Here is a 441786-nt window from a genome sequence, read left to right as displayed (position 1 = left end):
AAGACCGGCGACCATTCCTCCTGCTGCATCCAGCCGTAGTTTGTAACAGACAGAGGACTGTACCTTCATCAGCTCTAGTTACAGGTTATGAAAGACAGGGGACCGCAGCACCCCGCACTGACCCTTTCTCCTCCATTGCTACAAGAGGCCCACTGGTGCTTGCCATCTGGACTCTACCTCCTACTTCACCAGTCACACGCTCTGGGATACTTGGGAAGAAGTTGTGAACGACAGCTGCAGGATGCTATTCCTCCTCTAAGGCACAAGTTGGGAAACACAGGGGACTATAATTGTTACTACGACATATACCAATAAGCCACGAGTTGGGAAAGATAGGGGACTATTACTCCTACTACACTAGCCGATTGTTGTGACAGACAGGAGACTATAGTATGCCTCAGGTTGTGAAAGACTGGGGTTTATACCTGCTTCATCAGCCACAGGTTGTGAGAGACAGTGAACTGATCCTCACGGCAGCTCGAGGTCCACAGTCACTGTTTGCAGATAGAGCTGGTGGTTGCCACTGGGGTCCACCGATTCTGCCCCGTAGCCTTCAGTAGGCCACCCGTTTGTGCTGTCTCTGATCTGCGATCTCATGCATTTCACAACCAGCAGCTGGTGTAGCATGAGCAAGTAGTTCCACTTTGCAGCAGGAGGATTGTCCCGGTCATTCACAACTCGCGACAGATGTAGTAGGAAGAATGGTCCCTGTCTTTCACAACTATGTCTGGCGTAACTGGAGAAATAGTTTCCTGTCTATCTGAACTCGTGGCTGATGATGAAGCAGGAGGTATAAACCTCAGTCTTTCACAAACAGTGGCATAGTCATTTGTCCTTTCACAACATGCGACTGGTGTAGCAGGAGGAATTGTCCCTGCATTGAGCGACTTTTCTGATCCCTGTCCAACCGGTAACAGAGGACTGTAACGTCAGTAGGTCCGCTGGTGTGTGCAACAGGTGACCCGATCTGTGCCTTGTTAGCCTCCGGTTACTTCAAGCTGTCTGGGCCATAGGTTCAGCGACACGGTGGGTGCCAGGGCCAGGTCTGTATCTGTCTCACTTCAGTATGCGGCAAGACGATATGGATATGCCAGGCTCAGTACCGTTATACAGGATGTAGTTGTCTTGTGTCTCTCACCATGTCGAGAAGACGGTAGAGATGCCAGCTCCGATTCGGTCTGGTTGCCGCCATCTCATGTCTCTCACCGTGTCAGCAAGACGGTGGAGGTACCAGGTTCAATTCGGTCTGTCTGTTAATGCGCAATCTCCCTCACTATGGCCTGGCGGCAAGACGGTTTAGATGCCAGGCCCGAATCGGTCTTTTGGCCATGGTGTCTGTTATCTCTCTCACCTTGTCGGGACAGGTTGGAGCAGCCGGGTCCAATTTGGTCTGGTCATGGCTGGGTAATCTCCCTCACTGTATCGCAACCACAGTGGAGATGCCAGGTCCGACTCTTTCTGGTTGTGACTGTCTACTTCCTCTCTGTGTACTGGGAACAGGGTGGATCTCCAAGGCCCATTTCAGTCCGGTTGTGACTCTCTCATTGTGTAGGCAACTAGGTGGAGATGCCAGGACCGATTCGGTCTGGGGGTTACTGTTTCATCTCTCTCACCATTTTGGCAACACTGTGGAGCAGCCAGTTTTTATTCTGTGATCCCTCGTGTGTTACAAAGACGGCGGACATATCATGTATGAATAGATTTGTTGTCTCGAAGTGACTGTGTCATCGGTGGTTGTGCCCAGGCCTTCTTCGACTTTGGCAAGACGTTAGAGGCGCTTTGTCTGATGTGGCTGTCTCATTCCTCTCACCTTGTAGGCTACAGGGTGCAGTGGAGCTGCCCTGTCCATTTCGGTTGGATTGTGACAGTAGTCTCATCTTCATGACCATTTCGGCAACATGGTGGAGCCAACAGATCTGTTTAGGTCTGGTTGTGGGAGTCTGATGTCTCTTAAATGGTCAGTGGCGGCACCAGTCCGGTTGTGACTGCCTCATTCTTTGAACTTTTTGGAGACATGATGGGCAGCCAGGCCCAACTACTTTGCTTGGCAGGGTCTTCTCCCAATGGTTTTTCTGTAGTCATCTCTACTACTGCATGCTGCATGCTGTTGCCATCACCATTCCTGACAGGGTGAGGGAGAGCAATGACCTGACCAAATTGAGCCTGGCATCTCCAGTGAGTCTGGTGACCTTAACAGTCAGACCTGGTAAAGAGATACTCATCTCACTCACCCTGTCAGCATGACATCAGAGGGACTCCGTCCTTTTGCTGAGGTTTTGGAGACCCTCTAACATTTAGAGTGAAAGACACTGAGAAGTCCCTGTGTTGTAGGATCATTCAAGTACTATGAAATTTACATAATTTTCATCGGTTTATTTAGATATAGCTACAGAAATAAAGTGTGCCATCTTGATTTCATTACTTGTCATGTCTCATTGAAATTTTCTTCACTAACTCCCAAAATCCCTTCCCTTCCATGTTTAAGTTGGCACTGTTCATCAGCACACGTATGTTTGGAAATATACACACAATATTGTTTACAAATGCACATGATTATCTTAATATGCATAGTTGGATGATCTGAATAGCTCTATTTTCATTATGACAAGTGACATAAACTGAGACACTATTTACAATATTCTACAGACGCGAAAATCAGAATCTGTATTGCCACAGAATTATCAACTAACACTGGGTCAACATGTTTAAGCCGGTCTTGGGCACCTGTACTCACAGTCTACTTTACCTGTAATATTAGGCCTATGTATAACAGGTGCCCCTCGAATGGCTTAAACAAGTAAACACAGTATATAGCAACTGTACAAATATACAATTTTTCCCCGGCTTCTGTATCCTATCCCCACATCATCATGTCAGTAGACTCATCTATTCTCCAAACGCAGTGAAGAAACAATGAGGGACCCCCCCTCGCAGTTGCCTGAATGCAGGGGCCAATTCCATAATTTTCTGTAGCATAAGAATGTCTCACGAGCGTTTCCAATCTCTGCAAAACATTTTCCCTTTTTTTAAGCAAATCCCACATCCACCTAACTTCCTAATGAAGATATCCTGTCCCTCAGTAATGCACTGAATTCGCAACTCGGCCAACATTTTTTCAGTATCATCAGCGAGTCCTACACAAAGTCACACTCTCCATCGTGAAGCAGCCGAGTTTGCCGGTCAACCTGTCAAGAACACTGCATGTGCTGCTCTGATAACACAAAGTCACAGCAGTTGGTCATACACCGACAAAGACAATACATTCTTTGGCACAGTATTGTTCAGACTCGTTGTCTGACGTTCATATCGAGAATGCAGCTGTCTCCGAGAAGGCACTCAGGTTTCCCATCTGACTGAGACCACTCTGGATATGGTTCACATGGATCTCGACGTTATTTTGGAACACACTGTAACAATAAAGAAGGATGCGATTAGAACAATCTATCACCAAGAACAGGGTCAAATTAGTAGTCTGTAGGTGACCAGTATGAACAGTTAGAGGCCTGGGCTGTGTTTGATTCAGCTCGTACAGGCATAATAGCTTTGATGTACTGTCGGATAGGAGACAAACCCTATTGGCAACATGTGTGACTTAATCTGAACTATCTCCGGAACACCCATTCACGCTACCTACCTGATATTCCCAGGCTCCAAAGTGTCCTTAATCTCACTCAACGAATCTTGTAACGACTTGAATTCAAACGAGTTCAAGTCATTCTCCGCAAAGTTCTGAAAGGAAACGTAAGATAATATACTACACAGAGCTAACATTTTGGATGTCCTATTTCGACGGCTAGTACACTATTCAGTAGTTTTCTTCCTTATATCAGCCTTTGCTCCGTGAGCAAGCAAATAGTGTATCATAATTCCAACTGAAGTATTTTAGCAAATCACCTTCCAAAATATATCAAAGCATGTTGTACTGTAGTACAAACTCTGAAACCGTAAAATACTCGGGTACTTTTTCTCACAAGATGGAAGCAAAGATATCTAGATACCTTGATCTGATACAGCAGTGATGTAAGCTTGGCAACTAGCTTGAGAGACTTGTCATTCTTGACACATCGTTTGCCCTGCGCGGCGTTATTCCGTGCGACAGTGTCGTCTGCTTCACGCTCACATTTCTTCTTCAATTCATTGGGTTGTTCTAACGCCCGGATGCCATGGTCCGGTGCAATCTGCATCAGAGGAAAAGAATTACATGAAACGTATTGATGGAATCACGCTGAGGATGATAGCCTGAGATAAATACTTAAACACTTCTTTATTGCCTTTTATGAAAATTTTCTGACATACCAGCTCTGGGCAAGAAATTACTCACCTCTGAACAATACTGCTGCACCCCAGACAAATATTCATTGAGATCTCTATTGAGAGTTTCTAATTCTAACACGACGCTGGCATACTTCTTCTGAAAGTCCATATCGATGGGCTCCTCGAACGATTTCTGAAAATACATGGCCATATAAGATAAAGGATACTTATAATACCAATGCCACCACATACAATAGTTACAAAATCAGATCTTCAGACTCGTGCATTTCCCAGTCGAAAGCTAAGTCGAATGTTCTGCTGACTCAGCACACCCACTTGGAATGTTCAAGTCATTCCAATGACGTTTCAATAGTTGACACGACCCCTATGATCAGGACAGTTAAAGTTTGGGTACTTATCAGTGTTCTCCTTCGAATTTTTGATAACAGGTTGGGAAAAGAAGATTTTTTTTCAATCTTTTGGAGAACATGGATTCATGAAAAATTCATAATTTCTGTATGGAAGCTAAAATAATGTGTCATGTTAGAATGAGGAAAAACTAGTGTCATGCTTGAGATCATCAGGGAGTGTTCACTAGTGGAGGTTGGTGTGGAGGAGGGAGTTTATGGTCACCTTGCAAATAGAAATTATAGAAGCAAGGACAAGATATTGATAGGACATGCACACCAATGCCCACACAAGCACAATGGAAAAGCAAAAATGAGACGGATCCATTTGTTCAGACACAAATTCACAGTAACGCACCACCACTCACTACAGAAGGACAGGACAGTTCTCTCTCAACCCCGGAAAGCACATTAAAGATGTTAGTACATTGTAGAAGTTTATGCGTGAGTACTTTTCAGGATTGAGTCAACAAAAGTAAGATGCCTCCCCAGTCAAAATAAGGGGCTGTTCATTTAGTAATATGTATAATTTTCAAACTTTTAGTACTCCTTCCCCTTGTAATATACGTACCCATCTGCATATGCAGGTAAAATGACCCCCCCTTCAAAGCGTTCTTACTGAGACTTTTGGTGGCAGAAGCTTTACAGTTTATGCCAGCAAATTATGGAACTCACTGGACACTAACACCCGCAACAGCTCCACCGTCAGCGAGTTCAAAAGAAGATTAAAAACCAAACTATTTGAACAGTGTTTTTGCTAAGCGCAGCTGAGCAATTTTTCTAATTGGATTTTGCGCTATATAAATGCTATTTGTATGTATGTATGTATGTAATGAACGGCCCCTTAGTTTGAATTGACAGTGGGTTTCGTACAATGCAGGTGTCATTCTCTTTGGAGGTGAGATAGGCAAGGGTGAGGGTTAGTCACTACACTAAGGCAGGCTGGACCAACTACGGAAAACTTGAAAGACCATCAGCATAGATAAATATGGCTTTATCATTATGGATAGAATATGATGATGATGATGAATGAGTCCCCAATATTACTGTTGTAAGACGGAGAAAACAAAACTGCCCCATTGACAGAATTACAAAGTCCAAAAGAACACTAAATTACTTTGGTCGAAATAAAGTTAAGCATAACCAACTTGCATGGCTAACAGTGTTGGGCAATTTCAACTAAATGACCAATCTGACATGCTATATATTATATATTAAAGATCCGATTGTGTTTTGCTACATCAGAGAGATAAGTTTTCATGCTAGTCTCAACTTCTAGAATAACCCCTCAGCTGCAAGATATTGCTGAGGACTGGCATCAGTAAATAATTCAGACTAAAAAAACCAATTTCTTATAATGTGACATATAATTGATTTCATCATATATTGCTAAATTTGAGGAGGGATGTTTGTGGTTTTAGTTTGAAAATCGTATCTAATTTCTGAAAACCAGACTTCTGAAAAATAAACAAAGTGCACCCACCCCCTAAAGCATATTCTACCGCAGGTGTACGTCATAAGGCAATTAGGGGAAGGGTCCAGCTAACTTCACTCAATGAGGGGACACACGCCTGGGGAAAACCCTGCAGTTGTTTTATCGAATGGTATTTCAAGTATTCCGACCTGGCTTTATTTTGAATAGGATCGTATACTCACTCCATACAGTTCATTAAACATTTCGGGACACCACATATCTCGACACATCTGCAGAAAAAATCTTGGAAATGTGGCACCCAATATGCTGTTGCAACAATTAGAGGAGGCTTGGTGTGAATTTTTCTCTTCAATCACCTATTTCTGTTGCAAGCACTGGCCCACTGAGTGCCATTTTAGTTGGTGGCAAGTGGACAGGAGCACACATAAAGGATTACCACTTTTCTAACATATTGAGTTATTTTGTGCAACTTCAAAGCAGCTTTTGTTTGAGCACTTTATCTGCACACCAAGTCAAATTTTGCACAATTCAGTCAAGGAACAAATTAACATACTCCTGTGACCACATCATCGAATATAAACAAACATAGGTACACACCCATGCCAGTTTAAGTATTATGACAAAGGTTTATCGCAACAGAAAATAGCTACTTATCAGCTACACTGTCACTGCAAGACCTTCAGGACACAGGGTTCTCCCCAGGCATTCAAAATGGAAACAACTCCTTCAATCTCATAGCGAACCACAGCTGCCAATCCTAAAATATCTCAAATAATGAAATGAACCAAATGTCACCGAAAACAGTAACTTTCAAGAGAAATTCATTATCTCGAATAGTAATACTTATCCTAGTAATAGTAATGCTAACACATTTTAAAGGCAAATATTTTGAACCTAATACCGGAGTAGTAGTTATCTGACAATAGGTTTTGATATCCTCATTTTTCAATCCATACACTAACTGGAATTAAAAATTTACAAGCTGAAGAGATCAGTTGCTCACCTTTTTTTCCGCCTCTGTATTCATGTTCTTGAGCTTGTTGATCCAATCTTTTTTAATTGAAAGAATTTTTGAAAGTCGTGTCTGAAAAGAATTAATCATCAATGAATCTTTTCCTGTCCCCACTCCTACAAGTCATATTGAAGAGAGGGGTGATCTTGGCAAAAAAACTAGGAAAATGTTGTACAAAAGACTCAAAACTTACTCAAGACATGGCCAACTCAAACTGGAGATCATTTTGAAATCTCTTCAAAACGCACTGGCCTTCTAATGGTTAGTGAACAAGGTGCATTTTGCTTACCACAAGAACTAAAAATTTGATAGGGAATCCTCCATACGTGCCGCCTTCCATTGACAACACATGTCCTCGCGCCGGTGATCCACCTAATAATGGGTCATTTTCCTGAAGAGGAACATGAAAACTGGTTAGAACAGCACAGGTGTTGGCTATGGTATCAATTAGACCGCACCTTTGACATAGATTTATTGCCATGTTGTCGAGCCGTCAGTGTCCATGACACTAATTTACTGCTCACTCCCCCAGTCGGAGACAACCATACTTTAAAACATTGCATATGTCTGCCGTTATCTGCAATTGCAGACCCCAAACCTGTAGAAACGAGTGCTTTGGGAGAATTTCGTCATAAAATGATGGGGAAATTTCTCGATCAAGACGAAACTCTTACCAGCTGTGGCGACTGTAATCCTGGTATGAACCGCGGCGGCGTAAATATGTTTTGTCTTGGCCGGTGTTTTTGTTGGAATGATGACAGCGGCATAGTTTCTTGTGGCTCATTACTCTGCAAGAGAAAATGGTCAATGGTATCATTCATTGATACAACCCCGAGGGGATCAGCCTTAATGATATTGTGGTCACTATTTGCGATTTAAACTAATATTACAGAGAGGAACAACAGAACTTTCTAAAAAAATTCCACTGAACAGAAATTCTGATAACCTTATACATGCTTCCTGAAATTGGTGGCTTGCATTGGAACTAACTTTTTCCCCCTTGTCCGTCATTAAAGGCATTCAAGTGTGTTGGTCAACCATGACTATCTCCTTTGTCACTCCACCATAAGGCCTAGTTTCCCCTTATGACATCACTATTTCGGACACTCAGGGCCCCATTTCTGGAAAGGTGTATAGGCAGGAGTCATACGATCAAAACCATATCAGGTTTCTTTCATTTGATTCATACTTACTAATACTTCATAATCTGGTATCGAGTGTGTTCCTAGTCCTGCCCTTTCAAACGTTACTCTGTAAGTATTGTTCACCGTATCTAAAGCATCTATCGAACCTGTGAATAGGCCATCCTGGGGCTTCCTCAAACGAGCTGAAAAGATAATCATGCCAACTGAGTACAAACTGCAGTTATGAACATTCGCATGTATTTTTTGGAGGCAACCATTAAAAAAGCTAAAAAATATAATTTTGGGGTACCTCAGTTTTGCATAACTGAATGTCATCATGAAGTTCCGATATATTATTTTGAGATTTCAGAAATAAAGGACCCAATGTCAGGATATCAGGTCTCTTTCACTTACCTGTCACTTTTGTTCCAATGACTAGAGGCATAGGGACTTCTTCTGGTAAATCTTTCAAATTTTTTAGTTCCGTCACTTTCCTCTGCTGTAATAACCTGATTCTTTCTCGTTTTGCATTCAAGGCCTGTCGCTCCTCCAAGAAGAAAGACGGCGAACATCTACAAGAGAAAAGAATCAGACCTTTCAATTGCATGCTTTGCACAGTTTGACAGTGTAAAGAGGGCGCCACATGTCACAGGGATAACAGATTACCCTGAAGCATAATCTGCAAGAATTGATAAAGTCTTTATTCTTGATATTGGGTATGCATTGGGACATAGACGACGTTATAGTATATCAGGCAGAAAGCACTTATAAAGCCATCTTTTAAAATATCTACAAACCTTCTGGGTTTTCCCATGAGTCTTCTGAGAATGGACCACTCAGCTCGTCGCATTTTACTCAACTTGAGTTGAGGGAACGATTCTTTCAAGCATATGCAGAAGTCATTCTCTCCAATAAACAGAGGGCTGAAAAAGAATCAGGTGACATGTATATTTCATGATTATCAAGTCAAGTAGGAGTTTGGACATTTACAGCTCTATAAACAATTTTGGGCCATTTGTAAATATAATGTAGGAGGAAACTGGCATGACCAAGGAGGAAATCTACATTGTCTCTTTATTCCATAGGCCGTGCCTAGACTAGGAGTCAAACATGAAATCACTTTTGACCAAGAGCAGCATAAACCAACTTACATGTCAAGATTTGAGAAGAACCATTCGTAACAAACCCATTTGTGAGCTTTGGGTAACTTGAGGAGGTTTCTTAATCGTACACCAGTCGCCTGAGCTGCCTTCTTGTCTGGTGTGCTGAGCGAACCTTTCATCTGGAGACGGAACAAGAACTAAGTTGATAATGTTTATGTGCCTTATAGAGCCTCTGGTGGAAGATTTGATGAACAGTTTCCCCTCTGACAGATTCATACTTCAGTTTTGTCAAATTCTCTCTCCAACAGACACTACCAGCAGTAGTGTCACCAGGAGTTGAAAAGCAACTACTGCTATCACTAGCAGTATTCTTCGCGATAAGTCCCTTGATATTTTTGAAGAAGTCTGTTGTCAAGTGATGCAGCTTACCCTAATCCGACTTACCGGCGACGATAATTTGGATTGTTTCCGTGGCGACCGCATATTCGCTAGTTCAGTTTCCTCGTCATCGTTAAAGATCAATCGGTTTTTCTTCTTCATGCGTGGTGGCTGCAGGCGAATTTTTAAAAAGTCCTGATGAACAAAATTATCAAAGATAATACATAATACAGGCATTATTATGACCTCAGTTCTTTTCATTTCTTATTTCATGAGAGCTATACTTGAGCTCCAAAACCCAAAACCCAAACAGTGGTAATCTGTCCCACTCACTGACTCAGAACAATGAAAATAGGTAGTTCTGACACCCCTGGGGTGAAGAGTCAACGAGAATCAAAATGCCCATGCAAATCTTCAAGTATTGAAGTCAAACTTCTCTTCCAAACAAAGCAGATAAACCCCAAGGAACTGGTCTCATAACATTCTCTCTTACATGAATGTATAGCACCCTACTTACATTTGCCCGTCGAGGCGGTGTAAAACTATTCCCTTTGCCTGGAAAATAAGATCACATTCTCTGTGTTAATGGAGTAATATAACCTGGTTGGTAGTGCCGTGGTACCGGTACATGATATGATTTTTCTGCACTTGATAAAAATAATAAGATAATTTGAGTTTTCCAAATATTTTTTACCGGTAGGCTAGGCCTATAGCCATAGCTGTTTTATTCTGAATTTGAAATCTGTCTCGGTGCCATCAATCAGATCACCTGGCCCAAGAATAAGCCCCTTGGGCAATATTACGTACCTTCCTTGAGGCTGACAAGGGCTTCCGCTGAAGAATCTGAAAGATCAAGTAATACAATCTGAATCAGAGACGAGTTAGCCACCAGTCGCAGATCTGAGAAAAGACCGACTCCCCTGACAGTATAACTTGGACTTGGTGATCATGCTAAGGGTTAGTGTAAAATTGGTGAATATGTGTCAAGCAAAACAACACAACAAATCATCATCACTAGGCCTACATACACTGCATGCTGAATGCGTTGTTTTTGTTGCATTATTACTATTACTTATTAGGCCTACGGTCGTGCGCACATTTCATCTGTACACACATAAGATCTAGGGTATCTATCTCAGTTATCGGGGCATTGTGTGACTTCATTTTGATATCTATAAATGAGATATACTGTGTAAATTCGATAAAGTGGGTTCTTTTTTTCATTTAACGAACGGTTTTGCTTGAAATAATCGAGTTATGAACAAAAACTGCGTACTTTCGAGCGCTTCATCCGCCATTTTGATCGCGCCTCTATTTCAAAGCAATGAATTGTGGGTAAATAGTGGGCTCCGCTCTTCTATCAATTGTTATGTTATAAGAACAAAACGATCATACCAATTGGTATTTTAGTACAGTGATGAAATAAAGAGCAAATTCAGTTCCATCCATCCAGAGATTGTCTTGACTAATTTGAATTCATTATGGAATATATTTATAGTTTAAACACGAAAATTCATGTATGAATTAAGATTTTGGGTGAGTTTGCAGAAATCAAGAGCCAATTAGCAATAACCGGCTGGAAGAGTCAACCAGCAGGAAGAGAAAATATAACCGGTTGGAAGAGTAAAACAAGTCTTCTTCTTCTTTAACTGTTTGAACTGTTTCCTAAAAAATAAAACTAATGGGACCAGTGGCAAAGTGGCTAGACCGCCAGGGTCATAATCAGGCAATCGTGAGTTCAACCCTCGGAAGGATCACCGCTGTTTCGGGCAGTATCTAGAACCACATAACACATACCACATATACCCACATACCCACATGCCAATTTGTTCCAGGTGGGGCAATCCAATGACGGTTGGAGCTTTTTCTTCACAACTATATGTCGATCTTTGGATCTTAGAAGGCGCCACCGCCAGTAACTTATGTTAAAGGGGAAATATGTTGTTAAAGGGGAAATTTGTCTATATTTCCACCGGAAAATGGGAATATCTGTCGATAAAGGGGATATGGTGATATTTGAATCCTAGAGGGCGCCACCGTCACTTCCTAGTGTTAAAGGGAAATCTGTCGATATTTCAATCTTAGAGGTCGCAACCGGATGTCACTGTTAAAGGTGAATCAAAACGACATTTTGAACTTATAGGTCAGGAAAATCTGTCGATCTTTCGAACTTAGAGGGCGCTGCTGTCAGTAACTTCTGTCAAATGGGAGGTCTTCCGCTAAAAGTGACCCGACCGAATCGACCGAATCAAGTTTGATATCATGCTATCAAAGTTGGCAATTGTATTCTGTTTCGAATGTTTGCAGGTTTCGACACTGAGCGCCCTACGAACTACGAGTGTCTGTCGAGCCATCAAGTCCTCTATCTGCTAATTGATTTACGCGACACTGAACCATCTTTTATACGTGGTTGTAGGAGGAATTGGGGAAATGATAAAAAAATCGTTGATAAAAAAATGCATTTACATCGTCCTATGGCTTACGGAACCTGCCCTATGCATTTCCACAGCTCGGCAAACGTACATGTACAAGTATGTATGCTAAAGCAAAGCCCACATTTTAACAATGTCTGTCATATTTTTGACAATGCCTCTCATATTAATCCATTGACAGAACAAAAGTCTCTCGTGAGCAGGTAACTGCTAGCCGGCCTGATTTAAGGGGGTACCCGGATGCGGTGACTTCGAATGTATTGTCTTTGGTCATGATCGGTCGCGGTTGATTTGAACGCCATTCGGTTGGTGTGTGAGCTGCGGAGAACATCGCGGGAACACTTTCTCCGATTTCAAACTTCGATTTCTGCCTTCAAATTTTCCGAAACAATTCAAAACGGCTGCAGCAGAAGGTAAGGCACAGTGTTTATTGCGGGTAAAAGTATGGATTGGTTTCAAAGTGTTTTTATTGTCGAAATAGTCATACTATCAAGCCGGGATTGAACTGCGCAGTTTGAAATTTCAGGTCAGACATACATTGTATGTGAATTATGTACATCACTGTACTTCATGTGCATGTTCAACTACAATTCTAATTGCTATCCCTAATCAAATACCATTTGCTCAAAGAAACTAAAGGCGCACGTCCAAGTCATGATGATGGTAAGGATGGAAGTGATCATGTTAAATCTGCGTGATGCCATCACTTCATTTCTATCCTGTGATGTGGAAATCTCCATTGAATTCATGAAGGTTTGTCTAATTATATGTAAGTTGACGTGAACAGTTAACAGTTTTAAATTCAACAACCATTCATTTGGCGGCCACTATCCCGACTGTGGTGTAGCACCCGACTGTAACTGGCATGAAAAGGGGATACGCTGGTTATGGATGTCAGATCGTGGTTCCCTGACCTTTGCAAACAATTTCACTGGACGTAACCCACGCGGCGACACCAAGGACCGCTGGCTGATCTATTGATATGTTCGCAGAAGGGTGTCAAAGTCGGAGAGAAGAAGAGCCACTCGTCTCTCGTAGGGGGTTCACTTGGAAGTGTTTGCATTTGTTAGCCTATAAACACAAGATTTTAATCCTTCAGTCTTGGGTTTGGCGGAGAGAACTAATCTTACATAAGTCCCAGAACAATATCATATGTCTTTATGGCAATATTTATTACTGGGACCCAGTGCAGTGCCGTTCTATATCCAATATTACTGTGGCTGTTGGAGAGGCTTCTTGTCTAAACAGTACCATTCTGCCCCCTCTAAGGCATACATTGGTAACTAATGAATTTGCTGCAAAATTAACGCAGTTGAATACAATGTGAATAATTCGGTCTCGGTTTCACCGAAAAGAAGGCGACATGTCATTATTTTATAATGTATAATGATCATGATGACTAGGAGACCCTGTGTGAGTGTTTGATCCAACATACGTTGATGTGATTGGAGATGGAAGTTTGCCATAGTGCCTTTAAAGGTATGATAAAGACAGCATTAGTATGCTACCTGGTGCTATTCTGATGGACCATATTGCGAGGAAACCTTAAGTGGCAGGTCTCTATAGTCTTAATTCACGTTGCGATTGTCCAAGTGAAAGGTAAGTCTTGCTGATTATTTATTTAAGGAAAGACACTACCGCGTTCAAAGACAGCTAATTAGAAAACTTCTTCCATGAATACTGGATATCCAGCTCAGGTTGTTGTGACTGTCAAAAGGATCCCTGGAAAACTTAGCAGGTAAGTTAAGTCATTTAACAGATAGTCTTTCACGATGAATAGCAAGGAATCATTTTGGTTTGTAGTCAATGGTGGTGGGTAGCAGTGAAATTGTAATATGAATGTACATGTGGTACTTACATTTTATAGCGAAGTCTGAAAGTCTTAGCCAACAACTCTGCCATTCTGACCTGACATCCTGACATCCTGTTTTTAATTAGAATTCTCCATCTTTCCAGAGCCAAAAACAAAGACCTTCACTTGCCGAAGTATCATACTCTAGTCCAGATTAAGCACACCCATAACCACATGATAGAGAGTGCAGATGGGGAGACGATGCTGATCGATTTGGAAGCAGCGATCGCTAGCAATCGGATACTAAAGGATCAGATATTTGAATGTGTCCGTGCCTACAATGTGGTCCAGCTGTCAGACTTCCTGGAGACACGACTCCCGGGATACTATGAGCGCCGCCTCACTGACCTTGCTAATGGATAGGAAAGCTCCTCACTCTCTCAGTCGATTTGTCATGAACAATGAAGGGATTGGTCGAAACAAATCTTCGAAGTGGTAGTTACTTACCATCATTGTAAGACTACATGTATTTTGATAGGTTGCGAGAACATATATTTTGCCAACTTTGGTTGCGTTTTATGATTTTGAAACCAGTATTATCATCAATGAGAATCAGATGCTACATGTAGTGATACATGTTGTTAATTTGTTTGCAGGTTTTACTAAACCTAATGCATACTGTAGTTTGGGTACAGGATTACTACCGGTATGAAGTTCAGCTGTAATTCCAATGGTTTTTGCATTGAAAGTGACATCTTTATTACACAATGTACATTAATTGTGATAAGATTTTGCGTGTTTGCAATGCAGATTTGCATTGAAACAGCTTGGTGTACTGTAAGCTTTCTATTATACCTTAGTTATCTCTCCTTACCTTGTAATGAGTTTTGCATGAATGTTCTGACATGATTGATGCAAAAAAGTTATTTCTAAAGCTATTTCCATGACTTGAGTCATTCTTATATACTGTCAAGGATGCTGGTCCCAGGAGCAGAACCAGATATGTTGATATGATGCCACCCGCTGCTCTCTGTGAACTGTTTGATGACTGACACCTTTCTGATTGCATAATATTATGTTTAGAAATACACATAGGCCTATAATTACACTAACAGACTTGTTAAAATCATGAAAAAAACCAATAATTTTATCCCTTTTCTGAGAATAAAAGTTTTCTAAATATTTCATTTTAAAGGAAAAAAGTAAAGAAAAAAGTAAAAAAGGATTTAAAAAAATTCCCAGGTGGGATTCGAACCTGCGCCGAATAACACTGCTGTCTTGAAGGCCAGTCAGTGTCTTGGCACGCGCGCCAACTTTCTGTGACGTCACGTCGAATTTGATTGGTTCAAAAGTTTCTAATAGTAAACCTGTTTGGGAAAAAAAATTCGTGTATGCATGTGTACCTGTCGCCATTTGGAGGGTGGTGACTGCTATGCCCCATGCACATAGTGTGGTCAAGCACTCTGGGTTTTTTTTAGATATTCTAATAAACAATTTGAACAATTGGCTGTCTCCTGTGACCGCTAGCTCCAAAAGTTTGGAAGGGGATGGATATTCATAGCTTAGTGCTGGCCAGGGTTTGGACTAATCCATCCTCTTCCATCAGTTCAAGAAGAACAATATCAAGAGGCTTCTTCCTCAAATAATCATCCTGAGATTCAGGTTTTTGATACTCCAACCTCCGACACAAAATATCTGGAGGCGGAGTATATTGAAAACCACTGGTGCCAGGATGTCAAATTATGTGTAAGGGAAATAGGTCTCCGAACTTGTTTGGAGGGGGCTGTGGGTATGTGTTAGCGCGTATAGCTTATCGCAAGGGATAATAACTCAATAATAATAAAGATGACCTGATAGTATATCGTGATTTATTGCAGCTTTCCAAACCATAATATGGAACTTCATATCCACTCATGAGCACACACAATAACTGCACTGAAACACATTTCTTTGTAACGATGGATTTTCATTTCAACTGAGAAAACCGTGAGATTACGCTATCACTGTTCGCATTTTAAATCTCCAGTCTCTAACAGGAATGTCGAGATTCCCTATTTCCCTAATTTTTTCGACTATAATGAGTATCTCTCAGAACAATGTTGGTAGGCACAAACTAAACCATTCTTAGTTATCACAAGAATCAGCAGCATTCACTTCAAAATATATACCCTCATCTTCGAGATTTTTTTCCAATCCACATATTTGTTGTCAGATTTTAACATAAACTTTTGAAATACAACATTTACCAGGTAACATTTTAACATAAAACAATAATTTATTTGTCAAATGACCAACGACACAAGAATTCCAGATTTCTGAAAAAGTATGTAATTTCCCACCTTTTCACTTTTTCGACTCCTTTCACCATTATATAGGCCGGGTCCAATTTTCATTATTTTCCAAGGGGTTTAGTTGAATCATTCCATTTCATGACTTCAGCTACATACATAGTAGGCCTGTCCATCAAAGTCAAGCCGCTCAACAATATTTCACAAATAACATATTTTATAAAACTTTACACAAACAATAACACATCAATATATCATCTACATGAATACTTTTCATAAATATATGTATTATACAAAATGCACTTTCCCTATAACAAATCCACTTCGGAACCTTGTCTAATCTACAGGTATAACGTTAGAAAAGGCCGAATTGTTTTAACTTACATGCGAACTATTTCAACTCTGGACTAAGAACAAACAAGGATTGGCCCTTTAACAAGAAACCATTGTCGCACAAGAGACGTCTTTTGACGTCCATTACCTGGGTGGCTAAGAAACAGTATTCTGGTCATATCACATATTACAGCAATTAATTACGCTTTAATTATGCTTTCATAATCACGAATCACATCTACATCAGCTTCTTTCAAAATCATTATTTTTACACAGTTTATAAAAAGAAGCAGTTGATCTGCCCAAGGCCTGTTCATTATGATTGAATACTACATGTATTATTTTCAGCACATATCATGTTCATAATATCGAAATAACAAAGGCTGCGTCGCTACTGCTACATCGAAATCCTAACAAATTCAGCGGGAGATTTTTAAACTAGACACAACTCGTATCATAGATAACTGCGGTTCCTCACCAAGAATACCCCATTTGATACAATGTACATTTATAAACATATAAAACATCATTTCATTATTACACATTATTTTCTTTTATGAACACAACAATTTGTCTCTTACAAGACCGACATGAACAGGTCAGGATCGCAACGACTGAGCAATTGATTAGGAACATCCCAACCCATTTTATTATAAATGATACAATAGCGACGAATGGCGTATAGGATGTAACAATCCACAGCCTTATCACATCTATTTAGTGTTTTCAGATAGATCTGGCCAAAGGTATAGCTTTGCTGATCTCTATTGTCACTAAACCGCAAATAGTAATGTTAGCCCTTTGCAGCCGCTTTAGTTAACACCGTGAAAGAACTGGGTTAGGCCTACCCAAATAATAATCTAGTGTTGTACAAAACCAGTATTTTGTGGTATATATAATAAATGTGATCTGGTCATATCCCTGAGTTTAACTGAGTACCTTTGGCCAGAACGAAACAGGAAGAACTTTATACAACAGTTTCCTCCGAGTTAAATCCACTCTCTGCACTCATACTGAAAGGAAATCGCCTCTGACTGCCATCGTCGAGCAATGGGGCGTGACTACCGGCCAATGGGACTGAGCTTTGCTCAACCTGCTGCACAGGAAGGAAGGCGTCTGTCTCTTTCGTATCGCCATTTACGTGGTGATAGTCCCCACCGGAATCTAAACTCACCGTCGTCAAATTTGACGCATTGGTCGAGCAGCTTCCCCGACTGTTGGCGCTACTTGACGAATCTCGAATACTCTCGTAGTATGTGTCACATGCAGAATCCTGATGATTCAATCGGCTGTTAGAGCTAAGACCACCACGAGGGCTGTTAATACTAGTACTGGACGTCATCACATCTGGACTGTGCAGTTCTATACACTGAGACTTTGACGTCGCAATTGGAGAACTGAATGAAAGTTTATGATTTGTAAGCGTTGGACTAGAGTTTGAGGGAATGTGTTGAGGTCGAGCATTGTGGCAAGGACAGTTTCCTTCCCCGCAGGATGATGCACCATCCATATAAAAGTTTGTGTCGTCCGATTTTTGACAAGTCGGAGGTGGCCTTGTTATTGTCGGTATATTATGAAGGGATGCTGGGCTAGTTTCAGGGGTAGGCTTTCGTGGACGCTGCTCTTGAGTACGTCCTCTTTCTTTGGAATGATGTGAACAACCTGACGTCAGTGCAACCATTGGGACATATTCAAATGAAGGACTACTCATTTGCATATAACTCTGGTTTTCTTGCTTCTGCTCGGGGCTAATTGCCGCGGGATGAAGCGGCGGATCAAATACTACATAATTACATGCCTCCATTTCCTCATCTGACTTCCGCTCTGAAGTCACCTCACACATCTGTAAATAGTTACCATGGTTACCCAACTCTGCAGATGGGTTTCCATCTGGTAAGTTTGGGCGTGAATTTGAAACATCACGTAAATGCGAAATCATCTCCTCCGTAATATTTACATATTCATGATTATTATTATCAGAAGAACTCTGGCTAGAACTTGGCAACGGGCTGGAAATTTCACAAGATGTCCCGCTTGTCGTATGACTCAGACGTGACGACCTACATTTCTTTGCCCGCAACGACGCGTTTGACTGATTCGTCTTCTTCCCTCCAGAGCCGAAAGAACCTTGGAATCGCCGAGACCAACAACCAGGACTACTCTTCGATGAGCGCTTCCTCTTGTCATCGTTATGAAAGTGCGGGAATCTGTTCCGATCCCGATGTCGTCCTCGACCAGTCATCTTGGCCTCAGTTCGCAAATCTCCCTCGGAATCCGTATTACTTGGTTCCGACTGTGTCTGCGTGAGCTGATTCTGCAAAATACTCAAGAGCAATGAGCTGGCACTTGTATTCGACATCTCCAGGGAGGATTCCATCTTGTAATTCGGGACTGGAGCTGTGTACGAGTTTCGGCGTTCTTTATTATTTTGCTTCTTCAGTCGTTTTGTCCGCGACTTTTTCGGTCCGCGTAGAGTGAGGCGAAGTTTTCTCGGAAATGATCCACCGCTCTTGCTTGATTCGCTCGACTCCTCCCGACTTGCACCAGCTAGGTCATTATGGACCACAATACAAGCCTGTGATGGGATGCCATCATCACTGTTCGAGTTGGCAACGCCGCTGTGACTGTTCGAATAGTTGTAGCTGTGACGCTGGACCTCCATAAAGCTGTTCATGGCCGACGGACGGTGAGAAGACCCCCAGGAGTTCCCGGCACTGCTCCGTTGATTCATTCGAGTGAAATGCCGCGCGACTGAGGACTCCTCGATCCTGTTGCAGATGATGACGCAATCCTTCTTGAATTGCTTCGTGAAGATGGCGTACAGGAACGGGTTGGCGCAGCTGTTTAACGGCAGAATGAAGATGGTGAATATCTTTGCGTCATTCAACGAAATCAGATTCAACCCGAATGCAGATGCTATGGCAAAGAACGATATTGGTGCCCAGCAGGCGAAGTCTGTGAAGACCAGGAGTGCCATCCGTTTTGCCACTCGGGAATCGTTAGAGTTCCATGCCTGGGATCCTCGTACGGAGCAGTACATCTTCATATAACACGAGACAATGATGATGAAAGCGATCATGTTGCAAAACATGATGAAGCAGACGTAACCTGGAGAGAGAAATACAAAAGATTGAAAGAATGACAACCCGAGGGGAAACTTACTGGTACACAGTGATAATAAGACATCATACAGAGTGAAACATGGGTAGCCTTGGTATGAAGTTACCAAGGCTAATGAAGGCTACCTCTTAGTACATGTACTGGTCTTGCTATAAAGGCCTCTTCAAAGCTGTGCATGATGCCGGTTTCACAGAGGATATAGTTGAAATTGAGTTGCATTTCATAGACATTTTCCCAAGACATCCACTTACCTAGTGAAACATTATCACCGACCTCGAAAGGTAGGCAGACGGCAAACGTTCTGTAATCACTCACGCCGAACAGCGGCATACTGGCAATCAGCAGGGCAAAGCACCAGCCACACATCATGATGTAACCTGAGGTAGAAAAGACATCAATATTAACACATCAGACACCACATTACGCTTGTGGTGGTCATCGCAGGTACCTATAGGCCTATGATTGTGACCTGCGTCTACTTTCCAACGTGCATGGTATGTGCCTACTTACCAGCATGGCGGATGGAGAGTCTCTTGTTGAGATGCATAGCATGAGTGATGGCATAAAATCTCTCCAACGTTATCACAGTGAGGGTGAAGACGGAGAGCTCACTGGACAGCACGCCAAGGAATCCGGCGACAAGACAACCAGGGCTCATCTGCCATCGGATGGCATGCTTCTTGAACTCCCCTGAAATGCGAGGCAGAAAATAGTAAAAAATCATTATAGCAGCATAACTACACACTCTGAAATTTACTTAAACAAAAAATATTTGTGAAATTTGATGGCTACAATGTACTGACAATAGCAGGGATAGAAGCCTCAAAAACTCAAAGCCTTATGACAGCTTACCCAATGTACTTGCATCAACAACCGCCAGGAAACCCAAGTATATCCCCATTAGGAAATCAGCGACGGCCAAGTTGCAAATTAGGAATCGTGGCACATCCATCTTGGTACGGCTTGAGATCAGGACGAAGAGAACGCAGCCGTTGCCGAGAAGCGCAAAGAGGAACACGATCCAGACACCGCAGCGGAGCGCCCACCAACCCATCAAATCATCACATGGCATGAATGGACCTGGAGAAGAGACGAGGCGATACATTATACAAAGATCGCCACTAGGAAAACATCATGCCAAAATCCTTTGTCAAAATACTCTTAAAGAGACAACTTGGGCGTAGGATTTAGATGCCCAGGAGGAGAATACCCTCCTTGCCACAATGCACCACCACATGTCGAACACCTGTTTTGGTTGCACTGACCAGGAGGCTGCCTCACGTGTACGGGAAGAAAGAGTAAAAATAAGAGAACATACATGGAGAAGGAGTATTGACAGAAAGGATGTGCATTGAAAGGGAGGAGTACGGGGAAAAGGGCCCAGGAAATTCAAGCCACATTAGTAATTGATATATCAAAGTCAGGTGAAAGGCCACCCCTTACCTGGCATAGGTTTACACTTTACTGCTGGTTTGGATACAATCAGATCATGAGTGTCACTGTAAGGCTTCTGGTATTCCTGGAGAAAGTCGGACGTATACGTCGGTATCTCGCCACCATCCACACCGGGTAACTTTATCTCCTTTCCTGTTGCAAAGTTATCCCAAATATGCTGCTGGATTTCGTGGTAGTTTGCGTGAGACAGGTTGGCTGTAATAAAGAGAAGAGAAAATTTGACCTGCTCCGTCAAAAGTGGACTCTTGCGTCAGAATCTGACATTAGGTTGTCGGCATGAGTAGACAGTTCGCAGGACGCCACCCTTCGTCCCAAATAGATCGAAAACACTATTTGGGGCAAGGGAGTGTTGGCCGGGGAGGGGAGAAGTCTCCCAGATGTCTCTGAAAAACATGTTGCCCACTCCCCTCGCTAAATACGGCCCTGATCTGAATGTTACTTACCGAGAGGGTCCCATATCTCCTGAGTGTCATTGTGGAAGAGACTTGGATCATAACCGCTATTCAGCCAGATCACCTCTTCAATAATGCCCAGATTATTATTCTCAGCCTGAAAGAAGGACATTAAACTGGTTACACTATTTGCCTCCCACTAGGCGATTATCAGGAAAAGTAATTGTGAAAAATTGTGAATTATTTTTAGCAAATCATTTCGCGCGCTGAAACAGAACTTATTTTTAACTTTTGACACAAGATTTCTCTCACCTCTGGATCTACGTCTGAGAGGAAGTCACAGCAATGGTAAGCATACGATAAAGTCAGCCACTGGATCTTAGGGAATGTTTCCGGCGGAGGGATCTCCCTTAGTTCTTTGTTGTTGTAGGTCTTTAGGTTGGTCAGTTTGCCGAGGCCCTCTGTTGGCAGTGTCGGGAACAGATTGTCTCCAAGATTCCTATAGGATACGAAAGGCGATTGACATGAGAGTTTAACTCGTCAGCTACTAATGCCTGATTTTGCCCTATTTATTTGATTTGTCAATATCCCTAAATATGAAGCAATCCTGAACTCATACACGTAAAAGCAGACTGTATATGAATGAATTGAGCTCGCAAAACGCTTGTGTTCACATGCTAGTTACAAGATCTGCCAATCCAAAGCGTGTGAAAACCTGGATCACCGGTGGTACCCGCTGTAACGGAAACCAAGCTACTTACAAGTCTTCCAAAGCGGAGCAGGGAGCAAATGCCTTCTCATCAATATGACTGATTTTGTTGTTGGACAAATCTCTGAAAAGTGTACAATAGTCCAATCAATCTACGGTATAGAAAATGAATAACAGATCAGTCCAGCTGATCTATGGGAAAAAAACAACTACAAACAAATTGCAAGGAAAGGTTTACAGCTGAAGTTGTTCTGAAGACTCCAAGGAGCCTTCCAAACAGTTAGTGATTTTACCTCGGTAGTGATCCTGTTTGGAGAGTCCAGATCCTGCAGCAAACCATTTTTGCATGAAAAAGCAACCCATCTTATGCCCAAGTTGTCCTGCTTTTACAGTTACTACATCGATTTCATTCTGAAGTAAGACTTACAAGTACTGTAGACTCTTCAGGCCCTTAAACGCATCAGCTGGAAGGAGGGATATATCGTTATGGGTCAGGATTAAATCCTGCATGTAATGTAGCCCAGAGAATGGCTCGCTGGCCAGATTGTTGATATGATTGTTGCCAAGGTTACTGAAAAGAGACAATGCAGAGACAGAAATATAAGAACAACACGCGAGATCAAAGCAAAGGTCGGCTAGACAAGCAAAATGCCCTTTGGGGACACGTAAAAGGGAGTGCAGCCACCAGGGACGCCAACAACAATGTTTACAGGCGGTTCTAAAAAAAGGCTACAGGCGGTTTATCATGAATTGGAAGACACAGGAGGTACTAACTCGTTCACGTTTTAAGATCGATCCCTGGAGGCCCCTCTATAAGAAAATGCTGTAATCATCACAAGCACCAGCATGCATCATCACATGTCCGACCAGAACATACCAGTCTACCGCATTGAAAATGTTGATATTGCTAGTTACAGCAGTGGAAGGCCTACACTGTGGGGACCAGACCATACCAGTCTACCGCATTGAAATTGTTGATATTGCCAGTTACAGCAGTGGAAGGCCTACACTGTGGGGACCAGACCATACCAGTCTATCGCATTGAAATGTTGATATTGCTAGTTACAGCAGTGGAAGGCCTACACTGTGGGGACCAGAACATACCAGTCTACCGCATTGAAATTGTTGATATTGCTAGTTACAGCAGTGGAAGGCCTACACTGTGGGGACCAGAACATACCAGTCTACCGCATTGAAATTGTTGATATTGCTAGTTACAGCAGTGGAAGGCCTACACTGTGGGGACCAGAACATACCAGTCTACCGCATTGAAATTGTTGATATTGCTAGTTACAGCAGTGGAAGGCCTACACTGTGGGGACCAGAACATACCAGTCTATCGCATTGAAATTGTTGATATTGCTAGTTACAGCACTGGAAGGCCTACACTGTGGGGACCAGAACATACCAGTCTACCGCATTGCAATTGTTGATATTGCTAGTTACAGCAGTGGAAGGCCTACACTGTGGGGACCAGAACATACCAGTCTACCGCATTGCAATTGTTGATATTGCTAGTTACAGCACTGGAAGGCCTACACTGTGGCGGTACTTACAGTTGTGTGAGATGTGTACAGCCGGACAAATCAGGAATCTTTGACACTTGGTTCGAGTGCACATCGCTGAAAATCAGAGAAATTGAGACATTTCATTGCAATTCTGCCTTGAGAAGTCATATGACAATGAAAAACGGTATCAACTAAATATGGGGCTCTTAAGGGTACAAAGTTCAGACAGCTCCCAACTGAGCCCTAGAGTGCCTTGCCTGGTGTTCTAATGTTTACTTACAGAACTTTCAGCATCGGGACATTGTCACAGAGATCGTATGGGATGGATCGAATGTTGGCTCGGTCGAAAATGATTGTATGGAGATTGCCACAGCCCGTTAGGTCAGGGAATGTCATCTGATCACGCGCCTCATGGATTTTTCTGAAATTAAAAACAACATTTCATAGACAAATTTATATTGGTTATTTATTCCTGTCCCTTCAAAACCAGCAAAAAATTACTACTGCCATATTCACCAAGTTCGCTACTTAGTTTGTTTTGAACAACTGAGCCCATGTACAATTATAGCCACTGTGTGCATTGATGTGATCTGCCAGCTGTTTCTACACCGTAGGGGCTAAAATTGTACCACTTTCTTTACAACTACTTGACTTACATTTCCTCAAGGTTTGGCAGATTTGTAAAGGCCATCTTTCCAAAGCTCAGAATCGGATTTTCACCGAATAAGATGGTTGTCAGCTTTCTATTGCCAGCAAAGGCGTTGTCTTGGATGTACTCTATCCTGTTGTTGTCAAATGTGCTGAAAAGGACAAATAAAGAAACATCAACAACAGAGAAACATCAACAACAGAGAAACATCAACAACATCTCTCAACTGCAAATATGGCTGCAAATATTACAAGGTTCATCTTTTGATCAAGAACTGTCCATTCTGAACCTATCGGTGACTGACAGATTGAGCCCACCAATCGTAAGGGATCGATAAATCAATTTTAAAAAGATCCTAAATTGATGTGTGAATATCTCATCTCTATTCAGATGGCAAATTACTTAACTGTCAAGAATGCAGTAAACATATAGAATTATCGTCTCGTTGATAAAATTGGTCCCAGCTTAGAACTCACATCTATTAAGATGATGATAACATGTTTTAATTCATAATGCGATTACTGTGAAAACATTGCCATTAACAATGCATGTAATCGCCATCCGTAACACACATCCAGTTCTATTGACAACTTCAAAAATGTCATAGACCACATTTGTTTTGATGAAATGTCACTGAAGATGAGATAATGTCCGCACTGAACTCAGATTTGACTGACAAGTCGAAATCCGCATATCAAGACATCAAGAAGGGATAAAATTGATTAATGAAGTTATTACAAGCAACTTTTATCTTAATGCTGTTGTTTTGCACTCAATGCAAACAAATGACACCATTTAATCCTTTTAGTGTAAGTCCTCGTTCTATAAACTGGAAGTCATTCAACTCTCATTCGACTCCGTGTTACAGCAGTTCTGGTTGTGCTATCTTTGCCAGGTTAAAGCAAGTTTTTCTTCAATTTTTTTTCACAGGGGCACCCTCAAGCTGGGCAGCAAAAGGTTTACCTCTCCAGTACTTACAGTTCCTTGAGTTGAGGCATACTGTACAAGGCGTACGGAATCTTGGTCAGGCGGTTCATATTCAGATCCCTGAAACAGACCAACATAATGGCAGTTTTCGACTTTCTCTTTGTCACTCACTCTTCACTCTTCCTGGACAACCACATTATCTGCGGACTTGACAACAACCGGAGTGCAGTTTTGAGCTTTTTGAGAAAAATGTACCCACTTTTCGCTATTTTGCCCCTCACCTCGTAGTTAAAAGAATCTAGGCCATGCCCAATGCACGGTCTATTGTCTTCAAACAAAGCCGGCTCGCACCTTGACCTGAATACCCATTGTGGTGCAGACTTATCAATGGGTCACCAGGGCAAATCTTTATAACATTGGCCCCCACGAAACGTCTTTCGGGGTAGCGGATAGGCCAAAACCGGCAGTGGCAAATAGACGTTGCGTTGGCTGTATCTACCTAAAAGGTAGTTCATCGAACTTTCCTAACGTTACAAAAGAGCATAACTATAAAGCTAGCGGCACTGACGACTACTTACAGCAATTCTAGGCTCTTCAGACCTTCAAAGGCACCATCCTCTATCTTTTCCAGGGAGTTGTTGTACATCGATCTGAAAAGGACAGTGATAACATATTGCATCTTCTCAGAATAACATTAAATCTGTTTGGCCGCTGTGACAAGCAATCTACCCCACGGACAAGCGATCTTTCAATTTCCCTTCCCAATTATCACAAGTTGCTGCAATAAAGAAGTTTTGACTGTGTTGTGCTTTACAGAGAGCTTTGATGGTGTAGTAAATCAACAATCTCCTTGGGGACTTTTGGCAAGGAATAGGAGGTCGGTCAAATTCGTATCTTTGGGTGACTTATAGGCACAGATAGGAGCATGAATAACCACTGCCCCAAAGAGGAGTCTTTTGTTGCAGTCTAATCAAAAAGTCATACTTACAAAATGTTTAACCGTGTTAAATTCTTGAAGGCGTAATTATGCAATACTTTTATCTGATTTGAATCCAGATCTCTGAAATTGTAAATGATAGTATTGTAAACAACATCATACTTCATATTCACTTCTGAGTGTTCTGAAGAAAAAAAGTCTGGGATCCGAATCTGAAGTGACAAAAATATACCAAAGGAATTTATACTTACAATACTCGTAACGTCTTTATCCGGCTCAAACTGGCCGTTGGACATTCCGTAAACAGGTTGGCGTTCAACCACAAGCGGACCAGTGACACCATTTTATCGAAACTATCAGGTGGTACCTCCGATAGGTAATTGTTGTCAAGGTATCTGCAAATAGAGAGCAATACTGGAGGTATACGTGGACATGTACAAATACAGCGAATTCATACTGCAGTATTTAGCCAAAACTTTGTCAAAATGTTGACAAATTTCTGGTTCAAATTACAGAAAAATGTCTCGAACATCCTCATTCTTCGAACCGCGTTTGCCCTTCAGTTAAGAGATGATGTTCTCCAGGGAGTATTCCTCCTCCAAGGCGGGATGAGTTTTTTTGTGAGCCACTATAGTCAGGTGTCAATTGTCACAAACTGTTAGCATAGAGAAATAGTCATTCCTACTTACAAATGCTGGAGCTTTGTCAAAGTTTTAAAGGCAGCCACCGGTATCTTTTTGAACATATTGTTCCTCAGATCCCTGAAAAGGACAGAAAACAAGAAATAAAGACTAGCAAGGATATATTTTCAAGAATTCGATCATCTAATATATTATGTTAACCTTAAACTTAAAGAAACGGCTCACCATTCTTGAGAAAATTAATCCATGAGCCCGTGCAGTACGAGCTTTAGCCCTTTTCAACTTACCCACAAAACGGTTTCTTTGCCAATTCCTGTAAATAACTCCAAGATGGCAGTGTGTACTATACTACAGCTAAAAAATAAGCGATACCGCCTCGAACAATAACAGTAACATTAGCAGAGTGTACGCTGGTGGCAGAAGTAGGTGGTTGGGTTTTTCCCTTTTGGAAGCATTGTTGAAATTGACAGAAAATTCCTTGAGTTGACTCACATTTTCGAAATTCAAATAAAAAGAATTAACCCCTCCGGCCTCTTTGACCACTTTTTTTCTTTGATGAATTTTTAATGGCTGTTGATACTTTAACGACCAGTTAGTTATGTTGACCAACAAATATTCTTCTCTGGCTCGATCATATTTGAAATTAATGCCCATCTTATTTTAATATTGACTGATTTTTCCGGAAGGCACTTACAGGCGGTGTCTATAAACATGGAACAGTCATAATCAGGTAGTGATACGTCATCCTTATTAACAATTAGTAGCAATTCGTTAGCGCGTATTATCATATAAAGGTACTTCTTAACGACAACGGAAATGCAAACGTTCTTGAGTAGGCACAGCGTCTTCCTAATGAAATGATTCATGTGAGGAGGTATGATATATCGAGTATGACAAATCAGCCATGTCACTCCAGCAAGGCCAGTACACACTTCGTTCTAATGTACAGTTTTTCGATAGTAATACATTCGTTTATTGGGTCTTTCTGACATGGAATAGGTCATATCAGCACAGGATCAAACGCAATCATGTAATGGATGTAATAATTATACTAAGTACTCTGCCTTTTCGCCTTTTATTGAACTATTATCTTAAGGTAAGAGCAACCTTCTGCCTGGCCAATTTTTGCCAACTTCAAACGGGGCGATAAGGAGAGTTAAATATGGAACTATAATTGCACCACTACAACTCCCTCGCTTCCAGCTAGTGATTTCAACCTGTTGATTGCTGTGTCGATCCTGTGTCCCGTTCGTCCTGGGACCTCACCAAAATTTATAAAATATGCTTTTTTCCTTTTCCAACACTCATTATTATTTTTTAATTGACCTGATTTCCACTTTATCCCAATGAAAACGGATTCTGACGACCATTTTACCCTCATCAGCAATTCCATTGCTTTAGTCATGATGTTTTCCTGAGAAAACGCCGTTTGAAATCCATACACATGGATGTCAACATCCGTTCTCTAATATTCCGATCAGCGGCCTATAGCAAGCAACGGAAGACGACTGCCTTATGAATCGGAAGTCAGTCGGTAATTACGAGGTCCATAATTGATGATAATATGGGCTACATACCTGGCGACACCCGGAGATTCCTATACAAGTGTGATAGCCCGGTGACAGTCGTCTTAAACCCTTTGAGGCCTGCCATCATTTTGAGAGAAGGTATAATCACCCAAATAGGGGTGAACTAGGCTTCTCTTTCTTTGCTCTAATGTATAATTTTTGTCATCACTGCTATAAGTCATTGTATGGCCAAGCTACGGTATATAAAAAGGCAACTTGAGTGTTTTCCCGAGACTCATGATTTTTATACTCCCCCAAAGGAGCAGCAGACGTCAATTCCTGCCAAGATGCCAAGAGGACAAAGCAGGATATCATGCGAATCCCCTTGGGTTGTTGAAAACTGAGAAGACATGGCGTATAGCCTTCAGATGAAATGAAAAAGTCGTCCGGTATGAGGCTTGAAGGAAACAAGAGAACAAATAGATTAAGAGATGTAATCCTCACTTGGGTTGAATTGTCTTGTAGAGTCCTACACGAGGTAAAAGGAGTCTGGCCATGTTACATGTAGTTTCGGTGAAGGACATGAAGACACCAGCAACTAGTTGTTAAATCCTTCAGTCGCAAACGACAACAATGCCAAGCGGCTGATCAGTCTTTTTTTATCCATCCTGATGAGGCTCATCAAGAGAGTGGGAGTCTTGATCTTTTGTCATCAGCTGTTTCTCAGGATATGAAGTATACCATCTCATATCATCTTATATGTCCTTAATGATAACGAAGAATATCGAGTGCACCTTCTTTTTTGTGAACATGGTGGATCAAACAGTTTGCCCACTGACGAGAAGGCCTTTGTTGGATCAGAGCAGATACGTGGAGTTTAGACGCTTGCCCTCCCTTGCTTATCAGAGGCAGTGGTAGAGAGAATATGCTTGAATATTATATCTGCTTGGAGAATGCCTTGGCCATTATACATTCTCGATTGTACTGTAAACACTACACTCGAAAACAATCCGATTGCAGCGTAGTGCTCGACAATATCCAGACTAAAATGGGATTACTTCAGTCTTGCTAATGGAAATGTTCTCAACAAAACTTCAGATAAAATAAAAGGTTTCATCTCATAAGCCCCATCTAAATGGTGACTAAGCAAGAAAAGAATTCGCTAGCAGAATTCCCAATAGATTGACCAAGCACTTTTAGAAAATTGGTAGAAAGGTTTGAGCCTGGTCGTTACTCCCTATACACCCTAGCTCAGCAAATTGGGGCTACATCCAAGGCAATTTCAAATTTTTATTAAAAATGACAAATAAGAATTATGAAAGATAGTAATTCAAAACTTGTCAACTTACAAAATCTTTAACGTTTTGATTCCTTTGAACACGTTTGGTGGGAATGTCTTGAGCTGATTGTGGGCAAGGCGTCTGGAAAAAGAGCAGAAATTGGTTATCAAATAAAACTAAACCAATGCCAGTGGCAAGACCATCGCAAATCTCCCCGCTTCTGAAAGGCAGTTTCAAGTGTGTCGAACGGTCTCGGAGGAGATATCACTTTCAGACGGCCTGGACTGAGGGCAAAGAGTGATACCATTTGTTATCCACCCAAACTTGTTATCATCAAATTTTGTTTTTGCTTAAAAACCGCAGAAAATAAGAAGGGCGCAAAATTAGACGGTTAACAGTAAGGATAATCATGATGGCTAACTTCTCGTTGGTGAGTGTCATCACTTACTGGGGTGCTTCAAGTTATGGCACAAGGGGTTAAACATATACCAGCGTGAGAGCGACTACAAAGACGCAGGCAATAAGACGTCTCCAGGATCCCGATTAGATTGGTGAAGATGGCTGGTGTCCCCTGGGAGATAATGTGTTCACATTATCTCTCAAACGAAAGTGGCCTACCCGAACTGATGGGTTCGGGCAAAAATGCCAATGTCACTCATTTGGCAAACAGAACGGTTTGGGGAAAATGAGTAAAACAGGTGGTAGTGTAAACCACCAATTTCTTTGCGGGTGTTTTATATTTATGCGGATGTGCAAAGAACATTACGGCGCAGTAATCTGTGAAAATTGTTTTGATTTGAAAAATTGACATAAGAATGAATAGGTTAACAGTATTTTTGATAGAAACAGGATGGTAAATGAATTACGCCTCCAGTTATCAAATACATTCTGGAAAGCATTAAAACAATGAATATATCGCTCAATACCAAAACAAAATAATTTTTTTTTAAATTCATAAATATCGGAGTAAAAGCAACTTGGGGTATTCTACATAAAATAATATGTTTCTTTTAGATGTCGTTAGAATTCGTTAGATGTTCTTTTACCATATTCATATCTACGATGGATCGATAAAAACACGGCGAGAAATCTCGTCAATTTTCCAAATGAGCAACTCCTCATCGGTTTGAAATCTGCACACATGTACCTCACCAGAATTAATTTGATTGGTTCTGAGCAAATTCTGATTGAAGAACAAATTCAACTGCATGTCAGATAGCGGGTCTTATTACAAGATGTGCCAAGGTGCCACACGTTCAGGCTAACACAGGCTGTATATCAAAACAAATAGGCATGCGGCGGGATTGAGATGTCTCTGTAAACATACAACTTTACTGTTAACCACTTACGTTTCACAAGGCTGTGAATTCTTTAAGAGGGGGCAACACACAGTTTGATGTCTATACCACATTGCAACCAATTTGTTTTGGGATGGACAGAATTTTGAAGAGTACTAAGTACATCGAGGTTACTTACAATTCCACTAAGTCCTCAAACCGACTGAAGGCATAGTCTTGAAGCTTGTAAATGCCGTTCATCGCCATGTCTCTACAACGAGAAAGAAAGAGAAATATTAAACACTTTCGATCCCAATGACCTGGAACATCAAAGTACTGGTTGAATGGGTTAATAGGCCGCTGAAAGTCAACGCGTGGCGATAATGTATCGGGAATATCATTAGAAACTCCAGAGAAAGGCAAACTAACCAAATTTAACGGCAATATCATCCTTACTAGATATTTTTCCTTTCTGCCTTGCAAAACCGAAAGAGAAATAAACTTGTTTTTACAGATGCTTTGCCAACTTCGTTAACTTTGATCTTTCGATTCTCACTATAAGAGTCGTCGGTGGTGCACTCAAAATTGAATCTGTCTCGCATTGTCAAAGCACCACAAATAGGTAATTAGCTTATGTTGCACTAAATATGATCAGAAATATAGATCGAATCAAATTTGTCTTGTTGGAGGGAGAATTTATACCTTGTTTTGTCACGAAATCAGAATTTGACACTTGCCAGGTGGTGATCTGTAATGAAATGGGTTAATGAGCCTCCGGGACTGGTGGTGTAAAGGTTATAATGACATGCAATAGTTATTGCAGGACAGGCAGCGGCTCAAAAGCTACATTTTTCGCATGCACGTCTCAGCAGTATGTCCACGACATTTGTCATCTTAATGAATTATTACTTCAGATGTGGATTGCCAACTGCTGATGTGGAGAACGGAAGTGACTCTGACCAAACTTGAATAGCGTTATAGCAAACCATATAGCATTTCTAGCATTGTGAGCATTTCTAGCAAACCACGACCAAACAGATCTTCTCACAGTGATGGACGCAGGTATCATTATACTGATTCTGATGCCCCGACCACAACAAAAATAAGGCGTCTTTCACATGCTCCGATAGACATTGCCAAAGGCAACCGATAAGATGAAGACAAAGTCGTGACGAAATGCTCTCTGATGGTGTGTTGATGATATGCCGTAATTGGCGTTCCTTGTCTCATGTGGAACGGAAAGGACAGCTAACTATTTAGTAGCCTTTAGGCAGTTGTGTAGAAGGGGAAACGTAGCAATGAAAGTAATCCGCAACTAAGAGATTTTTTTGTTCTCTGGGGACCGTCGCAGGAAGAAGATGCCAGAAGACAGACATCAGTCGATTTTGCGGGCAATATCCCGATTCTCTCCATAACTTGATCAATGGGTATGACGGAGATAGCCTGATCGAGCTGAGCCGACACTTAGCCAAATATTCAATATGTACAGCATTTTACACGACTGATAATTCCGAGCTGAGCCGACACTTAGCCAAATATTCAATATGTACAGCATTTTACACGACTGCTAATTCCGAGCTGAGCCGACACTTAGCCAAATATTCAATATGTACAGCATTTTACACGACTGATAATTGTTTCTCCAGAAAAGACAGAGCTAAATCTCGTAGCCCTGGGTTTTGTACCTTATGTATTGTCTATTTTTCTCTTAAGACATCAAATTATGTCTGAAAAAACCCAGACCAACACAATCAACCTTAATGGCACCATTTAACGGGCCCATTACACAACCATTTCTCCATTATCTAGAGCAAATATTACATTGATGCGACATTACTCATCGGTGATAAGGCAATCTTATGTTTTTCTGATATATCTGATCTAACTCTATGATAGACGTGGCCGTAACTAGCGGAACACATCTGGTATGACATTTAAAGACAGCCCGAATTCTTCAAAGCAACAACAGATATAAAGCAGCACCCAAACCATCAACGTTGATACAAGGCTTTTTATATCTGACCTTATTTCTGCCCCAGTTATACCCTAGACATGTCTGCCTAATAGTCTTAATGGAGCATCCGCTGTGGAGTAATTAGAAGGTCTTTCCTCGTGTCACGATCGTGACAGACTGAAAGAATAGCCCCTGGGTCTTCGCCATTCTCTTCCGTCTACAATGGCAGCTCAACAAATGGCAGAGTAGCTCACAGAACTCACTCTATGTAACTGGGGGCTAGGGAAACAAAACATTTCTTGTTGTTGTCTTGGAAAGGTGATCCACCGAAAATAACATGGCCAATCGCTACTTCGCAACAATTTCACTGAAGAGACTCGCATGTTAAATGGATTCTGCTCGTCGGTTGTGGGTGATAGAACACAACACTCAGTACGTGGGTCATGTCAGGCGTTTTTTATGTTACGATCTTTTGTTGTGTTTTCATTGCGGAAGTTTGATCATCATATTTCTAGGCAGTGCACAGCGGTTCAGAAGAATTGTGCTTCCATTGACTACTTTGCCGGGTTATTTCATTCAATTCTGTCCGTGACAAAATATCACTGACCCAAAGTATCTAAATAATTGTGATTATTCAAATGAAAACAAAATGCCCTGAAGATAATTCTACCATCTTACACACCATGGCTTTGATGGCGATAACACACTCTCGTTCAGAGCTCCGGGATAAAGTGATGGCAGCTTTATAAAGACCAGCACCCCTTTGTCTGAAGCAAATGAGATGACTTTGTGACTAAGAAGCCATGATAGTGTGATTACCACAGGATAAAGAGACTATTGAACAAGATACATTCCTGATAACAGCGCAGAGGCTAACTGACGAGGAAGATAACAGATCGTGATCATCCACTAATTCTTCCACTGGGAATTAACAATGCAGTGAAGGCCACTAAATTGGTAAATGAAGCTAATTTCTATCCTAAAATAGCCTTCTCCCAAGTTTTTCACCACAACTGCACTAAAATGTTTTACCAACGTCTTAATTTCGCTGCCTCAGTCAATATATGGCCAAATTGTCCCTGGGGACAATCATAAAATGGTACCGTATCACCAGCATCACCAAAATGGATATAGATGGCCAGGTCTCGCTGATAAATCAACCGAAGAAATCCCGGACAGAGACACTATTCATTAATATTAATCTAATGGCTGTGACTCGTCAAGGAAAGTATTTCTTATCGGCAATCGTGTAATAACTCGTCAATCCTTTGACAGTTGGGGTGCCGTACAGCAAACAGGTGGTTTTCAGAGATCCTTTTTAAACAGACAGAGTACTCTGCAGCAAGCATTTGGTTCTCAGAGATCCTTTAACAGTCGGGGCACTCTGCAAGCAGGTGGTTCTCAAAGATCCAACTCGTAGTCTGGTAAAATCGGTGGCTCAGAAGGCTGCTTCAGGCTTCATTGGAGTCCGAATTCAAACCAGTTAGATATCGAGCTGCCAGTCACCGCACACCTTTTCTGGCGTCCCGGCACTGGCGGGGAAAGAAATCCGCTCTAAAACGCCGGCATTGGCGGCCAGTATGCTGCAAGCTTATACCCATTTGTATTAATGGAAGTCAGTGATAAGGCTGAAGACGTATACGACGTATCCTCGCTTAAGATGATGATTATACTTGTTTTTATTGATGGAAGTCAGCGACACAGCTATTATCTCAAAAATGATGGTAATCATGGTGAGGACTGAGCAAGAAGCGCCCGCTTCGCCTTTGATGTTTGAATGAGTTTGTAGTTATCAGCGAATGGTTCAGAAGTGTCATGGCCGTGTCTTGCTGAGAGAGGTGGCAGCCAAAGGTCTTTTTCAGTGAGAACTTTCACTGAAAGCATGCTGTAGAAGTTAGGATTCAGGAGAAACATGGAAAGTAGTCTGAACAGGGCTGGGGACAGTAGTCACTTGCTATAACTCCGGCCTTATGATGAAAACACGACGTGAGGGTGAAAGGTGAGATCGTGAATTCTATGTAGCCCGCTCTTTGGAAATGACTTGTTCGTTCTTCATGTTATACTCTATAGAATCGTGGCCAAAGACAATACTTGGAAAGCCATCTCACAGAAACAACACAAGTCCCTGACATCTCATTGCCCTCGATCAAGAGACGTCAACAACCCTTTTAATGCTAGAAAAAAAGACCTTCAACAGAGCGGATAAAGACTAAGATGCGTCAAAAAATATCATCGCTGCTTAAATTATTCAGCCTGTTAGAAGAGGATCGCATTTGTTACTTCCTGACGTTAGTCAATGGAGTAATTAGAGGAAATGTACAATTGATTATGTTCATTCATCGGGAAAGTTAATGGCGGAAGTTATGTGATTTTGGTAGGGGGATAGCGCCGGGCTGATAGTTCAAGCGACTATCGAATTTTATCATCATAGCCAATTTCGAACGCGATAAACAATAAGCCTGTCTGTTAACGTCATCATAGGTGCTTGTTCCAGGAAGTCGTAACTGCTCAAAAATAGTGCAAAACACAGGTGTCAAACCAGAGAATATTGACTCTTCACGTGAAAAAATATTGTGGATGATAAGTACATTTGAGTAGTCGACCAGAGTTCGCTTTCTAGGTATAAATGTGAAGCTGGTTAACGCAGTTCTAGGTCTAGAATGCATGAGGGTATATGAGACACGGACACTGCGGAGGGGAGGGGGCGAATTTTCATTTTTATTACATGTCCATCTATACTACCAAATCTTTTGTTCGTACAGACCTACCTAAACCAATTTCTTTCAAATAGAGATAAAAGTAGGTCACCCATTTCTGCCATTCTGTCACGATATTTCGATTACTGGTATATTTGCTATAAGTGAGGTTTAATATAGTCTCCCTGATTAACAATTCCATCGAACTACTTAAACCTCCTCTTCTACCCTGATTCATTTCGACCTTGTGCCTCCCCGGGGAACCCTAAATCTACACTGTCATAGGAATTATTTCGCTCTAGTGCTAGCAGATAACGAGCGACACGGGCGTTACGAACGTCACTGATGGATCACTACCAGTCAAGGAGTTAGTGCCAGCAGCGGTGACAACCTATCGTAATCATTGATTAGTTAGCACTGTCTCCTACTATTTAGTACAAATATTGATTAGTTAGGTTTGGCGTTTTCACATCAAGGTGTCATTCTGTGGCTGGTTTCTCCTTAAAGGTCTTACCAAGGGAAAACAACTCATTTCATTGAAGGAAATCAAATTGAAGGCCTTTGCCATTCGTGTTCCAAGACCCTTGAGTTTCCTCTTAGCCTATGCCATTCATGTTTCCTAGGCCCTCGAGTTTCCCGTTGGCCTGTCCCATTCGTCCTGCCAATGCCCCATTAATTCCCACAGGAACTTGTTGTCATTGTAACAGAATCCCATTAAATCGAAATTTATGTAAAATCTCCATTCTAAAATCCATCAACAAAGTACGGAAGTCGTTCCCGTCATTCTTTATAGCGCTACGATCAGCAGTTATTAGCTTATGCTACAAGTAAATCTGTTGGGCGTGATGCAGCAGCACCTTAAGGAATGATCTACGCGCCTAACAAAGCAACATAACAAATGGGCCTAATTTTTTAAAAGCCACCAGGAGAGGTATACTGTTGGCAGCTCTGATTCCAAACAACACAGGCATCTTAGAATTTTCGAATGCAGAGCGTTGAGTGGAAAATATTTTTCTCCGCTGAGCAGTGCGATGGTTGGAACGTGATGAGTCGTGCCCAGTTAGCTTGGCCAATGCGGGAGAGATCAAGGCACAAGTGTTTGGATGCACGTGCAGGCTCTGTAGCAAGGGATTTTAGTATTAATACTTAGGAAAGTGACTTAAAACCTCACTGCCATTTACCGAAGTTTTGATTAACGAAATAAGAGCCATTTATCATTGAAGCAATAAGTAGCGTTGCATCCTTTAGTCAGTCGGCCTAACTTTTAGAATCGTTGGTCAATTTTTTTTCGCCCGACCACGAAACCAATCTGCCTAGCGAGGAAAACCCAGTATAACACCCCGACTTGTTTGCGGAAATTCCCAGGCGATCTATCAATTGCTCTAATCTGTCTGGCAATGCAGGAAGCAACAACGTCATGATATATTGCCAATAGATTAGATCTACATCTAATATTGCCAATACATATTGCTGTTATGTTTTGATCAGATTCACAATGAATGTACTTTCATATACATTGTAATAATCTGGTAATGAATAAGACGCAGCCCTTTTTTTACATTTTTATATATTTGAAGAAAACAAATGTAAAGGTTGGAACAGTATCAGAATATGACAACATCAAATTTGTTCGGACTTCAATTAAGAATCAAGAATTATTTGTCGTAATTGTTTTGACTGCAATCTAGAGAATTGAACTAGCTACCAGATGCAACTAATTTGATTTCATGTGACATGATATATTTGCATAAAGTGCCTTTTTTCAACTCTTCCGGCGCTTTGTTGGTGTTCGCGTAAATTGAATCGTTATCTTCGCATAAAGACGGCATCCGGTAATGCAACATTGATTTGCAGGATACTTAACGGGAATTTAATGATAACTTTGCAGTGATCAGCTTAATCGTAACACAAAGGCTATAAAACAGGTTGCTTTCCGGAACATTCTTCCGAATATCGAGTAACACGCCAATTCGGACGGGGGAAATTACGAGTTACTGGTCTATCAATCAGTCGAAATCTTCCGTCCATAAAGGAAGAAACATTGCAATGAATATTCACCACTGAAGTTAATGTTACTGAGGATTTAGGGACGCAAGGCGAATTCAAAGCTACTTGGTTTTTTTTATGGCCTGCCAAGGTGGTGATTCACTGTGGATAACCAATTCTTCTAGGTTATTTGAGAAAATAAAACGCCTCTGAAAACTTGGCGGCTTACTCTTTTAGATTAGCTAGAAATCACATTACCAAAAACAAACATCAATTTGGCAAACGAAGAACATGAATTCCAAACTAAATCTCTTGACCACCTGATATATCTCTTATAGTCCCAGTTTGAACTTATACGATAGAAACTGGTAGCCTACTCTGAAAGCAACAGACAGCCATCAGGTTGACCATCAACCAATGAACCCTTGGCCTTGAGCGTTCCTAACAATGATATCTTCAAACAAGATTTAGCCATCATGGCATTGGCAAAGCAACGACCACAGCAATACCACTGATCTCTCAATCGTTCTTTGAATAATACGACAATCTCCACTTCCAATCCGTTTACCAACAACATGATGCTGTCAGCCACTTTCGCTTACTACAAACGTGATTGCCAGTACACTACGCCTCATGTCAACAGACTTCATGGCGAGTTACAGGAACAACAATTTATCAATTATCGAAGGAGGGTGGGGGACAAACGCAATGTCAAGGATAGATGGCTGCCTCTGACACTTTCATCAAGGGAGCTGCCAAGGTTAACTCGAAATTGTGGTGGGTAATAGGTTTTGCCGACAGAGGAGAATGTTTTCTTCATTTCTTGGAGGAAAGTTGGATGCAAAGTTTCTTGTCAAGAAACCTGTCGGGGACAAACGCATTGCCAAGTATCGCTGACAGTGTTTGCTCCAGTCGGAGGAAAACACAGCACCAACTCTTCCTTTCAGTATTTTTGATCCCGTAAGGTAATGCTTTAAGTTGAGCTCGATTGCTCATGGTATAACAAACACATCAATATGTTGCCAATACCATGATCTTCGACTATAAATACGCCCGGCCACAACACGAAGCATCCTGTCAACAATCTTCAAAGCGTATCATATTACTGCCATTTATCAATAACCAGGGGACAGACACATTGTCGAGGAGAGCTAGCTACCTCTGGCATTTTCATCAGTGGAAATCTGTCGAGCAGAGATCCACATTTGATTTGTTACCTGCCAGAGTAAAAAGTCATGAAGTAAATTTCGCGTGACCAGACTTCTTGTCTACTTTAACATTTTCATCGCATTTTTGATCTGTCTTTTGTCAAAGTCACAAATTGTTATGCAATAGGAAATTTTCAAATTCAATTACAAAATTCAATTTTCGAATCCCCTCATTCAAGACTCAATACATTATCATCATTTCAGCGTACAGAATTTGATCTTCCCATTTGCCATAAACCTTCACCGCTTCTTACATAGACGGCATGTTATTGGTTGAAGTTGGTGCAAATAGCATTTAATCAATGTTACAGGGATGAAAGTTTTGGCAGTGATGTATGGCTTTACGGCGCCTTCCAAGATTGTTTCACTTCTAAGTTTAACTTAATCACCGGTCTTGAATTACACCGATACATCAATTGCAACAATCTTTCCTTCCAAGTCATCTAAGCAATTGCGTCTACCACAATGTGCTCGAATGCAAACGACCTAAATTAAGGAAGAGGAGAATGGTGTTTTCAGGACGCCGGTGTAAAAGTTTTAGATATCCTTATAGGTCAGAAAATCCTTGGAACATAAGATTCTATTATGCGCTTCAATCTCTGATATGACGGTAATGGCGTCTATAGAGCCATCCCTGAAGGTCACAGACTTTCAGTCATGTGTCAAACTAAATAGGATGAAGACCTTAAGTAAACGGAATGCACTTTTTGTGTTAAGAAGATTATTTTCCGGAGATCTGAAGCCAATCTACAGCCTTCACCGCACTACCAAAAACCTAAAGTCGACTTTAAAGGAATTTACCGTGAAATCGCGAAAGAAATGGGATGTCATGAAGAAGATTGTTAAAAAAAGAAGTGGGTTTATTTTGTTGGCATAAGATCGATAATGTGTCAGGAAGGAGGTAAAGATTGGCGGGGACCTGGAAAGAATGTGGGACGTCATCACATGTCACTAAAATGCTTAGCAATATAGATGTTATAGATGTACATTTCACACACAGCATACTATAGCCTACTCAACGAGGTTTTATAACTAGCATTATTTTGAGTCTCTCTAATTGGTATGAAGAGGGAGTTCTCTACTTGGGTGCCTCTGACATGTTTATTTGCGAAATAGCAGCCATTTAATCCTCTATCCAACTCGATCATCACACCAAAACTTCATTATCCAATGAAAGATACAGCGAAAAATATCACTGGCAATTTTCCAAACAAATGGCATCAGGATAACCCAATCAACTTTCCTCTCATATCTTATTTCTGGTCCACTCTGACGTGCAGACTTCCAAGAAACAGCAATCTTTCTCTCCCTTAGATAAAAACACTTTGATGTCTGCTTTTCGTGAAATATTTTATGATCCAATATAGGAAAATAATGCCTATTTCTCAATTTATTGTGAACACAATGTCTGCGTGTGTCCATTGGAAAAACAAAGCAGCTCTACCGAGGGATGCACAGTCACAGAAACACATTTATTTACGAAGGGAGACAGCGGCACCCGAGAAGGAAATCGGAAGATAGCCCCGTCTGTCTGACTCCTGTATGTTTACTCATGTTATCAGCTTTTTGTGGACTTGCTTTCACTCAATCATTGTCTTTGTCAGAGTCTTCAATCTCATTAAGATATTATGGGCATCTGTCCTGAAAAACCCGACCATTTTTGGTTTTCTTGTGTCCCCAGAAAGACCATTCCCCGAGGAATAAATCTCTAAGACCTCTTCTCTGGCGTCTATATTTAATGGGGGCTGTCAGATCGCAGGACAAGCTTCAGTTCACCCTAAACCCCCCTGTCACCTATATTCACGAAACCATACATCAAATCGTCGACCTTCCGCAATCACGTACCCACTTTATCGGATTAATATAGTCATCGCCGCTAAAGGTGCCAACAGCCGCCAAAAGTTCGTGGGTAGCATACGATATTAGCCGCCTTAATGACAACTGGTGGCCATATCTCACTGGTACATTGCATCTTAATCGAGTAATTGCACTGACCTACTACAATAGGGATGTGGATGAATAACGTATCATGATGAAAATCACTTTTGGAGATTTAACAGTTGCGAGAGGAAGGGGAAACCTAACAGGTGTTTCTACAGAGGGACAGAAAATGGCGTCGGGATTTAGCAACATTGCCTGTCGGGATTCGGGGTGTCACAGGCCGTCGGTACAGGTACTCCTTTCCTCCTTCTTAAGTGAAGCAGGTAGCAATCTCCCCTCATTGCTCTCAACCTATTCTATGGGTAGATGGTCCATGGCTGGCCCATCAGGCAAGAAGAGAAAACAAATATGCCGACAACATCAGCTTCAGACAACACGGCAGAATGTAAACGTTATTAGATAACAGCAGCATGTTGTTATCTTGCTTGGTAATGATTTTGACCTTTCAATGAGGCACAGCACGCTTTGCCAAATAAGCGGGACTTCCACACATGCCATGGGCCATGTCATGTCAGCATGTAGAAAAGTGCTCCGGATGATATCGGGCTGGCACTTACACGGTATTTTTGTAGTAGGAGGCTTTTCCGACTTCTTAACGGTTTCTCTATAACTTTTTGTTGATTTATCCGACAAAAGTCCGACACAGTCCGACTTTTCCCTGAAAGGTCGAATTTCTAGAAAACCTGTGAAAAATACCAGTGCTTCCCAAGATCAGAGGCCTTTGTTGAATGGCCTAATTGAGTGAGCATAATAGTACTCACACTCTGAGTGTTTGGCACATACCTCATTCACCCGATTTAACAAAGGCCTTTGATCTTTATTGCCCTAATTTGGGAAGCCCTGGTATTTTTCATAGGTTTTTTTTTTAATCCGACCTTTCAGGGAAAAGTCGGACAATGTCGGACTTTTGTGGGATAAATCGTGAAGAAACCATTAGGAAGTCGGAAAAAAACTCCTGCCAGTGAAACATGTTGGAGCATTCTTGTGTAAAGGGTTGGGGCCCAACAAAAATGTTTAAGGAATTACTGTTAAACTGAACTCCTGTTATAGTTATTGAAGAGCACTCTTGACTGGGCTCATGTCCCCGAACCCCCACCCCCGAGATGCAGTCTCGGGTTTCCTGGCCAAAGACCTATCACTGGTGTGTTCTGATCACTCTGAAATCACTTTCGCGAAATTTTGCTATGAAATCACTCTCAACAAACCCGGGTCTCATGTGCATTTTCCGTAACTGCATGAACAACTTGCAAATTTTAGATCAAGTCAATTTGCAACCACTTGACTGAAACTTCATCTGTGAAGCAAAAAATTATTCAAATTGAACCAATTTTCCTGTCATTCTTCGAAATAATGTGTTGTGATTATCCCTATCTTGGTTAACAGTATTGTGCTAGATGTCTATTTGCTTCCCTTATTTATTGCACAAAACATCTCACCCATTTCTTGAAAAAAAACCGGCGAAAGAACAATTTTGCTGGGAAATTGAATGCACGGCCAGTTTCAGTTCATATCAGTTCAAAAATATAACGACTTCACTTTATATTATTCCTATTTACTAAGCAGAACATTTCTTGCTTAGTTTTAGGAAACATTACTACCAACTACCTAGAAAAAATCTTTGAAAAAATTAATTCTGTCACGGAAGAAGTGCACAAAACCTTCAGCTCAACTTAGGTTATGCTTTAAAGAATATAGTGATTTAACTTTTAGCATTTAATGAGATATCTGAGCTTCGCCATATCCTTCACTGACGGGGGCTTCCTTCATTCTTTTTAATGGGGAGCTTCCTCTCCATTAACAATCCTTCCTTCCATTTTAACCCTCGGATACAGGTTTTTAATCAGAACTTCAAACCGGGTAAACCTTAGAATCATTTTGGCTTTCTAGAAGCGTTTCAGTTGCCATGGAGTTCTAAAACAGCCATCTTGTAACTTTCAGCCACGCAATGTTGTCTGTTCACATGATCTGCCCCGGCTGAATGGAAATTAATTCTGAACCCAACGGATCAAAAACACCACTAAAGCAGCAAGTTAAGACATCATCTCCTCTTTGCCTGTATTTCTTCCTTTCTTCTGCTAACGGTACATGACGCTAACGTAAAAATTAGTCACGTCAAATGAATTAATGGGCATATTTTTCCGGCGAATATCAATAGATCTATCTAGAAGTGACAGAAGCAGCAGGGTAAAAACCAATCGGCTGCCGCTTTATCTGTCTTTACCTATCAGGTTCTCATCCGTCACTTGTCTGATGAAGGTATCCGGCAACCATTTAGGGTATCTGGGTTTCTCTATCGCGAAGGTTTAGCTAGCAAAATACAGAGCACATCGATGAAAAACCATAACAACATCGCCCGGAGGTAATTCAGGCTATAAAAACATCAACACATTGCTTTCTTGTCCTTTAATCCTCAGCCTTTTCGGTGGAGGGAGTTAAGTCGTTAAAGTGATGCCTAGCAGTTTTTCAGTATGGTAAGTACGCCTCGGGTGATAAAGAATCGACAGCCTCAAGTGAATTGCGGTCGTTTCGCTCGATGACCTTTTTGCCCCCAGTCGTTTCGCTCCAAATCGAAGTCGTTTCGCTCATTGGGACTAAGGCAGAGGAACAAGGACAGGCCTAAGTCCAACGGACGTTAAAATCGTCTCTTGGCTTCAAAAGCATCCAATGGATGCTAAAGCGTCAGTGAAGACTTGAAGACGGAGAAGATGACGTCACATGGACTGATGTTAGCAACCTCCAGTCTGATGAATAAGGTACAAAGAAGACCCACAAGGATGAAATCCAGATGACAAATAAAAGTGAAAGCCTTACAAATACTTGTTTTTGCGTGGCCACATGCGACAAAGAACGGAGACAAAAACAAACGAGGCAGGCATCTAATTCGAGGGTTAGGTTTCTCAACATACATAGAGCCTTCGCTTTAGGCGCAATTCCTTAAATCAAGGACCCTTAGCACAGTAATTCAATGATGAACAAACCACAGCAGGCTATAAACCTTGCCCTGTCAATTACAGGATCCAAAAGCAAACTACCATACGCAATAACTAACTGACAGATGTCAATACAAACAATGACAAATGCGGAGCAAATGCGCACAATGCAATTGCTTTTTGCTCCAAATGTGGCTTCGTCAGCATCAAAGTGAATGATAAGTGTTTGTTGTCAGATTTGGCTCCAGCAAGTGAAAAACACCTTATATGGTACAGATTGCTTGGCAAATGAGTACGTGATAAAAATAAGCTTGCAAACAACGTAACCAACATGTCCAATAACAGTAGATTTGTGCTTTTATTCGGGAACTAAATACAAGGCTTATCATTACATAAACAACTTAAAGTTAACAATGCTGATGGAATTTCAGCCAACAATTTCATTGAACACCAGAAAAGGCCGACACGGTAATTAGTCACGTGCGACGATTGACAAATAAGCGCGCCGCATTGGTATATGCTTTAAATAGGCCATTCATGTGTGATCCCTCTGAATAGGCTGTGACTCTGTATACACACAATGTTTTAATCCTTTGTATAGTGGTCTGACATTCTTTGTTGGAATTGTGATGTAATTGGGTGGCGGTCTGGTGTATGGTATAACAAGTGTGAATGCAGTTTGGGTTTTGTGGCTGAGCTGGCAGTATGTTGAGAACTGTGGGGCAGATCACAGCCGTATGGGATCTAACTCTTGATCTTGGCTGCGTTCCTGGCCGTTACTTGTTCTCTTTTTCTTGTACATGTAGTTTATTATCTGTATAAAGTTAACCAAATAAAATACATATGAAACCCAAATGTCAGTGCTGTTGGTTTTTTGGTTTGGATTTTGTTTACAAAGAAAGCTTCTGAAATAACATTGTGTCGAGTTGAGACTGAAACGTTATTCATACGGGCACAATCGGTACATGAATCATAATCTGAAATGAATGTCTTGAGGCTTTATGACACTCTACTGTCAGTTCTGTCACCGCTGGGGAGCGATCGAAAATCTTTCTTTTTGAAATTCTGACAGACATACATTTGGTCCATTAGGCGGCTACCTGTAGAACTTTTAGGTACCGTGTTTTGTATTTTCATCTTTTAACTTGGTCACTTATGGTTTTTCTCAATTTTACAATTTTGTTGTCACTTACTGAAGTCTTAGATAAGGCTTGCATGCTGCACCGGTCAGTAACGTCAGGACTCTACGCCTATCTTACTGCTAACATTGCCTGAGTAATCGGACCTGTTACCGTATTATCAACAATAGAAGTGATGATTGTCGCTATAGTTGACAAAGTTAAATGAATAATGAAGCTGTTGTCACTGCCATTGGGTCATCAACACCATGTTCCGACACCCACAAAAGCATATTGTATTGAAAATATAACAGAAAACAGCGCATGAACAGCTACAACAACGTCAGATTTCCATACCCGGACATGACCTTTTTTCCAACGACAATTCCAGACCCCGAATCGTGTCTTCATCACCATTAAGCTGTAGCGAACCGTAAGCTTTGATTGTTACTGTCATGCTATCGGTGATGCTATTGCCTACCTTACCATTACCCACATCCGAATCATGATTATATTTTTTATGCCCTTTGACTAGCGGACATTTGATGTTCGAGTCGCCAACAGTGATTGGAACTCTGTCAGGCTACTCCAACAGGTTTGACTGTAGTGTACTGTCGTTCATCAAAACCTATGGACGTCTCCATCACAAAAGAACTGCACTATCACATGTCCTTGATCAAAATCATGGACGTTCTCATCCTAAAAGAACCAAAACCAAGGTCATCCCTATATAGCTTTCCACTCTCAGTTCCCTAAGCCTCACAACAGCTCATCCAGCCACAACATGATGGAAAGTAGAACCCGCATCAAAAGTATTTTTACACATCCCACCTAATCAAACCTCTATTAACAACCGCTGAATGATTTCTTTCTACGGAGAACAAATCCCCCACGAGCGTGTACGATTCCCCGCCTCATCAAAGAATAAACCCGTAAGAAGATTTACGGAGTGTTTGTTGGTCGGGTCTGTGATGACGAAGTACTACTCATTTGATGGCTAATGGAAAAGCTTGAAAATAAATGGTAATAATTTTCTAGCAATTTTAACCCCTCCTGACATTGGCTGTGCCATGCCCTTCCAGATACACCAATATGGATGGAAACTCTTCTGTATGGATGGTGTCCATTGGGAAAGTTCGTTTTTTTGCCACTGAATTATACCAGCTGTAAACGTTTGCTACTTGTAGATAGTCTCCTTTGTCTATTCCATGTCATCTCAGTCATGCAAAAACTGAAATCCTGCCTCGCCCCTCCCTCCTCGAAAAAAACACTCTTGGGGAATGCTTTTACCATTGTTGACACAAATTAGACTAAACAGTATTCATTCAACTTCCTCACACAACTGTCGACATACTGTATTGTCATTTCTTTACCAACCACCCCCTCAGTTATCAACAACTCAATCAATTTAATGACCTAATCAATCTTAAGCAATTGGAGAGACTGTGTTGGAGAAGGTGATAAAGATAGGAATAGGTACTTTACAGGGCTGGCCTTGACGCTAATTGTGTTTAAACTTGCCAAGTATCGTTATCTCTGAGATGAAGTCAGAGCATCAGGCAAAAAAGCTTTAACGCGGCTACGTCGGTAAAATAAGAGGTTCCTGCAGGGAGTGTTTTATGTGGGGCAATTACTTTCTTACCATCCATAGTTAAAAGCTGTTGCATCAGGATTCCTTGACAAACCTTGATATGAATGCAACCACGAACAGATGAAAGCTGCCAGAGACAACGACTACTTCCGCACATAGCAATGAGCTAAAATAGTATTTCTTAAATCTTTTGCAGAGTGGGCAAAGGTTCCCAATGACAGTCCCAGCTTAAAAATAGTGTGCATAAAAAAGATCCCGAAAGCCATTTTTGGTTTTTCAATCAGTAAATCTTCAAAAAATATCAAAGACGGTAGGCTATTCTATCCTATAAGCCTACAAGATTCATTTGTCTTTTGTCTAAGCGATAACTTCAAGGGATCACTCTACTCGCCCGGCAATAGCAAATACACTTTTGATGATCTACTACACGAACATTACTATAGATTTATCGCAGATATTCTCACCTTTCACTTAATAAATCCGTGATTAATAACCATACAACTATTACACACAAGATTTTGTAATTTCAAAAGCCAGCTTCATCAAATCAGGACAAATAACTTCCGAGTTAATTTTAAGATGTCTTAAACACGTCCGTTGCCAATGGCAGCGTTATTTAGAATAGATTGCCCGTGGTGAAATTATTTATCGATTAATGAAAATGTACAGGGATTTCAGTGATTTTAAGGCTGCTTTGGCTACCAGAAGTAGATAATATGGTTCTCATCACCGCTTCACCTCATTTAAGGCCTGCATCATCAAGTTAACTGTTTGACAAATTGAACGTTTTTCACCAATAGACAATGGTAGGTCTAGAGAATTAGAACTACACAATTGAATGTACAGGGGACGAGGTTTACCCTCTGACGATGACAATTTTCCAATGCCTCACCAATTGATCAATTTTCTGCCTTCGACGAAATATCTAATGTCAACCTTAATGACATTAGACAAGTCTGCAATTAAAAACGCCATCCATCTTGCTGAAATATCTCTTTTTTCACAGTGTCATTTTTCTGTGTTCAAATAATTCGCTTACGTCATAACTCACGTTCTCTCTTCGAATATTAGATAAAGTGAAAGCTATTCCTTCAAGTGGTTTTCAATGCTGCTCAATTCGTGTTTACGCTAAATTGAAGGTTTGCCATATCAGATACTTGTTAATCTTCATTAGTGCACTGTCAGTGCTACTCCTTCATGTCATACACTTCACAGTGCATAGTAACATTTGTAAGAGATATCTTAACACTACTGGTGTGACTTGAACTTTTCAGTTCTGGAATAAGATATAATTCATAGACATTATAGTTATGTCTCACGTCCATCGCCATTTCTGATACTCTCCTTTAAAAAGCCTGACTGATACTGGGTAACTGTACTCAATGTTTTGAGCAGAATATGACCGGGGACTACAATGATACAAGTTTGCAACAAATTCTCTTGAGTTCAGCAATGTTATGTACGAAATTATACTTCTGTTTAAGCTTTCCTTGAAGTTGTCTCACTATCATATCCGACAAACATCACAGGACATTTGTGACAGCCATTAACAAATTCGTTTATGTCTCTTTATGTTGTTTACGAGGAAGGTGGAATAAACCTCATTAATACAACAACTTTTCCCGCTGGGTGCAATGATAACAACTACAAATGCTGTAGCACGTTCCTGTATACTGGTCCCATTGTGCAGACCTTGCCCTCCCAACAAGGATTGCCGGAATAATAACAAATACGTGCCGAAAAAACTCAATAAGTTTGAAAGTGATAAGTACTATTGGCTGTGTTTCGAATAAACTTGACTACTTCCATCTTCTCCCTTGAGGCAAATTTCTATGCCCATTCACGGGAGAATTTGAGACGATGGAACACACACGCAACAAATTGTCCCTCAGCTTCTGTAATGATAAATACTAATGCGTGCCCTGAGTAATAAACACCGTCTAAAATCAAACAGACTATCCTCCTCGCCCATCTAATTCCTTACGACGTTGTTCGGTCCCTGCTCGAATTTGCTGGAATTGCCTCCGAATGTTTGAAACTTGGCCATTTCATATGCCAGTAGGAGCATTTTTTCCGATTTCTTAACGGTTTCTCCAACTTTTTCATGAGTTATCTGACAAAAGTCCGACATAGTCCGATTTTTCCCTGAAAGGTCGGATTTCTAGAAAACTTGTGAAATATACTTTGGCTTCCCAAAATAGGGCATTAAAGATCAAAGGTCTTTGTTGAATGGGGTTAATGAGGTGACCTAATTGAGTGAGCTAATAAGTGTTCACACTTAGGGTCACTCTGAGTGTTTGGCTCACACTTCATTAACCCCATTCAACAAAAGCCTTTGATCTTTATTGCCCTATTTGGGAAGCCCTGATATTTCAAAGGGTTTTTCTAGAAATCCGACCTTTCAGGGAAAATTAGGACAGAGTCGGACTTTTGTCGGATAAATCAGAAAAAAGTTAGAGAAAAAGCCCCCTACTAGTGATACAAACAGTCAAATGTTCTTCTTGGTAATGAGAAGTACGGATTTTATATGTTCGTACAAGAGCATTTCTCCTCATAGGTAAACTTGCCAAAAAGTTACTGTGGCTGCTGCTGTCTTCTTGAAATATTAGAAATTATATAAGTTATCCATCCCCGACAAAAAACTGGTCATACAGATCAAGGTAGTGCCGCGTTTGAGGTTTGAATGGCCAGCTTGTTAAGGAAAATCAAAGAATGCCTTCCACGCAAATTACTCCCGACCATCTCTACAGGATCAAGGAAAGGTATAAGTGCTTTTTTCATAGTGGAACGAGAAGAAAATGTCTTCTGTGGTTAGATTTTGGACACAAGGGAACTGATTTCTAAAACGTCCAATGATAACTAATGATAAGGATTTATGTTAGAAAGCTCTCAATATATACTGAAAGCTGCGATTTGTCATTATTTTCATTAAATCATTTCTTGATTTTATCAAGGGAAAATTTCCCATTCAATGCACAAAATTTATTAATGACATTGTTTTATCATCCGACAGATCCATCCATTCAGAGTCATATTCCGAAGCAAATTTCTAAATCATGTTCGCCTTGTCAATTATGGGTGTACTTCAGAGGAGCCGCAACACCATCAATTTAAGCATTTTTTCATCATCACTATAACTTCTCACAGACTGCTCCAAAATGGCATTCAATTCTGTCATTTTGAACCAATAATAATGACAAGTTTTCTTCCAGTTTTGAAAGTTCATTGCCATTCAGTGCTGTGTGATAAAGCAACAGGGAGCTCAACTGCCATAGCCGTCTTTGAAATGGTGACACATTGGAAGACTGATGGCTGTCACATCTTATTGGATTCATGACTTTGAACGTGTTGATCCAAAATAAAATTATCGGAATGACCGAATCACTAAACATATAGCAAATGGACGACCTTGCACTAAAAGGCAATCTCACAAACGAAAATCAATCAAACATGTTTATGGTATGTGGCGATCCCGTGTAACACACTCAAGCAGACTGGATGCTATTTTTGTTGACACCACTAAGGCATGGTAAAATGCATCTGGATCTCAATGGTTTTTGCATCTTTTTAACCCTAGAGAATGAGACCATGAGGTTCAGGATGGGTAACATGAAAACGTTTAAGCCTTCATACCACAGAATCATGGTAACATTTGTGACTTGACACAAAAAAATCATGATAAAAGGTACAGTTGTGACTCCATTGCACAATTCAAACACGCTGCACGTTCAATTCAAGGAATTTTTTCAAAGCTTGATTCTTTTGATGCGAATGTTCCCTCCAGCCTCTACTAGCAGGTGTATACAGTGACAACAACAGGTGGTAATAAGAAGGAGTGTCTACTTGTTTGCCAAGCAATACGTCAGCATCAGAGTGTCTTTAATTTGGAATGCTAAAATAGGGAATGGGATAGGAGAGTAGAGGGGGAGGAGGGTTGTAAGCTTATTGATAGCAAGGTAGGGGGGCCACTACCGGCCATGTGCTGGTCACTGGAACTGATTAAAGGGAGTCAACCACATGATCGGAAGTTTAATGGGAATGAAAGTGTTATTTTGTCGGCACTGCGAGTACTGTTGTCGGACCTCAAATGAAATCGACCAGTCATGTATTGCTCCAAATCATAAATCTTGTGTCCAGCTTATGAGCACCTCGCCAGCCATGATATAAGTGTTCCACAACATTTCGGGATGGATAACCAATTAACTTCCAGTCACCAAGGGTTCAGTTTTCCCGAATAGACGTCACAGACGGTTAGTTGATTTATTTTACAAATGGGGCTCATTCAGAAATCGCAACACAACCATACATGTAGGTCGCCATTATTGTTTCGACAATGTATTTGTTTGGTCAAATGAATTGGAGTCATTGGCTTAACTCTTATCCTCATTCTTATGGTGGGATGGGACCTACTACCTCGTTATTCTGTAGTCTCATACAGTTATCTTGTACTTCATCACTTCACCAGTATTGATGCAAGTGTTCCATTACAGGAAGATCCTGACCAACAAGCAGTCACGGAGCATAACTGTCCTCTAAGGTTATCGTCATATATGTCAGATACCAAGGTGCACCTGGATGGCTGCATCATACAAGAGATGAGCAGCATCCCCATCACGCATGTCAAATTAGCCAAATCTTACATATTCATGAAAGGGCATCCCTCGTTTATCGCGTTTCCAATACAATGGCGGAATCTGAAGACCACTGATACGTGTTCATCTAATGTACCATTCATATCAAATGAACTACCTTTGTCCTGCCTACACATACGTTAATAGAACGTCCTGTTGATAATACTGCATCTAACAACCTGGATGAGATGATAGCTAAAGTTTTCTTCCTAAAAACTATTTGTACTGTAGAACTTTCCTAATGTAGGTCATGCGCGAGGATTTTAAAAAATGGGGTTAGTAAAGAGTGTGAGATGATGCAATATTTCTTACAAAATTGTTTCATATTCTCAGAGTAGGCCCAATGTGTGATAATTTTATTTACCGCCTTATTTATAGCACAGGAGGTCCTACTAGAACATTCTCAGAACCTCACCCAATGCATTCGTTTCCAACAAGGTGTTAACCGTTCACAAGATACACACGAAGGTGCTATTAATCAATATGAAGTATTTTGGTACAACACAACCTCCAGAATTCTGGACTAATGAGTGTTGATTCTAGACTTCAACGGAAGAAAACACACTATTTGAAGAAAAGGTATTTCGACAGGTCTTCTATCTCTCTTATGTTTTTTGCTTTTTGGACAAACTCCTGTCAATGTGTTACCATTTTTTACAAAAATAACCCTCGGGTTCAGGTGAAGAATTCTTAGATAGCGTTTCTGTCATTGAAAACTGGCCCTTTTTCACCAAGGTTATATGAGGATTGTCCATTTCGATATGTCTGATGCCGAATATCACTTCCAGAACCCACTACAGGAATGTATTGATCTTGTCAATGAACTCGGTACTCGTGCAGCCAAAGTCTGTGACTCTGGACAATAATACACCACTGAGTCCCAGACCATTACTTGGTAATAGTCGATTCTAATAAGAGAAGTGACTTCCGAACCTCGCTTCCTGTTGCTGCTGACATTTCATCTGTTCGGGTTCCTTCTCAACGTGACTGGATATAAATGCTGTCAGTGGCAGTGACCGCGTAGAAGCGAGCAACGATTTTCTAACATAGCCAATGCCACTGACTTCAAGTTAAGTCAATGACTGCTGACTATAACTGACCGCTGAGAACCCCGACCAACTCATTGGTGTTTGATCTATTTACAGAAGTGACTTCCTTGCCTTGCTTTCTGTTGTTGCTGACATTTTATCAATAAATACTGTTCCGTGCACTGACCAGAAACAAGGGGTAAGAGTGAGTAGCTCCTGCCTGGCTCCTTCTCACACGCAGGAGAACTACATGTAGGTCAAAGTATCATCACAATTTGGCCGAGAAACGTAGTGGCATGAAGGGAACGCTGACATTTAGAGTCATGTAGAAAAGGGTATGACTCATGACCAGAGCGAATGCAAAAAGAAAACAAGAAGAATATATACTCCTGACGAGAACAAATGACAGGAAGAAGGATAGGATTCCTGACAAGAACGAACGTAAAGATAAAAAAATATAACTCAAACTATAATTTCCTAATAGAGAACTCTGCACACGAGTTTTTAACAATTTACAGCAACTAAAGCTGACCTCAGCTGTCCAGCAAGACAGACGACCAGTGACCAATGACCAAGAATACCGAAAGAGGATCACATTAATCCAAAATATTGATTCTCAGTTGACATCACTGTTTGCCTCGAATTAGCAATGGTATCATGTGAGCTCAGCTTAAATGGCCATCCCCAGCCTTTAAAGCTGCCCTGTATGTTTGTGCCCGATGATCATGCCGCTGAAGGGTAAGCAATAATATTCACTTACGCTAAAAGGTGATAGGATTATAACTGACCCACGATCGGTATTGGGTCCAGTGGTTGTCTGAAGAATGATAATGATGATCATATCAGTAGCGGATCTAGAGATTATTGCAGCCGAACCTACAGAACTCCGATGGTGAGATCTTGAACGCGAGAAGGTGATAGTTTGGGGTTCTCCCCTGATCAGTCTTTCACAAGAAGACAGAAGGACACTCTTTGGAGACTGATGCACATTCGTAATCAATATTCGCTATTAGCGTGAACCTGTATTTGGTATTCTGGATGTAATCTGGTCTTTTGTCTGTCTTTGTCCGATGCCTGACCCCTTAATGGCAAATATGTCATTCATAAGCTGAGCAGGATGTTCGTCAGCAGTGGATAATTGCACAGCCTTTGAACTTAAGGCACTGGCCACTGGCGTGAGGGTCACTGTGAGGTTTGCTTTGTTTTTTCCATCTGACTGAAAGGACATAATTCAGATGTCACGATCTCTATAATTCGATGGATGGGCTCAAATTGCATTTCAACAAGTAACGGAACAATTGGGACGCATGAAGCTAGATAGAGCTAAATACGTTCTAAATACATCATCGGAGAGAAACAAAGCTTATCATTGCTGCATTCAAGACTCGGTTACATCTTAACAGCAAATACATTCCTGGTTGTACGTTAGTTATCGCCAAAGAAACCAGATCTGCCAATGACACCCCTGCCTGTCCTTGATAATGACAGGTCTACACTGCTAATAGAAGACAGGCTATAATTACGTTCCAAGGAGAGGGAAACTAGAAGGTCTCATTACCATCACATATAGACTCAACCATATGATTAGAATTTGATTGGCGTGTCAGCTATCACAGAAAGAAGCAGCTGAAGACAGTATCGCGAATCTTACTAAGACACACACTATGCACCTTTGTTTCGTTCCTTCAAATCATCAAACTCTCGTCCACTGTATTTATTTCTTCACCAGTGACGGCCCAAGTCCCACGTGTCCTTAACTGAGTATATGTAGACATATCCGCTAAATTCAGCCTGATATGTACTTTAACCACACATCTGCTTAGCAAGAATCTGAAATGTATTTCACCCAGCCAACAGATAGTTTATTGGTACTCCAATACCTAATAGGTTTCTGATGTAGCAGGAAGCATGCTCCAGACACTAAACACCTATAGAATATGAATAAGTTCAAAAGAGGAGGAATGAATACGTCAATGAATCTTCCATGGCGACCTCAATACAACATAAAGCACCATACACCTTGCCCAGATATCGGCAAAGCTGATGACAGAGTGCAAAACTTGGAGTAAGATGACTGGTGTTGGAAGAAACGAGTCTCCGAAAATACTGAATGGTCGATGTTGGTGTCATCACCTAGATTCAAGCTTTCGTCCTAATCTACACCAAAATCCGAATTACATCGCCAGCATCATCAATTCAGTAATCTCACAATGCACGCCTCTAAATGAAATTAAGAAGAATGTTTTCAAACCCTGCTTATGTCCTACTGCTTGTACTTTCACGTTTGTCAGTGAGAGTAAATTACCATGACATTATTTTGTGAGGTGACTTCCTGAAGTTGGTGAAAATAGCAAATCAAGGAAATGGGATTTTGTGTTGTTGCGATGCATGGGGGGGGGGGGGGGGGGTCGGGTCGGGTCAGAGAGGTAAATCATGCTTACTGTACTGTAGCCTATATATGTCGTTAATGCTATCAGTTTTTTTCCTTAGCAGTTTCACTATAAGAAATAGACATCAAAAGACCCTAATTTCCCCTGGGTGCAAGCTCAGATAATCGGATAGCGCACTCGTGGTTGAGGAAGGTTTTTCAAACATGTACTAGTATACAGGTCAACTCAGAAATCAAGCAAGTTCTCAATAATTGCTGAGTAAGCATTACAAGGGATTCCCTAATCTATTGGTATGGCAGTAAACACCAGCCAGACTTGTTCTAAAGTGTAGTGTACCTATTAGTGGAGTTGTTGTGACTCGCTACTGAAAGACTGTAAACCCTTTAACCTCCACTAGGGAATGCATTTCTGAAACTTGCCATTGAACAGCGACTTATCTGCGAATTTGAAATATATGTCTTCCGAGGGTGGGCTTCGCAATGCATTGAAGAATGAGTTAATAAAAACAATGATGTTTGGACAATTTTTTTGACACAAATCGTTCTTCAAAAGACAATGCCATGAACTCAAAATGTGAAAATTAGCATGATATCATTTTGTTGCGAAACCCAATGACCCATCTTTTGAAGCTTTCATACATTACCTAAAGGGTTACTGCTGGTACGGTTTCTCATGGCTAAGAAGATTAATCAATGCGATGAGAAAAGCCCCAGGATGAAATGTCAAACGAGGATTTAACCTCCTCGGATCATCTTCCTATCTCTATCACGCTCGAGAGTGACTCCTCAAAAGGAATCACGTAGTGCTGATTAACTGAGCTCTGTCATCTCGAAAATCCAAAGTCAGTGGTATCCTCCTCCCCTCGCACACGTTACGTAAGCTCGGTGTTGGCCTGAGCTTCAGGATGTATAAAAAGTGTCTCGGTTAACAAATCCTTGGCCAAATTAGCACTTGGTCCAAGCCAAGAGTTCGACCGTACCTGATGGGGAGGAGGAAAGGGCTTAGTCATCTGCCGGACTGTCTGTCCAGGAGAACACTATAAGCTTGACCCCCTGAGCCTCCCATGGGCTTATGCTTCGGTTGGGGTTGTGGGGTGTTTAGCTCACAAAAACTGTGATCACTAAGTAACTCTGCATAACCAAACACCCCACCCGAAGCATGTTACCAAGGGGACATCATGAAACTGCCTGTGGGGCAACATGGTGGTCTCTCCTGGGTGGACCATCCCGGGCAGCCATAAAATGAATCATCACCAGTCTGCTCCTAGATTTACAGTGACATTAGCTGGGCCCCAAAGTTTTGTTACTAAGATTCTATAGACAGCCCCAGACAGAACCTTTCAAACCTTCTTCTTGCGGTCTCTACCAGTTTCAATCTTTCCGCATCCCCCAAATGACACTGTCACTATTTGAAAAGTATGAGTACCAAGTTAACTGATTGTATTTCTGCACTCTGGTATTGGTGTTTTATCTCCCGGTCTCCAATCTTTTGCAAACAGGGCTACAACACGACTCCTCATTACGCATGTTTCATGAGGGAGTAAGTATGTATCGAGTGAAATGGCCGGGAAGCCGCATGGTCTGCTGAATAAAATAACGTCTATTTGAATCTGATTAGATTGCGACACTAGCGTGACCAATTAGGGGACGCCCCGAGGCACTAATGGATGAGGAGAATCTGACTAGGCTAAGCAATCAACAGCTAAACAAGCTATCATGAAATTTCAATTGAATACTGAGATCCAGAGTGAAAGTTTTCTGCACGACAACAACGTTTCGGATTGAAAAAGTTATCACTGGTTCCCCAGTCACAATGAACATTTTTAGAATAAATTCTCGCAAAAACTTTCGATCGTTCTTCCTCGTTTGCATGTAAAGTGTTTGTTAATCGTTTCCCTATCCTTCTGTACAGAAGGAAGTGATTACTAAACACTGACTTATTTACTTGATCCGCATCCCGACAAATATTTTTGGCCATAATCGACACAACTTCTTGCCCTTCCTTCCAAATCTGATAGAAAATGCAATCCACCCAAGCCAGAAAATACAATTGAACCAAGCTTTCCCTTTTAACAAAATTCTCACAAATGTTTAAAAAAAACAATGTTTTTTAAACCGCGAATGATCATGAGAAAGCGCTGCATCTTATCACTCTCAATCAAATTGAGTGGTTTATAAATATCATACATTCGCCGATGAATATTATATTTTGAGTAACACGTCAGCCAGATGTTATAAGCAACTTTTAGATTTATCGGAGAGTCATCTATTTTACATTGTATCAGCAGTGTACGGCTGATTGTATTAACAAGAAGACGCACTTTGGAACATTGGAAAGCTACATGTAGTACAGTGTATAGCTCATCAATACCAACTTCATGTAATATCTCAATGCGACATCATTTATTCAATGAGGTTTTCCGCATATTGTCAGAAGTTAGGTTTGCTAATTTGAAAACAAAATTCAAGATGGCTGTCGTGGCGGCCATATTGAATATTCGCTGGCATGGTCAAATACGAAATACAAAGAACGCTAGTATGTGTATGTGTATGCATAATTTGCCAAGACGCAGTTGAGGGTTGGCGCGTATTTGATGACGGGGAAACAATACGTTTTTGAATTCCCTGTGAGCTCTTTTAGATGAAAAAACAGCGTTTTCTTCGCATGCGGTTATAATGGTGCCAATTTGAATGTGGATTATCATTGAAAGTGCAATTTGTGATTTAAAAAAGAAAAATTTCTTGGGGCCGGAGATGTTCTGTATGGTCGGCCGGGTACGATCAACAAGGTCTTTTTATTTGGCCTAAGAATCAAATTTTGAACCAGTTGCATGATAGTTCCGACCACACCAAGAACAGACCAATCACGTCCGTGTTTACGACGTCTACAACCATTACACGACTTGTACAACGTCAACATAAATAGAGGATGATCACACTATCCTTGACAGCAATGCTGTGGTATAATTTGTTTTTAAGCACCTTGGCCCCCATAGTGAGTGGGCAAACGTTAAGTAACAAGGTATCTTAAGTGTTGATTAAGGTGTCAAAAACATAGGGTTTGGAGAATAGGGGTATAATGAGGCTGTCACAAACACAAATATAACTGATAGAATATCAGTGATACCTAAATTTGGTAGTAAATTGCTGTTTTGAAACGGGCCGTTAAGGCATTCGACTTGTGGGATTTGAGACAACTCATCTCCGTTACGTAATAGTGCAATGAGGAGGTGAAGCATATGCATTAATGACTTTAAAAACTTGAAGATTAGGCCTACATTCGTTGGTTTTTCATGAAAATGGTTTCCAGCAGGACCGTGTCTTTTTCAAACAGATTCACTGAAACATCAGTAAACCGCCTAAACTGCGATAAACACTGTACTACAACGGATGAAAACAGGGGCATACCTGAAATTTGGCTCTGAACACAAGTGAAACGAAAAATAAATTTAGAGATCAAGATTAGTGTAATGCTACATGTGGCGGTGAATGGTGACCAGTAGGCACATTATCCCCCTGGGCACCCAAATCCCACGCCGGAGTTGTCCCTTAAATGAAGAGTTAGAATTCACCAACGCCCACCTTATCTCTTTAATGTAGAGTTAGAGTTCTTGGATTAAATACAGAATGCATCACTGGTAGGAACACATTTTAACATTTTATCAACATGTACTAGACTGTGCTTTACTTTGTTTTGAGTCTTGGGTAAGATACCTGTCCGTCGACAATGCAAATGCCCTAAATTGCTGCCGGAAATATGAACATGATAAGACCCACGACGTGGCTTACTTACAGATGCGTCGTGCCGTTGCTAAAACTGGCGGGAATTTTCGTGAGATTTTGTCCAGCGCAGTCCACTTTTGGGGCATACTCCGACCCCCGGCACGAACAGGACGCAGGGCAGTATCCAGGGTAAGCAGTTTCCGTGATAGCCTGAATTTTGATCGGTAAAAGCTCCAAAATAAGACAAAGCGAAAGAACCCACATGTTTGAGCGATGCGCCATCGTTAACTTTTCCTGTTGTTCGAAATGCCGTTTGGTAACTGCGCTTCATAGCGGCAGAGCGCAGAACCAGTGATAGCCAGCAAAGATTCTCTCTCACTGGCCAACACAGACGAGGACATGGATGTGTCACAGGCACGTGACGATAGTGCCAGTGACTCCGACTTCGGCTTTGGCCAGGGGCCAAGGGAAGAACGAGTCCATGGCACGCTACCGGGGCTTCTTCCTATGCTTGGGGTGATATGCACGCCCATAGTTGCATTGGTTTTACGTCTCTCATTCTCGTAGGACGAAGTAGTTGTTTTGCTCAAGGACAATACACCGGGCCCAAGGTCATAAAACGAAATAAAAGAACAATGATAAACCACGAAACGACACTGAAAGTTTATTATCGAGTTTGCAATGAATGTATTAGTGGAGGTATAGGTGTGACAGAGGATGTCTGTCTTGGTTGCATTTAGGAGAATTTGTGTTCATTACATAAATACCATCGCTAACGCACAAAGGGTGCATCGAGGCCCGCATAATACATGTGATGAGAAGATTCTTGTTTTGCATTCAGTCACTAAATGAGCGGATTGTTGTCTTGTATTTCAATAGTTACTCGATGAGCAGATTCTTGTTTTGCATTCAGTCACTATGAGCGGATTGTTGTCTTGTATTTCAATAGTTACTCGATGAGAAGATTCTTGTTTTGCATTCAGTCACTTAATGAGCGGATTGTTGTCTTGTATTTCAATAGTTACTCGATGAGAAGATTCTTGTTGTGCATTCAGTCACTTAATGAGCGGATTGTTGTCTTGTATTTCAATAGTTACTCGATGAGCAGATTCTTGTTGTGCATTCAGTCACTTAATGAGCGGATTGTTGTCTTGTATTTCAATAGTTACTCGATGAGCAGATTCTTGTTGTGCATTCAGTCACTTAATGAGCGGATTGTTGTCTTGTATTTCAATAGTTACTCGATGAGCAGATTCTTGTTGTGCATTCAGTCACTTAATGAGCGGATTGTTGTCTTGTATTTCAATAGTTACTCGATGAGCAGATTCTTGTTGTGCATTCAGTCACTTAATGAGCGGATTGTTGTCTTGTATTTCAATAGTTACTCGATGAGCAGATTCTTGTTGTGCATTCAGTCACTTAATGAGCGGATTGTTGTCTTGTATTTCAATAGTTACTCGATGAGCAGATTCTTGTTGTGCATTCAGTCACTTAATGAGCGGATTGTTGTCTTGTATTTCAATAGTTACTCGATGAGCAGATTCTTGTTGTGCATTCAGTCACTTAATGAGCGGATTGTTGTCTTGTATTTCAATAGTTACTCGATGAGCAGATTCTTGTTGTGCATTCAGTCACTTAATGAGCGGATTGTTGTCTTGTATTTCAATAGTTACTCGATGAGCAGATTCTTGTTGTGCATTCAGTCACTTAATGAGCGGATTGTTGTCTTGTATTTCAATAGTTACTCGATGAGCAGATTCTTGTTGTGCATTCAGTCACTTAATGAGCGGATTGTTGTCTTGTATTTCAATAGTTACTCGATGAGCAGATTCTTGTTGTGCATTCAGTCACTTAATGAGCGGATTGTTGTCTTGTATTTCAATAGTTACTCGATGAGCAGACTGTTGTTTTGTATTCAGTCACTTGATAAGCAGACTGTTGTCTCGAATTCAGTCACGTATTATGATGAGCAGGCACTTATTATAATAGTCGATTGCTGTTTTGCATCCAAGCACAAGCAGATTGTTGGACGAGTCGATCTTGAAACATCCCGCCGAATTTCTGGTCTATTTTGTTGTGTACGTAGCCCGCTACTTGAAAAGGACAACGCGTTACGCTGGCTGAGGTGGAATCTGAAATGAAATCAACAGATTTAAACTATCTGAAAGACACGTGAAAGCATGCAACTGGAGACATACATGTACGTATAGGCCTATGTCATATACTTAAAGGGGGTAAATAAATGTGTTTCAACCTCGACCGGTTGAGAATCAGAGGCGATCAAAGGAACTGAACCGGATCTAGAAGAACACATAAGACGCGTAATATATAGTTCTGAATTAGGATAGTATAACTGTATCACCTGTATATAGGGGTATTCGCATGGAACATTTTCAAGTGAGACTTTGAACACCGAATATTACACAAGATGACGAAGTTGGGAGATGAACTCCGACCATTCATGGGAAAACAATCCATGAAAGCGATTTCAGCAGACTGAGACAAAATTCACAACGCACCTTAGCACCTCCCTTTCCTCACCTAATATTTATAAGATTCGGTACCACCGTGGCCGAATCCTCCGGGGCCAAAGAGCGCTGCGTAGCACGGCTGGTTGCAATATGGCTTTCCCTCATGCTGCAGTAAAGGGAAGCATGGATTAATTATGGGTCACGAAGAATGGATCACGCAGCTGGGTCCACCAGGAAGGCAGGCCGAGATCAATCAATATCTCGCAAATAAGCCGAATAGAGACTTTTCATTACGGACATAACGTCTACCTTATTTCAGAAATGTAAATCTTGTGAAGCAGTCATATACGCTTAGAAAGTTTTTTAGCTTTTGAAAATCCTTCAAAAGGGTTTTCGGCCTTCACATCAACGAGCTCAGAAACTTGGACAGAGGTCGGGAGGATGACCGGTACCGTAGGATTTTGCATTTGCACTTGCTTTGCTATTATGTGTTTGCCATCAACGCATTTTTCAGTTCACCCGAAGCACTAGAAGGCTTAGTAAAACTTTGGACATGGACTGGCAATTTTCAGTCCGATAGTACTACGCGATCCCAATTTATACATGTATTTACAATGTAGCCCACTGTGACTGAACAACATGGAAGTTGCATGTACTGGGAGAGAATAGCTGATATTATGTTTGCCGAGGAGCATGAGTCTACTCGTCAAGGTAGCCCTCATGGAGAAACCATGTTGGTTTTCCAGCTAAACATTACAGTCTAAACCTACCTCACTATGGCCGCCTGGAGATAGAGTCTTGCCACATTTTGCACATTTAAGGCAAGGTCTGTGCCAGTCTTTTCCCAGAGAGGACACCTTCTCCGCTGAAACATAACAATAAGCCTAACGTAAGCGTAATAAAAAACAAATGCATATAGGTGGTGATAATACCATCGTAACATTAAAGGAGCCGTCTACTTGTGGCGCAGCGCGATCGAGGGTCAGGCTGAAACAGAAATCCCCTTTACTCACCAAAGTATACTTCCTTTTGACAGTTAGGACACTTCGGCATGTTAAGTTTGCTTCGCGGACAGTTGAGTTAAACGTCTGAATCGTCTGCTCCCAATATCGGTATGAATTGTGAAATGGACGGCTGGTTCAACCCCGGATTACACCCAGGTTTTGCACACGTTACTTCAATCATGCAGGCTTTGGCATGTTCGGGGGCATGTTCCGGACGCTAGGTTTGTTGTTATGTTCAATGACGCGAGACAGTGGCTCTCGAGCCATAATAATAATAATAATTTATTGTAAAAAAAAAACTCCAAATAAGGAGCAGACAACACAAATATGCAATAAAAATCATACACAGAGAACGAATAAAAAAAAGCGATCAAAAGGGTGAAGTAAAAGCTTCAATAGTTTATGGTTTTTCCGGTTTTGATTGGCACATAAGGTTCTTACCGAATCGACAATTCCATTCTCCTCCCTGGTGATACATCTAGGCCAACATGTTGGATTTACAAACAAGACATTGGCGGCAGAGAGGCCCGATGAACTATTATACCGTGAAGATCTATTTTACAGATGTTCCCCCCCCCCCCCCGACTCTAGGTGGTAAAGGCGTATATCTGGCAAAGGGCCTATTGCAGAGCACTGGAGATGTTAAGAAGTGCTACGATGAACTTACCAAGAACGCAGACGCTATTGTCATTGATTGTGAGTCACAAGCCAAAGAATGGTATGGTAGGCCTACTGATCAAGGTCTGCTGGTGTATTATGTCATTGCCCTTGGCCTTCGATAATCATTTTTATATAACGACACAGGATCTTGTGGATGCAAAAGCAACGATGGTGGATCGGCATGTGGCTTAGTTACGTGAGATCCTCTCTTTTGTGTGAGAGTTGAGTTTAGACTGTATTTTATTCGGTAAATAAGTTTCATTGATTCTGACTTCGCTGAGGACCCAAGTTGTCCTTTCACGGGGTTAGATGATGAAGAAGATTATTTATTTATTAACAAGAAAACACCTAGTCTTAATTAGAAATAAGTAATCAGTTGGGGTGATTTAAGTTATTCTAAAGTTGTACCAACGTAAAACTTTCTCACAAAAATACTCATATAATTCCCCAGATATTGACTTTTCGATTTCTTCGATGCCGATTTTGATTCTACCTGGACGGGCCCTTTGTGACCTTCCATCGGCACACTGCAGGTCAAGATCTACGGCCTCGTGGGAAGGCTCCCTCATCACCGAAGGTTGGTATTCGTGGATGATCCAAATCGAACGAATTCTTATTCGGTTCATGACCGATATCAGTGTAAGGTGACACTATTACAGAATAAAAGATTTTGCGCTGTGGGGCAAGATAGCGGTGATGACACATCGCCAGGTGGCAACATGCCGACGTCAATAAGGTTACCGTCAGCGTTTATAGTAGGACTTATTAACCTCTCTATTATCTTGCATACGATTCCCTGCAGCTGATTTTTTGTGTGACGGTACCCTGGAAGAGAGAGTGAAGAGAAGTCCAAAATACGTTAGCCGCCGTCGCTACGCAATCTCCTAGCCTCCGCCATTGGTAACGGTTGCTAAGTGATGGCTTAGCCCTAAGTGATACCGTGTACTAGTACCGCGTACATTTGGTCTCTTCCGGTTTCAGAGGTAACTGACTGAATCGCAATCCTATTGGGAGATTGCTTCGCGGCCCCGGAACTATCGATGAAGTCATGCATTCCGTCTTTCATTCAATCGCACTGATAACTAAACAAAACGATGGTTGAAATTTTTAATTTTTTTATTTGTTGATACATGGATACGTACATTATGGGAGTTCTTAGTGAATGACGATGCAATGCAATTCGGAACGCCTTGTAATTTACAGAGAATGATTGATTTCGTGTCAAGGTTTGCAAATTGAATTGGTCTTCGCCGTGGCTCTGTTAGTTTTTGCATGATATCAGATTGCTCATGACATCATGCTGCACGGCTCGCGTCAATGGAATGTATGAAATTTTAATCAAATGAATTATCACTAATATATTAATAAAAAGATGAAAAAAGATTCTCGGTCGAACATACACGTTCCCGAAATACATCAAGTTTGAGGTGTTATCGACCTCACTGTCCGTATTGGTTGTCTCACCGCTGTCATCGTCGTCATTGTAACGCATGGACATTGCGCCCTCTATTCTGCAGTTCTTAGACCACGGATTCGCCGCCAGAATGGTCAAATGTGATATGCTATTGTGGTTTTGTTTTATTGGTGAGACAGCCAATACCTCATTTCGGGGAAAGACCCTAGTGGCCATTTTGAAGCTAATATTGCAATTGTTTATTGTCTATTGTCTATAAGTTTGTATAAAATCCTACATGTAACTCTAAACAACTGTTTTCTTGTGACCCATTAATAGACCTACAGGGTGTATCAACCTGAGAGATCGAGAAAATAAGAGGCAGATGATTATGATTTCGCTTTATAGTATAACAGTACAGACGTAAAAATCTCGGCATTATTTTGGTACATTTACGTATTTTGATACTTTCTGGCATTTAGCGTCATGCATGGTATTGACCGCTGGATTCAGTGGTGACAGCAAGCCAGTGTTGTGTTTTTATTGATACACCCTCTAACTAGTGGTGGATATAAGCCTTCTTTCTGCGTTTTAACGACTTGCCGATAGCGTCCTAACGAAACTAGTCCCTTGAACTTGAAAACTGTTGTTGATCACCCTGGTTCCTCCATTTGTTGAGTAAGATATAAACGAGTTCACTAACTTCAGAGATCTGAAATAATAGGATTGTTAAGTATTAGCTTAAAGGTGGCCTTTTAGGTGTTAGGGTTCGAAATGTCCTTGGGAGAGAATGTCCGGGGAACAAAGGAATCTTATAATGAAATGCACTTTTAATCTGTGAGGTATTGGCAGTCATGGTCGAATTCCTAGTATATAGATCTTTTTAGTTCAAATGTAAAGAGGGTTCGGAAATCTTGAAAAAGTTTGAGGTGTTGTTTGTTTGTAATGTCTGCCACCGGAATCTCAATAGAACTTCCGTGGTAGAGTCCTTTGAAGACACCTATACTATCACCGTCATCAAAACCCAGGAGATACTACGAACTAAAGATGTCGAAGAGAGAAACACATACACACCTAATATTTATGAGATTCGGTACCACCGTGGCCGAATCCTCCGGGGCCAAAGAGCGCTGCGTAGCACGGCTTGTTGCAATACGGCTTTCCCTCATGCTGCAGTGAAAAATAATGTTATGTTGATCATTATGATCAAACCCTTTGTGTTATTACATTCAATACAGACTATTAAAGATCGGCGTCTGAGAAAAAAAGTGACTCATCGGATGAGGAAAAGGTACCTCCACGTGGCTATCCGATACATTTTTCAATAGAATATTTGGGATGAGTAGAAGACATTCCGCGCCTCCGACAAGATTTCCTAAAAGTTATGGCACCAAAAGAACTCCTGAACTCAGAGTACTACGAGGCAAGTCTGGGTTCCAATAAAGTTGGCCTTACTGCAGAGTGCTGCGTCCTTGGGTCATCTCTAAATCCTCAAAAAGCGCTTTCTCCGAGCCTTTTGAGTTGAGCCAGCAACTTGCCGGGTCTGCAAACTGAAGACATGCAGGCGATTGAGAGGCTCGGTACAGGATGACAAAATGCTCGCAGAGCTCAAAGTTCGAATATCACAGCGCCTCCGGGGTGAATGTGCGCTGGTGGGGTGGTCAGATCACCTGTACCTACCTCCGCATGGCTGCCTGGAGTTAGAGTCTTACTGCATTTTTCACATTTTAGGCAAGGTCTGTGCCAGTCTTTTCCGAGGGAAGTCACCTTCTCGGCTGAAACATAAACCAAAATGCGACTTAAGAAGAACTGCCAATTCATGCAAAAGATACAAATGACTCTTATTCTGAGAATAACAAAATCATATAGTGTTAATTACAACAGAATTGGCAGACAGAAGCAGAGGGGATGGGGGGGGGTCAACGCGCGCGATTAGCGTTTTATTATATTGCATGATGAGTCATCTAAGAGGCATTAGGTTTCTCCAGCCATGAACCTGGAATAAGTCATCAAACAATAATGGGTGGGGTAACTGGCCAGGAGGACAAGGCGACAATGACATCTAATGTAATGGTACTGTCGTATGAACACGAACTGTCTTCCAAATTTGCGATCCCTGAGGACGTTCTGCTGTTCAGTCCACATGCTGCCCGCTGCTAGACTCCCGGGCCAGTCCATTTCGTCATCATATTCATATTGTTAGGGTGAGAGACGAGACCGGTCCACTGCGTCCGGAGTGCCTCTTGGTCCAAGTACCTTGCCGTGCCTCGTAACCAGAATATAACGACTGTTATCATTAACCAGACTGTTCAAAACATGCCATTCTTTAATTATGTACGAAATCGATATTTCACCTGACAGTTAAATATAGATCGTCTGATACATTAGTAAAAGTCCTGAATTTTTATTAGTTTTTCATCATTAGTGTTTGAATGTGTACAGCGAGTGTTCTTCAGGACCAGTCCATAGTTTAAAGGAGGGACAGCCTTCGCCCAGTATGTCCACTGGCAGTGTCACATGAATGTGTCAGAAAGTGCATAGTTCACGATAGAAAATCTTGCCCTCACGTATCCCACCTGGGAATATCGGTCGGCGTGACAATTTTGGCCACAGTGATTTTGGAATACTCAGTGACAGCAAAGAAGGGTTTTTATGTGTGTCGTGGTCTTTAATTGCACTGCATGTTTCGCCTGCTCAGGGAAAACTGACACACAGGTTTATATTCCCGTTTCAATGTTGTTTTAAACTAGTGAACTGGAGGTCAAAACATTAGGCTAAAAAACATACATCTTTTTAATAAATTATTGCTCTAAGTTAACTAGCCAGTTTGGTATTTTGAACATGCAAAAAGACGTTACATCCTATCGCATTGGCCATGTTTTTATGGGTGAAGGATCAAGCGGAATCGTTATCCAAACTTCTCGCACGTACTTCATACTATATCAGGCCTCATATTTCAATATTTGTACAAGTAATGAAGGACACTCAATCACCTCTAAACTAACTTGAAAACCTCTGGACATTTACTACAGGTTCCTTTAACATGTCAAGAACACCCATGAAAAAATAGGAGACTTTTGAGCAGCATAGACTGAAACCGGGTTCCAACTGTCGTGTCAACGTCTCCGCCTTCTCACGATACTCGCAGATGGCATCTTGGTCCATATATGAACCTTTTTTGGTACAATGTACACGCTGGACGCAGAGGATGGGTCTGGTCCTTCTCCCTCAGTCAGTGCCTCAGTAGACTATGTTAAGGAAAACTAATAGACTGCCTCAGGATTCTATTGATGTATTGGTACAGTGTCGATGGAAGTAGAAGTATGTTCATAGAGGTATACTGGAACGGATCTTCAACTTACAATTGAGATATCCGCAAGTGATATGTACAAAATATTAAAGGACAACGATCTATGTCAAGGGTGTCCTTGAAAACGATCAGCTGAGCAAGTTGAGTATTAGTTGTGGCCAAACATATTGTGAGATGAGGACACCATGCGTCTTTTGGGGTCTTATTTCATTAGCATTAAAAGGGCCGGGTCTATTTGGCAAGCCGCTCGCCGAACAGGCATCTTTCTTTGTCCTGTTTGGAGAGCCGCTTGCCAAACAGCACTAAAAGCCACCCAGTTCGGCCAGCCGGGCTTGCCAAACAGGTGAAAAATCTACCCTGTTTGGCGAGCTGGAGACTTTACTTTAATATTAATGAGTTCGGCTCTCCATTCAGGACAAAAAGTCGCTGTTTGGTAAGCCGGTGTGGCGGGGATAGTAGTCCTAGGGCTGATAGTCCGTGTAACAATAGCCCGCATTGCTAAATGTTTTGGTTCGGGTTAGCGGTACAATAGATCATGCTGCTTAATTGGTCAAATACAATGCTACCGGACTATGACTCCAGGGGGACTATATCCGCTGTCACACCGGGCTTGCCAAATAGTCACTTCCTTAAAAAGTAATGGTGTTCACCTGTATATTGTATCGTATGTTTGGATAGACCGGCATACAGTGCAATTTCTCTCCGCAGACATCTCTCAATTAAGGACACCATCGCATGGCCATAAATTGGTTCGACCATTCACTTTATTTCACTCTCTAATCTGGAAACCTCTCTATTAGGGACAGTACTGGTCAGTTCCTTAGTCCTTGATAGAGAGGTACCATGATGTATGTTTTCAACCAGGACAACCAGGGCCTCCAATAACGACATGTTTAATACCCAGTGGCGGCGCTCTGTCCCGCCTGAAACTTTCCCCATTCAGCAAGTTCATGTGGGGTCATGTCCTGTTCATAATAAACGATTTAATAAAAATGATAAGCAATGTGACGTGGAATTAGGTCGAAGAATAATAACAAGTTAGACAGGTTTTATATGCACGCATACCAAATACACGTAACTCCATCAATTCATATCTCATAATGTCCATATCGATAAAAAATATTACTATGAATAGCTTTACACATACGAACGAGAATGCACGGACGGTTTTATATAGGAATGACAGCTGTAGATTTTCGTTTATCACGTACACACTCTGCCAATGATATTTTATACTTTTAGAAAATCAATGGCCCATGCAGCCCTTATTTGTCACGGCTGTTCGACCAAATTGGCCCGAGGAAAGCGGTGTGAAAGTGTCTCTCCGTTTTGATGGTCGTATCCTCCTGTTCACTTATTATTTTGGGATTGACAGCAAAGAGACATCAGCCCTTATATTAAGATCGTTCAATAGAATGCCTAAGGGCCTATTTTTTGGTCCAAACTAACTGGGTCTTATATTTAGAGTCCATGTTACACCGGTAGAGATGCGTACGGAAAGACGGACTGTGGAATACAACTGGTCTGTCCACTTGAATCTTGGTGCGAGTCCGGCCAAGGTGCGTCCTTATCAACGTTAAATGCCTCGATATACTACTAGCTAGAATATTCAGATCTACTAATTAAAACACTCACCGAAATATACTTCCTTCTGACAACTAGGACACTTGGGCATGTTGAGTTGTTTTGCGGACGGCTGAGTGAAACGTCTAAATCGTTCGATCGTCTGCTCCCAATGAATTGTTCAATGGACGGCTGGTTACTACGCCCAGGTTTTGCACTCGTTACCAGTATTGACGACTTGCGAATTTTCATTCTCCAAAGGCAGACCCATGATGATATTCAAGCCTATTATTGCAATAGGACCGCCTCATGCCACCACACTACTACCACTGCGCCGGAGTACGGCATATTTCTTGCGCGGGTGGTGTGCAAATACGGCGTCGAATAGAACCGTTAGCCCATGTGCCTGAGAAATAAGCCCACGTGCCCGAGCAAAAGCCCATGATGGGTAGTAGTATCTGACTGAGGAGATTTTCATCACTATCTGAGGTGAGAATAAAAAGTGACTCTCGTATTGATATTGGGATTCTGGATAAATAGACAAGTCGGCGGGAAACCCGGGGATGAAGGCCCCGTCGCCAGAAAATGGGATTGGACAAATTCGATTTGATCACAGGCCCTTGAAACCTAGTAAGCGGGATTATCGGGCTAAACAATGGGATAAGCCAGGAAAGTACTATAAGAAAGCCCGATAATCCCACTTACTGGGCTTCAGGGGCCTGTGATTTGATTGACGGAGCGTACGAGAATATTCGGGCACCACCCCGATTTTTCGTTGAATGCCGAGCTGGTTAGCTGAGAAGTGTTGGAGGGAAGTAAATTTAGTTCCTCTGGAAAACCAGTTCTTCTCTACTTTCCACTGATTGACCAATGATGGATTGGGGTTTTATGGCGAGAAAGACCATGGTTTTCGATCACATATAGCACATCCCGGACTACTGGAGTGCAATGCCGTACACCATTTTGGTGATGTCCTTTTGACATAGTTTCAACGTTAAAACAACACAACCGCCATCTTCAGGGGAATGAAGGAACTGACTCAGTTAATGCCCAGAAGCGAGTGGTGCGGGGTCGGCGCGTGCTGGAGAGTGTGTGGAGGCCGCCAATCGGACCACACATCCAGCTCCTGCGCAGAGTCATCCTTAATCTAACACTTCTCCACAGGAAGTCCAAATATCATTTCATACCCATATACAATACCTCAGAGAAGCTTCTACAGTACCAGGGGTATAACAAAACAAGAAGAAATATGTTTTAGCGTTCGTTTTATTTCAATATGAATTATTTCAATACGAAAACTGAACTTTAAATATCACCATACTTATTTCCAAGTATAGAACCTAAATTGTTATTACCCATGAGAAGGCTACTACCCAGTAGATATATACACAGTTGGAAAAGGGAGGTATATGTATTCAAAATAAAGCTTGATGGGCAGGTAAGGGTAGCTTTTCAGATGCAACTTATCGAGAAAGGTTATGATGGCACACATTCTGTTCTGGGTGCAGACATATCATATGGGTGGCCCTTGCACATTAAACCAAGAAGGCAAAGAAAAGAGCTTAGACAAAGATGACATGAGTTTGATGTTTTAAAAGAATTAGACACGAACTCAAATGTTGTCAGTCCTTCACTACTTTAACTCCATGACAGTTCTTCACCAATGTTTCTCATCCCTGGTGTGTCAATCACAAAACCAATCCAAGAACAAACTCGCTCCATAGTCTCTGAATGTTTACTTTAGTCTCTGTACCACAACTGCATTAATTAAGTTAGCTTCCTGTAACGTCTGGCTCTCATCGGTCAGTTCCTTGTTTGGGAACGTCGTCATTAGTACGAACGTCTGCTCAGCATACTCAGGGTGAGAACTACTGGGAGTCAAGGAAAAGAATATTGTAGGGCCAAAGCAGGCTTCCTGCTATAGAATGAACTTTCACTTGAGTGAACTTTTTGGGGTGAAAACAATGAATTTGAACACTGCCTTTTTTATTATTGAAAAGGATACTTGATAATATGACTTCTGATGTCTTGTACCGTGTGGGTGTGGTTCAATTCAGCTACCAATCTGCAATGAAATGATCACACAAAGGTTATCACAGGTGTGGAACCTGTTTGATACAAAATTTTCCATCTTCCACCAATGGGTTGAAAGGTACATTTGTTTTGTTCCTTACCTAGATCCATTAGATAATCTTATTTGTAGCCGCGTAACTGGTTGAGAGCTATCCACATCCACAGCCTTCGTGGCAGGTGCTGAACTTGGCCCACCAGGAGCTTGGGTGACAACTTTTGGGGCAGGACTGAAAGGCAAACAATCCCCTTGTAATGTCATCGAAAACTGATGCATCAATCATGCACTTTTAAACACTATACTTCCAAATCATATATTTCAATTACCTAATTACTTATATATCACTAATACGATGTCACAACAGCAGCATGTCAGGCTTGAGATAATCTGGACCGAAGTATCAGTCCATCGGAGGAAAGAGGTTAAACAAACTAACTTCATCACACGTACCTGCCCAGCATTTGGCCGGCACCAGCAAATGCATGAACCTTAGGTTTAGGTTGCACAAACTCCTCTGTATGCTTGTCTACCATATTCACATCGACCTTACTTCCTTTGGCTAGTTTCAACAATTCATCAGGAATTTCTCTGGAAAGGAGTCAAGAAGAAACTGCTCTTAATCAAGAAGGTCAAGCAACGGTCATAGCAAACTCTGTGCTCCCCTGGTTAGACATTTGACACCTATTTCACGCTTGGCAAAAAAACTGAGGGCAAGGCTTTGACACTTTTCACCAATAACCGGATATCTTTTGCTCAGATGATGTACTAGGACAACATAAAAGTATTTTCAATTTCATAAAGTTAGAGACTTAAAATAGTCTCACCCTTTCTGTATAGAAGAAAGGAATGGTTTATTGGCAGGATCTTGAAAGTCTCGGAGAGGTCCATCGTCTAAACTGAAGCCATCTTTCCAGAATGTGAGAGTGACATCCATCTGCAACGAAACCAAAATCACTTATCAGATGAAGCGAAGTGAGGAGTCTTTTACGCGAAATGACACAATTTTGAATCATGGAATGCAAATCTATGTCATACTATCTTTAAGTTAGGTGCTCATAAGGATGCAGTGATAGGCTAGATGAATCCTGCCACTAATTAACTGCAGAGACCAGTTATATTTTTGTTCACACAGCTTATCTCCTTACATTGGTTTTATATCTCACCTCCTTCTGTCTGGTTGGACCAGACGGACCAGCGACCACCTCTGACGTTCCTTCCTCCTCCCCAAGTCTGTATCCACTCCCTCGGAATACTGGAGCACCTCGTCTGCTACTGGGCTCATCAAGGCTCACTTCTTTTGCACCATGGCTGAAACGAACAAACAATTTGTAATGTTATCACGTAATTTCCTTTGTATGTTACATGCCATTACCTCAGATTGTTATTTACATCTTACTTACTCTTTTGCAGACTTGAATAAACCTTCGACAAATTCGTGACTGGAACCTTTCTTCTTCGGTGGACCAAGAATCATCTCCCCACTGGAATGGAACAAAATTCAAACAGATGAGGCAAAATACAATACAAGAAGGAAAATCTACAATTTGATCCTTATTCATAATCAACCCGACAAAAGACTTAGAGGAATCTCTCAGAGTACTGGTGATGTCATATTAACTACTGTGCACGCACTGGGGTGTGCGGGGATAAGATGATCAGCACTGCCTATGAGATTCATGGCATCTCCTCACTACACCCTGTGGCAGACCCAGTTGTAACATTTAGACCCATTACCTTTCTTCTGATCCACCAGCATAATATGCTTGACCCTCTTCTTCCGAGTCAGACTTCTCGTTTTGTTTCATGGATCCAATTGTGGCAAACCTAGAAGTACAACAGAATATTGATGTCATTACTGGGCTAATTTCTCGAACAGGATACTGTATGAAAGTAGGCCAGCCAGGCTGCAGATACTTCTTAAAATCTAATAAAACAAGTAAAATTTCCTTGCACACCAAGTGAACTGCTGTGAACGTCTGTGACACAACAAACTGTCAAACCATGGCCATCTTTTACTCAATGACAAACGATTTCCCATGAATGATGTCAATACCAAATTCAGTGTCACCAGCTACACTACAGTGTAAGTTCATCTCAGCATCTTAATAATACATCCATGATCTGCACTTACCGACTTGACTTCTTTGTCTTTGAACCAGTGGAGCGGGAAGGACCCGACGAGGCACCAGTGAATGTCCGTAGTGGTTGAGGAGGTGGGCTTGGTTCACTTGGCATACTTGGTTCCTCGTCCATTTCTGCACCATCATCATCCCCTTCATAGAAGTTGGACACAGCAACCTGAAGTCAAATCTTAAAGGTCAAGTTATCCCAAGATGCTTTTTGTCTTTTGTAGACATGAAGTTATCTCATCTCTGGCTCTGTACTATCACTGACGGATAATGCTGCCCTCGACATACAAATTTCATGAATGCAAAGATCAGTGCTTTACAGAGAGGGACGCATATATAGACAGTTGCACTCGGTCATCAGGTTATTCTGTTTTCATTTTCATTTTCACGATTTTCGTTATTTTGGTTTTCAGCTCCAACATTCAAAGCAACCAAATGTATTTTTCGAGAAATATTTTACAAATATCTGACTGTTAGAATGTTGAACATACATCTAACTGCCATGCAGCAGATTCTAGATAAAATTTGGCCCTTTCTTCATTGACACCAGTGAGGTTTTTGAACGCCTCAATTTGATCTTGTTTCGCTGCGTCAGCCATGTTTTCTCTTTGGGGTATAACGCTCCTGGTGTAATCTTCGTGCAACCTATTCTCCAACGTAGACGTGTCAGTCAATCATAATCTCTCTGCCAGTTTAATCGTCCATGTTTGAAAGTCAATGTACATTATACACCGCGCCATAGATTCGTACTCACTTTTGGGATGAATTTTTTAATAAATGTGTTATTGAAAGTTTAACAATTTCAACTAAAAAGTTTGAATGAACTATTTCATTCATAACTCAAAGTCTTGCATCAAGATATGCATCGAACGTCTTGTAATAATGAAGTGAGTGAATCCAGCACATTCGGCAATAATGGCGGCCAATTCAAGCAGGACCTAAACAACGTCGCCGAGAAATAGAGTTCTGGTCTGGGGAAAGAGAATGAGTGCAACCATTCAATGCAACTGTAATAACTTTCAGATGAAACGGCGATGAAGCAGCAATGATAACATTTTTAAAACACGGCGAGATTTCGAAATACAAATTATTTAAGAATTGTGAGCAGAGAATTAACAATTGCTGTTATTTATAAAAAAAACTAATATTAGAGAGGTTACGATCACCAGCGATAATGTATACGAGAATGACGTCATTCATTTTCACAGAGTAGATGGCAACCGGGCCCAACTCGCTGGGGCCGTGGGGAATTGTTCTCCTCGCTTGCCGAAAGATGGCTGTCGCCTCAGCGGGACATTCTAGTGGAACTGAACATAAACAGGAAGCAATATCCCTCTGACAAAAGAGTCATACCAGAAACCAATACTTCGATTTTTACTGTACTACTGTCCGAGAACGCAAATTGTCGGCTTTGGCGTTGTATGTTCATTCTTTATCCATTTGCGACAATTGTATGACCCAACTCGGTGTGATTTTCACAATATTTCATGTCGCCTTTTCTACTGGTTGTGCCAAGGATCCATGTTTCCACAGGAAGATCTAGAAAACATTTCTGTCCGACTCGTGTTCATACGACCGTGAGCTCATTATTTGACCGGTTAGGTTTATTTGACCCGTCACCTTTAAATCGTGAGCATTTTCGTGAATGGTTCTATTTAAATTTGATTGCAAATCACAATTCAACTTGATTGAAAATCACAATTTGAATAGATGTGTGGTTTGGTCATTTCTCTGACGTAACCTACTCAATTGGGGGAATCACAATTTGAATAGATGTGTGGTTTGGTCATTTCTCTGACGTAACGTACTCAATTAAGGGCGTTGAATTTGGCTGTGCTGCTGGTACGACAGACCGGGTTTGGGAACACCAGCGTTCAGTTGTGTCGACGCAAGCCACATGTTCCTTGGTCGAAGCGCTGGTTCGGTATTGGTAAGTTCAGCCTATCATTTCTCCACAATGTTTTCTCCCCAACTTTTGCGACTATTGTTTGATACTGTGTACAATCTTATCATGTCATTTTCATTCCTTGCAGATAGCAGGTATAGTGTCCTTAATGCTGCTCAACTACCGCTGCCAAACCGGTTTATCACGAGATACGACGTCGACACCATCCTGGTGAGTTATTTTTCTCAATCGAAAAAACCATCTCAAGACTTCCTTGACCGCACATGCATGTATTCTTATGAAATGTTTCATCTCTGCAGCAGTGGCGGAGCCAGAAATTTGGGAAAGAAGTGGGGGGGGGGGGGCGTTGCCCCACCAATGAGAACTCGTGGTAGAACCGAAGGTGGAATCCTGAAAACGAGGGGGGGGGGCTTGTAATTATCTTTACTTCTTGGGGAGAGGTGTCCTGAAAACCAATTTCTCTGACAAAAAAGGATGACTGATGCGGGACCCCTTAATCCACTACTACTGTCCTGAATATTTCTTCCACACTCTGCTCAGCTGACATTTGAAATGAGGGCACTTTCCACCCATACCCTTGGCTATGACTATCGTTCTGGCAGCAAGGAAATGAGACGATCGGTTATGTCGGCCATGTTTTCTGACGTCACACGCCACGTGCTTGGCGCAATGTGTCACGTGCTCATAACACATTCTTTCTCTGAACCAATCAGCCTTTGATACTGTGACTTGTGATATGTATGATGAGGACCTTGACCGTCTCAGAAAGATAAGGTCTAAAATCGAAATAGTTCAAAGACATTTACATAAAGACATGGCAGAAATTACCAATCGTCTCATTTGACCTCTGTGCTGCCATCTGTGCAACGATCGAGTATCAATCTATCCTATCCCATAGGAGATCAGTGTCCCAAAGCTTTGATAAACCCTGCCAGTTGTTCCCACACTTTTGTGATGAAATTACCATAGTTTAGTGATACCCCCTCTTCTATTCAGTGGTATTAAAGGGACAACTTTGGCATGAGATATGTTGGTTTTTCCTACAAAAATGGCTTCCAGCAGGACCGTGACTTCTCCGAACAGGAAAATTGAAAATGTCATTGAACTGCAATAAACACCACTGCACGAAAACTGGGTTTAACCTCTAGTTAAAAAAGGGTTGGGTTGGGGACACTTGCAGGCCATGGATGGATATGTGACCTTGTTGCGTGAAACTATAACACTCAACACGCCTGATTACCCTTTTCAGATGGCGAATTAGCCCTTCTGTCACTTCGATCTATCTACCGTAGCTGTCATGCCAATACTTTTTCTTTCAGAAGCCCCAGCGCCCCCTTGAACTTTCAAGAAATGGTTGGGTTTGGTCAAGGAACTGGTATTGGATCTGATATATTATCATTATTGTCACACCTTTTCGCTAAATATGAGGTCTTGAAAAAAGTTTGGCATTAATACTCCTTGTGAGGTCTTACCCAACATTAATGACGCCTGTCTGTATAAGTGGTACATACTTGAAACCTATGGCGAAGGATGAGCCAGTTATTTTCGAGCTTGTACTTTGGGTGCATCTCGTTCCTCGGGTTGCATTGCGCCCGCGACCCCACAGGAGTTCCTGGTCTTGTCACTTCGCCCCCAACCCCGATAAACTCCATGTACCGTGAACGAATGCTCATCAGGTCGACAGAAATTTGACGACGTAAATCCATCCATACTTGGCGCTGCGGCTGCGCTCAATAGATTCCGTTGGGGAGTCTGAGCCTGATAGGGTGTACCAGTCCAGCCGGTTATGTACGGTTGGTATGCTCTATGATATGGATCTCCAGCCACCTGTCAGCTAGGGGCAGACCCCAGTGTCTCAACCCTGGGTCTCAGAGGCGGTAACTTCTAGTCAGGCAGCGCGCTATGTCTGGTTAGGCGACATGGGTTACCAGGGCATCCACAGCCAAATGGTTTGCACATGGAGGTCATCGCGACCGACTTGTGAGGGGGAAGAAGTGATGTCCATGGCGGTTTCAAATTGATCTGACGACCCCCGCGTCTTCTGGACAAGGAGGGGTTCATGTGGCCAAATCCTGTCAGCTAAATCCTATCGTTAGCATCGTCCGCTGTACATGGAAACCCAGGGCATGGAACCCTTTTTGGCTTCAAGTTGGTTTAATTTCCATGAGGATTTCAATTATGATATATATATTCAGATCCACAGGTATAGTCAGTACAGGTGGTGACTCGCCACATGTACATTTTTAAAGTTTTTTTCGAACATTGTAAAAAATTATGAGAATAAATTTACTCTTTGGACGTGTTTTTCTTTACCAGAATGACAACAAAAAGTTTGTCACTGGAGAATTTCCCCGTCCACACCCCAGCCCTAAAATAATATACAGACTAAACGAAAAATATAGTATAATTGGACTGTTCTGGTAATATAGGTCAGTCACGAAAAATAAAAAATATATATATTGGACTGTACTGGTAATATAGGTCAGTCACGAAGAATAGAATATATATTGGACTGTACTGGTAATATAGGTCAGTCACGAAAAAATAAAATATACATTGGACTGTACTGGTAATATAGGTCAGTCATGAAAAAAATGAAATATATATTGGACTGCACTGGTAATATAGGTCAGTCACGAAAATATCTGGAAGTCTGTGCCCCATTGTTGACGAATATAATATCGTGAGGACTTTATCAATAGTCACGGTCCCTGGCCCCTCCCACATAAAAATCATAAGCAAGGTCACTGCAGGCAATAGCTTCAGTATTGTCATTGTATAAACATGTCTTAAACATTATAAACACGGGCCCTATTTTATGGGGTTACATTGGGTTCTTGCTGGGGCAATGATGTCCGATTCTGCGTTTTGTGGATTTGTAAATCAGTCCAGCAGTGACACTGTGTTTCGTGGACATGCAAGTCTGTCCAGCAGTACCAAGTTTCACCCCAGCAATTACCAATAAGACCTGCACGTGACCTTAAAGTAAATTTATGACAAGCAAACAATAATGCGGACTGCTTATATGACTATGCAAGTGTTGTCGAGACAAAACTTGATGGATGCATTGCAAGAAGGAAATCTGCAGAGAGCAACTGGAACTGTCTGTCCAGCACTCGTTTATGAAACAATGGACGATCCTGAACAGATCGCCCATTGTTGACTGAAGCAGCATTCAAATTGTCTCCAATTTTTTCAGGTGAATAATTGCTCTATCTCGTGTGGTTTCGCTGATCCGTCCCAAGAATCGAGCCAACACGACAGAGACCACTTCTGCTGTGGAAGTTATCAGTTTGGGGACAAGTTTCCTGGTGGATCGCAAAGGCAGGCCTTGGCTCCCAGTTGCACATCTCGCATGAGTTGGAGATAAATATTCAGGATGCCAGATTTGTGCAACACAATTGAGGTAAATGAGAGAAAACTCGATAAGCTGGCTACAGTTGATGAAATGAGGCTCCAGATCCGTCATCATGTGACTGATATTGGGACAAACCAGAGGCAGGTTGACCACCATTGCCTGACAATTCAATTCAATTTAATTTATTCATCTTATTAGTGCCAATGAGGCGGTCACATACATAAACATGTGTGTAGACAGACATATTATACATGATATGCTATAATCGAAGATTTAAAAACAAAAAAACGACATGAAAAAACTCACTTTCATTTCTTAAATTGTATATTTCAATGTTACTTCCCTTTCTATTCCAGGCCAGAAGTCAATGGTCCTGATCAGGGAACACCAGTTCCCAACGGAATTTACCATTTTCTTGTTGTAATTTATGATGTTGGGTTGACTTTCATGAAAATTCAATCAAACATTGCTACTTTTTATTTCAAGTGAACCTTTGCAAAAAATGTGCTTATTTCCCATTTGGCTGAAATCAATAGCACTTTATGTATGTACTCGCTGATCCAGAATATTGCAATTTCTTGTTCCGTTTTCAATGTGGCATTTAATTTGCCGTTTGGTGATGGTTGTGACGTGATAACGACTGATCTATTACACAGCACGAGGTGCAACAGCAATGGAGTTATTTTTCTGGGTAGTTGACTCGGTCACAGCAAAAAAGTGTTTCTACTTTGCATTTTTGTGCCACATTTAATTACTCGAAATGATGCACGGATGCGCCTTATTGACATATTACTTGTTTTCAAGAGGAATTTGTTGTAGATCAGTATCATTTTTCTAAAGGCTTAGTTTTCTCAAAATATCTGCATTAGTTTTTCTTTCTATTTTCTTAAGGCAGGCCTAATTTGACAGAAGGCCCAGAGAATTTTTAGTTAGGATAGTATTGATATTTTAGGCCCATATCAATTTTAAGAACAATTTCCTCTTGGTGACAATAAACGTCAATATTAGGTCTCTGCACCATTTTGATTGAGCGGTTTTGGGATAAAATATAAGAGAATGCTTGGTCAGCAATCGGTTCTTGCCACTTTGAAAGCGACATTTACATTGTTCAATTGTTATTATCATTGCCTTTACCTTTGAAATAAACTAAACTTTAATTTGTTAATAGAAATATATTAACTTGTTCGGATATGCTGCTCGGCGGCCCACGTAAATAAAGAATTCACGTGTATCTATAGCCAATCATCCTGAACCTCATGGTCTAACCTCTGTTGCCGAGATTACCAGATAAAAAACTTCGGTGGTCCAGATGATCTTAATATCGCCACAGCGTTGCGATGACAGGCACGTGTCGAGCAATTGTCGTTGAAAAGATTAATAATTTGGACGAAAATACGAAGTTAAATTTTGGTAGTTTCTGAATCTGCATTATTGTGACTCCTCCACAATGCCTTGTTCCTCGTCTGATCTCAGTCTTTGATTGTTCGTAGAAAGTACAACTGACCGTGTCTTTCGCTGCTTGTGCCGATGTTTCTGTCGCGAATACAGTGACCTCGTGGCGGTTTTGAACTCCTTCGACACTGTACAATAAATGAACAGTTTAAAGAAAGAGTTTACCGCCTGTAATGTGATAAAGGAAACGGAGCAGTAATGAATAATGTCGAGGAACATTCGTTTATCCATTTTTGTTTGTGCAAGAACTAAACTTGCCTGTAAGATTCGCGGCGTTTCGCAGAGAATGAGGAGAACGCCGAAGATTACCACAGCAACTGTAGCAAAGCCCCCTTTGTCCACTTTAGTATGGCTGTTCTCCCCTTGAGCATACGTGTACTCTCCTTGCCTTCCTTTTTTACTGTACAAAATAATGATCATGTGTGAAGTCATTAAGAATCCTATCCCTAACGGTATGAAAATGTTTAAGATGCAATCCAGCGTATAATACGAATACCCGACGTTGTCCATGGTTGATAGACCTTCTGGAACAACCACGACGGAGCTACCGTTCTCTGAAACTGTTTTACTGATGATGCGGTAGGTCGCAATGGCTGGAATGTTGAAAGTGGTTGCAAGGAGAAATGACAAGGCAACGACAACGACACCGCCTCTCTGGCCGTGCCTCACACAGTATTTATCATCCATGATGAAATATGTCATGGAAACGTATCGTTCAATAAGTAACATTACAAACACCCACACCACAATATCGCAAATAGTTTCGTAGAAACCGATGAGGAAGGGAATAGCCAACGTGAAGTTCTCCATGTACGTGCACAACTCTCCCAATGCTTCGTACCAGCTCCAACCAATCCAAGTGACAACTGTCGAAGTGAGATACATAAAGTCCGACACCGCGACAGCATTTAGGAGAATCGCCGTCGCGGACTTTGTGTTCATTTTGCACAGTATCCGTATGACGAGTAGGTTGTTTACACACCCGAACAAGACGAGAACAGGCAAGATGCACCCGTGGAAGAGGAATGTCACGTGATTTACCGGCTCTTCCGGAAGGTCACACGTGTGTTTGTCGTGTTGGTCGAAAAACGTATCCATTTTGAAAACAATTACAATTCAAATAGCCTATCAGAAGATGAAACGTCTCCTCCCGATCCTCCCTCGTTTGTATCGTATATCTATTTGTAAATCTCCTCCACGACTTATATTACCGGGGCAGATGATCTAAATGATTTGTGTACCATCGGACAGAATAAATAGAACTAGGATGTTCCCCTTGGTGCTGTCTACCGATTAAAGTTATCTATACAGAAATATAAGCAATTTGTTACGACAACACCGCAGTTGAACTACGACTCGACGCTTCCTGACGCTGAATAAATTATATCAAGGATCCGTAAAGACTTGGAGGGCGCAAAATGCTATGCATTCTGAGTGAGTTTTTAACCCGTCACCAATTTCTCCACTTAAGCAAGTCACACGTTTTTTTCCACCTAGGATGATGAGACTTCTGTTCTAAGAGACGAATCTGGTTCCTGTAAAGTGCGAATGCAATGCAGTCCAAGTACCTCATTATACATTGCCAATTTATCAGCTAAAGCTTCCACGTCTCCCATGGTCGGTGGTTTATGTGATATACTGTCGTAACATAGACAGTACGGACATTCGTAACCGGACCACTAATCTGTTACTGAAGGGATGGGGATTGCTATGAATTCCAAGTACCTCGTTAATATGATTACGCTTGTGACGAACTCCCGACGATGGGCCCTCAGACAAACAGTCCTCAGCAGGCAATACTTAGTTGTACCAGTCGTATGTACGTATGGATCATTGACTTGGATGTCTTCTGCAATTGGTGGTAAATATCGAAGACGGAAACTGGGCTTACCAATTCAGGAGACGCCAGCATCTGAATTAGAAAAGAAAGAAATCTATAATTTGGCGATGCTGTTGATGAAGGCATGATGGTAGACTTCAGTTACGAATACTTCAGGACCCTTGGCGAGAACTCTTACTGACATAGTGCCATTGACTTCAAAGTATTTAACAGACAGTTGATAGTTTTCATCTCTTTGGAGGTACTAAGTGGATGCATTATGTATATATAATTGGAAAATCAACTATATTTCGAAACACTCAGTAGTACATGTATATCTAGCATGTTTAATTGATTGCGGACAGCCGCTCGAATAATCAGCCGTGTAGAATAGGAAGACGATTTGCAGCTTGTAATAACCAGATAAGTGGGCCTCTCTATCAACTTGGAGTATGGAAGGTCAAGGTCAGGTTTGAATCTCCTTGGTATCTGGGTCAAGGTCACTGAGCCGATGGTCTCCTATTGATGCTTTCTATGTTACGTATTCATGTGTGGTATTGATGATTGAAGGTTGTGCGTCTGTGAATCTGCCATCTGAAAAGACAAAAGTTAATGCCTGCAGTAAGTGTAGTGTTAATAAGTGTTCTGGAAGGCAAATGAACCTTTCGATATTTACTTGGTGCAGGTCAGAATGTGATTATCATAAAAATGTCTTGATTGTCTGCATTCGCAGCTCTCCTTTCATACATACTTGATGTTTTATCACTGAAAGAATGCATACATTTGAAGCATCAACGCGTGGTGGAATTGGCGTTACTTCTCATCAAAGTGTACAAAGCAAAAACAACAATTATCAGAAAAAAATTGCATAGGATAGGCACAAAAGCCCCAATCAACAGCACGATACAATCGTCCTCCACCCAAGCACCCATGCGAACATGATGATGGGTTTTAAATGAAGGTAATGGTGCCATGAGCGAGCGCATCTGATCGGTATTGATCAAAGCACACACAGTGCGGCCAGATTGGGTTTTCTCGTCAACACTTTGTAACAGAATCTCGACCACAATCTTTCTGGAGGTCATGCAACGGATAGCAGCAATGAAAGCGACATTTCTTTGAACAAATGCATTATATATATAGTTACCATTATACCAAGCTACTAATCATTTTGCCAACATTAGCAGAATCGACGGTGCTACAACCTTTCTGCACTGACATCCCGCGTCAATAATATCTGAAGGCGATGTTGGGCATCACGGTGAAATCAATGAATACGTGGCCACATTGGCGGCACTACTTATCACCACATTATAATGCACATCATGGATCATTTTCTATGAGTACATGCATTGGATACTTTGGAATCAGTGAAAGCAATGTGAATAGAGAGAAGCACCAATAAGTCATCATGTTCCTGCTTGGCCGAATCCAATTCTTTCTGCACTGACGTGAATAGCGTACTTCATGTTGCTCTTGGTGCATTCAATATTTAAACGAGAGGCCCCGAAGCACTAACGACGGGCTCTGACACGTTCTTCTCTCGCCTGACTCTCTCGAGGTACTGCCTTAGTGATTGCAATACTCCTTCGTGGAATTTAAATCAACGCCGCGACCGGCTAAACTGTCTCGATTTTGTACCCGGTAACGCATTTGCATGAATGCTGCCGGTCGTGATGCTGATCGATGTCCTCAAATGAGTACTGAGGGATCAAAGAGCGAAAAACGCGGCCAAATCCATTGTCATTACTTGACGAATATTGAAACACCGTACTCTGTTGAAGAGTTTGATTGGCAATACATGCACATGTACACATCCTCTGATGTAAACCACGCTACAAAGCCTTCTTCATCTTCACATGGAACGTCAGGAAACCCTCACTAGTCTAATAAGAACCCAATCGCTTTGATCTCCAGCAATTATAGAAGAGGTTCAATACGATCTGCCTCATGGTTTGATTAAGTAACCTATACACGATACGTAGTTGACATTGGAGAGTGCAGTGCGCGTATTTCATTGATCTGATAGCAAGCAGCCGATTATCGCAGAGCTTATCGGAATATCGCTTATTGGATCCGTTAAGAGTGAAGAAGAAGACACAACACATTCGTCATGGTATTTCGTCGCAGGCGAAATATTTTTCATTGCTTTTCATTGCAAACCTTTGGGGGAGATATTTTAGAACTGGTAGTAATAAATTATGCCGCGCATCATGGAATGCATTTGGTTTGTTCTAATACAAGGATGCAGAGTTTATCTAGAACATCTGAGGTCACTCAACACGGGTATGGGCGAACACAAACGGGTTGAAACAATTTCCCCAGATCTAAGGGAGCTAGTGTTTCCCCCTGTTCAAGTTGAACATCGCTTGTTCGTGTACACTCCTGCTGCTGAATATTGGATATCGGGTGGATGTGAGCGCTGGGAATTGCTTTTGTCAGTTGGATGGAAGACTTTCTATCAGTATCAACGAATGCCTAATGGATTGCGCCACTAATTCAGAACAATACCGCAAACTAATTCAATAGGATTATTGATGGCCATACTCAGGATAAAAATCACCAGCTTTTAACAGCTGCTGGTAATGTGTTCACAGGGCAGATCCATCATAGCATTACATATACATGTAAATGATGTCAAGCACGCTTTTGCTGTTGAATTAAACATGTTTCTTCAAAATATCTCAGTAAGATCACTCACCGAAACACAATAACTGAAGACAGAGTACAGCTGAGTACAGCTAAGTAATCATTGGACGTATATGTAAAGAGTCCACAAAACACTCACCTTTACTTTGGTTACATGTAAGAACAAGTACACCGATAATAAAAGGGGATAAGACAGTCACATTTGAAACGCATTGTAACCTCAGCGCACGAGTTGCTCATCGCATGAGTATCCTCAGCCATCCCTTCTGGGTACATCATCATACCATCATCATCGATGTTTTTGCAGCTGAACCCGTTAAACCAGTTTGCATTTCGTACATTCCCTGAGCCAATTCCTGAAGTACCTTTTCCGAATACATGTACATTGCGATAGATGTGGTTTTAGTGTTAGAAAGTAGATTAATGTAAACAAAAACTGCAACTGAAGAGATCTCACTCATCGCGGAATCACATCGAGGAAAAAGATATAAGATGAAGGGGTGTAAGTTGTGATAGTGTCAAGGAACGATGATGTGGTTAATATACCTTCATGTGTCGAACAACTGAATCTAAATCATAAATCTAAGTACAGACTCTGGTTTGAGCTACGAATCATTTAACCTCCAGCTAATCCTTGAACCCCATCTACAGTTACTGACCTTAGATGTGCGGACATTGAGCATCTTCAGCCAAACGAATGCCTGATATTTGCTTCTCTAAGAACAACAAAATGCTTTACAAACTCGGCCAATACAGTTACAATATACAGTAATAATAGTACACGACGGAAATTCCAATCCTTTGAAGTGAACTCGAATCGAAATATCCAGGTGTCTAAGTTTCAAGTGTTATTTCAAATCATTGATCCAAAACCAGCTGCTACCATAGTTTAAAGGCAAGTTTGGTTCGTGTGCATTGTTTATATGTGTCACGCCATCGTCTCCCCAGTGTGCGTATACCGCTGACACGTGTTTGACGAGTCCAGGGGAAAATGATGCTGTATTTGAATTTGAGGCCTTGTTCAGCGACACATATCACTCAACACTCCCTTACAAGATATCCGATTTATAATCGTAGTGACTTTCACTGGGGCACGCGGTATACTCTCAGACAGAGCCTCACACCTTCTCCATTCACGTTCTCTTTCAGTTACTTTCTGAGGTCATTGGAACCAACGACTTCTTCTTTTGACCTCGATTCTATGAAAACTAGGTAAATAGGGTGACTCTCCCTTCGACAGTGTAAGTTTCCCTCAGGTCATTCACTCCGCTTATCTCCTGCAATACATTACAAATCTCCTAATGTTGTCGATAGAGCTAGTTATGTTTTTATGTTGAGGCTATTGGTACAGCAAACCGTACGCGGATTACTATCGTTTGGCTAGAAACACGCTATCGGATTTATACCCCTGCCAAGGGGTCTTAGCTTGTATCTGCTCTATCAGAAATAGCGTGCAGCTGATGTATCAGTCTAAGGACATGTATACCTGGCAACGTGCTCCAGGTACCTATGATCGATTATTCAGTGACAATTGGAACGATAATAGACTGCGAGTTAGTAACTGCACCATGTATTCGACGATTTCCTGAAGCAGAATTCGATTTGGAAATTTACAAACTGGCCTGCGCAAATTCATATACGCGAAACGGCACAGTCAGACTTAACCTTCTATGAAACCTAAAACATCTGTTCACAAAAAAGGACGACTGGAGTGGGTTGACTGGATTCTGTCGTGACTCCCCATCGCCACAGCTCCATCGCCATAGTGATATGACAATTTCCCAGGTGGCATGTAATCTTTTTCCTCGGGAATATCAAATGATCGCTACTATGGGGAGGCAGTGTGAGTTGATTTTAAATACCTTTGGCGTATAGCTGGCAAATGGCTTGTGACAGTACAGAGCAGCTTCTTCACAACAAGAACACGTTTGATCGGAGTGAAGGGAAGGGGTTGATCAGAATATTACCCCAGAGTGTAATCTGTTTATCTCCAGAATGTCAAATGATCGATTCTGATATTTACAAATATAAAGAAGACAGTGCCCAGGTGCATTCTTATGCGCCAGATTTTAATTACGCCCATAAGAATGCACTTGCAGTTGAATGGCTTGAGATAGAAACACTTTCGATCTGAACACAGAAGGAATGTGAGAGATGTTGATGTTGTATAAGATAGAGAGTGATAATATGGAAGGAGGGTAAAAGAGCATACATTTCTGCCGACAGCATGCATTGTCAAAGCAATTGAATGGCTTGTGATCGAGTTGTAGCAGAAGCACTTTCAATCGGAGCAAACAGAAGGATTGTGAGATGAGGATGTTCTTTTAGGTCGAGAGTGATCGGAAGAACACATTATTACATATCACACGCGAGTACTCAATTCCATACTTACCACAAACAGTTCGTGAATGTCATCATGGCGAAAACATAATAGCAAGTAGTCAGTCTTGTTTCACATGTAGTCCGACTGGTAATGAACAAAAACATTACTTTTGTCCACATGATATGCATATCAATGATGAACATATCACATAATGACATTGGCCACACATTGGCGACACAAATGCTGAAACCTACCTTCGTGTTGTGTTATCCATCCGTCAAATGAAGATGGTTAATTCCTGGCGAAGAATAATGACCAAAATTAACAACATTGCACGTGTACGAGAGGTGAGATACGATAAATCACCAGCGTCACTCTGCAGAAGTTGCGCCAGTGATTCTAGCAAGAGCTGCATCACGCACTCCCCTCATCAGCTGCTGCGAGGAAATCAACGAAGACAACAGAACGAATCACTCGTACATGTATGCCTAATGCTCGTCCCCGCCTCGACTGAGCGGCGAATCATGATCTACCAGCGGCGGGAGGCTGCAGAAATCCGATGACATGCAGTCGGTGAGTAAACTAACCAGGTTGCCAAATTTCTTCACATGTGAGACTGATTGGCTTAATGAATACCCATATCGTCGTCGTCGCCTTAATCTACATGAACGCCATGAGCCGAATCTCGCATGTTCCGCCTCCGCTGCCGGCCCTAATAATCGACGCATCATGTCAGAAGCGAGACCACATCAGTTTCGACAAAATCCCAATGATATGTGTGCTACCATATGATGCCAATCGATTGCTGATCAGTCAGTTGCGGCTATGGATTTTACCGAAAATATCCTTCCAGTTAATCAAGTTGTCATTGCCAAATTGACCTGAAATCGTATGAAGAATTAAGAATAGGTTAATCAAACGGTATCTAAAATAGGAGAATCTGCAGTTTGGATGAGTTTGATAGTCAGACCACACAAACCATAAACGAGGGGAAATTGCATTGTTGTGACATGGGCACCCGGCAATTAGGATAAATCAAACGGAGGGCAATGCTTGCTAAAGCTCATTAGTGATAATGTCCGCTCCATGCGTCTTCTATAAATTGTCTTGTTTCTGACATATAATTGCGCCACGCGCAGATTCTCGACATCCTGTTACCTGACTTGCAGTTTTATTTTGAAAGGTTGACTGGGAGCGGTTTGATAACTGGGTTCTTGTGTTCGGTATGGTACGGAGTGCAGCCAGTCCATTGCGTTCATGCATCGCAAGTCTGTCGCATATAAATCAATTCTGTCTCTTGTTTTGACCTTTTCTTTGGAAGGACCCAATAGCGGCTTGAAAACTGAACAGTTTGGTAATAGACACCTGGCAGCCACCATTGTGTTCAGGCATCGCAAGTCTGTCGCTTGTTTTGAAATTTTCTTTGGAAAGACCCGACTTGAAATAGTGTTTGGTAATAGACACATGACTGTAGCGAGTCATCGGGCCAAGGTATATAATCATATCGCATGTCTGTTGCATGTTCACCAAGAATTTGTGAATCTAGAGATCGCCAATTCGAACACACTGTGACCAATTTCCGTGATCCATCCATCTGATCCATCTCTCTCTGACCTCTATAAAATCACAAGGTTGATGAAGGCGTGGTGTGGCATCCAAGTGCCTCCACGAGTTGACATCGATAAGCCTGCGTTAATACACAGCGATCATTCTCTCGAATCTCTGACAAGTCATCACGGTCATTTGGCAATAAATCAGGGGAAAGCCTTATTAGGTTTCTGTTGTTCTCAGGATGGGAAATTCCTTGGTCAACTCACGGACACAAGATTACACTGGTGTCCGTGCTCAACTTGGGTCACTGGGAAATCACTAGAAGTCTGTGGGCTGGGATACATGTATTTACTTGTGTGGGCCATGGACACTAGATCCATGTGAGCAAAGACGTTTTTAACATCCCATTCTCAAGACAATGGTGCCCATCCAGGAAGTAGCGAATAAGTTATAAAAAAAGGAATAATGTGTCCACTGCACGCACGCACGCAGTCAACAACACTTGTCAACAACACCGTTATACACATCCATTTTCTCTTCGGGATGCTGCCATAAATCCATAAATGAGGTTGGTATTGGCAGAAAAACAACGTTATTCCTCCTGGTATTGGTGAATTGATGTTTATGATGATGTTGGTGATTTTTACGGGGTTGCCCCAAAAATGTTTCGTCTGTTTCACAATGACGATCGATATGGCTAAACAGGGTTTTTATGTTTATTGGCATATGTTGATAAAAGGCAGGTTTCGCAAGCCTTACGAAGGGCTACTGAGTAGGAACTATGTAAAGCGCTTTATCGACGTTTTTAAAAATCCTCTAGATTCCTTCTACAACCAAGTATATAAGTTGAATTACGAGTGTCGCGTTAATGAATTGGCACAGGACTTGATGCCACCACGGACCTTCTTATTTTGTGCTTCGTCGTTCGTTCGGATGTTGAAACTCGCCAATTTACAAGAATTAGCTTTAAAACATACATGTATATATGAATTCATAGTTTAATGTCATGAAGTCACTACCAAAAGCTTACCGTAGTGTCGAGAAGTACATTGTATTCGATTTGCCCTAGTCTTAGTTAATACCAAATTTGAAATTTACAAGCTGGGAGAAACCCATCTAACTGTATTTAGCCCTCGGAATAAGATCCTACAAATACCAAAATGCCAAAATTTCATCATCCATAGCATACGTATTATACGCGACACAGACAATTCTATAGCTTCCCCACCTCGCATCGTATCCTTTCAAGTCCGCGGGTGTAGCTTGGTCCATGTTCTTGATAGTCAGCGTCCCTTTTGCCTGACCATTCTCAGCTGTGGTATAGACAACCTTAAAGAATTTGGAGTTGACGATTTCGTAACCCTTGTTGTTCTCGAAGTAGTCTTCGGGCATGGTCCATGAAATTTTCGGAGGTGACCCGTAGAACCTGATGGCTGGTTTTGGATCCCCCGAAGTGGTCTCGCAGCTCAGTGTCATGGTCTGGAAATACAACATAATGATGTTAAATACAAAACAAGAAGGATGCGAAAATTCGTCATACGACAAAAAGGCCACGCCTGAATGACGTCATGACCATCGGACGGTACAACTTTGTCCCACCTATTGACTATCCAAATTAGACATGATACCATTTACAGAGTAATATTTCGAAATACTTGAATATTCGGAAACAAATTTTGGCCTGGGAAATCTAAGTTGTTTATACGTTTGGTTCTTACGCTGGCTGGCTGTCTGTCCTGATCAAATCGATCGTTGTCGTGGTACGTCTACGTACGCACCATAAAGTGCGTTAGGGGACCAAGACAGCGCAGCAATCGAAGCTGTACTTCCGTAGTCGCCTCAGACAACACGCTGAAGCAGAATATGATTACCGGTAGAAGCAGAACCACGGCAGGTAGAGGGTATGAAAATAAAACTCACATCAGAATCAGCGTATAAGGAGTTCGTTACCACCATCTGCTCCTCCTTCAGCTTGACAGCTCCATATCTGATCACCTTGATTTCCTGGATGATGGCCTCATTTCCGCCTCTTGCTATGCACTCGTAATCCGCTTCTTCGTTGGTTTCTTTGGGGCTTTCGAATCTAAACAGCGCGTATCGATGGAATTCATTGATTTGCAACTTGTCAGGATGTGGTTTCAAGAGTCTAAAAGTTCCGATTGTATAATTGATACTCTGTGCAGTTACAGCTGGGGTTTTCGTTGCATCCGCCATGCATTTTAGCTGTGTCATATTCTTTGAAGCTGTAACCACAATCACGCCCTTCCTAGAGATGACCCTATCGCCTCCAGTCACGGTTAAAGCCACGCCTTGGACATTAGGGCGACGAAACTCAACGTCAAAGTAGAGCCTAAAATCAAAGTAATCTGGCTCACCGTAGCTCCCGCGTTTGACCCGCAATGAAAAAGGCATTAGGAGACTTTCGACAGAATCACTGAGGGTGACGGTGCAGCCGCGGCCAATGTTTTCATCTTGCCTCGCCTGGACGACAGATTCGAAAACATTACCCTTCCTTTCATAACCATTCCTTTGCGTGAATTCAAGCTTTCCGTTGGTACGTACGTAGGTCTCATAGCAAAACGCAGCGTAATCAAATTCACTAGGATTTTCTGTGATCGGAGATAGAACCGTCATCAACTCGTTCGGCGCATTGTCGTCAACAATATAGTGAGTCCGCGGCATCTGAAGAACAGTCGGGAATTGAATTCCAGCTTGGTGCATTTTCTTCATTCTTGACCACCACATGACGATAGTATATACATTGCAATTTTCCCTTCCGCCGACGTCCAAGTAAATCATAAGTTCGGCCAAGACTTTGGTGATGTTGTTGTCGTTACCGCTCAGTTTATCCAGTACTTTGAAAGTGTACAGGTCCCCTGACTCTTCCACTGTCGAGATGAAGTCTTGGGAATCTGTTGAGAGTGTGAAAAACGAGAATTCTATAAAATCCGATAAAAAAACACGTGGTGGCGCTGGAATTACGAGGTCTATGTCCATCGCATCTTACTCACATTTCTTTTTACTGCCACATTTTTTGAATTCGCTACATGAGCTGGTAGAAGACATGGCAAGACAGGATAGGTCTACGGCGAATTTAAAGAATGAGATAAAACCCGCTTGACCGGTTTCCCATCCCACTTACCCTGCGAAGCAAACCTTCCACCATGATGCATCTCTCCAAAAGATGCCCATCTACACTGCACTGGGACGCTCGATTTCAACTGAACGGTAGTTTCAAGCTCAACAAGGCGGTTCATGGCGTTCAGGGTCGGGGTTGCGCTGAGCTTGATGATTTCTGGTGCCGGCATGGGATCATCGCAAAGCTTGAGTCCACTCACCTTGGAAAAGTAAGAGGACGTTTAAACTGAATGCGATTTTACGCGATTTCGAATCAATTTGCCATATCCTTGTGCAGTGTATGTTGTATAAAATCTACACTGAAAATCAGTCCCAACATGGCTCCGAGGCCCGACAATGAAAACGTCCCCAGCTTTGATAACCAGCCCCCACGCTGTGCAATCTAAACCAAAACCATACAATACCATACTGTAAACCAGTCCCGACACACCCACGACCTTCACCATATACATTGTATATTTATTTTCTATACACTAACTAGTGAATTAAACAAATTTGTATATAAAATCAACTTACCATGCTTGACACCCCCAACAAAACCAAAAGCGAAGTATTAAGAATCATTCTCGAATTTTCCAGTGAATATACCAGTTTCTGTTGTAGCGAGAAATCTTCGTCGTTTTCAGCAGGAATTTGGCGTCCCAACTGTAATGAATATGGGCGCGAGATAAGAGGATGTGCAAACAATGCCACAACGCGACAAGGATTGTAGCTCTCTAGACACGGTGCCCAATCGAATGCCCATGCATCGATTACGGGTCACAATAAGCTCGCCCGACTTTTTTCTCAAGCGAATTTCAGAGGGATGTGATTCACCCCTAACACCCCTCACTTTCACAAATCACAAAAGGTCGGGCCGGTCTATTGTTATCAGGAATCTATTTCCCGCTGCAGTACCGTCGATCATGGATTGGGCAACAAGGTAGGTCAGTAGTCCAGACAGCACCTATATTGTTTTCGAAATGCAATTTCACAAGCGTTGTTTATCTACACATCCATTATGTAATGACCTTATCAAGCGGTTGAAACAATTGGGATGAAATCGCTGCATGATTACTTGAAATTGGCACAAAATTACCGGCGATTTTCGCAGGAAATTACTGCTTGTATCAATTTTAACATGGTTTTTAGGCTCATTATATAGACTCATTGGGCCGGTCATGTAAAGGACGCTCGTCATCAAAAAAAGCTTTGTATTTAACGTAGCTTTCCACCTAAAAAGCTTTGTATTTAACGCAGCTTTCCACGTGACAGGCGAATTTCGCGGACGTCATCCCATCATCAAACAGACAAACTATTATTAACGGAACGGAACTTTACCTTGATCTCGGACAATGGGATTTATCCTTGTTATGAAACAACATTGCGTGATCTTTGTGCTGACACCTTTATCAGGCTGTTCAGGGGCACCCTACCTCTTCTTAGATATCTTCTACGTGCTGGCCTTGCAGTCGATCGTCTATTCTATGATCTTGTCCTTTTACGACGGACGGAATGAAGCGAATGAACATGTACGTTCAAGTATGAAAAAAAGTTTATTTTTGCTAAATGTACAATATGTGAAATATATTTTATCAATCATGTCATTGTCAATCAAAGTACTAGTATGTACAGTCGTAAAATATACACGGTAAAATCACTACTCGGATCAATTTATGCATAATATCACAGTCCGTTTAGTATCAACTGGTTCACTATACGATTATATCGTTGAAGATCAAGTAAGTATTAGCTAGTTTGGAAGCACATATGCTTTACCACCTGCTTGGACTGCGGCAGTACCATTGACAGTACTTGAAAATAGATAGAGACAGTAAAACGCCTTAAATGGGGTTGGAGCCATATTCTACTCGACAGCGGGAACATCCGCAAACGCCCTGAGTTCTCCAGCAGACAGTATCCTGGTTCCCTGGGTGCTCATATGAGGCGTCGATAAGGTCCTGGCGCTCTCTGCCCGAAAGTCGGTTTCAGAGCTGTCGTCCTCGCTCGGCTGAACCTTGGCGGTCAAGCCGTTCAAAGTCCGTCTCAGGCTGCTAGTGGTCCCGGGTCGGCTGCTGGGACTCCTTGGGGTGGACAAGCGGCTGTCATAATCACCATCACCCTCCAAAGCAGGATTGTCCCAGCCCATTGCCATGTAATTGAGAGGCGTCGCCTTCTTTTCAGTCGGTACGGCGACCATGGGCTCATCCATTGCCGCTCCTCTACCATAAGCATCATTCACAATGATGGTATTCTCCATTTTCGTGGATTTCGTCACAGCGAACTTCTGTGGTGGTGTTCCCAGGCGCCACTGCAGGTAGATCTGTTCCTTCTCGATGGACGAGAATCTGTCGTTCAAGTGCTCTACCGGTGTGGCATTCCTATCAAAATCATTATTTTCTGCAAGTACACAAAGCAAAAAGTGAGTCAAGGAAAACATCGTACATGCAACCAAGAGGATCAGCACCGAATATTTTTGTCTTGGGACTCGCATTGGAAATCGTTATGTGACAATCATACAAATTTCCCTTACTGACGGTAAAATTAGTTAATGAGGCCGCTTGGCTTTAAAGCGATAGTCCATCTGCTTCTTTTCCCTACATGTATATCTCTTTACATTGTTTTATATAAAAATAAATAATGTGCTGGAATCGTGACTTACTCTTGTTTTTGCTCTTGACATAGTAGATGACTAGGACAGTGATAAGGATGGCGATTATGACCACTGAGCAGACGACAGAAATGATGATGATTTCCGTTGTGGACAGCCCGCCGCTAGTCTGGAAGCAGAGAGGTATGGAGAACGAATTAAGATCTGAGGCGTGTACTTCTATCATTTTAATAAACCCCAGATAGCCACCCTGCGACAACGAATAGAGAACGCTAACTCAAAACATGCAACCCCTTGGATCCCATTCGTTACATTTCAAAACCAAATCCTGGGGTTTGTGATGTTTACTTACATCAGAAGTAACTCCATAGGTCACTCCGTCGATTTCAAGCGTTCCGTCCGCATTGAGGGTATAGCCATTGAAGATGACGGTGTAACCGGCGTCAAGTGCGGCGTAGATGGCAGCAATGGTGTCATCAGTGTCTGCTGAGCTCCCTTCCACGTTGAAGGTCACTATCACACTACCTGAAATATTTGAAGGGACAAGCAAGGCCTGAGATACATGTATGTTGATTTCCAGCAAGACCATGACTCAACCATTGAAATGATTTAACTGCAATGAATCAAAGCAGTAAAGAATGAAATGTGACAGTGACTTCATACAGTATGACGTATGCGGACGATCCACTGGCACCGTCAACGCTTCCCACACGCCGTAGAATGTCAGTAGCGAATTGGGGAGGAAACTTTGACGGTAGCGTATCTCTGGCTGATCCACCAGCACAGACCGTTGTCAGCATCATGTGAGTGGCGTGTCAGTAGTCTGTTGGTGGCGTGTGGAATACATCATGGACCTTTGAAGACAGAGCTACTTCACAAAAGCTGAACTTTATCTCTTACCTTCTGAAGATGCAAAGCTATCAAAGCTAACAGTTGTGTATTTCGTTGCCAACTCGTTGTACATGGTCATCTCAAAAGCCGCTTCATTTCCGCTAACTATACTGTAGTCTTCCGCAAACCGCATCCTACATCCCTTCTTCGATTCCTTTGACGGTGTCTTGAATCCTTGCGGCTTGACGTCAATTGTGCTCGAGACTATCTTGTAGGAGTAACCAGTAGGTGAAGACTCCATGACCACGTCCAGAATGTACTTGCTCATCTTGGTAAAGGAGAGTCCAGAGAAGTCGATCTCATTATTCGCCACGTCGACTATACCCGTCGTATTGCCCACCAGCTTGCCCTGGTATTTGCCAGGAGTGTGTAGCTTGACAGTCGCGGTCCAGTTGTGTCCCTGAAAGAAAAAAAACACCTTTCGAACATCGTATGCGAACATTCATTGCATTCTTAACAGAAATTAGGGAGTAACAACGGACTTGCAGAACAGTAGTCAGCCTTATAGTAAATATTTTTTCAAGTTATTTCGGTTATAAATCCAAAACCTGCTGCAAATGGGTCATCATCTTACTCACCCTCCATGTGATATCAACTTTTGATAGCGACTTCCTGTCTGAAATCTTGACTTTCAAGCCAAAGTTTTTGCCCTCCTTTAGGTCTGTAGGCGGTAAGTGGAGCGCCAGCATCAACTCTCGCTTTGGCACAGTCTTCGGGTTTGATGCGACCGCCTTCAACACCGCAAGGCTTGGAGATGTCAGGTTGAAGTCGAGGATGTACCCCTTGCCGTGGTGAGTGATGGAGAGGTCGGTGAACTTGGCGATGCCATCGACGAATGTGGCGGTGGTTGTTCCTGTCAGGACTGCGTCGGCGTGACCGCTGCCCTCACGGATGGATGCGCTGACAACCCATGGTGTGCTGTCCGTACCCACGGTGCTCAACATGTTGCCCTGAAAGAAACGGACAGGTGGATATAGTTCTGGTAAGCATCTTTGTAATCTACTGTTGCCATTTCAAGGATTTCATCTGATGCCATGCAACTTCATTGATACAACGATCAACTTGCCATTGGGCCTATGAGGGCTAAACGAACTGAATTGCATCGTCAGTGATGTTCATTCGATAATGAGGGATGAAATTAGGGTACTTTAAAGTCTAACCAAAAACTCACATTTGAATCTCTGAACTGCAGCCAAGGCTGTTGCTTAAATACGAGGCCTTCAGAGGTTATCATTGCATCCTGACTGATAACCAAAGTCGAGGGAACATCAATCAGTGTGGTACCACTGGCATCGTCAGAGGTCTGGTTGGCGAAGGCTCCCCATTCGTTTGAGTCGCTGGATGGGGCTGCTTTAGCAACGGCAGTATTGGACACATTAGTCCCGAGCGCATCGCCAAGCGTCTCTTGCTGAGCAGCATCCGTAATTTTTTCTGCCAATGCATCTAGTACCGATTTCGGTGTAGGATCCGACACAGTGTCATTGACGCCAGATGTGGGACCATCTCCAACCTCAAAGGTGACAGTCATTGAATCATCAACAGCTCGGCGTCGCCGACTGCCTGTCTTCGCGTTGACCGCACTGACGAATTTGATCTTCGACTTTGGAACCCCGAGGAATACGGCAAGGTTGTTGACGATTTCTGTTCCGAAGAAATCGTCGACTGACATGGCTGGCATATCGAAAGACAAGACGAGAACTGCGGACATCTTGATATCAATGTGGGTCGTGCCGTTCATGATGAAAAACAAAAGCTTGTAGTCTCTGTCGAAATAGTTTGCCCCCGGGCCATCACTAAAGGAGGGCGTTGGATCAACACCTGGGGCTATCGGGAGGAGTGCAGTGTCACCATTTGAGTTGAGTCCTTCGTTCAGAGGTGGGACTCTGGCATCCTGGTAGAACAAATCGAATCTTTGTGGGAGTCGGTAATAGACGGCCAGCTTGACTGAGTCGGTGGTATCTACGTTGAGGAGCCGAAGCCGGAGATGCTCTGGGCTGGTGCTTGTGAAATAGATGCGGTATTCCCTCTCTGAAAAATCAAATAGTTGTTGTTACAGTAATATGTTTGATATTTCATCATTAATGTTATATCAAGAGCTACTGCATGGACTGTGACGAAATACCCATTACCAATGGGGAACGCAATGAGTTATGACATTATCTGTAAGTGGTATGTCCAAATCAATCGCGCCTCTTCCATATGCTCCAAACAAAGTGGAACCTTTACTCTTTCTTTACGATTGGCTACAGGCCTGGTACTCACCCATAGCTAACATTGCCCAGAATGTGGACAGCCTCTTCTGGCAGGTATAACCATTGCACCATCCGTGGTCTTGCGGCCCGTTCAGCAGGTTCACGTACTTCTCGTTGGGGCTGAACAGCGCCACAGGCGACAGCCGCCTCTCCTCAGTATCATGGTCCATGTTCTCAATGACGAGCTGGGCGTACTTGACAGAGTTCTGACACTTGTAGGCTTGCCATGTGGACATGTAGGTGCACGTATTGGTGCCAACAATACCTAAAGATAAGATCAATCATTATTTTCAAGAACGAATGGAGCTATCTACCCCTTGCAAGCCTGTTGTTGTTACAGTACAGTACAGTTGTTATAGGTCTTTCTGTGTCTACGATTTATATGTGCAAAGCATGTGATTGTAATGCATCCTTGAGCTAGATTTTTAAGGGATAAGTAAAATGACTAAGGCCAAAGATTATTAGAGAGTACGAAGGACAAAATGCGAAGTATGTTGTACATATAGATAAATGTATCATGTAGAACCCGAGAAATGACACTTTTGAATAGCTTGTGGGGATTTTTCAGCAAATAAGAGGAAGTGGTACATTCGGAATACCTTTTAAGTATTACTTTTAAAAGGAGACAAGTGCTCAGGAATCTGACAGAACTGTCGAAACATACCTTTATTTGGGCAAACGTCTCCTGCATTTAGTTTAATTCCCTGCGGTGAGGTCAGCGCGGCCGTTGGGATCCTGTAGTCACCGACACCCCTGGTGGCATCACCATCCCACTCATATTCGGCCTGTGACACGATCGTTCCGGGGGAACCGCCCAGAAAGGAACCATCAGTGTCGTCAATGAAGCAATTCTGTTTGGCATCGCATACCATGTCAACGCAATCGGAGGGGTTTACCTTACTGAAATCACATGATTATGGGAACTGAACTAAACGCAGAAAAAAGGAATCACTAGAACCACAGTAACTGTCAACAATTTTCTATGCTACGGACGAAAGAGTGATGCTGAATATACGCTCAAGTTTCAGGACGAAAATTGTCATTGGTCAATTTCACAGTTTAACTCGTGGATACTTGGAAAGAATGTTACACCATTATCGAAATAAAAGACTTACCCAACGTCTGCACGATGAAAGTAAGCTCTGCTCTCCTCATCAACTTCAGCTACCTGCAATCTCTCTAGATATATAGGGTGCAGATTATCCTCAAACTTTGGATTAGTGCTGAAGACGTAGTTTCGGCGGCTGCAACGGTTTGCGTTGAACCCATGGAACAGGGTGTCTTTGACAGTCATTTTTCCGCAAAGTGCGGGATAGGATAGCTCATCAAGGAACGCCTTTATTGGCGCGGCATTGTCGGCAGATGACCTTCCGAACCAAGTGATACCGGTCGCACCGTTGTTTATTCTATAGGATCGCGACGTTACCTTTGGGTCGCCACTGATCTTGAAGTTATTTGTCGTCCTATCCACGTCATCACTGCAACTGAAAGTTCCACTGTCACCAATAAACGTGGAATTCTGCACAGTTACAGTCTTGTCTTCGCATATATGCGTTAAGGACGCGGGGCCAATAACGTAGTTCCATATACCAACGCCGTTGTCAGCCATCGTAAGGTCATTCATAAGAATGCTGCTCTCTGTTTGAGAATAGATACCGTAATCAAACGCCCGCCAGATTCTGAATCCTGACAGCTTCGAGCAACCAGGTTGTTCGTCCCCAGGCAACTGGAACGTTCCTGAAAGTCGAGGGAAGGTAACGATTATAAACCTGCAGTAGCGGATTAAGAGGATGGTGCATGAGGCAACCCCCCCGACCTCTTTTCGTCGGGGAGCAATGATTTCTCAGAGCACCTCCCTACTCGAGGCATCTCTCAACCGCTTCGAATTTTAGCTCACGAATGCTCGGAGAAACGCTTCTTTGGTACACTTTTTTTCTGGTTTCCCGGTGTGCAAGGGATAGTAGTCCTAGGGCTGATAGTCCGTGTAACAATAGCCCGCATTGCTAAATGTTTTGGTTAGGGTTAGCGGTACAATAAATCATGAGGCTTAATTGGTCAAATACAATGCTACCGGACTATGACTCCAGGGGGACTATATCCGCTGTCACACCGGCCTTAATTGCACTATGACTGGGAGTGCTTTAAATGTCCAAGCCAGACGACCGCCACCTTCCACTAGCATTCAATAATCTATGTATCACCGAGTACACGAACGGAAAGGTAAATTGGTACAACTACAGCTCCTACTGTGTAAAAATACAACTGGTCATACACAGTAAGGTTATCACTGTACCGGGACAAATGTACCACCTTAATACACAACATATGCTTACCCATATAGACAGAATGCGCCTCATTATTTTTCCAGCCAACCGTATCATCACAGACCTCCCCCTTGATGGAATAACCAACTCTTTCCGATCCCGCCACCACGTTATCCTCCATGACGACATCAACAACATTGTTTACCTTGATCCCAGCATCATACATGATATTCCAAAGTTCGTATCTACCATTGTAATGGCCGTTCCAGACCACGTGGGTGACGAGGTTATGACGAATTTCATTGCCTGATCCTTCAACGATGATTCCTGCAAAGCAAATCACGTGCTACACTTTAGTTCTTTCAGGTGATATAAGCCAGGTTTGACAATCCGTACAAGGATCTGTGGTATCAGCAAGCCCTACGCTTATTCATTTACGTGACACTCGAAAATCATCTTTTCTGCTTTTAAGAGAAAATAGTAAATGAAACACACTTGCGTACTTTGTTTTACCATGTTTATGGAGCACATCGTGAGGCTTGCGAAACCTCCGGTGAATTAAATTGATGACATACTGAAGTAATTGGTTGTCTAACCAAACACCCGGAGCTTGGAGCTAATTCTGTCGGCCAAGACCGAGGTGCATCGCAGAGGTTGTAGGCTCCAGGCGGGCAGTGCTTGATAAGATGATTCTCCATGATACTACATGATGCTATAGGTCTAAAAACAAGCTTAAAAGGTGGACTAAGCATACCTGATCCAACTGGGTGATGAATGACGTTATTTTCAATCGGAATTTTATTGGAACCGAACACACCAATAGCTGGAGCAAGTCCATTATGAAAAGCACAGTCCCGGACGTACGATGGTCTTGCGGGGATAACCTCCCCTGTATCAAGCCAAACAAGGGCATAGCGTGGGTCATACGAGTCAGTCCATCCAAGTTGTCCGCCCCTGTAGAACTCAACATTGCTGATTCTGGCCCAACCTAACAGGATGTAAAACAGAAGGCATCAGTTCGAATCTAGGAAAGGAAAGAGCTCGTTTTGATAGGAAAGCCATTGCTGAAAGACCTTGGTGTCAGGAAAACCGCACTAATTTCTGTAAACGACGCTCAATAAACAATGGAAATATCATGCAGGAGGAAAATATGTTAGAAGTTTACGGTGTTTCCTCTCGGTCACAGCAGGGGATAGTTTAACCGTAACCACAAACTAAAGGGGACACGAGCTGTAAGCCGTTAACCATCTTTTTAACTGCACGCTACTCAGCGATACCTAGTTCTGGCTAATCTATTCCAAAACTCTTTTCTAATTTATAGCATAGAAGTTTGTAGCAGATGGTTTGCAATTACCCCTGTATATCTGGTCAAACATGGAGTAGGTCCCCATGATGACTCTAGCTCCGAATGCATCCTGTTTGATCGTGCGGTAGTCTTCACCAACCACCTTGACGTTCCTACTCAGAAGGCCGACCTCTGCAGCCATGGTAAAGTTCTTATTCCTGGCCACTAACTCGGGAGAAGTGATTTCATTCACTGGAAAACAATAATGGAAAGGATGAAGAACTCATACCAAGGAAAGCTATTGGTGGTACGTTTTTAATAAAGGATGTTATCAAACTCTGAAAAAGCAATACTGAACGATTTAACGAAAAGATGGCATCTGCACCAGACACTTTTTTTGTACTTTTGTCTATGAAAATGGAACGTTTGTAAAATATTTAGAAACCCCTGGTCCCAACTGAACTTACCCATATGGGTATGAGCCAGACTCATATTCAGTGTGATAGTCTGACCAGACACTGCAGTGATCCGCGCAGTCTCGCATTCACTCGCCTCGAATCCCGTCGGCGCGATTACAATATCTTCTCCCACCTGCCAGTCATGCGCATCAGCTATTTGGATCTGACTGTCGCCCTGATTGGCTGTGACCGCAAGTCTCGTCCAAACGAGACTGCGTGGTTTGCCGTGAAGGTCAAGGCCGCCAAAAATACCTAAAAACAGTGAAACGAATGTAGTTAAAGAGTTGACGAATGATAAAACGAAGAATTATACTCCATAAACACATATATACGGAATGATGATCAAATCACACAATACTGAAACACTAAAAAGTTTAAACTACTTTTGGAAGAATGTGCAGAATTAATTTCGCAAACTTATCAAAATTAATAAACCTTGCGATTCAACATGGTGAAGACCACTACTACTGGTGGTGTGGTGGGCTGCGTGTGAGTCCCACAGTCGGCATATCTGAGCAACTCACCGAGAGCCTTTGCACCCATGTTCGGCCCGGCAGGCAATGGCATGTCTTCTGTTTTATGATCTCCCATAAGTTTGATGGTGACCTGTCCTTGCATATGATCGCCTGATGTGGAGAACCCAGCAATAAGTCGGCCTCCACTCACAAAGATGTGGGTGGCGCTCAGCTCTACGTTCAGCTCTGGGTTGGTGTTGTTGAATTCGAGTACTCCGTAGACGTAGACTTTGGTAAACTTTGGTAACGGCTCATTAATTACAACCCATTGGCCTGAAATAAGATGCGCGAACACTGGTGGTAAAATCAGTAGCCTTTCTTAACAAATGTACGAAAGATCGAGCACTGACGGCATGATGATTATATACAACATCTGAACATCCCTGATGAAAAACTTAGGAGAGATAGGTGTTAGCATGAATACCATTGATACTGTACATATTCTTTTAACTTCAACAAAGCGACGTCCTTCCTGAAAGCTATCTAAAGCCACATGGAGGCATTTTAGGCTGTTTTTGGCTTGTTTGGTATTTAGAATCGGCTGTTTTAGTCTTTACAGAATTTCTGAAATATCTGGCAGGAGTATCTGTCTGTTCGGTGTTCTCACCTTCACGAATCTTAACATTATCACCTTCCTGAGGCAAACAGGTCACATTAGCGCAGTTGCCGCCATAACCTTCCTCCGTGCCTTCCCAAGTGGCCAGGTCTGTCCACATGGTGAAGTTACCAGGCCTGGTGTCCGGTGGCGGCACGGTGCTTGGGTCCGGTGGTGCGATACAGTCGTTGTACCAGCAGCGATACACATGGAGATCCACGTCCCTGGTGGTCGTGGTCGGACCAAAGATATCCCGCTTCTTTCTTGTAGAGTTTGCAGGATTATCTCGTCCGCTTACTGTAAAACGAAGTCAAATATAAACAGGTAATCCCCTCGAAAACATTCTTGGAATATTTTGCATTAATTTGCTACCGTAATGACGGCATTCACTGTCATGATTTCTGCTTGGGACAGCAACGTGATACTGTTAAATCTTAGTTCTCACGTTAGAGACCAATGCACCAACATTCTTGAAAGATGCTAGAATGATCATCAGTCTGTGGAACGTTCCGCAAAAGCTAATCCTACTTATTCCCGTAAAAGGGACATCCAATTCAGCTACTCACTCAGATAGTAAAGATCTTTGCTGTTCTGGTTGAAGTAGTAATCGTAGTTATAGTTGCTGGCACAAGTGACCATGGTTGCAGTGCTATTGGCATTTTGAGTGGGGACAATCCCAAACCGATCAGGTTTCTGGGTGAAATTGTGGTTTATGATGAGGCAATCATTTTCCTGCAAAAAGAGCAACTTTATGACAATAACCAAGTCGAAAAAGTCATGAGAATAAAGATCATGACTAAAACTTGGTCAACCCATGCATATACTCCCGGCCACTGATTTGTTGTTTCATGCTTTGGTTTCCCGATGACGTCCGATCAGGCCAAAGCAGGGAGCAACTTCAGAAGAAACAAAAGGACTGAACTCTCCATCGTTCAAATCCAAGCTATTGTATTATGTATATATTGTATATCTTTGAAAAGGGAGGCGTCAACGGCAGTTGGGTACGTTTATTGGGTACTTTCAATCCAAAACCACCATGACCGTATTTCGATTTCCTTACCTCTAAAGTGTAAAATGTTCCCGTGTAAGAGATATTGGTGACATGGTCCACGTTTTCAAAGTGCATTGTGTTGTTGGTGCCACTGACTAAGACCACCATCCAGCCGAGTTTATGGGTCAGACGTTTCTTCGCGAATGGGACGCTGCTGGACCCGTATTGGTTCTCAAAAATTGCGTTCTTTGCTTCCAATGACTGCGGCGAAGGATTGTTGAAGGCGAACCTATGGAGCTTGACGCTTGCATCACATAAGCTGGCAGCGATGCCTTTACTATAGTCCGCTGCATGTGTACAGCTGGGAGGAAGGAGTCCACTGGTGGGAAGGATACTCTGCCCAGCAACACCGGTGAGAGTTCCATCCATGTCTTTCAAAATGCCCTCGTGTTCCCAATCGTATGAGCACTTATTCGGGGAGTTCACCCACGTGGTGTCATAGAAGTCGTATTTCCAACCACCGCAGAATTCGATACATGTTCCATCGATTCTAGTAACAGACAAGGCGTGACATCTGCTTTGATCAAAGTTCGAAAAAGTATTACCCCTTAAAATGAGACCTTCATCAAAGGGCAAAATGATGCCGGCTACTGTGCAGTCCGTGGTTTCGGTTAGGTATCCATTGATATGGGAGTTTTCAATGATAGCACCACCTTCGTCAAATCTGGGAACATTAGAGCCACGTATCATTTTCATTTCGATGCCAGCCTTTTCGTTGTTGAACATGACGAAATTTTTGAATTGCATGGCACCACAATTGACCCATTCGGCCCCTTTCTCATTGTTCCAAGCATATAGACCGTCGAAGACTGCAGCCTTTGCCACTGGGTCATCGCAAGCACCAGTTTCAGTCGGAAAATACTCTTGGAAGATCCACAATCCGAACCAGCCTTGTGAATGACAAGTGTTGTTCTTAAACTCCAATAGCGGAACCTTCTGGGGGCAGATGTTAACATCATAAGAAGGCCCGCCGGGGTGTTCATGCATCCTGTACCAGAACCCAAAGTGAGTGCCTCCGGCCGCGGCGTTGTGTCTGATTGTATTGTTAGGGTTGGTCACCCAGAACGCAGCAGGTGTGATGTCATCGTTAAGAAGACTTGTACTCGATTTTACAAACACTGCCAGATTGTATTGGATGATATTCCCAGTCTCTATACCATCTTCCAAGAAGAAGGCGCCACCCATGATATTATAGCCGACAGTGCGTTCGATGAGGACGTTGTGTGTCCCGTGGATGTTGACTGCACGGTTGAAGGTCTCGTGGATAGCACACCCCTTAACGTAGGAGCCGGTCATGTCGCCGTTGAGATGGAAATGAATGGGGTACCTCCCGAGTCTGAATGCCTGGCCCACGTAGTTCAGCTCAACATGCTCTATACGACCGACGACCAAATCTTTGTTTGGTTCTGGTGCATGCATCATGATGTGTCCGCCAAACTGGTCACTGCCCATCTCCTCTCCATGTCGCCCTTGGAAGCAAGTCTGCGTAGCGAATTCACCTGAAATCACAATGCAATAACGATAATGAGAATAAATCAAATTAAAATATGCAATTCGTGAGTAAATTTGATGTTAACAAGTAGCGAAGAACGTGTCTCCAACATGCCAAGTTTGTGATGAAACTTGTACTTTCTTTTATTTGACAGGAACCTCAAAAATGTATGAGAGAGACCTACAAAGCACATTCACAACGGACTCTACCACTTCCACTCAACTTACCTGTATCAAATCCATCAGGGCATGGTTCAATAACAACATTATACTGAGGATCATTTGAACCCTGGAACAAAATGTTGTGAGTGAGCAAGCCGACTTCTGCACGCATCTCCAAGGGCTTCCCGCCGACTGTGACCGTAACACCTAAATGCTCATACTGAAGATTCTCCACCAAAGTGATGGTCTTTCCGTCTCCTGAGATGGCCGCTATGGTTAACTCCTCATTCTCCCTCTGGCTGTGTCTGTGGCCTGTGGATGCTAGGATTAGCTTTGAGCCGACCTCCCAGTCCGTGATATCGTGATCAACAGTTAGGGTGTTCGTGCCTGCCGCTGCTGTGGTTGTGAGCTTGGTCCATGTGTTGGCAATTGGCTTGCCTGTAAAGAGGAGGGAATACTCTAAGTAACTTTCTCATTTTTTGTTCTGGATCTTACATGTATGCACACGGTTGTTTCATGACATGTTTACATGTTCAATTAAGATTGACGACAGTTGGGCGACACCAAGTTGACCGAGGGTCATGCCGTTATGCCGTTGGTTAGAGGTGGTATGCCTCAAAATAATGTAACTGTCTGAGATCCATGAGACTAGAGCATATGCATATGTATCAAAACCGTAAGATTAACCTACCATGTAGATCAAGGGTGCCATTCCTGACGGCCAGGGCTTTGGCTCCATAGATTGGTAGCTCGATGGCCCTTAGGTTACCGTGCATAGTGATGGTCGCCTTGTGCAGGTGGGGCACGGCCTCTGTACCGATCTGGAAGGTACCTCCATCCGTGATGAGGATGTTCTCGCAGTTCAGCTCAGCGTCCTTTTCGTCGAAGATGACAGTTCCGCCTTGAGGAAGAAATAAGACGGTCAAATGAGGTGAGGCTCAAAACTGCCAACGACCTCCTTTTTATTCTTGGATCTGCTCTATTGGTCTGCCAGAGAATTGTCTATTGGTCTCACTTGGCATGTTTCGCAACCATTTACGAACAAGGAGTACGAGAGACACACAGGTCTGCTGTGCCACCTATGCCTCGGCGAATCAATTTGAACCGTTCCACCTGATTGCCCATACAGAGCGCCTTCAGTACCTGATGATCAAGGTGGGGGTGACACTTTCTGTCAGATTTTGATAAACGACCGGCTTCAGTGACTAACCTTGGATGAGAAGCATCTTTACGATGGCGGTGTCAGTGTCCACCATGAGTGTCTGACCAGGACCCACCACAATCATGTCTCCATCGACAGGCAGGCTCAGGTTAGCGCCCCAGGTATAAGGAGATGACCACACATCAATGTAATGGAAATCAGCATTTTCCTGCAAAATAATCAGTAGAGAAAATCTTCATAAAATAAAAATAATTTACACAATCGCTTCAAAAGGTAAAAAGTGCTTGTAATAAGTCGTCAAGATTATGATTAAATTGTTTTCCTGACCTCCTTCAAATGTTTGTTAGAGGTGGGCAACATCAACGTAAAAATTTACTAACCTCGGTCGTCTGACCATTGGCTCCTACACTAACGGCCACCTTGGCCCTGATTGAGGGACTCCGGGCCGATGTAATGCATGTGATGGCGGTGTCGCTGACGGTCTGCACGGCGCAGTCGGAACCAGCTATGTCGACAGTCACGTCCGCACTCGATGTACTGAAAGATAGGACAGTTATAATTAGAACTGGTTACTCAAACAGTCTGCCAGATCCCAAGTTCAATTTGTACAACACCATCATCTACTAATTGATGTATGTTATACTCGTCCTCTAGTTATGGACACAGCAAGTAGAGGTCAGGCAGATGAGGGATGGGGGATCGATATACTTACCCAAAACCAGATCCAGTAATGGTGAGAGTGGTTCCTCCGCCAGTGCCGCCCCTTGCTGGCGAGACAGATGAGATGGAAGGTGTCAGGGCGGCCTGGTAGGTATACTGTGTGCCGTGAGTTAGCGTGGATTCTCCAGAGGAGACGATCAGGTCACACAGCTTGGTCCCAGAGCCGGTATCTGCAAGGAGATGAACAGATTCTTGAACTCTTAACTGGAGACGTTGTTTGTTGCCGATAGTTGGGCTATCACGTTTGTGCCTAAATTCAAGAAAGCCATAACCGATTGATGTGACCATCCGTTGAAAAGCTCTCGTTGAGCAATTTCTTAAGGAAATGAGGCCATTCTATCCAGAATGAATTCGTAGCAGATATTCACAAGAACCACACCTGACAGTAGCTCAGGCTGAGCCAGGCCTCCAGCGTCCCAAATCTAACAGATTTCTGAGGTGACAGTCTTACCTAATGCAGCGGGTACAGTGCATTGAACCGCCGTTGGTGAGTTTGGTGCAGTAAGCACGGTTGGACATGGCTCCCCGCAGAGTGTAATGGTGGTGTCATTGTCGTTGAAGCCTTCACCAGCAATTGAGAGGATCTGGCCACCACCGAAACTACCTGCAATTTGAATAAATATGGAATGAAAAAATGCATTATCATCGAAATAGAAAGTGCTTTTTCACACGTCGGACATAATGAAATGTAGATGTCCAATCGGTTTCAAATCAGCTTCAGTGGAGAGGATATGTGTCAGACCCATGTCTATGCCGTAGAAGGGGACAAGTAGATGAGAGTAAGTCTTGGATGATGATGGTCCTCTTCAATAATTTGGATAACATCTGCTCTGTAGCTCTGATTAGTTGTAGCAAAGTGATTATTTTTTCATTGATTGGCTAGCAAGAGTTGTCTATAAAGACAATAAGCAAAGCTGACCGTTCCTGCCAACCCCTCCATCATTCTCTCTATGAAAATACTGCTAGAAGATGATGTTTCTTACCTGCGACTGGTGACATTGAGCTAACCGTCAAAGGGAAGGTAAACTGGGCAGAGGACGTGGCAATTCCTTTCCCCTCGACAAAGGCGCGGACAGTGTAGTCTCCTGCTGGGCAGGATGGGAGAGTAACGGTTAGCGAGGTTGATGAGCATGCAGTGACTTCACTCCCCTGTCCGCAGATGGTCACAGAATTCATGTTGCAAGCGGCGTCGATGTTCGACCCAGAGATAGTCAAAGAGCTTCCTCCACTACCTGAGCTTGGGGATAAGCTGTTCACGACTGGTGTCGACCCACTGGAAAAGCTGAAGCTCTGTGCAGGATATATTTCTCCATTCGAAGTGATGATAACGTCCACGCTGCCAGCAGCATGGGCTGGGGTCACAAACTCGATGAAGGTAGACGAGACATTGGTTGGAGTTACAGAGGCACCGTCGACTGTTATGGTGGTGGAGCCATCAACAAACCCAGCGCCATCTGCTCGAAGAAGTAAACCACCATTGGTGCTGCCAGAGGAGTAGGAGAGTCCAGTGAGAAGTGGGATCACCGTGATCGACACTGAGCCAGTTGAGTTGCCTTCTGGGTTTCTAACCACTACGACGTCTTGGGTCCCTGGGATTGTGTATGGGAGATTACAAGTAATGCTACTGCTTGAACAAGTTGCCACAGTGCAAGGGACTGTTCCAACGTAAACAGCTACATTGGCTTTTGTGACGCCGAAGCCCGAACCGGTGATGGCGAGTGTGTCTGTGCCGTCAGTAGATGTGGGACTTACGGCGGTGACCTCTGGAGTAGCCGCTGAGCCACAAGTGAAGGTCACATTTACACCAGTAGCTTCAATTGTCTCGTAGGGAGTTGTCACCAAGATGGACACCAAGTATTCGACCCCATCCGTGAGAGAAGGAGTAAAGCACGTCAACGTGTTGTGTGTCTCCTCGGTTATTTCACAGACGCCAACTCCAGGAAAGTTGATGCTGACAGACGAGCCTCCATCAGAGAAGTGCATACCAGTCAATGCTAACCTAGCACCACCAGCACATGATCCGACATTCGGGGTGGCCGCAGACACGACAGGTTTAAAGATGTAGCTCGTACTATTACTGATCTGGACTGCGGCAGAGCCGGCACCAGAAACAAAGAGACTGATGACGGAGTTCAAGTCGTAGGCGACTCCGATTGCAAGAGCAGCATGTGGGGTGAAGGTAGCGACCACACGGTTTGCACTTGCACTCGTAATGGTCAGGGGTTCATCCATGAAATAGGCAGTGTGCTGGCAGAGGTCCGTTCCGAATCCTTCACCAGTCATCTCAATGGTGTAGTCATTGCTGTTCTGGGTCACTGTGAAGGCGGTAATGTTGGGAGTGGCGCAACTGGTGAAGAAGAAGGTTACACTTCCTCCATTGTTCTCACAGCCTGCGGGCAGGGTCACTGGGCTGCATCCATCTATAACGGCACGAGTATGCCCTGAAAAGAAAGATAAGGATAATAAAACAATGATTTAGGTTTCGGCTAGTTATTTTGACCGACTACCGAAATTTAACGAGACCTCGCAGAGATGTACATGGTAGTTACAGGCTACCTGCGAAATGTTAAGTTCGATCGTACCTCTGCCCCAATCTCCTTAATGTTGCTGTGAATTCACGTAATGTACAAGTATAGCAAAGAAACCAAAGGTAACAAAATGTCAACGAACTTTTTGAAACAGGCGCTATTTTCGCTGCCACACCCTTGACTTGCATTGACACACTTGAGGTCTGCGAATTTCTCTTTGCTACTCTCACTGTACCGCGGAAGGATATGGTAGTGCCTTCATCGACGTAGTCGCTCCAGTAGAAGTACTCGCCAGCCGTCAGGAACTGATGCACAGAGGCACCTATTGGATAAAAGAACATAAACTAAGTAGTACGTTACAAATACGTACCATCGTAGGTATACAGGTAAGACAGGTTCTATCTCAAGATCAAATTGTGTCGCCATGTTGGCCAAGTCTTTATTTGGTACCGGTAATTAGAATTGCAGGACTGGCGTCTTTCAATGACCCGCTTTCCACCAATCCGCTGGGGACGTTGATTACCGACAGAGGTCGAGACGTGATTGCCTTACCAGTTGAGGTTTTCGCCCCGCTACTGAACCCATTTGGATCGCAGGCCAGAGACGAAGCATTGGCTGTCTGGCAGACCCTATAGTTCATCCCCGAGACGTATTGTGGTGGACTCCAGTTCCATTGGATCTTGTCGCCTTCGTTGATGTCAATAGAGACAGGGTTCCAGCTGTAACCGCTACCGTAGGCTGAAAGCAAAGGAGTAATACATATATATCGTAGGGGCAAAGTGAAAGAAACTAGCATGAAGAGGCAATGACATTGATTGACCAAGAGCTGACACAACTAGAAGATCTACAATGCGCTCCATTGTCCCAGGAGATGCCAAGTGATTTCAAGGCATCTGTATGCTCATTGACATGCCTTGGAGGCAATAAAGGATTCTATCATTGCGAAATATAGAATATAACAACTTACTTGCATGCGTTCCAGAGTTGTCAACATTGTGTGTTGGATGGTACTCCTCCAGCTGTCCTACGACAGAGGTTGACGTGGCATTTAGCACGGTGCAGCTGACATCACCTACTGCGATATCGTAGAGGGTGATGTCCTCGGGGAAGCCGGTACCCGTGAAGGTCAAGACGGTACCTCCGAAGAGGGAACCTTCTTTCGGCGAGAGCTGATGTAGCTCGAAGTCGTAGGTGATGTCAGGGATGTTGTTGGTGCTGCGAGTGTAAGAAATACACATCAGGAATCAGCATTATTCTACTATGTCTTCACCGTAAGGTCGTGTTTTGGCTGGTCCATTGAAAAAAATCTCTGATTCAAGCAATTTCCATCTTAACGTGGTTAACGAATGGTGTATGGATACTTACGTTGTGTCTGCGTAGTCGTTGGTTGCAACTCGGAGTCGGATTGGGTAGGAGCCCGAGGCCAAAGAGGGAAGGATGGCCACAATGGATGTGCTTGTCCATGACTCAGTCCCCGCCTGTGCACCACCTACAGTCAGGAGACTCACGGATGAATCATAGCTGCCGAAACCGGTGCCTTGGATTTCGATGACCGTTGACCCTGAAATGCAGGGATTGGAAAGCACATTTAATATGGATGGTCAAGTATCTGAAAAGAAGGAATGGCCAACAGCAATTGTTCAAAGCAGTGGTATTAATATTGAACAAATCGTTGCACTTTGACTTACCATCGACACTTGCCGAGGTGGCATTGACAGAGGTCACTGTGCCAGATGGACTGTTGTATGTAAACGTACTCGTGTATGTAGCAACTCCGTTGTTATCAACAACGAAAGAAACGGAGCTAGCAGATGCCTGTAATCCGAATGAAATGGGAATTAGAAAATGAAGAAATGAGGATTAACATGACCACAATATGGATGCTTACACTATATATCGGCGCCGCCGCCTTTTTTTTTGCACTTGTTCATATTGATATTTTTGCCTTGTCTAACTTCGGTAGTAACCCACATAAGGAATATGCCGCCGTTTAAACTGAGGAGTCATTAACAATACCGTGTATGAGAGAAACAAGAAAATGTAACACTTTTTAAAATTCTTATTGCAGAACCTGACTCACCCCTTGAGGGACCTCGCACTGCATCTGAGTGAAGTTGAAAGAGAGTTTGGTACATTCGTTACCGTCAATTAGAACAGTCTCATCAATAGTCAGACCAGTTCCTACGATTGTTAAGATCGCTCCACCTGGTAACGAAATGAATACGTTTTACTTATATATTTTAAGGTGAATTACGAGCAGACTTTAGTCAATCAAGATGTAGCAAGCAAAACCTCTTAAAAAGGTAATCGATTATGAGACAACAAAGGTTAAACATCTTGCCAGTGACTTACCGCCCTTGGTAGCTGAGGTTGGGGTCACACTGGTCACACTGGCGGTATAGCTGAACGAGTGCGAGCCAGTCGCCTTGCCTTTACCGGACACGCTGACGAGTACGGAGTGTGTCCCCGAAGCCCCAGAGCCCAGGAGGCATGTCAGGTGTTTGGAAGTAGCAGACTGAGTCACACACGAGCTATCGCCTACTCGGATTTCGTTGTTGGAGGTCGTGCTATCAAAGCCGGTCCCTTGAATGGTCAGCACTTCGTTCTCAGTGCCTGAAAGTAAATTCACTCTCAACTTTCTGTGTCTGGATGTGAGACTTGTAGGACCACAAAGGCAGGATCCTCAAAACTGAAGACCTTCGTCAGCTGGTGGTTGGGATACATGTACATCTTAAACATCGCTGAGAAGACGGAATCACCAACAGTGACATTTGGGAGAGAAGAAATTAGGAGAAGATACAATTGCAAGTTCTACAAACAAAACCGAGCAGGCTCAGCCACACGCTGAAAAATTGTTGAAATAGTTTGGTGGGTGGTACGAACATTTTCCGAGAGACCGGTTCTGTGTGGGCATTACGGAAACAGTTCAGCTATAAGTGAATGTATAGGTAAGTTACTTGTACAAACCTGACGACGGGGAGACGGACGTGACGGTTGCAGCAGCACTCGCAGACCATTCAAAATCACAGGCGTCTTCACCACATGATGTCGGGATGTTATTGATGACCACGGAGACTTGAGGTGTGGTGTGCGGTGTCCGTAGCATGTCTCCGGGGATGGGGTCCAGGAGTAAACAGCCATCGCTCAGAGTCGTCACGTTGGCTGAGGGGTTTATGCCAGAGAGCGAGGTAGAGGATTCGTCAATCTGAAACCACCATCATAGTAAACATGGCCATAGTGCAGTAACTGATGTGCATTTTACATAATTTACATAATCTCAAATTCTCAAATTGTATAATACTAGTGATGCCTCGTTTATCTTACCTCCATCTGTGGCTGATCTCCCGTAGAGGTGACGAAGTTGACTAACCATTCATGCCCAGCGCATGTCCCACCTCGAGTCACGTCAACAGCTCCAACAAGCCCAGACGCCTCTAAGATGTCCTTGAATTCAGAAGCCGTGGACTGGGCCGAGATGCCTTTGATCGAATGGCCCTTGTAGGCTATGGCGATGGAGCCAGTCACAGGCGGAGAGGCGGTGCTGGTTCGGACAGTGTTAATCCCAATACCACTTGCCCAGGATGACTGACGGTAGACACCTCCCGATTCCTATAAAAGAAATGACCAGCATAAATTGATCTTTCTATCGATCTGCTGCAGGGCTTTACATGTCCAAACATGATTATGGCCCTTTTCAAGCTTCTGACCACCATGGGGCGAACTCTGTTATAAACAGAAGTAATCAAGTTTACCAAGCGCGTTGCTTCCTTCGCTCTTCGCTGTCTTACCTGTGAGTAGTACGGCTGAAGGAGCGGGTAGTTATGGCTGCACTCGGCAGCTACCAACTCAACAGTGAAGCTATCCACAGAGGGGTCGGGTCTCGTGACGATGACGTTGGAGACGCTGAGGCTCTCGGAGAGGGCCAGGCGCATCGTGTCCAAGGCTAGAGAGGAAGAGAAGTAGAGGAGTTATAACAAGTGGAAAAGGGGGATTTGTCCACATGAAATGGGGTTAGTGCGGGCGCCACGGTACCTGGCAGTACTGATGCTTGCTCAAGAAGATCTTTAAGATACATTTTTGTATCGTTTATTTCGCAAATTATTGAATGAGTGACTCGTAAGTCTCAAGGACTGGAGCTTTGTTGGTAACTGGTTAGACAGGTTTGACTAGCTGATGAACAAGACCTTTTCTAGAAGCCTTTTCCGACTGCAAGCAATTTGATAGATCGGTTTAGCTCAAGAGCCAGAGGAGCATCGGTGGCTTCCCTTGTTACCTGGTATATCTAGGACCGATATGGGTGCCGCCGCCGCCAGCAGGACGTTATCCACGTACAGGTCGACATTGGGATCAGTGCTAGAGATGGACAGTTGCTTGATCGAAAGCTGCGCAAGTGTACCAACTGGAAGTTCATTACTTAGATCAGTGCATTTGTATTTCCATCTGAAAAGACAACGTGTAGCGAATCACAGACGAGAGCCAGTTCTCGCTAGAGGCTATTTGATCCAGTTATACTTTATAAAAGGGTCATATAAAACTGAAATTGGTTAATATGTGTTTTGCTGCAGTAGTAACTAATAAGGATAGTCTACACATTTCTGCAGTCATTACTCACGTGGTTTCATCTGATTCAAAGGTGATGGCCACATTCTGACTCTCCTCTTCAATCTCGAGGTTATCATTGATGAACTGGTAAGACACACTCACGGAGTCCGATAACGCCCCTTTGTAGGCTAGGCAAAGCTGGAAAGTGCGCGAAAATGGAGGTAAGATGAACCCATTATTGTATAGCAATCGTCGCCAGTTCACCGTTGTTACTACAGCGCATGACCAGCCTCGTGCTCTACTGATTTCTAACAACGCCACTCTTCGACAAGAATATGAAAATATCTCAAATTAAGGCAAAGCATTCTCCTCATATCAATGCACTTAAAAGGAAAAGGTATCCTATTTTCAAACGTGTACATCCTGTTTACATGTATAGGAGACACAATGATGTGAAGAAAAAAATCACTTTGAAAAAAGATTGAAGAACTCACGTATTTATGACGTGAAGCCTTGACTTCCTTTCCCTCCTCTGCCGTGAAGATGGTAGTGGGGTTCTTGAGACTTCTCCTGCCGCAGAAGGCGGAGGCGCTGTCCACGGTTCCCGAAGGTGCGACCACATCGTCCGCCTCGTAGTCCACATTGACGCTAAAGTCGCTCGGAGTGGTCAAACCAGTGGGACACTTTACACTGAAAATGCTGTAGATGGCTGCTTCGATCTGAAATAACAAAATCAATTACTATTCTGCTTCGTCTTGACTCCTAATTTGATGACGAAATCCGGAGCTGTTGATCGTCTTTATGTGGCTGGTCATGCAGGCATGTTCTGTGAAGCTGAGAGCACACCAAGGGAGCACACAGAGAGGTTGACTGCGAGATCATGCTGCACAGTTTATTGAAATTGTATATATAGAAAAGCGAACTCCCTGTTTTGTTGGCGTCAGTGTCATTATCTCATAGAGGTCTTAGACGACACGTTGCCAAAAACGAAACGTTCGAGTTTCTACGAAGACCTTCGCGACTCAATCTCGGAGTCCTTTAACTCGATGTGCTCCTGGCTTAGGCCACATTAACCAATTTGCTGCATGAAGCTTTCGCTCTCTCAAAACCAAAGGTTGGCCGGTTGGCGCCGGAGAGATGGTACTTGCTACTGCACTGGCCCCAGAGTGCGTAAAAACTCATCAAGTGAGGGAGCAGGGCCCAATGTGATGGGGCCTTTGCCTTCTCGTCTTTAAAGCTAGTTACAAAGAATGGAATACACACCGTTGCAGCATCAGCATCTCGTGCGATGGGCACTGACGGAACACCATCGATTTCGAGCTGGAAGGTCTCCATGGAGGCGACTCCTTGAGTATTTTCTGTTACTGAGCCTGTCAGGTCTCCGTTAGCCACAGCCACTTCTATCGGTCTTCTGTCACCTGTAAAGGAACAATAGTATGTGTTCAAAAGCGGCTGGTACTAAAGTCTGATTCTACTACAGCGGTAATGGGAACCGACGCGGTATCTGCTTCCATGGGCTTGCTGCCTATCCAATAGGGTCGACCAAAATATCTTCAAAGGTCATACGTACCTCCCGAGACGAATGTCACGGTGAATGCCACCGAGTTTCCCGTAGTTGACTCCGAGACTGTCACCTCTCTCGGGCTGATTGTAGGGAGGCTGTTCAGCGCACTTTCGACTAGCGTAGCTGATGCGGGAAAGGTTAGAACACCTACGGATGAGAAAAAAGAAAAGTTGAAAATTTCCCGGGTTAGCGCCAATCGCTGTCGAAACGCTGACGTATGGGCTCGTTAAATCAAATAAGTCAAATGTGTTCATTTGAACAATGGCATAATTTCAAATAATTTTGGCAGAATCTTACATTCGTCTCGATCATCGAGGGACACCGCACATAAACTGACCTGTTGAAATGCCATCGACTCTCAGCTGGAATCCTCCGCTGGTTCCCCCAATAGAAAGAGTCTGAACCTCATCCACCACAGATCTGGTCGCCCAGTTGATGAGGGTGATATTTTGAACTTCATTAACAATGGTGGATTGAACTTTGACCTCTTGCATCTCATTAACCGCGTCCCCAGTTTGTTTGTTGTTAAATGTACTGTGGTAGATCTTCGCGCCCAAGTAGAAACTTCCACTGCCGTATCCTTGTCTGTGATACGCTTCAAAGTAATAGCTGAAATGATAGTAACTACAGTAAGAGTGACTTCTTAAGCATCAATGAGAATTATACAGGATTACCCATGATAATATCGACGAGCATATTTCAACTGCCGTCAGTCTCGAAGCACCAGTACGTCCAGTGGATGGAGAACATTTCTTGAGGACAGCCTTCCTATAGATATCTCAGAGCACTTCAACTTACGCTTTTCCGGCAGTTAGATTCAAAACTTTTAGGACTTGGGTAGGGTTGTCGAATGACTGCGTATGTGTCTCTGCATAGGAAACCAGCTCCTGCAATGTAACATCATTGTCGTTATACAGAGTGAACAAAAAATGGCTGGAGCTATTGGCAGCAGTAAAGTCAGAAGTAAGCAGTAAAGGCGAATTCCGAGAGGGGTTGCATTACTCATTAGATAAGAGTAATCAGCCTACCTTATCTTCAGGAGTTTCGGTGCCACTGACGTACAACTTGATAGAATCGTCTCCTTTCACCATCAACGAATACTGCCCTGTTGAAGGCGCCATGAAGAAGCCTGACCACCTCGTCACGTAGTTATTGCCGTTGTCGACGTATTCTGCTTGATCCATGACGAAGGAGCCATAGTTCGGGTCTGAGGATGATAGATTGGCGATGGTGTCGATGTCAGCGTACGAAACTGAAGTATCATTCCAAAACTCCGACTTCACACCTCGGTTACCTGAAAAGATATTGAGTGTCTCGGATCATAAGACTTCTTCAAACCTACTTGACATTTTATATAAATTGTGGGTTATGGAAGGAGATCGAGTGATGGCCACAGGAGAGTTTGTTTTGTTTAAACAACCTGAATCTGTGCAAGATGTAGGGGAATGCTTGGTGTTGCTGTGAGGTAAAATACTCAGTCAATTATTGTAATAGCATGGACTTACCAGGATAGAATGACTTGATAGCTTGCTGGCTCGGAGTCACACATGTTATTTCGGTATCAGAGAGCGACTCGATCTTGCAGTCTTCTCCGCCGACGGTCACCGTAGCTGGGGCCGTGGTTTCATCAAAGTTCTGCCCAGTTATAGTCAGAAGGGTCCCACCTTCTGTGCTTCCGACTGCGGGGCTAACGCTGTCCACTTCTGTAAGGTTGAAAAATAAGATTGTCTAAAGATTGAAATGCTTGAAATGATTCCAAGAAACTACATCTAATGATTACGTGGATATATCGCACGACTTTCGCAACGCATACGATGTTTGCTATGTTTGAGTACCAAGCAGTGCGGCTTGAAATTTCAAAGCACTGCCACATACGTTATCGCGTTGATGGTAAATTCAATACAATACAGTACTACACTGGAGGTTGCTTGAATAAGATGGAAGAAGCAAGACCCACTTACCGGCGTATGTTTGGAACATGGCGATCTTGTTTTGGGCGGAGACGTGAAGGATACTCAAGTCCGCCAGTGATCGTCCGTATGGTCCCTCAATGAGAAAACTTCCATTGATGTTTCCTGAAACGAAATGATACTTAGGAAATGAACACTCGTCTTCTTGCATCGCCCATACAAAGGGGAAGTAGTACTGAAAAATCGCCCCCCAAAGGTTTTCACCACACTATCAGAAAAAAAGATCATCTTGTTGTTACCCATACAGAATGTACAGCACAAATCCGTGTTACTGATGAATTCAATGTGACAGCAAAGCAGTCATCATCTTTGGCTACATTTACTCGTTAAACTGCCACAGAAAGATCATATCAAAACTTGTAATGTTCTCGTACTTCTGATTCCACTCGACTTACCTATAAAAGTTCCTTGAAGCTTACAAGTCATGCAGCCGTACCTGCTGGTCCCATCACCATTCAAGGAAATACCATATCTAAAATAAAATATGCGACCATATATCATCCGGAGACATTCGAAGGGGGTAGTTGCTGAAGAACATGGCCCCATCTGTACCTCTTGCAGTACATTTTAACAACAATAGATGACGATGGGTAAATAATGACAACATGTATAGACGATTCGTGCTCTTAACACCGTTCCTTCACGGGCATGAAGAGCAATCCCTTTCAGGAACTCCAACTCTGCTTGTCAACCCTAGCTTGTATTGGCAACTAGAAATCAAGTGGGGATTGACCCTCTGATACTGGCTAACGGGGTCTGCACGGCATGGGTGCGTCATAAACACAAATAAACTCACAATTCATCTGTATCACCAACTCTAAGCTGACACTTCTGCCCTCCGAAGTAGACCCTAGTGATTCTCTCCGTGACTCCATTGGTACTCGCTTCTTCGTTACTCTGGGTACGATTAGTGATGATCCTTCCGCACATTGTCACCACCGTGCCTGCAGCATGAAACACATTGTGACGGGGTTGTGTGCAGCCAATACACTTACATTATCAGAATATCGTTGGAAAGATTTTGGTACAGAGCGGATCGGAGCCTATTCCGATGGGCGGGAGGTGCCACGGCGTTGGTCTTTGTCACTGACTAATATAAAAGTCCGTGATTTTCTTCAACATTTTTACAGTAATAAATATAAAGTGAAGTTTTTCGATTTTGCTTGACTGTTGTCAGAATAATGGCATCGTTGATAACTTACCCGGTGGCCCAGAGCGAGGGCTTACGGAGGTGATGGTGGGGGTTACACCTGCTTTGGGCTGAAAACGTGAAATGTAGAATGTTTTTATGTGATTTTCACTTCTTCCTCGCATCATGAAACAATAATTCATGTAACTAACTTATGGTACAAATAATACCAAAAATGATAATACTCTTTTACATGACTTTTAACAGTCCCGTTATTTCTGGCTTTTAAAAAAATTCTATTATAATAATTTAACCCAGATACTTACTGTGAAAACGCATAACTTTGAATTGGATGGGCAGAGGTTATCATCGGGGACCTCGACACCGTCAACTTTGACCTTGACCGTGTATTCTACATCAGCGGCGGGGAATTTGCTGAAAAAAGGGAGTAAGAATCCAATAAGCTTTAGCGCAACTGAGCCATTGCAATAGCTATCCTGGAAAATGATCTGTGTGGATACTGTTAGGCGGGGACTTGGTAAAAAATGATGTCTCAGACTTACGGTGTGTAGCACATGATCATCGTTTCGGTGCAGCCATCTTTGTGAATCCGGCATGAAATGGATGACATATCTGACACCAACGTTACCTCAGCTCCCTTTCCTTCTTCGAAATGATCCTTGGCAAAACCTAAAACAAATCAGTTATATATCTTCTTTATTCTTATAAATGAGTACAACTAACAGTGCGAGTGCAAATACATTATAAGTAAGTACATGTATCAATGTGCATTGCAACTATATCATTTTCTTCTTCACACGTGCAGGAATTTGCAAATTCTCTTCCCTCTCTTAAGCGGATCATATACCAAAATACCCTGGCATTATCCTTTACAACACCTTTAAAATCATTTAATCACTTAAATCGCTAAAACCGTTTAATGATTTAAAATCCATAGGCCCTGTAAAAACTGAAATAAAGGTGTTAAGAAGTTTTTCTGCACATCGCCCATCGACTTACCAGTGCCATGAAGAGTTATACGAGTTTCACCGTTGATACTGCCAAGGCCAGGAGTGAGGTAGTACACCGTGGCGCCGTGGATACCTGAAAGAACAATGAAGAGACGTTTCTATACATTGATTCATTCTGAGGGATGGATTACTTTCAGGACGATTACATCCTCATCGTCATCATCATCATCTCATTGATATTCCCGGTTTCGTAACCCTATTGGATTTCATTCGTCAGAGTAATGGAGTCCACTTTTATAAACATGTTTTTGCATTTTATAATTTTTTTTATATTACAAATTAATGATCATAATATTCATTAATTTCAGATTTGACGGACTAGAAGTAGGACCCCTTTATTTTGGCCCTCTATTGTTTGGTACACTGTAGTGTATGTTTTTCATGCTGCTAAGTGTAAAATACAAAATATTGTACCAGAGGGAGCAGAGAACTAGTAACACAAACCATGTAATACATACTCATTAATATTTCACTTTCTATACGTTGCAAATTTATTAGGATTACTTTCTAGAGTAATCGATAGACTTACAACTTAGTATTATAAATGTCTACATAGCCGTTACCATTTTTTTCTTTTGTTGTCACGGATTGAGTTTGAATGTACTTGTACATGTACAGTATATAAATACATGTACATGCAGGTACATTTTAATTGAACACTTATATAGCCTAATATAGCCTAATATAGCATACATAGAGCCCTTCATATAGCATATTTTTGCTGAATGTACTGAACATCATCATAGTATTTCTTTAAAGTTCGGTTAGTTATATTCAACTTTGAAAAATCTCACGAGGACATGCATGGCACAAGATACATAAGGCATGTTAAATAATGATTTTGCTCATAGGGAAGAAAAAAAGGTTATGGCCTGATTTTATGACTTCATTGCGGTTTCGGGACCCAGCGTTTTGTTTCTAAATATGGCCAACCTAGTAATACACACGTGTTTATCATAGTACATGTTGTGTTTCAAAGCCTAAAACCGTTTAAAACAAGTATTTATTCAGTATGGTGCTGGCTCCCCAACGCTTTCGAATAGGTCTAAAAATTAAAGTCGCTGAAAGAACGCCAAATATCAATTTTTTGCTGATTATAGACGAACAATTCCAATTCATTGAAATAACAATGAGTAACACGACCATTACAATATTTTGCCCCTTACGTCGCAGTTAAAAGAATTCAGGTCTATATAACCCAATATACGGCCTATTGTCCTCATACAAAGCCATTTCCCACCTTAAATTCTTAAGCTTAATTTCCCATTGTTCCACTATTTTATCATATCACGACAGATCTTGATAACATCGACCCCCATGAACAGATTTCGTGTAAGAAATAAAACAACATCTTTGCTGAAAGAAAAAATTGGCAAACTCACCGACGAGGCAGAGAGCGAAAACCAGAGAGACTAGCTGGAGTCCCATCTTAAGAACTTGATTCCGAAAGTTTGTCCTCTATCTACAGCTGCATTTTCTTCACTTTTAGTACGAACGTTTTTAGCTGAAAAAAACACCTTAAACTTATACATGACAGAAGGCCAGAGTCCTCTATTAAAACCTGTGTACATTACGTGTACATTGGTGTGCATAAGTTTTGGTAAAAAAGTACTCATTGGACCAATCAATCTGCACAAAATTTTATATGTGTCAAGAAGAACCCTTTGCCAATAGCATAATAAATGTGTTTGTTTCGTTCACTGCTTGGTATCATCCATAAAAAATCTTGGAAGAATAAGAATTTCACAAATAGATATCGTTATGAAATATACGGTCGGTATATACGTGTACCTATCCACATCACAAACCTACCTCTTCGTTTCTATTATTTGATGACAAGTTACCACCAACAATCCTGCGTACGTCAAGCGAAGGTCTCCAGTTCCGAGTTATTTTGTTTAAAGTATTAAGTGACCCGTTTGACCAGGCTGTTGCTGCTAAGTTCCTGTCGGTGCCAGTAGCTTGGCCTTTTCATAGGGCCTACGCGCCAGCAAAAAGGGTCAAAGCTATGATTATGTCAGTGGATCACCGCAAAGACCCGAGCCTGATCGCCACGCCGATCGATCGGAGAGTTTATACCGTATAAGCTCCCTGGGTCGATAAACTTCGACCGCATGGTGTGTAAAACGGGCTGTTTAGGGCATTTTATGTAAGTTTTTTTTTCTTTGATTTGATGATGTTCACACCCGGATCATGAGTCGTGTGCATGACCCATTTTTTGATCAAAAGTTTATAATTTTGTCTAGATACTGGCAAGTTTACATACTATACCACATGTAACAGGCACGGATCCCATGTAGGGTCACGTATCCAGAGGGGGTCGGAATCCCTAGTTTTGAGAAGAAATACTATTAGATGCATACAGTTTTCATCGTACGGTTTCTGAACTTTTTAAATTATCTAAAATATTTGGCATTTTTACATTACGGCCCACTCGGCCCTTTCCAAACCTTGCTATATATAAACATCACTGGAAATGCCTTCTATTCGTAAATTCTTATCCTGAAACTGGGGCCTATAGGGTCACATATTAGGCCACATTTGGACATGCTCTTTGGAGTATTCCAGACAAATTGCTGTTAATCTTGAAATTCATTATTTTAAGTAGCTGTTGGTTCGAAAATTCCTTTGTTGGGTTGTAATAATGCCAGATTTTAAATGCCGGAAAATTTGACATCCCTCATTATGATCTAACGGGATCACCTAGTCTAACAGTAGGAGTGACAAATAGTTCCGACCACCGAAAGACTGTTGACTAAGTATCCAAGATACGGGGCCAACAAACTCCTGCGAACTCGACCACAGCACGTGCCTCGATCACTGAGACAAGTTCATGAACTTGCTTCACATAACTACATGTACCAATGCCGACTGTTGACCACTATTCATGTCGTTCCCATCACCAAGGACATCGGCTAATTTAGGTCAGTACCATCCGAGCGAGACCCGATACTTAATGACCAGCCACCGTTGTGCTGAGTGTAAGAGTGTACATGTATATGTGATGTAAAATGTTGTACATTGTGGATGTTCAGCCACCTGCATACTGGTGATCAGCTGTCTCCTGGCTGAGTCGAATAGCATTCCGCGAAGTTACTATTTATAGCTCACAAGGTCATTTGCATAAGATATTGATGACGTTTTAGTCACGTGACAGTCGGACATCGACACTTATTTCTACGCATTTGAGCTTATTTCAAAGTCAATGATCTTTGACCCTGCATTGTTTTTAGCATGAATGATACCATAGAGTCAGAGAGAGAAATATTCAGAACAATTATGTAGTATTTCCAACACTCGGACATGTGCCAGATTGAATCTAACTGCCCTAGTTAGAAAGCCTGAATCCATTACGAAACCGCATGTTTGTCCGACATTGCCTGTAATTCAGCGATGGGGAAATAGAGGGCAGCAGCTGCAGTGACGTCATCTTCGCGGAATGCTATTGGCGAGGAGGCAGTTTCTAGTTCTAAGCGTTGTCGACCGATTTTGCGTGTAGCAAAGGTCACCAGACCTTTACACCAAATACAATCTGCGCTGAACGGGACATAACATGGCCGACGGAGAAGTCTGAACCTTACATAAAACAAATATCCACACTTTGGACTTAATGTGATAAGTGGATAAGGGTAAGGAAAATGAAATAACTCACTGATTGAACATAATTATTTGATTCTTAGCAATAACACAAATAATGATTTTTAGGCATTATATATACGCACTTGGGAGAGTATCAGACGCGAAAGGCTCTCACATAAGCCGCTTTTAGCAAGTCATTACCAGGTCAGAATGCTTGAAATCGATGGCTTGTGAACTCGGGACCAGCACCATGAACCTAGTGCGGGCTTTAGTACAGCTAAAGTTGAGAAGATGGCAGGCATGGCAGGTACAGGATGCAGCTAAGCGAAACCAACTGCCTCGGAGGCGGAAAGACATCTTTAATATTTCTCAACTCGTAGCCTCTTTCTTTCTTCCCTTGCAAAAAATGGTTTCTGGCACGACACACGAACCTTTCATCCTGAGCGAAGCACCAGACATTTCACGAGAGCGCCCAGTTTTCGGGTTTTAGAAACATCCATCGCTTTGCTGCGCCAGATTCACCATTCCATATGTAAGAAGAGCAGTTGGTTAATTCGATTGCGATTATTTTCAGCATTGTTGTTCTATCAGACTCAATTAATGTACGAAAACAAGCAAACTGTCAATGCTAAATGGGGTCCTCTCCACCGAAACCTGGGGTTGTTAGCAGAGGAGTGTTTATTCATACGGTGTACAGCTGACTCGGGGCTAGAATACATCAATCCTACCACTTGATACCACGATAAACAGCCACGGGAAAATAAACTTCAATTACACGTGACAACATGTCAAATGCCTGCTGTAGCAGGGGATTTTGAACCTGTAAATTATATGCGTGTGCCCAGTACGTATACTTACAGTGCCCGTGCGAATCCCCTGATCAACCACATGCCTGAGACTGTTATAGAATATAGTTTTAAATAACTTATATGGCTAGCGTCACGCAGACGACTCGAGGTTTCATATCGAACAAAAGGTAAGATGGAAAGACCGAAGGTGTCGCCACTGAGCGTTTCCGGTGCCCTCATCCATACCTAATATCTCCTGCAATGGCCCAGGGAAGACGAGGAATACTCAGAAAGAAGTGACGTCTTTAAAACACAGGACACATCCTCCTCTCGAATGGCCTTTACTGAAATCAAATGTTGACGTCGACGTTCAGAATTTGCCTGAATATCATGTCTGTCATGTCTGTGTGGAGAATGCACAAGATCTTCTCAGGCAATCATGAGCAGCAGATATGTTGATTTTAATCAACAATTAAAGGAGAAAAACAAATTCAAAGCTACGCCACAGCAGGCTGTGTGTATGGACCCCAGGTTTTCTCTAGACATCCTCGCCAAAAACCAGTTGGTTGCCCACCATAGCAAATCTGACTCTGGCTAATTATGATGCGAATACAAACAACTAGTTCCGTGTAAATTTCTGGTAACAAGAACAAGATTTGTTGTCTCTAAACATTAGGTAGTATTTCAGTTTGAATTGGTAGACAAACCCAATAAACAGAACAGAAAGGCCGGATTTTGTATCCAGAGGTAGAATCAAATGTTTATTTATCGGTATCAGTCAACATAAAAAGTTCCCATCGAAGTTTATTTGAAAAGTTCAAGCGATGATTTCGCATGGTTTTAAGCGATCGTCCATGGAAAGGTTTCACGGGAATAGGTCCGCTGATCAACGGGGGAAGCAGGCACGCATATACCGGTCGGACACCATAGGTTTTTCTTCTAATTGGTTAAAGTACCCTGGTATGGTCCTACCTTGAACATTTTGTAAAGTCTATTGGGAGACAGAATGCCACAGATTTTATTGACTTTGCGTCATGTCTTCACGGCTGTTGCCTGGAGGAGGAAAAAGCTCTAAAAGCACAGGGATGAAATTTCAAACTCCGTGGCTTACTGAGCCGTCAGGTAGAAAACAGGTGTGCGTGTAGCTAAGATTAGTGTCCATCCCTCACTATTGCGCTCTTGGGACGCTTCAGGCTCGAGCGGCATCGCTGCGACCTGCGACGTAGCCATGACAACATAATGATTGCAATTGTTAATCGGTCTTCTGTGCAGAAAAGCTAGGTTTTCAAATATTCCTTCACGTGTCCTCGGACTTGATTTCCTGAAGAGTTATTGGAAGTCTATTCCATGGCTTGGCTGCTGCGGTCGCTTAACCTTGTTGGCTTGGTTCTTTCCGATGCGCCTGGCCAAGTCGGACGTGCTTGGCAGAGAATGCACGACACATGTCGATTCGAAAGAGTGTGCCAAGGTGTGGGTTTCACCTCGGCGTAAGCACCGTAGAATTGATTTTCGTTTTGAACGTGTTGGCCTCGAAAGGGGTAAACGAAATAGCGAAAACAAAACCGGTATCATAGGATCACAAATCAGCTCAATATAATCAAATTATGATTAATGTACACTGTTTACTAAGTGGGGTAATGTAATTACGGGGATGAAAGGATTGTAACCCTAGTGCGCATCTCAAAATGCCTATCAGTGAAGGAGCCTCGGGTCGCGCTGAGGTTGGCTCCACACCCGCTGTCTTAGACGCGGAGCGAGGAATTCTCCGGTTCTCCAGTCTTTCTTGAATGCCAATTATCTCAGCTCAACCTTCTTTGTTGAGTTTGTCGGCCGAGGCAAGTGGCTTTCTCATTTCTTGTTCGTGGTTTGGCAAGTTTGACTTGATATCCCGTGCTGTTTTCATTAGCACTGGCCTTCAAAATCAAACACGATAAATATGTCAACGATTTCGGATAGCGTACCCTCGTCTCCACTGCAGATGCCAGGTCGTAGTCAGACATGCCAGATTCATCGAAACAATAATGAATAAATATATCAACAAACTCTTTGAAGATATTTCAATTGAATATCAAAACCGGTTTTACTAATTGGAAAGTATTAGCCATACAGGCACCCAGCTAGCTCGGTCATGAGGGAGTTGACAAAACACCTGTAACCTTTGTCCTCCACCAGTCTTAAAATTGGCCAAATTCTCCACGTTTTCGGTGGGTTTTTTGGGGGGGATTTGCCCCCTTACACCGCCACATTCAGTTACGGCACTGCTTTATAACGAGGACGCGGTGATCATTCTTTCGAAACATTGTAAACAATGACCTTAAATGTCCGCAAACCTGGCTGTGTCGCCCAGGCACGCGCCCTCATCCGTCTGCAGACCATCACTCAACCGATGAAACAGACAACTCGGGTTAGCTACAGACCATAATGTCACCAGATGTTACACTCAGAATGAAACAAACAAAAAAACTCGACCTGACAAAAAACTTGCTAATTGTTTTCACATCGGTTCAGTCACCCGGCAACGTTGAGAAGCACACTGTCCCAATTAATGCTAAACATTTAACAAAAAGGTCTCATGTTGTAGGGTGACCTTTGGGTAGTTCACAATGATTGAAAGGCTGTGAAGTCTGGTGCGTGCGTCTCAAACGTCGCATCAGTCATCTTCTTCATAAAGGGACCATAAATTTTTTCGCTTTATTCCGGCAATTGTGTCAGAAAGAATCTAAAACAAACGTGTTGGTAAAAGTGGCTAAAAGTGAATATCAAGTAATTCGGTTTGGACAGTGGAGTCAGTATCAACAACAAACTGGACCAGCCATGCCTGAACAAACGATAAGGCTAACTGGCCCAAACGAAATTCCACACTCATTCTCTGAAGGCCGATATGCCATATTTGTAAATAAACTTTGAAAATTCTCGATTCATGATATGTATATCAACAACATATGGAAGTACATGCATTGACCCTCGAATGATTTCTTTCATTTAAGGTTTGAAGTTGTCGGGGTTTTTTATAGCGCGAGATTCTATCTTGAATGTTTGGAGACAGATGCAGCTTTGACATAGTCAGGTTAGCGAACAACAGGTAAACGCATTGTAGCTATGGTAATGGGGCACATTGGACTACGGTCCATCCCATCCTACTTTTACCATATTCAACTGTACATATTTTACATATTAATCTGTGCGTAACTGATGCGGAATGGGTGAAGCTAACTGTACATAAACAATGTACTCAATGTGGCAGATGCGTCATGGCGCAGAAAGTTGCAGAGTTGCGAAATTCTTCAAATTCTTTACGAGTGAAGTAGGCCTAACTAGTGGCGGAATTGACTAATTGCTTATTCATGTGATTCATCGGGGATTAGTACAAGTTTGAAGTAAGAACGTTGTGAGAAAATGTTCATTCTTTAAAAAGTTTTTTCGACGTTGCAAGAGAAACGAAGAGATCAGCCCTCGATGCGCACTGAATATAAATCTAGCAATGCCGGTGTGGCGGGGATAGTAGTCCTAGGGCTGATAGTCCGTGTAACAATAGCCCGCATTGCTAAATGTTTTGGTTAGGGTTAGCGGTACAATAGATCATGCTGCTTAATTGGTCAAATACAATGCTACCGGACTATGACTCCAGGGGGACTATATCCGCTGTCACACCGGTGTGAGTCAGATATAAAATACTATAAATACGTGTAACAAGTTTTAACCAATATGAATACCATACATAATAACTTCACTACGACTGATTTCATATTTCGATTTCGAACAACGTACTTGGCCGCGATTTATATATAAAGTTCACGTTTTACATGTAACGTGTCATTGTTCCCTGCGTGACATGATAAACGAACAAGTCATTTCCGAAGAGCGGGCTACATACGATTCACGATGTCACCTTTCATCCACACGCCACGTTTTTAACTCGTGGCAAGTCAACGTGAATCCCATACAACTCCAGCCCTCGGACTGTGCTATCACGGAACCCTGCCTGTCATCACGAGTCAAAAGGGCAGGATTCCTGTACATTTATACCGTCTGCAGGCCTACACATTCGTTGCCAAACGCTGGGATATTCTGGATGTTCTGTTGTTAAAAGTAAATCACCACATGCAATGAGCGAAACAGAACAATCGGTGCTTGTCTTAACCGTCAAGAAGCCTGCATCAGCGAATCTTTTTCCAAAGTGTTCCGAATTAACGCCAAATTCTGTTTGACAGACAAAATTATTAAATTGAATTTCAGTAATCGGCATCTAATTGACTTAACAATGCAGTCTGCCGACATTTCTTGCAACAAATCGCGAGAGACGGGCCTACCTTTCGGGAGGCATTAAACAACGTACTTTAAACCTTATTGCCATTTGTTGTTCTTTACATTTGTTACAAGAGGATTCCTTTCAGCGGATCTGCAACTGGATACCGACTCCTTCGTTTGAGCAAATTTACAAAATTAGGGGATTACTCACTCTTCTACAGAATGTAAGCAGTATTGCTCTCCGGGAAAAGTTACAAGTTTATGCGCCATGTACTTATTTCGGTGTTGTCTTACCCGCATATCTTAATTAAGTAAGTAACATAATCAGTTTGCCTGTCTAGAAAGAGCAACGTGTAGCCATATATCAGGGATACTGACAGGAGTATGCTACGTCATCCATCTTGTTTTCAGTCCTGCCTGACAGTCGTAGACAAAAAAATATGGGGTCGTCTGCAGTGTTACTTTCTCCGCCATCTAATTCTGACTTTTTTCCAGCTTAGACCAATTTCTAACGGTCAACCCTCAAATAAACCAGTTCATTATTTTTTTTCTGAAGCCGAATAATTTTCAGCAAACACCCGTTGTTCTGAAAATATTTAGAAAAAGCATGCATTTTTCGTGATCATCAAAATATGCATATAATTAGAATTCGTGAAAAAAAAATAATGGAATTAAAAAGTCATTGGCCTATAACTGAAACTGAAAAAAAATTAACAGAAGCACATGATGCGGTATACATGTACAATGTAGTTGTTATAACAGCATTGTTCAAAAAGACTTTTCATGAGTTTGTTGTTAGTATTAGTGGCGAATCAGCAGACTTCACTTTTTCTACCATTTCATATAAGGTGAGCTGTCAGTTAAGACAGAGGAAACTCGCATACATTATTCCTGTTGTTGATGCGGAGAAACAATTGGCTGGTGAAAATGCGATACCCTGTTACCGGAGCGGTGAGGAGTCGAATTTGCTGGCGGAGGAACCCGAGATTTGCTACGCATTAGTGGGAAATTAACTGGTACCATGTTCAATGTAAGTTGGCAAGAGTGCCGGGAAGTATCAGAGACTGGCGAGTAAATGTTGCATAGGTGACAGATCTGTTCTGAGAGGTGCTGACAGGACACACGTGGGACGTCAATAGCATCTGGGCGACTGATCAGAAGGCCAATCGCGACCCGGGGAGACCGCAGGTCCATATTCCAACCTGGTTTACCTTGCCGGTACGGCAGAATCTCTGCGTAGCAGCACTACCTATCCGGAATAAAAACCTCTGCTGGCAATTTCAGAGGTCATTATCCAATCGCACAATCTCCCGAACAGTAATCGAAGGACAGAGCATTCAATTAAAGCATTCGATCTGTTTATCTGTTGCTTCACCCAATAGAATCATAGGAAGCTGCGAAACTCTTACCCGAATTGATAACCTATCTGTGCCTACCATCCACTACTGGAGCAGACCTTTATTAAATTTACCAATTTGCCGTAATCGGATTATCATCAGGGAAAAAATTAAGTAAACATAGTCGGTTTCGATTTTCTCTTCACGCTTGCTGTAATCGCTGGTACGGAATACGGTCGAGTGAAGAAAACAGAGCGAAAGTGGAAATAACTTTAATTCACAGATCAAACTTTAATTCGTAATGTCATCGCCAACGGAACAAATCTGCTACTGCTGAGGACTTTGAATCCTAACTTTTCTCAATTTCTTCAGAATTTTATAATTTTTCATATACATGGATACTTACTGCTAATCCCTATGCAAGTTGAACTATTACTGATATTAACGATATTTGACAATTTTAGAGCCAGCATACTTTTGATCAATTTCTGCAGCCATTTATAATTTCGACAGACTGCAACTGGATTTTATACTGCTGAAAACCCATGCATTAAAGCTGAAGTTAGCTTTTCGTGATTTTGAAGATTTTGACAATTTTCCAGACTTTTACATACTTTGTCGTCATGACTACGGCAGGGCCATTTTATATCAAACAGGAGAAGGAGTTTGCGCAAGACCCGCGGAGTGCGGACCCACTCCGAGGTTGCCTGGACAACGGACTCATGGTTGGTAACTCTCGAGCTCCCCAGCCACCCATCAGCCAACATTCTATCGATGAAATTCTCGGCCGAAAAACGTCGTTAATGCAAAATGGACAGGGTAAGTAAATTCTGTTTTCCCTCTCTTTTTTAGAATAAATCACAGTCAATTTTAGAGGCCATGATAAATTGAGGCAATTTTTGGCATGCCCTCCCTCGACCGCCATACATTGTACGCTTCATTCAGATTGGTAGCCGATATAAGTTGTGGACGACATAAGTTAATTTCATTTTAAAATCCGGGCAACGGTTACATTACTCAATGATTCCCCCAAATCGTGGAATAAAAAATTATCGTGGTCATATTTTCTAATCCTTTGCCGCACGCCCTCACGAGATGACGATTCTATCAAAGTTTATACGGTAGTTGTAATACGCCGATTCCATAAAACAAATATTGCTGTAGCAAAGTCCGAATATATTCCTAGTCGAGTTGATTCTACAACCCAAACAACAAACATTTATCGGGAGGCAAGGTGCAAACAATTACGAATTTCACACCCGCGGATGTAAGTTTACAAATATTTGTCACGGTGAAGACCTTGTTGAGCTATTAGTAATACCAATAACACGACCAAAGGTGTTGTAGGGGATCAATCATTGCGGCCTTTCCTCCATCAGACAGAAGACTCAATGAGAATATGCTGCAGATTGCATTCATGAGAGCTTTATGCCCAGAAAATCTGCCGACATACATACATACATTGACAAAATACGGACGACCGATTTGCTAAAATTCGCCGCAAAGTTAAGCTTGGTGTCTCAAAGCTGTCGAAGTCAAACTGCTTATCCAATAATTTATCTTCAGATTCCTTGAGGAGTTCCTAATTGAAATGGACAAGTGTCAGATAAGCGGTTTGGGTCTGGCTTGACCGGCGGTGACTTCTTGCCTTGTCAACACCAATTAGGCCGGAGTTAGATAGGATTCACGTTGTCACTTGTCATGTTTCATTTGTCACGAGTTACATGTAACTGACTTAGGCTTGAAAACACGACGTGAAGGTGAAAAGTGACATAGTGAATCATATGTAGCCCGCTCTTTGGAAATGACATGTTCATTCTTCATGTCACGCTTGAAAAGTGAAGAGTGACACATTACATGTGCATGTGAATAATCGCGGCCTTATATTCGGGTTCGATAAAACTGAAGTCCATTTTCTGAAACTGGCCTCGCGGAGACTGTGTTTGCGTTTTGGAGTTTTCTATCTCCTATAATGGATTTCGACTGATTTGAATTCTTCCCATCTCTTGATGACTTGACTGAGGTATCCTTCACTCATGTCAGTGGACGTCTGCTATATTTCTCACGAGATAATGTCACCTTTGAGTAAAAAAGGTGACGGCCAGTGGGTACAGTTGGTACATGTCACTTTTTAGTGGCAGATCGAATGACCAGTCGAAGGCAGGTGATCGGGGAATGTCCCAGTTAAGCCGGTTTGTCAGGTGAAACAACACTGCAAAGAAAAAATGTCATGGGATCGAAGCTAGAATGATGTTCCAGTCATTCGCCGTCCTCAGTTCACAGACCGTCCTGCAAACATCAGACAAGTGAGGGTTGTTTTAAGCAGTATTATCCCGGTATCCTGGTCGTGACTTTATCCTCAGAAGACCAGGTTTGGATGAATGGAAATTGAAACATTACGACGGAATCTCTGTTCGTCGGTCGATTTTTGGATGGCTAAAAAATATTTTTAATTGTCTTCTTCGGGATGTTTAGAAACTATCCTTTATCTATAAAGTGAATATAATTTCCCTCGGCAAAGATGACGGTGTTGACGATGGTGTTAGTGTCCGAAGGATTTTGCCCAAGTATGATATTCACTCGTCTGCCTGCGTTGTCGCTGTTTCACTCCTGTCACCTTGTTACGAAGTGACATCAATGGACAGTCTATCGGTACCCGAAACCGCAACAAAAATTCTGGACTTTGGTGTATAGCGCAGCAAACACAGTTGGATAGCGTTGGACTCGACACCTCAAATTAGAAAATAACATAGTTATGATACGACACGAGTTTCTGTGTTGGTAAGGAAGTTAGAAGTGTATATTCACCTGGTAATTATAATTAATGAAATCAATTAATACTATTACAGGTCTGTAATAACATTAACAGTGATAGCGGATCCCATTCCAGGTCATTTTCCGTCAACTTACGAACAGAAGCTAGCGATCGCCATGATTGTACCGAAACATGTTTATTTTTCATCAGAAGTACATGTCAATTTTGATAACAAATAAATAGTATATTACGATTAACCTGCATGACATGATTATTTAATCAGCTGTTCCTGGAAACTGGATACTTTTGAAGATTATGCAGGCACTGACTCGGATCAGTTATTTCTTAGGACAAACACATATTTTACAGGTTTCTTTGAAATACGTTTATGTGTAACGTACTACTCTAATTCTTATCCAACGCAATGTAAGGTGTTTGACTTGGTAGAACTGCTAATGTAGTTGGTAGTTTCATCGAACTTTTAAATCATGAAATTTAGTTTAACGACTGAGAGAAAATATTGTACTAGTGAAGCTTCTTTTCAACCAAGATTTTTCAGTCCAATGCAACTCTGTTTCCACTTCATTAGTGTTTTCCGTATGCATTCGTATAGCCTTTGTACAAATCTCTGTTGCTCCCTCGCATTAAGTGCAAAAATAGTGTAAATTACTTACTTATTTTTTGATACAAAATAAGATACGCTTTCACCTTTTCACTCACGCGGTTAAAATCTACCAAACCCGGAGCGAATATAATTAGAAAATATACAATCTCGACGTGGGGAGAAATCGAACCCAGGAGCACTGCGGGGTTCGCCGAGATCGGCGCATGGTCGTGGCAAATGCACTTTGTACGCTTGGTTACCGTGCGTAACGTCCTGCCGAGACGGGCAATATGACTCGTACAGCGGTGTCTGTATCTTTCATGCGGGTTTTTCGGCGACAGTGACTAAATCCCTCGGTGTATCTTGTTCGGAAACCCCATATCACGCCACGCCAGTCCCCCAGACCATCTGCACGCTCCACTGTCATTCGTGCATCAGGCTGACCGCCGTTTCTCGGGAGCAAAGTGACAGAGTAATGTTTTTCCACTGATGGCAGATCTTAAAGGTTTCCTCTGAGGTCAAATGCATGACAGCAGAAATGGCTGAATGAAATGAAAATCCCAGATCGCCGTTGTTGAGTTGTGACCTTAACTTTCTTGAAGTGTGTAGGTAGTCTGGGGACAAGAACGTAGTCATTCACAGTAAGTGAATACCATATCATATCATGAAAGATCGGCCTTAAGGCTACATTGGATTTTGCCCCCTCCCCTCGGAATCACAATCTCGACAATACTCGGCTTAAACATATAATATGTGGGCCAATTAAGCTAAATAAAAAATTCCATAATATTGTAAAATTTTGCCCAAACTTTGAAAGGTCAATCGATTTCTCAACCCCAGTACCTAAATCCAATACCCCTGAGAAGCTGTTCTCCTACAGAAAAGCAACAAATGGCAACCATTTACCAGCCCGCTAAATAGTATCCTAAATTTCAGAGATATTTTCAAGTAAAGGAAGTAAAAAATGTAAACTTCCGTGCACCTGGCCTCTCTGCAGCCGTTACGCTGGTCCGCCGCGGTGTAGTTACCTGATTTCGAGGGTCGGATTCCCCATTTCCTCTCCAGATTCACACCGTTATATCGCCCCTGTGTCCTAATTAACAGTCGAACTGTATAGTTTCTGTTTTGGGAAAGTTTAGTGTTGTGTAGTTAAGTTTTGTTTAGTTAATAAATAAAAGCATTTTAGGAGCTTGACCTTCACCATCCCCGATTGTGTGTTCTTGTGCGTGTGCTGTATGTCATGTATGTGGCTTAATACTGGTGTTGTACGAGACATACTTACCGTCAGTCACGTCCGTGTATGTGGCTTTCTGGTGTTGTTCTATACATACTTACCGTCAGTCATTTCCGTTGTCATGTGTAAGGAACACTAATCACTTACCAGACATAGATATTGTGTAGGATACATTTATAATCATACAGTGGCTTTTTATAGGACTTGGCAATAGGATCGTATACTGAACACATATGTTCTTCAAGTTTCACCTCCTTCAAAAAGCCACTATACGTATCATACACATTTGATCATGGTCACTGCACCAAATGTGTATGATACGTACAGAGCTTTTCAAAGCAGGAGAGACTCGAAGAACACATGCGTCCAGTACAAAATACTATGGCCAAGTCAGTCCTGTAAAGGGTTCGTTCATTGACATGTAAAGTAGTCTTAATACTTGGTCACACAAAGGGCTCAGTTCACATTGTTGTAAACATTCAATGGCGCAAAAAATTGATTACTATTGCGTATTCACTACGGAGAAGTAATTACTGCGTATACAATGCATTGATCAAGAGCGTTACGTATCGTCTGCTAACTGGCCCGAAGATCATGAGGTGTCTTAATAAACTTATTAGAAAATACACCGGTGGTAAAGCTAAAATAATTGGAAGAAGTTTCAATAATTTGATAATATGGTTAAGGTAACGAACAGCATCGCCACCCTTAACTTAATCATGGGTACACGGAATAACTTTACTTTGCAGGTGGCTTTATAGGATTTGAGAGAACCTAGTAGGCGAAAGTCAGTTTTATCAAATATTTTTATTATTGAAAGACAAAAACCTTCTGAAAGCAACGAAACGATTCGTGCTTTTTATGACACAAAAAGAAACAATTTGCCTGCAGCAATTATATACGTTAGCAACTAAACTTGCACATTTTCCCATGTTGCCACTTAAAACATTAATTAAAAGTTCAAAAAACAAATAAAATGCGAAGCAAACATGACTTTTTTATAGGAAACAACAGATTAGTAAATTTCCTGCTCATTCTTTGTTTAATTGTCTTTTGTTCAGCAATTCGTCTTACCATCCGCAGCGAATTAGGTAAATGTGTTCGGCGTTAGAATTAAACAGCGGACTCATAATTGAAGAAAAGGTGACTTTGCCTGGAGTAATTGACAACAGTGGATGACCTCAGTTATGTCATGGGAAATTTGTAAACATTGTCAGAATGAAAAAATGAAATGTTCGAACAGCAGATTCTTCGTTCAGCCATCCGGTGTGTGAGTCAATGGTCCGGATATGTAAATCTTCACTGGATAATGTTGATGGAAAGGTTCAGATGGATGATAAGTTTTTGATTTTGTGTTTTGAAATTATTTTTGGTGTTTGGAGTCATCAGTCTTTGATGGGCGGGAACTTTGACTTTAAAACTGTTGAGATGAACTCTCTTCGAATCGGTCAGTCAATGTACTATGTTCTTTTATTGTACATGTACATACAATGCACTAATTCTTAGTGCAATGCCTCAGTCATAACAGAATCTTTCAAGAGATAGACATTAGTCATAGCGATAAATTTTAGTTTCATCAAAATAATAGCTCCACAAAGAGCCGTTACACGCGCCAGGTGGAAAGGTACACAAACTAAGGGGTGCTTAGATTTTTCCTTGTGACGACGCCTGTTGTCATCAGATAAAAAGTGGTGGGGCAAAAATACACTGTTACATTTCTGTTTTTAATGTAATCTTTTCTGATTTTTTTCTTTGATTGTATTTCGTGATGTCCTGTCATAGGGTCTCCATCACTATCTTCAACGCCCAACTAATTATACAAAACAATCCACAAAGAAAACCAGTATTATTTACAAATCAAAATTCCGCCTCTAAAGGTAGATCAGATAAACTAAGCAACTCTTGGACATCAAGCTTCTCAGTTATCATGATCGACTACAAAAGAAACACGAAGTATTTTATATATTTTATATATCAGTAAAAATAGTTTTTGATATCAGTGATATTCGTAAACAGATAGAAATTCGGTTAAACAATTGTGTCCACGTCGCCTTTAATAAAGATCAACCTGATTTGAATCACGTACCAGGCCTATCTGAATGTGACTCGCCATTTTCTATGTAGGAATTTTCTCGTGCAACATAAGTTTGTATCTTCGTTTGGTCGAGTTGGTTTTGATGACTTTATAAGGCAAAGATGGGGGATATTGCGGATGCGGTTATGAAAGCTTGTTTAAGCATGAACCAAGATGATATTATGGGATTCTTCTATGGTAAGTTCTTATTTTACTCTTTTAGGTGAATAGAACACAGTTTTGTACACTCCGCCAACTGATTCCTCTGACTCTGACGTGGTTCCATATATATTTGAATGACCAAGAACGTGAATCAAAAAATAAAATGCCAAGAACTATAGGACACGTAGAACCATTTGAGTTGCTGATCTGAACTTGCCAAGCCTAAAGTGACTTAAAATTCAAACATAAAAAGAAATTTGAAACAATGTTGCCGCGCTATCACAATCAAAAAGTGCTTTCTATCAATTCCTTGGCAGTTCTTAGCATCTATTCTTTGCTTGAGACCTAATGAATTTTTTAAATCAAGACATGATAAAACTTTAACTACAGTATATTATACTGATAGTTCATCGCACTTTACAAGAATATCGTCATAGAGCATATCCAACTTCTTGCGGCAGCGCGTATTGCATGCGACAGTCTCTGCCTTTTCGTAAACCTTTTGAGGTGTTACCACGCGCCACCCTTATATAGGGGACTCATAATCGACTAAAAGAATAATAACTAATAAATCGGATGTTAATGATAATATACCGGTAATGAATTTCCGATTTATCTGTTATTATTCATTATTCGTATTATGAGAATTAGTTTAATAATTTGATTTTTATTGATGTAGGTCTATTATTTAATGATGTTTTCATAAGATAGTCGTTGAACAAGATAAAAGGCGTTGATTTTATTAGATTGCAAAATGCAACATATTAAGATAGCCAGTGTGAAATAAGTTATGTCTGATGGAAGATACTCACTGGTCCAAAAATAAATAATTTTCTTACAAGAAAGTTCCAATGTATAACCACAGTCAAGTAAATTTGGCGATTAATGCCATGAATTTAAACCTTGCATCGTTTCATCGTTTCGTGGGAATTTTTATTTTTGGGATTGCACTAAAAGCTTTTTATGACTTAACAGAAAATTGAGATAAGGAGGTTAAATACTTCGATATGAACGTGCTTATGTTTTCTTCATCTTCAGAATGGCAACACAAAGATCTACTTTTGACAGTTTTGAAATCCGACGATCAGATATTCGCCAGCTAGCGTCCGATTCAAAGACAAGATCTTTTTTTCATCGTCTCTTTGGAGAAGCAACAGATTTAGGGTGTGGAAGCCCGATATTTTATGTTTAATAATGTGTCGTGATTTTCATGTCATTGCAGGCACTGAAAACCAAACGCCACGTCATATGTCCGAAAAATCCGAATGCGAAAGCCCACTGTCTAACGAAACTTCCTCAACAGCTGAACTATCGGACAGCGGGAATAAACAAGACGCGGATGATGATAAAGTCAGTGAAAGTGACAAGTGTACAGACTGTGTAATACAACGAAAGAAAAGGCGTAACCGGACTACTTTCACTAGTTTTCAACTTGAGGAAATGGAACGTGTTTTTCAGAAGACGCACTACCCGGATGTGTATACGCGCGAACAATTAGCACTCAGATGTGACCTTACAGAAGCGAGGGTTCAGGTAAGAATGACATTCGTAAAATCAGGCCCTTTGCAGAGAAAAAGTGAAGAAAAAACGAGGGCCAACATCAAAATCCGTTGAGAAAAGACGTATTTTACTGCTTGTTTCCCGCCTTTGAATGTGGCAATCGAAGGAAGTTGACTCACGAAGCATAAATGATTTACACCTGTCATGGATCCAGATGTTGGTTCCGCTTTGGGCGTCATCACCACAGCTTAACATGACGCATGGTGAAAAATTCGTGGTTCCCCGCCAGGTGTACTGACACCATAAAATGTCAAATTGGTAAGGAACAAATCGTAAATCACTTAATCATTTTAATTCTTATAGAGACGCAAAACCTCCTTCATTCTTGTCCTCGGTGTATTCCCGGGCTGTATCAGTCCTTTATACAACACGAGAAAGCCACTTGGCGTTTTTATGTCCTTAATTGGCCCAAACTTGTTAGTTTGACGAATTGATCCACTGAAATTCTCTAGCTTTCAAGTAGACTTCAAAAGCGAGATTCCAACACGAATAGGAAAATACTAGTATGCTCATCATACACGATTTGCGAAAGCCAACCAGCCTTAGCATTTCAAAGTGGCTTTTTATGAATTCCTCAATGAAATTTTGTAGAAAAACATGGCCGACACCACCAGCGATCACAACGATGGTGGCGCCCCTGCTGTCCGCATTAAACGCCGCATTGGCTCCATCTGCAACAAGCATGGCCGCCTGAATCTGACAACATAAATCTAATCAAAGCGTACTAACGAGAAAACAAATCTTGGTAACTAATCCTATTCGTTTTCCACTTGGCCATTTTAAAAACCATTCGCACCTGGTTGTTCCTGTTTAACTGTAGCACAGCCATTGACGTGATGTATTCGCTGAAACCTTAGAATCTGGGAATTTCTTCAAATGATGTGGCGGGGATGGCAAAGTAAACCTTCGCCGTCCGTCAGCGCTAGCATTGCAATGATAGATTGCCCGTGGTTTGTGTTGAAAACTAAAGCCTAGAGACTTCATTTTACTTAACTTAAAGTTATTTTGGTCACCATAAAAAGCTTCTTATGCTTCTATTTTGTGCACAGGGAGATTTAACTTTGATACAACGAACATATACCGGTGTTTCTAGCCATTATCAAAATGTCAAGTTGTGGTAAATACATGGCTGGGATGGACCAAAGTGGAATTAATTCTCAATCTGTGGTTGATTCTTAATCTACAGAGTCAGGCCATCACAGAAATATGCTTTTTGATAATATATTTAAGAAAATGTGGTCTCACTGGTCAGTTTAGAACTTATACTTTGACAGGGCCATATCAATGCGCCAGTGACGTTTTGATGGATATGGTGTACGGAAATCTCTTTTTCTGAGGCAATCGGTATTGGAATGTTTTTAAACTTTATTATGCTATTGGCAAAGGGTTCTTCTTGACACATATAAAATTTTGTGCAGATTGATTGGTCTAATGAGTACTTTTTTTACCAAAACTTATGCACAACAATGTACACGTAATGTACACATGTTTTAATAGAGGACTCTGGCCATATACCTTCAAGGTGTAACAATCTATAGCCAAAGAACGAAATTCAAGTCCATCTATTCTGAACAGATATTAGATACTAGACAATGGTAGACAATCTGGTTCGAAAAAGGGAACTCACATGACACCATCATAAAGACCACTTGCAACTCTAACTCGATTTACCAAAGGTGCCACTTGCAGCTCTAACTTGATTTACCAAAGGTACTTCGGCGCTTAATCTAAAATCACTACAAACTGATTACGCGGACTAATTCGATTTTCTCGACCCGATAACTGATTTTGAGTGGCTTCAATTAAAGCAGCCGTTTTCTACTTTTGGTTGTACTGAGAGGAGTCTGTCGCTTATTAGAAGTCTATTGCTGCCCGCTAGTCCTCGGGGTTGGAGCTGCATTTTGCAACCTGCTGCATTCCGCATTCTTTCTACTGCAAGTTACTTAGCTTCTGAAAGACACGGTAAAAACAAGTTTTTCGGTCATTAAATATGCAGATTTAGACAGCCCGAGGAGAGAAGTATTATATGCTGCCATGTTGGGCTTGAACTTAGGGTCCTTTCAACAATGCCATGTGGGCAGAATAATATTTCTCATCCCCCTTTGGATTTTGGTAGTAACTTCACGTATGAAGGAATTTCCTTGGGCTACAAACCGTGATTTACAACATGCAATACAAACACATTTTCCAGAACTAAAAGCTTCGTCTTCGTGAAATCGGAATGTTTTGTTTCCATTGACCTTCCAATTAACTTTATGTTACAAGAGTAACGCATCCCGGGGTCCCGTCTTAGCGCTCCATCCTCCCATCAATGACCCAGCTGGAGTCAACACGGGCCGAATCCCTCGGCTTTCGGAAGATACCGGGGAAGGTATCTTCCCGTTGGCTTCAGAGCCTCAGTGCTGACTTTGCAATGCCTTTCCTTTCATCAGCCACTTGCCATTGCCAGCACAGTTAGCGCCTTCTTATCAAAAACACGTGCGTTGCCTTATCCTGAGATGAAAGCTGATAAGATACCTCATCCCTCAGAGGAAAGGTTCTGGCTCCATACCCAGATAGGGCGGAGCTTTATCGTGCTACGCTGACAGTTCTCGAGATACCTCTGACCGAGTTCGGTAATTGAAAACTCGAGTTTGCAGAATGCAATTTATTGAAAGGCATTCCTAAACAAATGTGCGATTTTAAATGGTAAGGTGTTCATGTAGATGTTAAATAACGTAGGAAATTACCATGTCTTAGACCCTGACAGATCAAAGCAGGTCCGATTGGCTTCTGTATGTTTTATTCCTAAATACATCAGCATCTGACTCACCTAAAGAGGAAAGGATCGGACTTCTACACGCATCTATATAAGTCCGTGAGAGGCAAACAAAAAACCTTCACATCCTTTGGATTGGGAAGTACATACAATAACATTTTATATCTGTCTCCTTCAAGGGGTGTAGTGGCACTGTGTAGTCATCCCAGAGCCGTAAAGGCAATGCGATATGTGTATAGAGTATGAAGCTATGCTCCTGGCGCTACACATCGAAAATAACTTGAAGCAACCTATATTTTTGAAATGGCAAATCATTAACATGAAAAACCAGCACTTTCCGCGCATTTTCCGAGTTTTTACGACCATGTTTAGTTAACGGATTTTTCCGAATTAACGTTTGAATACAAAGGTGCCATCGATTAACTAATCAACTTTGTTCCCCGAATTAGCGAAGGGTAACCTAAACGACTCCTCCTAATCAGACTTGCTTTGTTAATTAACAAAATTCATTAGATAATTAACTCAAAGAAAGATGCCAATTCTGCTGTAATTAACTTTGAAACTGATACCACAGCAAAAGTAGCAGTAGCATCAATATGTTAGTTACACATACAGTGCGTTGGCCTTCCAAACTAACTCGATCAAAGAACGCAGCGTCTCGGATGGGCTATGTATCCTCTTTTCTGTTTCTTTCACAATAATTAGATTTCTCGGGCAAATTAGCAATTTGTCCTATGTCGAACCAAGCTGGAAAACACGGGTGCATCCCTCGGACACCTAGAGTGTTCAATCTCAAATTAGTTCGGAACATCCGAGCTAGCAGCTAGCGGTAGGGTGTCCAAGGCGAACAAATGGAGCAGAAAGCAACCTCCACCCATGTGTTCACAAGTTTAATTAGCGATGGAACTAAAAACCTTAGGAAAACTTTCAGCTTTGACTGGGTTGTCCGATCAGACTGCAGTAGGTCCACGGATACATTACTTTCTTGAACTCCAGAAGTTCTCCTGCTATGCTACAACTTGTGTCTGGTGATGTGATGTTGATAGAAGGGCTGAAGACGATCGCTAGTCAGCAGAGTTTTGTTCGTCCACCCCGTATGCCCAGTTCCTGACTTCATACTTCATCATCCCGTAGCAAGGGGACTTGACATCGTCTAGCCGAGGGAACACGCCAAATGGGTTTGCCAGATTTAGGAAAATACCAGTCAGAAAACAGTGTAATTTTTAAACATAGTTGAAGAAGATAACAATGGGGGACTAGACATTGCCTTTAGGGACTGCGTGTCCCCCACATTGCTTTAATATTTATCGGACTCCTGTAAACCAGCCATTGAACCAAAATGCAACCCTGAATGACAAGACGCAGCACTTGGTCAGCAAACATTGTCACCGCGAAGTTGACATCAAAACGAGCACTTCGCTTCTGTATCAGTACGTAATTTCATTAAAATTGTTATCTCAGACGCTCAGCGCATGAGCTCCAGCCAGCCTCCCGCGGATACAATGAAATATACGAATGCGCACCCGGCGTGAGGGGGCAATTCTAGCCAATTATGTTCGCATGATTAGGCAAGAAACTTCCTAGCAAATGTTTACCCAAGAAGCTAATGTTACCGATCTTTGTTTTCCTCACGCTGATTAAAGAATCCAAGCATGGCCAACAATTCCAAGTTGGATTTTAAAGCCCGGGTAGCCAAACTGATAGGACGAGAGATGAATCGTATGATGGCGAATGAAGCCTGGCCGAGCGCGCCGTGAGCGCTGCTTGAAAACATGTTATTGGCCCGATCCCGTATCCGTTGGCGTGACTTTTTAAATGTGGTTGATCCCGTTGTCTCTTCGTCAATATTTCGTTACCGTCGTTACTCGAGGAGACAGACTAGTTTTTGCAACAGATGGCACTGATGAAAAGAGAGGCTAACTCCTCCATGTGTATGAGAAATTTTTGAAAGAAAGAAGCATTCGTCTTCTTCCGTCTTCTTCGCTACTTCCAAATCGTGCGGCTTGCATTCGTAAACCAATCAAAAAAGTTGACTGTAACTGTTATCAGCATATATGCGACCAAAGCTTCGCCACTCGCGAAACAGTAGTAGGACCAAAAGGTGCTTTTTCTGTCCGGACGTCAAGATATTTTCCAGTGACTGATTCTTGGGACCAATCAGAGTTAATTTTATTGTCAACGATATCACAGAAGCTGGACTGGGGCGTCCAATGTTATTTTTCCCAAGCACGCCTGTGCAAACTTCAGTTTTCGAAAAACGTCACTCCACCATCTTGCTTTCAACACTCAAAACGAATCTGGGTTTTTTTCAGGTATGGTTTCAAAACAGACGAGCGAAGTGGCGCAAGAGGGAACGGTTCGGCCAACTCCAGTCGATGAGGCACATGTCAAGTTCTCCAGGATATGAGATCCCGATCACACCCCGACCTGGTTCGTATTCTCAGGTATCAACATTTCTTTGCCGATTTTATTTGGCATAGACCCCAGTAGGTATGGACCTATCCCGTGGCAGGTTCTTTGACTCCTTGCTGCACTCACGGGCTCTTCGAAAATTCATAACTTTTGTTACCGGTCGCCACCATCCTGATCCCCATGCAAAGCCTTTATATTGACACTAATCTTCCAGTAGGCATACTAACCGATTTTGTGCAATCGTTCCTTTTGATAGACCCCCGTCCTGCCTATTAGGCTGTTATCGTCAAAAGGTGTCCATCACCCCTGTCCTCATCATGAATACCGCGGGAGAACTGTATTTTAGGAATTGGCGCCGTTGGATAGTGATGCTCTGTGTATCACCAACCTTTCCAATCGCTATTTGAACTCTTTATCATCAGCCAATCATGTACTGTAATCTCTCTTTGTTCCGTGTCAGAATTAGTTGGTATTTCAAATGTTTCTGGCAATATTCTGGCCAAAATATATTCGTAAACGCTTCCGATTATATCAATAGCCTGTCGGCCCAACCTTCCACAAGGCGGCATCAAACCATTCATCATCAAGCGTAGAGCTAACATACGCCTGTTTCTCTTTTTTCAGATCCAATCTCCATGGGGCCACAAGTCCACCGTCCCTTACACTACCTCACAGTCCTGCATGGCGCCACATTCGAACGTCCCAACTTTCATGGGCCTAGCCCAAATTGGCCAAATCACAGCCAACATGGCCAACATGGCCAACATGGCCAACATGGCCAACATGGCCAACATGGCGGCAGCCAATGGAATGACCTCCGGAATGACCTCCAGTATGATCCCTCCCAATCCGCCAACGCAGCCGCCGCCGCCGCTGCCGCAGCCTACTTTTAGCTACAGACCCGGAAATCCGGCGCCAACTTACGCCGCCGAGCCATGCGTGGTTGAGGACACTGATAGGCGGAGCTCGAGTATAGCATCGCTGCGTATGAAAGCTAGAGAACATAGTGCCGCCATAGGGGTTTTGAGCCCGCAATTTCGATGACTTGTGTATAGAAACAAATAGACTTGGTGAACATAATGAAAACTTCGTTTTTTGAGGAAATTTGGGGAATAGGATATCTTCAAATGGAAATTTAGATGTGCAAACGCAGATGAATTATTTTTATGTGTCGCACCCATATAGACTTGGGTTGATATGAAATATCAATCTGTAGCAAATGACATCCCACTTCAATCTAATTTGAGGTGTAATAAGAGTAGAAATTATTTTGATACCTGACTGTCCGTATTGGGTGTGCGTTTTGGTAATGCAGGTTATGATTTTACAAACATCAGTTGGCCTTTAGAAATACCAGTGTCTTCCAGATAGATGGCCTGCTTTGGTTCTGGCAGCTTCAGACTTTTAGAATGGTGCTTTCACTTTGTTTTGACCTACCGCACTACCAGTGGTACACACGGCATGCGCACGCATGCAGCCCAGCATTTGGGCCAAATCTGTGTGGTGACCGAATATTCATGTCTGAAATTGATCCCGCAATTTGTCAATCAAATCAAAATTGAACTATTCACGAATTTGCTCATGATTTAATCTACTGCATGTACACTGTACATGAATAACTATAATACAATGTGTTGTGTGAAAACAATAGAAGGTCCTCTATGCAGCGTTTTCACGGCCATCCAGGTTGGAGTGTAGAACAATGATCTGTCATGCCTGACGTAACTGAATCAAATGTTGTCACGGTCATTCGGGCTTGATTTCCTTTGTCTGTTCAACGAGCATGGCCCACAGGATATCAATAGTAAGTTCTGGAACAACTCACAAAATCCGGATATAATGTATCACTCAAAATAGTATTTTTATCATAACCATGTCCAAAAGAGGTAGGCTTAAGACGAACGGAATAGTTTATAATATGTTTTACAAATGTATGTATTTTGATAGGTGGTAATAATAAATGTACAGTGTAACTGATGCTATATATAAAATCTATTACTTGTGTTTGTTTTTCGTAAGTGCCCCACAATCGTCTTGTTCTTGTCCTTGTATACGTTAGAAGAGTAATGGCTCCGGCGGGTGTATAGTCATACCGAATCTCTTACACGCGTCCAAATCTCCAACACATTAGTGGCCCGTCGTCAGAATCTTCGCATCTCCAAGATGGCAGACATAGCAGCCATCTTGGATAGGAGTTTGTAACCATTACATTTCGAGGTGTATTATAGGTTAGTTAACAAGCTTCATAATGGATGGCAGCACCAGACCAAAGCGTGTTTGAGATCGATTTGTCAAGAATGACGTGTAATCCGTGAGAAATCGTTACCTACAAGGAAGCACTCCAAACCGACAATTATGACCTCCGTGGCTAAATATAGACCTGGTCACACAGTATATCAAGGCTTGCAATGGTCGGTAATGCTTATTTCAATTAGCTCCATGGGCATTCGATAGCTACGAAAAAGAAGGCCACTTCTTGACCAAAGACGAACTGTATATACTTTATACAACAGACTAGCTAACGGGAATAACGAGGTCATATCGATATTTAGCTGAATATCATTTGAATGGGTAAGTGGAAGATCAGACATTACAGTACATGCAAGGCTAGGCCTTTTTAGATCTTTTCAAAAAATATCTTGGATTGATGACATGTCAAACGTGACATTCGGCTGAAGAGAGATATTGGTAAACACGGCGGGGGGTCCAATGATGGTGGCCTCAATGTGACTTCGGGAGAGTGTCTGATTCGAGTGAGTGCCAAGGCATGTGCATTGAATGTCAATTTGCTGTCAGTGAGATAGCAGGCTACAGAGACGCCTATTGGCATTTTGGTGAAACTCAATCAAGCCAACCTGACTCCTGCATGGATTCCCCATTCTTCTGGACCTAGCTTCGCTCAAGTCCAAGTGAGCGTAATTCGACAGTGTAGCGATCGCAAAAGATGGCTATCCGACATTCCTATAGTAGAGCTCCAAACTAGCCTCTCTATGTTACAACGGAGTAGTTGACCAGATGTACTAAAGTTTGCCGAGGTTCACCTTTCAGATTTTGTGAGGAACGTCTTTCAATCTCTCAGGGGAAGCAAGGAAGAAAACATGTCATCTGACGACGGTGCCATAAGGAAGGTTGACCTCAAGCATGAGAATATCATAGGCGACAAGCTGGCATTTGTATTGCATAATGTGTTCACGAAAGAGGTAGGTGTATTCATATCTATTCAGTTTCTCTTGAGCCGAATGATTCTGCTTTGAAAACCGACTGGTATCAAGTCAAGTGTTAAAATATGGAAACTCCTCCCCCGATTCCCGACTACACTCCCGGAAAGAGGGGTGGGTCAGTCAGATAGCCTCGACAATCAGTACTGCACTTGAAAAAAAATGATGATTGGGGTAAATTGATATTCTTTTTGCAGGAATGCGATGAAATTATAGCGATTACGGAGGAGAAGGGCTACGAACCGGCCATGGTAAATGTCGGGGGAGGAAGGTACGTAAATATGGAGGTTAAGCAACACCTGAGGTTACCTCTACGTTGGCCGTATTTGGTGATACAACCATCAGTGGGACATCATTATTTTGACCCATGATTGTCTAGGCATAAAATAAACCCAGGAAATGTCGGAAATGACAGTTGGAGAAAAATGCGGCATATTATTTGAATGATATTTATGGGTAGGAGAGCTTTTTTTCATGAGAGTCATTGAGCAATCATTTACTTGGTCAAAAACTGTTCCTCGGATATTTGGTCCAGCCACACACATTCTTTTAAGCGTTATCATAAATCTATAAAGATTTACGACATTGTGCATGTTGATAAAAACATATCCTGACATTTTACGATAATTTCAGACAGAAGTTGATGACAGATATCAGAAATAGCTACCGCTGCATCTGGGACACGACCGAACAGGCTGAGCGGATATGGCAGCGGATAAAGAAGTTTGTGCCGGAGTACTGGGAAGGACACAGAGCATTAGGGTTGAATGAGAGGTACATCTATACTAATTTTCTATCATCACCCCCAAACGGCTCACATCGGAACGTCCTCCGTCGGCGTTATAAAGCTTCAGCCTGAACAGTATGACACAATGCCCTATTGGTCTCTTTTGACGAAGGTGACCGTCCCATACTTTTCAAGAAATCCTCGCGGGTAACCCCCCCCCCCCCCCCGCCCCGTAACCCCCCCCCCCTCGAAACGAAACCACAATGGCAGAAATGTTGTTGTCACTCTGTATCTTTTTATTGTGATGTCTTTGCACGAGATGGCAGTCAAGTTTAAAATACGATTTTTGTCGTGTCACGCGCTCTCGTCCCTTGATAAAATTTTTATGCGTCTGAGCAACTTACTTTGTAAGTGTATATAACACTTTCAGGTTGCGCATCCTCCGATACGACCCCGGCCAGAAATTTGCGCCCCATTTTGACGGCGAATACCGCAGAGATAACGGCGAAAGAAGTTACATCACCATGCAGCTATATCTAAATGAGGTAACTTTGTATATCGGCCTTTTGAACCTTCTAGCTCCAACCATCCGCGCTTATCAGAGCCAAAAAAACTTGGTAACTTCCTGCTTCTTCATCCTCCCCCACGTTTCATTTGCATCGGCGTCACTGGGGCAATACATGTATGTCAAATAGGCGCCTAAACGTAGTGGCACGAAAACTGTTATTTCCCCGGGAGAATATAACATCTCCAAGTGCAGATCAAAACTATAAACGAAGAAGAGCAAAATTAAACTTTATGATTCGTTCTTCTTCCGCAGGGCTTCAAAGGAGGTTCGACCACATTTCTGGAAAAATGGGACCCAAGTAGTGGTGACTCTGTTCCTGTAGTTCCAAAAACCGGTTGGTATTTCGATGCTTCTGTTTTCTTCGAGTCAGTCAGTGCCGTCTTGAATGTGATCTGAGCTGAGCAGATATTGTAGGTTTGTTAGTTAGAAATGAGCGAATCAGAAGGTCCTGTCGTTGGGTTAATTTACTTTCAGAAATTTGTGTATTCCTGACTTCCATTTAGAATTCATCATTTTCAGGTTCCATACTGGTGTTCCAACACGATATCCTGCACGAAGGTTCCGAGTTAAAGGATGGACGCAAATATACGATAAGGTCTGATGTTATGTTTACAAAGGATAGGTACGACAGATCGGAAGACTGTAAATAAGCGCTGTCTATGGGTTTCATCATGTTTAAGTCTGTGATATCGAAGGTGCAATATACTAATCTTGTAGGGAGCTGAAACGATAACCCCACCATTTTCACGAAGGACGCTGGTATCAAAGTAATCACGCCGCGCCAACTTATCGGCGGGGTACGTTTCACTGATTCAGGTCAATAAAAAAACATGTTTTTCTATGCCGTTGTTGTGTGTTTTTAAATTGATGGGTAGATAATGTCGTTGATTTGGCAATCACAACAGTCACTCTGAACATTAGAGAGTCCTCTTTAGACGAAATTTGAGGTCGTATTCGGTCTAGAATAGTCCAGCAAATCGTCACAAAATCAGGCCAAAACTCTTACAGCAGAAGTAAACAGTTGGTACGTTGCTGAATCACTAGTCAGACGAATGACCAAATATGTTATCGACATCGAAGTCAACATCATTATTTTAGTAGGACAGTCGCCCAGTTAATGAATTTCTCATTTCCGATGGATGCGACCCGGGTCACATGTGACAGAAAATACGGAAGTCGGCTGATGTTGAACAAAGGCAAGATGACATCTTTTGGGGACACTAGGAACGTTTCGCAAGTCATGTTCGACGAATTTCGATTATACTCCATCTCGAGTTCGCAGCAAATGCATGCAGACATGCCGGCCAGAGGAGGTTGCCCAGATATAACCCTTACTCATCGACAACGGCCCTCCGACATTTAGCCATTGTAATGGAAAGGACCCTAACCACCAGATATACACGGGTCTTTTCTTCGTTGACAGATCAAATAGGCGTAAACCTATTGAACGATGACAAACCCGTCATTTTCGTTGCCTCTGTTACCAGTGACAGGATGAATCGTCCTTAATAGAAGTCTATAATTATCGACCAGCCAGCCACAACCAGTTCTTTGTCCGATAATCATCTATGTTTAACGACCCAGTTGGCATCTGTCCCTTTTCACGGCTGAACGAGGCATCCTGAACTGATGATCGAACAAGTAAGCAAGATCCCTTGCTTACTGACCCTTCGTTAATTGTAGGCCTACTCTGGCAGGCAGGCCGGGAATCGGTCGGCCAGAGAACAACAAGTTTTCGGAATAAACATCCTGAGGTCAGCTTCGGAGCTTGTCTTGACCTTTTCAACTGCCAATGTTTGTGACCCTTTGCAACATCGATACAAACTACATGGTGTATCGATAAAAACGCAACACTCCCCGAATCCAACGATAATACTCATTGATGCAAAATGTTCGCCAGAAAAATCTGCCGGGGAGATCCATACGACAGCTTCGTCTATTGTCAGCAATTTCTCATATCTTATAATTTTTGTTGTGATCTAAAAAATGCGTTGACACAGATCCCCCCTGTGTACGAGGCAACACCCCTATCCCGATTGTTTCAACCGGAATTGTTTTTTTTGTTCATAGTATCTGCCATGGTCATACCATCAGTCACGGTTTCTAAAGAACATTTCCGACGTAATCCGACTATGCTTAATTAAATCCGTGTTCACCCGCAAGGTTTTTAAAATCCTAGAAAATATTTAGAATTTCTGGGCCTACGTATAGGCCTGCAACACAGGAAAGGAATTTCATTAGGGAATAATCAGGATAATGATGTGTTATATTATCCAACATACATTCATCGTATAACTGGCATTTATGACATGTCTCGTTTGACCGTGCGACGAAATAAAGTATAATATGACGTAAAGAAATGTTTTTGAAATTATGCATTCGCTTTATTATGGAGATTTTAGAAATGAAAATCGTGTCTAGCATGGCCTAAATTCTAAACATCCTGCTGCCTGATTGACCCGATGAATCACCATTATACACACAAGCATAACTCATTTTCCGATCATTATGTTAATTTACCGACTGTGGTCTCGAACGTGAGCGGCGACACTGTCAGTTTAAACTTGGGCGTTGGTTGTAACACGACGTGCGATTTCATTGGATTCATCTTGCTGTAACTCAAACACCAGGTAAGCTATCGCTTCCGAATTTGAAACAGCTATTCCTGACAGTCATCACCATTGCTGATGGAAGTGTCATTAATTTTGCTTGCACAGTTTTTGCGGAATAGTGATTTATCTATGTCTTAATAAGTCTTCGATATACTGGAGTCGACCACTCATTCATCGTTCCATTAATGCACACCCCTCTATATGAAGGTATGTCAGCTCTGAACAGCTACAGGTATGACCAAACTTGCGATCGATATTTGGCCGGTATAGACGAATTGTTCAAATATTTTCTATTGTTATACGTTTGAGACGGGCAATAAATGCTGGTTGTTTGCCAAGGGAACCAAATAGGATACTGACTCATCTCACGACTGATCACAGATCTTCCTGCTGGCTGGAGTGGTTGGGATGACGGCCGTCTGGCAGGTGGCTGATCAATATTCAAGGACTGTTTAGTTATAGGGGGCTACTGGCGGGATATTCTACTTTGACTATGTTCAGGGTTGCCAGGCTTGACAAAGCCTGCGAAATCACTCACTGCAGTCAATATTGGTGCTTCTCAGTGCGCCCTAAGGTGAAACTATAGTGACTCCCCATTTGGCAATCTAAGAAGCACCACAACTCTTCAAAAATCCTCAAAATGGTAAAATTATTCCCCAAAGGAGGGTGCCCTGCATGGCCTCCGAACAATATATTGTCCGATTTTTGGTGTAGTTAGTAGAGTTCTGGTATTCGCAAGTTTGGCAAAATTAAGTCACTGTATAGTTTCACCTTAAACCGAGGGCCTATCTCGACAACCATGGACAGCTGACAGGTGGCTGATCAATATTCAAGGACTGTTCAGGTATAGGGGGCTACTGGCGGGATATTCTAATGTGACTGTAGTACAGGGTGGCCTGACAAAATATTGCACAGCCTGCGAAATCACCGAGTCGTACGGATCAACCTGTAGATTGCCCTAATATAATATAAAATCGCCTGTTGACAATCTTACCTCTGCAACTGTGAACAACATGCGTGTAGTGCTGACCGGTCGAACTATGATATTTAATATCTAGGACACGAATCTATTGAAATTGCAATGATGCGTTTCAACACGAGATGTTTGAATGCTGCACGTTTGGAATGTTGTTCTTCTTTGAACTAGACACACGGTACACCGTTGCTATGGCCCTGCCGGTCGATTTAAATGATTTGGCAAACCTTGGCAGCACGCACATTTTTGGGGGGTCGATTAAAACTCTGACACTGGCTGTATTGCTCTGCCGCCATTGGCCGATCGTTGAGGCTCGTGACCCGAGGATGCATCCTGAATTCTGACTGCAAAACCTGCATCCTGAGATCGGATTCAGGGTTGTCCCTCCTCCGTCACATACGAGTCGAGAGGCGGAGTGTATTGAAAGCCACTTGTTACCAGGATCGTTGCAGCATTTTGCGGAGTTGCCCTGTTTTTAATCCTTGGTTGAACCTCAGGGGTGCATAGTTTTAAGCAATATGTTTTCGTAATGGGTTAATGCTTGGAGGTACATGTATTCTTAATACCTCCATGGTTAATTCAAGAAGGCGCAGATACAAAGAGATGTTCGGGCAATTATGATAATCAAACAATGCTTGATCATCCAATTTTCTCTCACTTATAGTTCATCTTGAATCATACTGACAATAGCAGGGCCCCTGTATGCGTACTTGATAGTGATTAAACTCCCATTATGTGCAGAAGTCAATCGATGTTTGAATTGTTCGGCTTATTATCATCCCACGAAGGACGCATGGGCCACTTAATTATAGACAGAAATCGTGTTCAGATATTGACAGTGTTGTTAACAGTGCAGGCCCGGGCAGCATATGTTAGGCCTATGAATCAATCAAATATAATGCTTTGTCTGCATTCATGGCATGATAGAAAGCCTATTCTTCCTGTACTGGATGGACTGTTCAAATTTACCATCGTCAATCAAATGAAATAAGGTTGTGATTTTAGCTTCAATGTATTCAATACTGAGCTTTGGCCTTGATGGAAATATACAGCGAAAATTCAAAACAAACACTCGAACCAGGCTGAATATGAATATTTCTCAGTTTCTGAAGTATTCGAAACATAAGAGCTAATTTACTACAAATACCATTGTGGACGTCATTACCCGCCGTATCATTAGTGAACACGATAGGCTACTGATAAACTGTTGCCTAAATGTGAGGATTGGAAAGGGGTCTACAAAGATATAATAAACTAACCTACAGATGATATAATGCCAACTATGTTCGCCCAGGAAAGTATACGTGATGTTATAATGTTCAGAATTTCTAAGCCATTGATATGCATCCAGGTCACACATATACATGTAGGCCTGGTCACTGACCTAGTAGAAAGTATTTTAGGAAGAATTTATTCAGAGAGCAGTAATGAACACGTTTTGACTACCTTCTGCCAAGATGTTGCTTGTCTTTTTTTAACACGAATATAAGGTTTGAACAGCAATAATTGTCATACCTTTTTTTCAGAGGTTGCAATCTTTGACTGCCCCAGGTCATGCCATAAATTTACCTATTTAATTCAAATTGCCCATAGAATTTAAGGCCTGACTTGAACTATGGCTGACCCTTCCTCCGGTCAAACATACACACATGCATAACACTTAATTGGTAAATAAACATTATATCTATAAAATTTATAAACGGTCGACCTCTGACTAAGTTTAAATATGGCAAATGCTTGATATCATATGCCATAGTACAATATGTCACGTACATTTAAATGTTACAGAATGTGCGACACCGATTGTACAGGAAACCTGGGCTTGCGGTTAAATTTAACCTGCGCGTTACTCTCAGCAATGGTACCATTCATAGCTGTCAAAGTGTTGCTAACAAGGAGCCAATGCACCGTTTCATGTCAGACCTTTACGTAAAATATTATATGATTCTTGAAATATGTCTTATATGTATTGCTAATTACAACCTGATCACCTAATATTGAGGGGTATAATTGGTGTTTGGACCTAAAGGGAGGACGATATTATGGCGAAATCTCCTCACCGACGCACAACGCCAATTATACATCGGCATGTAATGTGGAAAGAAGTATATGCTCGCCTTTACTATGCGGCAAAAATCACTCATTTCACTAGAAAATCAATCAGTCGTTTGAAATGTCATATTGTTATCATTGGATATTGATAGCCAGGTGGGAGTGAATCGATAACCAATAGTGACTACAGCCTCTTGAAAGTATACTTGGTACATCACGGCTGTTTATTCCGTTTTCTCGTGTACATTAGTAGTGTCTCGCTGCTACCATGTACATCAATGAAATATACATCATCGTGTACATGAAATGTACATGAAATGTACATAAGCTCCTCCGCGAAAAGGTGCGTGAGTCATGGAATCAAATCATATCAAACTCGCTTACAACATTGGTACTTATATACTACCCTTCAGTCTGTGTGATCTTTTTATCGTAAATTCAAGGTTAATTTACTGCCCGCTGATAAACACCGATGACCCCATTTGAATGATTATACATCAACTGATATTTGGGCCATTAATTCTGGCCAATTTGCTTTGACAGTAAATTCTTTCTGCATAGTTCGAAAGAGTCACGTCTCCAGCCTCTCGTGTGCGTCACTTCGCCTCTGATAAATTCGAGTTGCACTGGCCATTCGTTATAAACACAGGTTGGTTCAATAACCACCGTCACAAAGGGAACCTTGAAGGAACACCGCGGTGGCCCAAACACTTAATCTATGTTTGGAAAGCATATACAATGCAAGTATATCAGCGCTATTCTGACACTGAGCCTTGATAGTTTACCCTGCCCCATATGCATCCAGTTTTGATACGAGGTCAATCAAAAGCAATGTGTTTTGTTGTCAATGTACTGAACATGTTTTCCTTCTGGGTCTGGTCATGTCATGCATGCTGGTCGTGCATGACTGGTGTATACCAGCTCTATAAGTAGGATGTTTCTATTGAATGTGCTGTCAAAGGCAAACATTCAAGCAAAATATCACTCGATACGGTAGAGTTCAGTTTTTCACGAAATAGTCTGCAGAACTGACACGTTTTGAATAAGCAAATATCAAAACTATAATGGCGAGCACTTACATATACAGTATCTAAGTGAATATGTATTAGGTCATATTCGGTAAGCAAACTCACAGTATATTCTCCGTATGACTCGTTCTCATTTTTCGCCTATTTTCGCAATATATTATTTGGCGTCATTGTTTGTAACTTGTAAGAATATATGTTTTTGTGTCGTTTAGTTCACGAAAAAGAAAGAGTAAAGAACACATGAGATTTCCGGCGAATTTCCTCTGTTGTGTTCAGCGTCCTATCCCTTTTTTACGCCAATCAACAATATTTTCTTAAAAGGTCAACGAATGTATTGACCAACTGTCAAGTCTACAGCCTGTTAATCCGGCGAAATCCACCTGTCTCCAAATATTTATAGATCGCTTAAATAACAATCGACGACAGGACGAGACTCTTGCAATATGTCTGGCGAAATCACTGCAATCATGCAATACAAAACAAGGATTATCAACTGGAACAAATATTGATTTTGGGTCAAGGTAGTATATAAAGTCAAGAAAATGCGAGAGTCTAATAACACTGCATACAAGATAGACAGACAGTGCTCATTCGAAGACTCGACTCGATTCCAAGAGAATCGACTCGAACTTCAGTGCAAATCAGACATTAATAACGCCAAAAACTAAAAAACTGCTTCTTTTAACCTCGACTCTAAAAAGGTTTTCAGAAATGCTTTTATCGTAGCTACAAATCTTCTTTATTAAATTACTGTGCTACATCAATAAAAGCAAGTATAGATTTTTTAAACCATACTTGAAAAACATAAATGAAAAAACTCACAAAAATATCGAAATGTGTGATTTTTAGGAGACCTATTTTGAACAATCTGCATCTGCGCGGCCTCGTCACTGACAATCGTCATGTCAGTGGGGGCGACGAATGACATAAGACTAAGAGGGACTACCTTCCCAAATCTCGTCACCGGTTAGGTCGAGTCAGGGGTGTCAAATCTTTTGTTGTATTAGAAGTGCCTCCGGACCATTTTTAACATTCTTCGCAGACTCAATCGGCAAGTACCATTGATATTTTGTCAAACATATATACTTCCTTCTTTGTATCTCCAGATAAAAAATGGCTAACCGACCAACAGGATATGGTATGACTGCTGAGCTTGCAGCAAAGGTGAGTCCGAGTTCATTGAGTCGATCGGGACATACCTGGAGTGATCACCGGCGTGTGCTGATGGCCCCCTCTATCAGACAAATAAGGCTGTTGTAGAGAAAAAATGTGGCTTGGATTTTAGACTTTCAGCTCACCATCAAAGCTGCTCAGAGTATTGGCGTGCTAACCCAATGCAAAACAGATAAATTATTGATAGAAATCTAGCCAAAATAGCCAGAAAAAGTATTTGAATCATCGGAACTGACGCGGCGATGAACTAATGAATACATTAATGTCTTAATATTCCAGAAAGACGCAAAATGGGACTCTCAACTAGCTAATGATGCCATCGAGTGGATGAGGATGAAACTTGGAGGTGGCGAGGTAGGTGGATGAATTGAACGCATTGGAATAGGGTACAAACTCCGATTACCGGTATACACATATTCGACGTCCATTGACACTATGGTACGAAATCACATGACTTCGCGTCATCACGTTATCCTCTTCTGCATTGCACTACTCAAGGTTTTGGAAAGGGGAATAGATCCTGAAGCGGGTCCAGTTGGTCGTCTCCTGGTGACATATCAGTTCAGTTGATTTGACGAACGTGACATTCTGGCCTCAATGTTGGTTTCTCTCTAAGTTTACTGTTTGTAAATGATCTTGCATCTTAATCAAAAGCATCCAATTGTTCTTGCAGCTTCCTGATATAGATACGAAGACAGACAAAGAGTTACACGAGGCATTAAAGAGCGGCGTGGTTCTGTGCCAGTAAGTTATTTTTATTTCATCAAGTCCGTACGCGGCAAGCGGAGTGTGAAAATGTGCATCAAAATGTTTTTCTATACGAGACTTCTTTAGTTAATAGAACGGTGACTCTGTTGTGGGTTTTGCCAATCGTGGACTGCGACGGGGCATCCAGTTTTCTCACACCTTTGACCAGACCTTGAACAATAGAATTCCCCGCCAGAATCGGATGACATAAGCAACACGAAGTATACAAAGGTTCTGAAGAACAGTTTCTAACTCTGCTTGTGTTAATGGAATCTTGTCGGACTGTTAACTGAGAATGTCTTCAGCTAGTTGGCATAAACCCAACCGTAAGATTCTGAGGAAAATTGCGATTACCAAATAGCTCATGTTATGTATCACCCCTCAAAAAAATCCGCTTGGTATCATTATCGAAATCCCATTATCTTCATTGATCTGATATTTTTTCTAATGTTTTTCTTTCATAAGATTTGATCATTTTCCAGCTTAATCAATGTCCTGTTACCCGGCGCAGTGAAGAAAATTAACGAGAGTAAAATGGCGTTTAAACAGATGGAGAATATTGGTCACTTCTTAGATGGGTGTGAGACACTAGGATGTAATAAGGTCGACCTTTTCCAGACTGTGGATTTGTACGAGAGCCAGAATATGCCCCAGGTTTTGAATGGTATCTTGGCACTGGGAAGAAAGGTAGGCTGTGTAACTGCTCCCGTGACAGCGTTCTCGTATACCAGGGTCAGTTGCATACTCCTCCCCTGAAACCACCTTCTTGATCCATTTGTCATGTTTTCAAGATTACCAGTCGCATTCACCCCTGTATAACCACTGCTGCAGAGGTACTCTGGGTTCAGAAAATCCGTTGGTTTTAGATCTTAGTCAAGGGCCATATTTGTGCCTGAAACTTTAAATTATTTTAATTCAGTCGTCATTTTGGCCGATGGACATTAACTTTTTGTGTTTAACTCGTTAGAAGTTGTTCAGGCACATTTAAGGGATAAACGAATAGATGCACTAACATCCAGTACGTCCAATTCGTCCAACCAAGTTAGTATAGATGAATCCATACTTGGTACATCGAATGGATGTACTAACGTCCAAGAAAAATAGGTCCGGGTTTTAATGACAACTTCGGTTTTTTTAGAAATACTTTGGTTGATATGATTTTATACGAGATTTAATCTGGCAGTTGGCCTACACCATGATCTTGTTCAATCATGTATGCCACGATCTCACTCCCTTTCTCTATATAATTACAGGATGGAACTCTAGGACCAAAGGAATCCGAGCAGAATAAGAGAGAATTTACAGATGCGCAGATGAGGGCAGGTGATGGAGTGATCGGTCTCCAGGCGGGGTCCAACAAGGGGGCAAACCAATCCGGCCAGAATTTTGGCAAATCTCGAATGATTATAGACTAAATGATCTGCTCGACATTGATCTTCTTTATTACAAGGATCATGTATAATTTTGTATCAATTACTTTTTATAGGGCCCCGGGGTATCGCCTTGGACACAACGCAACGTAATATCTGAACACAGAATTTGATAATTCGCATTGCATCTTGGCCCAACCCAAGCTTCAAACACTTTAAATTCAGACTGTACGGCCATGCACGGGTGGAATTCGAACCATCCTCCGGAGTAGCCCACCTCCATTGCTGGAATCAGTCCATCAATTTTGTCACGAAGTCAGTAGACCCTGTACAGTTTAGATTGCCACACTTATGCACTTTAGTCTTTAAGTTTAATTCACTTACTTTTTCAATTAAGGATTTTTGCAATGTGTTGAAACTCACGAACTTTATGGTGCTTCCCCGTGGGTACCGTATGAATACCATGCGTAAATAAAACAATTTTGGGCACTTTTAGGATGGGGCATAATTGTTATATTTTGACTTAATAGTAAAGAATGCCGGGACAGTGCCGAGTACGCCTCCGGAGTACGTCTACCAAGTTAATCGGTGTGGAGGTTCGGGTGATAGTAAATGAGCATTGAAGTCGTCATCTTGACCAACAATGTATTGACATTGCTAAGCTTAAAGACAACGCGCGTAAATATGGGCGGAGGCTACGGCGGCAATACCGCTGGAAGTCTTGGTTCTTCTTCATTGGAGCACAGTGGAACTGGGCCGTGTTACGTGGCGACGACCGGAAGGCGCCGTTTCCATTGTGCTCAACAATCCATAGTCTCGTGAACCGCCACAACACGGGCGAACATTAAAGCCAAGGCGTTCATTAATAGTAGTTCATTAAGGGGTTCATTAATATGAGACTCTCAATCTGGTGCCTTAGACCAGTGAAAATATTTGCCAATTCATCAAGAAAACTATGATTTAAAAAATAAGCATTCCATTTTCATTCACTGAAGAATACATGAACATTTTATCCTCGCTTCGCAATAAATACTTTAAAACATTCATAGATTTGTTTCTTTTGTTTTTACTTCAAAATGTTTACGCGAGGCCCGATTCACGTTACGAATCTACACAATACACGTGCCATAATGATAACAGATGCACTAATATATATAAAACATTGAACAAAGAGATACTTGGAAGATTGATAAGCCTAAACGAGCATCCTATTCCGGAGTTGACAATATCATGAGATCCAGCCATTCGCGTTGAGGGCATTTTGAACGTCGTGACACGTCAGGTCATTTACATGTATTGCCAAAACGTTCAGTGGACCAGCCAAGTTATTCCGTTCACGTCAATCAGCCATTTACTACATTGTAATTATAATTAGAACGGGATCGCCGTCTATCATGCAAAAACGAAAATGGCAGTCCGATGATACGGACAACTGTGAACGGACTATCACGACAGACTTGGGAGTCCACGAATAAATAAGAAAGCAGAAAGGAGATGTCGTATTGATATTGTTTGATTTTATTTACAATTACTCGTATAATGCTTCATGAGATAAGTCTATATACATTTATAAAGAGCACATGAACTGCATGTATCTAACATAATAACGCACTATTCATTATTAAACATCTTGAGGAGCCTACATCAACATTTCATTGTAACTCCATTTGGTTTCCCACCCCAATCCCATACCCTGCAATTTTTTTCTGATCTTTGATTTTAAAACCACAAATACAAATACATCTTTTTTTATCAGAAGTGACTTGATCAGTCCAAGAGCAATGCAACAGGGCAAAACTTCCAACTCCCTGGAGAACCAAAATGAGACCTTAACATTTACCAAACCCTATCATTGTTGTAGAACAAAAAGTCTTTGATATTCGTCCAGATCGTACTATCATCGTAAAGATATGTCATAGAGGAAGTGAGAGAGTTCTGGAGGGTGTCGCGTTCGTATTCAAACAGCCATAAGACCACACCCCACACTATAGCACCAAACAGTGGAAAGGGTGCATTCTTTGGCTGAGGTATGTACCCGTTTTTTACTGCAAGTTTTGCCAGTGCATAGAGTATTCTTGAAAGTAAGTACAAGTTGATCTGGAAGCGAAAAGAAGACCTTATTTAATAGCACATTCATTTGATGACAAAGAACAATACATACCTTTATGTTACTGTCAGTGACTTCAAATTATTAATGGACTGACTTTTCCTGTCGCCCAATAAGAAATTGATTTTGGAGTGAATGAATTGTCTTTATTTTTCGTCTTAATATTCAATACATACATGTACATGTATACTATATCCCCCCTCTCCCAACCACGGACTACTCGCCATCATTGACATTGTGTGCTGGCCAACTGCTTCTTCGGTCAACTGCCATGATGGCATCATCCTAACTATATACCCCCCCCCCCCCCCACCACCACCACCACCACCCGAGTCTTCTTGCTCACCAGCCCTATTAACAAAGAGCTCCCTATCAAGGCTCGAGCCTTCCTCATATTATTCAATACATACATGTACATGTATATGATCTCATTTAAACACACCTGTTCATTGACTTTATTATACTGCCCAAATACCAGCCATCCACCAATAAATGCAGCGATAAATGCATGTATCTGTGACTTCTCACGCTGCAACCATTGCATCAATAATGACAACGTTTTGTAAGTAAACACAAAACTGGCAAGATTTTTGGAATGAGTGAATGTTGCTTCGGCGATTGATTTGAACTTCTGTTGGAAACTAAAAAGAAAAGAAGAATCTTTCATGGATAATTTTTTGGTTTCAAAAGTCTCACCTTTCAGTAAAGAAAATGTCAGCGCTAAACTTTCATAAGAGATTGTGTATCGCAAAGCTTATTTCTATCTGCAAGATTAGGACTGGGAGCGACAGAAGTAGCATTCTTACCTTCCAGATCTAAATAAGAATGTCATAACAAAGGCATGTGGTGCCCGAACCTTTGCCCCATACCTGAAAAAGACTTAACTGTTTTATTCTTGTGGTGTGACCACAGCATGTCGATCAATATGACTTGATTAACATCGCACTGCTGATGTCACGTACATACAGTAGGCCTACCCATCGATTTCGGTGACCTAAGTCCAAAGACACAACTACACAGCGTGACTTAACGGCAACGCAACGGCAAAACTTGGCTTCGATATTTTGCAAGCACGATTAAAATTAGTTATTCGAAACGGAAATATCTAGATCTACAATGCTTACACTGCTCCATTTCGAAATCCCTTCAGAAGTGAGAGAAAAGGGCGATATTGTTCGTTTTTTAGAAGCCCGTTTATCGCTACCATGGCGGCTGCCATTTTGATTGGTCACATGATCTTCCGATGGTTGCGACAAAATAATTCGCTCAGCGATTGGCAAATAGCGTATGTTGGCGTTTGGCATTTGGCATTATTAGGCGTTTGGCCTTTTGAGCTGACAGATGTATGGCCTTGGTCTGTAATTGCTTGGGCTGTAGGTAGATATCCAGAGAGACACTGTTGCATGGGTCATCACAATATGGGGTCTCTAGCTTTGGCCTTGGGGCAAGTTGCTATTCGCGAAATATCATCAGTATATATCCTCTATTGACATTTCACTGCATGCTCTCGTGTAATTAATCAATCAAAACGTGACAGGCGCAGAGGTGGTGTATGATTTGACTGATGGCAATTGTGGCATTTTGAAGGCTAATTCAAAACTTTGTAACCAGGATGAAGCAGTTTATTTAAAAGCAATATTCTCATGTGGATACCAAATTGCCAATGAAATTACCATTATAACTGTTCAAGGCAGCAGGATGCTTAGTCATTGACATAGCATTGATGATGTCGGACGTCTAAGACGGTGTGAGCATTTCTGAAATGGCGATCGCCCGAAAATTTATTCATATTATCACAACTTTTCTTCTATTAGACATATCCTCTGAACACAGGGTAGTCGATACGTTTGGCTCGAAGTTTTTCCAACTACCTGGGTGTTCAGTTGACAAAGCGAGGCCTGCACTTAACACCAAACAGTTTCGAGTTGATAGCGATTTTGATTGTGCAAGGACGTGTTTGTGGCTCTTTGAAGACAACTGTAGATGGATGAACTACATTGAGCCAGAAAAAGTTGCTGGGGAAAACTGTGAACTTGGAACAGCTCCGGTCACTGCCACGTGTTCAGATTTGGTCCTTCGAACTGGATACCACTATCACGAAAAGGTAGGGATGCTTTTCTAATACATATATTATAATTTTCGATGACGGCCGAGAAAATGAAATGTCCTTTTTGATGAAAATGATACCAATATCAGCCATAATAAAAAAGCGTGAATGCTTGCGCCTCTGCATTCTAACTGTAAGGATCTAATCTTTCCTTACATTCCTGGCAGAAGTAAGCGTTCTACTACCTGTTGATGAGCTATTCAGAACATATTTCTTCCAGGGTGACTTCTGTTTAAATGGCAGTACCCTCGACAAAAAGACGCTACAATGCACCTGCAACCCTGGATGGACCGGTCAAAGATGCAGCCATCGAGCATATGGTAAGTGCTTTTCAACGCCCTTCAAGGAAGAACAACACCACTGGCCGCACATATGGCCGCATGGCTCCGGGCCACGACGCTGATGATCTTTGTATGTATTCCACAATTACACTCTTAGTTATACCAGAATCACAAAAATATCGACAGAAATGATAGCATATGGACAAGAAATTGTATTGCAAACCCTTATTTCAAGTATATATCATTTTCTTTCAGACTGCTCCGATCATTACTACGCCCATATGTGGAGCTTGACGAGTAATTTGGTCCTAGACATTCAACCGAGAGACTCCGCTTCGACCTTCAAGGTCAATTGTGACCTGACCAAATCATACAACCAAGGTCGTCCAGGCGGCTACACCTGCATCCAGAGGCAGGGTTGGGTCATGAATGGGATAAATTTCGACCGGACTTGGGCTGAGTACCGTGACGGCTTCGGTGATCTCTGGTGGGATTTCTGGGCAGGCAACACAAAAATCCATGAAATCACGATGAAGAACTCCCCACGCAAATATAGGCTGAGGGTGAACTTAAGGGGAAATTCAAATAATTCCGTTTGGGCATTTTACAATGATTTCAAAGTCAATAGCGAGGCGGAGAAATATCGCGTGACCTTGACACCAGATAGCTACAACAGTCTAAGATGGCACGGCGACGCCATCATGCCTGGCCAAGCAGATGTTGACATGACCAACAATGAGTTCTCAACACCCGACAATGATAATGATGGGAATCCGACAGAGAACTGCGCTCTCGGCCGTAAAGCTGGCTGGTGGTATGGTTCAGGGTGTACAAACGCCAACCTGAACGCTCCATTCTACAACAAAACGGCTTGGAATGGTCTTAGCTGGCCGCAGATCACTTGGGGGACGGTTACAAACATCAGTCAAGGTTTTCGTTTGGTCAGAATGTGCTTGCAACCTTACGATGTTGAATTATATGATAAGATACTTTTGATTTACTAGCTACGTCATGAAAGAGGTGTCGAATTGTTCAAGATTAGTAAAAAGAAGTATAATATGAATTTAGCACGGTACTGAAGCACACTTGTTCAGCTTTATCGCAGGTGGCAGCGACAAAAATCGTTCTTTTGCAGGCTGGTGGCACTAAGTATTTTATCTAACTTTTGATTTAAAAGATATGCCTATAAAAGATACAAGGACATTCATTTTTTGACACACAAATATCTTGATTTTTCCATGACTAGCGAAGACAATGGGTTATACATGCTTCCCGAAATTGGTGGCTTGCATTGGAACTAACTTTTTCCCCCTTGTCCGTCATTAAAGGCATTCAAGTGTGTTGGTCAACCATGACTATCCCCATTGTCCCTCCACCATAAGGCCTACTTTTCCCTTATGACATCACTATTTCGGACACTCAGCGCCCCATTTCTGGAAAGGTGTACAGGAGTCGTACCATGTTGTTACGGCATATTAGATGATATAAATAAAGGAATTGCCGTATATTTTTAGTTTTGTTAAAGTATACTTTGCCAAGCGAGCACCTGATGTTCCATCAATTTAGAATTCAGATCACATTGCAAATTCGCTGGTATACGCAAATGAAACATAACGCCATAGAAAGGTCACGAAATTATCAACAAAGAAACATGACGGGCTTTACATGTAACAGGAGCCATTTAAAGACGGAGAAAGAAATTGCCGCCTACGTGGTTCGAATTAAGGAGCAAGCACAAATAAAGGAAACAACGAATCCTATTTCGTATAGGTTCTACGAGCTAACCTCGTGGTCTTCGCTCTCATTACCAGTGAGTGAGCGCTTCGAGGTGGCCGCCGGGACGCCGCTGTAACGTTTTAGGGTGTTTCCGTTTCTGAGTGTTCCCATCATTGTTTGGTCGCTGCCAGACAGACTAACACTGACAGACAGACTCCTTGAGAAACAGAACGGTCTAGCATCTCAGAACTCGCCCCACCAGTTCTGTAGGTGAAGGTGAAGGGAAGAAGGATCAGATGGCGCGGGCAATACGGGTGTCGTTCTCGTTAGAGTGATATGAAGTTTGGACCATATTGCCTTACAGTGCGGCACTCATAATGAACGTGTTCATTTCAGAATTAATTAATGATTTTACCCACTACCGAAAAGTCGAACCTTTCCACATTCCATGTGTTCAAACCCGCTGCTTGCTCAAAAGAAATTGCAAGTGCTGTGACGAGATAATTTCACCAACAGCTGATTGGCTGTCGACGAAATGACGTCACGATACCTAATGCTTTGTGTTCAAAACGTTTTTTGTCTCGTATTCTCATATTAACGGCCAGATCTTATGTCTCTTCCATTTTTGTTCAGCCACTCTATGCAACAGGGGGATATCGCGCAGCTGTCCTTAAATTCGTCTTCGGATGCAAGATGGCTCTCACCACAGACCGGCCAAAGGCCTGCTGCACTGAACAATATTAACTAACCGAGTGAGATACTAGTAGTTCTCCATTTAATCGATATAGCAAATAAAACAACATAATTCAAATTTCTCGTCCAGTGTACATTTAGGCCTTAAACAGAGCTCGGGTACAGATCGATTTTTATTATTTGCTCTTGCTCAACTGTGCTTAACCTCATTCCGTGGGGATTGGTCACATGTGTTTCCTTATTAAAAGGGTAAGCTGATATCTATGGTGTGACGAGGTTGGTTTTGTGTTCGGCGTTGTTTCATCCTGCTGCATCTACCTCGGTATAGCCCAACGAGGACATCTGGTTAACCGATAAGCAGTATTTCAAATTTGGATACGGGCAACACAAGCGGGGTAACCTTGATCATCTCCAGTTTTGAATGTGACTTAAGGATAAACGTGACAACCCCTTTCAAGACTCGATACGATAGTGTAGGTGGTGTTGCCAATCTTTAAGCCGTCGGGACACTGTCAACGACTTTTTCAAGGGTATTCAACGGGGAGAGGTGTCTTCTGGACAGGGAGCGAGTGTCGAGATTTCCAGGTAAGCTTATTTAGAACATTACAATGTTTTTTTCTGAATCTCAAGGTCGAGACACTTGGCCGCCTCATTTTCGTATAGGGCTCTGATTGCCACGTCCCTTCACCTGTCTCTAGACGGTCTGCGTATATACTTACTTCAGCATTTTCTTTAAGTATTCTTAAGGTTATTGTTAGTTCTGCAAATGCATTCTGACCATCTTATACACGCCATGTTGGTGGCTATTCGAAATAGATGGATAACATCAAAGTATAGCCATCGATACTTTATTTTAAGTCTGTGTAACTTTTTATACCAAGAAATAAAGGGTATGGTGTTCTGCTTAACATAACAACTATCGCACATTATGTACTTTCCAGTACTTGCATACATTCTATGATTGTCATAAAAATCCATTATAGACCTATATTAGTTGTTATTTCCAATTCGTTGTTATCCCGGCGAGCTCAATGAGAGAAAATGACCTAATTTCATATATATCGCTATCATTACAACTTATCTCTGTCCAGTTTTAACCATAATGCAAGTTTTTAAAAAGATACAAATGCACCTGGCGTGTATGTCCATGGATGGATGATGTTCTCTTCGAATTGTGTTTACGTAACCTACGATGCTGCATGATTGAAATAGTCACATCAGGTTTGAGTCAATAATTACCATCATTGTCATTAATGAAGTGGGCTCTTTCTCTTGAAATTGATTTTGATGTGTCTCGAATAAGACATGTAAGCGGTCGAACGAGACCAATGGTCCTTGTCTGGGTAAACTGTAAAGTTGCTTAGGTCACCGTAAAGTTCGATGTCGAAATCTTCTTGAATCATTATATATTTCAAGCCCAGAGTAGAGTAGACTTATAGTTGTTTTATCCACTTTTGTAGCTTTCATGTTTTCAATGTCTCCAAGACCACATGGTGCTCGGTCGATTCTCCTTATGAATGCCCATATCACAGAATCACGGCCAACCTAGTGATTCGCTTCGCCCTGGTGACAGCATGGCGGCTATCAGATTCTGGATTCTCCTTATGAATGCCCATATCGCCATATCATCTGATTCACCCGGTGACAGCTTGGCGACTATCAGATTCTGATAGCTGTGTCGACAATGTGGCATCGATCGCTCGGCCAGGCCTAGAGCACGATGCCAGTATAGGTCTCACTATTGCCGCATTGAGACTAAGGTAACCTCCCGATCACTCACTTTAATTACTATCATTTTGTGTCTTATTTCTGTTGGGATAAGAGGTTGGTTTTTGGACCTTGTACTCTTAGAAATAAATTTGTTTGAAGTTTTGAAAAATTATAGGAATTGTTAGCCAATTAAGGAGAAATTGTCCAATACAAGCCAGTTGCATTGTGTTGAAGATGTCTTGTAGAGTGTGTGATAAAGTTTCCAAGCGCCTAAAGGTTGACAGTCGGATCGATGAAAAACACCTGGTCTTTCGCAGGGGTATTAGACATGAACTGTAATTAATTATTCAATAAATACAGCTAGATTTATTGGAGACAGTACCGTGATTATTTTTGGTCTAACATCGTAAATGCTTAGGGTTAAATGGGTTAAGTTGAATCTTCGAATCGATTGTAAACATTCAGTTCGTAGCATACATCAACTTGTATGCACATAGAGGACTGGAAAAGTGCAATTGACATTGTATCTCGAGTACAGAGATGATATATTTTTGTGTCATTGCATCAACACATATATATAAACTGATCTAGACATAATGTTTCTCGATAAACTGCGCTTAATGATGGGAATCAGACGATAAAATTAACAGAACGAGTACGCACGGGGTGTGTTTTTTTCTCCTAAATTGGCCGGGGATGCATTGTTTTAGTTGGGCGCTATGACTATGTAACTGTCCAGGTCGTCGCAGACAATTGAAAATTACTGTTGATGGTACATAAATAAGGCTTCGCCTGGCGCAAAACTTCAGTTATGTCAGTGGTAACATGTCCCATGATGTCTGTGTTAATGAAGGAGGATGGTTTCCACTGAATGCGATTTGAAGCGATATTGCTTTCCAGCGCTTTGGCTACGGGGTCTGTCGCCTAGATACGAACAAGCGATAAAACGACGACTCCATGGGAACCGAGGGTGTGGACGAAGTGTTTAGTTGCAATGTCACGTTTGGTGTAGTACTCCCGCGGCTTTACCCCAGAAAACAAGCTTCTTTTCTATAATAAGGTCGCCTGTTTTCAGGTATTTTCAGGTGGTGTTCTATCCGATCCATATTCGTGCACACATTTTTCTCTATATTAGGCCTACTGTTTATTAATACCACTACGTGCAGAGTGTAACAGTAATGTATATCGGCATTTTTTATATTCTGTCAGCCCAATGAAGAAATTTACACTGTAAATATAGGCCTATGGTCTATTCAATTTTTTGCACATTAAAATGGAATCAATATAAAACAGCTGATGAAGCTTTCACGTTCAAATATTAGGTGTTTTCATTGATAACCAAATGGACGCCATAAAGCTTTGCTCTGACCACGCCCCGGGCTTCAGCCAGTAGTCCCTACATCATGTACACAGTCTGTAGCCACAACCATATTGTGCAATTTCCGAACTTCTACAAGGATTGTCGTTTCGAGTGTGATGCGTGCCATATGGTATGAGTATTATAGAAAGTCCTCCAGAATACATCATCTTCTCAAACGCCTCTCCACACTCCACAGTTAATTACCGATAACTAAATCGTAAACATGCATGTATGCATTTCTATGACTTTACAGGAAAGACTCAGAATTCGGGTAATTTACCACATGAATATGAAATTTATATGCAAGATCCTATAGCATTTGGCTACGTAGTCATACTAGAATCATGTCAGCAATGTATAACATACGCGAACATTTGAATACTCAGTCTCATCTTGAAAATTTGTTTTTGAAATGGAGGGACAAGTAATGTAGACCATCGACAGCGTGGTGAGCATGCTTTAAACCAGATGCCGAGTCGTGGCAAATATCACATCTCGACAGCTTCCTCTTTTGATAACCACACCATCTTCTCACCAACCATGCCAGGACATTTTTGCAGTAGTAGGACATAGGCCTATATCCAGCGCAGTGATAATGCAATAGAGTAATATCTTCAGCAGAAACTTCCTGTATGATGTCAAACTGTGCATGCTTCACGTTCAAACGACTCGAAGAAATTGTGAATCTATCACGATGTCGGTGAAAACATTGTTAGTGGGGCCGGCCTATTTAACTTGTTAACAACTGTACTTCACCCCCAGTTAATCATTTTCGCTATCTCTCCTTTCATTTCCAGGTAAAATTTGGTTGCCATCTGCAGTGCCGGACCACTTAAGAATTCTGTTTACCTGATAGAATCGAGGATGACGTGAATGGAGGCCGTAAATGGTGAGGTAGTGGAATACAGGGACAAGCCACACAGTGCCTAAGAATTGATTTTGAACGTATATGGTAAGTCATTCTCCAAGCAGATATCTTATTCAAGCCAGTATTACCTTTCATGCTGTAAAGGTCCCTGTTCATCATGCATTGCTTTCTCACAAAAGTAGCCACGCCTATAGATTCGAATAATGAACGCACTTTAACGCCCTTTTTATGTACATGTAGAACTGTTTCAAGTAAAAAGTTTTAACCATGGCTTGAAGTTTCGCATCAAGATTTGCATTGAAAGTCTTGAAATGGCTGATTCTCCGCCATTCGGAGTCAGTGGCGGCCAATTGACGGCATCAATGTCATGCGCGAGGGGGATGATGCCAAGGATTACTTCAATATCAACGCTGTAAACAAGCATAGAGTGGGAATTTTAATTGACTATACTCACATCGCAGGTGCAACTTTTGAAGGCGAAAGTGCCACATGTAACCCATTCTAATCCAAAATGAACCATCACTTGAAGTGGTTTACATAAATTACTTGAAATATATCATTGATTCACCCGGCCCGAACCGTGCGACAAGTTTAAAATGAAAGTATTTTCATTCGAATGGTAGCCTACAAGTATAAACATTCTGTACAAACCACACGCGTTGGATGGATTTTTAATTAGCCGCCATTTTGGTACTTGAGCGTCAAATGTTTTCCGGTTCTAAAACATCGCTGTCTTCACCGATTCTTGTGATATTTCGAGTTTGTAGCTGCATAATGACCTGCCAAAATCAGAAAATTACCCATTCGCTGCTTTCTTCACGAATAGGACGTCTCATCTTACACAGACATAATCACACCTTTGCGATTAGTTTTATTCTGAAGACTGCACCGGTGAAGCAAGATTTGGGGTTTCTAGCGAACATAACGATAGGAATAACTTTTTGAAGAAAGCAGTGAAAGCAAACTTGGATAAGACAAAACTCTAATGAGACGTCGAACTTGCGCTTATAATTGTAATAATCATAACGCTTCTCATTCATAGGAGGCAAGATTACCTGGGTTGAGGGATCGAAGGATATGATCTCACAAAGGACGGACTATAGAAAAACTATTTCATCACTGTAATATTTCTCATTCGTCATGACTGCTGAAAAATCCGAACAACCCAAGAAGTCCGAGAAGTCTGAGAGTGAGGCGGCAAACTTGATCAAGAGGAACCGACAAGAATGCGCCTGCCCGTGTTACTGTTTGCCAAAGCGCTACATCATCGTAGCGTTGTGTTTCTTTGGTATGTTCGTGATCCATGCCATGAGAGTCAATGTGGCCGTTGCCGTGGTCACCATCTTGGATGCTGAGGCACATCTAAAAGTGGGATCGAAAAAGGCTCAGTTGACGGTACGGAGATTTTTAATTTCCTTTTTTCCCTCTCGATCCGTGTCCCTTCTTGATCACTGGTCAGCTAATTCTATTCTTTCCTGTCTCTACTAGCATAAAAATGACTCATATTTCCGATAAATTGTAACTAGTGCTCAATCTTCAGTGGTGCAAGTCCCCTTCACTCATTTTTAAAAGTCTCTCGATCTCATTTATTCTGGCTGAATCATTCATATCACATGTCAACACGGCTTTCTATTCTACATTCTGAAAACGTTCTATATCTAGCCAACCAATACAACAAATTCAACTGTAAGTGATCCTCTCCTTGCTAGCCGTTCCTCTTATCCTCTTCGTATAGCTTGATTGTGTCACTGTTCTTGGGGTTTAACTCCTCCTAATTTTTATCACACCATCTCGTCTCCCTTCTCCAACTCCTCGCCTGTTCCCAAATCACCCTTCCAGTATCAGGTCAGCTGGTCAACTCCTCCCCAATTTTGGTGTGGCTACCTGTTGCCCTTTTTACCTGAGCTGACTCAGCTGATGAAATAAACAGGCGAGAGGAAGGCAGGTTAAGGTTCTAATAATTATTTACATTATATATTTCTCTAACCTGTGCATTACTCTTACATTTCCTTGGTATTCCTTTTTTCTCATATGATCATATTCAGTTTTCTTCCAAACAATCAGCAAAAATATATTTTTGGCCGGCCAAATGTAGAGCCTGGCTTTTAAGGCATATATACAAACACCAGCAACGTTTTTCTGAGCGCGGTTTAACTGCAGTTTAAGTTAAATATCATCAAAATATATAAGGCGAGCTTATTTATTTTTGCTATCACCTCCAATATCAAAGGGAGTGTTTGTCGCAAAGGCCTACACAATGTATTATCCATACAGCAGCTGATTCAAAAAGATGTAATGGAAGATATGGCACAGTGATAAATCAATGCAATGCATATTGTCAATCAAGCGGAAGCAGCATCTGTGACGAGCGAACTAAAACTCACCGAGTATCTTACTAGGAAAACGCTTTGTTGGCTATTGTTCGATATTGCTGAGAATGCTTTGTTAGTGCATATTTAGCCATTATCATTTGACTTAAAAAGTATATACTATGTCATTGTACATGTATATGTATTCCAAGAAATTGATAACTATTATTTGATCAATTTATGGTTGAAAGGCGTAAGTTTTGCCCAACTCTTCTCTTCCTCAGGCATGTCTATATGTATTGCACACCTTTGCTTTGAAATCAATCAGATAGGCATAGAATAGAAAAAAAATGTTTGAAAATTAATACCTCTGATGTCAATTATGTGACAGCTGCCATGGCTGCGGCGGATGGTCTACGACACAGACACATGGCCTTGGTACGGCCTATCAAACCTACACTCCGGACACAGTGGGCCTCCTTCCTCCCCACAGAAGGAAGGAGGCCCCCATCTTCCACACAAAGAGTGAAAAATTAACATGGTTTTCCATTTTTTTCAGCTACCTCAAGTCAACTGGGACTCCCGGATGGTCGGTTTCCTCCATAGCATTTTCTACATTGGCTTTCTGATCACCCAAATCCCGGGAGGATTCCTTGCAACAAAATGTCCAGGTCACAAGTAAATATACCCGCCGGTGAGAAGGTGGATGAAAATCCATCCGATCCCTTTCGGATGAAGTTTCATCCACTATCTTCCGTTGAGACATCTTCGACATTTCGTGTCTTTTTGAAATCGTCTTGTAAACCGATCGAGCTTGCTGCTTCTGTTGCCGAGAGTTTGGGTGTAGTTGGTATTCTAAATAGGCCCGTAGACGTTCAGGTAAACTGGGTACAAACATCCTTTAGGCGCCCATAGATTTGTACCGATCTGGCTATTGCCATCAAAATGCCGTGAAAGTTTAGCTTTTCTTCTTCTAATTTCTAGGATCTACGGGGCGTGCATCCTGACCTCCGCGTCACTGAATCTCTTGCTTCCGGTTGGAATATCCGAGGTCGGGTATGAGTTCACTTGCGCTGTTAGGTTTCTACAAGGCCTCAGTGAGGTAAGTATAAGGACGGAAGAAGAGCAACGAATGCAGAAAGCAGTGAGTTAACCATGATCATGATTAAGTGTAACGGGCTTCCCTAACACAAGCTTTTTCCCGAAAATGTATGAAGTCATGGAACTCCCCGCCAACGCTTTTTCGCGATTCTGCACCGGAAATATATACTTTGAGTCAGCGCCTCGATTTTGTATCCGGTCACGCATGCGCTGACAAGATTCTGCAACGGTAATCATTCATGCACATGCACAACCTGATACTTCCAACTTTCACCAATCACTCAAAGTCATCAAAAGAGTAGGCCTACATGCAACATTGATCAAGTTATCTGAATATCTGATGGACCTATTGTTTCAGGGCTTTGCTTTTCCGTCCCTTTACTGTATATTGCGACACTGGACCGTCCCACACGAAAAGAGTCAAATGGGTGGCTTGGTCATCACAGGTGACAAACTCTGGGATGGCTTCTCAAAGGAATAGGGGTTGTTTTTATTCCCGCTTGCTGGTGGTCGATGGGAAAAGTTTATTAGCAAGCTTCTGGAAGTATTTCATTTCATGATGTCTGGTGCAAAGTTTTTGGATGTTTCCGTTTCCAACTGATGCCGAGTTTATCCCAACTACTTACCTGATGTAGTCAATTCCTTCCCTAACTGGTGCAAAGTTTCTCTCGCGTTTAATCGGTGTTCGGCCATTTTGCTTGCTTGCCTCTTCTCTCCACTCCCGATTTTTCATCGCAGGGTTTTAGCTTCCCAGCTCTCTACTGTATACTACGTCACTGGATCACGCCCTCTGGGCTGAGCAGTATGGCCTCAATGACCGTGACTGGTAAGTTATTGCGACAGAAGCAATACTGGATGCAATAGAAACACAACGCAGCACAATTTGGACTTTTCACTAATACATGGAGTGACTCACATGCATAAGAGTTGAAGCCACACTGCTGAATAACATGCATGAAATATCATATCCATCAAAGGAATTAGAATTGAAACTTGCCACTATTAGTTATGATGCGAAGTTCAGTTACCAACGCCATGCCAAAGAAACATACCTGCCAAATGTGGTACCATCTTAGAGTGCCCATCAAGAGCTTTCCAGCGAATTGCCATGTCACTAGGTTTGAATACTCATGTAAAACGGTTCGATTGGAAGACTCTTGATGATGAGTGGTCAGCAAAGATAAGTTAATGGACAAAACTGCTGTTAATTTCGTTCTAGGGGTATACGCTGGCGCCATCTTCGGGTTTCCCATATCAGGGTTCATCACACATTACACGGGATGGCAATACGTCTTCTATATATTTGGTGAGTTGTCTTCTTTCTAACGGAACCTCCTCAAGGAAGTAAGGCAATAAGAAAATGGCAAGACGTCGTTGGTGCCAATGGTGTGGTCTCTCAGATTCTTTCAAGCAAACTTTGCCTCGCCTCATACGAAGCAAGATATAGTTCAAGATAATTCAGTATCCTGATTGAGGTATATAATGATATCCGAAAGCGATAGTAATTAAAAGCGAGAAATCGATACCAGTATCCTTTGAACAAGCATCCTGACTCATCGATTGAGGAGAATTCAGTTCGGTTAAAATTAATTTAAAAATGAACTATTGAACAGGCGATTGATATGGAACCTTCAAGTCTAATGAATGTGTTGTCGCCAATGACATCGTTTGATGAATGGCCTCGTAAGCATCGGGCAACCTTAAGTAATACACAAGGGCTTCGAGAAACCTTTGCTCGAACGATCTTTTCGTTCTTTCTAGGTGGAATCGGAATCGTATGGTTTCTATTCTGGCTGATGCTGGCGTATGAGAGGCCAGCATATCATCCTTATATAACTCCAGAAGAACTGAGCTACATTGAGACGAGTCAGGGCGAGACCGCGATTGTATATCAGGTAGTCTAGACATTTTCTATAGCCTCAGTCGAATCGGCGCTAAGTAGAAGGTCCTGTACGTCTTGGCGTTTTATAGATCCATGTCTTTCCAGATGTTAAAAATGCACATGATGTATATAAACTAGGGGACAGCTAAGTTAGGAAAACATCAAACTTTATTTCTTGTTAGCTCCGAATATCAAACCTGTACATAGCTTAGAAATCTCCTACTAACAGGAGAAGACCCGCGAGCCACTTAGAATGAGCTTATTTGTTTCGATCAGATATGTTGCGCTGACGATATACACGTACAGTGATATCTGTGAGGTCCGGAAAGCAATGATGTCGTTGTTAGCCAATGTGGAGGAGCAGCCTCTATATAAAAGGTATGCGCATCTTGCGCAATCGGCAACCTCTCTGCTGACCTCTGATCAACGATAACAACCCCAGCCTTGAAGATATACAATCTTTTGCAATAAATTCAAGTGACTATTGTCTATTCCAATGACTATTGGCTTGCAGGACGAGAAGATTCCATGGCGTGCCATCCTCACCTCAGTGCCGGTCTTCGCTCTCTGCGTCGCCCACTTCGCTCGAAGTTGGATGTTCTTCCTTCTTCTCACAAACGAGCCAACCTATTTAAACGTTTTCGGTTACAGCATAGCACAGGCAAGTCAGAATGCTTGGTATTTCCCGTATTCTTAACAGCTTTTTGACTGCCAAGAGCCAAGATAGAGCTTACCCATCAGTCAGGTCTCATTGACCATTAGTTATCCGTGTCGAGTCAGCTCTTTTCGAGAGAGCGCAGTCCAACCACGGGAGTACAGTGGACAGAACGACTTCCAGTAGCAGGATGATTAGTACCTACTTAATTACCTTACTAACAAAAAATGATCAAAAGTTACTGCTGGTTTTGAATTACAAGGTGCGTGTGTCAACAACGGGGCGTCTACGTCGTCTTACATGTACTCTCGTTGCACAACAAATGTTCGTCAACTTTGATTTGGACTAAATTTCTTAAAATTTCAGAACGGTGTCTTATCCGCCATACCTCATGTCATCATGGTGATCATGTCCGGCATGAGTGGTCACATTGCTGATTGGTTAATACGAAATCCAATGTTGTCTACCACTCAAGTTAGAAGGCTGCTCACGTGCGTGGGTAAGCAAGAAACGTTGTTCTGTTGGAATTTGAGATTTGGACGATCGATGAGATCCTAATAAAGCAATGATGCCGTTGTAAGCTAATGTAGAGAAGTAACCTCTGTAAGAAAGGATACGTGCATCTTCCGCACTCGACAATGACTCCTGTGACCACTGATCAACGACACTGGCAATATTCCCGGGCAGCCAAGCAAGCACGGAGTCGGTGTTACCGAAACTCGGTGATCTGTTAGAACAGGCGAAGGTTGCCGAATGTCGGTGATCTGTGAAGAGTAAAGTGTTGTTGGTGTCGATCCCCAGTTCGTGAACCATTTGCTTCATGAGCTTAATGTTTGCCTGATTCTCTCTTACATTTCTCACCACTTTTGTCTTCCAGGTTTCGGTGTTGAGGGGTCGTGCTGTTTATTCCTTTCATTTATAGAGAATGGAAACTTAGCCATGATCTTCTTATCAGTCGGTGTGGGATTCAGTGGGATCTGCACATCAGGTAAACTTGAGAGAAACCGGTGGTGATCATTGCGACAATCACTACAAACACCAGCAATTACCCCTCCCAATATTTCTTCGATTTAATGAATTCAGATCGAGCTATATTAACACTGAAACCGGCGCTTAGCGGGAACCACCCTTATATGCGTCCGTTTCACCAACGCATGCAATAGAAGCTATGTTTGGAAGCAGTGCTGGGGGAAATAAGGTATTTACTCGAAATGACGCAGTACCTCAAGTAGACCTGGATGTAGATGTTGCGGATGTTTAGTGACGATGTTCTTTCTTGCTTGTTTCATCAGCATTATTGTGTTTTGAAGGTTGGCAGATCAACCACTTGGACATCGCCCCACGGTATGCCAGTGTCTTAATTGGGTTGTCTACGGCATTCGGGACAATAGGGGGTATCATGGCTCCGCTTATTGTCGGCCTTATTACTTATAAGCAGGTGAGTTGATTAATAACTGAGTCAGTATCGAGCCAACTTATACTAAAATTGACCAGTTTTACGACTGATGGCCCAATATTTCGGTGAAACATTTTAAACTTAAACGACCATGAACTGCAAAATAGGACCGCGACTTCCACGAATGAGTAGCTAACAAAGCAGAAAAAAGGAAATACAAAAAACCTCTCTAACACTGTCATTTTCTTCTTGGCATCTCTTCACCTTTCTAACACGCTCTATCATTTACGAGGTCATCATCTTCACTTTTCTGAGACTGTCATTTTCGTCTTGCCATATCTCTTCGCCTTTCTAACACTAATGTTCGTCCTGTCATCTCTTCACTATTCTATCTTTTGTCTTGTCATCTCTTCACCACCTCTTTAGGGAGAACTTTTTAAGTTAATGCCGAATGACCCCGACGTCCGCCGCGGGGTAAGAATAGTTTCGGTTTATGACCTTTTCCATCTTTACATTCATCGGCTTCAGATCAAGTTAAGAGTGGAGTGTCACTTGAAACAGCTTTTTGGAAACTGGTGGAATCCAGGACCAACGCTTTTTTGCGCGCTGGGGCGGATCAAATGTTGACATTGTTTGAAAAATGTAATCGGTTTCCCGAAGAGAATGGGTATCAAAGAAGTTCCTAATCACGACGAACACCCTGGATATCAAACTTGGAAGCTTCAGCCAACTTTAATATTCGACACTATGGCAGCAGCATCCTGGTTGTTGCCCGCTTCAATAACCTTTATACGGCGTCCTTTTTCACTGCAGTACATGTAGTAATCGCGCAGTTACATTGAATAAGGATGTTGAGAGCAAAAAGCTGATTTCTAACGAAAATGGTGTCAATCTGAATCAACCTTTTGTCGACTTTAGGAAAATCCCGTTCTACTCTTCAGCGTAGTCAACAGCGCAGTTTCATCACTGACGAACTTTCCCGTTATGTTTTCAGACGATCTTTACGTGGCAGATGTCCTGGCTCCTGACTGGTCTAGTCTTATTTCTGGGAGCGATATTTTATGGGCTCTTTGGATCAGGTACGTCAGTGGGAAGTTAGTCATGTCAAAAAAGGTCGTCCGATGTGGGTTATAAATGCCATAAACTGAAAACCTTTTTTATCTCCAGGCGAAAAACAGAGCTGGGCTGTGCCATCTCCGGGTTCGGTAAAGATAGCTTCACCAGTGAATCCAGTGGCCACTCCTCCTTACTCTACGGTTAAGGCCCAAGTTGGAGAGGACGACCCGAAGGCGGAGAGCTCGGGAGACGAGAAGACACCCATTGCAAATGGCGTTGAGGCTGACGGGTCGAGGAAACGCTACGGATCAAATAAGACCGAATAAAGTGGCATGTTGTATTTCACACCAAGTCGAATCGTGTTGGATTCCCCCCCAAAATGCCGTTACTTAGAAATGGACAGATATCGGTCTATCCAGTGGTTTCAATAATGCTCCCACCGTCATATGACGGAGGTCTGGAGTAAAGAAAGCCTAAATCTCAAGATGTCATGACTGTCGGGGTCGGCGTAATGCAGTAGCCTCATGTAGTAATCATCGTAATGTATTTTGTCCTTGATTGGTCATCCCAGATTTCAGGGAGCTGTGACAAAGATGCGCCAGGACTTTGGTTGTGGTGATTGTTGTCACATGTCAGAGGGGAACGTGCAATCCAGCCCTGTGGTTCTCAAAAAGCTTAGTATCAAATGAATGTGTAATAGTGTGCTACTCAATTTGTCGTTCGTAAGGGTTGCAAAACCTTCTTGGTCTCTCTGTGATGGTAGCGTGGTGTACAATATCGTTTATGTATCGGGATCTGATTGTACACAGCGTCTTGACATTCAGGATGCCGAAATAATTTCGGGTTGAGGACGTATGGACGCCAATAAACAGCGGAGGAGAGATCTACCTAACGCAAGTGTTCATAAAACACTTTTGTAGCGATCCCCGGATGACCGGTGAAGAGAAAATCACAAGTGGTAAGAATAGCATTCCGCGACGTTACTATTTATAGCTCACAAGGTCATTTGAATAAGATATTGATGACGTTTTAGTCACGTGACAGTCGGACATCGACACTTATTTCTACGCATTTGAGCTTATTTCAAAGTCAATTATCTTTGACCCTGCATTGTTTTTAGCATGAATGATACCATAGAGTCAGAGAGAGAAATATTTAGAACAATTATGTAGTATTTACAACACTCGGACATGTGGCAGATTGAATCTAACTGCCCCAGTTAGAAAGCCTGAATCCATTACGAAACCGCATATTGCCTGTAATTCAGCGATGGGGAAATAGAGGGCAGCAGCTGCAGTGACGTCATCTTCGCGGAATGCTATTGGCCCAAATCACCCCCATATATATCCATAGCGAAAGGGGTGTTTGGGATATGAGGCAACACAGAGGGTCACTTTGCACATCATTTTGAGGTCTTTGACAACCTTTATCAATTGCAAAGCGAGGGGGAGGCAACTGTTATGTAGATTGCAGACAGATATATTTTCATACAAAACTTTTAAAATGAATAAAAAAATGTGTAACTCTTTTGGTGTGTTATAGGCTGTACAGTGTTTGCTTTTCGTCTTGTGCCAAATAAAAATGATATGCCAAAACATTGAGGCGTTCCTTCGCAGTCATTAGGAAAATTTCGTGCATGTCTTCAATTCAGTTTTAAAGTAGCATGCTGTGACAAAAAACATCAAAGACATCTTTTTTCACAGAATAGGGACATTTATTCATTTGTCATATGCTTTATACAAGTTTACATGCAGAAAATAATTTGGAGAATGATATCATAGACATTGCTTTAATACTTTGAGCACAGTGGAGAAAGGATTTCATTGGGCCAATTCGTGGTAATGGAATTATATTTCAGAAATATTTCTAAGAGACATCTTTTCTTTCCAAATGACAATAGCAAGTCACAATCACCTCAGACATATATTTCCATCAACAAAGAAGAGTTGCCCTTCAAGTAACATGATAGAAAGCAAAGTCAAATGTCCCTGAATCAGCTTTAAGAAACTCCCCTCCCTCCAATCAATGCAAATATCAAGCCCATCAATTAGCAGAAATAGTTTGAGCAAATACAGAGATGCTTGGCATTTAAAGAAATTATGTATGGGTGGTTTTAATGGTTGTGGCGCCACCAATAGGTGTAATGCAATATATTTAAAGTCTGCACTCTTTTGTACACTGGTTACCACTGGCACACCTAGTGGCGGCAAGGCAAACCACTTGTTGCCACTGTTTGTGGAGAGATAAGAGTTCCTTTAAACAACTTTTGATTCAAAGAGTTTAAGCCATTACAAACCAGAGCAAGAAGCAGCAAACATACAAAATACCAAAAGATATTCTATATCAAAATCTCAAAAGGATTTATCAAAGGACCCTGATTTACACATTTGATTCGGGTCAGAGTGACTTTGGTCATGGCAGCCTACAAGGTAGCCATGACAACATGACAATCAATTGAAATTCAACCAACCAGTGGCCATTTATCATGGCTTAGGTCGCAGATCACAATGTCAAACATTGCTCATCAAATCAATGAGAGGAGGCAATATCGTTTTTAAACGATTATAACTTATGTGCATGTTGAATGATGACACTACCTTACAAATGAGATCCTGTTGTGTATAATAGGTGGCAGGAGCAGATCTAGACTTGTCTAAAACTCTATTTAGAAACCTTGAGGCCAGAAATGTTTACTTCTTTTCGTGTGTGAAATAATTGGAAATGAAACAGGTAAGGTCAATTCAATCCAGATGCACATTTTGCGGTTCACGCAAGATTAGTCATCGAATTATCCAGATGCTTCCACCTAATGCTTCCACCTAATGCCCATAGCTGAGGATTGGAATGGTAAGAGTCAAGGAGATTCCACACACAAATAGGCCTGTACCTCTAGGGTTCCTATCAACACCAAGGTGAAAAAATGTATTATTCATTACATTTGTGTTCAACCTCCTATTCCTGTCTATCATACATGAGCATGCAATAATGAATTGTTTATAGAATATACAAGAGAATACAATGAAAGATAAAATTATAATCTATGGAAAACTATTCAATTCTATTATGTGCACTGCTCGAAAGTCCAATGTTTCCATGCGTGGCAACATGACCTACATGTATCCTACAAAAAACAATTCAAGCATCACTATAACGTGATGCTTTTATGAAAACTTCAACAGAACAAGTAATTACCTTCAACTTTGAATCAGCAACACGATTAACAGAAGCCGTTTCAGATTTGATATCCAGTGACGCTGGCACATGCATAAGTTTATAGGAATTCACATTCATGCATAGGCATAACCAGATATCTTGAAATCTTGAAATTCGGTTCCAACTTCGGATGATCGTGGTGCAGATACAAAGTCAGCAAAGGAATATCAACTGGATCTTTCAAGCCCAAAAACAACAGCTTTTGCACTCTCTTAAAGCATTTACCACTTACCAGAGGCTAGATTTTAAAATCTTAACCAAATTTCTTTGGACAATCTATAAAAAAAACCTCATTAAAGCACATAAATTCTACTAATAGCAAAAAACACTGCAAACCAGCTTGAAGACCATATCATAATGTTTATACTTGTACATGTATATATGCGCATACACAGCCACAGTCAAGCACTTCGGGTGTGTTTGGTAGTATTTACAGTGGCACAAGAAGCATATTACATTTTGATAATTCATAGTTCAAAATATCCCTAAGTTTTTATGTGTACATGTAGGCCTATGTCCCATAAATACACCAGCAGTTAATGAAATAATGACAGCTGCAATTATCAATACTACCAAGAATTAAAAAAAGCCAATCTTTATCAATTCTTGATACCATATGATGGGATCATGCATAGTTTTCCAAGTTTAATAGACCAATCCAGAAGCGACAAATTCTAGCATGATGTATGAATTGATCGATTTTCTGCCATAATGCTACAACACTTCATCATGTTCACCAACTCAACATTGGGCCATTATACCTTTGGGTGTCAACACTGATCAGGGTTGGCTCTGTGAATTTTTTCCTCCTTGACACTTTTTAGCCAAGTGGCTGTCACGTTTAGCCATATTGAGTCAGCTCCAGCCATTGCCGATCGTTTGTCCATTTTGGGGCCGACCCAGCCCGCAGTAACATGTGCGAGAATGGCAGCCCGCCAGTACTGAGACTAGCAAATCAACGAACGATTCGAGGAACACGTGACCGGAGACTCCATGGCAACGAAGCGAGCAGGCAACTAGCCGATAATGTATGCGTAAGGCGACCAGCAGCGCCACCAAAATCACGGTAGCGGCAATGGGTAGAACTACAATGCAGACGATAGCAACCACGTGTGATAGCGCGGCCGCCCGCAAATAATATTTGATATATGATAAAGCTTGACGGACTAACGATCGTTCCTTGGTGCATTTGGTGTGGAAGTGGATCTTTATGATAGACTTTGATCAATTTTCGCACAACACTATTACTCTCTCGCCAAATCATGGCAATTCAAATAGAATTCGCAAATTTTTTAGCCAGACATTGTTTTACATTCGCCAGTCGACACGCATGTGCAGCATTCGGAAGTGGCGAAAATGCGAAGGGGCGCGCCAACCCTGCTGATCTTTTAGGACACTGAACACCACTGTTAACACCAATTTCAAAATACAATGTACGTCATGCAGACTTTCTTAGAACTAGATATTAGCACAAAATCTGATGTCATGATCTTTCTGATAAGGCTGCCTAAAGGTGAGAAAACAGGGTTGATAACACTTATTAACAGCACAGACTGACTTGGTATTTTGAAACGAAAAGTCATAATCACTTGGACTTTTCATCAAATCTCATCAAAATCACAAAATTATCACAGACAACAAGCTAACCTATATAGGGGGCCATACTTTTAGTATGTATGCTTTAGAGGGGGATCCAAATTTAGGCCAATTAAGTGCAGGAGTGGGTATGATGGAGGGGGAACTGAGCGTATATAAAAGGTATGGCCCCCAAGATAGTAATGGGAGGGAATAGCATAAACACTTGCAGAGCAGGTTGATTAAAAAACCTCTGCACTAATGTGAGAGTGAACTGACTATCAATTACAATGATTTGTCCAAGGAAAAGAATCCCCTTTTGATATATCGTCAATGTGCAGGATCTAGGACAGAAGCAGATACTTATTTCAAATCAGATAATACGTGGAGCATTCTCATACATTTTGCCATTAACGAACTAAAATTGAAAGTATAGATATTTTGTATAGAAAGACGTGAGTATAATTTGATGACAGACCTGACTTTCCCATTGATACAAAGTGTGCCTAAACTTCCCAAGCACAGAAACACCCCAGTCTCAGAAACCACAGCACAAGTCAGAATGAAAGCACAAAGAAAACTCCCTCGAAGACGAGAGGTTGTCCGTTTCCTGTTGATACAGATGACACGTGTGGCTTCTGATGCAAACTACAGAGGTCAGCCAGCGACCTGAGGTGTATTGCCAAGTTTGCCTCAGTTATCAGACTGAACACGATAATACCAGTAAATATTAACCTTCTATCTATGATGGCGGATTTATTTTGATCACCCCGTATATGATACTTGTCTGCGAGGGTTTTTCAATACAAAGCATGCTACACCACACAAACGTGGTAAAGTGGATTGAAATAATATCAACATTGGCACCGTCTGCTAGTGCTATGCACTCTCATACAAATGTAGACTGTCTTCTAACTTGCTAGTAATCTGAAAAATAAATCAAATTGGTATTAGAATGCAAAAACGATAAAAAGATTGTCACATGCACGGAGGAACTTTGCTCCATGACCAATGCCTGTAACGTCAAAAAACTGGCACGAATGGTCACCACCTGGGGGAACTAAATGTGTAAATGGCAAAAGAAAACATCAAAACAGAACTATTCAACTTTACCTTTTTATAAAATTCTATCTGTTGCCTTAGATAAATCTGCATCATGAGTTTGAAATCTCGGACTCTTTCTTCCTGGAAGTAATTCTGCTCGCTCATTATTGCATAGGAGACGGTATCGGAGCGATTGATGACTGATTGCACCTCGGATTCACTCATCTTCCCCTCATCTTGTGACTTTTGGCACTCTTTCACTTTCGCCAAGGAACCCTGGAGGCAAGAACACAGAAATGAGATGATTTCTTCATTTTCACGTATGAGTATAGTCTTTAACAAGAGTCTCACAGACCTGGCCCTCAGCTGCAATATTGTCCAATGTGTAAGCAGCAGGGAGCTTACATAGCACCAGAGAGGTGCCCAGCTCACGCAAAGCGGTGGGTGTCAATTGTGACGGGGACTGTTAGTGACGTACCTTGTGAATCTGTATCATTTCTGGCCAACAGGAGAGAATGCCCTTGTATTCGCTTAGTGTTTCCATTGTTGGATAAAGATCGTGGACAGGCTGGGCAGCAAATAGTTGACCAATCTCATCATATGTCTTCCCAGTGTGTTTCATTGCCGTAGTTAACTTTTGTGAGTCTGGAAATAAAATGAGCAAATCACTGTTTGAACTGAAGAAACTAAAAGGAAATCGAATTGAAGCAGACCTTTACCCTAGTTTTGGGGTCTTGAAGATTACAGCTTACCTCAAACTCATTTGTCTCTGAATGTACTTTCTTAATGGGAAGTCTTGCAGTATAGTATTGACCTGACTTCAGTTTTTGGATTATACAGATTTATTGAGAACTGTTCATGTTAACGGCTGATAACCATTTTGATCAGCCAACGACATGGCCCCAGCCTCAAATAATACTTACAGACACCAGTATCGATGTCGAACGTAGCAGCAAGAGACTCAATGGAATGACCAATCTTCTGAAACTCTCTCTTAAATGCTGAAAAAGATAGTAGAAATTTCCGGTTTATCAAAAATGTTCTTCAAAGGTGTCCCTTCATCAATAACAAAGTTCACACATGATTTACATAGAAATGAAAACAAACTATTGACTTTACATCAGGCTAATTAACACCATCACATGACTATAATCAACCAGAGAGCATAGTAATTTCTATTCCAGTCAGCAGCAGGACATCTCCTGACTGAGTTCGCAGTACTTACGTCCTTGGTGTTTTTTCATGTTGTTTTCTGTAACTCCCAAAAGATGTCTCACACCATCATCCATGGACTTGGTAAACCGGGTGAATGTTTCTATGTTGTTTTCCCTAAAGGGAGAGAAATGAGACAAATAAAGTAAGAACAAGGATATATTAGGCTGTTGACATCACCAATCTAAACCCCAATGACAGGTCAGCAGGAACTATTGGTGGTGATAACTGCAGGGCCTGAGATAACATAGTTACTCAGTCATTGGCCATTTTGCTTTGTAACGTCAAAGTATTCTTCCCTGTTTTCTATTACAGCAAACGGGCTCCAAAATGGGCGGAAATGAAATAGTTTAAAGTTATTCCCAGTGCTCTCTTTGAAGATGGCGTCCAACCCTCAAATTTCAAATTGAACAGCACTTGTCTAAACTTACACCATGTTCAAATCCAATGGAGTAGCAGGCGTATGCACTGCAAGAAAAAATTTGGCCCCCTGAAACTCATCCTTCTCTGCCGCTCGTTTGCCAACTTTCCAGCGCTGAAAAAGAAACAAAAACCTATGGAAATATGACAATTATGAAGTTGAAACAGTTCTTTATAGATCTGTACAGTCGCTGCTTTGAGCTAAATATCATTGCATAGTGGACGGTGCACATTTTTTCAAATGTCATCAAGAACTTACTCGCACAAACCTACCTTTTCATCAGTACAAGTCAGGAAGTGCAAGAGCACCGCACTATTAGCAATCACAGGATGTCGCACCATTCGATTCAACCACAACTGCAGCAACCGCATCCGTTCTGAGATGAACTCATCCTCGTAGCGACCGGTAACTTGTTTATCAGGTATAGGGGGCGTTGCTACACAGGGAAACTTCTCACAGAGAATTTTGTGCAGCCAGTCAAAATGTTTGTAGCGTCGACTAACTTGGATGTTACTAAACTGAAAAGATGAATTAAACCAACTTTTTTTTACATTTCTGATGCTGTTACATAGGAAGCCTATTCAAACTTCTCCAAACTGCCAGCTACTTGAAGGTGTCAGGCTGGCGTAATAGTGCTTCAAGCACAAAACTTGTATTCAGCATATCATACATGTATGCATGCCAAAATACATCTTCAAAGGACTAATGAAATATATAGCAAATATTCCATATGGTATCATTAAATTCATAGCAGATGCACCTGACATGACTTAATGTATGCATATCTGGGCTGTAATTCAGACAGGTATGCCTGGAATGATTCACTTGGCACAGATGTGGAAATTCTGTATATACATATAACGAAGGAAAAGATGTTGAGTTGTAGCTGTGTCTATTCAATGTTCAACATGATGTTCTAGGCACACAACAAAATAGCAACTTTTTCCGAAATTTGGCAAAAACTGATAGAATTTTCAGCAAAGTTTACTTACTGACGGAGTTAACTGGTAGCAAATGAAGCTTTTCAGGCCCTTGTATTTATTTTCTTTCTTTGGCGATGCGACTACGCAGGTGAATGGGTTCTGTCCGCTCTCCCAACAAGGGCCATGGGAACCATCCTGAAAAAAGAAAATATGACAGAATAAGTGCAATGTACTATAATTTAAGTGAAATGTACAGAGGAATCCCTCTCAAAGCTCTGCAGGGTAAGAACGACATTTTCTCATCAGGAAACTAAAATGTTGCTGTATACACTTTAAGTGGGTCACCCGAGTGAAGGGTCAATATTCAAGATAAGACCAGAGTAATGCAATACAAGCCCCTATAAATGCAGTGTAATGAGGAAGATGACTAATTGCAATATTGACATTATTGACCGGCTAACCATAACTGTAGAGCACACAGTGCAAAGTTGTCTCCATTTCCCATACTACATGGTGAAAGAGGAAAGAACAACATATTCAGGGGAAAAACACACAATAACCGCCACCAGGGCTCCTGATAAGACATCAAAGGTTTTTTTCGAGGTACATTTCGACCTACTACTTGTCCTAGTATTGTATTGTGAAGAGAAGTATACTTACAACCACTCTGACTTTTTCTGCATCAGAAGGTGCCCCAGTACTTGTACCAAGAAGGTATGCCTCCCCACCACTTTTGGCAAATGTAGAGAATCGGCTAGAACAGACCAAATGGCAAAATTAGCTGATGGCTATCAAGGAATATAGTTGGCTAATTTGGAAGATGAGGTCTATCTTTGGATAAATGTAAAAAATTTCTTTTTAAATCCACTAATTCTTTTACACAACTAACCTGAAACCTTTTCCCCTCGCAGTGCCAAACCTATTGCCATCTGCCTTGGAGCCTGTATCTCTAATTTGGACACCTTTATTCCCAGCCGAATAGCTTGAACCACCACTCTCCTATATAGAGAAAGAAAATATAAGATGTATCAACACAACAGGTTTTTTAAGAAAATGATTTGATCACATTTCAAAACTGCTACGATTCAGGTAGTGCGAAACTTCACATACCCTATATTAGACATCAGGGTCAACTTACTTGGTCAGGTATTGTGCTGTCATCATCATCATCATCCCAGTCATCATCCCAATCATCCGAGGGCTGAGACTGCAGTTGCGGCTGCTGGCTAGGGGGCACATATGCCGGGGCTATTGGTTGCGAGTTGTACTCAGGAGCGTCCCAACTTGTCACCATTGGTGCTGGAGGGGGCGGCATCGTTGGCTCTGGTAGACTGGTGACAATCTGGAAATAAAGCATTGCATTTTATCAGCTGAATCCTATGCCTGGTGCAGCAGCTGTTGGGAGGGGGAGCGGGATCAAATACTAGGGCTATCGACTATGAGTTGGTCAGTTCTTGAAAGTTGCTGGTCAGGGGCGGCGTCACAATCGGGTAACAATCTGGAAATAGACGGGACTGGGTCACCTAATACCAGAGCCTGGGCTCTTCAGTGGGGGCTGGGACAAGCAAGTATGTTGAGGCTATAGTATTTGCTGTGAGCTGGTCTGGTCAGGACTGGTTGGGTGGCATTGTGGGTTCTTGGAGACTACAGACTACCTGGAAATATAGCATCGATTTGATGGTATTTCAAAATGACACCATATCATCTTACCCGTGTCTCAGCATCTGGGGTGTTGTAAACATGATCAGTGTCATCAACCGAGGGGGGCATCTAGATATAAACAAAAACAATCAAATGGAAGAAACTAAAGAGTAAGTTGAGGGCATAGTGCGGATATCATCTGCGGGTGATCTTAAGATGATTTTATAGAAGTGGCACTGCTCCCAAAGAGCTCACCAGTGCTTTTTGTCTCCTGTAATATGCAGCTAACTCCTGTATTCAGGAAATCTTCATAAATTCAAATTTCAGACTCACCTCCACATAGGCCATAGGGATGAGTCCATGGTTTCCAGAGGCATCCTCAGCATCCCACCATCCATCCCCAATATCCTAAAAGTGTTCATGAAAGAATACAGGGTGGAAAAACCTTTGAAGACAAAGTCAAAATGAGGTCTTCTGTCACACGACATGAAGTACCCTTTTTTGTTAGATTGCCAAGGACAATCAATATCTGAATATGCGATTACTCAGTTACATTCAAATGAGGCTACAGTCAAAACACTTCTCAGCTTATAATTTTTTCAGCTAACCTTGCTCAGAGCAGATAACAACAAGCTCTCATCTTACCTGTCTTAGAACTGTCAGATAGTCGTCTGCTATGATTGACAGCTCTCCATTTGCTGTGTCACCAACAAAGTCATACAGGACACGCGCCTGCAATCAGGAAAATTCAGAGATGCTAAAACACAGCCTATCGTTTGAATAGACGAATTCAAAGAAGTTTGTTTTGTCTTGAGAGTGACATCATAGTGACGGACGAATGTCATGACAAAATCCTGAAAAAGTCAGGGCAGCAAGATAGATGAAGACTGAAGTAGGCCTACTTAATTGGCCTACAACAGAAGACTAGAAGTCAGTATAGCCTAAGTTAGATAGAACTAAAATAAGTAGGCCTAAAGTCAGACAGAAATAAACAATTGAATAAAATGACCTGCAACAGCAACAATCAGGCAGAAAAAGTGCCGATATATAAATATATCATTAGGCTATGTAAATAGTTTGTTCAAATAAACAACAAAATCTTAAATTAAAAGAAGGGGAGGTCCCAAAATTAGGTCATTTAAAACCTGATAATAATTTCCTGGTACCTGAATGCTCGCCATTTTGCTATTTTACGTCAGTAGAGACTTTTGCGCCATGCATTCATTCAAGTGGTACTGGTATTTGTGAAGAAGTCAGTGAAGAGCACTGCGCGAGATTGGATTTAAAGTGCGCGCCATCTGTGAATATTATGCTGAACCAAACGAAATATGAAGACCATTCTGTGAACAAGGTTGTGACTCATATGGGCGGATATCCGATTAGCGCTCAAATGATTAAAGCCAATGAGGTGATGTTCTATATCATCAGAGAGTCACAGCCTGGCCGAATCAGTCCTGGCTGGCCCACCGTGTTGACAGCATGATGAGAGAGATGAGACGGTCACAGCCAGGCCGAACCAGTCCTGGCTGCTCCACCGTGTTGACAACATGATGCAGTGAACTTGCCCAAGTTGAACATGGTCTACTTCCACCAATCATGCCTCTACAAATCAAAAATTTTGTCAGGGCAGAATTACAAAATGAGATCTTCTTAAACCGGGACAGGTTAGATTTTAAAAAGAATAAGCAAAACAACAGATTTACATTTGATAGAGCCAGCTTTATTTGATAATTATCTAAGTATCCACTTAATTAAAATTTATATAATCTGACTGCAACCAGCGACAGCCAAAATCTAGAAGATACAAAGCTTCAGCCATCCAGTACTGAGTGTGTGCACAGACCACTAACACAATTTTACTGTGAGGAATTGCAGAGTTTGGAGACATACCAGGGTCGGTTGACTGAAGTCAATATTATGGTACACCCCAATATCTTTCTGTAGCATCATTTCATACTTCTGGAGATCCAAACATTGGAGTCAGTTAAACAGTCCTAATGAAATTGAAGGCACAATTCTGGGGCTTGCAGAAGGGGCCTACTTGAGAGTCAGTACCCTCGCATATAAACTGTTATGTGGTCAACAAGAACTTTAGTTCTCTCTACACAAAGTAGGTGGCACATTTGCCACAACATACACACACTTTACACATTATTCTATCACAAGAATCCATGTCCCAAGGGTTAGTTGAACACTTCTCTACCATTCAATGGCATCTGTAAGACAATCCTTGGGACAAGGTTGCTGATTTTGTACAGATCGAGGCACACGGATTTCGACCTAATGTACTTACAGTAGAAAATCGAAAATGACAATAATAACAAATGTTTTTATTGGCATCCAGGGCAACATCTATTTTGAAATTCTTTTAAACATTGAATTCATATGTGCTGATGCTAAAAAATACAAACACCAAATTGCCACATCCCTCTAGCTTTGATACAATCAGACACCAAAAACAGCTCGGTTACAGTGTTTCATAATGTTATGATGGATTATGTTTTAGAGCTTCATTTGACCAGAAATTTGGTGAGACAGATTTGTCAAAAGCCGACTCTGTGGATTACATCCAAAATAAGAGGTATATTCCAGAATCAAAAGTTGACACCTCATTGTTGGTATTGGTTGTCTTATCAAACACACTCAGGCGGACTGGTCATTTTACTGAATGCTTCGGCTGGCGCCCTGGCTTTGGTCTTAATTTTACCTCCACCCTTGCAGTGTTTTGAAAGACAAACAATACCTCAACACCAACAGCTCAGTATCGATTTCTCAATCCAAAAATCTCTACAGAGGACAGGACAATGAAAAGGGAACAACAGAGGAGCAAATCCAAATTTTCTTCACCCATAACCAGTGAGAGACCTTTATTCCCTCTCATTATGTTCTCCTGCTCAACAAGCTACTAACTCATGCTGGACTGGTTGGTACCTATGTACACTATCACCTACAGCAAAACAAAAATTAACTCATTAACTTTTAATTAGTTAAGCAATCACACTCAAACTCATCAAACTAATACTGAAGAATTCAGACATGAAGTCGCTGTCATCTTTAAAAGACATTCAATAACCAAATACACATGAAATAACTTAACAACAAAGTAATAGAAATTCTAAAATTTAAACAAGTCTCAGAGCAGAATATCATATCACATTAAGTACGGTCCTTTTTTACGTGAGCAAGTAATCAAACTGTAAACCGCATAATGTGAGATTTTCTAAAAATTTGTCGCAGTTTTTTTTAACGTATTGCAAAATATCTTTCAGTCTTTCCAATCAAAAGTGTTTTTTTTGTGACTTTTGTTTGGGCGAATTGAGGGCAATGGCAAAATCTGCAAAATTAAAAGACCTAGGAAAATTTAGTGGTTTAGAGTAGATGTTCAGCATGGCTCTATACTCTAGCTACAAAGGAATTGGAGGTGAGGTTCACAAAGCTTGAGAAAGTTGCTTCTCTTCAAAGACAATCCAAACTGAAATTGAATATTACAGAGATAGGCTTATAGTAGAGGCAGTTAATATGTACATCACTCCCCAGGAAAATGCAGCTAAGTATCTTAAAAAAACAAAATAGAACAAAGTAAAGATAAATATCAAACACCATGCAGGCTGTTTGAAAGATCACAGACTTTTAAAAGAAGAGATAGATTTATCAGAGGCAACACATTGGAAGAGAATATTACAATTACAGTATTAAGTTAGCAAATGAACACATACTTTTGTCAATGAACTAAGGATGCATTGAGAGCTCTTCTCCTTTTATAATGGACGTGCAATGGTTACTATTGAATTATCAATGGCGTAGTTTCATGGTTTTATGGTCGTCATAGTTTGAAATGGCAAAATAAACTGTATTGTTTTTACACAGCATGTCTCTTGAGACTATAGAAGTTGCGAAAGAAGGTGAGGAACAGAGGGGTGGGTTCATTCTTTTAAATCTTAAAGAAACCGACCACAAACTTGGTCAATTGGCTGATAAAACCATAAGGGTTCTCTCTTTTCAGCAAGGACACTCTTCTTTTCTCTGAGTCTGTCCAGGGTCATCTTTTCATCCTAAATTCATCACAATTTTAATCAAACTCATTCTCTCAGTAGGGGGCATGATAAATATTGTAAAACACATTCAAACAATGATTGCACTGGAAGACCAAGTGACTTGTTTCCACGTTGAGAGGTGTCCAGATTATGGGGGTCAATTGAACGTACTCCTGCATCACTTCCAACATAAGTAAAACACTCCATCCAAACAGATACAAAGAGGTTCGCCATCTTGATTATCCATAAGGGGTAAAGTGTTATTTTATCACAAGCAAACAGGCCATCAAGTTTTGAACAGGACCAGTATAAAGCAAAAACTAGTCTATGAAATAGCTACCGTAGCTTATAACAACTGAAAAGGCTCCAATACAATAACAGTGATATACTGTACATATATTAGAATATCTTTTGATTTAAGTAAAAATGACCAATTCTGGAGATATCTCAACATACATAATAACAATACATCACTGACAACACAGATATAGACCTTTAAACGACACAGCTTCTCGACTCTTCTTTATAGCTATTTATAGCTCATCTGCTTACATGTACATGATATTTACATGACACCCACACATAAGCTGCCCAAAAACGGCAGCAGGCTTTGAACATGAATTCTTTGCATAATCTTTTTTACAGCGTTTAACACGTAACAGTCAGGTTTAAATGATACACATTTCTATACAATTATTTAATTTAAGATTTCTCATACTATACATGTATATATGGTGTGGTTTCCACATTAGTACAGTATAAACATCCCTATTTATAAGCAGTGCAGACACTAGAGGATTGCCCAAAGATAATGCTAGACTGACACTATTGATAGATACAGAGCCACAGTAATAAGGCGAGGCCAAAATTCAAGGTCGACTATCCAATATACCAAGAAACGAAAAGATGTGGCATAATCGCCGTTCTTGGACGACTCAGAAAATGTACATTAACAAAATGTACTACCAACTGTTTGCGTACAATTCGAGATGTACACCTACAGCCCTTCAACACAAGCCCTCTGCATCTATCGTTAGTGCTGGCCTAGCATTATCTCGCTCAAGGCATTCTTCCGAGGCCTCTGTAAAACAAGTTAAAGGTCACCTCTCCTCAACAAAGAAGAATATAATCCTCAAGCATTAAAATTCGGACAAATTGGTTTTGAGACATGGTAAGTAAGAAGAGACCGTCCCTGTCAAATAAAAGTAACTTTCAGATAAACCTCACTAAAGTCTAGCGACCGCGCATGACTTCCCAGTTTAAGCATGAAATATTACCTAAGCCTAAAATAGCTCCATTCCCTGTATAAACAACATATAGAAAATATCAGATAAAAACTGGAAATGTACATCATTTAAATATATATCTATCCTATATACATCAATATTAAAGTGAGTCGACATGGACAACAGTCAGAAGAATATGTGATCCACACAATATTTGGTATTCTTATTTTTTACATTCAATCATAATTCATCACCCCCCCCCCCCCCCCCCCTCCAAACTACGTCCTCATAAGCGAACTCAAGGGGACTGAACAAACTCCCTTTGGGAAAAATCGTTCAAATTGACCAAGAATTGCCCTTTAGGTAAATTTCTTCAAATTTGACCTGGTATTTTGTGAAACGACCCCCCGTCTCCTGGGAATCCTGGCAGCACCTATGCCCCTAGATCTTTTATGAGGTGGTCCAGTTATGCCCTCAACATTAAAAACCCACTACTTCAAACTTCGAAGTTGTGGGTCTTTGTTAATATGCAACAAGAATGCATTTGGCCTATGCAGTTATGACTAGAACAAGCAGCAGAAATAAACTGAAATCCCCCACCCCAATTTTAAAATGTTATCACCACAGTACGTGAACTCCAATCAGATGTACAATTCATGTAAAGGAGGCCTATAATCATACAAATGTAACAACTTCTTCTAGCTCAATGAGTATTTTTTCTTTATCTATGAGTATTTGTCATCTTGTGCAAAGAACTTCACTGGGTGATCCAATAGATAATAATTTAATTCATCAAAATGTACAAACAGTTTTTCAATGCCTTACTTGCATTTCTACATAAATGGCAGTGCATTTCCTACGTACTCAGATTCATCGCACTTCAATTATTTGTCAGAAGATATGTTTGGAAAACTTTTGCAACTCTTTAAACCCTGCACATAGTTGAAACATGGAAATAATTGGCTGAAGTAGTCTTTGCTTTATAGTTTTCTCATCATAATCAATATGTTTTTTAGATTGCACTATATACACAGAGACTCATCTGGAAGCACAGCAAAATGAATACAGTGGCCACTATCAGGCTATGGGACCAGCGACTAAGCTGCACCATGCTTAAGCAGGGTGCTAAGGCATAATCAAGATCATATCAATATCCGTGTCTCTTTCCTCTAAAGCTAATCTGCGTCACAAAATGGACTCTTCCTCTATTGTTGGCCATTTCATGTTGATGAGCAAGCACCATCCAGAATTGTCCATAGCCAACAATAGTTGAACCATGGTCAGTCCGGTCACTGAGCCGTCACAATCCAGAAACAAGGAAAGCAGAACCGATGCCACATAACTGAACTGACACAATCCAGCATCATCGTCGGCCCAACTAAGGCTGAGCTGATGACACCGCGTTGATGGTAGTTTTGGCAGTTACTCATCTAGTTGATCTAGAATGTCGAATGCTAAAGTGTAGCAGTCTTTTGAGACGTCCGTATGAGTCCAAGAGAATGAGCTGCTTCCTGGACCTGTTGTATATATTCGTGGCATTCCTTCTTGGCTTGTCGGAGCAGATCAGCTTGTCCCTTCAACACACGGATATTCCAAGCAAAGTTTTCTGTTGCCTGCAGAAAAAGAAAAGGATGAATCAGTAAATACAATAAATGCAAATTTACTGAAAAGTCTCATCAAGAACATTCCAGTGAATGATCATGCCTTCTTCTCACCTTTACAAGCTTCTTTCCCTTGAGTCCAGCCTGCTGACAGAGGTTATGCAGTTCCTCATACCACTCCAATCCCCGCTGCTGACATTGGATGATCTTCTCATACACGGATTCAGCCTCATTGATCAGATGCTTGCATTCGCTGATCAGCTGGAAAGCATATGCATTACAGGAGTTAAGTTTTTAGTTGGGAAGAGAGGCAGTGGGAGTAGTTCAAAAAGCCAATTCAAGGGTCAACAAAGACGCGGGGTGCCACCAGTTACCTCAAATATAGGACAATGTCATGAAGTCATATTGTAAGCTTGCTGAGCATTGGCAACACTGAGAAAGCCTATTGGATTATGCATGAAAGGTTTCACTTTGTGTAAGCTATCAAAAGTGTACATTACAAAGTTTTGAACTGGACAAATGCAGAACCACTGGTTAACTCACATCATCGAACAATACCAGTGCTTTCCTGTATATCTCTGGCACAGTACCTGTCGCCTCTAAGTTTGGATACTGAAACGAAACAGAGTTGTATAAATATTTACATGCAACAATCAACACATTAAGTATTCCAAGAAATAGATCTTCTTTGTGAATACTGCAGAGAGACATGGAGATGTCATGCTAATGACTAGAAGATCAGTATATCAAGGGTGAATGTCAGGTTTGGGGCATAAATAACTGCTTATCTGGTGTAAAAATACTTCTTACCCCAGCCCTCATGATCAGAACCAACTTGACGTTATCACCCGTGGTGGTTATCCTAGATGCCAGCATCCGTATGCACTGTTTAATGTTTGAGATGGGAGAGAGGCCGCACGCTTCCTTGAAAGCTGATAAGGTCACCATCACGTTGTCACGGAGGTCGGTACCCTCTCGTAAAGGGGACATGGCAAGCTGTAAGAAGGATGTGCAAACCATCAGACTTGATTTATCAGATTTCTTCACAAAGCGAACAGTAAGTCAATAAAGACAACATTCAATAGACTGAACACACTATACATGTAGCCTCCAAGCCAAAGAGCAATATAGGGGCCTACATGTATATATAATAGTCAGTATAGTGTCAACAGTGACGACTGTCAATAAGGTCTGAAGTCAATTATCAGTAAATTGGATATGGCTGCCAACAGTGTTTTCTATATCGTCAACAGTTATTAGACAGCAGAGTTCATAGTCCATTAACAAAATAGTCAGAGGAGGAGCTTACTTTGAATGTATCATCAATTTGTTTTGCACCGATGTTCTTCATGACAGTGTACTCCCGGGTCTTCTTGCCCTTCTTCACGGACATCCCTCGCCGCTGAGGCTTCTGCAAGAGCAAACGATCAGATGTTAGTATGAGAAGACCAATCAGAGTCATCGAGAAGGAACAGCCATGACAAGAATAAACATGGTTGCCCAAAGATACAGGGGAGAAGAAAGCATTTGTGATACCCAAGCCTTCATTTCAAATACGGTCATCCTAAATGGTTTAGCAGGCAGAAATAAAGAAGTAAGAAACCATTCTTATTTGATGAAGAGGAATGAGTTGTTATTTTAAAGTGAAGCCAATGATAAGATTGCAAGTCAGAGAGAAGACTTGAAGAATGTGAGAGTGAAAAATTGTGAAAATTAAGGCAAATGTGATGGACCGGTGCTGCTCTGTGACTGTCCTTCACCTGAATGAGAATTAAGTCCAGTTACGTAAAGTCAGTACCACAAACAGCTGCAAGCAGAGGAGCGCATGCGCAATAAATATACACGGGGTGATCTATACTGGTGACACTGACATCTGGGGCTACATGGGTCAGGGGGAAACTAGCACAGTTCTAAACTCCAGGATAATACTTTTGATAATCATGCATCAAATCCCCCCTTTTTATCGGTTTTGTAAAATTTGCGAAATTTTTTTGGGAAAGGGAAACTACTGACATCCAGAGGGTTAACTACTGTAAACCGTAAAATTTTCATGGGGTGTTGATTATCACAGATTTTGAAGTCTTGATTTGCAAAAATGAAAATCACAAAAAAAACAATTTTTATGAAAATCACAAAAAACAATTTTTATGAAAAGTGGAAAGAAATTCAGTAATTTACCACAAACCGTGAAATTTGTGGAAGTTTTTCCCCCAAAAATTTTTGAAAATTTTTCAGTTTACAGAATGGATTATCACCAACATGGGGTACTAATATACCGTATCTAACAACCAGTGAAACTACCGATAATGAGGAATTCTCTTCAAGACAAGGTGAACACCATACAAGCAATCCACCAGGGTAGTCTTTAACCATCACCAGCACACACTCTGGAGAATCACCACGAGTTGTCAGCCCGAACAGCGACTGGACGGCAAAGGCAGCCCATCAAATAACTCACTAGTTCTTATCATTCTATGTTTTGTCTGACCGGCTATCATTCTGGAATATAATTCTCCAGGTGCTAGAGAGGGATTGCAGGCAAAACAAAGGGCACATCATTTCCTTTGTTTTGTTCATGACAAAAATCAAAAGTAGTACAGTGGAACCTCCTTTAGCGGACGATTCTCTATTAAGGACACCCTCTCTATTAAGGACACTAGTTTTGATCCCAAATTGGTTGTTTCCATTCAATTTTAACCTCTCTAATCAGGACACCTCTCTATTAAGGACAGAACTTTTCAGTCCTGAGGATGTCCATTAAAGAGAGGTTCTACTGTACATGTATGTTCTGATTGCCCTATTTTCTTCAAAACAAGTCTTCATCAAAAACTACATCCAAGACAGAAAACTTTGAAATGATTTGCGTCCGTTATTTCATCCTGATGTAGTGCCCACAATCCCCGTCGAGGGCTGACAAATGGAGACTAATTGTCGTTTTAGGTTTCATGGTTTAGGCATTATTACCTTGCGCCTGAATCTCCTGAGGAAACATGTCTAAAAATAACAATAACGGAAAAGGGGAAATGAGGATCGTATCCCTTGGGCTACAGAAATGTGCTGTCTATACATGAGGGATAGGTGCATAGAAACGGGACAAAGAATTTCAACCCAAGTAGGCCAGTGAGAAGTCTTGCGCAAGTTTGATAAGGGCGCTCTTGTTTTGACATCTTGTTTCTACTACCACTGAGGTGCAAGTCACCAATTCTAATGTTAAAAACTGGCAAGTTGTTCGCTCGTAGTGCTAAAAACACTCAATGAGCAACCATCAGTAGCTAAAATGAGTGGACGATGTAATAGGATGAAACGAAATATTCGAATTGGTGGAAATTAAGAGAAAAAAGTAATTCTGTGGATTTCCTAACTGAGAGTGGCTACAATACTGCAGGGCGCACTAAATGGTAGCAGCTAATAAACAGAGAAGGTTGACACAAGCTACGAACAGATTGACATATTTTATACACAACTATTGTTTAAAAACATTATTTTCAAGAGGGAGTGAACAGTGATTTCAAAACTGATTCCCTACTGGTATAAAATATGTCAACACAATTACAATGCCAATACTTACTTTATACAATGTCTGCATTCAAATGAAAGTCAAAGTTTTCATATGACAGAGTTTTTTACATGCTAAGGAGTCAAGTGAAACTAATTAATGGTTTGTAAAACCTTATAGCAAATAAAGTGCTACTAAACTAGTGCAGGATTAGTGAGCTCACCTTTGTGTAACAGGTGAAAAAGGCCATTCCTTTATCATTGAGATTAATGATCATAATCGTGCAAAGATGGTGCAGTACTTGAACAGGCAAGCAAGAAATCTCTTCTCGCACACAAGTAACCAATCTGCCGCCACAAATAGCCTCAAACTTACCCCGCCTCCTCGCTTGTTTGTGATTGCTATGTGAACAAACAGTGTACAGTTCTCAAGCAGGTCACCAGTGTTGGAGTACATGCATACATGGCGGTATCCTGAAAACAAATCAAAGGATATGGTAGCACATTCCTAGAGAACTTTTCAATATGGTCTTACACTTAACGTGTGGCACTTCAAAATCCGAAAACATTGTTGGTTTGATACTTGACATGCAAACATCGCTTGTGCCCTTTGATGCTGCATTTCTTGAATGGGTGAAAAAAACTGGTTCTTGTGCCTGGTAGCCTTTGCCAGTGAGGAAAGACAAGAGACTTGTTTAAGATTGAAACATGATCAGCTTAGCCTAGACAGAGTCTGTCGTCCAATAAATCCAACTGCTGCCAAACCATATCGTCACTTACAAAACCCAGTCAACAGTGAGTGTGATGGAGGAATAGGCGGCAAAATTAGATTACATGGAAACTAATCTGTTTACCTGTTTGCATACATTCAAACGGAATGGTATGCTGCCCAATGAACTCATCACCAATAAACTCATCATCCAAGACGGCAAAGCGGACAAGTGCTAACTCAGGCAGGTTGATCTGGAACTCGAAGCTCTCGTCAAAGATAGGGTTAAGGCCTGGAATCAGAGGCAAGATGTATGTAGGATAAGCATGAAGATTGGGCTGAAAGGCTTGACCTATAAGGTTGTTATGATTGTAGTGTTCACTCTTTGGACTGGTGCATATCCATGAGGCCTTAAGTGACCATATGGCACCAGGCTCACAAGCCTGATATTTGGGATTCAACTACTGGTATGACTATGTGACGGGTGATGGTGTGCGGTCTTCATCAGTATGTGCTCCTGTGCACCCATACTAGAAGAGATCCCATGCCAATTGCAGCGACATACCAGGACTAACTCATCAATATCTCTCATGGAAAAAGCTTAACAATCATATTATTTACCAACCATTGTGTGGTACAGTTTTCGTTCTCTCCTCAGCGCAATCAGCAGGAATCCCAAAGATCTCCACCATCACATATGGGTCGGTTGTGTCACCCTTGGCCCCAGAACCCTTCGGTTTGGGGAAGTTGTAGCCACTAATGATCTGCAAGGTAAAAAGACACCATCATTTCTATTATAGGTACAGCTTTAGTGTCATGACAAGAGAGTTTACTTATTCCTTAAATAGTCAGCCTGATCCTGATTTGGCATTTGTCAATCTTCTCACCAATGGCCAAGCTTAGCCTGTCTTTTTTTGTCATAGCTCAATAAGTCGAAGTCCATCACACAGCCCATCTGACAATATCACTCCACCCACTTTTATGTGTAGAATCTGCGGTGACACCCCAGGTATGACATCTCTGGTGTTGGCACTAAAGAATGCAATCTCGTCTCTCATGATGGCGGGCTTTAGAACATAGCCGCATCCTCCGTTCTTGAGAAAGTGTCCATCATTCAGATCCATCATCAACCCTGGCGTCTGGTAATTCATCGTTACTGAAAAATAAAACAACAACAGATATAATCATGCATATATGCAATAGCAAAATGTCTTTCAATGCAAATTAGGGCATTCTGTTAGAAATGGTCAAGCTCACTTTGGCAGCATGCAGATTGGCTTATTCGTCGAGCTAAATGGGACAGATATTCAAAGAATCATGAGTTAAATGCCTTACCTATCTGGCAACCACAGTTCCACACATCCTGTGGGTTGAAATTACTCGAGTCGACCCTCATACCGTTGGGGTAAACTCGTGAGAGGAACTTCTTGTTGTGCTGAACGAAGTCTTCAGGGCAGGCGTTGGCAAGTTTCAAGGCGGAGGACTCGGAGAATGAGCACACTTCGGAGAAATGTTCTGCAAAAGATACAGTTATCAATATCATTTCATTGTGAAAGGAGATGTCGTAATGTGCTCACACATTGTTGAAATTAGAAACATTTAGAAATTTGGATATCATACTCACGTTGTGTGGCAGAGTTGTGGAAATCTTCAAACCTGACTGATTTACAGTAGATCACAAGGTCTGAAAGCTCACTGGCAAGTTTGTGCTTCTTGACGGATCCCTCCTGCGAGAAAACATGAGAAGGGATGATTACAGATACTGGTAGACGTTCATATTGAGTGTCAGGTCAAACTGCAATTGTAACTCATCTCAAAGGTTTCCTCCCTTGGGGACCATACGTCTTCTCAGACCACAATCAGCTTGCTGAATGAGTTGCCATCAAGGCATCGTTTAATCCCAAGTTAATACTGCAGAGCAGCCTACTTGCACTCAGTTGCATGACACATTTTTTCAGCCAAAAGACAGGATTCTCTAATGACCATTCAAATTGATCAGCAGGGAGTAGCCCCAACCTGAACTCATATGACATATTCTTTCAGCCATCGGGCCAGATTCCCTTATGACCATTCCTCCTGCTCACCCGTTTGTTGTTTTTCTTCTTCTCCACATCTGTGTTCTCTTCCTCATCAGTCACGTAGCCCTCCGTGTTGTCATTGTCATGAAGCTTCTTACCCTGCAAAAGGGGACAAAATCAAGGCACTGAAACAACTGAAACAAACCATGGGCCAACGTTATCAGCCACTGTCTAGTCACGGCATCTTCAATACCCTCGTGACAGTTGGTGCCATGTAGTAGCTGCTGTAGTGTTTCATGGTGGAACAAGACCACATGGCCATTCAGTTGAGCCACTGACTGAGGCAAATAGGTCAAGTGCAGGCTACCAACCTTTATTATGATTCTGTGTTTGAGAGCCTCGGGCGATGGCAGGAATTGGCAGTCTTTCTCAACAGGCACTCTGACCAGCTTATCACCGAATATCGTGATCAGGTAGTGAGCCATGAGTTGCTGTTGTTTGATACTGCAATGGTTTTCTATGTACACTATCACAGGGTATCTGAAAGACAAGATTTTTAATTTAGTATGAAATTGCACACTTGTCATGTTTATCCAGCTATTGGGTTCGTCGTCACCAAGTGGTCTGTTTATATCGACTGGATTAATTGTCAGTCTGTGGATCGAGGTGTCACGCAAGTCTGCTATGTTCAGTCTGAGTAATGGTTTTTCATCATTCAGTCTGAACTGGCCTTATGTGAACCAAACAGTAAGTGTGTATGGCACCACTTCAGAGAGTGGAATGTGTATATGTCTGATAAGAGAAGTATTATTTTTAGCAAATTTATCTCTGGCTTGGCGTTTTTCTAATGTTTACTTACTCAGATACAGCAAAGGCATGTTCATTGATGGCTTCAATGACAGACCTGAAGGAGATTTTCGAGGTGAGCGTGTGACCGTGATATATAATCGGGTCGTCGGTAGGACCATCCCAGCAGTCCACTGAAAGAGAGTTGAGATTGAAGTGAGCTTATCAGAGATGTGTCCATAATGTAGAGGCATAATTGAGTGGAAATTTATACATCTGCTTAATAGAAGATATCGCCTGAATAAGTTTGTACAGTATAAGCAGTTTTTTGTCCAATGCTTGCAACGCAATAGCACCTACTGTCACGCGTCATTGGCTTCCACGGTCCATTTACCATCCGGCAGCTGAGTGGGTGCACATGGGATATTTTCACGCTCCAATCATCGCCTGGTAAGAAATCAATAGGGGTAGCCAACAGAATCATTATAGCTGAATACTAGCTGGTGAAATGTATAGGGCTGGTCATGGTTATGGTAAACTTACATGCTACAAAGCGACATCCTTTACGTAAGGCCCTGATGTAACCGTCAACACTCGATGGACCTTTTAGCTGATCCTCCATTAGATATCTGCAACAAAAAACATGTTGGTGAGGTCTTGGAATGTTCCCAAGCCTGAGTTCTCCTGAGTACTTCATGCCAAAACTTCCAAAGCAAAAGCAAGTACTATTTGGTGATGACTTCCAACTCCTTTCACTCTGACCAGACGCTCTCAGAGAAGCCACGATAAAGTGTATGACTGGACCCTCTACACTCACCCAATCCCCACCAGAACACGACAAACCCCTATATCTCCCCAACAATCCCCAATAACTGAGAATGGATTTCTCCCGGTGCCTTGAGCGTACACGCCAGAATCCATCACCTCTAATCTGATAGGAATGTAGTGTCTGATGGCATTCTCATTGGCCAGATGCCACATGATGATTCGTGACGGCTGGTCAATCTTCATCATCATCTGTTGTAATTGTTGTCAGGAGTGATCGGTTTATGATGAGTGGGGATGGTGAGGAGAGGAGCAGGGTTATACGGACCCCAAGTTGAGAAAACTTAGATCGGCGGCTCACATTGCCCACAAGGCCACTCTCCCGTGCACTCTCCTCGAACCCTTTCATGTGATGACTTACGTGTTATACGAGGATGCAATAAAGTAGTGCGACAGTGGTAATCTCATGTCGTGGCAGACAGCTTGATGCTCCACATCAAAAATATCACATTCTTCAGACAGTAAATAGGCAGTGAATCCTGAAAAGAGATGCGAGAAGGGTACAGGCAGCTATACCAAATGGTCAACTACACTGAAAGCTATCCTGGAGAGGCAAAATCATGTTCGACATGACTGCAAGGGTTCATGCAATAATACCAAAGGGTTAACATGTCAAGAGTACACCATATCACAACACACGCCCCAACACTAAAAGCTTCTAAGGATTATACTGCTGAGGCAAAAACCATGTTCGACATGATTCTTAAGTCCCAATCACAAAGCCAATTTTTTAAATAGATCCTTTCAGGCAGAGCAGCAGACTGCTTCACGACACATAGCTTGGAGTCACCTACACATGCAAGACGTACACCTAATACGCCAACCATAATGGAATTTGTAATCCGTAGGATCCTCTCCTGTTCTCAATGTCTTCAGCATAAAAAAACAACTTTTAACCCACTGCAGGGGAAATTTCTCCTACATTAAAGGAGGAGAATAAGGCAAAGGTTTATCATGTCTGATATAAAGGACATCAGGAAGTGCTAGGAATGTTTTCATCCTCGGGCAGCCTGATATACTTCAGAGACTTTTCTCATCTGGACAGCAGTTTATCATCTAGTAAACTGCTGATCTTTACTTGGGGTGATCACAACTAAGCAAAGCACGAGGCCATACTCATTATGTTACTTGGATTCACCCAAAAAAAACATGTGGGGATTTTATTTTTGTTCTGTTCTTTCATAAACTAAAGGGGACAATTTTGTAATCAAATAACAAAATGTGCCCTAACAGGTTGAAACATTAGCCAACAAACACCCTTTCCCTGTCTCAGAATCTAGGCGATAAAGGATGCGAGAGAGAAAGAGAGATATGTTTGAGAGATATCCCAGATGGTTAATAGATGAGTGGTCTAGATGCTTCAGAGGACACGCGAGTGCCCATGAGTAGCCGCTTTGAAAGCTTGTGGACACAGAGTGATAACATCGTTACTTTGAAGCAGCCAGGAGCTCAGACAACAGGCAAGCAGCTCACATTTGCTCCAGGGCAAACAAAGACCGTTTCTGCAGATTCAGTGGTTAGGTTTCTGGATGATGTTCCAGGCACTTTCATGGATCTTTCCATTTCAAGTAATGTCATTATCTCTCTACCAAAATATGTTGTGGGTCTATCTATCTGTTTGGTCGGTTGGGCATGTTGGTTGATGCTAGAGGAGTAATGACTAATGACACTCGCTGGTACACTGGTCCCCTCCCTCACATTGTGAGTCTCAGCGCTGCACTCTCACTGCAGGCCCTAGTGGGGCTTCTGGTCAAGGCCAGACCTGAGACGAAATGATAAAAGTTGTGTTACCTACCATCAATTCCTATGACTCCTTTCGTCCGTCCCTCTTTGGAAGGTTCAAAAGTGTTAATAATCTCAAGACATTTATCTTTTGTTACCTTGGCCATCTGAAAAACATCAAAGCAATGACAAAACAGTTAATCGTGAACAATCATGGACACAGGTCACATAAAGAATTCCCTGTACTCATCATATGGTGTTACTGGTGATCAGAATTTTAGGACATCAGTAACAGCACTGAAGAAAAAGCTGAGACAGTGTCAGACTTACCCCTTGTTCAGCCTCTAAAAATAACAACAGATCATCCACAGACATATAATCAGCATTACTGGAGTATCTGTAACGAGATGAGAGAGCAAATTAAGGGACAATTATAAATCATTTTGAGAATTAAGGAAACGGCACAACCAATTCTCTTCAATCTTCTATGTGACTTTTTGATCCAAAGTCAGACACTCTACTGCATGACCTAACCTTTGACCTGCGTGGGTTAATGACAAAGTGCTCTCCATCTAATTGTCTGGGTTAATCTTACAACTCTGTCATCTCATAAATCTTCTGATAAAGCACTGAATAATGACTATTGATAAGTTCTCACAAAAGCTGAAATAAATTGGGTTTATCTCAGGAGTAGAGCTGCGCATATAAATAGATTTTAAGCAGAATGGGCGAGCTGACCCTGTTTCCATGTCAGGAATTCAAACGTTTTGACATTGGATGAAGAGCTACCTAAACGATTTCGGGACTGATTCTCCAGCATGATGTAGAAAAAGAAACATCACTAACACTCCCATCTGGGAGATACTGATGTATCAATCTGAAAGCCAAACGTCAACTTCAATAATTAAAAGTCGAGGTCTTTTCAAAACAAGCGACTATCCTTGCCATCAGAGTTGAGACCTTGTCAACCATGTCTCCGATAACGTCAAACTCATCAAAATCCAAAATCGCAAAGGTTTGCCAATCAAAACAGCCTCAAAGCCTTCCACTAGGATTCAATCATGTTTTTATAATCATTCCATAAATTTCCATTCAAGTGATTTCGGATTGATGGGGGTCATCATAGTCTTGTAGTTCAGGGACGTTTGGATGTGTGTATGTAACTATTGAGCTGAGCGAGACATGGTTTCCTATGACGATAACTGTGAACTGATAAACTTTGGCGAGTTGTGGATTTTGCGAAATTTTGTGGTATACAGTCCTAAACCAAAGGTACACCAAATACGCCAATATATGTTGAAATCCACACCAAACAGTCCATTTCCCCATACACAAAACAGCATGTGCATCAAAGTGCACAATTCTCTGAAAATACACACGCAATCTTCTCCAATTGAGGGTGGACTTCATACCCAAGTCCATTTCAACCACAGAAAAGAACGCAATTCTATGGAATACACAGGGCAACTTCACCACCCTAGCATGAAATCACACAACGTGTAATGATGCCGTCTTGTCACCCTTCATTAGCCCCATTCGCAATCGTGCACGGAGTCGAGCGCAAACTCGCTCAGAAGATATCGAGATATGGATTGAGACGATCAGCAGCGTGTTGTCAACAAAGATAGCATCTTGTGTTATCGCCGCTTTTGAGATAACTGCCCTGATTCGAACACGCCAGACAAACTGCTGTTTTTAACCATTTAGGTACCGAGGGCAATGTAGAATGTAACGCTTCAACTTAAACTCTATTTGCTCCCTTAACCCAAAGGATTCTTTACTGTGTCAACTGGGCATAACACTTATGAGACAATCAAGCAAACAGCTCGAGGAAGGACCTTCTTGGCAGATTCCATTGGCAACACCTCTCTTCCTTTTTCAAATTCCCCTCAGCGACCAAGAGTCAAACAGGAATCCCTAGTCGTTCTACCTCCGACCACATCTCTCACGATGGGCGTTGCCATGGCTGGCAAGAGCAGCCAGAAGGATCCGGACAGATCTGGTTCCCTACCTCAGGAAGATCAGGAAAACTTCTACACATCTCCTATTCTATGGAGAATATCATATATCATAACAATGTCATCCCCATGGTAATGAAGAATGTTGTCATATTTATCCCAGAGGAACGTGCCGTGGCAGTGGTGAATGAGACCATTACTTCTTCTTCTTCAGCATTAAGAATGCTTGATATGACTCCCCTTGCTCAACAAGCTCTTTCCTTAACCTCAAAGAAACCAAAATCTTTGATACTGTCATTTTGTTCCTCCTAGCTCAGAATGGTGGCTGATCAATACTCTTTGACAGTCTCAGTGCCGCACGCCGTAGACTACCTAATCCTACTAGACCGAATAAATCAGTGTCAAAGCTAAAAAATCAGAGGCAGCAGTTATGGCATTTCACAAAATTGCTTTTTCCATAATATTCAATCTATCAGTATGCATACAGAATGCGCTTTCTGATAAATGAGTATGGCTTTTAGATATTAGGCGGCCTATTACGGAGTGACAGGAGAGCTGGAATTATTAACTCTTAATGTCTTGCCCAGTCTGTCTCAATGGTATCAAAGCTGGGAGGAAAATCCTTATTGATCGACTGTATTCATCTGTTAGAGGGCAGCACTCGGGGTGTAAATCACATCGTAGCTCCTTAATATTTCATGATAACTGACCCGCTTATCACATAAAAAGTACTAAAAGCCATCCATTTTCACTTCATCATGAACTCAACACGCCTTGATTAACCTTACATCATCCTTTATAACCAATACATCGCATTCATGTGCTGGAGAAAGTAGGCCAAGTCATACCAGTCCAGGGACCACTTCCTGAAACCTGGCCACGCCAAGAGGCAGACTTTTCGTAGGACTCCCCTTGAAAACACCTTTTCAAATGAAGGCCAGAAGCCCCTTGTGTAGCTCCTTAATATTTCATGATAACTGACCCGCTTATCACATAAAAAGTACTAAAAGCCATCCATTTTCACTTCATCATGAACTCAACACGCCTTGATTAACCTTACATCATCCTTTATAACCAATACATCGCATTCATGTGCTGGAGAAAGTAGGCCAAGTCATACCAGTCCAGGGACCACTTCCTGAAACCTGGCCACGCCAAGAGGCAGACTTTTCGTAGGACTCCCCTTGAAAACACCTTTTCAAATGAAGGCCAGAAGCCCCTTACATTCATCAGATCATTACCCAAGACTAATGGCCACTAAGCATTGATCTGCCACCGCAGCAGAAAATTGATGGTCCCCTCACCGGCCAACGCACCTTGATAAATTGGAAGCAAATCAATGGCTTTGATAACAGTTTATTTACCTGACTGAGCAAGCTAATGAATACTTTACTAGAATAATAATTGGATTTCAAGATGTTAGAAGTCGAATGAACATTGCATAGGAAAATGCACGATGGTGTGTGCAAGTTTTGGGGTCAAGGACATTGCTAATTTACCTTGACCTCGAAATCTCACAGACACGAAGACCTGTTTGATACCTAAAAAGATACCTAGTCCTGCCCTGAAGATCTCAATACTATTGTTGGCATTGCCAGGGACAAACAAGTTAAGACAGGCCACTTTATGACCACCAATGGACTGAAGACAAGATTAGAACTGTCTTTACCAAGAAAATAAAACAATGAAGCAAGGGATGAACACCATAAAGAAACGCCACAGGAGAGCCCAATGACAAACTACCATCGAGAGAACAAACAAATCTGCCAAGCCCGACATACAGAAACCAGACCAACTTGAATTGATCATGTGGTTCAGTTTTTGTTCTCTTGTTTACAACATCACAGGGTGATTCATGTAATCCCCCATTGTGTCACAGATCTAGTCTGTTCTGCACAACGGAAACCACAACTACTTGAAGTGATGCAGGATCGTACATTCTTCTCTCGTTTACAACATCCCAGATCGATTCACCATCGCGTAATCCCCCATTGTCTTACAGACAGAATGAGGCTATTGCCCTTTGAGTAGCTTGCAGACACAACAACTGGTTTTCAGATACAGGCAGATTATGATATCATGTTGAAATTACGAGGGAGATTATGCTTGTAAGCGAAAAGATCAGAGTATACTTAGCAAAAGGCTGCAACATTTTCATGCTATATGGGGTAATATGGGGGTGCTGATATCAAAAGGAATTTTTTCAGTATGTGAAGTAGATGATTATCTCAGACACAAGACCAGTTAACAGGGCCTTATGGTTCCAAGGTGGGGGTCAAAAAGTTGATGCCATCAAATGTCGTATCAATCACCTTTGAAGATTCTTAACAAAAATACGAATGAGGCCAATATAAGTCCAATCCCAGTTACCTGTACGCAACATAGCAACTCAGACACTTTCTTCTCCTGGATGTGACTCCAGCCTCGTGAGAGAGAATCCTTTTAGTGACAGGCTCCCAGCGGTCACCACAGAAAAGCAGGATCATTTCACATCATTATCACAGGATAATTACAAATCTTGGCCAGGTCACTCGGGAAGTTCTATCACCGAGAGTCCGGATGCAGTCGTCTAATCGTATTACTCAAGAAGGGCGGGGTACTCAACCTCAATACTGCAGGGAGACATCTGTCATCAACAGAATAACTCATACTGTAAATGTCATTTTGCAACAATATGCAGATGGACCTAACCTTTAAAGATTGAGTAGTTCAGATAATCAATGATGGCCGACCAACTGTACACGGAGATGTTTAGGGGTTAAAACTACTAGGATATGCTGATTACGCCATAACTCCCTTGGCATTATTCTGTGATTGAAACACGTCCAGCATGTCGCCAAGACGTTCCCCTCAGAGATCCGTCCACAAGTTCCAATTACCCTGCAATCAGAGCTGTGAGGCACTAGTGCAGCTTTGATCAGGTTCCTGAGGAGGATGTTGGAATGGACTGTTTTTGATTCCTGATGTCAGCAGCTGGGGCATACTGGTTCCTTCAGTTACCATATCTGGCAACTGTATTTCTCCCAGGACCAACTCACATGTGAGTTGTTCATGAAATGAGATCACCATTGTTGACAAGCAACATCTGCTCAGACTGACTTGTCCCCTAAAACTGGTGTTGTAACTCGTACGTGCATATATCACTAAAGCTAACAAAAACATCTCTGGCACAAGTGGTTTAACTGAGTAGTTGGCCATCATCTCTTGCCCTGCGGAGAAATCTCACTGCCTGATATTGGATTCAAATATCATAAATTCTCTTCAGTTGGTATCAGCTCAGCCTGTTATCTTTTCACGTGTTACCTGGAATCCAAGATGCCAAGATCAAAGCCTAGACCACTTGGGAATTCTCAAGCTGGTGCTTTCTCTTGAACCTGGCTCAATTGTCCACTTGTGTCTCACCGCTCCTTCAGTCTTGGAGTCATTTTAAAACAGAGACCTGGCAGTGACGTGTTAACCTTGCCATACACGGCAATGCTCTGTTTAAACAAAGGGAGAGCAAGACATGAATAACAATTTACCATGTTCCAATCAAGTACGTGCAAAAAAAACAAAACGAGGTAAGTACTCAAAGGGTCACTTGGAGAGTGAGATATTACTCCCTGAATACAACAATGATATCGTCAAGCAGGCAATCTAACACGTATCAATCTTCAAAAGTGACCAGACAACATTACACTTCCCAGCGGTCATTTGTACATAACTTCCCATTCGCTTAGTCGGCATTGGTTCTGTATGATGAATGGTGGTCTACTGCCAAGAGACAAGCTAGTTCAGGCAAATATGGGTATTTACCACCAGATCAGGCACGTCTATAAATGGACGAATTACAGTCTGATCTCTTCATATCCAGCCACTACCAAGGCTGTTCATCATTCACGCAGTCTCAATTTAGTTTGACAGGAACAGTAAGAGGGAGGTCATAAACTTTGTTGTGATCATCAGGTCAGTTTGTTGGGTCGGGAGTGTAGCAACTGACAGCTATTCTGTCTCAATGATACCAAACTGTGAGGTCAGCATCAAAAGGGACAAAGCTGACTCAGAAGTTTCTCTTTGCGATGGGCGTTGAAGAAATCGGTTTTTGTAGAGCATATCAGTCAGCTCCGCCAAACCAGCTCAGAAATGATTACAACTGTCATGCTGTCATGGCCTGCGTCACAGGTCGCAGTGATAGAAATTGCTTGTCTGTGCAGCACAACAGTCAACCAGGCCACAAGGGCTCAGAAAAGAACACAGACTCGGGCACATGAGTAAATGAATCAGGTCGACGGGTGACATGCCAGTCCCAGGGCTCCGATCGCGCCGACTACCTGACTGCTAATGACAACCCCTAACCTGATTACCAGCACAAGTTAACCCAATCCAAAGATCTCACTTTGTTAAAGGTTATCCCTAAATGCTGACCCTGTGAAAGGTAATGGTGTTACCATTACATGGGACTGCTTTGATTTCGCAGAACATCATCATCGCAGGGCTATTATCTGTTGTTAGAGATATTCATGTCTCCTCACATGCTTCTCATTTGCTCCTTTTGATCCTGGGTATATCTATAAATCTCCACCTGTTATGCTCCCAATACCCTTTCCAAACGAACTAAGATGCTCATAGCCACGGAATAAACCACCGTTCCTCATGGATGGTGACACCTGAGGCAATTCCACGCGCCATGAAAAGTAACAATGACACCATTCGCATTCAAATCACAGCCAGTCTGAATTCAAAACTACATCATTCAAATAAGCCTGTCGCTTTCTCTGAATAATGGAAGTTTCATCTCCGAGACATTTCCCAATGGACATCCAATCTAGGGAGCACTTCCCCAGGAAGAGAGATATTAGTCATTGGAAGCCTGGTCAGAGTAAGAAATGAACGCTGACAAAAGTTGAGGACAAAAAGGTCAGCATCTTTACCATGGGATATCACCTGAGAATTCCTGCATAAAATGATAAGTTGGTACACCATACAGGGGACATGCATCATACTTGATACTCTATCATGGAATCCACCCGAAAGAACTGTGAAATGAATCAGCCGGCCAAAAAGAAGAAGACAATGAAACTTATCCTCAAACCTACTCAAAACATGTAGCCTGGAGTCTCCAAAGAGTTAAAATTGCATGAGAAAAGAAAAAAATCACCAACTAAAACATGGCCCTCAGCCCTGAAGCTAATTGGCATTAAAGCTTAGCTTGATTGTCATGGTAATATCATGCCCATACACCACATTCCTGACTGTATCCCATCATCAACTACAGCCACGAGCTGAGCCATTACCATTCAGAAAAACATTCCTGGGAAATTTTCATCACTCTTGTCATCACATTTTTCATCACTCTTTTCATCACACTTGATGTGTGAAAATACAGCCCAAGAATGCAGACCTCACATTACGATTAAAGGGATCAAATTGCAGGAAAGTCAGATAAGGAAAATGAAAGCTAGCACTGGTCCTGGGCAATAGTCTTGAAGGCTTAGCCCCAACAAGATCAGATCCAAGTCCAAATGGTCTCTAAAGCTCTGATCAAGTCTTGCCGAGTATAACTGCTGGGAGACCTAAGGAACAGGGCAAAGATCCCTTCTGACAATTATATGATGAAAATCTTTCCTCACTCCATCAGGAAGGCAATGATGTATAGCGGGGCTCACCTACTGCGCTGTACAAGGGTGATATTTTAACACCGTGAGGGGAAGCTAGGGACACCTGATGGTCTTGGGCTCACACAATGCCGTGCTGATGATCAGATGATGGGAGAGATCCTTGCGCGATAATGCAAACATGATGGAGAAACACGACTCACCTTACAAGTAGAAAATAGATTTCAGGTCTTGTCGTGATATCTTTAAATATACTAGCGAAGTCATCACTGTCTAAACGCCCCCGATTATTTTCATTGTTCTGTGTGCGGTCAAGTTGTAATTCCTGAAAATACAATTAGAAAGGTTTTTTAAAAAGAACACATGGGCTTAATTGCTTTTTTTGGTCCTAACACCTATCACTGAAGCGAATTCTAGCGAAGCGCCACACAAATCCTTGATGCTGACTTTGAGTTTTGGTCCACAGTACAGGAGACCCCCTGTGCTGGATATTTAGCATGTCCTGGCATAGCTGACACTCGGTTACAGAGAATATTGGTTTGAGGAATCTTGTCTCTTGATGGAATGAGACAAGGGCTCCTTGGTAAAAAGCATTTTGGAAAGATGGCACAAGGAATGGATACAACTGCCAGGGATATTCTTCAAGGCCAACATACCTTCATTTTTTGTTGTATCTGCCGAGTTGTAATGTTTTTATTTAATTTCTTCATTAATTCTATCACTTCATACTCGTCTAATACTCCACATTTGTCCTGATCAGCAGATTTGAATACTTCTAATAACCACTGGTCCCGCATTTGCTGCGATAACCGCTCTTCCACCGCATCTGGAGCTGAAACGATCAAAATGTAATTGAACACCTACGCGGATTTCAAAGCAGCTAAGATTACTGAAAGTATCCCAACAGAACCATACCTCATTCCCTCATTTCTGGAACTTCGACCAAGATTTAGTATCTCGGAAGAAGAATTTGTGTTTCCCGAGGTTCTATAGACTGTATTACTTGAATCATCACTATCAACAAATCTCCCCTTGGCCATGGGAACAGTTTGTTTGCTCTTTTGACAAAAAACTGGAAAGAAGTTTACAGATAGCAAAGATATTTCCTGAAGATGTCTACTGACAAAGGGAAATCTTTAAAAACAAGTCACTGATACTTTCCCCACTGTTTTTTTAGTTACCATGGTAATGATTTTTTGTGTGGAGATGACAGAAACTGTAATTATTCTTAAAGAATAGGAGACAAGGTGCAATTCAAAATGTGGAGATCACTGCTATAGTATCGATTCTAAATTACAAGGTATTCTAAAATACAAGGTATTTTCAAACACAAGGTATTCTCAAATACAAGCAAAATGGTACCAGCAACTTCATTTTAACAGTTAATGTGGGTTACCGGGGCCGCTGCTAATAAACTAATGACTTGTCCGCGATGATTATCATAGATTATCAAAGTATCATGAGACCACTTTGCCAAATTATTTCTCTTCATCAAGTTAGGTATTTGGTGCACTCAATAACTCACTCGTATCGACTCAATATCCAACCAACTTCAGATAAGCATTCTTGATCTATATTAGACCCAACCCAATGTTATCAATTCTCGCACAGTATAACACAGTGTACATAATTGGTCACGGTAACACTACTGCTTCACTATCCAATCCCCTGACAATCAGACTATCCAAAACTGAGTTAATATAATAAGATATTTACAATGTAAGCACGAATATGAACACACTGAGGTTATATAACCGATCAAATTATCATTAGCGCATGCTCCTGAAACAAATCACAAATGGTCAGGCCAGCAACTGATTGTCCTTTTTGTGTCATTTACCTGGGAACGGGGGGGGGGGGGGGGGGGGGGGGGTGACAACCAGAACATATTTTGTCCCTGTGAGGTAATCCTGGATAAGGATAAGGTCAGGATAACACAGCGGGGCTGGCTGTGAGTTGATTACTATTCCACCCTAAACCAAACGGATAACAGCTCTACTTACACGTATTGTCCTTGCCCATAGAGAGAAGCCACGTTAGTCCAGTCACCCATATGTTAGCTTCATCCGGCGTATTAGCTATGAGATCCAATGAATCAAAACTATCTCCGTATATAATTGAAAATGCACATTCATCCGGATATATCCCGGCTACTTCCTGATTTCTTAAAACGTCCGTATTTTTTCCAACACGTACTTCTTTTACTGTTTCTATGGGAACTGAAAGATAGAAGAAACACCAATATTTTATAATATGGCAGTTTATTTACTTCCGGAATGAAGTCAAATGTTACAGTGAATTTGCAATATACAATAATATTAAAATGATATTTGAGATAGACAGTGGAATTTGACCAACAGTCAAGATATTCCAACTGACACACAGCACAAATTGATGGTCACTTTTCAGTCATTCCTGACCTCAACTCATAATACCAAAGGCATCTTTTATCACTGAACTGTTCGAAAGGCCAAAAGTGAGACAGACTCAGACGTAGTAGTTGTATTGGTATTGTAGCTCTCATTGAGATCGAAACAAGTGCCTGCAAGCATGCGAGCAATCTCAGAATTACTGAGTGCTTTTGAAAGTGACACATGTCACCACCGAAACATCACTGAAGCACATCATCAGTCTCAAGCACTGATCAATAAATGATAGCTCCAACCACTCAGGGTAAAAACCCAAAGTTAGTGTGACGTGGTTTCATACATCATTCATCCCTGTTCAGTCATTTTGGAACAATGGAGTCAGATGGGCGGTCGATTCGGATTGATGGTCTCCCAATACTAGTTGCACTATGAGTCAGCAGCCTTCCAGGGCAGGATTGCTGGGGACTGAAACACCAGGGTTGGCTTCAATGTTTGCATGAGCTGCCGCCCATTTCAAGTGATGTATGCAATTACACTCAACAAGTGTCAACATGATTCAAGTAGGTGGCCTCAAACACTTTACCAGCAATCACTTCTTTGGCAAGCACACTTGAAAGTGACACGTGCCACAAGCAAGAACTACTTTTGATCAGAGTGAAAGACGACCTTCATCGGAAACAGATCGATAAGGAACGATCACAGCAACATATTTTCTACCAGAAGGATCAACAAGGCTTATAATGAGGAAGCTTTAGTCCTCAAGTTCAAAATAAACCACAAACCTTGATATCTGTGCAGAAGACAAAAGTGATTGGAAACCGTCAGAGATAATATACTTCTTGCCCCCTCCAATGGACATAAGTCTGTTAGAGTAAAAGCCTTATTAGTGGAAAACCGGTCATTAGAATAAGATGCCAATAGCACGAATCTCCAGATATAGCTCCAATGTCTGTGATAGTTTCATGCTCGATCAAACTGCCAAGAAAAACCCCTCAGGTCAGCATGCAAGAGTCACTTCTGTCATCAGACATAAGTACAATACAGTTCATTCCACTTGAGACAATCATTGTAACCTGAGGAGGGAAACCTGCCGCACTTGTGCTTCCTGGGATCCAACTGAAACCAAAGTACTGCTCTGGTTTAAAAAGCTGATACCAAACTGGAGAGTGTCTATAAACATAGAATGTCTACCAACAAGAACTCCCACCCATGGCTGAATGTTGCCTGGTATTACTGCAAATGGCAAAGGCGGTGGTTTCTGTTCTAAAGTTGAAACAGGCAGTTAAATTCTTGCTTTTACCAATCCACCCTCAAGACCATCTCAACAGCTGTGTAAAGCTGGGGATAGAGGCATTCTGCATCACTACATATGAAGCTGCAGTAACACATTTTTGGCCAGAGGGAGAGAAACGTAAAGTCCACAAGTGGTCTCTTTAACTACAGTATATCAGCACAAGCAGAACGCCTGCAGTGTCCGAATTGACGCTCAGCGCGCAACTCAGTAACTTTTTGAAAAAACTCTCTTGATCAGGTTCTCTCTGATTCATTTGCTTCAGTAAATTAAAGTTGTTGTCTCCTTCGTTACAAGCATAGGTAATTGTGGGCTTAATTTGCAGCTAAAACACCTGCCTTGTTTGCAGAATGCTGATAGCTTCTACGAATTGAAAAATACTTGAGGGGAAATTAGGAGTGGTTGGGAGATTTGTGTTGGCTCATCTGTCTTGGTGATAATTATTGTTGACAGTGGATGATTACACATGTTGTGACAGGGTTTCGGATGGAAGTTTGGACGGTACAATTTGTGTCATTCTTTAGGTGACAGCTGACCAAAGAAAATCCACACAGTCAGACAGAGTCACCCTCTCTATTTTATCAAAAGAAGACAAACACTTGACTGGGAGTCCACCCCGCCTCGATGGTAAGTATAGACTCTGACAGTCATCTTACTGTTTATCATTTGTATTTCTACAGCATTTGTCCATCACAAGGGTGTCCTTAATAGAGAGGTTCTACCGTACATGACATTGACTTCCTGATCTGTGTAGCGAGGAGGTTCCGCTTCTCCCTGGCTCGGAGACCCATCCATCACGCAAGCCAATCAATCATATCCGTGAGATGTCTATATCCAAGCATATCAAGCAGCAGGCAGGCATGTCATGCATGTCAGTTAGTTTTATATGATAGTTAGAAATATGACAGGCAGTATTCAGGCAAACAGTGCTACTCAAGCAGATCTGCAGTTATAGGGAGACAAATACTAACAGAGGTCTTGTTTATACTGTTATTGTTGCTGCCAAAGTGCCATTCATAAGATGCCACATCCTTCATTTCAACTTGAGAGACAATGTGAAAAAGAGATCTTTGGTCATTTATGAACATGGCAACTTTAACACTCAGACAAGTTTTTTTAAGCAATTGGGTATACTTCAATTGGGTCACTTCACAGTTGGGCATTCATGTAGATATGCAGACAAATGCCACTGTTGACACCAATTCTGTTCAACAGAGCAGTTAACTGAAATGAAGTCCAACAAGTTCCAACCAAATATCGCTTCTTATTCACTGCCTTTCTTCAACTGAGTTCGAAAGGTTCAAATGTACTATAAATCAACTGCTGCAGTTGTGAGGAATCAAAGGTAGTAGGGGATTCAAGCCTCTTCACTCACATGCCGGCTTTGCTCAAAAGTGCATTCATAAACCAAATATCTTCATAGCATATCTCCTGAAGTCAATAGTTATCAAGCGGTTTTTAGATGTGTTTCAGATGTCAAGTTCAGTTCTGTCAAAAAGACCAAAGATCAGAAGCTGGTAGGTTCAGGCAATTCCCCTATATTAATGGCCTGGCAACAACAAGACAATTAGGGTGTAAGATTTCTGTCGACATATCAGAGCATTTACAAAGCAATCATTTTTCAAGTTCTTCATGGCTAATGCACCATTTCGCCCCAAGGTTTACAGAAACAATACAAGATAATGCAGAATATATTAGTGGCCTAAAATCACCATTTGTTCTGGTGAATTAATTGATAAGGATAAAAGCTTGTGCGATGACAAACAGAGGCAATTTGATGACTGCACCATGGAGACGGCGCTTTGTTGCTGTGACTGTGTTTTTTTACAGGTTTTCTGGCAAAAGTTTTTTACTTTGCGCTTACATGCCAGTTCCTGTCTTCAGGGGTAGTAGCACTTTGCTGGCAGCAAACATACAGAATCGACACCGAGCAGGTTCAGGAATGGCCTAGAGGATGTGGAGTCATGATCATCCTTGGCCAAAGAAGTGGGCAAAGTTTTATCACCGATATGACTATGTTGGTAGAGTTTCAGGTCCATGCAGGCATTTGTTTAGCACTTTCCAAGAATGAAGATATCTGGTAAGACAATACCTGCAGCTTACAAACAAGTCACCTACCAGCTACCAGTCAAGCAATACATGTACTTGTGCAAAAAAGTCTCAGTGTACAGTTACAATCATGCTGCTTTCACTAAGACTGATTAATATGAACACAAAGCAACACGCTAGCTTATGAATCCTGTCACGTATGATGAATCAACTTTTAATCACATCACCAGACGAGGAAATGTTTGCAACTTATACATGACTGACTTTGTTTAATTCATACAGCCTTCCGGCATTAGCAACATGTTTTTTTATGTTCAATATTGGAGACAAGCTAAAAACATTGTCTACAGCAGCTTACATGCCGTTTTATAGATGACTTCTTCAGCAGGCCTTGGGCCTTATTTTAAGGCACTGATGACAGTCACTGAGTCACTGATCTGTGTGGCATTTTGTTTGAAATTGGCCAAAATTGTGTCCTTGATGTCATCCAGTTAAGGTTATTTAAAACCCGGCAAAGAGGGTCATTGCTTTTTCATGATGGAGAATAAACCTGACCAAGTTCTTTGAACCTTCTCATGCAGTTAGAATATTGGCTGTATAAGCAAGGACCTACACTTATTCAAACTATTTGACTCGCCAGATTTAATATCATTTTAGAATTCACCTTCAATTCCTACGAAACCACCACAGGGCTCAGAGAAAAGTAAACCATTAGTTGGGTTGATCACATTAATAGCTGTCTTCAGGCAGCGACTGCAGAGCTTTAGTTGAAGAAGAAGATGAAAAACTTCAATTTTTCAGCATCAGATTGGTTCGGTGCCGTGGGCAGAACCAGGGTCTCATTATCAGATTAAATCGAATGTCTGAAAGGGGACTTAAAGTAAATCAATCCGTATTAGAAACTCCTTGGTTGAACCGGGACAGACCAGCATCCCTAGATCACTCATCTTTTCATGCAGAAGTGATATGTGGTGGCAACATATGACTCATCCAGGCAGCTTAATAATGTATAGTACATAATCCATAACTTCAGATGCATTAAGAGAGCCTTCACCTGTGATGCTCAATGAGGGAATGAAAGGGGATGTTCAGTTACCTTTTACATGCTGCGATTATAGTCTTTAAGCATAGGAAAGAAGATGCAACTTACATCTTGAAAGTAAATATCAACCAAAACATTTAGCTATCCTCAGGCTTGGACTCGGTTTCCCTTTAATTAAAGCGACGGGTGAAACTTGATATGATAAGGTATCAGATTGACTTCTCCCCTGGGCAAGACAGCGTGTATGTTTCATATATGGCGCAAGATATTCTAACACAGTAGAAGGATGTCTAGTGATGTAACTTTGATACAGCAGAACAAAGTGATCTGAGGCAAGACTCGCCAACCCATCCTACCATAGCAGGACTTTGGGTTGTTTCGAATACACTCACAAGCCTATATTTCATGGCAGTAATAATGGTCGCAGCCTGTAGAAGCCAGAAGTATGTAACTGGGAGAAATTAGAGAGAAAACATGAAAACATTCTCTGTCTTCAGGCATCAGTGTTTACTTCTAATCAAAGACGAGATAAAAAATTAATCTGCAGCATCGCATTAGGCTGTTACAAGATTGGCGTGTCAGCCTCAGGCTGGTGTGAGCAGGATCTTGTTCGAGTAAAACGGTTGAGAGGAGAATCACAAATGAAGAAATCGACCTCTGGATGAAAAACATTGCTTGGTCACATCCACAATGTCAATTGTGATTCAAACAGCCGACGGAAACTGAGACACCTTGTCACTGTTTCTATATGCTGTATCATACACAAATCATAATCATCGAACCCAGCCATGCAATTTCTGTCAATAATGCAGAAATATTTTCAATCAGTTTTGTCTGATTGAATTTTATGAACAAGTGGGATTCTGTCTAACTCAATTTTATGGTCAGGTTATCATCCTAATGCAACAACATATGGGGGAAATTTGGAAAGACGCGTTTAACCCTAAAGCGTTGGATGCGATCTACTGTATATGATAAGTCTTGCACACTGCGCAAATCTGGGGTATGGCTTTAAACGTGTGAAGCAATTGAGGAGGTTTGCATGAGGTTACAACAACTACAACCATTACATACCACACAACCTGAAGCCTGTTCAACATTCCTGATGCTAAGTTGAGGTTTTTACCTCACAAAGCGATATATCACTTGCAGGCAACTCAAAGCTACATGTATCCCTTGCACACTTCAAACAAGCTAAAATACTCTTTGTAGGAGTACGTATTTTTTCTGCATCTTTGTCTCAAAGCGAGAGAAAGTGTGCAGACTGATGATACAGCTTCATCAAAGGCATATGAAAGTAGAAATAAGTAGTAGACATAAAAACAACATTTTCTCGATGGATTACGCTCCTAACTTAACAACTTCGTTTTTTGCACGAAAGGCATCACGAGCAGAGAGAGATAGGGCTGACAAGACAAGACAACCTCGTTAATGATGTCCTAGCCATCTGTTGAATCATTAAGGAACAAGTCTCGTGCTGCGACATCCTAATTGTAATCAGACAGTTCTAACACAGCCTGAGAGGTCTGCAATTAGGTTGATTATTCTTACAAACCCTGTCTGAAACATGGAATCCATGTTTCCAGCGGTTATTGGCTGTGGCAGGTGTTATCGCCATAGTCGCCAGTGGACTGGAAGTGAACACAAAAAGGCCTTTACCACAAAAGCAATGCTATTTTCAGTCAGGCGATTGTTCTCTCACAGGTACCAAACCCACTCGCTCAAACTCAAGATAAAGCAGATTCGAGGCCATGTTGCGATCACACAAACGATTAAGAAAATTGGGAAATAACAACCAACCAACGTTCCAAACCTCCCCTACGACCAGCTCAGTTTTTGCTCATGTCCTACAGCTAATCCAGAAGACACTTGATGACAACCTCCCTTGCTAAGTAAGCCTGGGTTAATATAATAATAACCTCTTCCTTCGATCAAAGCTGAGCTCTGGACAGATGCAGAGTCCATTAGGCTCAACCTACTTAGAGCATATCCACAGTGTCCTTGAAACAAATAAAGAAATGGTAATACGGACGTCGATATCCGGAGATTATGAGTCAATTATAAATCACTAGTATGTAGCAATTAGTCTCTTATTATCCGAAACTGGGCATTTCTAGCTCGGCATTTTTCTCAACCACTTTTTATCTCAATACAAACATAGTTATCTTCATGATCCTCGCCATGTCAATGAGCTGATGATACTGAAACGAATGACAAGGATGTCCCTTGGAGGTAACCTTAGGATGTAACAGTGGCCTCTTTGACCACAGCCATGATCAAGGAGAGACACGTGGTCAGATCATTAGGCTGGTGATGCCAACCCGGTGTCCTTGAAGTAATGACGGATACCATCCAAGAGCTGAGGCCAGGTCATTGACATCAAGCATTATCTTTAGCTGCTTACTACATCCAGCATTCTCCAAAAGGCCATTTGTCAGGGTAGACCATCCTACCTTGGCAGCTCACCACTCACCTTACTCTAGCGTTTTGTAAAGGGTATCTATAGGGCCATCCTACCTTGAATTGCTGGCCACCCTACCCTTTGTTACACTGTGAGTCAAAAGTGACATGGGCATCGAAGGTAACACAGCAATCTACAACAACTCACACCTCCCCGACTCCACTAACCTACCAAAGACAGCCCATCATTTTTCCAAATTCACTTATACCAGACAGTCCCACTGATGAACAGAAACAGTTCAGGAATAATGCTATTACCACAAAAATATTGCCCATAATAACAACATTTCCAACAATAACAGAAAATTAGTCTTGCGATTTTATCCTGTATATGCCGTTCTGGCAAACATTTATAATGATATCTTTTGAATAGTTGCGGTGCCATAAAGTAGACATTATGATTTGAAAGACATTACAAGATATCAAACCATAGCTGATTGTTGAAATATCTATTTCTGGGAGATGCTTGTAGCAAATTGTGTTACATTTTTCTCAAGCATTTGGTGGACAAAAGGACTGGGTTACCTTCAGATTCTGATGCTGCTACCACACCAGACAATGCCGCCTACCATCTTAACTACAACATCAAGGGTATTGTCTGTGACTGTTGGCAAAACACAAACTAGCACTTGTAGCGCTGCTGTAACCAGCACAAAATTAAAACATGTTTATCATCAAAAACACGATTTATCCTCCGCCTCCTTTGAAGGTTTGCTACTTACTTCTAGCTTTGTGGGGTTTCTTTGAAGTGGGCTGCCATCGTATTTCCGTGAGGTTTTTATCCAATGTAAAAAGTCTATGATATTGGCGACTATTTGAGCGGACTTTTATACACTCGATACCTTGTTGCATATAGTTGAGGCAGTCAGGTGCTGGAAAATATAACAAGGAGAAACCATGAATATTTTTGCTGAGATAGTTAAAATTCACAAATAGAGAATGTGGGCACAAGTGGCTTTGCAGATCAGGTCTGAAATGAATGAAGAGAAGTATACATGTAAAAACATGATTAGGCCTGACAAATACCATTCATTGCAAGTAGCAGTCCCCATTATTGATGAGAAAATGGTGCTACAACTGAGTCAGAGCTATACATAGACACGCTGAAGGATATTACGAGTTTGGGCTTTTTGGGGGAAATGCAAGATAGCTTTTGTTGTGAAGAATGATTAGGACTGACAACATCTATTCATTTGCAAGTCTCCTTCTCACCAAGAATGAACACAAATGCAAAAAGATGTAAATGCATTTAGCTAATGGGTGATATGAATAAAGACTAGCAAATGCTTTTATCTAAAACTCCATGTACATTTACACCAGACCTTTCTGTACAAAATTGAAGTACCGGTAAAAGCATTTGCTAGACTTTATTCATATCAGCCAATGTTTATGGATTCACCACCTCAGACAGACTCTGCGTCTGACTGATGTGGTATCAAAGAAGTTATGCCATGGCATTATGGCCACTTAATCTTGTCAGCAACAGACACGCTTTAAGAGATGCTGAGATAACTCAACAACTGAAGCTACCGAGAAGTTCACTACTTTGTCATTCGATTTCAAAATCACATTTTTTGTTAATGCATAGCTCATCCACTTGCTTAAAGCTGATGCCTTGAGAAACACAGATTGGACTGGAAGTGGGTGAGACCCAATAGTTCTCAAAAGTATCAGGCAATTTGCATGAAAAAGCCTCCTCCAGTAGGTGGCTTTGCCAAAACCAGCAAGTATGACCCAACTGACTCAGATTGTAAATCTTGCCACTGCACCTGCCATTTTCATATTACAAACCACCGAAGGTGAGAACTGTTTGTCTTGATTAAGATAGTGAAAATATTGACATATCAACAGAAGACGACAGGTGTCCGTTAACATTAAGGAAGCACTAAAGCAATTAGGGACCCAGCAGGAATGATTTGTATTCATTTGACACAATGCGAATTGATGATGATTGTGGGGGTGGTGGTGGTGGTGGCTTTGATGTGAGGTCACAGGAGCTGGGAGTTCTTGATGAAGGCCACTTTGAAAGAGAGGCCTTCCCAGTCGTTTTTACTCCAGACCTGGAAAGATGCTTGCGGAAACAACTTTATTTTTCACATCACAGTATAGTAGAATGCTTCCGATCCAAGACAGTGAGAATCAAATCAACCGCAGCTAGATATACCAATGAACACATATCGACACTTCATCCACATTCTATACCTCATGGATCTCCAATATCACTCAAGTCCATCCCACGGGCAGACATACAAGGTCGACCTATCTTGGTAGATCAACGCCCCTGGCAGAGCAGATATACCCCATCAATTCAAGTCGATACCAGCTCGTCAGCAGACTACTCATCTTCCATATGTGTCCATTTCTAGGTAGATAATGCCAGAACAGGCGATCCAAAGCTTTCTTCTGACAAACCAGCGGCCACAACATCTTATTTGTTTCTGGTGCACTCTGGGTGTCAGGAACCCTAACATCAACGGCATGAACCAAAGCGCATCCTCAGCTCTGTAGACACCTGTGGACGTAAAAGTTTAGCTGTTGAAACACTGGCTGAGTGCTGGTCTTCCATGAAGCCAGAACAGGCAAAGCTGACAAGTCAGTGAGGCATTGTGTATGGCAGTTCAGAAGGTTAAACCCCGATAAGGACACCAGCCTTTTAAACTGCTTCTAGTTCCTGGCACAGTTCATATCGAGTACTGCATACCGGGTAATCCGGATGTAATCGCAAGATGAAGAGAACTGTCCTTGGCACAACTGATCAAGGATGGAGTTTGCCAAAGCCAATTCCAGATACTGAACAGAACTTATAACCATCTCAAAGGAGAGCGAAGGCTCATCTCAGATTCGATACCTGGGGTATCTGACTTGTCTGAGCTGTGGTTCAGGGGTAATATAGCATTGAACACCTCACAGCATGGGGTTCTCAACTGAAATTTCTTCTCAATGTTCTTTGTTGCCGTGGCTTAGCGTTAGCGGAATCACTCTGCCACAGAGAGATTTCCACATCAACCCTCTACGGACGCCCCATATGCAATGACTCTGGCATTAATATTCAAGCAATGATGAACTTCATAAGGTTTATTTGTACACCCACTGCATTCAAATCTATCAGCTTATCTGATTACTGTTTTCACAAGGTGAAAAAAGCTTGTTGCTTATAACTTACAACCTGTATTCCTTCGTAAAGGTTCTCCAGTTATCTCTTGTATCAAGTATGGATTAACGATCTAAAAAACTTTCCGAAACTTTGTCTCTCACAAAATTGACAACAAATCTCAATTTAAATCTCATTAAAGTGCTTAATGCATTTAGATTTTTTACACTTAAATCCCTGTAATAATGGGTAACATGAACTCGTAGACAATTTTCACTTCTTTATCACTTCCACGTCAGGCGTTACTCAATGCTTTAATAACATGTCATCAAGGAAGAGCTAGTCTCCACCATTAGAGAGTGAAAGTTGAGAAATTTGTTTGCTCCATTGATGACACTCGACAACAACTTGAACAAGCATGTTTCTTTTACCTAAGCGTTGAGGAGAGTCATCCTCTATATCACATGAGTATACCGAACTGATCTGGAATCCAACCTGGGACCTCAGAGGTGACGGAACTTCCATTGTGCAACTCCGCCATCTCTCTCATAAACGAAACTCTATCATATCTGGAAACAAGGCAACATGACAATTTCTGAGATCAATCAGACCAAAGCTGATACCAAATTCAAGACACCTCTCGAAGTTTTTTATCTTGTTGTTTTTGTACAATGCCCATTAGCTAGTGCAGGTTGATGAAAGCTGAGCTGACGGTGCCACACCCCCAGGAGTATCATTGTTCGAAAAGATGGGAAAGAAATAACAGAAAAGTGAGACACTTTTTCATGACCTTATGCAAGACACGTTTATAACATCTAGAGGTATGATACTTAGAGATTTCTTTTTCTATTCTATGTATGTATTACCGCAAAGGTTAACACTGCATGGTTTTGCGCATAATTCATGACTCCAGGGCTGACATTTTTCTTCCCAGTGACATGCTGTAGCCTCTCTAGGGAGACAATCAACATTAGAAAGGTTTTACTTCCTCCAACTTTCGAATAATTCCAAGTCGATAATAGCCTACAGTAATACGGCACCTTCAATAGGATTCTACTCCTGGATTAACCCACAACATATCCCAACTCACCAAGAAAAATCACAGCCTCATTTTCCCAACACTTGGCAGAACCCATCATCTCCATGGTGACAAAGATGCAAACAGAATTGCTACGGCAAAGTCAAGATAAGAGGAGGATAAACCACGATGCACCAGAAATAAGGATATACAGAATACGGAAACTGAATTTTTCATTTTCTGTACTTGTATTCTTTAAAAAGTATGTACTAATGTATAGTACCCCCAGGTATATGGCACGGCTTAACCCGCCAACCACAAGGGAACTCCTTTATGGCCCAGTGGTTGGCGCGTTGGCCCCAGAGTGGAAGTTAAGCAATGTTGAGGGCGGTCAACCTTTGGATCGGTGACCGGCATGTACAATACATGTACTCTTGGACTATTGTTGTTTTGTTCCCAGGGCTACTAACGCTTTGTGATGATGAGACATCTCAGCACCTGAACTATTTTATTAAAGAAAACTTCACCACAACAAGTTGCAGGTGTAAATCATCACCAGTAAGTCTGTAGTAAACATTAGCTGCATCTCTGAAGACACTATTTGCATGAAAGACACCTGCGCTTGAGCTTTTGAACCTGACATCAAAACAAGCAGGATCAAGAAGCTTCTCTCTAACGCTTCTTTATATCAGCTGTGGCTGAAGGTTGGAGAACTGCACATAAACACTGAGAGTGTGGCATGCCAAGATACATTGCCATTAAGGTAAAACATTCCTTGAGGCAACTGGGGGGAATTATCTCTTTCATTCAGAAGCACTACTGAGATCAAATCCTATCGCTTCTTGAAGAATATAACATCATTGGAACCTTCCTCAGCAAACACGTCTGCAAGGATAACAGTCCGTACACCATTCTCCCCACCATCATCTCATTTGTGGATCTGCTGCAAAGTTAACCAACTCAACATTTGTATCCCAATGAAGTAAAGCATGGCGCTGAAAACGATGCAATCAGTAGCAGCATGGGAGCAATTCTCCATCATGAATAAATCATGTGGAACGTGCAGATACAGAAATCATTCGTTCTGTCGCATTTGCTCGAGGCGATGACAAGCAAACTCTGTGAGAGACATGTGCCATATCCTATCAGTAACCAACCTCGACATATCATGTGTGACATTCAGCGATGATAAGTCATCCTCTAACTTTGTGGGACAATTTCTTTGTCAACTATCCAGATCACCTCAGACCTACCGAGGGTTAAAACGGCAGATGCTCCTTTCCCTGAGCGCTTAAAAGGGAAGATCAATATCTACATATTTGACATCAGCCCTTGAATTAGACAGCGACACACTATTGATAACACCCACTGTCAACAGTATCAAAGCATTCTGTCTCTTGCTGGCATCAGAAGGTCAATATTACCAATAAAACTCTTCCAATTTGAATAGACGTCTCAGATAATGTGGACAGGTGATGCACTGCGTGGGATGGCTGTCAATTCATATAATACGCAACCTTAGCTCGAATAGGATTAATCTGATAGTTTTTAGCAAGTTTTGTTGTAGCAAAACTACTCAGATAAATCCACTGGACAGGAAGAGATTTGACCTCATGCTGAGGGCAGACTGTTGTGTTCCTGAATTCGTCCTGAGATGATAATATTATGACAATAACTTTTCATTTGTAACATGTCAGCCTTGCCCATGTGACCTTACCAGTGCATCCTGGAAGTACCATATTTCTGCAACCGACACTATGAAACAACCATTACTTATTTACCGTAACAGCCTTCCACAGCGGCACCTATCAAGAGACACTAACGAAAATGAACAGCAAGATCACCTCCAATTACAAGTCATAGACATCCAAATGGAATCGGTGATGGATTGAATTACGATTCCCAGGGAAGGAAAGTACATACCCAGCAGACTGAATATGATTGGAATAGATTTGGTTGTAACGAGGGTTTTCTTCAGTTTGGCAATATCGCTTACCCTAAAAGAAGTTATTGCCCTTGCTTGTATTCTGTACGGATGAGCCCAGAGTAAATGTTCTTATAACCAGTTATGGATAGTTAGATTCTTTCCAATAGACTTGTACATTGCAATAAAATCAGTAGCTGAGCAATCACGTCGTGAATGTCTGCCATTCGACCGCAAAAGCTTTAATTTCTGATTTCATTGCCGAGTCCGCTCCAGGGCTGTTCAATGTCGTGCTTTCCTTGTGCAGCTGTGATATTGAAAGCTTTGAACCTTGTCAATTACAGACATGGTCGTCGCTAAAACTTTGATCACAATTCTCTCGCTTGGCGCCTCAATGATTAGCTCTGAAGTGATCAAAGATTCGAGGATTGAAAATGTTTTTCATAAATTTTGTTCTTAGAAATTTTCTCACCATGACTTGTTGGTAAATGTAAGAAGAGTAGGAATTTTAATTCGCTGGTCAGAAACACCTCTACTCTGCAAAAGACTGTTCAGAAAATCTTTTATACCAGAAAAGCACTGCTTGTTGGGTTTAAAATTCCTATTTCATGAAACTTGAATTTAACACTTGTTCACTAAACCTTACATATCATTAACTAGTCACTTTTGACATTCAATTCTTTCAACAGTCCTGAAAACCAAGGAAAAGATATTGATTACGAAGAGTGGAATCATTAGCTCGAAAAAAACACTTTTCACATTAGGGTGTCATGAATCACATTCTGCCATCTCAGCTAAATCAATCCATTAAATGCAATCCTTTTGGGTGAGATTTATCTCAGCTTAAGATTAGCATTTCTTAAGAAAAATAATTGAAAAAGGACTGAAGTTTTGAAAACTTAACTGCTCAGAGCTTTATGACGGTTGTGACTTAACCAGTCTGTGCTTGCCTTCCAATCTGAATCATCATCTTATCATGGCGACATCGCTGGTCGCAGAGACAGAAATTGTTCGTCTGCAGAGAGCTTTAGATGATCAAGACGTTCTAGAGAAATCCCTGGCCGTGACTGGGGAAGATCTAGGCAGGACCTAGGAATGGCCACCAGGGCCAAGTTGTTGTCGTTCAATTATAAGCAATAGGGGGCAGCAAGCAAGCACCTTCAAACCTCCCTCCAATCACTGCACTTTCTGAAAAACCCCAACACACTTTTATCAAGCAATTCAGAAACATACAGAGTTGGTACCACCAGGTTTTAGATTGACCAATTTCACACCAAGTTTCTGAGATTTTTTGTCACGCGAAGGTATGCAGCATCTGTCAAGTGGTGGAGTCGGTCAGAGCATATAGAGCTCTCAGCGGGTAAATTATACTCTGTCTTCATTGGCTTGTTATTATTCATTTATACGCAGTGGGATGGCCGTAGGCGTCCTTGCTACCTTTGGTCTACGTGAGGTGATCAATTATCTTTATTTGGCCATGGTCTCCATCAGGCTCATCGAAAAAAGTCAGTAGTGCATTGCAAAAACCCCAAATGCAGCCTATCATAGCAGAAAAATGGTCGATAAAATGGTCTGTAGCAGAGTGTTTCAAGGCAAGTGACAATATACTATAAGAGTTTGCTCAGACACATGAATATGTCCAGGTGAATAGCCTGTGACTTCTCGCGTCTCAACCACGCTGAAATCAAAGGTGCTCAAAAGTGATTTTATGGCGGCACTCCCTACTTCCTGTAATTTAATGTTGCTATCAGGGAAGGGGAAAATTGCTATCATTCCACGCCTAGGCTAATTAATGGACCATTCAAATGACAGAGAATGTTCAAAATTAATTCAATTAAATTGAAATGCACGGTGCGGGTGAAATGCTCCTTATAATGGGATGGATGTTTGAAAGGAAGGAATTTGAATATTTTAGAATATTCATCAAAATTTCATCAAGATGGGTCCTGTATAAATAATTCAGCCATTGCAATTTACCTTGCAGATCAACGGTATTCTCAAGGTATGTATTACTCTGATCATCCTAGAAGTGCCGTGCGGAAATCAATATTATAGTGGTAAGAATAAGTCCACCACACCAAAATGTCCAACCATGCATAAAAGCGAACTTAATGACAAGGCAACTCAAGCATCGGCAGAATGGTCGAGGGAAATCTCGCTGTGGAAGTGCTAACACTAAAGGTTATCATGGCCGATTGTTGAAGATGGCTGATCGTTGACCATGGCTGACCAATGCTATTGGTTATCATCGCCGATCATTGACCATTAACACTGAATGATTTATAGTGGCAGAAGACAGATTCATGAGGACTTGAAGACCGCCATACAAATAGTGGATGTTTAGTAGTCAGCCACAGACTTTTGATCAACAAAGAAATGTCACGGGCATGGCGGTCGAAGCATTACATCCATCTTGCATCTGAATTATGCAAAAAGCCCAGTATTGGCTCACTATCCCAGATTCATTGTAAGCTTGATTTGAATTAGACTTAAACTTTTAAGGATCTGTTACATTTTGTCAGGCCCTTTCAATGTGGCCAGTTTCAACGTAGCTCACCCAGCACTGACTTCTCTGCACTGACCAAGCAAAGTTCTGTTCAACTCAGTTTCCACATAACATCCGCTCCGCAGTAACAGATACTCTATTAGTTTCCTGCACTCTAATGAACACTGCGTACGCTCAAATCACAGTCAGGTAATCAGAACAGATTTGATTGGCTGCCGTTATTGGAGCCGAGATTAATATCAATCAAATACAGGATTACAGGATGGTTTTATTGCACATTGAGAGTTTATAGTCGATATTTTCTAATGACAATTTTTTGATGCAGAGCTTGTTGTGGTTTCAGCAAATTTGAATTTCATAAGGTGATGATGTTGTGTTTGGCCTAGCGAAAGCGATCACATACATTATCATGGAAATACTGTAGTAACAGGTGTCAGCAACATCAAACACATCGTGACACGTCTGCAACAGCCATCACCATGGAGGCGTCAACTCACTGACAGAAACCCTGAGACATGGCCCTCCAACATGTCTGATTAGATATAGAAATGTCATCGCTCCTCCTAAATGAATTCAATATTCAGTAACGAGATTCTAATGATGGTTGTCACATAGCCTCAAAGTCGTAATTATACCTACCCCTCTAATCAGTGCTCTGATTAAGGTGTATAAGTTGGTTAGGTGAGGGTTGCTTATTGCAAAGTGTCTGTATTCGAATCTCGCCTGTTTCGCATTGGGTCAGATGCATCTTCAAGATTGTTCGGAATCTGGGGAAGGAGCATTTGCTACTTTCCTAAAGGAATCATTTGGTACTTCTGCCCAGGAATTGGCCCAGACAACTGTAAAAGATCCACTGCAGGCTGTCTGAGCCAATCAGAAGTCCTGTAGTGTAAGCGCCATGGCCATGCGGTCTGAGCTGAACAAGCATGATTGATAGGGTCATCTCGCCATTTGGTTCTGATTCCTGCCACAGATTCAAAGTCGTCAAATCCACTAAAATTAGTATTGGGCATAGCCATAAGATGTATGGCAGGGTGCAAGAATAAATTTCAATAAGTGCATAATAAAAAGAGAAAGCAGAATAATCATTGACCAAGTCAGGAAGTTACGACGTAAATAACATTTACATAAATTTATAAATGCAGCAGCATGTTGTTGATTTAAGACGAGTATCCTGGGGATAGAAAAAGACATTGCCGTCTATAGATCATGCAGTTCCAGCAGCCAGACACATAAAGTAGCTTTAGATATATCAGCATTACCAGAGACCGAGGGAAGATGTGGAATAGAGAAAGAATTTTTTTGTCAGCAGTTTTGCATTTTATCATGAAACAGTGATTGTTTTTCCCCAGCGTTTTAATTGAATGCATCAGTATTATATTGTACTTTTGTGTACTCTAAATAATGATTTTTGCAAGGAAAAAAAAGAAGTTTTAATGTGTCAGGCCATGATGGTGCTGTTTTACAGTCATTGAAGACACTGCAAAAAGTGCCAAGCACCAAGAGATGACAGTATTTTTCATATACATAATTTCTCAGTCCCATCCTATTACAAAACAGCTGGTCCAGATTTCTCTTGTCCTTTTGTCATAGCATGCAGGCGTGATGACATCATGATATTACAACCTAAGGTCAGATTAGTATATCATGACCCGTTCAATAACATGTAGTTTGTTGTCATTGACATGAGCACTTTTGCCCTTTTGCCTAATTGCATCTATTGTGTTTCTGCACGAGCATTAATCAAGCAACAAAAGAAACAACAAAAGCATGACTGTTGGAAACCGACATACAACCAATGATACGAGATTATCGTGGAAAACAGCAATTAGCACTATAAACTTGTATGTAACATGGGCAACAACAGAGCCTCACAGGTAACATAGCTTCCACTATATACCATAAATTCCTTTCTAAGAGGTCAATGATCAGGCTTATGACTTGCTTGCATATATACAACAGGCGTCTTCAATAGAGAGGTATTTTTGACCAACTGTTTAAAAATTTTACTCATAAACTTAAGTAGTGTTGTATGTTGTTTTCGAGCTCCAACGTGGTGGATCCGTGTGGTTGATCCATGATTCAGGCGGGATATTCAGGATTCGTTTAAAAATAGTTCTCAAGTGGATAAAAGAGGGCGTTTCAATCAGCTCAGCAGGAAATTCATATTTTGGAGTGACAACAGCCCATACTACTACAAGCTTGCATCGATTGATCTCTTTTTAAATATTTGGGGTGGCCTTTAGAAAGGCCTTTTTGGTCCTTAGAAGGACCTTTTTTGGTCCTTAGAAGGGCCTTTTTTTCTTTTCTTTGGAAGGGTAGTCCTTCATGGGAACTTTGGCAGACGATCTTTGTGTAGCAGGTAACTTTGGAAGATGGTCTTGGTGAAGCAGATACCAGGTTGTCTCATCGGCCGCTTCGAAGAATCGACTTCTGCATGTCTGTAGCAGGAACCAAACATCGGGAGTAACCTCTAACATGGTGATGTTGAAGCTGTCTCTTCGCACCTAGTTGTGAAATTGTGAAGAAAATGTGAGAATTGAGAACCAAAGTTGTGAAATTGTAAAGCACATTGTGAAGTAAATGTGCAAAATATAAAATAAATTAATAAATAATATAAAATTAATTTAAAAAAAAAAAAAAAAATTTTTTATACGAATCCTGAATTTCCCGCCTAAATCATGGATCCACCACACGGATCCACCACTTTTGAGCTCGAAAACAACATACTATGCTACTAACTTACAATAAAGATGCAAATATTTCAATGAACTTTTCAACTTCTGCAGGTAATAAAGCCAAAGATAGTCTTCGAAAATCAAACAAGCTAATGTACGTGAGAACATTTGCATGACAAAACAGCAAATTTCTTCAATTTCCTACTGAGTTTTCACAACAACATCAAATCATCAATGTCACTTTTTTTTCTCACTTATCAAACTCTGACAGGAAGATTCACTCAAGGGTCTAATGAGGCAATACAATTGCAATCAAACAGTTATAAAAAAACATTAAATCTGTCACTCAAATGTGTGATCATGTTCACCTGGTTGACTGTTACACACTGCATGGATGACAAGACGCTTCATTTGCTCAGTATTACAAGGTGGATTCTCAAAGAAGATGTTTAAAATTTGGAACTTGCTGCTTTGGTCCCCAGCCCGATAACATTATGGATTACCGGTACATCAGACACGTCACAATCAAGGCATCTGTGCCGATATCAGCAGAGGATGTGAGAAGCTCAATGACCCATCCTAGCATGACCACACCTACTGAGTATAGTAACGATTTCGGTAATACCATCAGAGATGATCATAATCAAGAGGATTAGGTGGCTAATGCCACACCCAGCGTACTCAATATCGTACCCTGTGACATTCCTCACTTGCCCATTGATTCTAGGACATGACTGAGTGTCTTGTTTCTTGTTCGATTTCAATTACCTCCTAATTTTGTAAAGACCATGGTTCATGAGCTGTTTTAACCTGATTTAGATGCATGATTCCCACTGATTTCCAACCATGAACATCAAAGGGGTGAAGTGAGAAGTGACCAAGGGTCAGAAAAGAGATGGTTACGGTTACGATTGGCAGTTTACAGTAAAACTCTCTCAATGAAAAAGAGAGCATCTTCTCCGACTCAGAAATTCCACGAGTCTCAACAATCCAGCCGTTATTGATTCAACTGTTGATTCAACTGTTTGTCTCAGGCAAACTGCACAAGAGAGCTGACTTCTTTCCAATAAATCAAACTGAAATCAATTTCAGGCGATCCGTTCTCATTAATTTTTCATTGACTGCTAACTGTTTACCTCCCGATAATCTACGGCTTTGTGCCGGCAACAGCTCATTGGTTTACCCTAATCAATGTGGTGACATATAAAGTCCAAGAGTGCCGTGGTCTCATGGTTATAAGGTCATGCATGGCCTTATGGTCTCAGGAGAGACAAAACCCAATTGATTAATTTCAATAATAAACAGACAGTCGATTTCAAACTTGCTTAACTTTCAACTGTTCAGGAACCAGTGTCTATTTGAGAACTGAAACTGATGGACCATTTTCCACCAACTCTAATGCTATTTTCTATGCTCGAGCATTTCTTACCTTTTCCATCAAGCATCGATTTTTGTCATCGCCACGCAAAATTATAATCAGTCAACCAGGAGTTGAAATGAAAAATACGAGAAACGAGACACACTAATTAGCAAGACTGCTAAGGTTGGGATCTGCTCGCTATCAAGAGGTGGCACTCTGGCATGGTATCAGTGCACTGCAGACTTGCATGTGGACTGGCGAAGGGGTCTGAAAAATTTTGATTAGCAATGCAAGGTGGTCATTTCTCGAAAATGAATAGAAGTCTCCCTTGAAATATTCACCATCACTGGCTGAACTCCACAAACCAATAAGAGTCTTTCCTATATCTCAGCAATATCTGAACTAAGTGAAGTTTTTTATGCTGTGAATAAGGAGCTCAAGAACAAAAGAAAGCCACAGAAAAAGCAATACATTGATGCCTGACTGATTGAAGTTTTTAAGCATCACAGAGAGTTGCAATGCAAGTGCTGGAGCAGAAAAAATATTGGCACTTGATCTCAAGAAGGTGAGATTGAAAGCAAAGCCGAAAAACCAAGGCAAAGACTTGATCAAGGCATTGCACATGTCCCAAAAGAAACAGATGACATTCTGTAAATTAAAAGGTAAGAAGGTCTCATAACGAACAAAGAAGTGGAATTATACCGTTATCTCTCTCCAACATGACAAAGGTGGAGATGAAAAATTGTGATGTTGTTGGAGTTTTTTGGCACCTTTGAGAGAGATGAATGTGTGCGCAGGATTGACGTTTGTCTTATTTCCCTTTTTAGAGGAGTCAATTAGCTCACTTGGTTAGAGAAGGAAGAAGAAATGGCTGCTGGAAATTGGACCATAATTGGCTATTCTCATTCGTCAGTGTCACCATCTATCCCCGTATGGCTTTGGCACATTTAGAGAGGGTACGACCTGAAGGGCATGATGTGCTATGCACGTCACCCGCACCTCATGGGACCATGACGTGATATCACGTCACCTGGAGAGAAAGGACTAATAATTGCTCAAAATCAATATTGATGTAGCACGTACTGGCTGACATCCAAATAAACATTGTTTACCCCATTTATTGGTTTGGACCAATTAGCCGATGGGCGGCTAACATGATTGTGTTGTCATGTTTGGATTAGGGGTAAATATTGAGATGATTGTTTATTGTACCAGCAGTTAATGACTGGTAAAACTGCTGTACAGAATAGATATCAGTTAACAGAGCCACTGAGTTCAATATCATCAATATTTATGTGGTACTTGTATCACATATACATCAAGGAATTGGACTAGGGGTACATGACTATGTTATACAAGGAGCTGAAATTAACCAATTGATCGATTGATTGCCACTGAAATTGCTAACCTAATAGGCCTTTTGTGGGTTTATTTTTCTTATTGAGTGTCTGAATCAACAATTGGTTGGGTCAAAAATGACTGTGGCTGTGAACAGTCTGAAACAGTGGACAGCCATTAAGCCATTTACTTCTGGAAGAGCCAATGGACAGCTCCAGTAAGAGACCAAAGACGACAGATGGACTCCTGAAACAAGGACAACATTAGACGATTCAACAAGTCCAAGTGCTAGCAAACAAGAGCTACTTTACTACATCTTGAAGCCATGTCAGACCAAGTCCCCCAATTTCGGGTGAAGCACTGACTCTTTCGAACACGGTTTACCTTTCCTGATATTTGATCATGATTATCTTCTTGTCGGTAATAATGCAGGGTTGAATCTTTTTATCAAAATCTGACCATTTGGAGTATGAGGTTTTTGGTATCTCATTGTATCTGTATGTCATTTTTCACCATACATATATATATATATCATAGTTTTCTGATCAAATAACACAAAGATACATATTATTTCTGGCATATGAGTAAGTGCCACTGCGGGGAGTTGATAAATATAGCATCCCTCACAATTATTTACGACACAATCAAGCCTTGCTTACCAGCTATTAGTGGCAATGAAACACACCAGCAGTGCTATAGGGTTCAAACATGCTTGGTATGATTTCCCACCCACTAATTCACACCCAGCCTTGAGCTAAACTTTGGATATATATATCCGACATGTTATCTGCTTAAAATAATTCAAAATCAATCAGACGTCATCTTTCCATTGATTTTCGATTTGTTGAAAGATTTTTCTCACAACTGTACTTGGCAGAAGTACCAATCCCATTATAGGAACTAGTCTAAAAAACGTCATTGAGGACTATGCATTGGCACCAAGATCAGCAAGAGTAAGTAGTAAAAAAATTCCCAACTTTGTATCACCGTTTACTTGAGTATACGTGATGGCCAATGTGAGGTGCAAGCGACAAAAACCTTGGTTATATCCAAACACGTTTTTGAGATCCCACGGCCAGCGCCGAAGAGCGTCTAAATGGCCATCCGCCAGAAATTGTTACCATGGTAACCATACATAAATAACCTTACATAACCTCAACAGAGCTGATTTGTCATTACTTAAATCCATCCTGTTCGCTGATGTGTCGAGCTTTCTTCATCCATACTTATGGCAGCGCCAAGATGAAACTGACATGACCATGTTTAGGCGTAAATTCACAAGAAATGACAAAATAGTGTCCAGAACATAAAGATCAGCGTCATTTTGGGCGATGAGAGAACAAGCTGCTGTATGGTCTGAGTTCTTCCACTACTGCATTCCTGATGTTTATTCCGTGTCCTGAGCATAATAAGAACTGACTTCCATGAGTATTCCGTCTGGCTTTTTCCAGACAACAAAATAAAGTTTGTTTCTAATTCTATTTCTACACATTTAGCATCGGAGGCAATCGCTCAAGGACTTTTAATCAGACACCATTAGCAAGTGGAAACAATTCCATTACCGGAAGACCAGGTGGCTAGGTGGTTGACCCACGTAATGCGCCAGACAATTGGTTTACTCGAGATAGATTTTCCATCAAACTTCATATTCCGATCAATTCGCTATCCATCTATAACAATTTACGTCCAATGGATTGCCACTACTGATTTCATTTCGAACCCATGTTGTTTGCATTAGGAAGCTGAATAATCCATGAAAATTTGCCGTGGATGGCGTGATCTTGGCAGATGCTTGGAATGGAGGCGGATGCCCACATATCAGAAAGTATGGGTACCTAACCACCAAGACCTTGGACAAGTCCGTAGCAGAGACATGTGGGCATCCAAAAGTCAAGGATCCCAATCTTGTCGGTGCTGATTTGATTCCGAATTGATGTTGCTTGCTAAATAATCCATATGGAAGGATTTGCTGTGGACTGTGTTGTCGTGTTACACTTGTGGTGTGGCCTGTGACCAGGATCTGAACATATGTGGGGTACAATGCTGGTAAGGGGCCACTGGCAAGACATTGACTCCTCAATACACGAAAGATACAATTTCAAGTCAAACACAGGATGCCAGTAGTAGCTTCAGTCATTACAGCAAAAGCTAAGAAGAAGCTTCAAACATTTCCAAGGTCAGTTTCATCCATCTCAATTAAGACGTCATTTCGACAGCTTTACACATTACAACCAAGATTGATCATTTTCCAATGATACAACCTCCATACATTAACACCCCACATGAAAATCAATGCTCATCAAAAATTTATTGAGCTTTCACAAAATCTGATAATAAGCCAGACACAAACATCCATCACTGAGGTATTCCTGTGGCATGACCTAGCATGGCTGAGTATGTGACAGAATTTTTAACTTATTAGCCTCACCAGACGTACTTTAAGTCGGTCCCAAAAGTTTGAGTACCGAGACGCAAATAGATGTATGTACATCCAACTTTTAACAGATATCGATCCTTTGTGGATTTGAACTCAAAACCTGTTGGAGTGGTACTCCAGTGGTTAACCAGCTAAACTATTTCAAGTCCGCTGATCTAAACCGATAGTACTTCAACTAGCAATAGCCTCGGGCTATCAGTAATATACCACTGAAAGTGTCAATGGAGACATTGATTGGATTTTCAAAAGCAATAATGCTATCGATTTTTAAGCATATTAAAACCAATGGAGTTTCTATTTCTGGCTCTGAAACATTTTCCTTTCCCCAACCACTTGCACTTGACAGAGGTGGCAATTTCACTCACTCGCGAAGGAGGAGAGACAACACAAGTTGATACTCTGCTCCGTATCCCTAGAGTATTTGCTGACTGCACCATAACATAGGATGTCAGGATGGCTGCACCTCTGGACAGGGTAGCATCCCCAACCAAGTAATTCTAAACCCTCAACCATGTGTGAAGCTCCTGTCATACACTGCTGCCACCATCCATAGCCTTATCAATAGTTCATTCTTCCTGCTCCTCCTACATGACTTTCTTCAATGGTAAATTCTTTTTTCCTCTAACATCCCAGCGATGCTAATGCTTTTAGTTGATGAGAATTCAACCCTGCAACACGCACATGTTCCCTGTAACCTGTGGGTATCCTTTTATACGGAGTCATACACCCGTTGAGAAATCAAAAGAGGCTGCAAATTCTACATCCTAGTTGGTAATATCATTACCTGTCATGTGTTTCATAGGGTAGGTATAGAGCTTTCGTACCAGGGTCTTGGAAATCAAGCAGAAAATGTGTAAGTATTTTTGCCTGGCTAACAGGATTGAAAATCTATGTAAGTTGGACAGTCTTCCAGTGTGCCAATACACGATTTCCCTCCGGTGAGGATCACTTCTTTCATTGATTTTATGTTACAGTGGAAACTCTCTTAGCGGATACCCCTCTCATAAGTACAACCTCCCTATCAAGGACTCTACTTTTGGTTCCAAATTGGTTGTTTTCATTCAATTTGACCTCTCTAATCAGGACACCCCTCTATTAAGGACCAGCACTTGTAAGTGCCAAGTGTGTCCTACATAGAGGTTCTACGGTATTGCAGTCATGACCTTGGAGCCAATCCGCCACACCCATTGATGTGTGATAGAGGACTGACCTTCACAATGCTACATATAATCTGTGATCTGATCCAAAATGAGACAGTAACATTAGAATTTTATGACTAGCGTGATATCATTGAGGTTAAAGGGACTGATTATTACTTCATACAAATTAGCCACACCTAGTATATAATTCCTTGGATACAGAAATTGAAGGGAAAGATCAATTGTCTATTCTGATTGATTCTGTGAACAACAATCGTACAACCACTGCTTCAATCATGATACGCTATAAAAAGGTTACATTGGATCTAAATATGACCGATTATGGCCATCTTGGATTTCAAAGGTTAAGGCTTTCCTGAAAAGAAATCAGCAAAATGGACCATGTCTATGGATCTTCATCTGGCTGACACTCCATTTTGGTCCAGTGATTACATTTTATTTCCTTATAATATAGTGCTGAAGTTACAGTAAAGGAAGAACCGATCACTTAGCAGAGTCGCAAATGGTAAGCAGTAGTAGTAGCCCTACACTGAATCAATCACTATGTATTGATTTGGTCTCACAGCCACGCCTTGAATGAGGAGGTGACCACGTATTAGTGACACTTACATGGACTTCATTGGAGAATCAATGTACATGCACCTCCACACCCTAGTTGGTGAACCATAGGCAAATCCAGGGGGCACGCCACTCCCCCTTGGATCCATCCCTGTCAGCAGAAAAACGACCGATCCTCAGATCATTTTTTGTTGTGGTGTCTTTCTGAGAATGTCACCTGTCTATACTGACAGGAACCTTGCTTCGAAAATGGTAAACATTTGAGGGATTTGATACAATTTGCACTGTATAACTTATTGGTCACAGAACATTTGTGACCCGCTCTACCAAAACTAGGCGCTTGTCGCATCTGAACTTGACAGGTTGATACGGACTTGTTGTTCATTTCCCTATTGTAGACCTTTTGTGAAATGTGACCAAATGAGTTTGTAATAGATTTCACAAAAGGTCTACAATAGGGAAATGAACAACAAGTCCGTATCAACCTGTCGAGTTCAGATGCGACAAGCGCCTAGTTTTGGTAGAGCGAGTCACATTTGTACTTTCAAGTCCGTAGTAACTTTCCCAAACCAACTCATGGACCGTACTATGTCTACATTGTCCATCGAACTGACAATGTTGGTTCAACCACATCCTGAATCTATCAATGTATGCATAAAGTTAGTGTTTGTCAACATTGATTTTATCATTGAAAAACAACACCTGACTTTGTAGTACAACATATATGTCTGTAACATTTGGTAGGTCAAGAGCTCTCAAACACCTCTTGCAGGACACGTGACTATAATGACCTATCGTTGAGTTCAGTAAACTAACAGCCACAGCTTAAATGGGATCAATAGTCTGAGCCAGTTTATAACCGTAAATAATGCAGAAAATATCCCCACAGACTAATATCATGTGTTTAGTTAGCATGCTTAGCAAGGCCAAGGTATTCAGTAATTTGCCTGTTGGACATGTTAGCAAAGGTCTGTGTAATGATTCCCACCGCAGCCCAGGCAGTGTTTGCTACATGACACTGCCAACAGGGTCACCCTGTTGTTTGCTACATGACACTGCCAACAGGGTCACCCTGTTGTTTGCTACATGACACTGCCAACAGGGTCACCCTGTTGTTTGCTACATGACACTGCCAACAGGGTCACCCTGTTGTTTGCTACATGACACTGCCAACAGGGTCACCCTGTTGTTTGCTACATGACACTGCCAACAGGGTCACCCTGTTGTTTGCTACATGACACTGCCAACAGGGTCACCCTGTTGTTTGCTACATGACACTGCCAACAGGGTCACCCTGTTGTTTGCTACATGACACTGCCAACAAAATCACCCTGTTGTTTGCTACATTATGACACTGCCAGGGCTGCATTTAACAATAACATCTATAGACTTTTTTTTTAAAGAAATTGTTAGACAGCTTGTTTCTGTTGCGTCGCATGGAAACGAGTCTGATTCTAATAACCTACTGATGCGTTTCATTATGAAATGGATTTATTGTTGGAAAAAAGTTTCTTTCATGTTGCACGCAATGGTAAATTGATTCCCACTTACGCCCCAATCAATTTGCCAGCCATCACATAAGCATGGAACAGTCTTGAGTTAGATTCAAGACAAGCAGTAATGAGAGGGGGTCGACCATATGGCTTTATCACCACGACCACAGAGACACCTCCTCCCCCCCCCATATCAGATTAGACTGCTCGTTGCCCACTCTGAAATGCAATGCCGCGCAGAACATACAACAAGATGGTCCAATCGCGATTACTCCCACGCCACAATCTTGTACAAGGTTGTTTCGTTTTGTTCTGCTAATGGATCTAGCTGCACTTATTCCACTCTGCAGAGCAATTCTTTTAAACCGGCAGAAAAATTAGGGGATTCAAAACTAGCTTAGAGTGCGATGTGATGTTTATGCCTTGTCATTTTGAGCGGTGAGATGTGGAGAGAGCACTTTGAGTTGATGGAAATAGTTAATTGGAGGAGTTTTAGACTTAGAACTCATGCAATGTACTTTAAAGCTACCCATACACTACATATGTAGTACAGGACTGAGCTTTTGGCAGAGCTGTTCTGGTTTACCAAGAGAAAACACAGCATATTATCAAAGATAATATTTACATTATGCAACTTGATTCCAGATCGAGTCTGACAGGATAGCAAATTTTGCTTCAAGCCAGAAACCAACTTTTCCGCTCCCCAATACCTGCACCACAGCTTTCCACCAAAGTCAATAGGCTATCCTAACAGGTGGACCCATGTATTACCTACAGTATCCCTTTAGACTAAATACCGCTGACTGATTTACAAGATTCAATTCGAACCATGAACGCTAGTTGACACTGAATACCCTGTAGCATCGGCTCACCGCGCTCTTCCTTATTATCTCTGTCTCCTCATTTGACTACAAATTGGCTCGTACCTAGTTGTGCACTCCGTAACAGTACACCCTACGGAGAGAGTATTATTACATTTCTTGTTCACCCCTGGTAATCTAATTCCATTGCTGCTTCCAGCGGAAAGATGTCAGAGCAGCAGTGGAAATCATACACTTTTTTGTTGTGACTTGAAAGTCAGTGGAAATGTTAGGGGAATCTTCGCTCGTCTGGATGCAAGACAAGTGACAATGGAGAACATTCACCAAGATGACTGTTAGTCTCACCGATTCTTGTCACAGTTCATTGCAGTTACTTGTAATGACCATCGCAAACGAGCAATTATCATCACATATGCGATTTAAATCACAGGCATGAAAGGCAGCAGCGATTTAAACTGGGGGTACTTTAGCCATGCAGAACCTCATTGTGTACATTCAAGGTAGAATACTTTGAAATGCACAAGCATGTGTCAGAAAAATCACCCAATCACAAAATCAGGCAAAAGCTTTCAACAGATTTCCAATTACATAGTTTTGCAATCTTTTTTAATTAAAAACTTGAAATCCCTGTTGTTAACCCCCTGGCACTCAGAAGCTTAAAGCTACAATGACAATGATTTCTATTGGCATATTCCTCTTGCTTTAGTCTCCAGGGCAATGATCAATTTTCGAAGCTGACAAGCCCAGTGAGTCAGAGAGCGGAATAATCACGACATCTTGACTTGAATTATGCATCAAAGATGGGTTTGAATGTCATTCAAAGCAGTTGGTTGAAATGCCATGGGGAGAAATAAGAAAACTTGTGACCGAAGGAAGTATTTTAAGAATATAACAAAAGATTCCTTTTAGCGAGTATAAAAAAGAAATTATTTACAATTAGGACTCTTATCTCCAATTTGTTTCAGGGCAGGAATTTTTCTGGTGGCGAGGGCAGGCCCTAAAAGACCTGCAAATGGCCTGATTTTAGCCCTGCATGATCAAAGTTCAGTTTATAGAAATCAGTTCCCTATACCTCAATTGGCTTTGACTTTGATGTTTGAAAATGTGCCTTCCCATGCCATAGCCATACGGTGATTGCAGTATGTCACAACTCAACTGATAAATATAAAAAGACCAGCAACATGACGAAATGTCATCAAGGTTGAGCTAGCACACAATGACATTTTCCCCACTGTTCTTATGTTATGTGGACTCGGTTGGTTGTGTAACCAATTTGGAATCAATCTGAAATCAAACCAACACAATAGCGCCAAAAGCATTCAGCTTGGTAAATATAGCATAACTGCATATAGAAAATGTTACAGTCTGGACGAAAATATCAGGATCTGACGTCCATGTCATTATTTTCTTTTGGAGAGAACTGGTATGCTAAAAGATCATGGTCTGCGAGGGTATGTATACCCGGTAGTACCCCCAGGTATATCATGTATATGGCACGGCTTAACCCACCTACCATGAGGGAATTCCTTTAAGGCCCAGTGGTTGGTGCGTTGGCCCCAGAGTGGAAGTTAAGCAATGTTGAGCGCGGTCAACCTTTGGATCGGTGACCGGCGCGTAAAATACAGAAGGGTTTTATAGATTTTGCAGCAATTTTTTTGTGAAAATATTTCTTAAATGATATGTGAAGCAGCACTTGCATTGAAATATTGTATTCAAATTGGAAATTAATTAAGAGATGTTGAAACCACCTGGTGCACTTTGATGCTTAAAAAGACATCAAAGAACTTGTATATTGTACATTATGTATGGCAACACATTGAGTTCTTTGCAATATTGATTTTTTTCTAATTCTATTCTAATCTAAAACTGTAATGTGGTGGGTTTGACATTTGGCTTGACTGCAGACACTAAGAAGAGTCAAATATTATCGAGTCTTCATGAAGGATTTTTCCATTTATTGGCAAGTCATATATATAGGCCAATCACTGACCTCATACAAAGGATTTTACGGTATGCCCAATCCTTCTAAAAGCCTCTAGTAAGTAAAGGTACATTTATATGGCGCTATTTGCACCCTACATATTCCCACAAGCTCTTTGTCTACATCTGAAATTGATTTTATGTCCAAACAGGTGAAATTGGGACAACATTGTTCCACACTTGTTCAATAAACAGATATTGACCAGCGCAATATCACACAAAACACAAGAGACAATGCAATACTGTCAATTACTCATTATTGGCAGGTATTTACAAGCAGATACATTTATCTGTAATCAATGTCTGATTTGGCAGTCTGCATGAAGATTTGCTCCACTCAAAATAAAGGCTCTCCACTCAAAATAAAGGTGCCTACACACCAGGAAGTGCAGTAAATCATGACTACCACCCTTTAATTCAAGACTGTGAGTGTCATGATGGTAAAGTGCAAAGTGCCTTGCTCATGCTACTCCTAGGTAACATCTATGATCTAGGCCTATCTGGATCCCCTTTGCCCAGGCCCCAGGCCAATGTGCTATTAATAAATCGGTGGGGAAATAGGGGCCTAGTAATTACCACAAAGCACAAGGTAATAAAAAACATGTTCAGGTAATAAATCAAACAAACTCTTTGTGTACAATGAAATAGGCCTACATGTATTATTGTATAGTGTATCAGTCTACAAGGTCTCTGCTTTTTTTCTTTTTTTTTTACTTTTATTTATTCTGGAAATATAATAGAGCCTACATATTAATAATCTCCCGGCCTCTGGAGGCATCTGCTTACATCACACAACGGTAGATGGCGCCAGTGCAGCAGGCCAGACAGATTATTAACAGATCTGACAGCCCGAATAAAAACGCTGCATAAAAGAATACCTCAAGCTTAATTCATGTAAAATTTGCATAGATCAGCAGAAAACTACATGCAGAAGCGAACTTGACCAAGCAGAACATTCTCAGTCGTGTCGAGCAGGAGAAAACAGGAATAAAACTCAGCCTACCGTTTGCAATTTTCTTCTCCGTCGGCATACTACTAAATGAAACCGTTTTCTTATTTCGACATGCACGGTGTGATGCATCTTTGACAAGGCTGCTTCGGCGGGGTATTCCCCCTTCCGATTGAGTATTATCCTCAGGATGCAACAGATTGTTATCCCTTTGATTCTGTTCTTCACCATTTAGGAATATCTCGTCGTCCTCTGCCTGGCTATCCATGTCAGGGCTTTTTCCGACCTCACCTTCGTCAGCCATGTTAGAATGTGGACTGGTTCAACTTGACGTAAATAAATTGTGGGAGGGGTGTCAGGCTATGTGTGGTTTCTCTTTCATCATTGGGTGCATCATTACATATCCAATGTGTTCAAAACTCATCTCGAATCCGAAATGATATCAAATGAGCCTGTTTATAATGATGTAACCTTGATAAAAATCTTGAATATGTGACAAGTGTTCAACTTTGTAAGGGGTAACGGGGACGACTTATTCCATGAACCCCGATTACAGCCTATCTTTACTTCAATACTAGAGACTATCTCGCGGCATTACTCCCGTGGGTTTGACCCCATACGTTTCAGGTGCGTTGGAGGTCAAATCTTTATGCTGCCACCTATTAGTGAGGATAAAGTTTTCAATGTTGCTGGGTCCCACCAAGGGGTCCCACGTTTAGACCAGAAGAAGCTATCATCGATGTGATTATGTATGTGTTTGGTCCGTTTCAGTACACTTGGGCAGCCAGTTGTAGAAATTTTGGTAAAAACGGTGTGGGCTAGATTTTTCAGTGTTTCCCTGAGCTTAACCTTCAACAGTCCATGTATTTTCAGAATTGCCCGAAGAATATCAGCGCTTTTGTCTTTGTTTCAGTTTGTTTGCCATGGTTGTGCTTATGTCATGATCTGGTGTGAACAAAGCCTTCAGTAATCCACCTAATACATAGGCAGGAAACTTCTGAGGTATACATTGGTCCAGCGGGGTTAACAACTGGTAAACAATGGGGGGAAAGGGGGCGGGTGCAAGCAATCCCCCGATATCATACTGAACCATCAGAGTTAATCGGTCCATTACCTCCCCTACGGAGTCGGGGTCGACGGAGTGGATCCAAGGCTTGAGGTCTCATGAGGGAGTATTTTGTATTCATGCGCGGCCAACTCGTAGTTCCTAAAAAAATCATTAATATCTTGGTTCTCACAGTATACCAGCGTTGATTTAGCAGTCGTTTGGGCAAAGACATGTTTTATGGAGTTTCTGAAACCTAGAGCGCTACTTAATAGGCGGCTAACAAGAAACTACGCATTTTGCTGTTGTTGCCGACGTATGTGTACACTGAACTTTTGATGTGCGTCGGCCTGTGTTGAAATGCTGTCCAGTGCCAGGCAGGTAGGCCTCGCCTCCTCACCGGCTGGTGAGACCGTAGTCTCCTCCATTGACATAAACTCGCCCACGCAAAGGGGTGAAAGGTGTCAGCCCAGCTGACCTCGACCTCATACAGCATTGTGGGATAGAATTTAAGATGGCGCTCTCCGTGAAGCCAGAATCTTTCCCAGCGAGGTGTAAGTTCTTTGTTGAAATTTAACCCCTTGCCAACAGTCAGTGTCATCGCTTTTGTTGCAGGAAAGCAGCTAAAATCGAGTAGAATCTACCCGTGTCAACCTTTTGAAGATCGGGCCTATCGCAAATCCGTGTGAGTCGAGTAAACTTTGTGGTCGCAAGAGAGGGCCACCCCAAATTTTTGGCATTCACACCGATTTTTGTGTATTGATGTGTACTATAGGCCTGCATACATGTACGTTGTGCACACAAATGTACTGCTGTCACGTCGCGGTTGTCATGCTTTATCATGATGCATTTTTTATTGTGAAATTTTGTAGTAGTTACTACTATAGATGTCATCAGTCTTATGTCATCCAATACTTTGTTTGGGATTTTGATTCTGTATTGTAACTTTAAGTTTAATGTAACCTTTTGTTTTCAGTTTTGGGCTGCTGACCGTTTTGGCAAAAGGGGGGGGGGGGGGTCAGGTGATGTCTGAAGCTAGTATTGCCAGTCCAGGCTGAGGTCTCTTTTGCTCAGCTCTCACTTACAGGTACAATAACGAGACCAAGCAGGCTTACCTTGTTTCCTTTTTGCCAAAGTGAACTGAAAGTACACAAGACAGTGCATTCACTGATTCAGCAATCAATCATTATTCACAAAAAAAACATTTCTTCTATGGCACACTTCTTCAGACCTGCTTTGTTCATTTTTGTCCTTCATTGTGAGTTTTGATTGGGGGCCCTTCGCTATGTTTGGAGCCAGCCCTTGATGAGAGGATCTCTGTCTGGAATGCCAAGACCGATGATTCATCACTTCCATTTACTCAGAAGTGCAGACAATCCTTTGGGACTTGACACCTTTGTTGGGTGGGCCTGCATAATGAACAGGATGTAACTCCTGGAGTCTATTCATCAGACACCAAGTTTCTTGCTTACCTGATCTTTTGTTTTGTATGGTAATCTATCAGGGGTTGTTGAGATGTTGATTAGTTGTTGATTTTCTCTCTTTCTATGGTTTTGGCCCAAGGGTTGAGTCCGTTTTCCCTTTGATTTCTTTTATGCCTTGAGGGAGTAAGGTCTAAAAAATGGTTTCTTGTCACTATCAACATGTCTTAAGGCCGTGTTCTGAATCCGACCTGTATTGTTTGTGCTGAACAATGACAAATCTTTCCAGTTTCCATAGTTCCCACCCCATAGTCTAATGGGTTCACGAGGATATTTTATTTGTCTTCCAGGTGAAGATGTAGATTAAAACACAACCAAGATGGTTGACAATTGTAAACATGTGATAAAGGTCAACCCTGCCAGGGACCACTCAATCTTGAACCCTCAGAAATGGCTTTGTAATGTCTGTGGTACCACTGAAAGTGTTTGGGTAAGTCGAACCAGTCCTCTTCGAATGAGCATGCAGAAAAGAGGGAAATGTTGTTATGTTCAGATGTATTTTATGTAGATTTACTCATTTGGTGTGAAGGGAAAAAGTGGTTTAATATTTCAGAGAAAAAGTTATTGTATTGGACCACCATGTTGGGAATTTTGTGCTTGTTTTTTGTACTGGACAGTATGAAACCTAATGAGCTGAGCCTGTCTCCATCAAGATGGACACTTTGCCTCTGGTTTGAATTATTTTAAAGCTGTTGTTGTAAAAAAGTCATTACATTTATTTCAGGCTTGCTTGAGCTGTCCCCATGTTGCTTGTGGACGCTACAATGAGGAGCATGCTTTAAACCATTTCCTTGATTCAAAAGTGAGTAGTCTGTATGTTGAAGAAACTGATTTTGTCATTTCCCTCTCAACAATATGCTACAGTTGTCTCCCCAGATGGCTGGACATTTCTAAGGTTTCTTTAACATGACACGTCTTTGCCAAACGAACCATATCAGGCTTAGTATCATGATCCTCTCTTATTTCACTATTTCAGCATCCTCTTGCTCTGGAAGTGAATGACAAATATGTCTTCTGGTAAGTGGTACTGGTAAACTCAAACTATGTTTATTGTTAAATGCTAGTTAGTATGTATGTCAAGTTGATTTGCAATCATGAGAATTTTCATTTTCGCAATGATTGGGCTGTTGAAAACAAGTGTTGAAGTGGTTGTGTTTAACATGGCGATTGTTAATCTTATCTTCCATAAGTGGTTAGACTGACCTGGGCTCTACAAGTATTTATGTCAAAGGTTGGACATGGGACTCCAAATGCCCCAATAAGTGTCAATAGAGACGGTAATATCTTGTAAGAAGAGACTGATTAGAATTCCACCTTCAACATGCTGTCATGAAATCTTGACTCGTTCTGCTTTCACTTTCAGCTATGAATGTGATGAATATGTGCTCAATGACAATGCGGCTGGAGACATTCGTCTTCTCCGGAGTGCGCTTAGTGCAATAGCAACACAGACGTTCACAGATTTAGAATCACGAGGGAAGCGCATTCTGAGGTCTCGGACATTCTCAGGGTTCCCCAGTAGGTCTGCTAGTGCTAATCATCTGATCAATCAAGATAAGAGTTATACTGCTCTGTTGCACAGAAGGTGAGATGTGTTCTATTATAAGGTTTTTCTAAATTCTTTGTACCTCCTCTTGGTTTGAAATCTGTAAATGTGCCCCATCCAGAGCTGTCAGGTAACTGGCGTAAGACGTTTGCCCAGAGCACGGAGATGTCTTTAGAAAAATATGACGAGTATTGCGATGCCATGAAACTCCACAACTGATAAAGGAGACATTTCAGATAGGGCATCCGGGTTTTCATCACTTCTTGCCTCTTAGCATTTGTACACAAAAGAAAGTGTCAAGATTGACCTCCTTTTTTCAGGCTTCGTTTGCTTGGCCGAGCATTCTACACCTGGCGCGACAATGTGTGGAAGAATCGCCCCCCGCCGCTACCAAAACCCAAGCCTCCACCGCAGGCACCTCCACCACCCAAGCCCACCCCGCCGCCCAAAATGTCGACGCCAAGTGCAACCATCAGCAGAAAGAAAAAGACCATGATACCAGGCGTTGTTGGTTTGAGGAATCTAGGAAATACATGCTACATGAATGCAATTTTACAAGTATTAAGGTAAATTCCCTGTGGCATTGGCCAAATGAGTACGATGTGATGTTCTAAACCCAATCTCTTTTGTCACATGGGAAGCTTAGATCTCTTCTGTGGTTGTAGGTTTTCCTCCACTTACGTCTGCTGCAAGACTTTTTTGATCTGGTGCTTCTATCATTTTAGTCTGGTGCTGTTATCATTTTGCTTTGGTGGCCCACCAGAACAAAATGGGCAGCATAGAACACTGTGATTGCTCTAGCAAACTTGGCTTTCTTCAGCTGTTCATAGCTTATTGCACTTACCCTAATCCTAGGCTTTCTGCCAATCAAGGGTAACGGTGTGTTCTGCCCGGTTTTGAGATCTGAGTTTCCTCTCTCCCATGTATTGCCATAGTGTGGCTAAGAGGATTCATCTAACCAGAGGTTTAACTATTAATTCCTTGTAGATAAACACTTTCCTGCTTTGCTTTTTTGACCAAGTTGCGTTTCATTGCTTCTCTTGACTAACCCAGTGACTAATCAACTCCATGTTGTATCAGTTTTTCTTTCAGTTCGATGGACGAATTCCGCCAACATTTTCTCAACTCTGAGTCTCCTGTGCCCATATCTAGTCGCCGAAGTTCGTCAGCATCTGCTACACCTACAAGTCCAACCACCGTACGACAGTCGCCACGACTTCTGCAGAGACAGACAACAATGGAATGCTTTGATGTGAGTTTTCATGTGCTGAGTGAGAAATAAGATAAAGGTTTGAAACTACATTAATAGGATCAATCATTGTGCCACAATATTATGGTGGTGGAATATGGGGAACCAAGCTTCAAACAGGCAATGTGGTTGGACATGCAGCGCCCTCTTCAAGCACCCTGTAGATACACTCATGTATATACATCTGAAATAGCTCAGTAAACCCTCCCATAGGAGTCACTAGTGGAGTCAAACAAGAAATATTAGGTGGAATATATCAGTATGAAACACCTATACACTGCCAGGTAATAGTCATACTCGAGTCCTCTTCTTCTTACAGCAAGTTATTTCCCCGCTGGAAGGCTGCATACACAAGAAGGGAGGCTTGAATGGTGGTGGCTCTGGTCAGAGTAAAGCGGTGCAGTTGGCCAAGTTACGTCAAGGTGGAGTGCAGTAAGTATCGCAAATAAGCTGAAAATCTTTGCTTCGTTACCCAACACTGTTCCAACTTTACCGAACGTGGCTCTGTTTCAAAAGAGTATTGAGTATTGAAGTTCAATTTCCAGCAATTTTCCTTTTCCTTCCAGGTCGCTGAGTCATGAACTCCACGCCTTGTTCAGAGTGATGTGGTCAGGCAAGTGGGGCATTGTCAGTCCACATTCAATGCTGCATGCAGTATGGAACATCATACCTTTCTTCAAGGGATATTCACAGCAGGATGCACAAGAGTTTTTAACGTAAGGAGAAAGTAAACTCACGATATGTCACAGTTTGCAATTATGAGTTGTGTCCAATTGTGCTGATTGTGCTAGCCTGTCCAGGTGATGTTATATCAGAAAATCTGCCATCTCGACAGAAAGTGATCGGCCTACGTGGGGTACTGTGTTTTAACGATGAGGGGCAGTGGGGTATTGTCGTCAGCACTGACATCAGGACATCAACTATTGGTCAAAAGTGCCACCACAATCTTTCAAACTGTATAGATTGGACAAGGAGTGAAATCATTCATCGAAGTCTTCTTTTACCAATCCTACATTATAGTATCAACTATCAGTAGTGCAGGTATGACCCCAAAAAAGATAAATATTTCATTTGTGTATGACTTATCATTTCAGAGAACTGCTAGACAAAGTTGAAAATGAGATGCAGAATGCGAAATCTGCACAGAGCCGGCGGCTACTTAAACTAGCCAACAACCTCGTGACATCGACCTTCCAGGGACAACTTGTGAGCCAGGTAACGACTTTTCAAAAGCATATGAAATTAGAGATATGTTCAGAAGTTTTGAACCGTCGTCGTTCATGATCCGTACACACTTTCCATTCGAGTAAGATCCCATTTTGAGTAGAAGGATGATCAGGAAACACTTAAGACAGGAATAAATATACAATAAAAACCTCTTTATGAATTTCAGGTGAAGTGCCTAGCATGCAAAAACCTCAGTAATACTTATGAGCCGTTTTGTGATCTGTCGCTGGAGTTTCCTGATCGCTACCAGATTTCAGGGACGTACAAGATCGTATCACAGGAAAGTTGCAATTTGACTGAAATGTTGGCCAAGTTTACTGAAGTTGAAAAGCTTGAAGGAAGAATCTATGCATGTGAGAACTGCAACAGTAAGTAGCCTTCTTCTGCATTGGTTATTGTTAGAGTTTTCCTCGTAATGTGGTCCAGGCTTGGTATGAGGAATGATGATCTCAATGCTACTCAACCATTTCACTCGACATCTCTAACAATCAATGTCCTTTTCCCCTGCAGGCAAGAGAAGACGAGCATCCCACAAACCAGTCGTACGAACTGAAGCGGAGAAGACATTCATGATAAACAAACTCCCAAAGGTTTTGCGATTGCATCTCAAGCGGTTCAGGTATGTGCAATTTGGGTTGCATCTTCCCACCCGGTCCAGAAGGTATGTCTGTTTAACACTTTGAGAGCAGTATGTCATCCTTACACCCTGGAGCACGTGGCTTTTACAAAAAATCATTTGAATAAGACTTAAGAATAGTGTTTGGGACATGATGAGATCTACACATCTGACGGAGTAGGTTTCCAGAGTGATTCTTTGTTCGTATGCACAATACCTGTGACCTGCGATCAGTACCAAATCTGGCAAGAGATCTTTTTGTTGCACATTGCAGTGATTATATTCTCGGGCTGCAGCTGGCCCTGTTCTTTGCATTTATACACCAAGGAGACTCACTTAACGACAGTATTTATTGCCCTTTTCTCACTCGGTCAGTCACTAACTTTTGCTATCTTTGCGGACTGGGCTAGCTTCCGTCTATCGGCTATTTTTTTGCCCAGGGTGCCCTGATGAATGACTTGCCCATTAGTCCTTGTTGCATGTGGCCCTAGCCTGTGTTTGTGATGTCCTTGTTGTAGTTGTATTATTTTATTTGTTATTTGCAAAACTTTGACCTCTTTGCTAGGTGACGTTCCTAGGACATTCCGAGGCATTGACATAAGGCCATGCAATGCATCATAGCATTTTCTACCATAGTGAACAGTTTTCTTCTCTAGCTATTCCCATGAAAAAGTTGTGCAGCAACCATTGAGCCCTTATTACTCTTAGGTCTTCCAGTAAACAAGATGTGTAGCCTCAAGCTGTTATGTGGGAAATCATGTTTGTATGCTAGTGAGTGGAGAGCTATTTCATTTCATATCTTTTCAGGTGGTCGGGAAGAAACCACAGAGAGAAAATTAACACCCATGTTGACTTCGGCGAGGAGCTTGATCTAAGTCCTTTCTGTTCGGCTGCAGAGGAAGGGCCGTTTCTCTACCAACTGTCTGCCGTGGTGATCCACCATGGGAGAGGGTTCAGCTCGGGGCACTATACTGCATTCTGCTGGAATGATGAAGCTGGTGAGTAAAACCATAATCAGCCTCAAAGTTGATGCAAGTGGGAGTCATAACTGATACGCAACCTTGGTAGTCTTGAGTCAATTACAAGTCTGTTTCCTCCTTTCCAGGTTCCTGGGTCCATTGTAATGATGCACGAGTGGAGTCGTGTAAAATCAAGGAAGTGACGAAGAGCCAAGCATACATCCTACTCTACACGAGAAAGAACGAGTCGGTCCAGTTCGAGGAGATCGCACAGGCACTGAATGCTGCCCCAGCTGACGATTCAGGTGACGAGATCATTCTCAATATCAAAAGTGAGGAGAATGAACAAACTGAGGTCGTCCAGAACGTCTTGTCAAAGATGTGTAGCGTGAATGAGGACAGTGTCAACAGTGGAGCATCAGGGCTTCAGCGTTGTATTTCTTTGGCAACTGATGGCGTTATGACGACTGGCGAGATGCTGGGGAGACTGATCGAAAACTCTGATGAGTTTGTCAAGTCTAGCAACAGTGAAGTTGATATGGTCGGTGACCGGGAACCATTCGCTGTGAATATGTTAATGAACCCAGGGAAAACTATTCCAGATTTTGTGGAAGACAGGCCTGTTCTTTTGGTTGGGGGCATAGGAAGCGTTGAAACCCCAGACAAAGTGGCTGTCTCAGACTTTTCTGCAGCCACCCCAGAGAAGTTAGAAAGAATGGAGACTAGAAACTCCTCCCCTGCCCAGGGTCTTGGAGAGAAAGAGCTCTTGGCAACCCCTCAGGAGGAAGACGCGTCACCGTCAAAGACTAATCCGACTTCTGACCAAGTTTTGAAAACAGTTCATGTTGAATCAGTCAGTTTGTCTGAAACTTCAGGAGATTTATCATGTGAGATGCCTAGCTCAGCCATGTCTGAGAAAACGGTGAATTCACCAGAAATACTTGTGAAGTCACCTGAAAAACATGTTAACTTGGCTGACATATATGTGAGATCACCAGAAAAACTTGTGGTAACATCAGAAAGACCTGTCGAATCACTGGTTACCGCTGTAGTTATGAATAATGAACCTCTAACGCCACCACTAGAAAACTGTTCAGTCACACAAGAAAACATTGTAAACTCACCTGAAAAATTGTTAGAGTCACCATGTAATGTTTTAGTAGCACATCAAGTATTCGTTAAACCACCAAACGCACCGGAAAACATGGTAAAATCACCAGAAAAGTTTAAAAAGGCAGTAGAAAAGACTATTTCACCATTGAAACTATCAGAGACACCAGAAAAATTGTCTGAAAAGATTACACGATCTCCCACCAAGGCCACAAAGCTAAATGAAACAACTGTGATGTATCCAGAATGTTCCACCAGGACAAGAAAACGGACCAGTAGTCAAAGTGATTCAGAGTGTGATGGGCATGTTCCGTCATCGCCGAGGTCTCGGGTGGGACGTCTTCCATCTTCCTGGCTCCGAAAACGTTCTGCCGAGGCAGAGGATTTGCCAGAAAGACCTTACAAGCGTTGTAGGACAACAACTTTGTAGCACCAACGATTAGCTGTCACTTCTGTGGCTCTATTTTTATAGTGAATGCTATCAACAGCGTTCAGAATCAAAGATGCCACATCCATTGTACCACAAGGGAGCTCAGTGTTCAGATGGGGGATTTTCAAGGTTTTGCTGGCTACTTAAACTTGCAAAGCCAAACCCACTGTGTTTGTCTTGAGTGTGGGAGATGGGAACATCTTGGTACTACTGGGAAAATACTGATTAACTTTGATACATCCTGTACATGTGGCAGGTTTCTAATGTGCTACAAATTGTATGAAGATTGCTGTATTTTTGGCCACTTATGAGAGTGCACTAAAAACTTGCAGGCGCTAGATATTTGTGTAGTTGACATATTTTTGTTGCTGAGTGGATGATTTTAGTGTCGATGGTTTGTGTATTGGAGTGAGTTTGATTAAGACTTACTTGAAATCGCGGCTTTCAGAGGGGATGAATTCGATTGGCAGAACTAGAACATTTCGCACTCTACCAATTGTAAAACTGTCTACTCTTGTGTGTGTTTGTGCGGGGGTCTCGAAAAATCTTTCTTTACATATTGGGAATGTCTGATCAAATCTTGGTTATTTAAAAGATGTGCAAACTTTGTAGATAGTTGCAACAAGAAGGGGTTTGTGATCCCCCTATCACATGCTGCTATCTGCTCTCTTAGTCATTGGCAATAGAATGTGTGTCTATACGCCGCAGAATTTTGTGTGTATCTCTGAACATTTCAAGGAGTTCAAGTGGCCTGGCTTGCATAATTGAGGTGACTGCTTGAAATCTATTTGGACCATTAGCATGGATTATGTTTTTGATGATAGATGTCATTTCTAATAATTTGCAGCAAAGATTTCACAAATTCAAGTTGGTTTCAAATTGGTTTGGATAAAAATTGTAGCTCCCATTGTACTTAGTTACTTTGTTATCATTAGATGACCCTTATTTTGTGTGACCTCTATTTATTATTGTCGACTGTAAACCTATTGACCAGGTGGCTTTGGGAACCACCAAGCTTGTCTTTACTTAAGTGGGTACAGCAAAAACAGACATTGTGTGTGTGAATCCCCCTGTGCTGATTTGGATGTCATGTAGTGTCATTAATTAATTTGGAAGTCGTTTGGAGTTGATACACAAGTGTTGATTTCAAGTCACTCAAATCGGCTTCAAGCATGTAACTTGTACAATAAAAACATTTTTGTAACCTAAAAACTTGGTTGTTGATGTGTCATGCTGCTTTAATATAAGTTCCTTGTTGCTATAAGGAACCTTGTTTGTGATGTCTTCCTTTTGATGGACAACCATAGCAATGAGCTAGTGATGCTGAAACGCCCAGGTTCATAGAACCAGACATTCAACCATAGAGGTTAATTGGAGAAACAGCAGCCAGTTTTACATCTCCTCCTGATGACCAGCCATTAAAAAGGCTATAAGCAGACACAATGGTGTCTTGTTCTAATGACCTACTATCTCTGCACTCATGATGATGTCTCATTAAGATAACTGGACATCCAGGTCTTGCGGATGGAGAAATGTATGCTTTGTTGTGACGTCTTAACACCTTCAGTGCCGGTGTTTCACCCCCAACACCCCCTTTTCAGACCCCCAGAAGAAAACATTATAAGAGATGGCTGCATAAAGTCTTTTGCAGTAACTTCTCCAAGACAAGGTCTTCTTGAATCAATAGAGTTATGTTTGCTACACTCATTTACTATATCTTATTTTTTGCTTGAAAAATGACCAAAAAAAAAAGGACCCCTTTTCCAACACCCCCGACCCCCTAAAAATTCCCAGTGTCGGAACAGCTTTATTTTGTTATTCAGTGGTTTGGGTCTTTTCAGTTCCTCCCGTGCCCTGAAGATGGCGATGGCGTAGTTCAGAACTTCAAATGACTCCATGAAAGAACTACGCTATCGCCATCTTCAGGGCAAGAGAGGAACCTAAAAGACCTTTTCAGTTCTTATCTTACCCTGAAGATGGCGATGGCGTAGTTCTTTCATGAAGTCCATGAGACTCCGATAACCAGCTCCAGGAGGGGGGTTTGGGCCACGTAGAGCGACGTGGTTTGGCGCTGAAGGTGTTAAATGGACTACTTAACTATCGAGATCTCTGGTCATACAGGTTGTACAGATGCCTACTTGCTGTGAGCGGACGTATTTGTGAGGATTCGTCCTGAAAAAGCCTGCCATCAGAGTTTCTCTGGATGAGGACGAGTTAGTCAGCCATGTAGACAACATCCACTTGCTGGCAGGTTGTGTCATTTCCTCTTCACTGTCACCAACTGTGTACAACCTGGCAGTGACGACACAGAGAATAAGAACAATGCACTGAGCATATGTTTCTTATTGTGATATGTTGGTGAAGTGCACCTTTTCTTCTTCTGTGATGTGTTGACACAAGAACCATCCAGAGTGCTATTTACCACCCTGGGTTACAAAGAATATGATTAGTGGACTTTTCTCCAAGAGCATGTAGCAAAATGATTTAATAACAGTTTGTGACAGACAGATGAAAAAGATAAGCAAACAAACTTTTTCGAAAAAATAATTAATATTTTGTCTTTCTCTGTTTTTTAACATTTCATGACAAGTGGATATCAATTATACATCGATGATAAATTTTGTGAAAATTGTTAAGATTAAGAACTGTCTTGCCTTCATCAATGATGTTAAGAAATGACTAAATGCATGTAAATTAATTTTACCTTAATCTAGATTAACCTTGCTTACAGCCCCCCCCCCTCACCCCCTGGACCTGCTTCCCTCATTATTTGAACTGCCACCTGAAAGGTCACAGGTTCAAGCAGGAGGGGCAAATTTCACAGGTAGTTCTGTCACTATGTTACTTTCGTTACCGACATTCATATCAACAAAAGTAAAGCACATCACAGTTCAGCACAGCCTGTATGGTGCTCCATAGCTGTGTATAATGATCAATGGCCATCAACATCTATTGTTTCAACAGTATAAAACCATGCAACTACGCCTATTTTGGTTTTTTAATTGTTCCTATTGCGGAAATAACCGTTGTCTTGTTCCCTGTAACACTGGCCGATACAGATATGACGGCAGGATTTGAGCCTGACGTTGAGATTACTGGAGGCCGCTGACCAGGCAGCACCTGTGGCTGGGCATCCCATTTAGACTTCCGTTTCCCATCACTGTCTGTAAATATAAAGCGAAAAGGAGACTATGATTTAATGTAGAAATGTATTGTGTTCATCATGGGGTAACATGACCAAAACCAAGGCCAACATTGATATGCATCGGTGCAGCTTACTGAAAGGAGTCCACTTCCTGTTGCATCCGATCCTCAACCCTCCACCCTCCACTTCAAATATTTCTATTTGACCAATAAAAGAAAACCTCTCAAGGTAGTTGTAATGACTGAAACCATTGTTGCAAATTTCCACCACCCACCTGATTGCTGTAATGATGCCGTGGAGGAAGATTTCTTTATCGTGCCACTCACAAATTCAACCTGGCAGAGAAAAGAGCAAGGATACTATCAGTATCTGGCTTCAAAAATAAACTTTGCTCTCCCAAGCAGGAGAAAAGAACCATGAGAGAAGAAACTCCATCTTCAAATCAAATCAATGGGGCAACTTCTTCGGCATTCACTCTGCATTGTTTCTAAAGCATTTCTTAATTACATGTATGTGCCCTTCTGTCTTGCAAAACAAATCTTTTACGGACCAGAGATAAGTAATTTGTATACATACATTCCCTACCTTAGTACGATCTTTCTTCTCTTTGTCTCGTTTGTCCATTTCCTGTTTTTGTGCTCTGGCTAAAATATCAAAAGGAGAATATAAGATACATGTATGGTAGAAAGAAAATGAAAAGTTTTTCAGGCATGTAGCTGCAAAGGCCTGAACTCTAATGCCTTCACCACATTCAAAAGTGTCAAATTCATTGAAATATTTGATGATCTTTGGCCAGGGCAGGAGTTCCATCAACTTTCAAGTTAGTTAAAGGTTCTACCTTTATACCACCTAAACGACAATAATCTCAAGCATTACATAAAGCTGATTATCAGATGGAATACCCTTCATGTCTGTTCTTAGCAAACAAGATCCTCCTTACCCAATTCATCATAAAATGACTCCTTTCCCCATATCGATGGATCATATAGCTCTGGTGGGTAGTTCGTCCCTTTTTCATTAATATGGCAATATTCTATTAACTTTTCGTATATGCTGAAAAAGAAGCGAAAAGAGATTAGAATGATGGACACGCTAAAATAGGAACTTCGTTTTCTGTCTTTCAAGACTCATCATTTGCATTTTTCATTGCGTTTTCCTAAAGAAGGTGGAGAAACTGAATCAATCGCATTGAACAAACCTTGGATTTCTAAAATCTTTTCTTCTCTGTATTGTTTTATTCAGATTCTGTCCCTTGTGCATCTTTTCATAAAAGGAATTGATTTTCTTTTGTAAATGGGTTGAACATCGTCCTGGTGGTTCTGGCGGCAGCTGGATTTCGTCTGTGCTTCTGTGATGAACACTGCGTGAGGCTGCCATCATTTCTGATGTGCTGGAGGACTGTAACTCAACTCCCTGAAAAGAAGAGGAAATACTCATTTCTTGATTCTTGAGCTGCCTTGAATGCCAACTTACCACATTACATACAATCAATGTTCTACCAAAAAGCATTACATCTCAGCATGGCAGACGAATTCCATTCTTTTAGATGGTGGTTGAAGATATGGCTCCTGGAGAGGGCACCTTGATCAGGTTTGAATATTGTGGAACAGCGAATTCTTTGTGTTATGTTATGTTAAGTTATATCATACCTGAATGTCTTTACTTATATCCTCACCACTTCCTTCCTCACTTTTCTCATCCTCATCCAACTCATCAGCAGCGTAGGAAACTAGGCGGGAAACTGAAAGTGCAATCATCATAATGCATTTGGTAAGGCATTAAATCTAGTGTATTCGACTTTCAACTTAGTATAACACTTCATCAATCAGACAAAGAGTGTATGCAGGGGCCATAACATTAAAAGTAATAAGGTGGGTAGGTAATTTGGGTATCATATCTAATGAGCAGAAATAGTGAGCAGTTTCATTTGGAGCTTTTTGCTACTAATTCATCTCGAAGCATGATCATTCACATTTGTCAAGTACCTCCAAAACAATTCCAATTTTAAAACAAGCTCAAATCATAGTTTTAAAAGACATAAAAGCAAGTAAGTCATGTAGACAACAACTTAATTTAAAATAATCTGTAGCTACCTTTGTTAGGTTTACCCATTCTCTCAAATCTTGCACCAGTACTATGGCGACTACTATCCTGACTACTCTCATCAGTATCAAGCCGCATCCTCTTTGGAGGGGACTGTGCATCATCAGATCCAGATATCGGCATGTCATCATTGTCATCATCACCGCCAGAATCACCAGCGTACATTGTCAATGACCTAATGGCAGCAGTACTGTCAATTCTTGGCAAGCTCATCTTGAAATTCGCAAATGTGTCTATCTGTACAGGTTCGTATCGACGTGGGAAGAATTTCTCAGACAATCTGAAGAGAAAACATTGTACTATCAGAAATGATGTAGGCCTAGTTTGATCACATTCCCATTGAACAGTGGCACTTCCTAATCCTTAGTCAACCGATGACCTTTTTGGGGCTGTGAACAGGGATTGTAACTCATTCCTTTGTTTTTTATTGATCCTTGCCTCAAAACCAAACATGATCTTTTCATTTTATCAACCGTGGTAACGAAACAATTTTAATGCTTTGTTAATGTGGAAGTGGACAAGGCTACAGTGGCTCATGCAGTGCAATGCATGCATTGCATGTATCAGAATCTATAGGGGGCCTACAAGAAACATTTAGGACATAATACAAACAACGTTACTTTCGATCCCGAGTTACCTTTTACTTCTACTTAATGTATATATATTGAAATTTTCATAAAAGCTATTAACAAACCGTACCTGTCACTGAAATAAGACTTTTCAGACCATTTTGAAAGAAAACTGAGAAAATTTCGATGCCTACCATGGAGCGAAAGGACTGGGGGCGAAAAGGTTAGGGAGCGAAAGAACCGCAATTCCCACCTAACGGAGAAGCGTTGAACTACTGCAGAGTAAATATTTCAGAAAACCGTTTTGTTTTCATGTAGAAAACTTCAATTTTCACGATATATGGTAAAATGATGAAATTGTCACTGGTATATTTTATATATCTTAATGATGAAGACTTTAATAATGGCCATTATTTGGTAGAATTGCGTAGGTTTTCTCAGATAATGGCCAATTTATTGGACTCTATCTAATGATAATGTCAGTCTGTTAGTGTTAGGCTGTAAAAATCGGGTCATACTAAACAGCGTCCTGTATCCTTTTGAGCCAGCCTGGCATGGTGATAATGGATATTGAACTTTTTCAGATGAATTAAATTGATTTCCATACTCCATTGTTGATGTGCCTTTTACCCTGTGATCATGGATGAGGTCAACGTCAAAGTAGCTGTTCGGGTAAGTGAGACACAGGGGGCCTACCCGATGCATCGGTTTGACCACGTTAGGCCTTATTGTTATAGTCAAATCCAGAACCATGGTTATTCAAAGGAATCCTTGCTGAGAGTGTCTTGACTCAAGTCTTATTCTAAAGCATGTTTAGTGTCTACAGACTCTTGTAAAGCCTGAGAGGAATGATGTTCTCTCAATGTTTTTTGTTTCCAGGTCCGTCCACTTTTGCAACGTGAGAAATTATCGTCCGAAACATCCTGTGTGAAAATTATTCCTGCCAACAACCAAATCATCCTTGGGAAGGATAGAGCGTTCACTTTTGACCATGTGCTTGGGCCAAAGAATACCCAAGAAGAGCTTTATGAAAACTGCTTTAAACCTCTAATTGCTGGCTGTTTTGAGGGCTACAATTGTACTGTGTTTGCTTATGGACAGACCGTAAGTTATTTCTACTTCTTTTAGAAATTACAAGCGACTGGTTGAACTTACGCAAATCTATGGAAAAAATTGTGTTTTTGGAACACAGTCTGTGGGATTGAAAACTCAACAACTGTGATACTCAAAGAATTAGGTGTTATAAACCTAATTTGCATGTCTGATCTTGTTTTGTAATTTTTCAGGGTTCTGGTAAAACCTACACAATTGGTGGAGGAAACATTGCGGATTTGACCGAGGATGAATTTGGAATTCTGCCAAGGGCGATCAAGCATATCTTTGCTCGTATGGAGGAGCACAAACATATTGATTATAAAGTGAAGGTGTCTTATTTTGAGGTGTATAAAGAGGAACTTGCTGATTTATTGGACCCAGACCCATCCAGTAAAAAGGACTTGCATATCAGAGAAGATGACAAGGGAATTACAGGTGGGCAAATAGAATATAATGATCAGAAAAAATACAAAATAAATTTGCCTTTTCAAAAGAAAAATTTAGAAATAAAGCAAATGCCTTTTTTCGAAAAACGATTTGAATATTTTACGAAAAATCAAGAATCATCACTTTTTCTGAAAAGTCCTTGTAATATCAGCCTTTGTTGTGTTTCTAGTTATCATTGGTGCGCGGGAAGTGGAGTGCGAATCAATGGAGGAGGTCATGTCTTGTCTGGAGGCTGGATCATCCGTCCGTCACACCGGTTCAACCCAGATGAACGAGCAGTCCAGTCGTTCACATTCCATATTTACCATGCTTATAGGTAAGCTTCTTTTGACCTTGGGCAAGTCACTTGAATGTGATTGCCTTGTCCTTTCACAAACCATTCCACTGGAGCCATTCCATTACATTATTGACGTCTTTTTGCAGAACAATCCTGGTGTGAACCAGAAACCCCCGTCCGTGACCAGAGTGATGATGAAGAGCTTGATGGCGACATGACCCATTATATCAGCAGCAAGTTCCATTTTGTTGATTTAGCTGGGTCTGAGAGAGCACACAAGACAGGAAACACTGGAGACAGGTTCAAAGGTATAAAAAACTAAGTTTAGGAAAAGAGAGAAGCTAAAACCCCTCCTGGGTTATTCATACATTCCTGATAAGAAAGTGGACTTGAGTTGGTTCATTAAGAAGAAGGCCATTCTTTGATAACCTATAAACTCTTGTGAAGACCATAACTTAATTCATCGACATGTCCTCTTTCAGAATCCGTCCATATCAATACAGGGTTACTTTCCCTGGGCAATGTGATCAGCGCCCTCGGTGACCCGAAGAAGAAATCCACCCATATTCCATACCGAGATGCTAAGATTACGAGAATACTTAAAGATTCCCTCGGTGGCAACGCCCAGACCCTTATGGTGTGTTGTATTAGTCCGTCCAGCGCCAGTTTTGATGAGTCTCTCAATTCACTGAAATATGCAAATAGAGTAAGTAACCTCGGACAGATCACTTTACTTTGATAAGTACACAAAACCAAATGCTATTGGGGTTGCAGTTTTCCTTGTACTTGTTTGATGTGTGCAATTCTCTTCAAATTTCAGGCTAAAAATATCAAAAATAAACCTATTATCAACCGTGATCCTCAGTCCATCCGATTCGAAGAGATGCAAAGTGAAATTAGAGTAAGTATTTCCCAATACCGCTCCAGAGTGATATTTCAAAAGAAATCTTGTGTCTGTTTAGTTTTAGTTTCTCCACACTTGGAGAGAATTTGTTGGTTTGTCAGTTCTTGTCATTGAACCAAGTGGTAAAGGTGAACTTGAATTGGATAATCCCCCTGGCCTACATGTATGGCATTATAGTAGGTCAACACATATTGATATTTTTGTCATTCAGGCCCTTCGAGAAGAACTATCCCGCCAACGATCATCGCTAATTACAGCTGACATGGATTCCGTTACATCAGCCCGAGCTGTTGAAGATGCCAGTGCTATCAGGTCACTTGAGGAAAAAATTGTGAGGTAGGTATCAGATTCTGTATTAGAACATCTTATACTATCATTTCTGAGAGTTGGGATGTTGGCAGACCTGGATGATTTCTTTATAACCCCACTTATGCAAGTTCTACTGATCTTCAGTTTTTAAACACTGATAGTTTGATGAAAATATCAAATTTCTTGTGTTCCTTCCCTAGATTGCAAACAGAGTGTTCCCACTATCGCATGATCACCGAGGAGGCCTATAAACAGATTACAGACATCCAACAACAGGAGATCCTCTCGTCAAGTCAGAATGCACGCCTAAGGGAGTGGCTCGACTTGATGGAAGAGCTCCAGAGCAAAGTTCCTGCCACTCTGAATCGCGACGGATGGGATAACCAGACGATCAACAGACTACATGACGAGTTAAAGAAGTGTCGGGAAGATCTCAAGAGCGACGAGAGGATATTTGCTGAGAAGAGTATTGAGATCAACAGTCTGAAGGAAAGGTTGGCTGATTTGGTGAGTACGAGTTTGATACTGATACTGCTGCCTGAATTAGGAGAGGATGCTTGGTAGATCATGCAAGGTTCCTCAACCTGGAAAGCTATGCTGGCTGGAGTCCAAGGCTCCTGCAAGGTTCAAAGATGTTTGTTTTAAGTCAAAGAGTAGAAGCTCACATAACTCAGCATCATTCGAAGCATTTTGCGAATGATTGTGTCCGACCACTGCACCAATTGGATACATGTGTGTGAGTGATTAAGAGGAAGTGTTTCAAGTCCTGAAGTGTGTTTCCTTTCCCTGTTTTCAGGAGGAAAGTCACCAGAGTAGTTCGCTCAGTGCTGAAGAGTTATTAGATAAAACCAAGAAACAAGAACAGAAGCTTGTGGAACAACAGCTGAAGATTGAAGAGTTGGAACGTAGACTCAAGGTAAGAACTCAAACATTTGAATTCAGTAAAGTATTTTCAGCAACTAATGTAACTCTGTAATAAAATGGATCTTTCTACTTCATGATAGTTTCTATTGCCTTTCCTTCTGTCATTCCTCAGGAGCAAGACCGGTTGCTAAGCATTGGATCAAGCCATGACAGCCAACTTCCAATGGTTGACGACCTCCCACCGATCTCATCCAGAAGGGCTAAGTCCGTCCCCGCCAATATGATCAAGAGGCAGAGTAGTGTGAGTGTTACTTTATATACAGCCGTACCTTGAAAGTAATGTAAAAATATCATGTAAGTCTGAGTCCCTGTTGCTGAATATCTCTTTTTATCACATGCAGAAGCAAATTGAACGACCATTGATCCTTTTTTCAGACTGATACTGCTGATCCTTTGGCAACTCGTAAAATCCACACCAGTCCTGCGTTGATTTCACTTGAACGTGTAATGCAGGGTTTCAGGGCTCGAAGCCAGCTCCTGGCTAATCAACTCGAAGACGAGGATGAAGTTCGACAGCCAAGCTTTGATAATGGGAAGATAGAGGAGGAAGAGGGGTAAGGGATACCGATATATGTTTTTGCAATCGAGTCACTTTTTCCAGTTTCCAAAGTCCATTTTCTTCATTCCTGCCTTCTCTTTCAGTCCGAAACCTTTCACTCGAAAGAATACTTATAAGATTAAGAAGAAGAAAGGTCAAGAGGTCAAGTCTGCTGGTTCAGACAGGACAAAATCTGGAATCCCTCAACCAAGTTCAGAGAGGGCTAGCAGTGCTAAGAGTAAATCTAGAAAAGGTAGGTCAGAGTTGTCCTTGCAAAAGCTATCAACAGCTTTATTTTTGAGTTCAAATGAAATGATGTGTTGTCAATTTCAGTTCTATGTTGGATGTGTTTTACTTTGTAGTGTCTTTACGATTCTGTAAATGAGAGAACCTTTTCAGTGTTGAACAAGAAGCCTATATCCTGCTTTCTGCTGACGGTACTTCTCTCAACTACAACTCTTTATAGCTATGCTGGTTTATAGGGATGTTCGTAGTGTGCTGGATAATATTTCCGGACCAAAGAGCGGCCGACTAGTTCAAGTTAACCAGGCTAATGATTGCTTCAAATTCCACAAGGAAAACAGGCTGACCAATAAGTCTCTGATATTCCTCTCTTCGCAGACAATTCCAAGAGTGGAGACTCAGTCTTTGGCAGCCAAGTCACAGATGGAGATGTTAAGCAGTTACAGGACAACACTTTGCTACAGAAGAGGAAGATCAAAGAATCTCAACTCAAGTTACAGAATGCTAATCAGAAGATGAGGGACCTGTCTATCAACATCAGGCTCAAAGAACAGCTGATACGCGATCTTGTCAAGTCGAGCAAGGAGTCGGAGTCATTGAATAAGCAGTATGCTGATAAAATAAAGGCTCTTGAAAAGGTTAGTTTGGCTTTGTACAGGCCATGTTAAGCCTGAGGGCCTCCAGCAATGTTCTTGTGGGTCTATTGCTGGCTTCATCATGCCTTACTCAAAAAGTTGGTCAACAGAATCCATCCCATATGGGTAAACTAGGCAACAAAGAACCGAGCCTGAACTATAGTTCAGAGTGTCTAGAAAAGATGATCTGGTTAGAAACTTTAACGTATCAATACATGTATTTCAGGAGCGTGTATCTGGTTAGTAACTTTAACGTTTCAATACATGTATTTCAGGAGCGTGTATCTGGTTAGTAACTTTAACGTTTCAATACATGTATTTCAGGAGCGTGTATCTGGTTAGTACCTTTAACGTATCAATACATGTATTTCAGGAGCGTGTAGCAGCCAAAGCTGATGTGGCAGAAACACAGAAAGCTCTTCAGGAGTTAGGAGCCAAGGAACAACAAGAGACAAATGAGAAGAAAAGGCTACAGACGTAGGTTGCAGATATTCCCGCCAGGACACTGCTCCACTTTCTCACCAGCGGCAGTTTGGTTGAAATGTCTAAATTTATCAGAGAGAGGCATCAGTGATTTGGTAATGGGTTTAGATTGTATCTGACGACCCATCTGTCACCCTGTAATGTACCTAACTTTAGCTCTTTCTTCATACTTTCCAGGGAATTCCAAAAGAAGATCGAAGCTGCAAAATCAAGGATGAAAACCCTGCAGAGGAAACAAATGGAAACCGAAAAGATGGCCAACATCACCGGCCAGAATGACAAACGGATCGGAGAGTTAGAGTTTGCTATCGATAAAATGAGACAGCAGCAGCAGAATCTGAATAAAAAACTGAAAGATGAAGCAGATAATAAAGAAAAGATGGAGGTGGGATTTTGTCGTAATTGTTGGTTCTGATAACAAATTGACATAAATTGATCAATTTCTGTGCCATGCTCTGCTCATGAGGTTTTCATTTCTAGCCACCCGCACTGGTTCTATGGATTTAACACAACTGTAACCTGCCAATCTGTTTGGCAGTTTCGTGTGGGAGATACTGCAGTTATAAGCGACATGGCTAGAAGCATTTCACTCTTATAAGCAGTCCTTCCTTCCTGAATTGTAGCCCTTCTTTTAATTCGTTTCAGCGTGAGATGTTCCGTGACCAGCACAAAATCAAAGAGCTTGAAATGAGGAATGAACAGCAGTCGAAAGTGTTACGAATTAAAACAGAGGAAACTGCTGCCCTTCACCGAAAACTTAGACATGGTTCTGCTACTGTTTCACAGAAGTAAGTAACTATTTGTATCTTCTTTACTGACAATGGTTATGAGTATTTCATGATCATTCGTTTCTTCTCAGTTGAGGCGATTCGCATGTTTTTTCATTTGTGTTCCAGGCACAAAGACACCACTTTTAGTCTTAGATGGTCTCAATCATAAATTTCATTAGAAGGGCTGAATCTGCTCCGATTTTCATATATGAAGTTCAAATATCTCTCATCTGTAGCCTTTCAATATTGCAGAGGAATAAGCACACGTTTCCAAGCTGTTCAAAATACCCTTTGGTTGGTAAAACATGAGACTGGTAACATCCCCTAGAACCTCATAACATCCCCTAGATGCATTTCCTCTGACTAATCCATATTATCTCTCCCTAGACGCTGGGCAGCATTCGGTAGAGAAAAACATTGGCGGTATGTGAGACTGTAATAGTCTCAATGGCTTGGCTTCACAGGGTTCCATGAAAAAGCACATATGAACAGGTGTTTCATTCTAGAGTTAAAATTGAATGGTGTTTTTAGCGAAGAACTGTATGAAAAAACAATCCACTGAGAAATTTTCTATCTGAATACACATACGACAGAGTACACTAGCTGAGCTTCTTTTCATGGAACCCAATGTCTCTAGTTTTTCTTGGTATAGTTCATTGTTGATTTTCAGCTTCATGTGTATGTGGTTAGCTTCTGCAACTAAAAATGTTGGGGCGGCAAATGTCAAAAGTCAGTGCGCTAATTCACTGCATGTTCCATTTGTGATAAAAAAAGCCGGGCTGATATCGTTAAGACAATTATTCTGTGTCTTAAATAAGATGAAGTGATCAGCAAAGCTAATGTTTTACAGTTGCAAAGGCTTTGTTTATTGCATCGCTTAACCATCTTTCTCGTAGTTTTGCCAGTTTTGACAATGCCAGTTCCTGCTTCATTCACCCTCTGAGGACCCGGTTATGGGCAAATATGACTCTTTTGTGAAGGGTGGTGATGGTTAAATGTGCTGTCGGTCAATCACCAGCGGTCACCTCACCACTATTTTGGATTTCACATCACCTCTAACCAAACCTCACATAGGGTGCATTGCATTGTGAAACACTCAACTCCAGAATTGCATCACTGGAGTCAAAGAGGGCATGCTATTGCTGTAAAGAAATGTTCAACACAATAAGCCAGCAGCAGTGAGTTTATTATGCATGATTGAATTGTATCACATTAACCCTAATTGAGACCTGTTGATTGTTCAAGGATTGTGGAGCTTTTATCAAGACCTGTTGATTCATGATCAGGCCTAGGGAGCTTTTATCATTGATTTTAAATTCTCATCTTCAAATATATTTGTTTTATATGTGTTTGAGCTGTTTACTTAAGATCATCATTTGACCAATGAATAAGCTTAGAACATTATGCTTGTGTTTCTCTTGTAGCGGTGAGCAAGAGAAGGTGGAAGAACAGCGGCGATGGTTGGACAGCGAGATTGAAAAGGTGCTGAATCAGCGTAAAAAGATGGAAGAGTTACAAGAGGAGCTGAAGAAAAGAGAAGAGATCATTGCCAAGAAGGAGGGGATACTTGCAGAAAAAAGTGAATTGGAGATTAAGAAGTTACGGTCCAGTCAACATGTGAATAAGGTAAAAGTCCATTTCAGTTTCATCAAGTCTTGCATGTTGTGATTTTGAAAAGAAGTTCAGCCACTGGACCTGATTTGTTTGCTTTATCAACTTAAGTTTTAGATTTCTCACTGGGGCCTTGAAATCATATGCTCTCTGTTAGTCTCAGACTATAGATCATGACAGTGAGTGACTTCTGAATGTGACCCTATTTCTTCCCCTTTCAGGACATTTTAAGTGTTGCAAACAAACTGGAAGCCGTTGAGAAAAAATTACAAGAAAAGACACGCGAGATGGCTCAGACGCCTGAGGAGGAGCGTGCAGAACTTCAGAAGGAGGTCCAGAACCTTGAACATGGCCGAGAGGTGTTGATGAGGCAGAGGAACGTGTTGGATGAGAAACTCCACGGCGGGAATCTGCTGTCGGCTGATGAGGAAAGGAGGTAAGAACGAACAAATCCTTCTCCTTTCTTCAGAGCACTTGATGCCTAAGGCCAGCGTTATATAGGATTCACGTTCTCATGTTTTATCATCATCAATGTTGTAATGTCATTGTTCATTTCAGGTTGATAGAGTTAGAGGAGGCCATAGAAGCTCTGGAAGCTGCCATTGAATATAAAACAGATGCCATATCAAGTCGTCAAGAGGAAATCAGGCGATCGCATCTCAGTTTAATGGATGATAACCATCTGTTGGCCAAGCTTAGCTCGCTCAGTGGGAACGACTCCAAGGCACTTCTGACAAAATACTTTGAGAAGGTGATCACGCTACGCGAGCAGGAGAGGACTGTTGAATACAAGAATAGCGAATTAGAGGTGAGCAAGTACAAGGTAGCTTAAAAAAGGTTATTGCTGAATTATATTTGGAGTTTGCATAAGAACTGCTCATGTTTAGAGAAGTATTTCGCAAGTTTTCTTCCCAGGAGGAGGAGGAGTGTGAGCATGTGAAATCAATCTTCTAATCAACAACTCATAGTTTGCTACCCCTTTTGTAAATTTCAGACTAAAGTAGACGAACAAACGCACCTGATAAGAGAATTAGAACTGACCCTGGACCGCACAAGTGCAGACACGGACCGCCGACTGACTCAGCAGCAACAAGCCCATGAGAAGAAGATTCAATTGCTGATGCACCAACTTGCTGAGCTTGAGAGGGGAGGGGATGCCGAGTCGAGTGTGAAGTAAGCAGTTATTACCAACTCTTAAGAATATGTCCCTGTTCAACTCTAAGGACTACTGACTACAGCTTTGGTAAAGCGTCGGTCAAAACTGGGGACAGATCCTGTAGCTTAGGCAGTTCGCATGCCCAATGAAACGTTTTGTTTAGACACCAAAATGATTGTTTCAATCATGATATGAGACTCTGATTAACGGTGTGACATGGAAGTAGAACCAACAACTGGGTACTGTATGTACTCAAATTACCGACACGCATGATGAACAAAGCAAATTGTTTCTAATCTTGCTACTTGTCCATTTCCAGGGTCCTGCAGCTGGAGAAAGATCTGTTCTATTACAAGAAAACAAGCCGTGATCTGAAGCGGCGGATACGTGAGTTGATGGCCAAGGGCGGCATGATGCAGGAGGGGGACGAGATTGATGCCAGTTTACGATCCGTTGGGACGCCAAGAGATCATGGGGAGGGAGGTCCAAGAGGATCGTCAAGGCCCTCTAGTGTCAGGTATGTAAATCAAATGTTAATTTGTAAAGGCCAGCCGATTCACTTAGTTCCAAAGGTAGTTTGGTCAAATCCTGATGAAACAGCACTCTTATTAAGGTCAGTTATTGAGATAAAGTGGTAATGACTTGCAACTGCAGTGATTTGAAATCATAGATTGGAAATCTGGTCAAAGGCAGGCAGAGTCGGTAGACCAGTAAATCCAGCTGAACAGTAGTGGGTTGTGTGAAGAAACTCAATAATGGTCAAGTTACATGTATCTTTTAAGGGAAAATCGAGAGCCAACTCCAAGATCTTCCCGTTCTGTTGCCGCTAAAAAAGTTGAAGGGAATGGTGAGCGTGTGGTGACGCCAGTGAAAATATCACGGAAAGAATTACGCCAGATGACAGAGGAGGAAATATCATTGAGGAAATCCAATGCGAGTCAGGCTTCCATAACAGGTGAGGAGGATTTCAGTTTTACCTCTGTATGTTATTCCACTCCAAATCGTCAGTTTTTGATATTTCTGTTTTCTTTTTCAGACTCCTTGGAGGTCCAAAACGACGACCAGTGGTGATAGTTACTTCAATTCCTTCCAGGTGTCATGTAACGGTGCAGAGCATGAAGTTGTCCAACTTGTGTTCACTTTGAAAACATTCCAATTTCCGGTGGGCTGAACAGCATCGGAATAAGTTCTTTGTCCACCCAGAGCTTTAGTTGTCAGTACAATACTGTTGTATAAGAGTGTCAGGGTTATGTAGATTTGAGTGTATTGAGATTAAGTTATTCTGAATGTAGAGAGAAAGGTCTACTGCTCTTAGTTAGATGATATTGCACATACATGTTGGAAAAATCAAAAACACCAACCTCTAGACTGTGAATTCTCACCAAGTAGGGGCTGTGCTGAATGTCAACATTGAAAAGAACTACGTCGGAGTTGAATTTGATTTTGTGTTTGTAACACATGTATCAACGAATGATGACATTGGTGAGAAATTTTGTACAGATTCTGTATTTTGGGTTGATAAATGCAAAGGAATCAAGTTGAATAAGCCAGGATGTTGTAGGTGCACTAAACAACTTGCGAGTAATCCATCCACCCATGACTTTAAGAATTACGAATTACCATGACTGTTTTATACTTTTTTCACCTTTGACACAATATATGCTGGTGAGCTTCTTACTGACTCTTCAAATAATGTGCTGCTATTCTTGCAGTGTGTCTTGTATTGCTATGTTTACCATATGAAATCTTCTTGGCGTATAAAGACAGTGTCGCATTGTTAGTTCTATGAATGTGACTCAGTCTCCGTCCTCGGAGTTTGGAATGGGTGTCTCAATCCCCTTGGCTGGTACCAAAAGAAATGAAATCTTTACATTATTGTGGCCCACTCCAAAGATGCTGACTCATTTCGTAAAACAATGATTTTGAGGAGTTGATCTCATTTCGCTGTTTAAAGTGTTTGAAACTTGAGGTCATTTTGATATGTGACCCGTCACAGCAAAACCAGGCGCATGTCGCACAGAAGATGAGCCAAAGTGACACCAGGAGATAATGGAAGAAATTGATGTGCTCATATTTCACAAAAGGCAGACAATAGAGAATTGATCAAACAGTCCGTCTCAAGCTGCCAAGCTCAGAGCGACATGCGCCTGGTTTTGCTGTGACGGGTCACATATGACTCATTATCGTAAAATACTTGTGGCTGAAACAGTAACTACTGGTATTACCGTCCTGCTGTAGATAAAAGCATAGTAACTTATTGAAAATGTCGGTTATGATTTTTTTCACATGACTTACAAATTTGGCTAATGTAGAAGACAAATGTATAAATTATATGGGGAAGACTCAAATTCTGCCCGGCATTTTTTGTCCAATAGATTTTTGTATGTGTATTGGCAAGCTTAAAATTTAATGTATGAATTGTACATGTACAAGTTTTAGGCATATTTTTGTTGATTTGAATAAATTTTACCTTCTACCAAAAGTCAAAGTACTCTGTGTTCGTTTCTACCCCATTGGTGGTAAATTATCTGAATGTCGACCGCCTCAATCAACCATATAACTTTTTTCTTTTGAGAAATTGAAACAGTGTTGAATCTTCTAGGGCCACAAGAGGATCATTCCCTCTGAACAAAAAGATTAAAATCAATTTTCATCTTCGAGAACCATTGAGGAACGAGTCTTCTTTTCAAAAGACCTAATCACTCCGATGAAGACAAAGTCACAACCCTCTTGAGATGAAGACTTCGTCAGCTGGCTCCGACGCCGCCGCCTGTCGCCTCGTCGTGTAACTATGTGAGGTGCTCCACTTGATTGCTTTTTATACATGCCCACCGCATGGCCTTGACCTAGAAAGAGGCCAGCCCCAAAATTGTTTGTGTCCAAATTTTCCTCTCTCAAAACAAACATGTCTTCTAAACGAGGATGGATAGTAAAGTAGGAATAGATGGAAGGGTTAGGCGATGAGCAAGTACTGCAGGCCTTGAATGGCCTAATTGGTGAGTTTCTTACTTCTAAAACAAGTGGTTTTTATCCGAAAGTTTTCTTTTTTTCGTAGTTGTCTTTATGTACGCATAAGCGTATACATTGTACACGTACATTTTTACTGCTTGTGCATTTCTGTTGATCCCTTGTTAATCCTTTCAGTGACTCGACGTAGGTATTGTCAGTTCCACGTGCTTTTCTGCATGTTTGTGTTCTGTTTCCCAGCGTGCTATACTATACTGTACTGGCTGCCCCTGGCCCTGGCAGTGGCCCAGTGGCAGTGTAGATCCAGTTGTGAGTCGACCAGTGCCAGTGGTTGATAGTGTGGTCCCCTGGCTCGGCATATCCAGTGTGGAACTCTAGTGCTTTGTTAAGATACCACTGGTTCCACTCTTGGTAACGCCAGATCGGGATCAATTGGAAAACAGTGGATGAGTGGTGCTTTTGCACAGTATTGATCCAGTGGTCCCCAGTACGGAAACTGGTGCCATAGCTCTTATAATATAGTATAGGTGATAGGTCCAGGTTTGCCTGAGTGTGGAAACTGGTGCCATAGCTGTTAGCTGTCCAGTGGTTCCCAATATGGAAACTGGTGCCATAGCTGTTAGCTGTCCAGTGGTTCCCAATATGGAAACTGGTGCCATAGCTTTTATAGTATAGATCCAGTGTTGCCCAGTATAGAAACTGCTGCCCTGGCTGTTACCAGTGTAGATCCAATGTTGCCCATGGGCAATAATTACGGTTTGGGACTAGCAGTTACACAGAAGTTAGAGACCTTTGATTCAAAGAATGGTAACCAGGAAGATGAAAAGAAAACGTTTTTGGCAGAAAAGGCACATGCCCTGAATTTGCACTTTGACCTGTCAAATGGTTTTGTAGTCTGTCACTGGTCTTTGGTCAAGGCTTTTTTTACGTAGCTTTAAAAAAAGCCTATTGAAGTATTTTAAATTGTTTGCGGTTTTGGTATTTTGAAGACACTCTCCCACCAGAATGGCTTGCTTGTACAAAGTTATTGTGAAGGGACTGTTAAAAATAGCCAAGTGACGAAGATTGACCGATCTGTTCAAATACAAACAAAATCACTCCCGGCACACCATTATTGGTGTACTTCGTCAGACAAGGGCCTATTTTCAAAGAGCCTAAAGGAAGTGTGTTTTCGTACCGACATGAAAGAAGTCTCTGAACCATCACACTGACGTCTTTTCATGGATGGTTGACTCTGAATTGTGTCGAGAACTTAAATATTTAGTACAGTGTTGACTGCTGTTGCCATCTTGGGACGCAATTAAGAACTGAAACTGAACTACCAACAGTAGCGGTGTCATCATGATCATTTATGATAATTAGCATATTTGATTATTTCCATATGCCCCTCTAGACCAGGTCCAGGTTAGGTCTGTTTTCTGGACGAAGCCATGAGAAAGTGCTCTGACTGATCCGTCCAAAAAGCTCCATTTCTTGGATTTGTTTTACAGAATTTGATCTCATTTGGACAAAGGACTTCTTCGACCAATCAGTGTTTTCAATGCTACAGAAGGCCTATTTGAAATCAAAGTTTCTTTCAGTTTCAGTCTTGTTTCAAAATCTGAATCAAGTAAATTATCCTTGCAGGTTCCAGCAATGGAAATTGCTCATTGGTGGAGCGCTTTAAGAATGAAAAGCTAACAATCACTGTACGGCATTTGTGTAGGCCTATATAAGGCCTATGGGATAATGTCAATGTATTGTTAGTTACATATATGGCATAAAGTCCATACAATATGCCAGAGTAGGGACTTCAGTACTTGTCAGTGCCGTCCACCAAATCCAGGCAGTGTAGTCAATGGTGTCACTCATAGTATCAGTTGAGGAGGAAAAAAATCATCAATCAGTCGAGCTTGTAGTGTTTTCATAATAACCATATTTTAATCGTGTAACATTTTGTTGTAGTTCGAAAGTACATTTTCTTAAAAGTTATCTATAACATTATAGGTGCCAGGCAGTACTGGTCTACCATGTATATCTCCAACGGCATTCCAAGTGTGTGTTCTTTGCAGGTTAGAGGAGATTTCTCTGTCTCGTGATTTCTTGGAATCATCTGGATTCATATTTCAACATTTTCATGATTGTCCTGCAACTTGCAACTTGTTCTTGACGGGATGTTGTGTTGAAATTGTTGGCTGGAGGTTTGGCTCGTCCAATGTCTGCACATCTTATTTCATCAATGTAGCACAGAATGTGCGCTCTTCGTCATGCTGGGTGTGTGGAAACTTGGTTATTGCGCAATTAGGATATGATGTACGAGGTGTCTTGCCTATCATATTCCTCAGGACATTTCAAAAAGGGGAAGATTTGCTATCAACACTTACATCGAATAAGGGCTTTGGATAGGTCGAGGGATGCTTTATGAAATTAACATCTGTTCCACTATTTGCAGCCATGCCTGAGTTTACATGTTTTGCAAAAGGATGGCTAAGTGACTTGCCAAAGGTCACAGGTGAACTGTTCAGACCAGCTAGATATTCTGCTCTGAATGTAGAGTGTCTTGAGATGTAAACACTTGTGGATACTTATCTCGTTATTGCCTATCTATCTATGAAGGACTAACAGTTCTCAGCCCCCAAAATCACCAGCTCTGATGGTGCCTTGCGGAGATGTAGTATCAAGTCTTTAGAGAAGGAAGTTGTCTTGGAAATGTCGGGGTCATGATTGTTTCTTTGGCTGAAGAGTGATTTTGTTGATGGTGAAGGAGTTGTATCCAGTTACGGTCTGTTACATACTCATGAGACCCTTCCTGTTTGCGTTTGGTGGTCATGTTGTCAAAAAGTAGAGCTCGGTAATCAGATTGTTCCTGTGAGAGGTTTCTGGGAAGAAATTCCTGAGTTTGATTGAGTTAAAGGAAGAGCTGTAGAAGAAAATGTTTGTGGTGGCTGTTGGAAATTCTAATAGTGCAGTTGTTTTCTCCACAAATCACAGTTGTTTGACCAAGTAATCAGGTCAGATTGATCAGTTCATCCACCTGGCCTTACATCTGTACACTCTAACGCGGATTCTGTTGCTGAGAATTTCTGACCGCCATCACTCAGAAGATATCACTATTTCACTATTAGAGAACTGACCCTTTAAGTCATAATTGTCCTAAAACAGAATGTTGACGTTGTGTCTTCTAAATATGGCTTATTCCTGGTAATAGAGATGAATCAGCTTTCATGATGAAGAGGTTTTGGGAACAGTAACGTGATTGGATAAGCTTAAACAATGGACTTTGACTTACTCTATGATATTGAGCCAATATATAGCGATGATGCAAAATTCTCATCAGCTATAAGTTTGGCCCTGGAGGAAGAAGCAGTGGATCGTAAGTAACTGGAACTGATTGGCGACCTGCCCTCCGACCATAAGGATGAAATAGGTGCTAAACCTACCAAGTTTTGCATTGGAAGCAATGTTTCTTTTGACAGAACTGTACTTGGACGTCAGTGATCTGGCTGTGCTGCAGGCCTTGTGTTTAGTGAATCAACAGCATGCAAGTTGTGCTGCAAAGTTTTAAAAAGCAGCATTTGTTTCTTTTACATGTTTTAGCAATAGTTTCTAATCTAATCTATATTGTTTTTGTCTCATTATTACAGAGGGTGGTGTCGACAATGGAGCCCTTGAGTTATTTGCTGAGTATATGAACACACAGGATCCCAACTCATTGTAAGTTGGACTGTAAAAAAGTTTATCACCATTACAGGCATTAGATCACCTTGAGATTACCATTAGATATGTCCAGAAGATTCCACTGTCAGAGCTATATGAGTATGAATCAGTTCATTTTTGAGTGCTGCAGTATCATTTGGTGCGAGGAATAAAAAGTGTGACTGTGAAATTTCTTTCAAAGTCTTTAGAAATCCTCCTTCAGGTTATTCCCAGATGATGTGATCTCCTCTGGCTTAGGTAGTTCACCAGCCAGCCACAAGGTAGCGCCGCCAGACTATCCCACCAGTGTATTCCAACAACATGGAGATAGCGACATAAACAACCGTGGAAGTCATGCCATGCAATATAGAAACCAAGCGTTTATTTCTCCGTAAGTCTAACACGAAAACCGCGAACAATGCCAGCCAAATTTGATTCTTTTCTACCCCAACATTTGCCCTTGAGGATCTGTGCCGATCGCTCAGTCATTCATCGTATTTTGTAGAGATTGTGTAATTGATATGTTATGCTTGTTTGCAGGTCCTTGCCTGATAGTCCACCGGATACAGACTCCTCCTCAGAACCGTATTCTCCTCCATCAGACCACTCCAAGTCAGGTAAGAAAGTGAGATTGGCGGCATTTTTGGAGGTCTGGAATGAGTTGCATACTCTCAGTATCTTACGCGCTATACCTCAGCAGTCACTGGTGTGGATTTTCAGGGCTCTTGAGGAAGTTGATTTGAATACCAGAAAAATGACAAACAAGGTGAAAAGACCACAGCAAAACCAATCACATCTCGCGAGATCCACTGTTAATTTCGATGTCTCATGACACTCAACACCAACAGTGTTTGAACCAAGTTAGTCTGTTTCAATGAAGGCAGTTGCAGAGAACGATTGCAACACAGATTTGTTTTAATAGTCGTGTGATGAAAGGAATCATATTAAGTTAGGTCAGGAAACAAGCACTCTGGGTTAAGTGGTTGGTATACAACTGAAGTGAGTGTCATTGGGGAAATAGCTACCGGTACTAGAGGTTCTACTCGAGCTGGAATTGTCCATTAGAGGGCTTTAAGTATGATATCGAGAGTAATCATTGGCACTAATCAAATTGCTATATATTTTAATATGTTTGGTGTCATCTGATCATATCATTTCAATTTCTCTACGGTAATTGAGTTGATATTTGACCATGTTATCTCATGACTAATATGGGGAATATTATTGGCCTGTGGTGGAAATGTATTGCTAGCGATGATGTAATGTTTAACGAGGTCAAGTGATTAAGTGTTATATCGAGGTCACACTGTTGGCCAGACCTTCAGCTAAAAATTACAGGCACATTGATCAGTGGGTTGAGTGTGTGGAGCCAATTTGCAAACGGGGTGAACTTCTTAGAAAAGTTGTCAATTGTTCAAATATCATCTCAAGTGAAAGATAACTTTTTAAAAACAATTTCTCTGCGTGCGACTACTGTTTCAATACAATATTTTGCACTAAATAACTTGTGCTCTTTGATTTATTTCATCAATGACGTCAAATGCCTCCAATTGACCCAGATCACCTATCAAAATCTGAAATAAGAAAATCATTTGAAAGTTCACAATCATAAATAAAGTGTCTGTTTACAAACCATGATTCTGATTGTGTGACTGACTATCGCTTCGTGCCCAAAACAAACTATGGTATTTGCTTGTCTGGAGTTGGTAGAATTTTGGACATGTTTCTGCTGAAAAATCTTTGATGAGTCTTCATCAGCCATGTCATTCATGCATGCTCTACTTTCATGATCATTTTCGATAAGTGAACAATAAGGAAACATGACTTGCTGAAGTTTCAGCCAAATTAAATGATAAGTCCTGAAAGTTGCTGACATCATAGCCTTTTAAGTGGGTGATTAAGTATTGTCCTCCTAAAATACTGCACGAGGTGACGCCTTTCATATCAGAATTGCATAGTTGATGCTGAGCCAATGAAATCCTGCATCAGAATTGTATAAAGTTTCAAGTGGTTTGGTTAGAGTCAGTTTGGAGTAGGAAGTCGAGATCTTCCGAGTTTGACATCTTTACTCATTGAGATTTATCTTGATTTCCTCGAAATTTAGTTTTGTGATGCTTCCGATGTTTTTTTTGCAGAATGGGACCACTCAAGGTGAAGTGTTCTGCTTTTGAGACTTCTGTTTCATGGTCTCCTACTTCATCTCCTGTAATCGCTTTCTTCCTTTCATGCGAATGTGTGTGTTGAAGTTTGACTTTTGGGATGATGTAGCATTCCAGACCAGCCAACGTGGTCACTTCTTGGTGGCAGAAATGCCCTGGTTTTTCAGGTTCGCCAGGCTTGACTCAGTGCCCCTTTTCAAGGGATGCACTTTTAGTTCAATGTATCCTGTCATCAGATATCGTTTACATGTTCATATGAAGTCCTACGTTTGCAGTCACTGCTGCAGTGCTCTGTGTTTACCTAGTCCTGTCTTCTCTGCTTCAGGACTTATCAAAGCCTCTTACCACTCTGCCAATGCCGCCTCTTACTTTCGAAACTTCTTCTAGTTCCAGACACAGGCCAGATGAATGGTCACGGAAACCTCCCCTCTGTGGTGACGAACATCAACAATGGTTTCCATGACGACTACATGCCCAACCAACAACAACATGGAAATCACTTGGCCAAGCAGATCTTGACCGCCAGTCAGAGTCTGCCCCCAGGTTACGGCAGTAGCGAGATGTTTCCACTGCAAGCCCCTTCACCTCATGAGATTCCGTCACCACAACAAACACCGATGCGAGTTTCACCAAACTCTAGCCAGATGTCACCACATCCGTCACAGAGTCGACGCAATAAGACGAAGGCACCGCAACCAGGACAGGCACCTCAGATAAATACTCGAATGTTGCCAGGGGCAACAGCACACTCAGGGGAGTAAGTATACAGGTTTGATGATGTTTTCATTGTATTGTATCCTCTTGTTAAAGAACGCTGCTGCCTCTGTTGATTGATGAAGCCCATCATTAAGCTGTATTAGTTGAAGTCACAGTATAGGCCAGTTGAGAGTACACTGAGAGTCACGGGCCGAGGCCGCAAACCCACGACCTTCGGATCTCGAAACAGTCCCCCAAACTATTGAGCCACTGTCGGACACCTTTACTGTTATATCGAGTTTCTACAATTTTTGATTTTCCACTGCAGATCATTCAAAAACAGCCATCTGCACAAAAAACGCAAACATTCAATATCACCACAAGCATCGGTCAATCCGGCTTCACTGAATGTGACGAATTTGGCGGACCTTTTGAAGAAAGAGCCTATCAAACAGGAGCCTGGGACACTCCCGTCGTGTGGCGATGAGACACTGGCACTGCAGGAGATGTTAGATCTTCAGAGCGAGTTGGGACATCTCGATGTGAACTATCAATTGATCAAATTCCAGCCGTTTCATCATATGAAGTATATGACACTTCTGGATGGAAATCTGTCAGAATTGTAAGTGTTTCTATCAGAACTATCTGTCACGACTAGCTTTCTACCAGAAGTTTAAGTATCAAGAAGTGTGAGTGTTCCTGTCAGAATTTTTAGTGTTCCAATCAGAATAATGAGTCTTTCTATTAGAATTGTATTTCTTTTGAAGTCGATTACTGTAAAGTTCCTTCAACTTATACTTTCCAGGCCAGCACCAGTGTACCATGTGTCCGCTGACAAAGGATTTAACTTCTCCACAGTGGATGAATCGTTTGTCTGCCAGAAGAAGAATCATTTCCAAGTGACTGTCAGCATTCAGGTCTCCGGTGAACCACAGTTTGTGCAGACGCCAGACGGTTGCATGAAAATTGATAATTTCTACGTCCATTTTCACGGAATCAAAGCTGACTCGCCATCTTCAAAAATAAAAGTAGAACAGTCGCAAGCCGACCGAAGTAAGAAGCCATTTTATCCCGTCCTGGTGGACCTACCTGCTGACCAGGTCACAAAAGTAACTGTTGGACGGTTACACTTCAGTGAGACGACGACAAACAATATGCGGAAGAAAGGTAAACCGAATCCTGATCAACGGTACTTCATGCTGGCCGTGGAGCTACGTGCGCACTGTGGCGACACCAATCATCTTATATCATCAATGGTTTCGGAGAAGATAATCGTCAGGGCGTCGAACCCGGGACAGTTTGACAGCGATATGGAGTACCCATGGCAGAAGGGCCAGAATGGAGATGTCGTCTATCGTATGGTACGTTGTGCCTTTACCCCAAGGTCCCCAATAAGTTTAGGAGTTAACTTAAACATTTTCACCAACAGACTTCATTAACTCAAGCAGTCGAGAGTACCCACAGCTGTTTTTATCTTATTGTAAGAAGCTTGGTTTTCTCCATACTGTAAAAATGAGTACCTTATCAGGCATCTCCCTCTCTTTCATTAGCCAAGTTGCTCGGACCCATACTAATACTGCCCTGGAAAGTCTGGTTGGCCAAACCACCTGTATCTCCTCTTTTGTAGTAGCAGGGAGACAGGTGGTTGTCCGGTCCTTGATTGGAAAACTCTCAAAGTGTCTAATGTTGGTATTCTCTTCCAGGGCCGTGTTGGCATCAACACAGACAACCCAGAAGAAGCATTGGCTGTCCATGGAAATATCAAAATGACGGGACATCTCGTGCAGCCATCAGATATCAGAGCAAAGGAAAATATCACTGAGATGGACTCAAGGGAGCAGTTGGAGCATGTTCAGAGAATGAAGATATACAAGTATTTATATAACAGGGATTATGCTGAACAAGCAGGTTAGTAAAGAACTATTTGTTTAAAGCTGACATTCATTCATAAAACCATGCAGCCATGTCAGAATACTAGAGTGCCTGACCATCAAACGTCCAACTGCACTTGAAACAAATAAGTCACCCAGCGACTGGTCTTTTTTGAGTAATAGTGAGGCCCCCTGTAGGGAGAGGCACCTACACTGAAGGCTTATATAAAGTGTAACAGGCCTGAAAGAGAAGCACCAAAATTTGCCATAAAGGGTCAACACTGTATGTATTTCTATGTTCAGGTCTGTCAGAGGATGAGTTGGAAGACACTGGTGTTCTTGCCCAGGAGTTGAGAGAGGTTCTCCCTGATGCTGTGACAGAAACAGGAGATGTCATACTCTCAAACGGAGACACGATTGAAAAATTCTTAGTGGTGAATAAGGTAAGTTCATTTCGCTGGCAGGGAATTTCAATCCCATACTTGAAAATCAGTCATTCAGTTGACTTTTCTCCTATTGTGTGGTTGTAACAGTTTGTTAGCACCAGAGGGTATTTTCTGATCATGCTCCGATGGAAGTTGACTTCAGTCGTTCGGGCAAAAACACGACACTCCTAATAAGTGCTGACTCTTCTGTTTTAGGATCGAATCTACATGGAAAACGTTGGTGCAGTGAAGGAGTTGTGTAAACTGACCGACAACCTTGAGAATAGGATTGACGAGTTGGAACGGGTCAATAAGAAGTTGTCCAAGCTGAAGAGGTTAGATAGCTTGAAGTCAACTGGTAGTGGGAAGTCATTCTCTAGTAGTATAACTATGGGGTAAGAGTTATATAGCATCACTATTAGTCTCAATGTACAACCTATCATTGATCTTATGCTGTGCTGTATTTTAGAGTTCGAGTACCAGTGTGATAAGATATAACGTCCTAACAAATAAGTGTGTGAAGAACAAAATAATGATTATTCTGTTTGTAAGATCTAACTCAATGATCATCTGTTTGCGTAGCCATGTATGGTATACATCATTGAACAATAGAGATGGGTTTTTTCCAAAAAGGGGCAACAATTCCCAGATACAACGGATTGTGAGATGCGAATAAAAGCTCATACGCATATTTTTGTTGTTGCAGAAGTCGCTACCTACCATCAAAAGAGTCTGTGAAGCAACGTCACCGACCCACACCCCCACCACCAGAAGATGGTATCTGCAGTAACCGGTTCATACAGATTGCCATTATCGTCCTTGTTCTTGTCATGGCATTTTGGTAAGTTTATCAAATCCAAAAGATCAAGTGCAGAAGAACAGGAGTGGTGTCTGTTAAAGGAGGTTCCACTGTACTGTTTTGTTCCTTTTTGATACAGAGTCACCCTTTGCTTATTATAAGGTGTGCACATTCATGTTGTGGTGAAAAAAAATCAAGCACTATCAAAATCAGAAGCTGAGTAATTCGCATGTCCATCGGTAAATTTGCTTTTCACGAAATTTTGAAGAAGTTTGGTATATCCACCAATCGTATCTATTGAACTGCTGTTTTGTTTTTCAGTCTCATTGCCATGGTAACCCTTTACATCCTTGAGAAAAATGAGGGAAGTGGTTCAATGGCTACCATTTCTGCCACCTCCGGACCTGTGATAATCGGGTAAGCACCGTCTTCATTAGAAAAATTTTAGTTATTCGGAAAGATTTTGCAAGGAGAGTTGCAATATTTACAGACGATCACAAACTCTGTGGTAGATTTTGTAATGTTGTTATTTAGGTTAAAGTAAACTCGAAGCCTCTCTACGTTATTAACACAACGACATTTGTTTTCAGGACGACACCTCGAGTTTCAGCCGTACCCTCGACAACCACCAAAACAGCTGGAGTTGCTACAGCTGCCGATGGCAAGCCATTCATAACTCAACAAACTGGTATGTATATTGATAGTACAGTGTTCTGACTCACTTACTCAGGGGTCTGGGAACATCATCAAGTCATGGCTATGATACATTTGTATCAACACTCAATTTTTGGCTTCAGTTGTATGAATTATGATTTCATGGATTTTAATTTGTTCCCTTTTTCTTTGCAGCTCCAACTGAATATATTCCGGTGCCTGCGTCCAAGGCAACCACTTCAGCACCTACGATACCATCCCTTGTGCCAGTCACAGCCAGACCGGTGCCAGTCGAGCTCACCCCTAAACGTTGCCTTACTAATGAGTGCGAAAAAATGTGCTGCAGAAGCATTGGAAACACTGAAGGAAAAATGCCTTATTGTGAGTACTCATTTCAGCGTTTTCCCATTTACCAATCTTTTTGGCTCACCGTAGGGGAGTCTATACAATACCGCAGTGTCCGTCGTCCGTCGTCGTCCGTCGTCGTCGTCATCGTCGTCGTCGTCCGTCGTATCCTAGTTAAAAAACAGTGGCACGTTTCTTAACCGCTAGGCCTATGAACTTAAAACTTTGTACACATGACCCCCTAGGTCAGATGACCCGTGACACTAAATTTCTGTCCGATCTGATTCTCTACTTGGCCACCAGGGGGCCAAATGTGGATATCTAAAAAGTGTGATATCTCGCTTATTAGTGACTTGTTTTCGATGAAACTTTTGTTGTAGGTACTCATAGCAAATATACATCTTATATCATACGGGTTTTTAATTTGACCTACTTTTCAAGGTCACAGAGGTCATATGGCGTAAATTGGCCGTTAGAGTGTAAACTATGGCACGTTTCTTAACCACTAAAGCTATGAACTTGAAACTTGGTACATATAACCCCCTATATCACATAGCCTCTGGTGCTGAATTTCAGTTTGATCTGATTCTCAACTTTGCCACCAGGGGGCCAAAAGTGGAAATCTAAAAAGTGTGATATCTCGCTCATAAGTGACTTGTTTTCGATAAAATTTTTATGGTAGGTACCCTTAGGAAGAATACATCACATATCTTACGGGTTTTCAATTTGACCTACTTTTCAAGGTCACAGAGGTCATATGGCGTAAATTGGCCGTTAGAGTGTAAACTATGGCACGTTTCTTAACCACTAAAGCTATGAACTTGAAACTTGGTACATATAACCCCCTATATCACATAGCCTCTGGTGCTGAATTTCAGTTTGATCTGATTCTCAACTTTGCCACCAGGGGGCCAAAAGTGGAAATCTAAAAAGTGTGATATCTCGCTTATAAGTGACTTGTTTTCGATAAAATTTTTATGGTAGGTACCTTAGGAAGAATACATCACATATCTTACGAGTTTTCAATTTGACCTACTTTTCAAGGTCACAGAGGTCATATGGCGTAAATTGGCCGTTAGAGTGTAAACTATGGCACGTTTCTTAACCAGTAAAGCTATGAACTTGAAACTTGGTGCATATAACCCCCTACATCAGATAACCTCTGATGCCAAATTTTGGCTCGATCTGATTCTTTATTCGGCCACCAGGGGGCCATAATGGAAAAAGTAAGAAGTGCAATATCTTGCTTATTTTTAGTGATTCGTTTTCAATAACATTTTTATGGTAGGTTCTCCTAGCAAGGATACATCACATATCATATGAGTTTTTGATCTGACCTGCTTTTCAAGGTCACAGAGGTCAAATGGCGTAAATTTGTTGTTTGATTGTAACTATGGCACGTTTCTTAACCACTAAAGCTTTGAACTTGAAATTTGATACACATGACTCCCTACGTCATGTAACCTCGGACACCGAATTTCGATCTGATCTGGTACTCAACTCGGCCACCAGGAGGCCAAAACTAAAATAGGTAAAAAGTGCAATATCTCGTTTATTATTGACTTGTTTTTGATGATATTCTTATGGTACTTACTCCAAGCAACGATACATCACATGTCATACCGACTTTGGTTTGACCTATATACTATACATGTACAATGTTTCTTAATCTGGATGAATTACAAAGCACCAAATATCTATACGGTGAGCACAATGGCCCCTGGCCGTTTCATTAAATATACCACAGAAAAGCACTTTATAACTAAATATTATTATCATTGTTCTATACAGACTATCCGACGAGTGCAGATAGGAAAAACAATACTTTTATGCCAGAAATTGTACATGGTGAAGATGCAATGCGTGTCCGAATTGATAATTACGAACAGCCAATTCAGTTTGAAAATCCAGCAAGAAAGAAAAAGCCTCCAAGACCACCTCGACTTCCTAGCAGTTTGGTAAGTGTCCGCTATATGCGTTTTAAAAACATGAGCATATTTATGTGGTGTCCTTGGTGTTCAATTGTAGACTATATCACAGTAAAGATCGGTCATAACAGGTGTCCCTCAAGCTAGAGACAAATCTTGCAATCAATCTGTCACATCAAGATCAAGACAAGTCACGGGATCAGATGAAAGTGGAATTCCACAACAGGATAATCATGATAAACGTCTCTATATACCAAGTGCTGCTGTTCTTGTCTTAGGATTCGTTGTATGTGTGAATCTCGGGGCTTGATTGCCCCTGAATTCCAGTGAGCCTTAGATTCCACTATAACACTATTAACCTTTGCAGTGCAGAGCATTTCAGTGAATCTAATTTGGTACTTTCCATTTCCAGACAAAACCTCCACCGCATCCATTGATTAACAACAATGGCCATTTGAATGTTCCACCTGGCAATAATCATAGCAACATCAGCATAAAACATAACGTGATATTCAGAAGAAAACGGAGGCGCAGGGGAGCTAAAGGTAAAAAACCGAACGAAATCACGTCAGGCCATCTATCTCGGTTGAATTTCTGACTTGGTGATGTTATATTTTGGTTTGGATCAGACACTTGCGCTGCCCAGATGACAAGCTTGTTGAGGAGCTTTGTGATGACTGTTTTTATTGAGGTTGTGTCTCACTCCGTTGTCTTTTCTTCATTTGCAGAAGGGGAATATGACATTAAAACTATCACAATCAAAGGAAACAATCAATGGGATGATTTTCCGATCGATAGAAAATATTGCACAGACAAATGCAATAACGGAAACTACTCCTATTCCGTCAGAGTTAGCCAGTATGTACCAGTTGAGAAACTCGAGGTCGAATTCACGTGAGTACTGCTTGTATAAAACCATTCAAACGCTATACTCCGACCGTTTACTGACTTCAGCTTTGATCAATACTCCTTGTAATGGCTCTCATTTGGTGACCCCAAAATGAGTGGACCGAAGAAATTTGGAGAATGCTGAAAGTGTGATTACGAGATGGCCACCAACAGTACTAGTATCTCTTGTTGCCTCATATTCACTCCGATTTGCTTTCAATATCAATAAGATGGGCTGTGACCCATCCCCCTCCTAGTTTGGCTAATGATGCTCAAGCAAGATTTCAATATTTTCAGGACGCCGCTGGCGCTGATGATAACTTTCTGCGGGCATGGATCTGGCAAGCAGATTGATTGTAGTTCAACTGAGCCTGCTCCTGATGTGGAAGAAACGGCCACGATGGTAAGAATTGTGTGTGCTTTGTTGATTTTACATGTATATACCAGTCATGGTTAGGGCTTTGAAACCTAACATATCAGGCTGCATCTGTGTCATTGATTTATAGGTTGTGTCATTCTTGGAAAATCTATCTTCGCACTTTGTATTTGACACTTTTTACTGGATGTTGTCTCCAAGCAAACATAAGTTTTCAGCTATCAATTTGTGAGATGTTCTCTCTGAGATGTACACTTCTCCTGCTTCCAGGGCCCTATTCATAAATGGAATCTTCCCATAGGTTATGCATTCCATATTTGGTTCAAATTCCGTGTCGCTGATAAAAATGCGGTAAGTATAAAATATTTTATTTGAAGTATGGAAACTGCAGATGCCCGGTCAGCTTCCAATTTCAATTAGCCTGCTGGTCTGATCGATAGGGTCAGTGGGCCTACATGGCAAAGGCTGCCAGTGATGTTGACGATTATGATGAGAAGAGGGGGCTTTACCTGTGTGGGTCGGGGTGATGAAAGTAGGAATACAATTACTCCACAGGTGCATTGACCGAGGCACACCCTCCGCACTACTTCTAATCTAGTCACTTTGCACACACCAAGAGAAGTGCCATTACCTTGTTAATGTGACCCTCTTTTTACTTTCAGCAAGATGATGTATGCTCCAAGCCTGTGAGTGAGGTGGGAGTCACATACACTGAATATACATTTAAGTTCTTCCGGGACGATTGCAAAGTAAAACCCCAGAGCTGAGAGAGTTCTAAAGATTTCTAAGTTTCCGTATGGGTGTATATAAACTTTCATGAAAACATATAAATGGATATGTTGGTTTTACTGCTGTAAATTGCTGGTTTGTCTGTGTAGGTGATGTGTATCACTGCAGCTGGCTGCTGATGCCAATTATGACTTTACAATTTTGTATTAGTGAACACAATGCAGATTATTTCTTGACTGAAAGCTGTGCATGCTGACACAGTTTTTGCTTTTGAGCAATTTGATGGTAAGACTATGGATCGGAGAGAAGTGAAACCGGAGCTGGTTCCATTGGGCTGGCCAACTTTGTGATGACTGTATGGACGATACATTTGTGCAGTCCGTTTAAAACTCCTGTCGTCAGTGACCAGTACAGAGTAGTGGATGACTTGACAGAGGTGTAGATATTCTGTTAGATGGGCCTAAACCGCTGTCAAAGTTTACTGCATGAATTCAGAAATATGATAAAGATTTCATGTTGGTTATTGATCTAAAGACGTTTATATGGAGAAATGTGGGACATCTCTTGTGGTATTATGGATGAATATAGTATTTTGAGGTGGATCATGAGCATGTTGACTGATATTCAAAGTGCTTTAAATCTCCTGAAAATTGAGTGAACTAATGGTGACTTCTATTTGAATAAGACGGAGAGCAATATTGGAAAGGTCACTTTGTAATTATATTAGGCAGCTCGAACAAAACAATATCATGTAGATAGATCATTAATGGTTAATTTGCTATAATAAAGATAAGGTACAGATGTGCATTGAGACTGTGTAATGTATAATGTATAGAAGTAACATGTTTTGTATTGGGTTTTTTTATGGACATATCTTTTTCGACGAGCCTCATTGTATATAAAATTTCATTGTCTTTGCTCTTTAACATTTCTGATAATCCTGAAAGGAATTTACACCAGAAACACTCATATCACTTTAACAAGTTTATGACATGGTCACAAAGTTCCTAGCAGGAGTCCAAGGCCAGGTTGTTTAAGGGGTGTATTCAAATACTGGTCAACTCTTTCGTACAATTTTGATTGTACTCCTTCATCTATGCATGTTTGAATGATTTTTCTTAAACTCTTGACAACGAGCTATTGTGATTCGGCAATAATCAGCTGTTTTAAAATTTTGTATAAAAAGTTACATTTTCAAATTATTTTTACCGTAACTGTGGTATTACATTTTAGCTATGTTATGTATCTTTGTAGCTATAATGGAACAATAAAACAATGGATAAATATGAAATGACACAGTCAATAAGGGTGAAATTTGACTTTGAGATATTTCTAATGTCGATGTTTTCTATATTTGTTGGATTCATCCAACTGGGGAATGTAAAATAACCAATAGAAGCCTTGCAGTGACGTCATTTGGACATCCATATCTGACATCAGTCAGTGTCCTTGACCTTGCTGGCAAAAAAGTGCACCACCCGGAAGAATGAAGGACATTTTACGTTAAAAAAGGTATCTATCTCTGTGATGACGTCATTTGCAAGGCCTCTGTTGGAAAAATATTCAGGTGACAGAATGAATGGGACCAATGCTAATTCCAGTGAATGTGCTTTTAAGCAATATTTTCATCATGTCTATTTTTAGATTTGTTTTGATGTGCATGTTAGATTATATGAACATATTTTAAGATTTTATATGAAATACTGAGGACCAAAACACTTAACAGAATTCAAGCAATTTTAGTGTTTAGATTCTATTGCCAATTTGATAAAGAATATTTGATATAGTTTTCTGCTCACATTGCATGTTAATAAAGACTACAGGAATTTTACTCATATGTTTTTAGTTAAGTTTGTTCATTTCATTTATTTGATCTGTGAGTGTCACAGTCGGCAGTCAGACAAGGATCCCCTAACGGGGCCTTGTCACTGATAAGAGCTCCTTCACATACACTTGTTACCAAAATTACTGAGCTCCCAGCCAGCGACTGAGAAAGAGGATGATCATCTCGTACATTATCAGAGTTCTGAGAAACATGACATTTCCCCCTGGGTCAGTGTTACCCTTATTGAACATTGATTCATCTTGAAGAATGTTCCCTGTTGATCAGTGTTTCCAAGTGACCAGCATTGAAAATTGTCAAGGTATTGATCAGTGTTTCATGATGACTGAGGTTTCTAACTCAATATTATTTCCCAATGATCAGTGCTTCCCATGACAACCGCCTCCTCTGAAAAGTGCTTCCTCTAGTCAGTTTTGTGGTGGGATCTCTTAACACCTTTATTATACAGACCATTATATTGAAATATCTCGTGCTCAGACAGGTTCATGTTGCATTTCTTAACCTCCCTATTAACTCCCTTGGCCCGGCAGTGGATTAGCAAGTGTTTACTAATCTGCTAATGCTATACAAGTTCTTGAGCTCTATTATTGGGTTTTTATGACTGGAGGTTGTTATCTTTGGATTAGAGTGGTTTTGAGGTCATTTTAAATTAGGAATCAAAAGCACCAGAATAACAACTTGAATAAATAAAAGTTTAGAATTGCTCTGTATTTGCTTGGATATTTAACACCTTCAGCGCCGAACGACGTAGATCTGCGTGGCCCAAATCCCCCCTCTTTGAGCTGGTTATCGGAGTCTCATAGACTTCAGTTCCTATCTTGCCCTGAAGATGGCGATGGCGTAGTTCTTTCATGAAGTCATTCGAAGTTCTGAACTACGCCATCTTCAGGGCACGGTAGGAACTGAAAAGACCGTTTGGTCTTTTCAGTTCCTATCTTGCCCTGAAGATGGCGATGGCTTAGTTCTTCCATGAAGTCCATGAGACTCCGAGAACCAGCTCAAATAGGGGGGATTTGGGCCACGTAGAGCTACGTGGTTCGGCGCTGAAGGTGTTAAAGGTAAGTGGAAAATTGGTCCAAACTATCAATTCCTGAGTAAAAGTATAGGCCTCTCAGAGACCTGCATGGTTTAGTTCCCCTTTAATTATGATGACAATGGGATTTATACTAGGGTATTAGGGGTCACAGAATTGAACAGGCCTCCATATACAAGGGATTTCAAAGCAGAAGAAATCGCATGTGGATCTTTTAGGATCGTCAAAGACATGGTAAAGACGCACCCTCCAGGGAGACAATGTTTACATCTCGCCATGGATACGCATGTGATTTAGCATAGGCATGCCCTGGACTCTAAGTTCAATTCAGTTGAAAAGGACAAAACCCGAGCAAAGAGTTAGTTTTAAAGTGGAGGTGGACAGTTTCTAAGAGACAAAATTTGGGGTGTTGGTTCAACACAGATGGTCTTCTTGCCAGGTAAGCAATCTGTTTCCGTGATGTGAGCTTATGTCAGTAATGCAAGTACAAGTCACAGGTATAATTAGAATATGTGATTCGATACACTTATATACACATACATATGGATTTATTAGTGACTGAGGGCCATCATACTTGCTCATTATGATCCAGTTTTACCAAAATCTCCTATTCTCTGGTCCTATTTAGTAAGTAGAAATTATACTTTTTCAGCCAGGGTTTTTCAGATGAATCCTCAGCAATGGCACCAAGAAAGGAGAAGAAAACGCGGATTCTCAAGTCCAGACAGAGAAAACAGGTGATCAAATCAAAAGTGTGAAGTTCCCCAAACTGACAGATAACAACTTGGGAGAAATTCCAAATGTTGTATTTCAATAAGGGGAACAGTCAAATGGGGCGAAACAGTTATCGGGCGACACGTGGATTCTGGGCGCGGTCGCAGAGATGAACAATTAAATTTGCCGCCGCCCCAGTTGCGCGTCAAACACCGGATACGGAACTAATCAATTACGCCAATCTCCCGGGCGCCGGGCCAAATGTCCAATTTACATGCACCCGCTGAAATTGTCACATAGGGAGTTTTTTCCCGAATGTACGCAATGATGACGGGGCCCCGTTAACAGGAAGTACCATCTATTTTAAAATGCGTTTCCAATGTGATTGCATGAGGACAACCCACTTGTGTCGTATATCACTGGAAACGCCCGATTCCCCTGATTCTGCATGATGTTAAATCGGGCATTTTATTTCTTTAAATAAATCATAAGCGTCGCATTTGCTCCTAGCTCTGTTCACCATCCCAAATGGAAATACAATGTATTGCCAATTGGGCCGGACAATCACGGAAAACCCCAAATATTATACATTTCTTCCTGAATAATTCTTACAGGAACCACTCTTCCGTGAAAGACAGTTGCTTACGCTACACAAAAATCAAAAAAAATTGAGGGTCAACCATTGAACTTTTGAGATATGTTGAATTTTGCACAAATCAGCGAAAAACGCACCAACTGGCACTGGACGGCATTTTAACACGGGCCCGGCGCACATTCCAAGTTCAGTGTACACATACGTCGGCAACAACAGTAAAATACGTAGTTTCTTGTTAGCTGCCTATTGAGTAGCGCTCTAGGTTTCAGAAACTCCAAATAACATGTCTTTGCCAAAACAACTGCTAAATCAACACGGACATACTGTGAGAACAAAGAAATCAATGATTTTTTTAGAAACTACGGTCAGGGCTTGGCCGCGCATGAATACAAAAAACACCCTAATGAGACCAAAGGCCAACTGTGGCAGAGACAATAGGTTGAGTGAGACAAGCTTGTCGATAATGATCACCATTGACGACGCTTGGAGAATGCAATAACGCGCGAATTGTTGGTTGGTCGACTCGGTTGATAATGAATGGATTTAATTTCCAAGTACATGCTTTTGTGCAGGTATATGTTAAATTTTGATTTATGGACCTTGATTTTGTAAAACAATTTGGCTATTTACAGAGCATAAAAGTAGATTTGTTCAGAAATATTGGACATTAGAAAAAGCATCAATCTTTTCAGGCCAGTCTACATGCCAACAGCTAAACAACATGGCGGACCTTGACAAGCTTGGGCAGTTTTGACCCTGGGAATTTTCACAATAAAAGACTCCTGTGTTAGTAATCGCAATGATATAGTTGGCAAATAATACTCTAGAGATTATAGCCACTAAGTTTATAACCTGAGAAAGTGTACATAACCTCGTATAAGCGAAGTTTTTGCCCATTTTCTTTGACTCTTCTGCCTGAAAAATGCAGCTTTTTGCACACTGCTAATTGGCTTAATTGGACTAATTGGATGATTGACAGCCGTAATTGACCATTCCAAAGTTTCACTTTTGTGTCATTCCCTTGAAAGTTCGTCCTGATTAGACTCAACACCACGCACCCTCCAGAATTATAGTGTAGGCAAGCTACTTCACATCATACATCATACCTGTTTAATATTGTTTTTAGCAACAGCACCTCACCCTGCCGCCAGACAGAATGGATGAACCACCAAGTCAATACTTGATGTCTCCTGTTGACCCACTTGATACCCCAAGGACTAAACAACTTAAAGACCTGAGACAGAAAAGACTCGCCTATTACAATACTCCTGTGAGCAGTACACAAAATGCGACTCCAGAACAGAAGAAAAGCTCTGCAAAGTAAGTCTACTATGACCAAGTTGTATTACCTATTTCGTGTTAAATGTTATCAGCGAACCTCACCAAATTCCTCCATTTGCTTTATATCGGGAAGAGATTACACTGAAATTAGATTTTTAGAGCAGCAGAAGATCAGTCAATTTATTTTTGTTCTCACACTTTCAGAACCCAAGAGAGGTTATCTGCTGTCCTCCCAAAACAGCAATCAAGATCACCAAGACTTTCATCCACATTGATTGGACAAAGAGCTCCCGGGCCTGGCAACAGAAGCAAAGAACTTAAACAATCGGTCTCAGCATCGAACAACGCTCGCCAAAGCTTACAGAAAAACAACTCTGAAAAAGCTTCGTTAACAATGTCTAATGTATTCATTGAAGATGACAGTTCAGTGCTTGACGCCGACTCAAGTTTGTTCACAGAGCCAACTGTCACTGACTATACAAACTTTGATGATGGGAATTGCAGGAGTCATCATCAGAATGGAAGGACTTCCGATTCAAATGATCTCAGGCTTTCTCTTGGTTCAACTATTCTTGACACAAAGAATCGAGCTGGGGTACAGAAAGGAGTAAGCGGCCCCAATGATATGGATCTGAGGCTTTCATTAGGGTCTTCCATTACGGGAACCAAGGCGAAGAAGAAGAACTCGGACCCTGAAGATCTTCACCTGTCTCTTGACTCAACAGTTGTCCAACAAAATCCTTGGAAAAAGAACGGTTCTGCGAAGTATGATCTTAGATCGTCAATCGGATCATCGACTGCTGTCGAAGAGACAGGGAATATCTTTTTGAAGGGCGGCCAGAATGTTGATTTTGGTTCGTCGTTTGATTCTACGCTAGTGGACACCACGCCATCTGGTGTTGCAGACTATCCCCAGAGGCTTATCATGCAGGAACAACCAACTCGGAATGTTGCACAACTTTCTCTGGATTCAGAGGTGGAATCTGATAATACTCATCCATTTGCTTTCAATAAGTTTCTCATGAACAGTGACCAGTCGGATCTGCGTTCATCAATAGAATCTGGTACGACTGCTGCGAATACTTATTTCAATTCAATCTTGAAACATGATACATTTGAAACAAGTGATACTCAAAATGCAGAGGAAGGCAAGGTTGCTGTCAACAAAAGCGTGACATTTTTTCTCGAAGAAGGTGAAGACGAAAATGGGAATGGGGAACCTGCTGCTGCTAGGGAAAACCAGCCTGATCTAGTTCACCAGCTGATGAAAGATCACCAACAAAAATTTGAGCCAAATCAGTTTGGATTGACTGATTCAATGCAGTCAAGTTTAGTTACAGGGGTGGATAATCATTCTGACGTCAACTTCGTGAAAATAAGCAAACATTTTGTGAATTTGGATGACTCTTCCATTGTCACGGGAACTGAATCGGAAATTCAGTCGAGCATTGCTCCACCATCCTATGACCAGATTCACCAGCAAGGAGTACGTGTTTCCGGGAAGTCACAGCCTCTGTTTGCCTCACAGACTAAAAATGTGATTCCCAAGACGTCCAGTGCATCCCAACCTATCCTGAATTCTCAAAACCTAAAGCAAAATGGAAGTAGTACTCAAGTGGCTGTGGGGTCTTCCCAAAAAGAAATGGATGGACATTCAAGTGTTCTTGACACAGACATTTCTTCAGTGGTTGGGTTAGACAACCAGTACAAAGAGGGGTACATCAAGGGCCTACGCATTGCTCTTGGCGAGGAGAAATTCCAGGAGATGCTTGACAACTCATCCGAGTTGCAAGAAATCTTGAGCACTTTGGACAAAGTCGCCCAAGTAGATGGTAAGCCTGGACAAAAAAAGACCACTGTTGAGAAGCAAATTCCACATAAGTCCTCAGCTACTCAGATGTGTGAAGACCAAGGGACAGTGATATCTGATGTCCTGACTGATGTAACACAGGATTTTAGAATGCGGAACCAAGTTCCAGTCAATCAGGGTCAAGAGCAGGTCCAGTTTGGCAACTTTGATGCTAGAATCAACCTGCCAAGTGACAAGACTATCCACAGGGCCCCTCCAGAAATGAATAATAATGTGGCATGGTTCAAAGGACAGCATTCTGCACAGATTGCACAGCCAAAACCACTGAGAAAATCCACACAAGGTTCCCGGAGCAGGGATGTTGATGTTCCAGACAAAACACATGTTGGTTTGAATTCCCAAGTCCACCCTGACATGAGACTCAATATAATGGAAGAATTTGAGCATATTGATCCGTCTGTATTGAGCCCAACATTGAGCTCCCCCTATAGTTACCGTGCCGAGGACAGAAGTAAATCAAGAACTGGTGTCCTTACAATGAAAGCTCCACCAGTCCAAGATGGTGGACAACGGACACCGAGGATCAAGAAATGCGCATTCTCTGCTGAAGAAATCTATAAACAGGCTTTCGCTGAAGCGGAGAATTTCTTGAACGACGCAAAAAAGACTCCAGAGCCCCCTGCTCCTGCACCGAACACGAAACATTACCCGTATGGATTCCGTGAACCAACCCCACCAAGGAAGTCGAGAGAAACGCCGACACATTCTCATTTTCATTCGCGGCCAGTTGGACCAGTGCCACAGAAGTCGGGCTCAGAAACTGGCAGGTCATCAGGTCCATCGGAGATCATTGGGACTGGTCCACCTAAAGTGCTGAGTCAGAGTGACTTTGAGAGTCGATCGTCAGATACTGGGCTGTCGCAGGAGGACCACATGAAGGCTGTGAGGGACCATCATCAATATCAGTAAGTTCTCTTGAGGTTGAGTAACAGATGTTTTGCTTTGCTGGATAATTTGAGTGAGACATTTTTAGATACTGTCTCTTTTATGTTGACGGGAGTGAAGTACATGTAAGGCAGAATTGATCTTGTTAGATCTTGTTATACTTTGTGTTTGATATTGAAAAGGTCGTAAGTTCCACTTTGTATTCCACTTCCAGGAGAGATGCAATCATTCGCCAAGTAACAGAACAGCAGAAGAAACCTGGTTACACCAGCAGCTCATTGGATCGTTACTTCTCATCTCTCCGTGATGTCAATAAGGATGTCGCCTTCGATCCCATCCCGGAGTGGAGCGATGTTGCGCCAAATCGTGGTGGGAGAAGTAACCGTGCCACAGAGGATGTTCGACTGTCTCACAAAGTTTTCAGTGCAATAAGGGAGTCTACTCCACAGTCTTCTTTAGAAGATGAGGTCTCCGGTGATTATGAGAACTATTTCCTCCAGGTCGTCAGGAAGAGTTTGCAGGACTCATCGGTGTTTTTAGACGATAGGTCGATGGACCAGTTCCTAAGTAACATCAGGGGCAAGTCTGATAATGTTGATGACTTCATGAGGAATCTTCAGCAAAGCTTAGACTCCGATCGATTTCAAGAATTGGTGATGAAAAGTGGTGAGTTTGAAAGTGAATCTGATGGAACCAAGATGGCTGCTTCCTCTGAATCGGACGTTAGCAAGGTCAATAAGATGCGCCAGAGTCAGAAAAGTCTTGGGAAATCCACAGATTATGATGGTGAGACGTTATATACGTCTGTGAGCGGTGTCACTGATAAGTTTGACAGGTTGCATCTCGATAGGATGCTCGTACGCGATGAGTTAATCGGTGATCAAAGTAAACTCAATGTGTTACAGCCTGTCAGGCAAGGAAACTCCGAAACAGAACAGATGGCATTTGATGGTGAAAATGGTCAGAGGATGGTCGTAGTGTGTCCAGACTGCGCAACTTTGAACAAACAGTATGTTACATGGTGTCTTGACTGTGGGTGTGTTCTCATTGGTGTTGACCCTGTTCCGCTGAAACCTAAAAGACAATCGAAGAGAAGTAAGGAGAAATCTCAGAAACCAAACAGCCGTCCTGGTAGTGGTACTCGTTCAACTAACGCTGCACGACCTGGTAGTGCCAAAGCAAATTCTCGACCTGCCAGTGCAAAAGATGTTAAAAGTTCTCGACCAGGTAGTGCTAAAAAGTCAACCAGAAGAGAACCAGAACAGTTGAAATCACGAAAAGTTTCGAAAAGTCTTGGAAAGTCGTCAGATGATAATAGTAATGATAGCAGCAGTGGAAGTGGTCAAGATAAGAAGAAAAAAGTGGTTGAAAAATCATCAATTTCTCCTTCGCCGCTTCGTAAGAGTAAAGAATTGTACCGTAGTAATTCTAAAGAGGCGACATCTAAAGTTGGTCACTCGGGGTCCATTCAAAATGGTATTTTAAAACCTGTGCCGCAGCATAAACCTGTTTTGCACGACCAAGTTCAACAAGCGATTGAAATATTGCACCATGGGATGGAGTCACCAAAAGCTCGCCATTCAAATTTGAAAAATGAACTCTCCTTACAGTTATCCATGAGCAGTTCCATGGACACAGGATTGAATGGTGAAAACGGGAAAGTTCACGGCTTGAAGAAAGGAAATCCGTTGGGTGCGAGTATCAGCAGTGACTTTCAGGAGGTTGAAATATTTGAACGGAAAATGGACATTGATCTAAGGCGACAAAGCCGGCAAGATGCAGAAGTCCCGACGATTAATTTGGCGAACTTGAGTGACGAGGAGAAGCCAGTTGGTGACGCTAATGTTGGAGGTAATATCCCGAATTTTATTGCATTGGATGATGATTCGACAATCGTCGACGAAGAAGACATGTCAACTCTTGCAGACGTTTCAACAGTGACTGATCGCATTGAAGACCAGCGCCACCTGGATCAAAACGTACCTGACGAGGAACTAAGCCATCAAGAATTTCTCGCACGGATACAGCGGGATGGTCGTGTGAAAAAAGTGCCAGTGCCCACCCCCAGCAGCAGTAATGCTAACAACAGTCGGCCAAAATCTGCAGGGAAATATCGGACTGCGGCTAGTATGGTTGATCCACCAAAAGGACGCCCTGTCTCTGCAAGTAAAGTGAGGACTTCCATTGAAGTTGATCCTTACAAAAGACACTGGGACAGGTCAAGCACAGCTTGGGGATCGTTTGCTGCTAATGAGCTAAACACTTGGTAAGTATTGTCTTTTAGTTCACTCGAGTCACATACAATTTTAAAAGATATTTCTGGACCTGGTCACGGAGATTCCATTCAGTCTACCAACCCCTAAATAGCCTTTTGGTTGATCACAAAAAAGAATGAAATGAAGAGGGACTGCTTGTCTGTAGGTAAAACCAGTTATTGACCGGTTAGATATTTATCGCAGGTTGCAACGATGACCAATATTAGTTGCACTTGCAGGCACCTGCGACAATCCCGCAGACAAGAGATGCCGGTCAATGCTACAAAAATCTCATGCTTGCTCTTGTCTTTCTAGGTCGAGCACGAACGCGTCAAATCTACCACCAAAGAAAAGACCAATTAGTGCAAAGACGAGAAAGCCTGGTGTTGGGGACAAAACACTTGCAGATGAGCACAGGAAAACAACAAGACCAGCGAGTGCTGGGCAAAGAGCGAGGTAGGAATGAAAGTAATGTTATTGGTTCATATTGTCTGGTCTACTCTTTGCATCGTAGCCCTCAACTTCAGGTCCTGGGGTGTTGATGACATCAACACTGTATTGAAGAAAAAGTCGGTAAAGAATCCTATCCTCTGACTGCTCGGTAAGGGATCTGGTGCTCCTGACTGTATTGAATAGACTATAATTCCGAACAAGTTGAGACGTGTAACCTCTATTTTCTTTCAGACCAACCTTAGCTGGTGACCAAAGAAACACCAGACCTAGCTCTGGTCCATCCCAGAAGATCATGTCTCGCATGGCAGAGAGATTGGCAGAGCTCAACTCCGACCCGTTGACACGACCTCAGGTTGTTGAAGCATGGACAGCTGCGGAACAACCGGTTGTTGTGAAGCCGAAGGTCCCGCATGTGTACCATAATGCTGAACCCATGACATCAGAGACTTATGTACATCACATTGCAATGGTGAGTTTTCTCTTCACGTTGTGATTTTCTTCATCCCGAAATGATCTAAAACCTGTAGAACTCATGATGGAGACCTGCCCATGCAAGTGGTCACGGAGAGGTAGCCTAGTACCTGTGAAAGCTATGGGGGACAGATGCGAAGCTTTGAGGCTAGTAGCCTATAATTCAAGTAAATCTTAACCTCTTTTTAAAGTCTCTCACTCAAATCTCCATTTCAGAGTCCCAGAGTAGCCAGAGGCATGGTATCTTTCCTCCTCTGCCTCCCAGATGAACTCCTCCTTCATATACTCTCCTACCTCAACCATCAAGATCTCACCCGCGTTGCTCGCACTTGCTCTCAGATGTACAGGATTACTCAAGATGAAACACTTTGTAAGTATGGATGTACCTCTGTTTTTCTCCTACAGCATGCTCTCAGACCTCAACAATGTGGCCCAAAAGCAGGGATAGACCCTTCAATAACACCAGATGTGTACATCAAGCTCAACCAGCAAAATCTTTCATTGAAAACTTTCATATTGCATGGTATTCTTATTCAGGGAAGCACATCATGATTCGTAACAAGTCCAATCTGCATGATGACCATCTCGATGAGATTGGAAGCCGCTCTCCTCTGTCCATATGTCTCATCCAGTGCTTGGGAGATAACATCACGAGTCGTGGCCTACGGAACTTATTCCGGCATTGTGCTGATACCCTGCAGGTTTGTGTGACATCAGTTTCGTGGGAGGAATTCTCCTGGCTTACAATCCTTTGAACAGGGCTTAGGAGTCCCTTGTACCAGGTTTGGCGAAAGATCTTACACTAAAGGATATATGTGTAGCCCTGTCATGGATTGAGTCCTTTCTGAGAGCAGGCTGAAGAACTGATAAATTTGGGCTACAGAAATGTTCTTGGAGAATACCTAAAAAAAGTAACCTGTAAGTTCTCATTGTGATATCAATAAGAGTATTTGAATCCATTTTCAGGAGCTGAACATCATGGGCTGCTCTCGCGGTGAACTCACCGGTGACAACATCATCTTCCACGCTGCTGCAAAGTGTCAAAATCTGACTCATGTCGATATGAGTTGGACCAACGTCAACGATACTGTCCTCATCTCGATGGCTAATTGTAGCAGGAGGCTGGTTTCTCTCAATATCTCTGGCTGTCAGGCGATCACCGATGACGGCTTAATTGGTGTTGTGAAGAAGCACGGGGACAGGTGAGTGATTTCCTGATCTATTGAGGTTCTCAGGGAATGTATGTACAGAAACATACCCAAGGGATTAGAAATACATGTATGTCTTCCCAGTCAAGATCGTCTCTAACTGTGAAGAAGTGCTCCTATCTGGTACATGAACGTCAGCTCTTTGTATTCTCATTTCAGCTTGCGTTCCATTGAAGCATTTGGCTGTTTCAATATTACTCCTAAAGGCATCAAAGCACTGGGACAGTACTGTAGAAAACTTGTAACTCTCAACATTGGACAGTGTTACAAAGTGACTGATGCCAGCGTGTCACAACTGGCCTCATCATTGGAAAAGGTGAAACACCTTGACTTCAGGGGTTGTAAGCAGGTAAGTAATCTCCAATCTTCTTTTTCAGCTTTCACTCTGCACCTGGATGTAGAGCATAGTGGAGCATAGATCGCCAACAAGATTCCTCTACTTCCTCCTATCCTGGATAGTTCTCTCAACTTCAAGTTCATCCCTATCGTTCTAGCCTCCTGGTATGTTGATCATCGCCAAGTGGTCCTTGGGCCCTGGGTGGTTCTGTGACCTCACAGGGTCCACAGCTCTTGTCTCTTGCTCCTGATAACCCTCATTCATTTCGTCTTCAATTCTTTGCAGGTGAAGGATAGCTGCATGAGAAAGATTGTGCGAAGTTGTAAGAATCTTGAGTCCATAACTCTTGCCAACTGTCCAGGTGCCACAGACTTGTCACTTGTAGAAATAGCCACATACTTGCCTAGCATCAGGTCAGTTGAACATGAACCAAATCCTCTTGCCTGTCTCAGAGTTCTTTATGAAAAACTGCTCTTAAAGCACTCGTGTCAATTCGACCTTGATAAGACAAAATGAGGTACTTTGTTTGGTTTTTGTCGATTTCTATGAAGTAAAAATGATTGCTTCCAATTTCAGATATGTTGATATGAGTGGATGTAAACTCGTCACCGATGTTGGCATGCGATCCATCGCCCACAACTGCTACTTGGTGGAGCATCTTGATCTCAGTTCGACTGGCGTCACAAACAAAAGGTAAGATTCAAGAATAAGTAAAATGAGAAGTGATTTCCCTCAAAAAAGTTGTTTCACTTTAAATACGAGACCCAATGAGCATGTCTGTCTCGGAGTAGCTCATCATGTTTTAGCAATTGTCTCAAACTGTTTTTGTTCTGGAATGTTCCATTTCTGGACTGCATGGAAGACAAATATTTGAGAATCTTCAATAATTTCTTTATATTTCCTCTTGCAGTGTGTCACTTCTTGCAAGCTACTGCAGCCAAAGACTTCAAGTACTGAAACTGAACTTCTGCAAAGACATCACTGAACAGGGTCTTGTCAAACTCGCAAGAAACTGCAAAAGGTAAGAATGTAGTTGCGTACATCGTTCAAACCCTATGCTCTGCAATATCCCCCCAAGCAACATGGTGACACAAAATCCAGCTCAATGTTTTATCACAAAACCCCACACCTACTAGCTGAGTGGTGCTTGGCAGAGATATCATCTTTGAAGAACATTAGTCCTTATTGATAGATGTCACATGTTTATACATCTCCAAAAGAAACTTATAACTTACATCTTTTTTTCTTTCAGATTGAAACTGATGCATTTGTACGGCTGTAAGAATATTCGCAACCTGGATAGGATCTTGATGGAGAATAAGGATCTGATCATTGAACGTGACGCAACGGAATGAAATTTTTTCTCACATACTCAGTCTATCGTGTTGTGTAGAGAGGACAAACCATCCAGGATGCCGCCCGTGATGCATAATACTGAGAAATGATAAACACTGGTCTTTGTTCATTATTTATAGTACTATAGACGCACAACCTCAGTTTTACTGGATTGAGACATTCAGTGCATCGGAACTGAGGGAAACGATGATCTCAAGTGGATGAAGAGGGAGACGCTTATTAACAAATTCCGTCCTTAACAACACTGCTGCTGATCTCTTGAAACAGATGTTTCCATCTAGTTTTTACCGATGCATAAATTCTTCACCTGTGGTGACACCAGGAGAAGTACCGTCCATAATCATGTTAATGTTGCTAACTGTGTTTGCTTTTTGAAGAGTATATTTTTCTAACAGTTTATCTTTTTTGATGTAAAAGGGCTGTTTCAGTTGTTAATATTTCCTGAAGGCTCGACACCCCATTTAAGTTTTGACATTCCTCAAAATTTCTCTCAGCACTCTTGAACCACCCTTTGTAATTTGTCATCACGCATGTAATCATGTTATTATGTTGTGATAGTTTTAAAATGTACCGGCTGATATTTTATTGTACTCTGATTGTACATGTACACTATAAATTATAGCCCATGAACTCTAAATTGATGCATGAACAAAATTTGTATAGAGATTCTTGATAGAAACCTGTGATATATTTATCGTGCTTCCTATCATATCTGTTTGTTATCCTATAATATCTGTTTGTTATTTACACCTTTCAGAATTCTAACGGACCATTTATTTAGATGTAGAATAGATTTCCTCATGATTTTGAATATGATAACGTATATCCATTAGTCATATTTGGCGTGTGATGGGGGGGGGGGGGGGGGAGGGGTATATGATGTTGTTTGATGTTGTCTGGGCAAAAGTTGTTTCCTTTCTGTTTTCGGTCAGGATCTCTGAAAATGTGTATCTGTGAGGTTTATAGAGGGAAACACGACCTGTCTGAGTTATAGTCATGACTTGTGTGGTGTGCAATATCTAGAGAAAAAAACATCTTCAGAAAACTTTGTTGTTAACCAGATATTGTACAAGTGACAATGGACTATTGATGAGATTGTTCTATTGGTATTGCTAAATGTCTGCGTGGGTTGAAATAATGACATCGGCCAACGGGAACTTAATTCCTGCCTAGGCTTCGAGATCTTGCTTGCATTTAGTGGCAAAACAATAATGCACTGGTTTACTCGTAATAAAAATACTATTTTCTTTGAGAACCTTTTTGTTGCTTCAACTTCGTTGGTTAAATGTGCCGCCACATTCAGGGATTTAAAAAGTGTCCAAGCAGAAATGAAGAATTCTGCATCGCTGGAGTGCTCATCAGAAATCCCAAGCCAATCAGATGGCTCGATTGTGGGTTTATATACACTTGAAATGATGTCAAGGTCCAACATTCCTCACTTAGTAGGAAGATATACCAAGATTCCAGCTCATTGATACACCCTGTATGGTACAAATTTTACTTAGATAGCGCCTCATATAATTGGATGCGCAGAACGAGGCGCAGTCGCCCAGTTCTATTTTTAGCGGATTCGCCTTGATATAGGCCCACACGAAAACAAGTGTTGGTCTTCCCTTTTTTTGGCCCCAAGTTTTTAGGGGAACGGATTGAGGATTTCGCCTGAAATTTGGCAAGGATTATCTTGGATATATCATCTATCTTCTGAGGTGGACATTTTAACAAACAGCCATGCCGGTGTTCCACACGAAGACCATAGAAGGGATCCTTCTACCCGTGGCCCAGCAGGTAAAAACCCTCAACTTTCTGAACATCTCTCATTTCGCGATGGGGCACACCTCTTCAAAACTTATTTTGTTTGTTTTTTGTGTGAATTTAAAACAATTCTGTATACACATGATAATCATACTTAGATACATCTACGCCATTTTTTGGTCCAAAAAGCAAGCCATTTATCATTGTATTGGATTTGAGGAAAGGCCAAATTGGTAGTTAATTGATATTTATGGGGCGCCGAGCTTGAATTAATCTAATATCATTTTGGCAGAATAAGTATGCACTTATCAACACCGGCTTGTGCTGGTGTTTAAAAGGCATATGGCTTTTTGACTTTGGTGGTCATTCCCCCAAAAAATTATGCATGGCACGGTCATGTGGTGTATGCCTAATAATTTGTTACAGCGAACAATAATGTAATGTTACCTCCCTTAGTGGACACCTTTGTCAGCAGGACATCCACTCCAAAAGTACACTGATTTTGGTCCCAAATTGGTGAATTCCAATCAAGTTGACCTGTGTAATCAGGACACCTCTCCATTAATGACAGCGTCCTTCATAGAGAGGTTCTATTGTAAAAGGACAAGTGGGGCAACATTCCTTGTTCAACTATTCATGTTTAAGTGTGAAACACCAACATGGTAATCCGATTTTAAGGCCTTGCAAATTGTTATAGAAATTGAACTCAGCGACTACCAGTAACTCTGCCATGTATATCGTAAGAAGCTACGGAATGCTGATATCCAATATTGCAATGGTACACTGCCACTACCGATACTAGGTATTGGCAGGTATCGAACACAAGATGAAACTCCTCATCTGAGCTACATGAATCATGAAACAGGTAGCAAGAGGATGGTTCAGTTGCAAGTGAGAGTGATTAACATGTTCCTTTCTTTGACTGGTTCATAGCAACAGGATTTCTTCAGTAACCTGTCTGCCTGTATGATTGTAACCTCAATTCAGTATGTCACATCACAACATGAATTGTCATTGACTGTTCTCAGATATGGACCTGGCAGAGATTTTTTTTTCATGTTTTGTTTTCTTGTGCCTTCTGTGTTCCCCACGCTCAAATGAGATAGTATCTCCATGGAAGTGGAGTCTCTTAAGTGAATTTTGATGCTTTCTAGGTTTTTGAATTTGTCATAAAACATGTAAAAGCGTGCCGCCTTTGCTAGACTATAGGTTTTATTACTAAGTGGAGCTAAGTGCAAGCCTTGACCCTTGGGTGTATTTCCTAATTTACCCAATTAAGCTTGAAGTTAGCTCTAATTGGCTTTAGCCTGTGTGCTTGGTCATTTTCCCCATTAGTCAATCTGAATAGGGCACCCACTTCAATGCTATGAATTCAAAATAATAGCGTGGAATGTTTGCTTTGAATTACACTGGTTGAAAGGCCATTGCAATTTACGTTGACTTCGAAACTTTTACAATGAAAATACTCTGTAATTTGACATTATGTTGGGGCACTACATACAGCTAATGGGTAAAAAGTAGTTTTCTTCAAAAACTTCGAAGTCCCACATTTTAAAATACATGTACCTGGTTGTAGGTCTACAGTTGGTCTACATGTACCATGGCGTTCCCCCTTAAAAAGCAAAAAGAGATCGATGTCTTGTAAGTTGTCCCCCCCCAAGAAGTCACTTGAATAAGAGGGATTGGGAAACTGAAGTGAGAAGATACATGTAGAAGCGAAGCCATCCCAGTGCACCGCCTAATGTAAAGTTTATCTCTACTGTACAGGAACTGGTCTATTTTTATCACAAACATGGGATATCAGCTCTATGGTTCAATGAATCATCAGATACATGTAGCCGCTGTTTTCATGAACACCTATCTTTTAACAGAAGGTACAGGTATTAACCCTTTTCATGCCGTACCAGCCAAAGTAAGCAAATATCTTTAAATCTGAGATGAGGAATCTGGGGAATGCTATAAGTTTACCAACTTCATCAAGGTAATCTTTCTCCTGGTTGGTCTGATGCAATGTTTAGTTGTCGGAAAGTGAAAGTCACAAGCCCCTTGCTTTGGATGAGGATGAAGTTGAGCACGGATGGTTTTGGTTGGAAAGATCTCCATGACTTTCAGCCCACCTTTTGCTTAGAGTCGGTGTTGTTCAGAAGAAGAAGCAGACTTGGTAAATGTTCTAATGACTTTCATGCTGAGTACTGTGGCAGCTTCTCTCTTTGGCACTGAAATGGTTGAAACCTGTAGACAACTGTTACTTACATTGTAGCTTTCTAGAATGCAGGTCGAAAGGACAAATTAGTTAAATACTGGTTTGAAGAAACATACCTTCATGACATCACTTCATGGAAACAAGAACTCTTTAGGGTTACGACAGGAGTAACTCCCACTGCTCCTTCTAGTATTTTTAAAATAGATGACCTTGTGGGCTTCTGTTATATTTGGTTAGAAAACTATGGCTGCATTCTTCCCTGGGTGAGGAGTCTTGTATTGGTACTGTAAAAGCAGATTGTTGCCTTCAATGCACGATTGTCAAGTCCTCTCAAAGACAATTCAGAGTGACTCAACCTTTCTTGTATCTTGTCGAGACCCATTAGCCGATTTCCATCAAGAAGGAGAGATGTTGAGATAATCTCTCACAATCAATGTATTTCCATGAGTAATCTGTTGCATGATATTTCAAGTTGAACCCTTTCTGTTGCGATTTCTAAAGGTTAGACTTGGCTTGGTATCTTTACCCCAAACAACACCCCCATGCTTATAACTATACATCAACGCTTTGAGAGGTGCCAATTCTGAGAGGGTGACTTGTGGTGAATTATTGTTGTTGAAAAAACTATATTTCTGCTTTGGATGAATCATCGTTTGAAGTGGTACCTCAGCAGATTTCAGTGTGTGAAGTGGACCCCTGATAGCATACTAAATGGATAAATGAGTGGCTGCGCTCATCAGCATTCATGTAAAACTCTCATGATATTCATTTTGTGATTTTGGAGTATTTGATTTCTACATATTGAAGTATCTACCCAGTTCTGCATGAAGAAGTCGTGGGAAGGAGCAGGTTGCCAATTGGCTGTGTTGATGGAGCTTGTGCAGAGTTTGAAATGGGCTGACGGTCCTTTTTTGTGTCTTAAACTTTTCGTCCAACTGTGGGTTTGCGGGAGGTGAATATGTCCTGTCTGTCTGTTCCTGCCCACTACCATTCCTCCCATCGACAAGCAAACAAGTGGCAAATCATCTCGTGCAGGAAATGATAATCTACAAGAGCAAAAAAAAGATGTCCCAATCAGACGTCGATCTCCAATTGGCTCTATCCCAGAAATTATTCACTACTGGTGTTCTTGCTCTGAATGTCTGATCCTCAGAAGTGCTGAAGAAAATGTCAGCAACCATTTGATATATTATGTGGCTTCAAAAATTGCCGTGCTAGTAGAATGATTCATTGATTGAGTGTGGACTAATGGGTCCCAATAGAGTTGTGATGTGCTGGATTTTATTTATTTCTCCACTTCCTGTGGATAGATGTGGAACAACTTGACATCATGAATTCACTCTTGCTCATGTTTTAGCGCTTTACTTGGCTGATCATGAGAACTTATGGCTAAGGACAAGTCAGTCAACTCATCACTTGCTATTCTAGTTCCTCCTTAAAAAGGGTAAAGGCTCATTCTGCAGTGGACACGTTCCTTTAGACCACGGGGGGGGGGGGGGGAGTTGTATATTCTAGCAAAACATTTTACACTAGCACCACCTGTGGAGTTGGATGTGAATTATCATTCTGGGCTGACATTCTGTCCACATTAGAGCAGACTCCTCACATCTACATGTCAAAATGTAATCCTCGAAATGTCATGTCAATAATTAGGTTGTCTAGCAACACAACTGGTTGCTAATTAGCCTTCCTTCAGAGCTTGGGAAAATGTTCCTGTTTTTGTTCATAATGAAGTGACCTAATGATGCGATTGGTAATATTGTGTATGGGAGATAGGAGCACGGAAATAATGGAACAATGGGGAGCATTAAAAAGTGTATACTGTGATAGAGACAATTAACCCTTTAAACAAGTCCAGAGTGTTCAAGGTAACCTGCTGTGTAATTGTTTAAAAATTAAAATCATCCAATCGAATTTGTCATGGTTCGAAAATGACGCTGAGACTGCTAGAATACCTAGCCGGGTTCATTACAAAAGATGTTGTGTCCATGCATAATGGATCCATCGTTGGCCATAACTGTCTCCCAGTGTCTTGTAAGTTCCAGTGACATTCCAGTGTTGTCAATTACACGGGTGAGGTCTTCATTTAAAGGGATTTGGAGACGGGTCAATGAACTTTCAGAAGTTGTGTTGGGCAGAGAAAAGAGCGGACCGTAGATCATGGAACGAAGTCACACTAAAGATGATGCTGGACCCAATGGATGGAAGCTGCAGTTAAAGATAATGGCGCAAATTGGGCTTATCCGCTATGCTCAGCATAGTCCAGGGTATGGGCTCAGGCAAACAGCAGTGACATACATTTACTTGTCAACCCCCTCTTGAATCTTTCGTCACAATTTTGCCTTGCAGGTGTCGAAGCTTGTGATCCTTCATCAGGAGGCTGAAGATGGCAACGCCATGCCAGATCTCACCAAGCCGGTCGGAGGGGTTGCTGATGCGGTCAACAATCTCGTCATTGTAAGTATTACAGATACGAATAAAACATCCTGGATGCATGCCGACTCTGTATTGCCATCCTCTCAAAACAGGTTCACTTCCATGTTTCTACTCTCGCTTGCTTTGCTGGGATAACTAGGCCTACCAAGTGGAAATCACTTGAAGCTCAGGATGCATTTAGTCAAACCATAAAACATTGTATGATTTGGATGGATCATTTAATAGTTGCATCCGGATGCATTTAGGAGAACTCTGGCTTCCTCATTCATCATTACTTATATCAGTATGAATAACTATCGGGTTTTGATGACAGCACATAGGCAGCAGCATGTAGGCCTACTACTCTACTGTAAAGCAGGCCCAAGTGATATTTAAATGATACTGTAAACTACAATTTGTTCTGTAAACTTTGTGTGAAACTGGTTTGATGAAGTCATGATCTCCCTTGATTTTGAAACAAAACGTTTCCGTTTGTAGATTGGAAAAGAGACAACAATTTCGACCACTGATGAGGTACTGAAGAAGGACATGCCGATTGCCTTGAACCGAGTCCAGGATGCATCACAGTTCCTCAAGGAGGCAGCTTACATGCTGAAGGATGACCCATTCTCTCAGCCAGCTAGGGCAAAACTTATCGAAGGATCCAGAGGTCAGTGTGGCAGTGATTTGAAGATTTTACGTCTTGTTTGTTCTTCTAGAATGGGCAGTGCTGTCCCTAATAGAGAGGCATCCTGATTAGAGAGGTTGAATTGAATCAAAATGACCAGTTTGGTTTCAAGCTAGTGTCCTTAATAGAGAGGGTGTCATTAATGGAGAGGTGTCCTCTAGGGGAGGTTGTGCTGTGATTTGTTCGCTCTTGATTTGTGCCTTAGCATCTTGTCTGCTCTCTTTCAGGTATTCTCCAGGGTACTTCAGCGTTACTGCTTGCCCTTGACCAGAGCGAGGTCAGGAGGATCCTGCGAAGATGCAAAAATGTTCAGGCGTATCTTGCTATCACAGAGGTGGTGGAAACCATGGACGATTTACTCGGCTTTGTTCAGGTGAGGCTGTGATGAAGATCTGCAGTCATTAGAAAGTGAATTGGATGACTGTCCAGTGACTCTTGCTGTTGCTGTCAAGGAGAAGAGGATCTGTGGCTAGGTCTTCGGCCCGTTGGCAAGGTGGTCCAGTAACAAACTATCTAAGCACGTTTCTTACCCCAGATATCTGCACAAATCAAGTTTTAGCAATCGGCTTGCTCTGCATTGCTGGTATCTTTCAGTGTAAACAGAGGTACCTGCCCATATCGTCTGCTTACATGACTTTCAAGCTGATGATTACTTCCTCATGTTCTAATCAAAGGATGTAAATGTTACCATGCATCTTGCTACGTACTAAGGTGTTTGCAGCTTCTTATAGAGAAATGCTACCCAGTAAACGTAACTGGTTTATTGATGTAATGTAGTTTATGAAACTTCAAGTTGTACAGTATGATTATTGTAAAGTAATCATATAACTATCAAGAAAGTATCGGGTTGCAGAAATGATGGCCTCAGGCTAGACCCACTTCAGAAGAAGAAGTGCGTCATATTCCAGGAAATTTGACTCTTGATGCTTGGTGAATCATGCTTAGGCAGAGTTGTGACTCTGAAGAAGCTATCAAAGAAAAAAAGGAACATTTCGTGGTTGTTCTGTCCGACTGTGGCATCTGTGGCCTGGTACAAGACACTTAAATTGTCCCCAAAAGTCAAGAGTTGTCAAAACCTATTGAATTGATCATTCCTTGTAAAGCTCATTATCAGGAATTTCCAAAAATTTCAGAATCTCACCCCTCTCCTGACATCCTTGACGAAAGAAGTGGACACAAGACAGCAGGAGTTGACACACCAGGTTCATCGTGACATGTTGTTGCACTCCCTTGACGAGGTCAAATCACTGACACCTATTGTTATCAGCAGTATTAAAACATGCGTTAACACATTTGAAAGTGGTAAGTGAAAAATTAGGCCAAGTTCATTTGCTAATCTGTCGGGGGTTGCACTGTCTGCAATTTAATGCAAAGTTGGATGGAACCTACCCTCTGTAGTCGTGAAACTTAGTCTGAAGGAGGCAGGATGGTCCATGGAATTTTGGTAGAGTTGGGGTACTCACCCTTACAAGGTTTTGACCTTTTGGGGCTGCTGTCCAAAAGGAATGGTTTATTCCTCATCTCAGGTGTAAGGATAGTTCACCCATATTCTTCTCTTCTCAATACAGGTGGCATTGGCCTTCAAGAAGCCCAGGAAAATAGAAACTACGTTGTGAATAAGATGATGCTGGAAATTGGAGAAATTGAGCGAGTTCTACAGCTGACGACCTACGATGAGGACGAGTGGGACTCTGATGACATCACAATCATGAAGAGGGCTACAGTAAGTTGGTAGTAGAGAAATCAGTTGATGTCACTGTTCCATTCCCCAGCTATGTTGAGAAGTCATTTAGTTCGTTATCATAATTATTTCTCAATTTCCTTTTAGACACGATTGGAAACAAACACTGTGTCTGCCAATGAGTGGTTGGCCAATCCTGCCTTAGACGAAGCCAATATCGGTGCCTTGGCGCTCCGTCAGATTATAGATGATGCGAGGAAAGTCGCCGATCGGTGCGTCGACCCTGTGATGAGGGATACGATGTTGCGGAATATCGCGAATATTGAGACGATGACTAAGCAACTTTGTGAACTGCGAAAGAGAGGGCAGGTAAGGGCAAGGTGAAGTTAATGGGAAATGTTGCAACGACCTCTCAGCTTGATGGAGAAAACACAAAAGAGGACAGATGTTTGAAACTGTTTGGTCTTTTTTTGACGAAAATTTTCCTTCAAAGAAAGCATTTTTTGAAAGACTCTGTCTTCTGTTTCAGGGTAATTCACCAGCAGCGAGGGAGTTAGCCCAGAACCTTGGCATGGCCTTGGAACGGTTGAATGCCGATTGTGTTGGCATCGTGGACAAGGCAGAGAAGCTTGGTGTCATCCGACCAGCTCACACGATCGCTGGGAAAATCGATCAGGCGCAGCGTTGGATCAGCTCCCCGCAGGTTGATGACAAGGGAGTAGGTCAGTAATGCTGCCCATAGATGGCGTTGATATAATAACTAAATGCTCCTTGGGAAGGGGTTAGAAGCATTGATTTTTGGCTTCCTAATCAAACTGTAGAAAATATTAGAACCTATTTCAGTTTATTTTGATTCCTGAAGCACTTGTCCTTTTGTAGACTAGATTTATTTATTTCACTCCTTGTTTTACTACCGGTAAAGCCTTAGTCTTCTCGCTCAACCTGGTGAGCATTGATATCAGGTGGTGAGAGTCGCCTGTATTTCTGCCATAAGAGTTAGGCACCCAAGACTTGAAATACATTTACCTTTCAGTAAAATTTGGTGGTCTCAGTTTGGCCATAGGGGGCTAAAATCAGAACCAAAACACTTTTAGGTTTGAAGTGCTCATGTACCGATGACCTCATATCAGATTTCTTGCCCTGATTGGTCAATCATTTTCAGACAGCGCCGAACGCATCGCACAGCAGTACCATCTGATGCAGACTGTTGATGCGTGTTCTGCCGACCTACTCTCGCTAGCGGGACTGAAACTAGGTGCAGTATTGCATGACACCAGTAGGTGGCGACGCACATGCATGAACCGAGTTCAGAATCCTTGTTCACATTTTCAAGCAAGTACATTCGAAATATTTATCATGAATTTCCTTCTTCTTGTCCAAAACTGGTCTCCAGACTTCCCCTCATGATCGGTCCTTGGTCAAGTCAAATCCACACCATGATCTACTTTATTAAAACCAAGAACTGTTCCAAAGTACAGCATCTGAAGCCTCTTTAAATCCTCAGGACCAGTTGCTTATTTTTGCAGATAAATTTTTCTCACTAATCTTGCTTTTCTCAATTTCAAGCTTACATACTAATACTTGGTTCAAATTGTTAAATTTTGCCCCCAAACACCTCATTCACCCTTGCTCTACAAAAAAATTCCCCTTATCTCCGATTTTGAGATTTGGACATTTTTTTTCCCTTTATGTGACCCATCCTTTTCAATGCAATAAATCCTCTTTTTAAATGATTTTGAAATTGGTGTTGCTACAGTGCATCCTGAGTTCAGTCAAGCATTGGTTGGAAGGTTACCCAGTGTGTTTCTCATTGATCTATATGAAATCATGATCAAATCATTGCTCGTTGGCTATTTGTCAGAAACCATCTCTTAAAGAGGTTTGGCCTTAATGCATCTGACGTTTGGCTCAGATTAGGTTATCATTTGGAAAGTTACACAATGTATCTCTTGAATAAGGCCAGAGATGATAATACAGCATCTAATGCATTCAGGTGTATGAAGAAATCGGTATCGGTGCTGATGTACTTGAAATTATCATCAAGAGTGATATCCAATCAGTGGTTGGAATGTCTGATAATAGTGTCAAATTCATTTCACTTTGAGTCGAATCTGTTTACGTTTACTGAACCAGTGTGCAGGAAATGTTACCAAGCTTGAGTCGACAAAGTTCATCAACTTATGGAGTAAGCAGGTTTTAAACGTAATCTTTTTCTGCCATTTCAAGCCAACCATTCACAAATTCACGTTGAATGCGCCGAGAAATCACGAATGGCTGAAGGTATAGTTATGCCTTTTACCACTAGGTGTCGCTCAAAAATCTATTTTGATTCAAACCTCGGTTTTACAAACACGGCACTAAGCAGTCTGAATTGCTGAAATTTTTTTGAGTGAACATTGCTATTCATCCTTTAACACTTTCAGCGCCCAGCCATATTTAGCGTACTTCCCCCAGGGGCCAAGGTTACGCCCCTTTTTACCCTTTTTCAAAATTATGAAAACAATAGAAGGAATAAAGATAATTACATGAAATTTTCTGTGTTGGTTCTTCTTTGTTAGATCTCTTTACAATGCTAATTTGGAATGATAGTCAGCAAAGCACTTGATTTTGCACAATGGTACCCCACACATAGAACAGTAATATCTGGTGTCTTTCCGAATACCCACTTTTTGGCATACTCTCGGCTACATCTGCCCCCGTCATCAATCTTCGACCCGCCATTGCGCCTATTCGAATGCAGACAATCTTGGCTATAAATAGCACATTGGCTGAACATCATACTATCACTTCAAGCGCTGTATAGTTAAATTGTTTTCCCCTATACTGCGCTGCTAGTCGCCTCGAAGACAAAGCGGGAAATTTAAAAATGCGACGTAATATTACGTCGGATGGCTCAACCGTGTGAACTTGCAAGACGTAAAATTACGTCAGATGGCGCTGAAAGTGTTAATTAGCAACCAGGTGGTTGCTGACAGATTTGAAAAATTTGGTGTAGGTGCTGGAAATGTACTTCCTAGCAGCTAAACATTCTATCATCTTGTATGATTCAGTGAGGTGAGAATTTGGGATTGGATAGGAATTCCCACATCACCATGATTTTGGAAGGCGTCAAAGTTGATTTTACATGTGGCACTAAATAGTGGAGGTTTTAACTTTACTGTGTTCTATTTTGTAAAACATTTTGTCATTTGTAACTTTGTTGTTCAATTTCCAGCTGCTGGCTTTATTCACACTAATTTGTTGTTTCATTTCCAGCAAGCTTATGTAACACACCAATGTTATATGCTTTGTTTGTTACCTTGCATTACTTGGGGGATATCCATGAAGTCTGTCAACCTTGTATAAATATGTAGTTAATTTACTCTAAAATCTGAAACAAATTGGGAAAAGGTACAGTCAACCTGGCTGGGATGGTCATGTGCAAACGTTTTATGGATGACTTTCTCAACAGTCTTCATGGACATCCCCTTACCTCCCTCTCTGTATTCAGTTCTCTACTTAGATAATTTTGGACGCAAGTGGTACTGGTTGGGCCATATCCCAGGTACTCTCTAGTGATGTCGGCACCGAAAGTCTTCTTAGCTCATGCAGCAAACCATACGCATTGTGGTATTGATATTGTGAGCCAGTTTTCTTCATAAGTTTGTTTTTTATGCGCTGCTATTTCATTACTGTGCATGTTGATGTCAATCATACACCATCAGGAATGCAATCGTTTCTTTTTCATCTGGAACTTTTGTATATTTTAATCTTGCCTTGATTTTATCCGTTTTATCAGCTGTATGTCAACATCTGTTGTTTCTGCCATGTATGAAGTCACAGAAGAAAAAGGCAAAGTTTTAATTGTCATGAGTACTTGTCTTTTCAAAATATTTATATCTGAATGCATTTTCATCTGCTGTTGTGCTTATTTTTGTCGTAAATATCGATGTTGTACTGGATTTTATCCATTTCTATAGATTACTTTCTGCATGAAGATCGATGACATCGGATCTTTTTTATTAGATTTACAGACAGTTTTATCTTTTCATTGAAATTTTTTAGTTTCATAGCTATAAATTGACCTCATTTTCAATTAAAAGTTGGTTGCTGACTTCAACTGTTCAACTATTCTCGTCCAATTTCAGGAGAGCAAGCTGCGCGTATGGTGGTCACTGAAGGTCGTAAGGTCGCTGACACCCTCCCTGAACCAATGAGGACAAACCTCACGAAACTATGTGACAACGTCGAATCGTTGACTGGGAGGCTTGCAGACTTCTGCCGAAGGGGTCAGGGCAATTCTCCCGAGGCCCGCCAGGTCGCCCAGGCCCTGTCTCAAAAGCTCCACGCATTGAAGGACTTGATCCAGGATGGACTCGTCGGGCAGGTTGTCGAGGAGTTTGCCGACATTGAGATGCCCATCCGCAGGTTACAGAAGGCTGCTTTTGCTCCACTTGGTAAGATGGCTTTGGTGTCTAGATCATTGGTTTGAACTGTTGTCTTGTTCCCACTTTGTTCACCCCAGGTGAATCTGTCGTTACTATGAGATCTCTATCCTTTCCATTTCTCTTCAAGGCACACCAAACAGGGATTTTGAATTTGAAGACAACGCCATCAAGTTTATCAACCACTCCAAGAACCTGGCAACAATCGGCCGAATGGTCGCCGCAGCAGGATGTAATAACAAGAAGCTGTGGGAAACGATCATGACTCATACTCAGCAAGCAACCGATCTGACCCCACAGGTCGTCCATGCGGCCAAGATCTGCTTGGCACGGCCAGAGAGCCAGGCTGTGAGAGAACATTTCGAATTGCTGAAGAAGGTTTGGGTATCAAACATGGAGCATCTTCGGAGTCTTGTGGATGAGGCGATTGATACGGCTTCTTTCATCAAGGCTTCAGGCAAGTAAAAGAATTAGGAGGCTGCATTTAACTGTTATGAGAAGATAAAGAGAGTTCGTATCGGACAGTTTGTTTAGAGATAGTCCTGTGTGTCTTTTACCGGAATTTAAAATGTCTTGATTTTTTCAGAGGAGGGCATAATCCGTCATTCTGAGAAATGCGAACATGCCATTACTGATATGAATGGTCCTGCTTTTGTTGATAATACGTCGAGGATCGCACGATGTGCTAATCGTTGTGTTCAAGTTGCCGCTCATGAGGCGACCAGTAACGAGGATCCGAAGTTTGTGGAGAGAGTCAATGATGCGGTCACTATGCTGAAATCAAGTGAGTGCCATTTAATTTTGTGATTGGATGAACTCAAAAGACTTTAATGTAAGCACCTTTCTCTCTTACGCAGCAGGATCCGACCCATCCTTGCACACCTAGGGTTATCCAATGCCTGTTCAAACTTAAGCCAAATCATTGCTGTTACCTATTTAGACTGTCACTCCTGTATTGCGGATACACTTCACCAGCCAATGTGGTCTGAATCTTTACAAACATTTCACCACTGATACTTCCTCTTCTTACCATGTCATCTCTCTTTCAGCCATCCCCCCGATGCTGATGGATTCTAAAGCAGTAGCAACAAACCCCGGCGAACAGATGGCTGTAGGAAGGTGGAAAAACTCTAATCAAGCTGTAAGTTTGAAAACTTGTCATAACAGTGGTTCAGTATGTGCACAAGACTCCCCTACAGTGTAGACTCCACTATGTCGTACTCTACAAGTGTGGCCATGAACATATGTAGTTTGGTATGTCTTGTGTAGTTACACCTCCAGTCCTGCTACGGTAGCCATTTTGGACCTAACTTGTTCATTCCCACCTCGAGCAACTGAGCAAGTTACTTTCAGATATCAAGATTTGTTTTGAAATTAATTGGATATTAAGGCAGTGTCTATCCTGACAGTATCTCACCTTTGGTGTCAAATCATGTTCACCTCTGTTCTTTATTTCAGTTGATCACTGCTGTAGGCAAAGTTCACCATGCTGTTGTCGTCTACCCTCCTGGTTACTCCTCTCAGCATGATGGCTACCAGGGCCATGGGGGCTACCAAGGCCATGGCAACGTACCCAATGCCCCTGATATCGGCGGCTTAAACATCTCAGGTAAGGCCCTCATCGCTTGGCAAGAACTTCAAGATTTGGTAACAACTCAATTGCACTTACATTCTATTTGGAGTTGAGTCGTTTGCCTGATTTTAGCTTCTCATAATCACGTGTTCTGGAAATAATTCATAGGATCAGTAATGCTCTATGCTCTAGTAGTGTTTCCGTTGCACCCTTCTGTGTAGCTGCAACACCAGTTTTATATATTCATCTCCGACTTCATTGAAATATATCTGGTATGGATGACTTTCATGACATGATGACAGATGGTGTAAGGAAAGGCACAGATCAACGTCTGCTGTGAGCACTGTGTTGTTTTCAGAGTCGTCTGCCGTTACATCATCTGAGTCTTCTATACGTGTGGCAGTTTTACTCTTCAGAATGATCCAAATTTTCATAAAAAATTATTTCTTCTCCCAAAAATATTTCAGAAGAAAATGGTGGTCAGTAGTCCTTTTGAAATTTCTTCATAATAGAATTTTTTTTTTTTTCTTGATTTTATTCTTCGTGATACTTTTTGTGTAAATAGTTTCCCTTGAAATTTAGATGTTAGGAAAATGATTTCTTGAAAACTTCATATTTCTATTAGTCATATTCTCGTAGAAAATGCTATGCAAGTCAGTGTTTATTTGTTGTCTTTTTGCACCGCTAGATCTGCCAGATTTTGACGAGATAGCTCGCCACATGGAACCACTGGTGGAAGGTAGCTACCTTATAGATTTGATATGCAACACCCCCCCTTGTACATTGACGTTCATTTCCATGCCGATATTTGTGTTCTTTCCTCATTGCCATATTTACGTTCATTTTCCAATCCAATTTTGTTCGTTTCATATACCATTATTTTGCCTACAATGCACTCTCAAGAATACAGCATTGACAGCCATCTTCCCTTCCCACTAGATTAGATACTCACTACTCACTACTACTAGTCTGATGCTGCTGTACTTTTTGGTTCGAGAGCTGTTATAACTTCCTCACATTGCTCATACCATACCATTCACAAACTCCACCCACCATTTGTCCTTGTATCAGTAACTAGATCATTAAAAGTTGAACTGGTTCTTCTGTTTTGAGAACTTGTCTATAAGGTGGTAACTCCTACATTAAGTTTGCAGACATGAGTTAACAAAAGCAGTTTTAAGGACAAAGGTCAGACATGGTGATGCCGCCTCGTTCTGATTCTTCTCTCTGACTTGAAATTCTAAATGTACAGTTACAAACTTCAGAACTTCTCTGGTAAAGGTTTGTATATTGCACGCTCAGATCAGTGTCAGTAATTCATATGTTTCTTCTTCCAGCTTCCCCACAACAGTCGAGCCAGCTCCATGCATCGCCCTCTGGATATGGCAGTATGGGACGTGGGGGACCGGAATACTCTGACTTCCGTTACACACCAGGTGGCGATAGCCATGGTGCTGCGACGTCCCCAGGGGCCTATGACCCGTCAGGTTACACATCTGACGGCTCCTTGCAGAGGCAGAAGGCGCAAGGGACGTATGGTGCTCCTGGGGTGAGGATTCCTGTCCAACACGCCTCCCCTGCCACAAGTCCATCCCCGAGGAGTCATGGTCATCTGGACTCCTCCTTCAGTCCCTCTGGTGCTAGCTCTAGCAGCAATGATCCATTAATGGCCGAGCACCTGGAGAGCTCCCTCTATGGTGGCAACCAGAACTACCAGTATGGCCGAGGTTTTTAACTTATCGTCATTGGCACGCGATGTTATGATATGAATGCCTGTGCCCTGTTTGATAGTCATTTGCTGCCGTTGTGAATATTCTGCTTTGACTCACATCTTGGCCCACAGTTCTGTACAGTGGCATGTAATTCACTGCATGTTTTCATTTAGCTACTGAGCTGTCTTTCTTGTAAACTAAGAGCAGTAATCATATCAATTACATACATTAATTACTTTTTAGTAGATCTGAAAAATACTGATGAAGAGTTTATGGATACCAATACTACTTATACAACTTTTAGAGATTAATGTAAGATCAGTTTTTCCGAGTTCAGTTGAAGTTCATGCATTATATTTCATTAAATAATGCTTTTTGCTTTAGTACGCATGATGTTCATTGCACTAACACACTAACAATATTTATGTTGTGACACTGCAAGATACAAGTATAATTTTATACGATCATGCAAAAACAGATGAAACATTTCACATGCTTTTGGACATTTCTGAATTGTGTTCGTGCTTGATTACTTGTAGTCTTTTACCAGTGCCACAACAAGGATGCAGGCTTTTAACTTGAATCTCTTTTTCAGAAAGCAGTGCTTAGCTTAGAATTAGTCTCTTGACCTAACAAGGCATCCGATGCTTCAATTCTTATTTCAGGATGACTGACTATACTTTGCTTCCTTGGCTGCCCTTCTGTTCTCTATCTGCAGTTAGGAATTTGGTATAACATTTCTTGATTCTTTTAAGAAATAACTAACCAGAATGTGATTTTTGCATATCTGCATGGTTCAATTTCTTCCTGGCCTCTGTGCTGATTGTCACGCCATCTATTGCAGAATCTGGTCCACCGCGTCCACCACTACCACGGGAGGATGCCGCACCACCGCGCCCGCCACCACCAGAGACGGATGATGAGGATGACTTCACGATGCCTATTCCCCAGTCTAATCAACCTATTATGGTATGTAGTATACTCTACAGACTCGTGAAGAGGACAATACCTCAAGAAGTCTTCCCTGGCGGGTTTCAACTAGGAACTAGGAATCAACTTGAAATCTGAGTCTGTTGTTAACTTAAGGTGTTAGATATTTGTTTTTCGGTAACATCTAGTGTTCCTTCATCTGCAGATGGCAGCTCATGCCCTTCACATGGAGGCAAAGCAGTGGTCCAGCAAGGACAACGACCTGATTGCAGCAGCCAAGAAGATGGCTCGTTTGATGGCCAGGCTTAGTGAGCTGGTGAGGTACGTATAGAAACAGATTGTCACCTTGCATTGTTGCGCTCTTGTTCTTACCATTTCAACCTAGTATTCGAATTGAATTGAAAGCTTGTGGACCCTATTTCGAGACCAATCCATTCGCCACTCTTGGTGGATAAAGCGGTTCGAAAACACCAACCTACAGGGATAGGACAAGAATTTGTGATGTTCGGCTACTGTGAGCCACTGGCAGTATTGCTATGACAGACTCACAATACATGTTAATTTTGTAAAGGTTCCAAAGTATCTGAATAGATCATGTTAGGTTCAAGTTTTTGAAACACCCTGTGTATTTCATACTTTCAGAGGTGAAGGAGGCGTGAACAACAAGAAGGAACTCATCTTGACTGCGAAGGCCATTGCCGAGGCATCGGTTGAGGTAACAAGACTCGCCAAGGAGGTCGGGGTTGAGTGTACTGACAGGAGGATGAGACTGGTAAGTTAGCAGAGACTTCACGAATAGATTTATGGTTTAGGTCATGTTAGCTGTTCATCTCAGCATTGTCGCATTGAGGTAACCTGTATCTTTGTGCTCCTGCAGAGCGGAGTGATATATTACTGTGTCTATTTTGCAGGCCCTCCTCCAAGTGTGTGAGAGAATCCCCACGATAGGAACACAGCTCAATATCTTGTCAACAGTAAAGGCCACCATGCTCGGTGCTCAGGGTAGGTCTATTTTACTAAGTAAAGATGATCTTAAGCATAGAATGTTTTAAGCAAAGTCTTGCTCTACACTTACTTTCGAAATAATGGAAAACGATTTCTGATATTCATTCCTGCTATGGAGCTGTTTGTTACAGTATTTGAGGGATCACAACTCAGGGTCTGAACTAAGCCTAAGCCAGCCTTGCTCTATGCTGGCATTTGAAACTTCAGGATTGTGAAACTTCAGGGCTTTGGCTGTTTATATGTTTTGTGGCCTCCTTTGAAGTAAATGATGCATAAAATACTCTTAACTCTTTGTCAATCATATGTGTTTTGGGCATGCCTGTTATTCTTATGTCATATGCTAGTTTGACATTTAAAGATAGTTGTCAACATCAATCTTTTGGCATAAAGTTTATCTTTGGACAAAACAGTGTTCTGAAACAAATACTTCACTTTCATGGCTAATCAATCCAGATTTGATCATTTTCAAATAAGTTCATTCAGTTCTTATGTATGTTGTGTTGTTTTTGATCAGATTTTTCCAATGTTTCCTTTTGTCTGTTATTGGCATGAAAACCCATATTTTTGTCATTTTTGGAAAACCCTGTTTACTCATTCCACTTGTGCATCTATACATGTAGAACCTATCCCAACCCCTGATGGAAGCGAAATAAATTGCGGTAAATATTATTGCATGGTGTTGAAAAGTTGTGAATACGCCAAAAAACCCACAAGGGCATGAAATAATCATCCGAATTTACCATTAATACATTTCATGTGCATGCTACACTGTGTACAAAGGTTGAAACCAATCCAAGACTCTTGGCCAGGGGACTTTGGTCCCATTGGAAATGACATTTGTTTGGTATTGGAACGCAACATAAATTATCTTCATTTGGCACAAAATATCAGCTTGAAGTTATATCAGTGTTGTATTGCTCATAAATATTGGACACAGCTAGTAAAATATTTGCAGTTTTCATAGCTTTGCTCTCATAAATGTGTCCGCCAAGCAGCATGAAAACTATTCTGCTGCCAGCTTTAGCAATATTGTACATTTCAGTTAACGTGCATGCAATATAATTTCGAGAAAGTTTTTGAGATGTTGATACAATTGAATTTCTCATATGATTAAGATGATGAATATGATTTTCACCTGTTTGTTCTTTGTTAGAGTTTGAATTTTGCCCTCAAAGTAGGATCATTTTAAAACTAGTTCGAAGTTAATTTTCATTTTCATTTTGCTTGAAAAGTTCAACCTTCAACCCAATTAGATTTAAATCTGGCATTTGTGATAGAACCTCCTTTTGAAAATGCCCTATGTCCCATATCATTCCCTTTCAACAAGAGTAAATTCCCCAGCATCTTTGTTCAACAGACGGCTCATGGGATTTTCTCCTGCCCCTTTCTCTTTATATGTATAATCTAGGTCGGTAATCTTAGCTCAAAACTAGTTCAAACACCTTTTCACTGATACCCATGAGATTGTAGCAATTAGAAGATGCAAGTCAAGTTTCGCATGGTTTAGTAAATAACTTAGACGAGATCTATCAATATGGACATATAGTTTATGGCAGGCTCACGATCATTTAGGAAGTTGTTTATTTGCATGTTAGCATTGATCTTATCAACTACGCAAATGTTGTAAAAGCCTTTCCCTTATCTTTCAAATTACATGTAATTAGATGCTTCATTATGGGAAATCAACAATAATCATTCACTATGCATTCTTTAGCTTATTGGACAAAGGCATTGTCATAGTAGTAGATGTGACCTATATCCTGTGAGTTAATTGGGGCCTCACAGGATTTGAATTGACATTATTTTACAAGGCCAGGGAGGTCATATGACATAAATTGGCCATTTGGATCATGTAACTATGGCTCATATCTGAACCACAGTTCGAATGGTGAGCATAATGGTCTGTGGCTGTTTTATCAAAAAATAAGAGTGACAAGTCTGCCACTGCATCAGCCAGCGTGTCAATGTCTTTGTCAATTCGTCTTGTATGTGCGCTCGTGTTGCATCATGGTCACTCATGTTTATGCTTTTTTCTTCCCGCCAATCACATTTACAGAATCTAGTAAGTCATGTTCATTTTGCACATTGCACTATCTCTGTTCAGTCATCTCCTGACGTTCCTACCTTCGGTTCGGTATGGTGTTGTTCTGTAGAGGTTCTTCACTGATATCACAGTTGACGGGGGACACATGATAACCAAGTATCCGCCTTACTGGCTATCAAATTGGATGACTGGCACTGCGATAATCACCTTCTCATTTCTGATTATGCTTGACCTTATGACAGCTAATATGGCATAACGTGGCATCATGTCAAGTGTGAATGTCTCATGAAGAACCTCTATATCTTCATAAAGTGAAAGTGTTAACCGAAAAGCTTTTATCAAAATTTATGGGTCAATACCATATTGGCTCTATCGAAATGAATCATAACACACCTATAAGAGAATCATATTGACAAAAGGTCGGAATGACCTGAACCATTTTTTGGCAATTTTCGGATGTCTTTTTCCACATCTTTCATGAACAAGGTAAGACGATTGTTCTCAGTGCAACACTTTACATCGTGGATGTATCATCTTTTAACCAGGTGGAGGAAACTTTTTCATGCAATCCTCTTCCAGTTAACATCTAAACCTACTGCCAGACCTGCTGCAAACAACTAACTAACTCAAGGAAAACTCACAAATCACTGACAACGCCCAGTTCTGGTGAAAATCGGCATCAATGATGAGCCCAACCAGTTGTTTTGAATATGAGTAGCTCTTGAGTTAGTCACAGCGTGCAGCAGAAAAAATTTTGTTACTCTCAAAAGTGGAATCTTGGGATTAACTTTACCCCTTGGCAGTATCATCCCCACTGCTGCCAAACCATTAGTATCTCTTCCACCAGTAGCTTTATCCAGATTGCACCTAGTTGTCACTGTACATCGGGATCTGAATCCAAAGAATTGAAGCGATACACCCCGTAGTTGATGAGTTTGAATGGTTTCTTCGCATTGTCGCATCCACGGGTTTGGACATGCCAGGACTGTTTTGGAAATTGTTGTGAATAGAAACTTAGGGATGATGTTGTATGTGTAGAGTAGTTTCCTGAGAAAGTGATGTTGTTGCATTGACATGATTGTTTAATTCATGCTGTTGTATGAAAAGATGAAAATACGCATGAATTATTTCACAACCAAATTGGTGTGAAATGTAATGACTACATGGACTAACTAAAAAGTTTTGCATCATTGTTGACTCTCGATTTGTGAATCTTTGACTGTATTTTATAATCTCTGTCTTGGTTTGGTTGTATTCTGGTCTAAGATCCATCTACCTAACCCCTATTTGGTGTTGGTCTAACTATTTTAAACATATCCTCATTAACCTAGGTACCCCGGTAGTTACTGTATTGCTCTCGTTATAACTGTACATATATTTGCTATGAGCGTTGAATCCATGCCGCTCCAGTTACAACACATGTACATTACATGTACAATGTACTGTCATTTTGTTGTTCTATACCCCCTGGTAATTGTCCGTTATATTCCTCTTAGGAGGCCTTAGTCACGACTGCCCTTCCCAGCCTCAATCTGGTACCATCATCTATATCCCATATAATTCAATGTACATGAATTTTCTTTACTCAGTAAATCAGTCATCACTACCCTAGCAGTATTTTGTTGAGTCAATAGTTACCGTTTTTGAAGAGCAGGACAACTTAACAGAAGTAGAAACATGACCTATTTTTAGCCTCCAGTAGAAAGACTAGTCTACATTCAGTCAGAATTATTGGTCAACATTATTCACCCGAGTACAAATGCGAGTTTCTTCACCTAAACTGAAAAATTGCCCATTCTTTTGAATATGTCTTATAACCCAATTTGTCTCCATTCCATCTGCAGGTTCAGAGGAAGATCAAGAGGCAACAGACATGCTGGTCGGCAATGCTCAGAATCTCATGCAGTCAGTGAGAGAGACTGTGAGAGCTGCAGAGGCTGCTTCAATCCGTATCCGTGTGGATAGTGGATACACCATTCGCTGGATACGCAAGAGGCCGTGGTATACATAAACTCTTCAAAATCGGTGCTCTCTGGTTGCTATAGAGTGAAGGCTGTTGCTAGGCAACTGGGACAAGATAACCACGGTGACCAATTGTTACATATTGGTTGCTATGCTAGATATCTAGTAACTGGTTCTAGTAAATTGAACCTCGGTTAGTTTGCCAGGAAACCAGTTGCCATGGAAACCAACTGTAGTAGTTGCTATGGTTATAGGGTCTTCTGGCAATCTTTGCTGGTGCCAAAATAAGTAGAATATGGTTTCTATAACGGTTAAGTAATATAATGTATGGGTACAATAGGAATTGAATAGAACAGAGATGTTTTTGGTTCTCCAGCATTTCTTTGAGTGATGCATCTTTGAATCGAATATGATAGTAGGAGCCACAACCCTACTCCGTATGCTTGGTAACGGATGAGAGACAGCTTCAGTTTCTCTGAAAAGGAAACATGGAAAGCTCCTGAAAACACTCTGCTTAGAACAGGAAAACTGTCTCCAATCAAGTTTACCAAGTAGCATTCACTCATCTAGCCACAACCCATGGTTGGGTTGCTGCAGGTTGCTTGCATTTTTATTCAGATTTGGATTTCTGGTCTTCCCTAACCTGCAAATTTGTAGGTCTCTACCTCTTAGTTTAGCCTTTCCATACTTTAATCATGAATCAAAACTAGAACAATGTGTGTTCTAAAATTGTATTATTATTGTAGTAATATTTTGTACATACAAAAAGTAGTCAATTTGATGTACCTGGGTTCTCTCTCGAGCAGAATGCTCCCCACAGCCTTATGTGATGTGTGTCTTTGTTGGCAGAATTCATAGGCCCTGTGTTAATTCTTAGTGATCAAGTTTGTTTCGAAATATGGCTCGTAATTTCTTTGAGGCCTAAAGTGGCCGTATACAGTATAAAGTATAGATTAGATTCTCTAATCCATACTTGGTACAGTATGTAATGAAATCCAGTAGCTATAATATTGTTGGTGTTCATGTGCATGTCATGTTATGGTCTGTTATAGTCCCGGTTAAAGTTGATGAAGAAATTTGTGTATAGCGTATTCAGCCAATTGCATGTACATGTAGTCTACATATATGTTGTTAGGATTTAGTTATTAATGGAAACATGAGTTTCTTCCAGTATAGAGTCTGGACATACTTTGGTCACAAGTGGTTGGATGGCCTGTCCTAATAAATTATTTCACAGGTTAGGATCTTCTCAATGTGGTATGGGCCATCATTCACCAAGATAGACTAGATATGCTCACTGAAGAAGGTCTTCCTTCTTCTGGTCTACTTGCCTGACGGGTACCAGGTCACTTACATAGGTGGACAAGCTGCTAAATCATGTCCTCATTGGACAGGCCCGAGTGGTACAAGGCCACCTGGAGTGACCTTTTCCTCTTATTAATCCTTATTTGAAAATATACAGATGGTATGACATATGGCCTGAAAAGTATGAGGGTTGGAAAATATCAGATATTCTTTAAATTCTTTAGGACTTTACCTGTGATTTAGAATTTCAAGCCTCTCCCATGGGCCAGAGACGAAATTTCAAATCAGAGGTGTATTTCTCCTTTGTCTACTAGACCTTGCATGTACATTTTCTAACCCATATACAATTAACAATAGTGGAAATGATAATTTACTACTTTATACACTATAATAGATATTATGCCTTATTACTGTTCTTAATATATTAGAGGTTGACTTTTTGTTCCAAACATGACAGATGTGGACACATTTTACAAGAACTGAGAAATAAAGAAAAAAATTTTATTCACTGAGTAAGGTTTGGTTGTTGTTATTTTATTGGGATAATGTCGTTCAAAAAGGACGAGGAGAATGGGGGTGGTGGATGATCACTGATTGATTGTGACCAGAAGTCTGAGCAAGATTGATAGCCTTGCATAGAAATGGATGATGACAAGGCAATGTTCCTAGAATAAAAATGAATGGATACAGACGTGAATATTTTACATTTGAATATTTTATTGGCATTCTAGATGCTCCACGGGAAAATAATTCATCATATACAAGAATGAGACCCCACACTTGAGGCGGCCATTTCTGCTATTATTGTCTCTCGAAGTTCGCCATTCTATTTGAGCTAGCTATCAAAGTCCTCTTCATCATGATCGAATATTTCCTTAATCTTTCCTAGTATCGTCACACCAGATACCTGCTGCCCCACCTGACTGCATGAAGCACAACAGGCACTCATTACACCGTCCTGGCTACATTTATGCCTTTCAGCTGCTGTGATGTCCTTGCATGTAAAATTGGTCCCATCAAGGTCATCAGTGAAGGTCTCATCTTCATCGTGGTCACCATATTCGCATCCTGTAATGCAAATATAGAGACATAGAGAACATAGAGACATTGGTACCACCAGGGACAATGAAAACATAAAGACATTGGTACAACCAGGGACAATGAAAACATAAAGACATTGATACAACCAGGGACGATGGGAACATTCTAGGAAGACATTGGTACAACCAGGGACAATGAAAACATAAAGACATTGATACAAACAGGGACGATGGGAACATTTAGGAAGACATTGGTACAACCAGGGACAATAAAAACATAAAGACATTGGTACAACCAGGGACAATGAAAACATAAAGACATTGATACAACCAGGGACAATGAAAACATAAAGACATTGGTACAACCATGGACAATGAAAACATAAAGACATTGGTACAACCAGGGACAATGAAACCATAAAGACATTGGTACAACCATGGACAATGAAAACATAAAGACATTGATACAACCAAGGACGATGGGAACATTTTAGGAAGACATTGGTCCACCAGGGACAATGAAAACATAAAGACATTGGTACAACCAGGGACAATGAAAACATAAAGACATTGATACAACCAGGGACGCTGGGAACATTTTAGGAAGACATTGGAACATCAACTGCAGCGGAGTGTGTCGGGATGCTCACCTGGTCTTGAATCTTCATTTTCTAGATAGAAAACGTCACAGGAATGGCAGCAGACGGCGTAGATCTGGGCGTCATAGCAACTGTTGGGATGCTTCTGCACGTGCTGGGCGCAGTTATGGTTATTGATCGTGATGCCGTCCATATCTCCCATACACATATCTGGAAGGCAAAGTGACGTAGCTTCATATCATCATGAGGCCTACAGAAAACAGAAAACAAAAGCGACCAGTCACATTGAAAATAAGATCAGGAATATCAAGTTACTTTTACTTTTACTTCTAAGAGACACCATGGGGGGAAAATGTCCAATCAGGTCCCAGTGGACAGCTGCTGGATAAAATGTCATAATCTTAAGAAGATATAATTTGACGAGGTCCGATGGGAATGGATGAAATGTCAAGGCAAACTGAAACAGAAAAAGAGAGCAAAAGCCCGAGGTCAAAATGCGATCTAGTGCAATGTCTCACCGTCCTCCTCATAAAGGTCGTACTCGTCCGAGTCCTCCCCCCATTCCGTGGCAAGAACCACACACAACGTCAACAGCAACAACACCAGCACTGGTCTCACCTCCTTCATGTTTGCCTCCCAAATGACAAAAATCAACTTCGGATAATGATGGTTATTTCCTCATTATTCTGATTTAGAGTAATATTTGTCAGGCGGGGTCACTCAAATTGTATGATATTGGCGGCATTTCTATTGTGGCTGCACATATGTTGTCAGATATCGGCATTGTTTTAGCTTGACAATTTCTAATGGTGCTAATTATATCTAACTGGTGCTCATTGTGATCATTACTGCACAAATTCACACAGTGACGGCGTTTTATACAGCGATTTAAAATGTCCTTTAGCAGACATCTCTCAATTGAGTCCACCATCTCTATCAAGGACACTCTATTTGGTCCCAAATTGGTTGTTTCCATTGGTTTTCACCTCTATTCAGGACACATCTTAATCAATGACATCATTTGTTAGTCCCAATGGTGTCCTTAATGGAGAGGTTCTACTGTATAATCTTTCCACTTCTTTGATTGAAGACCCGGGTTTGACGAGCGCTTCTTTTGCGGCCTCCATGCCTGTACCGTCGTCGCCTACAACCTGAGACCATGCAAGATGACCTGACTCCACAACCCAGACAACCCCCGCCGCTAAAACGCGACAACCAAAATTCCGTAAAAAATTAAAATTAAAATGAATTAGATAGCCCGAAGATGTCCTGCAGGCCTTCAATAGCAAGTAGCTCACCACCCCGACAATTATATCTCTATTATTAAGAGGGCATTGGGCAATTTGAATGGGGGACCACAACTGCTGTGGAGGTGTAAAGAAAATAAAGGCGTTTGAAATTGGAATGGCCGAGGGGAACATTCGGTTCTTATAATTGGCTTATTGAGATTGTGAGGACAAGCCTCGACACTTTGAACACTACAGGACATAGTTGATACAGCCGAGGCACTCAATCATAGGCTGTTAGGAAAATGATGGTGAACTGAATATAAAAAATTACTAAATTGCTCAAGAATTCAGGAAGTTTTCTAAGTTTCCATTCGGGAAGAAAGAACCACCCGACACCTTTCATCACCGACGTAATGCTGATGGTATCATCAGTCGGACTCCCTGTAGAAACCACCCTGATGTAGAAACATGGTGCACTACGTTGGGATCGAGAGTAAACATCTAGATCAGACAGCGTACGGATAGTGAAGGGACATGGCCCATCCAGCAAAGACTTGGTGCACTCTCTGGCAACATGGCGAGCTATGAAGGGGAGGACAACCTTTCTCGGCCACCCTGTAGAGTTTCGTGAGTTTCCTCATCAGCCTCAGGTAGGCCAATTTTGACAGGACCCCCCCCAGCTGGCGCCATCTGAGCTAAAAAAGTGGAACTACGCGATTACCTAAAATTAAAAATTACCCCGTCTTGGGGCCGAAATTTTCCCCGGGGGACGAGTTATTCCATGAACCCCAAACATGGTACTGACGACCGTTGCCGATCTCAGCATTTCTTTACTCCAACCTACTTACCAATATATACAGTGCTCGCCGCATTACTCCTGTGTGGACGTTTCATGTGCGTACTATGTAGTATGGATGGCCAACGGCAGGGGAGCCAGTAGCGGGCTCCGGACACAATCAAATCTGCGATAGGGTCCGTGTACATTCTATATACATACATTTTTGTGATTTAAAAAAAATCAATGCTGGGATTTGCAGAAGTGTAGTCCTCATCCTGGTAATCATCGTTGCCAAATCTAACTCAATTTACTGGGTGATTCAGCGGGTATAAAATGATATCTAGGGCCGAAGACCGGGATTGTCACTAGCTCTGTGGTCCCGCCTGCATCCCACCTGGGGGCTGCTGCTACCAGACGTTATCAACATTCATGAGTGCTTATGAAAGCTTGTTACTTGTATTCAAGACCCGCCCAATGCTGTTCGTTAAGACATTCTTGATTGGTTAGCAATCTCAACGTAATCTCCCAATGAGATCTCGTCATTCTGATGTGGTATTCTTGGATTCTTACCTCTATAAAAGCACCTGGCGAGGATTTTGAGAACGGAGTGTAGCACGCGAGGGGATCTCGATTCAGAAAGCCGTGTTTATGAAAACATCTCCGGAGACAATTACGCCAGTGCCGCTTGATAGGACAGCGGAGCCACCCGCCTTTCATCTCCTCTAAGACGACCAGTATCGTCTAAAGATACATGTTTCACATTGTTTTCATGTTTCACTGGACTTTATTAAGGGAATGAGCAGAGATAAAACAAGGATTGGAAGATTCTGTGGTTTTGGTGATGGACTTCCCGGTGGCCGATAACGGAGAAACTTCACATTGATTGGCGCAGCACGCCAGAGGACGTCGCGACAATTTCGTCTCCGCAAATTTTTGAGACATCCCTGACACAAACATTACCGTACAGTATACGCCTGTCGAGGAATATTTGCATCTTTTTGCTCATATTGTTTTTCTATCGTTTTTGACTTTATATATATATTTTGAGGGTGAGACGGAGACTGTATGTGACAATTGGGATAACTGGAGTGTAGATTGGCACCAACGCCAGGATTGTCCCAAAACGTCGGTCAAGAGAGTCAAGGACCGACGGCCAGTCATTGTCATGGCGAAATTAAAGGTGAGCAAAATGTCTATTACGTTAATTGTTTTTATTTTAAATGTCCATGTAGTTCGGTCATGACTAGGAAGAATTAAGGGGTATTTTCGATAAACTTTCTTCAACCTTCATGCACTCTCAGAAATGAAGGGTTTTGAGCTTTTGAAAGCCTCCAAGGTTATTCAGCAAAATCATGGACACCTAAAGTACGTACTTAATATGAAGTCTTTTTTAAAAGTCTAATCTAGAATGAAAACTACCATTTCGTGCCTCCTTTGTCAAAAGGTGTCTGAAGGCCATGGGCTTATTGATAAAGAATAAATAATTTTCATGTAGCTAATATCCTCAAGAATTCTGAGAATGAAAATCGATTCCCATGCAATGCTAATGCGCGGCATTTCGAAATATCATTACGCGGTCATATCCCGAGTTATACGTGGTGACCTTGTGGGTAACATCACAGATACGTACCTCGTGTTCCTCGTTTCTCCGAGGATTGTGATTGGGGAAAATCGCGGTAACATCACAGCAGTATAAGCTACTTTCCTCGTGTTACAGCCAAGCTTCAATGGCGAAGACTACTTTGATCCAATCTGCTTCCTATCTTGAAAAAAGTGCGAATAGAAGAAAGGAATTACCTTTTGTGTTTTGGTGAAATGTTTCACAATGAATCGCAAGAACTGAATCAGAAACTGATGGTGTTCTAAACAAGATCAAAGCAATACTTTCTTTGAAGTTAATCTTTTGAAATCAATGCTTCTTACTTAGATATGGTAACTACTGTGAGCAAGGAATCTGAGAGAGATTCCTCTCAATGGTAAAGGTACCGGCCCTTGTTGAAGAAGTTGTAGAGAAGAGGAGGTAATAAGTCTGTGCACATGTTTGCTCTTGAAGCACCCTGCGTTGGCGCGATCGTGAAACTGGAAGCTTCGCTTCCCGCTGTGACTGAGGAATTATGTTGGCAGCACATCAATAAGTTTTGTTTTTCTGGTGCTACTGCTAGAGTGTGTATTCCTTCATTGGGAACATCCCAGAGGCTTTAGAATCTGCTTCACCAAACTCGTGTTGAGAACCTCGGTGTTCAGCATGGCCTATAGTCGCCACTCTGGGGAGCTGATCAGCTTATGAGCTCATGGAGCTCCTCTGTGGGTGGTTTGCAGGAACGAGAGGAAGAAACCACGTACAGTTAAACGGTGTAATGCATGAATCATTGATCAGGTGGAAAATTGGGAAATTGAATGTCCATCGGGGTAGTGGATCCGGCTTGGCTGGTTCGAGGTGCATGCCTTTTTTGCAAACCATTTAATTTGTGACCCAAAGTGCTCAGATTTAGATCGGAATCTCCAGAAGCACGTTTCTTTCCTTCGTGCCAAACTCCTGTGCTAAGTCCTGTCACCAGAGGAACTCTGGTCGTATATCTAGTTACGGTAATTATTTGGCAACTTCAAGTTGGTGCTACTGATGAAAGTTATTGGCTTGTTTGCACCAAGTGATATCAATGAATCGTCAATGAAGTTGGAGTAATATTCTTTTGGCTTCCGCTGAAATTGCTATCCCTTTCTAAATCTCTGAGTTACCTCTAGCGAAACCTTCTAGAGACGGTTCGAACCGATCACTGCTAATTGATAATTGATACGTTTCGGCCTACATCTGTCCACCGCTGTGCGTATAGGTATAAGAACATGAATTGTATTCAATTCGGTGTAATATCGATCTATTTTCCAATCCAGAGCGTAATATTCAAGATAGGATAGCACTGCTGCACTTAAAGATGATTCTTAAAGATAAGTTTTGAAGAATGCTTTGAAGTTCACCTCAAAGGGTCAAATTGCTCCTAAACAGCCGGAGATGTGGTTCTGGAAGCGACGAGTAGCGTATCGGATGAAGGCTATGGAGGTTTTTTGCAATCTCAGAAACCATTTGGGGTATTCCATTTTACCAAAAATACTTCTGTAGGGTGCAGATTTGTGTTGGCCGAAAAATCATTAAAGGTAGTTCAAGAAGCTCTAAAACCGTTATTTCTAAGCGTGTGAGTGGAAAAGTAACTGCGTTAACCAATCTGTTAACCGTCGAACCGACCCGCCCTGAAGCTGATGTCGGTGAACACGAAAAACACACGATATTTTATGTCTGACGCCCTAATTTCAAATTTCCTTGGGATTTTTATGTTAGCTTTGGCCTTGGTTGTTAATTATCATTAAAAAAATTAATCCTTAGATCAACTAAATCAAACAATGTTTAATTTACGGGTTATAAAGCTGTCGAAATGTAAATGTTATGACTTTGTAAAGCAGTCAAGACAATTAACTGTTTGTAATTTATTTCATCTTTTTCTCTTTCTTTCAATGGTTATCCATTGTTTGGCAGTTTTTGAGAAGGAAAGGCAATAAAGCACTTCAAGATCACAAATAAACTGAATCATATTGGTGCAGACCCTGAAATGTACTTTGGATTTATGGGATTTTTTCTGTGAATTGATATCAAAGTAACCAAATGACCTTCAAGTTCAATCTCACTGACGGCAATGTACTTGGGGTTGGCACTTCCGTCTTCGCGTTAATCCCGGTCTTAACTGATCCTATACCGTGGGCGTGGTTCTACGCATTTACCCGAATTCATCAAAATAAGTCCAGTGTTACCTCCAATATCAAATAACGAGGATGAATGGGGCGGGGGATATATTTCATTCGATAAATATCACATATTCCGAGGCTGTGAATAATTCCTTATAATCCAATGTCTGCTGTAATCTCCCAGACAGACAGTTTTGCAGGCCGCGGCATTTTTGCAATTTGTGATGTGCTGTGATATTTAGCAATATATACACTTTAACCCTCAAAATTCCTGGAGAAAACAATTAATTAGATGTGGAACAGCATTGGAAAATTCACTTAACACTCCTTTCCTTGTGTGTGTATTTCGTGCCGATCTGGCACTGAAACTGATGTCACATCTACATGACCATGTACCTTAAAGTAAATTATCTAATTGCCAGCACATGGTAGATGATTGTGTTGTGGCAATATCTTAAAGGCTATCTTAATAGTATCAGACATGAATTTGCTTCATCCCAGGCCAAGTACCTCCGAATGTACATATACAAAGTATATAGATGTACATGTTGTACGAGATTACAGTAATGATATATTTAACGGAAAATTATTTATTTTGCCCAAAACATTGAATCATTTTCATGGATACAGGTAAAACCGAGCTTAAACGACCAGCTGCTTTAAGCTACTTTAAACCTGGGTTAGCATCTCGCTTTTATGTTTTGAATAACCTAGGAAAACAAGGCTGCGTGAAAGATCCTGCGATGATCTGGCTCTTGCATACGAACAGTAAGGGGTCAAAATATACACAGCCCTTCCCTGGAACTGAGTGATATTGGATCACAGAGTTGGCCAAAGCGTGCTTCTTCACGCTGTTCATGGATAGAGGATAGACATTTACGCAATATTTCTTTCCTAGAAATTGGCCTATATTTAAGTAGGCCTGAACACGTCTTTTTCTGACATTCGAGCGTTTATTAAAAGCCCAAACTGATGCCCCATCATGAGTCAAGTTAAAGTTTCGTTTGAAATCGGTGACCAACTCACAAATGCCGGTCAATTGCGTCCGGAGTGTAACCAATGAAGTACCATTCGGAAGGTGAACTCTGTGCCTCCGTGTTCTCCTGTAGGAGGCAACGTTTGATCATCGGAAACCTTTCAATTCATAAGTTATCTTAAATTGTCCACTTATTTCGCTGGAAAAGATCGATGTAATCTGATCCTGAATTGGCGCATACACGTCACTAATAAAAACATTGCTTCACCAACTTAATAAACCCGAGTCAACCTCTTTCACTAAGAATCCTTGTATGTCGTCTGGATTTTGTTTGGAATAAAAACACTCCACAATGGTGGGTTCATCGTAAATTAATTGGACGCACGCTTCGATCCTCTTCATCAATAGCTGGTCCTAATTGCCTTCCTTTCGCGGAGGAGCTGGGTATGTTACCAAGGTGGGTCGCCTCCGGCGGAGGGATCACAAAATGGCCGACGGAAAAAGTACGATTGGTGACTTTATTACAAAATTGGTCCAGCTTATCTTTATCTTGGCAACGATTTTGATATACTGCAGACGAGATGGGCAACAACTAAGAAATATGACATCACAAAAATAGCCACTCCGTTAACCTCATGCATTTGTTACATTTCCTGTAAATCTAATTTGATAATGTGAATGATTACAAGTACATGTATCAAACTGGTTTCTTGCCGGCAACGCCGTGGTATACTCTCCCGTCTAAAATATGTAGAAGTAAGGCTTTGCGGGTAGAGCGAACGATTCGACCTTGATACAGACTGTATACGTGCACAGCAAGCCAATCTGCCAAGTGGGGTACCGGCGGTCACTCAAAGGGCTGCCATATCATGACCATAGAATATTGCGAATATTGCATTTCGGGGTTAATTAAGAAGCATTCCTTATCAAACAGAAACATCAATATGGGAATTAAAGATACCCATAGTAGCTGTGTGCGTCGGTCACCGCGGGGCTTGGCTTACTCGCCAGTATTTGGAAACAGACGGCGGCCATTGTGGGGTGACCCGGTGACCGGTTGAGAGTAAATCCTGGGGAGCAACTCGATCGTGATCACAACATTCGGCGTCTTTGAAGCCAAGAGCAGCCAACACCGACTTTTGTTCCAGTGTTTTGGTTCTGAGCTACCAATTTCGGACGACCGGAGGTTGGTGATAATCGGGTAATTTTGCTTGAAAAGTTATCAAAATATCATTGTGTTTGGAATGTTGTCTGCGGCGCTGGTTACACAGAGTGAGGCATGTGGTCTTATGGTCTGAGAACAAGGAAACCATCTGCACCCAGTGGGCCCTTCAGAGGGTCAGGTGAACCAAGAAATATACGCCCTTTACCTCCCTTGTCGTCACCGCCATATCAATATCGAAGGCTACTTTTAGTCGTGGCAATCTTTCCCTTATAGACTATTGGCCACTCTTTTAATCTAAATAATTAAGTTTTAGAACTTCTTACAGCGCGAGATCAAACGACCATGCAGCATCGTCGGGTGCGTGGGGTGCAGTTCCAGAAGTTTCCATCGGTCACAAGAAACAAGACTGGAAACCACCATATCTTGACATCAACAAGCCTCCACATAGCCTCGTGATGCCAGAACTGTGACCGCCTCGGCTGTAATTACTTGCTACTATCAAGACTTAACTACCGAATAAGCTGTACTATTATTTGATTTCCAGCAGAAGAATCGGCAATGGTTACTTACCAGTTTCACGGGGAATACCGTGCCGCTCTTTGATTTAAAAGTTTTCATAAGACTGGCCAGCAGCGTATCATATTTTATTATCTCAGTTTATGATCTTCGCTCACGAGTTGTGCCCGCTTCCAAAATTATCTTAATCCCATGATGATTGGAACCAACCCTATGAAACTCAATCTGCGATCTGGTAATTTTGCTGTGGACGAAATTCCAATTGTATTGTGTAAAGATAGGTCATTATCTGTGATATTTGCAATGGCATTGTGACGCGGCATCGTCATAAAATAATTTACTCCTCCCATTTATAGGCCTATGTCTTAAGTTATGTCATCAGAATTGTCCATTCCGTTAGCACTGGATACACTCTTATAAGGTTATAAATTCGCTATTAAAGGTCGATTATCGATCCGACACAGCCGTAATTTAGAGCACGTTGAATGGCTTACGGCTTTTTAAGTTACAATTATGTTTATGACCTTCACGTTTAACACTTAGTGATTATACAATATCAACATCAGCTCGTGCGTTACCGCAAAATTCACTAACCGAACAAAGCAGCTGGATGCAGCGGACACTTCATGCGGGTTACCCGATCCAGATGTGATACCGCCCCTGTAATCAGCTCTTTAACCGATGGAAACATCCAAATAGTCACCTTCATAGCGCATTCAGAACCTGAAATGACGTGTTTCTAAACTGCTTTTCAAGAGTTTGCAGTTTGTTATTGGAAACAAGCAATATTGGTTAGCCCAATGAAATACAACACTACAATCATCCCGCTACATTGAGCGCAAACTATAAAAGTCCCTCAAAATTATAGTCCGCTGTTCCAATCATTCGGGCCAACACTTCCAAAAGTCCGGCACCCTAATTGATCAGTATTTGAATACGGCGGATCCACCCCAAAGATTAGGACTTAACCTACGCAGAGAGACACCGCGCCCCAAACTAGCACTTCAAAAGCACCGCTGATCTCATCGCAATTGTCATGAGATATCTAATAGCTTTACGTTTATTCTGACCAGCCCCGGGCAGCAAAACGTGTCCGATATTTTCTATGAGGATTCCTAGTGGCAAACATGCAATGTTTGAGAATTGTATTGAAAGAATGGATGCGTGTTTATCTCAGCCTTCCTACTTGAATTAGGTGTTTGTGTGATATTTGCTGTTAACTGCTACTTGAGGTGACAATGTTGTGTGAAATGTCCCTTCAAGTGTTTTCATAATAATGGCACACAAATAACCGTTAAGTGCCAGAAGAGTCAGCGGTTTCTTTTGTGGTGTCCATTTGCTGATCGGCCATCTTGAAATAATTCGAGATTGATTTTTGTGACGATCAGGAAATGGCCTAATTCCTTAACCAAACCTGTTGATTTTCTCACACCAATTAAGATACTTTTTACATTAATACTCCGGTGTGGCAAATTCCCGACCCCAGGGCGATGTTTTCATTGTCACGAACTATCATTTCGCAAGCTCCTGATTGTGATTATCTGTTAGCCGAAATGAAAACAGATAGATAGCAGAACGATATAATCCCGACCAATAAAAATGTGCCTTGGCCTCCAGTGGTATCTAAAGGAGAGGCGGAGTATGTTGCAAACCACTGGTGCCATGCCAAATGTTCTCAAAATATTAAAGTCTCCTTTTTGTCTATTTTCAGCCCACCCTTGTGATCGCAGCGTTGATACTCTGCTTAGCGATGGCCGCTTACGCAAAGAAGAACAGAAAAAATAAATATTCAGTCCATCGTCTTTACGACCATTGCGGAACAATCTGTTTGCAACTCTACTTCAGGTGTCGCAGTGGACAGTGTAAAAATCTTTCAGAGGACCGGTGTACGTCGAAATGTTACAAGAAATTCAAAAGATGTCCTAAAAAACTTTGCAAGCAGGGCAAAAATAAGTTGAGTAATAAGCTGAAGTCGCGGTCCACGTCGCGAAAACGCGGGAAGAAATCGAAAAAGAAGTCAAACAAGAAATCATTGAACAATGCCCATGGAGCGGGAGGTGGCACGAAGGAGTAAAACTTCGGAGAAGACTCGGTCTTCGATTAGGAGATGCAGGACTAAGTCTTCAAGCTTTGGCTTCGAGATATTTAGATGACATTGATTGATTGAAGTAGAGAAGTCGAATGATGGGTAACCTGCGAAGGAAAGGCTATCGCGGAATTTTTTCTCGACGGTTTATTATATAACGACGCAACGACAATCGTTCCAAGGAGGACAGAATGGTGCAATGAGGATGCAATGTACTACACCATTATATATTTCGAATGCATTAACTGCACAACTGATGTTCCGGACTGTAAATACAATAATTTCTTAATGTTTTACAATATCATATTGTCAGAATGACTCTTTTTATGCTTTGAAAATGCTCTAGAGTAAATTGCTTTATTGTCTTAGAATGACAAAAAAGCTGCCTTTAAGTCAGGTCAAGTCAAGTCCTCAAGTTGTGGCTAGTTGGCCATATATCTGGGCTGACGGACAAAATCTGGCGGATTTGTGACCTTTCTTGTAAAACGATTGAATGCTGTAGTCGGGGTAAAGGCCGGGAAGTAACTTAGTTCGAACAGATGTCCTAGAGAGGCGAAATCGTCTTCTTTTCATCGCATTGTCGCCATGGGCCAAGACGCTGGAGGACTGGTGGCTATAGTTGGGAACGCGCGGTGTTTTACTGATGATGTCTTTTAAATCTAAAATACCTGACCCGTTAGAATAATTTGAATGGTATCCCCAATGGCCATGGTTTTTATGAGATGAAAGAGACCGACACGGCAGCCAAGGGCAGGATTCAGCTTCGAGACAATTTTGCCATGGGCGGGAACATACGTGATCGTGTTCGGCCAAATATTCCACCGAGTAAGGATGCTGGATATCATCAGAATTATTTGAACATTCAGCACACTTGTTTATGACAATGGCCAAGGTTCGAGGTTTTACGGTAAATGCTGATGTTATTGAGTGTGGGGCCTATACCCAATGGGTCTTGCACGATCAAAGACACCGACGGCCAAGGGCCCGTCGCAACTCCTCCGGCTTATTGTGACTATTTTGCAACGGACATTGGGACAATAATACGTGATCATTTCTTGGAGTCAATATGTGGGAAGTAATGAGAATTATTTTAAGCAGTTCGTCGAATCCGTTGAGGCGGTCCCCGTGGTCGTTGGTGACAGTCGAAATGGCGGTGATGCTGCATGTGGGATTTGAGATGAAAGTATCTATTAGTATTGTATCATGCATGATTGGGATACGATGGGAAAGCTCGGACGGTCAGTTTATCAAACTTTACGAGAGGTTATACGCCGGGTGGGTTTTTGCTTTTCTCCTACTATATTTTTCGGGAGGCACGCCAGGGCGTATGCATATGTTAGTGATAGAAAAAAAACTAATTTATGTGAAATTTGCTGTTCAGTCAATCACTGCAATTTGTATAGTTTGCGAAAAACGAAATGGCCTAGGAATTGTCGTATATACAGGGGTCTTAGGAAGTGTTTCTTAATTGGGACAGCGATATAGGCCTACTGCATGCGAAAAGCACTTTTGCAGACACCCAAGGAGGAGGCGGCCATGGCGTAGACTCTTTCACCAGTCTCGTCCATTAACTCATCCTGCCATAACCAGTGGTTTTAAATATACTCCGCCTCTCGATATTTCTATTTTGTATATGATATAGGAGTAGAAAAGCCTGATCTCAGGATCCCTGCGCGGAGTGGGGGGGGGGGGGGGGGGGCTAGAGGTTCCCTGGGACTACCAGAGCCACTCGCAACCTCGAATCGATTCATGGACTGCGTCTGTCCCCAAACCTCCATGTCCCCGGTAGCCCCTCTAATGTATTTAGAATGTACCAGAGCGCGTCACTGAAATAACGCTGCAATAATGAATATTTCACTAAACAAAAGGCCCGCCACTGCGCACATACTCTCGTGTCATTTACAGATTAAATGTTGTGTAATCGCCAAATAATTGTTAATAGGGAGTTTTCGCCAGTCCCCGAAACGCCAACGTGGACGCCTCTCCCATTGTTCGACCTCCCGATTACGATGTCGAACAATGGGATTGGCTGTTCGCGTTAGCATTTTGGGGTATTAGGGAAAACTCGCTAACTTGGACCACGACCCGAAAAGATTAGTGGCATCTTTTTTTGTTGCGTCGTACTCCCGACCACTTCTTGGTTTATTCTCATGTCAGTGTCATGATGACGTAAGCTCTCCAGATCTCCTGTGATACCAGTAAAAATTTGTCACTTGCAGGATAACACCTTCTTATGACTTTATCCCTCAGGGAACTAGATCATCTGTCACACCAGTGACAATCTGTCAATATCAGGATCACGAATTCCAATGACTTCAGCTCTCGAGGAACTAGATCTCCTGTGACACCAGTGACAATCTGTCAATATCAGGATCACGAATTCCAATGACTTCAGCTCTCGAGGAACTAGATCTCCTGTGACACCAGTGACAATCTGTCAATATCAGGATCACGAATTCCAATGACTTTAACTCTCGGGGGACTAGATCTTCTGTGACATCAGTAACAATCCGACAATATCAGGATCACTCATTTAGATGACTTTAGCTCTCTGGGGACTAGATCTTATGTGACACCAGTGACAATCTATCAATATCAATATCACATCTTTAAAAGACTTTATGTCTCTAGTGACTAGATTTCATGTGACACCGGTGACAATCTACTAATATCAACATCGGACATTCTAATGACTTTAGATCTCTGGAACTAGATCTCCTGTGACACCAGAGACAATCTGTCGATAACAGGATCAAACATTGTCAAATCATTGTCTTATTGGACGAAGCCAGCGAAAATAATTATCAAGATGAGACTGCACGAAGCACCCAGTCCTTATTCTGCCTGATGACAGCTCCAGGACCAGGTGTCTCGAGGACAATCAAAGGTTGTTGGCAGAGGCTCATCCTAGAGACAGCTCCAGGTGTCTAGAGGACAGTCTTGGGTTGTTGGCTGAGGCACATCCTACAGACCGCTCCAGGTTGTAGCTGTTTGATAAGATATCGGTAACACGATGGAGCTGCAAGGCCATGTGTGGTTGTGACAGTCTCATCTCACTGACCGTAATATCGGAGAGACAGTGTGGAGAATCCAGCTGACCGATTCGGTCTGACTGTGGCTGTCTCCTCTCTCTTGACATTTCGGCAACACGAAGGAGTTGCAAGACCATGTTTGGTTGTGACAGTCTCATCTCATCTACCGTAAAATCGGAGAGACAGTGTGGAGAAGCCAGCTTGCCCGATTTGGTCTGACTGTGGCTGTCTCCTCTCTCTTGACATTTCGGCAACACCATGGAGTTGCAAGACCATGTTTGGTTGTGACAGTCTCATCTCACTGACCGTGATGTCGGGGAGACAGTGTGGAGAAGCTAGCTGGCACAATTCGGTCTGACTGTGGCTGTCTTCTCTCTCATCTTGTAGGTAAAACATTACGCTGTGTTTGCGACACGGTGCAGCAGTCTAGCCCGATTGGGTCCGGCTGTAGCTGTTGCATCTCTTACGCTGTATCGACGAACCAGTTGAGTACCCTGGTCCATTTCGGTCTGATTGCAGCTTTCTCACCTCGGCGACACGGCGATTCGGTCTGGATGCGGTGGTTTCATCTCTCTCAACGTTTCGTTGTCTCGGTTCTGCTGCCGGGGCTGGCATGTCCGATTCGGTATGATCGTAGCTGCCTTATCTCTCACACCAACTTGGCTACAGGACGGAGAGAACAGGCCTGGTTCGGTCTGGTTATGCCTGTCTTATCTCCTTTGCCATGTCAGTGAGATAGTGGAGCAGCCAGACTCGATTCCGACTGGTCGGCGAAATGGTGGAGAAGCCATGCCCGATTCTGTCTAATTGTGGCTGTCGCAACCCTTTCATTGTGTCAGCTACGGAGTGGAGCAGCCGGATACGCGTCGGTATTTGCTGTCTCATCGTGTCGGCAATAAGTGGAGCTGACCGCTAAGATTCGGTCTATTCATGATAGCTCATTTCTCTCACCATGTCGGCAAAAGGGTGATGCAGCCAGGTCAAATTCGGTCTGATCGTGGCTGTCTCACCCGATCTGGTGAGGTTGTGACTGTCGCATCTCTTTCACCGTACCTCTCTCAACATGATGGCCACACGGTGGAACAACCAGGCCCAATTCAGTCTGGCTGTGACAGACCCATCTCTCTCACAGTGTCGATCAATGACACAGTTGTGCTGCGAGGGTCTGGTTATGATAGTCACATCTCTCCCTCACTGTGTCGGAGACACAGTCTTGCTGCCAGGCCTGATTCGGTCTGGTTGAGACTATCAGAACTAGACCGAATCTTATCTGGGACCTCCATTATGATGCCAACACGATGAGATTATAGTGATGAGCATTTCAGCCACACTGGCTCGCTGGCTACCACACAGGGCCACGGACAGAGCCAAACGGTTAATGGAAACCTTGTTCCCAGGGAAAAGTTTAAAATTTCTTGATACATTACACCTGCAATTTTCATTTCTATGATCCTGGGTACAAGGTTGTTATTAACTCTTGCAGCCTGTTTGGCTCAGACCGTGGGAATATTGGGAGGGGAGGGGGGAATTTTCATTATTTTCAGTATTTAACATTTATGGTGATCCCCAACGCACGAAGAGCTGTGTTCCGATCGTTGCTTGTCATTGGTGTGACAGGGAATATAGTACCGCAATACCTGAGTCATTTCAAGTTGTTGATATGTCAACAAGAAAGAAGTAAAGAACAGAACTGTTTGATTTCACTGTTTATTATGAAAATTCTTGAGCTGACTTTCCTCCTCATCAACTTGACATCTTCAAAAACCCATTTTATCACTTGGACAACTCAAAGGCCATACAACAAACATACAAACAGCAGTCATACAAATATAAAAAGCTCTTTTGAAATTGTTTCTGATCCTTTTACTTGTGCACCATCTTAGACCAAGGAGGTAGTGAATTCCGAGGGGTGCAGTTAGTTGGTCGACCTACAATACGCAATGTTCTAAAACGGCAATGAAACGAGAAACTGCCAAATCAAGACTTCTATGGCACAAGAATTTTCCATTCGGAGCAATTTGTTTGGACATTTTACTCTATGACATAGCACAACTCTGAAATATTCACACCAGAAATTTATACAGAAAACAATTCTGTCAACTCCAAAGTATACTGACCAGCCCACTATGGGCAAATGATATCTACAAAACATAATCAAGGATTCTGATTGGACACATTTGAATCATGAGACCAAATGTAAATAAATTGATGGCTTATTTGAGGACACGCTATACAATTCATGTGACAATCTTCTGTATGCTTCAGTTAGCTTATGTCCACAAGGATAAAGAAAGTGAATTTGGCAAGTCAAGTACAGCAGACTTTAAAAATGATCTTTTCTACTAACGAAATATTAATACACCAGTTTTCTTCATCACAGCTTTATATTTTCTTACACACAGATTTTGATTCTCAACTCAGAATTACAAATATTCAATAATGCAACTTTCAAATATATTTATACATGTACAACCTTTTTACAACACAATTGTTTTTGAGACTTTGAATTTGATTAAAAGCCACCTAAAAGTATTAAAATCACATACATTTCAACTTCAAAAGTGACTTTTTTCACTGATTTTAATTTTATGCATGTTTTTCCAGTATAGCAGTGCAGCACAGACGTATGGAGCTTGAAAGTGAACCATTGTTAAGTCAGTGCCATTTGTCAATCAACAAGTAAATATACTGAACAACAAATACTGGGATCTGAGCAAAGCTAGGGCAGTACATGTGATGATAACTGATAGCGTCCTTACTCGTTGTCGTAGAGATCGGCAAATTTAGATGACCAGTCCTCAGAAACAAAGCAACGTTGCTGAATGCGATTTGTAGTATAGTGGAAAGATACAGTGGTTGGTTACAAGCTCTAACGAGGTAATACTCTATAGTAGTTTGGTCTCTATACAACTTGATAAAGCGAAAACAAATTTGCTGGATGACAAAAATATGTTCCAGTACCTATCATGAGCAGTTTTAAGTATGAAACCTGATATGTTCACAATTTCAGGCTGATCATAGTATGTGGTGTTAGAGAATCAACGTTACATGTTGTCGTCACATGCACTGAAGAACTGCCTCTACATAATCAAAATTGAATGCATGCTGAAAGTGTATGTTAAAGAGTATATTCTAAAGCACTTTAGGGATAATCTGTTGACAACCTCAATCAATCAGCACTGGAATTAAGTATAAATATCAACTAAATATTGTATAACTTCAATAATACAAACATATGTAGATGCACTTGGCAGATTTACATTTGATACAAACTATCTATACAATTGTATTCTTCAATGGAACACAATTTACTACTCAATGTTTTCAAATGATATCGCGTCATTACGACTAAACACCCCACGCAGAGTTGTGAGCCACCTGCAAATCTCCACACTGCAAACAATGCGTAATTTCACATTTCCTTACCAGATGGTGCTGTCATGGCGCATCAATCATCCATCCTTCAGAGCAGCCTTCAGAAACTCACACTGCTACACTGACATGGCACCTCTGCTTGTTGCACCTAAATTGATTGGTACCCCTGCACCAACTTCACAATAAAGTGCCCAAAATTCCACACAGGCCCTTTTCAAAAAGAACAATTAATGCTCTTCTTCATCAAATTAGAACAATTTTAAATCGGAATCCTTTGACAAATAAACAGACATTCAGAAGCACTTCAGATACAACTTCCACCTGCTTTGTTATTTTTCAAGATTCTTTAAGTTCGCAATTTTTGTAAAAATAACTTCCATAATACAAGGCTTCACCTTGAGCCCATTTCAGCCATCTAAAATGATGGTTGTTAACGAGACAATACTTAAAACACAGTACAATAAAAAGAGTTCCTTCTCTACACTACAGAGGGAGCTGCTGTCACCTGTCGACTGATAGATATTTTAATGCTTTGATGCCATATTTCTTTGATAAATCGCGCTGGAATTCACTTTTGAGGACTTTTAGGCACCTGAAACAAATGGAAAAACACACTATTATGTTATGATTCTCTTCAGAGGCAAGAGGATAGTTCATGAACCTATTTACTTAGAAAATCAGAGTTATTAATTCGTCTGTAATCATAATGGATCATTGTTCATCGATGAGCAACACGTATTTTCAGAAGAATCAGTAGCCATATTCTAAGATCCATTGGACGATATGGACTAATTTTTCTAATACTGGTGAAAACCATACCTGTCTTGATTGCAACGAAGAGCAGACTGAACATTTCTAAAAAAGTCCTTACGGTGCAACACTCACCTTCTATAAAGCGTACTTGATCTAAACTTGGCAATGTCAAAACTTGGTGCATGAGGCATGTGAATGATAAATGCATTTGGAAGGACGACAAATTCATAACTGAAAACAAAATATAGAGAAAATGTAAAATGTATTCATCACTGAATCAACACTAGCAAGTCATTACACGCTTGAATTGAAGACCATCAACTTGACCCCATAGCTATAGCCCCCCAAAGCCTTTAAAGACAGCTAGCATTGTCAGTCCAGAGAGCTTTACCTACTTAACTATGCTATAACTTAACTATCAGACAAATGGTGTTGACTTTTTTATTGCAATCGACACGACATCTTACCCTTGAGCATCTAGTTCCATGGTGTGTGAGACCTTGTTCCAGCCAAACCCCACAAATCTCTGATCGTACTCTGGAACATCCTTCGATACCACAATATAGGGCTCGAAGTCTGCCTCCCACTGCACCGTATAAGGCATGGTGGCCGTTCTCCACTTGGCAAAGTTGGTGGGCGCGTGGCCTTTGGGCCAGACATGGTATCTGAAGAAAGGAGCACAACTTTTGATATCAAAAGTACTAACCAAGTTACTTTGGTGGACTAGTGTGACTTTTGATGACTTCCTGATGCAATATACTACAAGACATTACACGATGCATGTGTTATTCACTGTAGAAAGCTTTAGCTAACCTAATAACATCAAGGATCATCTCATAGTGAAGCAGTTAACAAGATGGTCAGATCAGAATTACTGTGCAGAGGATGCTACAGGTTCTACAACACCCTCTGTACAGGATGTATCAACAACAATCCTACACTTGTGCTGACCCAGCAGGTACTTTCACTACTCTTCCTTTTTGGGACCGAGTCTCCCACATTGTAACAGATCACTGTCTAGGATTGTAACAAGTGGACTCAGCTTACCTGAATGTAAACAGTGTCCCCATATCTAGCATGGACAGCAGGTCAGCTTTCGATTTTGGGAATGTAAGACGATAACGCTGTGTTTCGAACGCAGGGACTATCAGCGCCTGAAAAGTAGTGGAAAGAATGAAGGAGACTCCCTCAAACCTGATTGAGATGCAAAGTTGGTATTACCTTTAAACAAGTATCAACCCAAAAGAAGGGTATAGACCAGACACTGTCACACACACTCACAAACATTTAACATTTGTCCCTAAAAACCTTTACCTCTGCCTGGAAATATAACTGTAAGATCAACTTAGGGCCGTCACAACCTTTACCAGGCATGAGATTGGGAGGTCAAGATGCTTTCTGTTTGAAACTCGATGGATCATTCGTTAAAGCTAAATCACAACTGAAGAAACATAAACTCACTTTTTTCTGTGATGTCATGTCAATCATGGATACAGCTTTTTTGAGATAATCATAGAGGTTGAACATCGGTAGGAAGTCGATGTCGAGGAGAAAGACGTAGGGAGTCACAACCTGCTTCAAGGCGACGTTACGTAGATAGTTGACTGGGTAGAATTGCTGGAAGAAAATGGATGACCTCATCAACATTGGGGAACACAGCTAATTGCCACTATTACCGGTACTCTATCCTGATGATAATAATCATGACATTTTTGTGAACATTACCTCTGACTCACCTCGCTGAGAAGAAATAGAACCAGGCCTGCACTTGGGTGTTGATGTCTACAGCAACATCGTTATAAAGAACAGTGCTTTTACTCTTGATGATTTCACACCAGCCCAACATCACAACAACATACAAAACAACCTCCAAGATGGATTAACTGGCACCAGGTCATGAGTCTCTCCAGCAGCAACTAGGCTATATTACTAGAGTCTGGTCTAGCCCACTCTCACTACATATGGATCACCCAATACCCCCTTAACACAACTGGCAAAATGACCTACCCCATCCTTGTAGACAACGTGATAGCCGACGTTCTTCCGAGACTGCAGGAATTCCGATCCTGTGGCGTATCTCAGAAACTGCTGTGCTTCTGCATCAGAAAGGTATAGTGCGAGACTAATGGGCCCCTCCCAGTGTTTGCATATAGTCTCGAGCATCTGGAGCCTATCCATGCTGAGCTGAGCGACAAGGGTGACATCGTCCGTAGTCGGTTGGTAGTTGTATTCGATGTAGTAAAGGTGTGTGCGATGGATGACGATGCGTTCGCGACGAAACTCGTAACATTCGTCATCCTCATTGAGCTGGCTCAGCTGAAAGTAATGAGTTTTCAGGATAGATACAAATTGCTAATGCTGGCTCATATAAAGAAAGAATGAGTACGGAAAATCACTTTGCCTTGACAGGAATTTCAAGAAAAACCCCCACGAGATTATGAATAATCAATATTTTCTCACCTGCACCTGAACTGGATTCGTCTGAGCCATGTCACAACCAAAGAGCTCTCGCCGCAGCAGGTTCCCATCGTACTCCTCAAATGTCATGTAAAGATTTCTAAAAAACTCTACATGTTTGTTCTTCACTTTAAGCTTTTTTGGTGAGTTCCAATGAATTATCTTGAAGAGAATGAGAAAATGAAGTCAAGTCTAAAGTCATTACGGGAAGCACATAGGTATGTACGAGAGGGTGAATACAGTGCAAGTGACATGCATTGAACAAAATCTCACCATTGAATCCTATATCTTGCTTTAAAGGTTGATGATATCCAGAAACCTAAACATTGAAGTCTGAGACCGACCTTTAACAACTCATACAACACTCTTTGGACTCACTTTTAAGTCGGAGACCTCACTGTAACAAAGTTCACTCCTTGTGTTATCGCTGAGTTGTACATTCCAGTGACAAGGCAGATGAAAGACTAGATAGGGATGCTGTTTGATGACTGCATTGAAGATGTCCTGAAAACAAATAACCAGGTCAATATCATTTCTAGACACAACTGAACTGACACTCGAAATTTAAAACTGGTGTCATATCGAGTTTTCATATATCCTACGGCCAGGGGTAGCCAATGAAATAATTTTTCTTGTTTGAAAAAAACTGATAGTACTGTGCATCCTTGGAGCTGCTAATTGTTAATATTGTGCCAAAAAGTGTCTTTGTCTGTATGGAAGTCAGTTAAGTTAAAGGTTCAGCCGCTGATTGGTCTGTTCTTACCAAGGTTAGGGTATCGAGACAGGCACTTTACTCACCTGATCAGCTAGGGATGTTGACAACATGCTCATCAACTCTCTCTCGGCTATTAATCGCCACATTTGCATCCAATTCTTTTGACGAAGTTGACTGAGATCAAGTAGAATAACACCTGTGTTGAAGCCTCGGCCCTGGAAGCATCAAATCAAATATAAAGTTTTTCGAAATTTTGTAAAATTATGAAAATATATCCCCCACCCCCAAAAAACGTTAACAGATTTTTAAAAACTTTTTGTGGAACATTGAGAAATTCCAACAAATTCCTTTGGCGATCTGCTTAGAACACCAAAGAAAACTATCATACTCACCAATGCGGGCCAGGGCCTATGATTTTTCCACAGTTTGCCCAAGTACCAATCACTCTGGTTCTCCACGAGTCCTATTGCCTGTTTATCTTTCAACTTGTGGAACATTTTCCATAACTCAGCGATGTCTGTGGCCAGGATGACATCTGTGTCTAAAACTATCGTCTGAAATTTGATGAATTGCTGATCAAAATGGATAGCAGGAATATCAATCCTCCCCGCCCATCTTTCTTTAATTCATATTGTGTGTGCTTAATAATGATAATGGTCATTGAGGGTTAATGTGATATGATAAACCTATTGTCACACATGTAACAATTAGCAGTTATTTATCAGTTATTTATTCAAGCTGAGGATACAATAACCCTCAGCCTTTTACCAATACAGACCTGGCAACACCTATTTAGTTCAAGCTTTTGTCAACAAGTGTCTCTACTGTACATCTGTATCCTGGATAGGCTTTTGTGACGAAATATCTTCAAATTCTCATAAAAATAAAACCTGATCATAAAAATAAATTCTAAATACACGAGAAGTTTTTGCACTAGCAACGCATTTAAAATCACTGATGATAACCTGAATGTGACAAACATTTAGAGAGAACTAGTCACAAATAAAATATTGAACAAACCATATGAATAACACACCAACATCTGAACAGTACCTGTCAGCTATGCCTTTTCTGGTGTCACTCAGTAGGTAACTTCTTACCTGCAACCCTCGTTTGAGGGCTGTGAGACATGATGACCCTGGGGTATGATCTTCCGTGAATTACACCCCACAGGGGCTCAGGGACCAACGACACCCTGGGTCACCTAGGTCTGATTCACAAGTGACAATATAAATTAAAAACAAAAAGTAGTAATGTACCTTGCAGTATTGGGGATGGGATTAGTGGGTCTATGAGGACTCTGAATTAGCTCCAAACAATCAGCTTGAACTATTGGGTTACAGTTGCCTCTTGATCTCACTCAACAGATCAACCCTTGATAGGTCGAAATGTGCCACAATCGGCAGAAAATTTCAATTACTTTGCATCTGGCTGAGTACTGATTTTAGTATGGGCGTGCCTAACCCGATACAAAATCAAGAAGTTTTGTTCCAACTTCTAGCAGCGCTGATTCAAAGTCCTCAAAAGTGTATTGGGTATAACATGTCAAGACTTGCGGTGGGTCTTGGAGCATACCTTTTCTAGGTCGGTCGGTAATGTCTTGGGCAGAGTGAGCTTCATCAGCCCATAGACTCCGGAATAATGTTTGTTTGGAATCCATGATACACCATTCTGAAACAATCAGCAGAAATACAAACCATTTTGACAGAAGAATGTAAATGCAAATCCCAAATGGGATATTCTAAGATTACTGGTACAGGGCGGGGTCCATTCTCCAAGCAGCTTGTAGGATACTCTCTCTGCCAGTACTGACTTCCAATACGCTATGAGGTCCCTGATGTGTCCAAGCGTGTGACGATATCAGAATCAGTGATCGATCAGTCACCTTTGGTAAACTTGCATCATTTATGGCAATTTCCATAACAGCTCATCCAGAACATTTGAGAACCTTTTCGACAACTCCACAAAGTGTCCTGCTCAAGAACCAATACATACCTTGATTGAGTCCGAGACATAGAAGCTGACCTCAACCTCTGGAACGTTCCAAGTACTGAAGAGGGTTTTGAGGACAAGCTGGGCGGCTTGGTCGGAGATGAAATGAAAATGAAGCGGATTTTTTCTGAAGAACAGGATACTCTTGATGAGGGTGACGACGTCACGTGAGGCGTTGTATCCAGCACATACAATGGCTATCTGAATAACCTGGAAATTTAAGAAAAATTTATGGTAAATACCTTTTTTAAACTTGTGATTACTAGTCCCTTTAAAATCCAAACTAGGTGATTAAAGGTATCTTACCTCACATTTGGGCACATCAGGTTCTGAGCTAATACATTTAATCTGAGATCCATCCACAGCGTGGCGTGTTTCATTATCGCCATTTGAAACATATTGGATATTCAGCAGTTGGTTCTGGGAAAGACTGTAAAGAACAAGCGTGTCAAGTTACTCACTGAACAGAAGGTACAGATCAATGCATTGCAACACATGCTAGACTTTTTGTGACTGTTTTTCATCATTTCTTGGCACAGAATCAGATCCTCTAGTTCGAGATGGCGTGACCAGGTAGCATCGCAAACCGAAATTCTAGCAGTCCATTCCAGAGCAATGGCAATGATGACTGATATCATCAATAAAAGGCATGCATTGCCGCAGACAAAGGAAGCAATGATGATAAACCTCCATCGCAGCCGCAGAAGAAATTCATCTGCTCAATAAACAGACATCGAGAGAGTCGAGACGACAATCATTGGTATGGCACGATTCATGATTTAAATGGGTGCTGTCCAATCAGAGCTCATTAATGACTTCGTTATGGCACATAGAATTGCACGGTTAATAACGCCGACGTAATGACTTGGTTGTAAATTGAACAAATAACTGCTTAATTTTTTTATTTGTCGGCATTTGGAGATGAAATAGAGATGCTGTCTTCTGATGAGGTGTACCAATAGTTTATACAGATTATTGTGCTGGGCATTTGATTCCAATTCATGTCCTCTAGTAAAGGGTTAAATCTACACACACACTTTAATTAATTTCACATAGCACTTCATCGTCAACGACCTTAGAAATAAAGATGCCACACTCAACACACAGACAAACCAAATTGTTATTTCGAATAGTCTGATGAACCAATGAACAGACAGCATTCACATGAATTCAATTACAGAAATGCAATCAACTTCAAAAACGCAAATAAAAACACTGTGTTTGTCTTCTAGTGAAATTATATTAACTCATTCATGGGCATGATTGAAGATGAAAAGGATTGCCGCAGTTCATCAAATTTAGATTAAGTTGTCTGTATGATATGAATGTGCGGAATTATGATTTGAATTCTGAGCAGGTTTTATGGCCACGTTGATGAATTTTTATTAGTTCTTGGTTTATTTCGCCGAGTTGTTCCTGTTGGCTAGTTGAACAGCAAAGGGAAATCCATAAATCGACTCATAAAAGACTCCATGGCCTTGTGCACAGGAAGCAAAGTTACTTATAGACACTACTGTACAGTACAGTTTTAAACTAAGTTGTTACCTGAGCTGTCGCCGCAGAATCTGGTTCTGTTCCTCGACCTCCCTTACTCTCTGAGCAAGCTTCGCCTCCCTGTTGGTAAATCCCATTACATCATCAGATCTATGCGTTCCTGAAACCAAAAAATACTCTCATATCACAAAGATTCTAACCAAATACAGAAGCCTACCTTCTTAAGATGGAGGTGCTGACAATTGTTACCTTTTCAGGGGGATTCTGATTTGGTGACATACAATCAGTCGAAACTGACTTCGAGACCGTTGTGATAGCTGCACAGACACCACCATGGACGCAATAAGGTATCCTTAACGAAGCAATTCATTAATTAGTGTCGTCGGAAATGATTGATGTCTGGTAATAATGCAGTATCTTCATAGTCATTGCGAAGTGCGATGATAGGGTTCATGCCAATATCTGGAGTATCAATTCTAGCGGATGCTATAGATCTACACTCTTGGTCCCCCTCAGAAGTAGGCCATACTACCAGGCATTTTTGGACTTGTATTATGGTATATTTCTTACAGCTATTTTGAAATTACGCAGTTAACTCACCATCATTGCTCCACAGGGCGCAGAATAGAATGAGAATTGGAACAGCAGTGCCACCTAGGAGCAAGAAGAGGAACTTCTTCTTCAAGCGCACCATCCTTCTCTGCAAAGACAAAGGTGAGGATATGGTTAGGATGGGTAAGTATAATGTAATAGAGGTGGTCTTCTGTAGTCAACAGGCCATCCATGAAACTATTAACGAAATCCCTCGGTGACGAGAAAACGAGAACCAGAGCATAAAACAGCACCGCTACTGCTCTGTGGTCCAAATAGAAAGTGGAAATAATTGCTACAGTACCTTTGGGAAGAATGCACAAAAAACAATGTATGGAACTTGGGCACTCCTATGATGTAAATAGAGAGGTTAACAGCCAGGAAAAGTCATTAGAGTGGATCACAATGGGAAATGAGAGGAAATGCCTCAATTAGTGGTCATAAAATGTTCTCTCAGTAAGTAAACAATACTTGCTGAGCATCAGAGAGAGCCATTTGACTGTTAACCCTTTCTATCATGAGATCATGCACACTTATAGCATAAAATGTAGGTATATTTGGTTTAACCTTAGAGTAACCAGCCTTAGGCTTGTTCCTCTTAAGATTAACCTGATCCCTCCAGAGCTAAGATTGTAGAGCCCTACCCACACCAAATCGGCCGTCAATCCATCTTGTTAACAACCAACCACTAGCTCTGTTCTAACTGAAAACTGGACAAAATACTTCACTATTGAGAATGTCAAAGCGACACAGAAGAAGACCAGCGCCAATGCTATCCATACCATTCCATGCATCAAAGACGGAGAAATTCATATCAACAGAATAAACAATGGGTGATATTGAAGTAAAAGCATTTGCTAGTCTTTATTCATATCACCCATTGTCTCGGTGTAGGGTGTGACAAACAGGGTCAATGTTCGTACTAAGCTATTTTTTGTCAGCTAAATAAAAACTCTGCATTATTGAGTATTGACAACAGTAACTGCTATCACTGTTTTGACAAATCAAACGGCTTAAGAGCAAACAAAAAGGGTGACACCGATCTGTTTGTTTTGTTACCTGATAAACAATGTCAGTGATATATTTGTATTTCTTAAACAAATAATCTCCCCAATCACACAGACACCCTCACAGAACAACAAAAGGTGACCTTACTTCGGTGATGATCTCAGTGTTGCTTGGATATAAGTGTTCTGTGACTATCAGTGTTCAGCTACTAAGTCACTCTATCAAGAATGTACAATATTTTTACAGTTTCTCAAAGCTACGCTTGTCGATTAATAGTTAAACTATCCCATCCTCCCATAGCAGGCTATTGGCCTTTCTATAATAAACTATACAAAATATATACAATTTATTAGGATTGATTACAAAGGCTTGCTGTGGGAGGATGCATTACCCTGGAAACAATTTGAAACACTATAGCTCATATAATAAGTCAGCTCTTTTCAATCCCGGTTCACGCATCAAACAGTTACTTCAGGCTACATCTCAAAGGAGATAGAACCCAAGCTCATCTTCTGTTTCAAAGTATCATCAGCCAACAAAAATGAGAAATTTCAATAACTTGCGGAAATTGCCTATATCACTGCGTAAAAGGGTGAAAAATCGCAATCAAAATGTCTTTGAAGTGAGCAATACATTAATGCCATAAGCATATGATGTCGCCTAAATTAATTTGGACAAGCTGAGAGATATTTTCGTTATTCTCACTCTAAACAAATACTTCGATCTTTTAGACTCGAATAAAAACAATCGGGGAAACAAGACCACTGACGTCAAAGATGGGATATCAACATGGACAATTCTGAAACAAACAACTCTTTTTCCACCAGTATTAGATTAATCCTCTTTGAAGTTGATAATACATTACTTTCTTCACTCTGTACTGATATTGTTTTGCAGTTAACACGATTGCCTCAAGACGTCACACGACTTATCAGCAAAATACAAACATCGATCAAGAGAGCAACAGACCTTTCCAATCGAGTGCAATCACCAAGCACCTATCATTTATGTCACTCATAAATTCCAAGGATATGACTTCGAAGGTGACAAATCAAAAGAATGGGTCTAAAATGACATTCTGCATCCACGGTGATGCAAATATGATGCAAATATGATGCAAAAACGTTAATCCTCGGCACAGATGAGATGACACAAGCAATGACTGCACAACGAACGGCATTGATCTGAAAGCGTGGAATGCCATGATATATGATGGTCAGATAGGTTTGGGGATTATGTTTGAACGGACAAACTTCTGCACTATTTTCACCCAGAAACTTTGCAATGCCTTGAAGCAGGACCTGTTGATGGAAAAGAGCTAACTAAGCCAAACTTGACATTTGTATTAGTCATCCTTTTTCAATAGGAAGCAGATTTTGTGCAAACTTGTTCTTTGTTTAAAATATGAGGCAACAAAATGAGAAATCTTATGGAGTCTTTGCTGTTTGTTCACCTCTTATCTCAATCAATAACACAGGTGACGGTCGCCCGAGGGTGCAGTGTATCAATATAACTAAATATCTAAAGATTCTTGCATTTTAAAGATATCCATAAGGTGCTCAGGACTGATACAGAAATACATGGTACATCAAAGTAAACATGCATAACAAATTCGGATCTAAAAATGGACGCTTTCTGAGTTATTGATGATGATCAGCTTCGAGAAAAATGACATTTCAATTATATTGATTCTGTTTGTCTCGTGTCTTGACGAAAAAGTTGATGATTATGGTATCTCATTTTTATGTGAAAGTCTGATGATATGAGAGATCAAAAATAAATAAGAACTATTCGAACTACGTTGTTGGCAATATTTTATGAATTTCAGATCATTATTTGTCTTTTAGCGATATCATATTTTTAATGATGAGTCACTTTTGGATTGATTTCAGATTTATTTTGAATTTTGTGATCAATATACCGCCACAATTGACTGCCTCGGGGGGCGAGGACAATTCATGTCGCCACCATCAAAAGAAACTGAAGATCATTCAAAAGCTGCTCTGAACAGATACTGAAATTAGATGAAATGCGACACTCTTCCAAAATCAAACAAAATTGAAAATATCAGATGTGGATCATGAATATTTCATCAGTGAAGGATTTTTACCTGCGCTCATGAGAAATGAGTGAGGTTTGATTTTATTGATTTGGACGATATGACTGGCGAATAATTGGATTTCATTGGGGCGTTAAGAAAATGCTGTTACAGCACCGGTAACTTTCGGCGCATATTTAATTTTCGCCAATTTGCGAAAAACTGAAAAATTACGATTTGTATTTGGCAGATTACAAACTTTCATATGTTTTTTCAAAAATCCTGAATGACAGTTTAGAAGTTTGCTTTTGGTCTTTAAATATCAAATATGGATATCGAGATCTTTAATCAATTTCACTCTGTGACTTTGTATCATAGATTGCTTGTCGATTCCTGACCTTTATCGAAGACTATAGATAATAGTACGTTTGAAAGATGAAAAAAACATTGTGTTCATCATAAATACCAACACTCAGATTCACCATAATGATGGAGGATAAGAATGGTTGGTCAAATTAAGTATGCAAATAAGGTCAATTTGAACAGTCGTTGACCGGATTTCCCAATGCAGTGAATCAAGCATGCAGAAAAATCAGAGAAGGACAGAAGCTTTCATCTGCACTTACTCCAAGTTGGTCAAGATTTTACAGAATGACAGGTCCAGGGAAGCTTGCTCACAGCCCTGAAACACGGCAGCCTAGTGTAGGATGTCTGACCGAGAGGTTGTGGGTTCAAATCACTTCCTAGCCACTTTGTTTGATGTCCGACACAGTAAAGTGAATGTTCCTTACATCCATTGGAGCATGCTGGATCCCAAAGGGCTTTGAGGAAGGTTGACTTGGAAAAGGGCTATAGAAACGCAGAATGTTTTACTTCAATCGAAATCGAAAAGCAATGATACACCAACTGACAGCTATACTTTCAAAATATACCAAGAATGTCCAGGACGACATACATACCAGGAAAGAAAAACTCAAGCTACAGGTGTCAGGTCAATGTTGACTAACACATTCCCTTCCATGCTCCGAGCATTAACATTCACATACAGCCCTCCAAATCTGGTATGCAAAACTCCTAATTGGACTTATTAATGATTCTCTCAGACCCTATGGCGTATTGTTCCAACACGGGGCAAATACCTCGCAGGTATTGTTCTTAAGCGACGCAAATGCGCGCTAAGTTATGTCAATATTTAGAAACGGTTTAGCAACAAGAATCATGAATGAGTATTTTGCTAAGTTATCGCTTTTATCATATTGATTTAATTGTGCAGGCAGAAAGTGTTGTTTACTCAATTTGCTTACTTTAGATATATGTACAATGTAATAGTGCACAAAAGTGAAAAGTACATTAACCCTTTATTGGCAAGAAGATCACTTGTAACAGGGTTTTAGCCTGATGGCAAGTGATGGCAAAGAATGAAACCATATAGGGTCCTTCTACAACTATACGGCCTCTCAATTACACTTTAGACACGCACATCCTATAGCCTTCAATTTTCACAATCATGGGAAGATCGACCTCGTGAAGCTGCAATGTGCCAAAGTTCCAAGTCGAGACATAGCTAGACAGTAGAAGCCACAGAAGTGTGCAAAACATGGAACCGCGGTTCCTCCATCAAGGTTACTTATGAGCAGAGCTGTTCAACTCCAAAATCCAGCACGACAAAAATCTCAACCTGAGGAAATATCCAAGACAAAATAATCTGAAGGCATTATTGACGAAAGTTTTACTTATTTCCAATATCTTTGACAACAAAGATCAAAACCATGTATTAACGTTAACGATTTCCGATAAACCCTTTTATTTACCAGTTCGTTTGCCTTGAGGGACTTCAGTAAGGAACTTTCAGCTTCAGCTCTGGTTGTCTGCAGATAAGGGTCTTGTAAAAGACCCTTTTTGGTCACAGAACATCTTTTGGATTTAGCAGAAGATAAGGCTGCATGTTTTGAGTCATGTTCATGATATTATCAAATGGCCCTGGTACCTCTTCAGCCAGTAGCTCAGAGTTTTACCATTTTCTCCCAAATCCCATTCAGGCTTTTCGTAGCAAAAGCCGTTGATGGATGAGGCAGCCAATTAGCTCTGAACAAAATTATCCCTAATCAACCCCGGGATTGGAATGCATCCATCACCGTCATTAGACTGGCAGGCATCCGCAGAAATCTACCCGACATTTTACATTTTGTGCTCAGTTCTGTGCAGGTTGAATGAAGTACATTTAGGATCTAGAGCAAAATAAGATATCCTTTTTCAATCTTCATCTTCAGTAAACTATTGTAGCCTGAATCAGAATGTTACATGAAAATCATAAGACAAGGGCAAAGACAAGGACCACTGCTGTGCATAGTGCATCATTATGTGCAAAGTTGCTAACACCATGCTGAGGCTCTGCAGTACATTTTGATTTGGGCAATAGGGTCCACAGATGGAGTCAAGTGATGAAAAAGTTGAAACATTACACCTTTTTTTGCAACTTCATTCTATAATTTTGAAGGAATGTAAACAGAAAATAAACCATCCATCATCTGTCACTCAAACATCAAACTGGTGAAGAGCAGAAAATGAACCCTTTTATTGCCCTTTGCCCCATAAGGGACCCAAAATTTAAAGGTGCACAGATTAAAACATCAGTCTAAGCACAACCAGCTTGAGTAGATCACAGAACAGCCATTATCCCGGCATGAAAAACAACCCAGACATCTTGAAATTTACCCGAATCCTGCTGAGAATACTTAGTCCAATTACCACGGCTTTGAACAGGTAGATTACCGGCAAATTAGCCGGAAAACTTACACCGATTGTTCATGTTCTTCAAGAGCAGGTGGTTCTCATCCAAAATGGAACCACTTCCGACCATTTCATGTTTTAGTAACAGGTTAATGGATTGCAATTAGGGACAAGTGCTGGCAAGTTTGGAGCACGAAAACTGGTCAACCTGGAAAACCTTTCAGACAATAGCATTGATTTTGTAATCTGTTCACCATTTTATATCAAGTTGTTTTGATAGGCTAACCCAATGATGCCCAAACGTCCAAAGATACCTTTAAACATAGGTCATACATATAAGGACATCACATCTTCAAGTACATTTATACATTACCTACGCTCCAGTAAATGAATTTTTTTATGGATAGCTCAAAATAGGACTGCAGAGCCACAGAGCAAGCCTAACCACGATGTCACTAGACCAACCATGTGTATGCAACTATCAAAACCCTCTCATGATACCCAATGAGTCATCTCATTGAACCCAGCCCTCACAAAGGGGGACAAGAATAACAATGTGGTACCCTATTAGAACACCCTTGTCAAAGCACCCTTTATAACCTGTCCCTAAAATACACAGTACTGTGATATTCCCCGCTGGGTTCTCAATTTGAACTTGTGCACTTTATAGCCTTGGGCAAGCTACTTTACTGCTACTGTTTCTTGAATACTACAGGGGTGTTCAAGAGTTCAGCTATGACAAGGCGGTTACACAGTCCCTGTGAAAATGCAGACAGCACTTGAGTGCCACACAGATGATTTTAGTCTTGTGACCTGCTGCTGAGCCATGACAACGTGACGATTGTGGTAGGGTTTTGGTTGCCAATTGGTTCAATTGCTCCATCACAGGTCGCTGCGACTATTGCTTACCATAACTTAATCTGTCCCATATGGCTCCTGCCTATAATCTTCTTTTAACATGACATTGGTTGTCTATTGATTAATGATGAAATGTCAAAAATGGCAAAATGGTCACAAAAATTCCATCTGATAACTAGATTCTGAAAGATCAATATTGAACAGAACTTGTCATAGCTGGGATATTTTCCAATCACAATAAAACCACATTGCTGACTAGTCTATCATCGATCTAAAAGTCTTATCAAATTGGTTTAATCTAAAACTTCAATTTAAAATTCAACCTCTAATTCCTTGGTTAATCTCCGCCTGACACATGTCAACTTACAAAAAGCGGCAAACTTCCACTTTTTCACAACCACTCAGTTCGTTAAATCATCCTGCGCCTAAATTTTCAACGAGCGACTTTAATTGGCTTAATGAAATTTGTGGATTCAAGATGGTTCAAGCATCTGCATCATTCAATTCAAAATCATGAGTTCAGATTGACAGTTTGATATGTCAATGGTGATGGTGATGCCCATGTTAATTGATTGATTTGATTGGCTGATCGATATCCTGAGGCATTCTATGTGTTGCACTCCCCCCCCCTCCATCTAGTCAAAGACAAAAATGAGTTCACACAGCTTCCTACCTCTGCACTCAAGGACACAGCCACATTTTACAACAACAAAACCACAAACTTTCTTTCTGTAAGACTAATTTCCTGCATGTCATCCCTGCCATAAAATCAAAGACACAACTCATTTCATATCGCTTCCTGCCTCACACCATCACATTAACTTTTTCCAAGGACTATTAATCACGGTACCAACACCTCAAATGAAAACAACGGAATGGAAGATTATCTCTCATGAAGGGGTGTGAACACAAAATTCAACGTCAAGGATATCAGTAGTTTATGAGAGGCAGTAATCATCTCCCTATGTCATCAACATGCTCCTCCACTTTGCATGCTATGTCAGTCCCCAACGATTTCCCTCGATAAATGAAAACTGCCACTGGACCGATTCGATGCTTGAAACTTATCTGAGTTACTATACAAGCAGTATCATTCTTATTCCCTGTAATTTTTATAAGTGCCAGTGTCCAGGAAATGTCAAAAGCGCACAGAAGTGTGCAAGTAAATGTCAGCAACTATACGAGGTACCTCAGCATTCCCGTTGCTAAGTTACTGAAATTACAAAACAATAATCAGATATTTCTCGAGAGAAAGATCAACAGACAGTAACCATGTGCCAGACATCACCACAAAATGTTTTTTTATGGAAATTGGCTGCCCTTGTCTCATCTGTATACAGTCCATTCAGAAGCTCAAAATCTTTCATTTCTAAGAGAGCGGGAAACAACATGGTGAACTGAAATAAAGACAATGCAAAGCCTGACTGACAGACTAATCCTGATCGGAGACAACTCCGATTCCAGTGCAGGAAAGATTCAGTCACTCAGCAAAGCAATCCATCACTTTAATCCAGCAATTTGACTGTGTATCCGAGCTCGAAATTTATAAGCTAGCGAATCTGCTTCTCAGCCATATTTCAAATACTTGGGTAGCAATGCAACATTGATTAGAATATGCCTGAAAGATTGGTGGAGCCAGCCTGGTAGAATAAGGTAAGACTATGGGTCACTCTCAGCAGGACCTGGAGAGTATCGCCAGGAAAGACAGTGGATGAAAGTTCAACTCTGAAAGATGAAAACATTTCTAAGTCCAAATATTTTTTCACTTGTTTTTTTTCTGCTCAAACTGAAGAAACATCATCAGTCCCAAAAATTCTTTGCCTTTGAAAATTTTTCAGAATTTTGAACTTACGAATTTTTTTTCTTGGCTTTCGGTGATTTTGGGTGTAGCAGGCTTGCTAAAAGATTTTTAAATTTTTTTTTTCTTCACATTTTCAGTTAATCCGACGACGACGATGACATCATTAGAAGTACCATCCCCTGAACAGCGATATCTCTACTCTAACCTTCACCTCATCCCAATTGTTAGCGGCAATGAAACTAGAGTAAAAGCCAGATCCATAACTCACAATAGCGAGGCGTTTAAATTATTCACAGCTCCATTTCTTGAAGCGCCAAGTGACCAAACTTTTACTCTGGAAAATTCAATAGGTTCCTGAGATGAATTTTCAACAGGGCAGAGGTTACCGTGGCAACGCCATGCTGGACAAATTGTTCATTTCGATTTCTGCGACGAAACCACTCCACATTCTAAACGGTGGATTGTTATGTTTCATATTTTATATGAATTTAACTTGTTAATATTAGGGCTGAAATAAGTGGACTGTTAACCTGACCTAACACATCTTGTACTATATGATCTAATATCTAATGATCTGAGAATCGGTGATCACAGGGGCCTGTGTGATCTATATCGAGTGATATTTTAGTCGCACCCAGCAGTGATTATCATCACAGTTTACAGTGATTTAGATCACTAGTTTTTGCTGAGTGCCAAATTCATCATATCAAAATCCCATAAAACTTATTAAATTGTGTCAAAAGAGCCACGTTGGACCCTATATATAAATAAACCATCAAACGATGGAACAGAGGGACTACAATATTGAAGCCGTGACATGAGGAAGACAATGCAGTCACTAGGGGAGCTAAATGAATTGGTTGAGGCATAGTTAGTGGTTACTTCAGTGATAAATCACGGTTAATGTTAATGCAATATGTGGATGTGATCAATTGATTCACTATTGGATTAACCCTCCAAGGTTTCGTGAGTTGGAGAAAATTTCACAATTTCACATCTGACCACAAGGAAACACTAGTTTTAGATGACTGAAATCAATCATCACAAAACACAGAAATATTGATCAGTCCAAGAGATGAAATCTTCGGCCCGTCTTTGCAACCAAAGATCTCAGTTGACTCGATAGATACAAGCAGCTTAAGATGATATCTTGCAGAATCTGTCAGGCTTGTGACAAGGCGTAATGGACGCTAAGTGTCATGTGATTGTAAGATCAAATGTTCGGCGAAGATCCCTCTGTGACCTGTCTGCGGTGATTATTATCATCGGAAGAGGACCGTGTCATAACGATAGCGGCGGACGGCGGTGTTGCTCTGATGATCAACGCGATGATGATATCGGGCATGGTGAACCAGATCAGAACCATAACGCTGGAACAAATAATCGCCAAGTGTCTGCATAGAGATATGCAAATCCTAAACTTTCTCAAGATTTTTCTGCAATATAGAAAGATGACCCAACAGACCCGATGAGATATCCTCAGAAATTGTCCACGATATTGACTGCAGTCAAAATCAATGCGTCAGGTCAAACAATACGTCCTGATTTTCCTCAACAGTGGGTTTAAGATGATGGCCGGGTCTTATTGGGAAATAGCAGAAGCCAGAATACGCTGCTGTTATAAGCTAGATATATTACCACTTCTCAGAGTCACATGTTTTCTCTACAACTCCAATCTGAAAACAAGAATAATTCACAAAATGCGATAACGATGTCAATGCTGCAAAAACTATCACCCAAACGTATACCAAATGAATTGTATAGCCTTATATCCGACAATTCAATCAGTGGGTATCACGGAGCTTGATCGTATATAACACAGCTCAACACGGATACGATCAGATCCATCCCATTCATGCGGCGACATGGACTGATCAAAATAGCCAAATAAATAGGATCGTTTGCGGGATAACGGAAGAAATTTTCATAAAAACATAGTTAAATGGAATGAATAGGTTTATGGTTGTATAGTGGGTATGGCAGCACATTAATCGTCACCTTGCGTTGACAGGGAATGGAACAGAATTTGATTAACGGCGCATACATCGAGGGATTGACTCATCATGCCTATAAAGGGTATCGGTACATAACCCATGGCATGCTGAATTATCGGGAAAATGCGCAGACACATGTTATTTCAGCGCTTTTTGAGATACAAGTGCACAAGATCTGTACCATAACATTTCATATGACCAGAACCTTCATGTTATTGCTGCCAAAACCCATTATTAGCCCCTGAATGGTAAAAACAAGGCATATTAGATCAAAATGATAGTCATTACTTAACATCCTCAAGCAAATCTTAAAAATGAACCCTTCAGACAAAACTGAGAACTTGAATATGACATTTATTTTTTGCCGATTGCTTATGAGCTATTACAATTCACACGCTACATGTATATTTCAGACGAAAAATGCCATGGTGGCCATAAAAACACGTAGAAGATAATGCACCTTTTAGAATTTCCGCTTTAAGGAGAAAATGGCGTGAGTAGGAGAAGTTATGACTGTAAAATGATTCATCAGGATAAAAACTTCTTGTTCTGTTCGCTATTAGCATAAAATTGACGGAAGGCTGCCGTTAAAATCATGCAACATGAACACTCTCCTTTCATAACTTATATCATGCACTGGAAACGTGACCTAGGTGATTTGATACAAACAACTGAAGAACAATACAAAGTTCTGACAAATATTTAGAAGTTTACATAAAATTTTACACCAAGGGGTAAGGGTTTGTTGTGAATGCAACAGATAGATCTCTTTAAAACTGACCATCTCTGGATTGATGTCTTGGCAATGTCACAAGGGTTGTTAAAGGGGAGTATGGATATTTAACTAGATAATGCACCATTTTAGCTAGCTTATTTTCGTTAGGCATTGAAAAGATTTCAATTTAAAACTGGCAGGCTAACTTTAATAGACGTCTGTGCAGCCATTGAGAGGAGGAAAGAAGATGATTAACGGTCATTAGGCTCAGTTCTCCATCATTTTTATTGACTCATTACTGCTGCATAATTATGCGGCTAATTAGCCATCATGAAGTAAATTTGCCATGACCCGAGCAAGATTAATCCAGGACAAACCAGAAAGATCACATCAGGGAAGAGAAAACACTCTTAAACTCCAACTTAAAAGTGCTTGTTTGTAAAGTGCTTGATGCAGTCTTGACTATGTAGAGGCAGTGAGAGATGTCAATGTCTCGTCACACATATAATCTCCATTGGGTATCTCACAGAAGAATGAAACAAAATACAAAAATATTCCAAGATAGAGGGCAATACAACATAATTGACTGCACCCGCATTCGAATACCATGCGAGGGCCAATGTGGTTGGATAACTGTGTTCAATTACAAATGGCATAACCATCAAATTCTAAAGCCTAGAAATATAAGGGCAGTGACAAGCCGGTGCATCATGTCAGCATTTTGTTAATGAATAGCATATAGATTACTAAATCATGATGGTACATTTCTCGCACCCATTAATTTGTTACCAATAAATTACGGTAAACAGTCAACAGGTGATGACTTGATACATGTATGACTCTCCAACACATAGAATGTTCCTTCATTACTGTTTTTATTTTGTAGCTGAGGGACCCCATTCCCGAAGAGTAGGCAAGTTGAGGTTGATGACATGGCACTACGTCAGTCCTAACGGCTTTTGAGGAAGGATATCAGGAACATAGTGAATGGACTCTTACTTCTTGTAACCCAACACGTGTGTTTTGGGCCACAATGAAAATTCCTGGAACAAGGATTCATATTTAAGTTTGCATTATTGCTTTAGTCATGTACAGTTCAATGAGGGTGTTCCCTCCGTGTACATGTACGTCTGTGAGTCGCGCAACACATTTCTTGAGTGCTGCTGCAAGAAGTGGTACATTCTTTTACAATAGATCATCACATCTCTCATCATTTTCACAGCTCTCTTCATTTTCCCCTGGAACGAATAAACTGGAAAATCATCATAAAATTGGACTGCTCACCAAAGGCAGCAATAAGCATAAGCGGTTTTCCACTGCTCCAGTTACTAATGTAACTGATGCTTCCATTATGGCTGATAAGATGGCAAGGACTTCAAGAGTGGATTTGAAGACGAATTATGCGGATGATATTGAAAGAGCAGATGTTGTTGTGATAGGAGGTGGCATCAGTGGTAAGAAGGAGCTAAAACTTTGCTTGAACATCCTCCAATAGCATGCCTTTGGATCATTTCTAAAATGTGCTCACAAAAACATTGAGTGTTTTGTAGGAAACCTACAAAGGCCTGCTGAGAGTACAACCCTTGATCCACTGGCCGCACATCCAGGCCATTGCAGGTGACTATGAAGAATAAATTGGCCACCTGTTGTGGAGGCACTGCCTTTTGTTAAAGAGTGATATACTATGTGTACAGTAAATTTAGAAAATATTCTCGAATTTCGTATAATTCATTGTAATTTTTTCTCAGATATTTCACAAAATAGGGCTGGTGCATCCCCGGAGCAGGACCCCCAGTCCGGTACTTACACTCAACGAGACTGAGAGTTATTCTCATCTCGGTACTTACTTCCAGGGTTGTGTGCTGCTAAACTGCTCAAGGAAGAAGGTCTTGGCGTCATTGTGTTGGAAGCAAAGGACAGAGTTGGGGGACGAACACTGACCGCAAAAGTACGTACAAATTCTTGGCATATCCCCAGCCAAAATATCAGAGTCCAGTTAAAGGGTTCTCTTCCTGCCACTAATATAATCCACAAAATTATGATTGCTGTGAAAAAGATACTTCTTACTTTTTGTTCCTTCAATGAAAATGGACTGATGGATTTAGTTTTTTTGTATGCAGTGTTATCTTGTTATCTGTATCTTTAGGATCCGTCGTTTGGCTATGTTGATCTCGGAGGGGCCTATGTTGGACCAACACAAGATAGGATTTTACGTCTCGCAAAGGAATTGAAGGTCGAAACCTACAAAGTTGATATAGAAGGAAAGACAACCATAATCACTGATGTGAGTAGAAAGTATATATTATATTTCTCTTATGCCAGAACTTCTCTGGTGTTCTCTTATGCCAGAACTTCTCTGGTGTCGACCAACCAACCGACCAACTAACCCTGAAATGTTTTCTTTCAGAGTAGAAGAACGACAGACGATAAAGTCTACAATCCTATTGTTTTACTCGATCGACTCAATACCAGAAGGACAATTAATGCCTTCGCCAAACAGGTAAAGTTGCATGAGGCTCTGTATTATCAATTTTTTTCAACTTTGAGCAAAATACCATGTATGAGCTCTTACTTCATGAGATGCTCTATATACATGTATTCCAATCCTAAGACTGTTATAAATACTTTAGTAACATGAGATGCACATAGTCCATGTCTGTTTTATTTTCAGGTTCCTTTGGACACTCCCTGGGAAGCACCACGCGCCAAGGAATGGGACTCAATGAATTTGGCTCAGTTTTCTGAGAATTTGTGTTGGACTAAGTAAGTTTAATTGTTAGAGCAAAGAAAATGCACCCCAAAACAATACTGGCCAGTCAGAAAAGGAAATAACAACCAGGTTTTATCATGTGTGATTGACATGATAGACACCTTGTGAAGTGTAGTGTTAGTGTAAGTGCATTGTAAGTGTAAATGCAGTATAAAGTGTAAGTGTAAGTGTAAGTGTAACTGCAAGTGCAGTGTATAGTATAAGTGTAAAGTGTAAGTGTAAGAGCAGTGTTATTCAGCTCAAGCAAAATGAATTGCTGCTTTCTTCATCTTGCAGATACGTGCGCGACGATCTCCAAAACCAACTGAATGGCCTTTTTTCTTATGACCTAAATGAAGTTTCATTACTATTTGCATTGTGGACTTTGCATTCTGGTGGATGCTTGGAGCAAATGAACTGCATTGAAAATGGAGCACAGGTACACGGGCATTGTGATGCAAACATTTTTCTACCCTAATACCAAACTTGATTATAACGCAATCCACTTTCATATGGATAATTTTCAGACGTAAAGATAAAGCGCCTGACATTAAAATCAAATGCAGTGATTACCAGATCACAGGTTATTGCATCGGCAAAAATTGCTCTTTTCGGCAACACTTGAGACAACTACATATACACTGCTCATTCCAGGAAAGTAAGTTTGTTGGCGGAGCACAACAGATCTCTGAGAAAATGGCTGATATCCTTGGTGGCTGTGTCAAGTTATCGAGTCCTGTTTTAGAAATTGACCAAAGCGGAGAAGAGGTGATGTTGACAACAGAACATGGAAGGAAATTTTCTGCAAGTAACACAAAGTTGAAGTTTTATTCCTTAGGCTTGACTCTAGTTATTTCAAATTTTTGATTACTCATTCCCAATCATCCAACGGTTATCATTGGGGTTAGCATAGTAAGCAAGTACAAGGCTTTATCATGTTATGCGATACCAGGATGTCATTGGTCCCAAATGTTTTGATGCAGATGTTGTGCAAGTGCCTTTTTCTTACTATTACCACAATGTCACATACCCGATACTTGCAAGCACCCCATCATTTTTGAGAGCATTGTAGAGTCAATTGTTTATTGCCAGATATGATGTGGATGTCAGACTCATATTTTCCCTCTTTAATCCCTTTCAGGCCCCTCATGTGATAAGTGCGATGCCCATCTCGATACTCAATAAGATTACCTTCTGTCCTTCACTACCCACTGCCAAGGTTGAACTAAGCAAGGGCATGCCCATGGGCTCCGTCATCAAGACCCACATGTATTATGAGAAACAGCATTGGAAGGATAAAGGCAAATGCCCTCTTTCTCCCATATCATTTGCTCACCTCAATCCTCAAGGTTTTAAGTCCATTTATTGGTGTATGGTGGGATGTCATAAAGTTCTACCTATTTAACTGTAGCCCTTAGCGTATCCTAGATTCAACTGAAGGTCATGTAGAAGCTTCTTTGAATGATACAAAGCCAAATGAATCATATCCCTGTTTCTTACCTGCAGGCCTTAGTGGCAGCCTGGATTCATCTAATGGTCCTGTAGAAAATTCATTAAATGATACAAAGCCAGACGGATCATATCCCTGTTTAGTAGGCTTTATCAATGGGGAAAAGGCAAAGGAATTCACCTCACTGACAAAAGAGGAAAGGTAAGTGTCTTAAATGAGGTACAAGCTATGCACGACTGCAGCTGTGAAAATCATTCTAAAAAGTGATCTTAACAAATTATTCTGGTGGTGATTTTGTCTTTATAAGACTGTTTTGGGATGAATCTCCACTTTTAACTTCTCCCTTTTTCTATTGAATAGTGTACAGCTCATCTGAGTTTGACTGTATTGCTTCAGGAGAGACCAGGGTTAAAGTGCTTTTTTAGATGTTAACCGCCCTCCACCATAGTTGATATCAGACTTTAAACCAAAAACTTTCACATCAAGAGGTCCCTTCGCAAGGCACTGTACTGCACTTCCCAATACATAAAATATCACTCCAGCAGTCATTTGTATCAACTTGCTTTCAGGAAGCAACAGCAAGCTGACTATTATGCCGAGATGTTTGAGATCGAGGAGATGGGCCGTCCTATTGGATACGAGGAGTTGATTTGGATGGAGGAGGAATACATCGGCGGAGGTTATTGTGGAATCATGCCCCCAGGTGTGCTCACAACATACGGACCGTGAGTTGAAATGTTCTTTCGTTTTCTGAGAGCTCATTTCCTTTCCCAAGAACTTATTCTCTTCTCTGCCACACATACATCAAGAAACCTTCATGAGCAACATTTTGAAAGCAAAATCCATAACCAGTCCGCAATGGAGTCATTTCAGTTGCGGCGAACTTCGACACAGCCATGACAGTGTGATGATTCTGATCAAAAGGTGGCCACTGACTGTAAATTGCAGCAACAAAAATCACTTGTGTGCAATGTGCTTTACGCTCACCACAATCAGTGTTTAGTATGTGATTGCTCATTTCTCTTCAGAACATTACAAGAACCAGTTGGTAATGTTCACTTTGCTGGCGCAGAGGCGGCAACCGTTTGGACGGGCTTCATGGATGGTGCGGTGCAGTCAGGGGAAAGAGCAGCACGAGAGGTATGTTCTACAATTAGTTGTTGGGGAGTTGGACCACCAGCTGCCAGCTGAGGTATCATCTTTAACTTAAATTTTGATAATTTTTGCCTTTCTTTGTTCAATTCTTATTTCTCTCTTTCAGATCCTCCACAAACTCGGAAGAACTTCCAAGGAAGAGAAGGCACCAAAATAGACATCCTACATACTACAATGTACGAACATACCTTTGCGAAGTTCTTGCCTTCCATTGATTCAATTGTTAAGTTCTTCAAGTACGGTAATACATTTCTGTGGCTTGAATATGTTGAGAATATGTTGTGAATAAAAGAGTTTTTGGTGAAAGACATGGACTTGTTTGTTGAGGAACACGATTTCCACTGGATATGAATTTGAAAGTGCTCAGTGTAAAGTGTTGACTGGTATCGAATGACCAAGCTGGGCTAATCGCTAATCGTCATCAAAACTGCATATATGATTAAACCTTATGAACCACACACTGATCTGCTCCTAATGACGGAACCTAAAGTCATCGATGGGGAAAATTAGGGAAAAAATACAAAATAACAACACAGTATGAAATCACGGATTATTTTGATAACCTTTTTTCTAAATGTCACCCAGCAGCAATAATGAAAGAAGTCGATAATCGGAGCATCCAAGCTCAACCAATTTCTTTCATTATTGACGGAGGGTGCAATTTTCTTGAGCAAGAAATTACTAATTAAGGAAGATGAATATGTTTGTTATTGGTCAAAAGACGTCAGATGGAAAGTAAACCGGAACATGTAATGACTTGTTGTCTGTTTATAAAAGTGTTGCCTGAAATGAAGGGGGATATTTTGTCATGTCCCCTGCTATTAAAGATTATATTGCAGCTCCACAGCTAAACAATTAGTATCTCTGCTAGCCATATCCCATTATGTACCTGATTAATCCCATTTCTGATCCATCGACCCATCTTTCAGTGATCCGGAGTGCTATTGATAACTCGGTGCTCAAATAGAGTATCAATATCAATCATGGTTCGGCTCCATACTCATCAATTTAGTGATTTTTCACAGGCCACGTTGGTGCAGTGAGGTTTTTATTACAGGCCATGTTAGTACAATGAGATTTTCTAACAGGCCATATTCATGAGATAATCTTACAGGCCATGTTAGTACAATGAGATTTTCTTACAGGCCATATTCATGAGATAATCTTACAGGCCATGTTAGTACAATGAGATTTTCTTACAGGCCATATTCATGAGATAATCTCACAGGCCATGTTAGTACAATGAGATTTTCTTACAGGCCATATTCATGAGATAATCTTACAGGCCATGTTAGTTCAATGAGATTCTTACAGGCCATATTCATGAGATAATCTTACAGGCCATGTTAGTACAATGAGATTTTCTTACAGGCCATATTCATGAGATAATCTTACAGGCCATGTTAGTTCAATGAGATTCTTACAGGCCATATTCATGAGATAATCTTACAGGCCATGTTAGTACAATGAGATTTTCTTACAGGCCATATTCATGAGATAATCTTACAGGCCATGTTAGTTCAATGAGATTCTTACAGGCCATATTCATGAGATAATCTTACAGGCCATGTTAGTACAATGAGATTCTTACAGGCCATATTCATGAGATAATCTTACAGGCCATGTTAGTACAATGAGATTCTTACAGGCCATATTCATGAGATAATCTTACAGGCCATGTTAGTACAATGAGATTTTCTTACAGGCCATATTCATGAGATAATCTTACAGGCCATGTAGGTACATTGAGATTTTTTAACAGGCCATATTTATGAAGCTTCCCATGTGCACTCAGAGATGGCATACCACAGCTCATTACAGGTGAAAAGGTTAAACCGATATCACACAATTAGAAACAATATGGTGCAGCGTAAATTAGAAATATTGGATTATCGGAAAATATTGATGCAGCCCCGCATCCATTTCACAGCGTGATGAATTGAAAACCTACGCCATCATTACCGAAGGTGTGAACTTTCTCGCTATGTTTATGCCCACGGTGTGTTAATTACCCGGTTCGTTACACGAGGAGATTAATTAGGGGAGCTATGATTGGTTGGATCTTGTACATTATGATCAAGTCGTTGCGCAGAGACTAGGTTCATGAGGTAGATGTGTCATTTATGTGTGCTTGTATATACCTCATGTATCACTACTACCTGGTACTACTAGGCAACACAAAAACCATCACCTACTTTTGATTTTGAATAACTACAGCATACGTTCTGTAAGGTATTCAAAATCAAAGTAGGTCATATTTTTGTGTCACCTAATAGTAACTTTCAATTCAGACACATAAAAGTCACTGACAGAAGTGTGAAACGGGTCTGAAAGCTAAACCATGACTCAGACGTGGACCATTTTTTCCAAATATGATTATCTCTTTACATTTCCACACTATAATCTTCAAAGACAAACAGAATCAACCCCAACATTCTCCCAAAATAAGCAAACGTGGGTAAAAAACTCAACTTTGATGAAATATATTCGAGTCACACACTGGGGGAGTACGGCTGATCTGATGAAATGCGACAACTTTGACAATTTCTTTTCAAAGCGATGCAAACTTTGAAGTCGACTGGTTTAGTGATGGCTGATTGTGTCGAAGCGTTCGCATGGAAGGGAGGATATAGACAAGATTGGATGCCAGCTTGATTGCAGATTTAAAGTTTTATTGATATTGCGTGACAGAGATACCAAAACTGACAAGGTTATCAGGAGTTGGTATGGGAGGAAGATGATTTTGAAAGCAATACATTCAGAAAAAGTTTAAACACACTGCACGAGGTGGATCTCCCATGTATCCCTCTGTTTCTGGTGACCGGCTCCACAGGGCTAATACTCATGATGCACTTTAAGCAACTGAAACAAGTTGGATTTAGTGCTCTCTAAGTCGCATGATTATTATCAATAAATGCATATGTAAATGTATTATACAACATGACTGAACATAGGTTGGTCAAACATGGTGTTCGTAGAAGTTGTGTGAAGGAAAGTGACATTTCAAGGAAGCCAACTGATGGATGAGGCTACATCGCATTAATGGAGGCAAGGTGTTATAAATGGAATTCAACATGACTGAATGCAGTTTGATTACCTATGGCTTCGGTAGAATGTGTACTTTTGATCAGGGAGGTCTGAATACATGTTTCCGGCTTCCGAGTGATGGTTTAAAGAGAATATCAATATCTGGTACAAGACCTATTCACAAACGCGATCACAAAAGAAACCTAATAGTTTGGTTGGTTTAGGGACATTCTGATTAATAATGTTGGAAAACAATATTACAGAAGTCCGTCACCACCGTAATCATGCCCAGGACAGCTCCATCGATGAAACCCATCAATCCATCACTTGGAAAGTTAAGTCATCTTCGCATCCAACCAATGTATCCCTAAAGCTGATGAACGTGATTTCCCAAACCGCTCATCTCCAAAACCCTCACGGGTTAAACCCAACCAGATTGACATCCCGTCTTATCGACAACACATCCGCCTTGACATCTAAGAACAGTCGGTGTCCCTGTTTGGGAGTAAGATTACACCCGAGTCACTCAAATACAATCTGAATATAACGTTGCATAATTGATGGATGATAGGATTTCTCCCGGTCGAGCCGAACCGCCATTGTCGCACACTTGTGCTAGCTCTATATTGTCTTTTGCTGGTTTGGTAAGTGCGGTTAATCTCAGTTGTCGCGTCCACAGCGCCGGGTTAAGCTTGATTCTTCTCTTCTTGATTGCTAATTTGAACTTGAATATCTGATAAGTTGATCCATACCGCTGTTGCACATTTGTGGAAAGTTGAAACTCTAAAACAAGCCATAACCACTGCACATTCCTCTGTTCTTTTTACCAACCATCAATGATTCATGTTTATTGCAGAAATTCCAAAGAAAATAAACCGAGAACCACCATCTCTTTGCACTTTTCTATGATAAAAACAGTTGTCTCGGCTTCGATTCTCTTTCTTTAGCAAACGCATATCAAATATTGTCCATTCATGAGAAAAATACCAATTTCGTTTTATCTGAGTTGGCCATTGGAGTGGATACAAGATTTGCCACAAAATATGATATTTTCTGGAGATTGCCTGTGGATCTGCCTTGTGTACTTTAGGTAATAGTTTTTTGCTTTTCTATTATTCTAGAGAGGTGCTGCCAACACTCAGCAATAACGCAATGAATTGGTTTGCTCATAGATGTTCTGACATTAAAGGAAATAAAGTCTGGCTGTGGAATTGGACTGTTGTTTTCAGCACAAACAGTTCTAAGGTTTTTAGCCAACAAATATTGATAGCTGATGGTACATCATAGTTTCCTAATGAAATGTCACAATAAAGATATCATTATTCCATATTGACTTGTGCACTTTTTTAAATGCTTTTTTTCATATCCAGCAATAATGGTCAACAGTATGATGATAGCTTCCTAGCCAAATGCGAAGGATCACGGCAGCTTTTTACATTAGCCCATTTCTACCCGATCTGAATCGGCAAACAATTCGTGAATGGAAAAAGTTGCTGCCATTATTGGCTACCGGGTCTGTCAACACTTCTCTGTTAACTGAATTAATAGGTTTCTGATAGCTGTTCATGTATTGTTTGTTTAGTAGAGGCTATCATAGTGCTGTCACCACACCCTACAGCTCTTGTCACGAGTAACATGAATTACTCTCCGCTACATTCGTATACAACACTTCTTCAATTGGTGGGCTTCTGATATACAGCCATGTACTGTTCATCAGACGGAATCTGGTATAGCTGTCACCACACCCTCCAGTTAAAGTAGGCCTACTGGCCATAAGTAACAAGGCTGGCCATTTGTTTAAAGGCACGTTACTCCATACGTTTGTATGATTGACTCTTCCTCTTTTAAATCACTTGCAAAACAGCACTTTCTTGTCAATATTTACAATAATGATATACTAGAAATCAAAGATAGGCACTCACCACGCCCGATATAAACTTTGACATCGATTCTATAGTATGACCTTTAACTTGAGAATCTGTCCTCTTCATGAAAACAGCAATCAGTTGAATTGGTACATAAGGGATCATCTTACCTTAAAGAGTTCCCCAAGTCTCGTGCATCATCATGGGTTGTTCTAGGCAAGCATAATCTACATGCACAACATAATCCATTGTCAGACACGGGCCTCCATCATTATGGCTTTCTATAGATGTCTGGAAAGTAAAATCAGAACAAGCCTTAGCATCTCTACTTGTTTGTGAAGCACTTAACCCACCCAACCCCACTTTGCTGCAAAAAAAGCAATCACTCAAGCATGAAATTCTCCATTTACTGCTCAGAACTGGCGTTGCTGAGCTGGAGTTGGTAACCACGCATGGCCACTGAGATCACGCAATGATCATCACTGTATTTTACCTTGTCAATAAATCAAATACACATGTACAAAATAGTAATCATTGCATCAACAACCATTCTAATCTAGAATAAATTTTCATGACTGTACACTATATATCATTTATATCATATCGATTATAGTATTTTAGACAAATTCTATTGTATTTGTATTGCTATGTGTATTTGGAAATATCAAATGGGAAAAAATATGTTTATGAATATTTATTGATTTTGCCCCCAGGGAATTCAAAGTTTTTGAAAGTAGGAGTTGATGACAAACAGTATTTATTCTTGAAATATTTGCCTTCAGAATTGGCGAGAATATGATCATTTACCAAGTAAATGACACCAATCTGGCAGAGAATTTCCCAATAGACAAATTACGAGTTGTATTTTGTGCATCAACATCGCTCATATAATCTATCCCAGCATTTGTCCCCATGGAGGTATTTGCCACGGTAACCAGATAGACGCAAATATTAATCGGATAAAATCTGTGCAGTCTCTTTTTATGATATTGCACCATAAAATATTCCCCCAAATGATTATTTTTCATGTACGATTTGTCATAATGTTTAAGGTAGTTGTCGCGTTTGCCAGTTGGAGTCATTTAGAGTGTAGAAATTTGCTTTTCTAAAACATGTGACTGATTTTGGTCGATGAAAGCAAACAGATTTTTGATGTTAGGAGGATACCATTAAGACGTAACAATGTCAATAGGATGAGCTATTATTACTGTAATATAGAAAGAATGACCAACTCGCTATTGGAGAATACCTCGGGGATAAATATGTTTACTTTCAATGTTATCGGGAAAGTGAAAAAGTGTCTGGCATGAGGTGAAAGTCTAGAAGATTCTAGTCTTTGAATGCTGCTTAGAGGAACACCAGGCTTTGCAGGAGTTCGAACAAAAAGTTCTGATTTGGCGTCCGGTTGTGCATAGGCATGAATAAGTACACCTTGGTTGCTCATCAATGTGCAGGTGTAACCGGAGGCAAAATCAGGAAATTGTGTTTGAACTTGTCCAAATGTCGTGTTGACTAAAATCCTCTAAGAAGTATAGGCACAAGCCTTAAAGTCATGTGTTTTCAGTAGATTCGACATCAAGTATGTTTACTGAAGATCAATTTGACTGTATCACAGTAAGTTGATTTCAGGTCAGCGGTAAGTCAAATACTTTCAAAGTATAGACAATAGTCACTAGTCAGTTTCCGTGTCCTGCATTTGCAATTGCACCAGATTATGTTGGGATTTCCACAGGCTCAATCCTTGAAGCAAAACCGTCAACCACCAAAACGGAAAGCGTTAAATCGAATAGACACAGACATATACTTCAGGGTCGATGTATCCATCGTTAATGATGTGCTTATCCTGGAGTTCTACCACCGAGCTACTTGCATCCCCTAATGAGGGATTCAGCCTCCACAGCCCATTGCTGTTCCCCATACTAACTACCACATTTTGCCAATTTGGTCGCGATCGCTGTAAACGATGCTGGTTTAGGTTTACTCACACAGTTGCCAAAGGAATAGGAATAATCAGCTGAAAATCATCCAAAAAGTGCAATTTTACACTTATTTTCTCAAATTGCTAACTCACAGGGTGTCACAAAAAGAACGTCTGATTTAAAATCTTCTTCAAAAACAATAAAGTTTTTCAAAGCTTTTTGCCCATGACTGTGAACAATGTTCTCCACAAAAAGGTACATTGGGGTTTAAACGAGAAATATTTTCCCTGCCAACTTTTTTATGAGTACAGTATGGTTTATTTCAAATTCTTGATTGAATCATCAAGTTTTCTTCTAGTCTACAGTTCTCAGATCCATTCGTATAGTATCCATGCTCTTTGATACTTTAGCCTTTGAAATTGGTCAATAAACACAGCGACATGGGACCTAAATGTTATGACTTCTAAGTTGATAGTTTGGTTCTGTTAATGATACATTTATATGATGATGGTTGTAAATTGCTTTTATATGGCATTGAATTGATCGTTATTTTGATGAGTTGAAAAATGGCTTGTTTGATGTGCTATTGTAATGATTGCAACTAGTCATTAGTCTGTATTGTGTAGCCTTGGTGATCTATGCTGACTGGCAGTATGTCATGAATGCTTCGTTGACTGTTTAAGCCAGTTGAGGGACACTACTGTTATATGTGACCAGGCATGGGAGTACTTTCACTCCAAAATCTGCCCAATTATGCTCCATGCAAAGGGCACTAGCACTGAAGGAATAATATGAATATTTATGCCCATTCTCATTTTAAGTGCCAATAACACTGAAACGAACAAATTCTCTGCAAGTTTCCCCCCTCCAAAATCTGCCCAATCACGCTCCATGCAACTGCCTAATAATGATGCCAACATACTTCATCTTGCAGCACTAATGAAGATTTATTCACGAAGAAATATCTCGTTGGAAAATCGTAAATCAATCAGGAAATTTCATCATGATTGCCGCGGGCAATATCATTAATTAAACCAAAAGAAATTGAAATGAGGTTATAAACGTCCCTCAGCAGTGTAAACACATTCTACTCCATCTTGCAGTTTGATCAATTTTGGTACTTAACTTGGTGGCAAACTATTGAACCAGATTGCACAGGACAGACAGATTTAATTTGCTGCATCTACCACATCTAATGAAAAACTGACACTGTTTAATTGGTCTGTGCTCAAAGTCCTCTTGCAGTACAGCGCAAACCTATTTTAGCCCCATAGTTAACTGGTAATCTTAATTCTTTGATCAAATTTCGTACATAAAGTTGAAGCAAACTTAATTTCTCAGTCCCCATCTATTTTTACAAAAGTTGGTTAATCAACTTTGTTACAATTTCATCGATTCCCATCCGACGACGACAGATGAAAAAATTTCTAAGTCCAAATATTGCTTCACTTGTTTTTTTTCTGCTCAAAATTAAGAAACATCATCAGCCCAACGACGAAAACAAGGATGGTTAATATATCGTTTGTGTTAAGCCATACAGGGCAGTGTGAATAGGTGCATTTTTACCGCAGGGAGGGGGGGCGATTTACTGGGAACGATTCACAGTTGCAGAAAACCATCCAAAAATGCTTTAGGTGTGTACACGCCTATATAGGGCTGTGAAGATAAAGGATAACCATATTCTGGTTCAGAGTGCCTCAGTCAGTCCATGGAGATCTAACATAATGGTAGGTGTTCTGACGTTCTTTATAGTACAGACCCTGCTCAGAGAAAAGCGCTAAATAAAAACTGACGTCAGTCATACAGTATCTTTCCTTCAAGATTTTGTTAAAAGACCAAACCATTGTTGAAGTTGCTCGTGTACTTCTGAAATCCGCAAAAGATATAAGGTGAGGCATCCTGACATTCTAGAACTAACAGCTGAACATGAGACCTTATGTAGAATGTGGTGTCCCAAGGGCATGGAAATAGGATCAAATACCAGCGTTGTCAAGGGGTAAGGCTTTTCACAGCGGAAGCCTTGCCTTTCTGAACAAGACATCATTTGATATTTCCTGAGTTTTTGGATAGGAAATTGGAAATTGACTAAAAGATATGAAAAGACCGTAGGGGTGTGATATAGGTTAACTTTGAGATGACTATCATGAAAAATTTCTCAAGTTCTTACAAAATTTGTCTTCCAAACTGAATGCCAAGTTAAAAATCCTGTTGGATTATCGAGTTGCAGCCCAACTAGAGACAAGACATGACCTTTTCCTGATATTTGACTTGTCTTTTTTCTCTTTAAATTACACAGCCTACTTCTAAAGTTCACGGCTTGGGCTCTGTCGACATTCTACGTATAAGCGCTCTGCAAATATTGAAGTGTTTATGAGACAAAAATATCTTGTCTGGAATTATTCAGCACTGCGACCTGCGATACCTGTCATCGCAGATATCCCATCATTGCTCATCACAATAACAAAATCGGTAGTTTGTGGATGTTTTACCCTCTTACCCTTGCTGAAAGATCTTCTTAGAATAAACGAAAGCTGTCGATCAAGCGAGACAAAAAGCGATACAGAAATGACAGATGTTTTCGTCGTTAATTATTTAGCCGAGATTATATCTTGCCATTATTGATCCCGCTGATGAGAAGACGTTGCAAGTTGCGGAAATCGAAAAAACAAGTGGCAAGTGTTTTCACACCTGGAATAGGGTCATTGAACACCAAGATCAGCAACACCAACCCTTGAAAGACTCTTCTCTTAAAAGTAAGCAATGCTGCAGACTGATATGTAAATATTGAACATGGCAAGTCTTGTTGCTTTTGCATGTCTAGTACCTTCAGTACTGCCGTGCCACAAAAATAAATCGGGTTACTGTATATTAACAGTACCATCACATTCGAATTGTATTTTTAGTCCAAGCAACATGTGTCATATTAGACAGGAATCAATGGTGCAATCTTCGATAATCTGGAAGTAACAAGTTCCTAATTCGAGCAAATGCTAAGCCAGATTGGCCAGGTGTTGCTCTCGTTAGATCCTGATGGATTCTTTTCACGAGATTTCATCATCTTTCTACCGTCAAAGTTCATTACCATTACCCTAATCAGATTTGGCCATTACCCAAATGTACCCTCGTACTATTCTAAGGGAAAGCAAGACTTGTCAAGAGCGGAAGGTGGATCAAGATGGCACCCACCCCTGCAGAAAACGTTGAATTTCCTTCTGCAATCTTGCTGTCCAACTTGTCTTGCTTCAAAACTTCTCATCCAATCAATTAGTAGCTCTCCAATCCTCCCCCATCACAGAGTCACAACATCCTCCCAAGACAAACGAGAGAGACAGCTCCAACACTTTACATACACATTTATCTTATCGGCTGAGCATTAATCTTTACCCTTTATCGGCTCCTAAGTATAAATTGGATGGCCAATGTCTAGTAAACCATGATAATTGGTATAGCCACTTTTGGCAATCTTGGTGACAGCAGAACCAGCTGGGATATCTTAGAGATCAGGGGATATAATTGGCATAAAATTATTTTCTGATATTTTCTCCAGTGTCTCTCTATACTGAAAAGAGGTGATCTGGCACAGACAAAAAAGATGTTTTAAGTTTGGCAGAAGACATTTGGTGCAAGGCCTACATTGAGGGATCCGTTTCACACACAGCATGAAAGTGACAATTGAAAAGCATTACCTTATGAGCTTGAAGGGAGTTTGTAATCAAAAGAAGCTTCTGAAACCGAATGATGAGGACAGTATGGCGTCAAGTAATCCTTCGAGAATCTCTGGCCTGCAGCAAAAAACAGCAACACAACCAACAAAGAATCAAGAAGACATAGGCCTGTGCCTGTATAAATAGAACAGAACATACTAGGTATAGAGAATAAGAGAGAAGAACCTATGTCCATGTATTTATAACATATTTTGGCCTACTTAAAATGAAACTCAGCTACTTTTTTTTCAACTCCACAGCAGGTCATGAGAGACCAGAATGGTTTATTATTGTACCAATGCAAAATTACAATGCAAGTTCAAGTTAGGCCGACATAAAAAGAACATCTTTTGATATAAGTCATGCCATGAAATAGCAAATTGTTTGGGTTGGCAAGTACACATAGGCCCACATGGTGCCTATACCTAGAGGCTTTTCAAGATACATCATCATTCAAAGATTTTGCTGATGACATGAATCAGGTCGTAGATGACTGATTCTCGTAGCATGCAGGGACCTGGGATAACCATGCAGGTTGGGTTAACTCTGTGGCCAGCATGAGACTCGGTGAGCATCACTTGATGTAGTAGCTATTGCCTTCATTGTGACATTTTCATTCACGGAGGTTGATTAATTTGATGAGTCCCAAGCCACATCACCAAGCTGCTGGCATGCTTTCAATGCCGGGAATGAAAAAATGTATTGATCATATTGTGGGTGTAGTTTAAAGCTCATTGTATTAAAATCTAATGGCATCATCCGTCAAAGACTAACAAGGCTAATGTCAACTTGGTTCAACTGCTACTTCATTCATTTTTATAGCATTTGAGACATACAATGTAATTCCCTGCACGCTGAACGCAGGTTTTTGCTGACAGGACACAGTAACAGAATCATTTATAGTCCATTTTCCCCAACAAATTGCACTTAGATTTTGAATTTCATTCAGAAAATGCATTAGTATTTGCGTATCATATAAATAATAGCTCATACATTTTGATTGAATTAAAACCTAATTCCACTGACAGGCCATTATATACAATATGGCTAATAACCAAGCGTAGCATAGTGTTAACATGCTATGTAGGTTTAGCGCAAATTACCGGTCACAAGCTAAGTGATGTTAGAGTTAATTAATCACAACAGTGCTTACACCTGCCAAGTATATATCAAGGAAATATCATATCTTACCGCAAGATGGAATATTCATGGAAAGTGTTAACTCGACTGATAAACAAAGACCGGCAGTGATAAAGAAGAAGATCTGGATAATGTACGAAGGGAAACTGAACAAAACCTGTTTTGTTACTGATGACTGAAATCGCTGTTTTGCCACTATAGCCTATCAGACTGTAGATAAGAGCTTTAGGGTCCCAGTTGGTCTCCATGCACTGGGCCTGGTGTGACTCGGTGAGATGACCTGGCCCACCTTACTCCTACCTATAGTCATTGCAGAAAGAGGTGATGGATTTTGAATCCAATTTACTAAAAGTTATGGTGAATTTTGAAGATTTATCAAATGAGGCGAGTATCCAAGCCTCGGGCCTACAACATGTATCCATTACTGTATATGTAGTGCCAAACCAAAGCATGACAGTTCAAGACGAGAAACCGACATCAACATCTGTCAGAACAAAATCAAATCAATGATAAGAGTAAAAACAAAAACCGATACTATAACTTACCAATATCAGTTTACCACGAGTAAGCGTATCCCCTTTGACAGTTCAAAGCCAGAACCACAAAGCCATACATCCCACAGGCTTTGAGCACACGCAGGTATCCTTCGTCAGTGATCTATTACCTCCGATGCATGTGGTAACTGGTATCAAAACACAGAATAACTCAGATATCTCTGCTCAACGAGATTCCCGTGCGTTACCGATAAATGTCCAATGAAAAATACACCTAAACACTAAACCATTAAGTTTGCCTGTCTAATGGCAAATACCGCCGAACCAGCAGTACGCTGCAATAATTTTCCGATAGCAAATCATCAATGCTGGCAGCGGAGCTGTCTCAGGGGATGGAGGTTGTAAATGGTCTATAACAATTTGAAGGAGCTATGGAATTCGATGATACCAGCAGTTACAGTGATTATACTAATCGCCAAATGATGGTTGGGAACTTGAGAGTAAGTTCATGTTACTGACATTACGGTTCAGACTGAGCAGAAAAATTATCTGTTTCTGGTCACCAGGCCAACCCTCACGAAGCACGATTTCCCTTCTTCCTTTATCTCACCAAACACAGGAGGGTGGGGCTACAATAAAGGCCAAAACCGAGGTAGCAGTTGAGGTTTTGGGTGCAATTTTAATGAGAGCTCCACCCCAGTGGTCTTTGGAGAGATAACGAATACTGACACTGAGTTTAATTTCTGTTAAAATACATGATGAAAAACGCACAATTACTTTTGCAAGGCCGTGATGTTTTGCACAATTGATAATCAATGTTGGTGTTGCTCTCTGTACAAGGATCAAAGAACCTTGCACATCATTCCTCCAGGATATAACTGGCATTCTATTCAATCAAGAGAAAACTGTCAACAGTATAAATGTCTATATCTCACAGAAATAACCTACAGAGGAATCTTGGAGGGATTTTTTGTCTCCGGATGGGCTTTGAACTATGCTGGTGTATGGACCTGCAAAGATTCAGTGTTGACACAATGACATTTTGATAAATCGATATGAGAATGTAAAGAGATCAAGGGAATGGAATAAAAGGTGACATGTGGCGTGTCCCTCGAAAGAGACATGCTTGTGTAAACTTATTAGCGACACTCTCGCGAGGGAGAATTTATGCGCAACTGAATCAGGATATCTAAGTTCGATATTGTTCACAATATTTGGCTGTTTTAGCTGATGCAGTGTTGACTCTTTCTTAGAGATATTCATAGACTGGTGTCACAATTCTCCATTTCACATTCAAGGTTGAGTGAAAGATCATCCACAGCTGCCATCACAAAGAAAAGGCCATTTTTCAATTCAAGACACATGGAAAACTGATCTTGCCTGTCCAACAATAGCTTAAAAGCATATCACCAACGCCTGCTACCAGCAGGAAAAATATGAACACCTCTGCCCACCATTACAAGGATAAAAATATCTTCTGGCACCAAAAAGATTGTTCTCCTCTTGTAACAGTGTCTCTGACAGAAATACGGCACGTTTGCGATTGTTTGAGGGAATTCTCACATCTATACAAACAACTCAGAAAAACTCTTTCATTTGTCCATCACTTTATGTCCATCCTCTTATACAATCAGGCCTTAGTCATGTGGACAACTGGCCACTGACTCACCAAAGTGTTTAGAGGGCATAGAAACCCTTTGTAAAATATGACTCAAGACACATACCTAGGACAGAGTCGTCAGCCGAAGTCATGATCAGCAAAAAAATCATCCAAATCATGCAACACTCAGTGCCCAGTCTGTTCTTTCAAAACATATTCAGTTCCCATAGGGTATTGGGTAGCTGTCCACTAGCGGCTCCTGAAATCAGATCTTATCCCAAACAAAACCACTCTCTATACCTTCTCCATCGATACAAGGCTTTGTCGACTCATACTTCAGAGGTCTGGCAGAGATTACAAGCAGTCTCAACATTTTGGTTTCAGATGACATCTCTTTTATGACATGGTGGTATGACACTCTTTAGCGCATTTCGGAAAAATCATCTCGGATAGCTCAAATACTGCTATAATGCAAGGTATTAGTGTCTGTGAGTGCTTCTACCCCTCCCAGGACTTCTCATTATGCTTAAGAGCTCAAGAAACCTGCAAGTTTAGCAATATGACATTTCTTTCTTCCGTCGCAAGTAGCAGAAGAAAGACCAAGCGGCTCCTAAGCTTGCAGGCATACTTCGACCACGTAGACTATGATGATGATAAGGCTAGGGTTTCCATGCCTTTCTAAACTTGACTTCAGGCCATAATGACCACCAACCTAAAGGACCAAAAGACTTGATGGTTCTCTCCTGTTCCACATTATCCCTTATTGGATAGGATCAACCTCTTTGCATAAAGGAGTGCCAATGTCTACTTTGATATGTTACCTCGCCAAATGGTTCCAACTCTCATTTCAAACAGCTTGACAATCAAGCCATAATCAGCATTATCTGTTTGCTCTTCAGTGGCCAGAAAGCTTTGATAGTCTATTTCAGCTTAGCTCTTGGCTTTCTTTGGGGAAGGGTGGTTAAGGGTGATCTGTGCTAGGGCTATAGTTAGTGGCTGAGACCCATTGCCAAGACAAATGAATGTAAAGAGAAAGCCTTGATAATTAGGTTAAACCAATCTGATGATGATGATGATAGATGTATCTGCTTTCTTTTTCCAAGGTTATGAAACTACATGGAGGTGCTACATGGAAAACCTTTAACCTATAAAAGACAAACTCCTATCTGATGAACAAGTTGTGAAGTTCGATTTTCAATATCACTGCATTGTTTTTTGGTTGCAGCATGAGAACTCATGGCATGTAATATCAATATTTTGCAATGTGTGGGTGAAAATTGTCTAATTATCTCCGAACCCCTAGAGGGAACGCAGATAAAGCGATGCGGTTAAAAATTATACCTGAAGACTCCGGGATATTGTTCGTCATCTTGTTGCGTGTGAGCGAAAAGTGCAACATGGCGGAGGGTAGCGTGACTGAGCAAAACAAGGCAAAAAACGCAGTTACAAGGAATTACGGCAACAGAAAATGTTACCTGGTTGGGGAATGTGACAGAGTTTTGGGTGGTTTTTCATGTGTTTTTTAACATGGCACAAATGGATACTGACAAGGATTTGAAACGAAAATATTCATGGATGTAGATTTTCTCCTTAAGACTTGTGAATCACCTATCTTGACCGGCAACGATTTCCAGAAACGTCAAATTGAGATTACTTGAAAGAAACATCCCAAGAGGTGAAAGCCTAATGAAATTGCTAGACAATGTTATTTGCCAAAATCACTGATTAATCGACTGGAATATTTCCAATGTACTGCTACTCCTTTGAGAGTTAATGCCTCATGATTAACAAACGTGTCATGTTCCCCAATGGGTTCTACCAAAGATTATTACATCATAATATCCTTCTCCCAGATATGATTGATAGTACTAAGAGAAGAGATCATCTATGGTAAGACAATTGATAAATAAACATTGGGTTTTTATTGGAATATAAAGCGCTTTAGCTTACAACCACTGAAATATCTTGCTTTTATCAGTCTCAGAAGGGCAAAGTTTCTCCTCATAACTAAATCATGACTTCGTCAAGATTCCACACCCTCTCTGGTGTCTCATTGAATGCGAGAGTTATCGGAGGGCACTTATTGTAAACGGGTTGTCACCTGGCCCATGTCCTTATCGCTCCCACGGGTTCATTAACATTGATGCGTACCAGAGTACTGATTTATTTCCTGGTCACATTTCGTGAGATGGCAACTCGAGTAAAAATCTGTTAGAAATCCACCCACACAGCACACAGCAGCTAAGTTTTCCCTTTGAATCAGAGGTTTTTGATGATACCTCCATTTTCCTGTTAAGATGAAAAGTAAGATGAAATAACAAATACCAGCTGGGGCCGAGCATGATTTTTCGAATTGAAAATGACCACGAGGAATCAGGCCTTGAAGGTCCAAACTTCATAATCAAAATCAAAGCAGCACAAATCCATCCTTGATTGTACTTTAATAGATTGTACTTTAATAGACGTACGCTCTTAGCAAGAAAACCCATTTTAACATTCAAAAGATGAAGATTTTGTCGCAGCCACCTGCTGGCAATTTCAGCAATTGATAGCGCTATCTCAGCTAACTCAATTTGTCATAGTAGATCTTCCCACGAGAGGTCTAATCTGGAGGCAGACTTGTCATGGAAGTGAGAATGTACGGCTTTCACTGAAAGTTGTTCTCCTGTCATGATGCTGTGAGCTTGCAACAGCTTTGGTGACAAAAGCTAAACAAATCACACAGAAACGATACAGTTATTTGTATCATGCAAATTCCTTCCCCTCTGGGCTTAGAAATCTAAATACTAAACATTTTGCTGGAGGCAACGTTCCAGTTCTGCTCGTTTCCAGATAAACCCTCGCTTTGATCCACCAATCAAAGCCATGAATAAGCCTCCAACATCCTGACTCACTCTGTTTGATCTCGAGGCCCTTGTGTGTTTGCTAATTTCCGATATTTAAAGATCGGCAGGCACAACCTTTTTGTGTTGAGGCAAGTTTTCTAGCTAACCAGCTTCAAGAAGCAGTCTGATTCTATGACCACCTTCTCACTGTGCTGGAGAAAACTTTCAGTTTTTCCAATAGTGCTGAAGGAAATGTAAATGTCTGGAATCACGCTTACAGATAGACTGTACAAGCTCCGTACACAATGCATCCATAACTCACTAATCAGCAGAAGCGATCGCAAGAATTGATGCAACTGTATCCCATAATTTCATTCCTTTCGACGTGTCTGAATAGAAGATGATATGGTTGTAGCATGAATCTTGTGGCTGAGGTAGACTGGACCACACACCAGTTTATCTGGACAATGCTGGCTGCCAAACAGCAGACAGGTCTACAACATGGTTCATTTTTAATTTCATCTTCATTTGCCTGCCATGAACTCAGTTACATCCGCTATAGCAGCAGAATAATAAGAAGAAATACAGGTTTCTAGAGGAAATGAGACCTCTTGTAAAAGAAATCATAACATTCCTGTGTTAACTACTTGCACAATGCCCGCAACTGTTGGCTGGCGCCACAACAATCGTTTAGCCCAGTAACGGCACAACTGGTGCTTGGCTCAAGTGATCCACTCCCAGAGCAGATTACCTTGGGACAAAATGGTCGCCCTAAGCAGGTTACTTCAGATAAAATGGCCGCCTGTCGCACCTGATTTTTGAGAAGAGATGGCAGTCAATGCTTTCAACCCGGACTTGGGATCAAAAGATCAGGAGGTACTAATTGCAATTTTTTGGCCTGTCAGATGCTTGACAAGAGTTTCGACACCAGGGAATGAAAGATGATGTTTTTTCTGATCAGACTGAATCTGGATCAAATGTCAGACCAGACATCACCTGGTCGTAACTCTTGAACGCAAACCAGTATTTCTCCGAATGAACAACGATTTCCAATACGCTGGTTTCCAATTGAACATCGAACCATACCAAATCGATAAAGCCATTCCATCAATCGTTAAATCCGTTTGGGACTAATGCACAGTGCATACAGATCAATGTGATTGGCCATTCTATTGACTGGCTCACACCCGCTGCCCCGGAAATGTGATATCTTGAAGTGTTTGTTAATGCTGCCTGAAGAGGTGTTGAGGATAGAAACATTTTGTATCACATTTCAGCAACAGGTTACAGTTGTCTGGAAGACATCGAAAACAAATGGAAAATACAGATCAGGAGAGAGAAGATCTATTGCTTTCAAAAGGCGAATTGGCCCAGCTCCATTCAAGAAGCCATCATGAACTTGTATCATGTGATACATCCTATCGCCCGAGTCTAGAATCTCGGTGGTTTGTCGGTTAAGTGACTGAATCGCCAGTTCAATGGCTGTAAACCATTAGACAAATACACTTAAATCACTATCTAAGCTTCTACTTACCCCGTGGGGACCCGGTGCTGAGTTTCTGAAAGACACAAATGAGAAAAGGTTGGCTGGATGTTCAATGTGCAGTATGGTGAGAAGAAGACCCAAGGGGCACTCGCGGGCAAGTCGATTTTGCCATTATTGGGATCAATTTAACCTTTTTCAATGATGATGAAATGGGGAAATTTTCGAAGAAAGATGCACCGTTTCACCAGAACTCCACAAAGCACACTTTAAAGTAGGACATTTTCATGAAGGCATTTCACTCTGAGCATGGTTAGAGCAGATTTTCACTGTTGGGTGAGTGGGGAGGGGACGATTAGAAAAGGACCCAAGGGAGGGGAATTCTGGGGCATGAGTGGATTTTCACATCACAAAGCTAGAAGAAACATCGATCTTCAACAGAAATCCAGGAGCAATGATATAATAGGAAACGTTGACATTCAAACACGCCTCTTTACTGTATTACATCCTGGGGCTCCTGAAACTGGTGACACGCACCGTCTTCGTTATCATTTTGAAATAAATGAAATATAAAAGGGTTAAAAATCCCAGTGGCAAAGTCAGTTACATGCGAGATGAAATATCACATCCGTGTAGACTCTGCCAACAGTTATACCCATTATCTGGAATATTCTGATAGGAGCGGCAACCAGCATTCGTCCCCTGGCGATGAGATGCAGCTGTAAATTCATATCTAATTAAATTTATTTCAGTCGCTTGGAGAATCAATTTTGCAGGCGTGTCATTGTGATTTAGCTTCAGATCGTCTAATTAGCACCGGTGGTAAAGATCATGACAGGGCGGTGCGTTGAGGTTGATCTGCGGGGACAGACAGAATGAACGGTGGCACTTTTTTGCTTGTGAATTTGAAGACATCACAGAGCGCTTAAGACTAGCTTTACCGATAGCTTCATCCTATCTCAATGACCACCAGAAACGATCTGGTCAAGCAAGGAACCTTTGCGAGACTCCACACTAGGGCCACAGTTAGGAGGGCGTGGAATCCTAGAAGACAATCTGCCTGACCGAAACAGCACGTAAGGGGTCCAACTAACATATTCTTACTGATCATTTAGTAGCTTCTTCAGATCTGAAGGCATGGCAGAACAGTCTGTGTGGCATAATCAGCTTGATTACATCTTGCCTGCAAGAAACGCAATTCCAACAACTTGTTATCGGACGTCATAAAGCATGCGACGCCTTCATCCAAGATTGTAACTTTCTCATTACTCTCCCTGCAGCCAGAAGCCACACGCATAAATCAAACTTGGAGATAAAATTCCAATTCTGGTTTTACTTTATGAGGAACAGCAGATTGCACGTCCCTCCCTGAGGAAATCAGGTAGCACATGACAATATTTATCAGATGTAGACGCCGCTGACATTTCAGGTTTGATTTCAGATCTTTTGCAATGAATCTCTCTTTAAGGCTGGTACTGATCGATATCAGCAAAGTAACGTTGAGTGTTTTGCTCAAGGAAGCCATGGTGTGTCTGAGCCTCGAACCCACAACCTCCTGATCAGCACGTTACTTAACCACTTAACCACCTCAAGGCAGAGCAGATTTCAAATTACCGGTATTGGAGCCTTCGTATTTGGACACCACACCACATGTTAAGATCGCAAGCGCATTAATAGAACTTAATGGAATATCTCCGTCATCTGTCTTGCCAACTATTGGTCATCCATGGCTGACCATATTGGAGACCGTATTGGAAACCAAGAGAAAACGTTAAATCAATTCCAGTTCAAATCTCAACTGAATCGCCAGTAGATTTTGTGAAAGTGTACACACGAATGTACAGAGAAACGTGGTCAGCATTGGTGGAATAGAAAAGAGAAGCCTTACATTACCTTGAAATGTGGCGGAAGGAAATCGTCAGATAATTCTACATTTTCGATCATATCGTCATGGCGATGGATGGAGAATCCCAATAAACAATTCAATGAATCTGCCGCAATTCGATCAAAAATATCGAGCAACTTTGCTACACTGCATATGCCACGCTTGATTGGTGAAGGATGGTTTAATTCAAGGAGCAATTCAAAACATCACTTCTGCAGTTTCGTCAAAAATATTGCAAAATTGTGATGAATTTGATGAATTTTGTCTGAATTTATAGGGTCACAGTTTGCTCAATTGTTTTTGCGGAGATATTCCTCCGATTAGATTTCGAAGGACTCACTACGTCAATTCTCTGTATGTGCCGAACTAGACCCATCAAATCATTAGCATATTCAAACTGCTTCGGTGTCCCTCATGAAACCCCTCGCCAAAGAGTACTTCTGAGATGCTCTGTACTAGATGTTTTTAAACAGTACGTGGCATATGAGATCTTGATGTTAATTATACAAAAGTACTTCTCTTGTTATAATTCCAGTACACCTCCTCCTCCCACGCCCATTTCAAAGTAGGATACTATCTGAGCAATTTCACACAGTTTCAGAAAGGTCAGATGTACTTTTCAAAGAAAAGAAAAGTGAGAAAATAGTCATCAAAACAGCTTCAAAATGTCAAGCTCTCTACTGAAATTGAATGAAAGTTGACCAGTTAGGATGACTTCATAAAAAAAACTTTTTTCATGTCACTTTGGGACTATAGGCAAGAACTGGAAGGTCAAATGTATAGTCTTGGAGTGACCAGTTTGCACAGTTAGCGCCCTCAGTTATTTTGGATTCAGCCAGAGTCACATTCTTGATTAAAGTGTGAAGTGCCTAGTATGTACTGTGAGATAGAGACGACTGTCAGCGACATCTTATTTGAAAAACTTGCAAGATAGTCCTGAGAGTATGAAATCTTGCAACAGACTTCCACTTGGTACACTTCCAACTGATTGAGTTTTCTTGTTAGGTATAAAAGTAGATAAACGTTCACCCATCAGCAGAGTTAATGGATCTCCCATGTAAAAACGTTGCAGCCTCATCGTGTGAATGTCCAGGTGACAATAATTTGCCGATAAGATGCTCACTTAGTGTCAAATGTGTCGTTTTTGGGACAAATTTCGTAACCATTTTTTCCATGGTGCGAGTGATACTTAGATTGATTAATAGGCTACGTTGTTGATATCGAATTTGCCGCTTTGGGCTGGCTTAACTCTTTCACTGCCAGATCCCTGTCCACAATGGCAAAGTATTCTTTTCCAAAATTTTACTCCAAAACAGGTTTCAGTTTAGGACATCTGAGAATAGGCATAAACTTGAACAAGTAACACCTCAAATACCCACACATAATTGCTTCATATGGCTTCTTTCCACCATAAACCTTGACAATCACGTCTCAATTTTAACAAATCGACCAAAAATCACATTTCGTTTCTCACCATTTCAGGTGCGATTTCTACTTTTATCTCGTCTATCTGTTTTAGTTTTTGGAGTACAGGTGATGCTGTTAGGAGAAGAGCAATATTTCTGGTGTTTATCTACGTCTAGCCTCAAGACATGAACTGGTAAAGATAATAGAGCTCCTTCCTAAGTGCTCTGGAAAGCATTCAGTGTTGTGTGCTACCGAAGTTTGGAGCAAGTTGGGGTAATTGGCCAGAGATGCTGTTTTCAGCCAAGGGGATAAGTCCATCACAAGCTATTCATGTTTTCACGAGGATGGGGTCTCTGTTTGCATCATCAACACCAGCTACAAGGAATCTTAGCTTTTGCTTCTCTTCTGAAGCTTGTGAAATTGAAGTGAGGTGACTTGGCAAATATCAAAAGCAATATACTGTACCGTAAGCCCGAATCGGCAGTTTTTGAGGTCCTGCACAAAAATGCAATAAACCGATTGGCAGATATCAGAAGTAGCCATAGTCACACTACCGGCCATTCTTTCTGACGGGTGGTCAGGTTATGGTCTGCCTGCTATCCCTAAATGACCCTTTGGATCATTTAGAATTCGCACCACGAAAGGCACAGTCCGTACTAAAGCCCAATGGCATCGGAACAGGATAGAACAATCGGTTTATGGCAAACCCTTTACAGCCATGTCGCTTGACTACCAATTTATCATTCTATCAGGGTCCAGTTTCCAACTGATAACATTTGCTTTCTTCACCATTTCTAGGGTGTTCCCTCTGTTCGATTCACCAGCAGTCAGGAAGGCTAATCCAAAAGTGGAAGATGACCCTCTAACTCCTGAGAGAGTCATGTTTGGCAGACAATAAAGGGAAAGCTTTCTTTATTTGCCCAATTACTTCCTTTGGTGGTTGAAAAAGTCACGTTCGGGAGTTTGAAATTCCCAATCATCAGTAAACAAAAGGAAATTGTTTGATGTTTGGTCATGTCATGGGTTTAGCTGTTCACATACTGCACCCCTAACATCATGATTTCCTACATGTGCTTCTTCCTCGGTGGTTATACCATGCGGGCTTTATCCCACATCTGATTATTCTCTCCATTATGCTAAAGGTGGTGAAACCATTCCACATAATATGCGGTCCATATCTGAGATTGCAGCTGAGTCTCTGGAGCATCCATATTTCATGTTTATCACCAACCTTCATCCCGATATCAATAATTCATGGTAATCTCTGACGGAGCCAAAATGGATGCCTAATGTCCTCACACTTCTTCGATCGGGATGTCTTTGTACCTCGTGTCCAAGATGGGAGATTATTACTGCTGTAATAAAGGTACTATTGTATATGATGTCGGCTAGATGAAGATGGATGCTTGGTTAATGGCCTGGTCTCATAACAGAGCCAGTGTTTGGGTCTTCATTCTGCCGCTGTCACAACAAAGTGAGTGTTTTTTCTGCAAGAATATCTTGTCTTTTTTTATACCTGTTGGATAAATCACTGCTCTTCTGTCTAAATGTGACACAAAACCATGGAGAATACCAAATGTTATTTCCATACTTTCCGTCTGCATAAGTCTGGTAGAAAGGTTTTTATATTGGAACAAAAACAAGTTTGAAGTGGGAATTGATTCAGAGTTAAGATGTTTAGATGATGCAAATATCCTAAAATGCCTGCAACCCTAATCGTTTTCAAATATAAAACATCAAAGTGAGAGTTTTGCACTTATAAGCTCAGAGATTGGCATATTCTGGTTATCACCCGTTTTCGAGAAACATGGCTATCATGATATGTCACTACTTCAAAGATTATAACAGAAATTCACTTTCTAGAGGTTAAAGAATTGAAAATGATATTGCTTCAATCAGAACTTTACAAGATTGCCATCGGCAACTTCTTTGAAGGTTCAGGTCATATCCTTGTCATTGTGGATACCTCATTTACTAATGGGAGCGTCCTTACAGCCACCGAGCCAAACTAACGTATCTGGTTTAGCAATGTTGGCCACTGATGGATCTGTTTCAGATCCAACGGCTAGTGGTTTTAACCCCTTAGCTGTCCTCCCTTGCCAGGTTTTTGGCACTACTGGAAACCATTTATTTTCCGCAAATCATCTAATCTGGAACACCCCTGTATTTGCTGCTCATTTGATCCACACCGCCTGAACCAAACATATCAGTCATGCAATATTGTGATCATACTTGTTTGTATTCTGTCGACTAGCTCCGCCACGAGCACTCAGGGAGGATCATGCGCCCAATGCTCATACACTCCTCTGTCTTATCAGATCGCAGGCGAACACAAACCCTGAGGGCGCAATCACTCAGACAACAAACCAGTTACATGCGGGAGGAGGTCGCTCTAAATTGCTAACCGAACCCTAGTGATTAGTTTCATCCTTGCATGTACCAGTTCTTTAACCATCGGATCAATGTCCCCCCAGAGGTACAGTGGTTAAAGCAGACAGAATGTAACATCTGTCTGCTACTTCCTCCACCGGTGGCATCCGAATGTGCACATGTTCATCCTAAATAACAAAGAATGTAACCTTTGGACTGTTCATCCTGTCTGTATAGCAGGGTATAGCAGGGTATGCTAGTGACCAAAGACAGACGATCTTCCACATCCCATTCTCAACAAGAGCGCTGAGATCACCCCATAAAATGGCTCCTAATGGCCCTTCTCGTTATCTCTTCCTGGGCTGCCTTCCGCCGCAGTTGCCATCATGGGTATTATCCGCTATTATGGGTGTACACTTGGCTGAAGATATCATGAACGTTTAAATACAACTATAATTTCTCGCTAATAGTGGCTGCAGGCTCCTGATTAGCCGATATTTTCTCAACCGAACAGGTGCCCCTCTTTTCATCACTATCATCATCATCATCATCATCATCATCAAGGTGGTGGCACTGAAACGAGTCCTTGTGGTATCTTGGCTATGGTTCTAATCCTACAGTCTGTCAGCATGAGACTTGAGGCAGGTCTCTTTGTCTCACTGCCATATTCTATTAGACCTAGATTTATAAATGGGTACCGATCCAAAATGCTCAGGTTGATGCACACTGCTGATGGAGCCGCTCATCTGAAACTTCCACAGTCTTTGCTGACAAAAGCCTCAAGTTTAACTTTTACAAATATAATCAGCTCCATCTGAACTATCCCTCTCTCCCCACCAACTTGTTTACTCTCACAAAAGAGGCTAAGCAACATCACGCTCACTCATCATGACTTCTTGATGAAGTTTTATATTTGTCCAAGAACTCCTGATCAAAGATGCAATTAATATTACAAAGTAAGTGCTGCATGATGATGGCCAATTATTTTCATATTTGGCCACAGGTCAGATCAGTCAAGACCAACTGGTCACATGTCAAAGGCAATTATTATTGCTTTGATATTCATACAGTTAGGTTCATTAGAAATGTTTTTATAACTAGAGGCCTTAGCGGGCAGATGATAACAGTGAGACGATTAGTATGATCCCAGTGGTTTGAATGTTTTTGTAAAATTTTGAAAATAAAACTACTCAACATATCCAGACTACTTTCTTTCATAAGAGCTCAAATCCTAGATAAAAAAATTGAAATACATGTACTGTCTTCAAAAGAGCAACACCAGGCATCAACTGGATTCAGCTTGATACAAAATGTCAGCAAATCTAACCAAGACTTTCCTCCCACTCTAGCTCTCTGCCTCTCAAAGATGAGCATAATAAGTGCAGCCAAGTCTATAATCAGCCCTGTTCATTTTAAGCCTGCTTCCGTTCTGGCCAGGAGCCTGAGTGCTCTAATGGAAAAGTACTTGTTCTGCCGTCTTATCATCTATTTATCGCTGAAGATTCGAGGGTCTTTTCCACCGTTGCTTTAGGCAGACAGGTGGTCGTGGTTCACATAAATATCAGACTAGTATCCAGGGTATTGACATCTTAGAAAGTATTAATGCGTGTTGCTTTCAGTATGTAGTCATGTCGACAGTCAGAAAGAGCACTTCTTGGGGTTTAAGAAAAGACGGTTTAAAAATGGATTGATCTTGAAAAATGGGGTAGGTGGGCCAGCATGTAAAGAGATCAAAGTTATGAGGGACATGACAATGATGATGTCGACCACGACTGCTGTTTCACCAGTAACCCAGATGCTGACAGAGCTCTTGTTGGTATGGTGTTTGAACAGACTGGGCCAGCTTACCGGCAGCAACACTGTTATCTATCACCACATTCCATCCAAAACTTTGTAAAGATTAATTTGACAGGTAACAGTTCACTGTCGTCCACCACCCTGACAAGGGTCGGTGACAATCGCACCTGGATAGCTTCCACTTTGTTGCTTAGCAACACGAAAACACACTCTCCTCGATGCTTTGATCATGGGCAGTTTTAAGGCAAGATGGTTGCCGACAAAACGATACATTCAACCTGATCGAATTTGTGCAATGAACAGTAACCGAGGAATTTTCTTCATGACCAACTCACTTCAAATGAAAAAAAGCCTCAAAAAATTCCAACAAAACCTGATTTTCCTCGTTCATCAAAGCTTGAAGCAAATCTTGACAATACACAACCAAGGGAAAGAGTTAAAACTCCGAGTTATTTGCCAATCAGAAACATTGGTGAAAACTAAGTCAAAACCTTTCAAGCATTTCCATTCTGCCCTTCCTCATGAACTGATGTTTAGTGTCAAGTCTTCTTCAGTGCATGGCAATAAATGGTTCGGCTGAGAAGTGCAATAGACTTCCAACTTGAAAAAGTAATCATGGTTTGAAGTATTTCTCCTTCCGACACCGTATAACCTGCTGTGAGACGTGCATGCCAAGCTGTGACCACTTCATGCACTTGAGCAGTATTGTCCGTGGTGACATTGGGCAGCCTTCCATCCTAATGCACACTAAAGAAATGACCACTTATGGCAATTCTATGACACGTTTCAGCCTTGCATACCTCGGGCAACCTACCCCACTTTTGCCAAGCATCCCAAAACCACCTGTCTTCAAGACCTAACCATCTCTAGCCTCAACTATCACTCTCCAAGCCAGGCATTCACTGCCTCAACCCCTTCGCTTCAAGCCCTCAACTGTCATCCACTGCCAAGCAACCCACAACTGCTTCAAGCCCTAACCGGCTGTAACTCTATCAACATTACGTGCACCAAATCCAATCATCAGCTTGGTACATGTAAATGATATTATCATGAAAAAGTGACTCCAGGGTATTTGCGTTATAGCTCGCCATATGGATTCTCCAGATTGGGTTTGGTCACGGAAGTGACTCGCGGCTTGTGTTACACACGCCAGCTTTACGAAAGGTTTTCTTCAATTTGTGCCACAAATTGATTTAGTCATGTCTTTTTGTCATGAATTTCGTCCCCGGTCTCGTATTGATCACGGAAGATTGTTCATGCGATAACAGTTATTTATGCTTCACTGGTTTGTTACGTTAATATTGCAACAGTAAATATTGGATTATGAATTACCAAAAGTGCAACCGATGGGTTTCTGTTTTGGTCATGTGGCAGCCTCAGCGGTCATTTGTTGTAAATGATGGTACCCTAGTTAGGAGGCCTGACCACTTTCTTAGGGCCAGGATTTCCAACCCTGACTAGTTGCTGCTTTGGCCCTCACAGGTCGAGCTCTAGAACATGGTATGAGCAGATTACCCCTCAGGAAGCCAGTTACAGTGAGAGATCGTAACGTGCTTTGAGACAGACCCAGATCAGTATAGCAGAAAGGAAACCATCCATTATTATGACTGGATCACTGGATCGTCTTATTTATGAGCACTGACCCATTGTTCTTCAATCTCAATCATTTGGTCAGTTCCTTAGCAGCCAATCTCAATAAAAGCCGCCATGACTGCAGTACAAACTGGTGGCAAGCACTCACTAAATGAGGTTGCTATGGTTATTGTCCAAGGATCTCATTCAGAAATTGCCCTCTGGAGGAGGAACATGCTGATATCCTAGCATAACGGTGTTACCGCCAGTCTGGGTCAGCAATCTTTCCTGGAGCACAGAGGCAGGTCTCCACAGAGGGCTATTTGGGGCGACTATCACCGATCTGCTCATACAACACATCAATTTGATCGTGACCCATGAAGAACAATGTAGTGACAAGACAACTACCTCATGCAAGGAGAAAACTGTCATGTCCACACAACCCAATATCTGCTTACACGTTATCAGCTCGTTTACGGCCATATCTCACAAAATCAATGTTGTTCTGTCATAGTCTTCCAAGCCAGAGTCGAGCCGTATAAACTCTGCCGTTGCATACATTTGGTACCCTTCTTGAACCTCAGTTTATGAGTTCCATGCTCATACAGTCTTACCACATCCGTGAAATAGATATAAGATTTCTTCACTAATTTCTTCTCTTGGTTTTGGTTTGCTCCAAGAAGGCATGAAGCAGCTTGGGGGCAGATCCAAATGGGTGCATCAACGGGAGCGCAGTGGGCATGCACCTCTTGAAAATTGATCATGAGTGTGAAGAGCCAAGGCTCCCCCTCTTTCTCTTAACCTGGATCTGCCCCCGCTGGCTCAGTGACTCGGATCTCAACAAGAAGAATCCGTCGAAATCAGTCAGAGATCTGAATCAGTCCTATGATAAACGAGACAAGGTGACTCAGCAAATATGACATTTTTTCCGCAATTGCAACTCCCAGGAGAAGAGTTGTAAGAGTAATTACCAAAAAAACAATCGTCCTGACATTTATGAAAATTGGATTTTATGTTATAAATCATGAAAACACAGTATACCCTCCATCGGGATTGCAACTTAACTATCACAGTATCATGGGTTTTGGAGAATCTCAAAAATTCTCAAACTTGTTTTCACATGTGACCCCTGTACCTAAGTACATGAACTCGACCAATAGTCAAGTGGTTCTTGTAAACCGTTAGCAAAAACAAGACAGAGTCATTCCCCTTGTTGCAGAGTTCATGAGAGGAAATATGATTCCAAAATCACACTACTTGAGGTAAGCAACATGTCATTGTCTCATAAGTGTCTTTCATTTTCAACTCTTGACCGCCACCACAACTTCTTCTTTCAAGTTTACTCTTTCACCAACGATGATGTCCTCGCAATCTTTCTTGTCAGTTGAGACCTGCAACATCACAATTCACAACACTTGAGGCACATGTCATATGACACCAAAGCTGTTACAGTCCCAAAGGTGCAGTTGAACCGCTGCTTTTAAGATGTCCCATCAGCCATGAAGTGACTCAGGTTACCATGGATTAGTAAAGCATGGGCAAAGAGAACGTTGGTATGCCATGGTGGGGAGCCATCACACCAATCAGTTAGAGTTCACACAAGTTTGATAGTCAGTCAATCTCAGATGGAGTCGGAGACTCGAAATATGAAACAACCCAGCCCATGTTGAATCATTTTACCATGTGGAAGTAGGCTAGAATTTACCCCCTGAAGTGTCCAGACGACAAACAATGTTGTGACTTTACTTACTAGACTAGAGTTTGGGTTCCAAAGACTGTCCTACCACTGTTCCATCAAAACCTAAGGAAGAGAAAGGCAGATAACATCGTGAAGCTTTGATATTTTTGCAAATCTTTCATTTCTTTGGTTAAAATAATGGATTGGAAGTATAAACTAATGGGAAGGGACACTATCAAGTCGGGATTTATAAGCCCTTATAAAGGTCGAGAAAATCTGAAAAAATGGAATCCAGCGCACACTTTTCCATTGATAAAAAGATTAGCAGGCTTGGCGACAAAGAGAAAAAAGCTCAGGGAGATAGATGAAATGAGATGGTACCATTGTGTTATTCCTGTACATAATATGGCCGGATGCAGAGGATGAAAAACAACTTATATCAGCTTTCGAAAAAAATGACACACGATGTGGGGTATTTTTATCAAAGCGTGGTAATGACACACCTTTTATGAGTGGGATGTGGTGTTTGTGATGTGATGTGATGTTCGAACGCAAAGGTTGAGTGCTGACTATAACTCCCGATCTCCTGTGGCCATTCTCGGTTTGCTCTCATTGATACTGATAGTTTAAAGGCCTTGTCATTTTATTTATTAAATTTGAAAATTGCTGACAGGATTTCATGAGTGGGATGTGGTATTCTAAATCTAACCCTAATCCTTTCATAAGTTCAAAATTCTGAAAAATGTTCGAAGTCAAGGAGAACTACATGAACGGAAAACAAAAACCTAAACAATCAGGAAATGTTTTTGATGAGATCATGACCGTCAACAGCCAACCCAACATTATAGTGACAAACGTTAGTGGTGATGGGCCAAAAAGACGATTCTTTTGTCATTTATTCCATCACGGACAGGAAACTAGTCAATGGACCTAAAGAGCTTTTCCCAGGGCACCGGAAACTGGTGACAATTAAAAATGGTGTGAGGATACGTGAATGGCTGGAATGGGAAACATTCAGAAGATGGACGAGAAAAAAGAATGATATTCCTTGCAGCTGGTACATTCACTCCTGTACTCTAGCAGTTGTTGCCAAACCAGCAAATTCACTTTCAGTATAGTCTACACTTTTTCATCCCGAGGTACGAATTACCGTTTTCCAGACAGATAAGAATGCAAAGCTCGTTTCTGAAAAACCCACCACGGAGATTCCATAAGAAACCAAAGTCAAGAGTTACAAGTGCTAGTCTCTCAAGTTTCCAAGCCTTTCCACCTTTCATACCGACTTTCGTTTCAATTCAGACAATTATCACCCGCAGGGAAACACCAATATCAGTTTTCAACACAGGGTTATGTTCATCCTCTGAGATAAACCATTATATATTCAGCTCTTTAAACTTGCATTGGAGTTTTGATGCTTGAATGGATGAGCAGTACTGCAATTCAAGAAAGAAAATTTGTACCAGAGGTAGGTTTTCCAATGGCTATGCAGCAGGATAATCTGAGCAAATCCATTCTTGATCCAATATACAACGCGATTCACCATATAGGTGAGCCATTATGGCACCCTTGGGTCCTGCTTGTCATTCTTGGCGCTGCGATGAATCCAAGCGAACAAGAAAGCTACAGGGAAAACGTCCAATCAATATTACAACGCTCAGTAATTATTCGGACTGCCAAGCTACCAACCCCCTGCTGAAAGATCGACAAGCTTCTATATGGCGAGAGTTTGAAATCTTGCTGTATTTGTGTCGTATTCTCTAGGGCCTGATCAATAGAACGAAAGTTTTGCCGATAATCTTGAATTGCCAACTTTGGAAATCTGCTGATGGGTTGCCTTCACACTCCCGTCGATGTTACCACTGTCACAGGCTTTAGGGTCAGTTACAATGAGGAACCGGTGCGATTTATCCGCCGCGTGGCGCTGCAATCGATCATACCAAAACTCTCCATTTCCAATGCATTATCATGTTATTTCTGAGCCCGAAAACGATCGCTTATTTTCGACCGATTTCGGCGACGTTTGCATCTTCCTGTTTTAAATCTATTGAGCTATCAGTTTCTTAAGATAATTTTGCGGAAAATATGCGCGATGCCAGTTATTGGGCACGTTTTCTGAAATCCTGTGCAAAAATGTACACAATGGTTTCCTGTGATTGACCTCATGCGACGTCAACAGACCAGAAAATGACGTCATGGCGTCAGAAGGTACGATCAATTGTGGCGCCGCCACTGGCATTTATCTTAACGCCGGTTCCTCATTGCTGAGCCAGTAATCTACATCAGATTTAACCAAACGCCTGTGGAAACCATGCGGTCTGGCAAAGCTCGATGAAAGAAATCCTGGGTCTCTGTTTAGACAGACACAAGTATAAAATCACATGCCATCTTCATATCATACTCCATGAAATTTGCATAATGTTCTCTATTTGAAGTCGACATTTAAATAAACTCGATTCTCTTAGAATGGAAACATGCACAGATCAGAATCAATACACCACAATGCATTCATAACAGAGGAAAGTGTTTTATTTCTCTCGTTATGGCATTCAACGAGAAAAATGCATTTTTTCCAACAGATAACGAGCGTTTCAAGGACAAGTTTTGAATATCTGAAAACTGACATTCCGATTTTTGTTGGGGCATGAAGAGAAGATGGCTAAATCAGAATTTTGAATATTTGAATAACATGTCATTGATCAGACCAGAAACAGTTTGAGAGCTCGCTACTAGTTTCTGATTACATGCAGAATATGGTATGACTATGAGGACGCTCTGAATTGATACTCAAGGAACAGAGCACCAGATATGCAATTATAATTTTTTCATTTGGAAAGATCTCGGGAATGCACGGAGGGTTTATCTGTTTTCTCATGATTAAAAAAACGTATTTTTCATAGAACTTAGGGTATGGGTGAACATGCATGGCAACAGTCCTGACCAAATAGACGTCAATATTGAAACACCCTCATGTAATCCAACCACCAATTCTAAAGGGCCCTTCTGAAAGACAATAGCCAGGATTCTATTCAACATAGTGTAACTAACCACTCAACAGGATGACTAGTGCCAGTTCAAGAGGCTCCAACAACAACTCCAGCAACATTGATTACTTTCAAAAGCAGAAAACAATTGGAATTTTCAAACAAAAACAGTTTCATTCACACATGCACACTGCAGAAATTGTATACCTTCTCCACGTATTCACATTTGGAAGACATACCTCACTTGGCCCCATAGGGCGGCCATCACACAGCTCTGATGACACCCTGGCACTGGAGCAGTGTTAGATCATCGGAGAGCGTTAGCTTTATCAAAGGAAGCAGTTGATCACAACAGGAAAGAAATGACCGCATGATTATGATAATTCATCTCGTCACCTACAGGAAACTTGGAAACTAGACAGATCACCAAGACAATGCCAAGACCATCCCAGGCTACATCTAGATCGTACAATGTATCTGGACAATATCTCGGAAAACCTTGTTCAGATTCCCAACACATCCTCAAGCTTTTTATTGTAGTCAGAGCAAAAACCACTCTGGATACATGGGATAAGACCGCACCGATTTCGATCAGCCTGATGTGACTACCATGAGAATAATCGGACGGCAACTCTGTGCCGAGAATACAGAAATCTTCTACCAAGGGCCTCTCGGGAGCAATCATAATTATCGTCTTCTCCTTGCAGCACACAAGTGAGAATAAGCAATAGATATTGAAGAGTAGCGGTGATAGTATCATATTCCAGTTCATTTTTGTTCACTGACAGGTCTCAGGGGCATTATTTTTTTTCATTTCCGAGGTCTACTACCAATGGCAATAAATAGTATTTTGCATTAGCAGCAATGCTTCATGATATTGGCATTGGTTTCAATGCTGGATTTCCCTTCAGAGTTTTTGCAACATGCTGATTAATTGGCACTAGTGTGGGTTCCCACTGGAACAATTACAATCTCTGAACCAGCACGAATACCACATCCAACAATGCCAACTGGTCAGCATTGTCACATCCATATATTTCTGCAATTTGTACCGAATGAATTTATTTCTGACTGTTATCAGACTGCCATCTTGGTCAACTGGGTCTCTTAACTTCCGAGCATTTGAAGATTTTTTTGTCCTTGGGGATGGTTTGGCCGAACTAAATCACACTCGAGTGTTAAGAGGACATGAGAGAATACACTGCATTACTGAAGCGCTGGACATCACAACAACTATGGTCACAAGAAGTGGAGCGGAGGAATCTGCTATCGCAAGGTTTTCACAGCCATAAAGCGATTTTTAAGAAATCAACAGAAATTGCTTGTTTGTGGAGTGGTGCCTCAACCTTGCTCAAGGATAACCTAAGGTTACATCTTTTTATTGTTAAATGTTACATGTTACATCTGATGACCTTGTGTCGCCTAAGACCAATGTAATCCTACAAGCCAGTTTCCGAAACATTATCAGAAAAGGCTTATTTTGAAGACTGGATATTCGCAAGAACTGTAAGAAATGTTCCATTATCATTGAATCGAGGCTTAAAGTTGCTTAACTTTCAATTGTTTCATCAGAATGAGCTTAGGAATTTTTAATAAGTGGGATGTTGGAAAGGAGTGATGGGCTATGGGCTCCTCATTACCCGAAGACAGAGTCACTACGCAATAGAAGCCTTCAAGTGCAAATGCTAATACAGCATAAGCTTGAACTATCAGATGATCCCATGCCATGCAGTGAAGAAATCTCCTAATGTTCCAATGAATTTCAGTGGTGCAACCACTGTAATAGATTAGCTGCCAATGACATACCCGCCCTGTCATTTTCTCGAGATGCTGCCTATAATCACAGATTGGGCGGACACCTCGTAACATATCATCTTCGAAGCCATCACGACCAGTTCATTTTTTCCTGAGTTGATTACGGCGATCTCCACTGGAGATGAAATGAAAATGTTATCATCATGACAGGATCTTCAGCTCAACAATAGGAAGATATCACCGGACAAAGCCAAGAGAATTGGCAGGGTCATGGCTGTTTCCGGTAATTTGAGCAGCTCTGTTCCCTCTGGTAAAAAGAGTGGTAGCCATCGAAGGAAGGTCATCTGACAAAAAAGAAGCCAGAAAGAAGGTGATGCCATGGCAGTTTCCTGCTATTGGGTGGATTTGTCATCTTAGAATGACTGCCATCATACGAAGGGGCCATGTTATCGAAAAAAGAACCTAGAGGCTGGTAGTTGACGGCCAGCATCGCTAAGTCAATATTTGTTCAACGCCAAGTCATAGGAAGCTGAAATACCATGCTGCGTTTCTTAGTTCATCAGGCATTTGTCAGGTTGAAAATGAGTCAGATGCGGAGGCCATCATTTTTAAGATTTTAGAAGTGACTTTTTATGATTTTACACGTAGAACACAAGAAATGATACATGTACATGAAGTTCACGGTCATGATGGCACGACTGCAACCAGAAACTATAGCGAACGACAACTACACATGCTATACATTCCTATCAAAGCATCAATCTTTAATGATCACAATGTCTCTTGATGTTGGTATATTTGCCACTGCTAGCGTAACAAGTGTACTAATGATACCAGATATGACAGTACAGCATTATGCTGGTGATATTTGAGGTGTGCATTTATGCTTCCTACGCATCAGTGGCAGCTATCAAGAATTGTGTAAAACGGAAAGCTGAGGAACCAAGATGAATGAACATTGCACAGAAATGTCTCTTTCTTTGCCTTTTCTTGATGACTTTGTCCTGTGTGTGGTCAGTTATGACATCATGGTCATTCTTTCAAGCAAGCTCTCTGATACTCCACATACTCCACTTCATCTCGAGGCTCTCTGAGAAGAAGAATATTGACCACAAGACGTCCAATTTGCCTGCACACACAGCAGATTTGGCATTCAGACAGATAACCTTATTGGGCCACACACAAGCTGTCCGATACTCTCTCGGTTAGCCAGATATGATGTTGGTATGTGAGGTATCATGCATGTAACGTCTGAGGTTTATTGATCAGTTGCAATAGATACCAAGGAATTAGAGGACATTATGTCAAGGATTGCTGAGATTGGGGCTTGTTGCCAACTTGGGCCAATCTGTGGATGGCCACATGAATAGATTCCTGCAAGGGCAAGATGGATTGTCCTAGACTTCAACTTTTCAAGAATCTGATCACATTGGCTAGTCTGGATCCAGTTGTTTACCCTCTCGCCTTAGGAAATGGTGATCAAACTCTGCCACCAAGCATGAAATATGGCTCCACACGGGCAAGCTAAGTAATCCATCTTTTGTCAACTGGAAGTCGGCCGCCAATACCATAGTACCTTTCTGATTACCCACAAGGCTAATAAATCTTCTTATCGTTATTGCCTTTCATATTTTGGTCATATTCTGAATCGGAGGAAAACGCTGCACCATTTGACACATGAGAAAAGTAGCCAATGGTTGAGGTGCATGACTGGAACCTACAATCACTGATTCAAGCTTTGAGCTCAACAAAACTAGTAAAGACCTTAGACATGATAGGAAGAACATTTATGCTATGCTGCTGCAGGACAGAGCCTTTTTCATCTGAGGTGCTTTCATCACACAGGAGAATCAGTGCGCCACTTTTTCTGAGGGCATGGGTTTTGATTAATCAGTTTGAGGAGTATCATCCATCAGAAGAGATATTGATACTCACATATATAACGGCCAAAGCAAATCCAAGAAAATTGATCTTTATCCTAAGTTAAGCCCAGGCTAACAGATTCAGAGCGGTGGAATGCCGCTCGCACATGACAAGAATAATGTCTGCAACCACACATCAATGCTATAGTGCTGTCTGTGACAGCTATTTCTATGGTGAGTACAATACAGTTTAGGAAGAAAACTACATGGGATTCTGAACATCCATTGGAATTCTCTCAGTAGCTTACACTTAACCCCCCCCCCCCATAATATCTTGAATTGCTGAGTGTTCAGATGACCCTTGGAGAAAACCAATTGACCTTGCACTTAAGATAACAATTATCTTATTTATTGTACTTATTGTAAGTAGGCCTACTCAAGATTCAAGGTTGTTGATAATCTACAAAGTGCAAGGTGGACAACAAAAGACTAATCATACCAAATATATGTGCCAAGATATTGCAATTATAACATAACCAAATAGTAATTGCAACAACAAAGCAACATAAATTCAGCAAAGACATTAAAGACACAAAGAAAGGGAACTTGTTTAGATAAGATATTTCATGCCAAATAAATTCAACTTGAAATGGCATGATATTTTTTTAAGTAATACCAAAATGTGTGGGGGCTAAATAACTAATTGCCTATGTCTTAAAACTGGTGAAATAGTCATGATTTTTTCTGCTTTGACTGAAAGGATGTCGGACAAGGTTGTTTCTGTAAGTAAGATCAATCATCAAGCATCAGTGGTGAAAAAATGGAAATATCATAAGCTTAATTGGCTGACCAATAGCAAAGAGCTATATGTGCCTGTAGGCCACATCTCCAGCAGACTCCACATATCTTCCCAATCAACACAGTGATTTAAATGCTTAGTCTGTGGACACCCTTAGAGACATAACCAGCCGCTACTTTTTACCAGATATATCTCGAAGTATAGAGTCAAATAGAGATAAGATACAAGGTAAAAGATTACGGCAGCCGCATCGAGATTAATTTTTTACAAGGTTATTGTGCATATGTCTGTGAATATTGACAGTGACACATTCACAGCCGCAGAGTATAGAATAAGAGAGATGGACTGACAAAAGTGATGATGATATGATATAATTGAAAATGACAATGTCACAATTGAGAAGAAAATTTCAACAAATGACACATCTCACCTGTGAATGAAATGGAAGAATATCACAACCTACCTTTGGATAATTGCTGCTGATGAGGAGTTTAGATAACAGTTGATTAGAGCACCAACAAAAGCATGCAAGCCAGGTAATATCCAGAAATCGTGTTAATTACAGCTGTTATTTGTTGTTAACAAATGAAGCATGACTGGCAGCACTTAGCTTTCCTCGCAGGATTACTTCCTTATAGGTTTTGTAACAACCGTCGTGATTGGACTATTGTTTTCCCATCACCCAATCATATTTCATAACACAAATCTCTGTCGGGAAAATTGGTCAAGATGGACGTCAAAAATTTGATTTTCGATTTTCCACAAAAATATACGCACTTTGTTGCTAATAATAAAGATTTGATCGGCCAAATTGAGTCATCATGTCGAGCAATATCATATCTATTGGCAGGTCCGCAAATTTTGTTTGCTTTTATCCACGATCTTTATCAAAACTTGTTGTTTTCAGAAATTTCTTCGTGGTGTAAAATGTACGTCGACACAAGTACACAATTTTCTATGACCCAATTTTCGACAGCATCCTAATCTGCTTCCTTATTTACTTCAATTCAGGTCGCTATGAGAGCTCCCAGGTGATATCGGAGCTTATATATTCTGCCTCCAATCTTCTGGCTCTTGTGAATGATTCTATTCTGTCAAAGGCGGCCAACCTAATGACACATGTGGTAAGGAAAATGTGTTGGAAGGTCAACTACATTTGGCCACTGTAGAAAGTAGGCCAATCAACCTTGGAGTGGACTGGGTAAAGGTTGTTTGGGAAAATATGAACAGTATGAGTTCAAATTGTATGAATCGTTTCATTGTGTAAAATATACATCTGAAAATGTGACTTTATACCAGTTAAGTTGATAGTTGCAAAGGTGATATCCATCATATCAGCAGATCCTATTCATGAACATTTGATTTGATATTTTCTTGATGAATGAGTCTCCAAATGAATGGTCCACATGTAGAAATCCTAGCGTAACAAAAGGGCACAGTGACGAGTATATTTGAATAGTATTTTAGTCAGTCAAGTCTCTGACTCTTAATATTTTCCATTCTTTTAAGCCATCTACACAGAAGACTTTGCTGAATTTCCTAGCTGTTATCGACTATGTTGAAGTGTTCATTGAGATGGCATCTAGGAGTCTTGGAGGGGATTATGTCAAGTGGATCATCATTGTCTGCATTCAGATAACTAAGTAAGTCATGAGCAATTTGTGCGACACAGGTATGGTCAGGGCTCATCACTGGGTGCTTGGGGATTGCTTCATTATTGTCTGTGTACAAACAAGTATTCTGAAGGGAGAGTAGTACTGGGGAACATCAAGCGACCATTCAAAGTGAAATTCTTATGGTAAACGAGGCCCAGGTAATAAAAGTGTTAATTTTGAAGTTGATAAGGAATGCATGTACTCGTGTTTTCCTCATACAAGTACATGTACAATGACAATGAGACCTTATGTTTTGCTAATTTCTTCATTGTTAAATCTTTCTTATTCCAGAGCTGTGTTGAGATTTATTCTGCTGTATAAATATAAATCTGGAATCCAACCAATTCCTCCTGTGCCTCCGCTGAACCGAGACAAGGATCTACCAAAAGAGACACCTCAGGTATTGGAGAAAATGATATCAGTTCTACCAAGGTTATACAAAACTAATCAATCATGCATGATATCAGACAGCAGGGGTTCTGATAGCATTAGCCCAAGCTAGGGTACAAATGGGTCAACTCATAGAGATCTCCTTGAAGGGTTATCACTGATGATTTCTGTGATCACATCAGAGTTAAACTAGTGCTCTTTCTCCAGGATCCCGATGCCATAAACCCGTTAGATCTCGATGTCATTGGTGATCGCACATCGACATTTACATTGAAGAGGTCGAAGAAAACCATCAGGACATTAGATTCAGGTTGGTGCATCTGATTGCAGTTGTTCGATTTTACAGAGCTGGTACAGTATATGCTCCATACCAACTCATCCCTGTGCACAACTTTCATGTTGACAGAATCCCTAGGTTGCGTGGGTAGGTGTTCTATTTTATGATGATCTAGATGTGTAGGTACCACAGATGTTGGACAGAGAGGTGTTCTTTCAAAGAGCTAAAGCTACAATTGTCATGTTTGAATTTGACACTGGAAAACTATCTTGTTTCCTCTTGTTTCAGCACCCCCCTTGAATCATCGGTCATGGCAGCTACCCATGTACGGCGGTAAACGAAAAGTTGAGGGTGATGAGGATGAGGATGAGGATTCAACCATCTTGAGTCAGCAGCAAATGATCGCAGAATCCTTGCATATATCCAGACCACTCATGCATTGTATCCTTTCTGATTAAAACTTGTAGGGTTTTGTAAACAACTTCAGATCTTAAAAACATGCAATAGCTACATCTTAGCTAACACATTTCTTAATATGTTGCTACTGAGTAATGGTTGTTACTTTCTCTAGGCATCTCAAATGTATGCGTATGGTTACTACTGGTTATCAACGATAACGATATATCGCTTATTGTCCTTGATTGGCTGCAGTAATTAGTTTATATGGATTTGGTCTCAATTCATGGAAACCTTGGTGTTTAGCTGGTGGTGTTGATTTGGCCAGGTAAGTTTCTTTGAACCCAGTATTCAGCTAGGACCAGAAGTCATATATTGGGAGTCGGATGTATGAAAATAATTTGACAGTGCTCCTATCCTTCATCTCCCTAAAAACATGAAAAACTTAGAGATTATGATTCAGCACTTGTCAGGACCACTCGAAAGTCAAGTGCACCTTACCTAGCTTCGGAGAAAACAGATTAATAAGCTAAAGATGAACAGTTCTTGTGTACGACATGTCACATCTTTTTTTATTTCTCTCCAGTTTGTTGCTGATGGGCGATACAACCGAGAAGCTGAACAAGAAAGAGCGTGTTGAGATGCGGCGGCGGATGTTGCTAATGCTCCTCTATCTACTCAGGTCGCCCTTTTATGACCGATTTTCAAAGTAAGCGGACTGTCCATCAGATTTTTGGCCGTACTCGAAGTTTGGCAGTAGTTAGATAAAGCAACATCGTGTATGGACACATCATCAAACAATGACTACACAAAGGGTGAAGTCTTGCATGTGATCATAAAATCATTTGACAAAGAATGTGTTTCTATGTGTTGGTATTAGATGTTATTGTTTGATGATAAATCTTGACTTCTCTTTTAGGCAAAAGATTATCATCCTGTTGCGGTTGCTGTCTGACAACATTCCCTTGGTGGGCTTGGTAACAAGTAAGTTTGTATTTATTGAACTTGAATGTGAGTGGCTTGGAATAACTGAATGCAATCCGTGCTGCTAAGTGGGTCGTGAAAATGTTGACCCCTAATGAGGTAAAAGACAGTGGCATTGGAAGATAATAACCCCTTATAGAGAGGGTATCCTGCCAGTAGGTGTGCAATGGCTTAGGTCCTCCATTCTAAGAATATTTGCTACTTGTCAAGTATTTTCATGAATATATTCTAACAATGCAACTTTCTCCTTGCAGACCCTGTTATGGAGTACCTTCCAGTCTGGCAGAAAATCTATCATTATGTATGGGCAACGTGATCATGTGTGAGACTGTGAGGACTAAGAAAAGGTGCAATCAATGTGAGATGATAAGGACAATACAAATTCACTGATTCAGATCACTGCACAGCCAGATGTGATATAAACTTTGCCTATGATCTCTGATGACATAATATAGTATTTTGGGTTATGGTTATCATTTCAATTTGTTACAAGACCATTGTCAATACCATATTGATAACATTGATTAGAGATCAGTACCATAGTGTTGACAGTGCCAGACCTGTAATCAGGAGGACTATGTTTGACTCTCAAAGGATCACCATTAGCGGTCAGGACCATACCCCAGTTAGGGATATTTAGTGTCATCATCAACATGTGATCATTGTGATGTCAAAAGTCATTAACTGTGGAATACGAGATATCAGGGTGAGAAGGTTAGAAATCATCTTTTGGTGATCATCTTTGGGGCGTTATTTACTCAGTTAGCCATGATAGCTGCAACTATGTTACATCTTGGAGCATTTCAGATATCTGTATAAGCATTTATCTCTTTAAGAAAGTTGATTCAGGGACTGTATGCAAGATTCCCTCTTAAAAACTTTGATATGAAAAAAGATGTTAGTGATTGAAAATTCTTGCGTTGTTAATTCAAATTTTTGACAATCAGTGACTGCACCTATATTTAATCAAAGGGTACAAGGAAGGCCGCCTTTGTGAAACCTCCTGGATTAGGGATAGTGGTACCCAGACTAATCACAAGGTCAACAGTGACCCTGGGCCTTCTTGTGTGACTGATAAAAATCTAGTTGATTGTCATCTATCCCATCATCCATGATGGCATCTGCTGCCAGTTGTGTCAAGATGGATTGAGGCTATGCTGGAGCACTGTCAGCAACCAAGAAAAGTCTCCATTTCTATCAAACTACCTTTGTTTGGTACATATACCAGCTGGCTTCACTCGTCCTAGACATTGTCACAACCAAGCTGTGCCTGCAGTATAGAAGAGCCGGCCAAGTACGTTGTATCTGTCTTCACAAGCATGGTGACATGATAGCTCACCCTAAGGCAGTAGGCCCTGGTGTGCATGTCATCTAGAGCACAGTGAGATGTTAGGTCAGTCCAAGACAGCAGGCCCAGATGACTGCTGTGGGAGAGACAAGGCAGTGAATGTCTTCCAGGAAATTGTGAGATGCTAGCTTAGACCATGTCAGATTATAATGCATGTACTGGAAGAACGTCAAGCTTAAGCATGTCAGAGAGAAGTTAGCTCAATCCAAGGAAAAGGGTCAGGTCCTTTGGCAAAAGTCATTTCTAAAGAACACACAGTCATCCCTAGCAGATATACAAAATAGGGCCAACACAGGGCCACGGTAAATGAATCCATATGGATCCGTCTTATTCAGGGGTTTCGGCACTCCTGCCCCAACACACCAGCGGCAATATGGATATCCACACTTATCCTGCTTATATTGTGCTTTCTGAGGTGTCTTGCACCTTGCTCAATTCACTTGGATTACTGAAGTATTTGATATGGGAAAGCATGTCTTGTATGTCTCCCTGTAGAGGCCATGTCACAACCAATGAGACCATGTCACAACCAATGAGACCATGTCACAACCAATGTGATAGCAGTAGCTGTCGCAGCTATAACAATCATAGTTATATTTGGACAATCAGAAATCTTTCATGGATCGATCTTAGTTTGATAAGCATTCATTTTTCTGAATGAATTTCAACTTTTTGTAAAATAGTTACAAAATTAAGGAAGCAAAAACAACCATTGCCATACACCCAACATGACTACTATTTGATACAACTGCAAGGGTACACGTAGTACAATATGTACAATTGTCGTTTAGTAATGATAAGAAAGGGACACGACTTTAAATGTGAGGCAAACTGTGACGGAAAAATTGTCTCATAGAGCCTTTAACCACAACTAATGCAGTGCTAATATCCTCTAGCTTCTTTGGTTCCCCCCCCCCCCCCCCCCCCCGACAGCAGAAATCACATCTGAACGACTTCTGTCGCCACCGAATAAAAAATACCCTCCACCTCTAGCCATTACAAAACGTCTTAGCCTGTGAATGTCCTCGACTGTCCTCTGTCACCTATCAACACCTCAACCCATCATCAAATGTCTTCGGTCGCCCACTGAATGCCCCGGTTGAATGCGAATATTTTCGACTCCCAACATTTTAGGTTGTCTTTGAACCTTTCTTGCTCCCTGTTCTGTCTGCTGTCACCTCCCAGTATTTGAAGCCATCACAAGACGAAGAGGATGAGCTAATATTTTGTGAGCCCCGACACCATATAGCTGCGACGGCTCCTGGCCGTTTTTCACAGCTTTCCCGATTACGATGACGGAGATAATGAACCCGCCCAACGGGGTGGGTGGCAGGTGTGCGGGTGGGGAATTAAAACAAACTCCAAAACCAAAAAGACAGGTTCAATGCAGTATTTATGCCAATGTCTTCATAATTTTATCTCCATGGTCAATTTTAGGAGCAATTTATTGGGTTTGTAAAGCCAAAAACACCTTTTTGAGGATACGAGGATTTGACCCAACACCCCGCCAAAGAGCCATGTTTGGGCAAATTTGATGTATTGCCCATCCCACGTGACTCCCGCGAATCCCCGCGAATCCCGCACGTGTGCATGTGGCCGCAGACGACAGACATTTGGCAAAGTTATGAAATTTCGTGAAAATTTTTTGTCCTTAAAACACAGTTTTTGTTGGTAAGTAACATCAATTTTATGTCCAATTTCTTCTTTATGATCTCCTGATCGTGAAGGATCGCTTTTATTTGATTTAAGTCGACATGTTCACTATTATTTTAGTTGGCGAAGTTAGTGCGATGTTTTGCGCAAAATTTTCAATGCGCAACTTCGCAGCTCGGAGAAAAGAAAAATCGGTTTTGAAACACCGATCTAATCCTTCATCATCCTAATGAATGAGCACAAATGATCATGATTTTCAGGTTCTAAGAGCAATTTTACATCTGCAGAACCCAATATTGTGATAGGAGTTATAACATGAGTGCGTGGAATTGGACTTTGAATTCGGAAACTTCGGCGCACGCTGCGTCTATGATAGAACAATACATTGTTTCCGATGCACTGTCATGATGATTTCATCGATGTTTTCAATCATGAATCAGACTATTTGACAGCTCGAAACTAAGAAAAGTAGTAAATAGAATTTTTCATTCGTCAATATAAGTCCTTCCTTTTGGTTTGCAGCTTGAATTCGGCCATTTACAACGATTTTCCGCGAGCTTCTCCCCTCTTCATTTTCCTCGGCCATCATGTACATCATGTACATCTTGTACATCATGAAGGGCAAAAATGGCTGCCATGAAATGGCCCATCTCATTCGAGGAGTAAACAGTGAGGGAATTTTACAGAACACAATGATTCATGTAAGTAGTAAAATCCGTATTTTTTGTTTTCCATCGATCTTTAGGTGTGTCATATTTGGAATTTGCAGCAGTAAAATATTCTACTTTGCTGTCCATCATTCAAGGATTCTGTGCATTTGCTGTGTATGTGTACTTCATCCATACTACCGCTGCCGATACAAGGAAGGGGGCGCCCCCCCCCCCCCCCACCCCATCATGAAGAAACCACATTTGAAATTTGACCATGAAAATATTATTGATTTCACAGCAATGAAACAACCAACTGTGGTGTTTGTCTTAAAGGGCAGTTGCAGAGGAAGCTTTGCCCGGAGGAAGATCCCAGCCAAGGTTGCAGCAACTAAGCCAAGAAATACTTAGGGAATCGCTTTCTGGAAATACTAGAATTTCCAGAATTTCCAGGTGAGTACCCGTGGTTGTCATGATGGCTCAGTTTTATTCAATTGACAACTAATTCGAAACTTGGCTGACCTGATTCAGTTTATTTTTTTAAGACAAGTCCATTTTCACACAGTTGTTCATAACCAAAGAGGTGCTAGACAAGGCCCTTTCTTTATCAATTCTCTGCCTCTTCAGGATCTGTGTGGAATTGAAGACAAATAATACGGACTCTCTGTTTTTAAATGCATCTCTCAATTTCATCTTTCTTGAAACCATGCAACCACAACCCAAAAGACTTTGACTGCATTCAACAGTAAATAGAAATCAAGTAATGTGACAAATTATGAAGATGCTGTGTGTTGATTGATTTAGCCTTCAGAAATTGAAAAATGGTAGAGGAGATGATGTACATTTCAAGATGTTGGGGAAATGCCAAGAATCAGTAATAGCTCTGAGGTTGGTTACAAATTTAAGCAATGTTCTAATTATCCCAAGTTATTTTTCAGTGTGATGGTTTCAAGAAAGATGAGATGGAGGAATGCAGCATAGAAACATGGGAGTCTCTGTTGTAACTGTCTATACTTGGTTGCACCGATTCTGAAGAGGGAGGCCAAGAAAGATGAGATGGAGGAATGCATCATAGAAACATGGGAGTCTCTGTCGTAACTGTCTATACTTGGTTGCACCGATTCTGAAGAGGGAGGCCAAGAAAGATGAGATGGAGGAATGCATCATAGAAACATGGGAGTCTCTGTCGTAACTGTCTATACTTGGTTGCACCGATTCTGAAGAGGGAGGCCAAGAAAGATGAGATGGAGGAATGCAGCATAGAAACATGGGAGTCTCTGTCGTAACTGTCTATACTTGGTTGCACCGATTCTGAAGAGGGAGGCACTGCTGAAGGCGCAAATATTTATGGTAAGGTAAATTTTCTTTGTACAACCTTAATTTAGTCGGAAAGATGTAGGCCTAAAAAGAGTTGGACTTCAGTGTTCTTGATTGGACATATGAAGTGATAATGGTCTCCCATGAGTTCTTCATTGGACATATGAAGTGATATTTTCTTGAGCCTGTGATGACATGCTCGCCTTTTTAATCAATCTGAGTCTAACAAGATTTGCCGTAAGTTTTATGAGCAGTACGGCATAGTTTTGTGAATAAGAAATGTACTGCCATATCTGCAGACCCATGCGAGCTTGGAGTGAAATTCTTGTCTCTGCACTTGACCGACATGAACAAAATCTTGATTCCTGCCGAGATAATGAACAAGTCTGCTAATCAGCAGATCACCTCCGACAGCCAACCCTGGAGATGGCATTGAGTGCTTCATCCCATTGGTACATCTGTCCATGATGTCTTGTGTTGAAAAACAGCAAGAGATGATGGTGTATCGACTAGAGATATAGCGGTGTAAGTAGTGTAGGTTGGCCAAAATTAGACACAAGACAATGGATGACGACAACAACGATAGATGTGAACATTTTATTCTGGTTGATCTATGTAACATATTTACTGACCTAATTGTGAGGAGAGGTGATGGCTGTCAGTGTTGCACTTTACACAAGTGATTAATGCCAGTGGCAGCTGATGTCAGTTGTTTCTAACACAGCTTTGTATTGGCCAAGTGTCTTCACCGTTGGAAGATGAATAACTACCTGTGTGGATTTATTCTGAATAAAACCTTAAAAGATAACTGTGGTCCTTTCCAGCGCCTCCACCTGATGATCCAGACTGGACAATTGTACAGGTCGTACTGGTAAACAAGCTAAGAACAGTCCACCTCCTTAGGGTTGGAGCGGCATCGGTCATACCACTACCAACGTCTCAATGGAATTGGTTGACCGCATTCTGACTGGAGACAAGGATGGAGGAATCTACGATGTCATTGCAAGAACAAGCAATCAAAGGATATAAGGTTGGTGTACAATGTGAACCAGTGTGCATATAAATTACACATGACTGTAATGATGGCAACTTCCTGGCGGAAAATATTCCAGAGTAAACTACAACCACCAAAAGATGTCCTGATGCTATTGACTTCAAGGGAGCAGAGCGGTTGTTATGTGGGTCTATTAGGACACCCATAGTGCTGTCCTGAATAGAGAGGTGTCCTGATTAGAGGTCAAACTGAATGGAAGCAACCACTTTGGGACAAAAACTTGTGTCCTTAATAGAGAGGTGTCTGCTAAGGGGGGTTCCAGTGTACATCATTCAAATCAGGTGATTGCCAAAGCAAACTTGGGGAGTACCCCACTTTAACTGCAGCTATCATCCTCCTGATGACATTGTTGCACAGAAAGATAGTCTGTGGTGTTTGAATATAATTTCCTGGTGTCAAAACTTGCTCGTTTGAGGACTAAGTCACAACCAGAGAGCTAAGTGATTCAAGCATTTGGTCTAACACAGTGATATCTTGTGATATGAGGTCTTGTAAAAGTCATGAATGAAGGAAATGGATCAATCGAGGCCAGAAACCAGTAGTTTGGTTATTTTGAGCAAAGCTGTGGTTTCTCTTTGTTCGTACTTACCAGGTTGCTCCAGGTGAAAAGATCTGGTGCAAAAAATTACATCTTCAGCGACATTCTAATGGAATACACATTGCCCTTACCAGGCACTTGCTGGAAGTGAAACCACTGTTAATGGGCTATTGCTTATTAGAGCATTTTCGAGGCGTACCACATACAGCAATGCTGTTGGTACCAAGAACTCCTGATTTTAACCCAAATTTGTGAGTAAGAAGAGGCACTTTTTGGTGTTTTTTTCTAGAACAGTCAAGTCTGTCTTACTTTAAAGATGTTGTCAAAATCTAGAGCTAAATAGATGAAAACCATTGTCATTTTCAGCACCTCCTCTAGAAAAAACGAGGTAATTGAAGCTGCTGGAGGACCATGACATGACTTCCCTGTCGTAAACAAGCTGGGCATGGACTAGGATCACATCAGCCAAGAGTTACAAGTCTAAATTTCTGTGGATTTCGACAACTGTGGATTTCATTGGGATCGGCTCATCACGATAGGACCCCTACCATTCTTACTGGAAAAGGCATCATCTATGGTTGATGATTGACGGTGTCTCCAGTTTCTTTGCTTGAACCAGCCGGAGCCGGAAAATTCAAGGTGTGGTGTGGATAGCATAATCCCAATAGATGTCCAGAACTGGAATTTGATGAAATCGTTTGCAATGTCCTCCATGGCTCATAATGGACCATTTCATTGTTAAATGTCTTTTAGTGACTCTCGTTGGTTGACCAGTAATTATGTGCAGACTTTTGCTTTGAACTGAAGCAATATCACTGCTACACTTGCGAAGCAGTGGCAGTGTTCAGGTCTTGCCTGCCTCGATGACATATCTGCATACCAGTAAATATGTGCAGACTTGGCTCTTTTTTTTGGAGCAGTACAGTTGCAAGATAAATCCTGTTTGTAATTTTATGAATTAGTTGCTCATTAAGGGCTTACGAAGGTTTTGATGCCTTGCTGGCTTATCTGCATACCAGTAAATATGTGGAGATTCATTTCTTGCTTTGAAGCAATATCGTTGCTACACTCCTAAAGCAGTGGCAATGTTCAGGTCTGTTCTGCCTTGCGGGCAAATCTGCATACGAGTAATTATGTGCAGACTTGGCTCTTCCAGAGATTGTAGGACTGGGTCCATTGAATGTAACAAAAATAATAGTCGATGCCTATTTACAAATGAAATGAAGAGTCTGCATTTTGATGCAACTCCATGTAACTGTCGGGTGATTTTGCTCTGAACTTGTGACACTCTGATCGGTCTGAAATAATCATTATCCCGCCCCTCTGGGAAAAATTTGCAGCCTGATTGCACCATTGCCTGTTACTGTCTGAGAGATGGCAATGTCAGGGGTTCATGACGGTGGTTAAACCTATTGCGAATGGGCAGCACAATTGGGTGTAGGATATTCATAAACCATTGCACACTCCTGAATCTGCGGTGGGTTGGTACCCCACGCTATGTAAGGAGTAGGTTTGTGGGTAAAACTTGGTCCACGTGAATGGGTCGTGCCTTAAAAATGATGAGAAGTTGCGAATTGACGCCCTGTGAAGTGTCCTTCGACCAGCTAGTGCTAATCCGGTCACTGTCTCCAGGTCACCATGCCTCGGTCAATGAGCGGGCGAAGCACCCAATGGCTCCGTCAGGAGTACATCGTCAACTTCAGCCCGTAGACAAACCGGTACGCGCACAAATATCTTAGCTGAGAGTGGGGGACATCAGTAAAGTGCTTCTCATCGGGGTAATACAGTACCACTGTATACAATGACCCCATTTTTTGTTGGATTCATTTCCGCTGAGGGGTGGTCGATAATGAGAGTTTTGGGCCAGTCTGATTGTCACCAGTCCAGAGGGAAAATACCTGATAGTTATGTGGCTTTCCCTCAAACTGTATACTCTTTCATGTCAATTGTAAATTAGTGTTGCTCAGTAGTGTTCAGGGTCTTTTTGTCGAACACTGGCACATCTGCATACCAGTAATTATGTGCAGACTTAAGTTTTGCTTTGAAGCAATATCACTGCTACACTTGTGAAGCAGTGGCAGTGTTCAGGTCTTGCCTGCCTCGATGACATATCTGCATACCAGTAATTATGTGCAGACTTGGCTCTTTTTTTTTGAGCAGTACAGTTACAAGATAAATCCTGTTTGTAATTTTATGAATTAGTTGCTCATTGAGGGCTTACGAAGGTTTTGATGCCTTGCTGGCTTATCTGCATACCAGTAAATATGTGCAGATTCATTTCTTGCTTTGAAGCAATATCGTTGCTACACTTCTAAAGCAGTGGCAATGTTCAGGTCTGTTCTGCCTTGCGGGCAAATCTGCATACGAGTAATTATGTGCAGACTTGGCTCTTCCAGAGATTGTAGGACTGGGTCCATTGAATGTAACAAAAATAATAGTCGATGCCTATTTACAAATGAAATGAAGAGTCTGCATTTTGATGCAACTCCATGTAACTGTCGGGTGATTTCGCTCTGAACTTGTGACACTCTGATCGGTCTGAAATAATCATTATCCTGCCCCTCTGGGAAAAATTTGCAGCCTGATTGCACCATTGCCTGTTACTGTCTGAGAGATGGCAATGTCAGGGGTTCATGACGGTGGTTAAACCTATTGCGAATGGGCAGCACAATTGGGTGTAGGATATTCATAAACCATTGCACACTCCTGAATCTGCGGTGGGTTGGTACCCCACGCTATGTAAGGAGTAGGTTTGTGGGTAAAACTTGGTCCACGTGAATGGGTCGTGCCTTAAAAATGATGAGAAGTTGCGAATTGACGCCCTGTGAAGTGTCCTTCGACCAGCTAGTGCTAATCCGGTCACTGTCTCCAGGTCACCATGCCTCGGTCAATGAGCGGGCGAAGCACCCAATGGCTCCGTCAGGAGTACATCGTCAACTTCAGCCCGTAGACAAACCGGTACGCGCACAAATATCTTAGCTGAGAGTGGGGGACATCAGTAAAGTGCTTCTCATCGGGGTAATACAGTACCACTGTATACAATGACCCCATTTTTTGTTGGATTCATTTCCGCTGAGGAGTGGTCGATAATGAGAGTTTCGGGCCAGTCTGATTGTCACCAGTCCAGAGGGAAAATACCTGATAGTTATGTGGCTTTCCCTCAAACTGTATACTCTTTCATGTCAATTGTAAATTAGTGTTGCTCAGTAGTGTTCAGGGTCTTTTTGTCGAACACTGGCACATCTGCATACCAGTAATTATGTGCAGACTTAAGTTTTGCTTTGAAGCAATATCACTGCTACACTTGTGAAGCAGTGGCAGTGTTCAGGTCTTGCCTGCCTCGATGACATATCTGCATACCAGTAATTATGTGCAGACTTGGCTCTTTTTTTTTGAGCAGTACAGTTACAAGATAAATCCTGTTTGTAATTTTATGAATTAGTTGCTCATTGAGGGCTTACGAAGGTTTTGATGCCTTGCTGGCTTATCTGCATACCAGTAAATATGTGCAGATTCATTTCTTGCTTTGAAGCAATATCGTTGCTACACTCCTAAAGCAGTGGCAATGTTCAGGTCTGTTCTGCCTTGCGGGCAAATCTGCATACGAGTAATTATGTGCAGACTTGGCTCTTCCAGAGATTGTAGGACTGGGTCCATTGAATGTAACAAAAATAATAGTCGATGCCTATTTACAAATGAAATGAAGAGTCTGCATTTTGATGCAACTCCATGTAACTGTCGGGTGATTTCGCTCTGAACTTGTGACACTCTGATCGGTCTGAAATAATCATTATCCCGCCCCTCTGGGAAAAATTTGCAGCCTGATTGCACCATTGCCTGTTACTGTCTGAGAGATGGCAATGTCAGGGGTTCATGACGGTGGTTAAACCTATTGCGAATGGGCAGCACAATTGGGTGTAGGATATTCATAAACCATTGCACACTCCTGAATCTGCGGTGGGTTGGTACCCCACGCTATGTAAGGAGTAGGTTTGTGGGTAAAACTTGGTCCACGTGAATGGGTCGTGCCTTAAAAATGATGAGAAGTTGCGAATTGACGCCCTGTGAAGTGTCCTTCGACCAGCTAGTGCTAATCCGGTCACTGTCTCCAGGTCACCATGCCTCGGTCAATGAGCGGGCGAAGCACCCAATGGCTCCGTCAGGAGTACATCGTCAACTTCAGCCCGTAGACAAACCGGTACGCGCACAAATATCTTAGCTGAGAGTGGGGGACATCAGTAAAGTGCTTCTCATCGGGGTAATACAGTACCACTGTATACAATGACCCCATTTTTTGTTGGATTCATTTCCGCTGAGGAGTGGTCGATAATGAGAGTTTCGGGCCAGTCTGATTGTCACCAGTCCAGAGGGAAAATACCTGATAGTTATGTGGCGTTCCCTCAAACTGTATACTCTTTCATGTCAATTGTAAATTAGTGTTGCTCAGTAGTGTTCAGGGTCTTTTTGTCGAACACTGGCACATCTGCATACCAGTAATTATGTGCAGACTTAAGTTTTGCTTTGAAGCAATATCACTGCTACACTTGTGAAGCAGTGGCAGTGTTCAGGTCTTGCCTGCCTCGATGACATATCTGCATACCAGTAATTATGTGCAGACTTGGCTCTTTTTTTTTGAGCAGTACAGTTACAAGATAAATCCTGTTTGTAATTTTATGAATTAGTTGCTCATTGAGGGCTTACGAAGGTTTTGATGCCTTGCTGGCTTATCTGCATACCAGTAAATATGTGCAGATTCATTTCTTGCTTTGAAGCAATATCGTTGCTACACTCCTAAAGCAGTGGCAATGTTCAGGTCTGTTCTGCCTTGCGGGCAAATCTGCATACGAGTAATTATGTGCAGACTTGGCTCTTCCAGAGATTGTAGGACTGGGTCCATTGAATGTAACAAAAATAATAGTCGATGCCTATTTACAAATGAAATGAAGAGTCTGCATTTTGATGCAACTCCATGTAACTGTCGGGTGATTTCGCTCTGAACTTGTGACACTCTGATCGGTCTGAAATAATCATTATCCCGCCCCTCTGGGAAAAATTTGCAGCCTGATTGCACCATTGCCTGTTACTGTCTGAGAGATGGCAATGTCAGGGGTTCATGACGGTGGTTAAACCTATTGCGAATGGGCAGCACAATTGGGTGTAGGATATTCATAAACCATTGCACACTCCTGAATCTGCGGTGGGTTGGTACCCCACGCTATGTAAGGAGTAGGTTTGTGGGTAAAACTTGGTCCACGTGAATGGGTCGTGCCTTAAAAATGATGAGAAGTTGCGAATTGACGCCCTGTGAAGTGTCCTTCGACCAGCTAGTGCTAATCCGGTCACTGTCTCCAGGTCACCATGCCTCGGTCAATGAGCGGGCGAAGCACCCAATGGCTCCGTCAGGAGTACATCGTCAACTTCAGCCCGTAGACAAACCGGTACGCGCACAAATATCTTAGCTGAGAGTGGGGGACATCAGTAAAGTGCTTCTCATCGGGGTAATACAGTACCACTGTATACAATGACCCCATTTTTTGTTGGATTCATTTCCGCTGAGGAGTGGTCGATAATGAGAGTTTCGGGCCAGTCTGATTGTCACCAGTCCAGAGGGAAAATACCTGATAGTTATGTGGCTTTCCCTCAAACTGTATACTCTTTCATGTCAATTGTAAATTAGTGTTGCTCAGTAGTGTTCAGGGTCTTTTTGTCGAACACTGGCACATCTGCATACCAGTAATTATGTGCAGACTTAAGTTTTGCTTTGAAGCAATATCACTGCTACGCTTGTGAAGCAGTGGCAGTGTTCAGGTCTTGCCTGCCTCGATGACATTTCTGCATACCAGTAATTATGTGCAGACTTGGCTCTTTTTTTGGAGCAGTACAGTTACAAGATAAATCCTGTTTGTAATTTTATGAATTAGTTGCTCATTAAGGGCTTACGAAGGTTTTGATGCCTTGCTGGCTTATCTGCATACCAGTAAATATGTGCAGATTCATTTCTTGCTTTGAAGCAATATCGTTGCTACACTCCTAAAGCAGTGGCAATGTTCAGGTCTGTTCTGCCTTGCGGGCAAATCTGCATACGAGTAATTATGTGCAGACTTGACTCTTCCAGAGATTGTAGGACTGGGTCCATTGAATGTAACAAAAATAATAGTCGATGCCTATTTACAAATGAAATGAAGAGTCTGCATTTTGATGCAACTCCATGTAACTGTCGGGTGATTTTGCTCTGAACTTGTGACACTCTGATCGGTCTGAAATAATCATTATCCCGCCCCTCTGGGAAAAATTTGCAGCCTGATTGCACCATTGCCTGTTACTGTCTGAGAGATGGCAATGTCAGGGGTTCATGACGGTGGTTAAACCTATTGCGAATGGGCAGCACAATTGGGTGTAGGATATTCATAAACCATTGCACACTCCTGAATCTGCGGTGGGTTGGTACCCCACGCTATGTAAGGAGTAGGTTTGTGGGTAAAACTTGGTCCACGTGAATGGGTCGTGCCTTAAAAATGATGAGAAGTTGCGAATTGACGCCCTGTGAAGTGTCCTTCGACCAGCTAGTGCTAATCCGGTCACTGTCTCCAGGTCACCATGCCTCGGTCAATGAGCGGGCGAAGCACCCAATGGCTCCGTCAGGAGTACATCGTCAACTTCAGCCCGTAGACAAACCGGTACGCGCACAAATATCTTAGCTGAGAGTGGGGGACATCAGTAAAGTGCTTCTCATCGGGGTAATACAGTACCACTGTATACAATGACCCCATTTTTTGTTGGATTCATTTCCGCTGAGGAGTGGTCGATAATGAGAGTTTCGGGCCAGTCCGATTGTCACCAGTCCAGAGGGAAAATACCTGATAGTTATGTGGCTTTCCCTCAAACTGTATACTCTTTCATGTCAATTGTAAATTAGTGTTGCTCAGTAGTGTTCAGGGTCTTTTTGTCGAACACTGGCACATCTGCATACCAGTAATTATGTGCAGACTTAAGTTTTGCTTTGAAGCAATATCGCTGCTACGCTTGTGAAGCAGTGGCAGTGTTTAGGTCTTGCCTGCCTCGATGACATTTCTGCATACCAGTAATTATGTGCAGACTTAGCTCTTTTTTTTGGAGCAGTACAGTTGCAAGATAAATCCTGTTTGTAATTTTATAAATTAGTTGCTCATTAAGGGCTTACGAAGGTTTTGATGCCTTGCTGGCTTATCTGCATACCAGTAAATATGTGCAGATTCATTTCTTGCTTTGAAGCAATATCGTTGCTACACTCCTAAAGCAGTGGCAATGTTCAGGTCTGTTCTGCCTCGCGGGCAAATCTGCATACCAGTAATTATGTGCAGACTTGGCTCTTCCAGAGATTGTAGGACTGGGTCCATTGAATGTAACAAAAATAATAGTCGATGCCTATTTACAAATGAAATGAAGAAATGTTTTATCCGATATCTCTAGTTTGTATTCTTTTATTGTCTGTTCATGTATTGTATTCTTCTGTGAATGAGGTCAATAATCATTATTATTATTATTATTATTATTATAGTACCAGAGCGACAGAAGAAGCAAGATACTAGCATAGAAACAGAAATTTTGCTTTGACTGCCAGTACCCTGGAAAACAGAACAGCACCTTTGAAAGGTGCTTTTAATTTGGGTGTAGAATACCTGAAAATATGCTCCAGTCCTGTATTATTTGCATCGGTGTCCCACATCAAAATAATTTCTAAGTTCGGTCAAATACCTCTTGACCTCATAAATTTAAGCCCACTTGCTCTGGTGGCATGGATGGGACAATGTCACAACCTATGATGGACATAATCTGATGCAGCCATAGGGCCGAAGTGTGTATGAAGACCTACCCAGTCCCTATCTACTATAGCACAATGGCTACAATTATTCCCTGTTGGGGTGCATAGTTGTCCCTACAATTCTGTCAATTCGGCAAAGGGCCAATTCAACCTAAAAGATCGGAACATTTTGTGTGGTATAATAGCCCACACGCATCGGCAGTTGTGAATTGCACTACTTGGCCAGGAGTGATCGAGGACAAAAAGACACCCATGTAGTATCAGATGTGCCCCTGACCATGCATTTTACAGCAGTGGCAACACCATGCCATAGGGTGGTACCAAAATTTGGTTCCATATGTCCGAGACCAAGAGGTATCATAATGAAATCCGATCTTTTTTGAGGACGCTGATAAAGGGGTTGTTATTAAGTTTTCCATCAACTGAAATTCAGCACAAGTTTGATGCGGTCAAGAGGTCTTACCGTTTTTGCTAGATGTTGGTTTGCCAACCAGCCAGTTCAAAGGCTCAACCACCAAACAAGTGGAGCTGCAAGAGGGAAAGTCTGTGAAACGCAGTTCAGAAATGAATGAAAATGGTAGATCTATGTTTCTTATTTACAAGCCTAGTATATGGAATAATAGGTTAAACGCCCTATAAATCCCCAACTTATGTCTAAAGGCCTTAAAAAGGATGGACAAAAGGAAAGTACAAAGGCTTGCTCAATTTCATAGGAATTGGCCAAGGCGACAGTAGTGCTATCTCGTGGTAAAAATTGGAACTGAAGGTTTTGGGCGAAGATTTCAGTTCCACTGTCGGCCGCGAGACAGCGCCACCATCGCCTGAGGACACTGGAATCAATTTATTTTCATGGCTTGGGGCGATTGGTTGTGACACAGTCTCCTCGGTCTCTACAAGAAGACATACAGGACAACCTTTCTTTGATACATGGTTTCCCAACTTATGTCTCAAGGCCTTAAAAATGATGGACAAATGGAAAGTACAACGGCTTGCTCAATTCCATTGGATATTGGCCAAGGCGACAGTGGTGCTATCTCGCGGTAAATATTGGAACTGAAGGTTTAGGGCGAAGATTTCAGTTCCACTGTCGGCCGCGAGACAGCGCCACCATCGCCTAAGCGCACTGGATCCAATTGATTTTCATGATTTGGAGAGATTGGTCGTGACACGGTCTCTACAAGAGACATACAAGACATAACAACCTTTCTTTGATACATGGTTTCTTTATTTCTCCATTCTGTAAAAACATGCTACCACATACACAATATTATCAGAGCTATTGGTGTTAATTGAGAACCGTATTATATTGCATTAAATTACATTAGACTGGGCAGGACATGGTTAATCTGATAATGGAATGGATTTCCTGGATACACTCAATATATTTCATCAATTCACAAACCTGACCAATATTGTAGTCAAGCTCGCGATCGATAAAATTTGATTCCAAATCGAGATAAACACCATAAATACAAGTTTCAAGAAATGGAACCAAATATCTGAGAATTCTCATCCCAAAATCTGATAACTCCTGATTTAATTTACAATTCAGCAATTCAAAAGTGCCAGAAAAACACTTTCTGTAAGAATTTATTTATGATTTACAAATGTGAAGTCTACATTAAATTGTAGGTGGTTTTTAATTAATTGATCGACTGATAAGCGATTTTGAGCAAGTTACATTTTCACATCACAAATCTAGGCCGAGTTAAGTTGCGCAGAATGATGACAAGACAGAAAGGGGTGAGGAGAGCTAGTCATTTTCCTTAGGAGTCAAGGAGTATTTTCAGTCCCAGATGTCAGTCCTGTAAGCCCATCCTATCCTGAACAAATTCCCTTTCTGCATTATCAAAACAAACTTAACAAATGACAAACAAATTTGGTCAGTGAAGGACGCACCAATTTCATAGCTGGTTTCATTGATGAGGTTATATCAACAATAAACAAGTGCAAAGATAACTGTGAGACGAGCGGATGAAAATAAATAAAATGGGCATTTCCGCTACGATATCAATATTAAACTCAAATATATCGACATTGTTCAAGTAAGTGCAATCAGTCAGAAACTTGGTCCATTTTTACAGTTTTGACCTGGAAATCGGTGTCATTTTCTAACGAACATAGAATAAGCCCTTCAAACAACCAATAAACATGATGACCGGTAAATAGAGCTACCGGTATTCATTTCGTGACCAGCACAAACTTCATTTTGGCTCCTTCAATTAAACTTTGCTGAATAAAAGCATTTTGCACTTCAGGCCTACTCGGCAGCAACTATCACAGCACACGTAGGCCTCTATGCGAGATATATAAAGGTATTAGTAGTCAACTGACAAGTAATGTCATCAAAACAACAGCCCAGACAAACACTAACACAAACTTGCCAAATTTAATATCCAGAATAAGTTATATTAGCCGTTTGGTGGGTACAAATGAACTCTTATCATGCTCTGTAAGAATTGAATATTTGCATTGTAAAGAATATAATGCTGCTGTTGATACAGGCTGATGATTGCCAGGCAATATCACAATACCACAAGTTCACAAAACACCTATCAAATGTAAGAATGCCACCAAATGGATTTATGTTATGGTTTACATTGTAACACCCAACCAGAGGTCTGCTGAAAAAAATTAACCAACGGTCGGCAAGAGAGGCAAATTGCAGAAAAGTTGTTTGTTCATAGTAGTATCACTTCTAATAATCACTGATGCTGGGTTGACATGCCAGCCTCAATTTCGCCTTCATTCGAAAGTTATACGAAAATCCCACCATCTCTTGCAAAGCACTTGACAAAGAAACAAGGCAAATCTAGTGACCTCAAACATTTCTGGCGGGAAACCTGTAAAAGATCGGCAATAAGGTTAAGGAAACTTGAAGAATAATTGCATTTTGTCAAATTGAATCTTTTTTTGGAATCAGGCAGATTTTTAAAAGACCCAGCTGAATTGTGAAAGACTACCAGGATGCCAAATCTACCCACTAAGTTGTAAAGGTGGGCAGAGCATAGGGTGGCAGAAGCACTTTGAAAGAAGTGCTAGATTCCCAACAAAGACCTTGGCAACAACTTGGTTCAGTTATAATCTACCGAATTGGTTGCGGTTACATTCTGGAATGGTCAAGACACTGGACAGACTCATTTATACATCTACACGTACTTTCCGGAAACAAACTACTGATAGTATAATGTGACTAGGGTCCACCATCTTCTAACTTAGTCAAGATGAAGCACAAAATGAGGACAAACAATTAGCACATTTCAAGCTGCACATTTTGGTCAAACAGAAAGGAGGGGCAATGTTTACAGCTGATGTCGATTTCAATCATCTTCAAATATCGATTTCTTAATTCCCTATCAGGCTGAAGGCTGTAACCGACTTTGCAATGAATCAAGCTCAACACAACACCACATTTTTGGCCTCTCTCTTTCAACAGCGCTGTAGAATATTACAACCCACGTTTTTCACACCAAGTACAGGACATGGAAAAAGGACATGCTATAAAAAATCCCTGAATTTGGCAATGCAACAGACAACTTCAAGAAACTGTCCCCTTGGTTAGATTGGAGAGGTTTCTTTTACAGAATACTTGTTCATCAGACAATTTATAAACAGTACATTATACAAACAGGGGACATTGGGAAAAGTTAGAAGATGGACGGTTAGGACATGATCATATTTACAAATGCTTAATACAATAGATACTTTCCTAACAGATCAACTAGCTTGATACACAGGGCGTCCTGGTGAAAAAGATGTGCAGAACTGCAGAAATAATGACATGAATGCAGACCCATTGAGGAAGCAACAATGTCACAATTGAAGCATATTTAACAAATAAACTTTTAGTTGAATTGTTTTTGTGATTGGTAATTCCCTCACTTCTCACCAATTAGTCCACTTTCCCCTTCCTGCACATATTTTCCGTATGCCCGATGACGACAGATTAAAAGAGAGTATTGAAATCAACAAGTTGATGGACACTTTGTACAATGATTACGATATCAGAATATAATTACCTTTGCACTTAACGATCAAATCAGATTTTTACGGATATGGATTTTGGGAATTGTTCTGAAACTGATGCCAGCCTTCCAATACAACCACTTGATCACAAATAGATATGGACGAAGTCCAGTCTCATCACTATCTCCACCTCTTACCTTAAGACTTTGAGACATATTCTTGGGAGTCAGTTTCAAACAATCACCTGGATTTTAGAATTTTAAACTACCAACTAATATCACCAAAACAAGCTTTTTTGTTGTTGTTTTTTAACCAAATTACAGTCCAGACAGCTATAGACTGCACTCACATACAGGTTTACTTTACAAATACACAGGCAAACTTCTGGCCATCTTACGATGAGATAGAGTAAAGAATAGGCCGACCTAGTTAACTCAACGGTTCAAACGATTCCATGTCAATTACATTGTCAAATAAAACTGGTGTCTTAACAAGTACCCCAGATCCCGTGACAATTTAAACTGACTTAAATAATCAAAACTTGAACCGAACAACAAATGTGACATCTCTTCTCACATGCAGTATTCTCTACTCTCAATTTCTCAAAATGTGATCAACATTAGGCTGAATAGGTTCTTCAACCACCATTATATTTACAAATGTATTTTATAATAAATACAACCTTCTACATCATTTTCAGACTAATTCATTCTGACTAGACACGTATTCGTCGCAGAAAAGACAACGAATTCCCATCAAGTCAAAATGATATGGACTGAATAATTGCAACCAACAGATTCACCCTCTACTAAAGACAAATTACAAAGATAATCAGCCATCTTAATGTATTTGGGTGAATTTGTCACAGAAAACTCAAGGTACAGAAATAATATCCACTAATCGCTACATGTCATCGAGCACGAGAGCACTACAGAGATGCAGAATTTTGCTCTTCTGATTGGATGATCCATCGGAGAAACTGAAATGTTCAAACTGGACGACACATCGTTACCCCACAACTTGTCTTGAGTCACACCAAGCAGACATGCAATGGACACACTCTAAAGTTGGCACTCCAATGCTTTGTGATTTGAAAACATACAACAGCGGGTTAAGACGACACCATGACGAGACAAGTGTATTTGGAAGATCACCCCCGATGATACCGCCTCTATCTAAATTCATCATCCTCGTTCCCTTGAATCACAATGTCATAACGGCCATTTTGAAATTTGTGAATATTCATGATCTTCCCAGAATGTGGCCTCCTTGTCAGACCTGTACTCCTAAGCCTACATACATACAATCACTTCAAACAATGATGATATTGCCACTGACACTCTTCAGTGTCTGGCTAGTTGACTGCTTCTGCATAATTCGCCGGATAGAGTCCGATGCGGCCATTCTTCCGTCCTTTACACCAACCCTGTTCATCTTCGTCACTGAGCTTGGAAAATATGTCGCCTGAAACAAAAGAAAATAGGTTCAATAAATTTGGTTTGGAGTGTTTTATGGTCTTTTTCTCCAGTTCATAGGTATTTGACTTTGCCCTGCTCTGCCTAACTCGGTTCATTTAACTGTAACTTCAGCACATTAACATGAAAAATCGGTCTCCTTTTGGCATGAGGGACATTTCACATCACCACATACTAACCTGCTTTGAACTCTAATTCATCCTGTTCGACTGCCGAATAATCGTACAAGGCTCGTACGGGTTGGCCCTCCGTTCCGTCATCTGTGAGGTCGTACTCCACCTCAAGGTCATCACCAAACGGGTTCTGCGGGTTCACTCTGCAAAGATTAAAACTTGGTTATGACCATAAAATTCAAAGTCCGAGTATGGGGACCAACAAGACTTAGAAGACAAGCTGGAAGAAATATGACAAAGTTGGATCAGAGTTAAGCAAATTATTTATCATAACACATATAAGCAAAGAAACTTTGCCAGGAGTGAAGAACCATTTTTGATATTTTTCAATATAGATTCACATTGACATTATATTCAAGATTAATTACAAGGACTGGACTTACATCGTACAAAAAGGAACAAAAAATGTTACAAGATACCCAAAAAAAAAAATGTTTTGCTGTTGATAATGCTTGTTATTTGGTAAGGATGGGAAGTCTTTCTGTAACATGCAATACAGGGTAAATGTCAATTGCTGCATGACTGTCAACTGGCAACATGAACATTTTCAAAATATCACTAAAAAACTTTGTCCACAAAAAACACAGTTTTTCCTGTATGTTAAAAGCAACGAAACAAAATGCAAATATGTCTAAAAGATTGACTGACAAAACAAACAAGCAGAACCATGAACAAATGAAGCCTTCATGCAAGCCATGCAGACCGACAGATAGGTGTACTAAAACACCACCTCAAAACAGATCACGCAACTATAACTGACATTATTGCCGTATTGGAGAGAGCTTTATTGGTCAACAGGTTTGCCAAAGTTGAGAAGGACCTGTCAGGGATAGAGTCCGAATGATTGGTGGGGGCGTGCCACGGCCCCAAGGTGACATGGCCATCCAAAAAGTAGATCAGGTAGAATTGAAAATGAAAATGAACTGATAAGTTGGGCTAAATGTACAAAATAGGTCTGTACATACGACATAACTAAATGGTATGACAGCATACAAGACAATACTAAGTTTTTCCGCCGAGTGATTTTGTTTTTTGACTACCTTCAGGGACATGCCGTGACTTGTTCATGCAATTTTCATTCAAAAACTGAAAATAAACACATGCGATGTCCAAACTGTCACTTTTACATCAACATAGACTTGCTTGCAAGGAAATGTACAGCCAAGGAGTTGTTCACCTTTATCATGCGAAGGAGACATGAGGACTATGGTGCGTTTCAACAAAATGCATGCGATACAGTGATAAAACTGAGCAAATCATAAAGGGCATATCGCTCGATGGGAAGGAATATGACATTCTCAAGCTGGGTGTACTGTATTATCATTGGAAGCTGATAGGCCATTCAGTGAGTGTTGGCAAAAAAAGAGTCAAAAACAACGAATTAAACTTCATTTCACATGACTTTGGGCATACAAATAATATGACTCAAGATCATCATCCCCAATTCTGGATACTATTTCAATAGTAATAGCTAACCATTGCTTGTTATTTCCTGTCTAAGAGTACATTCACCCATATTTTGAACAGCAGTCAGAACAAGTATTAATAATACTGTAGCACTCCCTGTAGTCCTGCCTTTGTGGCCAATGCCCATTTATTGCAGGGTGCTGCATTTAGACTGTGCCCTTTTTGGCCTGCCTTTCCACATTTCTAGTTTGAACAGCGTACCCCAAGTAATGTGAAACAAGCAAGAGGAAACCGAAAGGAGTAGGGAAAGGGTGTTGGCTGTAAGGCAAGTCAGTCTGCATTTCCATGCCGTTAGGGTAGATACTTGGGCATTACTGACTTTGACTGAGCATCTGGCGTAGGCGTCTTGTCATCGGTACCGAAGGGATTTAGGGAATGGTCATAGGAAGGTATTCTTGGCCGCCTGAAAGAGTCAAAGTTGTTATTGGTGAAAACATGAAGTTATACACCTGTTCATGACATCACAACAAGAGCAATCCAGGAGAAAATGTACATTAGCTTCTCCTTCCACTACCGAAAAGTCAGGTTATGTACGGCAAAAACAGCGACAAGGAAAAAAGACATTCAGAGGTGACTGATTCAATATTTTCTAAGAATTATTAATATCAACCGTCAGCAAGAAGAATGTACTTTAGAATAAATCAAACTTTTTCACATTTGCAGACACAGTTTATTGACTATAGGCATGTATATTTAACTTATCAGTCAGCATCCCATCTTTCTGTTTGACTACGTCTAATCTAGAGCATGCTCGCCATGCTTTCAATGCATTTATTACAGTATCAAGCCTTGGCTATTGCAAAAGCCTCGTCAAGGGGAGGGGCTGTAAATCAACTCGATATCCCAGTAGAAAGAACATTGAAAAACAAACGAGTGGTGACTCATGAAATAATCTTCAAATATTCCATTAAGGGTTCAAGGTACTTAAAATTGGGTGTCTCATAGTTTGTATGTTCTAGCCAGACTTATGTATACAAGAATGGCCCGGAAGGCCTGCTAATTGTGGCACAAGTAGGGAATAATGAGTGACCTATCCCATCATGTTTTATTACTAGACATGCACAACTGAGCGGCTTGAGTGTCCTAAATGCCCTTCATCTAGGTGCAGTCTATATTGTTGTCAGAATTGCAATCTGGTTCAATTTAGAGCAAATTGAGAACTGTCACAAGAACAGGATGCAATCTAATTAAAATTACCGTAAATAGGCCCATCTGCCGGGCAACAGTATAATCATGTCACCAAATACAATCCTGTCTGAATTGCATGCAGTACCACTGCCATGCTAAGCACTCATTTCCATTAGAGCCCACACTACTCTAAAATGATCAATAATCTTAACCAGTAATTCAAGCACTGATTTTGATTTGTGCTAGTTTCAAACAGAGACTGACTACGGTACCCATTGCATTTGCTGGAAGCACTATGTGCATTCATTTCAAGCCTAGACATGCTTTAGTCGTATTTACGTCCGAGGCGGTAGATCGACTTCATACGCTGGGTTCCGATGAGCCTCGACATGCTGGTGGTGTTTGGGGTTAATTAGAGGAGTTAATTTTTCACTCGGATTGGAACTGCAAGAGGCAGAAAGTAAATTAATCAATTGTATATTGACAATTTGAACTCTGGCCTATAAACAAGCAGAGGCCAGGCGAGATCGACAAGTAAGCAATCTTGTCAAAAAGACTTTGCTTAAAAAAAATACTGATAAGACGCTGAACATTTACAGTGAGATTTGCTAATTTGTTGGTCTAGGGCTTACTGAGTCCAAAGGCAATCACCTTAGAATTCATGCAGCCAACCTGGCCTCTCTCCAAACACATTCCTACACAGAGCGTTTATTTAGAAACCTTAAATCGCATCACATCGCTATCTTAAACCCAAAACACTATGAACATCACTCATGTATCGACTTTTGAACTACAGAATTTAAGCCGTAATTTCGAATGAAATTTAGCCTTGAATTGATAAGCATGGCCATGAATTAGAATTTCTGATCTATACCCCGATGACATGTGACCATCCTACTGAATCACATCGATCAGGTCTATGGTTCACACTGGGATTTGAATATTTTCATCTTCAAAGGACACCATGTATGCTGAGGATTCAAGTTTACAGGAGGTGAGCATGGTAGTGGTGTAGTAGCAAAAAGCCTCCACTATAACTGAGAGGCTACTGGTTGGATTTTTACTGAAGCATCAACTGGGAAATCATTAGCAGCTCTTAAACAATATTGGGCAAATCTCCAGAACTGAAAAAATGCAATCTGTATATTAGTAAGGATGCAAATGACAGATGAACTGAATTATTGTATTGGATGCATTAGTACATCTGAGCAATACAAAAGATGAAAGACACCATCTGATACCATCTGATGTATATCAAAGCGTGTACAGGATGTGTACTGGTAGCTAATCCCTAAATTGGCACATCTGTCGACCTGGGCTTTGATCGAAATTGTTTTCCAACAGTGTGTTGAAGTCACTGTGACGTACTGTATCTTTTTCTAAATCTGTCAAACGTAAAGTTCACACTAGACATGCTGTTTGAAGCATGCTCAGAATAGGGAAGTCAGAATAAAGGTTGGTGGAACTCAAAGACAAAACCCTATTCAAAGATTTGATAGAATGAAAATAAAATGTGTAAAAACATTTCCCGACTTCAGTATCTACAAATGTGACCAGCTCAGTGAACACAAATGATTAGTTAAGAGTCAGTAGAGGCAAAATGCATTTCTACTTGAGTCTCTACGAATTCAAACCATGCAAATTCACGGTAAACGCAGGCAGATTTACGTTTCTTTGTCGCAGCGTTCGGACCGGGAATTTTCACTGATGTCTTCACTCGAATCGTACGCAAAATTTTGGTGGGCAGTGGAATTTTTGGACTCTTTGGACTCTTTTCCCGACCACGTGAACGGGTTGAGTTTGGGGTTATATAGAGATAATGACTTCTTTTTCCTACTGGAAAGCAATGGGTTAAAATGATATGGTAATGGTTGATGACTTCGTGACAGTTAGTTTTTAAACGGGAAGTGTCCAACTACGATATTTTGACAGCGAAAACTTTCCTGAAACACCTTTGAGAAGAAAGAAACCACACATTACCCATCAGGGACTATACTACCAATGTGACAACATCTCATTCTACACCACTAACAATTACAAAACCACATCCACGGACCAATCCAATCCATGACCATGAATTTCATCAAAGAGTAAGACTAAATGCTGCGGAGACTATATCTCCTGCTACACCAAAATACTGATACTTACGATGATGAGGCATCTGGCAGGGCAGACTCCACGGTAACGCTCTGAGTTTTCGATACATAGTCCTTAGTATATTCCTGTTTGTTTGTATAGGAGGCGTTATCAGAGCCCGTGTCCGACACATGGCTTGGAGTTTTGTCATGATGCACGTAATTTTTTAACATAATTTCGTCGCCATCTCTTCCTCCTTTCATAAATGACTTGCCCCGTTTATCCGATATCTGCGCTTTCACTTCAGGTGAGAATTCCTGAAAAATAACAGTTTTTCTTGATTACGAACTTGTGCTTGAATTTCATGACACACATTTTCTTACTTCAAATTCACCTGTTCCCTTGGTCACACCAACAACGTCACTTTTTCATTCCCTGGCCCTGTATGTGAAAGAAACAATACCCTCCTTCTTTGAAAGTTTTGCCTGCAACTTTCACGAACCCTGATTTCGTGCTCTATCTTTTTCGTGTAGAAAAAACTTACTTCAAATACTGGCCAGCTCATTGGCATGTCCACGCCATGATTCTGTGACCACCACCTCAAGTCCATGTTATAATCTGCATTACCGATTGTGTTGTACAGATCTCCATAGATCCTTGGGAATCTGCAGAAGAAACAGGCTTTGATAGTTATCAACCGATAGTTTACCAACCACAAACTGTAAAGCTACAAGTTGTCAATTTCACCTACTTTACTTTGGCAGTGGAATTAATTTCATGTTTGCTACCAAAACGTATTGGTCTGGCTGCATCAGAGTGGAAATTTTAGCAAGTTATGATAAAAGCGGAGAACATTACTCAGACACAGACAAAGATCGTATTATTCAAACCATATACATTGTAGTTTGGAGTTCCCATCAAGTATCAAGTCTGGCTGGATGTTTGACATGCAAGGTGGAGGAGCATGAAAATGACCCGGATGACGGATTAACAATGGAAGAATGTCCAACTTACTCTTCATTGTCGCTAATATTGAGGCATTTGTGGACACCGTACAACATCTCCTTAAAGAACTGTAGTCGTTTCTGTTCGGAGTCCTGACACTGGTCGAACACATCTTTCATTTCTTCTATGTATTTTGCATTATACGAGTTAAGGTCGGCGAGTGCAGCGTTGTATTTATCTTTCGTTATTTCCACTTCTCGTTCGCATTTGTCAACCTTGTCGCTTAACTTTTTCACCTGGAAAATATAAATATGATGTTATGAAATCTGACTTTGTGTTAAAAGTGGGGCCAGTTGCATTCGGTTGTCTGATCTGTCCAGGTTTTTTACAAGTGAGAGGAGATTGCAAGAAATTTAAGACACACTTTCATCAAGCAAAGTTTTTCTCACTCTACAAGTACAAATACAATTAAGAAGTGCAGGATTGCCAGGAAATGTACATCTGTGCAAAATTCAAAACACTTTTTGGAAGGCATAAAAAGAACAGTAAAGGCCATGATAGGCTGATGGTATAGATTATTCATTTTGATATTGTCTATGAAATGAAGGAGCTTAGGTTGTGTAGTAATGAGATGGACTGGGACTGGGGTGGTCAGTGGCATGGTTAGAGCCCTGGGCTTGTAATCAGGACCAGGAGATAATTTTGGATAGTTGAAAGCACATCTCAATCGACCCGATTTCCAAAATCCATTTTTTTAAATATTAAGATGAACTTAATTGTCTTTTTACATGCTCTCCCATTAGAATTTGAATGGCAGCCATTTCTATTAATCAAAAGTAAACTGAAGCGAACTATTGCGGGCTTTTAGATGTTGAGAAATTTGTCACATCACTTTTTTTCAATTATCACCCTTTTCAAAAAAACCTCTGAAATGATACTGATATGCAAGATATCTCAACATCTAGAGGCAACCTAAAAGTTAAAAGTGCCCAGCCCAAGAGCCAGCATTGGTAGTAACATCATTAGAATCTGCCAAAGGTATTAGTGTGGAGTCCATTCCACCACTACATGCATCCCTAACAAAGTGCAGTTAAAAGGAAATATTTCGAAAGCTTACAAAAACTGACGATTTTAATTTTCAAAAAAGGAACTGAAAATGTTTTAAAATTTGTAAACTTAAGCCTTTTTCTTACACGAGATTCTGATCTGCTGTTTCTCTTCTGGAAATAGATGCCCACACAGTTTTAGATATGCTAGCTTACTTTGTTAATTGGTACGCTTCTTACTCCAGGAATTCATCTTCCGTTAACTCAATTGAAATCAAAATTTGCAATATAACGCTCTACAAGTACCACTTGGTCAGAGGACATAATAACCTATAACAAGTACCCAGAAATGAATGTCCAACTCTACTTGTGAGAGGACAGATTCACCAAACACGGATTTTTGGTTTCAAAAATTATTTCTTGCCACCATCTTTCCCACTCGTCACCATTGCTTTAGTCCATCCCAACTGGTTCCCCTACCTGTTCTGGTGAAATAGATGAGTCGCCCTCAGCATTCATCTTCTGTAATCGGGCTGATTTTTCTGTCTTACAAGCCGAATGATAATCCTTGCGACCCTTGACAACCTTTGATAGTTTCTTCGCCCATGGTTTTTGTGCCTGTGAAAGAATGTTACAGAGTTTAAATTGCATACTAGCACCGCATTCGTGGAGTGGCATGGCCCATAATTGAACCAACTTTTTTCAGTAGACAATACCTTCCAAAGGATTCTACCTCTGGCCTTTGGTCTCAGGCCTAACAACCCCAACTGGTGTGTATGCATTGTGACATGACAAAAATCCCACCCACTGGGTGAAATATACCTTCTGGAGTCCGGAACTCCTTCAAGTGCAGAGTACATGCTACAGACTTTTATAACCAACTCGTTATCCAAGATCAGGGAGTGAATACAGTGAAGTTGTCGTTGTGGAAAAGCAACCAGCAATGAAAGCTGCATAGGAACACATGACACAAGGGGTTAATCTGATCTCCTCATTATCGGAGATTGAGCACTAATTGGGTCTTTATTCTTGTTGCCTTTTGTACCACTTATAATGATATCCTCCAGGTGGTTTGTTTTCAAAGGTTTGCACAGGGTGACTCTGAGCATAAGGATTGAAAGTCAACAGCAGTGGCCAGCTCTGCCTTTCTCTCATGAACTTGAGGAACCAAGGTAATATGCTGAGATCATCAAGATTATGCACTCACTCTTCTAAAGTTATCATCCATGTCCTTCGACTCCTTCATCACACCCATCATGTTTTTATGGAAGTGCTCCTTCTGCCACTGCTTAATCGTCGGGAGGACCTCGTTCATCAGTTGACTTCTGACGTCCAGGTGAATGTCGCACAATCGCTCAGCCTCCCGCATCACTCCGTTCCAGGCTGCTTCGGTCGTACCATACTCAGGACCTGTGGACGAGTTTACATTTAAAACAAGGGCCACGTAAAAGAAATACAGTGGAGCCTCCTTATTTAGGACACACTCTCTATTAAGGACAACCTCTCTATTAAGGACACTACTTTTGGTCCTAAATTGCTTGGCAGGGGAAGTGGAGAGGCACATAGATTGGCCAATATCACAAGACATGATACTGATAGGCACCAACAAAGAATACACTAGCAACCAAGCCAAGGCTTTTGCATTGTAAGGGTCTCATCCACGGTATGGAGCAGACGATTTTCACCTTACCACTTTTTATATGATCTGTCCATTTTTTTGACCACTGCCTCAAATTCTTGGCATACACTTTTTCAATGTCGCTACGTTCCTGGATGAGGGTCATGAGATCATTACATAATCGATCCTCATCTTGTATCCGCTTGACTGTACGTTTGTATTGGCCAACCTCCCAAAAACTGTCGGAGCTCGGCGTGACCTGGTCATCAATCACTGACATGGTGACTCGATCATGTAAACATTAGACTGAAATGAGAAAAGAATGAGAATTTTTAGGATCGGCCATTTTCGAATCATGTTTTGGAATTGAAGAAATATGACACACCGGAAAGTGAAAATATTCTTCTGAGATTTTGTACTTTGGCTGTTCGAAGGACAGTAGACCTTCTTGTCATATTACAATACGTCGAGGGGGGGGGGTCAGCCTACATGACTCATGGGCAAACTCAGATTGTAGTTGATCAGTTGAGAGAACCATTGAAGTTAAGAGGTAAAAGAAATATACAGTGAAGTACCTCCACCAGGTGCCCAAACATCAATTCAGCCAAGCTGGTAGATCTGATTCAGTTTACTCTCAACAAATTCCAGTACAATGACTAATAGTATTTCAAAGGGACTTTTTTATCGAGATTAGCAATAGCGGCAGGTGTACTACAAAGTACACATTCAGGTCGAATGTGGAAATGAAAACTTTCGCCTTTTATGTTTGGTCCTCCTAGTTGACTTTCTCATACGATTCCAATCGCACTTCTAAACTTAAATGTGTACAAGAAGCAAAATATCAGGATTTTGGGCAGGAAGAGAAAGATCTTCAGCGATGTCTCAGTGATGGGGAGACAACCTCTTTTATGTTCCCTCCTTTGAACCAGAAGGTCAAACACTACAACACAGACATGATGGCACTGCTCACAATGTTACCTGAATACCAAACCACAATTCCCGATTTAGAAGACAAGGTTTCTTCCTGTATAACAGCCCATTAGCCTTTGGCCATGTGGCCCAAGTGAACAGCGAGATCTGCCTTGTTAGTCTGTAATACAATTGTTTTCACCTTCCTTAAAAGGACAAGCATGGATAGACCAAACGTACCTTGCATGCAACAGCTCTCACAGCTACAATACAACCATGGAAAATAAAAACAAAAGCCAATAATATCTTTACAAATACTCAGAACAGGGAACTGCAGCATATGGCAATTACACCAATTATGCTTCCTGCGTCAGTGGACCCAACAAGCTGATGTCATCACTGCTCTGCAGCCCAAGGGCGCAAGTGGTGTGTGGTGATAAGCCAGATCATGATATTAGCAGCTCTATATCATAGCAGCTGATATCACACCATGAAAACCTACAGGGTACGACAACGGTTTTTAAAGGTATGCGCTCGTTCTTGAAAGTTATGATGACAGTGTCATGAATGTAAACAGGAGCACTATTCTAATGGGAGTCATAGTTGGTGTAGTGTATTGGGGTCTTGCCCATTTCACCATAGCCAATCATTTCTTGCCGAACACATTCAAACGGAAGAGAGAAATCTGTTATTTCTATGTATCATTCTACATGTATGTATGCTATATACAGTAGAACCTCTCTATTAAGGACACCCTCGGGACTGACAGTTGCTGTCCTTAATATAGAGGTGTCCTAATTAGAGAGGTCAAATTGAATGGAAACGACTAATTTGGGACCAAAACTAGTGTCCTTAAAAGAGAGGTTGTCCTTAGTACTAGTAGGAAGGTGTCCGCTAAGGGAGGTTCCAGTGTACTACACAAAACATATTTGACATTTATAGGATTGTGATGAGAATGCTTAGAATGTCATGAATGATAACATTGACTATGAGCACACTTCCATATAATCCTATTGATGCCATTGTACCACATATTAGTTAACCAACCAATAACTGAGTCAAATAATAGGTCTATTTCCTTGAATGGATTACAACATGCGCCCTGTGCACTCAATACCTAAACAAAGCAAAAAAGGACGTCAGTTGTGTGTATGGTCCAGCTGCTGTTTGGAATTGACTTCATTATTTCGAATTTCAGATCCACCCATACGAGTCACTAAATTGCATCAACATTCATTTGAAATATGTAATTTATCATCTTTTTTTTAGTCCTCGATCAGCACAAACCATCTTCCCAACACCGCTAATGGGAGTTACAGGATGGGCATTTTTATGAGAAACTGTCACCAAATGATAAATGGTGGCAACACATTTGAACCTACATACATGCACACAAAGACATACTATAGTTTTGGCCAAGGCAGTGACTGTTGATAGTATCTCCAGTGAATGAATACATGGTCTTGTGGTCACACAAGATTTTATTGATCACCCATAGCCATCAGTAAGTATGTAAGGCATTTGAAAGAAGCCACTGGATGGGCGGTGTTACAAATGATGTGCACCTGCATACATGATTGATAAGTATGCATGATTGTGCTGTGTTGGAGGCTATTTCCTTGATCGTCTTTACATAGTGAGGGGACAATCTCAGAGTCAGACAAAGCAGAAGTCCAATGCACAACAAGACCCAAGTTTCCCCACACAACATTGCATGTGGGGCACCCAACAAAAGAAAGAACACTTCTAATAATTCCTGCAATTTTATCTTTTCACCATGCAGATCTGTGAGTGTGATATCCGCCGTTAGGCGTTATCAACCAAATATGATCGGGTGAGGCACCTCCTCTAACTGAACATTTTCAGGGTGAAGAGACCTGTTGAAGGAATCATAAATTGCACAATGGAAATCATGCAAGGCTGAAAAGCGGATGTGATGAACTCACACCTAGGCAATCCGAGGAACCTATTTCACCAAGGAAGGTCAACACAGATTGCAAGCTCTTTCATGTCTCATGTTCTACTCAAGGTTAGACTCATTTGAAATGTTTGATGAACAAATCTTATTGTTTATGAAAGAATTCTCTGCGTAAAGACAGACGTCACAGAGGACTGTGTGATATTTTGATACATGAAAACAGACACCGAATCCAGGGCATTTCCTGCGAGTAAGTTAGAAGGTTTCGTCTTGCACAAATACTCCCCAGGCAGATAGAGCACTGTGCATAAAGAACAGTTCTGAGAAAGTGGTCATGACCGAGGGTTAGCATTCACCGTATTTAGTCCTGCAGGAGACCGGCTGAGGGGCCTGGGTGACCTTAAACCAGTCATCTAAACCCAAGAAAAAAACCAAAAAAATTGCAAAAGTGGCATAATTCTCCAAAAGGGAGTTACATACTTGTTGGAACAACTGTTGGATGTTCACAACAAATCAAGAGCTTTGCACAGGGAGTAGGGCCTACTTCAAGTTTGGTAGTGTACAATACAGTAGTGTATATGCCAGCTTGGTATTTAGGTTAACCACAAACATGCAAACCCTGTGCACTTCATTCACTGCAAGTGTAAGCATGGGTAGGAATAACTTCACCTTTGGATTTCCTTCAAATTCAAGTACGAGTCTAGACATGACAGTTTCTCATGTGTAAGGAAAGGAAAAGACTGAGTCCATTTTCCTTTTCCTGTTTCCTGGTTCTCGAACAATTGATGGCTAATGTTTCAAAGCAAATATCCGTGTGACACTGATGAACCCCGGTGTTGCAGCAAGCTAAAGAACTGCATGATGACTAGAGTCTGTGATAGGCTAAACAATTGGATATTTTAACTTGAATGCTAGAAAGTTTACAAGTAAACAGCCACACCCCGGACAAAGTTTTAATCAGTGCGCTTGGTATCAGCCAAATACCACAACAGGGATAACGGTTTTAACCGTAGCTGTTAGTGGTCAACATTCATTGTCTGCAGCAAGGGCAGAAATATGATCTGAACATGTATTCAGATTGACTCCGAAAGCTGGACCTAAATATAAGACATGGGAGAGCAACACCCCTTCCCGAATAACCACACTAAAATCAAACATTATCTATTTACAGTTCATGCAATATTCTGATTTGATATGTCGGCCTACATAGTCAATCTAGCTTAATGTTGTAATATGACAATAGCATGGTTGGTACGTACGTATGTGTGCATTTAGGCCAGAACATGGAAGCCTGCAAGTAGCTGTGTTCAGAGTGCAAGGCATCAGTAGGACTTCCAGTAACACATTGTACAAGGAAATTTCACTGAATGATGTACTTCCAATCCAAGCCAAAAAATCATCTTATTCTTATCAAACTTCATGTTCAATCGAACCTCTCAAGAGCGATTATTACATTGGAACATCAACAACATCCCGAAAGGTCAAATGTTAAAAAGGTTTTTGATTTCTTGCTGTGAAAATAAAGCTGGCATCAAAACATGATGCAGTGTCAATTGTCAAGGTGTATAGAGTTGGACACCAGGGGCTTTTATTCATGGTTCAAAGCTTCAACATTCCTAATGCAATGTCTGATGCCATCAGTTTTTCAGGGATAACACGTACACGTACATGTACTTTGGTGCAACAGGGTTATTGACGTCATGACTGATATCACCATATATAGCTACCTGCCGGTACACTAGCCTTGTGCACTGCATGCACATGATACACAGAAGAGAAACCTACACTTCCAGCACTCCTCTACGCCAGGATAATATTTCGGCTCCGCTCAATAATAGGCGATCATAGCCTTCAGGATCAATAATGCAGAGCCCGATTGATTTTGATAAGTCAGAAATCGGATTGATCATTCGGGTGTAGTCAAGATATCAAAGACAAGATCGGCTATTATTAATATTGGAGATATTACTGTCACCTGAAAGGTGTGTGTGATGGTGCATTACAGTTGGATTTTGACCATTCTCTAGCAGTATAGAACTAAGAGTGATGTGCTTTGATATTAGCATATGACAAGGAACATCACACATGATACATACATCTACATGTATTTGGCACTGCATACTGTACACAATGACACAAGGCAAAACTGGAAGTAATCTCAAGATATCAAGTCGCTCATGATGTGCTGACCGAACAGGAAATCATGCACAGAAGAGAATCTGTCACAGGAGCTTCATTTCCACTAAAATTCCACAATAAAATCACATATACAATGAAGAGAATATGTCACGTGATATGCTTGAGAATTCTCTCTGCCTTTAAAAAAATTGCGCTATACTGCACTGTATCATGCATGCATCCTCAATCAATCGCTGGGGTTGTGAAACTTTTAAGGTAACTAATGAACTGGTATGCAGGCAACCACTCACACTGGTGATGAGTGTTAAGGCATGAATTTGTTATCCCACTCAATTACCAACTGCAGGAAATAACTAGGCACTTTCATGTTACCAAACAACCCTGTCATGCAGGAGAAGTTATTTTGTTTCCTCTGCTGTTGGAACTTGGAAGGAAGTCATTAGACTCTGTATCAATACACTGTGACTAAGAAGTGAAGCAACAAGTCTGTCCAGCCCTGAAAAGAATGTTTTTGTTTCTTCATTGAATATGACATTCAAGACAATATGACACAACTTTCTGTTTTTCAAGTCACTTAACAGTCAGGACTCAGATAACCGTATAATTTTAATTGCTGGGTAGGCCTACTAGTTTCCATGACGACAGAAACCTGAAACAGATGATCATGCCTTCATCGAAATACATGAAAGACTTCCTACCTGAAACGAGAGCAACGACATCAATTGTACACATACGCCCCTCATTTGATTGGCTCATACGGACAGTGTAGCAGCAGCCACCACCTTTGGCCTTTTCTAACTCTAAGTTTAAAGAAGACTAAGAAGAAAAGCCAAAGGCAAAGCCAAAAGGGGAGTGCTGGATGCGAGTGGGCAAGCATGGCAAGAGCTGATTCAGTGAATGTACAAATCATTTGAATGTGTAACTTAGATAAACAGCAGCAGGTAACATCCATGTAATCCCATCTCACACTGAAAAACATGCCATGTACAGCCTACAAGGACTGTATGTAGGCTACTACATCATACATCAGCCACTCAAATGTCAACTTTTGACAAGCGGAAAATGGAGTGGTATTAAATGTTGGATTTCGCAAAGATTACGAGAAGCTATTCAATGACAATATACTTACTTAAAAGAAAACGACAATAGGCTTTTTCACGCGCCTCAGATGCTTTCATATATGAGCGATTCCACTTGAAAAGTGTGTTTTTAATGGACAAATCTTCCAGGAAACTACAAATCGAGTTCAAAATGGTGGTTTCGTGGGTGGGGTGAACTTCGGGCTTCTTGCGCTGCGATTGGGCAAAATAACATAAAGAAATAATGAATCTGAACAATTAAAAAACGACACGTATTTGACCATACAAAAACAATAAACTTCAATTTTATTGATATAAATCTGATTGATTTAGGTTAAATAATTATCCCGCACAAATTGTTTCAACCTCGACTACAAACTCGCCCCAGTGCCGAAATTTAGGTATCACTAGCCAGTGGTGACCAGGTCGGGATTGTACCCTCCCCGCACCGGCTAGTGAGACCTTAGGTCTCACTAGCCGGTGCGGAGGCTAGGCCTACCTGCCTCCAAAACTGACGCGACGTCATTTCATGCATACCCCTGTTCCAACGGCTGTAGACTTGGCAGTACCCTACTCTCACACAAACCTATACATTTCTGAATAGCTTGTCACTTCTTGAATACATCTGGCCAAGTTTCAACGTCGTCTAGACACCTTTATTTCACCTTCAAATTTCACCTTCTAAGTCCAAATATTTTTTCTTTTTTTTCTGCTCAAAATGAACCAATATCATCAGTCCCGGAACTTTTTTTACGTTGAAATCCTTATGCCGACCCCCTCCAAAGGGAATTTGGATGGATGAGATGACATGACGCACCTGGACTGGAAGAAATACCTGATCTGCCTCGCCGAGGACAGAACCGTGTGGTGTCGCATCGTCGCGTTAACAGCTAAGGGTCAACCAAATGGCCGCATGGCTACGGGACATGATGATGATGATGAATCCACATCTCTCAGATGACCACAATCTCTAGTTTTCACACTGGGGTCGGACAATCCCCAAAAAACAAATATTATACATTTCTTCCTGAATAATTCTTACAATGACCATTCTTCCATGAAAGACAGTTGGTTACGCTACACAAAAATCAAAAAAGAAACGAGGGTCAAAAATTGAACTTTTGAGATATGTTGAATTTTGCACAAATCAGCGAAAAACGCACCAACTGGCACTGGACGGCATTTCAACACGGGGCCGACGCACATCCCAAGTTCAGTGTACACATACGTCGGCAACAACAGTAACACGCGTAGTTTCTTGTTAGCCGCCTATTGAGTTGTGCCATCTTGGATCAACGAAAGTTGGTCTGAGAGAGAGCC

The 441786-nt window shown here is 41.4% G+C and overlaps 27 protein-coding genes, 2 long non-coding RNA genes and 1 other non-coding gene across 66 annotated transcripts; 15 read left to right on the top strand and 15 right to left on the bottom strand.

Moving 5' to 3' along the window:
• Positions 1 to 2352: 2352 nt before the first annotated feature.
• LOC135492443 (protein lin-9 homolog) lies at positions 2353 to 11029 on the bottom strand. 7 transcript variants are annotated; one of them, XM_064778932.1, is made up of 16 exons: positions 10990 to 11029; positions 10521 to 10556; positions 10231 to 10268; positions 9765 to 9908; positions 9384 to 9514; positions 9030 to 9155; positions 8647 to 8804; positions 8302 to 8435; positions 7783 to 7896; positions 7398 to 7499; positions 7100 to 7180; positions 6318 to 6365; positions 4322 to 4447; positions 3999 to 4178; positions 3635 to 3729; positions 2353 to 3407 (listed from the first exon to the last, which is right to left on the bottom strand). In XM_064778932.1, exons 1-16 carry the CDS (start codon positions 11009 to 11011, stop codon positions 3302 to 3304), a joined length of 1641 nt encoding a protein of 546 aa, XP_064635002.1. In that variant the 5' UTR covers positions 11012 to 11029; the 3' UTR covers positions 2353 to 3301. The 7 variants fall into 7 exon arrangements, with proteins under 7 accessions (XP_064635002.1, XP_064635003.1, XP_064635004.1 ...); XM_064778933.1 differs by having other exon boundaries at positions 9780 to 9908; XM_064778934.1 differs by having other exon boundaries at positions 9765 to 9884.
• Positions 11030 to 17308: 6279 nt separating this feature from the next.
• LOC135492499 (leucine-rich repeat-containing G-protein coupled receptor 5-like) lies at positions 17309 to 58403 on the bottom strand. Its single transcript, XM_064779012.1, has 20 exons — positions 58227 to 58403; positions 31161 to 31232; positions 29754 to 29825; positions 26945 to 27016; positions 26507 to 26650; positions 26307 to 26378; positions 25897 to 25968; positions 25370 to 25438; positions 24399 to 24542; positions 24023 to 24163; positions 23791 to 23856; positions 22662 to 22805; positions 22287 to 22358; positions 21838 to 22024; positions 21577 to 21682; positions 21122 to 21328; positions 20531 to 20758; positions 20189 to 20368; positions 19930 to 20055; positions 17309 to 19666 (listed from the first exon to the last, which is right to left on the bottom strand). The coding sequence occupies exons 2-20, from the start codon at positions 31226 to 31228 to the stop codon at positions 17526 to 17528; spliced, it is 4311 nt and encodes a 1436-aa protein (XP_064635082.1). The 5' UTR covers positions 31229 to 31232; positions 58227 to 58403; the 3' UTR covers positions 17309 to 17525.
• A 392-nt stretch (positions 58404 to 58795) lies between these two features.
• Positions 58796 to 68817, bottom strand: LOC135492498 (cysteine-rich protein 2-like). The gene is made up of 7 exons (XM_064779011.1): positions 68630 to 68817; positions 65365 to 65459; positions 64760 to 64854; positions 61641 to 61690; positions 61398 to 61492; positions 60698 to 60793; positions 58796 to 60288 (listed from the first exon to the last, which is right to left on the bottom strand). The coding sequence occupies exons 1-6, from the start codon at positions 68667 to 68669 to the stop codon at positions 60698 to 60700; spliced, it is 471 nt and encodes a 156-aa protein (XP_064635081.1). The 5' UTR covers positions 68670 to 68817; the 3' UTR covers positions 58796 to 60288.
• Positions 68818 to 69818: 1001 nt separating this feature from the next.
• Positions 69819 to 73356, bottom strand: LOC135492350 (NSFL1 cofactor p47-like). 2 transcript variants are annotated; one of them, XM_064778763.1, is made up of 10 exons: positions 73249 to 73356; positions 72760 to 72926; positions 72363 to 72452; positions 72029 to 72109; positions 71774 to 71936; positions 71453 to 71562; positions 71079 to 71216; positions 70732 to 70857; positions 70563 to 70622; positions 69819 to 70425 (listed from the first exon to the last, which is right to left on the bottom strand). In XM_064778763.1, the coding sequence occupies exons 1-10, from the start codon at positions 73354 to 73356 to the stop codon at positions 70293 to 70295; spliced, it is 1176 nt and encodes a 391-aa protein (XP_064634833.1). In that variant the 3' UTR covers positions 69819 to 70292. The 2 variants fall into 2 exon arrangements, with proteins under 2 accessions (XP_064634833.1, XP_064634834.1); XM_064778764.1 differs by having other exon boundaries at positions 71792 to 71936.
• Positions 73357 to 79334: 5978 nt separating this feature from the next.
• Positions 79335 to 86956, bottom strand: LOC135492877 (putative G-protein coupled receptor F59B2.13). 2 transcript variants are annotated; one of them, XM_064779566.1, is made up of 4 exons: positions 86519 to 86956; positions 81713 to 81886; positions 81199 to 81385; positions 79335 to 80776 (listed from the first exon to the last, which is right to left on the bottom strand). In XM_064779566.1, the coding sequence occupies exon 4, from the start codon at positions 80569 to 80571 to the stop codon at positions 79450 to 79452; it is 1122 nt and encodes a 373-aa protein (XP_064635636.1). In that variant the 5' UTR covers positions 80572 to 80776; positions 81199 to 81385; positions 81713 to 81886; positions 86519 to 86956; the 3' UTR covers positions 79335 to 79449. The 2 variants fall into 2 exon arrangements, with proteins under 2 accessions (XP_064635636.1, XP_064635635.1); XM_064779565.1 differs by lacking the exon at positions 86519 to 86956 and adding an exon at positions 84601 to 84746 and having other exon boundaries at positions 79335 to 81385.
• A 1841-nt stretch (positions 86957 to 88797) lies between these two features.
• On the bottom strand, positions 88798 to 91820 carry LOC135492844 (uncharacterized). Its single transcript, XM_064779519.1, has 4 exons — positions 91470 to 91820; positions 90958 to 91153; positions 89736 to 90727; positions 88798 to 89294 (listed from the first exon to the last, which is right to left on the bottom strand). Exons 1-4 carry the CDS (start codon positions 91515 to 91517, stop codon positions 88962 to 88964), a joined length of 1569 nt encoding a protein of 522 aa, XP_064635589.1. The 5' UTR covers positions 91518 to 91820; the 3' UTR covers positions 88798 to 88961.
• A 798-nt stretch (positions 91821 to 92618) lies between these two features.
• Positions 92619 to 95123, bottom strand: LOC135492495 (uncharacterized). The gene is made up of 5 exons (XM_064779002.1): positions 95013 to 95123; positions 94444 to 94834; positions 93896 to 94068; positions 93595 to 93712; positions 92619 to 93332 (listed from the first exon to the last, which is right to left on the bottom strand). The coding sequence occupies exons 1-5, from the start codon at positions 95121 to 95123 to the stop codon at positions 92800 to 92802; spliced, it is 1326 nt and encodes a 441-aa protein (XP_064635072.1). The 3' UTR covers positions 92619 to 92799.
• A 583-nt stretch (positions 95124 to 95706) lies between these two features.
• LOC135492493 (fibrocystin-L-like) lies at positions 95707 to 120581 on the bottom strand. The gene is made up of 47 exons (XM_064779001.1): positions 120536 to 120581; positions 119143 to 119226; positions 118686 to 118812; positions 118449 to 118557; positions 118196 to 118253; positions 117790 to 117937; positions 117389 to 117465; positions 116985 to 117098; positions 116529 to 116726; positions 116052 to 116317; positions 115822 to 115910; positions 115361 to 115632; positions 115030 to 115170; positions 114723 to 114877; positions 113954 to 114178; positions 113530 to 113804; positions 113191 to 113357; positions 112706 to 112860; positions 112242 to 112526; positions 111885 to 112122; positions 111270 to 111530; positions 110998 to 111122; positions 110606 to 110732; positions 110283 to 110478; positions 109885 to 110132; positions 109470 to 109655; positions 109060 to 109239; positions 107373 to 108830; positions 106841 to 106993; positions 106382 to 106559; positions 106050 to 106206; positions 105718 to 105877; positions 105199 to 105408; positions 104574 to 104945; positions 102864 to 104353; positions 102370 to 102535; positions 101816 to 102100; positions 101218 to 101481; positions 100703 to 100945; positions 100305 to 100487; positions 99705 to 99938; positions 99020 to 99277; positions 97802 to 98423; positions 97351 to 97586; positions 96697 to 96951; positions 95885 to 96462; positions 95707 to 95781 (listed from the first exon to the last, which is right to left on the bottom strand). The coding sequence occupies exons 1-47, from the start codon at positions 120579 to 120581 to the stop codon at positions 95707 to 95709; spliced, it is 12129 nt and encodes a 4042-aa protein (XP_064635071.1).
• An 8151-nt stretch (positions 120582 to 128732) lies between these two features.
• LOC135492320 (homeobox protein aristaless-like 4) lies at positions 128733 to 144646 on the top strand. Of its 4 annotated transcripts, none has more exons than XM_064778713.1 (5): positions 134963 to 135145; positions 135867 to 135970; positions 137157 to 137467; positions 142565 to 142696; positions 143289 to 144646. In XM_064778713.1, the coding sequence occupies exons 2-5, from the start codon at positions 135895 to 135897 to the stop codon at positions 143706 to 143708; spliced, it is 939 nt and encodes a 312-aa protein (XP_064634783.1). In that variant the 5' UTR covers positions 134963 to 135145; positions 135867 to 135894; the 3' UTR covers positions 143709 to 144646. The 4 variants fall into 4 exon arrangements, with proteins under 4 accessions (XP_064634781.1, XP_064634784.1, XP_064634783.1 ...); XM_064778712.1 differs by having other exon boundaries at positions 135823 to 135970; XM_064778711.1 differs by lacking the exons at positions 134963 to 135145; positions 135867 to 135970 and adding an exon at positions 128733 to 129924.
• Positions 144647 to 144787: 141 nt separating this feature from the next.
• Positions 144788 to 148008, top strand: LOC135492322 (uncharacterized). Of its 2 annotated transcripts, none has more exons than XM_064778715.1 (7): positions 144788 to 145235; positions 145713 to 145864; positions 146080 to 146153; positions 146516 to 146656; positions 147040 to 147154; positions 147430 to 147511; positions 147697 to 148008. In XM_064778715.1, exons 1-7 carry the CDS (start codon positions 145232 to 145234, stop codon positions 147825 to 147827), a joined length of 699 nt encoding a protein of 232 aa, XP_064634785.1. In that variant the 5' UTR covers positions 144788 to 145231; the 3' UTR covers positions 147828 to 148008. The 2 variants fall into 2 exon arrangements, with proteins under 2 accessions (XP_064634785.1, XP_064634786.1); XM_064778716.1 differs by having other exon boundaries at positions 144789 to 145417.
• A 1680-nt stretch (positions 148009 to 149688) lies between these two features.
• On the top strand, positions 149689 to 158181 carry LOC135492290 (myophilin-like). 2 transcript variants are annotated; one of them, XM_064778656.1, is made up of 6 exons: positions 149689 to 149807; positions 154952 to 155009; positions 155298 to 155372; positions 155692 to 155762; positions 156248 to 156452; positions 157019 to 158181. In XM_064778656.1, the coding sequence occupies exons 2-6, from the start codon at positions 154959 to 154961 to the stop codon at positions 157178 to 157180; spliced, it is 564 nt and encodes a 187-aa protein (XP_064634726.1). In that variant the 5' UTR covers positions 149689 to 149807; positions 154952 to 154958; the 3' UTR covers positions 157181 to 158181. The 2 variants fall into 2 exon arrangements, with proteins under 2 accessions (XP_064634726.1, XP_064634727.1); XM_064778657.1 differs by lacking the exon at positions 149689 to 149807 and adding an exon at positions 153379 to 153557.
• A 664-nt stretch (positions 158182 to 158845) lies between these two features.
• On the bottom strand, positions 158846 to 160486 carry LOC135492663 (peroxisomal membrane protein 4-like). Its single transcript, XM_064779235.1, has 4 exons — positions 160367 to 160486; positions 160049 to 160111; positions 159685 to 159883; positions 158846 to 159232 (listed from the first exon to the last, which is right to left on the bottom strand). Exons 1-4 carry the CDS (start codon positions 160459 to 160461, stop codon positions 158972 to 158974), a joined length of 618 nt encoding a protein of 205 aa, XP_064635305.1. The 5' UTR covers positions 160462 to 160486; the 3' UTR covers positions 158846 to 158971.
• A 459-nt stretch (positions 160487 to 160945) lies between these two features.
• LOC135492410 (fibroleukin-like) lies at positions 160946 to 163119 on the top strand. Its single transcript, XM_064778885.1, has 3 exons — positions 160946 to 161346; positions 161570 to 161669; positions 161886 to 163119. The coding sequence occupies exons 1-3, from the start codon at positions 161005 to 161007 to the stop codon at positions 162632 to 162634; spliced, it is 1191 nt and encodes a 396-aa protein (XP_064634955.1). The 5' UTR covers positions 160946 to 161004; the 3' UTR covers positions 162635 to 163119.
• A 1055-nt stretch (positions 163120 to 164174) lies between these two features.
• On the top strand, positions 164175 to 177980 carry LOC135493056 (vesicular glutamate transporter 2-like). 4 transcript variants are annotated; one of them, XM_064779916.1, is made up of 16 exons: positions 164175 to 164624; positions 167907 to 168061; positions 169020 to 169372; positions 169640 to 169663; positions 170846 to 170964; positions 171271 to 171388; positions 172126 to 172213; positions 172607 to 172693; positions 173149 to 173282; positions 173784 to 173930; positions 174291 to 174423; positions 174802 to 174912; positions 175235 to 175362; positions 175747 to 175794; positions 176315 to 176399; positions 176488 to 177980. In XM_064779916.1, the coding sequence occupies exons 3-16, from the start codon at positions 169118 to 169120 to the stop codon at positions 176700 to 176702; spliced, it is 1692 nt and encodes a 563-aa protein (XP_064635986.1). In that variant the 5' UTR covers positions 164175 to 164624; positions 167907 to 168061; positions 169020 to 169117; the 3' UTR covers positions 176703 to 177980. The 4 variants fall into 4 exon arrangements, with proteins under 4 accessions (XP_064635986.1, XP_064635985.1, XP_064635987.1 ...); XM_064779915.1 differs by lacking the exon at positions 172126 to 172213 and adding an exon at positions 171746 to 171833; XM_064779917.1 differs by lacking the exons at positions 169640 to 169663; positions 172126 to 172213 and adding an exon at positions 171746 to 171833.
• An 88-nt stretch (positions 177981 to 178068) lies between these two features.
• LOC135493057 (sorting nexin-33-like) lies at positions 178069 to 187586 on the bottom strand. The gene is made up of 15 exons (XM_064779919.1): positions 187572 to 187586; positions 187051 to 187137; positions 186739 to 186813; positions 186475 to 186534; positions 185903 to 186106; positions 185654 to 185763; positions 185425 to 185518; positions 184834 to 184959; positions 184114 to 184359; positions 183852 to 183955; positions 183434 to 183537; positions 183132 to 183209; positions 182687 to 182853; positions 182278 to 182484; positions 178069 to 182091 (listed from the first exon to the last, which is right to left on the bottom strand). The coding sequence occupies exons 1-15, from the start codon at positions 187584 to 187586 to the stop codon at positions 182044 to 182046; spliced, it is 1725 nt and encodes a 574-aa protein (XP_064635989.1). The 3' UTR covers positions 178069 to 182043.
• Positions 187587 to 188124: 538 nt separating this feature from the next.
• Positions 188125 to 243194, bottom strand: LOC135492175 (inactive phospholipase C-like protein 2). 3 transcript variants are annotated; one of them, XM_064778421.1, is made up of 24 exons: positions 242952 to 243194; positions 220307 to 220456; positions 212377 to 212592; positions 211030 to 211205; positions 210577 to 210698; positions 203152 to 203218; positions 202895 to 202988; positions 201461 to 201578; positions 200818 to 200903; positions 200348 to 200468; positions 199860 to 200028; positions 199555 to 199647; positions 199095 to 199197; positions 198806 to 198985; positions 198448 to 198626; positions 198096 to 198234; positions 197616 to 197762; positions 197138 to 197235; positions 196231 to 196260; positions 194576 to 194677; positions 194077 to 194262; positions 193810 to 193878; positions 193381 to 193527; positions 188125 to 193278 (listed from the first exon to the last, which is right to left on the bottom strand). In XM_064778421.1, the coding sequence occupies exons 1-24, from the start codon at positions 243163 to 243165 to the stop codon at positions 193120 to 193122; spliced, it is 3165 nt and encodes a 1054-aa protein (XP_064634491.1). In that variant the 5' UTR covers positions 243166 to 243194; the 3' UTR covers positions 188125 to 193119. The 3 variants fall into 3 exon arrangements, with proteins under 3 accessions (XP_064634491.1, XP_064634492.1, XP_064634493.1); XM_064778422.1 differs by having other exon boundaries at positions 199555 to 199638; XM_064778423.1 differs by lacking the exon at positions 196231 to 196260.
• A 1255-nt stretch (positions 243195 to 244449) lies between these two features.
• On the top strand, positions 244450 to 253802 carry LOC135492425 (ubiquitin carboxyl-terminal hydrolase 44-like). Of its 4 annotated transcripts, none has more exons than XM_064778909.1 (14): positions 244450 to 244496; positions 245714 to 245853; positions 246148 to 246225; positions 246400 to 246440; positions 246787 to 247008; positions 247290 to 247535; positions 248062 to 248221; positions 248538 to 248650; positions 248785 to 248934; positions 249313 to 249433; positions 249612 to 249813; positions 249956 to 250106; positions 250869 to 251059; positions 251167 to 253802. In XM_064778909.1, the coding sequence occupies exons 2-14, from the start codon at positions 245743 to 245745 to the stop codon at positions 252558 to 252560; spliced, it is 3180 nt and encodes a 1059-aa protein (XP_064634979.1). In that variant the 5' UTR covers positions 244450 to 244496; positions 245714 to 245742; the 3' UTR covers positions 252561 to 253802. The 4 variants fall into 4 exon arrangements, with proteins under 4 accessions (XP_064634979.1, XP_064634980.1, XP_064634977.1 ...); XM_064778910.1 differs by having other exon boundaries at positions 248050 to 248221; positions 249956 to 250064; XM_064778907.1 differs by having other exon boundaries at positions 248050 to 248221.
• Positions 253803 to 255102: 1300 nt separating this feature from the next.
• Positions 255103 to 258586, bottom strand: LOC135492396 (SAP30-binding protein-like). Its single transcript, XM_064778858.1, has 8 exons — positions 258508 to 258586; positions 257799 to 258088; positions 257355 to 257446; positions 256904 to 257118; positions 256646 to 256758; positions 256291 to 256349; positions 255980 to 256040; positions 255103 to 255724 (listed from the first exon to the last, which is right to left on the bottom strand). The coding sequence occupies exons 2-8, from the start codon at positions 258019 to 258021 to the stop codon at positions 255546 to 255548; spliced, it is 942 nt and encodes a 313-aa protein (XP_064634928.1). The 5' UTR covers positions 258022 to 258088; positions 258508 to 258586; the 3' UTR covers positions 255103 to 255545.
• Positions 258587 to 258642: 56 nt separating this feature from the next.
• Positions 258643 to 270243, top strand: LOC135492313 (kinesin-like protein KIF27). Of its 4 annotated transcripts, none has more exons than XM_064778695.1 (26): positions 258643 to 258659; positions 258962 to 259049; positions 259257 to 259481; positions 259664 to 259907; positions 260089 to 260235; positions 260343 to 260504; positions 260679 to 260902; positions 261017 to 261097; positions 261312 to 261436; positions 261610 to 261916; positions 262206 to 262325; positions 262446 to 262574; positions 262709 to 262887; positions 262976 to 263124; positions 263493 to 263752; positions 264123 to 264226; positions 264410 to 264617; positions 264878 to 265020; positions 265255 to 265296; positions 266427 to 266628; positions 266835 to 267049; positions 267172 to 267421; positions 267608 to 267786; positions 268089 to 268286; positions 268552 to 268724; positions 268806 to 270243. In XM_064778695.1, the coding sequence occupies exons 2-26, from the start codon at positions 259017 to 259019 to the stop codon at positions 268838 to 268840; spliced, it is 4134 nt and encodes a 1377-aa protein (XP_064634765.1). In that variant the 5' UTR covers positions 258643 to 258659; positions 258962 to 259016; the 3' UTR covers positions 268841 to 270243. The 4 variants fall into 4 exon arrangements, with proteins under 4 accessions (XP_064634765.1, XP_064634767.1, XP_064634764.1 ...); XM_064778697.1 differs by lacking the exon at positions 265255 to 265296 and adding an exon at positions 265390 to 265425 and having other exon boundaries at positions 258643 to 258720; XM_064778694.1 differs by having other exon boundaries at positions 258643 to 258720.
• Positions 270244 to 270614: 371 nt separating this feature from the next.
• Positions 270615 to 287118, top strand: LOC135492059 (myelin regulatory factor-like protein). 3 transcript variants are annotated; one of them, XM_064778195.1, is made up of 21 exons: positions 272504 to 272787; positions 273924 to 274088; positions 274360 to 274429; positions 274635 to 274802; positions 274952 to 275028; positions 276958 to 277327; positions 277595 to 277888; positions 278072 to 278627; positions 278970 to 279174; positions 279441 to 279580; positions 279779 to 279957; positions 280269 to 280403; positions 280683 to 280778; positions 280952 to 281049; positions 281211 to 281396; positions 283152 to 283318; positions 283701 to 283833; positions 284017 to 284182; positions 284474 to 284579; positions 284823 to 284903; positions 285215 to 287118. In XM_064778195.1, the coding sequence occupies exons 2-21, from the start codon at positions 273989 to 273991 to the stop codon at positions 285317 to 285319; spliced, it is 3432 nt and encodes a 1143-aa protein (XP_064634265.1). In that variant the 5' UTR covers positions 272504 to 272787; positions 273924 to 273988; the 3' UTR covers positions 285320 to 287118. The 3 variants fall into 3 exon arrangements, with proteins under 3 accessions (XP_064634266.1, XP_064634265.1, XP_064634264.1); XM_064778194.1 differs by having other exon boundaries at positions 272504 to 272916; XM_064778196.1 differs by lacking the exons at positions 272504 to 272787; positions 273924 to 274088 and adding an exon at positions 270615 to 270765.
• Positions 287119 to 290184: 3066 nt separating this feature from the next.
• Positions 290185 to 300808, top strand: LOC135492433 (uncharacterized). The gene is made up of 14 exons (XM_064778922.1): positions 290185 to 290252; positions 290593 to 290786; positions 290952 to 293522; positions 293717 to 295768; positions 296073 to 296213; positions 296442 to 296679; positions 296898 to 297051; positions 297219 to 297382; positions 297648 to 297883; positions 298049 to 298238; positions 298512 to 298639; positions 298803 to 298919; positions 299137 to 299247; positions 299479 to 300808. Exons 2-14 carry the CDS (start codon positions 290623 to 290625, stop codon positions 299579 to 299581), a joined length of 6369 nt encoding a protein of 2122 aa, XP_064634992.1. The 5' UTR covers positions 290185 to 290252; positions 290593 to 290622; the 3' UTR covers positions 299582 to 300808.
• Positions 300809 to 301161: 353 nt separating this feature from the next.
• Positions 301162 to 323792, top strand: LOC135492248 (vinculin-like). 6 transcript variants are annotated; one of them, XM_064778585.1, is made up of 22 exons: positions 301162 to 301367; positions 305887 to 305994; positions 306451 to 306622; positions 306868 to 307013; positions 307774 to 307942; positions 308209 to 308363; positions 308469 to 308690; positions 308851 to 309043; positions 310548 to 310601; positions 312449 to 312757; positions 312876 to 313202; positions 313332 to 313529; positions 313795 to 313886; positions 314204 to 314354; positions 315007 to 315057; positions 315656 to 316045; positions 316875 to 316999; positions 317166 to 317281; positions 317603 to 317732; positions 317872 to 317962; positions 318586 to 318624; positions 321854 to 323792. In XM_064778585.1, exons 1-22 carry the CDS (start codon positions 301311 to 301313, stop codon positions 322018 to 322020), a joined length of 3462 nt encoding a protein of 1153 aa, XP_064634655.1. In that variant the 5' UTR covers positions 301162 to 301310; the 3' UTR covers positions 322021 to 323792. The 6 variants fall into 6 exon arrangements, with proteins under 6 accessions (XP_064634655.1, XP_064634654.1, XP_064634657.1 ...); XM_064778584.1 differs by lacking the exon at positions 310548 to 310601 and adding an exon at positions 309484 to 309576; XM_064778587.1 differs by lacking the exon at positions 310548 to 310601.
• A 177-nt stretch (positions 323793 to 323969) lies between these two features.
• Positions 323970 to 325548, bottom strand: LOC135492250 (uncharacterized). The gene is made up of 3 exons (XM_064778595.1): positions 325434 to 325548; positions 324967 to 325125; positions 323970 to 324344 (listed from the first exon to the last, which is right to left on the bottom strand). Exons 1-3 carry the CDS (start codon positions 325540 to 325542, stop codon positions 324112 to 324114), a joined length of 501 nt encoding a protein of 166 aa, XP_064634665.1. The 5' UTR covers positions 325543 to 325548; the 3' UTR covers positions 323970 to 324111.
• A 1958-nt stretch (positions 325549 to 327506) lies between these two features.
• On the top strand, positions 327507 to 336766 carry LOC135492480 (uncharacterized). Its single transcript, XR_010448081.1, has 2 exons — positions 327507 to 328102; positions 335023 to 336766. It is a non-coding gene; the product is annotated as an uncharacterized LOC135492480 (long non-coding RNA).
• Positions 336767 to 340120: 3354 nt separating this feature from the next.
• Positions 340121 to 403072, bottom strand: LOC135492351 (xylosyl- and glucuronyltransferase LARGE1-like). Of its 3 annotated transcripts, XM_064778765.1 has the most exons (19): positions 402931 to 403072; positions 395143 to 395193; positions 384413 to 384437; positions 371367 to 371487; positions 349816 to 349915; positions 349267 to 349375; positions 348028 to 348151; positions 347725 to 347931; positions 347305 to 347400; positions 346122 to 346283; positions 345813 to 345944; positions 345393 to 345518; positions 345018 to 345176; positions 344565 to 344873; positions 344019 to 344174; positions 343605 to 343711; positions 343025 to 343222; positions 342690 to 342788; positions 340121 to 342396 (listed from the first exon to the last, which is right to left on the bottom strand). In XM_064778765.1, the coding sequence occupies exons 5-19, from the start codon at positions 349907 to 349909 to the stop codon at positions 342306 to 342308; spliced, it is 2169 nt and encodes a 722-aa protein (XP_064634835.1). In that variant the 5' UTR covers positions 349910 to 349915; positions 371367 to 371487; positions 384413 to 384437; positions 395143 to 395193; positions 402931 to 403072; the 3' UTR covers positions 340121 to 342305. The 3 variants fall into 3 exon arrangements, with proteins under 3 accessions (XP_064634835.1, XP_064634837.1, XP_064634836.1); XM_064778767.1 differs by lacking the exons at positions 384413 to 384437; positions 395143 to 395193; positions 402931 to 403072 and adding an exon at positions 378505 to 378765; XM_064778766.1 differs by lacking the exons at positions 384413 to 384437; positions 395143 to 395193; positions 402931 to 403072 and adding an exon at positions 376802 to 376952.
• Positions 346808 to 346944, top strand: LOC135493064 (U8 small nucleolar RNA). Its single transcript, XR_010448178.1, has one exon. It is a non-coding gene; the product is annotated as a U8 small nucleolar RNA (small nucleolar RNA).
• Positions 361911 to 366582, top strand: LOC135492650 (amine oxidase [flavin-containing] B-like). Its single transcript, XM_064779215.1, has 12 exons — positions 361911 to 362404; positions 362804 to 362898; positions 363097 to 363234; positions 363358 to 363450; positions 363622 to 363713; positions 363997 to 364138; positions 364354 to 364503; positions 364841 to 365000; positions 365206 to 365350; positions 365719 to 365874; positions 366178 to 366289; positions 366411 to 366582. Exons 1-12 carry the CDS (start codon positions 362038 to 362040, stop codon positions 366459 to 366461), a joined length of 1701 nt encoding a protein of 566 aa, XP_064635285.1. The 5' UTR covers positions 361911 to 362037; the 3' UTR covers positions 366462 to 366582.
• Positions 403073 to 403187: 115 nt separating the features above from the next.
• Positions 403188 to 407081, top strand: LOC135492328 (peroxisomal membrane protein PEX16-like). Its single transcript, XM_064778729.1, has 10 exons — positions 403188 to 403317; positions 403479 to 403591; positions 403977 to 404110; positions 404414 to 404522; positions 404720 to 404822; positions 405078 to 405230; positions 405441 to 405513; positions 405772 to 405894; positions 406105 to 406169; positions 406424 to 407081. Exons 1-10 carry the CDS (start codon positions 403197 to 403199, stop codon positions 406483 to 406485), a joined length of 1056 nt encoding a protein of 351 aa, XP_064634799.1. The 5' UTR covers positions 403188 to 403196; the 3' UTR covers positions 406486 to 407081.
• A 2028-nt stretch (positions 407082 to 409109) lies between these two features.
• Positions 409110 to 417112, top strand: LOC135492280 (uncharacterized). Its single transcript, XR_010448052.1, has 6 exons — positions 409110 to 409188; positions 409693 to 409871; positions 410119 to 410270; positions 410756 to 411167; positions 411959 to 412164; positions 413093 to 417112. It is a non-coding gene; the product is annotated as an uncharacterized LOC135492280 (long non-coding RNA).
• A 5141-nt stretch (positions 417113 to 422253) lies between these two features.
• Positions 422254 to 440652, bottom strand: LOC135492249 (protein kinase C and casein kinase substrate in neurons protein 1-like). Of its 4 annotated transcripts, none has more exons than XM_064778591.1 (11): positions 440517 to 440652; positions 434494 to 434727; positions 434011 to 434213; positions 433284 to 433421; positions 431827 to 432053; positions 431357 to 431477; positions 430885 to 431129; positions 429076 to 429180; positions 427928 to 428011; positions 426148 to 426284; positions 422254 to 425957 (listed from the first exon to the last, which is right to left on the bottom strand). In XM_064778591.1, the coding sequence occupies exons 2-11, from the start codon at positions 434699 to 434701 to the stop codon at positions 425848 to 425850; spliced, it is 1578 nt and encodes a 525-aa protein (XP_064634661.1). In that variant the 5' UTR covers positions 434702 to 434727; positions 440517 to 440652; the 3' UTR covers positions 422254 to 425847. The 4 variants fall into 4 exon arrangements, with proteins under 4 accessions (XP_064634661.1, XP_064634662.1, XP_064634663.1 ...); XM_064778592.1 differs by lacking the exon at positions 440517 to 440652 and adding an exon at positions 435400 to 435422; XM_064778593.1 differs by lacking the exon at positions 429076 to 429180.
• Positions 440653 to 441786: the final 1134 nt, after the last annotated feature.

This window comes from Lineus longissimus, chromosome 8, assembly GCF_910592395.1.
Source record: "Lineus longissimus chromosome 8, tnLinLong1.2, whole genome shotgun sequence".
Taxonomy (NCBI): Eukaryota; Metazoa; Nemertea; class Pilidiophora; order Heteronemertea; family Lineidae; genus Lineus; species Lineus longissimus.
This window is presented reverse-complemented; position numbering and strand designations above follow the sequence as displayed.

What these genes read in the sequence shown, in the direction of transcription:
- LOC135492396 (XM_064778858.1), bottom strand. Translation starts at nt 258,021, where the DNA reads ATGAGCTTGCCAAGAATTGACAGTACTGCTGCCATTAGGTCATTGACA. An exon ending in ATATAAGTAAAGACATTCAG is followed by an intron (nt 257,119 to 257,354) that starts GTATGATATAAC and finishes TCTTCTTTTCAG; the next exon opens with GGAGTTGAGTTACAGTCCTC. An exon ending in AAAGATTTTAGAAATCCAAG is followed by an intron (nt 256,759 to 256,903) that starts GTTTGTTCAATG and finishes CTTCTTTTTCAG; the next exon opens with CATATACGAAAAGTTAATAG.
- LOC135492250 (XM_064778595.1), bottom strand. Translation starts at nt 325,542, where the DNA reads ATGAAGGAGGTGAGACCAGTGCTGGTGTTGTTGCTGTTGACGTTGTGT. An exon ending in CGACCTTTATGAGGAGGACG is followed by an intron (nt 325,126 to 325,433) that starts GTGAGACATTGC and finishes TTTGCCTTCCAG; the next exon opens with ATATGTGTATGGGAGATATG. An exon ending in AAATGAAGATTCAAGACCAG is followed by an intron (nt 324,345 to 324,966) that starts GTGAGCATCCCG and finishes TTTGCATTACAG; the next exon opens with GATGCGAATATGGTGACCAC.
- LOC135492425 (XM_064778907.1), top strand. Translation starts at nt 245,743, where the DNA reads ATGGTTGACAATTGTAAACATGTGATAAAGGTCAACCCTGCCAGGGAC. An exon ending in GCAATTTTACAAGTATTAAG is followed by an intron (nt 247,536 to 248,049) that starts GTAAATTCCCTG and finishes ATGTTGTATCAG; the next exon opens with TTTTTCTTTCAGTTCGATGG. An exon ending in CAACAATGGAATGCTTTGAT is followed by an intron (nt 248,222 to 248,537) that starts GTGAGTTTTCAT and finishes TTCTTCTTACAG; the next exon opens with CAAGTTATTTCCCCGCTGGA.
- LOC135492322 (XM_064778715.1), top strand. An exon ending in ATAATGTGTTCACGAAAGAG is followed by an intron (nt 145,865 to 146,079) that starts GTAGGTGTATTC and finishes TTCTTTTTGCAG; the next exon opens with GAATGCGATGAAATTATAGC. An exon ending in TCCTGTAGTTCCAAAAACCG is followed by an intron (nt 147,512 to 147,696) that starts GTTGGTATTTCG and finishes CATCATTTTCAG; the next exon opens with GTTCCATACTGGTGTTCCAA.
- LOC135492410 (XM_064778885.1), top strand. Translation starts at nt 161,005, where the DNA reads ATGGCGATCGCCCGAAAATTTATTCATATTATCACAACTTTTCTTCTA. An exon ending in GATACCACTATCACGAAAAG is followed by an intron (nt 161,347 to 161,569) that starts GTAGGGATGCTT and finishes TATTTCTTCCAG; the next exon opens with GGTGACTTCTGTTTAAATGG. An exon ending in ATGCAGCCATCGAGCATATG is followed by an intron (nt 161,670 to 161,885) that starts GTAAGTGCTTTT and finishes ATTTTCTTTCAG; the next exon opens with ACTGCTCCGATCATTACTAC.
- LOC135492175 (XM_064778421.1), bottom strand. Translation starts at nt 243,165, where the DNA reads ATGGATAGCCAGGCAGAGGACGACGAGATATTCCTAAATGGTGAAGAA. An exon ending in AGGAGTCATAGGAATTGATG is followed by an intron (nt 201,579 to 202,894) that starts GTAGGTAACACA and finishes ATCTCTTTTCAG; the next exon opens with GATTCACTGCCTATTTACTG. An exon ending in TCAGGAGATTCAGGCGCAAG is followed by an intron (nt 194,678 to 196,230) that starts GTAATAATGCCT and finishes TTGCTCTTGCAG; the next exon opens with AAGCCTCAGCGGCGAGGGAT.
- LOC135492350 (XM_064778763.1), bottom strand. Translation starts at nt 73,356, where the DNA reads ATGGCTGACGCAGCGAAACAAGATCAAATTGAGGCGTTCAAAAACCTC. An exon ending in AAGACAAAGAAGTCAAGTCG is followed by an intron (nt 72,453 to 72,759) that starts GTAAGTGCAGAT and finishes TTGTACTTCTAG; the next exon opens with GTTTGCCACAATTGGATCCA. An exon ending in GCTGGTGGATCAGAAGAAAG is followed by an intron (nt 72,110 to 72,362) that starts GTAATGGGTCTA and finishes GTTCCATTCCAG; the next exon opens with TGGGGAGATGATTCTTGGTC.
- LOC135492650 (XM_064779215.1), top strand. Translation starts at nt 362,038, where the DNA reads ATGTACAGTTCAATGAGGGTGTTCCCTCCGTGTACATGTACGTCTGTG. An exon ending in TTAATGCCTTCGCCAAACAG is followed by an intron (nt 363,451 to 363,621) that starts GTAAAGTTGCAT and finishes TTTTATTTTCAG; the next exon opens with GTTCCTTTGGACACTCCCTG. An exon ending in GAGAATTTGTGTTGGACTAA is followed by an intron (nt 363,714 to 363,996) that starts GTAAGTTTAATT and finishes TTCATCTTGCAG; the next exon opens with ATACGTGCGCGACGATCTCC.
- LOC135492249 (XM_064778591.1), bottom strand. Translation starts at nt 434,701, where the DNA reads ATGTCAGTGATTGATGACCAGGTCACGCCGAGCTCCGACAGTTTTTGG. An exon ending in TGGATGATAACTTTAGAAGA is followed by an intron (nt 433,422 to 434,010) that starts GTGAGTGCATAA and finishes ATTCTTTCACAG; the next exon opens with GCACAAAAACCATGGGCGAA. An exon ending in CTGCCAGATGCCTCATCATC is followed by an intron (nt 429,181 to 430,884) that starts GTAAGTATCAGT and finishes TGCCTCTTGCAG; the next exon opens with TTCCAATCCGAGTGAAAAAT.
- LOC135492663 (XM_064779235.1), bottom strand. Translation starts at nt 160,461, where the DNA reads ATGGCAGCCGCCATGGTAGCGATAAACGGGCTTCTAAAAAACGAACAA. An exon ending in TTCTTATTTAGATCTGGAAG is followed by an intron (nt 159,884 to 160,048) that starts GTAAGAATGCTA and finishes TTTTCTTTTTAG; the next exon opens with TTTCCAACAGAAGTTCAAAT. An exon ending in ATAATAAAGTCAATGAACAG is followed by an intron (nt 159,233 to 159,684) that starts GTGTGTTTAAAT and finishes TTTCGCTTCCAG; the next exon opens with ATCAACTTGTACTTACTTTC.
- LOC135492351 (XM_064778765.1), bottom strand. Translation starts at nt 349,909, where the DNA reads ATGGTGCGCTTGAAGAAGAAGTTCCTCTTCTTGCTCCTAGGTGGCACT. An exon ending in ATGTCTCGGACTCAATCAAG is followed by an intron (nt 347,401 to 347,724) that starts GTATGTATTGGT and finishes TGATTGTTTCAG; the next exon opens with AATGGTGTATCATGGATTCC. An exon ending in ATGGAACTAGATGCTCAAGG is followed by an intron (nt 342,789 to 343,024) that starts GTAAGATGTCGT and finishes TTTTGTTTTCAG; the next exon opens with TTATGAATTTGTCGTCCTTC.
- LOC135492059 (XM_064778195.1), top strand. Translation starts at nt 273,989, where the DNA reads ATGGACTTTGACTTACTCTATGATATTGAGCCAATATATAGCGATGAT. An exon ending in ATTCATAACTCAACAAACTG is followed by an intron (nt 281,050 to 281,210) that starts GTATGTATATTG and finishes TTTTCTTTGCAG; the next exon opens with CTCCAACTGAATATATTCCG. An exon ending in GAGGCGCAGGGGAGCTAAAG is followed by an intron (nt 283,834 to 284,016) that starts GTAAAAAACCGA and finishes CTTCATTTGCAG; the next exon opens with AAGGGGAATATGACATTAAA.
- LOC135492498 (XM_064779011.1), bottom strand. Translation starts at nt 68,669, where the DNA reads ATGCCCAAGTGTCCTAGTTGTCAGAAGGAAGTATATTTCG. An exon ending in TCAAAAGGAAGTATACTTTG is followed by an intron (nt 61,493 to 61,640) that starts GTGAGTAAAGGG and finishes GTTATGTTTCAG; the next exon opens with CGGAGAAGGTGTCCTCTCTG. An exon ending in CTCCAGGCGGCCATAGTGAG is followed by an intron (nt 60,794 to 61,397) that starts GTAGGTTTAGAC and finishes CCTTTACTGCAG; the next exon opens with CATGAGGGAAAGCCATATTG.
- LOC135492877 (XM_064779566.1), bottom strand. Translation starts at nt 80,571, where the DNA reads ATGGATACGTTTTTCGACCAACACGACAAACACACGTGTGACCTTCCG.
- LOC135492443 (XM_064778932.1), bottom strand. Translation starts at nt 11,011, where the DNA reads ATGGCGGATGAAGCGCTCGAAA. An exon ending in CGCCGGTAAGTCGGATTAGG is followed by an intron (nt 9,515 to 9,764) that starts GTAAGCTGCATC and finishes TTCCGTCTCCAG; the next exon opens with ATGAAAGGTTCGCTCAGCAC. An exon ending in TTGGAGCCTGGGAATATCAG is followed by an intron (nt 3,408 to 3,634) that starts GTAGGTAGCGTG and finishes TTATTGTTACAG; the next exon opens with TGTGTTCCAAAATAACGTCG.
- LOC135492433 (XM_064778922.1), top strand. Translation starts at nt 290,623, where the DNA reads ATGGATGAACCACCAAGTCAATACTTGATGTCTCCTGTTGACCCACTT. An exon ending in GCTAATGAGCTAAACACTTG is followed by an intron (nt 295,769 to 296,072) that starts GTAAGTATTGTC and finishes TTGTCTTTCTAG; the next exon opens with GTCGAGCACGAACGCGTCAA. An exon ending in ACTTCAGGGGTTGTAAGCAG is followed by an intron (nt 298,239 to 298,511) that starts GTAAGTAATCTC and finishes AATTCTTTGCAG; the next exon opens with GTGAAGGATAGCTGCATGAG.
- LOC135492495 (XM_064779002.1), bottom strand. Translation starts at nt 95,123, where the DNA reads ATGCTGGCGCTCCACTTACCGCCTACAGACCTAAAGGAGGGCAAAAAC. An exon ending in TAGCTTTGCATCTTCAGAAG is followed by an intron (nt 94,069 to 94,443) that starts GTAAGAGATAAA and finishes CAAATATTTCAG; the next exon opens with GTAGTGTGATAGTGACCTTC. An exon ending in TGTCAAGAGCAAAAACAAGA is followed by an intron (nt 93,333 to 93,594) that starts GTAAGTCACGAT and finishes GTGTACTTGCAG; the next exon opens with AAAATAATGATTTTGATAGG.
- LOC135492844 (XM_064779519.1), bottom strand. Translation starts at nt 91,517, where the DNA reads ATGATTCTTAATACTTCGCTTTTGGTTTTGTTGGGGGTGTCAAGCATG. An exon ending in TGTTGGGGGTGTCAAGCATG is followed by an intron (nt 91,154 to 91,469) that starts GTAAGTTGATTT and finishes TACTTTTCCAAG; the next exon opens with GTGAGTGGACTCAAGCTTTG. An exon ending in TGGAAGGTTTGCTTCGCAGG is followed by an intron (nt 90,728 to 90,957) that starts GTAAGTGGGATG and finishes CACTCTCAACAG; the next exon opens with ATTCCCAAGACTTCATCTCG.
- LOC135492320 (XM_064778711.1), top strand. Translation starts at nt 129,729, where the DNA reads ATGACTACGGCAGGGCCATTTTATATCAAACAGGAGAAGGAGTTTGCG. An exon ending in GTTAATGCAAAATGGACAGG is followed by an intron (nt 129,925 to 137,156) that starts GTAAGTAAATTC and finishes ATGTCATTGCAG; the next exon opens with GCACTGAAAACCAAACGCCA. An exon ending in TTACAGAAGCGAGGGTTCAG is followed by an intron (nt 137,468 to 142,564) that starts GTAAGAATGACA and finishes GGTTTTTTTCAG; the next exon opens with GTATGGTTTCAAAACAGACG.
- LOC135492248 (XM_064778584.1), top strand. Translation starts at nt 301,311, where the DNA reads ATGCCGGTGTTCCACACGAAGACCATAGAAGGGATCCTTCTACCCGTG. An exon ending in ATTTACTCGGCTTTGTTCAG is followed by an intron (nt 307,014 to 307,773) that starts GTGAGGCTGTGA and finishes CAAAAATTTCAG; the next exon opens with AATCTCACCCCTCTCCTGAC. An exon ending in GGTTGATGACAAGGGAGTAG is followed by an intron (nt 309,044 to 309,483) that starts GTCAGTAATGCT and finishes AATCATTTTCAG; the next exon opens with ACAGCGCCGAACGCATCGCA.
- LOC135492290 (XM_064778656.1), top strand. Translation starts at nt 154,959, where the DNA reads ATGGCTAACCGACCAACAGGATATGGTATGACTGCTGAGCTTGCAGCA. An exon ending in CTGCTGAGCTTGCAGCAAAG is followed by an intron (nt 155,010 to 155,297) that starts GTGAGTCCGAGT and finishes TTAATATTCCAG; the next exon opens with AAAGACGCAAAATGGGACTC. An exon ending in TGAAACTTGGAGGTGGCGAG is followed by an intron (nt 155,373 to 155,691) that starts GTAGGTGGATGA and finishes TTGTTCTTGCAG; the next exon opens with CTTCCTGATATAGATACGAA.
- LOC135492499 (XM_064779012.1), bottom strand. Translation starts at nt 31,228, where the DNA reads ATGGCGATGAACGGCATTTACAAGCTTCAAGACTATGCCTTCAGTCGG. An exon ending in ATCAAAACGTTAAAGATTTT is followed by an intron (nt 27,017 to 29,753) that starts GTAAGTTGACAA and finishes TGTCCTTTTCAG; the next exon opens with GGATCTGAGGAACAATATGT. An exon ending in ACTCTCCATCCGCCATGCTG is followed by an intron (nt 20,056 to 20,188) that starts GTAAGTAGGCAC and finishes TTTCTACCTCAG; the next exon opens with GTTACATCATGATGTGTGGC.
- LOC135492493 (XM_064779001.1), bottom strand. Translation starts at nt 120,581, where the DNA reads ATGGGACTCCAGCTAGTCTCTCTGGTTTTCGCTCTCTGCCTCGTCG. An exon ending in TTTGAATCAGATGAAACCAC is followed by an intron (nt 113,358 to 113,529) that starts GTGAGTAATGAC and finishes TTGTCTTTTCAG; the next exon opens with ATGGAAATACAAATGCACTG. An exon ending in TCATCACCCAGTTGGATCAG is followed by an intron (nt 99,278 to 99,704) that starts GTATGCTTAGTC and finishes TTTGCTTTGCAG; the next exon opens with GAATCATCGTTGAAGGATCA.
- LOC135493057 (XM_064779919.1), bottom strand. An exon ending in ATCTGACAGTTCTAAGACAG is followed by an intron (nt 186,814 to 187,050) that starts GTAAGATGAGAG and finishes GAACACTTTTAG; the next exon opens with GATATTGGGGATGGATGGTG. An exon ending in AAATGATACAGATTCACAAG is followed by an intron (nt 182,485 to 182,686) that starts GTACGTCACTAA and finishes TCTTGCCTCCAG; the next exon opens with GGTTCCTTGGCGAAAGTGAA.
- LOC135492313 (XM_064778695.1), top strand. Translation starts at nt 259,017, where the DNA reads ATGGATGAGGTCAACGTCAAAGTAGCTGTTCGG. An exon ending in CACTGGAGACAGGTTCAAAG is followed by an intron (nt 260,505 to 260,678) that starts GTATAAAAAACT and finishes GTCCTCTTTCAG; the next exon opens with AATCCGTCCATATCAATACA. An exon ending in AGGAAAGGTTGGCTGATTTG is followed by an intron (nt 261,917 to 262,205) that starts GTGAGTACGAGT and finishes CCCTGTTTTCAG; the next exon opens with GAGGAAAGTCACCAGAGTAG.
- LOC135493056 (XM_064779916.1), top strand. Translation starts at nt 169,118, where the DNA reads ATGACTGCTGAAAAATCCGAACAACCCAAGAAGTCCGAGAAGTCTGAG. An exon ending in AAGGCTGCTCACGTGCGTGG is followed by an intron (nt 174,424 to 174,801) that starts GTAAGCAAGAAA and finishes TTTGTCTTCCAG; the next exon opens with GTTTCGGTGTTGAGGGGTCG. An exon ending in GCCTTATTACTTATAAGCAG is followed by an intron (nt 175,363 to 175,746) that starts GTGAGTTGATTA and finishes CCACCTCTTTAG; the next exon opens with GGAGAACTTTTTAAGTTAAT.
- LOC135492328 (XM_064778729.1), top strand. Translation starts at nt 403,197, where the DNA reads ATGGACGTCAAAAATTTGATTTTCGATTTTCCACAAAAATATACGCAC. An exon ending in GGTGGTGTTGATTTGGCCAG is followed by an intron (nt 405,514 to 405,771) that starts GTAAGTTTCTTT and finishes ATTTCTCTCCAG; the next exon opens with TTTGTTGCTGATGGGCGATA. An exon ending in TTTTATGACCGATTTTCAAA is followed by an intron (nt 405,895 to 406,104) that starts GTAAGCGGACTG and finishes CTTCTCTTTTAG; the next exon opens with GCAAAAGATTATCATCCTGT.